At 36.6% G+C, this 576,716-nt stretch overlaps 2 protein-coding genes, 1 long non-coding RNA gene and 1 other non-coding gene across 5 annotated transcripts in view; 2 read left to right on the forward strand and 2 right to left on the reverse strand.

Annotated features, from left to right (window-relative positions):
• Positions 1–6,904: 6,904 nt before the first annotated feature.
• Positions 6,905–486,321, forward strand: LOC145673940 (otoferlin-like). Its single transcript, XM_081743754.1, has 36 exons — positions 6,905–6,952; positions 19,394–19,582; positions 150,131–150,405; positions 169,618–169,875; positions 174,712–174,898; positions 178,960–179,022; positions 188,139–188,223; positions 223,126–223,282; positions 228,880–229,066; positions 276,245–276,431; positions 303,090–303,304; positions 308,210–308,393; positions 319,451–319,641; positions 321,453–321,650; positions 331,450–331,566; positions 338,697–338,849; positions 362,537–362,737; positions 364,415–364,531; positions 371,793–371,927; positions 378,500–378,661; positions 380,525–380,655; positions 382,473–382,641; positions 387,922–388,108; positions 392,643–392,752; positions 398,093–398,230; positions 400,519–400,761; positions 405,911–406,045; positions 408,624–408,895; positions 419,227–419,397; positions 429,669–429,832; positions 436,798–436,928; positions 437,538–437,725; positions 445,954–446,192; positions 454,430–454,608; positions 456,155–456,255; positions 471,617–486,321. The coding sequence occupies exons 1-36, from the start codon at positions 6,905–6,907 to the stop codon at positions 471,795–471,797; spliced, it is 6,048 nt and encodes a 2,015-aa protein (XP_081599880.1). The 3' UTR covers positions 471,798–486,321.
• On the reverse strand, positions 37,899–37,970 carry TRNAR-CCG (transfer RNA arginine (anticodon CCG)). The gene has a single exon. It is a non-coding gene; the product is annotated as a tRNA-Arg (tRNA).
• LOC145674296 (uncharacterized) lies at positions 235,531–241,440 on the reverse strand. The gene is made up of 3 exons (XR_014128886.1): positions 241,320–241,440; positions 239,791–239,929; positions 235,531–235,752 (listed from the first exon to the last, which is right to left on the reverse strand). It is a non-coding gene; the product is annotated as an uncharacterized LOC145674296 (long non-coding RNA).
• Positions 486,322–572,258: 85,937 nt separating the features above from the next.
• Positions 572,259–576,716, forward strand: part of LOC145673883 (DNA topoisomerase 2-alpha-like) — a 58,915-nt gene continuing 54,457 nt past the window's right edge. Inside the window, exon 1 of one of the 2 annotated variants that reach the window (XM_081743670.1) lies at positions 572,259–572,301. The gene's annotated coding sequence lies outside the window, so the exon portion shown is untranslated. Of the gene's footprint in view, positions 572,302–572,699; positions 572,792–576,716 lie in introns of those variants that run through there. The other variant, XM_081743671.1, reaches the window with a different exon arrangement.

Genomic DNA, 576,716 nt, shown 5'->3' on the forward strand with positions numbered 1-576,716 from the left:
GAGCATCACCAACTGTTTTGTTGCAGCTTTTAAGGGGTTTCTTATTAATCTTCCGGCATCTCTTATAGCATTGTGATTCCGGACGATCTGTGTTAGTCTCTCGGTAGTCAAATGTGATGAATAGGCAATAAGAGACTCGTTGGTTTATCTTTGCTGCTTATCACGATTCTTGTCCCTTTACCGTTTAAGTAATCTCGCATTTCTGACAAAATCGCACCGCAGCCATCTTCCAGAAACTGTTTGATTACAGGTGAAAGTTCTGTCATCATTTCTTCTTTAGGCGACTTTCTTTCAGTGCTTTTGTTTTCCTGTGAACTTCTTCTGAATTTAGTAAGGTATGTTTCTAGGCATAGTTCATGATGGTATAAGTCTGCTCCAAAAACTGATGACTCATCTTCTAGATCAAAAGTTTTCGTATATACATCGTCCTTAAAAAACATTACTGTCTCGCGGAAGACAAGAGCTCGGATACTTTCACAAATCCTGTGCTTCTCCCTGACACCAGCGTGTTTATTGAGACCACACACTACGCATGTTACTTCGTATACTAGATTTTTTTTGACATGATGGTTCTGTACGGGGTAGTACAGTATATCTGAACGTAGCTTTTTTGTAGATTGTTTAATTTTTAGTGTGTAAAACTTGCAGCAGGTATTATTGCAATGGTTCACAAATTCCACTTCAGAATCCACTGAACGAAGTCTCTGCAACACTTCATATTCCCTGATTTCAGCAGCATTTTGTATATTATTTCTACCAATTGCTGAAGTTGTAGTCTTATGATCTTTGTCTATCTTTTGGCAAATCACACATTTTGTAAGATCAAAATCACTACTAGTTCCTTGTGTTAATTTCACTCCACGTAAAGATCTTTCCACACTTGATGCCATAACTACTTCACCAGAATAACTTCAAATCCTTTCAGAAAATTATTACATCAGTGATTTCCAAGAATGAAGATAGTCCATTGTTACTAGACTAGACATGAATACATTCCAAATTATTCCTGCAGCGAAGATAACGTCACCATCTGAAGTACATAAACCATTTTTTTAAGTGGAGATAGCAGGCAGTAAGGCACACTAAATTAGTACGTTTATCTCTATCCTAGCAGCTGCTGTAGAGAAAACCTGGAAAAATTCGCACACGACAAAATTTCTATTTTAGAGGTAAAATTCGAGACATTTTACATTGAAACTTATTATTAGTTCACAAAATGGAAACAAAGTTACCCACAGTTAGCAAAAGGTTCATAAATGAAGCCAATTAATACGAGTACCAAGAAATATTCTTGTACATCACGTACTTTTTGGAGCAGGCATATCACACAAAACATTATCAGTGCTGTTTATTCTAAGAATCGTGAATAATAATACAACGATGTGTTAATAATTTTCTACTTCTATTAGAATTGCAACGTGTGTAGTGAAGCAAACACGAAACCACAGAAGTTTACACTCTGAAAAATTTCGCGCATCTGACTATATTATATATATTGTGGAGATAACTATTGGAAGATTTTTGTCAAAAATTGCGTCCTTGTATAGAGGATTGTTGTAAGTCTTGGCCAAAAAATCGTTGTTACACAAGAGATCACCATTCGGACGTTATGGGAAGAAAATAATAACACATTTTAAAAAATTAGCCGAAATTGGACTTTGCCCCCCTCTTCTCCCTCTATTTGTACGGCTACGCCAAAAATCTATATCTAGGTTTAGTTCGTTCACTATTTAGAAAGCAAACAACCCTCATTCATTGTTCTGCTACAATCACAATGGCAGCTACAATCATTTTAAGAAAAGTCGGCAAAAACTCAAAAGGGGCGCCGCCACCCTAGAATTACGCCCCTGTAGAAGAAAACTGCCCATAAGTCAAAAAGTCTACCCTCGTGATTTACACTTGTTTAAACATGTACTAACAGGATTTGAAGAGAACAGCCGTCAGACATGACTTTCCTACGGGTCTTATGGACAGGGACTAGACTAGTAGGTATACGCATAAACGATGTAGTTTACAAGGACTCGCTATAAGTCACAGTACCGGGTACGGAGCCGTCGATGGATTTAGGAGAGATAATAAGTGCCATCCGAAAGCAGAACACAATTCATTATTATCTATACATAAATTAGAATCCTCTGCGAAGTCAAGCAAATTAATGCCTATGTAGAGTTATAGTTTGAATGGTAAGTTTTGAGCAATTAATTTGCCTTGTAACAGACTTAATTTCTTTACAGAAATAGTATCAGTAATGAGCCGGGTTCGCTTACCGGTGGGGACACTCGGTGAAAAATATATGAATGATTTTTCGGGCAAGTTATCCTGAGAAAAGTTTTCCTGAATTTTCTTGCTTTACGCCAGGTAAATGCGGAGCTGGTACCTAACGTGCAGGTCTCATGCCACTGTCTTCCTTCTCCCTGCTCCGAATTGCGTACTTGTCGAGAGACATAATTCTTCATACGCGACATTCTTAAGGCTTATAGATGATGTAAAGCACAAAAATGTGTATAAATAAAATAATAATTTTCAGGAAATCTACAAAATTCAGAATATTATTGGAATATGTTTTTTTGTTTCGTCTGTAGTGAAGGCACAACAAATTCATTCAAAGTTATGTGAAAACATTTCTATCACCTTTAAACATATAGTTGCTCAAAATGTCATAATATTCCATGCTTTTGCGCAGACATTTCCTTCACTAAAACGGGAAGGATTGAAGTGCATGCATACATCAGTATGTATATTGCTGTGAAGGAGGGAAAGATTATGTAAAGCAAAGGTTCAGGGAGTTACAGTACCAAAGTTGTAATAATTTTCACAGTATAAACACACATTTACAATACACGATGCATGTATAAAATTAATCTAAATTCTAACTTCTAAATAAAGGAATCTAAACACAAAACTAGAAAGAAGTGACAAAATCAACAAAATCCGACGACGCAACCAAAACTTCTTTGCTTCGGAGAAAGTATATCCGTTTCTAATGAAACCATAACAATCGTAAGATTCGTGATTTATATATATATATATGTTTTCGTCGAAGGTCAGAGGACACTGTCCCATGTCCATATGTGGCTGCACCACATGCGAAACCTAGTGTAGTCATAACATCAATACCATACGTGAGAAATACATTTAATACAACAACAAAATAATACGGGGGTAACTTTGTATCCGTTTTGAATTTGAAGTAAGAAACTATCTTGGATATAAAAGTTTTAATCAAGAGATTTTTCTCCATCTAAGCCTTTTCCCAGTAGCAAGGTTTGGCTTTTCGAATGGCTGTCCTCCATTGTTTCTGTCTTGTTATATCTACTGTGACACCACGCTTCTTCACACAGTCTACTCACTTCTTTGGCCGGTCTCGCGCTATTTCCCATTCAGCTCTATAGCATCTACTCTGTAAACTAAGTATTTTGAAGGTCATCTTCTTACATGCTCAAACCATCTCTGTCTACATTGTAACTCTGATAACATTTCGACAGATAATGATGTTCTATGTCTGTCCGTTATTCCACATGTCTCTTGAACGAAAGCGAAGTTTTGAGTTCTGTTCTTTGCAAAGATAATAAAAGTTACACTTCCCGTCATTAGATGGCAGCAAACATCCTTCAGGAAATGACATCTACCGGATAAAATTGAAACATCTAGGGTATGGTCCTCTTTACTATCTACAAGTTTATTATTATTATTATTATTATTAGTAGTAGTAGTAGTAGTAGTATTAGTAATAAGAGCTTAGGTTTTCTTGGTGTCGTGATTAATATAGTCAAGAAGGTAGCAACGCTAATAGGGATACCGGTTTTCAACACAGCCAAACATAGCTCTCCGTCATTGGGAGAAAATGTAAAATATACAAAACAAGCAATCAGGGCTTGCTAGCGAACCCAGTGAACCAATCGATCACAATTTAAACCACAAACTGACGCTGATTGTTCGACGCCATTGACCAATGAAACTCCGTCCCCTTTTTGCCATCACATATATAATAAAGGCTTCTGTTCTCTTGGTCTCTCGTACATTTGTATCAAATGTCCACCGAACTGGCAAGAGCACGTGTCCAAAAGACCCCTTCTCTACAGCAAAAATTCATAAGACCTGTCTTGAACCCTAAACAGACCGAAGAATTCAGAAACTTCCGGCCTTTTCCAGGACCGGAACACCCTCTCCCCTACGAACCCACTCCAGCAGATGACCCCATAACAGAAGTGTCGAGAGCCGACATCAAAACTGTGATCTACGAAGCCGTCAAGGAAGTTACCGAAACCATCATGCAGTGAGTTACATATGTGCTCGACATGGCTGTTGAATCGCCGAAACAAAATTTCTCCATGAAGCAATACAGAAAACCTCCAGACATCACATGCTTAAAAACATAAACATTGATACCTCGACTAAAAGAGATGTTTACACCACCCAGTCCGCCCACAACACACAAAATTATAGCAAAATTCATACCAATACATCAGAACACACCCCATAAACGTAAAAAGAATCTAGAACACACTATTAGATCCGTCTTATCACATATAATTCAATACAACATAACCAAACATTTAACACATCTCTCCCAGAAACATACACACCAGTCAACGATAACCTTCAAGAAATATATCTGCTGCTCCCGGAAAAGAAGAGTATTTTAAACATATACATCCTAGCAACACATTTCCAAACAACACAAAATGCTTGCTCCAAGAACTCAATTTGAAGGAGAGCGATGAAACCCATACCATAGCGTTAATGATTAATTACGCCCCACGACGAACTCCTAAAGCAGTAAGGACATACTCAAAATCACGAAGAACTTTCTGCAAGATCCAAACCGCCACCACCCAAACAGAAGATCAAAGACTCCAACAGAAGCTTCGTTATACTACAGGGAGTATACAGTTTTTTTTAAACCGAAAATTACAGTGAAGAAAAAACACCTGGATCAGTTGCGGCGTAAGGGCGGGGTGAGCGATGCCCTCGCCCCGGGCCCCACTGTGTAGGGGCCCCCAACGGTAGGTAATAAATAATTACTAAGGAACCTTGTTAGCATGAGACGCATTAGGGCCGCCAAGTTTTATAATCCACACCTTCCCTAAAAGTAAACGAAATTAATTATCAATCAATATTACCTCAAATAACGGATGAAACAACAGAAATATCTGTCTAATAAAGCTAATCAGTGCTGGACTTCTGTATAAGCTAAACAAGCTATAGCTTCGGGCCTCGCTCTCTTGGGGGCCCGCAAAGAAATTTAAAGAAAAAACTGAATGTAAATTAAAAATAAATACAACAAAAGTTTCATTATCGGTGAGGCTCTCAAAGAAGTTTAAAGGAAAAAGCTCTGAATATAGGTGAAAAATAAAGTAAGCGTTTCACGCTCTTGGGGGCCCCAAAAGAAATTTAAAGGAACAGGCTGAATCTAGGTGAAAAAATAATAAAACAAACTTTTCACTCTCTTGCCCCCCCTCCCAAAAAATAAAGAAAAAAGCTTAATGCTGGTGGAAAATAAATAAAATAAAAGTTTCACTCTCTTGGGGCTCCAAAGAAATTTAAAGGAAAAAATGTATGTGGATTAAAATATGAATAAAATAACCTCAGAGAAATTTAAAGGAAAAAGCTGAGTGTAGATTAAAATATAATAAAAGAAAGTCATAGTATATTGTGTTGTTTACATTTTAACGTCTTACGATGAAAGTAATGGGGCCCCGTCTGCTAACCTGCTTGCTAAAATTTCACTATTTATTTATTTATTAGTTCAAGAGATGGGCAGAAAGGAGGGATCAATGTACATAATGCTTTATTAGGATATTAGCATTATGTTGCTAACTAAAAGCTCTTTGGTGGAGACGCTATAGTCGCTGATTCACTGATTTTCCTTCTGTTTTTTCTTTTGTCCTTTACAAGTTGAATTTTCAACGAGCGAAATCCTTTTGCTTAAAGGTTTTCCCAGTTTTGCTCTTGATTTTTGGCTTATGAATTTACATTTCAGCCCAAAATTTTACTGAAAAAAATGTTCAATAAGAAAACAAGTGTTCAAAATTAAAATATTCAGATTACTTCAGCATAATATTTAATTCAACTCCTGATTGTTCTCATGTGGAACAGTTGTGATAAATCATTCGATTTGTTGACATACAGCGTGATTCTGTTCAAGTTCCGGAAGCATTTATTGATTTCATCTCTGTCGAAAGATTGCTGAGAGTATTTCTGCTGAGATGCTGAAGAAACTTCAACGTGATAGGCTTGATATTAAGATTGCAGAGGCCAGTCTTATGATAATCAGGCTACAATGGCCAGGCAATATTCTGGAGTTCAAACTTTGATAAGGAATATAAGTCCTTTGGCCATTTTTGTTTCTTGTAACAAAAAATAATTGCAATTTATGGCGTACATGCTGCGCACGTTAACGTTCTGGCGGTCACTTTGTTTGGAGCAATGGAATGTGTGTATTCTTCTTTAGATCTAGTCACTGATGGAATATGCTGCAAAAGCACGTAAAGATTGGTCTGAAACATGAAAGTGACGCCAGATGGTGTTCCAAAGCAGAAGCTGTGAAGGCACTTTGTAGTCAGTTGGATGAAGCAATTGATGTGTCGGAAGAACTGAGTGACACTTCGACTGAAACGCTTGTTACTAGAGAAGACGCTGGTCTTCTTGCAAGCATCCAGTCATGTAACTTCATCGCTTTATTGTATTTCTGGTCTGCAGTTCTTTCATCTTTGATTGTATTCAAAATTGCCTTCACTCTCAGGATACGAGTTTCAATTAAACCCTTGTTCAGTTACAGAGTCTGGTTGACACCATTGATACCTGGAGACTTGAGGTGGCCGAGAAAATCATATCCGCAGCTGAAGGAAATTGCAGAGAATGGAACATAACTCTGGGTACACGCAGTAGGAGAAGGAGATGCATGTCTGGAGAAGAAGCAAAGGATGAACATCTGACTGCACAGGCCGAAGTGAAGCTCTCTTTCAATGAAATTCTAGATAATATGAGACAACAAATGTATGACAATTTTACTCAGATGCACGACCTGAACGACTGATTTGGATTCCTGTGTTCTATGGCCAACTTTATGCAGCAGCTAGACGATGAGAGCAAGGAAAGGCTAAAATAATGTTTCTCTGATTTGGCTTTGTTCTACCCGAATGATTTGGGCGTAGAATTATTTCAGGATTGTAAGGATATAATCCGTTCACTAAGGTGCGCTCAGAAAGCTAAAGAGCAACTTGACTTTTCTCCACAATACATACTGCAATATGTATCTTCAATGGAGCTAGAAGTTTACTAAAGTTTGGCAACCGCTTTTCAGATTTTCATAACACTGCCCGTGTCTGTCACATCATATGAAAGGTCTTTCAGCAAAATGAAATTGATAAAATCATACTTGAGCTCCATAATGAGTCAAGAAAGACTCACGAAACTAACCATTCTTCCTATCGAAAATGAAATATAGCATCCACTTTGGATTTTGATAATATAGTTGAGACTTTCGCTGCTACCAAAGCAAGGAAGGTATCATTCTGAATGTTTGTGGAACACAGACTAATATGGTAGTGGAACTACTGTCGAAAGTAGTTTCATGTTTCAAATTAAGGTAATAAGAATACAAAAGTACCAAAAGAGTAATAAGAAGCCATCAAGATATGCCCATTGACTGGTGATAGGTGTTAATGAAAAGTAGGATGGTATAACTTGTAGTAGAATTCTGTGCTCACATATTTAATATATAATATATCCCCAATTATTCAATATATTCAGGACTTTTTGTTATAATATATTCTAATACTAAGTATGTTAGTAATTAGTAGTGGAAATAGTCATAAGTGACAATATAAACATGACTGAATTATTAAATACAAAACAATATAAAACAAGTGTGAAATCTAGAAAGAAGAGTAAAAAAGACAAGCAGGAGAGAAATATTCTAGTGCTTAACTATTCACTGATAGTTCGGCAAAAGCAGTGGAACTAAATAGATCGTGTATTATCACTGGAAAATGAGTGAAGACACGCAGGAGAGAAATCTACTCTAGCCATAATTTACTGATAGTTCGGCAAGAAAAAGAAGAAAATGTTTAAGTGTCGTGTGTGATACTGGAGAGGAACCGAATGTTAAAGTGGAGCTCCCTCGTGGCTAAGCGATTAGCGTACGCGCCTTTGGCGCGGGAGACCTGGGTTGGATCCCCGGTGGGAGCTCATGGGATTCGGATTCCACGTTAATCAATAGGTCCACGCCTCATATAGCCTCACTGCTGAAAAGGACGATAAACTAAAATAAACTCAACCCGAATGTTAAAGTGAATGGGGCTAATTGTAGGAGAAAAATCTAATCAAATAAAACACATGTAGGGTAAACCCAGACAGATGAAAAACTATGAATAAACTTGACCATATGAGAAATTGAAACAGGAGAAACATAAAAGGCGAGAACCTAACAAGAAAATTTTAGAAAACATAGAGCTTAAATTTGGAAATAGCATCGGAGATATTATTATTTGCACTTTTTTAAATATCAGCTCATTGTTGTGTTTTGTACGTAAATTTGTCTCTAAATGTATTACTAGGAACATTACTTCCACTATTCCATCTATTTACAGTACGCGTTGATACTAGGATAGTATAGGTGTAAGATAAATTCTGGATTTTTTGTTGTTATGTTTTATTTGTTCTTAAGATTATGTTATTTCTGTCGTGGGATGTAGTTTCCGTTACACTTGTATCCCTATCCTTTTTCAACTGTGTCTTTTAAAAAAAATAAATGAAAAAAGAAGAAAAAATGCAATGATGGTCCAGTTTTATTTTCAGATACCAGCCTGAAGTCGGTTCTAAGCGTTAAAAAAATAGACAGGGTTGCTGAATGTCACTCCCATTTATTTAATATATCCCAGATTAAGATGATCTAAACATACGCCCAACGGGAAAGAAGGAGGAGTAAACAGAAATAATGATTATGTAAACGTATGTCAAAAATAGAAGTGTATAAATCACGATTGTTAAAATTGAGGCCTCGATCTACTTCACTGGCCCCGGCCCCAGTTTGTCTTACGCCGCCACTGACCTGGATAGAGTAACAAAAGTGCTAATAAATCATCTCTATGATCTCTCCCCTTCAGAAGAACCTTTCGGTTTGATAATGATGTAGATTATGGTCTCTCATACTTTACCCTGAATACGAGAACAACATTGTCAGTTCTCAAAAAAGGTTGGGCAACGTGGAATTCACTTGGCTTATTGCCCGAGAACAACTATATTTATTATTGGTGTTGTTTTTTCATCCGAGGATAATTACAGAACGATCAAACAAAACTTTAATTTAAATATTAGTTGTTAACAGAAGTTAAATAATTTAAGTAAAGCGCGTTTTTTTAGAATCCAACCTATCTACAAATAATGTAGTCTATAAATTCTTTCAGACATAAGTTATTGTTTTACCTACGTTAGAAGAAAACTTTTAACTACAAACTATTGATATATCTCGATAATAACTTACTTTCTATTGATTCTTCCTAAACATAAACACTGTAATCCTTATTTGGCATCAGTAGCGTGTGAGAGCTTTTTTTTTAAAAAAAAAGAAGAAAAAACTTAAAAATAGGAAAATACCTGACTTTCTTCTGTCGTCGTGCAGGAGACGTCCGAGAAGTTGGCCCCCCCCATTGAAGCACTAATGATCTCTTCTAGTGCAATCGTTAGTGCTTCGTTAGTGCTTCTTAGAAAACCAACTCCCAACATTAGTGCTTCAATAGTTTGGACGCTAGAAGCAAAAAACTTTGGGGGGGGGCCAACTTCACGTTAGCCCCCCCCCAGAAAGCACTAACGATTAAACCTAGTGGAATCGTTAGTGCATCGTTAGTGCTTCCAGAAAACACGAATAGTTTCGTTAGTGCTTCACAATTAGTGTGGCTATAGCCAGTTATATGTCACGAAATTCCCATAAGGAATACATGGGGAATTTTTAATTGGCTCAAATTCCCAACAAATTCAAAAGCGCTAATGACCTCTTCTAGTGCAATCGTTAGTGCTTCGTTAGTGCTTCTTAGAAAACCAACTCCCAACATTAGTGCTTCAATAGTTTGGACGCTAGAAGCAAAAAACTTTGGGGGGGGCCAACTTCACGTTAGCCCCCCCCCAGAAAGCACTAACGATTAAACGTAGTGGAATCGTTAGTGCATCGTTAGTGCTTCCAGAAAACACGAATAGTTTCGTTAGTGCTTCACAATTAGTGTGGCTATAGTCAGTTATATGTCACGAAATTCCCATAAGGAATACATGGGGAATTTTTAATTGGCTCAAATTCCCAACAAATTCAAAAGCGCTAATGACCTCTTCTAGTGCAATCGTTAGTGCTTCGTTAGTGCTTCTTAGAAAACCAACTCCCAACATTAGTGCTTCAATAGTTTGGACGCTAGAAGCAAAAAACTTTGGGGGGGGGCAACTTCACGTTAGCCCCCCCCCAGAAAGCACTAACGATTAAACGTAGTGGAATCGTTAGTGCATCGTTAGTGCTTCCAGAAAACACGAATAGTTTCGTTAGTGCTTCACAATTAGTGTGGCTATAGCCAGTTATATGTCACGAAATTCCCATAAGGAATACATGGGGAATTTTTAATTGGCTCAAATTCCCAACAAATTCAAAAGCGCTAATGACCTCTTCTAGTGCAATCGTTAGTGCTTCGTTAGTGCTTCTTAGAAAACCAACTCCCAACATTAGTGCTTCAAGAGTTTGGACGCTAGAAGCAAAAAAAACCTGTGGGGTGGGGCCAACTTCACGTTAGCCCCCCCAGAAAGCACTAACGATTAAACCTAGTGCAATCGTTAGTGCATCATTAGTGCTTCTAGATAACACTAATGTTTTCGTTAGTGCTTCATTATTAGTGTAGATATGGCAAATTGTGTGTGACGAAAGTCACGTAAGATAAACATTGGGAATTTTTTATTGGGTCAAATTCCCACCAAATTCAAATGCGCTAACGATATCTTCTAGTGCAATCGTTAGTGCTTCTTAGAACACCAACTCCCAATATTAGTGCTTCAATAGTTTGGACGCTAGAAGCAAAAAATTTTAGGGGGCAACTTAACTTTAGCTCCCCCTCAGAAAGCACTAACGATTAAACATAGTGCAATCGTTAGTGGATCGTTAGTGCTTCCAGAAAACACTAATGTTTTCGTTAGTGCTTCACTATTAATTTGGCTTTGGCGAATTACATGTCACGAAACGCCTGTAAGGAATACATGCGGAATTTTTCATTGGGACTAATTCCCGCCAAATTCTAAAACGCTAATGATATCTTTTAGTGCAATCGTTAGTGCTTTGTTAGTGCTTCTTAGAACACCAAATCGAAACATTAGTGCTGCAATAGTTGGGACGCAAGAAGGAAAAAACTTTTGGAGTGCAACTTCACGTTAGCCCCCCAGGTAACACTAACGATTAAACCTGGTGCAATCGTTAGTGCATCGTTAGTGCTTCCAGAAAACACTAATGGTTTTGTTTTGCTTTACTATTAGTGTAGATGTGCCCACTTATATGTCACAAAGATGTCCAAACTCACGAGGTCGGCGCTCACGAGTTCGAAACTTACGCTAACTCGACCTCAACCTCACGAAGTGAGCGTGAGATAAGGCTGGTGATGTGAGCGTGAGGTTGAGTAAGCTCTAGGTGAGACGGGTGAGGTGAGCGTGAGGTCAGACTGGTGATGTGAGCGTGAGGTCAGACTGATGATGCGAACGTGAGGTTGAGTGAGCGTGAGGTCAGGCTGGTTATTTGAGCGTGAGGTCAGGCTGGTGATGTGAGCGTAACGTTGTGTGAGCATTAGGTCGAAATGAGTTTGTGAGTTCAGGTCGAAATTAATTTTTTGAGCGTGAGCTTGAGTGAGGTTAGGTCAAAGTGGTCACCTCTGTTTACGAAACTCCCATAAACACATGGGGAATATTTCACTGGGACTAATTCCCGACAAACTCAAAAGAGCTAATGATATCTTTAATACAATCTTTAGTGCTTCGTTAGTGTTTCCTAGAGCAGTGACTCTTAACACTAGTGCTGCAATAGTTGGTCACTAAAAGCAAAAAAGTTTCATAGACAAACGTGAAGTTAGCCCCCCAGGAAGCACTAACAATCAAACCTAGTGCAATTGATAATACATTGTTGGTGGTACTAGAAAACACTAATAGTCTCGTTAGTGCTTCATTATTAGTGACGAAACTCACGTAAGAAAAACATTGGGAATTTTTCGTTGAGTTAAACTTCCGCTAAATTCAAAAGCACTAATGATCTCTTCTAGTGCAATCGTTAATACTTCTTAGAGCACGAAATCTGAACATTAATGCTTCATTAGTTTGGATGCTAGGAGTAAAAAAAAAAAAAAAAAAAAGGACTAACTTCACGTTTGTCCTTGAATTTTTTTTTGCTTTTAGAGACCAAACTATTGCAGCACTAGTGCTAAGAGTCACTACTGTAGGAAGCACTAACGAAGCACTACAGATTGTATTAAAGACTAGCAGCGTTCACCCCGCTTCGCTGCGGTCACCCCGGAACGCAATAAACTTTGTTACTTAGATAATTTTTACTTTTTCGCTTTCAAATTGCAGTAAATGTTAACATTATAGCGCCTGTCATTTATGTTAACCCGCCGAGTGACCCGCTTCGCTGCGGTCACCCCGGAACGCAATAAACTTTGTTACTTAGATAATTTTTACTTTTTCGCTTTCAAATTGCAGTAAATGTTAACATTATAGCGCCTGTCATTTATGTTAACCCGCCGAGTGACACGGTCATGCGGGTTGCATATAAATACGTTTATTTTTATACCTATGATGAACTAACAAAGGATTTGTACGTTATGGACACTTGAATGGTCAATTATCTCAAGACACTGGTAATTAAAAATTAAAGTGATATGATAAAAACCATCTAGGGTCCAAATCCTAATAACCCCCCAAAAATAAAAGAAATTGGTTCAGCCGTATTAGCGTGATGAGGGAACAAAGGATTTGTACGTTCTCTTTTATAATATAGATATCATTAGCTCTTTTGAGTTTGTCGGGAATTAGTCCCAGTGAAATATTCCCCATGTGTTTATGGGAGTTTCGTAAAAAGAGGTGACCACTTTGACCTAACCTCACTCAAGCTCACGCTCAAAAAATTAATTTCGACCTGAACTCACAAACTCATTTCGACCTCACGCTCACATCACCAGCCTGACCTCACGCTCACTCAACCTCACGTTCGCATCATCAGTCTGACCTCACGCTCACATCACCAGTCTGACCTCACACTCACCTCACCCGTCTCACCCAGAGCTCACTCAACCTCACGCTCACATCACCAGTCTTATCTCAGGCTCACTTCGTGAGGTTGAGGTCGAGTTAGCGTAAGTTTCGAACTCGTGAGCGCCGACCTCGTGAGTTTGGACATATTTGTAACATATAAGTGGGCACATCTATACTAATAGTAAAGCAAAACAAAACCATTAGTGTTTTCTGGAAGCACTAACGATGGCACTAGGTTTAATCGTTAGTGTTTCCTGGGGGGCTAACGTAAAGTTGCACCCCAAAAGTTTTTTCCTTCTAGCGTCCCAACTATTGCAGCACTAATGTTTCGACTTGGTGTTCTAAGAAGCACTAACAAAGCACTAACGATTGCACTAAAAGATATCATTAGCGTTTTAGAATTTGGCGGGAATTTGTCCCAATGAAAAATTCCGCATGTATTCCTTACAGGCGTTTCGTGACATGTAATTCGCCAAAGCCAAATTAATAGTGAAGCACTAACGAAAACATTAGTGTTTTCTGGAAGCACTAACGATCCACTAACGATTGCACTATGTTTAATCGTTAGCGCTTTCTGAGGGGGAGCTAAAGTTAAGTTGCCCCCTAAAATTTTTTGCTTCTAGCGTCCAAACTATTGAAGCACTAATATTGGGAGTTGGTGTTCTAAGAAGCACTAACGATTGCACTAGAAGATATCGTTAGCGCATTTGAATTTGGTGGGAATTTGACCCAATAAAAAATTCCCAATGTTTATCTTACGTGACTTTCGTCACACACAATTTGCCATATCTACACTAATAATAAAGCACTAACGAAAACATTAGTGTTTTCTAGAAGCACTAATGATGCACTAACGATTGCACTAGGTTTAATCGTTAGTGCTTTCTGGGGGGGCTAACGTGAAGTTGGCCCCAACCCACAGGTTTTTTTTTGCTTCTAGCGTCCAAACTCTTGAAGCACTAATGTTGGGAGTTGGTTTTCTAAGAAGCACTAACGAAGCACTAACGATTGCACTAGAAGAGGTCATTAGCGCTTTTGAATTTGTTGGGAATTTGAGCCAATTAAAAATTCCCCATGTATTCCTTATGGGAATTTCGTGACATATAACTGGCTATAGCCACACTAATTGTGAAGCACTAACGAAACTATTCGTGTTTTCTGGAAGCACTAACGATGCACTAACGATTCCACTACGTTTAATCGTTAGTGCTTTCTGGGGGGGGGGCTAACGTGAAGTTGGCCCCCCCCAAAGTTTTTTGCTTCTAGCGTCCAAACTATTGAAGCACTAATGTTGGGAGTTGGTTTTCTAAGAAGCACTAACGAGGCACTAACGATTGCACTAGAAGAGGTCATTAGCGCTTTTGAATTTGTTGGGAATTTGAGCCAATTAAAAATTCCCCATGTATTCCTTATGGGAATTTCGTGACATATAACTGGCTATAGCCACACTAATTGTGAAGCACTAACGAAACTATTCGTGTTTTCTGGAAGCACTAACGATGCACTAACGATTCCACTAGGTTTAATCGTTAGTGCTTTCTGGGGGGGGGCTAACGTGAAGTTGGCCCCCCCCAAAGTTTTTTGCTTCTAGCGTCCAAACTATTGAAGCACTAATGCTGGGAGTTGGTCTTCTAAGAAGCACTAACGAAGCACTAACGATTGCACTAGAAGAGATCATTAGTGCTTCAATGGGGGGGGGCCAACTTCTCGGACGTGTGCAGGAGTGTTATCCTTAACCTTGTCTAGGTATTATATGGATCAGAGATGGCGCTGATGTCAACGAGGCAGATCCTTTTCCCACTTTTTTAACACCTGCAGGAAAGATTATAAAAACGAAAAAAAAACTGCAAAAAATCTCATCGCAAGATATAAAACTTCATTACACGTTAGGAAAAGTGCATTTTCCCTGCCATAAAAAGAGGGAAAAAAAAGGAAAAATATATATAAAACTCAACTAACAGGGAAGAAAGCAGAAAAACCAGTTCTAAAACAACTTTTAAGAATTACCTTGAAAAAGATATCTTCAGTGGAGAAAATGGATTATCAATATAGAATTCCCTCTTTTATTTATTTATCAGAGCTTGCTGTCTTGCTCAAACGATGTGCAAATTGAAATAACTTCTATTGATTGGAAAAGGCGAAAATATTTATTTAAAGTAAATATTCTGGAAAATTACTTTCAGCACACTTCACAAAACTTACAGGTTTACGAGTAATTCTTACAGCTTGTCAAAAATACTGCATACAATATCAATGCAATACAGGGTTTGATCCTGCTCCCAAAATTTCGTAACTCGACGTATATCTGTACACAGTCTTAATAAAACTAAACTTGTTTAGCAGAGAAATGACTGATGTAGACTTAAGTTGCTGCAGGTGACTAGGGTTCGACTCCTGGCGAAAGTTCACGTGGCTCGGATCACACTCTAAGCCAGCGTTTCCGAACCTTTTTCAACTTGCGGCACACTACAGGTGTAACTTGAATTCTTGCGGCACACACATAGATATTATTATTATTATTATTATTATTATTATTATTATTATTATTATTATTATTATTATTATTATTATTATTATTATTATTATTATTATTTGTAAATATAAAATACAGTGGTATTTTTTCTCTGTGATTACTGATCTTCACACAGAGAAGAAAGCTCGATCACTGGTTTTCCCCCGTGATCATTATGCATATTTTCCATTCTAATTTAAAACTTGACAACAATTGCAATGAAAAATAGGACTCACGTTTCTAAAAATACAATTCCTTTTTCGCAAACTGTATCCAACCTTTCACGAAGGAAGATCAGTAAATAATGAACGAACAAATAAATCTTTTACTTTTAAAACACAAATGTAGGTAATTTGTATGCACGTTTGCTTTGTCAAAAGGATTGAATGATATTTTAAAATTTCAAGTTACGAAATTGTCTGCAACAATAAAGAAGCAATAATGGTCATAATAATGATAACAAATGCTTTTTTGAACATTAAAAATGTACAGAAAAGTAAGTCAGTATGAAACTTAAAGTTGTAGATTCATAGTAGAGGTTCATAGTAATGTGAAATACAAATATACATTTTTCCCTATGTCTTCCAATTTGATTGATATAGAATTAGTAATTTTGTTTCAATTTCCTCGCGGCACACCGGTTGGGAAACGCTGCTCTAAGCTGTAGATCCACGCCTCCTATACCCTTGCTTCCGAAAGGGATGCTAAACTTCAATTCAACAACCGGGAATTGAACACAGAATTTCGTTGGCCGAGAGTATGCACATTTGTCACTTTCTAAATATACGTATTTTTTATTATTTCTAAGCAAAAACTGAAGTAGTAAATGTACTCGCCTTTTTTTTTCTCGCTATATTTTGAAACATTTTTCGCATATTTTCTTTCAATACCTTGACTTCACTCACATTTGTTCTACTTTTTCACATTATACTAACGACCGGAACATCATACATAAAACCAAGGAAGCTTCAAAATGCACATGCTTTTTTTTTTTTTTTTTTTTGTGGATTTTCGTGGTTGTTCGTGCTTTTTCGAACACAGGATTAGCTTCACCTTGTAATCGGTAGCCGAAAGCTACGGACCATTTACCTATGGATGGATCTATGGATAAGATCAACCAGGAGGGGTTTTCAGACTTACCGTATTCATTACTATTAAAAGTTGAATAGAAACACTGGATATTGAACTTCTTTGAGTTTAAAGTTATCAGGCATATTAAATATTCTTTAACATTGTTTCCATCAGTAATAATAATAATCTATCTCACCCACCACCTTCGAACATCGATCTGTCACCTAAGATGTACCTGGAAGATCGAAAATAGTCCCCATCTGCATCGACGACCCTCTGCCAACATTCTGGAAAGCCATGGATTCCATCGTGGTAGGACTTGTTGGGCCGTGAAGCGGAGTATGTATCAAGGGCATTTTGCGCCTCTTCTAGGGATTTGAACTAATGTCCTCTAAGGTGGTTGTTCAAGGAATGAAACAGGTGACAATCGGACGATGCAATGTTCGGGGAGTATAGCGGATGGAATAGTGTTTCCCATCTAAGGCGTAGAATGGTGTCCCGGGTCATCCTAGCAACATGGGGCTTAGCGTTGTCCTGTAGCAGGAGTACCCCTTTGCAATTCTGAAGTGCGGGTGCCAGAGTTTTGAGTTCTTTCTTGAACACGGCTCAACTGCTGACAGCACACAGTTGCATTGATGCTCTGACCAGTTGGTAGCAGGTCTAGATGCACGATGCCGCGAGCAGTCCATCAAACACACAGGAGGACCTTCTTCTGATGCAGTGCTGGTTTCGGCTGTTTTGCAACCGATTCATGGGATGCTAACCGATGATGACGGCACCATGGAGCTTCATATAGGACCCACTTCTCATCACATGTCAACACCCCAGAAATGCCCAGAAATGGCTCTTTTCTCAGATGAGAGAGCAAAGAAACACAGGTGTCTCCTCGCGTTGCCTTCTGGCGTGGAGTCAAACTATGTGGGGCCCATTGACCCAACTTGTAGTGCTTCCGAAGTTGATGGAGAGGTTGCCAAATGGTTTCTCCACTCACACTGAATATATATAAATGAAAGTGACTATATTTGTGACTTAATAACTCTAAACCACTCAACCGATCTCGATCAAGTTTACAACACAGATGAGGTTTGGGCCTGAAATGATTTTTATCATTTCGCTTTGAAGGTGACGAGATATAAAAATGATCAAAAATGACCGATATTTCCGCCTTGCGTTTAGGTCCTTAAGTATTTAGCCTACTTGTTATTCAGAAAATGGCGATCACTATGGAAACGAAAAGGATGTGACGTCACACTATTTCACTCTATAGCAGTTTAGTCGCCCCGCTCTATGAACCATCCTCAAATCACGTAGCACTACTGTTTAAACCAGTAGTCAGTGCGCTTATCGTTGGGCTGCTGATGACTTGATGTCTTTGAAAGCACTCGCGTGTTGCCGAAAACAAAACCTGTACAGCTGGGAAGTTCAGGAATATGCGCTAAATTGCAACACCGCATTCACTCCACGTGCTTCCAGGTCAGCGAAGTTAAACAACTGGGTGGAGCCAGGCCAAGAGCAACAGCGACAGAAGCGTAGTTTAGCTTAGCGAGCAATGCAGTTATGCGTCCGCTAAATCGTTTTGGAAAAACGATTTCAAAAAACCATTTGAATTACGTTGCCCAAGTTTCGTATGAAGGTATACTATAGATGAGTTTGAACCAAGACTATTATGATCAAGTCTTCTTTTTAAGAAATAAGAGCCGTAAAATTTCTCATATATTACCATTGATTTCAACAAGACTATTTGACAAGTAAATTGACCAAACTTACCACGTTGATAATGGGGGTGATGTAGATGGCTTTAACACTTCACATCTTAAGTCCGAGCAGGACTCGGTGTAACTTACTAATGCAAACGGACGAAGCCCGAACAGATTTCGGGGTAACTTATTAATGAAAACGGACGAACCCCGACCAGGACTCGGGGTAACTAACTAATGCAAACGGACGAAACCTGAATCTAGGTCAGTAATGTAGTAATTTCACCCAAGAATCACAATAAATGTTCTACTTATCTTGATATAGAATACTCAAAGATTTATTTGCCTTGTATTTCGCATGCCTATCTTTCTTCTTCTACGACTTGATACACATCTAAAAATGCACTAAATTGACAGGAATTCGCTGTATCAACATAAGAGAAAAAGTCTTTGAGCAAGTTAGTTATTATTAGTCGTGTCCTTTGAATGATGGTAGCTGAAAAAATCCCTTAGCATTATCAAATTAAATAAACCATTCCCATTTCTTATTGATTGAATTTTACAAGGACAGATGGAGCTATATTGAGGAAATTTTACACTATAATAGCGGTTTCTTGAGCTCATTTTCCATTCTGAATACGTTTCGATCTTATATTATTTGCCTTGTATTTTTATGAAGCATAATTCTACGAGTAAAGTGTATACTTGTGAAGGTCTTCCTAATATCTTGTCCTATGCTTCCTCGAAAAGTGGAGTAAGAAATCACCATGTAGTGAAATGTTTCGTACAACTATTACATTTCTGTTTAAGAAGAATTTATATTGATTATTATTTTTTTTTTACTTTCCAGAATTTTGAATGGCCTGTGGCACGCCCTGTGGAAAACCATGAATGTCTTCAGATCCAGCTTCTCTCATATAACAGATACTTCAGTAATAAAATTATCGGCACTTACGGATTAGTGCTTCAGAAAGTGGTCGAAGATGGAAGACTCTCCATTACGGACACTTTGGTAGACCTCAACAACAAACCAATACCGGTAAGTACCTTTGACATACTCAATTTGTGGTTTCATCAATCCTAATTGTCCGGAAACTATTTCAAGTAGTGGTACTCCAGGACCTTTATTGTTATGGGGTAACACAATAACGGATACCATCTACAAAGCTGGTTTCGTTTCAAATTGTAAAACCATAGTAAACTTCCAAACTGTGAGGGTAAAATATTGAAACTAAAAGTGCTACGTACTTATCCCAGTTTCAATAAAGGGATAATGGCTAAAGTGAAGCATCTTCTTGAAACGCTTAACCCATATCTAAGACAGTTTGTCGCTATCTACGAAGGTATTTCCAAAAGTTACTTACTGACAATGATATAGCTCGGCACTAGTAATAAGGCATTCACGGCATATAGTATCATTTACGGAAGAAATTATGTATAAGTCTAGCCGCGCCAGTTCGTTGGAGGCAGTCATTTGAATCAGTCACTGTGAGTTAACATTGAAATATCTCGCCATTCACAATATGTAGTGCCATTTATGGAAGAAATAGAGCGATTCAAATTAGTCTCCTACGAACTGACTCAGCTAGACAGTTGAAACTGACACACTATTTCTTGCGTAGATGGCGCTATATGCCATGAGTGAACTGTGATCAGCGGCTCAATATTTCAATGTTAGGTCGGAAACTTTTTGAATACCCTCGTATTACTAGTTTTTGTTTAATGGAAATCAAGGTTGAAACAAGATGATTTAGAAATATTCTACCACTTTGTTCTCAATAGAGTTGGGATGGATTCTATTCGTTGAGTCCCCGATCAACACTAACAATGCTTTTGTCGTTACTTGTGAGAATACGATCTTTGCCTTAGGAAAATCAAACGAAAACCAGTAGCACATTTATCCTGTATTTTTTTCTTTTATACCTGCCCACAGACGGGCGGTAGCTGTTTTATAAGACTCCTCAGACTTAGGAATAGCATAGATTGAAAATGTAATCGAAGGGAAAGCCAACGATATCCAAGTCTTGCGCAGTGTTTAGAACAATAGTTGCTGATCGCGCAAGCATTGACTTTTTAATTGCTTATACCTCAAGAAAGGTGAAGCTTCACCACGTAAATTCTGTTGAGCTTAATTGGTTGGTCCCACAAAAGATTGCGATTTTAAACTAGGTGTCATACTGTTCTGCTACAAGATTAAATTTTACTCTTAGGTAAGAGGGCATTGCAATGTGTTTGTCAGAATGAGATGTAATACCCCAATCAAACGAGAAACAATTGAACTTTGCAACATGTAAAGCACTGTTTTCTAGTTTACTATCGGAAGAGTGAACATTGTTTATAAACACCTTCGTAGTGTTCTGTAGTTGAAACCATGAATGTGAGATTAAATAATGAGACTGTATAAAGGATGAGAGATCGTAGCATATCAGTAACGGAAAGGTCATGGGTCACCGAGTCACTTGGTTCGCGACTGTTGTCCAGAATATATGGGTTTGAGTATCTCTTCTCAGGCGAGGCCTGGCCCGATTACCCAGACAAGCCCGGTAATAGTCAGACTCGATGACCCGAAAAGACTGTTACACAGACCTGGTGACTCGAAGACTGTCACACAGACAGTGATCCAGACACTCAGTGACTCAGATCCGGTGACCCAGTCAGACCTAGAGACAGACCCAGTGAACCAGAAGACCTGATGACTCGAACAGACCCAATCAGACCTGGTGACAGACCTAATGACTCAGACGGACCTAGTGACCCGGACAGAGCCAATCAGATCTGGAGACAACCCTAGTGACTCGGACAGACCCAGTCAAACCCAGTGTCCCAGTCAGACCTGGAGAAAGATCTCGCTACCCGAACAGACTCAGTGAACCAAATAGGACCTAGTGACCCGAACAGACCCAGTGATCCAGACAAGACCTGGAAACATACCCAATGACCCAGACGGACTTGGTGACCCGAACAGACCCAGTCAGACTTGGAGACAGCCGTAGTGACCCTAAGAGACCGTCAGACTCAGTGGCTCGGACAGATCTGGTGACCCAGAAGCACCCGAAATATCATCTCTGCAGCATCACTGCATAATTTTATAGTTGATGAATGATGATCATTATTCGTGCTCAAACATACATTTGTTTGATTCGCGGCGTAATATTTCCTAATCAAAATACTATTTTGAGTATTTCATGCTTTCACAAATACAATTTCATGTTTATTCGTTATTGTATTGATAGCCTCACTTACGCTCCTCATGTGTATAACGAAGTTTCGTCTGAGTCGTACCGAGTCACTCGGTCAAATTGGTCTACCCGGGTCATACTGAGACTGTCCGGGTCTCCGGGTTCATGTCTGTGCTAGTCTCCAGGTTGTGAGTCACACCGAGTCGTGTGTCTGTCCTGGTCCCTGGGTGTCAATCACTTCGGGTTGTGTCTATCCGGGTCACCATGTTATGAGTCACTGCGTGTTGCAGTGGCGGCGTAAGGCAAACTGAGGCCCGGGGCCAGTGAAGTAGATCGGGGCCCCTTTTCGAACAATCGTGATTTATACACTTCTATTGTTGACATTCATTTACAAAATTCTTTTTTTCTGTTTACTCCTCCCCCTTTCCCGTTGGTGTGTGTGTTTAGATCATTTTAATCTTATATATATATATATATATATATATATATATATATATATATATATATATATATATATATATATATATATACTAAACAAATGGGGTGACATTCAGCATCCGTGTCAATTTTTTTAATACTTAGAACCGCCTTCAGGCTGGTATCTAAAAATAAAACTGGACCAGGGCTATCATTGCATATTGTTTTCTTTTTTATTCATTTCTAAACAAAGGACACGGTAGAAAAAGGATTAGAGATACAAGTGTAACGGAAACTACAACCAACGATAGAAATAACATAATCTTAAGAACAAATAAAATTTAACAATTAAGAATCCAGAATTTATCCTACACCTATACTATCCTAGTATCAACGCGTACTGTAATCAGATGGAATAAGTGGAAGTAATGCTCCTAATAATACATTTAGAGACAAATTTACCTACAAAATGTAACGATCAGCTGATATTGCAAACATTGTAAATAATAATATAACAGATGCGATTTCTAAATGTAAGCTCTATGTTTTCTAAAATTCTTTGTTCGGTTCTCGCCTTTGGTGTTTCTCCTGTGAAATTTCTCATATGTCAGTTTATTCATAGTTTCTCCCTGTCTGATTTTGCACTACATGGATTTTATTTGATTAGATTTTTCTTCTACAATTAGCCCCATTCACTTTAACATTAGGTTCCTCTCCAGTGATCATACACAATACTTAAATACTTTTTTTATTATTTTACCGAACTATCAGTAAATAATGGCTAGAATAGATTTCTCTCCTGCGTGTAATTTTCATTTATCTTTCACCAGGTTTCTTTCCAGTGATAATGTACGATCTATTTAGTTCCACTACTTTTGCCGAAGTATCAATGCATAGTTAAGCACTAGAGCATTTCTCCCCTCCTTGTCTATTTTACTATTGTTTCCAGATTTCACACTTGTTTTATGATTATATTATTTTGTATTTAATAATTCAGTCATGTTTATATTCTGTCACTTATGACTATTTCCATGACCTCTTACTAACATAGTATTAGAGTATATTATAACAAAAAAATCCTGAATGTATTGAAAAATTAGAGATATATCATAGATTAAATATGTAAGCACAGAATTCTACTACGGGTTATACCATCCTACTTTTCATTACCATCTATCACCAGTCAATTGACAGATCTTAAAGGTTTTTGGTACTTTTGGTACTTTTTATTACTCTTTTGGTACTTTTGTATTTTTATTGCCTTTACTTGAAACATGAAACAGCTTTCGACAGTAGTTCCACTACCATATTAGCCTGTGTTCCACCAACATTCAGAATGATACCTTCCTTGCTTTGGTAGCAGCGAAAGTCTCAATTATATTATCAAAATCCAAAGTGGATGCTAGTTCATTTTCGATAGAAAGAATGTCCAGATTCGTGAATCTTTCCTGACTCATTGTGGAACGCAAATATGATTTTATCAATTTCATTTTGCTGAAAGACCTTTCACACGATGCGACAGATAAATGCAATGTTATCAAAATCTGAAGAGCGGTTGGCAAACTTAAGTAAAGTTCAAGCTCCATTGAAGATACATATTTCAGGATGCCTTGTGGAGAAAAGTCAAGCTGTTCTTTAGCTTTCTGAGCACACCTTAGTGAACGGATTATATTCTTACAATCCTGAAATAATTCTAAGCCATCCAGGTCATTCGGGTAGAACAAAGCCAAATCAGAGCAACAAGCTTTTAGCCTGTCCTCGCTCTCATCACATCTAGCTGCTGCACAAAGTTGGCCATAGAACACAGGAATCCAAATCTGTCGTTCAGGTCATGCATCTGAGTAAAATGATCATACACTTGTCTCAACTCATCTAGAATTTCATTGGTAGAGCGCTTCACTTTGGCCTGTGCAATCAGGGGTTCATTCTTTGCTTCTCCAGGCATGCATCTCTTTTTCCTGTGTGTATCCACAGTTATGTTCCATGCCCTGCAACTTCCTTCAGGTGCAGATACGATTTCCTTCCCCAGCTCAAGTCTCCAGGTACCAATGGTGTCAACCAGGCTCTGTAACTAAATAATGTTTGATTGAAACTCAAATCCTGAGATTGAAGGAATTTTTGGATCCGATCAATATATGAGATCTGCAAACCAGAAATATAGTAAAGCGATGAAGTTAAATGACTGGATGCTTGCAAGAAGAAGACCAGCATCTCCTCTAGTATCAAGTGTTTCAGTCGAAGTGTCACGCAGATCTTCCAACAGATCAAATACTTCATCCAATTGACTATAAAGTGCCTTCAAAGCTTCTGTTTCTGAACTCCATCTAGTGTCAGTTTTACGTTTCAGACCAATCTTTACGTGATTTTGCAGCACATTCCATCGATGAGTAGATTTAGAGAAGAATACCAAAAACGTTCCATTGCTCCGAACAAAGTGTTCGCCAAAAAGTTAACGTGCCCAGCATGTAAGCCACAATGTTCAATGAATTATTGTTGCAAGGAACGAAAATGGCCAAAAGACTTATATTCCGTATCAAACTTTGAACTCCAGAATATTGCCTGGTCATTGTAGGCTGATTTTATCACAAGATTATTCTCTGCAATCTTAATATCAAGCCTATCACGTTGTAGTTACTTCACTATTTCAGCCGAAATACTCTCAGCAGTTTTTCCTTTGACAGAGATAAAATCAATTAATGCTTCCCGAACTTGAACAGAATCACGTATGTCAACAAATCGAAAGATTTGTAACAACTGTTCCACATGAGAACAATCAGGAATTGAATTAAATATAATGCTGAAGTATTTTGAATATTTGAACACTTGTTTTCTTATTGAACATTTTCTTCATTCTAAATTTGTGGGCTGAAATGTAAATTCATATACCAAAAAACAAGAGCAGAAATGGGGAAACCAGCTAAGCAAAAGGGTTTTGGTCGCTGAAAATTCGACTTGTAAAGGACAAAAGAAAAAGTCAGAAGAAAAACAAGTTTATTTGCGACTATAGCGTCTGCACCAATGAGCTTTCAGTTACCAACAGAATGCTAGTACCCTAATAAAGCATTGCGTTCATCCCTTCTTTCTGTCTTTCTCTTGAACTGATACGTGAATAAAAAAATAAACGGTGATGTTTTAGGAAGCAGGCTAGCAGATGGGGCCCCATTACTTGCATCATAAGAGCTTAGAATGTAAACAACACAATATGCTTTGACTTTCTTTTATTATATTTTAATCTACACAGCTTTTCCCTTTAAATTTCTCTGAGGTTATTGAACAAAGTGAAACTTTTATTTTATTCATACTTTAATCGACATACATTTTTTCCTTTAAATTTCTTTGGGGCCCCAAGAGAATAAAACTTTTATTATTTTATTTATTTTTCACCTACATTCAACTTTTGTCTTTGATAATCTTGGGACCCCAAGAAAGTGAAACGTTTACTTTATTTTTCACCTATATTCAGACCTTTTTCCTTTAAATTTCTTTGAGAGCCTCCAAGATAATGAAACTTTTATTTTATTTATTTTTAATCTACATTCAGTTTTTTCTTTAAATTTCTTTCGGGTCGTCAAGAGAGTGAAGCCCTAAGATTATAGCTTGTATAGCTTATACAGAAATCCGGCACTCATTAGCTTTATTAGACAGATATTTCTGTTGTTTCATCCATTTGGTGTAATATTGATTGACAATTAATTACCTTTCCTTTTAGGGATGGTGTGGATTATAAACCTTGCCAGCCGTTGTACGGCTCATGCTAACAAAGTTCTTTATTAATTATTTTTTACCTACCGTCGGGGGCCCCCAGAAAGTGGGGCCCGGGGCGAGGGCACCGCTCGCCCCGCCCTTACGCCGCCACTGGCGTGTTGTGTGTCTATTAGGGTTCCTGGGTCATGAGTCACTCCAGTTCGCGTCTCTGTACGGGTCTCCACGTTATGAGTCACTCCGGGACGTGTGTCTATCCGGTTACCCAGATTGTCACTTCGGGTCGTGTGCGTATCCGAGTCACCGGGTTATGAGTCATACCGGGTCGTGTGTCTGTCCGGGTTTTTGGCTATGAATCACTCCTGGTGGTCTGTCGGTACTCCCAGGCTATAAGTCTCTCCGGCCCGTGTGTCTGTCTGAGTCCCCGAGTCAGATCGGGTTATAGGTCAGCCTGAGTCACTCTGGGTCTGCTGGGTCATGGGTCATGGTCAGGAAGTTCATGACCCATTCCATCACTATAGCATATATTAATTTTTTGAGATAGTGATTTATTCTGGAAACAAAATATATCCCAAGAGCTGTTTCTAGTACAGTCTTGAAGTCTTTGTAAAGAAAACGATTGATTTTTGGCTTCTCAACTGTATGGTTTCCATGGCAAATCACCGTCTTTCCCCGAGACAAAAAAAGTAAAAGGAAAAAGGGAAAAAGAATTTCTGAACGATGCTTATATTACAATAGCTCTTCTAGTCAATATAAAGTATTATAAAGATCAGTTTTTTTTTTTTCGTAGAAGGAAGTTACTTCTTTAAGTTTATTTGTTATATATACTACAAGATTGGAAGGCATAATATTGTAAGGCTTCCAAAGAAAACTTATTTTGTTATCAGAAGGATACAAAATCTGATACATATTGAGCGAAAATGTATTGTTGGACATTTAATAATGGCCGAAAAATGCAGACAAAAAATATCAACTCGGAAAAAGGATTTTCTAGTAAATTTTGAATCTCACATGGAAAAAAAATCTTTATACCGGTTCTATCGACGATTGTTAAATAACTTGCCTCTAGGTACGTATATATTGATGTTATTGTTGTGAATAACTGCTTCTGTAATGTATATTATCATTAATCATAGTAGATAATCAATTTAGTTCAATTCGTTAAAACTTTAACAATATTACGAAATACGAGGAAAGATCAGAAAGTAAAGTTAGAAAGCTGGCAGTGTAACATGTGTATATGTAGACTGACTGTAAAATCCGTGTTAAGTGCCCAAACGAAAATGTTAAGTAAACAGCCGTTATGTTACTTGAGAACTGATGGGACATATACCCACGCGCATTCTTCTGGGGATTATTTGAACTACTTCCACAGTGAATATTAGATAGACAGTTTTTCACTGAGCAGTGTTAGCCACATAGGCCACATTTTCACATTAAACCGAACGTTTCCATTTTCAGCACTCAGCACGGATTTTATATTGAGTCTACATATTTCATACGACTAAGGCAGCCAAAAGATAGTACATACATTAGGTTATTTTTCGAAATAGTCTTCATTAGCGGTTGAGGCACTTGCCGCATCATGAGGTGAGTTGAACATTCGCTCCTGGTAAAAATCATACCTTTGCGTATTCAGCCACGTTGTCACGAAGTGTTTCACCTAATTGTGCGAAGCGAAGAGACAGCCTCCTATTGTGCTGCCAAAATATCTTGAGCCGTGGCAAAAATGCGAACTAACGCTCACACCCACGCGTTGAGGCAATAAGGGTTCAGCTGTTTCTAAGCGAGAGAAAGCGAGTGGAATTCTTTCAGCCGATAGCAGCGCTTGCAGCGGAAGACTAGGGATCAAGTCAATGTAGCATATCTATAGATGAACGCTTCCGAATGACATTCCCAATTTTACCATCAGATGTCGTAATGTGTCCTGAATCAGCTCCTCCATGCGAGTTTTTTCAAATCTGTTGATGCCGTTCTGCATCGCCTATTGACGAGACATTACTGTCTCTCCGTAAACCTCTACAAGCTACCGGAGAATTTAAACCGCGGTTACATGTTTCGCCCACAGAAATCGAATAACTGAGCGGACTTCTTAGCGAAACCAGTTTTCGAAACGAGTCGCCATTTGAGTTTGCTCGCAACTAGCGCCGTAGGTGGCGGATGGCTGAAACTCCGCACAGTTGCCAACTCCATGTAGTAAAATTACCTCACACTCCTCATTCCTCTATAACAGGCGAAACTACAGAAATATCGGCCTTTGTAAACTTAGTTTTTGATCCTGTTTCATAACTATTAGTATATTTAATGAATGGATGAAGCAATATTCAGTACTTGAAGTTCATTATCCCTTTTCCACACTAAAATTGAACTTGATGACACAATACTTAAAAATTAATGTGAAATCCAAACCATACACCCCTCAGCTTCAAACGGCTTGGTTGATATGGAGATTAGAGCCCTGTTGAGCAACGAGGTTATGAGAGACGTGGTCCTACAGCTTAGCACTGGATCCGAACCACATGAGCCGCCTCAAGAATCAATTCCGGATCTCCCGCGCTAAAGACGCGTACGTTGACCAAATCTAGCCACTAGAGTGTTTTTTTTGGGGGGGGGGCAAAATGTTTCTGTAGTAGAACGCTTATCTCTGCTATGTCGAGTCCCTTGTTCGATTTCCAGCCAAGAAAGTCTGTGGTTTATCAGTTATCTTTCGACATCACACTCGCTCGACCTCACGCTCACAAAACCCTTTCAGCATTACGCTTACTCGACTTCACACTCACACCGTGGTTTAAAACTCGCGCTTATGTAATCTCACACTCACTTCGTGAGGGTGAGATCGAGTTAGCGTGAGTTCTGAACTCATGAGCTTCAACCTCATGAGTTCAAGCACCTTTGCTCTCAGCATCTTTCTTCTTCTCTTCCCTACTTTTGCCAACACTCACCCAAGAAACTAGGACGGAATTCTATTGACTTTTCTTTCATTTTAAGACTACTTTTTCGGCAACCGTGACCTGTACACAATACTGTGCATCTTTCCTATCTTTATAGAAAAGCGATGCAAAAGAGGAGAATTTAATAAATTGTTAATGTGTTATTCAGATAATCTTCTGGTGTCATGAGGAAAAATCAGTGAAAAAAAAAAACTTCATTAGAACGGCCCGTACGCTGGTGTAATGTTACAAAAATTATGTAAATCATAATGCAATTAAAGTACACTATTCGTAGATTTGTTGATCTCTTGTCTTATTTGTTAGGTAAATGAGGAAGTTAGTTCATCATACATTACAGATATTATTTGACTAGAATTGAAGAGTCTTTTATATAGATTAACACCTCATGCTTCTTTTCAATGGATACATTCCTGTTAAGATTTTTTTTTAAAAAAAGCATACTTCAAAATATACTTTTTGTCTTATTTCAATATAGAGGAGAAAACACGCTGACGAACCTGTCTACACATGGACAGTTCCTTCCCAATGGAAGAAGAAGAATTTTCTATTGAAAGTGTTAAATAAAGCAACCCGAAGCATTCGGAGTTTCCAGACTATGTGTTTCTTCGCCAAAACATTTAGGACATTCCTTTCCTTACTCAAGTGAGAGAGATCAGCTTACTTACTCCCTATTTTGGCTGAAAACTATCGCCAGTTGGAATTTGTTGGCAACACCGGATTTCCGAGAAAATGTATATTTTACTGCCATATAGTAGGCGCAAAAGGTTAATAGCTCAATTTTCAGGACCATACAATGAGGGCGTAAAGAAATAACAGAAAGTCTACAAATATTATTTGCAGTCTGGAAAAGAGTACTGTTGTGATAAAACCCACTCTAGCATACCTAGGAGGAATTTGAGGAGAAACATAGTTATCGAAAATGACCAATATTAGTGTCGAATCCAGAGTTTTTGGGATTAATAAGATGATTGGTGACAGTTCTAGTGCCCTTAAGGTCCAATTTTAGTCCCTAAGAGACCGTAAGACCTGGTAGCACACCTAGGGGTTGTAGGAGGGGGCGACATATAAAAATGATAAAAAAAAGTTCCCATGCGAAAGTCGAATTCGTAGTTTTCAGGCTCGCTAAGATTAACAGTGACACTTCTGATGCCGTTTCAATCCAACTTCATTACCCATTAGTATTCCTAACGGGGGACGATAACATTAAAAATAATTGAAAATGACCGACATTAATGTCAAATCCATAGTTTTCGGAGTCCCGAAGTTGATTAGTGACAGTTTTACAATCCTTCCACTCCAAGGTCAGCTCCCAGTTAAGGTAAGACCCATCTCCCCCTAGCACGTTGGAAAACGTCTGACCCGTTCGAAATGACTTTTAAAGATACCAACTTCAAGCTGTCTTTAATCAAATTGATATAAATAAATAAATAAGGACCTATCCAGTGGGGTAGGATGTTTTAATATGAATGGCATACTGAAAGTCGTGAGCAACATGTTTTCACAACCGTAATTTTTAGTTTTAAGTGAAACCAAACATGTCACCTCAATCTACAGACCGTTCTTTTTTCTTTCCAGACGTTTACGCTGTTTCTTGCTAGCACGTGACTACAGGCAGGATTTCCAAAATGGCGAGCAGCGATGTTTCGTTTCGACAACGTGCTGTGATTGAATTCCTTGTTAAAGAGGACCAATCTGCTTCTGAAATTCACCGCAGACTGCAGCATGCCTATGGAGATGTGTGCATGGGTGCCAACAGTGTTAGGAGGTGGGTGAAACATTTTAAGGATGGAAACACGAGTATCGAAGATGAACTTCGAACTGCCTCCACGGAACGCAACAAATTAAGGGTTGATGAGCTGATTAGTTAAGATAGGAGTGTCACTGTGAATGAAATCGCTGCAAAACTTGGCGTTGGTCTTAGTTCGGTGCAAGAAGTGATTCACAGCTTAGGTTATCAGAAGGTTTGTGCCCGCTGGGTTCCACGTTTATTAACCGAGAGCCACAAACGTCAGAGACTAACCATTGCCCAAACTCTTCTTCAGAGATTTCGACATGAAGGTGATGACTTCTTGACGAGTATTGTGACAGGAGATGAAAGCTGTTTCCATCATTATAAACCTGAAACAAAACAACAGAGTATGAAATGGCCACTCTTGAATGCGCCATAGAAGAAGAAAGTGAAGATAGTGCAGTCGGTAGGGAAAGTATGGGGAGCGTCTTCTGGGATGCACAGGGTTGCATTCTGGTTGACTTTCTTGAACCATAGATTCTTCTCCCTACATCCAGACAGTTTTGAAGCTCCGTCGTGTCTTGCATGATAAACGTCCTGGAAAGATCATCCTTCAACAGGCTAGTGCGCGTTCGCATACTACACGTGCCACTATGAATCAGATCAGGCGATTTGGGTGGGAAACACTTCCACATCCTCCCTATAGCCCCGACAGGGCACTCTCCGACTTGTGAACTAACAGATGCGAGGCCATCGCTACGAAACACTGGAGGATATTCGGCATGCAGTGTGTCAGTATCTACTGGAAGCTGGAACGGAATTCTATCGCAAGGCTACTTTCAAAGTTGCCGAACGATGGGGAAAATTTGTGCAAAAAAACGGAGACTATGTGAAAAAGTGAAAGAAAGGTATGTAGATTGAGATGATATATTTGCTTTCACATGTAAATAAAGATTACGGTTGTGGAAAAAATGTTGCTCATGACTTTCAATATGCCCCTCGTATTTATACCAAAAGTAAAGTATCTTCCGTCTTTTTATTATTACACTTTTATTGCAATAAATATTCTAAGGGAAAGGGGATTCAAATATTTCCCACAAATTTATTCGCTCCGTACGAAGAACGGGCAATTCAGCTAGTAAAAGCATAAAATAAATAAATAATGAAATAAAAGTTAAAGAAATGATGTTCACACTCAATTTTGATATTTAAATCGGTAAAGAATATTAAAAATTTTAATTTTATTGTATTTTAACCCGAATTTCTATCAAAAACAATTATACTAAACCTTTTTGTAATCTGTTTACAAATTACACTAAGTCGTATGCAAGAATTAGAACATCAGGGAAGATTTCTTCCTTCACATTGTAGCCATAAACTTGTACAAGCTGATTCACATGTAGGAGGTTGTGTCCATGTCGTTTCCCTACCATTCACACATATCATACCATACCGTGCCATGCCGTGTCGTGCCACTGCTGCTGCTTAGTACACCTTTTCCCAATTTCTGGTCAACTTTGTGTCACTTCATGTGCTCCGAGTGGTTAGTATCCCCGCCTGTCACGCGGGAGACCGGGGTTCGATTCCCCGCCGGGGAGCCATGATTTGTCTCTTAAAATATTTTAATATAATATAATAATATTGTATTTCTTTGTATATGTACTTGAATGAAATGTGATGAGGATCTGTTAACAGATTTTATTATGCTGAACAATTAACAAAATTTACAATCTGCATTTCGAGCATGGGCAGATATATTCAAACAGAATACATAATGATTTATGGGAGCCAAAAGAACATGTAAAAGAAACAAGTACATATATGTGTGAATTAAGATAAATAAATCGTTACCTCGATAGTTAGGTCCTGTCACAAAGAGACCTACCTACAATCTGTATAGCATTTGTCATCATAACATAAATCAGGTAAGATAGGGAAGGACAACTTACAAGCCAGGAGAGTGTGCTGCCATAATGAATCGAAGCCTCTTCAGACGTAACGTAGAGTCTTAAGAATAGAATAGAATAGAATAGAATGTTTTGTCAACTGAAGTGAGGCTTTTTATATCATTCTGGCTAGACACTTTCACTTTCACTTGTAAGTTGTTTACAGTCAAGGTTGTTTTAATCCTTGTTTAAGCCAAATGGAATGTTGCTATTATAATTTTTGTTTTTAATCATACTCATTCTATTTTTGCATTAGCGAGAACGACGAGCAACTCCAGATACCTTACGAAGACATTCAATATTCAGACGCTCTCAAGAAGAAGATGCCATCCAGTTCCATGAGATGCCATCGAGTTTCAGTGAGATGCCAGTCTTGTCCAGCACCTGATCCAGTACCGGTCTTACATCTTACACTAAGAAGAAGAGGCCATCCTTCCAGCCATCCATTCCAGGCGTGTTCCAGTAACGAAGAAGATGCCTTCCATGCAGCCCAATCCAGCTGACTACATCCCAGACGTTATCCAGTCAGAAGAAGATGATTTCCATGCAGCCAGCCCAATCCAGCTGACTACATCCCAGACGTTATCCAGTCAGAAGAAGATGATTTCCATGCAGCCAGCGAAATCCAGCTGACCACATCCCAGACGGTATCCAGTCAGAAGAAGATGATTTCCATGCAGCCCAATCCAGATGACCACATCCCAGGCGTTCGTTCAATCCGTTACCAGGGTTAACTTTGATGTACTACACAAAGGAACTGTTCGTTTCCAGAACAGACCGCCAGTTCCCATCCCAGGCTCCAGTATCCAAGAGAAGCTGATGTTCCGGATGCAGTCTTGTAGCAGCCTGTTGTTTCCACATCCCTGGAGATGTCAATCCAGCAGTACAATGAAAGCTCCACCCCAGAGGTTTTCCAGAAGAGCAGCCGACGTACAACGCAGATTTGGCTCCAGATTCACCATCAGTTGTCCAGAGCAGCTGCAGTAGCAATTCTTCAAATTCGCCGTGGTGGTTTGACCATTCCCCCTACCTAATTTGGCCTTTGGGAATGTTACACCCAGACGTCTATATGGTTTTGCCCAGCATGCTTCTGTACACCATGGACCTACAGCTGTTTCAACAAGCATCTACATCTAATATCCAGCTCCCAGTCTTCACGGATTCAGAGCTTCACAGCATATCAGCAGTAACATCCAGATGATGCTTCAAGATCTCATTCTTCACGATAATGGATCCTGCAAACTTCCGATGTTCATCTCTCGTTTACACCATCTTCAATGCATCGCAGCATCACTCCATAAGATGAATCTCTCGCCATAGTCAACACCATTCCATCTCTCCAGTCAGGGTCTTCTAGTCTTCAATCAACACCTACATGATGTTTAATGAAGTCCTCCCATGCAGCACTTTTGGGACTGATCACCCCAGAAGGCCAGCCGTCTATGGATGTTCCACGTCTCGACGCCCCTGCCTGATTCCATACCAGCGTGATTCTGTGGAATGCGCACCCATATGAATCAGTACGCTTGAAGAAGTTTCAGCAGAGATTTGTCATTTCATTCTTCATCGATGCCCATCCAGAGAGAATCATCTATCCTGAAAATCATGCAAGGATAAGACTCTCTTCTCGTGATTCAGAAGTTTGTACAAGCATCCATTCACTCACAGCCATTTCAATTTAACTTCTTGCTTGTAAAAAAAAAAAAATGAGTATGATTAAAAATGTAAAGCTGTTCTTTTTTGAGTCATGTCCTTACGACTATGACTAAGAACAAGCTTCAAGTAAGAAGGGCTGTGTATTGTTTAATGCAAAAATAGAATAAGTATGATTAAAAACAATAATTATAATAGCAATATTCCATTTGGCTTAAACAAGGATTAAAACAACCTTGACTGTAAACAACTTACAAGTGAAAGTGAAAGTGTCTTGCCAGAATGATATAAAAAGCCTCACTTCAGTTGACAAAACATTCTATTCTATTCTATTCTATTCTTAAGACTCTACGTTACGTCTGAAGAGGCTTCGATTCATTATGGCAGCACACTCTCCTGGCTTGTAAGTTGTCCTTTCCTATCTTACCTGATTTATGTTATGATGACAAATGCTATACAGATTGTAGGTAGGTCTCTTTGTGACAGGACCTAACTATCGAGGTAACGATTTATTTATCTTAATTCACACATATATGTACTTGTTTCTTTTACATGTTCTTTTGGCTCCCATAAATCATTATGTATTCTGTTTGAATATATCTGCCCATGCTCGAAATGCAGATTGTAAATTTTGTTAATTGTTCAGCATAATAAAATCTGTTAACAGATCCTCATCACATTTCATTCAAGTACATATACAAAGAAATACAATATTATTATATTATATTAAAATATTTTAAGAGACAAATCAGTGTCGTGCCACTGCTGCTGCTTAGTACACCTTTTCCCAATTTGGGCCGATGAGCCACGACCGGGGTGGTTTCTCTTCAAGGCGGCCTGTCGGGACATGACATGGCAGCGGCACACTATTTTTGAAATATCCTTAGCTGTTGTCGAGGTCGAGCTCCTTCGTGGCTAAGCAGTTAGCATACGCGCCGTTGGCGTGGAAGACCCGGGTTCGATTCTCGGCGGGAGCCCATGTGGTTCGGATTCCACGTTAGTCAGTAGGTCCACGTCTCATATAACCTCGCTGCTGAACGGGACGTTAAACTCAAAACATCAATCATCATTTTGTCGATGTCTCTTCTCTCACAAGATGCTATTTCAGATACCGCATTTATTTTTAAAAAATATATATCGATAATGAATTTTCAACCCTCGTTTATTAGAGTATTTTCTTACGACTTTTCATAGGCTGTGACTAATTTTTCAAACATTTGATAACGCTGAAACCATTGCTCGATTGTAGTGAGCACACCTCTGTCGCAAGGGCTTTAGGTTTTGTCACGCCCATGTCAGTTTCTGGTGAACAATATATAATGACAGTGTGTTTTCTCAGGTATTCCTATTCCTCTAGTTATTTCAAAAACTACTCACTTCCATTAATTACCTGCTTCCTTTAGATTACAAATGTAATCATCAGTACCATCATCATAGGTGTTTTGTTATTATTGGCAGATTACTTGCCGCAACTGACAAGCTTCCATGCTCCACTGTCTTCCGCTAACCTATTCATCTTAATGTACGATTTTTCTGTTTTTATATTGCACATTAACTGTAGCCTCCTTCGCCCTCTCCCTTTTTCCTGCTACCAAATCCTCAAGCACGTCCCTCATGATACAGTTCCTTCTTAGCCAATGTCCCAACCAGTTTCTCTTCCTCTTCTTAATAATATCTCTGATTATTTTTTCTCCCCTACAATTTTAACACCTGCTTATTTGTTTTCCGCTCGACTCAGCTAATTCTCTCCATTCTTCTCCACACCCACATTTTGAAATTTTCCAGTCGTTTTTCATGATCTTTTGCGTAATGTCCATTTTCTGCCCCATACAGTACAGTAATCCATACGAAGCATTTTCATAAAACACTCTTTCTTTTTCTTTATTCAAGATCTCACAAAACACTTTTCTTCTTCCTGAAGGCTTCTTTCACCATTCCTTCCCTTGTTTTTATTTCACCTTCACACTTCGAATCATCGCTAATGATACTACCTAGGTATCTGAAAAGAAAATACCCTTCTATTTTCCCCTCTTCTACTCCTACATTTGAAACTAACTGCTTTGTTTCAATCACCATGGCTTTTGTCTTTCTAACATATATTTTCATCCCATATTCTTCACAACTCTTCCTCAAATTTTTGTAACATCTTACTGATTTTTTTTCTCAAGTTCCGCAACGAGCACCATATTACCTGTAAACCGTATACACCTAATCACTCTACGTCCTACTGAAATGCCGTCTTTATTATGTAGGTTCTTTTTCACTATCTTTTCTAGATAGATATTAAACAATATTTGCAAGAAACAGCATCTCTGTCGAACTTCTCTTCCAATTGCATTCTCCTCCGTATCATAGGACATTAAATTGGTATTTTCTTCAAACACTCAGTACATTCACCCCCATACCTCAAGTAATCAAATTATAACAGTCAGGGGTCAAGGTACTTTTGTGGGTGACTGTACAAGCCAAATAGCAGTTGGAACCTAATATAAGGTAGGGTGAGTTGTGACCATTTTTGCTTAGTATTGTCTATATAAAATATATCTGATGTTCTTTTGGAGCGAAAAATTATTCATGATAAAGCTTGCACATCATATACTACCAATGACATTCATTGTTTAACTCTCTCTTGTTAAGGTGGTCGTCTTCGACCAATAAATTTCGATGTATCTGTAGAATTACGATTCAAGTGCGCACTTTACGACAGCGTGTAATGAGAATCTTGTGTTCCTGTTGTTTTTCATTTTTCTCAGGATATAGATAGTACGTGAGGTAAAAAAAGGTTTAGTTACATAACTAAGTTAGTCTAGAAGCTGTGCCAGCGGTGACTTCAACTTCCGCCTATTAAAGATTCGCCTAATAATCCCAGGCAATGGAATTTACAGATGTCAACTCAAGAGAAGGTGTAGGCGAATCTTGAATTCAAGATTCGCCTTTCAAGATTTGCCTAATGCGAAATTATGTTGGTAGTACTGTCAAGAAATGACTTAAAAATTTCTATATAAATTAAAAAATGTACATTTAAAAGGCACATATTTAAAAAAAGTATAAGCACAATTACAGTATATGACTAGACTATGACAGTATATGACTGATATTTAAGGCTGCCATACGTCCCGTAAAAACCGGAACAGTCCCGGTTTTGGACCCGAGTGTCCCGCGTCCCCATAAATTTAGTTGGGACAGGTAAATGTCTCCTATTTTAGCTCCATCCCGTTTATCTATCAACCACAAACCACAACTAAGAAAAATTCTTACTAGTTCTACTTCAATATTTCTTACCAGAAAGTGTGATACACTTAAAAGTTCTGGAATTTAGTAGAAAGGCTCAAACAATTTTGTGAATTTTTGACAAGTGTTGGGTTACAGTAGCACAAAATGGCTTGCACTTTTGCTGACTTTTGAAAGAATTGTTAGCTTATATCCTGCTTTACACATAATCTGTTTGAGTTAAGGTCTACTAATACTTTGATTTTTTTTTAATGATGAAGAGGCAGAATTATGGTTGTGGTTTGTGCTGAATACTTTTGAGACAAGTATACGAGAAATTGAAAAAAAAAACATGCATGTTTTGCTGATGCTTTAGCATGTTATGAACTTCTCACAATGAAGGTGAAAAATAGGAAATGAAATCTTTAAGTTTTACGTCCCACGGTTATGCCGGTTAGGCTAAAGGAGATGGTGATGATGAGAGATGAGTGAAATGGTGGAATGAAAAAATTGGGAGGAAACCCGTGAAAACCCACGAGCACGGTGTTTGTCCACCACAAAGTTCACACGGCGCGACCTGGGATCGAACCAGGGACCCCAAGCACCGGAGGTGAACGCTCTACCACTGAGCCACCGCGCCCCCAGGTGAAAAATAGGAAAGATAATAATGTTTTGAGTCGAAAAATTAAATCTATGTTGAAGGATAGGGTATATGTTTGAAACTGACAAACAAGCTCAGAATAGATTTTATACACAGGTCTATGTTCACACATTCTACACTGTATCGTTTGATTATCTAATTTCATGAGGAAAGCAATTATCAGACTTTTGCATATTAACTACTGAATGGTCAAGTGTTCAAGAAAGTATATCATTGATAGAAAATGTAGGTAATATGTAAGTTGACAGCACAACACTGGAATAGCTCAAATATCAAAACACATGATCGATGGGTGGCTGTGTATAGAACTGGCAGGACTTAAAAACCTTAGTGGGTGGTAATCGGAACTGTCCGAACAATCATATCCTCTTACTAGTGACATTGTAACTTAACTTTTGTTAAACGACGTTGCCATAGCTTTGGTCCCCATTACACTGTGATTAATGGCTTACACATTGGGTTCTTCCTTTCTATATAGAGAAGGGGGAAATAAACAAACACTGACCAATTTGCCTGCATATATAGATCATTCCTTCTCAATGGAAAAAGAAATATTCTGTTGAAAGCAGGTTGAAAATGTCAAATAATAAAGCAACATCAAGCACTCGGAGTTTCCAGACTACTTTTTTCTTCGCCAAAACATTTGAGACATTCCATTCCATATTCATATGACGGAGAAGATCAGCTTTTGCTCACCCCCTATTTTTGCCGAGAGCTGCCGTCCAGTTCGAATTTTGTTCCTCTCCAAAGAAAGAAGGAAGATTTTTCCACTCAAAGTGTCAAATAACAAAACAACACAAACCATTCGGAGTTTCTACACTACATTTTTTTTTCTTTTTCGACAAAACCTTTCTCAAGTGAGAGAAAGGAATACTCATCCCTCTGGTCGAGAATTCTCAGCTAGCTTGAATTTCTTGGCAACATCGGATTTCGGAGAAAATATCGGTTTCACTACCATGTAGTAGGAGAAGGTTAATAGGTCAATTTTTCATACCTCCCCCCAAGGTTTTTAAGATGTTTCAAAAAGTTTACAGTATCCTCAAGAAAAGATTTATAAATTTAACAGTTCTCCCCAAAATTGCCGAATTTGTTTCTGCATTCCAGGATCAAATGCAGGAATTGAACGTGTTTAAAAAAATAACCACGCACACTTTCGGTTCAGTGGCAAAATAAATATTTCAGAATCCACCATTGCAAACGCTTTAATTTTGAAGCAAAACTTCCACTTTTCATGCACTGAAATGTACTATCAATTGCTTAACAACAAAAATCTGTGAAAAAATCAATTTTAGTGATGAATACATGTTAACTTAAAGTATTCTTTATGTGTCTGTTATACAAACAATATATGCTAAATATCATTGGGTATGCTATTGAGCCTTGCATGTTATTTTTATCCTTGTTAGTAAATTTCATTAAGATATGGTACAACTGTATCAAGATTGTTACTGTTATATTTCTCGTATTTCTTGAGTGTTGTAAAGAATATTTGGTACAACAAGATGAAGTCTGAGTTTAACGTCCCACGATTATGTCCTTTAGGCTAAAGGAGACGATGATTAAAGCAGATGAATGATGGAAGAATTGGTGGAATGGGAAAGTGGGAGGAAATGGTAGTACCCTGAGAAAAACCACGGACACGATATTGTCCACCACAAACTTACTTGGAGGAAGATCGAACCAGGGACCACATACACCAGAGGTAAGAGCTCTGCCACTGCTTCCCAGGTACAACAAGATGTAATGTTGAGTGTTTAAGGAAAGAAAATTATATTTCCTACAATATATGACTAAAATTTTATGTACTAATTTTCTTTGTGTGTAAACCTTATTTATATTTTTATTATATTACTAGCTGTTATGCCCATTCTTCGCACGGGTCAGATAAAATATCTATGTAAACAAACTGAACAACGAAAGAAAAATTAAACATTTCTAAAATTGGATCTATTTTGTGTGAAAGCACATCCGACAAAGTAGATGTGTTTTCATTGGGATGACTATAATAGTAAACACGGTTTATACTTAATATAACCATTAACTAACCTGTTTTTAACCACAATAAAACCATCTACTACTAAACAGAAAAAAAAACCAGCATGAATGTAGATAAAACTATGGATTTCACACAAATATCGATCATTTTAGATTATTTTTACATGTCTCGGCACTCTCTTTAGTATGGGCCCCATTCCTTAGCTGATGGGGGCTAAATTTAAAAGTAAACACTTTTTTGAGTTTCACCATTGAGCTCAGCCACCCGGAAAGCTATATATTTGACACTAATATTGGTCATTTTCGATTAGTCTTACATGTCTCGGTAACCTCCCCTCCCAGCAGGAGGCCCCGGCCCGCATATAATGGTAGCTTAATTTAAAAGTCATTGCTAATTAAAGAGTCACCATTGATCTCAGCGACAGCGAAAACTATGGATTTGGCACTAATATCTGTCATTTTCTACTTCTTTCACATGTCCAGGTAAACGGCTCCCCTGATATTCCCTGGTTCAAAATTAGAAAAAACGCTTCTTCTTGGTCTGGGGCCTTTATCAAGGTACCCGTGACCCAAATTTGGTAACTTCCTGTCTACTCGTCTGGTCCCCAGACGACACACAGACAGAAAGACAGACAGACACTCAAACAAACTCTTCATTTTATTTATATTAGACTACCTTTAGCAATTTACTTTCACTTGTTTCGTTTTAAACATAGCTATCACTGGCATACAATTTACTGTCTGGAAATTTCACTTTTCCTTCATCCGATCTTATATTTTAAAAGTTTCCCTGGTATATATTTAATTTCCAATTTATAGAGAGTAATTCATTTCCTATAAACGTATTTCCATGTGCGAAGAACAGCTTGGATTCGGTTAAGTTAGGTTAAGGCGGGTTCTGTTGTCTGGCTCCTATCATCTAGACATAACCCCACCAATTTCCTTTCAGAACATTAAATAGGTTGAGAAGAACCTGAGCATAATGATAACGATACCTGTAAACTTTAATAAAAATGACCCCGTATTCTTAATGTGTACCTTCCTACTGGTGCACATTCTAGACCATTTTCGAACCTACAGGAAAATAATATAACATATTGGCACATTCTACAACAATTTCGAACATTCTGAAACATTTTAGAACATCATAGATCACTCTAGAGGGTTCTAGACCATCCTGAAAACTCTCTAGAACATTCTCAAACCTTTGGGAAACTTCTATAACAGTCGGTAACATTTTCCAAGATTGTTGATAATTCTAAAATTTAACCCATTTTTTTTTTTAGCACAGTAACACCGTTGCTTTGGCGTTTTCTAGGATCCCTGTTGGTCCAAACCGAAACCTTCTTCATAGATGGGAGATACAGGGCTACAATACCATATAACTCCCATGGAGCTCCGGGTCTTGGTTTCGGAGCCTTTGTGGCACGCACAGACAAATCACACTTACTTTTATTATATATATATTGATTTGTAATAACAACACTTAATTTTCTTCAGTCTTTCTAGAACACACACTACTGCATCAATGTAGACATTATATGTACATTATTTTCTTTCGTCTTTTAGATTATTAAATAACATATTATTTGGGTATCGTATAAAGATGAAAAAAATATCATGTAAATGAAAAACACTTATAGGAGTTCTTGATTGATTGATTGATTTCTGGTTTATGGTTTCTTTCAGCAGCGAGACTGTATGAGACGTGGGCCTATTGATTAACATGGAATACGCCACATGAGGTTCCCGGGAATCGAACCCTCGTCTTCCACACCAAATGTGCGTAGGCTAACCGCTTAGCCACAAAGGAGCTCTCATAGAAGTTCCCCAGATCTAAAAAAGTTTCCTGAGAGCAGATTTACTTCAGATTGTTCGTTATTTCTTTGCATCCGCTACAAATAACGTAGTGAAAATGTTTCCAAAAAATGTATTGTGTTGGAAAGTTTGGATTGGGGGGAGGAAGGTGTACCGTATTCTCGTGAAGAAAATATGGCAGGATTACTGATATTATACGTTGGACACCGATATATGAAAATGTTAGATGAAGTTACAGAATTATTACAGAAAACTTAAGCACAATTACGGTATATGAATAGATAGTACGCTTGACATCGAGCTGTGATAATGTTACATGAAGTTACAAAATGTCTTACAGAAAACAAAACATAAAATGTAGTGATAGAAATTCTACGAAAGCTTGCATAAATTATAAAGTAAACAAAGCACCAACAATCAATAGTCACACATAAATCAAATGTAGTGAGACACTGCGGCACCAAAGTAGGGGTGGCTGGTTCCTGAAAACGTAAACCGCGGTTTCGGTTTGCCACTTAAACCGGTTTGGAACGGTTAACCGAAACCGAACCGAACCGATTCCAAACCGAACCGAACCGATCCCAAACCGAACCGGACCGAACCGAACCGAACTGATCTCAAACCGAACCGTTCTCAAACCGAACCGTTCTCAAACCGAACCGAATCGTACCGTTCAGAACTGTCCGTAGAACTTTGACAAACTAAACTGTCCAAAGAGTTTGAAACGTGGTTTCGTTTACTATTGGCTAACCAAAACTTAAGCGAACTCCGTCAAAGCAAATTCAGCTGTGTCCACATGGAGCTGAATTTAATCATTAACTCACTCGTAACATACGACCAGCTAGCAGATTTGTGTATAATAAAAGAGTAAAATAGCATAGAGCGTGATATATATATATATATATATATATATATATATATATATATATATATATATATATATATATATATATATATATAATGTTTGCATATCTTTTGTATGTATGTAGATAGATAAAAATATCACACAACTAGATACCACGTATGCACACAAAAAAAAAATCCTGGCAATACAAGTATTTGATGGAGAAATGATCCCAATAAATTCCTTCAAATTAGAAGCATTTCATATGTGAACGGAATAAAAAAAATCACTGGTAGTGATCAGTCTTTGAAAAAGATGAAATTCGTTGGGTTAAGGTCTGACCTGTTAAGCCCCCCCCCCCCATTCTACAACTGCTTCAAATTCGAAAATGTTATTATTACCCTTGTCTACCTTCACTTTTAATATTCCCGCTCAAATAGCAGCTTGCATATGTGTCTTCATTTCTCTCATTTTTCATACTTTCATTCTCACCGTCGTGATTAATATTATAAGAAAAGCGTGATTAACTAACTAGACTCATCATCATCAAAACGCCGAACACATATTTCAGACTTTGACCGTTTCTGATTTTGAAAACGCTCCTACGTACAATGTAAGTCAATACTCGGCACCTTGTATATCACATCGTTAACAAATCATTATATAATTACTTTATAAGTAAAAACTTCTTGTGAGTTTTACTGAAACGTTTGGATTGCGAGCATAACGAGCAAGAAAATTTTTAACAAATCTATTTCTTTGCAAACCGACAACAATATTGATTTAATAGGGCGCCAATGCTTTTACGGGCCACCACATCGTTTACTCATTTTCAACACTTCTTTTTTTTATTGCTTGTTCGGCGCCCTCTTGCTACCAGCTCCCCCCCCCCCCGGAGCTACGGCTCTGGGTGTGGTATCTTCTCCGTCACGATGTAGGTTTTGTACATTTGCTAATCGTACGCATAAATATCATTCTCTCACAGAAGAGTTGCACTAAGTTGCATTCTCGCTATCTTCGATTCTGGACAGTGAACACAATGGCGAGGAAACATCTACTATTTCCCACTTTAATTTCTCTTTTTTTCATCACCATACGGCCAACGGGTGTGATTACAGAGGTAATGGAGGAATACACACGTGAGAAATTGTAAAAGATCTAGGCTTAATAATAGACCAAGGGCTTAGCTGGAATCAACACATTTCTGAACAGTGTATTAAAGCTAAGCGCATCTTACAACAGCTTTATAAATTAAAAGGCTATTTATCGCAAGAAACAAGACTATATCTGGTTAACACTCTCATTTTGCCTCTGTTCGATTACTGCGATTCAATATATGGTAGCTCTCTCTCCACTCAAAATACTAGGGCAATTTAGAAAATACAGAATTACTCTTTACGCTTCTCTCTCAATTACAGAAAGTCTTAGCATATTCTGCCGGTACTTAATGAAAACAATATCCTAACCATGTCCCGAAGACGATATCTCCGATACTATTGTTTACTATACAAAATAAATTTCACCACCTTACTTGCATCATAAATTAACATGTAGATCAGAAATTCACCATTACAATACTCGAGGAAGTAATAAACTGAATATGCCCCGGCATTCTTGAAAAATAACAGAGAAGGCATTTTCAATTTCGGCAGTAAGAATCTGGAACTCCCTACCACAGTCAATCACTGACAAACCGTACAATTCATTTAAATCATCACCCCAAACATTATTATTTAGAGATCAGAGACAAAGCATTGGCACACATGAAGGGTTTACTACAGTATGAAATTGGACTGAAATTGGACTAACAGTATTAGTTTTTTTTTTTTTTTTTTTTTTTTTTGCATTTACATTTACTGTGTGTTTTGTTCATCCTTAGTAGTATTGAATGTACCATGCTGTCTTGTTATTTGTATCTTATATCTTATTTGTGTCTTTGTTTTTTTCTTTTCTTTGTAATGATGACAAGGGTTAGGTGGCAGAGCAGCCTCCGGCTGAACCTCGCCCGCTGAAATAAAGAGAAATTCAATTCAATTCAATTCAAATTGGCAGACATTGATCTGGAATATGGGAAATCGGACGGTAATGGCCGCGTGGCACAACGGTGTACAGACAACAGTTTCCTAATCTTAGAATTCCACACCACGCAACGTTTTCATGTGTAGATCGAAGATTACAAGGAACAGGATTGCTGGAAGCACACAGGCCCAATGCTGGACGAAACAGAACCGTATGAACTGTGGCTTTTGAGGAGGAAATTCTTGCTTGAGATCAGAGAAAACCGTCCACCGGTACACGGGTAGTAACTGCTGAAATTGACACCCATCATCGGCAGGTTTGGAACATGCTTCACGAAAATCAGATGTACTCTTTCAATGTCAAAAGGGTGCATGCATTACACGCCATCCACGTAGGCGGGAGTTCGTCCAGTGGCTACGCGAACCATGCTAATATATCCCGCTTCATGTCTCGTATTTTCTTCAAAGATAAAGCTATGTTTTCCCACGATGGAGTGATAAACACTCACTCTCAACATTTGTGGTCTGAGGCAAACCCATATGGAATGTCAACTCGTGCCCATCAGGAACGGTGTTCTGTGAATGTGTGGGCATGAATCGTTGATAATTCTCATCAGACCGTACCTACTACCACAATGCCTAACCGGGTGGGAGTATTGGATATTTTTGAAAGAGATTCTGCCTGAACTACTAGAGACTGTGTCACTGGTTGTTCATCGAAACATGTGGTTTATGCACAACGGTGCTCCAGCACATTTGCTGTGGAGGTGCGAAATTGTCGCAACGCATCCCTTCCGAACAAATAGACGGCAGAGAAGGACCGGTATCTTGGCCACCTCGCTCATCCGACCTTAACCACTTAGATTTATTTTTCTGGGGGCATATGAAACAACTAATCTGCGCGACGCCTGTGAAATCAGAGGAGGATTTGGTTGCTCGAATTGTTGCTGCAGCGTGGAGCATTCAGGAAACGGCAGGAGTATTTCAACGCGTTCGCAACGTCTTTCCTTTCGACGCCGCTGTAACCTTTGCATTGAAGTGGTGGGTTGAAACTTTGAACACCTTTTGCAGTGTCCGTTCTGACAACCATCCTCTTTCAATGTAAACAAAGACTCCCCTCTGTACCTTGCTCCCTACAACTACCTTATGTATGCAGTCCCGTTATACGATTTGGATCCAGAAATATGGGCCCCTGTTACAGTACGTACAAATATCGTGAATGGAAGGAATATTTTGTTTCACATCCGTCAGTTTAGAACATTGATTGAAGAAGAAGTACTGTAGTCGCATTTTTGTGATGTACTGATCGAAATGAATGTGCTAAAACAGTTATGTGTATTATTATTATTATTATTATTATTATTATTATTATTATTATTATTATTATTATTATTATTATTATTATTACGCGTTCTTTATTTGTCTGTAGTTCTTGTTCAATTACTGTAGTTGTAAAGGTAGATGCGTTCTCAAAAGCGTTGCGATATCATTAATATGAGCAGATCATCAATCGGAATTTCTTTATTTTCTGTTACTTATCGGCTCGTGCCGTATGTATTTTTACATTCTAGAAACGTAAAGTTTCCAATGAGTTCTTGTACAACGACTTTACTAGTACTTTTTGAGGAAGCATGCAACCACACACAGTAATTTTTACTTCATCCGCCATATTTTATCTTCGTGTATGAGGACTGACCTGCCACGTAGTATTATTTCCAGGCAGTGAAATGTCCTTTACATGTTGTTGTCCACTCAATTTACGTCATAAAATATCAGGGAATACCCTGTGCCGCCATTGCACAAATCTGAAAACTGCAAATTTGGATAGAGCAGGTTAGGATATTTTTTCGATATCATCCTGCATCACGTCTACAATCAGTAGTATGTGCAATATTTAACTCTAAAGTTTGTTTTCCCACGCTTTCGGCAGCCTATAACACGTAAACGACACGCTTTTCGTCCTATGTGTACTGATTTTTTTTTCTCTCAGGAATCACCCCTCTGTTTGTACAACGAATTTAGCGTCATACTGTGTAGCGTCATCAGAATCAATTTGACTACACTAACGCGACAAAAGTAGATGTTCTCAAAAACAGCATAAATTTTCTTGGTTACCTGATAATATTACATCACGATATATTCCACATACAGGTGTAAATCACGCCCTCCCCCCCGTAGTCATTTCAAGACGAATTTAATGTTTCATTCTGAACGTAGCTTCTCCTGGAATAGCATCCACCCTTCAAGTAACTGCCATCCCTACCACGGTATCTCCTAAATCCTCTCATGCCGTAAAGTTGTCTTCCAACTGATATTAAGAGTTTTATTCCAAAATCCAAAGCATCAGTAAAAGTACCCACACAAGTACGACCCCTAAATTCTTTCAGTAATATCGAAATAATTTTAATCTGAATAAAGTTATACCGAAAAACGTAACATTTACCCTTATTATAATGTCTGGATGGACGGTTGCTAATAATGCAAACTGCACTTCTGTCGATTTCAAATATTGAACTGAAACCGAACAAAACAGTCCTCAAAAAGGGCCCAACAGATCTTAAACCGAACCGAACCATTGTACAAACCGAACCGTTTCAAAACCAAACCGAACCGTTCCAAAACCGAACCGTTTCCAAACCTAACCGAACCGTTCTCAAACCGTACTGAACCGAACCGTTCCCAAACCGAACCGTTTCCAAACCGAACCGAACCGAACCGTTCCCAAACCGTACCGAACCGAACCGGACCGGTTTGAAGTCCAAACCGATTGATTCGGTTTAGACTACAAACCGAACCGAAACCGGTTAACCGGTTCTTGGAACACCCCTACACCAAAGTGCTGTATTATGACTATTTCTTGTAATCCAACTCTTCTTTTGAATTCCACAATACATCGATAAAGGCGTCACCACTTTGCTTTCTTTGATTTAACGACGTGTCCCATCTATAGTTGATACATTGTCATTTCATTTTCTGCTTGCTCCTGTTTCAAAAGATGACAAACACCGTGTGCTTGGATTTTCTCGGGGTTCTCCCGTTTCCTCCCACTTTCTTCATTCCACCATTTCATTCATTACTCATCATCACCGTCTCCTTTAGCCTAACCGACATTACCGTGGGACGTAAAACTCGAAGATTTCATTTCATTTTCATTTGTTTCAAAAGATCTACAAGTCTGTATATATTTAAGCCGCCGCCGTTTATAGAACACTCATGTTTTCCTTAATTTCTTACTTTAGGTTCAATTATACGGTCTTCGAGCTTATAACAAAATATTTTGTAAACAAAATTTCCTTTGTTTCATATATGTCATCTCTGTAGGTTACGTAGATATAAAATTACAAATCATAGGCTTGTGCCGTTTAATCTTGTTATTTGTTTCTTTCGAGTGTATTTTTCTGATTGCTTTAACTGATTCACAAAAAAGGCAAATTTCATCAACCAGCCAAAATGATTAAATACATGAAAATACATGGGCAAATGTGGATAATGTGATAATGTTTTACATGATTCTTTCATGGAAGAGACACGACTTTGTCTTTTCCAGAAAGGGAAGAAAACTTGTTAGAAACTTCTCGAGAGGTAGACAGTTAATTGGACGATGTATCAATTGACCAAGCGCCAAAACATGGTTCTGAGATATTCAAGGAAATAAAAACATGTTCCCATTACGATGGCGGAAACTTCATAACGAGGAACTACATAAGTTATATGGTTTACCCAACATTGTTAGGGTCGTCAAGTCTAGGAGGCTTAGGTGGGCGGGTCATGTAGCTAGAATGGTACAACGTAGAAACGCTTTCAAAGTCTTGAATGGAAGACCAATCGGAAAACGACCATTAGGAAGACCAAGGCGCAGATGGGAGGACAATATTAAGATGGACCTCGCAGAGGTTGGAATACAAAGTAGAAACTGGATGCAGTTAGCTAAGGATAGAAGTCAGTAGAGAGCTTTTGTGAACGCGGCATTGAACCTCCGGGTTCCATAGGCGATAGAGTTAGTTAGTTAGTTCCCATTACGATCCAGTACTTGGCGCTTGGTTGGATAGCTTTTCCTGAACATTAAAACAAATATGTAGGGTTTCAAACCATTTTTTTACATTGTTTACATTGTTTCCTACTCACTGATGTAAAAATCTCGAAAATCGCAAAATGGCGCTTGGTCAATTGATGCATCTACTATGAATTCTGAAGAACTCGTAAAAGTAGGATAATTTTTCCAATGACACCTTTATGCATCGCATGATAGTGAGGCACTGGCATTCTGTCTCCCTTTCACATACAAAAGACTTATTTCACACCAGCCACTCATCCCTCAGTTTTACCCAAAAAAAAGCGTGCGAGCAGACGACACGTATTGACGGTGTACTATGAGAAGCAAACTCGGCTGGAGTAAGATATTCCAGCAATTGATTGGGGATTGGAGGAGAAAATGAAGAACACTACCCAATTACTTGTTTGGACATACCAGTATCCAACGGCGCTCATTTCTCTGTAACTTTGGGGACCCATTAATAAAAAATACATATAACAATACATATAACAAGAAAAAATACATATTCAGAAAAATACAGGGGGTCCACATGAGTTTTTTGGGGGCCCGGGCCCCCCAGGATCGGCGCCCTTGCCAGTATCAAATTCTTTTCTGAAGCTGGTGTATTGTAAATGTAAAACCCTGAATGCCCTTAGTTCAACTGTTCTTGTTCGAGATTGTTTTACTTAGACATGTGCATTAATTGTAGGGAAATCACATTTTGGGAATCAAATAACAAGATAAAAGTGACATGTTGGCGTTATCTACCCTCGAATTATACTACCCTCGAAGTGTTGAACTACCCTCGAATTATACATAACTTTTAGGAACCTTTCTAAGTTCCTTCTTTCTTATTCTTTTTAGTTCTTCAGTGTAATAGATACCTTTCCTGTTCTGAAAGAAGCAGAGTTTATTATATGAAACCTTACTAACTCTATGGCCTATGGAATCCGGAGTTTCAATGCCGCGTTTACAAAAGCTCTCCACTGACTTCTATCCTTAGCTAACTGCATCCAGTTTCTACTTTGTATTCCAATCTCTGCGAGATCCATCTTAATATTGTCCTAATGGTCGTTTTCCGATTGGTCTTCCAGTAAAGACTTTGAAAGCGTTTCTACTTTCTTCCATATGAAACCTAAAATATTAAAACATAAACGCTCTCCTTAAAATTGATTGTTTCAATGACCTTTTTCATCTGAAGCAGCAGTGGGTCTGATCCAACCGAACCGTATCGTTCATGTCCCAATAGTGCACAGTTTCAAGGATTAATTAATTTTTGTGTCTTTTATACACTATAAATTATGAATGAGGTGCAGAACTACCAACATATGCGAGCTAAACCAACGTTTAAGAAAAATTCAACTTTCGCCTAATAAGAAAATTAGCTCTGTGTCATCGTTTTGATTGACGTTTGCATAGCTTGAAGGTATTAGGCGAATCTTGAATAGACGAAACTTGAAGCCCCGGTACCAGCATAATTTGTCAATAACTGGAAAGTATTAAATGAAAAAATACGCGTTAAAATGTGGTCTAAATTTGGCATTTTTCCTTTCCCATACACATCAATTGTCGACCAAGGGTGGTCGATTATTGGATTATTTGAGAGTGCGCCAAATTGCTTCAAATTATTCCTTCTTTGGTATTGAGGCCTGTTTTTCAACATGCATGTATAAAATTTTCGATTTCGTGACATATTCTTAAAAACGACCGCCTGTTCCTCATGTTGGTCGACTATTGGAATATTTCTTGACAGATGTCGACCACACTGTTTCATACTATGTTTTGCGTTTTAATGACTGGAAGCTGTTCAGTAACATTAGTTGAAAGTTTCTTTTTCTGACAATATATTTCAATGTGGATTTTTTTTTTTTTTTTTTACACAAGAACAAGAAGCTCTCCTAGCTGATCTAATGGCTAGCACGCGTGCCATGATCTTAAGACTTACCTCACCAGTACGAACAATCTTTTCATTCTAGAAGATCCACGTAGAATTTTTAACGCGTATAAATCTTCTTTTCGATTGTGCCCATCATCCGAGAAAATTTTGGGACCAAAGGGCGGGAAGAATATTTATGAGGTTCAAGATAAAAAAAAAAGTTAACGCTTACTTTTCTAGGGACATTTAGTGCTTCTTGAGAAACAGTTGCTCCAAGGATTGTTTATCCATACAAGTCGCGAGTACTCAGAGATATTAGGCCTTATGCAGAGTCGTTCTGACTCGTGATTAGAGCAATACATAAAGCGTTCGACTAACATATGTTCCCTGCAGTAGTCAGGCCTTTAGTATGACTAATCATACGTCAAAACGACTCTGCATAAGGCACATTGTGTCTAATATTCCCTCGTCGATTGTGGTAGAACGATCCGAATCTGGCTGGATGATTAGCGAGACATTCTTTGAGTGGGTCGCCAATGGTTTCAATAAATGGCTATTAGATTACGATGTACTTAAGCCTGTAATACTTTTCATCGACGGCCACTAAATTCACTTAACTTATGCAGTAAACAAATATTGTGACAACAACGAGATCATATTGTATGCCCTGTACCCTCATGCAACACATATCTTGCAACCATGCGATGTATCCGTCTTCAAGGCGTTAAAAACAAATTGGAAATTCGTTGTCCGCAGCTATCTAACGGAACATAATTTATCTTCCGTTACAAGAGTTCAGTTTGCACCACTTATTGCAGAGATCCTAGCAGCAGCAGCTACACCGTCAACAATAATGTATTTCGCAAATGTGGACTGTATCATTTCAATCCTGACGCCGTTGACTACACAAAATGCATCAAGAATGTATGCAAAAACAAAGAGTACTTCCATTCAGCTAAACGTTAGTGAAGATCATCTTACTGCAAGAAAAGTTATTACTGTGTACAATAACGAACTTCAAAAGGCTGCGGTTAACTTCAATACAGGCCTTGAAGTTTTGAAACTTCCAGCAGAAGAGCCGATGGACGAAACACTACCAACTGATGTTAAAAATGCCAGCTTACCAGTGTATGACGAAGTTGTAGTTGGTGAAATCCCTGTGTTTGATGATAACAATGAATACTTGCCTCAATCTACTCTTACTGTTAGTCAGGATTTACTAAATGAACTTCTCCAGTCATCGACTGCTGAAGCTAATCCAAGTGTAAGAACTATAAACAGTGAATATAGCACCTATTTTACCAACGAAACCTGAGGAATCAGACACCATTGCAGTACAGAAGAGAAAATCAGTATTGTGCCATCCGAAGAATCAGTTGTATGTCTGCTTCAACAACAGAATCAGAGAGGCATTTAATTATTCTGAGAAAGGAAGCTTCTATTCCAGAATTTGTGCCATCAAATGAGAAGAAAGGTAACACATCAACTCCACTGAATGAACTGAACCTATGAAGGATATTCAGCAAAATACTTATTCTCCCAAAAAACATTCTACTGAAGCTCTGGCTTCAGTAGCATAGCAAGCATAGCAAGAAACAAAGGACATTGAAAGCGATGTTGTTGCTGGACCAAGTGAATCAAGTCAGAAGAATATCGCAACACCTAAAATTATCAGACCAATATATCAGACGGCAACTTTTAAAAAGCATCTGTTCTGGCCCAAGAGTCCAGTCAAAAAATCTAAGAGGAAAGTAGAGAAGATACCGGTTGCAATTAGCTCAGAATAATATCGCCGAGCACCGACTGCAAAACAATAAAAATAGAAGAAACTAGAGGAGGAAATAAAACGCAACACAGGTTAAAGAACGGCGAAAAAGAGCAACAAGACGGAAAATCCTAAGAAAAGATCGAAAAATAACTGTAGAACAACTGCTGTTGTAGAACATCACAATAAAAATGATGTAATTTACGATGGCGATGGAGCCATATGCAGAGAATGTGGAGTGATAATTAATGATTTTGCTTTGGAAAGTGAGGATAAACTAGTGGGTTGCGATGAATGTGATAAATGGTTCAATTTTCGATGTACCGCTGGCTATGCATGGGAAGATCTTGCAGATAAGCTGTTCCTGTGTGCATATAAATATAAATTATTTGAACAAACAGTGAGGAACTAACTGTTATTACATGAAAAGATAACTCAATGTGCTCAAGTAACTCAGAAGAGAAACCTTATCATATATGAGAAGATAACTCGGTGTGCTGAAGTAACACAGGAGAGAAACCTAATACGGGAGAGAAATCTATTTCACACGGGGGAAACGTGAACACGTAGGATTTTTTTTAATTATTAGTGACTCCCCTAGTAGTAGAGATAACTTGCAAACCGCTTGCTGTAATGTAAGCTTGAATTACAAGTCGGCCAAGCTTGCATCCAGCTTGATTGGAAAACGTGCAAGCATGCCAAAAGCTGGGTTCCTTTAACGAAGTTACATGGGGCAACCTTGCATTCAGTGTTCCATTCAAGCTTGACGCAACCGTTTTACAAGTCAAGACTATAGCCAATGAACGGCCAGTGTGTTATGATGCTCTGCGAAGGGTCTAAAGCATCGTTGCAAGTACAACAAAAGGCAGATTGTATGAAAGCATGCGTTTGAAGTGCAAGCGTAGAAAGCCAAAAGCCAAGCACGCGCCAATTGGCGGAAAGCTTTCTTGCTACTAGGGTCGTACTTTGTTTAGAATTTATAAAGCTATAATAAGTGATAAGATAACTTGTGTATATAACGCAGGAGAGAAATCTTGTTTCACGTGGAAGAACCATTTAATATTCAAATCCATTATTCCAAATAAAGTAGCTATGTATCAAACCCTAATAGCCTAATCCTTTAATTTATAACCACTAAGGAGAAAATAAGATAAAATCTGTATCATCGTTTTGTCAAGTTCAAATCTCACGAATAATACAATTTCCAAACATCATCTAACGCAATCAATTACTTCTAAGCGATAGAAACGATAGAAATTACACGAAGTCGACTAATAGCATGAATGCGGTCGACTACTGAATGACAATGTTCGACAAGTGGAAATTTTGATAAGCTTTCGTAAAACGTATTTTTATGTCACTGCAAAATTTTAAAAGCGAGCAGTTAACACATGGTGTGGTACAAAGAACCCAAATGAAGCAAAACTATTCTCTTTTGTCAAATATTATGAAATCATCACGTTTTATAAGTTTTCAGAAGTAAGATTTTTTTTCAGCGGTCGACTATTGGCGAACTCACCCTAAGTTTCTCAAACAAGAAAACCCAGCTTTTGCGTAGATGTTCTCTACTAACCTGATTTGAAATTGATGTATGGATGGATGGTAATAAACATTTAATTCGCTTAATACTTGCATTTAAAGTGCTAATGGGTCTGGTGTAATTAAAATAAGACACACTACAAAACTAATTTAATGGTGAGCCCTGTTCTTTCATTCTTTACATTAAGCAAATTGCGTTCTTTCTAAAGCTGAAATGTAATGGGTTTGTATTCATCTTGTTTGACTTTGCACTACGGAAACCTGAAATACGAGAAAAACAAGTTCTGACAGAACACACACACACACACACACACAATGTTCTAAAAACAAAATTAGCAACCTGTTGCATCTTGTCTTAATCTAATTTACAGGGTAATCAGATTTTGTTAATTAAAATTTTCCAAGCACAGCTACAGTAGGCAAAATGTCAAGGGTAGATGAAACAAAATAATCTTGATTGACCAATCCAATATGGCGCATAGTAATGACTGTATCTTCGAAACACTACAAGCTTATCACTAAGATTTACACCTTTCGTTTTGCTGCAAGTACACAGTAAAGTTTTGTTCATTTGTGTTTTACACCAGCGCTTTCAACCGGTGAAATTTTAGAATTTAAATATCATTAAAATGATTAGTTGAAATCAACTTTGAGATAGACTGTACTAATCAACACCATGAATGGCACCAACAAGCAGAGTACTACATAGTCAATACTTCATAGAAATTTAGTCCTATTCTACTGCAATTTCTATTATTATTATTATTATTATTATTATTATTATTACACTAGTGAGTGTCGTTCCACAATGCGAAACTACGATAGACTTCCAAACTATGACAAATCAATACCCAGAGTAGTGCATCTATAAGTACTGATTGTAGATAGAACTTCAGTAGTAGAGCGTTCATCTCTGGTGCATGGGGTCCTTGGTTCGATCCCAGCGTTCGCACCAAGTGAGCTTTGTGATGAACAAACACCATCTGCGTGCGTTTTCTCGGCGTTCTCCCGTTTCCTTTCATTTCCTTAATTCCATCATTTCATTCATTTCTCATAATCACCGTCTCCTTTAGCCTAACCGGCATAACCGTGGAACGTAAACATTAAACATTTTACATAGAGTTACTACTTTACAGGAACTGTTCTACACTAGTGTCAATAACTAGCGTTAATTACCCGCATCGGGGGTGTCACAGCTTATCTCACCGACCCCGAAAACCACGGAATTGACACTAATATCGGTCATTTTCGATCATTTTTATATATTTTTCTTCCCTCAACTTGCGGGGCTGAATTTGGATTTAAACGGCATCGGAAGTGTCACTATTCATCTCAACGAGCCCGAAAACTATAGATCGACACTAATATCGGTCATTTTCTATTGGTTGTGAATATCTCCCCAAATTTACACCGTCAAAGTGAAACTACAATAAACATCCCAGGCCCAAACTTCATCAATGTTGAAAATTTGATTGAGATCGTTGGGTTGTTCAAGACTTATGAAGCCAGAAAAATAGTCATTTTCAATTTTATATGTTAGACTAGCCTTTGGCTGGCTGGGGGCTCCGTCCCCCTTCCCCCAAGTCTGCTCGGCCTACGGCCTCGCATTTCTTATCTGTCGGCATTTGCATCAACAGTAAATTTCGTGAACTTGCTCTTCATATTTCCTGAATCTTCCCATCCGAGAACTCCGCCCCCACATACTGCCTTGCTCGGCCTACGGTCTCGCACCTCTTGAAACCACAATTCTATCGTTTCTTTTCGTGTTTCAACTATCTAAAAGATATGATTTTGTATCCCAAGAAAACGCCCATTTAAATAGCATGGGAATGTCTTCATCCCCCTTTAGACCTCTAAAAAATTAGAAATATTCACTTTTAGCAATTTTTCTGTCGTTTAGTCCCGGAAGACTACAATCATGTCAAATTTCATCATTCTAATCCTGCCGGAAGTGCCTAAACATTTTGGAGTGTAGAAGACGTCCCATGTAAATAACATGAGAAAGATTTTTCAGTTCCCCATAAAACCATTCTACGGTTGAAAATTTTTATTTCTGACGATTCACTTAGGTAACGTTAACAAAAACGTACAAGCATACCTAATTTCAAGTTTTTATTCCATTTGTAAGTACCTGCAATATGAGATTATAGGTCCAAGAAAGGGTCCATTTAAATAACATGGGGAAATACTTCATCCCATCTTTAGACCCCCTAAAAATTAAAAATATTCACTTTTGGCAATTTTCCTGTCGGTTAGTTTCGGAAAGCTACAATCATGCCAAATATAATCATTGTAGCCCTACAGGAAGTGCTCAATAATTTGCCAGCTCATGTAGTTTTATATATAGTTTGGATAAGACTAGCCTTTGATTTAGTATTAAATAAAAAGTGAGTTTCGTTTCACTGTATGAAACTATGCAAATTCAAGACTCAGACTTGTAGTACATCTATAACCACTGGTTGCAATAGAGAAATAAGATCAAAGATAGAACCTGTTTCTCGGACGCTGAATCTGTATCAGAAAGCCATTACTCACTATTTCTTACAATTCGCGTTCTATGGCAATAACGTTTGAAACCAAAAATCGTTTATTTCAACCACATCCGGTTTGAATTGAAGGTTAAAGAAACAGATGGAACCTATTCTTGGGACACTGAATCAATTGAAAAAGAAAACGCCTCTTGATAGCATTTACCGCTTTTGCCCTACGGAAATTGTTATTGAAACCGGAAGTAATAGTAAATTTTAACCACTTCTGGTTTCAGTGGTGTGTAGCGGATAGTCATAACGTTTTCCGAAGTTGTGAGTTATTTACAGAAAACCGTTTCTTGCTGTCTGCTACCATTTTCGTTCTATGCCGATAGATGCTGAAACCAAAATGTCTAATTTTAACGACTTCCGGTTTGAATAGAGAGTTAGTGGAGAAGATGGGACCTACCTCGGGATACTGAATCGATCGCAAAAATCGCATCTCGATATGTCTTAGTGTTTTCAATGAACTTAAAATGTTCATTACTGAATTCTCTATCTGTGTATGTGTCAGTCAGTCTGTCTGTTATTTGCAAATTTTTCAATTTTGTACCTTGCATTCGATAGAGCATCAAAGACTATCTGAGAAACTGATTAAATTTTTCGCGCCACTCTTACTGTTCCCGAGATATTGGCCAAAAATGGCCGATTTCCAGAGATTTAAGGAACAATATCTAGGGAACCGTAAGTCATAGAGAGATGATATTGGTATTAATCAATACCTAAGAGGATGGTGAACATTTTGGTACCAAATAGTAACCGGTGGCCACTGATCAACTGGCTACTGGCCAACTGGCCATCGTTCCCCAGATATTTACCAAAAAAAAGTTCGAATTTCAGATTTGAGGAGCCATATCTCGGGAACTAAGTTATAGAGAGGTGATATTTTGCGAATTTGTACGAGAAACAGAACAAGGTACAGACAAGATGATTTACTTTTACATCTAGGAACAATCACAGTTATTCTTCCAGCTCCATCTCTCCATTCTTTTTAAGTTCGCTCTGGCAATGATCTTGGAGTATTCTCAACTGTTTTTGCTCTGATTCCTGTCGACAGATGGACTAAACAGTTTTATAAAACATCCGACACCTATGCATAGCATAGCTTGAAAGTCTAAAAATCAAGTAAATGAGTCATGATGTCCAGCACGTACAATAAAGTGTGTCGTTGGTCCGAAAAGTTTGACAACCACTCCTTTACACGATAACAAGGGGAAATTGTGTCTTATGCCTTGATAAGAGATAATACATTATTCGGCGACTAAGTTCCTTTTAGCACCGAATTCTGACATTCTAATAGCAGTTCATCTCACAGAAGTGGCGTAGGCGGAAGGTGAGCTGAGCAAGCCCTTACCCCAAAGTGCAGTTACATCGAAAATAGTTTCTGCTTACATACACTAGGTTCCATTTATGATCCTCGATGTTGCTTTTTTTCTAACAACTTATCACACACACACACACACACAATTTTACAGTCATGTTCAAGGAACTTACTTCCCAGAAGCTCTATGTTTAACCCTACATAAGATTTCTACAAATTAATTATATACTGTGTTCGTAGTCTTTTTGAGCTCTTTCTCGTTAAAATATGTATCAAAACTTAATATCTCTAGGTGCAGGTAGAAATCGTTAAGAGAGAAAATGAATGTTCATTTAAATATATATACCTGTGAACTCTGTGATACCTGCTCATCGTATCAGCTTCCGGTCGTCATTATATTATTTTTGCCTTTCTGGATAGTAGTTTGCTGTATATTCGGCTGGCCGCACACTAAGGAAGAAAACGGTTGAGTTGATTTAGAATTTAACGTCCCTTTCAGCAGTGAGGCTATATGAGTCGGGACCTACTGATTAACGTGGAATCAGTATCACATGAGCTTCTGCCGAGAATCGAACCCGAATCTTCTACGTAATACCTATATATATATACAGTATAGCGCTAAATTCGGTGTACAAAAACAGAGGAGTGATTCCTGAGAGTAAAACAAACAAAAAAGTTTCAATAAACATAGGGTGAATACCCCATCGTTTCCGTGTTATAGGCTGCCGAAAACATGAAAAAATGAATTCTAAAAGTCCATAGCTCCAAACCTATGGGATCTACTGTAGTCGGGTCAAGACTTCACTTAAAAACTAGTATATTCTCTATCCAAAAATACATGTTTTAGAATCCTAAGGTACTCAGGCAACAGTTTTTATGGAGGTGGGCCTAGATGGAGAGTACTTTTTAATCATAGGCCCGTAGTCAAACGCCCTCTATAAAAATTGTTGTGAAAGCACCTCAGGATTCTGAAACACGTATTTTTGGATAGAGCAAGAGTTCCTAAGTGAAGTATTGACCCGACTACAGTACTGCCGTGTCGTGACAAAACGCTGTAACTTTGGCGAAGAAGTTTTGCGAAAATGAGCCTTAAAGTTTTAATCCGAAAATGTGATCTGTATCATGTAGAACCAGTGTAACTAGGCAATAATGGTCAACCAATCAATTTTCACCAAATTTAATCACACAACATGCATTTACGTAACATTACATGTAACCACGTGTTTCCAAAGTCAAGATACACTATTTCTACACGATACAGATCACATTTTCGGATGAAAACTTTAAGGCTCATTTTCGCAAAACTTCTTCGCCAAAGTTACAGCGTTTTGTCACGACACGGCAGAGTAGGTCCCATAGTTTTGGAGCTATGGACCTTTAGAATTCATGTTTTCGGCAGTCTATAACACGTAAACGATGGGGTTTTCGCCCTATGTTTATTGGAACTTTTTTGTTTGTTTTACTCTCAAGAATCACTCCTCTGTTTTTGTACAACGAATTTAGCGCCATACTATATATATATATATATATATATATATATATATATATATATATATATATATATAATATTTACTTTCTGCTTAGCCGTTTTGTTAGTGCACTAGAATTCGGCGTATGTGGTTGCTGGTTCTGTTTCCGGTAGAAACATTTAAATGTTCCTGTATTGACCCAGCAGTATGACTCAATTGAAGAGATGCCTAAAATAAGGATGGCCGCAGACTTAGTAAACGGATAGCAGCAAGTGTTGCATACCACTTTTTGTCCGGAGTTATTTAGATTTTTGTTCCCTTAGTGTAAGTGGTAGCTTCATATGAGAAGCAACACGATCCACACTAAAACACAGAGAGATAGTTTAGTATTCAGTCTGCGCATGCACCGATCGAAAATCAAGGAAAAATTGAGAGTAGACGCCCGACACTGCTAGAAATGCCCTACCTCGTTGCGAGTGACCGTGAAGCACACGTTCGCTCAGTGTGTAGCGGGCCTATTTGAATACATTGAGAATTGTTTTCCGACAACGCTCAAAGGAGCAAAAATGACGGGAAACATTTGCTTCCACCAATTTTCTTCCTAGAGCTCGTTCCTGGCTAAGGGGTTAGCGTACGTGCCTTTGGCGTGGGAGACCCGGGTTCGATTCTCGGCAGAAGTTCGTGTGATTCGGATTCCACGTTAATCAGTAGGTCCCGATTCATATAGCCTCACTGCTGAAAGGGACGTTAAATTCTAAATCAACTCAACCGTTTTCTTCCTTAGTGTGCGGCCAGCCTCATAAATATAAGGTGTACAACTTTGCTTCCGCCGTTTTTCTCAAAAATATGACGGTTTAATGAAACAAATGGCTTACCCAGGCATTATTCAAAGTATTGTTCATCGCTGGTCACTACTTTCTCCTATCTTGCGGGCAGTGTACGAATGCCGCGTCTAAATAATGTTTCATCTTTTTAGGCGATTCACGAATCGATCCACTTTTTGACTTCTTCATAAGATCGGAAGTGTTGGTCAGCCAGGTCATGTGCTATTGATCGAAACAAGTGATAATCTGAGGAAGTGATGTCTGGAGAGTACGGAGGGTGGGGTAGGACTTCCTATCTTAACGTTTCCAAGTACGTTTTGACCACTTTTGCAACGTGGGGTCGAGCGTTGTCGTGCTGCAAAATCACTTTGTCGTGCTGCACAATCACTTTGTCGTGCCTATCGCTGTATTGTGGCCGTTTGTCCTTTAATGCTCGGCTCAAATGCATTAATTGCGTTCGATAATGATCACCTGTGATTGTTTCACTTGGTTTTAACAGTTCATAGTACACGACGCCAAGCTGGTCCCACCAAATGCAGAGCATGATCTTGGAGCCATGAATATTCGGTTTGGCCGTCGACGTGGAAGCATGGCCGGGATATCCCCATGATTTTTTGCGTTTAGGGTTATCGTAATAAACCCATTTTTCGTCCTCGGTCACAATGCGATGCAGAAATCCCTGCCATTTTGGCATCTGAAGCAACTGTTCACAAACACACAAACGCCGTTCAACGTCCTTGGTTTCAACTCATCCGGGACCCAAGTCCCTTCTTGAGCTCCTCCGTGGCTAAGCGGTTAGCGTACGCGCCTTTGGCGCGGGAGACCCGGGTTCGATTCCCGGCGGGAGCTCATGTGGTTCGGATTCCACGTTAATCAGTAGGTCCACGTCTCATATAGCCTCGCTGCTGAACGGGACGTAAAACTCAAATTCAATCAATCAATCAATCAAGTCCCTTCTTTCTGGATCATACCCATGGCTTTGAGCCGTTTTGAAATGGCTTGCTGTGTCTCTCCCAATGATCGTGCCAATTCTTCTTGAGTTTGACGCGAGTCTTCACTCAGCAATGTATCCAATTCTGCATCTTCGAAAACTTTCTGTCTTCCACCACTATGCCGGTCTTCGACGTTAAAGTCACCGTTCTCTTACTAATAGCGTCCTCACCATAAGTATTTGAGAGCATTCGATGAGACTCAGCCGCAGTTTTCTTCATATTAAAACAAAAAAGTAGAACCTCCCGCAAATGGCGAGAATTTGGCTCGTAACCTGACATTTTCAATCGAGAACAACTTTACGATGCACACACAAATCGACTAATGCTTGAATGGGGTTATGTTGACAGAGGTCCAAGCTAACTGCCTGACGTCTGCGATCTGTTTATTTCGACCGCTACTTACCGTTGTAGCCACTTATCGGAAAACGGCGGAAACAAAGTTGTACACCTTGTAGCAAACTACTATTCAGAAAGGCAAAAATATAATAACGACAGGAAGCTGATACGACGAACATATATCACAGAGTTCAACGTTCGTCTCTTGACCGACGATAGTCCTTTTTCGATTATTTGTCCAGAGAGTAGTTCTTTCTATTTGTTAGCTAAATTCACCAATTTTTTAATACTGTAGATTTTATTTTATTTAAGTTTTAGTTTTGCGTCCCTTTCAGCAGCGAGGGAGTATGAATCTACCATAGCGAGACTATTTGGATGTGGACCTACAGATTAACGTAGGATCCGAACCACATGAGCTTTCAATGGGAATCTAACCCAGGTCTCCCACGCAAAAGGCGCTTATGTTCAATATCGTGGAAACAAAGAGGGCTGAAAAGACTGTGATTGGCTGATTAGAGTTATCGTCTCGCTTAGCAGCTTCAATATAATCAAATTTACCTTCGTAATCAATGATTTTTTGCTTCATCTCAGAGCTAAACCGTTTACATTCCTCCTTTATATACGTTTAGCAAATTTTGGAGGGGTTTGGTGACAAACAAATGGGCATATTTACGGTGGGGAGGAAAGTATATCATCATCGTAGGTATTATTGGTCATTATTGGTAGATCACTTGCCGGAACTAAGAAGCTTCCATGTTCTCCAGCCTTCCGCTAACCTCTTTGTCTTCACGTACGATTTTTTTTGTTTTAATATCGTCCACAAATTGTAGCCTTCTTCGCCCCCTCCCTCTCTTACCTACCACAATACCCTCTAGGACGTCCCTAATGATACAGTTCCTTCTTAGCCAATGTCCCAACTCAAACTATAAACATTTACCAAAGAACTTATAATAAATGGACGTTTAATACAAATTAACGTAAAATCTTGGATTCCGATACCTCGGTATTATAATAGCTAAATATACCCATTCTTCGCATGGAGGCTGTATTTGGAAGTGAACGCCTGTGGGAGTATCACCATTCATTTCAGCGACCGCGAAAACTATTCATTTGATACTAATATCGGTCATTTTGGGATATTTTATTTTTACGTGTTTCGGAACCCCTCTCCCCGCTGACTCCCGGCCCGCATAGAATTGTAGCTGAATTTGCAAGTCATCGCTAATGAAAGTGTGACCATTGATTTCAGAGACCGCGAAAATTATGAATTTGACACTAGTTTTGTCATTCGATTGTCATTTTGGATTACTTTTATATGTCTCGGTATCTCTCCCCGGTGACCCCCGGTCCGCAGCCGAATAGGTTGAATTTGAAAGTTAATGCGATCAAAGTTTCACCATTGATCCCAGCGGCCGCGAAAAGTATGAATTCGACACTAATATCAGTCATTTTCTACTACTTTTACATGTCCCGGTAAACGCACCCTGAAATCACCCTGGTTCGAATTTTGAAGAAAACGCTTTGCTTTGGTCTGGGGCCTGGACCAAGGTACCCGTGACCAAATTTGGTAGCTCTCTGTCCATTCATCTGGTCCCCAGGCCGCACACAGACAGACAGACAGACGAACACACAAACAAACTCTTTATTTTATTTATATTAGAAAATACTTCCAAACTATGGTAAGTATCAGAAGTCTTCTTGAACTGCTATGTTTGTCCTTTGTCGACAGGTATCAGATCAAAAACGGTAAGAGATACATAGAAGAGTTTTTTTGCGAAAGATTCAGCATCCCCAGAATACATTCTATTTCCTCCGTTAACGATCTATTTAAAACGGAAGTGGTTCAAATTAGAAATTTCTAGTTTCAACGTGATACCATATAACATCTGCAATAGATAGCGTCAAGTTTTTTCAATCGATTCAGTGTCTCAACAAACCATACCATTACCACCTGTAACACTTTACCAAAGCCGAGGAAGGTTGAAATTTACTAGTGAGGCCACGAGACGAGACGAGACTTCAGGCTGTCTCGTCTCGTCTCGTGCAAAGCATGTCTCGTCTCGTGTCTCGTCTCGAAAAAACGTGCTCGTCCCGTCTCGTGTCTCGTCTCGAGAGGTTCTGTCCCGTCCCGTCTCGTCTCGTCTCGTTTGTCTCGTCTTGTCTCGTAAAAAAATATAGCAGCATACCATGGGAACGGAAGTAAAATGTACCAGGCTGCACCATGCTAATCAAGATACAACTAAGTTATTACCCAGAACAAACAAGACAAGAAATGTCACGGTCAGAGTTGGCGTGGGTCAATGAAAACTTGACCCACGACCCACTGACCTACCACCAACTGTGACCCACGACCCACTGACCCACCACCCACCATGACCCACTCTGACCCACCATGACCCATCACCCACGGTGACCCACTCTGACCCACCACCCACGGTGACCCACTCTGACCCACCACCCACCGTGACCCACCACCCACCATGAACCACTCTCATCCACTTTGATCTAGTCTGACTCACCAAAATCTATCGTCATGAAGTCTGAACACGATCCACGGCCTCTTCTGAACTGACTAAAGAGTTTACACTTGTAATAAAACAAGACTGACATTGTCACTAATCGGAGTTTGAATTTCTAGTCAATCGCTCAAGCACCACTCTGTTACAATAACGGTGGATCTGACCTTTACGATATAAAAAGGTAAAGTGTTTGTCAGTGAGGAAACAGTTTGAGGTGGGGGGAAATTAGTGTGTGCCTAAAATATACTTGTACTAAGAGAGTATTGTTGCTATTCTTGCTAAGAGAGTATTCGTTAAATTTAAGTTACAAATATGCATAATTACAATTATTATGAATATTTATTGAAACGTAGTTTACCTAAACCAAAGAAGAGAGTTACTAAAAAGTAGGTACAAAGTTGAATAACACAAATAAGCCATTAGTAATACAAGTATACATTTTCCGTAACTCGTAATTTTCCACCTTAAAACAAATCTGAAATAGGATTTATTTCCTGTTGGTAAATTTCTGGCGGTAAATCATCCGCAGTGGAATGATGTTCATCCTTCAGCCAAGAAATAACTAGCTCGTCTACTTTGAGCTTGTCTAGCGGTGGGCCATTAACATTGATGAGCAACAAGTTAGACAATGTTTGAGCACTTAATCTATTTCTAATATCAGTCATCTCTAAATTCATAAGGTGAAATCCCCGTTCGCACTCTGTCGTGGAAATTGATAATACTTCTACCCGATTTCTGCAACTTCTCATCGACAATCTACTTGTTAGACTTAAGTCTGATAACGATTTTTCTCGGTCAGTTTTGAAATACTCAGCAAGAAGTATCATGTCTCTATCACCATACAACATCTTTTCCATATCGACCATGTCAGTTGGCAATGTCAACCCATGTAGAACAGAAACTTCATATACCACGCCTTTGATGGGGAATCTTGTGAATAAATTATCAATTAAAGCCTGATAAACTGATGATTTCTTATTTGTTTATAAATTTATTTTTTGTAATTACACATGAAGGTTTGATACCATTACCAAGTTCGTTCCCCCGTCTAGAAAGCGAAAGGGAACGAGGTTTCTGGAAAGTATTCAGAGGTGAATGGGAATTTCCCTCCTTCTTCAACTTCAATTACCACACTGCTGTTTGCCATGTGACAAATTACGATGAGTTTCAGTTAAATTATCATAGTATAATTATTTCCTTGTTGAATTATCAATACTTCTCAGTGGAAAAAGGATGAAATTTCGAAGTTCCAAATCAAAGTAAGTAGACCAACGTAAAGGGAAGAAAGTAAAATTTTCCATACAATTATGCGTACAATCCAAATTTCAAATTTCCGTGTAATTAAGCTTACACTACAAATTTTATGCCTATTTTTCTCACAACTTTATGGGTTGATTACCCTGTGCTGTGAGCGCTCCATATAATAAACATAAGCTTCAGCAATTATTATAGCAGAAAGCAATTTATATATGAAGCCAAGCACTGTATTTTTTGTTTCTGATCTTTTTTCTGAAATAACATCGATCGTTTCCGATCCTTTTTACAAACCAATTCACTACCAATTTTCCATGTATAGAAAGTGCGCCCCCCTCCCCACATAAAGGAGCATTTTAAAAAATGCTAGGACACATTCTGTTTATTTTCAATAAAGAGTTAATACACTTAATTTCAGCTCCGTAAGTTTAACGGCTTGCGAGATACTCATTTTGTTTCGCAAAAATTCGGATCCTCACTACCTCCTTAGGATATTATGCATTATAATAAAAGCAATATAACATCCTAATTTGGATTAAGGCCTAACTATATACCAAAAGTAATTTCATTTGACTTTGCAATTTGACCGTGATGATCAGGCACACATAGTTACATTCATTTTTTTATAAATAATTTATATATTACAGTGATTCAAAAGTGATTTTTTCCAGTAGTTAGCTCTAAAAACCCACAGGTCTTGAAAGCCAAGTTGTAGTGTAAGTCCTATTGCTATTATTACTATTAAAATATTAATATCCAAAAGTGCCCGAAGTTCTTTTTTCACTTGGTTAGATATACTCACCTTAGGGAAGTAGACAGAAACAAGTGGAAAAGAAAGGGAAATGAAGGTCTTGAAAGTAAAACGGAGACAAATTTACCAGTCTTCAGAAGATACTCTCTACAATGCAGTGAGCACAGAGGGTCGGTAGATCATACTGAGTCGGTAGGTCGCAGTGGGTCACGGTGGGTGGTGGGTCGCAGTGGGTCATGGTGGGTGGTGGGTCGCAGTGGGTCACGGTGGGTGGTGGGTCACAGTGGGTCATGGTGGGTGGTGGGTCGCATGCTGTTGACCCACGACCCACTGATCCATTTAGAAAACTTGACCCACTTGACCCATTGATCCACTCCATCTCTGGTCACGGTAGCTACACCGTGAAGCATTTACCTCTGGTGTGTGTGGTAGTCGGTTCGATCTCGGTTAGTGCCATGTGAGCTTTGTGGTGGACAAACATGGAGTGTGTGTGTGTGTGTTTTCTCGAAGTTGTCTTGTATCCTATCACTTTCTTCATTCCACTAATTTCCCCATCATCATCTATTCGGAGTGGGCCAAAGTTGCCTGAAGGTCTTAAAAATAAATTCAAATAAGCTGACAAGGTAAGGGCAAATAGTTTACAAGATAATATATCTCTGCTGTTAGTTGTCTGAGGCTTCTCGACCCTGGCCTTTTTTTTTTTTTTTTAACATTTTGAAACATTGAAATTTGTTTTACCAGTTTCAATACACGAATATATAGTAAATTGCTCATAGGTACGTGGAAGATGAAGACACTAATTAATGTCAAATGATGTTTTCACGACAAGCAAAGTCCGATGTAAAGGTGTCACCATCCCCGACACTACCGTATACTACCAACCACCATATAGAGGCCCACTTGCTTTATAGTGTCGGTATATATATATATATATATATATTAGATAGATAGATAGATAGATGTGTGTGTACACTTTGATTTCATATATTCCAGCCTTTAGGTTTCACAGTGTTAACCCATACCAATCCAAAAACTACTTTCCATTTTAGCATGTTTAGATTTGTTGCAATTATATTATTTAATATATATATTTTAAAAAGGCTTGGAACCAAATAATTTTATTGAGTAATGGAAAGTATTTGATTGAAATTTTATAGGTTACTGCACAGTAAGCTCTATTTGACACATCGGAGGAAAGAATGCTTGGGGCCAGTCTACACCTCCATTGTACAAATCTCTTCCCATACCCGCGGGGTGTGTGCCCCTATATGGTGGTTGCCCCGTTTGTGTAACAAACTCATGACAGTATACCCAGATTAGCTTGTGGTCTAAAAAAAAGGATTTTTGGGTGGCCATTTTGGATTAAAGTTTCTTATATTGTCGTGATCTATTCGTAATCATACAACGTACATCTTCATACCAAACCGAGCAGTCTGCGGTGATAGACCATCGGCTTGAAGGCCACGGGTTGAGTCCCGGAAGGGTCATGTGTATGGATTTTAACAGCATTTGTTTTTCCGTATTGTGTCAGGGGGCGAAATCGTACGGAATAAACGGATTTCAGTCTGAAAAATTTGGAGAGAATATCCTGGCCAGGTTACTTTCATGGGAGTACGGAATTAGTAAAAATATAGGATATACATTTTATAGCAGGGTTAAAAATATGGTTTGGGTATCCTATTTCTTTTCTGTTAATTATGTTCTTCAATGTTCGAATTTTGATCATTGTCATAATATTTTCTGCTTTCAACGGAGTTCCATGAATATCATACCAAATGTTCTTTACATTTATTAAGTTCGAAAGGCTTAATGCGCCTGTAAGAAAACATTTTTGAAGATAATTCAGGTCCTAATGAATATTTTTCACTAGGAAAGTGAAGTATTCTTCTCCTCCCAACATAGAAGCAGAGGGCAATTTCGCACTCTGGTCAGATAAAACATTTCCGCGTAACAAAAGGAAGGCCCCCCTGTAAAACCTCTTCAGCTCCAGGGTTATTGTTACTATAGGGGTACCATAAATTTGCTGAAAGCAAACAATTTGAAGGGTTCGTCGACAATATGTTTGCTTTCTTTGTCCTTCGCCGGCTTCCAAACGAAGATGTGAATTTTTCAACATGACTGCTGTAAGCGGGCGATTGGTAAAACGGTAAAAGTGTATTTTTAAGTGTGTGTGTGTGTGTGTGTGAGGGAGGGAGGGAGGAAGGGAGAGAGAGAGACAGGACAAAATTTTAGTTTCAAGATGTACTTCAATTGCCGTTTTCAGTTCATTTAGTAAAAAGAATACCGCCGCGCCACCAGGGAATAAAGACAAGTGTTGTCTGTTTCTTTTTGCCACCTCAGCCAGAACTTTCAACTACAGCCTGTGATGAGTATAGACCTTACCCAGTTTTCAAATTGAATAGCTGGTGGTGGTAGTTCGGTTTCTTGACCTTGTAAAAATCTTCCCTGTCTTTGTTTCGTTTGTCATCATTCCAGCCAGAAATGAAAAAAATGAGAAATCCTTGGTTTACAGCAAGGAGAATTTGGGACAAGAGATTAAGGATGATATTCCTGGAAGCTCACGTATCACGATTGTTTCATTCAATAGACAGAGGACACTTTTCTATGAAGGCTTTTCAACATGTTTTCTCACAAAGGGGATTTTCCTTTTGCAATCTATATGACCACTGGCAATTTCAATCTTGTCCATTCCCGCCAGCGTTTTGATTTTCGAGACACGAGACGAGACGAGACATTTCACGAGACGTCCCGTCTCGTCTCGTGTCTCATCTAAAAGGGTTCTGTCTCGTCTCGTGTCTCGTCTCGTTTTCGAGACGAGACGAGACACGAGAAATGTCTCGTCTCGTGGCAACACTAAAATTTACTAGTATTTCCGATTTTAATATTGGTTTACCTAAAACAAAAATTGTCGTAGATATCGAGAAGTGTTTTCTTTCTTCTTTCTTTTTTTTTTTGCAATCGTTTTAGCGTCTCATCTCCACTGTTAACCCTCTATTTAAACCGGAAGTGGTAGAACTATACCACTTCCGGTTTCAAATTTGGTCGTAAGAGAATAAACTATAACAGCAGTAGTAGTAATATGAAGTTTTTTTCTGCCATCTATTCTGTATCTCGAGAAAACATACGTTTACCATCCTAACACTCTACCGAAACCGGAAGTGGTTAAATGTATTAGTACCTGCGATTTCAATATTGGTTCACATAGAAAGATGATCCTTTTAACTTAACGTCCAATGGTTATGCCATTTAGGCTAAAGAAACGGAGTGAATGACTGTGAAATTGAAATTTTGTTGTCTCTCACTGGGAATCAAATCTGGATAATATGCACTAGAAACACACGCGCTAACCACTAGACCAACGGAGAGGGCTAGTCTGGCTTACATAGAGTAAAAATGGTAATAGATATTAAGAAGCGTCTCCTTGGAATATATTCAGTGTCCAAAGCAGTGGTAGCCAAACTTCTGAAGCTTCTGAGCTACCGTTCCATTTTTTTTAAATACTGCTCTGAACTATCAACCAAAAAACTACCACCTTCTTTTTTTAAAAAAAAAATCTTAATTAGTTTATTGCCTATAAATTTACATTTCTAGTAAATATGAATGCGGATAGTTTCAAATATCTAGGATCAGTATTAACAGAGGAAAATCATATTCACGAAGAAATTAAATGTCGACTAAAAGCAGGGAATTCGTGTTACTATTCGGTTCAAAATCTCTTGTCGTCGCGAATTCTGTCAAGGAATTTGAAGCTTAAAATATACAAAACGATAATCATGCCTGTTGTTCTGTATGGCTGCGAAACATGGTCACTTTCTCTGAGGGAAGAACATAGACTGAAAGTATTTGAGAACAAGATCCTGAGACGAATATTCGGACCAAAGAGAAACGGAAACTGGGGATGGCGGGAACTTCATAACGAGGAACTACATAATTTATACGGTTTACCCAATATTGTTAACGTCGTCAAGTCTAGGGGGGCTTAGGTGGGCGGGTCATATAGCTAGAATTGAAGAAAGCAGAAACACTTTCAAAGTCTTGACTGGAAGACCAATCGGAAAACGAGCATTAGGAAGACCTAGGTGCAGATGGGAGGACAATATTAAGATGGATCTTGCAGAGATTGGAATACAAAGTAGAAACTAGATGCAGTTAGCTAAGGATAGAAGTCAGTGAAGAGCTTTTGTGAACGCGGCATTGAACCTCCGTGTTCCATAGGCCATAGAGTTAGTTAGTTTTAGTAAATATGAAATCAAACAATCGAAGTTAGCAAATGTCTAATATACACATAAAAAACGTAATGTGCACAACCCCACGCGTATACAATCAACTGCGAGATGAGGTTGATAGCATCAGTTCAGTGGAGAAATCAAAATTAATTAACGGAAGCGTTAACGCAATCTAGCGAAAATGACGCCGCTACTAGTAGCTCGCGGTCGACGGTTTGTCTAGAAATTGATTGATTGAAATTTAATGGAGACGTCAGCATTGAGGCTATTTGTCCTACTCACGATCAACACTACTGCTCAATAGAAAATTATTTATTAATTGAGATTTAATGCGGACGTCAGCATCAAGGTTACTTGTCCCCGTCATGATCAATACGACTGCTCAAACACAAACTACCATAAATAAAAGTTAGAAACAAACATATCAAAGTATAAAAAACAAACTGCCACAAAATAGAAAGAAAAACCTAAAAGAAGAGATAAATAATAAATATATGAGAATAGCAAATATATAATAATAACGGTAAATAGTAAATCAATTAGCCATAGATACCCAAAACCCAGAAATCTAATTTCTAAATCCTAAATGAAAGCCTCAAGAAAACATTTTTATCACCTGTAACATTCTAACGTAACCAGAAATGGTTAAATTTACTATTATTTTCGATTTCAATATTAGTTTAATAGAGCAAAAACTGTTATATCAAGAGGCATTTTTTTAAAAAAAATCGATTCAACATCCAAAACATAGATCCTATTTTCTCCGCTAAAGCTCTATTCAAACCGAAAGTAATAAACTATTTATCCTAATAGATTTTTCCTAATATTGTCCTCCCACCTGCGCCCAGGTCTTCCTAATGGTAGTTTTCCGATTAGATTTCCAGTCAAAACTTTGAAAGCATTCCTACTTTCTTCCATTTTGACTACATGACCTGCCCACCTGAGCTTCCTAGATGTAATGACGTTAACAATGTTTAGTAAACGGTATAAATTATGTAGTTCCTCGTTATGAATTTTCCGCCATTCCCTACTGTCGTTCTTCTTGGATCCGAAGTCTTAGGATCTTGTTCTATCAGTATTAATACTATGTGTACCAGTATTAATTTATTAAGATCGTAAGGGCTAGAAATTTATAGATATAAAAACTTGTTTCAATATTAAATTTGCATTATTGCTACTGCAACCGAGTCTACTGGAGTTTCACAGCCTCGAAACAAAATTTACGTGTTATTTATTATTATTATTATTATTATTATTATTATTATTATTATTATTATTATTATTATTATCTTTCAAGTGTTAGGCCTATAATTCAAGAATTCCATTCTGAACAAACAGAAGAATTTCTTTCGTCCGATATCGATCTAGTATTCATTCTGCAAAAAATATCAAGCCTACACCAAAATGTCAAGTTAACCCACTTAATATTCTACAAAGCACCAATAGAAGTGTCCCGCTGTTTCTTTGTTTATTCGAGTGTGCTTATATTGGTAATGCCGCCCTCTTCGAGATATGAATACCTTTTCTTATCGCTGCAATGTCTTTTTCTTGTGTGCTTTGACATCTTTTTTGATGTTGTGAAAGAGAGAGTTCAATTTCATTCAAGAAATTCGTCCTCCTCAGCGAATGATGTAAGGTTGAGAGGTGGTAGATCCCGGAGGACAAATAAACAGGCAAAACTCGTAAACTTATGAAGGAAAAAGACCATCTAGCAGCGTCTATTTTTCGCATGAACAATGTCAAAAGAAGTCGACAGTGCTGCCGCCATGTATCTCTAAAGAGTACCAACAGGCCTTTGTATACGAAATAGCAGAATACGACTCTTATCAGCAGCAAGTTCATGTGATATTTTTCGTTTATGGAAGTAAAAAATGTTCGACACAGTCATTCCAATGTTCCATTGTATTTTAACGGGAATGTTTATGCAATAACAACAACCAGGTTATATAAAACAAGCGTTAACAACTTACTACAAAGCGAGAACAAAAATATAACCGTAAAAAGGTAGTAATATTACTCTTCGGATACAGTTTTATTTTCCCTCGCTTTTTTCACAATCGTATCATCGTGAAAACCTTGCAATTGCTTCAATTGGACTACAACAACAAAAGCTAGAATAACGTGGACTTTCAAATCTTTCTGGTTGGGTTTCCAACTAACCATATAGTAAATATGGTACCCTCTAGTACTCATGTATTTCTAACGCATAAATTGTCGTTTGAAGTTCTCTTTTTCTTAAGTGAGCTTGACATTTACTGCACACACACACACACATATATATATATACTGTATATAAAGATCAGTTGAATGTATAAAATCTAATTGTACATTTATATACTCATAAAATGCAAATCTGCAAGATGCAAATAATAAACCCGAGAAACTTCGATCAACTTTCATGGGACAATTTTATGTTTTGAAATGGATGGAAGTGAGATGTGGGATCATTGGGATGCTTGACGGTAAGAATATTTTGTGGAATCGATAGCTTACAAGAGCTTCCTAGCTCTTCAAATTAATTTACAAACGTCAAAAAAGACTCCATGTATTTTTTTAAAAAATTCCGTTTCAAAGAGCTATAGTCAACCTATCAAGATTCCCTATATGTAAATCTGAATAGAATATTAGAACCATTATCATCATCATAGGTATTCTGTCATTATTGGCAGGTCACTTCGTGCAACTAAGAAGCCCCGATCCTCTACGGTATTCCATTAACCTCTTCGTCTTTACGTACAAGTTTTCTCTTTTCATATCGTCCATCAATTGTAGACTCCTTCGCCCTCTCCCTCCCTTTACTGCCATCATACCCTCTAGCCTCACGATGCAGTTCCTTCTTAGCCAATGTCCCAAACATTTCTCTTCCTTTTCCTTATAATATCTAAAAGTGTATTTTTCCCCCACATTTCTAACACTCTCATTCGTTTTACGGTCGACCTACCCAATTCTCTCCATTTTCCTCCACACCCACATTTCGAAAGCTTCCAGTCGTTTTTCACCATGTTTGCGTAATGTCCATGTTTTTGACTCATACATTACAATACTCCACAAGGAGCATTTTATGAGTCTTTTTCTCAACTCTTTATTCAACGTCCAACAAAATAGTGTTTTCTTCCTCCTAAAGGCTAATGAAAAAATGAAATGAAATCTTTAAGTTTTACGTCCCACGGTTATGCCGGTTAGGCTAAAGGAGACGGTGATGGTAAGAAATAAATGAAATGGTGGAATGAAGAAAGTGGGAGGAAATGGGAGAACCCCGAGGAAACCCACGCACACAGTGTTTGTCCACCACAAGGTTCACTTGGCGGAAGCTGGGTTTGAATCCGGGACCCCATGCACCAGAGGTGAACGCTCAACCACTAAGCCAACGCGGCCCCTCCTAAAGGTAATGTTTCAAAAATGTTGAAATAAAGATTAAAATGTGGATGAGTAAAGAATAATAATCGCCGCACTATGTATGTGTATGAGGGCATGTTTATAATTTATTTTTCTTACAACGTAAACGACTGGATATAATTTACTGAATGAAACATCGACAGATTTGACATAATCTTAGGAATGACACTCGGTATATTGTGATTAGATTTCTGGGCTTTCGATATCTATGTCAATGTTAGCCCGTCAGATATGAGAAATGACGTTCGTCGGCGATCACTCTATCCGAGGAAAGGGAACGAAGAAATGATTGGGGGAGAGAGGAAGAGACCTGGGACCTGTATATTAAGTACTATCCCGGTATTTGCCGGGCGTGAATGAGAGAAACCCAGGAAAACCTTACTCAGGATGGCTGGTCTGAAAAACCTTTTGCACTTTTTCGACCAAGTGTCTCCACCGGAATTGACTGAATGTCTCGAGTTTAACGAAGAAAGAATTGAGGGAGTAAGGGCTAGAAAGAAAACAATTAAATGAAGTGAAAATTTTTAATATTTAACGTTATATGTTGCCAAGAATGGTCAGCTGGGTGTAGAAATAAGACAAAATGCAAGAGGGCCGGCAAAATTGGGAGAAAGTACGAGGGAAATCTCCCCCCCCCCAAAAAAAAAAGGTCTCCTATATTTTTAGATATACAAAGAACCTTTTATTTTCTATAATTGCTACATCAGTTTAAAGGTTGAAGAAAGCTTTATTTTTCTACATAATCGCTATTTCGGTCGACGCATTTTTGTAGACGCTGTGGCAGTTTTACAATGCCCATTTCATACCAGCTTGCCTCCATGCCCTTATCTTTCACCTCATCATCGGAGCAGAACCGCCGTCCAGACAAATGTTCCTTTAACTTAGGGAACAGGTGGTAATCGCTGGGTGCAGAGTCTGGACTGTATGGTGGGTGTGTCATGACGTTCCAACCAAAATTTTGATGGCCTCCCGCTCCTTTGCTCGTCATGAATTTCAGTACGACCGGCTGTAAACTCTCTACACCACTTGCGAACGTTTTTGACATCCATGCATGACTGTCCATACACTTCCGTCAATTGGCGATGAATGTCAACCGGTTTAACACGTTTTGCGTTCAAAAATCGAATAACTGCGCGAACTTCGCACTTGGCGGTAACGTTCATCGGGAGCTCCATTTCGAATGGCTGCCAAGCCAAGACTGAGCATCCGAGCGAAGCGCCTGCGTGCTTATGTGGTAGCGCAGAAGGCACCACCCACAACAGTGTTGCCAACAACCGTATTAAAAGTTTCTCTACGTCCCCAAAAAATAGGAGAACTTTTTTTGGGATTGCCCTCGTATATGGATTTCTGTGTCACCACAGAATCAGGTTCAAGAATAAAGAGATGCTTTAGAGAACAGCGGTTAGACTAGCAATGATTTGTGGAGCAGAAACATGAACAATAAAGAAGCACATGAAAAAAAGATTGATTATTACCGAAAGGAAAATGTTACACCAAATGTGCGAGATACCAAGAAGAGACAGAGTAAGGAATGAGAGATTAAGGGAAACACCCAAGGTTATAAAGGTATATAAGAAGATCCAAGAAAGAAGAATGAAGTGATATGACCATCTAATTAAAACAAACGACTATGTGGTCCATACGAGCACTCAGAATTTTTTGTTGGAAGGGTCCAGGCTTTGGGCAGGGAGGATCCAATAATACGACTATAGTATTAAACGGGTATTATTCTGCACCCGAAAAGACGACAAGTGAGTCGTCCATTTCCAAACTGCATCTTGTCCAAGAAAATTCGATTTTGATATATTAGCACGATTGGATCAATAGTATTTATACTTTCATATGACATATATTTATAGTTTCAAAAAAATCCGATAAGCGGCGCAAATTATGTTCAAATATGTGAAATGTTGTCATACAGTTACAAATTGGCTCTTGTCCACGTCTAACAAATCAAAATGGCGCAGGAAAAAATCTTTAAATTTACAGAAACAAACGGCTTCTTGTCCTTTAGACATCTGTAGTGTGTAAATAAAAACAATTTCAAAGCGACTCTCGTACACAAGTCACAGCTAGATTTAGATAAGTTAAAAATGTATTGTTTTCTCATAACACAGTAAGTTCTAAGGACATTATGTTCATTCGTAACAGTTGGTAACCTTTCTATTGTTGTTACTGTCTAAACAAAATATATTTTCAACGATCAGTTTCATTGTCACATCCACCCAAATAGGAGGTTGGGTCGCGTTTCACGTTGTGCCTTCCAACGTTCTTTTTCTTTCCTTTAACGTGGTTGGTGAGATTGAAATTACATCCAGTTTGCTGGTGTACCATCTAATTATGTGATGGATGAGGAACTATAGACGACAGACTTCGTACATAACATATTCCCCTGTAAATTATTTAATGATTATGGCGTCTATTGTGGGAGCAGATACGGGTGATATCAGACGATTGCTTCAACTACATTTTGGAACAGATTAGCAGAATATTCCTTCCTTGAAATTCTACATGGGTATCAAACGTGATGATACCCTTAGAGAGCAGAAAATGATGAGCATGTGACTTTTATCTCCATGACAAAATGGATTCGTACAGTTCCAAAAATTATCTTGTCCTTCAAACAATTCCCATACTGGTCTTCTCCAAATTACTTTTTAATATTTCCTTCAAACTATTGATGGAATTTGTTCAAATTTTTAGCAAACATTTGTTTGTCTCTGGTCAATAATTCTGCAAAAACTAGTACATATTAGTTAAAGTTTGAAGCTGCAGGACGTTTTTCTCGATTTCTGGAAAATTTTGTTTGCTGGACGAAATGGCGTTTGGAAATGGACGACTCAGGTAATTATAAAACACTACCACCTATGTTTTCAGAAAAGAATGATAGATTGTTTTTTTTATCAGAGAAAGAGTACAGATGAAGTGTAAGATCAAATGTTCATGCTACATCAATCATTTCCCTGTTATTATTCAGAAAGTGTACAGGCCGTAGCGAAAAACCTACAACATGAACATGTAAGTTTATTGTGAAACGACGAAGTCTTTTGCTCCAAAATGAGTGCTCAGGGGAGGACGCTAAGGTTTCTCCTGGCTTGATTCGTGCCACTTAGACGTTATGTTGATTCCTTGCGCTGTTAGGTGTAGTTTCACAATAAATTTGCATGTTCATGTTGCAGGTTTTTTTGCTGTGGACTGTACAAATGTATGTCAAGTTACGAAATGTTGGGTGAGGTCTAGACCCAGTGGATTCCCCCCGAGGGTACGCCTTTGATGTGGTCAGGTGAGTAATGGCAATGGAAGTAAATGGGAAGAGAAGTAGAGGAAAATCAAGAAGGAAATGAATGAATATGGTTAAGAATGACTTGAGGGAGAATGGGAAAGAATTCCTGGACAAGGCTTTATGGAGAGGAGTCATCAGAAATGTCTGCCCCCAAAATGGGAAAAGTTGGATAGATGATGGTGATGATAATCATTATCACCACCACAGAAAGCACAGTTTATTTTTTTTTATTTTTTGGTATTTCTTAAAAAGTACTTTTTTTCCTTTTACTTCTTTCGTAATTTCTAGAGAACAATTTTGGTTAGTTAGAAATTGAAACATAATTTTCTGTAAGGAAGGACAACCTAGGTCATAACCTTGGTTGACAAAAGCGCCACGAAAGTTGCAACGTTGACTCATTACTAGAAGTAAATTACCAACATGAGAGACCGCCTTTCTTTTGTCTACGAAACTTCTACGTTTCAAAGGCTTTGCTCTTCAAACTGGAACTTAATAGCTTCTGTTAATGGATTGCCTTTGTTTCTCTTTCAAGTGGAATCTATTCTAATTGCTAGTTCATGACATGGACAGAAATGGGTCACCAGGAGTAACCGATACTCCTATATTAATACCTTGATCTTTTCTCAATTCGTCTGTCCAATAGCGTCAAATCAGTGGGATTAAGAGAACTGCGGAATGGGAGTTGATGCAATCCACAGGCCACGACCTACCACAATTCCACGATCCTATATGGTGGGATAAATATTTTGGTGAGGAATGCTCTATAGGAAGGTAGTCGTAATAACTTCATATTTTTGCGATGGACACATCAACGCTGTGAAATGTATTGAGTCACTGTAAATTAGGTCGCTGCCCTTCTTTAAAGCATGTGGGGCCTTATGCAGAGTCATTCTGACGCGTGATTAATGCCATACTAAAGAGATCGACTAAAATATATTTCCTGCAGTAGTCAGACCTTTAGTATAACGCTAATCATGCGTCAAAACGACTCTGCATAAGACGGGTAAACTATTGCGGGGCGCTAAGCAATTCATTGATTACAGGACATTACAGATGGCGTGGCTCAATGAAAAATTAACCTGTGATCCACTGACCCACCTCCTACTGCACTCATCATGACCTACCACCTGCCGCGATGAAATTTTGGCATTTTTTGCAGCACTCCTATCATTCACGAGATATTGGCCAAGAATGTCAGATTTTGGGAAAGCTAGAGCCATATCTCGAGAACCGTAAGTCGTAGAGAGATGAAATTGATGTTGATCAATACCAATATTGATTCAATACTAATTCCAGTTATTGATCCAATAATTACCGGGTCATTAGTTAATTTAATCAGATAAATTTAATATACAATTTCATATAAATTTTGACTAATTCTTTTTACGTTCGTTCTAGCAGTGCTCTTCGAGCATTCTCAACTGGTTATGTATGACGTATGTCTCTCCTTGTAGTTGTGGTTTCACACTACCTTATGGCGTATACAATGCAGCTCTCCTCTGTTAATATCGTTCTGTGTTTTATAAGAAAGGCAAATCAAATGTGAATTTGGTTAGATTGAAGTTTAACGTTCGTTTCAGTACTGGGGCTATGTGGACCTACACAGGGACACGGTAGCTCAGTGGTAGACCGCTTAGCTCCTGGTGCGTGAGGTCTCTGGTGCAACCCCCGTCCAAGTAAGTTTGTGGTGGAAGCATCGTGTCCGTGATTTTTCTCGAGGTACTCCCGTTTACTCACAATTCTTCCACCATCACTCACTTGCTTTAATCATCCGTCTCCCTTAGCCTAAAGGACATAATTGTAGGACGTTAAAGATTTCAAAGATTTGTGAACCTACAGTTTAAAGTGGAACTGCCGTACTGCATTCAAGGCTCTATCACAGGAAATCGAACCCGGGACCCCGCCTAGATTAGAAAATCAAATATTAAGATATATATATGCTGCTGGGATGGATGGATTGGTTAAAGTTTAAGCCGGTGGCACTGGCGCCAAACCTTACAGACCCGTGCCACCTGTTTCTCTAGCCTGTTATTAGTAGCTGGTCGTTGGTTCTAATTGGGGTTCAAATTGAAAATTTAATTTTATTTTTCGATTGACACTTCTGAACAGAATGTATTACCTTGTGATAATGTATTCAAACTTTTGAACTTTTTACTAAATAATAGTTGAAATTGTATCATTTTTTTCATAGCTCTTCAATTTTTTTTTCAAAGATACACTATAATGTAACATTTGTATTGAAATTCGCAATATAACTGTTAAGTTTGCGTAATACAAAATAAAATTATCAACAAAACAATATTAGATAAAAATTTAAAATTTAACAAATGGGTGTGTGAAACTATGCGCCAGTGCCGCCAGGTTAACTCTTTGAGGCACGGTGGGAAGTTGTGCTTACCACCTTTGATATTCGTTTTTTTTTTTTTTTTTTTTTTTGTCCAACTATTATTTGAAAAATTAAATTTATTTGGTGTGTTTGAAATTGTCTACATGTATAACTTTCATGGAAATTTAAAAAAAAATTCAAATAAATTTTTTTCGTGCAGCAAGGGGTACAAAATAACGTTGGCTCCCGTGCCACAAAGAGTTAATACGGACGTCAAAAGCGAGGATATTTTCCTCGTGACGATAAGGAGATTGGCCGACACAGGCTGTACATTTAAAAAGATTCACAGTAACACTTCCAAAAAAAATCTAAATCCTATATAAGACCAATAAATTAAGAGAAAAGTCGAAACAACAATGAAAATTAAAACAAAGTCGCGAAACATGATGCTGGGACTAGTAGTTTCTACACTTCTTCTTGCTTTACATGTCTTTGTTGAGTATCGGTATGCTAACGTGCTACCTTTCACGTAGTATGAAGCAGGAAACGCCCTGGGTTTTATCTTCTTTTCCTAACTTGATTGAAGTTCTTGAATTAGGTTGCACTCTGTCCAGAGATGGAGTGGGTCAGTGAGTCGTGTCAACAGAAGGTGATCCACTGCAACCCACCATCCACTCTGACCCACTCTGACTCATGGACTCACTTTGATCCATTCTGCTCAGTACATTGCATCTAGGTAAACAGCATCTTCTGAACAATAGTGAATTTGTCTACGTTTTACTTTCAAGGCCCCAATTTTCTTCCTTCTTTGTTTCTATTTACTTATCTGACATGAGTATACACAAGTAAAAAAAAAAAGACCTTGAAACACTTTTGGATATTGATATTTGTAATAATAGAAATAGGACTTACTACTTGGCTCTCGAGACAGTCGAATTTTACAGATTTTTTTTTCTTTACGTTTGTCTGCTTTACCTTGGTTTGATTTACCTTTCAAATTTCATCCTATTTTTCACTGAAATGTAATCCTATCTGTAATTCAACAACGAAATAATTATATATGATAAATAAATTGAAATTCATCATAATATGGTTCCTGACAAACACCCAGTAGCAAGAAAGCTTTCAGCCGGTTGGCCCGTGCTTAGGTTTTGTCTTTTTATGCTTGCCCCTTCAACGCGTGCTTTCATACAATCTGCCTTTTGTTATACCTGCAAGCGATACTTTAGATCCTTCGCAAAGCGTCATAGCATCATTGGCCGTTCATTGGCTATTGACTTGCCTTCAGCGTAAAACACTTGCGTCAAACTTGAATCGAACACTGAATGCAAGGTTGTCCCCATTTAACTTCGTTACTGGAATCCAGCTTGCGGCATGATTGCACGCTTTCCAATCAAGCCAGATGCAAGCTTGTCGACTTCCAATGCAAGCTTACAGCAAGCGGTTTGCAAGTTGTCTCTGCTACTAGTTCACTTCACCATTTTATATCATAAAGATCAGATCCACCGGTATTGTAACAGGACGGTGCTTGAGCGATTGACGGAAATTCAAACTCCGATTAGTTATGATTTCACAGACTTGTTTTGTTACAAGTGTAAACACTTTAGTCATTGAAAGGAGGGTGTGGACCATGTGTCAGACTTGATGACGATGGGTTTTGGTGGGTGGTGGGCCAGAGTGGGTCATGGTGGGTGGTGGGTAACGGTGGGTTGTGTGCCCAGTTTTCATTGGCCCACACTTTCTCTGACTGCCGGATTATAATGAAACCGTGGGAGACGGTAACTTTTATTGCCGGGTCGAAACACATAACATTTCAAATAGGGGCAAGCTGCCTTATAACGCTCGGATGCTAACACTGCTTGCAACGGTATACTTGACGAGTTCCCACTACCAGCAGCTTTAAGTAGTAGGTGGAATTTTGTCCATTGTAAAATTGGCGTATTCTAGCATTTTTCTTTGCAAGAACTTCTATGGTAGAGTTCTGAAATTTAAGTGAAGCATATTACCTTTAAGGTAACAATTACGCTTGGATGGTACAAAGTTACGGCTTTTAAGGTACGGTCTCCATCCGACTCACGTGTCACATGTCACTTTTCTAGCGAGTTCTTAAAGATAATTGGGGGTATCGAGACCAGTAACACTTGTAACAAAAACGCATGCAATAGCCAATTTACTACTTGACGCATCCATATATCAGTCTACCGCAATGGTAGAAATGCACTACAGCTTTGTTTCAATATTTATCTACAGAGCAGAAACTATGAGATAGCGATATTTTTTTGAATCAATTTAATGTGCTAAGGATATGTATCATCTTCTTTCATAACGTTGTATTGAAACAGGAAGAGGCAGAAATCAAGCACTTCCGGTTTTAACATTGATCGCCATAGAATAAAGTATGTAATATATAGTGACAAACTGTTTTTTGTAACCAATCAAGTGTCCTAAGAACATATTTCATCTCTGATTTAATCTTTCTACTAAAGCAAAAAGTTTCAGAATTCAACCTTTTCCGGTTTTAAAATTGATCTTTATTGAATAAAAATAACATTCAGCGAGAAGCAGCTTTCTGTAATCAATAGAGCGTCTGAAGAATACATTCAATTTTCATTCTAATGTCTTGATTAAAACCGTAAGTGGCAGAAAATCATCCACTTACGCTTTTAACTGGACGTTATGGAATAGACTGAAATAGTGTGACGTCACATCCTTTTCGTTGCCATGGTGATCGCCATTTTATTTTCTATACAAACACAAGCGAAGGCTGAGAAACAACGCATAAATGGTGATATGTTATGTATTTGATTGTAAGCATTAATGTAATTGAGCAGAAATGGAACAAGCAATGTCCTAGAATTCTTTACTAAAGATTTTCGATATTCTGTAGGCAACATAAAATTCTTAATCGTAAACGTAAAATTACTAAGGCAAAATAAATGAGCAAATATGATTCGATCAGAACACACAATTGTAATATTACATGATACAGACAAATCAACACGATCTTTACACAAGGTTTGTTCCCCTTCTGTGCAATACATCGAGGCATTTATATTAACAAATAATGGATACAAACTTACCTCAACTTCAGTTCTTCATGTTTGCCTCCACTCTGCCTTTTAAATATATAAATTCACCATCATACATTACGGAAGACACGTGATTTGATTCAAAAGCATTTTCGCCTTTTTCCACCAACTTTACTTCGTTCCCAAAGTATTTAAAATTTCTAAATAATTTCACAGCCATTGTTTACTCAACACCTCATTTACACACTCACGTTTGTATAGAAAACAAAATGGCGATCGCCATGGTAACGGAGAGGAAATGACGTCACCACTATTCCAGTCTATAGAAACGGTAATACAGAAGCAGTTTTCTGCAATCGATTAAACGTATACATTTCACTTCCGACCTTAACTCTGTACTAAAACCGGAAGTGCTGAAATTTACTACAATTTTCAGTTTGAATAAGGCTCTACATAGATCAGAAACGTTAAGTGATGGCGAGAAGCTATTTTGAGCGGTCTAAGAATAGGTACAAACTTCTCTCTCGACTCCCTATTCAAACTGAACGTTAACAGAAATCAACCACTTCTGGGTTTAGTGTTGGTCGTTATAGAGTAAAAAAGAGAACAGATAGATAAAATTTTCTGCAATCAACTAAGCTTACCAAGTACATATTTCATCCTCACTTTAATCCTATTCCAATTATATATAAAATAACGGGTATATACTAACTACATGAACTGACATAAAATAACGGATACTTCCGGTCGACATGAAAAGTTGAAATTTGGAGTGATTGTAGCTTTTCGGAACTACAAGAGAATTAGTAAAAGTGAATATTTTTAGTTTCTAGGTGGTTTAAAGGTGGATGAAAACATTATGTAGATATGTTATTTAAATGGGCATTATTTTAGACGTATAATCTCATGTTTTAGGTACTTGGAATTAGAATAAAAAATTGAAACTCGGCGTACAATAAGTCGATACATTGTGAATGACAAATAGAAGGCTACTGTAAAATTAATTGCGAGTGATTACGTAAACAGAGTATTAAGAAAAAAAGGCTGCTACATATGAGATGTGAGGCTGTAGACCGAGCAAACACGGGGTCAAGAGGCCAAGCCCCGAGATGGCCAGAGGCTAGTCTCTCTACTGAAACCGGAAGTTGTATAAATATACTACCACTTCCGGTTTCAATGTTAATTTAGAAAATATCACGCCATACAAAGGAAACTCACGTGATATACATTTGACAGCACTGCTTGTTGTTACGAGTTTTGAAGGATTTCTGTTATGCGTGGCAGTAAGCAAAAATGATTAAGGTCTCCCGTCCAATACGAGTTTAGATTTATTGTTATCTTTGACGCACATTACGCCAGAGATTAATCAACCTAATCCACTTCTCTCGTCCATGAATATGAAATATAATCAGATTATTTATCTCTATTTTGCTTCCTACAATGCAATATTTGTTTGCCATAGAATACCTGTATAAGTAATTGCGTTAAATATTTACATCCTTGTGTTATCATCAACGCCTGGAATTCTGTTCTGTTTCATTGTCTTCCTCTTCTGGGTCAGAGTTCAGGGAATGTTTTAAAAATACTCACCCTCAAACTGAGCGACCGGCTCTCAAACAATTACGCTGTAATTAATTCAATTACTATTCAGCGCTGGATCACTGATAGGACTGAAGAGTGTGTTGCCAGGCTGCGTGACGCCGCAACTGCAGATAAGCAGCGAAAAGGCTTTGTAGAGCTCAATTCGAAAAAAAAAAAACTCCAATCTCTAGGGTATTGTTAAACAACTCGAAGTGTAACAATACTGGATGGGGAAGAGAGAGTAAATTTTAGCTAAAAATAGACTCGATCAGCAAGTAATAGCTAGTTTCCAGGTCTCAACTTCGATTCAGACTCCTGTGTAGTCTAATGGCTACAAGAGTGTTTGAAAGCTATAGGTTCCAATTTCGAGTCACCAGCAGAAAATGGTCAACGAAGACTTCGAAACGAAGAACGTACTTTAAGAGTATGTTTAGGTAACTTAAATGAGGACATGACGTCAAGTTACAGCTTACATACGGAAAAGTTGAGTTGATTTTCAGTTTAATGTACCTTTCAGCAGCAAGGCTATATGAGACAGGACCTACTGATTAACGTATAATCCGAACCAGATGAGCTCCCGCTGGGAATCGAACCCGAGTCTCCCACGTCAAGGCGCGTACGCTAACCGCTTAGCCACAAAGGAGCTCTACATATGGAGAAGTATTTGAGAAAATAAATTATGTAAGAGGGTCAACGTTTGGTTCTGCTAATTTCAGACGTGATTTGGAGACCTCAAAATAATAATATATATGAAACATCCAAAAAGTAAGTTTCCCTAGGGTGGTAAACACAAAGAAGGCACAGTGACTTTGAAACATTTATTGCCACAGATACAGCACTGATGACACTACTTTCCAACATATTTCCTACCGGAACTCAGACATTTTTCATACCGTGGGATCAACATTCATATTTAGATATCGTAAAAGTCAACCATCTGGGAGAACAACAGTCACCCTTACCTGTTTTTGCTCTGATACCTGTCGGCAGACGGGCGGACAAAGCCGTTGTATAAGACTTCCAACATTCATGTCTAGAGTAGTTTAGAAGTCTAATAATCTTGTGTTTCTTTTGACACGATGTGTAGGTGAACTTAGCTGCATTTTATTCTGGAAGATAGCTCAGCAGTGACGTGGAAGAAGTTTGAGCTACTTGCCGTTTAGACCTTCATGAAGCCAGGCGACCGATGTGTTCGTTAATGGAGGGACTCGGTTATAATCTTAACGATTATTGCCTATTTAACGGTCGCTATCTATAGCATTATCCCATACATATAACCATGGGCGTCTCTGGCGTGGGGAAGAGGGGGACGCGTCCCCCCAATATTTTGAAGAACAAAATATTCAATATTTTATTCCAATTTAATTCGTTTACTAACGATAGAATAACTTACGAATAATAATAATTATATTTATTTGGAATATAATATTAAGGCTGTGAAAGGATTATAACAAAGTTCTTAATATATCTCAGGGGGTCCGTTAAGATAAGCAGAAAATTAGCAAACGAAATTTAAGATAATAAACAGGTTGGGCTAGGGAGTACCACTTAAATCACTTTCTTTGATGTCCTCCCCCCAAATTTTACATGCCAGAGACGCCAGTGCATATAACTGAATTTTTGAATTTTGTCTTTCCTTTTTTTTCTTTTTTTGCAATGTATAGCTAGAAGGAATATTTGGAGCATGTTCTTTAAAAATCAATCCATTAACATTCTGAACGAGTAACGGCGACTTTGACGGTGATTATCCACATCCTATACATGAAAATATTTCGCATAATCTTCTCTACTACCTTTACCAGAATTTATTAGTCTACTGTTGATATAATCAAAACACTAGAAAATTACGTACTTACGTCCTCTAAGGAAACGTAGTAAGACAGAACATCCAGCTTCTACTTTTAATTCGTATTTTGGTACTTCATCGTTGTAAGATGTAGTCTTCGAACCCAACTTCTTAAACTTTCAGATTTGTGCTTTCGATATAGCGCTGCGGTGTACCTAGACGCACTTCGGAAGCCTGTTGTCTTTCCCATGCCGTTCCGTGGTCTTCGAAGGTCCTTTTCAGACTTTGACATTAAAAATTCATTGGGTTGTCTTTTAATTCACAAATGACGTACCGTGTCCCGACAGACCGCATTAAAGGCTGCGATCCTTCGGCTTTCTTCGGAGCACACGAAGTGACACAAAAGTTTTCCTCCTTGCAATCCATCTTGAGAAATGGTATAGAAAGCACCACCAGCAGCGGCTCCCCACAGCAATGGTATCGTATGGTGTATGTAAATTGTTGCGACCGTGACACGGGCGAAGCATGGCAGGAGAATGGCATGGACATGGCACCCTATGTGCGAATCAGCCTTTAGAGACTATTCACCAGGATCAAGTGCTGTTTAATGTACCATAGACCACAACACTACGAGAAGCTTAATCTTTCTGGAGGGTTAATTCGACATTTGCCTCTTTGAATCGGTGTCAAGCTCATCAATTATGTCACTAGTTCTATATGAAACTGTGCTTTTGTGTGTGGCCATGAAGGAGGTAAACAAAAATCAAATGGAAGACACAAACAAAAATCAAATGAGGGACATAAACAAAAATCAATAATGCACGTAAACCAAAACTAAATAAAGGATCTAAACAAAAATCAAATAATAGACGTAAACAAAAATCAAATGAAGGGCATAAACAAAAATCAAATAACGGACGTAAACAAAAATCAAATAACGGACGTAAACAAGAATCAAATAACGGACGTAAACATAAATCAAATGAAGGGCATAAACAAAAATCAAATAAAAGATGCAAAGAAAAATTAAATGAACATAAATAATAATCAAATGAAGGACCTAAAATTCAAATGAGGAACTTGAAAATCAAATGGACGTAAACAAAAATCAAATGAAAGGCATAAACAAAAATCAAATGAAAGACAACCAGATACTACAAGTAATATTTCATTTCAAAACAGCGGAGCGAATCTCTGATTCGTATCTGACATACGGTATCAGCGTGAGCCAATTACTTTAAGAAAAACAGAGGATTCAACAGCAAAAGTAAACATGTTTGAAAACGAAATAGCTAGAAATGAAATTCAAGACATGTACTGGAATTTCGTTTTCTCTTTCGGTTCTACTTTTTTTTATTTCATGGTCTGCTTGTTGCACATCGTTCGACTTCGTCATACCCTTCCTTATCTGCGTCTAATCAGCTTCCCGTGGAGGTTGGAAACGAAAAAACTGGAGAAGGACGCAAAGAAATCCATCACGAAAGACTTTTTAATTTCCTTCCAGCGGTAGCTTTTCTCCTCTGTTCACCCTCCGCCCCATTTTCCGTTCGTCTCTCCAGCTACCCACGTCACTCTTTAATTTCTACTGCTGGAGAAATTTCTGGAAACCTCTATTTTGATCTCTCTCGTTTACTGTTTCGTGTTCTGTTTTTCTTTCTAAAAAAGACGACTTTCAATTCAGATTTCAATTCAGATCCTTAGAGTAACACACACAAGCAGAGCCATGTAAAGTTGTCTCGTCAAGTCTTCTTTAAAATGAAATTCCGTCTGTTTTGCTGTTTCATAAAGAGTTACGGATTTAATCTTCACAAATCATTTAATTTATAGTTCTCTTCATCCACGATCAATTGTATTATGGAGCGAGTAATAATTTCAACCTTGTATTCTTCCTGCGGTCGACGACAATCACCAGTTTCTATCAATAGAAGATGATGAAATGTTAAAAGGTCTTCAGAAGTCGTTGAAAAAAAAAAACAATACTCCCAAAAGGTTATTTTTTAACGTCTCTCATTAGTATCAAAGTGAAACGAAACGTTGATCTAAAATTTGGTTCCGAACTTTAAGCTTCCGCTGGGAATTGAAGCTACTGCGCTAGAACACGTTTGTTTTATCTTGGCATGCTTCCCGCCAGTGCACTTGGTTGGTTTTTAAAGTACTTTCTGCCAGCACTCACGTGAACGTTTTAATCCAATTGGCTTTGTCGTGTAGGTGACGTTAATTGTCAGCCAGCCCATCAAATGAGGTCATTGCAGTTTGGCGGGCATTTTGAAGTGCTTAGTTGCCACAAGCGAACAGGTGTGTTACAGTGACTTGTTAGTGATGTGGAGTTTTGCTCTGTTTCCTAGTGTATTGTAACTCGTAATTTAATTGCGGCGCGTTGCAGACAGATTCATCCTTTAGGCGGGAAGCGTGCCAAGGAAAAACAAACATACTCCAGCAAGGTGGCGGCGGACCTGGAACGACCGAAATAGTGAACCGCCGCACAGTGAGCTGAAATCCCAAAAAGCTGATCAAAATGTGAAAAAAGTTGTTTAATATGAATGATATTATGAATATATAACAACTCTAGACAGTTGATAACGATTATAAGCTCAAAAATTCAATATAGCATGCAAACATTTCTGAAACTTCTCCGAATAGGCAAAAAACTAGTTTCGCCATATTTTCGAAGTCTCTCATAACGATTATGAGGTCAAAAATTTTTAAAAAATCAACGTGGCAGAACCAATATGGCGGGCAAAACGTTTAAACTTTCTCCAAATAGGCTGAAAACTAGTTTCGTTATATTTTGGGGTCGCTGATAACGATTATAAAGTCAGTCATCTTCAATGTTGAAATTCTAAGAAGTAAACTACAATATAACAAAATAACATATTTATTATTGCTATAATTTCAAATAACTAATAATTGTTAAAAATTGGTATTGGTTTTGTTAATATACCTTCACTCTAATGTTTGTTCCGATAGAAAATCCAATAGACTTCCCACATCTTCTCTAGAATAACCAATAGACATACCTCAGATTTAATGATTTAGGAAACACTATGGATCTTGTAAAAATCATATAAGGTAAGGGCGATAATTCAAAATCACAATTTTTGAGACACGTATATTGATTAGTAGCTGAAGTACCCATTCTTCCCATGAGTCAGATAAAATATCTATGTAAACTACCCGAACAACGAAAGGGAAAAAATATCGCTCATTTTCTACTACTTTTACATATCCCGGAAAACGCGCCCTGAGACCTCCTGGTTCGAATTTTGAAAAATAAAACTCCTCTAGGCCCCAAAAGATGGGGCCTGTACTTGAAAGTCAATGCTTGTCGGAGTATCACCATTCATCTCAGCGAACGCGAAAACTATGTGTTTGGCACTAATATCGGTCATTTTCTACTACTCGCTTTTTCACGTACCTTTGCACCTTTCAAAAACAAACCGCGTAACTCAATTTGTATCACTCCGCGCACGAGTATGCAGTGATTGGTGCAGGAGAAAATGCTTCGTCTGTTTCCCGCAATATTTCTGCTTCTGCACGTGCATGTAATCCTTCACTGGTAACCTTCCTGCCTGCATGACAATCATCAACTATAGCGCGCGCTCTGCGTATTTGTCAGTGGTTGTGGCTGTTTGCTTGTTAAATTTAATATTTTTGTGTAAGATATCAATCCACATGTAGGGATGTGCTTTTAATTGAAACTAAAATGTTCTTAGTGTGATTTAAAAATACAATAATTGCTACCTAGGTTGAACAAGTGGAATTTCTTGGGGACTATTTTCTTATGGAAGAATAATGGTCATTTGGCTTATTGTCAGTGTTGCTCACTTCTGATTATATTTCGTTTTTTTTTTTAAATCGTAGTCAGACTGTTTAATCAGTTTCAGTTAACTGGGCTGCAAATGTCCATTATATTACCCAAAAGAAAAACTGAGCCCTTGTACTAAATGTCTATTTAATATATTAAATGCATTATACTTCGGATAATTGGATATAAAAAGTTGTAGGCCTATTATTTTAAAGATAAGTAAGAAAGAAAGATAAAAGCTATTTCACCGATTCGAAGTAGCGTAACGTCTGATGTTAATTCTGTATGTTATAATTAGGGGTAAAAGTGGATCTGTAAAGGTAGGGGGACGGTAGCAAGCGGCATGACGTCACGCCGTCCCCCCGCCTATCCTTGCCCATTTTAATTTTTTAGGAACTGGGGGACGCCGTACATATTTTTCCGAGGTCGGGGATGGCGTTCTTCCGCGTTCCCCCACACTTTTACCCCTGGTTATAATTCGCATATCGATTAAAAGAAACGATCGGGTTTAACCCTTAACATACCCTCTAGGGACCCCAGAGAGTGATTCAAGGTGACCAGACGTCCCGTTTTAGCCGGGACAGTCCCTTATTTTCAACCGCTGTTCCGTTTTTTTCTGAATCAAACGGGACGCCTAAATGTCCCGTTTTTAAGCAAAAATGACCCTTTTGTCCCGTAATTATTCAAAATTTAAATGGTCAATGCAAATTCTACCTCTTCCGTACCAACACTCACTGGGGAGGTTCAACCGTGCCTAAAACTTCTGAATGTTCCAATGGGAATTGAGTGTTCTGTGGTTCATGTGGAAATTGAGTTGGAATTCTGAGTGTTCAAGTAGTTAAAAGTATTGTTGTGCTGTACTTAAGTTGGAAACGCTGTGTTATCATTCTTACTTGTATATTTTGTAAATTGAAGTCCCTGCTGAGTCCCCCTCCGCCCCCCCGTCGCCGATTCGTATGCGTTCCGTTTTTGAAAGTTAAAGTTCTGGTCACCTTGTATTTGGTGATACTGCTGCAACTATAAGAATCAATTTATTCTCAATTTTTATGTGTGTCCTGCATCCGTTTGGGATATACTATCTATTACATAATTAGATCAACGATGCGTTCGTTAAAAAAATACAAAAAATAAAAACATACTTGAAAATGTAAAAGCTCCATTGCTAAACTTGTATTTCAGATTTACGAACACAAAAGTATAAAATTGTACGAAAAACTGAATATTGTTAAAGTAAACATAATATTTGATTGTCAACAATGCACATTTAAATTAGGTAAGCTTTTAGACATAATAATAATAATAATAATAATAATAATAATAATAATAATAATAATAATAATAATAATAATAATAATAATAATAATAATAATAATAATTGAGTTGCAACACTATGTTGAGAAATTAAAATAATACTTGGGGTCTCCAGAAGACCCCAGCTTTGTAAACAACGTTGACGAGTTAGGCTTGGTACGGTAAGGTTTAAATGAACATTTAAGAGTCGCAAGAATGATTGTCCGTTCTCAGGAGTAACAAAATATCTGAAAAAATCTTCAAGGGATACTAAAATTGTAATATATTCAATAAATAAACTCTCTCGCTTTTTTTTAATGAACAATTATTTGATCCACATGTTCTCTTGCCTCTACTTGAGAGTTACGTAGTAATCCGAAACAGTCTTGAAATGGACAGGAGTAAAGAGCATATGTTTTAGTAGATCTGCTAGTCAAGCTAATAAACATAGTAAGACAACAGAGACTAGAGAACATAGTAAGATCCAATAGCTCTGATTCTAATTTTCCATGTTATCCCTTGACGCTATGGGCAGGCTAAATAAAATTTAGTAGTGATAAATTGAATATTTTGAACCATTAATGCGAACTCCCTGATATCAAAGGACGAGGAATTATCGTCAACCACGATTAGCCATGATTTGCAGTTACAGGGAAAATTTAAGAGATTGTTCAGCCCGGCTTCCAGGCATGGACATCCGCAGGACTTTTTCAAGGGGGTAAAATACCGATTCCAGGGGAGGACAAAAGACCGACACACAAACTCAGTCGCGAATACACAATATTTTGATACACGAGGGCACATAATACATCAAGTAAAACAACAGTTATTTACGCGCGTATGCTTTTTAACTAAAGTAAATAATCCGTAATACCAGATACTATAGTATTTAATATGAATATATTAAGTGTTACAACATTTAAGTAAGCAAATTAGTATGTCTTGACATGCACTTCCAAAAACCTTTCAAAACAAAGGGAGGCAACATCCCCTTTCCCCCTTCCCCACTGCGGGTAGCCATGCTTCCTAGTGTTCTGTGTCTATATTTATACGCTACTTCAAAGATTCAGGAGAAAGAAAATGCATCTTGGTAATATATCAGAAGTCCATGCCATTTCATTTTCAATCTCCCGCTCTTCGGTTTGTTTCTTAACTTGTTAGCTCGAGGTTTTCTATAAACTTTTTAGTCTGTTAGTTGGCAACATTTACACACTGTCGTCTGCATTGTTTACAAGGGCTGCAAAGCTTCGTGAAAAAGCGATTACTTTTACATCTCCCGTTAAACGCCCCTTTGAGACCCCGTGGTTCGAATTTTGGAAAGAAAGGCTTCGTCTTGGTCTGAGACCTAGACCAATGTACCGTTGACCAAAATTTGGTAACTCTCGGTCTACTCGTCTGGTTCCCAGGGCGCACAGAGACACGCACAAACAAACTCTTTATTTTATTTATATTAGATTACAAGGACAATGTAAAAATATTTGCAGCAAAATGAGAAGTTAATTGACATTTAAAGTATTATATGTTGCTCTGTTGCCACGTTGTAAGTATTCCACTGAGATGTCCACGATGCTCTTTCCACCTCAGTTTGATAAACATTACTCAACATGTGCCGATATGCCTCTTCGATTTGCCTGCAAATTTCCTGCACATGCAAGCGCCATCTCTTGGTGTACGAAAAGAAGCAGCGCAGTTCGCGACAATTATGGTCTTGTGCTTATAATATGAATTATGTATACTATTAAGCATTTAAAAATCGTGTACGACTCTATGTGAAAACGCTGAGAATATTTTCCATAAATAAGCCTAGTGATGTTTTTTGATGTGTATTTTTTTAAGTGACCACTTCCACTCAGATAATTTTGTGTTAGTGAGAATGAGTGTTAAGGGAGTGGAAATTTTAACTTATAAGTTATAGTAAACATATTAGTGCCACCGCATAGTGTTTCAATTGTTTTATTGCAACCAATGTTCCATATAAATAGAACATAGTATCATTTGTGTACAATCTCAACATTACATATAATTCACCGCTGTACAAGTGCAACCTTTAGTTTGAAGGAATTGCTGATAAATCAGGGCCGGCTCTAAGCAATTTTCCGCCCCATGTAATGGCATTATTTGCCCTCCCCTCTTTCTCCAGAAAGAAAAAAATCTTAAAAGCCACGATTTTAAATATACTTCCCCATCATGAACAACGAAAGGGAGGGAAAGCGCACTCCCACTCAGAAAGGCCTAAACACTACAAATACAATCTCGTTCTGTCCATTTTTTCTTCAAAGAATAATCTATTATGTTAATCAAAGATAAAGCAAACACACTTGCAGAAGAAAGATGATAACCTTATATATATATATATATATATATATATATATATATATATATATATATATATATATATATATATATATATATATATATATATATATATAGAATTCAATATCGAGCTTCAATCTCAATATATCCGTTTGGAATTCCAGTGCAACTACCTCTTTTATCTTCATTTCTTGATTTTCCTTCTATATCTGTTAAAAACCTTTTAAAAAGCTTGTTTTCATCTTTAATGATAAGGAATTTGTTTGATACAAAGACAAGGCTAGTTTTCATATCGAAACTATAACTAAATGAAACAGGTGTTTGCTAATGTTCGAGAATTGAGTTCTTGTATTTGACAATAATCAAGCAATTTATGCTGAGATTTATTTGAGCACTGTCTATGTGACGTTAAACTAATGTGAACTAAACATGATTTATGAATGCAGTATTCAAATAGAAGGTCAGCTTAGTGAATTTAACTACCATCATTATGAAATCTGTTTCCAACAGAAAATATTTATTTTAAATAATATAGTTATGACAGATTTTGCCGCAACGTGCAAATGTATGTGTTGCACATGGGGTAGAGCTGGCCCTGGATAGAATATGATGAAAAGTATAATCGTGTCTAAACGGCCTTGGGCTTCAATGTGTGTGTGTGTGTGTGTGTGTGCTTCCACTGTACATTTGTTTACTTTCTTCTTAAAATATCTTCCCCACATTTACAATAATCAATATTTTTCCAATATTCATTACCATGAACCCTTTCTCATGTCATTGTAGTTATGCTTATTGCATAATTCGTGACTGCAAATTTTATCTTTGTTAACATTGGTTCCTTAACTAATCTTCCAATAAAAAGTATATTGGGAAGGCCTAATCAAGTATAGTTTTCTGATAAATAACCTTGCTTGTATGTATGTATTTATGGGGATGCAACGCCCTCATTTTACAGCGTAATACGAAGTGATCCTATTTTAAAGATAAATCTTATTTTTCTTTTTTTTCTTTTTCTTTTACTGTCAGTTTAATCTACATAACCCATCTCATAAACTTGGCTGAAATTCTTCACCTTCGATGTTGAAAATTAACTTTTGTGCCAATTTATTGATATTGACTGTATTATAAGTGTCATTTTTACCCCATTCATGCACCAGGATCCTGGAGAAAGAGATCGGATCGAAGTCTAGCTAACTGGAAGCGCACATGATATTTAATACGGTAATTTCCGTTCAGTAACGTGACGTCAGTGTGACGCCATGAGTTAATCTCGAGAGTCCTCGTTGTGCTTAAAACCGGTTTTTCTTCTTCTTCTTCTTCTTCGTCTACTACTTCTTCTTCGAGGTTTCCACCATTGCGTTGAAGCAGACATTTGTGTTTCTGAAAGCTCGACACATTAAATATTAATGTTCAAACGCTTGCAATGAAGTGAACTGGAAGTGCGGAAATTTACTGAAAGTAGCACTCAAAACAGAATGTGTTAAACATGGTTCAGTTTCAGATAGGGAAAGAAAAGGATAATTGAATTGGCGTCTCCAAACACGGCCATATCTGATATAGACGTGAACAACAAATACATAAAACATTTTTTTGCCATCGTGCTTAAAACCATTTTTACCCCTAAGGTTCTGCACTGAACTCCCGATCCCTTTAGCGTATTGCCTAACGGCAAAAAGCGTTTAAATATACAATAACAATCAATAAATTCACTTAGGTGAAAAATATAGGCTATGTAAGTGAGTACATACAGTGACAACGCCGGAGAGGACATGAGGTGCATAGGGTTGCCAACTTTTGCAAATAGAAATACTGGACAGTGGACACCCTCCTGGAATACGTACACTTTTAAGATTGTGACATCATCGTTCGTTAAAAAAGAATGTGAACAACCCGAAAATGGTTACTTCATATAAAACGGAGCGATTCAAAGTTCGAATTTAATAACTTTAGTTACTTTTGAAGCAGTTACTAAACTTACTTTTTCCAGTTTTGGTTGAGTCGACACATGTAATTGTTGTAGTCTATCATCAACAATACGTCGCACAGTGGGGCGAAAACGCAAAAAGCTGGCCAAAATATGATAACTATATTCAAATTGAATGAAATTTAGTATTAAGGGGTTATTGAGGTTGCTGATTACGATTCTGCAACGAAAGTTGAAAAGAAACAAAATGGCGGATCCAAAATGGAGGAATAAAAAGAATGTCAACATACTTCGTAATTTTCACAATGTATCTTTAACAACATTCACTTTTTTCACATATTTTGATGAACAATTACTTGTTACTTACGTTCTTATTTATTAGAAATGTATTATTACTTATATGACTCAAATTATTGGTATTTGATTCGGTTATGATAACTGCAACGGCTTGTCACTGTAACATTAAATGAACAATAATTAACATCAACACGCTTCGTAATTGGCACGTTTTGGCAGCTAAGTTTTTGTCGACAGCATTAATTAAATGTCAGACTACCATTCTACAAAATATGAATGTGGTGCACGAGGGTGCACATAATGTTTTCAACGCTTTAAGTTAACAAAATATATAAACAATGTGAAAATTTTCCCTGACTTGCGATTCAAATTATAAATTATTACATCATTATTATTAATTTTTTCACTTCATACACTTATTCTACTTAACAGTACGATATAGCAAAACTTTACAGATTTAAAAACTATGAACGCGTTCGAAAGTTACAACCGTTTCAACGGACGCGTCACAATTCTTCTATTCTTCTCTACGTATTTGACCTGCTGAAGGGTCTACTTAAGAGTGGCTCAGGTAGTCGGAATAAAGTAAAAACCCTATTCTATTTATGGATTTGGTTCTTCTAACATCACTCTAGCCAACTACATAAAAAATTCCTATATTACTAACTTTCGTTTTTTTTTTTTTTTTTTTTTTTTACTTTTGGCCAGCTTTTTGCGTTTTCGCCCCACTGTGCGTTGTGTTTAAAACAGAAAAGCAAATATAATTGGCAATATAATTATGGCATTCACAAAATATATTAGAAAAATAATACCTACCAGCTTCGCTGGGGCTGATAATGTCTCATAATGCTTACATACTTTTACTGGATCTGGATGCATCATTTAGTTGGAAGATGTAGCCAGGGGCGGATCCAGGACGGAATTCTGTGGGGGGGCGATGGGTTGTAATACTGGCACTTAGAGCTATTTTTAAGAGCGTCAAACTCGGGGATGAATTTTATTTATATATAAAATATAAAAAAAAATTCCTCTCCTGGGTAGGGCGATTGCCCCGATCTCCCTCCCTGGATCCGCCCCTGGATTAGCTGAGGATGAAGCAAAGCTAGCTGCGCTCTTGGAAATGTACTTCTGTTGACATTTAGCAGTAAATGCCTCCACAAATATGCTAAATTTAGCCACAAATAGGTTAAATTGGCATCACTGCTACCTTGCAAACAATAAAAAAAAAAATCACTGCGACAGAACAACAAATTCATTACCGAACGGCATTGCGCTATGGTCGTTAGCAGCCGATTGCCAAATGCACTTCATTTTAGAATCCAGATTCAACTAAAACAACTTTCCACGGAATTAAAAAAAAATAATCTGAATAGAACACAGAATACGACCAGTAACAGGAAAAATTACCGGACATTTAACGTCCGGTTTAGAAGTCGTACCGGACAAGGTAAAAGACCGAACTGTTCCGGTAAAATACCGAATGGTTGGCAACCCTAGAGGTGTAAGAGCCCCTGCTGACTATGTCTGCCTCCAAGACATGCTATATTGTAGTGTAGGTCAGTATACAAAATATATCTACCCTGGAAAAGTTTTCCCTCCTGTTCGCCTCCAAAAAAATTAAATATGGCTACAGCATAGTGTAAATATGGTCATGCACACTTTTTGAGAAAACAGCAAAAATCTTTTTGTCGTAAACCTAACTATATATATATATATATATATATATATATATATATATATATATATATATATATATATATATATATATATATATATATATATATATATATACTGTACAATAACCAGGTCACCAATGTTTCTTCCAGGAATACTTCCGGAGATAATTAACCGCCACACATAGGGCTAAAGTATCGAGTTACGGCGACAAAAAAAAAAAAAAAGTTGATTTTATTGGATATTTTTCTCAGAAATCCTGATGAGACGACTACGCCTATAAGAGTGAAAAATAAAAGAGTCATTTTAGATTGCTAGTACGCATTTCGACTTAGGGAAACAGATATCTAATCTAAATATTATTCTACATTATCATGCATTCATTCTACATCATCATCCTCTTCTTCCGCCCCATCATCATAATCATCATCGTCGTTATCATCAGCTTCATCACCACAGGAAAGAGGCACTCGAAGCATGCTCAAAAATCCAACTTCATTGTATTTTTGTTGGACGTTTGTGAGGTCTTTTTCTTGTGTATGTCACAATAGGGTCCAATGACAGCATCCAGTTAAAGATGTCCCTATTCGTGTGAATTCTTGAAGTTCTTCTGGAGTGATATTGTTAAGTGTTTATAATGTTTATGGCCTGTCTCAATCACGTCTTCTGATAGTTGGCCTACTGGCAAAGGTAAAGATTTTATAATATCAGCTCCGTGTATTAACAGTTTGTGAAAACTAGCACTCATTTTATACCAACCATAAAGAGAAATAGCCATTTGTGCTGTTTCAAAGCAATACGTTTTAAATAGGTCTTCGTTGATATAGTTGCCACAAGCAATAATGGAAAGTATATTTGCAAATCGTTAAATTAACTATTTATCGATTCCAGTTATTAGGGGAAACGAAAGAAGGATTTTGGAAAAATTTTTGCACTGTGTTACCATCATTGCTATTGCCACCACCTTGTTTTAGCTGATCAACAACGAGGCCCATTTCTGTACAAAACGCAGTCGCGAGTTCAGTTTTTCGATCTTTCTCCCTTTATTTTGCATTTGCACCTCTGGCTTGTCACTGTTTGTTGTATTTCCAGTTTGTACGCTATATGTACTAAATATTCAAAACATCTAAAATGTTATACGCACAGACCATATTTGAACGTGTCTTCATTACAGTCTCTGTTCTTAAGTTGCTTTAGATCGTGAAAATCTTTAGGAGTGACTTGACAAACATCGCACGCTTGCAAATTTACAGTATGAATCAAAATGTTGACAGTCTTTTCATTCAGCATTGTACAAACGGGAATATGCTTAAATGTTATTGTCTTATTTCCGAGAAAGATTACTGCAATTGCAATATTTGTGTTTGTACTTCGTCATACTCTGATTTCCTTTTTTATCTTAAAGGCAACTGGTCAGCACTACCTTGTGGATGATGGAGTCATGTTCTTCCAAAATATTGTTGTGTTCTTACAATTAGATTCACACATGTGCAATCTCACAATAGTACATAAAAGTATGTAGTAATTCGCGTATTGTGAATTATTCGTGAAAGTTTGTTTATATATGCTGTGGCCACCGCTATCACCTAGGACCCATTTATAATAAATGTCGATAATATCACAGTCCTCCGAAGTGTTCTGTAGTATCACATCACTGTGTACTTGTACAAAACTCAGTGAGGTATGGTTGATCAGATCTTGCACTGGCACCACTGCCTCGTTTTCATTTATCGTAATATTTGCAGAATAACAGTTCTTCTTTGCTTCTGCTAGCACATGATGTGAGGGATAAATATCTGCTCCTCTTTGTTTTGCTCCAAGTCTCATTGTTTTATAACCATCCTTTGTCAATATAAGATCCACTAGAAGGCCTAAAGCTTCGTCAGGGCTGTACGGTCTTATAGTAGCAGATGATGTGTCATGAAACACATTCATATTCAGTCTCTTTGACAAAGACTGGATCGCTAATTTCACAACTTCGGCTGCAGCTCTCTTGCCCGAATTCACCAAACTTGATTCTGCAGCCAAGTGCAGCTTTTCGGAAATGGCCTTCTTTACAATTTCGTTCACATATCTTTGCTTACTTTGTTGCGAACTCTCTTCGACTACTTTTCTTGGTCTTCCTCTTGTCTTTTTCTCCGAAGGCCGTGGTGGTGTTGACGGACTCTATGATGGTTGCAACACCGGAAATGTTACGTCTTGATCAAGCCACTCCACATAATTATTGCTAAACCGCTCGTACATATAATTGAACGCCCGACATTTTGCCAGAAGTTTTCACACAAATACTTTCAGCACAGTTTTCAGTTTATTTCTGCATTTTTCAGCAACTTCACTGACACCACACTTGTTTAATATATACTGCAGTAATTGTTCATTACATTTTAATGAAGAGCTATTGTAAAAATTCTCTTTAAATAACACTATAAAGAGTTATCCTCTCTTAATTTTCATGTTCTTCACAGCACGTTGCCACAACTGCGTGCAAACAACGCGCTCTAATCAGGGAAGGGGGAAAAGGGGGGACGTGTGTTTTCCTGTTCTATATTCGATATAAAATACATTGTCCAACTGTCCAAGAATAGTCGTCGTACCCCTTGGAACTTTTTTTTAAATAACTCTATGTATAGTAAATATTTATCTCTTGTTTAGACACCGGATTAGTCCTTCATACCACCTGTACTATATTTACACTAGGCTCACTTGTTAGGTTCACAGTCATCTCAGATGTACACTATATATCTAACGCTTCAATATTCGTAATGAAATCTTGTTACTGTCACTTTAGGGAAATTTAGCGCGAGCTATTTCTCCGTCAGCAACTCAGGCACAACTAACTGCTGTAGGCCGTTCCAAAGAAACTCCTACTTTGCGCATATCCGCTGACTACTATGTTGCGTTCACAAAAATAAATAAATAAATAAATAAATAAATAAATAAATAAATAAATAAAATAAAATAAAATCGGTACATCACGAACTGGTATATAGGGACTGCTTTGAAGGCAGTTCTGATTAGTTTCATCACAAAACTTGTTTTCTATTTTTGGCGCCCTAATTTCGTTTTTCGGCCTTGTATGCGCCGCCCGTGGAACTAAGACAAATTAAATTTAAATTACTGTCAATCCTGTACAGAGCACGTCCTCTAATATACAGTGTCCAAGTACAGAATGCTCACATCATTTCATTTTTCTTCCCTGGACGAAATTTCTGGAAGAAAGCCCGTACGCCACTTATGAAAATGATACCGAAGATGCCTTCTGACCAGAGTATATACACTAATTTAGTTTTTAATAAATAAGTGTATATACTCTGGTCAGAAGTGTTTACTATTCCTTTAGTGAGTTCCAGAGTCGTGATGGATAGAGTTGCATGAAGAACCCTATATCAAGTTAAGTACCAACAGACAGCACACAATATGAACTGAAATGAAATATTTCAGTTTTACGTCCCACAGATACGCCGATAAGCTAGACAAGACGGTGATGGGAAGAAATGAATGAAATGGTGAAATGATGAAAGTGAGGAACGGGAGAACCCTGAGAAAACCCTCGTTCATTGACTTCCGATTTAGTGGAGTGTTCGGGATAGTCATGGTACGTTCCCTTGAGACTGAATCATTTGCAAAAACCGCTTCTTACCATGTTACCATTTTGTTTTACGGCGATAAAAGTTAAAACCGAAAATGACTGATTTGAACCACTTTCGTTTGAATAGAATATTAACGAGGAAAATGGAACCTATTCTTAGAGCGCTGAACAGATTGCAGAGAACCATATCTCGATATCCTTTGAAGCCTTTGTTTATTATGTAGAAATCAGTATTGAAACCGGAAGTAGTAGCAAACTTCAATGACTTCCGGTTTTGATGGTGTGTTCCGGATAGTCATGGTACGTTGCCTTGCGACGATAAATCGTTTTCAGAAAACCGCTTCTCGCTGTCTGTTATTGTTTTCATTTTATGGAGATAAACGTTGAAACCGGAAATGACTCATTTGAACCACTTCCGGTTTGTATAGAATGTTAAAGAAGGAGTTGGAATCTAACCTTGGGACGTTGAATCGACGGCGATAAACAATATATCGATATCGCTTACTGTTTTCGCTCTGATACCTGTCCACAGACGGACGCATAAAGCCACTTTATAATACTTCCGACAGTTATATATATAGTTTGGAAGTATAATAATGCATGTTCTTATTGGTTTATTTTTGCTCTTAATACAGTGAGCAATTAAGAGTCTTTGATTAGAGGTATGACTTGTACTTGAAGAGAATTATGACAAATACATGTCGTCCTACATGACCATATAAGCATATTCCCCACTGATAGTTTTGCTTCTTCCGACTTGGGTATTTTTCGCATTGCCCCAGTAATTCGTAGACTGAGTAGAATATTTCAACATTAATTTATATGTCTAAGTAATATATTGTAGTATAAGTAGTATATGCAGACGACTACTAAATGAACTCTGAGTAATAAAAATTAAATTAATGTAAAGTCATGGTGATTCGAACGAAGCTGTTTGTGTCAAATACAGACGTAGGAGGGGACAAAATAGAACAAGTGTCTAGTTTTCGATATCTGTGTAGTATTGAGGTGAGTTGATTTTGAGTTGAACATCCCGTTCAGCAGCGAGGCCATATGAGACGTGGACCTACTGATTAACGTGCAATCCGAACCATATGAGCTCAAAAATGAAATGAAATCTTTGAGTTTTACGTCCCACGGTTATGCCGATTAGGCTAAAGGAGACGGTGATAATGAGAGATGAGTGAAATGGTGGAATGAAGAAAGTGGGAGGAAACGGGAGAACCCCGAGAAAACTCACGAGCACGGTGTCATATGAGCTCAAGCTGGGAATCGAACTCGGGTCTCCCACATCTATCTGTGTAGTATTATTAGTGATGATATAAAGTGTGAACATGAAATAAAACCTAAGATAAGAATAGCGAAAGAAGCCTTTAGGAGGAGAAAAGTAATACAATTTTGTGGGAATTTGAATAAAGAGTTGAGAAAAACTCATAAAATGCTTCATGTCGGGTATTTTTCTGTGTGAGTCAGAAACACAAACATTACACAGAAATGATGAAATGTGGGTGTGGAGAAGAATGGAGAGAATTAGCTGGGGTCGATCGGAAAACGAATGAGAGAGTATTAAGAATGATGGGGAGAAAAGAACAATTTTAGATATTATTTAGAAGAGGAAGAGAAACTGGAACATTGGCTAAAAAGGAACTGTATGCATCATGAGGGACGTGCTAGAGGGTATGGTGAAAGGAAAGAGAGGGAGGGGGTGAAGGAGACTACAATTCATGAATGATATCAAGAGAGAAAAATCGTACGTGGAGTCGAAGAGGTTATGGAAGACTGTGGAGCATGGAAGATTCTCAGCCGCGGCAAGTAACGTGCCAATAATGGCATAAATACCTGTGATGGTGATGGTGATGATGATGATGATGCATCTCGACGTAACGGACAATTTTCATTTATGAAAAAAAAAAATAGGCCTACCGGTACCCGCTATTTAGAGGCTCTAGTGTACTATTGGGTGAGCGAGCTTTTGTATGTGGCAAAACCAACTCAGCTTAGGATACCTTTATTATAATCCTTTGATTTAGGGTTGTCACCTCCTCGTGGATCCGTCAGTGGCTCGTTTCAGTTATTTTAGTATCACTTTATGTTCCTTAATGGTTGTTCCCTTCCACTTCATCAGTCGTTTTCGTAAGTTTGTTTTGACCTGCTTTCTTGATATGGCCCGAAAGTGAAAGCAACTGCAGCAATACCAAGCAGCCTTGAATATACCTTGAAGATCTAAAAGAAAAACAAATGCTTGGTCACGTGAAGCAAACTGTGTAATATTGTTTCAGTGTAAACTAAGCGACTTTGTGGAAAATATTCTGCTTAAAAGCAAGTGAAAAGAAAAGAAAAAAACGTAGCAGCATGTTTCTCTTTTCTTGACACATCTTTTCAGACACTAAGCGTAAATTATGGGTAGCAAAGCGCTTGAGCGTACAGTACCTCCCTCAAGCGGCAGTTTCCACAAACACATAATTCAGTTGATTCTGTACGCGGAGGGAGTAATGGAAAAATATGAACGTTTACAAAAAAGCAATTTGAAACGGAAGGTATCTGAAAAAGACTTGACGACGACTGCTGGAATTAACCTTAGTAAAGGAAATGAGTTCCTACCCAGCTCATTGCGAGATAACACCTATGAAAGACATTTATATATTTAGACGTAATATATCACCCAACACTCGCCTAGCTGTTTATTCTCCATGTTATTATCTAGAAAGAGGCCAATTTATCAATCGCTTAAGGCATTCTTTTTCTCGGTAAACATAATTCATCGACGCGCTTATTTGTAGTTACATGTGGGGAGATATTAGTGAACGTGTTAGAAAGTACAAAAGGTTGTTCGGTTTATATCGAACCAATTTTGAAGCGTACTCACCTTACAAGAAGTTTTGCCATCATCAATGGTGTGTATCTCCAGTGTAGTAGACTATCGCTCGACACCGAAGTTTCCATTGAAGCAGACTCCGGAGCTCTAGAACAAAGCACAGGCAAGGAAATTTGTTCCACTCCTGCTTTCAAATTTTCCAGGGCACAGCATGGGTACGCAGACATCGATGTTGGATACGTCTTCTCATCAGACCAAAGCCGAAAAAATCCATTGAACTGGCTCAGAGCTCCTCACAGAAATGTCTTGAAAGGACATGATACGAATTTCTAACTTGCCGTTACGTTTCCTTATAAAAACACAGGAATATTCTGGCAGTATAACTTGAAGCCTCGTCCATGCGGATTCTCATCTGGTTGGCATCCCTACCATACAATTTTAGGATATCAATCCGAAAAATATATTGCATTCACTTTCACGTTTCATCAACTTTATGTATCAGCATCATCCACGCATATCTCAATCTCATTACAGCTATAAACACACCTGGGAAAGTTTACCTACAATAGCGAACTAAGTTGTGCAGCGCCCTTTGACTTATTTGTCGCTGTATGTCACCATATGCACTTTCATCCGTTGTGACGACTGTCTACCATTTGCAACCCACCAGGAGCTTCTCGTACAGCTTTTGCTGCTCGATTTTTGTCCTGGGGTGTGGCGCAGAAGCCGGTAGTATTCACGGGTTTTCCGGATGCCGGAAGCGCTTACGAATGACTGTGTTCACAGTTGAAGGTGTTAAATCGAATCGCTGACCTTTTGCACCTTGAACAAATAAATTTCCTGGCATGCTAATTGCGCATAGCCTACAACACAGCGGGTGTTATTTTCCTTGGAGCTCTATCCCTTCTACTTCTTGTGGGTGACTGTTTCGCCGCAGTCTCCTGGTTCGTGTAGTGGACCATGTTCTCGATATTGTTTCATTATATGTACGTAGCAGAAACGTGCATGGAAAAGGTCATGAGATACCCTTCCCATCCCATCAGGAAATCGCGGTCGGAAAGAGGGATTGCCGCCGTCGACGGTGCGTGGCCGTCAGAGGCAGCCGGCACCCGTCCGCGGCGGCATAACGATCTACTTGTTCAAAGTTGCCGATCTTTTGCTGAGGCAGCAAGCGGTCGAAAATCATAAAATAAAATGGCCTTTGCCGACTTTTTGCCGACTGTTGCCGATCGTCAGAGTCGGCAAAACAGTCGGAAAGGCCTCTTTCCGACCCTCTGCCAACTCCTTATGCCAGCCTCTTTTTGACGGCGGCGCCAGCGCATTTAATGTTCATTTCCGGCTGTTTGCCGACTCTGATTATTCGACTCCGACTATTCTGCCGAAGGCAACTATTCGTCGCGGTCGAAAATCGCGCTGAAAGACGCCGGCGTCCGGCGCCGACAATCTGGTCGGCATCTTGTCGGCATGGACAAATTGTCCGACTGTAGGCGGCAGAATCCTGATGGGCATGAACAGTTTAAGGGCCATTTCCACTTACCTACCTACAACTTTAGACATGTTACTGCTAACCACGTGATTCTTTCTAGCGTCATTTCCCAGATGGCAATGGCGATGCAAATTCGTTCCTTTTAAACTGAACAACCTTCCGTATTAATTATATGAGATAAAAGCATTCCTCATTGGTTACCGACCTGCTTCCTGCACATTTGGTTCATAGTGTGTTCTTGAATGTTTCCTTTCTATTTCCCGCTGGTTATACTGTGAAATCACGTTGCAGCACTGATTACTGCAGACATTTGCTCTACTGAAATGCAACTAACTTACCTAGATCAGTAAGATAAATCATGGGCAACAATAGTCAATAAGAGGAACGGGCCATCACATTAAACTGTTTTTGCTTTCCCCTTCTTAATCCTTTCGTGGTAACGGGAAAGATTCCTCCCATTAAAGAAGAATAGTTATGCTCATGTTCGCTCCACTGGGAATCATATTCCCCTACAGCCATCAGTCTTTCATTAGAGAAATGGTAATTACACTCGAGTAATGTTTTTTTTTTTTTTTTTTTTTTTGAGCTTTTCTGGGTCTACAATGTAAAGTATGTGAATGATGGTTGATTAAGGTTTTCCAACGTTTCTTCCATTTTGTTAATTTGAAAGGTCTTTGCCTTTCTCCCCTCAATACTTTATATCGGCAATAAATTAACAATGCAGATCATAGAAGTGACAATCATCAGCATTACATCGGCTTTCTTGATTGTACTTGATTCCTCTAAACCCAATTTCTGTTGTGTATTTTGAAATAACATTCTAGTGAATTGATCGTGATGGATATATGATTAGCGACTTTTGCTGCAAAAATAGATGGACAAAAAAACCTAGACATGTTTTGACCAGTGCACATACTGTTCCTTATCTCAGCAGTGTAACTCTCCAGAATGAAATTAGGGGAAGGTGCCCAGATACGGATACTTCAGCAGTGTCACGTGCATAAACTATAGCAAAACTCAAAATGTCAGGTATGAAAAACAACATTTAAACATTAATAAAAGTAAGCAGGGCTTGATGGAGTCCAAATATAAATGTTCAAATTTTCTATAGCCTATGGTACTTTACGAAACTGTGCGAAAGTAAGAAGTCATCATTTTGGTTTCCCAATTTCGGATACAGCAGTGCCTAATTTTGGATAGGATTTCAAATAACACATTGATAGATAATACTTAAACATGGTTTATTAGCATAAATTACACAAACTATAGTAAATTAAAACCACGGAAAGAAGAGTACAGTTGTAACTACTTATACAAAAAAAAAAGTCGCATTTGTATGTGTCAAACTTCTTTCTCTGTTTCCGCAGGGCCTTCAGTGCGGGGGACCCGCAGAGTTTGGGGGCCCACCCCGAAGAAAATGTCATAAACTATAAGCAACAAAAAAGTGAGCTGAATACGGAATATCCATTTCCCTGAATAATATTATTTACTTTAGAAAAGGAAAAATATGCTCGGGATGAAAACTTATCAATTCTAGTAATATCAGTTTAAAAATCTTCTTAGCACTCGAGGATTAAGGAAAAATAATTTTGCTGGCGACTGTACAATGTGCTGAAAATGTCATTTTTTTTTTTTGGCGCAAAAATTTAAGCAAAAGAGAAACGTATCCTTATTACTATATTCAGTTCAGAACCTTTATAACTTACATTGTTGCAATTTCAAATTGGTATGAAACAAAGCTGAAAACAACAATTTGGGAACTAACATATCTCTTATTAATAGATAACTATACTTCGGCTTTTAGTATTCCCGGTGTATGCACAGTTTTTTTGTTATTTCTGACCTTCCCAGTGAGTGTTTCTGCAACGAAGAGATCTTCAAAATTAAAACTGATAAAGAACTATTTACGCAGTTCCATGTCTCAAGAACGATTGACCAGTCTCAGTATGTTAAGTGTTGAATGTGAGAGAGCAAGAGCAATATAATAGAAACATTTGCAGAAAAAAAAACGTAATAGAAGATTACACCGCTTGAAATTAGCTTCGACACTCAGCAGTTCGTTTGCTTTTTTTATGAGCATTAATTTTAATTGTAATTTAATTATATTCCGTAGTCACTATGTTAACTATGATTAATGAACCATTGTCTTCTACAGGGACATAATAAAGTGGAAAGTTAGTGCGCATGGGAAGGGGGACCCAAAATAATCCTGCGGGAGGCTGGCACTTGTGCGTTACGCTATTGGTTCCAGCAGTAAGCTCATGTACCCATCTGAAGCATTCAACACATCTAATCCATTGCTCTTCCAATCTTCATGATAAGCAATAACAGAGCGATAAACATTTTTGATCTGCACGGTCGTCACCGTCAGTGGGAATGAGAGGAACAGCGTAATCTGAGTATTTTCATCAGGTAATGGAGACGACTTTAATGTAGACCTAGTAGTTTTCTTCTGCTTTGAAAGCTTCGGTACGTATCGCAAGATATTTATTTTTGCACTTCTCTTTATTCGCGACAAAATTGGAGATTTTTTTATGGACAATGTATGCCGATATGGAGATGAGGATTACTGCAGCTTGTCAATTTTGCCTACTACTTGTGGATGGAGGAGTCACATGTCAAATGATGAAAGAGGAGAGCATCGTTCAGGAATAGGCCTACACCTGGTAGGACTAGTGTGACTACTGTGTTGTAAAGGCGGAGGGTTAAAGTTTGCAGGAGTCAGACTATAGGTAAGAAACTACTCTGAACGGGTAGACAGTCATTGTCGTCGAAGACATTAGGGCTAAAAGAAATGATCTCACACTTTCTAAAGCCACTGATTGCACCTTACATAGTTGCAGCTCCTACATAAGCTTTACCAACAGATTGCCCCAACATAAGGCATACCATCCTATTGAAGCTGGTGGTTATCGAGCCAGATATAATTTGTTGTGAATATAACTGCTTAAATGAACCCTTAGAGCTCATATCCAGAGATTGTGAGTCGAGTGGAGTGGGAGGAAAAACATTGACACTGTAGGTTCTTCCTAAATAGATAATGTCCAGGTTTCGGGTGTGCGAGTAATGTCCATCCAGTATGAGCACAACAGGATAGCTAGTGATGGTTTTACAACTTTAACGAAATGTTCAAACCACTGCGTGAAAATGTGCATTTGGTCCAACCTGATGGGTAACATGCTGCTACGGACCCTGGTAGTGTTCCATAAAACAAATCCGGTTTCATACACATGCGCAGAAAAGCAACTAGAGAGGGGACACATGAAACAATAGCATTCATGCCTATCGCAATAGCTATTAAGGAACCCCGCCCAGCTGAGGAGAGTATTGTAACCTGACATTTTCCTTTGACACTCAAGACTTTAGAGCGTGTACCTTGGACAACGAATAAACCAGTTTCATCGACAGTGTACACTGTTGATGGCTTGAACTTAACTTTCAGCAATTCAGACTTCAACGGGTCATAAAAAGAAACAGGACGCCTTTCATTTTGTAAAACTTTTGGCTCTTGATGCACTCTGGCTTTCAAAACGAGTGGATTGGGTGCCAGCCCAAAAACTTGCGTAACCATTTTTTCCAACGATGATGGTTCTTGTAGAAAATTGATCTTTGATAATAGACCCTTTTCACAACAAGCTGATAGGCTAAAAATTTCTCGACACCTAAGCCATGAAGATGTTCATCCATTAGTGCAAAATACTTGGAAAGATTGTCTTCAGGCTCACTACCTAAGGCACGATCGATACCCCCTCTACCGCCGTATCTCCGCCACAACTCACACAATGCCCTCTCCAAAAATGTGAGGTCTTTCTGCTGAACCCTGTATTTTTATGCATTCTTTTCAAAGAGCTGGTACAATAGTTGTTGAACCTTAAACTTTCCTGTTGTAGTACTGAGACAATTCTGAGGCTGTTGAAGCACTCGTAAAATGTGTCTGAATCGTGCAAATTATTTTCAAATTAGCACATCGATGTGAAATTATTAACATTTTGTGGGAGAAAACAATCACATTTATGTGCGGTCGATTTTGAGGGGAAAAAAGCACTGCATCTGTGAGTAAGTTATCGCGTGTTAAACTTGTATGTTTTGAATTGTAATTAGTTTTCACTGTAACCAAATTAGCTTCGAAATTATGCGATCGTTTCTCGCGTGAGATATGTGAAATGTTACGTTAGTAATTTGCACAGCAGATGGAATATGTGACGTTACAATGCAAACAGTAACCTGAACCATAGCATTCTAAATTTAAATGCAAATGGCGTATGGACTTCCCACGTATCTAAAATTACGAACAATTTCGTATCATTGATTTTGACGTTTCAGTTAATAGGTTCTCGTAGCAACGAAAACAACAGAGTGAAATAATAATTTTCGACCCTCTGATGCACGCAAATGTGGTTCCAATTTAAATTCTGTCTTCTGTGTTACATTATTCAAACAGGCAACTTATTTGCAAACTAATCTGCTCTCGTGTAAGAAAATGACTGCGTAATGTTGAACAATTAATAAATTATTTTCATAACTTTGTAGCTACAATTGTACGTTAAGAGTTGTAGTAAAAGAAAAACATTTGAAGTATGAATAAAAATAAACGTGGAAGATACGGTATTGAAAATAAGATACCAAAAGCACCGTTTTGAAGTTCAGCCTTTTGAGATTTGTGTTTCAAGAGTAGAAAAAATACTTACTTCATCGAATTGAATTCTCATTAATAGTTTTAAGTTTTGCCCTTCATTGATTTTCGTAACAAGTGAAATGGACATAGTCGTAAACAGAGTTAGCCCTAGGCAATTTATTGCCTAGTGCAATGACATCATTTCCCGCCTCCTTTCTCAGAAAGAACAAATCTTAAAAGCCACGATTTTAAGTATGCTGCTACCCCATCCTGAACAACGAAACGGAGGGAAACAGCATTCGCACTCAGAAAGACCTAAACACTACAATCTCGTTGTGTCGTTTTTTAAAGTAATAATCTGTTATGTTAGTGAAAGATGAAGCGAATACACCTGCAGAGGAAATCTGGTAATCCTTTTTATATAATTCAATATCGAGCGTCAATCTCAATATATCAGTTTGCAATACCGGTGCAACTACCTCTTTTATCTTCATTTCTTGATTTTCCTTTTAAATATGTTTAAAAATTTAAAAAACTTGTTTCCATTTTCAAGCAACTTGTTTGGGACAAAGACAAGACTAGTTTTCATATCAAAACTGTGATAACTAACTAAATGAAAGGGGTGTTCACTACTGTTCGAGAATTGAGTTCTTGTATTTGACAACAATCAAGCAATTCATGCTGGCATTTGTTTGACCATTTGCTTTAGCATTGCCCATGTGACCTTAAACTAATCCGACCTAAACATGATTTATAAATGTACTGTTCAAATAGCAGGTGAGCTTAGTAAGTTTACCATCATCATGAAGTCTGTTTCCAACAAGAAATATTTATTTTAGATAATATAGTTATGAAAGATTTGCCGCCCCTCGGAACTTGTCGCCCCGTGCAAAAGTACATGTTGCACGTATAGTAGAGCCGGCCCAGATCGTAAAAAAATTTCCTTCATTTGACTATTTCTGTTCAAACCTAACCATTAGTTAAGCAGTATTTATTACTACAAACGTATTGATTTAGAGCCTTGTGCATAATTCAGGAATCAAAAGCCTGCATAATATAATGTAAGACGACTAGACATGGGCGTAAGCCACAGATGGACGAGCTAAAGAAGCTAAAACAAATTGTTAATTGGGAGCATCCACCACTAGTCACAGGGCTAGACAATAACTGGTAATATTAATAAACTAAGCAACTGCAAATTGATAGGTACCGAATCCGGACTATCACTTCCCAAAAAACTTCCTAACGCAACATACATTTGTACACTCTCAATAAAAGTATAATTGTTTAACAGGGAAATGGAAATTTGATCTTACACTTCATCTGTATTCTTTCTCTCCTAAAAACAATCTAGTTCCATCATTTTGTTCCTGAAAATGTAGGTGGAAATATTTTACAATTACTTATTGTATTCCTGGGTGCAGAATAATACCCGTTCAATACTAGACAGACGTTGTAACTTATGATAATGGTGTTCAATACCGTTAACACGGCTTGGACATTTTTACAAGAAACAGTTCTGAGTGCGCGACTAGCACTGTTTGCCTCTAGAATACCGTGGAACCATATATCTAAGGTTATCGCAATCAAGCGGCATGAAAAATATAGTTACGCCAATGGGCAAGACTTTCAAATTTCCCGAAATGCCAGGACCTTACTCCAATCATACCATCATAGGTATTTTGCCATTATGGGTAGGTCACATGCTGCAACTGAGAAACATCCATGCAACACAGTCTTCTCTTCGACTTCACGTACGATTCTTCTATTTTGATATTGTTCGTTAATTGTACCCATCTTCGCCACCCCCGTATTTTTCCTGCCATTATAGCCTCTAGCACGTCCGTCATGATGCAGTTCCTTCTTAGCCAATGTCCCAACCAGTTTCTCTTCCTCTTCTTAATAATATCTAAAATGGTTCTTTCCTCCCCCACCATTTCTAACACACTCTCATCCGTCCCTGCTCGACCTAGCTAATTTTCTTCATTCTTCTCTACACTCACGTTTCGAAAGACTCCAGCCGTTTTCCATCATTTCCATGTCCATGTAAGTAATATCCATGATTTTGTCCCATACAACACAATACTTCACACGAAGCATTTTCATGTGTCTTTTTTCTCAACTCTTTATTCAAGGTCCCACAGAATAGCATTTTCTTTACCCTAAAGAGTTCTTTCACCATTCCTATCCTTGCTTTCATTTCACGTTCACTCTTCATATCATGACTAATAATACTACCTAGGTATCGAAAACTAGTCATATGTTCTATTTTCTCCCCTTCTATTTCTATATTTGACACCACCCTCTTCCATTCAATCATCATGACTGTTTTCTCTCTAACATTTATCAGGCAAAATGCCTCACGTTCTACTACTGTAATATATATATACACACATATATATATATATATATATATATATATATATATATATATATATATATATATATATATATATATATATATAGGCCTATATTAGGGTGGTCCTTATTCATATGGGGAAAATAAAGTTAGGAATTTCCGTGAACTCACCCCCTAAAATGGTTCCATATGGAACAAAATTAAGCCAGGAGAAAAATAAGATCCATTGAATAATTTTAAATGGTGCCCCAAACGACCTAAAATTTTGAATGCGTTTACAATACATAGTATATGGGGAAAAGCTGGAATAAACTCTTGTAATTTACAAACGGCTTAAGGGAATGGAAAGATATCTTGGATAATGGAACTAGAGAAAATTAACAACCTAATTTCGTATAGCATTATTATGGCGGCCATCTTGAAGTCCGCCATCTTGAATTCAGGTCAAAATTTTCAAATAGGAATAGGGTCATGTTAAATATCATTTTGAGGTGGCGTTTTCCCAGAAGCACAAATCTCGTATTATTTTCAAGCTACCAATAATCTTGTAAGAGTTATTACGTGGGAAAAACTAAATGCTTCGATGTAATGTTATTTTATTGTAGTTATGGGCCACATATTTGTAATAATTTTGGAAGTATTTTACATAAACTGGAAACAAACTGCTAGAGAAAATTAAATCTTTGTTTCCCCGTGAACTACCAATAAGTTTTTCCATCAAGATGATTCATAGACCATTATGAGGAAAAAGAAAAAAATATAACATGGAAGAAATTGAAATATACCTTATTTATGTTATACTGTAGCTTTGGGGTAAGTTTTCAATAGGTTTTCAGTCTTATATACTACACAGTTCACTTTTGTCACATCTAGGAAAAGATTATCTATGAGAATTCACTATGTGCAAAAGAAACTGTTTCTGATACTCATTTTTCGTAAAAACGATGTTGTAATCTTCTGTTAGTTTCACTCCTCTTTCTGCTGCATCGTTTATTACGGAGATGAATTTAACTATTGTCTTTCCTTGAAGATAGTCATTGTTATCTGACCATGAAATCGGATCACACTCAAGAAACCCTTTGGGTATTTTAAATCTCACGAGAAAAAAATTGTTTGTTGTATCAAAATCACTGATTTCTCTTTTCGAAAGAATTTTTATTATATTATCCTTGCGTCAAGCCTCTTTGCTGCTTCACGGTTTCTCCTTACAGTTTTAATACTTTCAACCAATTTTTGTTTTTCCACTATGTTAACTTCATCATCAAAAAACTCCAATGCTACGTATTCCTCCTTCAAGTACCAGAGATGCCGAGAAAATTTAGCAAGAGCCACTTCAGATAATTCATTACCTATTTGCCTATAACTGTACAAAGATTTCAAAAATTGCAGGTCTTGTAATGATGAATGGGATACTTGATCACATTTAAATCAAGCTTGGATATATAGTCGTATCAGAAAAATTCATGCTCTCCGAAGACCCGTTTCTATTTGCTTCGTTAAACGAAAATGTTGGCGAAAGAGAAATATTTTTAAACAGTATATTGCTTTTCCCATCTACTTTGCATGGTGAATTGCTTCAGGCAAACGAAAGAAAACTCTTCGAGGAGGTATGCCATCCAAGAATGTCAGTTCTAAAAATTTACTGTAATCTTCTCTGCGGTGTCCTGCTTCTACAAGTTTGATAGTAAAATTCAATACTTCATTTCTTACATCTGAAATGATATTCCTTACGTCATTATCATCATCAATTCTGGAATAAAGTTAGTACAATCTATTTTAGACCAATCGTTCTGAAAATGCTTAAATAGGGGCACGTCCGGTCCAGATGCAAACGAAACACAACACTTGTCAAATACACATTTTAAAACCAATTCATAAATGTAGTGTCTACAAGGAAGGTATAGAAGATCATTTTAGAGCATCTGCTCTAGCAGAATGAAAGCACCGTTCACATGACACATATTGCAGGGAATAGTGTGACAACAAACTGCCTGCACGAACTTATATTGATAACCCGTCGATAGTCTCTCTACCAGTCAAATTCGGCAGTAGTTTTCCGTCTCATTCCACAACTAACGCACTTGATGCACTCCGAAATTGTTTTTGTGGTCTTATGCAACTTCGCTACGGATTTTCTCTCAGCATCGATGCATATTTATTACTAGTTCCTTTACATTATGGCCTAATGTTTCTGCGGTCGCTGTCAGAATATGTATTCTCATTCTATCAGTGGACTTGTATCGATCAAGAGCAGCAACCTGTCTTGGAGTTTTAAAATTAGTTTTTCCCCTTTTACATCTCTTGCAGGGTCCGGGCGTACACAGGCATATATATACATTTTATCTTACATACTCAACTGGGTTTTCCTCTTCATTTCTTGAAATGCTTACCTCCGTGTATTTTGGTGTAAAATTCATACAAATCATTTTCAGAAGTGCATTTTTCTTTTGCCTTCCTCTTTCTAATGAAGCCGCGCATATCCCTCTTGTTCTTTTCGAGCCAAATTCATGTCTTTACATTTAGTTGTGTAAGAGTTATTTCTTGTGAAAAAGAGAAATATTTTCACAGGTAATAATTCTTAGACGACTAAGGCTATCTTAAAAATAGTGCCAGATTTGTGTTTCTGGTGAAACGCCACCTCAAAAAGATATGTCACATAACCCTCTTCCTATTTGGAAATTTTGATCTGAATCCAAGATGGCGGACTTCAAGATGGCCTCTGTGACAATACTATACAACATTAGATGTGTTTCTTCCTTTAGTTCCATTATGCAGGGTATTTTTGCGTTCCCTTAAGCCGTTTCTAAATTACAAGATTTTATTCCAGATTTTTCCCATATATTATGTACTGTAATCGGATTCAAAATTTTAGGTCGCTTGGGGCACCATTTAATATTATTCAATGAAGTTAATTTTTCTCCTTCCTTAATTTAGTCCCATATGGAACCATTTTAGGGGGTGAGTCCAAAGAAATTAGGAAATCAAAAATTAAGGACCACCCTAATATATATAATGTGTGTGTGTGTGTGTGTATGTGTGTGTGTCTAAACCCTCAAAGCTTCCTGCTCACGTAATTAAGATATGGTTACACCACTATTTAGATGCTACACGTTTTTCAAATAAATGGTTCGAAAGACAGAAGGGTGGCTTATTGAGAGAACTCTCACTTCTGGAGCGTGAGGTTTCTGGTTCAATCCCAGCTGCCGCTAAGTGAACTCTGTGCTGGGAAAACACACACAGTGGGTTTTATAGGAGGTTCTTCCGTTTCCTCCCACTTTTGCTGTTTCACCATTATCTTCAACCTCATAATTACTATTTCCCTTAGCCTCGGTTCATACTCGTGGGACTTTGAATTCACGAAAAAAAAAACTAATAAATAATAAAATGTAGCAGTGTCTCGTGTACACCGCGCGAAGGAGTTCAGTTTTTATGTTTTCAATATTGATATCAGAAACGATGGTAGAGTTCTTTCAATTCTAGTTTTAATACAGATATTAGAGTGGAGATAAAATATAAACTTGTAGCGCTTAATTAATTGCAGGAAACCACTTCTTAATATCTATTAGTGAGGTTGCTCTTCAGCGATCCAAATTAAAACCGGAAGTCGTTGATTTGTGCTACTTTCGGTTTGCATATAAAGTTAAGAGGGACGATGGTACCTATTCTTACAAGGATAAATTGATTCCACAATGAACGCTTCTCGCTATCCAAGGATGCACCCACTTTGGTTCACCGGATCCTATCCCCCTCCCCCCCCCAAAAAAAACGCTTTGTAACTAAGACATATATTTGTACACTTTCGTGATAAAACGTTTGCAGAGATATGTTTGATGTACCACATAATGCGTTGATCTTAACTTCGTTTGTACTCTTGGAATTCACGGTGCCTCACTGGTTGGGCGCTTACCTCTTTTAGGTGCGAACCCTGGTTCAATCCACGCCCAAGTAAGTTTGTACTGGTTCCATATGTTAGGTTAGGTTAGGTTAGGTCCTACCTTATTCTATCACTAATTATTGGATCATCATTCATTTGCCCTAATCACCATTTCTCTAAGCCTAAACCCCATCAGGAAGTGGCGGTTGGAAAGAGGGATTGCCGCCGGCGATGGTGGTGGGCCGCCGGAGGCAGCCGACACCCGTCCGCGGCGGCACGACGATCTACTTGTTCAAAGTTGCCGACCTTTTGCCGAGGCGGCAAGCGGTCGAAAATCGTAAAATAAAATGCCCTTTGCAAACTCTTTGCCGACTGTTGCCGACCGTCAGAGACAGCAAACAGTCGGAAAGGCCTCTTTCCGACCCTCTGGCCGACTCCTTATGCCGGCCTCTTTTCAACGGCGGCGCCAGCACTTTTAATGCTCATTTCAGGCTGTTTGCCGACTGCTCTGCAAGGCAACTATTCGTCGCGGTCGAAAATCGCGCGGAAAGACGCAGGTGTTCGGCGCCGGCAATCCGACAGCGGCATCTGGTCGGCATGGACAAATTGTCCGACTGTAGGCGGCTGGATCCTAATGGGGAAAGGCATAAATGTGGGATGTTAAACTTAAAGATTTGATTTAATTTAATTTTCGTTCGTATTCTTTCTTTTCTTACATAAACAGATTTTTTTTTTTTTTTTTAGAATATAGCTGGGATTACTTAACAATTACCTAACGTCTGTTCGTTTGTATAATAATACCAATGCAATACCACACAGACGTAGTGTCTTGTGATGTTAGATCCCCCCGAAAAACTTTGGACCCCTCCCAACAAATTTTTCTGTATGCGATCCTGTCGCTGTGTTATTGTCAATAGTGAAACCGGAAGTGGATTTCTGTGACTTCCGGTTTTGTTACAGACATTAAGTGTATTCTAGCAACGCTTGATCGATTGCAGCTAACCGCTCGGGAACAGTTTCTGCTCTGTGGTGATCAAAGGAACAACCGAAAAATCGTTGATTTCTACCATTTTGGTTTGAATACAGGGTGGTCCAAAAGTAGGTGTACATCCTCAGTCAACGAACTTTGTTTTTAAATTTTATCCCTCTACACTCTGGTCAAAATTGATGGTGACCTTCAAGTAACTCCTGAGAATATTTCTTTCCTGGACGGATACATACATGGGCACACACATATTGTAAATATACATATATAGACATTTTTATACACTATACTTCTTACAACTTAATCAAGGCCTTAAACTTACTCTATTAGACAAAATGAATTAGTGCCTACTACATGTTGAAGTATCGATTGAATTCCTTCCTGAGGGCACGGTGGCTGAATGGTAGAGCGCTTGCCTCTCGTGCTAGAAGTCCCTGGTTCGATCCTATGCTAATGAAGCTTATGGCGGACAACATCGTGTCCGTGAGTGTTTTCGGGGTACTCCCGTTTCCTCCCACAATCTCATTCCACCAATTCTTTCATCATTTACTTGCTTCAATCGTCCGTCTCCTTTAGCCTAAAGGGCATAATTGTACTAGCTTCAAATGAGGACAATATAATAATAAATGCACTAATTATAGTTTAATAATCCGTTCATAACTATTCACAAATAATTCTTTTAAATTCGATAAATTCGATCACTCTCACTACCAACAACGAATTTCAATTTAGAAAGCCAAAGAGGTTCATTGAATCTAATTTTGGCATTTAATCAGTAGCGATTCTAGAAAGTAAAAATTGGGGGATGTTCAGCCGGAACCCAGACTAAGAGTTTACTATAAACTTTCAAAAATATATATAAACAACGCCTTAAATAATTTTAGGTACTAAAAAAAACTGAGGGGCCTAGGCTCTTTGGCCCGGGCTAGAACCGCCACTGACTTAATGGAAATTTTATCTCCCGGTTAGATTGCGGCCTGTGATCTGCAATCCTAGACAGATCTACAAGTAAACAAAATTTCAATACGAAAAACTACCACCAGATCTTACTGAAAGCCGTAAATGTTCTGAAACGAATTCAAATCCAATATAGTGTATTATTATTATTATTATTATTATTATTATTATTATTATTATTATTATTATTATTATTATTATTATTATTATTATTATTATTATTACAATCAAAGAACTTGTTATTATCGAATAAAGAAAATAAGGCTAATTATAATATATATAGGGGTAGAACATCCAAGTTTATGCCCAGGAAAGCTTGTTAAAAAACAGACGATTTTGCTGGAAGCTAGCGGAGAGACTTGGAAAAGTGTAGCATAAATTTGGTGACAGTCAGTTGAGTGGATTGCCAGGAAAAAGACTTTGTTGTTTTTGTCAATTCACTTATAACGTTGGTTCGACAAATGTAGGCAAAGTAGGTTGGCTCCTATCTTATCTATATTGTTACAGATGAGACAATATATTCCTCTATATTTGAACATTAGTTCTTTGTAATTTTACTAGCCTATATACAGTCAACAATTAGTTTCAACTTTAACAATAAAATGGTGTCTTATGGGGAAATACCAGACAGAATATTCACCATTACCCTGGAGTGTTCGGGATTGCATCATGGTGTGAAATAAAATAATAATAATACTTTTTTTATTATTGAAAAGTGAGTAATAAGCTAATGAAATTGGTTTGGGAAATAGATCATATCTTGGTAATCAGCGTTATTAGCTTTATTAATTAGAATAGCTGGCTATATTTATTATTTGCTTTATTTATTAATGTCTGTAATTATAATTCTTATTAAAGATTTAAATATTAAATTACGGTGTATTTTTAATGTGTTTTAATGCATTTCGCATGTTTCGTAAAGGAAAGTTTAAAGTAAACAGTATGTTTGGAATTACCACAACCACTGGGGCAATCCCGAACATAGATACATTTTTAAAACATCTCACTGATTTGTTGAAAAATGTTAATTTTGACTTTCGTCTGCGCTTTAGGAAACAGGAAAAATTCCAAGCTTTCTATACAAAAAAAAAAAAAAAAACTTAATTTTATCTTCAAAAACGAAAGAGTAATTTATAATCAAAGCTTAAGTGTTCGTGAAAACCCCGGTCTCTCCCTACGATTAATGCAAATTCTTATTTATCCTTTCCTTTTTTTTGACATACTATAGACCGCTCGCACCACAGGCGAGAGCGTCACGACTACGTTACTGGATCAAACATGATTTCACGGGGTAACAGATTGTGAGAGACTTTTTTTTGAATAAATTAAGCATTCTAATAATGAGTACCATAGTCTATAATAATAATCTTCTGTTCAAATCAGAAATGAGAAATAATTAACCGAATTCACATGAAAAATCAGAAGAGGAGGTCTTCAACAATCTGTATTTTGTAATTAGCACTTTTGCTTTCCTAAACTCTCAATAGAGAGAGCAGTACTGCAGCAAACTGATTTTCATTGAGAGAAAGTAAGATAAAGGCTTTAGAATCGAATTTTGTTCTTCAACTACACGCAAAAAGTACATTGTTTAAACTGCTTAGAGTAGTTTTGCTACTTCTCTGTATCTAATGAGGTGATATATATAATATTTGCTGAATTCCACTGAATTATATTGCGTAGAGTTAACACTTATTACATAGGCGAGTTACGTACGTTAAAGTATCAAGGTAAAGATTCAACATTCACTTTTCACAATTTTTAGAAGCGCACACGATTCAGTGTGTACTAAAGAAATTCTCATATGAAAAAGTAAATTCAGTTACTTACAGATTCACTACTATATCTTGAAAATTCTTCGCGTTTGAAACCTGCATTTTTTATATAGTCTACTACTTTCAAAACTAACAGTGCAAAAGTAAAGCCTATTTTTGCATTGAAACGAAATGCAAAAACAAAATTCGTCGGGAGGAAGAAAGAAATGTTAAGTTTTAGAACCTGTTCTTTTAGTTTACGTCAAAACCACTAATGGCGCTAGTTGTTCTGTGAACAGTTAACAATTTGAAATAGTGACCACGAAGATACAGCGTGGATATAGTGTGATGAAATTTTCACGAGCAGGGGCTGTCACAAAAGCGCAGAGAAATTTGCAATATCAAATTGCAATATCATTCTTACGTCCTCTTACATCATGTGGTAGTGTGGAGATTGAAATTCCACTTTGTAATAGCCGTTCTGTTCAGAAACGGACTCATTGTTTAACGTCCCACGTTATTCCCTTTGTGCTAAGGGAGACGGATGATTAAGGCCATTGAATGAAGATGGAAGAATTGGTAGAATGAAAATATGGGAGGAAACTAGAGTATCTCGAGAAAAACCACTGACACGATGTTGTCCACCACATAGTTACTTGGCCGGGGTTCGAATCAGGGAACACACGTACCAGAGGTAAGCGCTCTACCACTGAGCCACCATAACTTTACGCTCTCGTCGATTTCAACATCTACAGCCGAGAATGAAACACAAGTAAAGACGAAAAAGGGTTTATGTTGTTTGAAGGGTGAATTCGAACAGGCGTCATTGACGTCATATACGCATAGAGTTTAATAAGAATTCTTGAGAATACACAGAACAGGGACTTGGCTGAGAATTATTGATCAGAGCATGATCATTTCGTCGATTAGGATGGGCTTTCAGCATCTATGGCCATGTTAACGTAGACGTCCCTCAATAATCACACTGCCCAGGGAGTTGCGGAGGAACAAAGAAATGGGGAAGTGGCCTGGGACATTATATTAGGTGCCACTCCAGCATTTGCCTGGTTTAAATGAGGAAAACCCAGAAAAAACTCACTCAGGACAACTTGCCTGGAAAAGCTTTTATACTTTTTCGACCGAGTGTCCTCACCGGGAATTGAACCCAGGACAGTTTGCACAAAAACGGAAAGCGTTATCGATTACACTACTCGGGGTCATGTGATTTCGTCGGAAAATAAAGCAAATTTTCCGCTCGAATGTTGCGATAAAATTTGCTACTTCCTTGTAATCCGTCTATAGTATTCTATTTATTAGCATGGGATGCCAGGACTCACCATTCCTTTTTCCATGAAATTCGCTGTTGAAACTCTTTATCATCCTCCGTTTTTTATTTTAAAAAAATGAGTTTGGTTTACCAATCAAAGCTCCTTTTATATATTTAAACTCTCCATCCGAGAGATGCAAAATCTCAAGAACTTCTTGATGGATAACACTGGTCCGCATGGGTATTCCTGTTTTAAAAATTTTAGGTGGATTGGATGTTTTTAAGATCGCTCATTCAGAATCTAACAATAGTTTTTTCCTATCACTGTGGAATTTCTAGCAATTTACTAGTAACACTAGAATCTACTAGTTCCTGCTTGTTGTGAAGTTCATCAAGAGTTCGCTAGATGGCAGAAGTGCATTAACTAGCAATTATATAGCAGATTTAGTTATGGAGAAAGAAATATAAGTTATAAACCTAGTCCATATTGTCTACATTTATCTTTATCTATAAATAAAATTGTGAAACTTGTATAACAATATCCCATACAATCTTTGGAATAAATTGTTTTGTAGTTCATAGATTGGTAATTTCAGTTAACGCTTGAAGAAATGAACTTGCGTAACACTCGAATTTCCGTTGGATTTACTTCGTGTGCTGTTGACAAAGAGTTGGCAAGTCTTGGTTGTAAAAATAGTCCGGGTGTGTTTTATCAACGAACTTAAAAAGTTCGTTACTGAATTCTCTGTCTGCCTGTCTGTCTGTTATTTGCGAGTTCTTTTTTTCAATTTTGAACCCAGCATTCGATAGAGCATCAAAAACTATTAGAGAGAGTGATTAAATTTTTCGCATCACTCTTACCGTTCGCGAGATATTGGCCGAAAAAATCGCCGACTTCCAGAGATTTAAGGAGCCATATCTCGGGAACCGTAAGCCATAGAGAGATCATATTTGTGTTGATCAATATATAAAAGAATGGTAAATATTTTGGTGCCAAATAGCAACCGGTAGCCACTGTCCAACTAGCCACTGGTTTGGCCAATGGTCAGTTGGCCAGTGGCCATCAATTATTATCGGTACCAAAATCTTTACCATACTCGTAGATATTGATTAACACAGTATTCTCTCTCTGTGACTTACCGTTCTCGTAATATTGGCAAAAATGGCTAATTTCTAGGTATTTAACGAGCCATAGCTCGGGAACCATAAGTTGTAGAGAGATGATATTGATGTTGATTAATACCTAAGAAATTGGTAAATATTTTGGTATCAAACAGTATCCGGTGGCCACTGTCCAACTGGCCACTGGTTCGGCCAATGGCCAGTTGGCCAGCGGCCATCAATTAATATCGGTACCAAAATGTTTAACATTCTATTAGGGATTGATTAACATCAATATCATCTGTCTATGACTTACTGTTTCCGTGATATTGGCCAAAAATAGTTCCGATTTTGAGAAAGTTAAGGAGCAAAATCTCCAGAACCGGAAGTCAGAGAGATCACATTGGTGTTGATTAATACCTAAGGGGATGGTGAACATTTTGGTACCAAATAGTAACTGGTGGCCACTGATTAACTGTCTACTTACCATCTGGCCACCTTTCCCCAGATATTCACCAAAAAGTTCGAATTTCTAGATATTTAAGCAGCCATATCTCGAGAACTGTAAGTCATAGAGAGATGATATTTTGCTAATTTTTGCGAGAAAGAGAAGAAGGTACAGATAAAAGGGTTTACTTTTACATGTAGGAACAACCACAGTTATCCTTCCCACTCCATTTCTCCATTCTTTTTAAGTTCATTCTGGCAATGCTCTTGGAGTATTCTCAACTGGTTATATTTGCGGTGAGTATGTTCTTAAGACATGGGCAAGGCATTACGGAATACTTTGAAAAAACATATTACACTTACCCTAAATATATATAAAAAACATAAACTGACATAAATTAAAAAAGTATTTTGGTTGACGTGGAAAGTTGAAATTTGGCATGATTGTAGCATTCCGAAACTAACCGACAGCAAAATTGCTAAAAGTTAATACTTTTAAATTTAGGGGTCTAAAGGGGGGATGAAGAATACCCCATGTTATTTAAATGGGTCTTTTTTTGGACGTATAAACTCATGTTTTAAGTAATTGGAACTAGAATAAAAACTTGAAATTCAGTATTTGTACGTTTTCGTTAGCATTATCGAAGTAAATCGGTAAGAATAAAAATTTCCAACTTTAATGTGCTTTTGTGAGAAACTGAAAAATCTTTCCCATGTTATTTATATGGGATACCATTTACACCCCAAAATTATGGGGCACTTTCTGTAGGGCTACTACGATTAAATTTGACGTGATTGTAGCTTTTGGCAGTTCTTCTGTCAGTTAGTCCCGAAAAGTGAATATTTTAATTTTTAGTGGATCTAAAGGAAAGATGAAGAAATCTCAAATGTTATTTAAATGGACCCTTTATTTAGATCTATAATCTCATATTTTATGTACTTGGAATTGGAATACAAACTTGAAATTTGGAATACTTGTACGTTTTCGTTATCGTTACCTAAGTAAATCAGTAAACAATAAAAATTTCCAATTGATAGTGGTTTTATGGGGAACTGAAAAATCTTTCCCACGTTATTTATATAGGACGTCTTCTACACCCCAAAATGTTTAGGGACTTCCGGCAAAGTTAGAATGATGAAATTTGTCATGATTGTACCCTTCTTGGACTACCCCACAGGAAAATTGTTAAAAGTGACTATTTTTAGTTTTTATGGGATATAAAGGGGATGAAGAAATTAACATGTTATTTAAATGAGCGTTTTCTTGGGATACAAAATCTTATCTTTTCGATAGTTGAAACAGAAAAAGGAACTTGAAATTCGGTAGAATTGTGGGTGTAAGAAGTGCGAGGCCGTAGGTCGAGCAAAGGTGGGAGTTTGAGGGCGAAGCCCCCAGATGGATAAATTCAGGAAATGTGAAGAGCAAACGCACGAAATTCACTCTTAATGCTAAGGTTAATACGTAAGAGATGCGAAGCCGTAGTCCGAGCAAATGCAGGGCCTGCGGACGGAGCCCCCAGCTAGCCAAAGGCTAGTTTTCATATGAAACTTGGTGACCAATCGAAACCATGGGCTCCACATAAAGTGTTCCGTTCTTGTATGGAATATTTGAGAAACTGGAGTAAGAAAAAACAGATGATTATGCCATTTGGAATTCCTATGGTTTGGATGAGCCGAAGAATCATAATGACGATTGCTACTTTTCCTCTTGTGAAATTGTTGGCTTCAAAGCAAGAAATAAGAAGATTGTTTACCCATACATTCCATTAGCCATAAGTCCTGCCAGACATTGCTATTCCAAAACCATACCGCTCCTATAGTGCGTTAGTGATTCTAATTCGCAAGCTAGGAAAGTGACATACAAAATGACAACTTTGAACAGCCTAAAAATGAAATGAAATCTGTAAGTTTTACGTCCCACGGTTATGCCGGTTAGGCTAAATGAGACGGTGATGATGAGTGAAATGGTGGAATGAAGAAAGTGGGAGGAAACGGGAGATCCTCGAGAAAACCCTCGCACACGGTGTTTGTCCACCACAAAGTTCACTTGGCGGGGGCTGGGATTGAACCCGGGTCCCCAAGCACCAGAGGTGAACGCTCTACCACTGAGACACCGCGGCCCTTGAACAGCCTAGTAGTTCATCTTAGCGTATATATATATATATATATATATATATATATATATATATATATATATATATATATATATATATATATTACAAACTAATCTTAATGATTTGGTTTGGAACTTGAAGCTGTCGAAGGAATCAGCAGAAATTCTTGTTCTAGGCTTTACGAAAGTAAACTTCTAGTTTCTGAAACAACGTCTGCCTGGTACAGACGCAAAGAAATGCAATTTTCACCCTATTTTGTGCAAGAATAATCTCTTGTGTACTGTTGTGATGTGTTGGATTTGCTTAATGAGTTAAATTATCCTGTACTTTCCTCCAGCTGGAAATTGATTGTTGATTCTAACAAAAAAGCTTAAAATGCGTTCTTTTACACAATATAAATAAGTACCCATCTGTACTTATTGCTCATTCTATTTTAGAGACAGAAACTTAGGTAATGATTAAATTAATTCTAAGAAAAATTAAATATCAAGAACATAGGTGGGAAAATGTGTGGTGATTTCAAGATTTTGAGCATTTTACGAGGACAACAATCTAGATATATGAAAATGTCATGCTTCATTTGCAAGTGGGATAGCAGGGCAAGAAGTAAGTATTGGGTAAGAACGGGGTGGCCAATAAGGATACTCTGAAATCCAGAACGAAACCAGTTGAGAATGCTCCAACAGTATTGCCAGAACGAACTTAAAAAGAATAGAGAGATGGAGTGGGAAGGATAACTGTCATTGTTCATTTTTATTCGCACCTTCTCTTTCCCGCAAAAATTAGCAAAAGATCATCTCTCTATGACTTGCAGTTCCCGAGATATGGCTGCTTAAATATCTAAAAATTCGAACTTTTTGGTCAATATCTGGGGAAAGGTGTCCAGTTGGCCAGTAGACAGTTAATCAGTAACCACCGGTTACTATTTGGTACCAAAATCTTCATCATCCTCTTAGGTATTAATCAACACCAATATGATCTCTCTGTGATTTACGGTTCTCGAGATTTTGCTCCTTAACCTTCTCGAAATCGGAACTATTTTTGGCCAATATTACGGAAACAGTAAATCATAAACAGATGGTATTGGTGTTAATCAATCCCTAATAGAATGTTAAACATTTTCGTACCGACATTAATTGATGTCCACTACACAACTGGACACTGGCCAAACCAGTGGCCAGTTCGACAGTGGCCACTGGTTACTGTTTGACATCAAAATATTTACCAATTTCTTAGGTATTGATCAACATCAATATCATCTCTCTACAACTTATGGTTCCCGAGCTATGGCTCGTTAAATATCTAGAAATTGGCCTTTTTTTGGCCAGTATCACGGGAACAGTAAGCTGTAGAGAGATGATACTGGTGTTAATCAATATCTACGAGTATGGTAAAGATTTTGGTACCGATAATAATTGGTGGCAACTGGCCATTGGCGGAACCAGTGCCCAGTTGAACAGTGGGCACCGGTTACTATTTGGTACCAAAATATGTACCATCCTTTTAGGTATTGATCAACATCAATATCACCCCTCTACAGCTTATAGTTTCCGAGCTATGGCTCGTTAAGTATCTAGAGATTGGGCATTTTTGGCCAGTATCACGGGAACAGTAAGCCATAGAGAGATTATATTGGTGTTAATCAATACCTAAGAGGATGGTAAACATTTTAGGACCGACAATAATTCGTAGCCACTTTACTGGCCATTGGCCCAACCAGTGGCCAATTGGACAGTGGCCACCGGTTGCTATTTGGTACCAAAATATTTACCATAATTTTATATATTGATCAATATCAATATGATCTCTCTGACTTACGTTTCCCGAGATATGGCTCCTTAAATCTCTAGAAGTCGGTCATTTTTTGGCCATATCTCGGGAACGGCAAGAGTGACGTGAAAAATTAATCACTTTAATCACTTTCTCTGATAGTTCTTGATGCTCTATCGAATGCTGGGTTCAAAATTGAAAAAAACGCAAATAAAAGACAGACGGTGAGACCGTCACAGACAGACACACATACATAGAGAATTCAGTAACGAACATTTTAAGTTCGTTGAAAATATCGCACATGAACGTTTAGTTGATCAGAACAAAATATTACTTCCACCTCGTCACGTTAAGCTGGGACTTTCAAAGAATTTGTGAAAGCACTTGACAAACAGGGACAATTTTTCAAGTTTATTTATAATAAAATTCCATTGGACAAGTGAAAGAGAGCGTATTTGTTGGTTTCGGTTTACGAAAATTTATGAAAGACAGAGTTTTTGAATCAAAATAAACTCAAACTGAGTGAGATGCCTGAGTGACACTCAAAAATGTAACAGAGAATTTTCTCAGTAATCACTAGAGTTCATACTAACAAGGGACATCACCCAATTGTCCGGCTCCGATTTCAATGAAATTTTTATTCCTGATAGAGGACATGTATTCATTACTTGTGATGACAGAAATTTTTGCCATGGTGCATATTTTCTATTTTTTAATAATTTTTAAAAGTTGTGATGTGGTTAATACAGAAGTCCCTTACTACCCTTTGTAAACGGAGTGTTAATGAAAGAACAACCATGTAGATACGTATAGGGCCTAGGGAGAAGTCGTATGGTACGTATGACCTTGACGGCAGCCATATTTAAATCCGCCATTTTGAATTAAGGTCAAGTTTTTTAAATAGGAGTAGGGTGATATGATACATAATTTTGGGCTACAATTTAATCAGGAAGACAATGGTAAAGTTAGTTTTAAGATGCGCTCATTTGGTGAAAAGTTACAGGCATATTAATTGTTTATACTTACTATGTGCGTAAGTCCCTTACCTCCGCTTCTAACCCGCGTATTAATGATAATAGTGGATAAAGGTTTCGGTAATACATATTATGCCTAGAGGGAAGTGATACGATAAGGGTATCATTGACGGCAGCCATCTTGTAACGTGCCTCGATGGGCGCCGTTCTGGGCCGCTGGATATAAGATCCAGGACAACTATATAATAAATTTGAGAGGTTAGAGTTGTTAAACTTATATTATCTTTCCAAAGAAATAAAACTGGTATTTCATCAAAACTAGGGCTTTAGAATATGGAACAGAAAAAAATTCAGCTTTAAATTCATCTATACTAATAATGCTCTTACGAACTGCACTAGTCTCTTTCAGTTTTATAGGTAATTCAATAGTCAGGTACTTTTTAACGAATATTCAGTAATTATCTTTTCTAATTTTATTTAAAAAAACAAATATGATTTATCAAAAATGTATCGATAATACAGATTAAATATAATAACAATAGATGAATATTAACTAATATGAAATAGCTTTGGATATATTCTCCTTTTTTACAATACAACACGTGTTCAAATAGGTCAAAAAGGTATATTATCTGACACTACTTAATTACTTCAATAATATATATTAAAGCGTTGAAAAAATAATTCCTTTTAGAATTCCTCTTAATTCATATAGTTATTTAGAACAATTAAATATATCTCACAATGTGATATAATTTGAATAATTTACTAGTACTTATTTGAAAAAGTATAACACTCACCATTGGACAAGGACACCATTATGCCCGTTAAATACCAGCCAAGAGAACACTTTCTCGGTATTGCCTCTGAATTTTCGACTATTATAACACACCAAATATATATATATATAACACTATAACAACTTCGTGAGAACTTTTACACTTTTAACTAATACACCAATTAGAACACTTAAACTATAAGAGCAATAACTGTATTCCGAGGAATTTAAATTTAAGAAATAGAACCAGTATAATTCCGATGTGCCCAGTTCTACATTTCGTTCCGAATGGCCGCTTAGGTAACCCGCAGCTCATTCGAAACTCAGTAGTTATTAAGTTTTCCTCTAGAGGCGCTGCATATGCCGAGTGTTCGGATGTTTAACATAACCTCTAGGATAACATGGTTTCTCTTTCTTTTTTTTTATAACCAAAATAAAGTGTGATAAAAGTTATCACACGCAACAATCTTGAAATCCGCCATTTTGAATTAAAGTGAAGTTTTGAAAACTGAAAACCATAGCATGTGGCACCAAATTTTAATAGTAACAGTCATTAATAGTAATAGTAATTTTAATGTGACAGTCGTATTGTGTCTCTCTGATATTTTCTATCATTGCTGCTTTCCTTTAAAGTTGTAAAGTTGTATTTATTTTTAAAAAATACTGTTTGTCATTTGCGCAACATGTAGGCTACATTTCATGATAATTTTGAGTTCGTGTTACACCAATTTCTTATAATTTAATTTGTATTTCTTTACATCACATAGGTCCACAGGTTCCTCATGTACTCTGGGTTAAAATAAATAGTTACACTGCCTAGGAAATTAATAATTACATGGCAAGTCTTCAAAATTCAGAAAGATTGCTGGATGCTTATCCCAACACTATTCATGAACTGACACATCGCAACTCTTAAATAAAATGTAATAAATTTAGAAAACATGAGCCATGGAAACAATTGCAAAGTACCAGTTGGAATCTTAAAACATGCGATGAAAATTAGAAGTGTTGCCAATTTGAAAGATCGAATAATGGACGCTTTGTGCACATTAGAAGAGTCATAAATTCATACTGGTTAACTATAGAACAAAAATAAGCATACCATAGGCTTTTGGGGAAATTTTACTATTAAAATTTGGTGCCACATGCTATAGTTTTCAGTTTTCAAAACTTCACATTAATTCAAAATGGCGGATTTCAAGATGGCTGCCGTCAATGATACCGTTATCGTATCACTTCCTTCTAGGCATAATATGTATTACCGAAACCTTTATCCACTATTATCATTAATACGCGGGTTAGAAGCGGAGGTAAGGGACTTACGCACATAGTAAGTATAAACAATTAATATGCCTGTAACTTTTCACCAAATGAGCGCATCTTAAAACTAACTTTACCATTGTCTTCCTTATTAAATTGTAGCCCGAAATTATGTATCATATTACCCTATTCCTATTTAAAAAACTTGACCTTAATTCAAAATGGCGGATTTAAATATGGCTGCCGTCAAGGTCATACGTACCATACGACTTCTCCCTAGGCCCTATACGTATCTACATGGTTGTTCTTTCATTAACACTCCGTTTACAAAGGGTAGTAAGGGACTTCTGCAGTAATCTCTATTAACTTCATCACAACCTTTAAAAATTATTAAAAAATAGAAAACATGCACTGTGGCAAAAATTTCTATCATCACAAGTAATGAATACATGCCCTCTATCAGCGACAAAAAATTCATTGAAATCGGAGCCGGACAATTGGGTGATGTCCCTTGTAAGAATATTTTAGAAATTTGTTGTTGAAATTTCAAGAACTTGGTTGCAACATGAGTCTTAAGATGCATGTCTTGCATTCACATCTGGATTACTTTCCAGAAAACATTGGTGAAGTAAGTGAGGAGCAAGGTGAGATGATCAGGATATGATAGATTTGTAACCAGGGTAGGTGAAATCTTAATATGATGGCGGACTGTTGATGGACCATAAACAGACAAAGAGCAGAACGAAAGCATAAGAAACTCATCAAAGCTTACAGAAGAAAGCGTGTGGAAAAACAACTGAACTATTTGTTTATTTTACATATTCATCAAATGTAGGGTTGTGTTTTTGCATATATAAATCTATCTAAGAATGAAAATAGGTTTGTAGCTAAATGCATTCACATTCGTTTACATTTATATACATTTATAAATATTTCAGTGCAGATGTATGTATAGTTCTTTCGTATTTCTGTTTCCATACATAATATATAAATTTTGTGGTATCTGGTTGGACTTTTAAAGTCAATTTGCGGAGAAACCTAGGGTGTTGAGATGAAATGGATTTCACTTTCAGAATCAGCGAGTTAAAAACTATTAAATTCACCCATGTACACGAAAACAAGTTTTACGTGGTTTTCATTTGCAGCCCTGTGTAATCATCCATTTAGGCCAGCACGTAGATTCACCTATCTACACGAAGACAAGTTTTACGTGGTTTTCGTTTGCAGCCCTGTGTAATCATCCATTTAGGTTAGCATGTAGATTCACCTATCTACACGAAAACAAGTTTTACGTGGTTTTCGTTTGCAGCCCTGTGTAGTCATCCATTTAGGCCAGCATGTAGATTCACCTATCTATACGAAAACAAGTTTTGCGTGGTTTTCATCTGCAGCCCTGTGTAATCATCCATTTAGGTTAGCATGTAGATTCACCCATCTACACGAAAACAAGTTTTACGTGGTTTTCATCTGCAGCCCTGTGTAATCATCCATTTAGGTCAGCATGTAGATTCACCTATCTACACGAAAACAAGTTTTACGTGGTTTTCATCTGCAGCCCTGTGTAGTCATCCATGTAGGCCAGCATGTAGGTTCACCTATCTATACGAAAACAAGTTTTACGTGGTTTTCATCTGCAGCCCTGTGTAATCATCCATTTAGGTCATCATGTAGATTCGCCTATCTATACGAAAACAAGTTTTACGTGGTTTTCATCTGCAGCCCTGTGTAATCATCCATTTAGGTCAGCATGTAGATTCACCTATCTACACGAAAACAAGTTTTACGTGGTTTTCATCTGCAGCCCTGTGTAGTCATCCATGTAGGCCAGCATGTAGGTTCACCTATCTATACGAAAACAAGTTTTACGTGGTTTTCATTTGCAGCCCTGTGTAATCATCCATTTAGGCCAGCATGTAAATTCACCTATCTACACGAAAACAAGTTTTACGTGGTTTTCGTTTGCAGCCCTGTGTAGTCATCCATTCAGGTCAGCATGTAGATTCACCTATCTACACGAAAACAAGTTTTGCGTGGTTTTCATCTGCAGCCCTGTGTAATCATCCATTTAGGTTAGCATGTAGATTCACCTATCTACACGAAAAGAAGTTCTACGTGGTTTTCATTTGCAGCCCTGTGTAGTCATCCATTTAGGCCAGCATGTAGATTCACCTATCTACACGAAAACAAGTTTTGCGTGGTTTTCATCTGCAGCCCTGTGTAATCATCCATTTAGGTTAGCATGTAGATTCACCCATCTACACGAAAACAAGTTTTACGTGGTTTTCATCTGCAGCCCTGTGTAATCATCCATTTAGGTCAGCATGTAGATTCACCTATCTACACGAAAAGAAGTTTTACGTGGTTTTCATCTGCAGCCCTGTGTAGTCATCCATGTAGGCCAGCATGTAGGTTCACCTATCTATACGAAAACAAGTTTTACGTGGTTTTCATTTGCAGCCCTGTGTAATCATCCATTTAGGCCAGCATGTAAATTCACCTATCTACACGAAAACAAGTTTTACGTGGTTTTCGTTTGCAGCCCTGTGTAGTCATCCATTTAGGCCAGCATGTAGATTCACCTATCTACACGAAAACAAGTTTGGCGTTGTTTTCATTTGCAGCCCTGTGTAATCATCCATTTAGGTCAGCATGTAGATTCACCTATCTACACGAAAACAAGTTTTGCGTGGTTTTCATCTGCAGCCCTGTGTAATCATCCATTTAGGTTAGCATGTAGATTCACCTATCTACACGAAAAGAAGTTTTACGTGGTTTTCATTTGCAGCCCTGTGTAGTCATCCATTTAGGCCAGCATGTAGATTCACCTATCTACACGAAAACAAGTTTTGCGTGGTTTTCATCTGCAGCCCTGTGTAATCATCCATTTAGGTTAGCATGTAGATTCACCTATCTATACGAAAACAAGTTTTGCGTGGTTTTCATCTGCAGCCCTGTGTAATCATCCATTTAGGTTAGCATATAGATTCACCCATCTACACGAAAACAAGTTTTACGTGGTTTTCATCTGCAGCCCTGTGTAATCATCCATTTAGGTCAGCATGTAGATTCACCTATCTACACGAAAAGAAGTTTTACGTGGTTTTCATTTGCAGCCCTGTGTAGTCATCCATTTAGGCCAGCATGTAGATTCACCTATCTACACGAAAACAAGTTTGGCGTTGTTTTCATTTGCAGCCCTGTGTAATCATCCATTTAGGTCAGCATGTAGATTCACCTATCTACACGAAAACAAGTTTGGCGTTGTTTTCATCTGCAGCCCTGTGTAATCATCCATTTAGGTCAGCATGTAGATTCACCTATCTATACGAAAACAAGTTTTACGTGGTTTTCATCTGCAGCCCTGTGTAATCATCCATTTAGGTCAGCATGTAGATTCACCTATCTACACGAAAACAAGTTTTACGTGGTTTTCATCTGCAGCCCTGTGTAGTCATCCATGTAGGCCAGCATGTAGGTTCACCTATCTATACGAAAACAAGTTTTACGTGGTTTTCATTTGCAGCCCTGTGTAATCATCCATTTAGGCCAGCATGTAAATTCACCTATCTACACGAAAACAAGTTTTACGTGGTTTTCGTTTGCAGCCCTGTGTAGTCATCCATTTAGGTCAGCATGTAGATTCACCTATCTACACGAAAACAAGTTTTGCGTGGTTTTCATCTGCAGCCCTGTGTAATCATCCATTTAGGTTAGCATGTAGATTCACCTATCTACACGAAAAGAAGTTTTACGTGGTTTTCATTTGCAGCCCTGTGTAGTCATCCATTTAGGCCAGCATGTAGATTCACCTATCTACACGAAAACAAGTTTTACGTGGTTTTCATCTGCAGCCCTGTGTAATCATCCATTTAGGTTAGCATGTACATTCACCCATCTACACGAAAACAAGTTTTACGTGGTTTTCATCTGCAGCCCTGTGTAATCATCCATTTAGGTCACCATGTAGATTCACCTATCTACACGAAAACAAGTTTTACGTGGTTTTCATCTGCAGCCCTGTGTAGTCATCCATGTAGGCCAGCATGTAGGTTCACCTATCTATACGAAAACAAGTTTTACGTGGTTTTCATTTGCAGCCCTGTGTAATCATCCATTTAGGCCAGCATGTAAATTCACCTATCTACACGAAAACAAGTTTTACGTGGTTTTCGTTTGCAGCCCTGTGTAGTCATATATTTAGGCCAGCATGTAGATTCACCTATCTACACGAAAACAAGTTTGGCGTTGTTTTCATTTGCAGCCCTGTGTAATCATCCATTTAGGTCAGCATGTAGATTCACCTATCTACACGAAAACAAGTTTTGCGTGGTTTTCATCTGCAGCCCTGTGTAATCATCCATTTAGGTCAGCATGTAGATTCACCTATCTACACGAAAACAAGTTTTACGTGGTTTTCATCTGCAGCCCTGTGTAGTCATCCATGTAGGCCAGCATGTAGGTTCACCTATCTATACGAAAACAAGTTTTACGTGGTTTTCATTTGCAGGCCTGTGTAATCATCCATTTAGGCCAGCATGTAAATTCACCTATCTACACGAAAACAAGTTTTACGTGGTTTTCGTTTGCAGTCCTGTGTAGTCATCCATTTAGGCCAGCATGTAGATTCACCTATCTACACGAAAACAAGTTTGGCGTTGTTTTCATTTGCAGCCCTGTGTAATCATCCATTTAGGTCAGCATGTAGATTCACCTATCTACACGAAAACAAGTTTTGCGTGGTTTTCATCTGCAGCCCTGTGTAATCATCCATTTAGGTTAGCATGTAGATTCACCTATCTACACGAAAAGAAGTTTTACGTGGTTTTCATTTGCAGCCCTGTGTAGTCATCCATTTAGGCCAGCATGTAGATTCACCTATCTACACGAAAACAAGTTTGGCGTTGTTTTCATTTGCAGCCCTGTGTAACCATCCATTTAGGTCAGCATGTAGATTCACCTATCTACACGAATACAAGTTTTGCGTGGTTTTCATCTGCAGCCCTGTGTAATCATCCATTTAGGTTAGCATGTAGATTCACCTATCTACACGAAAAGAAGTTTTACGTGGTTTTCATTTGCAGCCCTGTGTAATCATCCATTTAGGCCAGCATGTAGATGGTTAGTCCTTGGTCAAATGTTAGGGATAGATTTTGTTGATAAAGGTGATACATCCAACGAATGGGGTACAAATCAATGACTTCCAGTTTTAACGTTCATTACACTACCGTGTTGGAGCGGGAAACGAATGAGAGAGGGTTGCAAAAGGTAAGGAGAAAAGAACGATTTTAGATGATATTAAGAAGAAGAGGAGAAACTGGTTGGGATATTGGCTAACAAGAAACTGTATCACGAGGACGTGCTAGAGGGTATGGTGGCAGAAAAGAGTGGGAGGGGCGAAGGAGACTACAATTGAAGGGGTAATTTGGATAAGGGCGTATCGACCTATTTCCAATAAAATGAGATACATATATTTTGTGCAAGTTTGAGCATGCCAGTATGTGTATAGGTGCTGTTAAGGTAATATCTCTGCTCCGTAGCGATCGCCTGTATCCAAAAATAGTGTTTCTATACTTTGGTTAATTGGATAAGGGCGTTTGTTTTTCTGCTCTCCTGAAAAATTGAAGAATTGCTAGTTATGCCCTTGTCCAAATTTACCCCTCAATTAATGGGCAATATGAAAACAGAAAAATCGTAGGTAAAGACGAAAAGGTTATCGGAACACCGTGCAGAATGGAAGATTCTCAGTTGCAGCAAGTGACCTGCCAATAATGGCAGAATACCTATGATTATGTTGATGACTATACAGGAAAACCAGTAATAGATAGCAAGAGCAATTTCCTACAATCCATACATTTAATCTCCATCCTTAACTCTGTACTAAAACCCGAATTGATAGAAATTCACTACTGCTTCCGTGTTTTATAAACAGCATAAACGGTAGCAGGTTGCGAGAGACTTTTTAAAAATCAAAATGAAATTTTTGAGTTTTACGTCCCACGGTTATGCCGGTTAGGCTAAAAGAGAGGGTGATGATGAGTAATGAATGAAATGGTGGAATGAAGAAAGTGGGAAGAAACGGGAGAACCCCGAGGAAACCCACACACACGGTATTTGTTCACCACAAAGTTCACTTGGCTGGGGGGCGGAATCGAACACAGGACCCCAACCAGCAGAGGTGAACGCTCTACCATTGAGCCACCGCGGCCCCTTTTTAAAAATCAATTTAGCATTCTAATAATAAGTACGATTGTCTCTAGTAATACTCTCTTCCATGTGCGCCGACTAGATGGAAGCTCCGGAACTCCGGCACCCACACAAGTAATCTTGTGGATGCGGCACTCCCACAAGATTTTTAGTTTGGTCCCGGGTTTGAACCCGTTTCTCTTGCGTTTAAGTCAACAGTGATACCGACTGAGCTAGGGCAGCCCTAACTTTCCTTATAGTACCAGTATATTTTACTCTATCGTACTAGAGCCCTTTATGACAGCGTTCATAAAAGATTTTAACTCAAAATAAATCAATTAAATATCGAGACTTTTCTGAAAACATATAGGCTAACTAGTGTTGTAAATAGAAAAAAAAACGTTCGTATTTTTTCAGAAATGTGCGTTTTTTTAAGAAAAAAAAACATTGCCTCTCGTTTTTTTCTAAATTTCGTTTTTTTTTTTTTCAAATAGTCATTTGTAATGCATCTTACGTCTATTTAAGTATGAAATATTTTTATGTAGGTGTAATCACTGTAAAATGCAACATAAATTAAACGCTAGATACTGATACGCTACAAGTATTTTACAATTTATTTGACTAGCATACCTACTAACAATTCGACTTCAGCAGTTTTCATCAATATTAACTAAGAAATAAAAGTAGAAATGAAATGTTGTTTTTTCGTGAAAGCAGGCCTCTAATAAGTACAAAAATAATGTCACGAACAGTATAAAATTTAAATAACTTGTCTAAAGGTAAAAACTAATACTAATTTGCCAAATAGTATTTTTCTAAATATTATTATGAATTATTTGTCTAGTAGATATATATGGTATGCATATATATATATATATATATATATATATATATATATATATATATATATATATATATATGCAACACGTGCATTTGCATTGAGCAGCAAGTTTGCAGGATCTGGCAAAATCTGTCATAAGAATAATATTTAAATTAAATATTTCTTGTTGGAAACAGACTTCATGATGATGGTAGTTACATTTACTAAGCTGACCTATTAGAATACTACATTCATAAATTGTTTAGGTTGCATTAGTTTAAGGTCACATGGACAATGCTAAGGCAAATGGCCGAATAAATCAGAGCACAAATTACTTGATTGTTGTCAAATGCAAGAATTCAATTCTCAAATAGTAGCGAATATCTGTTTCATTTAGTAAGTTATCACAGTATTGATATGACAACTAATCTTTTTGTCAGAAACAGGTTCCTTATCATTGAAGATAGAAACAAGTTTTTAAAGAAATGTTAACAGATGTAGAAGAAAAATCAAGAAATAAAGATAAAAGAGCAAGTTGCACTGTAATTCCAAACTGATACTTTGAGATTGAAGCTCGATATTGAATTCTATAAAAAAGATTACCATCTTTCCTCTGCATGCGTGTTTGCTTTGCTTTATCTTTCACTAACATATTAGATTATATTTAAAGACAAATCAGACACAACGGGATTGCATTTTTAGTAAGTATTTAAGCCTTTCTGAGTGCAAGTGCATTTTTCTTCCTTCCCTTCCTTGTTCACACTGGAAAAGCATACTTAAAATTATGACTTTTAAAATTTGTTCTTTCAGGAGAAAGGGGGAGGCGGAAAATTATGCCATTGCACGGGGCGAAAAAATTGCCTAGGGCCGGCCCTGACGATATGTATATACAAGACATGAATATAGGATGACACAATTTGAAGTAATGCAGGGTGTTTCAAAATTAATATTAGTGTTTTGAAACTTTGTAGTATCTTTTACAATTAACTTACAATTATAAATATTATATCAAATGAAAGATCAACTTAAACAGTTTTGCATGCACGCATGTACATGAATTGTTTCTTCTGTCTCCGTTAGAAAGAGCAAGTAGCAAAGATGGAGACTAGAGAGCAGAAAGCTTTTTGTGTTTGAATAAAAACTGAATCTGTACAGTGCAACCGTCTGTGTGAAGAATAGTAAGGAGACGCTTGCAACTACGTCCTTATTGTTTGCAGTTGCTACAGGTCTAAACCCTACATACTACGGCTTACGTGCCAATTTTGCAAGTGAAATATTGCTGCATAAGAATGAAGATTTTCTGGATCGTGTCGTCTTCAGTGATAAATCGACATTTCACCTAAGAGCTAATGTGAACACTCATAATGTTTGTATCTGACCGTCAGCAAATCTTCAGGAGATGGTACAGTTGAAACGAGACTCCCCTAAATTAAATGTGTATTGTGCCATATGGCGGAAAGTTTATGGGCCTTTCTCGTCTATCGACTAGATGTGTGTCGTGTGACGAATGAATCTCACATCAAGCACTTGTAGCAAATGCTGTTTGAGGTGCTCTTTTACTTGATGTATTGTTTATAATTGTACGTAAAATGTAATAAGTACTACAAAGACTTAAAACCCCGATATTCATTTTGAAACACCTTGCATTTCTCACCAACAGTGTTGGAACTAAGATGTAAAAAGGAGAAAAAATTTTCCTTATAAAGTTATTGTTTGCAACAACGATATTATTATTAGTCGAGACCATAACTACAACAACAACACGGGTTACTAGTCAAAAAAATGTAATCAAATGTACACTCGGTGGCCCAGGTGACCAAAATGGTACACACGGGTGTGTGACTTTTTAATCCGCTCCTGTGTGGACACTAATTTAAGATATCGGGATATTATTCTTGCCAAATATGGTTGGACCAAAATTTATTATATTAATTTCTTTTTTTCTTCTGGTGTCGAATTTCCTTCTCAAATTTTACCCCAGTGAAAAATTTGAGAATTTTCTAATTTCGAATTTCCTTTACTTCTTTTTTCCCTGTAGCTTCCTTCGTTGAAGAAAGACCTCCTTAAGACTTGCCAGGTAGATATCTAGGATGGATACCAAACTGTTGACATTAATTGGACGGGCCTGCATGCAGTGTTACCAATTAGGGAAATTAAAATTTCCCTAAATTTGGGCAAAAAATTCGAAATTTTTGTTTATAAATCCGTGCCTATACGTCCGAGTGCAAGTCAACTTACGCCAATCAACATTTGTTCTTACTTAACAAACGCAGGTACAGATCATTACAATGGGGTAATTAGGGGGCGACGAAAAATTCGTATTAAGTTGTAGCCCTTGATTTTTCTAGTTTTCCCCTACTTTTATGTTTACCGTAATATATTTTTGATAATTAGAAGCTTTGTTCCTTAAATATCGCCATAATACTTGTAGGATATATTAGTGGTGTACTAATGTTTAATTTAAGATAGTTTGCGTCTGTCTGGTAGCAGTGTTGCCAGCTACAGAAAATTTTAATTCCAGGTTTTAGGGGGAAATTTTGGAAAAATTATCTGTTTTGTCTCTATTATTTTCCTCTTGTTGGCTATATCGGAACAAACGTACCAGTATCTGGAAGTATCGTCTTTGCCCTACACAACGCACTATAGAAAGCTTCAATAGGATAATTTGGAGAAGTACAGTTGAGTTTACAGTAGGCCTTGTTCTTTAATTTGAAAGATAACTGTGATTTTTTAAAGGTAGAATGAGATATTTTTTATTGGCATGCTTACTTTATTAGATATCGTCACAATACTTGTAGGATATATTATAGGGATACCAGACCTTATTTTAAAATAGATTGTGTATGTCTCATAGCAGTGTTGCCAGGTACAGGAAATTTTAATTCCAGATTTTAGGGGCAAATTTTGGGAAACAATTCCCTTTTTTGTTTTTATTTTTCCCTCTTGTTGGCTACACTCAAACAAACTACCAGTGTCTAAAATCCTCGTCCTTAACCTACACAGCGCACTATAAAAAGTTTCACTAGAGTAATTAGGGAAAGTATAGTTGAGGTTTACAATAAACCATGTTCTGGAAATGGTAAGAAAATGGTGAATTTCTGAGGTAGATTGAGATATTTTTTAATACCACGCTTGCTTTGTTAGATATCGCCATGATACTTGTAAGATATATTTTTGGAGTACTAAGGTTTACTTTTGGACAGTTTTCGTCTGTCTGATGGCAGTGTTTCCAGCCAAAACAATTAATTTCCGATTTTTGTGTGAAAAAATCGGAAAATTTCCTTTTCCCATCTATAATTAGCCTCTTACTGGCTACTTTGAAACAAAAGTACCGCTACCTGAAATCTTTCTCTTTGGCCTACACAGCGCACGATAAAAAGTTTCAATAGAATAATTAGAGAAGCTGTAGCTCCGGCATATCTGTTGATTTTTGCTTCTGAGGCGTAAAAAGTATCAAAATTTCATGTGTATGATGACAGAGATTTTTTCTTTCCCTCTTTGAATGGAAGCCAGTGACTTCAGGATTTCACTGTGCCTTGTCAACACACCAAAGAATTTTTTAGGTGACTTGAACACATATAGCAGCAGTGTTGCTAGATACAAAAAATTTTGAATTTCGGTTAGGGAATTTTTTTGTAAATTTTCACCCTACATTTCCCTCAATAATTTTCCACCCGTTAGCAACACTGCAATACAACTTACACCAAAAAATAGCCACATTCATTTTCTAAAAAACAAGGCCTTAACCATATCAATCGAATGAATGTTTTTTGAGCAATAAGTCACTAACTGAAAATATAGGAAAACGCCAAAGCTGACCTGGGTCCGAAAGAATAATTACACAATTTTGCTCGTATAGGTACAAAGTTAAACAAACGATTTGTAAGTTACGAGGGCTTCGACTCTAGTTCTGTTGATTATTTCAATAATCTGCAACATAAATCAATAAATAATAGTTGCCAGAAAAAAACAGACATTTGAAAAAAAACGTGAAAAAGAACGGTTTTTTATTGAAAAAAAAACTTTACAGAAAAAAAAACGTTTTTTTACAACACTAAGGCAAAACAGGCCTCGCCATTGGTATGCACCCACATAAATTTTGGAAAGTTGGCGCCGTTGTTCTGTTCAAACTGAAAGTGACAGAAATATTTCACTGAATTCATATGAAGAATCAAAAATAGAGATCTTCAACGTTCTGTGTTGCGTAATTAGTGTTTTTGCTTTCCTAAAGTCTCAACAGAGAGCAGTACTGTATCAAACTGTTTTTCAGTAACAAAAAATAAGAAAACGTGCTTCAGAATCGAATTTTCTTCTTAAATTATGGACAAAATATACATCATTTAAAATTCATAGAGTACTTACACTACTTTTCGGTATCTAATGAGGTGATACATAATACTTACTGAATTCCACTGAATCATATTGCCTGCAATTCACACTTATTACATCGGCGAGTTACGTACGTTAAAGTATCAAGGTAAAGATTCAACATTCACTTTTCATACTTTTTTGAAGCGCACACTATTCAGTGTGCACTAAAAATCAAAAATTATCTCATACATAAAAACTGAAGTGACAGAGTCACTCTTACAGACTCACTACTATATTTTGAAAACTCTTCTCGTTTGGAACCTGAAGTTTTTTATATATTGTATTAGTTTCAAAAATAATAGTGCAAAACTAGAGCCTATTTTTGTACTGAAAGGACATGCAAAAACAAGATTGGTCGGAAGGAACAAAGAAAATTATTAATTTTTATGGTATGTGCTTGTAGTTTAGGTCTAAGCCACTAGAGGCGCTAGTTGTTCTGTGAACGGTTAACAATGGAAATGATGACCACGAAGACAGCGTGCATATTGTGTGATGAAATTTTCACGAGGAGGATCCGTCGCAAAAGCGCAGACATTTTCGTACGGCACGGTGGCTCAGTGGTAGAGCGCTTACCTCTGGTGCGAAGGTTCCTTGTTTCGATCCCCGGTCAAGTTAGTTCGTGATGAACAACATCGTGTCTCTAGATATCCTGTGCGTACTCGAGTTTCCTCCCAGTTTCTCATTCTATTAGTTCTTCCATGATTATTCCTTGTCTTAATGATCCCTCTTCGTTAGTCTAAAAGGCATAATCATGGAACCTTAAGCTAAAAATATAATTTCATTTTTTTTTTTCAATTACTAACAAAAGTTAATACTTCGCGGTGCTTACGTGTAGTTAGTTTCTCAACGAAGCTCCGATTGTGTTCACGGACTAAGCCCTCGCCGCCCACACTGCTTAAATTGCATATGGTCAAAGCAGTAGCGAATCCAAGGGGGGCGATCGGGGCCTATCGCCCCCCCCCCCAGAAGATGAAACTTTCCGTTTTTATATCTATAAATAAAACCCATCCCAGAGTTTGCAGCTTTTAAAAGTAGCTCTAAGTAGCAGTATTACAACCCCCCCCAGAAATCTGTCCTAGATCCGCCCCTGAGTCAAAGTTTCGCAAAAAGTCGTCTTGCTTGCCTAAAACCTTGCCGTCGAGACTTCACTCTAACATCAAACTTGCAATATAATTCTTACATCCGTTTACATCATGTGGTAGTGTTGAGATTGATGTGATAGCCGCTCTGGTCAGAAACGAATTCATTGTTTAACGTCCCACGTAATTTACTTTATGCTAAGGGAGACGGATAACGAAGGCCATTGAATGAAGATGGAAGAATTGATGGAATAAAAATCTGGGAGAAAACGGGAGTACCCCGAGAAAACCCACGGACTCCATGTTGAACACCAAAAACTTACTTGGCCGAGTATCGAATCAGACACCCCACGCACCAAAGGTAAGCGCTCTACCACTGAACCATCGTGCCCCTCCGTCTCACAGTTTGAACATCTATATCCGAGAATGAAATACTAGTTAGTGAAAACGAAAAAGTTTTTTTTTTTTTTTTTTTAACGAATGATTTCGAACAAGCGTCATTGACATAATGTATGCATAGTTCAATAAGAATTTCTTACTTAGAATACACACGACAGGGGAGCGGCTAAGATTTATTTAGCAGACCACAATGATTAGGATTAGAAATTAGATTTCTAGGTTTTTGGCATCTATGGCCATGTTAGCCCATCACTAGGAGTAGGATTAGGAATTATATTTCTGGGCTTTCGGCATCTATGGCTATGTTAGCCCATCACTAGGATTATGATTAGGAATTAGATTTCTGGGCTTTCGGCATCTATGGCCATGTTAGCCCATCACTAGGATTAGAATCATTAATTAGATTTCTGGGCTTTCGGCATCTATGTCCATGTTAGCCATCACTAGGATTAGGATTATTAATTAGATTTCTGGGCTTTCGGCATCTATGTCCATGTTAGCCATCATTAGGATTAGGATTATTAATTAGATTTCTGGGCTTTCGGCATCTATGTCCATGTTAGCCCATCACTAGGAGTAGGATTATTAACTAGATTTCTGGGCTTTCGGCATCTATGACTATGTTAGCCCATCACTAGGATTAGGATTAGGAATTAGATTTCTGGACTTTCGGCATCTATGGTCATGTTAGCCCATCACTAGGATTAGGAATTAGATTTCTGGGCTTTCGGCATCTATGGCCATGTTAGCCCATCACTAGGATTAGGATTAGGAATTAGATTTCTGGGCTTTCGGCATCTATGGCTATGTTAGCCCATCACTAGGATTATGATTAGGAATTAGATTTCTGGGCTTTCGGCATATATGGCCATGTCAGCTCGTCACATATAAGGGATGGATCTAGGGATGCTCACGAGATAAGATTTGAGACTGTCTCGTCTCGAAAATGTGCTGTAAAAATGATGTGTTCTTTTTCGAAAGACGAAAAATTTATTCTTCTCTATTGGAAGAGCTGTGTCTCGACTCGAATTTTGTCAGGAAAATTCTGTCTCGACTTGTCTTATGCGCACCCCTAGATGGATCTCCTCGGCGATGACATCGTGAGGAATTGGGAAGGAAGAAAGGAATGTTGAAGGAAGGAAGCAGTCTGGAACCATTATATCAGGTACCATCTCAGTATTTGCCTGGTGTGAATGAGGAAAAATCTGAAAAAACTCATTCAGGATGACTTCTTGAAAAAGCTTGTACTTTTTCGATCGAGTGTCCTCACCAGGAACGGAACCCGGGACTGCTCGCACCAAAGGCGAGAACGTTAGCAATTACGCTACGCAGGGTCACATGATTTCGTCGAGAAATAAAGAAAATTGACGTTTCATTGTCACGATAAAATTTGCTAATCCCTCGTAAATCCGTCCATGGTGTTCCATTCATTAACATGTGATGGCAGAACGTCATCATTTTTTCATGAAATTCGCTGCAGAAACTCTTTATCATCTGCCTCCTTTTAAAATTAACAATGGAGTCTTGTTTACCAACCAAAACTCTTTTTTATATATTTACTCTGTCTGTCCGTGTGTTCGTCCGGGAGACGCAAAGTCTCAAGAACTAACTGATGGATCACCATCAATTTTGGCCACGATAAAGAGGGTCCAAAGTTAGGCTCCAAGTTCGTTGGTGGAGGTGATACATGCTAGAGACCTGCACAGGCCGAATTTTTTGGCCTGAGCCCAATCCAGCCCGAATGTACCTAGGCCCGGCCCAGCCCGGGCCCAAAAATTTTGGATATTTTCGGCCCGAGCCCAGCCTGGCCCGATAAGTTTTTTTTTTGAATTATTGACCCAAGCCCGGCCCGGGGCCGATAAATTTTAAGTTTCATTTTGTAACATTTTTCACCGGCACACTTCTTCAACGTTTGCCTTTATTCTAATTATCGTTTAACGAAAGTCAATAATTATTAAAGAATTGCAATTAATCGGCCCCAGTCCGGGCCGACCTGAAGAGAAATCAGTGTCGGCCTGTCCAAGTCCGGCCCGGCCCAAAGAAATAACAGAGTCGGCCCGCCCAAGCCAGGCCCGTGCAGGTCTCTAATACATGGAACGAAAGTGGTAAAATTAATCATTTTCAGTTTTAACGTTCGTTACTATACAGACATGAAAGGATGTTAGAGCGGACGAATGATAAGGTGTTAGGAATGGTTGGGGGAAAAGAACAATTTTAGACAATATTAAGAAGATGAAGAGAAACTTGTTGGCTAAGAAGGAACTGTATCATGAGAGACGTGCTAGAGGGCATGCTAAAAGGAAAGATAGGGAGGGGGTGAAGGTGGCTACAATGAATGGACGATATCAAAATAGAAAAATCGTACGTGAAGACGATGAGGTTAGTTCTGTAGAAGACCGTGGAGCATGGAAGCTTCTCAGTTGCGGCAGGTGACCTGCTAATAATAGCAGAGTACCTGTGATGATGACTATACAGGGAAAGCAATAATAAATAGCGTTAAACGATTTCCTAGAACCAAGTGCCTAACAACGCATTTCATCTCCATCCTCAATTCTGTATTAAAACCCGAACTGATAGAAATTTATTACTACTTCCGGTTTCAATACAGATCTATAGAGGGCAAAAGCAGTAACAGATTGCAAGAGACTGGTTTTTTAACTGATTTACCATTCTAATAATAAGTACCAAAAAAATACACTTCGCGTAAGGGCCCATTTGTGAGCCTAAGCCCGCTCCAGCACATTCGCTAACGACCGGTTGCACTACGTGGTCAGCGAGCTGCGACGTCCTGTCTGAACAAAAGAAACAGAAATTACGAAAATTATATGCTTTTTTTTTTTTACCACAAAGAGAAAGCCCAGTTGGGATAAGACACTCATTAAGGCGCAGAAATAATCGATTTAGGGAAATAATTTGTTACAAGAAAGGTAATTCAGTTCTGAACTCAAAATCCATTGGAATGGTCGCCAGTTGGCCAGTAGCCACCGGCAACTGCACCGACTTTCCAAAAATGTATGTGGGTGCATATGAATGATGGTACGTGTTAAAGGTTTTCAGGGGAGTTTCGATATTTTTTGATTGATTTTCTTTTAGTTCCAATCTTTTATGAACACTGTCCTTAAAGGGCTGTGCCTGATTGTATTCAGAATATACCGGTAGTTACATTTTTTTTTTTTTTTGACTAGACCAGAGACAGGCAAAGAAGGGGAGAGTGTGTTGCTTAGTTGTCCTTGCACAAACACATTTGAAATAAACAATTATGTTTTAGAGGTTAGAAATTTTAACTTCCATCTCAATATGTTATTGCTTATTATATTTTGATAATAGGAAGTGAGAAATATTTATTTCATTTTGTTTCTATCAAACTAAACATTTTGTGTGTGCACCGCAACCACAAGATTATTTGTGTGAGTTCTGAAGTCCCGGAGAACCCACGTAGTCGGCGCGCATAGCCACCGGTTATAATTTGGTACCAAAATGTTCACCATCCTGTTAGGTATTGATCAACTCCAACATCTACTTTCCTACCATTATTTTATTTTATCACAATTTTAATCAACTCGGGCGATTTCGGGTTTCCGACCGGCGCCATTTTGGTCAAGCTATGGCATGTCCACATTTTTAGTTCAGTGTAAACTATTTCATGTTTAATAGAGTTTTCAAATCTTCTAACAATTTTTCAGTATAATAGAGGACATGATTACTAAGGCTGCCTCGTAATGTATCTAAACCCTTCACGGGTTCCAACTTGAACAAGAACAACTCCATCATGATTTCTATATGACTTACGGTTTCCGAGATATTTATCTTTAAATCTCCCGAAATCCTAACAGGCGCATCAGAAGCTTTCTAAACCTAAATAAGTATAACGGTCTCTAATAATCCTCTATTCAAACAGGAAATGGAGGAAATCACTCACTGAATTCACATGAAGAATCAGAAAAGATCTTCAACGTTCTGTTAGTATTTTTGGTATCTTAAACTCTCAACAGAGAGAGCAGTACTGTAAAAAATTGTTTTTCACTGACAGAAAATAAGAAAACGCGCTTTAGAACCGAATTTTGTTCTTAAACTACAGGCAAAAATACATTGTTTAAAATGCATAGGGTAGTTCTACTGCTTTTCAGTATCTAATTAGGTCATACATAATATTTGCTGAATTTCACAGAATTATATTGCGTGGAATTCACACCTATTACATCAGCGAGTTAGCTAGATTAAAGTATCAAAATAAAGACTTAACATTCACGTTTCATACTTTTTAGAAGCACACACAATTCATTGTGCACAAAGGAAAAAACAAATATTATCTCGTCTATGGAAAAAAAAAGTGCACCCTCAGAGTCACTCACAGACTCACTACCATGTCTTAAACACTTCGCGTTCAGAACATGAAGTTTTCTATATTCCGACTATTGAAAAATAATAGTGCAAAACTAAAGCGTATTTTTGTATTGAAACGACATGCAAAAATAAAATTGGTCGGAAAGCAGAAAGAAAGGATATTAATTTTTATAGACTGTGCTTGTAGTTTACGTCAAAGCCACTAGAGGAGCTAGTTGTGAGAACAGTTATCAATGGATTTGGTGACCACGAAGGTAAAGCATGCGTAATTTGTGATGAAATTTGCAGGAGCAGGGTCTGTCGCAATAGCACAGACATACTTTCGTACAGGCACGGTGGCTCAGTGGTAGAGCGTTTTTCCTGGTGCGTGGGGTTCGATTTCCGGCCAAATAAGTTTGTGGTGGACAACATTGTGTCCGTGAGTTTTCTCGGGATACTTCCTATTCCTCCTACTTTCTCATGCCACCAATTCTTAGAAGGGAAAGTGGCTTAGTGGTAGAGCGCTTACCTCTGATGCATGGTGCCCCTGGTTCGATACCGGACCAAGTAAGATTGTGTCCATGGGTTTCCACAGACTACTCCCATTTCCTCCCAGTTTCTCATTCCACCAATTCTTTTATCTTCATTCATTTGACATAATCATTGTCTTCTTTAGCGTAAACGTGGGACAAACGTGGGACAAACTGAAATATTCGTTATTTTAAATTTTCGTAGAAAATTCGAGAAACAAGCATCACAAAGGAACTGTATTTCCAGCTGAGTGGAGAAGTGTAAATGCACTGGATGTTTGTCGACCATGAAAAAAAAAATATCCTGGTCGACCAAAACATCGTCTGCCGTGTTACCTAGGGTGCTCATATCTAATACTTGTAATGCCCACATAAATTACATCCTTCATTTATCTTTCCAATTAATTTTGTTTTTGTTTGTCGTTTCAGTACAATGAAAATAGGGGAAGGCGAGGCGGAATGGGGTTAAGGGGCCGTAGAGAATATTATTTTGCGTGAGGTACCGTTACCACAAGTCACCTAGTGGTTTTCCGTTTTTAGCATTTTAGAAACGCGAAAATACATCCCGATATTCAAAATGGCTCGAAATTGAAAGCAGATAAGTGTGTAGTGATAACGGTATCTCATGTAAAATGATAGTGTCTAGGGCGCTCTTGTTCCACATTTCCATTATCTTTTGTCTATTTGAAGATACCACATAATTACTGAAAAATTAGCGGTATTTTAATTTCGCAGGGATGAGGTCTCTTAACGGGGTTGAATGGGGTACCCCTCCTATTTCCCCGTATGGTGCTGCAGCCTTGCGGAAGCAGCAGCAAATTAAATGTCGACTTCCTATCGGTGCATGGAGCAAGCACCGTCGGTGTTGTTGAAGGCGTATATCACGTGCGAAGGCGTATATCGTTTTATTGTTGCCGCTCTGGTTTTCGACGCCTGTTGCAACATCAAGAGAAACGAAGTTCAAGATAAGTCAAATAAAGATGCACAGAATAGTGAAGTCGTAATTATAGTAGTTTCAGAGTATCGTAATTGTTGTATATTTAAGTGACTGTAGTGTGTAGTCTTTCCCGCGCAGTTACAGCTGACACCATATGAAGCACCAACATGTATATCGGGACGGAACAGGGTAAGGACGGAATGGCCTACTGATATCACATTGCAATCAACAAAAGAAACCCAGACCAGCAAGGAAAGTGTACAAACAGTTCCAGGAAGTTGTTCCCTTGCAGCATCGAAACCAGGACCTTCGATGTCATCTACAGAACCGCAACTCCTAGATCTTACCACGGTTTCAGGAAGTAGACTTCTTAAAGAATCCATTACAGAACCTTCGACACCAACTATAAGAGCAGACATTCCGGACGTGATAACATTTTTACACATGTATCCTAAGGATATTTTACCTTTCCCCAAAGTGAAGATTGGTGGCAGGAGACTGGCCAAAAGACGAGGAAAAACAGCAATATTGACATCATCGTTGTAGTTGTATTGGAAACAAGAGCCATGGAAGAGGAAGCAAAAGGCAGAAGAAAGAAGAGATACCAGCAGGGCAAGGAGAAGTTGGCGAAGAGAACACATCACGCAATTGAATATGGAAGAGAGCAGCAACAAGAAAGAAGAAATTGAACGCTAGTTCATTAGAGGACGCTACACGACTTTATTGTGATGTGTGGTATTCCCAATCCAACGAGGGATGGGGTGCGGCGTGTATGATGTACAAAGTGTGATCGCATAATTCGTGTGTAGGTGTAGATAGTGACTACGACAAGGAAGTTTTCTTTTGTAAGAAATGACAGCCATATTTCAGTGTACCCCATTGTGCCCCGTGTGTTTACGCGCATGCGAAAAAAAATACTTTCGACAATCACGTGCGTGTCCTTAGGTTTACACACACATTAACCAACTACAGGTGCTTTTTTGTACCTAAAATTCAAATAACATATTAAGTTCATTCTGAGTATTCCATTCTCGTTTCTATTACACTTACATAGCCATTTATGTTAAGTACCCCTTTCCGCCCCGCCTTTCCCTACACTTTAGTTTGCATCATTTTTGGATAACACTGTATATTTTCCTTATACTCTAATCTTTGGATTGAGGGCGAGGTGGCTCAATGGTAGAGCGTTCACCTTTGGTGCTTGGGATCCCTGGTTCGATTCCAGCTCGCGCCGTGTGAACTTTGTGGTGGACAAACACCGTGTTCGTTGGTTTTCTCGTGCTTCTTCCGTTTCCTCCCACTTTCTTCATTCCACCATTTCACTCATCTCTCATTATCACCGTCTCCTTTAGCCTAACCGGCATAAGGTGGGACGTAAAACTTAAAGATTTTTCTAACCTTTGGATAATGTGTTAAGAATGAACTTCCGTCACACACCACAAAACTTCTGAAATCAATGACCCTATGAATGTGAAATTTAGTACTAATATTATGCATATACCGAAATTTTTGGATGATATAAGGTTTTATATAATTCGATGCTCAGGGGTTAGATAAGATTAAATGCTTTTTCTCTATTATTACATTTTTTTTCTGTAATCTGAAGGTTTATATGCTAGTTGAATGTAGTTCTGACTTTTTCGAATCTGTATAAACTACCGTCAGGGTACCGTCGCCTATATTCTTCTACTGCTCATATTACTTACAATTTCTTCCTTTTTCATCCTTTATTTCCATCCTAGTGATTTATTCCACAAACTTTTTGTTTCATTTATTTTCTACAAGAGAGCTCTAGTATGGGAACTTACTGAATGCTAGAATTGTGTATTCTTCATAACTACAGCGTCTTTCCCTTATTTTTCTTTCCTAAACGTATTAAATAATCCAAAATCAAGCATAGAACTACGGGGAAAAAAACAAAGCCATTGTGGCTTTCTCGGAGTATTAAGAGTTAAGCTTGACACCTAATTCTCTTTTCATACAAGAACGGAATTAATTCAAAAGACAGTAAATACTTTTATCCAGTTACCTGACGTCACTTATATCGTCATGAATACCGTGTGCGTGGGTTTTCTCGGGGTTCTTCCTTTTCCTTCCACGTCATTCATTCCGCCATTGCATTAATTTCTCATCACCGTCTCCTTTAGCCTAACCGGCATAAGTATGGGACGTGAAACTGAAAGATTTCATTTGATTTCATAATAGTCATGGTTAATAATGTTAAACTTATGTTATTTTGATATACTAACACATTGGACAGTACTTGGCACATGGATACCCATATGGTGCCATGACAATGTGCATCATTGGAGTTTCAGAGATAGTTGGAAAGAAGCTGCATGAAGCCTATCAGCACGTCAGAAACTAAAAATTAGATATGGAAACCATAAGTAGCAAGTGATTCTCATATTTTGACAGAGCAGCCATATCATAAACTACTGAGGAGTGGTTGTCTCTGAGTTGGTAGTCTATATGTTAAACGCTAAATTTATCAGTACCAATATACTATACACACATTGAATGAACTTTTTCTTTATTTTTAGGTGATTGTGACTTTCGACGTGTGCTATAACCCTCCCGATGGTGAGGCTACTTCCTGGACTGGGAACGAAGCGTACGAAGCTCTCGACGACGAACAACAGTTGCTGATCGACATTGAGCAGAATATTGCCAACTTAGAACGGAATTTACCTACTCAGGAGGGCAGGAGAGGGAGCTGTCATTCTTTAACAGGGTCATTAAGAGCTCCTTCACCGGTTCGAGCATCCAGGGGGTCGCTTAGTGCACCAGAAAAGAGTCCAGGCGCAGAAAGAAAACGGTAAGTCACTTTTTATTATCTGGATGGTTCAGCAAATTTGACCTTATTAATATTTTAACAATATACATAATAATTAAACCATTTTATAATTGTGCGAGCGGTCCCGGGTTCGATTCCCGGTGGGATCACTCAGTCGAAAAAGTGTAACACGCTTTATCAGGCCAGCCACCCTGAATGAGGTTTTCCTGTGTTTTCCTCACTCACACCAGGCAAATGCCGGGGTGGTACCTAACTTATAGGTCCCAGTCTGCTTTCTTCCTCCCCCAATCCTTTCTTCCTTCTCTTTCCCCGGATTGTGTGCTCGCTGAGGGAAGTCATCCCTCAAATCGTGAAGGGCTAAATGGCCTTAGATACTGAAAACGCAGAAATCTAAAATCCATTTTATAATTGGTATTATACACTGGCCTGATACTGACCTTTTCGGGCGATTTTCTCTAAAACAAATCCTGTGATGTGTTTATCTATATTCAATAATTAAATATTTCATTAATAACCTGATAATATAGCGTAACCCGTTTGTCCTTTAGAAATGTACAAGTAGTAGTTTTTTTCTAAAGACGATTTTCTCAAGAAAGGACGAGCGATTTTGTTTATATTTCATAAATAAACGTTTCATTGATAATCTGCCAATATGGCATAAGAAACTTGTCCTAAGAAAATATACGAGGAATAGTTTGTTTTTGATGTGACTTTCTTTTCGGACGATTTTCTCGAAAGCGACATAAGCGATGTTGATCATATTTAATAATGAAATATTTAATTAATAACCTAATATTATATAACTCATTTTTCTCGTCTCCTTTCGTCTAATTCGTCTTTCTAAGAGTGTGTCGGTGGGTCGTAGTGAGTATGTAGGTTATGGTGGGTAGCTGGTTTATGGTGGGTTGCAGTGGATCACGTCCTGTTGACTCACGGCCCACGATTAACTTCATCTCTGGTGAGAGGCTTCCAATTCAGCATGGGCGAGACAACACGAGATTACACCGGAATAGCCACTAAACCAGTGGCGGATCTAGAAGGTAAAAACTGGGGGGCTGCCTGAATTTAGACTATGATAAAATATATCATGACCTTACTATAAATTTTCAAAACCATATAAATAATAGCTTAAATTATTTTCGTCAATCTGAAAGTGGGGGGCTTAGGTCCCCCGTTCCCGTGCTAGATCCGCCACTGCACAAGACGAAACACAGGCTTTTTCTCGCCTCTCTAAAACGAGACATTTTCACATGACGAGACGAAACAGGCAACCATTTTGTGTCTAGCGCATCATAACCATTCCTTTTATAAAATTCTGTTTTCATCTCATTATCAAGTTATTTCTCGAAATCCGTGCTCGGATCATCATCTTTTCATTGATCGTCATCGTTTCATTCACTAACTTGTGTTCATAATTGTAATTTTTAAAAAATCATTCTATTTTCTACGGTTTTCATTCCACGGTCAGTCTACGGTTTTCGTTCTACTACTTGTGAAGTGGAATTAACATATGATAAGTTATAATGGTGTTGTGAATGTTTGTTATGTGTCTAATTGTTTGAAACCAGTGTATATTTAGACAATCGATATTATGTGGGGTTAATTGCATTCATCTATTACTACTTAACTGTTTATGTATGGTATATCTATAAGTGTAGTGTTCTACGTTTCCCTTCGTAGAACAAAGTTGTTCGAAGGCTCTGGATTAAGTGTGATGGAATTTTATAATAGTCTAGGCATGTGACTTTGAGGGGAATGGAAGTTAGAACTACAGCATGAAGTGTGGAAAGAGGGATCTTTCTTTTTTCTCTCTCTCTTGAAATGTCTGTAATGCATTGTTTGTTCCGTTCACTGTATCGCTATCTGTCCTCGCTGCTTCCTTCAGTCGTTATTCAGCGTGCCTCGGTGGCTAGCCTCTGCATAGCAAAACTCACGAGTGTAATATGCATGATTCACTATGTAACGCAGTGTTGCAATAACTTCGCTTTGTCGTTAACAAATATAGTGCTATTGCTGTCTTGAATATCAATAAAACTGGTTGTAGAAAAAATAACTGAATAAGAATCTGCTAAAAGTCTACTTATATAGTTTAAATTCGTGGTCTCAATATGGTCCCTCATCCCAAAACTTGAGATTATTTTCACAGGACACATTTGGGGAGAGGGGGAGTTGTGTAAGTCACAATATTTTGGCATTCGGGATATTAGTGATATGTTGTGCGGATCTTGGAACCTTAGGTGATAACGTTTGCAATTATTACTTTGCTGTTTTATGGCTGTTTATATTCGGCATTCTTATTATGTAAGCGTCTATTTGTCATCTCGTTGATTTGAATGGAAGCACCACACTCTCAGTTCCGGGAGCATCACTCTCTTTCTCTCTCTCTCTCTGCAACACGCACATTTCTAAAGAAATTTGCGTATCGTAGAGACTCACATGGGCGAAATTCGAGAAAATTTCCAGTTTTTCCGGTCACCACCCTCTGATACAACCCCTGATTAAATATACTTGCTTCCTCATTTTCATTGTCTCACTTCTCTAATAAATTTCACCGAAAATTTAACTCGTTTTCATTTAACATATTAAACGGGTAATACGCTCTCTTTTACCACCTTTCATGTGCTGTATGCATTATTTAAAAAATATATATATACTACTTGGAGCAGATTTGAACCGCCGTTCTTTGGATTTGTAATCTAGTGCCTTAACCACTACACGAAGATAGTTGCTTGGTAAACGCTTAGTTGTTGGCATATTTGTTGTATTTGTATTTTATGTTCCCACTTCGACAATTTTTACTCTTTTTTCTCCGTTTAGCAGCTGTTTCTGGCTTTCTCTTTCGGTGTCGCCCTTTATTTACACTATGCACTATTTGTATTCACAGCTTGGGCCCCTCTGCAATGTCTTATTCAGATTAGACTTTTCTTCTTGTCCCTCAGTAAACATTTGATTGATTTAATTCTCATACTCTCCATAGATGGAGCTCAGGAATGCCAGACTCAAAAAACAGGTGTACATTTACTTTTCTGACAGATAATACAAGAAAAGAATTTCCTCACATGATTCGGGCAACATAGGAGGTAATGTTAATATTGTTTATGTAACAAGAAATATGTTTCCAACGGCCATACCATGTTTAACTATATTTTTATGGTTCTCATATCTCTACTCGTTTTTAGAGTACCGAATTTCAAGTTTGTTACAATTTCAACCATCTAAAATATGAGCTTATATGTAAAAAAAAAAAAAAAAGACCCATTTAAATAACATGGGGAATTTCTTCATCCCCGCTTTAGATCCCCTAAAACTTAAAAAAAATACACGTTTGGCAATTTTCTTGTCCGTTATTCCCAAAATGCTACAATCATGCCACATTTCATCATTGTGACCCTACAGGGAGTGCTCATTAATTTTTTGGTGTAAAAGATGTCCCATATAAATAACATGGGAATGATTTTTTAGTTCCCCATAAAACTACTTTAAAGTAGGAAATTTTTATTTTTACTTATTTACTTACGTAACGCTAACGAAAACGTACAAGCATGCAGAATTTCAAGTTTTTATTCCAAGTACCTAACATATGAGATTGTAGGTAAAAAAAAAAAAAAGGCCCATTTAATTAACATGTGGAATTTCTTCATCCTGCTTTAGACCCCCTAAAAATTGAAAATATTCATTGTAGCCATTTTTCTGTCGTAGTCCCGGAAAGCTACAATCATGCCAAATTTCAACTTTCCACCTCAACCAGAAGTACCCTTTTATTTTATGTCAGTTCATGTAATTTGTACAGGGTGTTCCAAAAGTCCCATGACATTGGGTAACTTATTATCAGAGTTACAACAAAATGTAAGAGGAAAAGCCGTCCCCAAATATGATGTTTTCAATCTAAAGTGAAGGAACTTTTTTTTAAATCGGACGGGCCGTTTCTACTGTACACTTTTTATGCGCCCAATGTTAAATGAAAATGTAACGTTGCCGTTTACCTGGATCCACAACATAAGTTAATAAAGTTATATATTTTACTCTAGCATGTCGATGGCCAGCCCCTATTTCAAACAGTAACTTCATTCAATTTGTGTCCAGGTAAATGGCAACGTTGAATTTTCATTTAACATTGGGCGCATAAAAAGTGTATAGACTAAACGGCTCGTCCGATTTGAAAAATTCCTTCACTTTAGATTGAAAATATCATATTTGGAGATATTCCGTCCGTTTTTCCTCTTATATTTTGTTGTGACTCTGATAATAACAGAGTTACCCTTTGTCAGGGAACTTTTGAGACACTCTGTATATAGTTTGGGTATTTCACTAATAACTCTAATAATTTCACTAATTACGTAAGTCATTCCTTACGGAAAAATCTGGAAGGAATAATTAAGTTTTGGGGGTGATTTTCTTTGGGTCAAGTTTTCCAGGAACGTCTTGTAATTATTGATGAGCGCAAGATTCTTGGTCTTATAGTGTTTGCAAGAGCCTTGCATGCAAGACCAAGACCAGGAATTCCAATGCAAGACCAAGACTCTTGCGCAAGAGTCTTGCACAAGTACCGGCACTACTTGAATTTTTTTATAGAATGTAAAAAATAAGGAGATAAATTTCTTCGCTTCAGTAAAAATGCTGCTGGAGTGAATATATTCCCAGTAGTTTATGCAATCCGTGTGATTCGATCTGCCTTTGTAGCATATAGCTACAGCATGTCGTTTTCTGAATTGGTTGTTCGCGTTTTCTGTAAATATTGCTCGTTTTTAAGCCACACAGGTATCATCTTGCGCCATGTGAGCTTTTTTGGTGTACAAACACTGTGAGCGTGGATTTTCTCGACGTTTTTTTCCGTTTCCGCCTACTTTCTTTATTCCACCATTTCAGTCATTTCTCATCATTACCATTTCCCTTAGCCTTGGTGCGTAATCGTGGGACTTTAAACTAGATACTTCATTTCATTTCAAAACATATTAGTGGTGTTCTTCTTCCAAAACTAAAGAGAAATGTAGTATTGAACATCGGTAATACCGTATACCATAGGTGTTGACTACATGGATATGGCCTTGGCTCAGAGACTCAAGTATCTGTTGGAAATTTTTAACGTGTGCTCATAAAATTAATATCGAAATAATATTTTCATGACATTCACAAAAACTAAGTGCATGTTACCGCAAGTTTGATTTTATGGACGGATGCTTATACGTTGAGTAATTGTTTATCAATATAACTTTTAGCCTCCTTAGGTACACGGTACATCGAGGATTGAGCGATATAACATTATACTACAACAACAAATCAATATTATAAAATTGAAAGTGACTATTTTTGTAACTCCTAATCTCTTGAACCACCCGACCGATCTCGATCAAGTTTTCGACATAGATGAGGTTTAAGTCTGGGAGTGTTTTTATCATTTCACTTTGACGGTAAAACTTAGGGGTGGAAGAAGGGGGGAAATGAAATGAAATCTTTAAGTTTTACGTCCCACGGTTATGCCGGTTAGGCTAAAGGAGACGGTGATGATGAGAGATGAGTGAAATGGAGGAATGAAGAAAGTGGGAGGAAACGGGAGAACCCCGAGAAAACCCACGAGCACGGTGTTTGTCCACCACAAAGTCCACACGGCGAGAGCTGGGATCGAACCAGGGACCCCAAGCAACTGGAGGTGAACGCTCTACCACTGAGCCACCGCGTCCCCTGGAAGAAGGAGTAGTTATAAAATAATAAATAAAACTTAATAACTCTTGAAACAAACGACCAACCTCGATTAAATTTTTAACATAGATGAGGTTCAAGCCTGGAATGTTATATGCCAGTTCACTTTGATGGAGCAACGTAAAGGGGGGAGGAGGAAGGGGAGATGTACAAAAATCAATATAAATAAAAATAAAAGTGACTAAGTTTGTGACAATAACTCTTGAACCGATCTCAATCAAATTTTTAACGTGTATGAGGTTCGGTCCTGGAAAGATGTTTAGAGTTTGTTTCACTTTGATGGTAGAACCTAGGGGTTGGAGGAGCGGGGGGATATATATATATAGAGTAAGTTCGGCAAATAACGCCAGTCGAGTAATAAGGCCATTTAAAACTTTTCATAGTGCTAGCATGAGCACGTGGCTCGTAAGGTGACCACTTAAGGATGTGTGATAAGCAGTGATGCTTGTTGTCTTTGTAGACACAAAGGCTAGAGGCCAGCCACTAGTCAATAGAGAGAAAGCAGTGGACAAGTGTTGACATGGCAGCCGCGGAGCGGAGGAAACAGCTCGCAAATTTTCAGTGCGTCATACAAGGTAAGCGAATTGTTTGTGTAAAAGTAAGATTTTACTATGACTAAAGGTATGCGTCGATAGGGTCATACTTGCATATTAGTATCATATAGATCATATACGCAGGACCGCTATTCTTAGTATAGAAAGAATGGCCAAAACAAAGTCTATGGCTTCTGAAAATAACGCCACTATCGCGTCTGGAAATAACGCCATTTCACCTAATCGCTAATCGAAACTAATACTAGTGTTAAAAGATTTTTTTGTCGAAGTGGCTATGAAATGTGAGACGTCTGATCGTTTTGTTCATTATCTTTTCCAGATGAGAAGGAAATATCCAAACATACGGGCCAGGTTGTCTGAAAATGATTTACATCAAGCTATCACGGCCATCGAGCAGAATATGAAAACTGCTAGCTGCATGTGTGTTTAACATTCCTCGCAGAATGTTAAGAGATTGGATGAAACGAAAGGACAAAAAGCCCATTCGAAAACTTCGTCGCAGTTCTGTATTGTCACAGCAACTGGAAGAAGAATTAAAACAGAGAATAATTCGTTTACAAACAGCTGGATTTGTTTACCTAGAAAGATGTTTTTGAGGGTGCTTATAGAATATGTAAAGAGAATGCCACAACTAATCCATTTCATAGTGGTAGAGCCGGAAAAGACTGGTTTTATGCTTTCATGACAAGCCACCCCAATATCGTGTGCAGAAAGGCGGAAAATTTGAGCTATGATAAACTCATGAGTTTCAACAGAACTATTGTAAACGAATTGCACACACTAAAAAATTACACTTGATGCTATGAACTTACGTGACAATTCTGAACTTATTTACAATGCAGATGAAACTGGGCCACAAATAACATACAACAGCAGCCTAAAAGTTCTACATAGTACGGAAAGGGAGCAAGCGAGTACATAATGCCACACATGGCGAAAAAGGTAAAATTGTGAATGTTATTGCGTGCGCCAATGCATCAGGTTCAAATTGGATCCCTCCAATGGTGTTCTACAAGAAAAAGTATGAAAAAAAGTTTGGTGATAATCTTCCTTCAGGCAATGACACCTAAAGGCTATGTTACAAAGAAAGAATTCCGTACATCTGTGGAATATTTCAACAGACACTGGATCCCTGGCCGAGCACTGCTTATTGTAGATGGTCATCGCAGTCATCTTGATATTACCATTTTAAATACTGCTGAGACCATGGCATCCAACTGCTGTGCCTGCCTACACCTTGCACCCACGAAATTCAAGCGATCGACAAGAGCTTCTTCAAATCGTTAAAAATGTACTGCTCTGAAGAAGTTGACAGTTCTCGATGAACACATCCCGGGAAGAACACTTGGGAAGCTAGAGTTTCCAAAACTGTTTTCACAGGCATTTCAGGCTTCAGCGCTACATCGTATCCTTTCAACAATGCTGTACTCGATGTCACTTTTCCCCAAATGATGTCTTAAAGCAAGAGCAACCTCTACCAACACCTCCAAGCACATGAGCAGCCTTCATCTCTCCTTCAACACCACCGATCCCACTCCATCCACGAGCTTCTTCCTACACCTAAAATAACTAGGAGCAAATCTCATTCCAGGGGGCGTTCTATTACTGCCAGAGGAGTATTGGTAACACCAAACCTGTTCGCAACGGCTGGCCTTTCCACTTTTTCCGGCATGAAGAAACAAACATCCTCTAGAAAGAAGAAGGATGGAGATATATTCCATGGGGACTGTGGAAGATATTACTATGATAATAGGGGTCCTAAAACGTGAGCTCAGTGTATTGAATGCATGATTTAGTTTCACGAATCATGTGATTCTACCAGCATTGTAAAATTTGGCTTGTGAACTGTGTGTAACGCTTTTTGTGCATTGTTGTCTGACTCCGACGAGTAGTGCTCCATGTGACTGCAGCTGTCATGTTAAGGGATTTGCAATCATCACAAGAATTACTGTTTAACATGTACTATGACTATGAGTTTTGTGTACTGGCAAAGCAGGTAGCACATTGCCAAGAATATTGTTTAGTTGTGTTCAAAATGTATTTCATTACGATTCTATCACCTTTCCGCTGTTGTAAAGCAAGTGGCGTTATTTGCCTACACGTCTGGTAATAACGCCATCTCATACTTCCTCCGATTCTCAGCGCATTGTGGTCGACATTGTGTGTGTAGGGTTTTTGTTTTCTCATCGTATTATAGAGGAGGTTTCACTCCATCTTCCATGTAGTTTGCACGGTTATAGATATAAAATCACTTGAACACCAAAACAATATGTTGAATTGGTGGCGTTATTTGCCGAAGTTACCCTCTATATAAAATAAATAAAACTTAATAACTTTTGAAACACCCGGCCGATCTTGATCAAATTTTCAACATAGATGAAGTTCAGGCCTGGAGCGATTTTTATCATTTTACTTTGACGGTGCAACGTAGGAGAGGGGAGGATGGAGATATATGTAAAAAATAAAAATATAAATAACTGTCTTTGTGACATCATCACTCTTGAAACATCCGATCGATCTCAATCAAATTTTCAACATAGATGAGGTTCGGACTTTGGGTGGTTTTATCAAATCACTTTGGCGGTAGAACTTAGGGGAGGGGATGGAAAATGTACAAAAACAAATAACATTTAATAACTCTTGAACCACCCGACCGAACTCGATCTCATTTTTAACATAGATGAAAATTGGACCTGAGATGGTTTCTTTCATATCACTTTGACGGTGCAGTTTAGGGGAAATATATTTAAAAATGATCGGAAATGACCGATATTAAATTGGAATCTATAAGTTTGGGGGTCGCTGAGATAAACAATGATACTTCCGATGCTGTTTAAATCAAAATTCAGCCCCGTAGCTTGGCGGAGGGGATATATATATATATATATATAAATGATGGAAAATGACGAATATTAGTGTTGAATCCGTACTTTTCGAGGTCGCTGACTTGAATACTGAGACTTCCGATACCGTTTGCGACCAAATTCAGCCTCGTAGCTTGTGGGAGAGGGAGATACATAATAATGATCAAAAATGACCAAATATTAGTATCGAATCCATAGTTTTCGGCGTTGCTAAGGTGAACACTGATATTTCCGATTCCGTTTAAATGCAAATGCAGCACAGCAACTTGGGGGAGGAACGAGATATATAAAAATGATCGAAAATAGCCATTATCAATGTCGAACTCAAGGTTTTCGAGGTCATTGAGATGAACAATGACACTTCCGATGCCGTGCCTCGCAACATGAGGGAGGAAGAGATATATAAGTTTATTGAAAATGACCGATATTAGTGCCGAATCTATAGTTTTCGGGGTCTCTGAGACAAACAGTGACAATTGTGATGCCGTTTAAATAGAAATTCAGCCCCGCAACTTGGGGAGGAGGAGGGGAGAGAAATATAAAAATAATCAAAAATGACCGATATCAGAGAGCGCTTTACTAATAGTAAAAGCGTGACTGACTAACGAAATATTATTATTATTATTATTATTATTATTATTATTATTATTATTATTATTATTATTATTATTACTATTATTATTATTATTATCACAAGAAAGGCGACAAAACTGACTGTAATAATTATCGAGGCATTTCTCTTCTGTCAACATCCTATAAAATCCTTTCAAATATTCTGTTAGCAAGATTGACCCCATACGCAGATGAAATTATTGGAGATTATCAGTGCGGATTTAGACGAAATCGATCAACTATCGACCAAATATTTACCATTCGCCAAATACTCGAAAAGAAGTGGGAATACAATACCCCGGTACATAAACTATTTATTGATTTTAGAAAGGCTTACGACTCGGTTAGGAGAGAAACATTATACAACGTTCTTACAGAACTTGGAATACCGAGAAAGCTAATTAGATTAATTAAGATATGTTTAAGTGAATCCCAAAGTAAAGTCCGGGTAGGAAAATTTTTGTCCACGAGCTTCCACGTCGAAAATGGTCTGAAACAAGGATATGCGTTGTCGCCATTATTATTTAACTTTGTGCTGGAATACGCCATAAGGAAAATCAAAGATAGCAACCAGGGCCTAGAGTTGAACGGCATTCACCAGGTTATGGCATATGCTGATGATGTAAATTTAATAGGGGAGGATAGGAGAACAGTAGAAAGAAATGCAGAGATCTTATTAAACGCTTGCAGGGACATGGGTTTAGAAGTAAATGCAGAGAAAACTAAATACATGGAAGTGCGTCGGGACCGTAATACGGCAAATTGTGGAGGCGTTAAAATATTAAATAATGCTTTTGATAAAGTGGATACTTTAAAATATTTAGGATCAATATTAACAGACGAAAATCATATTCACGAAGAAATTAAATGTCGACTAAAGGCAGGGAATTCGTGTTACTACTCGGTTCAAAATCTCTTGTCGTCGCGAATTCTGTCGAGGAATTTGAAGCTTAAAATATATAAAACGATAATCATGCCTGTTGTTCTGTATGGTTGCGAAACATGGTCGCTTACTCTGAGGGAAGAACATAGACTGAAAGTATTTGAGAACAGGATCCTGAGAAGAATATTCGGACCCAAGAGGAACGAGAATGGGAATGGCGAGAATGGGAAGCTTCATAACGAGGAACTACATAGTTTATACGGTTTACCCAACATTGTTAGGGTCGTCAAGTCTAGGAGGCTTAGGTGGGCAGGTCATGTAGCTAGAATGGAAGAAAGTAGAAACGCTTTCAAAGTCTTGACTGGTAGACCCATAGGAAAACGACCATTAGGAAGACCTAGGCGCAGATGGGAGGATAATATTAAGATGGATCTCGCAGAGATAGGAATAAGTAGAAACTGGATGCAATTAGCTAAGGATAGAAGTCAGTGGAGAGCTTTTGTGAACGCGGCACTGAACCTCCGGGTTCCATAGGCCATAGAGTTAGTTAGTTAGTTAGTTATTATTATTATTTAGTTTAACCGAACGAAGTGGGTAATTGATGCTAGTAATTCATATTCACAAGTGAGACTTCAAATAACTTGGAGCTTAATGCCGTTCTTTTGTATTTGTAATACAGGTCAAAAGTTATTATATAAATTGAGTTTACACAAAAGACATAAACAGTTGAATCGTTTTCAGTTTTCACTCAAATTATTCTAAAATATTAAGAGTTTCGATTATAATAATTATTATTTTAATTTTCTCTCTCTTTTTTTGGTCTATATTGCTAAACATTTCATCATCATAAAAGATATTCTGCCATTATTGCAGGTTACTTGTTGCAACTGACAAGGTTCGACGTTCGGTGATCCTCAAGCTAGTCTCTTCGTCTTGACGTAGCAATTTTCTGTTTTAATACCCTCCCTCAAATAGTCTGCTTTGCTCCCTCCCTCTCTTTCCTTCCACAATACCCTCTAGCACGTCCCTCATAATACAGTTCCTCCTCAGCCAATATCCTAACCAGTTCCTATTCCTCCTGTTAACAATATCTAAAATTCTTCTTTTTTCCCTACTGCTAATATTTCTAACACCTCATTCGTTTTCTGTTCAACACAGCTAATTCTCTCTTTTTTTTCTCCATGCCCATGTTTCGAAAGACTGCAACTTTTCCGTTGCTTTTGCGTAATATGAATGTTTCTGCCCCATAGAGTACATATTGAAATCCGTAAAACAAACTTTCAATATTTAATTGGAAGTTTAATACAAGGATTAGCTAATTGTGGTTGAAAAGAAAAATCTGACGCCTTTAGAATGTAAAAATAATTTTGCAATTCATGGTATTTCAATAATCTATGCCATCTTGATTTTATTTCATGTGTCTTAGGGGTAGCCTCCCTAGTTTGGGAACCACTGGATTGTTGGATCTGTTAAAAAATATAAATGAATTACAAAACGTTGCGATTCAGTCATACCTTATCAGTAGTGAAGCCAGGGGCGGATCCAGGGGGGGGGGGCGATCGCCCCCCCCCCAGAGGGGAAAACTTTCTTATTTTATATATAAATAAACCCATCCATTAAAAGTTTGGAGCTCTTAAAGGTAGCTGTAAGTAGCAGTATTACTACCGACCGCCCCCCCCCAGAAGTCCGTCCTGGATCCGACCCTGAGTGAAGCGTGGGCACCCAATAAAAAAATAAAGGTCATCCCCTATGTTGTACACTATCATCATACTTACACGAAGTTAAACTATATTACATTTATAAACATACATTGTATTTCCGTTACTATTGTTGAGCTTATTATGCCTTATATGCATAGTAAAATTTACCTATGAAAAGCTTGAGATTTCTTAAATGCAAGACTTGCAAGACTCTTGCATTGAAGACCAAGACCAAGACCAAGACTGGGTGTGCAAGACCAAGACCAAGGGTTTCAGTGCAAGAACAAGAACAAGACTGGGTGTGCAAGACCAAGACCAAGGGTTTCAGTGCAAGAACAAGACCAAGACTGGATGTGCAAGATCAAGACCAAGGGTTTCAGTGCAAGAACAAGACCAAGACTGGGTGTGCAAGACCAAGACCAAGGGTTTCAGTGCAAGAACAAGACCAAGACTGGATGTGCAAGATCAAGACCAAGGGTTTCAGTGCAAGAACAAGACCAAGACTGGATGTGCAAGACCAAGACCAAGGGTTTCAGTGCAAGAACAAGACCAAGACTGGATGTGCAAAACCAAGACCAAGGGTTTCAGTGCAAGAACAAGACCAAGACTGGATGTGCAAGATCAAGACCAAGGGTTTCAGTGCAAGAACAAGACCAAGACTGGATGTGCAAGATCAAGACCAAGGGTTTCAGTGCAAGACCAAGACCAAGATTGGGTGTGCAAGACCAAGACCAAGGGTTTCAGTGCAAGACCAAGACCAAGACCATCCCGGTCTTGTATTTGCTCATCACTACTTGTAATTTGGATCGAATTTTAGAAGAAAATGTTTCGTTAATAACTGCAGTATGACATTATTTAGTTTAAGGGATAGGAATGAGAAAGTTAGTGCGATAACTCATACCTTTTTATTATTAGTATGTTCAAGTTTCAATGCCGAACTCGAGCGTTTTTGCCTCAGCTTGCCTCTTCAAAATGTAACGTTAATTTTGATGTTGTATTCAGAAGACGGGTGAAGAAGAGTTTAGAGTATCCAAGGTCTGTCAACGGAGGTTGTTGGGAGAGAAACCATGCATAAAAGTTTCAAATTTACACAATATAAGACTGCATTCTAAGTCAGTTTTAAGTTTTTGTTCTTGTTTTTCTTTCATTGTTTTAAACAAACAATAAACATCCAATCTGAATTTTTCCTGAGTTCAGCCTTGATAGCTTCAGGTAAAATGCTTAAGTTACAACTTTTAACAGATAGGTCATTATTTCTAAGACAGCATTTATGTAGCGTTGTAAGGTATCAAAATATAATATGTAAGCTGTCAAAAAATGCTGTTGCATTGTACGCATTTTATTATATATGTAAACTGCGGCAAATACGTTCAGATTTTGAGGATACACCACTGCTCAGGACTAATAGAAAATTCTCATGTTCAAGGTGTCAATATTTTGGATTTGTTGAAGATACTGAAAATGAATACGTCCATGTTCTGGCATTTACGTTCAAGTTCAGCCCTCACCATCTCTGGTGTCATGTAAAAATAATCGAAAGCGACTAATTAGTGTCCAATACGTAGTTTACGGTCTTTGTAAGTTGTTTGATGACACTACCGATGCCGTTTAACTCCACGTTTAGCTCCCACTGCACCCCTAGTGGGTGGGGGTTATAGAAGAGAAATGTAAAAATAATCACAACCGACAGATATTTGTGTCGAATCAAAACTTTTCGGTATCGCTGAAATGAATAGTCATACTCCAGATCGCATTAAAGTCCAAGTTGAGCCTCTACCAGCAAGGGGATCAAGAAGAGGTGAAAAAATATTTCAAATATCCCAGATTAGTGTCGAATTCATAGTTTTCGGAATCTCGAAACTGCTAGGTAACCACTCCCATGACATTTAAGTCCAAGTTTTGCCATGAACGGGCATGTCAGTTTATATATATACTAGCCTTTGGCTACCTGGAGGCTTCGCCCCCAGACCACGGCGTTTGCTCAGCCTACGGCCTCGCATCTCTTATGTATCAGCCTTTGCATCAACAGTGAATTTCGTGCATTTGCTCTTCATATTTCCTGAATTTGAACAGATGTGGACTTAGCCCCACACCCGCGCCTTTCCTCACCCTACGGCCTCCCACCTCTTAAAACCACAATTCTACCGAATTTCAAGTTCCTTTTCCTATTTCAACTATCTAAAAGATAAGATTTTATATGCCAACACAACGCCCATTTAAATACTAATGGAATTTCTTCTTCCTCCTTTAGACCCTTTAAAACCAAAAAAATATTCACTTTTGGCAATTTTCTTGTAGATTAGTCCCGGATGGCTACAATCATGCCACATTTCATCATTCTAATCCTGCCGAAAGTGCCTAAACATTTTTGGATGTAGATGTCCCATATAAATAACACAGGAAAGATTTTTCAGTTCCCCATAAAACCACTCTACGTTTGGAAATTTTTATTTTTTAGCGATTTACTTAGTTAACGCTATCGAAAACCGAATTTCAAGTTTTTATGCCAATTCCAAGTACCTAAAATATGAGATTATAGGTTAAAAAAAGTCTATTTAAATAACATGGAGAATTTCTTGATCCCCCCTTTAGACCCCCTAAAAATTAAAAATATTCACTTTTGGCAATTTTATTGTCGGTTAGTCTCCGAAAGTTATAATCATGCCAAATTTCAACTTTCCAATTCAACCGGAATACCCCCTTTAATTTATGTCAGTTCATGTAGTTTTATATACAGTTAAGATTAAGATTTCGATGTAGGTGTATGTAAGTATATTCTAGCGTAACTCGAGAACGTCTGCAGCAACTTAACCAATCTTGGTAGACACGTAACCTACAAACTGGGAAAAAATGCCGTGCGAGTAAGACACCTCAAGAAGTGGATGTTGGAAGCCGTGACATGTAAGAATAACCCAAAACGACCGATATTAGTGGTTAGTGTGGTTTCGGGGTCGCCGAAATGAATAGTGACGCTTCAAATGCCGTTTTAGTCCCAAGTTCAGTCCCATCTTCAGGGGGAGAAGAGGTGGAAAATATATCAAAAATCACTGAGAAAAGTGCGGAATTCATAGTTTTCAAGGGTTTAGAAAAACGGATGACTCACTTGAAATTACTTCTCGAACATAATTAGTAACCAACTCCTTAGTAGTTAGGTACCATCCCGGTATTCAACTGGCGTGAATGAGGAAAACCCGGGAGAACATCACTCAGGATGTCTGGCTTGAAAAAGATTTTACATTCTTTCGACCGAGTGTCCCACCGGGAATCCAACCCGGGACCGCTCGCTCCAAAGACAAAAACGACAGCGACTACGCTACGCGGGGCCACATGTCGAAAGTAGAGTATCTTCTGTATTTTTGTCATTACAGTTTCATTGAAATACGTATTCTATGGGGAAGAGGATTCAATAATTTTCCATAAACTTATCCTTCCCGTGCGAAGAACGGGCATTTCAGCTAGTAAATAAATATTTCACTTATAACCCTATAATGTAGTGCAAGACATACCTCGTTAAAACAAAAAGAAACATTCAGAAGGGGAAAATTTTATGTAAAACAACGACAGTTGAGTTCGTTCATATATCATAAATAAGTATTTAATTAATAGTCTTGCAATGTGTTATATCCTATAAAAAAATTCCCAACGGGTAGTTTATAATTTCTTGTAATTTTTTTCGGACAATTGTGTAAAACATAAACTGTTCACACAATTTTGTTCACAGTTTATTAATAAATAATGTAAACATTCTGTTTTTTACGGAAGAACTAAAACATGGTACACGGGACTCTGGACTTTCTCATCACTTTTCAACAAACTTAAAAAGTTCGTTACTGAATTCTCTATGTCTGTCTGTCTGTCTGTTATTTGCAATTTTTTCAGTCTTAAGCCCTCCATTCGATAGAGCATCAAAAACTATCTGAGAAAGTGATCGAATTTTTCGCGTCACTTTTACCGTTCCCAAGATATTGGCCAAAAATGGCCAATTTCCGCAGATTTAAGGAGCCTATCTCAAGAACCGTAAGTCATAGAGAAATGATATTGGTGTTGATCAATACCTAAGAGGATAGTGAACATTTTGGTACCAAATAGTAACCAGTGGCCACTGGCCAACTGGCCACTGGTTTGGACAATTGTCCAGTGACAGAAATTAATATCTGTACCAAAATGTTAACCATCCTCTTTGGAATTGACCAACACTAACATCATCTCTCTATGACATACCGTTCCCAACATATTGTCAAAAAATGTACGGATTTTGGGAGATTAAAGGAGCCATATTTCGGGAACCGTAAGTTATAGAGATATCATATTGATTTTGATCAATACCTAAGAGGATGGTGAACATTACGGTACCAAATAGTAACCGGTAGCCACTGGACAACTGGCTACCGTTCCCTCAGATATCGGCCCAAAAAGTTCGAATTTCGGGAGATTTAAGGAGCCATGTCTCGGGAACCGCAAGTCATAGAAAGGTATTTTGCGATTTTTGCGAGAAACAGAAGAAGGTGCGGATAAAAAGATTTGCTTTTACATAAAGGAACAATCAGAGTTACCCTTCTCGCTTCATCTCTCCATTCTTTTTAAGTTCGTTCTGGCAATGCTCTTGGAGCATTCTCAACTGGTTTATTATAAAAATTTTCTCTTGTATACAGTAGAAATGAATATTATAGGGAAAATTCCTCTAAATAACTTGGCGATTGCTGGTGAATTTGTAGGAGGCCAATGGCCTGCGTCTTAGAGGAGTACGAACCAAGAAACTTGCGGCCAAGGTGTAGGTAGGTGCCTCTCAGGACCATAACACGGGTTCTTCTTAATGATCAGGCGTTTTAAAAAGGAGGATTAAGAGTCTCTCAATGACCAAGCGTTTTAGAGAGAAGGATTAGGAGTCTCTCAATGACCAGGCGTTTTAGAGAGAAGGATTAGGAGTCTCTCAATGACCAGGCGTTTTAGAGACAACGATTAGGAGTCTCTCAATGACCAGGCTTTTTATAAAGTGAGATTAGGAGTCTCTCAATGACCAGACGATTTTGAGAGGGGGGGTTAAGGAGTGACCAGGCGTCTTAGAGAGGTGGATTAGGAGTCTCTCAATTACCAAGTGTCTTAGAAAGAGGGGGGCGCGGTGGCTCAGTGGTAGAGCGTTCACCTCTGGTGCTTGGGGTCCCGGGTTCGATCCCAGCTTTCGCCAAGTGAACTTTGTTGTGGACAAACACCGTGCTCGTGGGTTTTCTCGGGGTTCTCCCGTTTCCTCCCACTTTCTTCATTCCACCATTTTCACTCATCTCTCATTATCACCGTCTCCTTTAGCCTAACCGGCATAACCGTGGGACGTAAAACTTAAAGATTTCATTTTTTCTTAGAAAGAGGGTTAAGGAGTCTCTCAATGACCAGGACTTTTAGAGATGGGGTTAAAAAGTTACCAAGTGTCTTAGAGAGGGGGATAAGGAGTGACCAAGCGTTATATAGAGGAGGATAAGGAGCTTTCAATGACCACGCGTTTTAGAGAGGACGATTAGGAGTCTCTCAATGACCAGACGATTTAGAGAGGGGGTTAAGGAGTAACTAGGCGTCTTAGAGAGGGGGATAAGGAGTGACCAGACATCTTAGAGAGGAGGATAAGGAGTATTCAATGACCAGGCTTTTAGGGAGGGGGATTAGGAGTCTCTCAATGACCAGGTGTTTTAGAGAGGGTGATAAGGGGCTTCCAAGAGAGTGGTGGACTCGCCTTAGAGAGTGGTGTATGACCAATCCGTGGATTAATGCCTTCTGCGGTCTTCTCTGTCCTTTTATATAGAAATGTTGCTGACTGCTTGACTTACGTTAGTTACTTGCCGATCGTTGCAGATGGTTGACGATGACTTCTTCGTATCTGTTATCTGAAGTGTGTTTACAGTCAGCACATGGTGTTGGAAGCACGTGAAACCTTGCAATATTTTATTAAGAAGCTTACTACGAGTCATTTCGCATGGGAATATCCACAAGGAGTACATTAGTTTACTTCTGGAGCTGAATCATCTGCGAATGAACTTTTTTTAACACCTACGATTTTCCTCAAATGTTTCACCAAGAACTAGAGGAAGACATTATTTAAGAAATATGAGTGAGAAAGTTTGATTTTGGTTTTGATTTTTATTTAAGTTTCTTTTTTTTTATTTTATTTTTATTAAGATTAAAATATGAGAGTAAAAAGTAGTTTAAACGCGTGAATGAAATAATTCATAACCAAAGCAGGAAGGACAGAGAATATGCGTGTACTGTTAATTTGGTTCAATATTACTTGCTATAACTATAGTCTTGCTGATGACTAGTTGGCTTAAAATGTAATTACATTGTCTTAAAACACTTCTAGAAAAGTACTAACAAAATCACGGACTAGCATTTGGAAGGGTCATCTACTGAAATTCAGCTACCTCAGTGAAAAGGTAGAGAGAACGTTGTTGTAGAGAGAAATGAAAATGCTGTGAATCTATGCGCTGACCAAGCATCGCCATGCGTCATTCGTTAGCCATATGAGAGGAAAGTGAAATCAAATCTTTCAGTTTAGCGTCCCACGATTATGCTCTTTAGGCTAAAGGAGAGGCAAGTCAATGATGATAGAATAAATCGGTAAAATGATAATGTCGGAAGAAACGGAATACCCCGAAGAAACCCACTGACACTATGTTGCCCATCACAAACTAACTTGGCCGGAGATCGAACTAGGAGCCCCACACACCAGAATTAAGCGATATACCACAGAGCCACCGTGCTTCCCAGTCATATGAGGGTTGTAACACCAAGCGAGTTCAGTAGCAAGACATCAGTCAAAATTTGTAGTGAATTGATGTCATATCGTACGTAAGCGTAAACAACTCTTTTAATGTACTCTGTATGAGATTCATTGAATCAAACATAGTTTTCCATTGTGTGTTTTATCTTCGTTGCAGGAGTTCGACTCTGAAGAGTGTAAAGAGCTTAATGAGGTTGGGGAAACAGCGCCCTCCGAAAGACGATGATGAACGAAAATTGCTTCGAGACGGAGACCACCATGATGGCAGCGGACAACGAGGTAGTGGAATCCACCAACGACGTAGCAGCGACCCCTACGGACCTCCACTTTCTCGAGCCGGAAGTGTGACTTCTTTGTCCTCGGATAATGAGAACACTCAATCATTCTCAGCGGCAGATTCCACACGAAGAAAGCGGTAAGATAATACTGTGTTCTGATTGGTGGTAAGGAAAGGAACTAGTAGCTTCTGTAAGTTAGACATAGTCGGCCTTATGCAGAATCGTTTTGACGTATGATTAGCGATATATTAAGGATTTGATTAACGTGTAGTTATCACAAGTGTACTAAAAATCTCTGATTAGCTCGTAGTAGTTGACTAAGTTAATCGCATGTGACTAATTAATTTAGAGCAGAGGGTGTCGTAGTTTATCCACAATCAACTTACATTGTGAGAATACAAAGGAAATTAATTACTTGTTTTTCTTTCTTACTTTTCACCTCATCGGGTGAATTACGTATGGACGGAGCTGTTTAACCACTCCTCTACAATAGCAGAACTATTTCTTAAAGTGAACAGTGAGAGACGAGTGGAAAATTTCCAGTTTTCTGAGGAACACATACAACTAATCAATAAATCACATTCCCTTATAATTACAACATAACCCTTCTATTGTTGTTAACATTGACTTCAACTTATTCTTACCATAAATACATCCGTCAGAAATGAATAAGTTAATTATAATGCGACTAGCAGCGTTCACCCCGCTTCGCTGCGGTCACCCCGGAACGCAATAAACTTTGTTACTTAGATAATTTTTACTTTTTCGCTTTCAAATTGCAAGCGCCTGTCATTTATGTTAACCCGCCGAGTCACGTGGTCATGCGGGTTGCATATACATACGTTTATTTTTACCTATGATGAACTATGGAGACTTGAATGGTCCATTATCTCAAGACACTGGTAATTAAAAATTAAAGTGATATGATAAAAACCATCTAGGGTCCAAATCCTAACAACCCCCCAAAAATGAAAGAAATCGGTTCAGCCGTATTAGCGTGATGAGTTCACAAAGGATTTGTACGTTCTCTTTTATATATATAGATTTCCTAACTATTTATACGTTGTTGTAATCTCAAACCACAAAGAAAATCTTTCTAATTTCGTATTTCATATATTTTCATTTCTACACGCGTGAAGATTTTCGAAGTTACCACGACTATTTTCCTCACTCGAAGTATTGGCGTTATATTAGTTAACCATACCCAAATCAGCGTATTAGCTGAACTTCAAGCAGACTTTGAATACCAAAAGGTACACCCTCCTTAGTACTGGACTAATACGACACTAAGTAATCTTGTAACTGACTCTTGATTAACGAATTTTCTCTGAATGCCGCCCAGCGTGTCTCCTTTCCAGTGAGTCTTTTCATTAATTACTTTTAGGCTGTCAATTGATTAGCATGTATTCACAATTTTACAAATAGTAATAATAATACAATAATAATAGTCATAGTTTAATTGTGATGATAGAAACAATGATCAGCTTAGCGCACCACCACATCGGACTAAGAATTATACACAGGCACAACAGCACTGAAAATACATATAGAAAATACTAGTCTCACTCTCATAATTGTGGATCAACCAAAATACAAAATTTGAGGTTTATCAAAGTACTGTATTTAAAGATACAGTTGATGACGTACCTTATGCTACTATTTTTCTTGTACATAATTTGTTAGTAACTTACCTAAAGTAGATTTATTTCAATTGTTAACACATGTCGTTCAATGTCTTGTTTAAAACTGAGGACGTTTAGTAAGATATTCTAAAATAAAAATGATCTGTTTTAAGGTGTTATATATACGTGTGTAATAATGCATATGTATATACTGGGTGGTCCGGAAGTGGGCGTACCCCCTCTTTAGTTTCAACAGTATAGTGTTAGTTATGGTAGAATGTCTGTACACAGTTACCTTGAAGTCCTTGAAATTTTAAGAATCATAAACATCGGTATGCTCACCATCCATGTCGTAACGTTTCCCTTCGTTTTATCTGTCGACCGCCTCGGGGAAGGTTTTTCACACTGCCCGTAGCAAATGCACGTTTTTCCACCCCCAATATTATTGGTTTTCTTGGTGGATTAATACCAAAGCGGTCTGCAAAATTCGCTTTAACACTTTACATGGTGTCACCTGTTGTATAACGCCTTTTCCTTAAGCCAAACCGCAAAAACTAATCTTTGTTCAATGCTATATAGACTTCGATCTCACATTGTTGATTACTCCAACTTCACTGCAAATAACTGTTACTAAGCAGAAAACAGCAGAAAAAAAATGAACATGGATAGCAATGTTGCGAGACAATGCCAAACAATGTTGCAAGACAATGCCAAGCAATGTTGCCAGATAATGCCAATCAATGTTACCAGACAATTCCAAGCAATGTTATCAAACACATGTGGGTAAAACCTAAAACCGTCAGAAAACATCAATTAGGAGTACGCTCACTTCCGGACCACGCTGACTTTCGAGCTACGATAAGGGATAGGAAAGTACGGTGATCATGAAACAAATCGAATTCGAGATTTCAACGGATTTAGACGTTTTATGGCCCCTATACACCGAGAAGCATTTAAAATGTGGTGTTAGCGCAGAATGCTGGGCATGACATGAACCAGAAGGTAAAGGAATGAAGACGTATTAAAGGAAGCTAATGAAGGACTACAGATCATGAAGGTATTACGGAAAAAAGAAACAGCACGCTTTTCCATCTTATTCGGCACTCCGATTGGATCACCGTATTGATAGTGGGAAAAGCAGAAGGAAAACCAAGAAGAGAAAGATTAAGGACAGAATATCTATATGCAGTAACGAAGAAAAGACCTTATCAGAGTATAAAACAGTTCTCCCAAGAGAGAAAAGTTTTAAAATTTCCATGTTGCACACCAACCTATGGTTCAGGTGAGAAAGAAGATATACCGAGAAAGAGATTGTTCGATGTTTGACCGTCCATTCGTCCGTTCCGATGTATGTATTGAATACGTGGAAAAGTTCTAAAAGTGTTTGTGTCCATATGGAAGTGTCGAGAACACAAAATATAACTCACCTAGGACTGTGTATAATCACCAGTATGATCAGTGAAATCTTTATCATCTTTCCGTTAGAAGATAAATCCCTCGCTCTGTGCAGCTGTGATGCCTGAAAAACATGTTATTATGTCTCCATGGTTAACCAAATTATACAATACGAATTGTGATTTCATTCATTTTAATGGATGTTAGCAGTTATGTACTAACGTTTAATCGAGTTGATAAACTCACAGTTAGTACAACATAAATCGGTTTTTAGTAGTTGAAAAATAAATAAGCTTTTCCTTAGTCTTGCGCCAAATAGATTAAAAACCCTGTTGTCAACACAACGCTTTCTTCACAGGTATTAACATAGAATTTAAACTTAAAATTAAAAATAAGATAGGTGCAGGTAAATACGCCATGTTAAGGTTGTTGGATTTTTTTACGACCTTAATTTTAATGAAACACAAAGAACAACACATGTGCGTTGCAGAGTAGCCTTTTCCACGTCTAGAAAAAATGTACCAATGATGCCACTCACTTCTGTTTTGTACCTAAGGTAAAAGAAAAAAGTGTTACAAACTGGTGCATTTACTAACACGTGAAGGTAATTACGCCAAGTCTCGTATTCTATTAGAATCCAGTAATAAATCTTGCTTATATCATCTGTATTATACGAACTCAAATACTACTACACAGCGTGGCTGAAGAAAACAAAAACTAGAATAATCAAAGTGCAAGATAAAGATAAAAAGATAAAATGTAAAAACGATAACCTCCAAAGTTGAAATAAAGTTCCAAATTGAAAAGTTTTAGTCGATAAGAAGATATGAAAGCAGTGTCAATGCACTGTGACTTCAAAATACTTCACCGATATTACATGGAACATGTGGAACAAATGAAAACATCTTTGTCTTCTGCAATCAGTCCTGCACAAGCCCTGGCTCATTTCGCTGCACTACGCTTGGTATTGATTTAGTATCCATGGAATCACAAAATACTGAAGTTACACTTACAAACAAAGTATTCCTAGACGGTTATGAAATAAGGCGTACATTGCTGTAAACAACCGACAATGTTCTGTTTTAGTACGGTACTAATAACGGATTCTTACATCTATTGAAATAATAACGTCCTTCCATGAAACCTTCCCGAAGCAAACAACACTGCACGGCGTGGCGGTCTCGGCGCTGTCTCCCCGAGTATTGGTCAAATCGGACTTGTCAAGCCCGTGGCACATATTGTGAGTGTATTCTAGCGGATTTCGTCAGAAACGTCCCAGTACTGAACACTTGGCGTATTTAGCTGCACTGGCGTATATACCTAGGTACCTGCAGTTACCTTACATGGATAAGTTGGCACAATAGAACAACTTGAGCTGACATCTGTTAGTACAAAAAATAAATACATCTTTGCTTAGTGCAATTCTCACTAGATGACGGCACAAGTTTCTCGATTTTGCTGCTCCTTAAGGTTGAATGGTTGAAACATGTTGTTTTAAATGTTCTATTCATATTTCCTCCATGGTAGAAGTCACTGAGGCTCCTCTTCTTGAATTACATTATGAAGATTTTGTTAATTCCAGCCGCATGTATACGTATTACTTTAACGACATTTATGAAAAATTTAAAGTGTAAAACATTCACGAAAATAGCTTTAAATATAACTACTGTATGCTTAATAATATTAAGTACTAATAGAAAAGTTAAATTATGAGAATAGATTTTTCTCATCATTATTACTATTATGCGAAATTACTGTAAGATAGTTATAGTTATACTGTAAGATAAGTATTACATAATAGCATTAACACTATTTTCAATTAATGTCTTAGTTTTATTTGTAATTATAAATAGGCAAAAGAAATCCACTCTTAATATTTTTTTTTAGATTTAAAACAATCTTGGTTTTCAGTTGTTTATAGAACATGTAACACTTCCTTTTCTCATATAATTGTAGGTTAAAACCGTTAGCGACGATGACCCCATCTGCTTTGAAGGCGCAAGACTTCCAGTTGTGTGTCACTGTGATTGAGGCTCGTCAATTAGCTGGCCTTAACATGGACCCAGTAGTTTGTGTCCAAGTGGGGGACCAGAAGAAATACACTAGCGTTAAAGAAAGCACCAATTGTCCCTATTACAACGAGGTAAGAAGCTCCGCAAATTTCGTACTTTTCCTTGCAGCAAAATGTGTTCTTAAATGTGAGTGAGATGATACAGTTCCAGGTTCCAGAATGTAAAGTCAATAGTTACCTCTGAAGTTCGAATGGCGGTAACTTAGGGATCCCCGTAGGAGTTTAGTTGATTTATTAACTAAGTAATTGGAGTTTAAGTTTAATTTTCAGTCAAGGGGTATTGTTTAAAGTTACATAGGAACCTCTACCGTGTTTTGTATCTTAGGCTTGCCACGAAAGGAGAGAAAACGAGTTGAAATATTCTAGGTGTAATCTGATTAGTCACTTATTACTACTTTCACCCAGTGAGCACATTCGGTCGAAAAGGTGTAACAGCTTTATCAGGCCAGTCATCTTGAGTGAGGATTTTCCTGTGTTTCCCTCATTTACACCAGCCAAATGCCGGGATGGTACCTCACATAACCCAAGTAGCATTTTGGGTTGGCAAATGGTTGGGCCAACCGACCATAGTTGGTTGGCCAATGGTGATTTTGGCGGTACTGCAAATCGTTACGCCAACCATTATTTGCAACGTTGGGTCAAGAGAAGATTGTGTACAGTTGGCCAACCAACCAATAGACGAAAGTGTGCCAACTATGGAGGAGTTTGGCCAACGAAAAAATCACAGTTGGCCAATGATCGTTATCCTACAATCTACCAACTATGGTGCGGTTGGGCCAATGGAATGCCAACAAAACACCAACGTGAAAAAAAACAGTTGGCCAACGATCGTTATTCTACGGAACGCCAACATTGTGGCAACAAAATAGAACATCGTCTTTCGATGCGTTGCCGAAACAACGATGCACCTACGTTGAACCACTGTTTTGTTTTCGCTTGTTGGCATCGATGGTTGATGGATTGTAGAATTTGCCGTTGGCATTTTGATAGTGGCTTTGCCAACGATGCCTACAAATAGACAACGGTTGACACACCGTTTGACAACGAAAATTTTACTTGGGAATGGTCCCAGGCCGCTTCCTTGCTTCCCCAATGCTTTCTTCCTTCCCTTCCATTGGATAGTGTGCTCGCCGAGGGACATCTTCCCTCACCTACGTGACGGGCTATATGGCCTTAGATGCCGACAGCCGAGAAATCGAATTCCTAATTCCTAATTCATTTATTACTACTTTCAATTTCACCCCCTTCGATTCCGTTCCAAAGTTAAATCTGGTTTGCCTTATTTTCCATATTTCTTACAAATTAAGACATTTTAACAGCGTTAACTACTCCACAATACATTGCAAAGAGTGCACCATTGTTTGTTGTACGAAGCAAACCGAAAGCAGTATGAGATAATAATAGGTCGTAATCCAGATATGGATCTAAATTGGAGAGCGACTATATTCGCAACCTGTACATAGGACAATGAGTAAGGTTGAGCTTAAATGAAGGAGAAACCAATAATGTGAAGCTTGAAAGAGGAGTCAGACAAGGATATAGAATGTCGCCCCAATTATTCAACATTTACAGTGAATGTTTAATGAAAGAAGCATTAATGTGAAGTGGAGATTTTCAACATTGTAGGACAAATCATTAGCAAGATCAAGTATACACATGATACTGTTATTATATCCAGAACTGAAGAAGGACTACAGAAGATGGTTGACAAAATAGTTGATACTACGAAGCTATATGAAATGGAAATCAGCATTTAAAAAAATCGCAAGTCATGAGAATATCCCGTGGAAATGCGCTCTCACAAGTCAGTAGGAGTACATGAAGAGGTCGATTATTTCGAATATCTGGGAAGTATTTTGACAAAAGACGCATAACGCATCAACGAGTTCAGGTCAAGAATTGCCATAGACAAAGAAGCATTCAACAAGAAATGATCACTCTTAACTATCAGGCTTAATATCGGACTAAGAAAGAACTTAGTCAAGTGTTATATGTGAAATATTGGACTGTATGATTCAGAGACTTAGACATTACCTAAGTTAAATAAATATTTAGAGAGATTCGAAATGTGGTGGCGGAGGAAGATGGAGAAGATTAAATGGACAGAGAATTACAAACGAAGATGTTTTAAAACGGATAGGAGAGAAAAGGACGCTTTTAACCAGCATCCTTCGTAGAAAGACCAATTGGATTAAATACATCTTAAAAGAAATTATCTTTTTCACACCGCCATAGAAGGAAAGATTAAAGGGAAGCAAGGGAATTAAAAGAAGCAGCTGAAGATCGAGAAACGTGAAAGAAACATTTTCAGGCCCAAACCTAAAATTAGATAAATAATAATAATGAAAACTCTTTAACCTCATGACTTGCCAACAGGCAGAATACTTAGCAATAATAATAATCCAGATCTGCAGAGCTCAACATAAATCTTTTCTTTGATGATGATGATAACACTTTGTCTTGAGCTCACAGATGTCCATCATGATGAATTGCGACAAATCCAGTGTATCAGATAAAGCAAAGAATGTTCTGCAGCCATCAGTGAGTACAACGGAAATGTTCTGTTCGATCATCGTTCACTGTAATTTGTTGGTCCAGCTCCAATTCTGTTAGTCGATGAAACGTACAAACTCGCTGACCAAAGAAAAAAAAAGTTTTTCATGTTGAGCTGTTTGGCATTAACTTTCTTTTCGAATATCACTGTCAAACTCCCTCAAAATGCAACTTACCCTGATGGCATCTCACATAAAAATGAAACACAGACAACCATGACAAAGTAGCATGTGGTTTTGCGCTTGGTTGGCTCAAACTTTAAAATTATATTCAATGCGGCGAAATTGAGTAATTCTGAGTGCGCCATAACAATATCTATCAGATGACATCTAGAACATTTCGTTCTGTTGTTCTAATTCTCCGTATCCTTCCAGTGCAGCATTCTTTCAAAGAATCGGGCACAAAACAATGGATTATAAAGAGACCACGCATCAACCACTTGAGCACTATTCATGAATTTGTAGCCAGATATACGTGGACCACAATTTTTGATATCGCTATAATAAATAGATAAAGGCGAAAGGTAACAGATACGTCTCCTTCTCTGACAACACCGCAGCCTTCTCATTTCCAAACAGCGTTTAACGGAAACTTTGAGCGCTACCTTCAAATGCTACCAAGATTGTCTCACGCTTTAGGAACGTTAGGTATCGCTATAATAAATAGATAAAGGTGATTAGGGATGGCCAAAATTATCTGGATTCCGGAAATTTTATTTCCGGAATCGGAAATTTTATTTCCGGAATCGGAAATTTAACTTTCCGGATTTGGGGAAAATTTCGAAATTCAAAAAATTCGGAATTAAGAAAAGTTCCGGAATTTTTCCGAATTCTGATTTTTTTCGAGATCGGAATTTTCTAAATTCCGGAATCTTTCCGAATTCCGGAATTGGCCATCTTGAAAGGTGATACACTTCGTTCTCTGGCAACATCACGGGCCTGTTTATTTGCTAACAGCGTTTAAAGAGAATTCGGAGCGCCCCTTGAAACGTAATCGAGATTGGCTCACGCAACGTTTACGAAATGTTAATATCACACTATTTACGTCACGTCACATTGAATATGTACGTTAAAAGAAAGGTGGTGTCGCAGAAATAAAGAACCGGTCATGACAACGGAATATATACCTGCTTTTTGCTAAGGTAATGTGACACTCGTGGTCTGTGAGCTACTGTTGGATTCCACTACATTAAACATGTGAAAAACTTGCTTTCCAGTTGCGGTGGCTTATGTAAGCCTACCCCCCAGTCAGTAGCTAAATATTTTCACAAATGGCGACATGATAATGGAAATAGTTCATTCTAAACTGATGTTTGAGGAAAAGGTGTAAGTTTATACCAGTCCAAAACAAAGCTTACTTTATTTAGCTAACATTGCGTATTACTGTTTTCAACCTTTTTGCATTCACAGGATATGACGGTGCAACGTTTTCTAGCTCCTACTTATTTCTCACAATTTAGAACATTTTACTTCTGATACTTTGAAAATTGTAAAAGCTAGATAAGACTCGTATTGTGTATTAAGATTCTCAAAATGTGATTTTCCAGTAACTAACGTAATTTTTCTCCATTTTTCCCCTAGTACTTCGTCTTCGACTTTCATATGCCACCTGTGATGTTATTCGACAAGATCATCACCTTGTCGGTAAGTACTAACTTTATGAAAACTTGACAAACGTAGCTTCTAGCTAATTCTTTTAATGACAGTATTTTCAGGCATTCTCTCCACTATTTTTAAGTTGTTATTTTGTAGCTTTTCCTATATCCATTATTTATATCCACGTGAAAATGAAACAGCTCGTTGAGCAGTTCCTCCTGCCATATACTAACTAATGTGTGGTTGAGGAAAGTCAGCGTCTGACAGTTCGACAAAACACATGGTGTGTGGAGACACTGTTGTCAAAGAGACTGCAACAATATAGTTAGCTCCTCTGGTGACAAACATATATCGTTTAATAAGTCATTATTCTATAATCGTCTTAATATGAGAGGATGATTTGAAAGTATGATTTCCAAATAAAAATAATAGTAGTACTTGGAATATTTGACAGAAGATTCATCATTCAAGACCGGTAAAACTGCGATCAATGACCTTGGTTGCCTGGAAACAGCATCAACAAATACTGCAGTGATTGCGGTTTTCCCTTCGTTTCGTCTACAGCACGTGCAGCCATCTCTGAGGCGCCAAGTTTTGTTAACCACACAAAAGTTACGTGGAATTCCATTTGTTCGCTACATGTGAGTAGCCTGAGAAATGGAATCAAGTGTACCTTGGCTAGGCAAACGCTCATAAATTGAATTTTTAACAGTGGAAAAAATTAAATCTAGTGAAATGCATCGTCGCTTACAATCAATTCGCCAGCTTGGTACCGATGTTTTTCACCTGCCGGAGATACTGGTCGACCACTTCTAGATTCATCCCCATTGATCATTATGCCTTTTTCAGATTCATGAAATTTTGCTTACCACATATTTCCCGAATTTGGATGCTTACTACATATAACTTGTAAGTGACGATTACATCCACGAATATGCATTACTTCCGCAATTGAAAATTCAAAACTTGTTTATTTTCTAGCTATTGTAATATTATGGTTGTATCCTGTATCTATTTCACGTGCTACTCATTCAAGAGAAACCGGAAATCCATGAGTATTGAGGAGATGAAGCTACAAGATCGTAATAGATAGCATTTTGTGGTCTGTTTTGATTCGTGAAATCGTGCAGGATTTTTAGTTGGTCTGTGTCGCTTGTGTACTTGTAAACTGTAAAAGAGAATAATGGACTTAAGCGTACTGCCTTCCATTTTTCAGTATCAGCATTTCATCATTATAACAACCAGAAGCATCTAATATCAGGCTAAAGAATATAAGCTAATACCAAGTTTTATATCACTCATTGTTCCTTATACAGAAGCCAGTAGATAGATGTAAAGTTAAATTATATCTAGGCTAATCTTTGTTTCTTGGAGAAATAATTCTCTGAGAATGTTCGGGGTCTAGTAGTAAAGTGTGAAGTTTCAGGCTTTCTGTTACAATATATAAGTGACAATTTTGCTCACGAACGTATAACAAATGTCCGTATAAAGGAAGATTGTAATTTCTTACTACAAAGGTTTCTATATGAGAAAATTTCTTCTGTGACTTCATTGGTATACTCAATACTCCTTTTCCAGAAAAAGCGTGTAGAAAATTGAAATAAATTCATACTTAACCTAGTTGATAGTGTCCAATTCATAGGTTGAATGACACTGGATAAGGAATTTCTCTTACCGATATATGAGGCGTTCAGGGTACGAGAGATTTAAGCCCAATTACTAAAATTGTAAGAAAAAGAGACAAAGTTTATATGTTTTGTTTAAATACATGAAAAATTAACATTTTTACATTATAAAAGCTATTTCCAATATCTGGACATGGATCTTTTAAACAGTGAGAGGAGCTTCAGGTAGAGATTTTAAACATGAGATATGTCCAAAATGAAAAAAACTTAGACTTACATCCCTTCTCCACTGAACGCTCCATACTTTTGCTGGGTAGATTATTATCATGGTAAAAATCATCTATAAATGCTTCCAAGACTCTAAATTGGGTAAGAAGAGAAAGTGAAAAAAGTCGACACAATGATTACAGTACTTCGGTAGGAGCTAGAATGGTTAGGTGTATGCAGTTTGCAGATAATATGGCGCTTGCTGCGAAATATGAAAATAAAATCAATAAGATGTTAGAAAACGTGAAGAAGGACTGTGAAGAATATGAGATGAAAATAAAATGTTATAAATACAGAAGCAATGGTGATTGGAACGAAGCGGTCGGTGTCAAATGTAGAAATAGAAGGGGAGAAAATAGAATAGGTGACTAGTTTTCGATACCTGGGTAGTATTATTAGTAATGATATGAAATGTGAAGATGAAATAAAAACAAGGATAGCAATGGAGAAAGAAGCCTTTAGAAGATAGAAAATACTATTTTGTGAGACCTTGAATAAAGATTTGAGAAAAATACAAAATGCTTCTTATGGAGTATTGTACTCTATGGGGTAGAAACACGGACAATATGTAAAAATGATTAAAAACGACTGGAAGATTTCGAAATTTTGGTGTAGAAAAGAATGGAGAGAATTAGCTGGCTCTAGAGGAAAACGAAGGAGAGTGTGTTAGAAATGGTTGGGGAGAAAAGAACAATTTTAGATGATATTAAGAGGAGGAAGAGAAACTGGTTGGGACTTTGACTAAGAAGAAACTGTATCATGAGAGGGAAAACTGTGTCACGTGCTAGAGGGTATGGTGGCAGGAAAGAGAAGGTGGGAGCAAAGGAAGCTACAATTGATAGACTATGTCAAAACAGTAAAGTCGTACATGAAGACGAAGAAGTTAGCTGAAGACCGTGGAGTATGGAAGGCTCTCAGTTGCAGCAAGTGACGTACCAATGATTATTCTAGTCCACATATGACTCTGTTAAAATTTTCTACCTCCAGATATAGGTATCATGAATACGTATGTTTGTTGTCTTCTTTTCTGCTTAAAAAATATTGTTCTTCTAATGCCTTCAGAGACTGATAAATTTACAGGTTCATTACTTTCTACTTCCCAGGTGCAGATTAATAATATGGGAACATATAGGTAAAGACCATCCTTCCGTGCATTGTGTTTTGCACCAAAATGGCGTCTAAAGACTTAAAATTACTTTATAAGTATATTACTACGTATTCTGGTATTAGAGGATTTGTTTTCTAAATCAGAGCAATATGCGACCCTGTACGAGCAAGCAAGACTTGGTCCAAGTTTTAAGTTAGCACATTCAGTGTAACACATTAAACATCCGGAAATTAAATTTGAAAAATTAAATTGTGTTAAAAATTAATATATGAAAGAAGTTATCTTGAAGTGTCGTGTATTTTTAAACTTGAGTCATTTTTATCTAAAAATGTCACTACTTTATATTTGGGCCAAGGTAGGTACAAATGATATTACAAATAGATGAGTTCATGTTACCAATATATTTTTCTAATAACATTGTGGGTCGTAGCACTTTGAAACGAATTTCAGCCAGTTATAAATAACTACCTCTTGTATACCTTTTGTCAAGCAGCTTCAAAATTAATTTGAAATACTTGCTTGTAATTTCATGGAGTACTGATTTTATTGCTACATAATCATCCTATGATATGTATATTCCTTTTTTTTCAATATAATATGTTAAATTGACAATGGAATTACCCACTACAAAAGTGTCTATGCAAACCTATTTACACCTTAAATTTAAATCTTACAGTAATCAGAAAAATGTAAAATTAAATTTATGAAACATAGAACAATTATCACAAACTCATTTTTGAAATTAACGTTTTTCATTAAATACTAAAATTAGTGCTAATATTTGTTTTCTTTCTGCCACAAGGAAGCTAGACTAAATTACCTACAACGCTCTCCGGTGGGGAAGCGTGGAAAATAATTTAATGAAATTGGTAAATCAAATTCTAATATTGGTTCACATTTAAAAGCCAGTAAAAAAATCACTCAGAAACTAAACTTTGAAATCTACGAATCCATACAGAAATCGTTCTGTAGGTCACTGTAAATAGACATAAATCTTTCTTCTTATTAAATATTTACTAAGTTCTTATTAAATACAGTTGAAAGTTCTAAAAATATTTTTTTCCTTGCGTCAGATTTTCAAAAAGTATTGAATGTTAGCCATGTTGACAATAGAATATAACTGTAGTCATAATGGTCTAAAGGAATTAGCTAAATTAATGTAAGTACAGTAATAATCAAACAATCCTGGCCTGGTACTCCTATTTAAAAAAATTATGGCCGTTACGCAGAACAGTTTAGTGTTCTCGTGTTGTTTGAAATAAATATAGGGTGTGTCAGAGAGAACTGTATAACTCATATTAATTTATTGATTTATTTTACAGGCATGGTTTTGGTGCCATTTTGTAGGAAAATACATCGTTTTTACTCACGTAGTAAACTAGTTCAGAAAAAGCCACTGCAAGCGCTAGCGGCAAGGACCTTACTGGTCCCGAGCGTGCTACCTGTGTATTTTGGTTTGAAGAATCCAAGTCTGCGACAACTGTGCAACGTAATTTTCGTACAAAGTATGGTAAAGATCCTCCCAGTAGGCCTACTATTTATCAATGGCATAAGTGTTTTATTGAAACTAGATGTTTGGTAAGACAACAAATCTTCAGGTCGTCCCCATACGTCTGAACACGTTGTAGAGCAAGTGAGACAAAGCTTTGTGAGCAGTCGTGCAAAATCAACCCAGCGTGCTTCTCGACAGCTAGGCGTTTCACATATGACAGTTTGGTGTGTGTTGAGAAAAAGGTTACATCTCAAACCATACAAATTACAAATGGTGGAAGAATTAAAAGATACTGATAGAATTGCTCGTAAGGGTTTTTTTTTAGGAAATAGACTTCAGATGAGATGTGTTCTGCATTACCAGCGAAAACCACATTGAACCTCTTTAGGTATAAGGTTAAAAAACCTAATGTACTTTTCTACAAAATGACACCAAACCATGTCCGTAAGATAAGCGAATAAATCAATACGAGTATTCAAAGTTGTAGAATCCTTTCTGAAAACACCCTGTATATTAAACTGCCACATACGACTCACATTCGTTCAACCAACTTCCAATTACGAATAAGAGTGAAATGGGATGTTTTAAATAGATGTGTGGGGCCAGGATTGTTTCAACAAAATTGTTCGTGTATGACTAAGTGTAAAATTATAAGATGTACGAAGTTTGAATAGAATTTAGAGACTTCTTTCAAGATATATATTTTTTCTTTCCATAGTGTATGTGATTTTCTCTGTGAAATCGATAATGTTGTAGTTGGAAAACTAACTTGTTTATGTAGTACTAACATGTATGTGTTTATATATCTCATGCTCTATAATCTTATTTCTTGTAGGTGTTGCAATCTAGAAAAATTTTGCGCAGTGGAACGGTTGTGGGGTCTTTCAAGATAGATCTGAAGACAGTCTATGATGCACCCGGTATTTTTACCTAACATTTTTGCTCTCCACTGTAATTTTGACAAGAAATAATCCTAAAACTTACATAAACGAGATTACTTACCGATTTTGTTTCACATGCGAGTCTGGCAAAAATATTTTTTTCTATTTCAATGTTACACAGTTTTGATTTGATAGTCCAAATCTAAGCCCTTATGTTTAAAACACTATATAATCAACTTCCCATTTGATATTAGGCCATATATGATATCATCTCCATAACTATCATCAAACACTAATTAGAGATTCACATTGTATCGTAATAGTCCAGTGTTGGTAAGAATTCCTTAAGTGTCCAGTTTCTGATATATACTCATCCTACCTTTCACTTTAAAATTGACAATGTTGCATCTAAAGTCATTAACTATTTGCACTTAAAGTATTACTATTCATAAGGGAGCATGAAAATGCTTAGTTTTGTAAATCGAGTTGTCTTATTATACAATCACAGTTACTGAACTATTTTATCGAGAGAAAGACTTGAAATCATGCACAGGAATGCCAATTACTTTCATAAGCAAAGCTCATTTTTGCCGTTTCTACAAGGTCAGAGTAGCTGACCTCATCTTTTATTTTATATATTTATAAAATTCGAATTTTTCATCAGATTGTTCAGAAAGCACCGCGTTTAATTTATCTTTAAATCCCGAAGACCTAGCTGACCACATTTATAGATGCTACGTCAGTTCGAATGTTCTCCATCTCATAAGTGGTTTACTTTCAGTTATTTCTAATCGTGTGAGAATGTTCTGAACAATGTCATGATTGGATGAATTGCGCGTAATTCTGCTGTACAAGTTCAAGTTGGATCATAATGTTTCGCAAATCTACGGTAATATTGTCATTGTATAGGGAAAAGATATGGGTGGTTTTAAAAGCTTCGCTTCTGCAACACGGGTCTCGAACATAAAAAGGACGGAGCACGAATTTTTAACCTTGATAACGACATTCTGAAGGAAAATGTAGAAGCAAATCCTTACTAGATGCCGGTGAGAAAACTTCAAAAATAAATTTGATGTCATCCATTAATGAATGTCTTGTCGAACTGAATAAAGTTAGATTTGATACATGGATCATACTTAAGCAACTACGTAACAAGAAAAACGTCTATTTGAGATTTGCAGCAACCTTCGTAATAGAAATGACTCTACTAAATTTGTGATGAAAAATTGATTCTGTACAACTGAAAACTGTCAGACACTGATTGTATCTTGATGAACCATCTGAGTAACATCGCAAACCAACGTTAAGGACAAATTAAGTTCAGTTGATAAGTGGACCAGGTACGGTCCTTAACGATACAGATTCTTGAATGGTAAAGAAACCATTACCTTAGCCAAATACTATGCAAACATTGACCCTACCGATCAGACCAACTGTTCATTTTTTAGTCCTCCTCTACTCCATGTGATACGCATGTTCAAACAGAAACTACTTGAAGTACTGCAACATCTTCCCATATCGAATCTACTAACACAATTTTACATTATTTCACGGCTCTCACCAATTGCATGAAGATCAGAATCTTTAGAAACCGAGAGGAACCTGAAATTACCTCTGGAGCACAACCTCCACTGTCTTGGAACTCAGCTTAAACGACTAGGAAACTGTCTAGGAGTAGGAAACGACTAGACTGTCGGTCTTGTCAAATTAAATCTTCTACTTTGAGAACTGAATAGAATCAAAGGGTTGATAATAAATGAATTATACCATCAAAATTGTTGCAATATCAAAATGAGAAGGGAATAAATATTGCTAGAATGCCCTGGAAAGTGTGTAACTTTCTCATCACAAACAATACCTAACTATAATTGTTCGTACTGTCATAATTAAATGGGGTTACTGAAAAAATAAAATGTTATTCAATTTCCTTCGTGTGTACTTGAGCTGACCAAAGTGAAGTTTTGGTCATTGCCTCTTACTCGAGAACTGAAAAGCTATCACAACTCTAACTTACTACAGTAATAGCCAACATTGGTAACAAGGCTGTGAATAAATACATTTTAAGTTAGGAAGTTATCAGGAATTATCCCAAAATTAATCCAATTCATTAACAATCAAACATGCAGGCATGCCGTCTAGGTTTGAATTTCAGAACGCTTAAAAAGTAGGAGATTATACACAATAAAAATAATAAACTCGCTAGTTATATTATTTGGACTTCCGTTCCAGGGTGCGAGATGATCTCAGTTTTGAAAACGAATGTTTAGTAATGATTTGGTAGAAATAAAAAAAAATCATCTTCAGCAAATCAGATTCTAAACTGAAATCTGCATCTGCATTGCTGTTGGAGTATTTCCGTAAGTTGCCAGTAGATAGCTTAGCTCAGTTTCGAGCAACTCAGCAATTCTGAAGCATTTTTTATTAAAACTTATCGCTAGTAATTCTGAACAAAAACAAAATTAAGTCTATTTCTATGAATTATCAATATATTTTCCCCTAAAATAAATTTTAAGGGAAAACTTCCATGCTGTTTAATTTGTTTTGAAAATAAGTAACTTTGATGAAACTCCAAAGCTGCGTTGAAATATGAACTTAAATGTCTGTAAGTATATAAATGCTTTTTACAGACTTTGGAACTTTTTCAATACTGCAAAACTGCTCTCCATGTTTGCTTTCTAGTACTTGCTAACGTTATGTATCGTGATTAAAATGTTGTAGATTCACTACAGTAATTTTCACTTCTAGAAAGCAAAATAAAAATTTAACGTATTGTTCTTGTAATAAGCTTAGTTTACACCAGTACTGTGTTTCATATTTCTGCGTTTTAACTCTGTTACTTAAAACTAAGGATTCATTGCCGTAGATAGGAAAGATTGCTGTTGATTCCTATACTGTTCAAGTCAAAGTTGATAGAATTGTCGTGATTACGTTTATCTCGAAGATTGTACTTTATATTATTTTCCAATTTTCTTGTTGCACCCACAGACATTTTCAGGTTCTTATACAACTGGTTCGTACAGTACTTCCCTTCCGAGCGAAACGTACTTTCCCTCTTGCATATCCTGAGTGTATTATTTGTATCGCATCCGGTAATCTGCCGCGTTACATAACTATATTAATTCCATTTGTTTATGCTCCTTTTCAGCATCGGAGCCACATCAACTGTAATATTTTCCATAAGTAGAAGCTTTGCTTTGCATATAATTAAACACAAACTATTTGCTGAGCAAAACAATATATTCACATTTAAAAAAACTATATAGTGTGACAGTTTCGCCAACTAACACTTTGGCTTCATCATACATTATCTGATGTGTCTGACGAGGCCACAGTGTTAGTTGGCGAAACTGTCACACTATGTGTTTTTTATTAATGTGAATATATTGTTTTGCTCAGCAAATAGTTTGTGTCTAATTATATTATAATTCGTTAGCTGTTCTATTTCTGCATCTCAGAAACACAGGATAAAGCGTAACTCTTATGCGATATAAATTGCAAGAAATCTAGGAATAACTTCTGTTCATATGTTTGAAAATAAAGAATTTGCCCGTAAAATAGTGGACATGATCATTTACTTCGTCTAACTTAACATATTTGGAAAAGTAGAAATTTCTTGTCAAAATTGCAAGGAGAATTATATTCTTTTTTAAAATTAAAACCGTTCTTTTGCTTTGACAGAACAGAAACTACTCTTCAAATATTTAAACGTGCACTTATTACAACTTCTGTTTGCCACTTTGCTTTCCACTTCTCTTACTTTGTATTATCACTTTGTTTCCTGTTTTGTTCAGGTTCTCCAATCAAGAAACATTCTAAGGTCAAACAAAATGTTGGGAAGCTTTAAGCTAGATGTCGCCACTGTTTGGGCACAGCCAGGTACAGTTCGATGGCGTGGAAAGTTTAGTTAGTTGCGATAACGCCAATACAAGTAGATAAACGCGATCCTTTGTTTGTAGTTTGTTTGGTTTTCATAGTAGCTCGTGAAACCAATTTAGTACACCTATCTTTGCTCATAATAGATAACAAACAAAAGAAAGTTTCTTCTAAAGCAGAAACACCCTTTTTTGTTTATTTTTTATGAGTGTGTGTCTGTGTACTTTCTTAATTTTAGTTAGTGTTGGGGAAACTCGTGTGAAACACTTCATGGCTAGATAAGAAATTTGGATTCAGTAATTTTGCCTTCCTTACTCTGATCACGTCAAAGTCTACAGTACAGGTTTACTTTAGGTTTACCAATTATTGGTAAATTTACAGTTCAAATATCTTACTGTAAATAAAAGAGAACGGTGTAAGAAATAAAATTCTGTTTGTTCTCGTAAAATCTTCAGTTACCCAGATTTACTACATACACGCATGCATATAGTTATCCACTGCAGATAAGACTTTCTTGATGAAGATCTGTAGCTTAAAAATAAATTTTAGGGTAACGATTTTACATTCTCAAGTTTACTTTACGTGAATGTCCAATTCATGCATGAATTAAAACATATATTTGAGAAAAACTTTAAAAGCAAGGCTAACCTGAGCTATAGTCAACCAAAAGAGGATAAACCTATCAGACCAATATAAGCTCATTTAAATCCGATATTTAGGCTGAACTAAGTAGTAGATATTTTATATAAGAAAATGGTATTTATGGTTATTTTCTTTTATGCACGCCTAAAGTAAATCTAAGCTCATAAATGTAAGGTTGTTTAGCAAATACGATTATAACAGCTCAAGCAGAATATTTTACATCAAACAACTCCAATTCAATACCGGTTTGATTATGGAAGGCATAAAGTAAATGTACACAAAATCTACTTCAAACTTTTCTTCAAGTTAATTGAATTGCAAATATGACCGCAGGAAATGTCTAGTATTACATGGCAAAGTACCATTTATACAAATTTCGTAGAAAATAATAGTACCTGCAATCTTGTTTCCTCTGTGGATAAGTTCACTGATTATATGGTTCCAAATGGTATACTAGTAAATTCGAGTGCTAAGACAGCATATCTTTTCATATGGTTCATACTTATTTTTTCTTAATTGTTATGCAGATTCTTTCGAGGCAAAAAAAACATCCTTAAACCTTGTCTTTATACATGGTATGTTTGTACTTGCTCTACTATGTCACACATGTAGTAGGTATATGATGACTACATAAAAATCATTATCATAAAAACTCTTTCTAGTTTCAGTAAACACTATAGTGCATCCATATTTCTAAAAGTAGTCACGGTAATATGGACGTAAATAATCAGCTGTTTAATCTCAAGTTAGGTTGTATTTTTTCAGTTGTTTCGTCAGGTGGAGTGTCATAGTTCCAAGTCAAGAAAACAAGGATCGATCTTGTAGATAACGTGCCCAAGAGTCTGCAAGGAATAACTGTCACATTTTTCTTTCAAAATGCCAGATAATAGCTGCATTTATTATTATTACTTAAAAGAGTGAATGGAAAGTGGAACCATATTTAAGATTAGCAGCGATCGGAATAGTAGGAGTCGGAAGTAGGCAAGAAAGAAAAAATGATAGGGAGTTAATCCTCCACACAAATACAAATACAAGCGTTCAACCTCCCTATGTATCTCCTTTTGTGTTCCAGTTATTATCAATGAAAAACTTTCGGAATCATATTCACTGATCTGTTTGTGTGTCATCAAACATTATGAAGAATCAATTGTGAAATCAATTTTAATATCAGCGTATAACTTGTTAAAACAAACTTTAGAACTGCATGTATTGTGCAGATATGGATTATCAGTTGAATCAGCTCAGATATTGATTGATTTACTCATGAATTACCATAAATTACTCAAAGGAATGTAAATGGAGACAAGAAATCATAAATCACACGGAAGATTGTTGGAACTTAGAACATCAGTACTTTTTATGGAACATGTCTCACTACAAAATTTGAATTATCGTGAAAAATATGTAAATACGTGAATGGATACAATGAAGATCACATTTACTATGTTGTTGGCTCTTGGCGATTTTCTACTTACACTTAGCTTATAGAAAAGTATAATTTGTGGGCTCTTGGTATTTTCACGTTGAAGCACCAAAGAAAAGTAGTTTCGTAGAATTTTGAGATTTGTAGAACAGCTTTTCAATATCACGTAAACAGTATGGCCCAGGTCAGATCCGACCCAAGAACGTACCATTGCTTCCTTTTCTTTGGACAGATATTTCTTCTTTAATTTCTCAGTATAGGGTGTGCCTTTTCTAATCTGAAGGAAGTAGAATTTATTATATGTATCGTAAGTTACGAAAACATACACGTTCTCCTTTAAAAATACTCTGATTCAGTCTTTTTAAATCTGAAACAGCACTGGATCGGATTCGACACAACCGTACAGTCCATGACCTTACAGTGAATCATAATGGAGGAGAGTTAATACGACACTTCAAATGTTTATTGTGGAACATGTGTGGGTAGTTGAAAGGCATTGTCCTTAATGTACTACACATTAGCCCATTACAATTATGTATTCAAGATGCTACCAAGAATTTGTTTGCAGGATGCTATCCTTTCCTCGAGATTTCTGGTGGCATTTTTGAACAATTGTGGTTTCATCTTTTCATGATGGCAAATGGAATCCAGCATTTCAGTACGACAGTGTTTTCTGCTATGTTATTAATGAAGACGTATCAGTTAATCGTGAAAAATAACTAAAGAGTACCAAGTCACATGATCGTGCCAACATGTATCATTGCGTGAAAGGGTTGCAGATGTAATTGAATCTTATCCATTAAAAAAAATGATAGTAACTAATTCTTACAGTAACGTACCAACGTTACTGAACAATCATCAACAACATATTGTGGCTAGCATTGATTAATATGGATTTGAACGGCATGCAGCTTCAGAAAGGAGAGGCATTGAATGAAATGGATGTAAATAACATGTTACAAGGAGAGGAATTGGTTGATCTAAATATAAACGCATGGTTTCATCATGAAAGAATAGAACTCATTGAAAATATATAAAATATGTATAATATGTAAAATATATAGTATGTATGAATGACATGTGGCTTCGACAAAGAGTCGGCATTGATGTTAACATGTAACTTCATCAACAGGAATGTAATACTACACAAACATTGCTATGATAGATTTTGAGACCGAAGTACAGAAGAAAAATTCTCTCCCTCTTAATAGTGATACTATCTGACTTCTAAATAATGTCTTCTAATGCAAGTTTATTATTTCCTTTAAGATACCTGACAAACAGAATCAACAACATTATACGTCAAGCTAGTATGGTCTCCAAGCCTGAATTATGTCGAAACGAAACAGCAATTGAGTGAAACTTATATTGTAAATGTTGTGGAAGCACTAGATAACCCTAACAGAGCTGTGACGATCGTTTGGCCAATATTATCCTAAAATTGATATGGAATATAGTATGAACAAAAACATTTTCATCATACTAACTTCACATATTTTACATTTACAACAAACATCCGGTAGGTCTTACTGACAAAAACCTAGTCTCCTATGGTTTGTCAAGTTGATAACACTGATAAAATTAACGTGCTTTTATATTTTCGTAAACTGACTTCCCCAACACTAACTTAAGTACTCTTTTTGCTTTTGATGTACAGAGTATTAATAGTATCATACGTGGCAATGAATAATGTAGACACAAGTAGTGCTTTCTTACATATTTTAGCTTTTGCGTAGAATCAAAGTAGGAAAAAAACATGTTTTGAAATAAGATCAATCTGTTTAATGCGGAACCTGGACGAAACTTGCATGGTAATTATTGTTAAGAAGTGTTATTTTCTCTAATCAGAAAATATAATACAGTATCCGAATTGGTTTTCATTTGACGTAAACTTATATTCTAATTATTTGATATAAATTCAATGTAACCTTTACTTTCATACTGTCTGGCTAAATTAATTTACACAAAAAATGGTTTTCTGAATTAAAATGTGATTACTAATTGCAAAAGGGATTAGAAGTTATTAATTTGCAAAACCTGCACAGTCAAAGAATTATCTACTAATCATTTGGGTAATCGGAATTAATATTTAAAAACTTGAAGAAATCTTCAGGTTTAATCCTTGGTGGAAGTGCAGATAAGTAGCAATTACAGCCCTGCATCCAACATAATGTATTGCTGAAAAATACTTTTGACTGCAAGTAAATAAAAACATGATGATGACACCTTGTGAAACTAAATCAGAATTCAACTGCATGTGTATATTAACATTAGGGATTTTGCATTTAAATCCAAATAATATAATTTTCTTTACAACACCTCAATCTAGCGATAATGCAACATACCATTTTATATTTTATAAAAGCTGAGTACATTGCAACGAGCAGTAAATAATTCATTGTAAATTACTGTAAGAAACCTTGTTTCATATGGAGTTAAAATTGGTGGTTGCACTACCTTAACAACACAAAACATTCTTCCAAAGTTCACATTAAGTTTTTCACTTATTTTTTTTCTGTTGCACAATAAATACCTCCTTTGATTATAAAATATATCGTTTAAATCAATGTTGTATTATATACACGTAAACACAAACTATTTCCTAACGTTTTCCTTATTTTCGTTATATTTAAATAAGAATTTGTTATAAATCACCTTTACTTTAAATTTTAATATTTTTGTGGGCTAGATTTAATTTTCTGCACATTGCACTTTACAGGTTCATTTTGCATGTAAATTATTAATTAGCACGGTAGTTTTAGTGTATTTAATTGCACCTAAAAACGAATGCATGCTTATAGCACAAGTAAATATATTCATCTTTTAGTGTCTAATGTATAAATTGTACTTGAGTGATGAAACTTCTCAGTAATTTTGTAATAGTGTGGTATGTAATTGTGTAATAAATGTGAGTTTATTCTAGTGAAACAAGGTTGAACGTATTTGAAACAAACCGTTCTGGATTCAAGCAGGAAATTATATATGTAAAGCTTTATTTTTAAATTAAATACAGTAATATGCTTTTATTTCAGAAGCTATTTATTCCTATGTATGTATTGCGATAAACATTAATGAGAGAAGTATCAAATGGCTGTTTGAAACAGTCTCACGAGGTAAGTAGGTACACATACTCTGGTACATGAAAATACAATCGTATCGCGTTTTCTACTAACGCTGTCTACCGGAGAGCAGTACAATTGCTTAGTGGAACCATTGTCGACGAATGTGCCAAGTGATATTAATGTGTTTTCAGTTGTGAATCAAAAATATTTTGACCTATGCTTTTCTTACTCCACGTGAACATTTGAACCAAATATTTCATGTAAACGTAACAGAAAAATGGCTTGTAATATAAAAATGTTGAAACCTGATTTGTTGGCGTCGAACACAATAATTTGAATTTCCTCGTCAAATCTTATTTCGTATGGTAATTTTTAAGACCTGCTGAATAATTAATTATGTCTGCAATGCCAAACTACGTATAGTTACACAGTTACAGTCGGAGAGAGTGAACAGATTCGAGAGTGTTTTTCTGTAATGACATATTGTACAAAAGTGTCAAACCTTATCTGTAGGAGACCATCTAGAGTTGAGATATGAATCCCCTCAAGCTGCCTTTTTCGTGGAATCTGGCTAATTCACTGACTGACATAAATGCCTGGTATGTTCTAGACGAGCTGGAAATATGAAATTTTGAACATTCATGTAAATCTAAAAAATACAACATTTCGGACACCACTACTAAGGGAACAAACAGTGCCATCAACCCTCCCCCAACTATCCTTGTATAAACCGATATGATCACTTTCAACAAGCCTTAATTGCTGACTACAACTAATAATGACAGCAACGCCAAATTACAGTAAGTTACCAAGGGTCCATAGTAAGGTTGAGCGATGACTCCATGGTCCCGCAATTAAGGGGGCACGAGTGTTTTCAAAAAATACTGAAATCATTTGCTAACTCCGAGAAAATCCACGAACACGATATTTGTCCACCCGAAGTGCACACGGCCTGACCCATGATTGAACGAAGGATCCTACACACGAGAGGGGAGTGTTCTACTATGAGTTACTGCTTACAAGTAATGACATGTTTTACGAAACTATTAAACCTTAAGTGTGGGGTTCATGGGAGGTAAGGAGGAGAAAGACTTAATTTCGAGGTGTTGCATATCGATTCTACCAAGTACTTGAAATAAATTATCACATTCTGAAATTATTTGAAAAACTTTACCAACAGACCGTAACTTACCTTTGGCTAAAGAATTTGCCTGTATTGATAACGTAACCATTTGTTCAAGTTCTTCCAAAAATTTCAGAATGAGGACATGAATTTTAAGAGCTTGGCAGAATCAATATCTTAAGTTATCTTGGTTGAAGAATTCGGCTGTATTGATATCATTTTTGCACTAGTTTGGAACTTGGATTTCTTTTTGACATGGAGTGTATTGATTGGGATTATTGACAAAGAAGACAGAGCAAAATGTATATCCAATGGAAACAAATATTTTAGAAACTTACTGACACGAAAACAGAATGGTATCATAGATATCTACGGTTAAAAATTTAAACTTAGAAAATTTGAGTACTTTATAGTCCCTCTTCGTCTTGCCAGATCCAAACCACACATACAATATATAATAAAATTCACCACATTTTTCTACTTTTCAGACTCCAAAGACGATGAGCAAGATATGTATAAATTGAAGTAACTCATTGAAAATAGCCTAATATTTTGAAGAATTCAGTGTTAGAAACACATTGTATTTCCTCCATATCTCCATGACAACAAGTATTTGAGTTGTTCAAATTTGGGAAATTCATTTCAGTTGTTGGATTTAATCAAACGATTAAACGATTAAAAACTCAGAGAGGACAGTAACTCACATTAAAACTTAGAAAATGACGAAGATTGGAAATTGGGACTTAGCCAACTAACTAACTAACTCTATGACCTATGGAACCCGGAGGTTCAATGCCGCGTTCACAAAAGCTTCCCACTGACTTCTATCCTTAGCCAATTTGATCCAGTTTCTACTTTGTATTCCAATCTCTGCGAGATCCATCTTAATATTGTCCTCCGATCTGCGCCTGGGTCTACCTAATGGTCGTTTTCCGATTGGTCTTCCAGTCAAGACTCTGAAAGCGTTTCTACTTTCTTCCATTCTAGCTACATGACCCGCCCACCTAAGCCTCCTAGACTTGACGACCCTAACAATGTTGGATAAACCGTATAAATTATGTAGTTCCTAGTTATGTAGTTTCCGCCATTCCCCATTCACGTTCCTCTTGGGTCCGAATATTCGTCCCAGGATCTTGTTCTCAAATACTTTCAGTCGATGTTCTTCCCTCAGAGTAAGCGACCATGTTTCGCAACCATACAGAACAACAGGCATGATTATCGTTTTGTATATTTTAAGTTTCAAGTTTCTCAACAGAATTCGCGACATCTTTAATATTATTCATTAAAGCTTTCACGTAATTTTTATTGTTCCTTTTAACCCACCAGTTTGTTCGTCTGATATGCTCTTCTATATTGATGTTTCCGCTTGTAGGAAACAAAAATATTTGTTCGTTAATATTTATAACTACCCACAACAGAGAATAAAATTATTTGCTTCACCTGATTCGGAAGTTTCTTTCAAAGTATAAAAATTGTACTGTAATCCAGTAGTGTGGGTAGGCACAAGACTACCCCCCCACACACACACACACACGCATCTTTAATGCTCTGATATCGAAAAGCGATATTGCATACATGCATTACGTTTTACTTTTAAATTCCAAGGTTACAACGTTTCTCGTAACTGATCCAAGAAACAAGTATTGTACAATCATATTCGAAAATTACAAGCTGTTATCTTCCTGAGCTTTTTCTTGTTAGAATGTGCATCTAAGTTTATCATTTGCGGCCGCAACTTACTGAACCTCTAACTACTCAAATTGTTAGTGCGCATGAACTTGACGCGCGTGGTTCCTGGTTTTATTCCCGATGGGAACACTGAAATTTTCTGGTGTTAACCCACATCAAGGCAATTGCGAAGCAATCTGAATTATGAGGTATCGAATCGGTCAGAAATAGCCGTTTGAAAAGATTGAGCCTTTAGAGGTCGAAATGAAGAATCTATTTATTGGATAATAATAATATAAAACCACCCATGCAATGACTTTCTGCCATTTTCTCGCCACACCATAATTCCGTCGCCATAAAATTTCTACGGTTTCTGGTCATAAAGTTGTGACATGCAGTTTACACAGGGCTTTTTGAAACTACTTTAACAACGTTCAGGGTGTGTTGCCGAGACAGAAAGAAACGATGGTGTGATACTGCCAGATTCGGCCTATAATTTGGATGCATTAAAAAATCCTAGCCAAGTTCTCTCATTGGCTAACGGCTCGTTAAAAATGTGCGCGGTCTAGCATTGTCAGTGTAGTGTAAATACCTTTTCTGTTGACCAGTTTCGGCCGTTCCTTTTGAATTGCTGGGTACACTCTCGCTAATTGTTGACAGTACGCGTCCCGTTTATCGTTCTGCCCGGTGACGGCGGCAGTTCATGATGAACGCAGCCCTTGCAATCCCACACCAAACCTTCGTGGTCGCCAGTGTGGGCTTTGTCACCGACTAAAGCTTTTTCCCACTTCGACCATGATCTTTCTCCCATATTGTTGTAGTATAGCCCGTTCCAAAACATAAGAACCATGTCTCATACCACTACCAAAAGGGCAACCCAACCCTCGTTAGAACGGTGGTTGGTGAATGTTGCCAGATGTCCGATGTCATTAGGTAGAAGAAGAAACAAGAAAGGAGAAAACAAAGGAAAATAAGAGAGAAATATAGACATAATATTATTACTTTTGTGATAAATGAAAGAAATCTGAAGAAAAGAAGACGTTTGGCAACTTCTTTTCTTCTTTTTAACTGAGAGTCTCCAATTGTTTTCTTAGATTTATGGTTTGTTAACAAGGAACTGAAGCGTGGAAGGTGTCCTTTGAAATTCCAGGAATAGGGACTTTCTTGTTCTGAAACCTAGTATAAGTTATCTGTTTTTTATAACTCATGGTCAACCGCTTTATAAGTGGTTCAAGTTTGTTTCGTCTCAGTAGAAACTCGCAGATAGAAATTCGATCGAGTAAATGTTTTTGAATCAGATCATGTGGTACCTAAACGTAGAGCTTCTTTTTGTAGCCAGCTTTCTCCAAATGGTTCGACACTGTAAGGTGGTGGATGTTTGTCATTGGAGATGTTATAACTGCTTGCATGTCGCTCTTGCTCACTTTCACGAGAATATCATCCACTTTTACTGTGATTGGTCACCCACCAATGTTGGACATCGTAAATTCCTGAACTAAAGCTACTAAACCATCTTTTTGTTTGTTTGTTTGTTTGTTTTTGGTAACTTTGCTATTCATAAACAGCTCAAATTCGTTTACGGTCCTGCACAGCATTTGTGCCTCTTTAAATATAAAAATGTAAAGTGTAGCACGGCTTTGCAGAAAATTTACTCATCTTCACAGTACAATACTTTACGTCTGATTAAAAGAATTTCAACATTTTATGTACAGTCAGCGACAGAAGTTATTTCCGTTGAGTAAAATTTATTTTTAGAAATAACGCTGGCAGTAAGTACAGAAAATTACATTTTTTAAAAAATTTACTGTAAACTGTACTCAAATGGTCCTTCCATTCTGAAGTTATTTACGAAACTAATTTCAATCAAACAGAAAGAACTTTTGTCACTGCCTGTACATCTACTAGCTTCAACTATCAGCTGTTAAATGCCATTAGGAGTGACTTGCTGCCACTCATATTCCTTGATATTTGAGTACTAATGCCGTCTCGTACACAAAAGGCTCAATACTGTATTAGACTATCTGATAACAGAGCCTGGGAGCAGATAAGCTGACAATGCATCACCTAATTGAATGTGTTACAGTTCTGAACCGGCCGGAATTTTTTGCTCAGGCCCGACCCGGCCCGTGAGTTTATAATGTAAGGCCCGACCCGAGTCCAAAATATTTTTTACCATTTTAGGCCCGGGCCCGGCCCGAGCTCGTGTGATAGTCAAATAAGCCCGAAATAAACACTAATTACAGAAACTTAATAATTAACGCAAAATTGTATTTTTATTTACAGCAATAAGTGGTTTAATTTTGCAGTTGTGCTTATGCATAAGTGTGCTCCAATAAATATCCTCGTATAGTATATTTGCAAAGTTGGGCCCGAAAACGCCCGAGAAATATGGTTGTGCATTTAAAAATTTACGGCCCGAGCCCGAAATGATATATGTTTCGTGGGCCCGAGTCCGGTCCGCGGTCCGGGTCGGTCTTAAGCCCGCGGCTGTGCAGACATCTAGAATGTGTACAATCTGATTTATCATAATCTTTCATGGGCTGTAGCTCCCGAGAATTTAGTACATTTTCTATCTGGTAGCTAATTTCACCAATATTTAGAATACCGTGTAACTAAAGAAACTGAAATCGATTGCTTCTTTACTATCTCTCTCCTGCAATTTCGTTATATCTGTGTAATAAAATACTGAACTTCGTGTCACTAGAGCAAATTTATTTATTTATTTATTTATTATAGAGAATACTACAAACAAATATACCCATTCAATGGCACCGTCTTTCCAAAATTTATGTGGTTGCATATCAATGGCGGGACGTGTTATGTTTTTAAGGCGAGTCTCTCTCTCTCTCTCTCTCTCTCTCTCTCTCTCTCTCTATTTACAGTATATGATTGGTTTCCTTTTAATTAAAATATTTTATGAATAATTTCATATAGGGCTCGGAGAACAAATAAAATTATAACAATCCACATAACATGAAAATACAGATAACTTCACTGAAATCGTAAACTACAGAACCACACCACGCTACTCTTATATAATTGGAACAAATAAAAGAAGAAAAATCAACTATTTGAGGTAGTTGCTTCGGTTTCCTTGTATTTCGGTTTATTCTTTATTAGTGCTCAATATCGCCAAGTAGTTGTTTTAAAAGAATTGTTGACGAACGGAGTGGGCGTATTATAGTGTGTCACTTACAAACATTAAAGCAAGCCAAAATACTCGATTCTATTCACAATATAGTTCAATTTTCTATTCTGAGGACTGCCTTTGACTAAGCCAGAGACAGGCTAGAGATCTGCACGGCTAGAGGTCTCTACAAAGTTTGTTGTAGAGGTAACACATGCTCCAAATACGTGAGATTTCCGTTATGTTGGTTTTCAATGTTCTACTGTGAAATAAGCCAGTTTTTGTGCGTCTTCTGGTGTTGGGAACTCTAAATTTCAGGAGTTCAAGTAATTGGGACACTTGGGTTTCGTTCCTTATAATTTTTAATAGAAGGCAGAGTAACCGAACTTTTCTTCTGCTGTCAAGGATACAATTTTCAGTTGTTTAATTAAAGATTGATATGTTTCAAATTTAAGATATGTGCCTGATTCCTTGAAAAGTAAGTACCTTGCGAATATTGATCGTAACATTTCTATTTTGCGGTTGGCAGAGCGGGGAATATTTGCAAGATGAACATTGCTGCCGCTTCCGCTGACTGCACAGCACAGATATGGGAGACTACAATGATGTCGCAAACGACTTGCATGGAGAAATGACTGACAAGATATCTTTTCAAACTAACCCCGCTCCTGTGTGGAGCATCCTGATGGCCGTATCGGTATCAAGCACTACCATGACAAGAGGCTGGGCGACGTCTACTTTCTGCATTGACACATTGGTCAGCACTGGGTGTTATTGATGGGGTGCCTCTTTGTGCCACCTACGCATTGATGGACATATGTCCATCCAATTGTATTGATGAGATTTTGGACTCGATTGTGGCCCCTTTAGTGAGGTTCTTTTTGGGACTACATTCCAACAGGATAACGTGCTCATTCAAATCGCACATACTGTCTACATTTCCTAGCTGGGCACAATATTCTTCTGCTTCCATGGCCGGCACTTTCCCCCGATCTCTCGCCAATTGAACACATCTGGGCGATGATTGAGAAACCCTTTTACACCTTGAACTTCTGCAGTTGCATTTGATGAGCTGTGGCATCGTGTCGAAGACGCAGGAGGACGTTAAAGAACACATCCTCTTGGTCCCTCGCCGTGTCGTTGCCGTATTTACCTCTAATGGTAGGCCCACAGATTACTGACCGTCACCAGTTATGATCAGTTGTAGCCACGCTGTTACACGTCATACAGGGCGGTAAGGTTAATAATTTGTCAGTTATACCAAATATTAACTTCGGTCTACTATTTTGTCTCCTTGTTTGTGTTGCACTTTTAATCGCAACCAGTCTAATAATTGAGAAGAATTATTTTCTTGTTTAAACAAAGAAACTTCGAAATTAGAGCGAACTTACTCCCTCTCTCTGTTTATCGTTGACCGATTTTAACCTCAACATGGGACAATCGGGGTCCTAAGGAAAGTATATACTCTTGTATCAAAATCAAATAATTTTTACGTAGTTCTTACTGTAAAATTGTTTTGTGTGGATATACAGGGTTATTCAAAAAGAAAGAACAGATTTCAAACATTTATTTCTTCCAAACTACAAAAGATAGAAACATGATTCGAATGCTACTTGATTAAGAAAAGTTTGCAATTTATTGTTAGTAATTATGGTGTGCATTCAATACGAGCACCGTGTGTTACACGACAAATGTCAAAACGGTGGCTCATTTCTGGCCACACACGAATCAGCTGGTCTCTAGTTATCGAATTCACAGTCCGTATGGCTTCATGTGCAGACGATGTTTTAGAACTCGCCTTATCGTTGGTTGGGGAATGTTAAGTTCTTTGCTTGCTCGTGATGTGGATTTTTTTGGGCTCCTTTCGTAAAGTGTACGAATACGCTCGACATTCTCATTTGATGTGCGGATGCGCAGATGCAACCATCTTCTACGAATTTTCGAGGCCACTCGTAAATTTGGGTATGATGCGGCGGTTGTTTATTAAATTGACGGCAAAATGCTCGCTGAACTGCAACAATGGACTCAAGTTTTGCCAATTGTAGCACACAAAAAGACTTCTGTGGTGACGCCGCCATTTCTCTACAGACAAACGACAACAAACAACGGCGCCAATGCGGCCGTGATTGGAACTTCTATCCGGGCTGTTTAAATTGTAAACTTTTCTTAATCAAGTAACGTTCGAATCGTGTTTCTATCTTTTGTAGATGGAAGAAATAAATGTTTGAAATCTGTTCTTTCTTTTTGGATAACCCTGATACCCTCCAATCATTTAGCGGCTAGTGCGCGCAAGCGACTTGTTTCACGGATCCTCGGATTTGATTTGCGGTGGGAGAGCCTTGGAAAATATGAACACATTATCTTAAGTGGTATTCCATCTTTTAACAGTAGGTTCACGTGTCATATAGCCTCGGTGCTCAAAGGTATGCTAGTCTCCATTCCAAATATATATATTTGTGTCTACAAACTTGCAACATGAAGTGACTCTTTTAGATAGTCATTACTTCAAAAATTAATGGATTCTAACTTTGAGCAAGGTAACTCAGTGGTAGAGCACGTACATTTGGTTCGTGAGGTTCCTGGTTTGATCCGCGCCCAAGTTAGTTTGTGTTGGAAAATATTGTGTCCATAGGTTTGCTCGGGGTACTCCTGTTTCCTCCCATACTCTCATTCCAATAACTCTTCCATTATTCACGTACCTTAATAATAATCTCCCTTAGTCCAAAGTTCATAATCATGGGACTTTAAACTGAAAGATGTCATCTCATTTTAATGGAATGCAACCCTAAACATTAGGCTTATTTTGGAACATCAAAAAAATGCACTCAGAGAAAAATCCGTTCTCCGGACAGCGGTATATTATACAAATATACGGAATCCTCTTGCTTACTACAGAAATCAGTATGAAGCATACGTTATTCATATGCTACATACGCACTGCCCTTAGATATTACATCATGCCGTTGCAGATCTCTGACATCTAACAGTTTTCCGTATATCACATGCGTATACTTATGTCACATTCCTCAGCTATATGTTATATACATCCATTTGTGAGATCTTAACCGCCTATATTGTTTCATACGGAAAGTACGTATAGATGGAATATTTATACGGAAAGTATTATAAAACGCGTTTTCAGTTATACATCTGCTGTACGTTAAGTCCATAAACTAAGGGAATTACGCATGTAACCTACCTTTTTAAGTACGCCACCTACATTTTTTTCTCAGTGCACCTACTAATTTCCAATAGAATTGGATAAGTTTTGTTGGGTTTCCTGTGGTGTACCCACGCACACACAAATATTGGTTTGGATTGAATTGTAAAAGCTTGCTTTAATAATGATAATAATAATCCAGTTATTCAACAAAAAAATCCAATAATTCTGTTATTTTTTTAAGATTCTCGTGATAGTATGTTTCAATTCTCGTCCAACATTTCCGTACAGGAAAACTTTCCAAAGTGACCAAATCAAATTTGCAGATTCAGCCGCAATATTTTTTTCTATGTCGAAAGAGGGTAAACCAAGTTTATCAAAGCTCAAAGAAGTGTTAGTTTCCTAACATGATTATGTTTTCTGATCTTATTGCCAGTATTCAGCTAAAACTTATTTTTTGTTATGTGAATTACGTAAAAGTAAGAACATTCTACGAATAGAACTCTTAAAATCTCTCTCTTCACACATGGTGAACTTTTTAAAGAGCTTCCTGAAATAAATCTTGGAAGTTGTTGACATTTTGTTAAAAATAAGCAAAAAGATTTAGAAGTTTCAGAACCTCTGACCAATCAAAACGAACTGGAGAAAAAGTTTCAAGAGCTTTATCCTTAAACAAGCTTGAGCATGAAAAATAAAAATGTTGACTTCTGGAAGTCTGTGGATTTTGTAACTGGATTCAGAGATACGAAAAGTTATCTTAGCATTCATTGTACAAAAATTTGCGTCATTGTACTACAATAGATAATTTCGTTACTTTTTTATGGAAACTAAGACAAAAGAAAATAGAATTTCCAAAATTAACATTTTACAATTTTATTCCTTGGAAGGAAAAACATTTTTTCTACAAAAAGTGATACAAAAATAAAATGCTTTTACCGTTTTAGAATATTTCCTTCAACTCCCTGGAACTTCTTTGGATGAATACACTTTAAAGAACGTTTTATTTGAAGCAAAGTACTTTTATATTTTAAAATAACTTTGTGTACTGTACAGTCGTGTCCAAAAATGATTGTCGCATAACTGTCTTCTTGTAAGAATATAATTTGGTAATGATTTTGCAGGGTACTTTTAATTCTGATACTATGTGTATAATCGGGAAATGTATATTTGTGTTAAATTTCATAGGAAAAGAATTATAAATACGAAAATTAGAGTGATTAAAACAAAATGTTGCTAAATGGACAATAAAGTTTTATTTTCGTTTTATTGTTCTTATTTACTGCTCTTTTGACATGAAATTTGCCACATATATGTCTTTGCCGATTATACACATAGTACTAAGATTATAAGAAATACCGGGAGAATTCGTTATCAAATTATATTCCTATAACAACAAATTTATAGACATGCGACAATAATTTTGGACATGAGTGTACATCATATGAAACAACTGTTACTATCTAGCAGCTCCAATTGCCTTACTGCAATATAATCATATGGCTCAAACAGGTAGTATCATTAGAACTTAAAAGAATAATTTTGGTTGGATCAATTTAGTAATGTATATAGGCCTACAGCACATGAAAAACAGAAAAGACACTGACTTACCGATTTGCCCATTAACAGGACTCAAAAATGTTGGACCTAGGAACTTCAAAGTTTGTGCAAATGTTATCCTAAAATTCTAGATTGTAAATAACTGTTTTACAAAATTCGAACCATGCAGCAACTGTTGTCCCTCCTTGTAGCAAATTGAAAAATTGATTAAATGCTCTTTTTAGACCCTAGGTAAATCACAGTGTGGGGTTTTACGAAATATAAGTCCTAAGGAGGAAGAAGGAATTTGAAATTATTTTAGTCATTCATTAAAAGTAACTCTAACTAACTTTATGAACTATGGAACCCGGAGGTTTAATGCCGCATTCACAAAAGCTCTTCACTGATTTCTGTTCTTAGCCAACTGGATACAGTTTCTACTTCATGTTCCTATTTATTGTCCTCCCATCTGCGCCTAGGTCTTCCTAATTGTTGTTTTCCGATTGTTCTTCCAGTTAAGATTTTAAAAGCGTTCCTACCTTCTTCCATGACTTGCGCATCTGAGCTTCTAGATTTGATGACCCTAACAATGTTTGGTAAAGCATTTCCGAAATAGGCATAGGAACATAAAACGTTCTTATAAATGTTTTGATTGGGCCCTAGACAACTAAATAAGACAAAGCTTTTCTTGGAATGCAAAGCCTACAGGAAGAAAGGGTGCTTTCTCCATCGTTCACTATATCTACATCACTGTTAATAAGGACTGTGGTTACAAGTGTCCAATTATAAAATTGTGCACAAATGTTTTCCTCTTAATCTAGTCTACAGACAAGAAAACGCTTTTCGAAATTTGAATCCTAAGGAGGGAATCGGGGTTTTAGAAATCTTTCGTCGTTCACAAGTTCTTTGAAGCTGTTAGACATAGGTACTTTTTTGCAGATTTCTACCTTAACTTCACACAGAGGATAATACATTGCTATGTGAAATACGAACCCTAAGAGGAAAAATAGGGGCTTCGAATATTTGTCGTTGTTCAACAGTTCTTCGAAATTGTTAGTTGTAAGAACTTGAAATTTGGCATAAATATTTCCCTTTGACCCTAGTCTACGAACAAGAAGGGTTTTTTTCTAAATAACAATCTTAAGAAGGGAAAGGAGGGGCTTAAAGTTTTTTTTCGTTGTTCATCAGGTCCTTTATACTGTTAGTCAGGATCTAGTTTCACGGAGATACGAGAACTAAAATGACAAATGCTTCATTTAAAATCCACAGTGATAGCTTTCGGAGAGATGTGAGTGGTAGAGTGCGTCCGAGGTCTAGTCTCTTGTGTCTAGTTCTGAGACCCGACACCAATTCCTTAGAATTAGTTAATTGGACATCAAGGTTGTAAACCATTGATTTTATTTTGCAATGGAAGAACTTAGTTTTGTATAAATAACAACAATTCTTAGACATCAGTTTTAGTAAGTAATTTAATAAACAATTTATTAAACGTACATAGCCTATTTTACCTTTCACAATGGATAATTTACTTCACGTTCCGTATCTAAGTTATGACATACCATACAAATGAGATTAGCTTCCAGTGATAAATTATTGAAATTGTAGTTAAACTACACTGGTTGCTTGAAAAAAAAAGTGGGTTTACGCTGGGCTGGGCCTGATTCCGATATTGTTGATACTAAACGCCGGATTTCCAGTTCCGATTTTAACTCGTGGTTCAAATATCAGACATTGTGCTAACAAACTCGCCAAAAACCAGGGGTGTTATGGATGTATAGGGAGTATACGGTGTATGGTACATCGAATACTCACCTTTATGAGAGAATGAGCATTTCCGGGGGTAGATATACGCTGTTGTTGGAAATGGCAGAGCGTATACTTACGAAAAATTCTAAGATTACATCACTGTCAAACAACCCTCAAGCTTCTGTAATACAAGGGCTATTTACTGTATACCCTCGTCAATCATATTAGACGATAGATCTTCACACTGATGTGGTGACTAGCTCTTAGGTCATTGATACGTAGGTCCTTGGGTCGACTGCCAGTGGGAGATCCTTGAAATTTGGACTATCACTGTTGTTTGGAATCCGTGTTAAGCTGTAGATTCACGCCACATATAGTCTCTGTGCTGAAAAGGGGTGATAAACTCCTACCAATATTAGACGATACTCGAACAATTCGGGAGTCCCTCGTGGTCTTTGGGAACGAGAAAGTCCTGATCGATTACCTGTGGGAGCTCGTGTGGTTTTGATGCCACGTTTCATCTCCTGAAAGGGATGCTAAACTCGAATCGAGCCAATCGAACAATTCGGTACTAGTACATTTTTGCTTAAATATGAATATTTTTTTTTCCATAAAGTGAATAAATCTTTCATAACGAATAAATCTTTCATATAACGAATCAGATGCGAATTTTCAGGGCAGTGTAATTTCAATTACTTTTGGTTGGTTGGTTGACATATTTCTGCAGTAAATGGCACGGCTCGTGTCTGGTTGCATTGGCTTAGTACGACTAAATTCGGATACGAAACAATGGGAGTTATGCAGAGTCGTTTTGACGTCTGATTAACGCCATACTATGAGTTAGACTAACGGATGGTTATCGAAAGTGTATTCAAGGTCTCTGATTAGCAGTGGCGGAGCCAGGGGAGGGCCAAGGGGGGCCAGGCCCCCTTGCTCAAATTCTTGGCCCCCCTAGTGGCACCCCCATACAGAGTGATACTGATATAGGTCGACAAACGGAGTCTCCACAAGTCGCCTAGTTAATAGTCGCCATAAGTGAAATTACTACCGAAACAGCAGAGTTACCAACTACAGAATACCGTATGTTGCAGTAGTCTGCGTTCCAAGTAAAAAGCTTCAGGCAGCTCTTTTGTTTGTAGTACAACAAGATCTAATTCATCGAAATTTGGATCGTACATGCATTGACCTCACCATCTGAACGTTCGTTTTAAACTCTGTCCCTTATCTGGTTATCTTCTTCGTTTTCAACAAAGAATCAGAAAAAAAGCAAAATGAGTCAGCATTCTCATTCACTTGAATGTTGAAAGTCATATAGATGCTTGCTTACAAAAAGCATACACTACAGTAAAACATGGCATTTGCGTTGAACGAAAGAAGTCTGCGCACGCTACTTATTATAATTCGTACAGTAAGTAATTAATTTCCATTGATTATGGCAACAGAACAAATGCATAGCATCCATTAAACAAATTTGGTATTATTATTATTATTTTCAAAGAATCTTAATATCGAGCCGTCTTGTTTAGTACAGTAAAAGAAGAGAACAAAAGTTTTTATCAGGTCCTGTTTCTGCAATAATCATTTTCCCTGTTGTTCGTATCCAGATCGCTTGAGAAAAATAAGTTACTGAATTCTACCTACACCTAGTACTTGCTACCGATAATGATTCTCCCTCTCGACTACCTTCTGAACTTGTCTCTAGTATGTTTTTTTTTTTTTCCTTAACGTTCTTAGCCGTTGGCAACTCTGTAGAAACCTTCTGCTATGACTTAACTAGCGATACTAGCGAATTCCAAGGAAAAGGATGTCAGCGTTTGGTGGACCTATATTACTAACTAAAGCCTGGGGAAATGTAGTAAAAATCAGTGATTTTTAAAAATAAATCGTTCAGAACTATTTTGTTTTAAACGATTTTAACTGTACCCTAATCCCAAAACTACTACTAATAGAGAAATTCCGAAGCTTATCAATGCCAGTGCTACAATCTCCTGATTACTAACCATCAGGTAAGATACCGAGATGATACAACTTGGTCGCGGCAGTAATGCTATTTTGTGTAAAATGATAGTTAGTCCCGTGACCAGGTTGTTTCATCCCGTTTTCTAATGTTTAGTAATCAGAGAGATATGAGGAGTTTGTGGGACTGGTCCACAGATATTCCATACAGTGAATTCAGTCAGTGAATACCCAATTTTATCACAGATTTATATTTGTTCTTTGTTAAAATATGAATTTCTAAGAAAATTAAGCATTTCTGAGAATTACATTGTAAGAATTATGCAGAATAGTAAATCAGTGGTGACGAATTTTTAACAGGATATTCTAACTAATGGCCCTCCTTCAAATCTAATCTGAAAACTAACAATATTAATTTAGTATCGACTATAGGATAATAGCGTTAAGTTGCTTCAACTACATTTGGATTCATTTTAAGGCTTGGAAACATTCGAAGCTCAGAGGATAGAAATGAGGGAAATGATTCGATAGGGCAATAAAAATTTCCCTACTGACGCCGAGGAAGAATTTTGGTAAACTCCTCAATCGAAATATTTAACCACGAGGGATCATCACATCATCTTCTGAATCTTAAGTTGATGTTCTACCGCTGAGATTTGGCCATTCGGTATGACTGTGAAGTGTTCATGTATTTGAATTCACATCAAATTCCAAAAGCTAGTGAAGGTAAACAAACGAAAGAAAGAAAAATGCCATCTATGCTTCTTTTGGTGTAAGGAGTCTCAATTGAAATGTCTGTTCTAACACCCTTTGATATTAGGAAAAGAAAAACGCATTTCCTCTTTTTGCTTCAAAAAGTGTTTACTTTTTAACTGTCATGAAGTAAAGGGAAATTCATTACTTAGTTTTAGATGCGGTATTGTTATGCGGCATTAAACCAAATCCGAAACATATGATATTTATTTACTTCCATCACTCCATCAGGCAAATTAGTATGACCTGCACAAGTGGGAAATTTTCGGGCTGATAAAATTTGAGATGACAGCTGCCATACTATAATATTGAGATTCGCCTTATCTCAAGTAGATACAGACATGTCAGAAGGTTTGATTCTTGTATACTAACTAGTTCAAAAGCTGTCGAAGATGAAGTCTGGAGAATACTCTCGTATGACTCTCAACGAACAACATTCGAACAAATTTATCAAGAATGTTTGGAAACATGCAAGAAAATGGTCTTGAAATTCCAGAGTCGGAAACAGATAAGCTATAGGGGTTCCTCGTGAAAACGAATTAGACATTTGCCTTCAAAATATCACAAATTCAATTTGGATGAATCTCTTCCTTCATTGGAGGTAGAAAACGAATTTTCTAAAGATAATGTACTAAGAGGCATTTTTTGCCTACTATTGATAAGGCAATCACTGAGACGGGAAAACGCTTTGGATGACGTAGAAAAATCATTAGATCAATCACCGCTCCACATCCAAAAAGTGAGAACTTCCTAAATTACAACATTGTCGAGCCTATGGACCAGCATTATGGAAGTGATCTGGAAATATTCAAATGTGAACACAAAATCCCCCCAAAACAATTAAGTTGTATGAAGACGAGAGAAACCCAAAATTGATTTCTTGGTGAATTTAGATCGTTAGATCTTGATGAAGTTGTTGATAAGTTTCCTGCTGCCCATAAGAATAGAAAGATCCTTTTTTAAGTAGAGGCATGAACCTATAAGTTATTTTCTTTACCTCGTAAAAGTGTATTTCTCTGTTTCCACTTAAATCAACAAGCCACACTTGTTTTAAACGCCGTGATTAAATAACTACTTACTTATATTAGAAATAAATTGTATTGATGTACCCTAGTTGTCTGAAGTAGTAAATTCTTACATTTTCACTGTAAAAGAGTAAAATCATGAACAACAAAGATGAAAACATTCACACACACACACACACACACACACACACACATATATATATATATATATATATATATATATATATGATTTTCTTGGGCCCTTCATTGGCCCCTCCTGCAAAAATTCTAGCTACGCTACTGCTGATTAGAACGTAGTAGTCGACGAAGTTAATAACATGTGACTAATTAATCTAGAGCAGAGGGTACCCTTTTAGCCACGGTTTAGCTTGTGCACCATATTTAGGATTTCGGATTTCATATATTTTCATGTTTACAGCCTACGCATGCGCACATCTACTTTTCCGTAGTTGCCACATTTATTTTTGTAGCCTGATGCATTGGAGTTATATTAGTTAATCATACCCAAATCAGCTTTTTAGTTGTACTCAAAGTAGACTCTGAATACCAAAAAAGTACACCTTCCTTCGTAAAGAGCTAGTTTGGTACTAATTAGATGGTGACTAACTATTGATTAACAAATTCTCTCTGAATACCGCCCAATATTTCTTCTTCACCAAAACCACTAACGGTATATTGGGTGCCTCAAACATAATTCATGTAGTATACAAATGTAAAAATTATGCGTACCTCACAATGAGCATTTGTGAAAAGAAAACTAAACTGTCCAAAAGTAAAGATTGCAATCAGAAAAAGACCAAAATCTGCAGAGAAGCTCAGACAGTAAAAGGGCTAAGTGACCCGATGAACGGGGATAAAAAGATGGGGAGAAATGTACAATGAAAAAGGAAAGAGTGTAAAGGAAGAAGGGGAGGTATGAACGAATAAATGTACAAAAAAGAAAGATGAAAATGTAGTGTACTGTATATGTAAAGAAAGTCCTACTTGACCCCCTACCTCCATAGTACCACGAGCAACATGATACGCACTCGAAGGCTATCACTGACGATCTCCCAAGACAGTTCTTTTCACATTAGTTTCTCAGCTTCGAAAAGTGTCCACCAGGTGGCAAAATAATCTCATTTTCCCCCTTTGATTTTCGAGTTCCAGATCAAAACTTTAGAACACAAAGTTTATGATCTCTCACATCTTTGTACTATATACAACACTAATGGGTATTGACAATACAATCGTCCAAATTGATTATAAGTGGAGAAGATTTCTTGGAAATCAACAAAGAAATGTTCAACAATGTAGAATTTTGAGACGTGTTACAAGTGTAAGATAATCACAAGTGTAGTGTGTTCTTAGCTGAAAAATAAATAAAGATACAGACCGACACACTAAACTTTCTGAATCCAATTTCTAAAATCACGTTCGGCTGTACGTCAGGAGTATTTACTTGTAAAATACGAACAAGATCATGTTTTCGCAAACTTTCGTTTGAAGAAAACTCAGACCCAAAACTAACTTACCCTTTCTGGATTTTTTCATGAGAAGTGAAATATTTGAGATATAAACAAAATTTCATGAGTCATATTTGAGAAAATTGTACAAGAAAAAAGTAAACTTCCCTTGTGAATATAATCGATTGTCTTAGAAAGTGATTTACGCAACATTATAAGGTGAATGAATTATGGAATGGTGTTGTCAACGGCTCGAGCGGCTCGGCTCGCGGCTCAGTCACTACCAAGCCGAATCGAGAAATGAGCCGAGCCAACAGCTCACCCGATGGTCATTTTCCGATTGGTTTTCCAGTCAAGACCTTGAAAGCGTTTCTACTTTCTTCCATCCTAGCTACATGACCAGACCATCTAAGCCTCCTAGACTTGATGATCCTAACAATGTTTGGTAAACCGTATAAATTATGTAGGTCCTCGTTATGAAGTTTCCGCCATTCCCCATTCCCTTTCCTCTTGGGTCCGAATATTCGTCTCATGAACTTGTTCTCAAATACTTTCAGTCTATGTTCTTTCCTCAGAATATATTAACTATTTATATGTAGTTAGGATTAAATATATATACATATAATATAAATTAAGAACAAAATCATTAGGGCCGTTTTCGAGAAAACTGCAAATTCTGAGTTTCGCCTTTCAGTTTTATTATGTGGTGTAGAAAGAAAATCCGGAAAACATTTCTGGAAAATCTTCTAAAAACCTTAAATTTAAATCTTGGTCTCAATACAGTTGAACGGCGTGGCCTTCAGGCGAATGAATTTAATTTAATTTTTCATTATCATACTGTTATTGTGCCGTTATTTTATTTAGTAAACAAGTTTTCTGTGCGTTTTATTCGTATAACAAATGAGAAACATCTGCCGAAACAAAATCGCCAGAACAGGTACAAATCTTTTTTTCAGTTTAACATCCTGGGATTATGCCCTTTATGGTAAGGGAGACGATGATTAATCCAAGTGAATGATAATGGAAGAATTGGAAGAATCAGAATGTGGGAGGAAGCGAGAGTGCCCCGAAAAAACCCACGGACACGATGTTGTCCACCACAAACTTACTCGGTCTGGGATCTAACCAGGGACCCCACGCACCAGAGGTAACAGATACAAATCGATTCTTGAACATTGAATACAGACAAAATTCACCACGATATTGCTGCGATACTTTCTGTGTGGGTTAGCACACATGCATATCTGGGCCAAATACAATTCGATTCCTCATGCATCGGGAAGATTCGGCGCGACTCAGGTCTGCTGATTTCGCACTGACAAAGGTGTACTGACTCGGGTAAACCAGGTCTGCAATCCGAGTGCGAAATGCGTCTCTTTTCAACACTTAGGTTACACGAGACGTGGAACTACACTTTAAGGTGAATTCGAACCACTGTAATGCGTCCAAATTTGATGTTTTACCACAGGAAATCGAACACGGGACACCGTGTATCAAAGGCGCAAGCGCTAACAATTAAGCAACAAGGACAGTCTTCAGCGATATAACAAATTGTTTTGCATTTTTCTATTCCCTTAACACGTATATCGACATTAAGGAGAAAATATTTATGCAATATAGTCTCTTAATTAGTGTGTACACTTGACAGCTACTACTTCCGCGACTCTCACATGAGTAGAATTATTTCTAGGCAAACTCACAAAGTTAGATGGTTGCCAATATCAGTACAAACTTGAACTGAGTACTTATTTAACATGTTCTATTGTTGTTTCAAAAATCTGCAAAAACTTAAATTTCTTGCTATAAAACATAAGTATCTTTAAACCATGTCCTTTCTGGAGCTGTTATGTTGAGAAATCAGATTCAGTGTCGGCTCTATCATACGTGTAACACTTGCATTTGCACGGAGCGGCAAATTTCGAGGAGCGGCAATATCTGCGTAACTGTATTATTTAAAATAAATATTTCTTCTTGGAAACAGACTTCATGATGATGGTAGTTAAATTCACTAAGCTGACCTTCTATTTGAATACTACATTTATAAATCATGTCGCATTAGTTTAAGATCACATGGATAGTGCTAAAGCAAATGGTCAAACAAATCCCAGCACCAATTGTTTGATTGTTAAAAAATACCAGAACTCAATTCTCGAACAGTAGCGAACACTTGTTCAATTTATTTAGTTATCACAGTTTTCATATGAAAACTATTCGTGCCTCTATCACAAACAAGTACCTTATCATTGAAGGTGGAAACAAGTTTCTTTTTTAACAGATATAAAAGGAAAATGAACAAATAATAATAAAAGAGCCAGTTGCACTGGAATTGCAAACTGATATATTGAGACTAAAGCTCGATATTGAATTCTAGAAAAAGGATTACCATCTTTCCTCTGCAAGTGTGTTTAACTTTCACTGACATAATAGATTATTATTTAAAGAAGAGAAAAATAGACACAACGAGATTGTATTTGTAGTGTTTATGCCTTTCTGAGTGGGAGAATTGTTTCCCTCCCTTTCGTTGTTCATGATGGGATAGCATGCTTAACATTGTGGCTTTTAAGATTTGTTCTTTCTGAAGAAAGAGGGGCGGCGAATGACGCCATATCACGGGACGACAAATTGACTAGCCGGCCCTGATCAGATGTGATAAAACGCGTCACGAACTTCGTGACCTGAAAGTAGTTAGATGTGTGAATCACCAAACTCAGTGACCCGAATAGACCTGGTATAATTCGGAGATGATATTGCATTCAACTAAATGCATTAGTACATTCAAATTCTATCTTGCCATTGCGTTCCATCGACAATATCCCATCAGCAAGTCGCGGCCGGTAAGAAGGATTGCAGCCGTCGACGGTGGCGGGCCGAAGGAGGCAGCCGGTACCCGTCCGCGGCGGCACGACGATCTACTTGTTCGAAGTTGCCGACCTTTTGCCGAGGCGGCAAGCGGTCGAAAATCGTAAAATAAAATGCTCTTTGCCGATCATCAGAGTCGGCAAAACAGTCGGAAAGGCCTCTTTCCGGCCCTTTGCCGACTCCTTATGCCGGCCTCTTTTCGACGGCGGCGCCTGCGCATTTACTGCTCCTTTACGGCTGTTTGCCGACTGCTGGGCAAGGCAACTATTCGTCGCGGTCAAAAATCACGTGGAAAGACGCCGGTGTCTGGCGCCGGCAATCCGACCGCTTGGACAAATTGTCCGACTATAGGCGGCAGGATCCTAATGGGGTATAATTATTTTCTTTCTCTAGACATGAAATCAATATGAACCTATAAATTATAAATTCATAATGGGTCAACACAATCGTCATATTTACCATAAAAAATGTATTTCAATCATAGCGTATCTCAGATTAGTTATTAAACATTTCATCACTGTTACAAATTTCACAATTGTGAAGAATTTTGAAATGGTACTGATCAACTCAGAACAAATGTAAACTTACACTTAGAAAAATGATTGGGTTGAAACGTGACCACGCGGTATGGTTAAAAAGTTTTAAACCACATTGAGTTGTTTGGAAACGGTGGGTGTCACTTACAACCCAACTGCATTAACCATTGGGTCAACAAAATGACTATATGTAACTGTAAAATATTTTAAACCAACACTTTGGTCATACCTGGTTAACGGAAAGTGTCATGATGCGTGAAACATATAGTCTAAATGAAGCTGATTTACGTGGACAATTTAGTACTACAAAAATTACAAGTGTTTCTTATTTACTGTATATTTAGTCTATAGTGTGCAGAATTATATCTTGAAAGAGCACTATTACTATACCAACCTTAGCTCCGGCCCATGCGGAAGGCTACAGACGAAGAAAATAGCGCCGAAAAGAAAAGACAATTGCGTCGAAGACACAATGCATGAATAGCAGTGCTGTCATCTTTCTCCCATATACTATTCTTATGTCCTAGCACATAGAAAAAACAGATGGCGCAACCGTTACTCGTGTAACTGTTGTCAGACTATTCACAAGTTTAAAAACTATTATTGTGACCAATTACAGAAAACATAGAACGTTATTTGTTACTTACACAGATGCCAAATATACTGCAAAAAGCTTTGAAATAACTACCTACTGGCTGTGAGCAATGCAAATACTCTCAGCCAGTAAGTAGTTATTTCTGATATGCTCGGAAGGCAATATCCTTGGTGTTGAATTAAAACCCAAACAACACGCTAAAGTGGCAGTCATTTTGTGTTGTGATGTGTAGTGTTGGATTACCTTTGTAACCAACTCACTGTTTAACATTAACCACATGTCGTGTTAAATTCCCTGACATGATCTTGAATTTTCTAACATGTTATTTCGTCCACATGTTATTTCACTCCACCATGATCAGCTTTGCCTCATTGTTGGGTTATTTGCACTCCCTCCCTTCTCCAAGTGACCCCACGCTTGTTCACTTTCAACTACACGTTTGGTCAAACGCATAACGGGTCAATGGAATTTACACTTCGTTCGGTCATATTATACACCAAGTTGGTTTAAAGGTATTAACCGGTGAAGCGATTTCAAACCAATTGGGTTGTTGGGTTGGACTCCTGCATTTAACTACACGTTCAGTTGAACTTATTTCAACCCAATGTAACTAAACGCTTTGACTCTATTTGGGTCGGTTCTAGCCACCTGATTGGGTTAAAATATACACCAAAAGGATCAATTTCAACCCAATCATTTTTCTCAGTGTATATTAGGATAGTTAAGATAAATTTATGTTGGAATAGCTAACCATCAACAGCAATAAGTACGAAAAGGGGAAAGAAAATTGAAATTGGTCAGGGTCTATACTTAAAGTACCATCCAGCATTTTGCTTGTTGAACTGAAAAAGCCCTTGAACAACTTTGGTCTAGCCAGACACCGGATTCAAACCCTGTACTTCCGGTTGGCGAAGGAGAACGCCAAGCATTTCTTGCGCCTCTTCTTTTAACTGGTGCAAATTCTTATATTGAGTAATTTCGAGCGAGATGGCCATAGTTTTCTCAAAGCCTTAAAACACGAAGGATTTAAAAAAGAATCTTGTGGTGAAATATTTAATTAGGTTCTAAAGGATATACAGGGTGGGCACAAAGTCGCATTTCCCAATATGTGAAGAAATGTGTTTTATGGAAAAAGCGACTCTCTGTCCACCCTGTACATTTCACAATAAAATCAGTTTTTGATGAAAAAGTAGACCACGTAAAGAAACTATCAAACTTTGATATATATTACATTAGTCACCTCTCATGAGGTACCCGAGAGAGATCGCCACAGGATACTGGGATAGTTGGCCATCATGTTTTCGAAATTAGAATTATGAATATTTACCTTTAAAAAACAAGAAGCAATAGTATATTGCTTTCACAAATATATGAGCAATTACGAAATTTAAGTTTTACACAAAATCCTCATTATTAAGGAAGTCTAGCTAGGAAGCTTAAGACCATATGAACAATAATGAATCATACAAATACTTGCATTCGTCTAACTTTTCCCTGTCATTTTCCCACAAGGCAAGCAAACAAATTAATGTACTGCAGGTTTCGTGAAGCCATCATTTGCAGTGCATACACTAAATCTAACTGTCTTTCTTCTTTGTTTTCATGGTATTCACCACAACCAACGCATTCATTTCTAATATCAACGAACTCATCACTACTAGACTGATCGTTTTCTGAGCATCAGCTGATTCTAAATATGCTTTGGACGGCACATAGATCTACATTTACTGCTACTTTATGTTCTCTTGAAGTTGAAACAGTCTTATAAAGCTTTGGTCTCTTGCTTGTAGGAAGTCTGATTAAAGACAGTAACGGTGAAGTCATTTCCAAAAGTTCTGTGGAGTCTGTTGCATGTTAAGCCCAGGTGTACTCGGTTGTGATTCAAAATTTCTTGGACTACCACAAGCGGGATTTTTAATGGGGTCTTCGTCCTTGTCTTTAGGTCGATTAAGCATTTCTGTACTTCTAGCTTCACTTGTAACTGGATTTGCAGCCAGGAAAGTGTAGTCGGGAACGATGTGGAGGTTGTAGGGGTATATATTCTTAGAAGTAAATCCGGAAATTGAATTTTCTGGTTTGCTTGATTTTACCAAAGATTTTACTTTTCCTTCTAGTTTTAGAGAAGCGAAATGAGTTCTCAGCCACCAAAGAAGAGAGTTGCATTTATGTATGCTGATTTCTCGAGACGTGTAGATAACTGCTGCTGGAAGCAACTCGTCACATTTGCCTTTTGCTTTCCTCTTTATGATGGAGACTTGTGGAAGAAACGTTCCTTCTGTATTAAAGCGTACAACGACTGTTATAGTTTTTTTTTCTTTCTCTGAGGAAATCACTACTGTAACCCCTTCTTGAACTTAATATTCTTAGTTTCACGGAAGCGATTTGATGTTACAAGACTTTTTGCTTCGCAATTAAAGTTTGTTACTTTACAGATCCCATCTAATCTTAGCACTTCATCACAATTTGTTCAATTTACGAAATTAAAGCATGTCCTTATAAATGAAACTCCTTCAAACACAGTTACAAATGAATTTCCAAAAGTACTGCTCATGATCCTATGATTACTTTCTGCATATATAATGCGAATTTATTAGCTTTTAATTTTAATAAGTATATTTTGGAGTATCCTACACAAAACTAACTACAAAGGATCGTTAAAATATAAAAGTATTCTGGGCCATCTCTTCCAATGTAAAGGTCACATTGTCATTGTATGTGAAGTAGGAAAGAATTAGAAAAATGCATAGTACGGTATATATAAAACCTAATAGTTTCATACCTCAAACAACGAATTCCCCAAAACGTCGCCCTGCTGCTTGCTGCTGTCTCCAGCCACAAAAATTGACAGTTTTGAAAAGAACATCACTGCAGTGATTTATCCAGAATTTTGAGCTTAGGGGGGTGTTCAAAAAATCTGGAAGAACAATCTCTTAGATCATATTAAGGTCGTATACTATTATCGTCTTTTAAACTAGCTTGTTTATTTACAAACTTTAAAATTCTTCGATGCTATGAACGATTGCATTGAATTTTCTTCCTCAACCAGAGGCAATTAGCGTCAACTTTCTCATGCTTGGTGTGACGTCGAGATGAAATCGTTGACAATCGCTTGATCAAACGTTGTTGTGAAGATCAGAGCCGTGTAAAGTTTGATTTCAATTCAATCTTGCGTTGCGTGCTTTCCTTGAAAATTTATCTTGTCGAAAGTAAGTTGTTCAATTCTATTGGCACTTAAAAACAAGAATTCAAAATCTTTCAAAAACCAAAATAGCAAGATGTTTAATGATGTCTTCCCATTATGCCTAAAGACCATACAGCATTTTGTGGAAAATATTTTAAATGATCCTATCTTTAGGCCGAACGAGAATTCCCGTTCTGCCTAATCTTCTAAGACGAGGAATTCTGTCCAGAGAGGGATTTTTTCAAGATAATTTCTCTTTAGTAATTGTAACAGATTCTGTAAGAAGAATAACTATTTCTTTAAATTTTGTCATAAATTTTAGATGTTATTCTACTTGTTCTTCACGGAAAGGTGACTAGATTCAGTTCTGTTACTAACACTGTTCTTCACATCTATTTCAGTAAAAATGAATGTGATTAAAAGAGAAAAGATACCTGCAGAGAAATGAAAAATTGATTGACTCAGTTGCAATAAAGCCGTTTGACAATTTACCTGAAACGAAGATAAACTTACTTCGGTCTAGTATCAAGTCATTTCACAACAAAATTGTATTCAGTTTCCCAGTAATTCACCTCCAACATGCTAAGGCTCGAAGATCAGGGGCGGCTTCAGGATAATAATTTTGAGTAGGCCTGCTCCCTCACGTATGGATACATATGCACATTTGATTGATTAATGATAACAGGAAATTACTTTTACAGTAGTGGTTGATGCTGTTTATTAAATAATTATTTACCATTAATATAAAAAGTGGAAAATATATGTACTCTTTATTGTATCTTTTATTGTTTATATATTGTTCAAAATTTTTGGGTAGGCTAATGCCTACCTGGCCTACCCGCTAAAACCCCCACTGCTCGCAGCACGTAAAAGGTGCCACACTTTACATCCTCAAGACATGTGTGGTCAAAGCAAACAATGCAAAACGATGCGTAAGACGGCCATTATCCCCAATTATCTGACCTTTTGATTTGATTGAAACTACAAAAAACATACAAGTATTTCAATATTCATATTGATATTTTGTATTGCCGATATTTACATTGAACAATACAAATATGAAAATAGAAGCATATATGATACTATCGCATACAGTATAGAATAATGTATATAAGACAAATCAGCTGATAAGGTGATGCCGAAAAAGAAATTGTGATGTAGAACACTAACATTCTTTCTTAAGAGTCGCTTTATGCATCTTCTTGCATTGTTTACTTAATATAGGTCAAATGTGTGAGGATGTGAACTTGGGCACCCTTTACGTATTGCGACTCTTAGCATGTTAGAGTGATATTATGCCGAATTAAGTTTATTTTATGTTCGTCTCAGTTACAATGTCAAACGTCTTTCTTGCAACTGAGTCAATCAATTTTCCATTTGCCCGCAGGTATTCAAAAAAAAAAATCACATTCATTTTTACCAAAGTAGATGTGAATAGCACTGCTGATAAAGAACTGCATAATCGTCATTTTTCCAAGAAGAACAAGAAGAGTGTCTAAAATTAGTGATGAAACTTGAAGAAAGAGTTATTCTTCTCACGGCCTCTGTTAAAATTACCAAACAGATTATTACGAATAAAGGACAAAATTCAAGAGGACAAACCCTAAGGAAAATTCAGACAAAATGGACTAAATTCAAGCGACAGAATCATAGGCGCAGATTAATAAAAGAATGATTACTTTTCTTCAACTGTTATGCATCTAAAATATCTAAATTTCCTCACTACGGAAATAACATTTTTAAAAAATGCCGAAAACCCAATAAAAGACGTAAGACTTAAAGTAAGTATATAATCCACATTTTGATCTTCGCTAAAAAAAAAAGAAAAAAGAAAAAGAAAAAAAACTTGAACAGTATTTCAGAATTAAAATAAATATTTATACATTACTCAAAAGAAAAAACTGTTATATACTACCACACAAGAACAACTTTTTAAAAATCAAATAGCATCACAGTTACTTTTCGTAATTAAAATGAACGGTCTTACTGTAATATGCTAAACGTATTTCATATGTATTAAAAGTAGAATAAACAGGAATACCCAGAACTTTTCAACTGGGTATGTCTGAAAGTAATTAAAGCTAATCTGCCCTTTTATTATAACATTTTTACGTTTTAGTGAGTTTTCAGCATTTTAAAAGAAAGAATAGTTATTTCAATTGAAAAAATACAAATAACATTTTAGAATATATGACAATTGAAGGAAAAAATTATCATATTGAGTGTGCTCTGGTACATACAATATATACTCTTGTGATTTTGTCCCTTGGATTTTGTCCTCGTCAGAATTTTCCTTGCAATTTGTCCGCTTTGATTTAGTTCTCGCCCTCGTTATTACCTCGTTATTACAGTCACTTTATACATGAGTTCAGATCTGCATACAAACACGCTAGGAGTCAATTATTTCGGTGCTGCATTTCTCTAAAAATTTCCTCCTTCTCCTAGAATTCCCTGTCTCCAAAGATTAGGCAGAACAAGAATTCCCGTTCTGTCTAAAGATAAGATCATTTAAAATATTTTCTACAAAGTCCTGGAGGGCTTTAGGCAGAACGAAAATGCTTTCTTTTAATATTTCACCCCCAGTTGGGGAGGTGTAAGGAATTTGTTTCCGGAGAGGTGTCCGAAAACTTTACGGGGGTTCCTGGGGTGGTGTTTGGGGGTGTAGATAAATCACTGCATCGCTGTGTTTTTATTATTTGTATTTTACAGCACTGTTTGTGCGCAACAATTGTCTGCCAAGTTGCATTGCAATCGGACTACTGCTGTGCAAGTGAAAGTGATTAGCCATCTCCCCCATATAGCTGTCTCACCCGGAATTACCCTAGTAGAATCACAAATTAACCAATCTTAGCAGCATTAAAGCTTAAAAGACATTAGTCACATGCAGACTGTTCTTCAGACGAATGTTTGTCACCGTTACAAATGGCTAGTCATATATTGTCGCGAGAAGAAGATTGACTTGCTTTTCTCTTGAATAATGTCCACTGTAGGTTTCGACTTTCAAGGAAAGAAGTTGGTGTTTTATGTGCACAAACTATAGCAATTAAATCAACATCAAAACCCTTTACTTACTATTAATTTATTTTGAGATATGTAGAGTTCTCTCGCCAATATGTGGTTAGATAGCATTCCTTCAAAGAGGAAGATCCCAGATTTTTCGTCTGAACTCATGTGGTTCGAATGTCACTTTGATTTGAAAGTACAAGTCTCATATAGCCTCGGAGCTAAAGCGGGATGTTAAAATTCCAAAACAATCAATTATTCTTTTCTGAGGCCATTATTCAAAATAACTACATTCTACTTACTACAGAAGTATGTCTTTCCGTTAATGCCAAGCAAGTTAGGGGACACGTTGGCTTACCTCTGGTGCGTGGGGTCCCTGGTTAGACCCCTGGCCAAATAAGTTTGTGCTGAACAACATCGTATCCGTGGGTTTTCTCAAGGTACTGCCGCTTCCTCCCATTTTTCATTCCACCAATTCTTCCTTCAGAATTCACTTGTTTTAATCATCGTCTCCCTTAGCCTAAAAGGCATATTCGTGGGACATTTAACTGAAATGTTTCATTTTCACTACTGAGAAAGTTGATGTTAATATCAATCATAGGCAAAGAGTATTCAAATCGAAATAAAGGAAGCTGAAAATGATTTCCAGTATTTCTCTCTTTTCTTAACGCCATTGACGGTTTTGTAAGTTTAATACCTGCAATTTTAAAATTTTCAAAGTATTAAAAGTAAAGTTCTGAGACTTCGATCAACATAATAAAGACAATCATAATTTATAAACTATGGAAACTAGTTTCGACTAGCACATATTTAAACTTGAAAGACACAAAGGAAAAGTTGCCTTGTAGTTACTGTTTAATGAGCTGATATGTTTCTTTATGTTGTTTTTTATACTTTTGATTTTAAGAGTGTTTCAGAACTATTAAGCCTAGTGTTTTATTCATTCTATTCAATTTCTGGGAAAGGGATCTAAAGCTCAAGGAAGGAGACCATATTTGTCATGTACATGTTAAACTTACATCTTAAAAATGTTCGGGTGAGAGTTCTAGAACTTTAAGGAGAGGGAATCTCTCCCCCAGTACGTTTGAATAAAACATTTGCGGTTAAACCTACAAAAAGAAAGTATAGCTCGCAATTTTATTTGTGGACAGCAAATACGGAAGAGAAGGTTTCATCAAATAATTAAAATAAATGAAGTAAATACTCAGTTCATATGCTCTTGCGAAGAATTGAATTTCAAATTGTCGCAATGGCTTGGTTTTATGCTTTCACTGTATTGACTGGTATTTATCAAGTGTACAGCAATTACCTAGTGATGGAATTAATTATACTGTACAGGGATATTATAAATGATGGACCCATTTTTAAAAATTCGTAGTAATTAAAGTACAAATCAAAACTGAACAATCTTTATACCAATGAAAAGAAGAAGGTTGAAAGTTTTGGTGGGCAATGATGGTTCCCGAAGCGGCTGGTAGATTTCGCGCGGCAATAGGCCGCCATTCGTTTCCCTCTCAGTTGTGAGTGAGATGACTTATGTGGAGCACAAGGTTTTCTGCGTTCTTGAGTTCGCAAGAAGTGAGTCACAAATTGTAGTGCAGCGGGCATTTCGTACAAAATTCGGTTATGTTAAGGAAGCTGTCTACGTCCCACCTCTACCAATAACTCTGGACGATCTGCGGAACCATATCACAACTGCCGTGCACTCAGTAACAGTAGATACACTTGCTCGTGTGTGAGACGAGTTCAGCTACCGCATATATGTTTGCCGTGCAGCAGACGGTGGACACATTGAACATTTATAATGTATTGCAAAAAAAAAAAAGAAAAAAAAAAGAAAAAAAAGAAAAAGAAAAAAACTTTGAAACTTCCACTTTCCATTTGTATAAAGATTGTTCATTTTGTACTTTAATAAATACACATCTTTAAAAATTGGTCCATCATTTATAATAACCCTGTACTTGTTCTGTTACAAACTATTTTGTACTTTCTCACTGGTTCTTAACTTACTATTGTACCTCCAAGTAATACACCGAATGTAATTTATTTCTATGTCTTTTTACAGATCATCAATTTTATCATAAGTGGGCCTTACTTACGGATCCCGATGACATAGCCGGCGGTCCTAAAGGATACTTGAAATGTGATATCAGTGTGATTGGGAAAGGTGATTCCGTGAAAGTTCCACCAAAAAGCGAAAAAGATGAGGATGACATAGAAGCGTAAGTTTATTAATAGACTTTCTTACTAGTTCTTTAACCTTTAGATTCATTTAGGATTTTTTCTACGTTATTACATTTGGGGGGTCATTTTGACCCCTTGACATTTTTTCTTGTTTCTTCCAACATTGTTTTGTAATTCTTGTTTCAAACGTACTGCTAGGACCATAATCAATATTTTCAAGCAATATTAACGTATGCCAACTTATTGGATCGAAATCCGGTCTTCGACATACACAATTTATATTCACACCTAGCTCATGTAATAATAAGCATGTTAGCATGGGGGCAATTTAGGATGCATAAATAAAACTAGAGATATCAAATCAGATAATTATCCAAAACTGGTGCTGTGGCCTTATGACAAAATCAATAATGACTGTCATATTAAATTAGAAGTTAGATTTTGATGTGAAATGAAATTGGTAATGAAGTCGAATAATGGAAGTGTGTTATCAATTTGTAACCAGCATGAACTCACCAAGACTTTGATCGATGAAGATTTGAGAGACCGAACCTTCTTCTGTGATGGTCACTTCAAAACTCTCTCGAGTTCACTACTCTTTTGTCCACCTACCTTTTCTTCCTAATTTTTGGTAGCGTCATTTCTTCCGCTTGCAATTACATTTTCAAAAATTACCTCATGACTCGAAGTAGGAAGTGTTCGTTATTGACTTGACACATTGCTGCATAACATAAGTTATATTTCCTATTAAAAGAATGTTTTATCCAGACATAGTTTTGAGTTGTTACGAGACTTCCTTAATTTTTCTACACATGTGAACGACCTAACAGCACCAGATTGGGAATTGAGTTTTTATTTCCATTTAAAATATGAAAGTTTACACAACATTAATATTAAAATTAATAAAATATTATTTGCCCTTTACCAATTCGCTCCAGTCATATTACAATATTTTCTTAATTTCCCATTTAGGTACAGGGGTCCATCTTTGTATTAACAATAAGTGAGTACTGTACATAAATTTCATAAACATTATATCTCACTTATACTTTCAAGAAATATAACTTTATTATCAATTTTTCATAACAAACTTTTACTTTTGCATACTTTGATATACATTGCAAAACTTATACAACAGGTGAACATTTCATCTTTTCTGTACAAGGGTTTCAAACTTGTCACTCGTATGTCCGCGTAATACAATGTTATTCATGTTCCTCTAAAATAAGTTCCTGCAAATTTCATCGTTTGTGTGACCACTCATCTTTCAGCAGACTGTTTCGACCACACAACAATAACTTATCAGACTAGACGCAGTCGTTAGACATCAGTTATCTGATGTAATAAAACTCCCAGCAATTAGAGAATCCTCAGGACTTTTTCTCACGCTTCCTCTTTTTCTTCTTCTTCCTCTTTTTCTTTTTCTTCTTCTTGTGCTTATAAAAGACTGTGTAGTAACTGTCATAACTTAAATGTGAAACCTTGTACAAAATTCCACCGAAAAGGAACAAAATTGAAAAATGGTCAAATTAAAACCCCAAATGAAAATACGTAGTACATGCAGGGGCGTCATTTAGGGGGTAGTACATATACATATACTATACATATACTTTAATAGATTGCTTACTAATATACTAATACAAAACGTGAAAGTCTTTTGTCGGTGGTACTCTTGCCCCCCCCCCCAAGCGAAGTCTGAAATGATGCTCCTGAGTACATGTAATAACTACGTTCCTACAACGTTATTTTAAATAAATGTGAAATAATAATGCAAAAGAACCTACTGTGAGATGTCAGAAAAAACAATAAGATTTTTTAAAAAATCACACATTTCAAATACAAAAAAAAATCCTGAGGGATCAATTTGACCCCCGAAATGCATCTAAAGTTTACACCCTCGAAATTACTCACAAAAAGGAACTGAAACAGCAATGTAATTATTATTTTTTTTTAATGTAGTACGGTTATGCTATGAGATATCTATGATTAACATAGAACGGGACGTACGCGAGAGATATCATAGTCATAGCCGTAACCAACTTTCTTAGAAATCCAGACATCGATAATTCTCACACCAGTATTCATGAACATCCTGTTTATCGTGAAATGAAAAGAATAGAGTTTTGGAGAAATGATTTTAATGTGTGTAAGTTTGTTTATTCGTGTCTGTTGAATGTTCCCAAGTACTAAATCATGACTAGACCTTGACAAATATGAAGGGAATACATACATACATTAGACGCGTAGATGTTGGACTAATAGAAGTCAATATATATATATATATATATATATATATATATATATATATATATATATATATATATATATATATATATATATATATATATATATATATATATATCTGTGTTTCTTTAATGTTGAGATCGACTCCACAGATACGGAGTCGTTCTGTGGTTAGTTTAGCGTCGCCACTACTCCTGACTTAGGAAAGGGAAGACGTTTTCCGCCTTATGCAGAGTCGTATCGACGTATGATTAGCATCATACTAAAACACTGACTACTGCAGGAGACTTATGTTAGTCGAACTCTTTAGTATGGCACTAATCGCGCTTGAAAACGACTCTGCATAAGGCTCTTTGTTTCTCGCCTAGTGTGAAGGTCATGCACTTACTGTACTCGTGATAAAATCGTAAGTACGTGTACCTACGAATATACTTCTCTCATCATATTTGTTAATCTTCAGTACTTGGAAACAAATTGAAAAACAGAATTACATACCACTTTTTACAGATACGCCGCCTTATGCAGAGTCGTTTTGACATATGACTAGTGTCATACTAAAGGGCTGACTACTGCAGGAAACATGTTAGTCGAACTGTTTAGTATATCACTAATCACACGTCAAAACGACTCTGCATAAGGCCCAAAGGATTTATAAGTTAATCAGTATTTAGCTTTGAAATAACCAAAATTTCAATTCACTGTCCTTTGTAAGTCATTTGAACAGTAACGAACTAAAATACAATCAAGGACAAAAGTTTAATAATTGAGCTGAACAGAGTCCGTGATGTTTATTGCAACATTCTCCCTGTACAGGAGTAGGTATCGCCTGGTAGAGTAGAATCAAAGTTCGGAACCTTTTCCCACTACCAGTTTATTATAAAAGTCCACTATAAACAGTATTTTCCAGAAATACGAAACTTATTATAATAATGTAAATTCTCTAATATAAGGTTGGAATGGATGTCCCTTGGACCAGATGGTCTTGGGGAGAATCCTTCAGTAGCGAACTGCGTGAAGAGGTGTAAGACACTCGCAAGCACCGAGGGGTAAGGTTCCCGACAACGCTCCACTGCAAGCCAGGCCGGGTTGTGATTAGGATTCTCTCGCTGCTCCACTGCAAGCTAAGGCTTTGGGTTAGGGTAGATACTTCATGGCTCCACTGGAAGCCCAGAAAGGGGACTTGTCCAGTCGAACTGATGGCTTTCCATGGGATTCTCTTGGTTATATAGCGCTCCAGGTGAAGCGGTGGCGCTACTGTTCCCACGTCAAAAAATCTAAATATTGTTTCGTTTTAATAATATTTACTATTGATAAAATACATCGAAATGCTGTACTTTTTAGGGGGGCCATACAAACCACACCAGAGGCATTTAGTGAAATTAGAAGTATCTTTGATATATATATATTATATATATATATATATATATATATATATATATATATATATATATATATATATATATATATATATATATATATATAAGAGTCAGAGCGAAAAAATGGACTCAAATAATGTGTATCTTCATTCACTTTTCTTACTGATATGTAAATTAAGTTCTTGTATTTCTTTAACTTGGACTAATAAAAGTCTTAGTGAACTAAATTGGTCTAAATTAGTTCTTCTGTACTCTGCAGTACTTTGAAATTGTCCATATGTAATTCTGTATAATGTTTTCACTTGTGCAATTGTTTATCTTTTTGTCCTTCTGAAATGATTCTTCACAATTATGTTAACAAGAATGTAAAGATCAGTACAACGTATTTTTGTCAGTGAGTGAGTCGGCAGACGTATCAATTAGTGGTCAATTAGTTCCGGTTTCGAGTACAAATAAAGAACAATTTCTCTCGGATGTAAGTCGAAAAGCCGCTTGGATTCCGCTTTAAGCTTATATGACCCCTTCCAGCATAGCCTGGTTGTTGCATAATAATACCACGGCAAAACAGACTTACTTCTGTTCATATGTAATATAAATACATACAACAAATTATTTAAAACAAAAAACGTGTTTAAACCAAAGATCCGTTTTTTTTAAAACAAAAACCTTGGTTTTTGCCAACCCTTAGTAGTGGCAAGTAAGTAGTTGGGTTTTATTTTTGGAACGTTGAATCTATACCATAACATTTTCTCCCCACTATGGCGATCAAAATTGAAACTGGAAATATTACATTGCTACCACTTCTTATTACAATAGAGTGATAAAAATGGAAGTAAAACATCTTGGTATCCTAAATTCATATTAAAATATTGTTTTTCGCAGTCTAAGAAAAATCCCCAGTGGACAAATCTTGCCATTTTTGGTCTATCTCTTAGCATCCTTGCTCTGTTATACATAAAGTTCGACATAGTTATTCTATAACAGTTTCCTATACTTAGGCATACCATAATTAGCAAGTCCAAAAGTACAAGTGCTAAGTATTTGTCTTAGCGAAACGTGTAGAAAGTAAACAATGAGTTTTGATGAGTAAGTTAACCAGTTACGTGATTCCCAATTTGAGGCCATCCATTATTTTCTAAAATATATTATTTGGGCTTGTGGCCACTGTACAGTTCCCGAAAATGAACTTTTAGATAAAATTCTCACTATATTCTGTATGATGTTTCAAAATCCAGGTGGATTATAGCTTTGAAAGGGGGCATTTCTCTACCCATCTTTACTATACTTTTCTTTAATTGGTAAGAAATAATCTCCCAAAATTTGGTATTTTTCCACGCACAACATTAAATGTTAGAATAATTGTCCTGCCATGTATTGTTCTTCGCATTTCTATATGTATAATTAGCTAACATCTTAGTTTTTGTCATTTGATTACAGAAGAAAAAGAAAACTTTTTTTCCTCAATGCATCACTTCCTTTAGTTCTTATCTGGAATGCAGTTATTCACAGCGCAACGTTGTCAAGACTTCTTATTTTCTTTTTCTTTCGTTTCTGAGAACTTACTAAAATGTGCATTACAAACTTGACAACATCGCGTTACAAGCTCCAGTTTGCAAGTGCATGCGTGGTCGAGAACACAAGATAAAACAGCTGATAATTTTAAATTTAAATCACAGGTGTTCACTACGATAAATACTACTTCCAATTAGTGATAAGGGATAAGAAATGCAACGAAGACTATGTTTCGCACTTCCACAACACACAAAAACCCGGTTTTTTAATTTTAAAAAAAATGGAAAATCAGAATATTTGTCCAGATTTTGAAAAAAAATAAGAAACTTGTCTCTCATACATTCTATTTTCCACATTGATTGGCCTTAAAATTATATTCCCGTTCTAAACATTATTACTTTGCTCTGGTTCAAAATAGGTAAGCACGCCGGGATAGTTCTTAATGAATCTATATTCATAAATAGTTATGCTGATTACATCCTGTACTATTGTTCTCTTTGTAGCAATTTACTTCTGCCAGATGGAGTACCTGTAGAAAGACAACGAGCGAGGTTCATTGTGAGGATATACAGATCGGATGGATTACCCAAAATGAACTCTTCAATCATGGCAAACGTGAAAAAGGCTTTCACCGGGGAATACAAAGACTTAGTTGACCCTTATGTTCAGGTCTCTTTTGCTGGTCTCACGGTAAGTACATCACTCTACCAAGTGTAACGTGCGTGTTTATAAAATAAGTTACGCAAACGAATCGTCACTGGTTAGGGTCACAATACGCCACTTGTAGATTTTTTAAGTGAGAGAGTAATCAACATATAGTTATTATTGTAAATAATTAATCAAATTAAAAAAAAAACTGATTTTCAATAATTGCACTAAGAACCAGTTGCTATTCAGATAACAATTTACTTCATTCAATTCCTTAACACACGTAACTCTAATATATGTTTTAGTCAATCAATCTAATTCATAAGGTTGAATGACGAGTAGCATATAATAGAAATCTAAGTAATAATTTTCGATTAAATATTGAAACTACAACCAAATACAAGCAACATGGGAATAATTTAGTTTCCGGGGGTGGGGTATAATCAGCAACGAAATTTATACAATCTATATATCAATCGATTCAGCTTGAGAAAACAAATCGGTCGATGCCAATTTTAACTCCTTCCCGTTTACTGAACCTAATTTTGTTTCCGGGTGTAGAGTATAATCAGCAACGAAACATATACAATCTATAAATCTATCGATTCAGCTTGACAAAACAAATCGAACGATACCAATTTTAACTACTTCCGGTTATACACTTTCGGTTTACTGGGCCTAATTTAGTTTCCAGGGTTACGTATAATCAGCAACGTAACATATACAATCCATATATCAATCGATTCAGCTAGACAAAAGAAATAGATCGATCCACTTCCGGTTTACTGAACCTAATTTAGTTTCCGGGGGTGGGTTTTAGTCAGTAACGAAACATACAATCTATATAAATCGATTCCGCTTGTCCAAACAAATCAATCAATACCAATTTTAACTACTCACTGGTTTATTAAGAATAATTTAGTTTCCGGGGTTGGGTTATGCAAATGTCAAAACTCAAAGAATTCCTTGAATAAAGTGGATACTTTCAAATATCTAACATAACAGCACAAGATGTGCGAAGCATGTGCCATTTAGGTGTCTCAGCTACTTTTTAGGTACCCGACACTTGGTACATACACTCTTTAAAAAATACCGGAAGTTTTCCGGTGAAATATATGGCAATCGGGGATGCCACATTTTCACCGGAAACTTTAGTGATTTCACCGGAATATTTGCATGAATTTCGCCTCACCTTCAGATATTTCACCGGGATAATTCCATGAATTTCATTTGACCTTTAGATATTTTACTGAAATATTTACAGTAATTTCACCTGAATAATTCCGTGAATTTCATCTAGACCTTCAAATATTTCACCGAAAATTTTGTAGTAATTTTACCGGAATATAGATACAAATGAAAGAGGAAAGAACCGATTTTTAACACACCAGATACTCTCTAGATGTGAATTCCATACCCCACATAGAGTGAAAAATGACCGACTGGACTGGAACTCGAACAAAAGACCTCCGGCATACCGTGTCGATGCGTTAACCACTATGCCACCCGGTCCGCCCTCCATAACAGCTACTCAGTCTGTCCTTCTCGAGGTCGGTGCTCTTCATTCGGAGCACGTATGTTGTACGGAGCCTGAGTGGGAAGCATCGACCTCGAGGGTGAGTGGCTATTCTGGGTAGCATAGTGGTTAACGCATCAGCACGGCATGCCGGAGATCCCGGGTACGGGTCTTGGCCCAGTAGGTCATTTTTACACCCTTTGTTCGTTATATAATCCATATCTACAGAGGATTTGATGCATTAAAAATTGGTTTTGTCTTTCATTAGTATCTATATGAAATCACAGCCGTCATAGGTCCTGAATATATGGACACAAGGATTGTCCAAGCAAAGCAGTGATTCTCTGGTACAACCCATGTGGTCCGAGTAGAGAGCATCGACCTCGAGAGTAAATGACTCTTCTGGGAGGCGGACTGGGTTTCATAGTGGTTAACGCATCGGCACGGCATGCCAGACATCCCGGGCTCGAGTTTCTGTCCAGTCGGTCACTCTGTGCGTTAAAGAATTTACGGGAATAAATAACATATACTTAATCTGAAGTTTTAGATATTTCACAGAAAAATTTACAGATATTTCAACAGACGTATTGCATGAATTTCATTTAACAATTTACAGAAACTTCTCCAGGAAAGCCCGTAAATTCACCGAAATGTTGGACATCTGTTTTTCACAGCCATTTGAAACTGTCTCACTGATTTAGGTGGAAATCATTATAGTTAATAAAAGTTCTTATGATTTAAACATATACATGAATGCGTAATCCTTTATTTGGTCATATTGGTAGGTCTAATTAAAACTATGGAGAAATACAACCAAAACCCATTTTCACGCAGATAACTTGATAGAACTTATCTTCTACTTTAACAGATCTTACTGTAGAAGTCGTTAATGGCTCTGCTGTAAAATCGACTGCTTCCTAAATATTTTCGAACATGACATCTTAAAACATACTTTTCAGAAACTAATTATTATCATGAAACTAACAACCGAACTTGACGATTAGTACTACTCCAAAGTAGATTTTCTCTACTTTGGTATTATTTAGGTAGAGATCCGTGTAATTCTTAAGTATCAGTTTCGTGAGTGGCAGTTCATACGCGGCGAAATAAGCTACATGATACTCTCATATTAGCTAATTGCTATTAACCGCGTCTCATTCACATGGCAACATGCTCGAAATTAAGGACCTGAACGTAAGTCAAGTAACTAGAACGCCATAGAAAACATTGACAAAAATCAACTTGGAACCTGATGATGCTTACTGTGTATCACTTTTCAAATGAAACGTGAACTGTCGCATGCACAACAACGGTTAAAAACTAGATGTCTTTATATGATTTCGTGTTTAGTTTAGAGCTACCAATAAGCATGAGAGTATTTTTTGAACAGTGATGATTTAATTTATTTATTTGCGGTACCCTTCAACAAGCTTTGAAGTTCTTTACTGGTGAATTCATTTACCAAAGAAATATTTTTATCGGTACTGCGTACGAGCCCAACTACATCGATTTCCTTAAGACACATTCTTCCGGCGTCAAGTTTGCCAACTTACCGGAGCAGCTACGATGTATAAAGGTTATGTAACTGCTAGCGAGAAAAAAGAAAGAAACGGCAAAACAATACATCGGAGTAGTAAAATTCGACGCAATATGACTTAATCACTTAAATTATTATTGACTTCAGTTGAGATTTTTCTACATTAAATTCAAGAAACCACCCGAAGAAAATAATTTTACAACGAATAGGCTTCGATGAGTTGTTCCATAACTCGTAAAGTGATGTAGAATCAGCTCTGTCTTGTTCCTTACCCGAAAATGTGAAAAACCGACTTTTCCAGATATTTCCAAATTGATCTGATTTATTTATGAGGATGATGGAATAAACGAATAGTGCTTATCTATATATCTACTTATATCTGTATGTTCAGTATTATTAGAACTTTTTATTAATTTAACAAATTATACCTCACTGTCAGTTAGTGCGGAATTTCTAATGGATCATGGAAAACATTTTTAGAAAGTGTTTCTACTACTTTACTAGATTTACTAGATAATTACTTTTCACTGAAAATAAACCATTTGTACTCAAAAAGTTCTAAAATTCAACAGAAAATAAGTAAATTTCACTGGAAAATGATGTTATTTTAACCCATTTTAAATAAAAAATAAATATGTGCATTAAATCGAAATTCCTGTGTAATTTTTACTGAAATAGAAAATTTCGTCGAAAAGAGAGAGACTCACCAGAGATTTTCTGTTTTTATTGTCTATAATTTACATGTTGATGAGGTTTATAAAGCACGTGCGACGTAAAACTCAAAGATTTCATTTCATTTTCAAAAGCATTTACTCGATCTAATTTCTATCTGCAAATCGAAAACCTCATATAAACACAAAAATCAACATTGTATGTTCTGATGACGAATGGAACAAATAGACGTTATAAATTACGCTTACATGATGTTATAAGTGATATTTTCTAATCAGAAAACTTTTTCTCCCAGACCAGTCCCTACTTCTAGCAACTTCGTTCTTTTTTTCTGGACAGTGAAATGCATTTTTTTGTCATCAGCATTTTCACAAGACAGCAAACAAATATTCACATCCTGTAGACAATACTAGTGCTAATGGTTTCGATAATTGAAGTACAAGATTGTTTACTTCTGCGAGCAGGAAGAGAAAAAAATAATGTTAATATTCAACTATTGTGGCGGTATTTTGGTTATTCCACACTGGATGCATTCTGCTAATTTCACTATTAAAGTGTAAGTGGATGGGTGAGTGATAATATAGTGCTTTTGTGCCGTTACTTACTTTGATTTTAGTGGTTAGGAACAATACCGTTATAATAGCCTGCGAAAGAATACTAATACGCCTTGCACTATTGTTTACCTTGCGTGTCCCCCAGCTACATCCCGCCCGAATCCACCATGCAATAGTACCGTTTTCATTGCATACCGGACCCGCGCACAGATACACCTAGAGGCACCCACAAAGTTTACCTGTTACAACCATTACTTCTAACCTACTAAACCCATAATCTGGGGACCAGAATGTGCTTGTGAACCCAGTGTAAGGGCATAATATTAAGCTCAAGCTGTATTTATAACGTTGACACTACGTATTAAATTATACGTATGAATGGAGCTTAGAGTTACTTGTTTGCTTAAAGTGTTTTGTTTTTATGTATACAGGAAATTTAAAAAAAACACAAAGATATTATGCATAATTAGCAATTTATATATATATATATATATATATATATATATATATATATATATATATATATATATGTGTGTGTGTGTGTGTGTGTGTGTGTGTGTGTGTTTTAATTAGATATTACTACACACTTATAACAATTATTTTTATTTTAATCGTACGATTTTATATTTAATTGAGGCCCTTTAGATTGCGCGGTTTATGTTCGCGTAATTTTTTTAGAGAGAAAAACCTTTTCAACAATAACTTATTTGAATTAAAATGTTTTTGTCCATCCTCTTCTTATAAAGTTGCACTGTTTTAATATTTTGCTTCTATTTAAGACTTTTTTTGTTATAATTTAATTATTTAAAGTAATCAATAACTTTCTTGCTCACAAATTAAATAAATCGAAGCACTAAGTCATTCTTGAACTTATATGTTTCGTGTCTTCATGTAGAATGAATGCACTGTTGCCAGTGCGTTCGCACAAAGGTGCTCCTAGCCACTAACATAACGCAATGGGTAACGTAATAGTTAAAAATAGCCATGAAGCACTGTGGTTAAGAATGCAGAGAAAATAAATTTTTTGGGGGGGGACATATTTTATAACTATATTTGTAGAAGCGAAAGAATTTTCTGCGTCGCAAAGACGCACACATACATATACACTTTTGTCTGTTTGCGAAGAGGAATTTCTCAGAGCTGCCTTTGTATGAGGTTTACTTAGAAAGTTAATTTTTTTAACTAATAATAAATGAGTTATCCTTTAATGTTATACTATTGTGACTAAGACTGATAGGGTTACAAGTAATAATATTTTCAGGTGCATTTTTTCATAAGTATGTTAGAATTACTTTAAATTTAGTTTCCTCCTGCAAATTCTTACAGAATTACTGTACACTTCTGAATTTAAGACGACCCACCATATTTTTAACAAAGGATTATAAAAATACATCTAGAGCACATACTGGGACATAGTGCTGATTTTCAATACTATACTAAAAATCAAATCAACTACAGACCTCACTTACTGTTCTTCACTAGAAGTGTCCAGTATGTCAGTAGCGTTATTTCAGATTTTGACAGGGGGAGGGGGAACAAAATTGTCTACCGACATAAGAGTTTCACGTTTTTATTAGAATATTGCTACACAATTTATTAAAAAGCACGTATTTCTCAAACTAAGCGGGATGTAATTGCCCCTCTTCTCCCCTATGATGCATCTGCAGTGAATCTGCAAACGTTCAAGGCTACAGTAGTAGGCAAGAAAGAGGTTAAAGTTAGCGTTTAATAGAAGCTCTTGATTCTGTTCAGTAAATATAACCTACATTAACTTATATGTCTCAAAGCAAGACGATTTCATGTTTTTTCTGCACGAAATTGCGCAAAAAAGTCTTGCATTCAGAAATATACAGTAGTTTGTATAAAAGAACATGCATAATATATTCACGACACTTTTTTTAACAGTAATAAAACTTTAAAACCTGTGTTAAGTCTACATGTATTGAGAACAGAACAAGGTTTTCGGCACCCCCAGAGAAAGAAGCAGGGGGTCATTGGGGAAGGATAAGGCGGACAATTTGTCCCCTGGCTTTCAGAATCACGTGCTTTTCAATAAATTGTGTACTAAAATACTAAACAAAACGTAGAACTCGTATGTTGATGGACAATCTTGCCCCTGCCCCTGGCAAGGTCTGAAGTGACGCTACTTAAAAAAATACTTAAAAATTTAAATATAAACCAACAGGACTTAGTAAAAAAATGGAAACAATATATTTTTAAATCTCTCATTACATTTAATTCTCAAACCATAATACATGAAATAAAAAAGAAATGATATGTATCAGTTTAATCTTCGTTCAATATGAAGGTGAAAATCTAGCATTCCACCCACTGAAAATTTGTCATGGGAGTCAAAAATTTACTAATCGTTGGATGCATCAAGTTGCTATATCTTCTCTCGCTTTTCACAGATTTGGATTCAACTTCTGGATTAATTTCAAGAAATCACCTGAAATCAGAAACAAATGTATTTCGAAGCTGGAGAAGAATAGGAAAACCTATTTATTTATTTAAAACTGTAAACTGAGTTGTATAACTCTCAGCGCAATATCGTGCTTAATGATATTTCTCTTATCATAAGTATCATTACATTTTATTTTTCTGTACGATTTGTCTTAGAGAAACCTTTCCATGTTTCATTAACAATACTGTGAGTTACACATTTGCATTAACTATTCTATACATTTACTTAAGCATTGATTAACATAATCCATTTTCATTTTGTACTATTTTACAACCGTGAAGCTGGCATATGAACTGTGGATTAAGATAATACGAGGCGCATTTCAAAAGAAAGGGCCGATGTTTAATTGGAAACAGGTAAGTAAGTTTAGCAACATTGTTTTATTGGGTAAAACCAAGTACATATCCACTTTATTTTTCAACATAGTCACCATTATTTTCCAAGTACTTTCTATACCGTGGCACAAGTTTTTTTTTATAACCTCTGCATAGAAGTTCGCCGCCTGGAAGATCAGTCATTTCAATACTACCGTTTTCAATTCATCAGGTTCTTCAAATCTTTGAGATGAAAGCTACTTTTTAGGTACAATGTGGTTGGTGAAACCTCTGGAAATTCGATTTGTAGAGCAGTAATGGTGAAGCGAAGATTTTCTTTAACTTTTTCATTCACTCGCTGCACCAAGTCATCAGTCTGAATGCTTGGTCTTCCACTCTTCTCTTCGTCGTAGATATTTGTAGGCCTTCTTTGAATTCACGACACTATTGCCGTAACTTTCCTTCACTCATTACACTGTCGCCGTACACTGCACACAATTCTCTATGAATTTCAGCAGCACTTTGCCCTTTGGCATGAAGAAATCTAATCACAGAGCGGACCTCGCACCTGGCGGGATTGTGTATGCGCGCAGCCATTTTAACATGCTCCAGCACACACGAAAACAAACAGATGACTGGCTAAACTATGGTTGTTTGATAGCCAATGGACCAAGTGATGTTACTACGCAAGCGTGATCCAATTACTATTGCCAGTCGGTTATAATAAAATATCGGCCCTTTCTTTTGAAATGCGCCTCGTAATTAACATATAAATAGAAGTCTCGAAAACAGATTTCGAATTGTGGAAAGCGAATAAAAATTTCGCACTATAAAAGGTAATAAGAAATAATGTACAGTAAAACCTGCCTTCAACGGAACCTTTATTAAACGGAAAACTGTCTTAAACGGAAATATTTCGCGGTCCCATGAATTTTGAAATAAAAAACGTGTAAAAGTCCCTTCATTAAGCGGAAACTGTGTTATGCGGACAACGGAAAGCAAAATAAACCTTTAACGGAAAATTCTGAGTTCCGGACTACAGCATTTAGAAAATTTTTAAACATCCTGTGAAAGGGCAAACATATACATTACAATGTCTAAGATAAATTCTTCGTTCTTTTGTTAAATCTTTCTGGACAGTGTTGACCTTCCCTAACCACTAATCATATTCACCTGCCACAATTTTCGGTTAGTCCTATGGAACATGTCAGCTGTCAGTCTTTGTAGGCGTCCTTGTGTTCCGCTTGTGTAACGACTACCGACAACCGACAAAAATTAGAAAACTGACAAAATAAGGTTCTGGAAAAAAAAGGAATTGAGCAAATATCATAATCACTATCATGTGTCGTGAAGACAAGCAGTGAAGGGTTCAGAGGACTTTCAGAATACAAGAGAAAATTTTTCTATGTCCTGGAGTATACCGCGCGACGTTTTGAATGAAATGCATCCGCAAAATACACGAGACAGTTTTAAAGAATTTTGTGGTGAATCGTGTGATGTAGTGAAACATTTTGATGAATAAGTTGCTAAACTACCTTCCATAATCAAAGGACATGAAATTGAATTGTATTTTTTCCTTTAAGAAAATGTCTATCTCCATTAAGCGGAAACCTGACTTTAACGGAAATTTTTGGCAGTCCCGCTCGATTCCGCTAAAGACAGGTTTCACTGTATTATCATTATTATTAGAGATTTCACCTAATAGTGGTATCAAACACAAGAAGTGTGTTTTCAGTTACAAAGTGAAATCATCTACGTCTGGAGTACGTGGATATGAACAGCGTTCATAATCTTACTAAGTGGGTGGGGGAGCCGAATGAGTAGAATTGTGTATTTCACGAATGTAAAACGTGGTGAGATGGTTGTATGCCACGTCTGGTGTGTAAATGGTTCAGCAGATCTATGCTCTTACAAAAAGCAGCCTCTGTTACTTCGGTTGTTGCAGTGAATTGGAAATAGTTATAGGACGTTCCTGAACACAAAAGCAGCCAATATGACCTCGCATTTTGGCATCCAGAATTGTGGATTAAGAGCGTCTAGAACTGTGGAGCTTTTAAGTGGATTGTTCTTTGATTCTCACCGTGTATCAGGATCTATTCAGCATAAGCGTCCGGCACAAGATGTAGAAAATTAGTTCTTATGACCAAGTAGCCACCCATAAGTAATTTTACTCAGACAAATGTTGTACAGCCACCATACTTGGTGTATGGAGCGTCGTCACTGGAACATGCAACAAGAAGAAACGTCATTAACTTAGACTAATCTTGTATACATCAGTCAGATAGGAATTGCTGAAATTTTCAATAGGAACTCCCGTCTTCATTAGAACACCAACAACAAACTTATCAAGTAACACGGTATCCATTCTTGAAGTACAGAAATGTCAAAATATAAACGTTCCTATTAGTAACAGAATTGTGTACAACTAACTTGATATTATAGCAACAAAAGCTACATTCTTTAAATTCCTTTCTTCTTTCCTTTTAAGAAAACGTACAGAGCCCCTATTATGAAACTTTTCTTGATATTCCAGTCTTCCTCTTATCAATAACGTGATGCATTCGATATATTTTCTATTACTAATTGCCTTGCCTGCCATAAGTCTCCGAAAACTAATACTTAATACTTCAATCTCTCTCATACTAATATTTCATTTTTTTATATACTTTTGATAGTTGTTTTACACGTAACACTTTGTGTTTGAACGCATGAAGATGTGATAAGTCTGAAAGTGTCTGACCATCCTCTTTAGTATCTGGAATACTCTTTGACCTTAGTGGCTACAATCGTTTTTGTCATATTCATGAACAATTCTTTGTTAATACATGTATATTATAAATAATTGTCATCTGGAACATCAACCATAAAGTCTATGGGTTGAATTGTACAAGTTTATTTTCCCATCACTTTATTTCCAGACAAATTTATAATTTCGATGCAATAACTTACCAAACTGAACCTGCAACAACTTAGTAAAAATTCAACCTACAGGTTAAAGCAATGTGGTTAATTGGTTTGTAATCTTCATTTCCTTTACTTTTATTTATTTATTTACTTTTTTGTTCACTTACCATCAAACACTTGCCTTTTGAAAACTCCTTTATTTCATAAAATTATAGGCAGAAGTATTGAGAAATTATTGCTTGCGAATTCTGCAGAAGGCACATGTGTTAATTATCCGGCTAAGCGGAAGCTCTCTTTTTTTAAATATTAAAATTTATTTTATATATTTCGTAACTTTCTGTCATATTTATTTCTTGTAATTATAAAAATTCCAAGTAGGAACTTTTAACGTTAAAACATCCTTCTTATAAGAACGAATCATCTAATTTAAGGGTCAATTATTCAAATGCACTAAGCAACCCTATACTGTAAATCAAGTTGGATGATAGTTAAAATTAGTGAACGTTGATGCTAGCCTCAAAATTTATGAGGTAACTACATCAGAACATTGAAAATCAGCATGAAACACTTTACATTAAAGAGAGTTCAACTGTTGCTAAAAAGCAATGATAACTATAAAAAGAAATAATTGCTGTATAAAGCAAATAAAGATGGTATGATATAGCCAGCAACTCAGTGCTCATTAATATGTCCAATATATTTTGAATGTTCAGCAAAGCAGTGTATTAAATTAAAAACATCTTATGAAAAATAATGTTTACTGGGCTGCTACAAAATTTGTAATGTTAATACAGGCCTTACTCACCTTTTTTCCCCTAGCGATCAAATGTTAAAGAAAGACACGAAAGCGAAATAATATTCCGATCTGCACTACTTTCGTTGACTCGTTAAAACGTATAACAGCCTTCACAGAGAAGTCCGGCTTAAGTGTTAGAGAGTAGGACCTGTAATAGGAAAAATACGTAAATTTTGCAGGAAAGAAATGGTGATTAAAAAAAAAATAATGCTAGCTAGTTTAATGTACTATTTCAAACTTGAAAAGTTGCGTGCTGTTGGTAATATTTTGAGTGGAGGCATGCTGACGTGAGACATTACGCTGTAATGAGGAAATTAGTTTCACGTATTCAAAGATGACAATTCGATTCGATTTTGAGTTTCATAAGAACGTATGTTGAGAAGAAGAGAGTTATTACGTTTTGTGGGGCGGTATGGATTATTGAAATTGAGCAGAAAATATGATCAATGTAGGAAATAATTGAAAATAAAGAAATATAGAAACAGTTGTATAGGGTGGCCCAAAAGTAGGTACACAGTCCCGTACCGACCGGCTCATGATATTTTATATAATGTTCTTATTGTCATCCATTCACATAGTGACTTAGCTTCTTTATTATTTGTTCTTAATCTCCCTTCACTCATACCTTAACCTTGGAACAGACAGAAACAAATAAACTAATTATCTTAATAAACTAAAATGTCATACTTTGTAGGACTGTATACCTACTTTTGGATGTATATACAAATATTCAAATGTGTTAATGTTGTGAAAAACTGAGCACATGGAAAATTACTTATCACAGTAATTATTCAAGTCCTCTACCACAAAAAAGTAATTGTTTATAGTTTCCTAAATGCAGAATTGTACAAATCGTAAAGTTAAGTAATCGCAGTGAATGTGTTACGAAACTAACCTAATTTAACTGTTTTCAGTAACATCCTCGTTTACGCGCATACGTACCATCGCTGATGCGCCTGCTCCTACGGACGCAACCCTCTCTACCGCTCGGGCTTCCCTATCCTGACTCGATTAGATAGCATTCGTGTGTTTTTTAGCCAGCTAGCACGGGGTTAGTTTATGGTTTTGTGGTATATTTTCGGACCCAGTATTTACACGCAAAACCCTGGAATTCTCTTAAAGTGATTGTGCATCGAGGAATTGTTGAGAAACAATTTTTAAGGTAATGACAGTGAATTTCGTGAAAAATAAAATTTTAACGTTTATAGGACTGAAAATACTGGACCTACTCTAGGACAAAAAAGTCCCTTTTTTCCTTGCACTTAAATTGACGGCACACACTACTACGTGCAATAGAATAGTTTCCGAACATACTTTTTTTTATGTGGTCTTGCGTAATATGTGCTTTGAAGTCAGTGCGTTATTTGTACACTGAATAAGGTATCGAACTTTCTATGCAGAAACTAAGGTGCTTGACCGGCTAAAACTTTACACAAATGATGATCATGAAATAGTGAAAGAAATTGGAACTCCAATCCTTAAAATAGAAGGAATACGCACCTTATAAATCTACTTAAAATAATAATAAATGTACTGACCTATAATGTTACAACACAACACAAACAAACATTTGTTTCTTCGTATGGAGACAAAAAAACACAAACAAACAATCCCACAACTATCCAGAGAAACACACACAGATGATGTAGTTGCGGAAACACTGTTCATTTGTCATATCTAACGACAGTGCCTACAATCACTAAATGTAAGACTAAAAGTATTCAATAATAATTAAAAAAATAATTTTGCAATTAAACAAGAAATAAATAAATAAAAATATTTTTAACGTTAATTTCTTTTGTACAGCTTAGTACTCATTCTATTATTCGAAATATGTTAACAACTTCAAACAACTCGAAAGAGCTATTGTCAAATGCTGGATACACTGTTCAAAATTTACTGAAATTTCACCTGAAATGTCAATTCTGGTAAAAGACTTGTAAACTTTACGGTGAATTTTCAGCGAAACCATCTGAATTTTTAAGAGTACGGCCTCGCATTCCTTATCTATCGGCCTTTGCATCAACAGTGAATTTCTTGAACTTGCTCTTCACATTTCCTGAATCTATCCTACAGGAAGTGCTCAATAAATTATGTCGCTTATGTCGCTCATGTACTTTATATATATATATATATATATATATATATATATATATATATATATATATATATATATATATATATATGTGTGTGTGTGTGTGTGTGTGTGTGTGTGTGTGTGTGTGTGTGTTCCCCTCCAACAATTTTTGCGGGGCGGAATTCGGATTTAAAAGGCATCAGAAGTGTCACTGTTCATTTCAGCAACCTCAAAAACTATAGATTCGAAATTAATATTGGTCATTTTCGATCATTTGTAAATGTCTTTCCCACCCTTTAAGTTACATCGTCAAAGTAATACGACAAAAAATATTTCATGTTCGAACATCATGTAGGTTGAAAATTTAATCGAAATCGGTCCGATGGTTCAAGAGTTATTAAGTTTTATTTATTTTTATATATCTCCCGCTGCTACCTCCTCCCCTAAGTTCTATTGTTAAAGTGAATAGATAAAAATCATCCCAGCCCCGAACCTCATCTATGTTGAAAATTTAATCGAGGTCGGTTACGTGATTTAAGAGTGAAGTCACATGGACAGTCACTTTCATTTTTTTCGTATATCTCCGCCTCCCCCTCCCCTATGTTGCACAATCAAAGTTAAATGACAAAAATTATCCCAAGCCCGAACATTATCTATGATGAAGATTGAATCGACATCGGTTGGATGGTTCAAGAGTTAGTAAGTTTTATTTATTTTTATATATTTGTCCCCTCACCTCCCACTCCCCTAATGTCTACCGTCAAAGTGATATGATAAAACTCACCCAGGTCCGAACTTAATCCATATTAAAAATTTGATTAAGATCGTTCCTGTGGTTAAAGCGTGATGAAGTCACAAATACAGTCACTTTTATTTTTACTTTTTTTACATATACCTCCCGCTTTCCTTAGTTCCAATGCAAAATTGAAATGAAGCAAATATCCCAGGCCCGGACATTATCTAAGTTGAAATTTTGATCGAGATCGATTTGGGTGGTTCAGGAGTTAAGTTTTATTCATTTTCATATACTTCCCCTCCTTCCTCCCCCTCTCCTAAGATCTACTGCCGAAATGAAATGATAAAATAGTTCCCAGATTTGAACTTCGTGTACGTTGGAAAATTGATTACGATCTATCAGTTCAAAAGTAACTAATTCACGAACATAGTCACTTTTATTTTTACATTCATTAATTTTTGAAAATCTCTCTCCACCCCCTCCCCTAGGTTTCTCCGTCAAAGTGAAATGCAAAAGATCATTCCAGTCTCGAACCTCATCTACATGGAAAATTTGATCAATATCGGTCATGTGGTTCAAGAGTTATTAAGTTTCATTTGTTTGTTTCTATGTCTCCCACCTTCCCCCTAAGTTGTAACGTCAAAGTAAATAGATAAAAACACTCCCAGGCCCGAACCGCATCTACGTTGAAAATTTGATTGACATTAGGATGTTTCTTCATTTTACTTTTACAGTGCAACGAAGGGGAGGGAAAGGGGGTAATATAGGTTTAAAAAAAGTAAAAAAAAAGTGACCGTTTTTGTGACTTCATCACGCTTAAACCACCCGACCGATCTTTAAAAAAATCAACATAGATGAGGTTCGGATCTGAGGTGGTTTTAATCATATCACTTTAACGGTTGAACTTAGAGGAGGGGGAGGGGAGAAATCTATAAAAAAAATGAAACTCAATAACTTTTGAGCCACCAGACACATCTTGATCAAACTTTAAAACAATAGATACGGTTCGAGCCTGGAATGTTTTCGTTATTTTACTTTTACGGTATAACATAGGGAGGGGAAGGGGGAGATATATGTAAAAAGAATAAAAATAAAGTAACCGATTTGTGACTTCATCACGCTTTAAGCACAGGACCGATCTTAATCAAATTTTTAATATGGATTAAGTTCGGACCTGGGTGGGTTTTATCATATCACTTTGACGGTAGACATTAGAGGAGTGGGAGGGGAGGGGAAAGATATATAAAATTAAATAAAACTTAATAACTCTTCAAGCACCCAACCGATCTATATCAAATTTTCAACCTAGATGAAGTTCAAGCATAAGATGACTGTTGTCATATCACTTTGAGGATGTAACTTAAAGGAGAGGAAAGACATTAACAAATGGTCGAAAATGACCGATATTAGTGTGGAATCTATAGTTTTTGAGGTCGCTAAGATGAACAGTGACACTTCTGATGCCATTTAAATCCAAATTCCGCGCCGCAAAAATTTTGTAGGGGAAGGGGATACACACAAACAAACACATACACACACACATCATAACTATAACTAGGTATATAAAACTACATGAATTATATAAAACTACATTAAACTACATTAAACTGACATAAATTATTTAGCACTTCCTGCAGGGCTACAATGATTAACTTTAGCATGATTGTAGCTTTCCGGAACTAACTCGCAGGTAAATTGCCAAAAGTGAATATATTTAATTTTCAGGTGGACTAAAAAGGGGGACATCTTCATATCAGCTGTGACGTACCACACGTCAAACAGCTGTTTTTTGTAAATACCTTGCTCCCCCGACTTGTTCGGGTTTCCTGCCTTCATAGCGAGAAAGAATCGGGCCTGAGCTAGGACAACGCCTACGCTGCTAGCTTTCTGTATTGCTGTGTTTGGCCACCTAAGCACCTATCCAAACGGGGTGCTTTCTACCTATTACCTTTACCTAGTCGGCTGTACACAAGAGCGTGAGGGTTGCTATGCCCCGAGGGCACTCGCAACCGGCTAAGGGGAGTGGTCCCAAACCTCCGCGAGGAGACTCTGCAGCTTCTACACCTTCAAATTCGCCTAAACGTCCTCGCACGCAAAGCGCACGTCATCCTTCAGACAATGACAGTAACCGCTCTCGCTCACCTCTTCCATCTACATGGGCCGAAGCACTATTGATGGATACTGGGGCTATGGACATTGTCCATCCTAATACCGATCCATCCACCTCACATCCTGGTACCAACACCGCGTCTGATACTGCTGCTACTTCTGGTACAGATACTAGACACTCCACCGGTCGTTCTCAGTTGTATAACTTCCTCCTTACTGGATTTGACACCCGATTCAAAACAGAAAAGCATATCTATCTTCAAATAGTCAAATATCTTCCAAGGACGAATATCCAGGAAATTGTCCGAACCAAAAACGGGGTAATCATAAAATCTTTTGATCCCCATTTTGGCACTACTTTGCGCAATAAAGCCTCCTACGAGATATTCGGCCCAAATGCAAAGCTCCAATCGCTGTCTAGTAGTACCAAAAAGACGCAACCTCCACCACGCCGAGCACCAATGCTCTCAGTTGTAATTCGAGGTGTTCCGCCAGAATACACCGAGGAAGAAATAGAAGCAGAGTTACGTCTTGAGGAATACTCTTTTAAGAAGTGCCTCCGTATTAAAAACAATACCGGACCGACGTACATGATTCGTCTTCTAACAGATTCTAAGGATACAATAGACGATCTGTTACAGCATGGTGCTTACATCTATCGTCGCCGCTACAGGGTAGAACCATCTCGCTCACCCCCTCTTCTGCCCATCAGGTGTGAGCACTGTCAAACCTACAACCAGCACCCAACATCTCAGTGTCCAAATACTCCAAAGTGTGGTTATTGTTCCGGACCACATTCCACATCATCTTGTAGCAATCACAACCAAGCTCCACACTGCCTTACCTGTTCTGGTGATCATCCTACCTATAGTTACAAGTGCCGCGCCAGACCAGCACCACAACCTGAAAAACCAGAACTTACAGTTCCCATTCGTACAATAGATTCCTCAACTCTTCCGAACAATTCTTTGCGTACACCTCTCACGGTGGAAGATCTTCTGCGCTTCACAACAGTTGTACTTCAAAATATTCATCCCTTCTTGCGCACTCATATTTTATCACAAGTTACAGCTGCTGCAAAACTTCTTTTCAATCTTCAGCTCCATGCCACATATTCCGGAAACACAGTCCACTTCCATATCTCATCACTTGAAACCTCTGTCTAATATGGCTTCGATCTATTACATTAAGGCATATACCTCTTTCTTCTTAAACATCCGCTCACTCAACACTCACAAGCTTATGCTTGAAGAGCTCCTCCGTGAGGAAAAAGTTCATGCTTTTGCTCTAAATGAAACTTTTCTTACCCCACTTCATCAAGTCAAACTCTCCGGATATCAGTTCACTCGGTTTGATTGTCCACGGCATATAGCTCGAGCACATGGCGGCACTGCCATTGGCACTTATAACCATCTACCCATCCGCACACATGTGCTTCCTCCTCACATGAACCTTCCTGAACATAATGTTGTTACAATCTACTTACGCAATAGAATTATCACATTCTGCACTATTTATGTACGACCAGGTCAAGGGATACCACACAACTTTTTTCAGTATATAGACAACAACTTTCGTCACTACCTGATCATGGCTGATATCAATCTCCAGAGTCGATCGCTGGACGAAAAACAACGCTTCATAGATTTTATTAATCAATCCACTGCGGCAGAAATCTTAGATCTTCCTTCTGCAACACGCCCAGTTAGTCAGACGTCACCAGATATCGTCATAGCATCTTCTAGTCTTATTGTGTCCAACATACGAATTCTGCCTCCTTTTGGTAGCGACCATGCACCGATTCTACTCGATGTTCCTTGTGCGGCATCACCAAAAATTTCTCGAGAGCCCATTCACTATTATGATTATGAGAGAGCTAATTGGCAATCGTATCAATCCGATATCGAGCACGCCCTAAGAGGACTTTCTCCTCCCAACACGGACGTTGACCTTCTCCACGTCGTCGATACTCTTTCAAATATCATTACACGCGCAGCAGAGGCCAATATCCCCCTAAAAAGCATATACCCTCATAAACCTCCAGTGCCACCTCAATATCATTCCATTATTACTGCATCTCGACAGGCGTTTCGAGACTACTTACACACTCAAAATCCTGAAGCTCTGCGTCAGCATCGTCGGTGGAACAGAATGGTACGAAATTATCTAGCAGCCTATAAACATCGACGCTGGGCCCATACGTGCAATAGACTTGCAGAAACATCTAAACCTTCCGTTTATTGGCAGAAATTCCATCAACTTACTGGTACTAAGGCTCGCACTTCTTACAACATTGTCGACCATGGTCATGCTCTTCAAACATATGTCGAGAAGGCATACGCCTTCGCTAACTATTTTCAGGATATATTTACGCCTCCTCCTCATCATTTTGCCACTCAGCTTTACCGACATATCGAACGCCTAATAGATCCTACCCGACCGCAATTAGGGGGCCGCGGTGGCTCAGTGGTAGAGCGTTCACCTCTGGTGCTTGGGGTCCCGGGTTCGATCCCAGCCCCCGCCAAGTGAACTTTGTGGTTGACAAACACCGTGTGCGTGGGTTTTCTCGGGGTTCTCCCGTTTCCTCCCACTTTCTTCATTCCACCATTTCATTCATTACTCATCATCACCGTCTCCTTTAGCCTAACCGGCATATCCGTGGGACGTAAAACTCAAAAATTCCATTTCATTTCCGACCGCAATTACGCCCTCATTGCAATCATATCATTGATCCTGCACAACCTCTCACTCAGCCAATCATTTCTTCCGACATTGACACTGTACTCCACTCTAAACGAAATACTGCACCTGGTTTCGACAAAGTCACATATCGCCTCATCAAAGCTACACCTCCTTCCTTCAATACTTTCCTTGCTTATGTTTATAATTTCATTCTTCGCACCGGCTTTTACCCTCCCCAATGGAAAGTCTCTAAAATACTCTAATTTTCTAAGCCAAATAAACCCCCTCAGGCTCTCTCGTCCTATCGTCCTATTCAACTTACTTCGTGCTTTAGTAAGATCTTCGAAAAAATTCTTGTTAACCGCCTTCATACCCATCTCACTACTTATAGCCTATTGCCAGTTCACCAAGCCAGCTTCAGACCTGCCATCAGCCTCTCAGATCAACTTCTTCGGCTTACCACTACTATTAGCAATCATTACAATTCATCTCGGCCCTCATGTCTCTTACTCTTTGACTTAGAAAAAGCCTTTGATAAGGAATGGCATATGGGGCTTCTGTATAAACTTCACCGTTTCCGCCTTCCAATGTGCTACATACGGCTCATCCTCTCATTTCTTACCTCTAGGCTTGCCTACATTACTATCAATAGCGCTCTATCATATCCAATTTTTCTACACTCTGGTGTACCTCAGGGCTCCGTTCTATCACCTCTGTTATTCCTTCTGTACATAGCAGATATGCCTCCTGTGCCACCAAACGTAAAAGTTTTTCAGTTTGCTGATGACACGGCGTTTCTATGCTTGGGCACTACTGTACAGCATATCAATCGAACTTTACAGCCTGCTATAAATTCATTTCTTGACTGGTGCACTCGTTGGAAACTGACTGTCAATTCTGACAAAACGCAAGCAATAGTCTTTCAGTCTCCACAAAGACGTTCACGTATTAGACGAAACCCAAATCGTCTCGACCTTACCATTGATGGTACTACCATACCTTCCTCGAAGCAGGTTACTTATCTAGGAGTAGTCTATGACCGCAAACTTCAATGGAAACCACACGAGCGGAAACTTCAATTACAAAGTGCACGCAGACTCAACCTTATTCGCAAATTAGTTGGCACATCTTGGGGATTGCACTCTCATACCATTCTTACCACATACAAAGTATTCTTACGCCCTCTTCTAACTCATGGACACACTGCGTGGATATCAGCACCAGCCTCCTTCTATGAACGCCTCCAGATTATCGAAAGGCACGCTATCCGCCTTGCATTTCGTATTCGCCTGCCTTTCCCTACGGCTCCACTCTACCACCGTATCACCTTTCCTCCTATTCTACACCATATACAGTCTCTACGCACTAACTACATCACCAAGCGCATGAGCTTCGATAATCCTGTATTTTTTGATACTATCCATCTTAACATGGCTCATGACGTTCCTCCAAAATATATATATACTCCTCTTCAACATCTTCTGACCTTATACTCTCAGACTCTCCCTGCCAATGACCCTCACAAACTACAAAATGACATATATCATCCACATCATTATTCTCAATACGTTTATCCATCTTTGCACTTGTGATATCCTTCTTTACTAACCAGGGCCTCCACTTGTCACTCATTGGTCTCGAGTTGCCCCGAGACAGAAGATAACCCTCATTTGTTACTTTAACAGCTTCTAAGTGTTGTCTCGTCTACTGCACTTCATTTCATATAAACCCAATACAGGCCCATTGCCTACACTTAACTACTATAATTTATTTATTTATTATTTTTTTTTGTTATCGTTTCATTTACTTCATCTGTATCATCTTCGTCACTTTCGCTTCTTTTATATGTATGTATGTATGTATATATATGTCAATATTTATTTCAGCAAGCGATGATCCTGGAATGCAGATCTATCTACACCTTGGAATTGATGCAGACCAATTGATGCTTAATAAAGATTAAAAAAATAATCCCGAAATGCAGAGAAATCGCCTATGAAGAAATTACTAGACACAATTGATGCTTAATAAAGATTAATAAATAATACCCCTTGATCCCAAACTACCCATAGACCATACATAGCTTTCCTTTCTTCCGTAAATTTAGCCCTCCTCTCTTTCCCAAGAAAGGGTGTACCCCTTTGAAGGGTGAACAATAAAAAAAAAATAAAAAATAAAAAGGGGATGAAGAATTTCCTATGTTATTTAAATGGGCCTTTTTTTACTTATAATCTCATATTTTAGGTACTTAGAATTGGAATAAAAACTTGAAGTTCGGTATATTTTTACGTTTTCGTTAGTGTTACCTAACTGAATCATCAGAAATAAAAAAATCCAACCGTAGAGTGGGTTTATGGGGAAATGAAAAATCTTTCCCATGTTATTTATATGGGATGTCTTCTACACCGCAAAATGTTTAGGAACTTTCGGCAGGATTAGAATAATGAAATTTGGCACGATTGTAGCCTTCCAGGACCAACCGACAGGAAAAATGCCAAAAATGATTATTTTTAATTTTTTAGGGTTCTAAAAGGGGATAAGAAATTACCATGCTTTTTCAAGTAGGCGTTTTCATGGAATACAAAATCTTATCTTTTAGATAGTTGAAATAACAAAAGAAACGATAGAATTTTGAGTTCAAGAGGTGCGAGGCCGTAGGCTCTGCAAAGACAGAGTGTGGGGGCGATGCCCCCGGATGGGCAGATTCAGGAAATGTGAAGAGCAAATTCACGAAATTCACTCTTGATGGAAAGGCCGATAGATAAGAAATGGGAGGTGGTAGGCCGAGCAGACTTGGGGGTGTAGGGGCGAAGCCCTCAGGAAGCCAAAGACTTGTGTATATATATAAAGACTGGTATAATCAAAATGACCAATATCAGTGTCGAATTCATACTTTTCGGGGTCGCTGAGATGAACAATGACACATCCGATGATGTGGCCCGCAACATGGGGAGGAGAGGGGATCTATAAAAATCATCGAAAATAACCAATATCAACTACCGCTTCAGTAATTGTAAAAAGTGATTGACTAACGAAACGTATTACTATTGTTTCTTAATCTAACCCAGCTAAAGCGGGTAATTGATGCTAGTGTTAATCTAAGTGTGGTTTTCCAGCTATGAAACTGTGACTAAAACTAGTAACGTCTAAAAAAGCACCAATGTAATTCCTTCTAACTTTTCACTGGAAACAGCTATGTACCGTATGTGTTACATATACACTGCAAAAAATACATAAAGTACCTTTAGACACAGTGGTACGCTCTACAAATTAATGGCTTTCTTTGAACACCTTTAGATGACACATGTTCATTCCTTGTAGATACTATGTTGTTTAAGTATGACTCAGATGTATGTATAAATTTGTTTTTGAACTGTTTCCTAAAAAGAAGTGTTTCAAATATGTCATACTGGGTACTGGTTTTAGATAAGTAACTATTTTGGACACGCGAAGCATATTTATAAAGATATTTCTTCAATTTTTACCTCAACATCTGTACTAAACGTGTGAAAGAGACGACTCATTTCTTACCCTGTATATTAGGAAAGATCTATTTACATTACAATTTTTTTGTAGTTCGGATCAGCTTTGGTGTTATCTACGAATTATTTTGACTAATTTGTTGATATTATTATTATTATTATTATTATTATTATTATTATTATTATTATTATTATTATTATTATTAATATTACCCTAACTGGACAATTACGTAGCAAGCATATCACTGTCATGTTTCCTCAGGTACACACATGTCTAAAATGATTGTCGCATATCTAAACTGTCTTCTTGTAAGAATAGAATTTGATAAAGATTTAGCAGGGTACCTATAATACTGATACTATGTGTATAATCGGGAAATATATATTTGCGGTAAATTTCATAGGAAAAGACTTATAAATACGGAAATTAGAATGAGTAAAACAAAATGTTCCTAATGGACAAGAAAATTTTATTTTCGTTTTATTGTTCTTATTTACTGCTCTTTTGACATGAAATTTGTCACATACATGCCTTTGCCGTTTATATACATACTAACATTATAGGAAATATCGGGCGAATTCGTTATCAAATTATATTCCTACAACAACATATTTACAGACATGCGACAATAATTTTTAATATGAGTGTACATGGGAATGAGTCCAGTATGTGCCTTGTGTACCTCTGAGAGAGAAATCACATGGATGGCAAGTGATAATCACATTCTATGTCCGCCCCTAGGCACATGCCTGACATGTACCTGGGGAAAAAGCCTGATATGTCCTAGGTATGTTCCCCATGCCCTAAGTGTCAATGAACCACACAATTATTTCCCCAAAATATGTTAAATCGCCTATATGTATAATGTTTTTACATTAAGATGAGTCTAGAAACACTTTAAACAAGTAAAAAAAAAAACAGAAATTACCCTAGGTTGAGCGGGAACCACCAAACATTGGATTACTAGTCGTGCTCTCTTCCGACTTGGACACTGAGGGGATGAAAAGAAGGTCGCTTGTAGAGGGATAAATTGTTGAGCTCTTTTGAATTTGGCTAATCAGAGTGCTCCTTTAACCTCGTATATTCGACGATAACCGTTAGGGATCAGATAAAGTCTACTGGCTATGTAATTTTATAATAAAATGACGAGAGTCTATTTACTTTATTTCATGGTTCTTCGATATTCACTTTCAACTGATCGGCGACTGTTGCCATCCAATAAAGTTAATGCGTTTGTTGCTTCTAGTATACAATGGCTTAGAAAACGAAGCAACAAATTCATCAAATGTGGAAGATGAATTTAGAACATCTAAATGGCGCATGCCTTGTGCTGTTAGGGTATCTGAAAGAGGATGTACCTAAAGGACGTAGCTAGAACATGACAGATATATGTTCCAAGTGACAACATAAAAACAAATGAGTGCGAAACTGAGCCAGGTATATAAATGCTACATTTCTGGTACATAGTTGCGAACATCAATTAGGTGTAACAAGTACCTAAAACTGTAGGTACCTGAAGTACATACTTAGAACATGAATATCATAAGTACCAAGTGTCGGGTACCTAAAAAGTAGCTGGGACACCTAAATGGCACATCTTGCGCTGTTAGAGTAGAGAAAAAGTTATGCAAACACTGAGTATTTTATTTTATTTATGTCAACTCAGACTAAAGTTAGAAAATAACTTGTGTGTCGTTCCATTGCAGTATTTAAATATACCATGAATAGGATTTTCCAGGACGTATTACTCTTAGCAGCATATTTGTTAGCAGGGACACAGGCATACTTCGCCTATAAGTGCCTTTCAAAAAATAAAAATAACTGTGATGCCTCATACAGTGAGCAACAAGACTCTATTAATGCACATTGTAGATTTATTAATGAAATGATTCTCAAGAAATTAGAGCAATAAATTTTGTCCCATAGCTGTTTCATATTACTAGAAAACATGAAACATATTCCAGTTTACAAAGTAATGTCTCTAAAAATATAAAATTTAAACTTCCAAATACAGCAAAGTGCAAGTATTTACCAGAAGATGCAATCTTAGTGAATTTTGAAATTTTCAAACTTAGCGCCCTCTGTTGACTTCAATTTAAGTTTAGTCCACTTGAGAAAAATGGTACTCATTCGTAGCTAGAATATTCAGAGCGTAAAGTCTTGACTTAAACCACATGACCTGATTACGTCACTTGTCTGTTCTCAACACCATAATTACTCAATATTCCTTCCCAAAACGCATACTGCTGCCTCCCGTATTCTTTGTACTCCGCAACATTTCTTGTTATCATCCAGTTTTACAATATAACTTATGTATAAAGACATAAATAATTTATAGGGTTAAAATGTTATAATAATGTCGTAGACGTAATAACGACGATATGCGTTTCAGCTGTTTAGTACAGAGAAAGTATATTGGTGGCAAAACTCTGAAGTAAACAATACTGAAAAAACCATCTGTTATTAATATTTGCTAACTGCAGATGGATACTGTATTGGTTCACTTGTGCTTGTTTCGTGAAAGGGTGCAATAACTTTCAGAAAAAAAAAACCTAGTATGGCTCCATTTCAGCGGCACATCCACGAGGAGGAGGTGTATAGAGTCTGGATCCCCAAAAACCTTCATAACTCCACATAAATTCGTAAACTTTCTCAATAAAACTATAAATATTTAACACAGAAATGATTGATGAACATTAAAATTTGATTTTGTACTTCATCTGTACTATTTTTCTAATAAAAACAATTTAGTTCTAAAGTGAACTTTGTGGTGGACAAACACCGTGTGCGTGGGTTTTCTCGGGGTTCTCCCGTTTCCTCCCACTTTCTTCATTCCACCATTTCATTCATTACTCATTATCACCGTCTCCTTTAGCCTAACCGACATAACCGTGGGACGTAAAACTCAAAATTTCATTTCATTTTTCATTTCAATTTAGTTCTATCATTTTTTAAATGTAAGTGGAAGTATTTTATAATTCCTTATCGTCTTTTCGTGTGCAGAATAATACCCGTTCAATACTACACAGACGTAGTGGCTTTTAGTATTGGACTCCAACCCCCAAAGCTTGTCCATTCCCAACTACAATTTCTGGGTCCACTCCTGCTTCTTCTTAATACCTTCTATAATGATACGAAAGAATAAAGTATTACTATTTTGAAGGAATAAACAGAGTTTCATTTCACAGTGTAAAATTACGGTGGACTTTCAAATTATGCGAATTCAATAATCAAACTGGAAGTAGTATTTCGTACAATTACTTGGTTCCAACAGAGGAATAAGGTCAAAGATAGAATATGTTCCACGGACACCGAATGCATGTCGAAAGGCCATAATCGCTATACAGTTTTTGCTTTATGGCGATAAAGGCTGAAACCAAAATCCGTTAATTCAAACTGCTGGTTTGATTACAGCGTTAAGTGGGGAGATATAACCTATTCTTAGAACAGTGAATCCACTGCAAAGGACCACTTCTCGATCTGTCTTACAGTTTGTTTTATATATATATATATATATATATATATATATATATATATATATATATATATATATATACAATGAAACCAAAACTAACTAACTAACTAACTATATGGCCTATGGAACCCGGAGGTTCAATGCCGCGTTCACAAAAGCTCTTCACTGACTTCTATCCTTAGCTAACTGCATCCAGTTTCTACTCTGTATTCCAATCTCTGCGAGATCCATCTTAATATTGTCCTCCCATCTGCGCCTAGATCTTTCTAATGGTCGTTTTCCGATTGGTCTTCCAGTCAAGACTTTGAAAGCGTTTCTACTTTCTTCCATTCTAGCTACATGACCCGCCCACCTAAGCCTCCTAGACTTGACGACCCTAACAATGTTGGGTAAGCCATATAAATTATGTAGTTCCTCGATATGAAGTTTCCGCCATTCCCATTCCCGTTCCTCTTGGGTCCGAATATTTGTCTCAGGATCTTGTTCTCAAATACTTTCAGTCTATGTTCTTCCCTCAGAGTAAGTGACCATGTTTCGCAGCCATACAGAACAACAGGCATGATTATCGTTTTGTATATTTTAAGTTTCAAATTCCTCGACAGAATTCGCGACGACACGAGATTGAAACCAAATGTACTTGTAAATCAATCACTTCCGGTTTCGTGATAATATTGCGAGATGTAATTATATACAGTGTGTTCCGGAAGTGGGCATACCCCTAATTGATGTTTTCTGACGGTACTTCTTCGAAGACAATGTTAATGGACATTCTTAATTGGAAATGCTTAATGAATGATTGGTGCCTTAACTGGAAGAAAATGGTATCATAGACACTGTTGTGATACAGCAGGATGGACTACCAGCGCACTTCGCGATTCATGTGGGCAATAACCTAAATCAGACTTTTCCTGGCCTCTGAAATGGAAGAGGTTGTGCCTTTAGATAGCTTTGAAATTGTAGGTAATTTAAGTATATATAAATTTACTTCACAAAAGCTGGGATGATTGCAACTCGCGGGGCATTTGAAAAGAGACGAAAATATAACAACATCTTTGACAAATATCACTTTGTCATCATCGTCATCGAAACTTGTGGCTCCTGGGGTCATGAAAGATTGAATTTTATTAAAGAAGTTGGACACCGAATAACTTTCAACGCAGGTGACACTCGAGCTTGAGCCTTTGTTACACAAAGGTTACGTATGGCTGTGCAAAGAGGGAGCGTAGCAGCGATTCTAGGAACGCATCCCGCGGGAAAAACATTGGACGAAATCTTCCTTCTGTAATCACCCTCCTCTCAACCAAACTCACGCAATTGCTGCTAGATAATATACAAAATGCATTTTTCTTTGAAATTAGGATAATGGTATTTTACAAACATTAACGATGGGAATACCAAATCATCCCTTGATATGCGTCAGTAGCAGTTTAAACTCTTTTCCTGGGACAAAATAGTAAATTAGTGCTTGTATACAAAATCGTAAATGAGTAAGAAGCAAATGTAATGTGAACGAGTTTGTTAGAAAATAAATCATTGCCTTAAAAATAAAAAAAATAACACTCAACAGAATCCTCTACAAAATAGGGTAACGAAAAGATTTTTCTTCCAAGAAATGTTCCGAAAAATCCTTCCGTATCGAACAGGCCTTAGATTCACTAGTATTGAGAAGATATTGTAGAAAACTGGGACTACAAACCGATCGAGGAGGGTATACGAGAGTTAGTTCAGCCAAATTTATTTTAATTGAGAGATGTAGTCGAGATATAAGGATGAATATAAGCTATAGTTTTGATTACGGTCGAGAATATATCTACCAAAAATTGTAGCAGTACATAGCTGATGGAAATTACGGACAAGAAATAATAAATACTAGCAAACACATTTACGGTATAAATCAATCCGTATACCACCACACGACACGTTTTCACTTTTGCCACTTTGAAATACACTGAGAGAATAATGTTTCTGCGCATCAAGTACGATCTACAAACTAAGTTCCGCCCCCCCCCCCTACAAAGAAAAACCTTTCCGCGATTTTTAGAAGTGTTACAGCTCAACGTACGCTACTGCAAATACCAATACTTGTCTTTTTCTATTTTGCATGTGTTAAAGATGAATGTTGAAAAAAATCCGTTCCAATATTTCCTTCAGGTTCCCACAATGCAGAAGGTAAGATTTTACCATTGTAGCAATGTTACTGAGTACGGTATGTTTTGATGTTACCTTTTTTTTTTTTTTTTTTGTTTTTTGTTTTTTTTCTTACAAACATTTAGTTTAATTAGGCAGGAAAACTGTAATCTAAAGAAAAATTGAGATTATAAGTATTTTTAAAAAGTCTTGAAAATAAATTAAAATTTAATTTTGTTCTGCATTAACTCATGAATCTCTGGGGAGGAGTTCTAAACCTCCCATTTCCCTTGGAACGACCTCGGAAAGCCGTAACTTTGTTTGTTCCATTAATGTATTTTCATTACAAGAAATTAAGATAAAAAGAAATGTACATAACTGATTAAAAGAATGAGTTACATACTACTACTATGTTCTTCTATTTTAAATTACAGTTAATTCTTTGATTTTGTTTAAATCACCACTTTACTGGAAATTAGTCAACAACAGCTGTCACCGCAAAAGTTCATTCTTTGATTCTGATTAAAGCGCCACGTCGCGGGAAATAAGTCAACAATACTGCTTGCTGCTTACAACAAGGCTGCTCGTGCAAATCCTGATTTGTACGTTAGGAGACCTCAGTTCCTTCCCTCAGCTGCCCGCGTTTCCCTTCTATAGTATACACACAGCAGTCTATCACGCTCGCTACTGGGTTGTGAACATGGTGTGATGATGCAATGCATATACGCAAGGGGTTGAGTTGAGTTGATTTTAGTTTAGCGTCCCTTTCAGCAGCGAGGCTATATGAGACGTGGACCTACTGATTAATCTGGAATTCGAACCACATGAGCTCCCGCCGGGAATCGAACCCGGGTCTCCCACGCCAAAGGCGCGTACGCTAACCGCTTAGCCACGATGGAGCTCATATACGCAATGGGCAAAGCAAGCGAAGAGTAGAAATGAAACGTCAATATAATAATATTCTAAGCGCACGATATTTGGTGGTTCAGCGCTCTTGCGAACTGCACAAGACGACGCCACTGCAGAAATATGTGTTTTGAGAAGGAATATTTACTGGTTATAGCGTTGAGAACTGACAAGTGACGTAATCAGATCACGTGGTTTACGCCAGAACTTTACGCTCTAGATATTCTAGGGACGAATGAGTATCATTTTTCTCAAGTGGACTGAACTTAAATGAAAGTCAACAGAGGGCGCTAAGTTTGAAAATTTCATAATTAACTATGACTGCATCTTCTGGTAAATACTTGCACGTTGCTGTATTTGGAAGTTTAAATTTTATATTTTTAGAGACATTACTTTTTAAAGAGGGATATGTTTCAGCTTTTCTTCTAATATGAAACAGGTAAGTTACAAAAAACATTGCTCTAGCTTCTTGAGAATCATTTCATTAATTAATTTAGTATGTGCATTAATACAGTCTACACTTCACTCCGGTTACTTTTATTTTTTGAAGGGCACTTATAGGCGAAGTATGCCTGTGTCCCAGCTAGCAAATATCCAGAGTTATAAGTCCTGGAAAATCCTGTTTATGGTATGTTTAAATACTGCAATGAAACGGTACACAAGTTATTTTCCAACTTTAGTGCTGAGTTGACATAAATAAAAAAATACTGTTTGCATGCCTTTTTCTTTAATAATACTAATACTAATAATAATATCAACAAATGCGTCAAAATAAATCGCAGATATCATTCAGAGCTGGTCCGAACTGCAAAAAAATTGTCATGTATATAGATCTTATCATTCCTATTATACACCCCGGCGGGAGCTCATGTGGTTCGGATTCCACGTTAATCAGTAGGTCCACGTCTCATATAGCCTCGCTGCTGAAAGGGACGCTAAACTAAAATCAACTCAACTCCTATTATACACTTCGAGAAATGAATCATCATTCAAACACTTCTAGTAGAAATCTTGAGGGGAAAATTGATGAAATATTGTTTATGAATTGTGCTCCGCGTGCCAAAAGCGTTATTTCTCTAAAAACAGTGCTCAGTATGACATATTTGAAACACTTCTTTCCGGCAAATAGTTCGAAAACAAAGTGATGACGTACATTTTACACATTTTCTACATACATTCGGGTCTTACTTGGACAACACAGTATCTACAAGGCAGTGTTGGGCAAAATCAATTGAAATCAATTGCAATTGATCAATCAATTGAAAGTAATTGCTCTGAAAATCAATTGCAATTGATTTCAATTGCAATTGATTTCAATTTGTAATTGACAATTAATTTCAATTGCAATTGAATTCAATCATAAAATTTGCAATTAAATTTTCGTCAATTGTTAATTGTTAATTGGTCACCAGGCAATTGAAACTTTTAATTGTTAATTGTCAATTGCAAAGGGTGCAATTGAAACATTTAATTGTTAATTGCAATTGACAATTGAAACTTGTAATTGTTAATTGTAATTGTTAATTGCAATTGAAATCAGCAATTAAAACTGAAGATAAGAAGATGTGTGTGTATTGTGTTGTCCACTTGTTACTGTTTTACATATTTCAAATAAGGTACTTATAAGAAATGCTGGATACCTACCATCCCTTCCCCCCCATGGGAAGAAAGCCGGGAAACTAAGTATTTTTTAAAAATATATTATGTTTATGGTTCTATCCCCCTCGAAAGAACTCTATATGCCCGTCATGCGTACAATAGGAATGGGCACGAGCGAGTTCGAGCGAGTTTTCTTTAAAACTCGACTCGACTCGAAGCAGACATCTTTGAGCTCGACTTGAGATCTCGGCTCGAAAAATTTCCCCCAACTCGACTCGAATTCGGATCGAGTTTCCAGTCGAGTCGAGCCAATTCGAGCTAAATTCTTTGTGTAGTTCCAAGTACTACTCTCTTCAAGTATCCTACATAGACAATATAATTATCAATGATACTACTACTACTACTATAATTAATTATTATCCTGATAACACCGTGTACCTGTATATACATGGAATATAGGCGGTTTGTATCGGAATACTAAAAATTAGTTGACTGTCGATCTCGGTCGTCAAGAAATCTTCAGGAGGCAAGGACATCGGTCACGAGGTTCTTGGTTTGAGTTCAGGAGGAGCAAATATTCGGGCTCGAGCCAACAATTATTAAAAGTTATGCGACTCCAGCCAAACATGTTCAAAACTGCTCGACCCAGGTTTAGGGTTGTCAACAGCTCAAGCGGCTCGCTCAAAGCTTATTAACTTATCGAGCCGAAACGAGAAGTGAGCCGAGCCAACAGCTCATCCAACCTAGCCAGCTCGAGCCGATGGCTCACACGAGCCGAGCCGAACCGAGCTGATTGCTTACCCCAACCGAGACGGTTCAAGCCATCGGCTCAGTTAAGCTGACTCGAACCCAGCCTATGGACTCGTTTCAACGGAGCCGGTTCAAGCCATTGGCTCAATTGAGCCCAGTCGATGCGTAATCCCAACCAAGCCAGTTCAAGCTGTACGCTCAGTTGAACCGATCCGAGTCGGTTGACATCACTATTCCGGTTGGGCTTCTACTTTGGCTAAAAAATTGGACCGTGCAGTTCTCAGCCTTGATGGTAAGAATTACAAAAAATGATATGAAATCTTTAGTTTTACGTCTCACGATTATGCCGGTTAGGCTAAAGGAGACGGTGATGATAGGAAATGAATGAAATGAAGAAAGTGGGAGGAAACGGGAGAACCCCGCGAAAATCCACGAGCACGGTGTTTGTCCACCACAAAGTACAAACTGCGCGAGCTGGGATCAAACCAGGGACCTCAAGCACCGGAGGTGAACGCTCTACCACTGACCCACCACGCCAACTGGTAAGAACTACAGTATATACTTATATTGGTGCTCGCGGCGTCATTAACTTGTTCCGCCACCAACGAATTTCAAGGTACTTTGTTTTGCATCTTTTGTGCGTGTTTTGTGTCGCTTTATGCGCCTATTCCCACATTTTGTGCATCACCGGAAGTGGGTCAAAATGGGCCTACAAATATGGCGGAACAAGTTATTGCTCTTCCGCCACCAATGAATTTCGAGATCGTTTCCTTCACATCGTTTTGTGCGTCCACTTCCGTTTTGTACGTCGTGGGATGTGGGTTAAAATGAGTCCCCTAGGTGGGATGAAAACGATCAAGAGTTCCGCCACTATTAAATCTCGAGGTCGTTAATTTCACATCGCGTACCCTTTTATACGTCTATTTCGACGTTTTGTGCGTCACTGGAAGATGGTCAAAATGGGCCTCGAAGGTGGGACGAAAATGACCCACTGCTCCGCCACTACCGAATTTCGAGGTCCTTCCTTTCGTATCGACTACTGAATTTTCGTGTTGTTTCGTGCCCCCATTTCCACGTTTCGTGCGTCACCAGAAGTGGGTCAAAATGGGCTTCCAAGATAGGACGAAAATGACTCACTGTTCCGCCACTATCGAATTTCGAGGTCGTTAATTTCACATCGCGTACCCTTTTGTGCGCCTATTCCGACGTTTTGTGCGTCACTGGAAGACGGTCAAAATGGGCCTCGAAGGTGGGATGAAAATGACCAAGAGTTCCGCCACTACTGAATTTCGATATCCTTCCTTTTGTATCGACTAGTGGATTTTCGTGCCGTTTCGTGCCCTTATTTCCACGTTTTATGCGTCACCTGAAGTGGGTCAAAATGGCCTTCCAAGATGGGACGAAAATGACCAAGAGTTCCGCTACTATCGAATTTCGAGGTCGTTAATTTCACATTGCATACCCTTTTGTGCGCGTATTTCGACGTTTTGTGCGTCACTGGAAGACGGTCAAAATGGGCCTCGAAGGTGGGACGAAAATGACCCACTGCTCCGCCACTATACCTACCGAATTTCATGGTCCTTCCTTTCGCGTCGACTAGTGAATGTTTCGTGCCCTTATTTTCACGTTTTGCACGTCACCAGAAGAGTGTCAAAATTGACCTCCAAAGTGTGACCAAAATGACCCATTGTTCCGACACTGTCGAATTTCTAGGTCGTTTCTTTCGCATCGCTTAGTGATCATTTTTTAAAAAGTTTTCTGTGCCTACTTCCTCGTCTTGTGCGTCACCGGAAGTGAGTTAAACGGGCCTTTAAAGTGGGAGTTAAATGTCTCACTATTCCGCCACTATCGAATTTCGGGGTTGGTTCTTTCGCATCATTTAGTGTGTATTTTATACCGTTCTGTTTGCCTACTTCCACGTTTTGAGCATCACCAGAAATGCGTCAAAATGGTCCATCAATGTGTGAGAAAATAGAGCCATTGTTCCGCCACTATCGAATTTGGAGGTCGTTTCTTTCGCATCGTACAGTGCCTGCTTTGTACCGTTTTGTGCTCCTATTTCCACTTTAGTGCTTCTATTTCCAATTTAGTGCGACAACAAAAATGGGTCAAAATGGCCTACAAGTATAGCGGAATAACTTAATGCTGTTCCGTCACCATCAAATGAGGTCGTTTCCTTCACATTTTTATACATGATTTGTGTCGCTTTGTGCATCAGTGGGAGAGGGTCAAAATGGACCTTGAAAGTGGAATGAATATGTCTTTCTCTGCCATATTTGTAGGTCGCCTTTGACCCATTTTCGTTGGCCTACAAAACGTGAAAGTATGCGCAGAAACGGTATAAATATGCACTAAACAATGCGAAAAAAACGACCTTGAAATTTGATACTGGTGGGAGAGTGGATCAGTTTTCTTCCCACATTGAATGCCCATTTTGACCCGCTACCATTGAATCACAAAACGTGGAAATAGGCTTACAAAACGGTAGAAAACACACACAAGACGATGTGAAGGAAACGACCTCGAAATCGTTCCTGACGGAACAGTATTAACTTGTTCCGCCATATTTGTAGGATAACATTGACCCATTTCCGGTGACGCAGAAAACGAGGAAATAGGCGCACAAAACGACACAAAAATGGAAATTTAGCTTTAATTACAAGGAAATTTTAAGTTTGTAAGCTTAATTATATGGAAAATTTTATACATTTTTCCTTTACGTTGGTCTACTTTGTTTACTTGATTTGGGTCTTTTAAATTTTATTCATTTTTCCACTGAAAAGTATGTATAATTCAACAAGTTGATTTGATTTTGAGTTGATTTTGGGGTTTAACGTCCCGGTCAGCAGCGAGGCTATATGAGACATGGACCTACTGATTAACGTGGAATCCGAACCACATGAGCTCCCGCCGGGAATCGAACGCGGGTCTTCCACGCCAAAGGCGCGTACGCTAACCGCTTAGCCACGGACGAGCTCTATAATTCAACAACGAAATAATTATTAGTTCGAATTATAATAATTATCTATATAATTGAATTCATTGTAATTTGGTCCATAACAAATACTTTACCATTTCGTACTAGCTGTTATGCTCGTTCTTCGAACGGATCAGATAAAATATCAATGTAAACAAACTGAACAACGGGAGAACAATTAAGAAACATTTCTAACATTGGATATATTTTGTGTGAATATATATATCCAACAACATATATGTGTTTTCATTGGGAAGGCCGATGGGGGCTGAATTTGAACGTAAACACTATCGGGGGTGTCACTATAGGTCTGAGCAACCCCGATAAATATGGATTCGACACAAATTCTAGTACTTTTACATGTCCCGGTGAACGCCCCCTCAGACCCCCTTGGTTCGTATTGTGAAAAAATCTCCTCTGGTCCCAACCAACCCCCAACTAATACCGCGAAAACTATGAATGTGACACTAACATCTGCCATTTTCTACTACTTTTTACATATGCCGGTAAAAGTCCCTATAATCCTCTGGTTCCAATTTTGAAAAAAAAAACAATGCCTCTGGCCCGCAGCCGATGGGGGCTGTATTTGGAAGTCAACGCCTGTGGAAGTATCACCATTCATCTCAGCGACAGCGAAATCTATGGATTTGACACTAATATCGGTCACTTTCCATTATTTTTACATGTCTCACAATTCCCCACCCCCGGTGACTCCCGGCCCGCATACAATGGTGGCTAAATTTGAAAATCTTCGCTAATGAAAGTATCACCATTGATCTCAGCCTCCGCGAAAACTACGGATTTGACATCGGTCATTGTGGATTATTTTTACATGTCTCGTGATCCCCGTTATAATGCCCCCGTTTCTTATCTGATGGGAGCTAAATGTGAAAGTAAACGCGGTCTTGAGTTTCACCAATGAGCTCAGCTACCCCGAAAACTATGAAATCGACACTGATATCGGTCATTTTCTACTACTTTTACATGTCCCGGTAAACGCCCCCCTGAGACCCCCTGGTTCGATTTTTTTCGAAAAAGCTTTGCCTTGGTGTGGGACCTGAACCAAGGTATCTTTGACCAAAATTTGGTAACTCTCCGTCGATTTGTCTGGTCCCCAGCCCGGTCCCGGTAAACGTCCCCTGGAGACCCCCTAGTAAGGAATTAAAAAAAAAACTCTTCGTCTTGGTCTGGGGCCTAGACCAAGCTACCCGTGACCAAATTTTGAAAAGTTTCGGTCCACTCGTCTCGTCCACAGGTCGCACAAAGATAGACAGATAGACACATGAACAAACTTTATTTTATTTATATTAGAAAGGTCAGATCCGCCGTTATTGTATTAGTGCGGTGCTTGAGCTATTGATCGTAAAAATTCAAACTCCGATGAGTGATAATTTTATAGGCTTGATTTATTACAAGTTTAAACTCTTTAGTCAGTAGAGAAGAGGGCATGAATCATGGGTCAGAGTTGATGACAATGGGTTTTGGTGGGTCTGTGGGTCACAGTGGGTATGAGTGGTTTATGGTGGGTGGTGGGTCAGAGTGAGTCACGGTGGGTCGTGGGTCACGACGGGTGGTGAGTCAATTGGTCGTGGCTAAAGTTTTCATTGCCCCACGCCCTCTCTGAACTACAGTGTTGAAAATTAATCAGTGAAAATCAATTGCAATTGATCAATCAATTGAAAGTAATTGCTGTGGAAATCAATTGCAATTGAATCAATTGCCAATTAATTTCAATTGCAATTGAATTACAGAATTCAATTGCAATTACTTTCCACTGCAATTACTTTCAATCAATTGATCAATTGCAATTGATTCTCCTTTTTTAATGGCCAACTGCAATTAACAATTAACCATTACTTATTTCAATTGTTAATTGCAATTAACAATTAAATTTACAGATTAATTGTTAATTGTTAATTCAATTGAAATTTGCCCAACACTGCTACAAGGGATGAATATGTGTCACCTGGAGGTGTTCAAAGAGTGTCGGTAATGTGTACAGTGTTCTACTGTGTCTAAAAGAAGTGTCTGTATTTTTGCAGCATTCATAAGGCACCAGGTTATGGCATATGCTGATGATGTAAATGTAATAGGGGATGATAGGAGAACAATAGAAAGAAATGCAGAGATCTTATTAAACGCTTGCAGGGATATGGGTTTAGAAGTAAATGCAGAGAAAACTAAATACATGAAAGTGCGTCGGAACCGGAATACAGCAAATTATGGGTGCGTTAAAATATTAAATAATACTTTTGACAAAGTGGATAGTTTCAAATATCTAGGATCAATATTTACAGAGGAAAATCATATTCACGGAGAAATTAAATGTCGACTAAAAGCAGGGAATTCTTGTTACTATTCGGTTCAAAATCTCTTGTCGTCGCGAATTCCGTCGAGGAATTTGAAGCTTAAAATATACAAAACGATAATCATGCCTGTTGTTTTGTATGGATGCGAAACATGGTTACTTATTGTGAGGGAAGAACATAGACTGAAAGTATTTGAGAACAAGATCCTGAGACGAATATTCGGACCCAAGAGGAACGGGAATGGGGAATGGCGGAAACTTCATAACGAGGAACTACATAATTTATATGGTTTACCCAACATTGTTAGGGTCATCAAGTCTAGGAGGCTTAGGTGGGCGGGTCATGTAGCTAGAATGGAAAAAAGTAGAGACGCTTTCAAAGTCTTGACAGGAAGACCAATCGGAAAACGACCATTAGGAAGACCTACACGCAGATGGGAGGACAATATTAAGATGGATCTCGCAGAGATTGGAATACAAAGTAGAAACTGGATGCAGTTAGCTAAGGATAGAAGTCAGTGGAGAGCTTTTGTGAACGCGTCATTGAACCTCCGGGTTCCATAGGCCATAGAGTTAGTTAGTTAGTTAGCATAAGACATCCGGTACATAGCTGTTTCCAGTCAAAAATGAGGAGGAATACATAGCTGTTTCTTTAGACGTTACAAGTTGTAATCACAGTTTCTTAGCTGGAAAACCACACTTACAGTTAGATTAATATAAGTTCGATTTAGTTAATTTAAGGATATCATCGGTTGCCGGCGTTATTTGGACTTTACAAGGGGTGTTATATATTGCAGCTGAAGATGCTATGCTTAAGCAGTGACATTACTTGCTAGTGTGAATTAGCTGTGTATTAGATGTGAAGTGACCATGTGATAATTGTGTAAACTTTCAACTTACTTTACCAAATTCAATTATTTTATTAAATTGCGACTATGTTCTACAGAATCATGAACTCTTTACGGAACAAAACTTTTATTAATGTTGTACCTACATTGCCAGACAGCTTGAATAAGAATGAATTTGTTAATTATCACTTTCGAAATTGTCAATAAACACGACTAGTTTCATTCTTGCCTTTCCGCATAACTTTATGCACAGCCTGATACGTCCCCGTTCATTGAATGCCAGTCATTACTTTACTGTCAGACAAAACCACGGGGGATACATTGACAGGGGGTATTCGACACACGATTAGGATAGGTGCAGGATCGACGAGAGAAGCGGGTCGCACCATTGGAGAACAACCAGCTCCATAACTCAAGACTACCATTCTGTTGGTTTGTCACCGCAGATATGTAGAGCTTAAGTTGAAACTAGTGGAATTAAAGTGTAGGAGAACATCATCGTAAAGACGCATTTTCAACAGAGAACTCGACGCCCCTTGCAGATCAACAGGCTAGAGATCCAGATGTTGACTGACTCCAGTTCATCCAGGCTCCTCCAGAGAAAGACATTCATCGTTCCAGATGACCAGGACGACGCCAGGCTAGTTGGAACTATCAGGCTTGTACTCATTCCTTTATCTTAGTTAAAACCTTTCTCTCTCTCTCACCTATTTCCCCAACTACTCATTTTTCCAAATTAAAACATTTGGATTTCATTTAAATTCACACATAATTTCACAGTTAAGTACCGTGTTGTGCATCAGTTTCATCCCCAATTAGTTGCATTCATTTAATAAGTATTCTGAGCTACAACTGATGGCACAGCACCGACACATGGTGGTAGATGCTGTAAGATCCTAAAATCTCCAAATATTTTACATGTGCCCACCGTAAAGAAAAGTACAGCTTATAGTTTTGATAGATCAATCAGCCATATTAGAGATTTTTAAAAGATAAATCCCATTGAGTTGAATATAATAACGATGCATTTTGAGTAACGAGTACACTGTAATTTATAGTTTTTTTGCTGAGAGAAATTGAGTAGAGATACTTTTGCACACTGCAAGACACTGCAATATTGAAAATTCTAAAAAAATGCTAAACAACACAAAGAAAATTGTAGACTTAAGGGGAAGCAGACCTCTTTAACCATCCGACAGTAATATTTTGCGAAATATGTAATATTACTTACATGGGTATCGACATTAATGCATATTTAAATAGGGAACAAAGCAAGAAATGCACAATACTTCTTCAACGACAAAGAAAAAAATAGAAACAGTTAAGTATCCGTCAAAATGGTTGTGCTGTTAGCCAGATGAAGATATTAGCAACCGCCCTTTCGAATGCAGACATTGCATTACTTTATTCATCTTCAGGGGTTGTGATGAAGAGATCAGAGATATGTGGACACAGAGACGACACACAAGTTTTCGAAAAACCCGGATTTTTGGAAGCATCTACTGTGATTTTATTATTTTTGCAGAAAAACTTTACCATCATGCGTCAGATGTACAACTGCCTAAAGCATAGAAGTTGATGATAGTTGAAACGAGGTCTGAGAGGTACTGCAAATGATATCTCGAATTTTAATTCTAAAACTAAGGTGAAAAACATTTTTCATATAGATATTACAAAGAATAAACAAAACTGTGGAAGGCGGGGGAACAAATTAGTTCTGTTGAACGATACAAATATAGTGGGAAACTGCAGTTACAGAAATTTGAAAGAAAAATCAGTTTTCCAAATTTTGCAGTTTTAAATACTTTATAGATATGCTGGCCTAGAAAAGCTAAAAACGCTATTCTTTGAAAAGTGTTTACGGTGGTCAATATGCTTCCTTCTCTGCTCAATTGTCGCTTAGTGGAAGGTATATGTAATGCTCGTCTTAATATTTCAACAACCAAGAACGGAGCATACGAAATCATCGTAAACATTTTTCAAAGTATGGTACTTTTGTCGTTTAAAATGTTATCATATCAGCAACTTAGAGCTCCATCGTGGCTAAGCGATTAGCATACGCGCCTTTGACGTGGGAGACCCGCGTTTGATTCTCAACGGGAGCTCATGTGGTTCAGATTCCACGTTAATCAGTAGCTCCACGTCTCATATAGCCTCGCTGCTGAAAAGAACGTTAAACTCAAAAAATCAATCCATCAATCATATCAACAAGTTATAAAGAACTGCAAAATTTGGAAAACTACTTTCTCCTTCAAAATTTTGTCACTGTATTGATTCTGTGTGTCTACACTTTCCAAACAAAACTAATATATTGCCTCACCTTAAAAACCTTTGTTTATACTATGCAATATTTACACCAAATTGTCTTTTTCTTGTTTAAATTTTAAGAATTATAATTTGACATATCATCTGCAGTACCTCCCTGACCTCGATTCAACTGTCATCAAATTCGATGCTATAGGCAGGAGTACCTCTGATGCAGGGCGGTAAAGTTCTCGTGCCAAAATAATAGGATCACAGTAGATGCTTACAAAAATTCTGGGTGTTCGAAGACTTTTGAGCGGTATGATGACTAGTTAGGGGCGGAGTTGTAAACGGGAGCTTGTGTTTGGCTGAGGGAAATGCTAGCTTCTGATTAGCTCTTGTCGTGGCTCCGGATTCGTGTTCAACGAGAAATAGTCCTATACGGTCTGTCCTCTCTAAGAACAAAGCTAAGTTGAAGCCCATTGTTTCTCTTGAGGCTGTTCCATTCAGATTTGATGGTTATGTCTTCCTTTACAATTATGTCAAAAAAATTAGTGCAGTTGGCTATTATGGTGGTACTTGCAAAATTGATTATGTGCCCCAGCTCTAAGCTATGCTCTGTGAGTCCTGACTTTTCCGGTTGCTGAAATCTTATGTAGCAGGTGTATTCTTTGCATCTTTATTCTATTGTACGTCCAGTTTGTCGTATGTATGATGTGCTACATTCACATGATTTACGATATACACCAGCATTGCGCAGATGAAGGTTGAGTTTCACTGGCTTGAGTAACGCCGTAATGTTAGCTCGAGGTTTGTGACTAGCTCTTTCATCATGTCTGGCCAGTGTTTTGCTGAGTTTGCTAGAAATGTGGCCTAAAGAAGGCAAAATTTGTATCGATCGATTTGTTTTCTCAAGCTGAATCGATTGATATATAGATTGTACATGTTTCGTTGTTGATTATACCCCACCTCCGGAAAGTAAATTAGGCCCAGTAACCCGGAAGTAGTTAAAATTGGTATCGATCGATTTGTTTTGTCAGGCTGAATCGATTGATATAAAGATTGTATATGTTTCGTTGCTGATTATACCCCAACCCCGAAAACTAAATTAGGCTCAGTAAACCAGAAGTGGTTAACCGGAACTAGTTAAAATTGGTATCGATCGATTTGTTTTGTCAAGCTGAATCCATTGATATATAGATTGTATATGTCTCGTTGCTGATTATACCCCACCCCCGGAAACTAAATTAGGCTCAGTAAACCGGAAGTTTTAATCGGAACTAGTTAAAATTGGTATCGATCGATTTGTTTTGTCAAGCTGAACTGATTGATATAGATTGTATATGTTTTGTTGCTTATTATACCCCACCTCCGGAAACTAAATTAGGCTCAGTAAACCGGAAGTAGCTAAAATTGGTATCGATCGATTTGTTTTGTCAAGCTGAATTGATTGATATATAGATTGTATATGTTTCGTTGCTGATTATACCCCACCCCCGGAAACTAAATTATTCCCAGCAACATTAGCATGCAATTGAAATTGAAAGTAATAGACCACTACCCTATAAGTTAAATGCTCCTATCTTTTTCCTTCAGAATTAATGCTATTTTAACACTTCCGGTACTGATTACTATTTCTGAAAATCATTTAACGTCAGAATATCAACTCTATCAACAATAGATGGAACAATGCATGTATTCAAAACATAGTTAAATGTCAGCAAACAATTGACAATTAATTGAATGCCGACCTATATTAACTGTATCAGCTCTTATAATTCACAATTTAATAATTAATAACATAGAACAGACTCAAGTAAATTTTCTTACCACAAGTAATCAATTTACTATACAATATATTGATAGCACCTCCTTAAATAATTAGGTTTACGAAACTTGGTCAACAAGGGTTCGACCAGTTTTAATTTTCCCTGAAATCTGACGCAATTCGTACAAACCGAAATCCATGCTGAAGATTTTACTTTCGCCCACAAGATGGCACAGTTGCGAACTTTCAGTGTTGCCAACTCATTTAACTACAATCTTTTTTTTTAACACAAGAGAAGTCAACACATGGAGCAATTTTTTTTCTTATTTTATCCCCTGTTACCAAGTTTTTCAGGCATCAAGGTTTTCACAGATCCTGCCACTAATATTCTTTGATTATCTTCTTTACTGACAACTATTATTTATAAATTTATCACAAATATACATTTACGGATTATACACTTAGTATCAGTATTAAAAGTACCCTGTAAAATCATTATCAAATCAAGGTTACTAGAGAACAGGTTGCCCCGAAACACTTTGGTTTTCGTTCGGAGGGAGTCGGTGAAGATCGTAATACGTCACCCGTAGACCAAACGCTTTGCACACATTTGAGAACTCTATGATCATCCTACAGTTTTAAATGCACTAAATAGAATTAGAATGATTATTTTAGACAATAATCCTGGCGTACTGAAAATTAACAAAAACACAAATACTGTCGAAAATAAAGAATTTATTTTAAGTAAATTTCTTTTAAAATATGGTGTTCTATGTACTGATGAAATGCTGAAGACAATGACCGAAGACAAAGATGTTCTTAAGTCAAGTGTGCTCCATTGAGACACAATCAGCAATGGAAGAAGATAGACTGGCGTATATAGTAGGTTGGCTTGCAATAATAATAATAATAATAATAATAATAATAATAATAATAATAATAATAATAATAATAATAATAATACACCCTCATTTAAGTAATCAGTACAATAAAAATGTTCCCGTTCATCACTCTTCACTATCATCGATTCAAAGCAGTGGTGTAGCCACGGAGGGCACCGAGGCCAGACCCCTCAAATGATTTCCCTGGACCACCGAAATGACCAGCTCTTAAAACACCATCGTCAGATTATCTCACTTCAGTTATTTAAAAATAACAAAGTACGTATAATTAATAATCGGTAAATTATTTACCGATCGAATAGTATGGTATCTCTTCTGTGTAAGGAATGACCAAATGCAGAGCTTGCTGCCACATTTGCTACAATCGATTGATCCAGTATTCCTGTGCGGATCATGTCCAATATGAAGCATTAAAATATTTTATATAGGCCTATTTTAAAATAATTGTCAATCTATGCTAATACGTGATTTTGTATGATGTTTTAGTCAAGAATAATAAATAAATATTTTTGTCAGGAAATCTTAAAGAAATTAAGCGAAATTTCAAGGAATGTACATAGGTTCTCTGCAAAGGGGCTTAAATTGTAATAGTTATGCACAAAGGCATAACATTTGGCCCGGAGCTGTAGTTCTTGGTTAAGCATAATAAAAACTACTTAGTACATAATATTTATGGAGAAAAAGCAAAAACCAAAGCTTAAAAAAAATGTTTTTAGTTTTCCGGACGGAAACGAAAAATTTTCGTTTTTTTCAGGCCTCAAAGTCATTAACTGTAACACTTTCTTTGGCTTGGTAAATTGTAAATTGTCTTCTCCCCTCGCAAAAATGACGGGCCTCCCCCTCCAAAAATGTCTCTCCCCCTCCTAGATAAGTCTGTTGGCTACACCCCTGATGCAAAGCTTGTCTCATGGCCATCTCACACAGCCCACTGAAGAGTGCTTTCGTGTGTAAAAGATATGCAAGAACAGTTTTCATTTTACCATGGAAGAACAGTGCGTATGGGAAAAGATACCATGAAATGTCTAAAGAGGATTATTTGTGGGAGTAATGCTAATGTGAATTCTGAAATAGTGACTACATTTGTGCGAATGAGAACATACGCCAGAATTAAGTTTTTGAATAGTTTGGCAAAACAGAAAAGGTTTCTGTAAAAAGAGAAGGAAGCTCTCAGGACAAACGGGAGAAAAAGCTCAGGAAACTTGTCCAGTGAGGTAAGGTTTCTAACAATAGAATATTAGCATAAAACACAATTATTGTTATAAATTCTGTTCCCGATCATTATTCTATGTAGTAAATTACAGACACTTAAGTTTGATTCTGCATGCAAGCAAAAAAAGGATTTTACTATGTAACATTAATTCAGTATAGGACTTTCTCACACGAAGACGTTCTTCCTTATTCTTAAGTGGGAAAAAGCAGACGACATTTTTTTTTTTTTTGCGCGCTTCACCGGTCTATAAGTGACATTCCGGGACAGCCTATGACCGTGCAGCATGGTTAAGAGGCAACCTGTTTTCTAGTAACCTTGTTATCAAATTATATTCTTACAAGAAGACAGTTATAGATATGCGAGTAATCATTTTGGATGGGTCTATAAGTGACGTCATTCCGGGACAGCCTATGACCGTGCAGCATGGTTAAGAGGCAACCTGTTCTCTAGTAACCTTGTTATCAAATTATATTCTTACAAGAAGACAGTTATAGATATGCGAATAATCATTTTGGATGGGTCTATAAGTGACGTCATTCCGGGACAGCCTATGACCGTGCAGCATGGTTAAGAGGCAACCTGTTCTCTAGTAACCTTGTTATCAAATTATATTCTTACAAGAAGACAGTTATAGATATGCGAATAATCATTTTGGATATGAGTGCCCATAATTATGGCTCATCCTGTAAATAAAGAATCTGTCTCATCTTGCCTTTTTAAAGAGTAAAATTTTAAATTATTTTGCAATTTTATAAATCATCCTTTTCTTAAAACTTATTTCAGAATACCATTATTGCCAGTGAGTTTAAACTTACATACAGTACAGCACGAGAAAGAATGGTTATACTTTGTACATTTTCGATTTTGCAGTTGCGAGAGCAAAATACATGGAGTAAAAGGCACATATTTATAACAACTAACCATTTTAATTTTCGTATAAAACTGGATATACAGGGTGTTACAAAAAGGTCACAATATTTTGGGAACAAATTCCTTACATCGAAATAAGAGAAAAGTTCATATATACCTGTGCTCAAAAGTGGATAGTTTTGGAGTTATAGGGTGCCGAAAACGTGAAACAAGTAAACTTTAAAAGTTCATAGCTCCACTACTATGCGACCTATCGTAGACGGGTCAAGACATCACTAAGGAACTGATATGCGAACTATCAAAATATCCATTTTTAAGAATGCTCCAGTACTTGCACACAAATTTTAGAGAGGTAGGTGGAGAGTGATCAAGTAATCCCAAACAACCTCTCTAAAAATGATTCTGCACGTATCAGAGGTTCTGAAAGATGGATATTTGGATAGTTCACATATTAGTTTCTCAGTCATTTCTTGACCAGACTGCGATCGGTCCTACAGTAGTGGAACCATGGCCTTCTAAAGTTAATTTTTCTCGTTTTTGGCATCCTATGACTACAAAAATATGCACTTCAGACCATGGTTCATATGAACTTTTTTTCTTATTTTAATGTGAGGAATCTATTCCCAAAATATTGTGACATTTTTGTAACACCCTGTATATGAAAATACCCTTAAAGCAAATGTTTGTTGATTGCTTTACAAGGATTCTAATTTAACGCTGGTTTAGACGCATTACATACACATCTTTTTTTAAAATGAAAATTCATTCAGTATTTTTCTGGATGTGGTACCGGACGAATGAAATGCAATCGTCTAATGACTGCAGCACGTGATTCATGTATTTTGATAAATACAGTATATATACATACTGGTACTGGTTTAGAAAATAGTAATAAGACGATATAACGATCTCTTCTTGTCGTGGAGCAAGAGACCTTTGTTCGGCTTTTAAAACTCAAAATCTTTGACTCAGAAATAATCTTAAGATATTGAAAGGAAATAAATAAGTTGCTCAATAGCTTAACTACTTTTTCGTAGTATGATTTCCATCTTTTAAACTAACTAAGTTATGCCATCCATTAGATTAAGGCTACTTTTAGACGGAAGCATTTCTCGTAGCAAAAATCGTATCATCGATATCCTACCGTGTAAAGTAGCAAATGCTATAGCATTTCCCATGCCATGGCATATCCTATGGCATTTCTTGTCGATAGGACCTGCTCTATTTCGTAGCATTTTCCCCAGCATTTCTGCTCCGATTGCAGCGCCGTGGTGTGTTAAAAGGAAGCGATGTGTGGGAAATTGAATTGTAGTAAAGAAAAATGAGTTGGAGTCGAAATACTATTATTATGTTGATTAAAAAATATGAGGAACCTCCTTGTTTGTACAAAGTTAAAAGCGTGCAGTTTCACTATACGGATACACACAGAAATTCATTAAAAAAACTTTCTCGTTTCATTTATTGGTGTGCTCTTGCATTCTCCGGTGCAGGTTCACTTTAACAGGTGGTAACGCGTAGTTTTACTATACGGATCCATAGTATAAGTAGTAGTAGTAGGAGGAGGAGGAGGAAGAGGAGTAAGTAGTAGTAGGTGTATTCATAGTAGTAGTAGTAGTAGGAGTACTTAGTAATAGTAACAGTAGCAGTAGGTGTAGTAGTAGTAGGAATAGGAGTAGGAGTAGGAACGGGTAGTAGTAGTTGTTGGAATAGGAGTAGTAGTGGTAGTAGTAGTAGTAGTAGCAGTAGTGGGAATGGGTTAGAAGCTCCGAAGGGGATGGTTGGGTTCTGTTTTCGATACAAAATGGGGAAATTACAGACTTGCCAAAATTTTATGGCAGCTTATTGAAAATTACGTGCATTTCAGGTTCGACTTTAATTTCTATATTTCCACATAAATACGCATCTCAGATTGGAATGCACACCATATTTCCATTACTTATACACTACTCTATTAAAACATTAGAAATTTCTTCTGTAAATTTTAAAATCTATGGATCTGTATAGTATAACTGCACCGTTAAAAGCCCTTTGTATCATAACCATATGCGAAAAAGGGCTTTAGAAGAATAGTGACTGAAATATCTGTTTTTAGTTTTGGAGCCATAATTGCGCTCTTCTCCAGTGATTTGTTTGCTACGTCACGACAAAATGCTTATCAAAATGCTACCGTGTAAGAGCACAGTATATTTTTGATGCCATGGAATATTATATGAGATTTTTGGCAGCACATCTGCTACGAGAAATGCTACGATAAATGCTTTCGTCTAAAACTGGCCTAAGACACTATTACATCTTTGTTGTAGGACAATGTACTACGAACTTCTAAGAGACTTTTGTGGCGATTATGAGGAATCCTGCGGTACTTCAACATAATTTTTATAGAGGTAGTTGCTGAGTACTTGAAATTATATACCCATAGCCAAACTGCCTGTATAAAAATTGTTGCGTGAGTATCTTAGGATTACGAAACATGGATTATTGGATAGTTCACATATTAGTTCCTAAGTGAAGTCTTGACCCGACTATGGTAGGTCCCATCGTTTTGGAGCTATGGACCTTTAAAGTTAATTTTTTTTCATGTTTTCGGCAGCCTATAACTCCGAAAGGAAGCATTTGTGCACCCAGGTTGGTCTATACTTTTTGTGTTATCTTGGTGTCAGGAATCACCTCCCAAACGTTGATGTTCTTGATTTGAAACTCCCTATATAGATAGATAGATAGATAGATAGATAGATAGATAGATATACTGGGTGTCCACCATTTTGTATCCGTTTGAGTTATCGTTTTGGTACAAGGAAATACTGTTAACAGGTTAGGAATTCGTCCATTCATACCCCTTTCGAGCCATCTTCACTCGGCAGATTATCCGGGAATCCCTATGCTCCTTTGGGGAATCCCTTCCGCAGGCATTGCAAGATTATGAAACATGCATGTTTAACCAGAGCAGGTATGACTTCGCTGGTGAGTTTTCAAACCGCACCGTCTACGTTGAATAGTTTCTGAAATATACGCCTTTGAAGATTCATTTCCCATGGTTTTGGCGCCTTATATCTCCGAAACAACGCGTTTACGGACCCATGTTTACTAAGCGTTCTTGTTTCTTCGTATGAGAGGATTTACCTCCCGACCTGGAATTTTACCTGGAATTTTTTGACACCCGATATATATATTAGAACCCCTGGATATCTCATGATTTTTATTAACATATGAGCAGCAATATTATGGATCAGAAATTTTAAGTATAGTTTTGAATAAATTGTGCCAATGAAAAACTAATGTTCTTTACTCTGAAGGGCCAAATTTCCAAACATCTTAGAGGTACTACTGTATATATTAATGGACTGGGCTAAATTTACGTTTTGAGGTATGAATTCTTCTTTTGTTTCTTCCAGGGAAAAACTTCTGTTAAGAAAAACAGTTACGCTCCTGTATGGAACGAACAAATAATATTCACGGAAATGTTCCCCCCGTTGTGTCAGAGAATAAAAATCCAACTTCGAGATAACGATCCTGTTAACAACACCATAATAGGAACGCATTTTATAGATCTCAAAACTATATCTAATGACGGAGAAAAAGGTAAGCAACTTTTCTTAAAAATGTATTCTTTTTCTTATAAGTTAACTGTCACAGCAAGGGAAATTCAACATTTAAGAAAGTATAGTATGCTTATATCCTAAATTTAGGTTTGCAAAATATATTGATTCTGTTCACTTTCAGGTTATTTGCAACATTGAACGCTTGAAGTTATTAAGGACATCAAGAAAAGAAGGCTCTCAATTCGACCAGTTAATGTATGTTCTGGGTATATTCGCGCATATCTTCCACATATGTGCACCGATTTTGATGATTCGTTATGTATTTGAAAGAGCATTACTCACCGGTGGATTATTATAAATTTCTTTAGAATCTGATCTTAATCTTTGGAGCTAGGCTTGGAAACGCCTCAACGGATCCTGGGTTATGACAAAGTAACGAGCTTATAGGCAGCCATACATTCTTTGCCGTGATTATGATACATTTCTAATTGTGATAAACCAGGGGCCTCATTCCATAGCAGTTTGTGTCAACGCCACGAAAATTTGCGTTTTAGTTTGCGATAGTTTGATATAGCAGTTGGGCTCTATAATTACTTGTTGTACTTTTTGTGTCGTATTGCGATCCGCTAATTTTGCGAAGGGCGTTACGGAGTGACGCTCCAGGTAAGCAATTAGTTATAAATCAGATATGAATAAAATAAAATTAGAAATGCTACAAGAAAGTGTACTACGGCAATTTTTCTCCTTCCTCTATTTAAATACCCCAGTCCATAAGCGTCGGTGACTACCGATGGGCAACTAGTGACATCTCAATCTCGCCAAAAAAATTAGCTGCCCCGCAGAGACGATAAGCGGTGACCTTACTTTCGTTTTGGAAACTATACCACCAGCTGCCGAAACGCCAATGAACCACAAAATTACTCCCACAAAATATGTTAAATCGCCTATATGCATGATTTGTTTGCATTAAGATGAGTCTAAAGAACACTAAAAAATAGCAACCGGGTGGGTGCGAACCACCAACCTTATGATTACTAAACGCATGTTCTTCCGACTTCGCCACGGAGGCGATGAAGAAAACCTCGCTTGTAGAGGGATAAATCGTTGAGATCTTTTAAATTTGGCCAATCAGAGTGCTCCTTTAACTATGTATATTCAACGATAACCGTTTGGGATAAGATAAAATGCGTTCATCATGCAAGTTTACAACAAAATGATGCATGTCTATTTACTTTATTTCACAGTTCTCCCTTATTCACTTTTTTAATGATCGGCGACAGTTGACATCTAAATTCATACAACTATACGCACTCATCTCAAGAATTTTCACTTCATGATGTAGAGGCAGGGGTTACTCACTTTAGGAACAAGTCGTCAGGAGAAAATAATATATAATAATAATGACTGCCGATAGTTCGTGTTGATCCCTTCCCGATTCTCCGTGACGAATCGAAGAAGCGCAGACCAAAATGAAATCCTCGTTTCTAAGCGGTGCTAACTTCAACACCCTGACTCTAGATATCTGTTTTGAATCGATGAAACCCTGCCCCCAGTGACACACTAGCGGCAATCCTTTGACGCGTCATTATATCGACGACCGACATTACCGGCATTTACGGCATGGGATAACCTTCCCAATTTCTTGGAGACCGTTCGTGTAACATTCATTGCGAGTGATAAGTTCTAATTAGTAATACGAGAATATAGCATATTACCACAAAATATCAAAAGATCCTAAATGATCTCCAAACATAGTTTGAAGTAGACAGCTTCGTGCTTAATGAATCAAAAATTAAAAAAATAAGTAGAATCTTAGCAATCCTCCCTCTTACTAATTTCAACCCTGAACTGTAGAAGTAGAAGAATAAAACACACACGATCATGCGCGCCGACTACGTGGGTGCTCCGGAGCTCCGGTACCCACACAAATAATCTTCTGGGTGCGGCTTACCCACAGGATTTTTAGTTTGAACCTGGGTTTGAACCCGTTTCTCTTGCGTTTAAATCAACCGTGTTACCGACTGAGCTATGGCAGCCCCAACTTATCCTTATAGTAGAGATAGTTGCTGAGTACTTCGACTTAAATGCCCGTAGCCAAACTCCCTCTGTAAAAATTGTTGCAGAAGTACTACAGGATTCTGAAACTTGGATAGGGCACACACTAGTTCCTAAGTGAAGTCTTGACCCGACTATGGTAGGTCCCATAGTTTCGAAGCTATGGGTAGTTAAAGTTCTTTTTTTTTATGTTTTCGGCAGACTAACTCCGAAAGGCAGCATTTGTGCACCCAGATTGGTCTATACTTTTTGTCTTATCTTGGTGTCAGGAATCACCTCCCAAAAGTTGTTGGTGTTGTTTTAAAACACCCTATATATATATATATATATATATATATATATAGATAGATAGATATAGATATAGATATAGATAGATAGATAGATAGATAGATAGATAGATAGATAGATAGATAGATAGATAGATAGATAGATAGATAGACGATCAAGGGAGGGGCTAAACCATAATTTGCCGTTTTATCCAGTGTAAACCTGAGCGTCAAGGGGTGCTATAGCCCCTTAGCTCCCCTTGGATCGCCCTTGGATATAGATATAGATGAAATTCCGGCTGAGTTAATTTTAACTGGAGGCGAAAAATTGTGGAACAAGATACACAAACTCATTCTCCTTATCTGGAACAAGGAAGAATTGCCACATCAATCATTGTTCCAATTCACAAGAAAGACGACAAAACTGACTGTAATAATTACCGAGGCATTTCTCTTCTGTCAATATCCTATAAAATACTTTCAAATATTCTATTAGCAAGATTGACCCCATACGCAGATGCAAATGTTGGAGATTATCAGTGCGGATTTAGACGAAATCGATCAACTATCGACCAAATATTTTCCATTTGCCAAATACTCGAAAAAAAGTGGGAATACAATACCCCGGTACATCAACTATTTATTGATTTTAGAAAGGCGTACGACTCGGTTAGGAGAAAAACATTATACAACGTTCTTACAGAACTTGGAATACCGAGAAAGCTAATTAGATTAATTAAGATATGTTTAAATGAATTCCAAAGTAAAATCCTGGTAGGAAAACTTTGTCCACGAGCTTTCACGTCGAAAATGGTCTAAAACAAGGAGATGCGTTGTCGCCATTATTATTTAACTTTGTTCTTGAATACGCTATAAGGAAAATCAAAGATAGCAACCAGGGCCTAGAGTTGAACAGTATTCACTAGGTAATGGCATATGCTGATGATGTAAATTTAATAGGGGATGATAGGAGAACAATAGAAAGAAATTCAGAGATCTTATTAAACGGTTGCAGGGACATGGGTTTAGAAGTAAATGCAGAGAAAACTAAATACATGGAAGTGCGTCGGGACCCGAATACGGCAAATTATGGATGCTTTAAAATATTAAATAATACTTTTGATAAAGTGGATAGTTTCAAATATCTAGGTTCAATATTAACAGAGGAAAATCATATTCACGAAGAACTTAAATGTCAACAAAAAGCAGGGAATTCTTGTTATTAATCAGTTCAAAATCTTGTGTCGAGAAATTTGAAGCTTAAAATATATAAAATGATAATCATGCCTGTCGCTCTGTATGGTTGCGAAACATGGTCGCTTACTCTGAGGGAAGAACATAGACTGAAAGTATTTGAGAACAAGATCCTGAGACGAATATTCGGACCCAAGAGAAATGGGAATGGGGAATGGCGGAAACTTCATAACGAGGAACTACATAATTTATACGGTTTACCCAACATTGTTAGGGTCGTCAAGTCTAGGAGGCTTAGGTGACAGGTCATGTAGCAAGAATGGAAGAAAGTAGAAACGCTTTCAAAGTCTTGACTGGAAGACCAATAGGAAAACGACCATTAGGAAGACCTAGACGCAGATGGGAGGACAATATTAAGATGGATCTCGCAGAGATTGGAATACCAAGTAGAAACTGGGTGCAGTTAGCTAAGAATAGAAGTAAGTGGAGAGTTTTTGTGAACGCGGCATTGAACCTCCGGGTTCCACAGGCCATAGAGTTAGTTTTTTTTAAGTTATAGATATAGATATATAATCATGTAACAAGTATTTGATGGCAATCAAAAATGACTGAAAATCAAATTGTTTCAAAATTCCTTTTAGGTTTTAGAAACTATTGAAAACATACACAATTTTAGAAATGTGAAATTCGTAACATTTCAGATTTTAGAAGCTTTGTTCTTTTCAAAAATTATTTTCTTCTGCGTAATAAGAAACCACTACCAGTGTAAAATCAAATCTTTACACCACATCAATCATTTCTCTGCTTAAGCAAGCACAGTTTGGATGGAGAGGCGTCCGAATGAGGAGGGGGACCGCCATAACTGTGCCTCTGGTGCAGGCGAGATATACGTGTATTATTTGAAAAGAATTACGACTTATCTCTTCTTCCTAAGAGATTTTTCTTTTGTCATGAATTAATATATCATATCTGCTACCAATTTCGAAAAAGATTTTTTTTTTATCCCTTTCCGAAAAATATTCCACGGAATGAGATTCTGTAAAAGTTGGTATCACTGCTTTGGTTGCCTAGAAACAGCGTCAAAGACGGCGAACAAAACTTCACTTTGTTTTGTTTACATCACGTGCAACTAAACTAGCTGCTGGTTACAAGCTGTTCTTAACAACATAAGAATTTTCCAACACTTTCCAAAGAGGTTGAGGTAGTTCCAATGTTGACATCAGAAGCAGAAAGGCATTTCTCGGTGTCACAGGAAAGAAACTTCTCTTAAGAAATCACGTGAAAGAGGAAAGATAAAGAATGATAGGTATAGTGTCATATGAAAAGATTTTGAGAAGATAGATAGTTTTAACAAAAGAATGATCGGTGTCTTTCACAAGAGCCAATAATATAGGTGGATTGGGTTTTACCTAAACTGGTAACTAGGATATAGAAAGTAGATATAGTTTTGTCATTGCCACGTTTGTCACAGACTGCCATGTGTCTTGGAGATAGAAGCAGAGGGTATTATTTAGTTTCTCCCCAAATCACTTTGTAGTAAATCTGACTCATTTTACCAAGTATTTACGGTTCGTTATTTGTCACGGAATAAGTATATAGTATAAACCTGGTAAAGAAACTGCACTACAAAAAATACGAACGAACTTGTGCTAGATGGTTACTAAAAAAACACGAATGATAGCTAATCAAGTTTTGGCAGGAGTTCAGCAGGGGGCCGGGCCGTAGAGGTGGTGCAACCGTAGGGAACAGGCACGTCAGCGATGGTTGCTATACGTATAAATGAGGTCGTTTAGATCGGCGTACTATAAGTCACAGTATCAGTTCCGGAGCCTCAATGGTTTTGACAGAGATACTGAATGCCATTCGAAGTAACATTTATGTGGATTTCCTGAAGGTGTTCTTAAATGTAATAGCAAAGAGCAATTGCCCCTGCATCTTTGTCATCCAAGCTGTCTGTGGTAGTTGCGTGATTACATTATCTTTCGATGGAGTTACTATACAACGTTTGGTCATTAATGGATTAATTTTTAATGGAGAACCTTCCCACCGGTAAGCTGGGAGTCAGAATTAAAGGCGCTAAGAAGACTTTGTAAGACCGTAAGAGAATATTCCTTTAAATAAACAAATCTGTACTTATTATGTTGTCCCCTTTGGATATTCAACTTCGCATAATTAATGTAGATTAACTTTAGCTATGTACAATCTATAAATCTATTGTAAATGTAGGAAGTCAAGTCTCAGGCATTGTTCTTCTAACTTCCTGCTATCGAGTTTGTGTATCCGAAGTACCTTAAAACGAGTATTCTATTACTAGCTTTATCATCTATTTCGTGATGATTTACTTTAGGTCTGAATAATAGCAACTAGCAGACCTAGAGTTTTTCTTGCAAAACTTCCCTCCTAGTACCTTATGCCCTAGAAGCTCGTATTTTATTAGTCTTTACATTTTCACCAAGTGGCCTTATATACCGGAGTAGCTATTGTGACTCATTTTTAAAATGCAGGAGCTGGGTGCAGTCCGCTAATAGACAGGGTGTGTGTGGTACTGTTCTTGAACTTACATTTTCGATAATAGTCTAAGGTCATTTTTTTAGCACATTATAAGAAATTTGTACCAGCATTTACAGATAGTTATAAAATAATTGGAAGCACCTGTAGTTAGAAACACGTAAGATGTGCAAGGCGGTTAGTACTGAAGATACATACGCGCACCTCCTGGTTATTGTCAAGTGATCGCCTATAGCACGTCAGGTGAGGTAGAGCGGAGGATTGTGTTGAAGCAGCCAGATAGTTGTGATACAGAATAGGAGACTATTCTGAATTTCACAGAGTTAAATTGTGGATTCTGCTCAGTGGGCAACCAATCACAGCAAAAGTAGATTATATACTGGCAAAAGTCGAGCAACACCGGCATGAAACCAGTCGTGACTAGTGTTGTAAAATTTCCAGAAATTTTGAACCCGTTGGTGAAAACAGTTTTCCGGAAAAATTGGGAAAATAACCAAAATCCTTGTATTAGGTTAATTTTACTCGTAATGGAACAGTTTTTTTTTTTCGAACGCATGAAAAAATATAAGTTGAGAAATTCCAATATTGCGAATATTTAAAAAAAAAAAAAAAAAAAACATTCGAAGGTAAAACTGTTGTGATTATTCTCGTAAATTAATAGTCTGCACTCTTTTCCTTTATGTGCTTTTTATTCATTTATTCGTGGTTATGCATTACTTACAGAACTTTTACAGTTCCATACACGTCTACCATCACGAAGCGTTTCTATTGCAACAAATAGAGCTGAGATCTTAATATGCTCTTTGATCTGGTAAAATTTTGTTAATTTTAAGCAAAATAACTTCTTAAAAGAGTGAGCAGTAGGCAAATTTCACCAATACTCGTGCACTAAAACATATAATCACTATTATGTAATATTCTAATATAAACTTTATGTACAAAATTTTGTAGGTAAACAAATACCTGTTTTCTACTGCGACAAATTATCTAGATATATAAAAATAACGGAATATATTTGTAACTTAACAAGCCTTGAACTACCAAACCGATTTCGATAAAATTTTCAAGATAAGATAAGGTTCCGGCTTGGGATGGATTTTATCACTTCACTTTGAAGGTGCAACTTGGAGGAAGGAAGGGGGAATATATAATGAAAATGACCGATATTAGTGTCGAATCCAGTTTTCGGGGTTGCCGAGAAAAACAGTAACACTTCCGATGCCGTTTAAATCCGAATTCAGCGCCGCAACTTGGGGAAGGGAAAAGGGGTAAATAATCGGAAATGTTCTACTTTACTGTCGAATCTATAGTTTTCGGGGTCGCTCAAGTGAACAGTGACACTTCCGATGTCATCTAAATCAAAATTCAGCCCCTGTTAGTAATCTTAAAGGGGGAAAGTGACATGTAAAAGTAATTTAAAATGACCGATACTACTGTCGAATTCATAGTTTTTGGGGTCCATAAGTTAATTTGTGACAGTTTCGGTGCCTTTTTATGTCCAAAATGGAACGTGTTCTCCCCGTGCGAAGAACGGGTATCCTCCTAGTCTTTAATATTAACGAACGGAAGTTTTATATGTTAAATTCTTTAATATTTCTCCTTGCTCAAATTTACTCACTTGTGCAGTGTATGTGTAAATAAGATTCTCTCTCTTTTTGAGTTCGAAAATATAGAAATAATAAAGAGGGATTTTTACCAGAAACCAGAAAGCTAAATATTAAAACCTGTTGCTTTAAGTATTTTTTCCGCTACCGAAATACATCGTATTGTATGCTACAGACAAGTTACAGCAAATAGGATTAGCATCACGCGAAGAAATAGCGTTTTTTTTTCGAATCAAAATTTTCGGAAATTTTACACAACACAAGGAAGATACGTGTCTCCATAAAATATGTATTTGATTTTAATATACCGGTATTAATTAAAATTATTCTGGCCCCATTTTTTAACATTTTCCTGCCATACAGCGGAAACCATAAAATTACTTAATATAATTTAAATGCGTCTATATAAATTAATCCAACTAGGATTATATTTGTTTCTTTTGTAGCCATAACTTCATTCTTTCACAGTGCTAAATTTAAAGGAGTGGTGCACGTAAATTTGTTGCTCCAAATTTTCCGTATTCTAGTACAAGGAACATAAGTACTCAATGATCTTAACTGTAAACTAGTAAATATAAAATAGTATTCATTTTAAAGGCATAATGTAGTAAAATATTCGAAAATTTCAAATTTTCCGGTTTTTTTCTCAAACTCGGGAGAAAAAAACGGTAAAAATCTTATTTTACCCAGTATTTCCAACTTTCACAACACTAGTCGTGACATCACCAAACAGTGTTATAAACAGTTCGTAGAACACTGGGTACAAAAAGAAGCACTACGTTTTGGGTTTCACATATATGAGTTAAAAACATTTACTCGGTCAAAATTTCTATCTCCAAATCTCTACTGAAACCTAACGAACTCGAGTCATTTCTGAAGCGGTTGATCATGAATGTAGCAACCCACATGCTTTATTTTTTGTTTAATTATGCTTTATTGTTAATTTCAATTATTATTTTACATTAATCGTGTATAATCATGGACGCTCGTAGGTAACGGCAGGGTGGGGCCCCACCCCCTCCCTGGCTCATAAGAATGTATTAAATTTCTTAGGATTTTCTTTATTCAAATAAAAATTCGAATCGTAATATAGCAACCAGGAATTTCAGCCCCCACACTAGAATTTTTTTTCGGTCGCCCATGTGTATAATTTATAATATTTACTATATATTAAATATTCTAAATATCTTGATCTATTTCTTAATATTTTATGCAAGCAGTTTCTTTCATTTTTGAGGAACTTTATACTTAATGCATTGTAAAGAGATATGCTTTACTCGAGTCATTTTTTTCTATCACTTGTGCCCGCCTTAGGGGTGCATATATGCAGAAAGGAAATGTAAAAGATGCCACCAAAAAGCACAGAAAGTGATCAAGTTCAAGAGGTAGGCATAACAATATAGTGTAAAGTTCTTGTGTACAATTCATTGTTGGCGGAAAGATCTCTTCTTTTCTTTTCTTTTTTTTTCTATTCTCCACATCAAAGGATTATACCGAAATGTTTACAGAAATAAAAGTAAGCTTTTCATTGTTGCATTGTTATGTTCTCAATGATTTTCCATTGTAAATATTAGTTTTAGAAAATATTAATACTGTGTGTTAAACTTGCAGTTAAACAGAATTTTACAAGAATTGTGCTATATATTGTAAATTATGCTTTATTTTCTAAAATTATGCTTTATTTTGCTTTTAAAATTACTTTCTTCTGGACCCTTAGACAACCACAACCATGTTCAAGGTACCAACCATATGTGTAAATTGCTGTTATGCTTTTAATGCTTTTGGGTTGCCCTAATCATGAGTGATGAAAAGTGGATAACCTACGACAAGAATGTGCAAGAAAAGATGTTGGTAGCGAAGAGAAGCTCCACAATCTATGACAAAACCGACACTGACATCCAAGAAAGTTATGTTGTTCGTTTTTTGGGATTGGAAGAGAATCGTTCAGAGACGCGGATCTATACTGTGGACAATTTAGCTCGAGTGCACCTAGCATTTCAGAAGAAACGGCCGGAACTTGTCAACAGAAATGTTGTGGTATACGTACTACACTGACAGCGCCAGACCCCATACACCTTTAACACCTGTTATAAATTGTGAAAACTTGGCTTGACTGGGAGCATATCAGGGATCTGGCACCGTCAGGGTATTATTTGTTTCAGTCTCTGCAGAACTCCCTGCATGGTGTTAAGTTCGCTTCAAAAGAAGCCTGTGGAAACAACGTGTCGCTTAGTGTGTTGAAAACAGATTTTGTGAGAAAAAAATGGATATGATAATTTTTTTTAAAAAAAGTGATAGTACTTAAGTATTTTGTTTTAAAAATAGCCTTAAAAAGCCATTAATATGTTTTTAATAACTTGTTCTAAGGGAAAACGGAGATAAAAATTAATGAAGCTTTTTAATTGTAAAAAAATCATAATGTAAAGTTAAAAACTAATGAAAATTGGTAATATAATGGGGATCCAGGCTGGCGAAGGGAGGTAAAAAAACGGAGGCAACCGAGACGTTAAAAAAAAATTACTTACGAAAAAACGTTGGACATCGGGTGAGAGGTTACCACATACTCCTGTAAGTTTAATTACTACCAGTAGTAAAAACTTAGCTAAGAAAGACAGTTTAAGCTATCAAAGTTTGGTTTCCTAGCGAAAACGGTTTATTTAACTAGTAACTCAAATATTATTCAAATAATCTCATTATCATCATTTAGTACATGTTAAAATTCTCTTGATGTAAATAAAATTGTTACTATGCATTTTTCAGGTAAATCAAATTCTTTTCCTTTACTCCTACAAAATAATAATAATAATAATAAAACTACCTCTCATGCACAGGTACGACAGCGTAAAATACTATTTAATAGCAAATTATATAAACTAAAATCATATACCAAATTAATCAAAATATTTAATTAATCATTTTTATTAATCATCAGAAACCACAGAAATTTTATATCGACGTGTTGCCGCAAAAGTGCCAGGTCATCGAACAAAATGCTACATATGTGGTTTCAAGTCACAATAAATGTATCCAGAGACGAATATTCGGATCCAAGAGGAACGGGAATGGGAATAGCGGAAACTTCATAAGAAGAAACTGCATAATTTATGCCCTTCACCAAACATTGTTAGAGTCGTCAAGTCTAGGAGGTTCAGCTGGGGAGGTCATGTAGCCAGAATTGAAGAAAGTAGGAACGAACGCTTTGAAAATTCCGACTGGAAATCCAATCGGAAAACGGTCATTAGGAAGACTTAGAAGCATATGGAAGGACAATGTTAAGATGGATCTCGCAGAAATAGGAATACTAAGTAGAAAGTGGATCCAGTTGGCTAAGAATAGATGTAAATGGAGAGCTTTTGTGAACGCGGCATTAAACCTACGGGTTCCATAGGGCATAGAGTTAGTTAATAAGTATATTTCCAATTTTGGCTTCCAACGGCTCAATAGCTATTTTCTTATAGACAGTCTTATATATAATTAGTGTTTTGAGGACATCTTGTATATTCAAAGCTAATGTAAACAAATAATTTTGTAAGTTCCATATGCAACATTAAAAAAAAAAAAAAATCCACTTGGAAACAACTAAAACCATAAACAATGGTACATGTCATACTTGATCCGTTGGATATTCGCACATGCTTGTTTCTATAACTTCGATATGATCTTCGACACTACTTGATTTAAGACTTGAATACCAGCCGAAGTTTTCACTTAACCGAGAAGACTTTTGTAACGAACGCATTAAATAAGGGTAATTCATGTTCGTTTGACTTTTCTATCAGTTCCCGTATTACCGGAGCAACCTCAACTGTGCTATAACCACTGTAAAATCAAGTTTGTCCTCTTGGTTGGGCAAGGTCTAACTACTTTTCCAATCGAAATTTCGTAACCTGCAGAGAAAAGTCTTACAGGTTTGTTATAAGGTTTTTTTTTTTTTTTTCTTATGCAGCAGTGTAATCATGATATAACTCAACCTCTTAACAGATTTTATAATTCAGTTCTAAGAACAAATTTTAACTTCTTCACCAAGTTCTTATTTTATATTTAATGCAGTTTCATCTTGTCCTGGTGTCTTTCCTTGTTTCTTGCTCCTTACAGTGTATGCAACTACAGTAAAACCTGTCTTCAACGGACCCTTTATTAAACGGAAAACTGTCTTAAACGGAAATATTTCACGGTCCCATGAATTTTGGAGAACAAAACGTGTAAAAAGTCCCTTCATTAAGCGGAAACTGTGTTACGCGGACAACGGAAAGAAAAATAAACATTTAACGGAAAATTGTGAGTTCCGGACAACAGCGTTTAGAAGATGTTTAGACATTTTGTGAGACATATACATTACACTGTCTGACATAAAATGTTCGTTTTCTTTTGTTAAGTATTCCTGGACAGTGTTGACCTTCTCCAACCACTACTCATATTCACCCCCACAAATTGTCCTTAATCCCCGCAACTTAATCAAGAATCATACGGAATGTCGGAAAGAAGAAAACGAGATAGAGGAAGAAGAGGAATACGATACCGAGTTCGAAGAAGAGTGTAGAATAAATAAATATCAAGATGCTCTCAGAAGTTTAAAGGAACTGCAAAAATTTGCCTTACGGAAAAATGATTCTGATTCACTTAATATAATTTCTCAGGTTAAAGTGTATGCGGAAAGTCAAGCAGCCAAGCAGCGATGTACACAGAAAACCCTGCTTGACTATTAGAAAAATAAAGAAAACGTGTGCATAGCAAATTTTGTATTCATTTTAATTTTTTGTGTATTTATTCGTAGAAGAAAGAAGTACTGTAATCGAACAATGTACGTACAGCAATATATTTTCTCAGTATGCCCCTTTATAAACATGTATTTAAAAAAAAAAAGAAAGAAAGAAAGGAAAGGTCTACCTCCACTAAGCGGAAACCTGACTTTAACGGAAATTTTTGCAAGTCCCGCTTGATTCCGCTAAAGACAGGTTTCACTGTACTAACTTCAACACGAGACTCATTTTCGTATTCTCTTGATTTTTGCCTTCTGTTGTTTTTGGTTCATCGCTTAAATGTAACTTGCTGTTAAATTGTCGAATCTTCTTCAATACTTCTTTGCGGGATTTTAACAGTTGCTTCACAATTTTGTCAGTGTGACAATGTGCTTTCATCCATTGCCTAAAGTTCCAGTTTACCTTCTTAAAACGCGTGCTGTTTTCAGTTGTTTCCTTACGAGGTTGCTGTTGAAATTTCTTGCATATCCTGTAATGCATTTCTGTATCGTTTTGCAAAGCTTCACTAATTATATCTTGGTTATTGTATTGCCACTATTCAGCTCCCTTCGTTTCATCAAACTGTTTATCTTCGGACATTCTCTTCTCATACTTCTTCGTCGTAATATTTCTTGTCTTTCTAGTGGTATCCATCAAACTTCATGATATTCTAAGTTTCTAAAACGTTTTCATCCTCCTCGAAAGCAACATTTTTTTCTTTTTTTTAAGCTTCGTTTGAAATGATTTACGCTTCTCCTGATTATTTTTCCTTTCTGCACATCTCTGTCGCCCTCCGAGCTTTCTTTATAACAGTTCGGTCTTCAGATGTAGTTTACTCCTTGCCACTCAATGGCCACTTACTATGTTAAACCTGCTGAAAAAAAACATTATAGACTTCAATCACGTATCTTCTCTTTGACATGAATTCGTAAGTTTCGTTTCTTTTTATTTCAATCAGGTGTTACCATTTGTGCGTTCTTTCCTTGAAGCAGTAATTCAAACGTATATCTCAGCTTTTCTGATTCTACTAAAGGGTTTCCACATTTATCTCTTTCGTCATTGCCGTAATTTTCCGTTGATATTTTCGTTTGGTGGTGGTTCGATTTCGGCGTTGAAATCCCCCATGATAATTTTTACGTTTTTATTATTATTATTATTATTATTAATCTTTCTGAAGTTTTTCATTTCCCCTTTTGAATGGCTTCTTGTAGGAGCATATACCCGATTCATTTATAGTTTACCTCTTGATGAGTTGGATAACAAACCTTGCTATTCGACTACAGGCTGTCAAATATCCAAAATATTGTTGTTCAATTTTTCGTTGATAAATCCAGCACCACCAGTCTTGACACACATTGATCCACTGTAATTGAATAAGTATCTGTTCTTCAGTTTGATTAGTTCTTCTTTCTGCGCTTAAACCGATGTTGTCCCAGATAATGTTCTTTCTCCAACTTCTGAAATCTTTATTCTAATAGAAGAAATTCCGCATTTGATGTAGCACTTGTCACTACTAAATGGCAATCTAGTCAACCCCGAGTATCACTAATGCCTTCGGCTGGCATATGATTCTATAGGTTGCCTTGTCCAGTCGCAATTCGGCCTCCAGACAATGAGGGCGCAATAGTTTTTATTTTGTTTTGGTTTGCTTTCTGAAGCTCAGTATCCCTTTTGAAAACCGTGGCTACATAAGCTGTGTACCTACAGGTTAAGGTGAGATTTCAAATTTTTTAATGATCCTTTACCGGAGATTAAACCCACAACCAAAGATGAATTACTTAACCAGCGGGGAGGGCCATGTTTTTATTTATTTATGTGTGTGTGTGTGTTGGGTTTTATGCATTTTAGTAACTTTTTGTTTAGGTTAGTTATTATTAGAACATAAGATCTGGTAACACTGAAAAGAAAAAAGTGTGTGTGTGTTCGATCTCGGTGTGCAAGGCCTTAACTGTGGACTTGTAATGACACTGAACCATTTTTTTGTGTAAAATTAAAGCTAATGTGTAACATCATTTCAAATACAGTCCACATTTTATATAATGACTTCTGTCGTTTGGAACCTAAAACCAGAGCGAAACATGGTTCATATCGAGCCGGATCGTGTGTAGATGTGGTGTAGTGAAAAATGAACTCGTCCAGCCTTTGTTTGCGAAATGGCGGGAGAGTGATTATTTCTAATAACTGTGATTGTTTTAGTGGCTGTGCTGTAGTTTGACTTTTTGTAGCGGTGAACATAAATACGTTGGTGTTTGTGTAAAATTAAGTATCAACATGGAAAAGTTACATGCGACGAAAACAGTAATAAAACGCGGAATTACAAGGTTAAAGAACAATGTTGGTGATACGTCATTAAGCCAAGTAGCCATTCAGTGCCATACTGACGAAGCAAGAGAACTTACTGCTGAATGTAAAGAATTATTCGTAGAATTATTAGATATCCAGTATAAAATGGCCTTAGAGCTGTATCTGGTAATTGTTAAATAAATAAAATTTGTAGTTATACGTAGCTAAAGAAGAAAAACTTGCAGCTTTGGAAAATGAGATCAGTGAAATGGAGGATACTTTGAACCAAATTAGTGAAACGTTACTAGAGCGAAAGGCTAGCTCGCACTAGCATTCTCAGAATAATTCAGGTAGTTCACTCTCCCATTCTGAAGTGCGGTTACCGAAGTTGGACTTGCCCAAATTCAATGGTGTTTTAAGAGAATGGACAACATTTAGAGATTTATTCATAGCAGCAGTGCACAAAAACACTAATTTAAGTAACGCACAAAAACTACAGTATTTAAAATCATATGTAGTTGGTAAGGCTAGCATATTAATTCAAGGAATTAGCATTTCAGATTATAACTATACCAATGCTTGGGACGTTTTAGTTGAACGTTATGACAGCAAACGTATGCTTGTAAATGACTCAATTGGACGGCTGCTGAGTCAAGAAAGGGTGGACAAAGAATCCAGTGTGCAGTTACGGAAGTTTCTCGATACAACAAATGAATGGGTGCGTGCTTTAAAGGTTTTAAAAATTCCAGTTGAAGCTTGGGATGCAATATTAATTTATATAGTGGTGGACAACCTGGATTCCACTATCACAAGAAATCCACTAGTTCGTTTCATACTGAATCTGTGTTTAAGTGTTTTTTTGGTTGGCAGGGTGTGATAAATTTGTAAAGTTAGAGCCAACAGAGCGCCATAGTTTTGTTAAGAAAAGATGCTTGTGTTTTGTTTGATTCAGTGATCAGCAGAAGATAGGGGTCTGTGGTAGCAGGTCAAAGTGTAGAGTGTGCCATAATAAACATAGTGAGTTATTGCACTTCGAGAAGAAGGAAGGAGCGCAGTGACAAAACACAAACGAAGTGAGATCCCATAACATGCATTAAAATCATCCCACGCAGGTGCTGCTTTCAACTGCGTTGGTAAAAGTAAAAAAAAACAAAAATGGTGGCTTTCAAACATGTCGTGCTTTAATATATTCAGCTAGTGAATGTAGCTTCATAACTGAAAATTGTTGACAACAGTTAGGCTTACGAAAAGAAAAATGCAGTGTTGATATTTCTGGCATAACCAACACACAGGTATCACGAGCCCATTCGGTTGTTAATCTTGAGATTCAGTCTCGAGCAAATGAATCCGCTGATGTGTTTAGTACTAATGCTATTGTAATCCGAAAGATAAGTGGGGGATTTGCCTAAGATTTCATTGACAAACATGAACCAATGGTCACACATAAAACATTTATTTTTAGCTGATCCTAATTTCCACGTAAGTAAACAAGTTGATATTCTGTTGGGTACGGGTATATTTCCTTTGTTAATTGGAGTCGACAAAAAGGTAGGGAAAGAAGATCAGCCTATCGCAATTGAAACAAAGTTAGTATATGTTGTGTGTGGAAGGTTAAGTTCAGAATGCAATTATGACAAAAAAATAAGGTGTCATTTTGTATCTAATAATCTAGATCATTGTTTGAAGAGATTTTGGGAAATTGAAAAGGTTCCTTCTCGTTATCATTTAACGGAAGATGAGAAAGCATGCGGTTTGCAATTTGATAATACGCATTATCGAAATTCAGAAGTTAGATACGTAGTGAAACTGCCATTTGCAGAGAATAAATATCAGTTAGGCACTTCAAAGGAAATAACTGTTAATCATTTGTTGTCGAATGAAAAATGACATGCTGCAGAAGAAATATACGGAATTTATGCATGAATATTTAGAATTATGTCATATGGAACTTGTAAATAATTGTAAGAGTCCAGATCCTGCTAAAATTTGTTATCTGCCGCATCATACTGTGTTTAAGGACAATAAAATCAGAGTTTTTTTTTTTATGCTAGCGCTAAGATCAGTACAAGCATATCATTAAATGATTTATTGTTAGTAGGTCCAAAGTTGCAAGGAGATATAACTCCATTACTCATTAGATTTTGGGGTCACCAAGTAGCATTAAGCGCAGATATTGTAAAAATGTATAGACAAATTCGTGTTGACGATAATGACGTTGATTTACAACGTATTGTCTGGCGTAGTTCTACCAACGAAAAAATACAAGAGTATAGATTGTTGACTGAACATATGGTACAGCATGTGCGCCATATTTAGCCACAAAATGTTTACAGCAATTGGCGAAAGATGAAGGTCATAAATATCCGTTTGCTTGAAATGTAGTATTACGAGATTTCTTTGTACATGATGTTCTGTCTGGAGCTGACAATGTTGCACAAGCCATAGAGTTAAAAGAACAATTAATTGAATTGTTAAAAGAAGGTGGCTTCGAGCGAAGCAAATGGGCTTCTAACAGTAAGAAGTATTTTATTCAATGTCAAGAGAAAACAGTGAAAGAAAAGTTTCTTTGACATTTGAAAGTGATGCAGTAAAGGTGCTGGGAATTCAGTTGTGTCCCAGTTCTGATTGTTTTTCATTTTGTGTAGTTAAGCCTAAGTGTAAGGATATATTAACAAAATGGGTGTTATTGTCAAATGTAGCTCAATTGTACGATTGTCTCCAATTACTGTAAGGGCTAAAATTCTTTTGCAAGAATTATGGATATTAAAGCTAGATTGGGATGATGAATTATCAGAAAATGTAAGGTTAATGTAGGAGCAATACTGTTCTGAGCTTCCATTAATTGAGTCACTTAAAATCAAACGTTGCTTGATGCAGCCAAATGCAGTGAAATTACAGTTGCTCGGATTTTCGGACACAAGTGAAAAAGCGTACGTGGCAGTAGTGTATTTGCGTTCTGTGTATTCAGATGGTCATGTAGAATGCAATCTTGTAGTAAGTAAGACAAAGGTAGCGCCATGCAAGAAAATTACTTTACCTAGATTAGAACTTTGTGGTGCATTATTGTTAACTAGATTGATTAATGTAGTAAAAGAGGCGTGCTTGTTCCCGGTGGATGATGTATTGGCTTTTACAGACTCTACAATAGTATTGCCATGGCTGTCATTCCCTCCTAGCAGGTGGCAGACTTTCGTAGCCAATTAAGTAGCAGAAATTCAGGAATCTCTTCCTATAAATAAGTGATCTCACATGAACTCTCAATTAAACAATGCAGATAACGCTTCCCGAGGGCTTGCAGTAAAACATTTAATAAATAATGAATTTTGCTGGCATGGCCCCGAATTTCTCAAACAAACAGTCTTGCCAATCTGCAAAACAGAGGTGTTTCATCCTGATATTATCAATGTACAGAAAAGACAGGCAGTAGTTATGCATTCTGTAATATGTACGGAAATGATAGGAAAAATTTCATCATTTTCTAGGTTGCTAAGAACAGTAGCGTGGTGTCTAAGATTTGTTCACAATTGCAGATCGTCAAGTAAGTTGAAAGGAACTTTGAGTAGTAGTGAATTAAGTCAAGCCTTGATTACCTTAGTAAAAGTAGTGCAAGCCTCAAGTTTTCAAACAGAAATTAGAAATTTAGAGAACAAAAAAGAACTCAGCAATAAAAGTAGATCATTGAATTTGAAGCCTTTCTTAGATGAACACGGAGTTCTACGTGTAGGAGGTAGACTACGTAATGCTCAAATTTCCGAAAGTCAAAAATTTCCAATTGTGCTTCCAGTAAACATCATTTTATTGAGTTGTTAGTACAGAATGAACATTTACAAACATTGCATGGAGGTGCAAAACTGATTTTAGCCAATTTGCGTCAAAGATTTTTTATTCTACGAGGCAGAGATGTTGTAAGGCGTATAATAAAAGGTTGTGTAAAATGTCATAGTTTGAAAAGAACACGACTACACAGTTGATAGGTAATTTGCCGTTAGCTAGAGTTACTTCTGGTAAAGTTTTTGCTTATTGCGGAATTGATTATGCTTTGCCCATGTTAGTTAAATCTAGTAAGCATAAAGGCCATACATCTTGAGCTTGTGAGTGATGCTAGTATTGAAACATTTCTTGATGCCTTACGAAGATTTGTATCGCGTAGAGGAAAACCATTGCATGTATATACTGATTGCGGTAGCAATTTTGTTGGTGCCAATGTAGAGTTAAAAAGATTATTGAAATTTATGTTAGATGTACAACATAAGGAAAGGTTATCAGAATTTGTTAGCAGTCAAGGTATTGAATGGCATTTCAATTCTCCTACAGGTAGTCACTTTGGAGGACTCTGGGAAGCAGGTGTAAAATCTGTAAAATATCACAAAACGTATTGTTGGTATTGTAAAGTTAACATACGAGGAGTTGTATATAGTGTTAACTCAAATTGAGGCATGTTTGAACTCAAGGCCTTTTTTTACTCCATTGTCTAGTGATCCTAATGATTGGCATATATTGACACCAGGTAATTTTTTGGTTGGGCAGGCATTATTAGCTGTACCCAGTGAAGAATGTACAGTAGGTAGGATAAATTTGATATCTAGGTGGAAACTTGTTCAAGGCTTGGTTCAAACATTCTGGAAACAGTGGCGATCGGAATATTTGTCAAGGTTACAGTAGAGGCCTAAATGGTTGTTACAAAAAGAAAATTTGAGGGTTGATAGCATGATTTTGCTGAAGAACGATCATTTGCCACGGCAGCAATGGAAACTAGGTAGAATCACAAAGGTTCATATGGGTACAGATGGATTGGTACGTGTGGTAACTGTGCGCAGTGCACAAGGAGAATATAAGAGACCTATTTAAAGGTCTTGATCTTGCCTTTTGAGCAATTAAATGAATCGTAAATTGTATTGCAGTTATAATATATAAATGTATATGTTGAAGTGGAGACTTCAAGGGCGGGGGCATGTTGTGTTTTATGCATTTTATTAACTTTTTGTTTAAGTTAGTTATTATAGAACATAAGATCTGGTAACTCTGAAAAGAAAGAAGAAGTGTGTGTGTTCGATGGCGGTGTGTAAGGCCTCAACTTTGGACTTGTGGTGGCACTGAACCATATTTTGTGTAAAATTGAAGCTAATGTGTAACATCATTTTCAAATACAGTCCACATCTATATATATAAAAGAGAACGCACAAATCCTTTGTTACCTCATCACGCTAATACGGCTGAACCAATTTCTTTTATTTTTGGGGGGTTATTAGGATTTGGACCCTAGATGGTTTTTATCATATCACTTTAATTTTTAATTACCAGTGTCTTGAGATAATTGACCATTCAAGTGTCCATAACGTACAAATCCTTTGTTAGTTCATCATAGGTAAAAATAAACGTATTTATATGCAACCCGCATGACCGTGTCACTCGGCGGGTTAACATAAATGACAGGCGATATAATGTTAACATTTACTGCAATCTACTATGGTTTTTATCATATCACTTGAAAGCGAAAACTTCCGGGGTGACCGCAGCGAAGCGGGGCGGGTTAACATAAATGACAGGCGATATAATGTTAACATTTAATGCAATTTTCTATGGTTTTTATCATATCACTTGAAAGCGAAAAAGTAAAAATTATCTAAGTAACAAAGTTTATTGCGTTCCGGGGTGACCGCAGCGAAGCGGGGTGAACGCTGCTAGTTTTTAATATAATGACTTCTGTCATTTAGAACCTAAAACCAGAGCGAAACAGTGTGTGTGTGTGTTTCGATAATTGGTAAGAAAAGTTGGTAATGCTTGACAAACGACCACAGTTTTGATCAAGCATACGATTCTAAACGTTGCCTTGTCCAGTCACAATTCAGCCCCAAGGAATGATCCGAGGTTTATCGTGTTTTGACGATTGGTAACACAAATCTGGGATTGCATTTAGTATCTCCCCCAAATCCATCAACGGCTCCGGAGCCGGTACTGTGGCTTATAGTGAGCTGTTGAAGACAACCTCGTTACGGCTCGAGCCACCATTTTGCGCTCCTGCCCTGACTCGGTCAGATAGCATTCGCGCTTTTTAGTGGCCACCTAGCACAAATTTGTTTGTGTTTTATGCACTGTAGTTTTTATACCATACGTCCACACTGCATTTATACTCATTACTTTTATTTATTTATTTATTTGCCTGTTTTGCATACAAATGAGAGTATTCTCGAGTACGCGTACAGTTGTCAAAATTACAAAATAATTACATATATGCTATAAAAGAACTTACAGATAGAGTAATACATACATAAGTATGACTTTTATAAGCTTACACATTCATAATATAATTAAAAAAAAAGAAACATTTATACATTGTCTTCAAAAAACTCATTTACCGAGTAGTAACATTTATCTACTAAGAACTCGTGAAGATCAGATTTAAACATAGAATATGATTTGTTTTGCTTTAGAAAGTCAGGTAACTTATTGAAAATTTTTGTACAGTTAATATATACGCTTTTTTGAAAAAACGAGAAATTTTGGGGGATAACATGCAAATTATTAACGAATCGAGTATTGTATTTATGGACGTTATTGTTTTCAATAAATGTTTGTTACTTACGGTAAACAAGATAATTTTATATAGATACACACAAGGTAATGGTAATATTTTTTGTCCTCGAAAGATGGGCTTGCAAGAAGACTTTGGTGACAATCCAAACACAACCCTTATTGCTTTCTTTTGTAAGCAAAACGTGCTAATACATTCAGTAGAATAACCCCCCAAAAATAATACCGTAAGTTATTAAAGAATGGAATTTTGCATAGTACACCGAAACTAAAGCCTGTGTTGTGACATTACCTCTTAGTCTACGGAGACCAAAACAAATACTACTTAATTTTTTGTTGAGTTGAGAAATATGCTCATTCCAAATTAGTTTCGAACTAATGGTGACATCAAGAAATTTAGTTGAAATAGAAAAGTCGACTTTTTTGTTATTTACCATTACGTGGGGAATAAATTTATTTTGAAGAGGATAATCAAAATTTAGCAAGGAAGTTTTATCATTGTTTAAAACTAATTTATTGCTATTTAACCAGTTATTTAATCGTGAACACGCAGTGTTTAGATTATATTCAATACCATGTCGTGAGTTACCTGTAATAATAACATTGGTGTTATCAGCAAATAAAACACATTTATTAGGGAACATTTCGTGTGTCAAATCATTGATGTAAATAAGAAAGAGCAATGGACCAAGCACTGATCCTTGAGGTACACCAGTTAGTATTGTACCTTTATAACTACTAAACTTATGCATTTCGCCATTATTTTCGTTCGTAATTTGAACTATCTGATACCTATCCTTCAAGTAAGACTCGATCCATTTATTGGCAGTTCCTCTTATACCATAAAATCTTAATTTTTTGAGTAAGAGATCATGATTTACAATATCAAATGCTTTAGTAAGATCAACAAAGAGTCCAATTGCCCATTTTTTTTATTACTTATTGCATGCATAACAGTACTAAGAAAATCGAAAATTGCAGAATCGGTAGATTTGCCAGTTAAAAACCCATGTTGTGATAATGATATTAGATTATTGGAATGTAAGTAATTCCTTATCCTATTTGACATTACCTTCTCAAAAATTTTTGAAAATTTCTTGTTTTCTGCTTGAACACTGATTTAAATAGTGTAATTTTATGTGCTAATTACCTACAGGATGTTCTTTATTCTTTTACCCCCTTCGATCTATTGCAGGATGTAGATTAGTTTTATGAATGCCAGAATACACTTGAAATATCCATCGTCCTCCACCCCTCCCTAAGTAACGGAACACCAAAGGCGACCTAACGGAACAGCAAAGGTGGATTTACAAACTTCCTACACTTACTTCTATTGTGGTTTGACAAGCAGGCAGTGTAATAAGACAAGACAAGGACTTGCCGCTATCTTTTCTTTCGTTTATATACAGAGATTCCTCTCGGGTATTTTGTTGCAGTAAGTTTGTTCGATGCTGGAGACCTGGGTTTGATCCTACGTGGCAGTTTGTGTAGTTCGGATCGCACGTTATGTTGTAGGTCCACGTCTTCATACATAAATCGGTGTTAAACACCAAGTCGTCGTACCAGTCAACCAACCTTCATTTTTTAAATACTTTCCAGCATGAATCCTGTGTTATTTAGTAGTACTATTCGTCAGAAGTTTCCGAAAAAGAACCTGCTTCGTATACGTGAAGAAAATAAAAAACGTCCATACCTCAATAAATCTGTCTTTACTGGACTACCAAATGTCGTGAAATGTAGACACTGGCTGACAAACAGGCCAAGTGCAATAACAGAGTATGACTTCTTCTGCGAGGGGCAGTCAAAACCTTCCCGGAATTCTCTTGTAGCTCTTTATTACCGCAATATAAGTACTCATTTAGATAATCGCCTTCAAAGTAGGCATCGTCGGAACACACACACTTGCTCCATCGCTGGAAAAGCCAACGATAGTTATCTTTCAGTATTTTCCGAAGTTCCGCTGTCACGTAGGTTTCGATCTCTTCTACGGATGGGGAGCGCGGTGGCTCAGTGGTAGAGCGTTCACTTCCGCTGCTTGGGGTCCTTGGTTCGATCCCAGCTCGCGCCGTGTGGACTTTGTTGTGGACAAACACCGTGCTCCTGGGTTTTCTCGGGGTTCTCCCGTTTCCTCCCACTTTCTTCATTTCACTCATTTCTCATTATCACCGTCTCCTTTAGCCTAACCTGCATAACCGTGGGACGTTAAAGATTTCATTTCATTTCTTTCTCTTCTACGGAGATGAAACGGGTACTTTTGAAGTCCATTTTCAACTTCAGGAAGAGCCAAAAATCCGATGGAGCTAAAAGTGTTTTAAGACTATCAAAGTCTCTGCACATAAACGCGATGTTTGTGCGTTGCTCGAACTGCAACATTGCGCGAACTTACTGCTACACACTCACTCCTCTGTTCAGGTGCACTACTCGTACATTTCCTGTTATGACTTATCCATGATTGCCTCTCGTTTCGCACGTAACTGAAGTCCCCGTGTGTGCTTGTCCCTTGAAACGCTGTTCAACGTTAAATTTTCTTTCGGTTGAAACTGCCATATCACACACCTTGCAGTAGAGAGCACTTCCATCTGTTGTAAATACTTTTTCACCTCCAAATTCACTCACAAATCGTTTAAGCTTGGAAGCAGTACTCTGTTTTATCTTCGGCATTTTAACCAGATAAACTGCAGAATTAGGCGTCTACCAGCAGCTCACCAGAACAGTGACTGCCAAGATCACTGAAATCTCGTTCCTTCGCTTCATGTGACTAATCGCCAGAGACTGCAGTCTGCGGACGTTGGCCACACCTACTCCAACGAATCTTCGAACTAGAATCGTGTAGATGGAAGCATTCTGCTTCAATTCATTGTTTTTATAAGAAAAATGAGAAGAATAAATATTAAATATGCATTGTAAAATGCCCAAAAAACTGTAAAAAATGCACTTACATACAGAAATGGGCAAAAAATGCACAAACAATTTGTCTTAAATTACTTCTTTTTAATAAAACAGGATTTATAACACAACGAGCAATGTTTATACTAATCCAGAAAAAAGATGCAAAATCATCAAGATCCTAACACTTATCATATGTATAGTCAGTGACAAAAGTTCTTTCATTTTAATGAAATTAGTTTCGTAAATAACTTCTGAATGGAAGGATAATTTGAGTACAGTTTACAGTAAATTAAAAAGAATATAATTTTCTATACGTTCCAGCTATACTAGCGCTGTACAGTCAGCGACTAAAGTTCTTTCCGTTTGATGAAATTAGTTTCGTAAATAACTTCAGAATGGAAGGGTAGTTTGAGTACAGTTTTCAGTAAATTAAAAAGAACGTAATTTTCTGTACGTTCCAGCGTTACCACTGTTATTCCCAAAGTAAATTTTACGAATGGAGAGAACTTTTGTCGCTGACTGTACCAGTGTGTTACAATACGGCCAATTTTCAGGATAAATAGGTCGCTAACCTGCTGAGTGATGCATGTGTTTCATGGGGAACATGCAGACTTCACAAAAATATGCCCAAGTGAAGAGATTTTACTGTAGAACAGAAGATGTTTCTCTCACAAGTAGTAATATAGTAGTAAGGTGGCACACGAATAGTTGACATCAGTGGTCGAAGTGAGGACGGTATACGGTGCTATGCCATACCGCCTCTGGTTTTTCAGTAATCAAGACATACAGTCACTGGGAACTAGATGCTAATTTACCTTTAATAAATCCATTTTTATGCACGGTAATTGACGAATAGATTTGCTCGTTAAAGATTTAATTTCTTATTTAGAAATAATTTCTACGTTAACAACACAGACATTTTTGTTATTTTTCCTACCTTTTGTTTTTAAAATGAGATGTCTAGAAAGAAGTTCACCCCTGTTTCCGACGCAAGAACTTGTGTTGGGTGTATTGATTGCAGATCAGGGTCCCATGACAGAAATTAGTGAATTATGGGCCCAATTCAAACAAAAAGTATTGAGGCGACTCACTAAGAACATTGCTTTTACTCGGTTGAAGAATATGTAGAAAATAATCCGTATACGTAAAATTAAATTTATAGTAAGTAAATTAGTGAAACCATAAGAATCTATATGTAATAAAAGTATGTATGTCTATGTATACTGGTATATATATATATGACATGTCCAATTTCGTTGTATGACGATGAACGGATGCAATAAATTATCATTAAGTAAAATCGGAAAGTATTTTTATGAGTTCGTCGGGACTTCTTTCGTTACTATAATGATAAAGTAATACTTAAACTGAGTCCGATATTTAAGAAGGAAAGAATACAGTTTATGCAATCAAAAAATCTGTTGTTTTCATTAAAAGTATTTTTGCTTCTTTCTAATAATTGCATAACACTTTGAATACGTGTGCGGTGATTCGGTGTGTGAGTGTATCTCTAATATTTAGATCTTTTTGGCGATTGCTTTTAGATAATTCAATCTGATATTGTTACTTAATGGAAGTTAAATATTTTCAATATGAAGTTTTTAGTAAAAATTAAAAAGCAACTCTCTGACATGCTTCTCCAACAAATTCATTTATCAGGAAGTTAATCCTCATGACATGAATTTCGCTGCATTTCCTGATTATCTTACTGGAGCACAATCGGAGGTCAAATTTCCTTCCGGGGATCTGGGAGTTGTCCCGCAAGAAACTGTTTTAAAAATGTTCCTATAAAAACTCGGTTTTGAGTTTTTCCGTGTATAATTTTCTATAATAAAACACAAGGGGATATCTTTTATTTTTCTCAGAAAGCTGGGGACGGAGAGTAAAGCCTCTTCATGCTCCCTTTCTCCGTAATTACGGAGAAGCTTTCCCATGGTTTCGAGTCATTATGTAAATAGAATTGCAATATTTTATGCAACATACCCTCACTGTATTTCAGTATTTAGATTGTCGGTATTCCGAGTCAAATTTGTAATAAAACATACCAACTCTGCTTTTTTCCCCACTTCGAACATTGGTTGACATTCAAATATTAGATTCTACCCTTATGAATGGAATAGAAATGATTACTGGTTACTACATTCCTGGAAATGTGTCTCAATGCAGCGCATGTTCAATCTTGGCACTTTTACGCCGAATAACCTCTTCAAGGTGGCTACACATGTTTCTTACCACTCTGCTACACAGTTCACTACGGATCTGCACTATGGAAGCTTGAATTTCCAAAACATTTTGGGAAGTTAACCGGTAGAACCTGTCCTTTAAATACCCTCACAGCAAAAAGTCACAGGAATTTAGATAAAATAAAAAAAATCGTTCGCTGCAATACGGACAAACGTGCGTGTTCAGCCTTTCTCTTACTCATAATGCAGGATTGCGATAAGCTTAATTGCCATACCACGTCTAACGATAATTTCCCGTAACTTTGACTATTATCCGTATTTCCAGGGAGGGTGTGTGTGTGTGTGTTCTTGTTTTAAATTTAGCACATAATATTTTTGTCATCTAACAATTGCACGTGTCAATTATTCATGCGCCATCTGGTATCTTTATTGCTTCTATTTTTCAGGTTTTCTGCCAACCTTTGGTCCAGCTTTCATCCATTTATATGGCTCTACGAGAGACTACAGCCTGATCGATGAGCATTCGAACCTAAACAGTGGCCTCGGTGAAGGGGTATCATATCGAGCGCGGCTGTTAATAGCAATTAGAACGGAGATTACGGACAATATCGATATGGCGCCGTCAGAAGTTGAAGTTGAACCTACATTTCCTATAACGGAGGTAAGAAAACATGACTTTTTACAACGAATGTCTTGTTAAGGTGTACTGAAGCTTGATACCACTTATCTGTGAAAAAATAAATAAATAAATAAAATTACCTGTATAATCTTTTAGTTTTTATTAATTTTTAGGTACTTCTGAAATTTCTTGTTGGGGGCATGGTAGCTCAGTGGTAGAGCGCTTACCTATTGTCTGTGGGGTCCGGGATTCGATCCCCGTTCAAGTAAGTTTGTGGTGTCTCGGGGTATTCCCATTTCACCCACACTATCATTCCACTAGTTCATCCATGATTATTCACTTGCCTAAATCATCTGTTTTCCGTAGCCTAATAGGCATAATCGTAGAATGTTTAACTGTAAGATTTTGAAAACTTCGCGTGTATAGAGCCTCAAACCTCCGACCTCTGTCATTTTATCATTTAGAAATACTAATATCGTGCCATATCGAACTATTGTTCGCAGACTATTCATTTTCATTTCATGGTAAGCTATACTTCTTTTTTTTTTTAATTCTCTGCTGTTTGTAGAGGGCTGTAAAATTTGGATGTTTGCGAATGTTTCTGATACTGCACGGTCCTCAGCGTGCAACACTGAATAATAAATGTGATATAAAAAAATATTGAAATCTTTCATTTTAACGTTCCACGTTAATGCCCTTTAGGCTAAGGGAGACGACGATTAAGACACGTGAATGATGATGAAAGAGTTGGTGGAATGAGAAAATGGTAGAAAACGGTAGTACCCCGAGAAAGTTCACGGGTATGATGTTGTCCACCACAAACGTACTTGACCGGGGATCGAACCAGGGACCCGACGCACCAGAGGTAAGAACTCTACTACTGAACATATGTGCCGCAATCTGCAAAAGTGTGGAACCTTGTATACAGCCGCCTTTTGTCCTGTCGCGAATAGCCACTCTTTCCTGGGCAGGAGAGATTCATTCCACCGCAAACGATCTGGTGGTGCTAGTTGTATATATCTAAACAGCATAATCTGAGATAAGCAGGGCTGGGACAGTAACTTCTCTGGTTTCCAGGGAATTCCAGCAATCAGTATACTCCTACTTCCTAGGGGAGTTCCGTACACTAGTCCTTGGTGCATCCCTAATGAGCTTATCTCACTACTATTCTTCGGAAATGTTCATGTGTATTGCAATAGGCACTCTTGAACGAGCATATACTGCCAAGGGTTGCAATTACGGACCGGTTTTAAAACATAAGGTACCTCCCTTAGGAGTGCTGACTGTCTTTCCCGTAACGAAAAAAAGAAGTGAGGTAGACAATCAAATAGTCTCCCAAACAGACTGCATCCTTTACCTATTGTATTATCTATAAATATACCGACAAAGACAAACGTATTCTGAAGCAAATGACACAGCAACTTTCTTATTACATCATTTGATAAGAGCAGCAGTCAGAGCCACGAGAGAAATTTGTGTCCCATCTTTTCTTTAACCTTTAGATGCATTTCGGGCGTCAAATTGACCCCTCAGGTGTTTTTTTAACTTTAAGTGTATGCTTTTTTAAAAATCTTTCTGTCATCTTGCAGTAGGTTCTTCTGCATTATTATTTTATATTTATTTAATAATTTTACTTATAATAACGGTGTAGGAACGTAGTTATTACATGTACCACGTATTTTCATTTGGGGTTTTAATTTGACCATTTTTTCCAATTTTGTTCTTTTTTGGTGGAATTTTTGTATTTAAGTTATGACAGTTACTACATAGTCTTTTATAAGCACAAGAAGAAGAAGAAAGAGGAAGAAGAAGAAAAAAGAAGTGTAAGAAAAAGGCCTTATGATTCTCTACTTGCTGGAAGATTTTTATTACGGCAGAAAGCTGATGTCTGCGGATTTTTATTACGGCAGAAGGACTGCGTTTAGTCTGTTAGGTTATTATGTGATCGAAACAGTCTGCTGAAAGATGAGTGGTCTCACAAACGATGAAATTTTGCAGAAAGTTATTTTAGAGGAACAGGAATAACATTGTATTACGCGGATATGGGAGTGACAAGTTTTAAACCTTTGTACATAAAAGATGAAGAGTTCACCCGTTGTATAACTTTTGCAATGTATATCAAAGTACGCAAGAGGAGCAATTTGTTATTAAAACTTGATAATAAAGTTATATGTCTTGAAAGTATTTATAAGCGAGATATAATATTTATGAGATTTATGTACAGTACTTATTGTTAATTGAAAGATGGAGCCCTTGTACCTAAATAGCAAATCATTAAGAAAATATTGATTATGATCCTAGCAGTTCGTTTCAAACAAAAATTTCAAAATAATGTTGCAAGAAACAAGAAAAAGCTCAAGGGGTCAAAATGCCCCCCCAAATGTAATAACGTAGAAAAAATAAACCAAATGAATCCAAAGGTTAAAGAAAAAAATGTATGTTATCAATAAGTTACAGAAAATCATGATAATTTTATTCTAAAGAAAACTAAACTCAAATTGTAATTCTTTATACGTCTGGCACTGCGTCTTAATTGTATTATACTGTTTCGGTGAACGTTGTCGCTATCGAGCACAAGGGATTTGCGTTGCAAGAGTTGAACCGTTGTTCAATTTTAAACACGTAATTAGTACAAGATGACATTCTGAGAAGAGACGTGACGGACATGTGAGTTACCCTGAGGTACCGATAATCGGTATTATTTGCCAACAGTATGTCACAATTACAATACCATTTAGACACATTGAGTATTTTTTTTCTTACAAATTACACGAATATACGTCTAATTATATCTTTAAGAAAGTATACTCAAATTAGTTCGAGCTCCTTCGTGGCTAAGCGGTTATCGTACACGCATTTGGCATGGAAGACCCGGGTTCGATTCCCGGCGGTAGTTCATGCGGTTCGGATTCCACGTTAATCAATAGATCTACGTCTCACATAGCCTCGCTGCTGAAAGGGACGTTTAACACCCAAAATTATCTAAACTCAAATCAATTTATGTACTCGCAGGGCGGCTACAAACCGGGAAAAGTCATGGATTTTGAGAAGATTCGGAATAGTCAGTTCGATTTGTTAAGAATGAGGTTTTTAAAACACATTTGAAATGAAAATTTTAAGACAATTTCAGATGTTGTTGAGTGCTTATTTTTTAATTGGCAACTTTATATTAGAAACTTATGTATGTTTTCCACTAACAATGTGTAACAAACATTCGATAGTTGTATATATAATTTTGTGCAGTGGAATATCATATTAGTGAATCATCCACAGAATGTCGTTGGATCAACGATCCAATGTGAAATTAATTTTCAACGCACACATAGTTCTAATCTTTTCTCCTTCTTTCTCCTTCCAGTTAGTTTCGATTTTATCGGAGTTTTTTGTCCTGCATTAAGTAAAGGTGACTTACCACCCCCTCTCCTCCCCCAAAATTGAAATAGATTACTTGTATTTTAGTTTTCGTATCATCATTGTATTGTATTTTAACTAGCAGAAAAGTTTATTAGTGAATAGCCATACTCAATGAATAGCCGGACTAATTTCATCGGACTCTTAATCTTTAAATATAAAAAAATACGTCTATCGAAATCAAAGTGTACTTTCTACTTTCTACTTAGTGCTTATAATACAATATTCATTGTTGTACATCGTGTCTGTTTTCTTTCTCGGCGTACTCCCGTTACCTCCCACATTCTCATTCCACCAATATTTCATCATCATTCACTTGACTTAATCATCCATTTCCCGTAACCTAAAGGGCATAATCTTGGGACGTTAAATCGAAAGATTTCATTTCGTTTCATTTTACTTCTGAATTTGATCTCTTCTGAAGTACGGTGATAATCTATAATAATTCTGCTTTTATATTGTAACTTTGACTAGCTGGGGACTCCGCTCCCGGGTCCCCGCGTTTGCTGGGCCTATGGCCTCGCATCTCTTATGTATCAGCCTTTCATCAACAGTTAATTTTGTGCATTTGCTCTTCACATTTCCTGAATTTGCCCAGCTGGCTTCGCCCCCCCCCCATCCCCGCCTTTGCTCGGCTTACGACCTCGCCCCTCTTAAACCCACATTTCTACCGAATTTCAAATTTCTTTTCCTATTTCAACTGTCTAAAAGATAAGATTTTGTATCCCATGAAAATCTCCCTTAGAACCCTTAAAAATTAAAAATATTCACTTTTGGCAATTTTTCTCTCGGTTAGTCCCGGAAAGCTACAATCATGCCAAATTTCAACTTTCCACGTCAACCGGAAGTACCCCCTTTATTTTATGTCAGTTCATGTAATTTTATATATAGTTAGGATTGACAATGTTACTAGACTTTCGCCTGTTCATGGAGAAACAAGACCAAGAAACCATAATTACGTATCAGGGAAAATTTAAACAAATTTTCTTGTAAACTGTGAAGGTAAGGGACTTTTCCCCCGTAATTTTTGTAGTCGCCCTTACTTCAAAGTTACAAACAAAAGAGCATGTAGCCATATGTATAAGTATGTTATCTTGCTTATAACTTCACTTTCATTTACAATGGAACAAGGATTTCCTACACCAAGGACATAAACGTTAACCAGTTAGCCATGAGACCACGATCTGCTAGTAGGAGATTGAAGACGAACTGGTTAAACATAAGCATAGTCATTAAAAAAAAAAAAAAAAAAAAAATGCCTTTCATTTGATTTTGAGTTTAGGCGTAACTTAGAAACCAAGGGTCTACATACCATAATATTTCACTACCTTGTTTGTATGGCACGTGAGGATCTACCACCGTATTAAGTTTGATCCAGGTTGGAAGAGTTCGGCTGGAGCCATTCGATATATATAGCGTCCTGGTTGTTAATTTTTCAGGAAAAAATTAAATGAAAAACGAAAACAAAAGATCTTGGTACTAAAGCGGGAGATGTTAATTTATGTTCTTAGGGCGTAACATTATCTTTAATTTCAGAGTTCCTACGCCAAGAATGAAGAATTCTTTTTATTTGCGACGATTCTGGAAGCGACCATGATTGACAAAAAGCTGGGGGACAAGCCGATTTATTTTGAAATTAGCATAGGAAACGCTGGAAACACGCTGGATGGACACAATCAATCTACTCAGGAGAGCGATTCAGAAAGTGACGAAAATTTAGGTGAGTTTACAATAGGCATAAGTAGTAAGATCTTATCTTTCTCATATTATACGAAAAGCTTTTAAGCTGTCTCATTGTGAGTCAAGCCAGGAACACACATTTACCACAAAAAATAATTTTAAAGAACTGCTATAAAGCTGACTTACAAATCAATGTTAAAAATTTTGATTACGCAAAGGAGTTGTAGAGTATATGCTCAAACTGTAATATACTGCGTAAGATGTAAATATAAGGGTAGTCAGAAACACTGATGGTTTTTAAGTGGTAGTATTGACATCATGGATTGTTAACTCAGCCCCAAACAGTTGCTGTGAGATTGCAGTGTTCTTGGGGATACTTTATTTGCCTTGGCCTGCATCTCGTCACGTAGTTGGAGTAGATCTGTATATTTGAACAAAATATGTTACAGCTTTTCAGAGGAAGTTTCAATGACGACTGTTTCGGCAAATATCAAAGTTTCGAAAAGGTGGCTCTGAACAATTACATTTCACACACTTATACATAGATCCTTTAAGACCCAGCTTCGATTCCCAGCGGGAGCTCATGTGGTTTGGATCCCACCTTAAGTTGTAGGCACACGTCTCATAGAGCCTCACTGCTAAAAGAGACGATAAGCCCCAAATCAAACCCAATATACTATATAATGTTGGATAAAGTAGGAATCCCCCATTAATAAACAACCCACTAAAATTTGGTTGGGTTGACAAATGTTTAGGATATAATTCATGACCTACTGTATAATGTAGCATAAAGTAGGAATTCCCTATCAATATGCAACCCACTAGGGATGGCCATAAAGTTCCGGTTCCGCGAGGAACCGGTTCTTGGAAATCCAGAAAGATTGAAATACTGTTATTGCTAATTACACTAATAAAAACAAAATTTTTGGACTTCAAAATACTTTATTATGTTTGTTTGTTAAAAAAAATCATCTTGGATTGTTCTAGAATTCGCAACAGTGTTTGATTTGGCAACTTCTAGAGATTTGAAGTGCCCATTGGTTGGTGAACATAACGAAGATCAGTAAAAGAAGATCGCATTGAGTTATTCCTAAATAACATAATGTATTTTTGTTTCTGCAGTTATCTCGGCCGAGTTCGTAACATCTTTACGGGTAATGGTGACTTTAACGGTGGCTACCATATCCCATTTAAAATATAAATACTCCCTAGCTTCCATGCAACCCGCACATTAACAAAGAAATGATGGTTACCTATAACTAAAGGATATGTACTTTTGTTTGTGCAATTGTCTCGGTCGAATTCGTTAATGAAGTCAATCCATTAACATCTTAACGGGTAACGGTGACTTTAACGGTGACTACCATATCCCATTTAAAATATAAATATTCCATGCGACCCGCACAGTAACAAAGAAATGGTGGTTGCCTATAACTAAAGGGTATGTACTTTGTCTGAGCCGAATTCGTTAATGAAGTCAATCCGTTAACATCTTAACGGGTAACGGTGACTACCATATCCCATTTAAAATATAAATATTCCATGCGACCCGCACAGTAACAAAGAAATGGTGGTTGCCTATAACTAAAGGATATGTACATTGTCTGAGCCGAGTTCGTTAATGAAGTCAATCCGTTAACATCTTAATGGGTAACGGTGACTTTAACCCTGGCTACCATATCCCATTTAAAATATAAATATTCCCTAGCTTGTATGCAACCTGCACAGTAACAAAGAAATGATGGTTGCCTATAATAAAAGGATATGTACTTTTGTTTCTGCAATTATCACTGCCGACTTCGTTAATGAAGTCAATCTGTTAACATCTTAATGGGTAACGGTGAATAATCATTTCCCATTTTCTACTATTGAAACAAAGGTAGTAGAAGTTACACATTGAGCCGTTAGGTGGCAGTAATAAGCATCCTCCAATGGGTGGCATCTACCGGACGAAATTTAAACTTCTATTTCTTTTTTTTTTTAACTGTCTACCATAGGTTACTTCTTTTAATCCTATATTTATCCCTTGTTGGTTGGATTCGTTTGATTTCTAACGTTCATTTTCAGCACAAAGGTTATATGAGGCGGGACCTACTCGTTTAAAGTGAGATCCAAACTACTACTCGGATTTATATCCGAGGGAAATACCGGAAATCGAATCCAGAACCATGCACACAGAAAGCACACATGTTGGGTACTCGACCATGAAGAGAGCCTTTTATCTTACGAACTGACGTATTTAAAGGGCAAGGAATATTCAGGAATTAAAATATGAAATACAGTAGAACCTCGTTAATCTAGACCAGTGATCGCCAAATCGTCAATCGCGAGCTACTAGTAGTTCGCGGCGATATTCTCGGTAGATTACGTTAACTCTCCGGTTAACTAACCTTGGGCAATAAAGATTTATTAGCAATAAAAAAATCTAAGATTTATAAAAAATGCTAGTTCTTTTGGTTGGTAGCTCAGAGTAGGATCTAAAAACGGTACGTAGCTCAGAAACTTCGTAAGTTTAATGGCCACTGATCTAGACTAATTGTGGGGAATAAGTTGACCGGAAAGTCTGCATTAACTGAAACTGCCTAAAAGAAGAGTAGAAAATGCATTAAAACTTTGTTTATAGCAACGAAATACGTTTCTTATGACACATTTAAAGGCCATAGGGCAAAATACGTATACAGTACTACTCCATACGTACATATACAGTACTATTATATGACGATATGCCCTATATACCTGGCTCTGCGTCACTCAAAACTCATGCTGCGGAAATTGGTTTGAAGTACACGCCTATATATTATTAGGACAATTTAAAATGCATTATCCACAACATTGGGCAAATACAGTACAGTGTTTTTAACCGTCACGCGGGTATGTGGCGAATGTGACTGTTGACTTCTAGCCAGATTTGAAACTTTTCATTTTCTGGACCGGATTATGGGAACTATAACTTAACAGGGTTCGGATTAATGAAGTTTTACTGTAAATGAGATACTATAACAGTTCATTCATATCTCACTTGTAGAGTTATACGTTCAGTTATCATGTTAGACTTTCCTGTGTTGTAACAAAAGTTAAATGGCAAATAATGTAACAGATATAATGTTATGTATTAAAAGAGAATAAATATAACGGGTGACCCAAAAGTCACGCACATCAAAATAATGATAAAATCTCGAGGATGTTAAGTAATACAACAGGGTGATTATAATTAAAGTCCCACTTTCAAAATGGTGTAAAAAAAAAACTGGTCAGAATGACTTCAAATTTGAACTGAATATACTTGAAGAAGGGGAAATGGTATGGCATAAGAAAAAAATGTTCCAAAGTGTATCAATAGGTGGCGCTGTAAACGGCATAACGTAAGTGAATTCGGCTACAAGTGACATTTTGAATCGAAATACGACGGCTTTGGCATGAGTTACACATTTAAAGGAGAAGTTCGAGTTAAAAACAAGTTTGGTGCATTAGAAAGAGTAACAAAAAATAAGAGACCATTATTTTTTATATCTTGATAGGCCGTCTCGTTCAGCTTCTATAGGCATTTGATTTTGATGAAGCGTTCACCTCCGGTGCTTGGTGTCCCTGGTTCGATCCCAGCTCGCGCCGTGTGGACTTTGTGGTAGACAAACACCGTGCTCGTGGGTTTTCTCGGGGTTCTCCTGTTTCCTCCCACATTCTTCATTCCACCATTTCACTCATTACTCATCATCACCGTCTCCTTTAGCCTAACCGGCATAACCGTGGGACGTAAAACTTAAAGATTTCATTTGATTTTGATGAATCGTAAATGCTGACGTCACTCGTGGGAATCGCGAGGAACTGAATGTGAGTCAGCAACCACTCCCTTGTTCGCAGCCGATAAACCTTTAATAGTGCAGTGGATTTAATAGACTGTGTTTTGGGTTTGTCAGCAGTCTTGAATTGTGTTGAATTCTTGAGGGACGTTTTTGTAAGTTGTTTTTCCTACAGCATTAGTATAAAAAAGAGTAGAGAGCAGTAATTACGTAGTGTTGTGAGAAGCAGTGTTTCTTCCAGACATGTTTTAGGGGAGCACTGTCTCCCGGAGCTCTGAGAGTGTCTCCCGGAGGAGACCAAAATAATACGTCTATAATATAATAAATATAATAGTACTGTGTGAAAATAATGTGCCTCTCCGAATACTAAGTCTCTTCCGGAATTTTGTTCTGAAAGAAACACTAGTGTGAAGTAGAAAACACGTGTTAGTACAGCGCGTCCTGTGCTGTGAAGTGAAATAGAAATGCCTAACACCTATGTTTTCGGTTGTAATTCTTGTGCAATTAAAGCTGAGGACATAAAGTATCTTCTTTTACGTTTCAAAGTCGTTTCCGACTGAGTTAATTTTAGCTGGAGACGAAAAATTGTGGAACAAGATACACAAACTTATTCTCCTTATCTGGAACAACGAAGAATTGCCACAAGAGTGAAAAGAATCAATCGTTGTTCCAATTCACAAGAAAGGCGACAAAACTGATTGTAATAAATATCGAGGCATTTCTCTTCTGTCAACATCCTATAAAATCCTTTCAAATATTCTATTAGTAAGATTGACCCCATACACAGATGAAATTATTAGAGATTATCAGTGCGGATTTAGATGAAATCGATCAATTATCGACCAAATATTTACCATTCGACAAATACTCGAAAAAAAGTGGGAATACAATACCCCGGTACATCAACTATTTATTGATTTTAGAAAGGCGTACGACTCGGTTAGGAGAAAAACATTATACAACGTTCTTACAGAACTTGGAATACCGAGAAAGCTAATTAGATTAATTAAGATATGTTTAAATGAATTCCAAAGTAAAATCCTGGTAGGAAAACTTTGTCCACGAGCTTTCACGTCGAAAATGGTCTAAAACAAGGAGATGCGTTGTCGCCATTATTATTTAACTTTGTTCTTGAATACGCTATAAGGAAAATCAAAGATAGCAACCAGGGCCTAGAGTTGAACAGTATTCACCAGGTTATGGCATATGCTGATGTGTAAATTTAATAGGGGATGATAGGAGAACAATAGAACAGGGTGTCTAGCAGTCGGGAAAGTCGGGAATTTGTCTTAAATTTAAAAAATGGTCGGGAATTCGGGGATTTGTCTGGAATTTGCGAAAAAAGTCGGGAAAAATGGAATTAAATTCCACATGTTGGAAATGATGCTGACGCTTGTCGGAGCGACTCCGATAAACCTCGCGTTCCTAAATGCATCGCGATGTAGTACGTTTACATCGTATTTTTTTAAAGTGTTCCTAAATACATCGCGATCCATCTCAACCGTTTTTCTATTTTCTACGTAGAAACGGTCACGCGGTACACGTTGCATCTCGTACACCGTGGATTTTCTGTGATTTATGTGAGGCGCGCGGTTCGTCTCCTATTGTGGTGCTGGGGGAAGAAGAGTGGTGAGTGAGTGGTTGGCAACAGTGTTTGCTGACAGCAGAAAGTTTTTAAGAGTAACGGGTGGTTAATTGGGCATTGCATCGTACTATGCGTATAAATTAAATGTTGGATTGTTTTTCACGTACTGGTAAGTTTACCTGGGAATGATTTCGTAAATAATTCAACACTTTAAAGGCTAGTTGTTTTAGTGTCACGGCAAACCACATGCCATTTCTTACTTTCCCATGAATTACAGGCATGTCAATTTTGAGTATTCAACATTCCTGCCGTCATAAATAAGTTTATTTTACCAACTATTACAACAGCAACAACAAAAAAGACCTAAGCAAAGTTTTCCTAACCTAAAGACAGTAATATGTTTGAAATGTTCTGCTCAAAATAAATCATTTTTTAAAATTTAAAAACAAGTTATTAGAATGTAGTAACTTGAACTAATACACAAAGTTGGGCAAGATTTTACTTTGTGCAGAACAGTAAGTGTAACGTTAAGAATTCTAGTATATTTTAAACCTGACTTAATTAACTTTAAATAATCTAACGTAGGCTAGCCACGTGGAAATTTGGACAAAAAAAAAAAAAAGATTTGGTTGAAACCCAACTGTAACAGTTTCAGAATAGTAGCTAGAAATTTGAACGACAAATTGCTCTATGCAAAATTAGCGTTTTTTCAATCTCTTGCTGAGGACTGTGAGCCTTTCCTGACTGAATATCAGTCAGACACTCCTATGATTCCATTTTTGCATGGTAGCCTTACTCAGTTATTGAAAGTATTGATGTCTCGCTTCGTTAAAAAAGAAATAATGGACAGGAAGAGTATCAATGCTATTGATGTTATGGAGAAAAGTGAAAACTTATATATTAATTTAATTCAATTCGTATCAAGGAAGTTGACCTTGGGTATGCAACTACGTCAGCACTGAGGAGATGTACAGAAGTTAGTGAAAGGAAATGTTGTGTTTCCGAAAGCAAGTACGTAAATGTTATCAACATTTAGTATCCAAGCTGCAGGAGAGGTCCCCGCTAAAATATTCCCTTTCAAAAGCGCTGACGTTTCTTAATCCCTTAACCGTTGGTCATTCACAGGAAGAAGCTGTTAAACAAATGAGAGCAACGTTCGAAATTTTAGTGCAGAGTAATATTGTCTCAGCGTCTGATGCAGAAAAGGCAGACAGAGAATACAATGCTCTAGTAGATCAGACACATGTGCGGGAGAAAATGGAGACATACAAAAGAAATGAACACAGACTAGATGACTTCTGGATGAGTGTGTTACCACCAAATGATGTATATCTGTGCAAAATAGTAAAGATATGCCTAATTCTTTCCCATGGTAATGCAGCATTAGAAAGGGGTTTTTCGGTAAACAAGGAAATAGTAGTTGAAAATTTGTCAGAGGATTCTTTAGTGGCGCAGCGTGTAGTGTATGATGCTGTCAATGAGGCTGGTGGCATACAAGCCCTTCCTATCCCAAAGCAGATGATTCTATCAATGAGAAGCGCATACGCGAGATTCAAGGAAGCCGAAGAACACCGCAGAAAAGTGATGTCAGAAAAAAATCGCAGGGCCGCTGGAAAAAGAAGAGCAGAACAGAGATGAAAGAAACTTGAAGCAAAGAAACAGAAAATCGTAAATCAGTTGTCAGAACAGGTTGCTACCATAGAGGAGGAGATAAAAAAATTTGGAGATTAGATTGTTTCATTGCATATATGAAGAAGGAGACATTCTATGATCAGGTAAGAACTTATACACTTTTTCATTACATTCAACCTTTCCTAATTTTACGAAAACATTTTTTTTTTTTTTTTTTTTTTTAGAATGAGTCGGGAAAAATTTGGAAATGGTCGGGAAAAGTCTGGAAAAAGTCGGGAAATTGCTGAGAGAAATTTGCTAGACACCATGTAGAAAGAAATGCAGAGATCTTATTATACGCTTGCAGGGAGGGACATGGGTTTAGAAGTAAATGCAGAGAAAACTAAATACATGGAAGTGCGTCGGGACCGTAATACGGCAAATTATGGATGTGTTAAAATATTAAATAATACTTTTGATAAAGTGGATACTTTCAAATATCTAGGATCAATATTAACAGAGGAAAATCATATTCACGAAGAAATTAAATGTCGACTAAAAGCAGGGAATTCGTGTTACTATTCGGTTCAAAATCTCTTGTCGCCGCAAATTCTGTCGAGGAATTTGAAGCTTAAAATATACAAAACGATAATCATCCCTGTTGTTTTGTCTGGCTGCGAAACATGGTCACTTACTCTGAGGGAAGAACATAGACTGAAAGTATTTGAGAACAAGATCCTGAGACGAATATTCGGACCCAAGAGGAATGGGAATGGGGAATGGCGGAAACTTCATAATGAGGAACTACATAATTTATACGGTTTACCCAACATTGTTAGGGTCGTTAAGCCTAGGAGGCTTAGATGGGCAGGTCATATAGCTAGAATGGAAGAAAGTAGAAACGCTTTCAAAGTCTTGACTGGAAGACCAATCGGAAAACGACCATTAGGAACACCTAGGCGAATATGGGAGGACAATATTAAGATGGATCTCGCAGAGATTGGAATACAAAGTAGAAACTGGATGCAATTAGCTAAGGATAGAAGTCAGTGGAGAGCTTTTGTGAACGCGGCATTGAACCTCCGGGTTCCATAGGCTATAGAGTTAGTTAGTTAGTTAGTCGTGAGAAATCATCAGATCAATATAAATTATGGCTCAAGAAAATCAATAGGAAAAAAAATACACCAAATAAAAACACTCGTATTCCAAACATCTTGAAAGGCTTGCCTTCGAGAAGTCAAGTTTACTGAAAGAAAAGCTAATGCTAGTGGCGGATCTAGGCTGGGGTCGGGTCCTAGGGCCCCCAGATTTTTGAGTGACAAAATTGATTTAAGCTATTATTTAGATATTTTTGAAAGTTTATAGTAAACATGATATACCTATCATAGTCTGGATTCTGACTGCCCCCGCCGTGAGTTTTTCCGTCTAGATCTACCTCTGGCTAATGCCAGGAGAATTATTTACACGCAAACTGAGAAAAAATGCTGTTCCAAGTATATTATTGAAAGTTTTAGAATCCGAGCCATTGAGCAAGCGCCGATCTATGTCCAGTTACCAACGTAAAAATATCGTACAAGACGCAATTGACGGTTGTAGTCAAGACGAGGCATTAGAGGGTAATAGCAACCATGTCACTCATGATTCTGAAGATACTGCTTTAGAAATAAGGTATACAATGTGAATTAAGGAGTGTAGGGATACCGACTTGTAGAAGAAATCAGTGACGGTGATTGTTCCTCAAGATATAGATTCATCATTTAATTTCTCTGTATCAAGTGACAATGATGATGAAACGGGTGATGAGAATTGTTCCGCGGAGAGCGATGCGAATAAAAGAAATTTGTTTTTCGTATTGTGGCAAACTTTACAGATGTTATTTCATTTTTGCCTCATATGTTGCGCTCCTGTACATACCTTGAAGCACAAAATTATAGGGTCAGCGTTAAAAATTGCAACAAAACGTGAAAATGAACATACTTATGTTTGGGAATCGGAAGAATGATTAAAGAAAAGTTACTTAGGTGTTGTAGCAATCTTGTCCGCCATCTATTTTATGGTATTAGTTATGAAATTTTAGTTCCTTTTTTGAAACGCTGAACTTACGCTTTGTAATATACATTTTATAATATTATAAAAACTTTTGTGCAGCCCACCATCACATATTATTATTTTCTACATGCAGATGATATTTCTAAGTCTTTGCAATCAGTTCTGGAAAAGGAAACTGCACTTAGAACGTGCCACCGCACCTCTCACAAACGAAATGCTTGGCAGTATGTAGTATGTAAGCCTGCTCTCACTGCTTTGCCATGTATGATGTCATCACAAAATTTTTCTTCCTCTGTTACTCGCTAACGACTGAACGTATCGCGATCAAACAAACACCATTCCTTTTAGAATTTTCAACTCTACAAATGGAAATAAATTGTAAAAAATGCATTTCTAACTCGAATTGCTCCTTTAAGTAACTGTACTGTTCAATGTACATGATTGTTTCTGTTCTGTGACGAAAAAATGACTCCCAAGTCATTCAGCAGTTGTGACACTTAGTGGAAAGCCCATCCACCACGGCACCAGAGCGCGATCCTTCATTTGAGAGACCCATGACAAGCTGCTCAGATGCAATATGAGGAGCAAATTACATACCTCGCGTTTTTATAACAAGTGTAATGTGTCGTGTGCTATAGTCTCTTAATTTGCATAGTACGCCACTTACAGGTCCATCTATTGGTACACTTTGGAACATTTTCGTTTTTATGCCATACCGTTTCCACCTTCTTGAAGTATATTCAGTTCAAATTTGAATTCAGTCTGACCATTTTTTTACAGCCTTTTGAAAGTGGGACTTTAATCATAATCACCTTGTACTTAGTTACTAGTTGATATAGTACTAGTTGATATATTTTCACAACATATGCTCAAAATGACTGACCCGTTCAATAATGTAAGTACGAACTCTTTTTACCATGTTTGAAGCCACTTTGTGGAGCACGTGTACACTAATGTTGCTAATCCCATCTGTTATGTTCATCTTTAGTTCCTCCAGTGTGTTGCATGTTGTTATGGACCGTACCTTTAAGGTAACCCCACAAGAAGAAATCAGGGGACGCCAAATGGAGGGAACGTAGGGGCCATAATTCTTTAGAAATACGGTGTCGGTAGATGTGTGACATGTGGCACTGACCTGGTGGAACCTGCAATCAAGAAGCACAATGAACTGTGTAATGATATCTTGGTACTCACCCCTGTTCATTGTAGTTTCAAAGAAAATAGGATCCATTATACAATGACGTAATATAACACACCAAACAATAATTTTCTGAGAGTGTAAAGGGGTTTTATGTAACGATTTTCAGTTGACCAAACTCGATTGTTTTGACCGTACACTTAGCCACTAAAGTGAAACCACGCCTCATCAGTGAAGAAACCATTGACAAGTTCCGCAATTTCATGGTTGTCAACAAATAAGCGAAACCATATACAGTACAATAGCGCTTATATTTATCCGGATCCTTCAATTCCTGAACACCTGAAATATGTGCACGAAAGGCTCTCTGTTCGCTCTGTGAGCACTTCCATATGAACTCTGAGGGTGCGCTAGTAGTTTCTCAAGCTTTTTGAGGCGACTGTTGCATCACATTTTTAAATCCAGCCAGTTTAGTATCAGTCAAAATGGGCTGTCTGCCGGTTCTCGTCTGCAACAGGTCTGCATTCTCTAAAACGGGTGATTATTCTCGTAACGGCTGAATTGTAGGCACTGCCATGTCAGGATATTTATTACGAAATTCGTCTGCAATACGTACATAAGAACATACACTAGCAAAATAATACTCGACAATGAAAAGTTTTGGCTCTTGGGAAAACATGTTTAGGGAATACACAGAGCACTAATGCAAGCGTTGTGCGCTCAATACACATCTTACTGGAGTCTAGATGCGCTGTTGCCAGTACCCATGGTGCCACCTTGCGTCAGCCAATGTAACTTTTCAACTAGAATACTTTTATAGGTAACTGAACTTCAATGTGCATGACTTCTGGATCACATGGTATTTACGGGTTCGTGTCACCTGTCTGTTTTGAACGTTTTCAAAAATTTCTTTACAGAAAGTGTAGCTACGGAAACCGCAACTTGGCAGAGTACAACACCGCCGACAAAACCCATCACCCACGACAAAGTTTACTATTTTCTGCCTTACTGGGACGATAAGCCTTGTATGTATGTGAGATCCGTATGGCCTGACTATCGAAGAAGAATGTACAATTCTAACGTCATTTCAAAAATCGTCGACAAATTGGTAAGTAGTTAGAAGATTAAAAGAATAATATAAGAACTGAACGTAAACAAAATATACTCAGCACTTAGTTTCTGTCCTACGGCAACAATTTTAGTTTGAACTTTGTCGGAATCCTTTATCGAAATTACAAAGTGAGAGAAAAAATACTTACACACTTACGATAATTAACAGAATATAACGGCAAAGATCATCCATGATAATCGTCAAAATTATTTTCACATTACTTTCAATGATATCCACATATAAGCTTACTATTTTCTATTGTACAGATTTTGCTTTTAGTACACTTAACTCTGATTTAAACTACTCACTGAGCAAAATTATACGTTTATTGTAAAAATTATTAACGTCTAAACAGTTTCGCCAACCATTGTCGGTTTGATAGTGTCTGATGAAGCCAAGTGGATAGTTGGCGGAACTGTTAATAATTAGACGTTAATTATTGCACACGTTAATAATTTTTAAAATAAACTTATAGTTTTGCCTCTTTCTTTCTTTTTCTTCAAGGGATACAAAGATAGTCATACAAAAAAAAGTGAGTATCAGTACCAAAACTAAAATAATAGTAACACGTACTGTATTAATTTGCCGTGATAAAAGTTAGAAATAAAAAAAATAATAAATAAAAACTCTACATTTAATAGCACTTTAAAATTGTTACACGGATAACTGAAACAGATAGGTGTATCGGGCTGTATTTTTTTGAAAAATACATACTTCGGTAATGTAAAATGAGGTATAAGCATTAGGTAAAAGAAGTATGTCAAAGGATTCCAGAAATGAAAATTCATATAAGGTTTGTGAAAACATTTGTAAAAGAATAACAGTTTGTGACAACTGGTGACTGAACGAAAGCTGACATACAATACAAATTGAAAACTTCATTTGTCTTAAAAAAAAATAAAATAAATAACTTGAAAGCAATACGGTAATCTGATTTGTTCTGCTTGTGTTTTGGACTAATTGTTAGCAAACCGCACTATCGAGTACTTACAAAAATAATCACGAGGAAATTTGTACAAATTTTAATCCTGCACCTACATATAGGGTCTAGACGACCCCAGCGAATAAGTTTCTTTACTTCTCTAAGTGTGATTCCAAACATCTTAAAAAAAAAATAAAAATCTGTTTCATATTGGGTTCAGATACTTGAATGTAAATCTTTTACCATATTAAATGGTTACTACTGTTGTGCCAGATTTAGTAAAAAAAAAATAAGTAGGCAAACCCATTGGGGTTCTAGATCACAGCAGCAAGCGTAAGAAGGAAATTTTCACTCTCTATCTTGAAGTAAAAATATCATGTACAGCGATGTTTCATGTTTAATTCAATATGTAAACAAGAAAACAGGATTTTTCAACGAGAGGTGGCTAGCAAGATTTTCGATAAAGCAATGTGTTCAGGGTTAAATAAATCTCAATATCGTGCAGAAGTGTTACACTAGCATACTCATTCCGTACACTAAAATGAAATAAGTAGCTAGTTTATGGTTATTGGAGCGATTTTTTGAAATCGAATGTTGTAGCTTCTCCTCACGAGCCTATTTATAGCACTGGTTTACTATAATTGAAACAAGCTATCATTAAATATGTACGTCTGAAACAAGACTATATTTCTGACGTCCTCTCACACTTCCTTGTATGTATCTTTACAGTCACCAGTGATTAGTATTGTCAAAAGAAACAGACTTCCGTGGGAATATATAGTCTCCAGAGACTCTGATTTTAAAAGGTAATAAAAGTAATGCTGTTTCATATTGTAAGTACCATATGTTCCATTTCTTTGTAAAACTGTGAGTTAGTTCTTCCTAGGAAGAAGGTTTGGCGGAGGTCCACACCCTTATGGAATCGGAAAGCCCGAATTTTGAGAAGAAACTGAAGACTGTTCTGGAGGAATTACACGACGGTTGCACTCGTTACGTCTCCATTCTCAAAGGAACTGGATCTGGGGCTTCTATGGGGAAGACTAAGTTGGACAAGGAACGGATGAAACTTTGTCAACGAGAAATAGTGAGTACTGACTGATGAATTGTTTGTAAATTTCGTATAAATTGTCATGGGTGAAATTCCAAATGTCACAGATTTATCTTGCACAGACGTGCCTGTATACTTAAAATAGCTTTGTCTTGGATACGGGGACAGGTCTGTGTTGGATACATACTGAAACTACTAAATTTCGGACGGTTTTTAGTGTAGTTTCTCACCGTAGTCAAGCGGTTAGAGCGTTGGATTCATGTCTGTGTAATCCCGGGTTCAATTCCCGGCCGGTGTTTCCCAATTTTCGGCGTCCAACCCGCGTCGTGAGGCAAACTGGGGAGTCACTTGAATGAAAGACGTGACGGCCACGAGATCTAGAAATCTCCCGATACGCTGGTTAGCGATAGGGCGACGCGGCGCCGTGACCACGTGTTCGTCGCTAGGATGAACGTAGTTCCACCAATCGCTAACAGATGGCGTGGAGCATCTCAAGCCCACAAATCGGGCTGTTACGCAAAGTAGGTTGGTACTTACATACTGTTACGTGAATATACGAGGTGTGTTTTAAAAAAGACGGAACTTTTTAAATAGTTGGCCAATGGTTGCAGGTGGCGTGCTCTGGCTACCGTACACACATAGCGACATATCTTTTTATTGGGTTCTGATCTATGCGTTAGTTGTCGGGTAACAACACATTGAGTAAAGTCATGCGTAAGATTTTCGTCGGATTGGTGGAAAACCAACAGTGAAGTAGTTGAAGGAACATTGCGTCTGTGTGAAATGTTATGTAAAAGTGAGGAAAACTTTCACGGAAATATTCCGAATGATAACAAAACAGAGAAGGATGACTGTATGAGCCGAACGCATTGCTGTGATTGATTGGTTTAAGCGTTTTACAGAGGGCAGAAGTTCGGTTACCAAAGATCCAAGGACTGGACGACCTTTCAAGTCAAAAGGCGACAGGGTTTGCCCAATTTTTTTTTTTTTTTTCCAGGTTGGACCGACTTGAAAAAAAAAAAAAAACACTTTAAAACCCACCTGGGGTTTTTGAGCTTTTTCTTAGTATACTATCGGTACAACTAAGGTGATCACATTGAAAGTGACTTTTATCAGATTTTGGACTTTCCTTGGGCGAATTAATTGCTTTCATGTTAGAGTATACAACAACATTCAGTGTTAGTCCTATATAAAGTTCTGAATGCAGTGAATGAATAAAAAAAGTTTACCTTAGCTTGAGATAATTATAAGAACAAATTAATGCATGGATTGTGTTTATAGCCTATTTGAAGTAAAATACGCATTTGTATATTTTAGAAAATACTTTCCGTGAGTAGTGTGCTCGCCGACGCCGTGGGACGTTATTCCTCATACATTTGACGAGTTTAAGGCCATAGGGTCCTGTATCACTAGTAAATATGTAAATACATTAGTAAAGCTAATAATATTATTTCATACATTAGATGGTAACACAAGTATTCTTCAGTAAAATTTGGTTTTCCAACAACAACAGTTTAGTTCAGTCATTAGTTGCTACTCTTCAAAAGAGCATTCTGGAGAATCAACACCAACAATAGCGTAAAAATTCTTGTCAAGTTTAAGACGCTTAATGCTCGGAGTTCCGAAAACTATGTAACCCTACTATTTCAGGTGCTGAATTTAAACTTCCGTACTAGTGGAAATGTCGATGTACAGTAAAGAAAGTTGCATTATCGGGGAAAACCCGTCGTGAAAGAAGTGCTTGGGAAATTCCCGCAATTGAACGCACAAAGCATTGGAAGTGAACACTTCTACAATAAAACTATTTACTTTAAGCTGGAAAAATATTTAATTTCATTTAAGACATTTACCTTATAAAATAGGAATTATTTCTTTGTTAATTGTTTTAAACTCATTTTCGAGAAAGAACCGTCTTGTTAGTGCTAGGGAAATTCCCGCAATTGAACGCGGAAAGTATCGGAAGTGAACTCCAACAACAACAAAACCATTTATTTTACGATGGAAAATATTTGCCATATAAGATATTTTGGAACATTTATTTTATAATACATGAATTATATCTTTGTTTTAAATTAATATATTTGGTATTCATACTGTATTTGACGAAGTTACTGAGGCTCCTGGAATGATTTGATCTACATTTGTTCGTTTGTCTGCCTGCACAACACACATATTACAGGGTACAACTTTTGGTCTTTTAAGATTAAATTTTCAGGGTACAAGCACGAGATACACTAAATTTCCTGCATAGATTTTGGCGGCATTTTTTTCTTTCAAAATAGCAAGTATCCACACTACAAAGCGTGATTTTCGGTCTTTTAAAAACACATTTTCAGAGTAGAAGCACGAGACACTAAATTAGCTGTATATGTATTTTGGCTGCGATCCATCGTAAAATTTCAAAGTAGCGGCCATTTTTCAACTTCATTCCACGCTACAGGATGCAATTTTCAAACTTTTAAGTTGAAATTTGGAGGGTAGAAGCAAGAGACATTCTAAATTTGCTGTATAGATTTTCTTGGCGATTCAATATAAAATTTCAAAATGGCGGCCATTTTTTCAAAACAGTAGTGAACAGAAAATTGTTGCAAGTTGCGACAATGACAGTCTTAAAATATAAATCACATTTTTACACTTTTACCCCAAAGACATTGCCCCACGCATCCTACTTTCCGCACTTGGCCCGAGCAGGCCTTTTTCTACTTCCTGAACTTAAAAGTACTTTGAAAGGATGTCATACTCAGTCTGCGGAGGAAATTCAGGAAAATAAGACGACAGTACTGCACGCCATCAAAAAGGTGATTTCCAGCAAACTTTCCAAAATTGGAAGAGACAATAGCCACGGTGTATTAACAGTAGAGGGAAGTGCTTTGAAGGAGCTAACGATTGAAAATTTGTAGAATAAGCAATAAAACAAGAACAACCTCGTTCTAAGAACCAAACAAGGTTTTTTTTTTTTTTTTTTTTTTTTTTTTTTTTTTTTTTTTTTTTTTTTTTTTTACAGACCTCTGAACTGGTGACCTTTCGAATCTCAATCTGCTGCTTGCTGAACGAATGCTCTAATACGTGAGCTATCAGCGAATACAATTAGTTGTTTCTCACGCTGACCTCGACTAACCAGATCAGTAGCCCACTTCTCATGACTGTTTTGACTAACAGAATGAAGAATGAATATCTGTAGAAATATATGATTGCTGTGATTGTTGTTCCTACTCATTGTTTCTTTGATTTTATGTGCCTAAGTTTTTGTTCATCTGTGTTTTTTCACAAGAAAAGAAAAAAGACGAACAAGAAATGAAAATAAATAAATAAATAAATAAAGAAGTAGGTTATGGCACAAGAAATTTGGAACCGTGCCGGTCCCCTCTCTACTGTTTGAGAATTAAAAGTGAAACTAAGTAATAAGAAAATACCGATTAACAGAGCAAGAGGGCGGTAGTGTCTGATAGTAAGACGCCAAGCAAGGCGCAATGGCATATGAGAGCCGAGTATGTATAAATATAGATATATATCGGGTGCCAAGTGGGAGCAGAGTATATATATCGGGTGTTCTAAAAATGGCGCCCATTTACCACTGAGCACTATTCTACAAATTAAAATAAAATCGAAAAAATATTTATTTGTATACCTTTCGAGTTCTCGTCTGGAGACGCAAATTGCACTATGTGGAAACATCGCAAATAAAGAAAAATAGAGTAGATCTGCTAATCCATCAAATAGTTACATAGATTCTTTCCAGATGGCAGCTCAAGTCGATATACATTTATAATAGCATCACTTTTGAGTGGAGCAATCGATTCAACTGCTTGCTGTATTCGTAGAGTAATGCTAATGGCTCCAAGTTAATCTGCGACGTTGCCAGATTGTGCAATTTTGATTCCCCATAGTGGCTGAAAGAGGCCCCGGAGGGCATACCATTATAACATTTTCGCTTTATTTTCGCCTGTAGAATAGTGCTCTGTGGTCCATGGGCGCCATTTTTAGAACACTCAAAATATATATAGAAGAACGAACAAACAAAATTCATTGCTCAAATGGTAGGGTAAAAGGTAGATCAGAGTTCAACTCTCCGTCAGTTTCCCTAGTTACATTTTTGTTTTTGGAACTTCTTTTTATGCTCTTCTTTTCCATTTTTTTTTTTTTTTTTTTTAGGTGTAAAGTATCTTTTCAACGTTGAGGCTGTGTGAGAAATGTATTTACAGTTTAACATGATAGTCACGTGATATGACATACATGCAAAAACAACAACACTAGGGATTTTCCATGGTAGACCCAGGGCCGTCGCGTGGGCGGGGCGACCGGGGCAATCGTCCCGGGCAACCTGAACGAGGGAGCGCCGGGACGACAAATCAACAAAATTCAAGGAATTCAGATTATGGTGGTAAATGAATTTTAAAAAAAATAATGTTAAATCAGATAATTTAATAATGATCAGGCCACAACTAAGTAAAATTACCAGTAATGTAAAACATCGTCTTCGATTATTCAACTGGAACTTTCTCCAGCCCTCTGTGAGAAGAGTTTTTACCTCGGAAAAGTGACCGAAATCTGCTACTACTTACTTATTATCCGTATGACAGTTTGGTACAAACTGAAGAAACTTCAGTAGAATTTAATAACATTTCTTTATTCCTATTCCGTTCGACAAATGCTCAAGTAATACCAAAATGACTGCAACACTACAATTATCTGCATATTTTGGCACCACTTGATAATAACCAGTTAGCATCACAAATACAAGTTCGCACGTACTTTCCAATCAATAGCAGAATAAATATCTTTTCAGCTGTTCAATTCTGCACTAACCTTATACAACAACTGTGTTTATTAATTATCAGGGACGTAGCCATTGAGGTGACTCAAGAGTACCCCAATAAAATGGAAAAAGAAATCTTAATAAAATTCAAATTCAGGCTATCCTATATACAGTTTCGGACTGGGGGGTATAGGGCCCCGGCAGGAGCCTCACTTGGAGGGCCCTATTTTCCTTTTCCATGTAGCATGTAGGAGTCTCACAGAATATACTAAGTTACCTTTGCGATGGGGGGTGATTTTCTTTATAAAGCTGTCAGCTTCATTTACACTTGGTAATAGGGCTCCAGGGTGGGGGAACTCTTTTGTTTCTTTATGGTGTTACAATAACTTTTCAAACGACTAACAGAAGGTCCCAACAGGACTTTAAAAAGTCAGTCTCATTTCGGGATTCATGTGGCCCCAATACACACTTAGACAATGTGACGCTGGGGCCCCATTCTTCATATTGTTGAAATATATTCTTATTAGACCCCAAACAAAGAGCCCCAAATAGGATTGCATAATGCAGGTCTCTTTTTTACAGAATACCGAACTGTTATAATCATTTAACAACCAATATGGACATTTTCTCGAGCTACCCGGTGCTTGAAAGAGCAATTAAATTAGTTTTGGCGAAATAATATTACTTATGCACTATTTGTTGACAATGCTTTTCCCTTGTTGTTTTCCTGTATGTTAACCTATCCAAAGTTATGCTGTATCTGGGTATTTGTTCAATAAATAAATAAATAAATAAATAAATATTTATAGAGGACCCAGGCAGGAATTCCTGCTCTCCTGCCCTGGCCAGTCCGGGTCTGCCTATATAGGTTTAAACGGAAAACAGTTAAAAAGGCATTACAATGCAAAACGTTTCGAGAGGTTCTACCGAACCTTGTGTATTCGAGGGGTATTCGCAGATCCCCTTTCCCGGTATCCCCGATGATAAATTTACTGAAAAACTTATGTGTTAATCTTAAGGAATGAAAAGTTTGTTTTGTTGTTTTTTAGTGAAAGTCAGAAAATTACGAAGTTTTTGTTATCACTTACACATTGGACTTTAATATTTGTCTGTTCTATGCTTTTACTATGTTGGTGTGTATGAAGTTCAAAATAAACAAGAATTGCTCTCGATTTCAATAATTCAAAACCATGTTTGTATTAACCTTTATGTTTTAACTACAAAAACCATTCACTTTAAAAAAAAATGACATAATACCAACTTCTTTTATCTTACGTTATGAACTTCCATTCCAAATTTAAATCTAGGAGTATAGAATAAACTCTGGTTGTTTTTCATAACACACTTGGGGAGGGGGGGGGCTGGGAATTCTTGCCCCGTGCGCTTACAAGCTACGCGACGGTCCTGGGTAGACCTATCATTGTACGGAGTAGAATTACTGAAAAAATAAAACTTACGTTTTCTTCCTTCTTTACTACTACTACTACTACTACTAGCACCACCACCACTGTCGCAGTCGTCCCTGTCGTTGTGTTAAACCTTCATGTAATTTATTCTTTGCAATTTTCGGATTTCCTTAACACTTTAGGCACTATGTACACATACTTTGTGTACATATCACGTGCTGTTGAATAGGCCGGTGAACGCTGCTGGCCTCAGTATAAAACATCTGATTGTAGGGGCTAGGCGCTTAAAGTGTTAAACTACTATCCTTGGGTTCATCATTATTATACCACTTATAAGATATTCCAGTCATGACTTGGGCCAGTATTTTGAAGGTGGATCTTAGGTCGACTTCTATTCTTCGTTATTTGTAGTTCTTACACGTGTCTTCCAATCTTATTCTTTCTATCCAACACTGATCTCCACCTCCTTCATGTCTTGGTTTTTCTTTTAATATCTTTCCATTCTTAATATCTTACGTGCATAATCTTTCTTCACACATCCTTGTCTCATTCTCTCTACTCCATATTTTATATTTTTTACCATTTCTTATGTTCTCTCTCTCTCTCTCTCTTTCTCAGCGTACTTGGTATTCTCTTATTTCGCTGCTTATATCTTGCATTCGTTGGTTTCTTCTCTTTGTGTGCTTTCTCAAACAATAAAACTAATGTAGACATTTAGAATCAAAATTGATTCAAAAATGAAAAATTGAACAGAGTACTTGCGCAGTAACCACAAGCACTCGTTCCGATTACAAGTAAATACGTGCCACATACATTATATATGCTCCAAACGTTACTAAGACACGCCTTTAAATAAGTTTCAAGATCTATAAGCGTAATTAATTGATTTAGTTTCGAGTTTAGCGTCACTCTCAGCACTTAGGCTGTATGAGACATACATACACGGGATCCAAATTACGTGAACTGCTACGAAATCAAACAAAATCTTCCCACGCCAAAGGAACATACGCTGACCATATAACCACCAGGCAGCTCTTTAGACTCTCAAACTAGTAACAACAATATGTAAACAAATGGTTTCTTCTTTTCCTTTCCAGTATGACCAGGGTAGATTTTGTTTGGAACATAACATTCCATTTACATCTTCATGAACAATCCTTCTCCAGTTCCTCAACAACATACCACCCATTTTCATTACACATAACAGTAAGAGGATAACTGGCCATCAGTAGATTATGGCTCTCAAAATTCCTCTCGTTTCTACATTTGAGAGTACCTCAGATCCATACTTCTTAAATGATTCATCAGATCGTTCGGCGACAAACTTTTGCAAGTAACTAAAGAAGCACCTTGTGTCTCCATCGTGGGTTTTCTCTCACGTTCTCATTCCACCAATTCTTCCATCATTCACTTGCTTTAATCATGTCTCCCTTTAAACTGAAAGATTTCGTTTCATTTGCAAAAGTAAAACCAATATATAAAAATGGCGACAAACCAGCTCTTGAAACTTGTAGATCTATTTCATTTCTCTGAACTTTCTCAAAAATTCTAGAAACCACAATGAGTGTCCGGGTAGCATCCTTTCTACTCAAACATGATATAACAGATGAGCAACATGGTTTAAAAAGGAAATCAACGGAGACTGCAATATATCATTTCCTAGAAAGTGTGTATAAAAGTTTTGATAGTAAGGAGGAATGTATAGGTATTTTCCTTGATCTTTCCAAAGGATTTGACTTAGTGTTACAAAGAAATCTTCTTTCAAAGCGACAAGATTATAGAATAAGAGACATTGCGTTCAATTAGCTTAAATCGTATCTGGAAAATCGGCAGCAAATAGTAGAAATTACATACAATAACAGAAAAACAAACAAAACTACATTCCACATATCGGAGAAACAAGAAATATCATGTGGAGTGCCACAAGGATCCATATTAGGGCCGTTATTATTTTTGAAATACATTAGCGACCTACCAAGTATCCCTTTATGCAGATGACACTAATATTATAGTAAAAGGGAAAACAAATAAGGATGTTGAAGCTAGTGCAAATGAAATCCTTTGTAAACTATCTCACTGAGTTCAAGAAAATAAGCTTAAATTAAACATTAAAAAAACACATGCAATCAATTTTTATCACTTGCCCAACAAACATGCATAGCTTATGAATATTTTAATTGAAAATAACGAAATAGACTACGCGAAATCAACCAAGTTTTTAGGAATTTGGATTGATGAAAATCTCTCCTGGGATAGGCATATAACTAAAGTTAGTTAAAAAAAAAAAAAAATCAGATTTATTTCGCAATTAAAATAATTAAAAACGTGTTAAAAGATTCTGTCTTTATAAACGATTTACTTTGGATTATTCCAGTTAAATTTAATGTATGGCATTATATTTTGGGAAAATACACACAAAGCCAAAATAATTTTTACAATATAGAAACGAATAATCAGAATGATGGCAACTGCTAAACCAAAAGATTATTGCAAACCAATATTAAAAAAAAAAAAAAAAAAAAAAAAACTTCGTATACTTCCAGCAGTACCCTATTTGTATATCTTAAACAGGGCGGAAAATTTTCGGTCACCTGACGACTAGAAATTTAGAGCTGGTGACCAGTGTTCAGTAGGAATGGTTCTGCTTAAACTTACAGTGTTGCGCAGTTTCTTGCCACTGAGTGAGAGACGAATGTGAAATATTTCTTTGTCAAACCAATGGTCGTTCGGGGGAAGGGGAAGACTTCTTATAATTTGTACTTGAGAGATACTGGCGATCATCCCTTTTGGATTGGCGAGTGCGTCTGACTTTGAAATTTTGCGCCCTGTCTTAAATTTACTGATATTTGTTAAAAGACACCTAGAGGTTATTCTTACCCGAGTAGAACATCATGATCATGATACAAGAAACAAACAAAATTTTTCTATTGTAGAACACAGAACTGTATTATGTGAAAAAAGGTGTAAATGCGTGGGTACCAAGCTTTATAATAAACTTCCTAAAGATATAGGGACTCAGAATTCTGTTTCTAAACTTAAAAAAGAACACCAGAAATATTTATTACAACACTGCTTTTACTTGGTAGAGGAATACATGTACTGCTGACTGCATAAAAATTTTATATGATGCAAATAAATCGGTGTCATTACTTGTTTCTATCATTATATATATATATATATATATATATATATATATATATATATATATATATGCAAGGATTTCTACATACACTGCAATTAATACTTACTATAACTTTATTGTTGATAGTGACAACATGCAAAATATAAGATATGATTTTTAACTTATTGTATCTAATTTACATTACTATTGTTTTTGAACTTTTGATAATTTTACTTTTGTGTTTATATATAAATGACGTGTCCACTTCAAGTGCATTGTATGACAGTGCTAAATGTATAAAAAAGGACGAAAATGCAATACGATTTGAATCAGGTGAAATTCTAACTATGCATATTTTAAAAAAAGAAAAAAAAAAAAGAAAGAGAAAAAGAATGCGAAGTGATTTTAATTTACTCCGAGTATTGTGAGTAACAAGGTTACTATATTCTGATTTATATTACATGGTTTTTGCGATATTGAACAATCGCAACATCTATCTTGTATCTCCTTCCTATAAGTACAGTCTTATTAAATGTGATCTTTTTGTTTCAGGAACATATAGGAAGCATGTCAAGAAATCTGAAAGCTCTGGTCACCAAACATTCTGCCAAGGAACGGTACAAAACAGCCCATTCGTATCTTCAAAAGCTTAAATTCTTAGTAGAGGATGTAAGTTGAAATAAATGTACTTTGTTTAATCTCTTAAAAAATTATTATTTTTCTGATTAGCATTTTTTTATTCTTTGTAAATTTTGGTAGGATTGATTTCTTACGTAATTTATTCGCGTGAGATCTGAAAATTAAATGAAATTTAGTTTGAGGCACAAAAATTTCCGGAACAGAAATAGATGCATTAGCTGGAACTTCTCTACTTCTTCTTGAAGTTAACCAGGGTTCTTAACGGTACCGGAATCGATATTCGTAAATGGGTTGTATTGTCTGGAACTGACTTCCCTTCCAGTGCAGTAATGAAAGAGGTTTTCTGACAAAACTGTTTCGAATCGGCACCGAAACTAATTTTCGTAGACAATCTATTCCAAGTGTGGAATTGAAATTGATTTCCTGAGAAAATCGGTTCTCGTTCTGTAACTAAAACTAATACTGAAATTGAAAGAAAATTTCACAAAAAGTAAAATATCCTACCGTAACCTACAGCAGTTTCGTTACAAAATCTAAGTTAGGTGGTTCCCTTGAGTTGTCATTTCATAGTTGCTAAACAATGTTTACACTGATTTACTTAACAATGTTTGCAAATTATGTCAAAATGTACCTCGGTTACTTCGGTTTTGTTCTCGAATCACATCTAATTATGGTTTTGAATTTTAACAGAACTGATATGTCGAAATGTATTCTGGTTCTTTCGCCGAAGTATGTCCAATTACCGTATTTGGTACCATGAACAGTGCCGATATGTCGGAGTGTATTTTTCGTTCTCTTCCAAAAGAACACCTAACTTGTAAACGTTTATTTAGGTTCCGGGACCAGGCTCTAAAAAGATTTTTGGTTCCGCTATCATTAATAAGTCTGCACGTACTCTTTTATTTAACTTTCTAAATTATTTTAACGTGTAACTATTGACAGATTTCTGAATACTTTTCCATCCTCAATTCACGTACGACTCAATTTGGGTGATTTTTGCATATCACCAATTTCCTTGCAATATACTGTAATGTAAAACAAGTAAGTTAAATACTTTTTTGATCAGTGTTTCTATTTTGTTGGAAAAACGTGCTTATAAGAACAAAATGGAAGAAGTTTTCGTTTTAAAAATAGTTTTAGTTCATTAACATTGAGCGGGTGAACATAGACTTTAGCTCGTACAAGAAAACACACACAACTTACATCCTTAAAATGCTTTTAATATATATATTATAAAACTTTTGAGCTAACCAAGAGAGCTCTTTTTCAACCTTATCAACTAAAGCCCAAACTACACAAACTACTTTGTGTCGGGAAACGTTCCATACATATATATAATATACAGGGTGTACCAGAAGTAGTGACTCACCTTTTGAGTGTGATCAGTACATTTTTATTATAAACAAGAATTGCAAGAAAAAAATGTAGGTACAGAGGAATGATGTAAAAATCAAATGCTTTACAGTATCTAATCCCTATTCTCCATTTGGAGGAGGTCCAGCTGGCGGCCATTAACATCGATGCATGCCTGCCCTCATCCGGAGACACATTTCTGCATATCTCGGCACATCTGAACGGGACTTTTGTTGAATTCCTCGGTGATTAGCGCCGTCATTTGGATTTTCAGGATCGCCAGTACACACAGTTGTGACGGTTCACTGACCTTGACACGTGGAATTTTGCCTTGTCCGTCCAGGCTATCTGAACCTCGAGGTCGGGATTTTCCTTCATCGTCTGCTGGCACCACTCAGGAAACTGGATACGGCGATCGGGATCTTCCGCTTTGAGTGCATGCAGCAGGCAAGGATAATAAGGGCTCAGTTTCAGATCCGTGATAATCCTGGCTACCGATGACTTCGGGATATTCAGGGTGCGGGACAACCGTCGAATCGATTTCGCCTTCTGCAGTGACCTTGCAAGTTCCGCCTGTATCCGAGCCGCATTTGCGGGATTATTGACGGACCTAGGTCTATCCGGCCTGATGGCATCAATTACATTACCAGTGGTATCATTTATCCTTGTTATTGTTTTTCGCTGTGGCGCAGGATCACAGTACAGTTCCTTCATTGGTCGTTGGACTTCTGTAACGTTGTATATCTCAGAAAATAGGCGAACGCATTGGACAAGTATCTTAAGCGTCAGGCGAGTCGCCATCTTGAAGTGTTGCCAATTGAAAAGAAAAAGAAAAAAACACCATTATACCACAACAGAAACAAAACAAGAAATAAACAAACAACAAAATCAGTCATACAGCCTAACCTACCACCTAACAAGTGAGTCACCAATTCTGGGACACACTGTATATATTAAAACGTTCCATATTCAATTATCATATGAATTGCCGTCTGGGGATCTTCGCCACAACTTGAGAATACCTTAAACAGAATGTATCTCCTGAGTCGTTCATAAGAAAATCGTCCACAACAAAAAAAGTAAACTATATCTTACAGATTTTTTTTTAGAACAGATGAAATATGCAGTATTATCAATTTACTAATAAAACATTTATTTATGAACTATGAAAAAAATCGACTGAGAAATGTTTGAAATCCAGAAAAAAAAAACACCCCTGAAAGTAAACCCATCTCTTTTGAATTTTTCCCAGAAAACTAACTTATACGAGAGTATAAAATTGTTAATGAAATATTAATGTCTGAAATCAAAACAAAATCGATAGAGCTTTTTTGGAGAAAATTGCAACATTTTATTTTGATGGTTCAGTGAATTACCATTGGTTTTGAAGTAGGCAGAAAATTTGGGAAATTTCCGTTGAGAATCTTATAAAAACCTGAAATTTAAAATTGGGTTGAGATCCGTTGAATAGTGTGGTGTCTAGCCAAGTAAACAAATTTACGTCGGGACAAACAAAAGTATACGGACAAATATCCAAAAATCCGTTTTCCGGCATGTAGGGAGTATGAGACATGTAAATCCATTGAAATCTTAATTTTATTTTTTTCTTGATCACCATATTTCCTTCTCTGTCTTTACTCTAAAGTAATAATAATAATTTTGCTTTCAAAGAGACAAGAGTATCGTGATTCGTGGAATATTCTGATTATTAAAGTTGGTATTCATTTTAAAAAGGTTGAGAAACTTTAGTCTAGAGAATGTTTAATAAATCAAATTAAAATATTTCTGATGACATAACTGGCGTATGTTTTCCGTATGAGATAAAGTTTTACTTGCCTGTAATAGGCAATTTACCTATTTACCTATTAGTTATTTTTAAACGTTAAAATTGGAATTAGGTTGCGAAAGTTAATGTCCTGAGAAGAAAGTTGACTAAAGTAGTCCATTCGGAGAGTGAGATTTAGGCTTATAAAATGTTAATATGGACACTTTGAAATTTTAGGATCTAAGGTTATTTGATTTGCCCAAACTAATCCACCATTTCTTCCATAATCATTCACTTCTGTTTGTCGTCTCTCCCCTTTCGCCTAAAGAGCATAACGTGGGACGTTACTTTTTTTTTTTTTTTTTCCAAATAACTATGTGGGAGATACTAAAAGCAAGCGTTTAGGGAATTAAATGAGCATACCTCATGACTCGTTCACTTTGAAATGGAAAATCAGTTTTGGGATCTTTTTAACGTTAAAAAAATAAATTAAATTTTGATATTAAAATTCCTACGATCATGTCTTGTAGGCGAAAGATCGAGACTTCCTATTGGAATTCTAATTTAACACAGACGCATGTTGAAAGTCGCGTCTGTTTTAGTTTTGTTTTTGCTCGACGCTGACTGTAGGACGTGGCATGCTTTTTGTGTGGCTCTCAAAAATTATTATATACAGTTTTTGATTTTACGTCGTTTACAATGTTTATGCATTTAAACAGTCATACGAATAAAAATGCTAAAGAAAACTTCCAGGCTTTGACTATTTTTAATAATGATAAAAGATTTAAATACTAATGCCACATCAGTTCTATACGTGCATGATATTACCCTAGTTAATATAAACACAAGCTTTAAAGGAGTGTATATAGAAGCCCAAGGCGTTAACAGAGGCAGTGATACGATTTTTAAAAAATGGCTTTGTGTTAAGTCGAGACAAAACAAAAGTAATCTTTAGTCTCAATCACTGCAATGACAAAGAGAACTATGATGAATCTGAGGTTCAATTTCATATATATGTATAGACAACCAACTAACCTTGGAAAAACATGTAAAATATGTATATACAAAGCTATCTGGAGCTCTCTTTCTGTTAAGAAAACTGAAAGATATAATTCCCCATGAGTATATAAGAAATTCATATTTCGCATTTTTCGTAGTATAATTGATTATGGTATTTGCTTTGGGGTAACAGTAGTCAAGCACATGATGTCCTAGTTTTGCAAAAGAAATCCATCAGGGTCGTTGTTGGAACACATGATAAAGAACACTGTAAACCACTATTTATCAAGCTTAAGATAATGATGGTAGTTAATGTATATATTTATCAAGTGCTACTTTACACTAGCAAATATGACGCTCAGGGATGAAGTACATATATATAATACTAGGTATGGTAAGAAAATTGATGTACCCTTTACTATAGCCGGGCCAACAAGAGATGATCTCTTATGTTTCTTACCACATGCGGAGGGACAATGAAGCTCCTATTTTGGTACTAGTGTTACCAGTCATGGTCACACTGTCTTACATCATTAATTAAGGTTGGTGTAAAGAGACAAGTTTTGCCAATAGATGTCACTACAGTCTTCGTATCTGTCTCATGTATTTTTTACCTTTCACGAAACTTTACAATTTCTCTTACAAATTTCGACCTAGAGACTTCAAACTTTTGGAGGAGGAACTTCATAACCTATCGAAGGCAACAATCCGTGCCGATTTCTTATTTTGAATTTTCTTCATTGTTGGAAGAGTTATATTGTTAAAGGTTTGGATAACCCCTTTCAATAAACAAGCCATTTCAACAATGAAGAAAATTTTAAATAAAAAATCGGCACGGATTGTTGCCTTCGATAGGTTATGAAGTTCCTTTTCTAAAAATCTTTAAGTTGAAATTTGTAAGAGAAATCTTGAATTTTCGTGAAAGGTAAAAAAAATACATGAGGAAGATACGAAGACTGTAGTGACATCTATCGGCAAAACTTGTCCCTTTAAACTAACCTTAAATTGCCATTATAGATGAACCGAAAAAAGCCTTGACACGTGAGTAGTGGCAACGTCACTGCAAGCTGTCAGAGACCTTCTCTTGCTGGCCTGCTGTAGATGATCGAAGATCAAAAATAGTTATTTGGTCTAAGGACCGAAGCTGTTCAATAAACTAACAACCTCTGTACAGCAACTGTCGTCCATTTTACACGATTCTCTAAAGTTGAGTGAATGTGAAGAAACTGTATTGTAATTTCCAGTGCCTTTTTGTTTCATATATTATTAGGGTGTTTATTGTAGTATTAACCACCAACTGAATGTTTGTATGTTATTACTTTTTCTTCGTATCTATATTTATATGTATATCTCATTCGGACGTTCTATTGCTTGTTAAGCTCAATGACAATAAAATATGTTATTCTATTGTACGTAGACTGTGAACCATTTGTTTGTTTATAGATGGTCATCAGAAAAAAAAAGTGAAGGTGAAACACTATAACAAAAAGGAAGAATGTGTTAAGTGACCTAGTAAAGTCTTTGTTTACGTTATAGAGTGTTTTGATTACTAATTAATCTATGTACCAATGATTCTCCTATACAGTTTCTCAAAGTTTACTTTTAAGCTTAAGTTAAATATGTCAGGAGGTTCTTTGCCAGTAAAGTTAACTGTGACAAGATTTTAAATTACTTACATGGTGTGGTCAAAAAGTACGGTGAATGTAGTTGGACAGTGCCATCTATCGATGTTGTATTCATTTCAACTAGTAAGCCAGGTAGCCTAAACCTTTGCTACAGTCAGTGTCGAGTTTGAACAAGTTGTGGCTTGTTACTTGGTTCCCAGAGGCAGAAGAGTGAGAACGCGCGCCAAAGTTTTGTTCTAAGCTGCAAGAGTCCTGGGGGGCGCGGTGACTCAGTGGTAGAGCGTTCACCTCCGGTGCTTGGGGTCCCTGGTTCGATCCCGGATCGCGCCGTGTGGACTTTGTGGTGGACAAACACCGTGCTCGTGGGTTTTCTCGGGGTTCTCCCGTTTCCTCCCACTCTCTTCATTCATTCATTTCTCATCTTCACGGTCTCCTTTAGCCTCAGCAGCTTAACCGTAAGACGTAAAACTCAAAGATTCCATTTCATTTTTTGCAAGAATCCCAATGAAACTCACGAAATGTCAAAATCAGTGTATGGTGATGAAACGGTGGCATTGAATATGGTTTACGAGTGGTATAAGCGATTGAAAAGCGGCAAGAAGTCGGTTGAAAACGAGCAACGATCAACCTTCGACGTCAAAAACAGATGAAAACGTGCAAAAAGTGGCACAAATGATTTGTTCAAATACACGAATGACTAATCAAGAGCTTTCCGAAGAAGTAAACATCTATGAGTCCGTGAACAGTATTTTAACCGCCGATTAAATGGGCAGATGGCTTCCTTCTTTATCACTAAAACGCTCCGGCCACACCTTGCTTTTCATCTGCGGTGCCTGTCCACATTCACTGTGCTCTCCATATATAGCACCATGCTGCTTCTGGTTCTTCCCAAAAATTAAAACCAAAACTGTGCTTAGAGGAAAACGTTTTCACACCATTCTTGACAGTAGCGTACGCAGGAATTTATTTCGAGAGGGGTCCAAACTCAATATGAGTGTATTTTATATTGTAATTCCTAAAATTGTCCCAAAAATTAGGCTAAATTTAAACAAAAGTCGAAATTTCGGGAAGGGTCCGGACCCCCAAGACCCACCACCTGCGTACGTCCCTGATTCTTGACATCGAGAAGGCCACAACAGAGTAGCTGAACGCCCTTCCAAAAGAAGCTTTCTACAAATGCTTCCAGTCATAGATTCAACGTTGGGATAAGTGCATTGCTAGCCAAGGACAGTAGTTTGAAGGAGATTAAATCAAATTTCATGTAAGCATATTACTTTGTTTCTAATAACATTATTCACCGTAGTTTTTGATTACACCTCGTAGATACTTTCGAACTTATTACTGAATTGATTTATCATTTTTTTTTGAGTCTACCAGATTTCGGAAAGTGTACTAACTAACCTTAAATTTTATTGTAGCCTCAGCATTCTTTACCCGATGTATTTGTGTGGGTAATCAGCTCTGGGAAGAGATTGGCCTACCAAAGGATACCTGCAAGAGATCTCATTTATTCTATTGTAGATGAAGAATGTGGACGAGACTGTGAAAAAGTGCAAACTCTCTTTCTAAAGGTAGGTTTTGAAGTGCAGATGTAGTACACCTAGTAAAGCACATTTCTTAAAATAAGATTTTATTGAATAATTTATCTTTCTTTGTGCCTTATAGCGTAACATTCCGAAATATCTATTGAGAGATGTTTTGTATAGGAGTATGCTTAGTATGCCTCATAATACGCATAAGTCATAGGAAAAAATGTGTAACTTTCTGGTATTCCAAAAAATTCTACACTTGTCCAGAACTTATGGTTTACGATTGGTCATTGTATTAAACAAGGTTTGATTATTATATTGTGCTCAAGTTTGACCTTATAATTAGCAAGCGTGCCGTTGGTGCATATGATCCGGGGTTTGGTTCCCAGTGGCAGGCAGAATTTGGAGTGTTTTTCTAGTGTGTGCTCTACAGGCTTTCGCTACAAACTACTTGGGACAGTTTCCTGTATTCTATCACTGACCACTGGTTGGCGCTCCGTTCTATCTTTTTATTTATTTTAATATAGAAAAACATAATCTCTGAGCAATGCACAAAATTTTTAATTAAAATATTGATGTCTAATAAATTCGCTATGTCTGATGGAGCCAAATGTATCGCTGTTTCATACTATGTCTGATGAAGCCAAAAGTTTAGTTAGTTGGCGAAACTGTTACACATCAATATAACAATTTCACCAACTAACTAAACATTTCGCTTCATCACATAATTGTCTGTAGTTATTCTTTGATATTATCCAGCGGCGTGGGAGACCCGAGTTCAATTCCCGGCGGGAGTTCATGTGGTTCGAATTCCATGTTAAGCTGTGGATCCGCGTCTCATATAGCCTCGCTGTTGAAAGGGACGATACAATCAAATCAAATATTTTTTTTTAGTTCCACTCTGAGGCGTTTCTTGCAAGATATTAATCAAAACATATTACTTATATTTTGTTTGAATCATGCAGTAGTTTGTATCTCAAAACTCTTCAGCTCAGTGTACTTTAAGTCAGTTTATAACCCTTCATCATAGGTTATGAAAAAGTGATCATATGTTACGGAGCAAATGTAAAACAAGCTAAAACTTAATGAAGCTACTACTACTAGTACTACTATTATTAATAATAATTAGGATATTAAATCATATTGTAAAGTTTTGCCAAACTATTCAAGAATTGCTCACAAATTAAAACGTATTTATAGTAATTACTACCAGAATATCCGTTCTTCGCACGGGGAGAATACGTTTCATTTTCGACATAAAGGATTGAATTTGGATTTAAACTGCATCAGAAGTATTACTTTTCGTCTCAGCAACCCTGACAACTATGGACTGGGCACTAATATGGGTCTTTTCGATCATTTTGATGAATCTCCTCCTTCCCCAAGTTGCACGGCTGAATTTTGATTTAAACTGCATCAAAAATGTCACTGTTCATCTCAGTGACCCTCAAAACTACGGATTCGACATTAATATCGGTCATTTTCGATTATTTTTAAATATCTCCCTCCTACCCTTCTCTAACTTGCACCGTCAAAGTGAAATGATAAAAACCATTCCATTCCCGAACCTCATCTATGTGACAAATTTGATCGAGATATGAATTCACAAACATTGCCACTTTGATTTTTATATATTTAGATAATGCAGCAAGTGAACAAAGTGTCACCACCGAGATAAAAGTTGTTTCACTGAACCAGCTCAAATTAGTGGGGTATATGGAGTTCGTGATAATTCGTACATTGAGAATATACAGATATTTTTTGCAACTAAAATCATGAAAAATAAATAAGGAATCAAAACCTTGAGTATCCGATGTTGGGTTTATCAGTACATTTGTAGGTACCATGATATACCATCAAGGATGTAAACAATTTACACAAAACAAAATGATTCTCTCCACTCACTACTTTCAGTAGCTATCTGAAAGGTCCTTGAGCATCGTTACAAGCATTCCACCATTTTTGGCAGGCAAGCCCTGCTATACACTATGACATAAGTCCTAGGCAATCTCTTACAATTTTTCCTAGAGTTAAAATCTCAACGTGTATGGCATCAGATCGTATGCATTTCCTATGTTCTGAACGATCCTATGAGATTTCTCTTGTTTAGAGCACACACTATTTCGAAAAAAAAGAAGAAGAAGAAGAAAGAAAGAAAGAAAGAAAGAAAGAAAGAAAATAAAAATGCGCAAGATTTCGAGTTAGGCGACATCAGATGAGAGAAAGTGAAAATTAATTAGTTTTCTCCTTGCTAGCAAAGATGATATTTGCGCACTTATTAGTAAATATGAGGAGCTTACATTTTTATATAATGCAAAGGCAACGCTCTATCACAACAAACATATAGAGCGCGGTGGCTCAGTGGTAGAGCGTTCACCTCTGGTGCTTAGGGTCCCGGGTTCGATCCCAGCCCCCGCCAAGTGAACTTTGTGGTGGACAAACACCGTGCTCGTGGGTTTTCTCGGGGTTCTCCCGTTTCCTCCCACTTTCTTCATTCCACCATTTCACTCATTTCTTATCATCACCGTCTCCTTTAGCCTAACCGGCATAACCGTGGGACGTAAAACTTAAAGATTTCATTTCATTTCGGGGTTCTCCCGTTTCCTCCCCCTTTCTTCATTCCACCATTTCATTCATTTCTCATCATCACCGTCTCCTTTAACCTAACCGGCATAACCGTGGGACGTAAAATTTAAAGATTTCATTTTCACGACAGATATACAAGGGAGACGGCATTGGAAAACATTGTTGGCCGAGTATGCGTTGAGAGACCTGGCACCTTTTTGGAGGATGTGGAACGGAAGGATCTTCACTTGTAGGGTAGGATTTCCTACGAGATATTTCGTAAGATATTTCCTAGATTTATCCCACAATGTGTAGCAGACCTAACGAACCACATGTTTAGGCGGTTTCATGCATTACAATAGTTGAGACTTTATTTAACGACTGGAAAATTGCGGTATGTCATACTATTTTTCCTAAGCCTCAAGGACAAAATAAAAATTATTCTCGTACTTAGATGTTACCAAATTTCTAGCATATATTTTGTGATATTTGATATCTTCTTTCACCTCTGCTTTCTGCGCTTTGGCAACTTTTTCATAACTTCTAATGAAGGGTCGAACCGACGTGAACCACAAAGAGCTTAAAAGTGTCGAAAGAAACTGTGAATATGAGTGATAACTGTGAGTCTTATGTTATCTACAAGTCTAGTAGAGAGCCTTCAAAAGGTAGGTAGATGGCGTTTTTTTTTTAATAACAAGGTTGTACACTTCATTTACAGTTGTTTAGTAAAATAATTAATAATATAGAAATTCTGTTAATATAGGAGCGTGTGGCGCAGATTTATTTTTGTTGGCATCCACGTGTGTACCGACTTAAGAAAATGATCTCTACTTCTATACTGATAGTTGCTGTTTTCTTCTGATCTGTGTTTGCTGTATAAATACTTGTTTTAGTTCCGTAGTTTTACTGTTCTATGTGTGGCACTGCACAAACGCTCGACTCTCTTTCTCTTTCCATCTTTCGTTTGTTATGTCATTTGTGTAAGTGTTGGTCTTCGTGTGGATGTAGATGTTTGTGTTAAGGTGTTGTGTTTGTCATCTTGTTCAATGATTGTCTTGCACTACCTGAGCATGACATGTTGTGAATGCACTTAAAATGCAAACACAGATCAGTATACAAACATGCAGTATCATTTTTTTTTAATATACAGGGTGTTACAAAAATTCGTCACAATATTTTGGGAATAGATTCCTCACATCAATATAAGAGAGAAGTTCATATGGACTTGTGGTCGTAACTGCATAGTTTAGTAGTTATAGGGTGCAGAAAACTTGAAAAATTTAACTTTAAAGGTCCATAGTTCCACTACTGTGGACCGATCGTAGTCCGGTCAAGACATCACTGAGGAAATAGTATGTGAACTATCCAAATATCCAAGTTTTAGAACCTCAATCGTTTTTAGAGAGGCTCTTTGGGAGTACTTGATCACTCTTCACCTACCTCTCTAAAAATTGGTGTGCAAGTACGGGAGCTTCAACCTGAAGAAGAAGCAAGATGATGATAATATTTATTTCTGTTAGTGGAGTTTTGTTTTAATTTTATGTTATTATAGGAATCGAATTTCTGTAGCTTTGTCTCAGCGCGGTATCTTGATTTTTTCTAGCCATTTCTAGCTATTGATTTTAGCCACTTTTTCCCGTTAAGCGTTGGCAACACTAGACTTCATCAGGGACCTCTCTTGTTTAACGTCTCACGGTTACGCAGGGAAACGGCGATGATGAGATAGATGATAATGGTGGAATGAAGAAAGTGGGATGAAAGGGAAAAGCACCCCACACACGGTGGTTGCCCACCATAAAACCTACTTAGCGGGAGCTGGGATCAAAGCAGGACTCCATCTCAAAGAGGTGAGCGCTCTACTTCTGACCTACCCTGGTCTCCTAGTGATCTCTGGTATCAGAGGTGAGATGCTATCATTACCTCTACCGCTCTGAAGTTATTCCTTTTTGAATATCTGACAGATATCTTTTCATGTTTGTATTTCCTCAATCAAAGCCGTCTTCGATGCTTCGCACGGGGGCTGTATTTGGAAGTCAACGCCTGTGGGAGTATCACCATTGATCTCAGCGACCGCGAAAACTATGGATTTGATACTAATATCGGTCATTTTGGGCTATTTTTTACATGTCTCGATACCTCCCCCCCCCCCCCCCTTCGCTGACTCCCGGCCCGCATACAATTGTAACTGAATTTGCAAGTCATCGCTAATGGAAGTGTCACCATTGATTTCAGCGACAGCGAAAACTATGAATTCAACACTAACATCAGTCATTTTCTACTACTTTTACATGTCCCGGTAAACGCCCCCTGAGACCCCCCTGGTTCGAATTTTTAGAAAAACGTTTAACTCTGGTCTGGAGTCTGTTAATACGGTAACATTTTATTTTAATTGTATATACTTCGTTAACTTTGTCGTGCTCATGGAGAACATGCATGAAAAAAATATTATGCGGGGTATCAAAAAGGACTTTGCACCTTTGAAAACTCATATTGATTGATTCATTTATCTTACAAACATGGCTTTGGTGTTATTTCGTAGCAAAATATATCAAGTTTTGACTCACGTAGTACACTAGTTCAAAAACAAGCCACCACAAGCGCTAGCGGCAGTTCCAGCAAAGATGGCTGCCTTTACTGGTCCCGAGCGTGCTAACTGTTTGTTTTGGTTTGAAGAATCCAAGTCTGCGACAACTGTGGAACGTAAGTTTCGTACAAAGTATGGTAAAGATCCTCCCAGTAGGCCTACTATTTATCAGCGGCATAAGTGTTTTATTGAAACTGGATATTCGGTAAAACACAACAAATATTCAGGTCGTTCCCGTACATCTGAAGACATTGTGGAGCAAGTGAGACTTCAGATGGGATGTGCAGCGCATCACCAATGGGAGCCATATTGAATCTCACAGGCATAAGTGTTTTATTGAAACTAGATGTTCGGTAAAACACAACAAATATTCAGGTCGTCCCCGTACGTCTGAAGACATTTTGGAGCAAGTGAGACTTCAGATGGGATGTGCAGCGCATCACCAATGGAATCCATATTGAATCTCTGAGACATAAGTGTTTTATTGAAACTAGATGTTCGGTAAAACACAACAATTATTCAGGTCGTCCACGTACGTCTGAAGACATTGTGGAGCAAGTGAAACTTCAGATGGGATGTGCAGCGCATCACCAATGGAAGCCATATTGAATCTCACAGGCATAAGTGTTTTATTGAAACTAGATGTTCGGTAAAACACAACAAATATTCAGGTCGTCCCCGTACGTCTGAAGACATTGTGGAGCAAGTGAGACTTCAGATGGGATGTGCAGCGCATCACCAATGGAAGCCATATTGAATCTCACAGGCATAAGTGTTTTATTGAAACTTGATGTTCGGTAAAACACAACAAATATTCAGGTCTTCCCCGTACGTCTGAAGACATTGTGGAGCAAGTGAGACTTCAGATGGGATGTGCAGCGCATCACTAATGGAAGCCATATTGAATCTCACAGGCATAAGTGTTTTATTGAAACTAGATGTTCGGTAAAACACAACAAATATTCAGGTCGTCCCCGTACGTCTGAAGACATTGTGGAGCAAGTGAGACTTCAGATGGGATGTGCAGCGCATCATCAATGGAAGCCATATTGAATCTCACAGGCATAAGTGTTTTATTGAAACTTGATGTTCGGTAAAACACAACAAATATTCAGGTCGTCCCCGTACGTCTGAAGACATTGTGGAGCAAGTGAGACTTCGGATGGGATGTGCAGCGCATCACTAATGGAAGCCATATTGAATCTCACAGGCATAAGTGTTTTATTGAAACTAGATGTTCGGTAAAACACAACAAATATTCAGGTCGTCCCCGTACGTCTGAAGACATTGTGGAGCAAGTGAGACTTCGGATGGGATGTGCAGCGCATCACCAATGGAAGCCATATTGAATCTCTCAGGCATAAGTGTTTTATTGAAACTTGATGTTCGGTAAAACACAACAAATATTCAGGTCGTCCCCGTACGTCTGAAGACATTGTGGAGCAAGTGAGACTTCAGATGGGATTTGCAGCGCATCCCCAATGGGAGCCATATTGAATCTCTCAGGCATAAGTGTTTTATTGAAACTAGATGTTCGGTAAAACACAACAAATATTCAGGTCGTCCCCGTACGTCTGAAGACATTGTAGAGCAAGTGAGACTTCAGATGGGATGTGCTGCGCATCACCAATGGAAGGCATATTGAACCTCTTTAGGTATAAAGTAAAAACTTGATGTATTTTACTAGAAAATGACACCAAAACCATGTCTGTAAGCTAAATAAATAAATCAATATGAGTTTTCAAAGTTATAAAGTCTTTTTGATACACCCTGTATATATATTCGTGCTTTTCATGCTATTAAATTTATCTTTGAAATATCTCAGGGAGTGTACAAGGTAACCAAAGTAAGAATAAACTTTGGAAGGCAATACACAATATGAAATCTAATATAAATAAAATAAAGAGTTTATTTGTGAGTTTGTCTGTCCGTGTGAAGCCTGGGGACCAGACGAGTGGACCGAGAGTTACCAAATTTTGGTCAGGGGTACCTTGGCCCAGGCCCCAGATCAAGACGAAGCGGTTTTTTTTTTCAAATTTCAAACCAGGTGGGGCGTTTACCGGAACCGGCTTGGGAACCAGACAAATTGACCGAGAGTTACCAAATTTTAGTCACGAATCTTAGATCTCTGCCTGACCTTACGAGAAAACGACCAGAAGGTAAAAGAGAATGAGAATTACATAAATTTCTGCCAATAATATATCGATTTGTTGTGTTTTAAATTGCTGTATGGCAAAGGTTGATTTCAGCTATTAGTTTTCCTCCTCCAAATTCTTATAATAAGATATTTAATTAAGTTATACAAAGGACCTTGAGATAATTTCTGTATTTATAATCATGGAATAGTAACCTAGATATAAGCATAAATGTTTCCTTGTTGATATATGTTCTTTTCTTAATTCTTTTTAATGGTTTATAAAGGAAAAGAACTGGTCTGTAAGTAGTCGTAAGTTATTTTCTCACAGCTTCATAAAACCTAGACAACTGCCTTTTGCTTCTACCATTGACACTTGTACGGTATTGAACACTTGAACACAGTATGCATCTTGCTGTAGTGGTCACATGTGTCAAAAAAACAGAACGCTAGTAGCTTGTGCTTGACCAGATGAATCATTTTGCTTGATTAGACTACGAGAAAGAAGAACGGTTGTCAAACTGAGTTAATTTTGGATTAGTTTCTTTTACTTATCAGGTTCTTTTTTTTTAATGAGATCGAATGTCAATGTATGGAGTCTTATATATAATTATGATAAAAATTAGAAAATACTTAGTATTGAAATTAAAGAGGAGTAGAAGTATATAGGCATGATTGCACAGTCACACACAAAAAATAAAACTTCTGTACACCGAACCCCAGAATATGTATTCGATGTATTTTGTTACACAGAATCCAAATTTCCAAACCCCAGGAAGATCGATTTTGTCAACTTTTTGCTTTGGGCGAAAAACTTGAGCGACTTTAGATAGGGAAGATATACATAACACAGCTATACAAAAAAGCAAAACTTCTGTTAAGCAGACCCCAGAATATGGATTCGGTGTATTTTGTTAAACAGAATCCAAATTTGGAAACCCCAGAGTATGAAATCATTGAATTTTTTACACAGAGCAAAAATTTTGAAACCCCAGACTATGCATTCTATGAATTTTGTTACACAGAGCCAAAATTTTGAAACCCCAGAGTATGCATTCTATGAATTTATTTACACAGAATCCAAATTTTGAAACCCCAGAATATGATTTAATGTATTTTATTAAACAGAATCCAAATATTGAAACACCAGGAAGATCGATCGTGCCCATTTTTGTTATGGGCTAAAAACTTGGGTGATTACGGATAATGAAGATACACATAATAAATATACGCAAAATACAAAAATTCTGTGTAGCAGAACCCAGAGTATGGATTCGATGTATTTTATTACACGGAACCCAAATTTCGAAACGCAAGATTATGGATTCGATGTATTTTATTACACAGAATCCAAATTTTGTAACCCCAGAGTATGGATTCGATGTATTTTCTTACAGAGAAACCAAATTTGGAAACCCCAGAGTATGATTTAATGTATTTTTTTTAAACAGAATCCAAATTTTCAAACCCCAGGAAGATCGATCGTGTCAATTTTTTGTTATGGCGAAAAACTTGAGCGAATTTAGATAGGGAAAATATACATAACACAGCTATACAAAAAAGCAAAACTTCTGTTAAGCAGACCCCAGAATATGGATTCGGTGTATTTTGTTACACAGAATCCAAATTTGGAAACCCCAGAGTATGAAATCATTGAATTTTTTACACAGAGCAAAAATTTTGAAACCCCAGACTATGCATTCTATGAATTTTGTTACACAGAGCCAAAATTTTGAAACCCCAGAGTATGCATTCTATGAATTTATTTACACAGAATCCAAATTTTGAAACACCAGGAAGATCGATCGTGCCCATTTTTGTTATGGGCTAAAAACTTGGGTGATTACGGATAAAGAAGATACACATAATAAATATACGCAAAATACAAAAATTCTGTGTAGCAGAACCCAGAGTATGGATTCGATGTATTTTATTACACGGAACCCAAATTTCGAAACGCAAGATTATGGATTCGATGTATTTTATTACACAGAACCCAAATTTCGAAACTCCAGAGTATGGATTCGATGTATTTTGTTACACAGAATTTAAATTTCGAAACCCCAGAGTATGATTTAATGTATTTTTTTTTACACAGAATCCAAATTTCAAAACTCCAGAGTATGGATTCGATGTATTTTCTTACAGAGAAACCAAATTTGGAAACCCCAGAGTATGATTTAATGTATTTTTTTTTACACAGAATCCAAATTTTCAAACCCCAGGAAGATCGATCGTGTCAATTTTTTGTTATGGGCGAAAAACTTGAGCGAATTTGGATAGGAAAAATACACGTAATACGGCTTGATATATATATATATAAAAGTGCAGCGGACTCCAGAGTATTGATTCGATGTATTTTGTTACACAGAAACCAAATTTCAAAAGCCCAGGATGACTGACCGTGTCAATTCCTTTTTATGGGCGAAAAAACTTTGGATAGGAAGGATACATGTAACACAACCATACAAAAATTTCTGTTCAGTGGACCCCAGTTTATGGATTCGATGTACTTTGTTACACGGATTCCAAATTTTGAAACCGTGGGACGAATGAGCGTGTCAATTTTGTTTCATGGGCGAAACACGTGTCTTCCCTATCCCAAATCACTCAAGTTTCTCGCTCATAACAAAAAAATTGACACGATTGATCTTCCTGTGGTTTGGAAATTTGAATTCAGTGTAACAAAATACACTGAATCCATACCATGGGGTCCGCTTAACAGAACTTTTGCCTTTTTATATAGCTGTATTATATATATATCTTCCCTATCGTAAACCGCTCAAGGTTTTCGCCCATGGCAAAAAAATTGACACAATCGACCTTCCTGGGGTTTGGAAATTTGGATTCTGTGTAACATGAAACATCAAATCCATAAGCTGGGATCATGTGCATAGAACTTTTTTTGGCTGTGTTTTTATTTTTAATTTTAATTTTCAAGCCAATAAATCCGTACTACTTGATAATGTCCTCCTGTTGAAAGCGTTCTGTTCATATTTTCTGTTGTAGCTTCCATTTTCTTCAAGTAAGTAACGTTATTTTCCTTCATTTCGTATTGTACACTTCCAGATGGTTACGGTGAACATCAGTTATACCATTCTAGACCAAGCAGGACTTAATCCAGATCATTTTGGAATTCAGTGAGATTTTTGGGGGGCAAGTGTCGCTCTTCGCAAATGACAGTTTCTCAAAAAGTGTATCTAGTTTGTTTCGTTAAATCGTACCCTTGCACTTTGATATATCTGCATATAGATTACTAAATGGAGGTGTATCTAATAAGTTTGTACGGACGCGTATGGTTAGTAATAACTATTAAATTAGAATGTTAAAATATTCAATTAATACGTTTGGGCAGCTAGGAAAAGTTTCTTATCAAATTTTGTCTTCGTTGAACATTCAAGATGAAGAAGAAATTTAACACACATTATTTCTGCGTAGAATTTCCTTCTTACTTCCCTTATATTGTGTAACTCTTTAAAATATAATAAAAATAACTTTCTATTTTATACGTTAACACTTCTGATTTTAAGTAATAAGTGTGTTATACAAAGAAATTCTTTGATACTAAAAGGCAAAGGCATTGATTTCTTCTATATTTAATTTGTCATTACCTCTAATGTGAATTGATTTCCTCTGTATTTGATTTTATTATTAGCTCTGATGCTAATTGATTTCCTCTATAATTGATTTTATTAGCTCCTAGTGTAGGTATAGGTATAGGTATAGTGTAGGTGTAGGAGCTTATAGTTTTACTCCAGGTGTGTGTGTGGTGGGGGGTGGGGCGGATGAAAAACATTACAGTGAAAATTCAAAACAATGAGAACATCGACAAATCGTAGCAAATAATAAGTTAGAGCATGTAATTAGAGCCTGAGGATGAATTGGACACACTACGAACGTCGTACCACAGCTACAACAGTGTTGGTAGAAGTATACGAGTAATTAACTATTACGAAAATCATGCAAGTGGTTTGGACAGCCGGTGAACTAAACTCTCAAGCTCCCAGCGTACAAAGCTGTGGCCAAGCAGAGCTATTCCCTGACCGAGCTATACCACAAAATATGGTGATTTTTATTCCTTAGACAATGAGCTACTTCCTCACCAAATTTCGGACAGATCCGGCCAGTAGTTACCGAGAAATAAAGTACCAGATACAAGTTAAGCTGAGCTTGTCCGTGTCTGTACCCGGCTACCAAATATAGGGGCATTTATTTCTTAGATAATAGGCTAATTCCCCACAAAAAAAGTACAAATTGACATCAGAGCTAATAACAAAATCAAATATAGAGGAAATCAATTAGCATGAGAGCTAATAACAAAATCCAGTATAGAGGAAACCAATTAACGTCAGAGCTAATAACAAAATCAAATATAGAGGAAATCAATTAACATCAGAGCTAATAATAAATCAAACAGAGGAAATCAATTAACATCAGAGCTACTAATAAATCAAATATAGAGGAAATCAATTAACATGAGAGCTAATAATAAATCAAATATAGAGGAAATCAATTAACATCAGAATGGAATTCTCATGTTCGAATTAGTCCAATTGACATATTATTTAATTCTTCTTGCCTTTATATGAGGAAACTAGAAAGATATCCATTAATTTTCTTAGCTTTGTATGAAATAACTAAATATTATGATGCAAATCTAATGTAAGTCATTTGTGCGGAAAAAAAGCGAATCCATAAAATTTCACTGGAATCCAAAAGGAAAGTTGCCAACTCATGTTTGATTTCTCATAAAGTAACTTCTAAACTATAAACCTAATACTTGTAAGATAGCTATCATACATTCATTCTTCCTTCAAAGGTAATATTCTTCCAGTATTAGTTTTCATAAGTGTGATCTTCAACTTATTACGTTACTGTTTATATGAAACATACTGTGTAAAGTGTTTTCTATTTGTAGTAATTTTGTTAATCCTTGGTAGGTTGTTTACTGTTGCGTATTTTTCGTGTAGGTCCGATTGTCTGTTTTTCTATGTATTTTGTAAAGTGTTTAGTATTTAACTTTGTTATAATAACAATTTCTTTTCCAGCAGCAAATTTAGTAGCGCAGCAGTACGTACAGAACACACGATAAGCTTTGTAAGATTACAAAGTTGAAATTTAATGCTAGAATGAATCATATATGTAGGAAAGTTATATTTTTCAAGTGCGTTACTGAGTGTTTCACTTATGCTATGCTCATTGTGTTTTTGCTACAACAATTTGTCATATATCGATAACTACGTTTTATTTGTGTCGATACCACAAAAAGCTTGCAAGTGTGTATTGTTAGCGTAACAATGAAAACAAAAAATAACGATATTAAACAAATGCCTTATAATTCTTTTAGTCTTTCCATGCTAATCGATAATATTAAGCATTTACTTGCATGTCTTGAATAAACATTGTCCTACAAGATTCTAGATGGATAGTCCTGGATGCACATTAATGTGTAAAATTTTAGACAAATCTTTTATACGTATGCACCGGTTTCTCAGAAGACATTGGCTTATAAAATGTCAGGAATGTCTCAGGCAGATTTCTTCTGGATGTATGTTTGCATATAACACAGGATGTCCGTAAAAGGATGTACCCTTTTCAAAAGTTATTCTCGGGTCTCCTAATGTGATATTAGAATCCTTTATATACCAAAAGCAAGGAAATATATCAAAGTTTTCTTACCTACCTTATAAAAATTCAGTATAGGCGCCCTTCGTGGCACGGCAGATATCTAGTCAATTGTTCATTTCCTCCTACACTCGAATCTACATGTCTCTTGTAACAGCAGCAAAGACTTCTGTGATTCGCTCTCGCAGCTTCGTTAGATCTCGAAGCAATGATGGGACAAAGACAAATCCCTCCAAAAAATAGGTCGCATGATGTCATGTCTGGAGACCTCGGGGGACATCTCAAACAAAGCTTCATCAGGACCAGTGCGACCTATCCAACGCTGTGGGGGATTCATTCAAATACCCTCTTACATCGTTATGGAAGTGGGTTGGAGCTTCATCCTATTGGAAAATGAAATTCGGGAGTCCTCTTAAAGTTGTAGTATCAGCCACATCTGGAGCATGTCAAGATACGAGTGTCCCGTTACAATTCTTTCTGCAAACAAAGATGTCCCATAAAGCTTCGTTCTGTACAGGGCAGCAAAGACATTCAATTTTGAAGAATCACTAACATGTTCAATGATTCGCTGAAGGTATTATGTATACCAACGCTTAATGGAAGTTCTTGTCACATGGATCGACCCCAAACGGTCGCCGAAAGTTGCATTTATCTGTTATAACGGACGTCGTCTTTGCGTATTCCATAACATAAAATGCATTCTGTTATTGCGGGTCGCCATCTTGAAAAAGTATAGTCCTGAGAACAACGAGTATTTCAACCAAAACTTGGAGTATCTAGTGAAAATCCTTGTCACTGACATCTCTTTTCACGCACTGGGCATCTACAGAAAAAATAACGAAAAGGGTACAATCTTTGCACGTTCTTATACAATTTTAGGCAAATTTCTCGTGGGCACAGATTGCCTTGCAAGATTTTAGATAGATTTGTCCTTTGTTGCACGTTACCTCACAAGATTTTAGGACGATTTCTCACAAGTACCCACGGATGTACAAGGTTTCACGAACGTCTTATGTGTGCACGCTAGCCTATAAGATATCACGAATGCATTGTATGAATGTGCACACTAGCTTATGAAGTTTCAAGAATGTCTCTTGAATGCTCACTAGTCTGTAAAATTTCAAATTGATTTTTCATAGGTATATATGTTGATACATAAGACACTACACAAACTTGCAATTGAATTGATTTTACGATAATCAATCGTAAGAAAAAAGGCATCATTAACTGATAATGAAATGGAAGGAAAAAGAGGGTCGCAGAGGAAAGTTGCGGACACGATGCTTATTCACAGCAAACTCGCACGGCATGGGATTGAACCTAAAACTTTTGCAGCGTAGGTAAAGGCTACTCAATCTCTACTCCTATTTAAAAAGTTCAGTTCGGTACCGTAGGATGCTTTTTATTTTAAGTTTCACAATGGAAGTATCAGGTAACCAAGAAAGTTCATTCAGTTTTTGAGAATAGGTACTTTCGTCGCGTTAGTGTGGTCAAATTGATCCTGGTGGCGTCATGTGTGTACATTCGTTTCAAACCTTCTTCAGTAGAGAGTTGTTCAGTGCATGGCACGTTTCGCTATCGGTTTTATAGGAAGCGCAGTCTTCGAAAGAGCACGTCGTTGCAGAGGCGTATTTTGCTTTTCGAGTACACATTAGGAAACAAACCTGCCGAGGTCGCTAGAAGAATATGCTCCGCGTTTAGAGAGATATCAGTGAGTGAACGGACTGCTCAAAAGTGGTTCAGCTGCTTTTCTTCCGGAAACGAGAGCCTTGAAGACAAGCCTCGTGTTGGTCTTCCATCCACCCTCGACAACGTCCAGCTGGAGAAGAATATTAAGCAGAATGTTCATCAAACCTGCCAGGAATTTGCACACAGGTTTAGAGTATCTAACGAAACCATACGGAAGGTAAGGGGTTCCTGATGTTCTGTCCGAGGGAAACAAGTTCCAACGGTTGAACGTCTGCTTGTCGTTGCTGTCGGGCCATAATAAAGCCTCATTCCTAGAACAAACCTTGACATGTGACGAAAAATGGATCATGTCTGATAACCGGAAGAAGATATATCATTGATAGATTTCTGGGTCGGTCTCATTGGCCGCTAAACCGGATATTCACAAAAAAAGAAGGTAATGCTGTGTGTTTGGTGGACCAGCGCTGCCATAGTCCATTATGAATATCTAGGAAGCGGAAAGAAAACAGCATCCGAGGTCTACTCGTCACAATTGCATAGAGTTTCAGCTGCCCTACTTTAGAAGCAGCCAGCACTGGTCAACAGAAGAGGAGTTCTCCTCTTCCACAATCTTGCCAAACCTCATACGGCAAAAGCGACCAGAGATGATCAAAAGACTGGGCTGGGAAGTTCTGCCTCATCCATCCTACTCCCCGGACGTTGCCTCATCGGACTGTTACCTGTGTTTGGCCATGGATAACCAATTTTGCGGAAACAACAGTTCCGAAAACTTGATGTCATAAAGGCTGTATTACAATTTTTGAGTGTCGTTGGGAACATTTCATTGAAGCCAATGGCGATTATTTCGAAGAATAAAATGAATGCTTAAGACTTTTGTGGGCCGGGTTTGATGAGTGACGAAAACCGCACGAACTTTCTTGGGCACCTAATATTATGATACACACCGAAAAGTTAATATGAAATCTTCCGTTTGAATTCTTATAGTCCGCTTTAATCCTCGTCCTTCACTGCATTTTCTCTTGAAAAATCAAGGCCATTATTAGCCAAACTCTTGTAATCTTGATTGAACTTGACATGTGACGGTAGGCCTGACTTGCTACGCAAGTGTGTGAAATTTTATGACGTGCAGAATTTTGCTTCCCGAGTTATTCGGCCCATCAAATGGAGGGCGTAGACTAAGTGAATTTTTCGCAAAACAATTGTATTTAAGGTTTGCTTAAAACACAATGAAGGACGAATTTTCTTCCGAAATCTACTTCATATTATGTTTACATTCCATTTCTCTTCCAACCGTATGTTCATTATTCTATCGTGACACGGCCTATGCTTCTTTTTTTTTCTTTCTTTTTTTTCACATATTAAAGAAAATAATCCTCAAATCGATTAGTTTGACAGTTGATTAAAAAAAAAAGACGAAAAAAAATAAGGGAACAAGGTACACTTTTCCTGATGACTTTATGTATTTTTCTGTTTAGCACCATAGCTAACAGTGTTGAATACTTCTGTAAAAAGTTTAGAAGAGGCTCAAGAAGGGTTTTGTATGGAGTATTGTACAGGGTGGACATAAAGTCTCTCCCTGATAACAAACATTAATAACAAGAAAACAAAGAATGATAGAAGCATGCGGTTAAAGTCTCTCTCTGATAACAAACATTAATAACAAGAAAACAAAGAATGATAGAAGCATGCGGTTAAAGTCTCTCCCTGATAACAAACATTAATAACAAGAAAACTAAGAATGATAGAAGCATGCTTTTTGCTGCAAATAATAGGAAAACTCAAAATTTTTACCTGATTTAGAGAATTTCTACATGTGCTCTTTTAGTTGCCCTCAAGACATCCAAGCGATATTCAATTTCTCTCTATGTGTTACTCAACAGTTCAGGAGTGTCTGTGTGTATTGCTACCCTTATCCTGTTTTTGAGTGTTGGAATATCATGAACAGGTGTTGCGTAAACCCTGTCTTTAACCCCACAGAAAGAAGTCAAGGAAGTTATGTCTGGGGATCGTGGGGGCCATGGTATTGGACCATGTTTCCCCCTCCATCGGTCACCAAAAGTTTCATCCTGTTGCAATAAACTTGCGGTACCATTCCTTTGTGCTCTTAACATCTGGTGGCTGCTGTCCATAATCTCTCCTGAATGCTTGCTGAACTGTGTTGGGAGATTTTGTTTCATAATACTACAACACACAATTCGCTTTCTGCTGTGCTGACGCCATTTTTAAACAAATGACTGTCACGCTGCGGTCAGCTGCAGTACATGGCAGCACGGGCTGTGGCAAAATCTTGAAGTATCATAGAAGCGATGTTTTCAGACCTCATGCTTCTATCATTCTTTGTTTTCTTGTTATTAATGTTTGTTATCAGAGAAAGACTTTAATCACGTGCTTCTATCATTCTTTATTTACTTGTTATTAATGTTTGTTATCAGGGAGAGACTTGAATCACATGCTTCTATCATTCTTTGTTTTTTTGTTATTAATGTTTGTTATCAGGGAGAGACTTTAACCGCATGCTTCTATCATTCTTTCTTTTCTTGTTATTAATGTTTGTTATCAGGGAGAGACTTTATGTCCACGCTGTATTATATAGGGCACAGACATCGACATTATGCAAAAGTGATGAAAGTAGACTGGGAGCTTTCGAAATGTGGGTGTGGAGAAGAACGGAGAAACAAGCTTCGTTGAACGAAAAACGAATTAAGAACTGCTTGAAATAGAGAGGGAGAAAAGAACAATTTTAGATGTAGTTGAAAAGAGGAATAAAAGCTGGTTGCGATATTGGCTGAGAAGACACTCTATCATGAGAAACGTGCTAGAAGGTATGTTGGCAGGAAAAAGCGAGTGGGACCGAAAGACTACGGTTGAGGGACGGTATTAAAACAAAAAAGTGATACGTAAAGACAAAAAGCTTAGCAGAAGATCATGGAACGTGGTACCTTCTCAGTTTGCGATAAGTGACCTGCCAATAATGGCAGAATACCTACGATGATGAGTGTGAAGAAAATGATCACCCTGTCGTGGTCCAAATACTTTCTTGACATTCTCTACTATGTCTATGCATATAATGTAAACAAATGTTTACATTATCAAATTATTTTTATGCAACAACTAAGTTTGTTGTCTGAATGCATCCTTCTTTTGTTACTAGTACCTTTGCTTGATTATCACTTCTTTTTTCACTAAGCAAGTTCCCACATGCACAACTACCTGCTCCGTGGAATCACCAAACGAATATGCTTTAGATAGTAGCACATTTAAAAATTAAATATATGCACATAGTATGAGCATTTAGTGACAATAATGCGTGAAAGCATTCTTCATTATTTTCATATTACTGAAAATGTCAGATCTAGTATATTGAACTCATCGAGTTAGCGATTTCTTGTTGGTCAAATGTGTTTGCATGATTGTCGATAGGAAAATAGTTTTAAGTAAATTTTCAAATATATTTAAATAAATAAAATGGATTAAAGAGAAACAGGCGTTTGTAGCTAGTTTCTTAAGATATCTGCTTCAGACGTAGAAAAATAAATAAATAAATACAAAAATAAGGGGTGTTAAGTTTGAGTCCTTTTGTCTCCACCGTTTAAAATACATGAAATTCAAACTTACCAGTATTTTTTTTTGCAATTTAATCATTGTCAACACTTAGAAGTTGACTACTATGTATATTTTTATTGGTTATCTAGTTGAATGCCCCTTCTTTGCACAGGGAAAATAAGATTATTCCAAAATATTTGAAAATAAAATCGGTGAAATAAACAACAAAGAAGATTGACGTCTTCGGCGTTACTCCAGTCAATATGAGTGAAATAAATAAATAAATAGTAAAGATTCCCTGGCCAGTTGACATGCCCATTCTTGCGTTAACTTGGGCTTAAATGTCATTAGAACTGTCACGAATCAATTTAGTGATCCCGAAAACTATGGATTCGACACTAATCTCGGTCATTTTGGACATTTTTATACCTCTTCTTGTCCCATGTCGATAGGGGCTGAACGTGGACCTTAAATACAATTCTAGTGTCACTATTCATTCCAGTAACCCTGAAAACTCTATATTCGACACTAACATCTGTCTCTTCTGTTTATATTGAAAGTCACATCCTGTTTACCAACACCCATAGGGGTACTATGGGTTTCTTACCTCCACTGGGCCTTTAAACGGCACCAGGATTTTTACTATTCATCTCAACAACACGAGAACTATGGATTTGACACTAATGTCTATAATTTTCTATTACTTTTACAAGATACACGTTCTCACTTCATTCTATATGGGTGCTAGAAATGTCTTACCTTCACTGGGAGCAGACTTTAAACTTATATGGCATCAGAATCTTACTATTCATTTCAGTGACCCCGAAAACTACGAAATCGACACTAATATCGGTCATTTCCGATTCATGTTACATGTACTCCCTTCCCAGTGTTCCTAAGAATGCTAGGGTGTCTTACCACAGTGTAATATATATATATATATGCAGGGTGTTTCAAAATAACACCGACAACGTTTGGAAGGTGATTCCTGACACCAAGATAAGACAAAACGTATACACTAACCTGGGTGTACAAATTCTTCCTTTCAGAGTTATAAGCTGCCGAAAACATAAAAAATAAACTTCAAAGGTCCATAGCTCCAAAAACTATGGGGCCTACCGTAGTCGGGTCAAGACTTCACTTAGGAAGTAGTGTGTGCCCTATTCAAACATCTATGTGCCCTATCCAAACATCCAAGTTTCAGAATTCTGCGGTACTTCCGCAACAGTTCTTATGGAGGTAGTTGGTGACTACTTCAACTTAAATGCCCGTAGCCAAACACCTCAATAAAAGTTGTTGCATGAGTACGTGAGGATTCTGAAATTTGGATATCTGGATAGGGCACATACTAGTTCCTAAGAGAAGTCTTGACCTGACTACGGTAAGTCCCATAGTTTTGGAGCTATGGACCTTGAAATTTCATTTCTTGAAGTTTTCGGCAGCCTATAACTCCGAAAGGAAGCATTTGTGCACCCAGTTTGGTCTATACTTTTTGTCTTATCTTGATGTCAGGAATCACCTCCCAAACGTTGTCGGTTTTGTTTTGAAACACCCTGTATACTTTTTGTTTTATCTTGGTGTCAGGAATCACCTCCCGAACGTTGTCGGTGTTGTTTCGAAACACCCTATCTATCTATCTATCTATCTATCTATCTATATATATATATATTACACTGTGGTAAGACACCCTAGCATTCTTAGGAACACTGGAAAGGGAATACATGTAATATGAATCGGAAATGACCGATATTAGTGTCGATTTCGTAGTTTTCGGGGTCGCTGAAATGAATAGTAACATTCTAATGCCTTATAAGTTCAAAGTCTGCTCCCAGTGAAGGTAAAACATTTCTAGCACCCATATAGAATGAAGTGAGAACGTGTATCTTGTAAAAGTAATAGAAAATTATAGACATTAGTGTCAAATCCATAGTTCTCGTGTTGTTGAGATGAATAGTAAAAATCCTGGTGCCGTTTAAAGGCCCAGTGGAGGTAAGAAACCCATAGTACCCCTATGGGTGTTGGTAAACAGGATGTGACTTTCAATATAAACAGAAGAGACAGATGTTAGTGTCGAATATAGAGTTTTCAGGGTTACTGGAATGAATAGTGACACTAGAATTGTATTTAAGGTCCACGTTCAGCTCCTATCGACATGGGACAAGAAGAGGTATAAAAATGTCCAAAATGACCGAGATTAGTGTCGAATCCATAGTTTTCGGGGTCACTAAATTGATTGGTGACAGTTCCAATGACATTTAAGAACAAGCTAACACAAGAATGAAATTATATATAATTTCAGATTGTAAATCATATGGCTACCAACTTTGGTTGAAATTGCTCAGGCGCTCCAGAATCATGCTGGAACATATATATGAAAAAAGAAAACCCTACCCCCATTGAAACGTAAATTTTCAGAAACTCACAGAAATGTGTTCCCTGATTTTAAATGAGGCGTTTATGTACCGACTTTAATCTTTCTAACGTGACTGGCTCGTGAGATACTTAATATTAAGACCCCTCCCTCCGCTCATCCTTAAGGATATCTATTTTAACTCGCAAGCTTAATATATATATATATATATATATATATATATATATATATATATATATATATATATATATATATATATATAAATCGGTGCAGTGATGAAGTTCGGGGCAAAACAGTTTTACATTCCATTTTTATTATATAGAAGATATGAATTCATTATTGATTACCTAGGAATGTATGGTTAGGGTTGTGTGTGTATACATATAATTATTTTGCATTATAAAAAGTCTAAAAACGGTTGTTAGTTGTAGTTTGAATAGTTCTTTTTATAACAGCTTTCTCAATGTGTTGTGACTTCTCAATTAGGTCCCTTCTTCAAAACTTCATTTTATCTTGAATACGAAGAATCTGCCTACGAAGTACTGTGAATACATTGTGAAATTCCGTGCATAGAATAGTCTTGAAATTGCACTTCATTAAATGATTGAGGTTCAGCATATTGCCAGGAAAAAGGTTGTATGATATATGATCTACTACGTAAAGGGGATCCAAATCAATATTCTCGGTGGGAACACGGTCGAAAAAGTGTAAACGCTTTTCAGGCCAGCCAAACTGAGTGAGGTTTTCCTGGGTTTTCCTCATTTACACCAGGCAAATTCTGGGATAATATCTAACACATAGGTCCCTCCCGTTCCCATTCCTCTTTTTCTTTCCAATTTCCCGGATAGTAGAATCGCAGAGGGACGTCATCCCTCATATATGACGGGCTAACATAGTCATAGTTGCCGAAACCTCAGAAATCTAATCCTAATCAGTATTCAGTTCATTTTAATTCGAGGCTATTTCCCCATCAAGATCCAACTCAGGCTATTTTAATATTATGCAAAATTTATGTAGTTTATTGCTAAAGAACCAACTGTTCCCTTTTCCCAGGCCTCTCTTGATTGTACTGGAGCCCATCGTAGACTAATCGCGTTTCTTAGACATCCTTATATACAGTGTATATGTATCGGGTGTTCTAAATGGCGCCCACGGACTATAGAGCACTATTCTACAAGTCAAAACGAAAAATATGTGTAATTGTATACCTTTCGGGTCCTCGTCTGGAGACTCGAATTGTACTATGTAGGCAAATAACCATTGCAAGTTAAAAAAAAAAAGAAAAAAAAACGGGAGTAGATCTACCAATTCATCAAATAATTACATGAATTCTTGCCAGATGACAGTTAGTCAATATACATTAATATTAGTACCACTGATTAGCGTAACAATCCATGTAACTTAACTGTTTAATGGATTTGTAGAGCAATGCTAATGGTACCAAGTTAATATGCGTTATTACTACATATTAAACTTCTAATTCCCTATAGCGGCTGAAGGAGGCTCCGGAGAATATAGCATTATATACCATTTTCGCTTTATTTTGACCTGAAGAATAGGACTCTGTTGTCCGTGGGCATCATTTTTAGAACACGCTATATAAGGAAGTCTAACAAACGCGATTAGTCTTCAAAACATTCATTACGGTAAATAAAATCTTTCATGTAAGCGTTAAAAACACAGGATCTTTTCGGCTAAATTTTAAACTACAACCTCAAAATAAGTATAAACTTGCTACCAGCAGTTAAACAAGGCACAGAAACATACTCGTACAGTCTCTTTTTATATATATATGTATATAGTAAAAGAAAGAGAGAAAGGAAAAAAGTTAAATTACATTCGTAGCATCCATTCACATGAAAATGCATAAATTAATCTAAAGAATTTCATCGCGGAAAAGATTTCCTGAGGCAGAACTGTGCAATCGATTCCTGAAACTTACCTGAATAGAATGGGTGTTACATTTTGTTTCTGAAATTTCTGACGGTAATGATTTTCGTTAAGTTTCACTCCTTTTTACACGTAACCACCGTTTAGTTTGAACATCATTAATCCATAGTTTCGTTCTATAGTTCCATTTATTCTCTTTGATAAACGGATATTTATTTTCAAATAACGGTTCAAATAAAAGACAAATTTTGAACAAAGCATATACTACCTAATAAATAACAGCGTTACAGTTTCGGTAAAGTATCTTTGCCTTTATCAGACACATTGTGAAATACAATTTCTAAGATTACAGCTTATATATCTCAGAAAATGAGAGGAGGTCATTAACCTTTTAATGTATGTTCAGTCCACTATTCCAGTTCATAACTTCCTCGCTGTCTTCCTTTTGTATCCATTCCGCTATGTATTTAGAAAACAACAAGTGCAATTGTATATCTTTTGCTCCTGGTTACATTGGATAAAGCAGAGAAGAAACAAGTAGTAACATAGATATATTGAATAGCAGATAGCCAATTAAAAGTGTAAAGTTCTCAAAAGTGGAAGTTGTTCATTCAAATTACACAGGCAAGCTCCTCCGTGGCTAAGCGGTTAGCACACGTGACTTTGGCGTAGGAGATCCGGGTTCGATTCCCGGCGGAAGCTCATGTGGTTCGGATTCCACGTTAATCTGTAGGTCCACGTCTCACATAGCCTCGCTGCTGAAAGGGACGCTAAACTCAAAATCAAGTCAAATTACACAGGTGTGCCAGTTAGAAAGTTAAACTTTCTAGTGAAAGTTGTATCATTAAAAAGTTGCAAATATGTAGTCAATTAAAAATCGTTAAACATGAATGGACGGATCTTATTGGTTCCTAGATATGACCTTTCATTTTCTGAGACATATAAGCTGTGGTTTTAGAAATTGTATTTCATAATGTGTCTGATGAAGGCAAAGATACTTTACCGAAACTGTGACGCTGTTATTTATTAGGTAGTATGAGCTTTGGTAAGAATTTGTCTTTTGTTTGATACAAAAAGTTCCAAAGCTAGAATTAGTGACTTGCAAATAATGGATATAGAATTTATATAAAGAAATTGAACATTATAGTACAATCATGAGTTACATTTTGAGTGATTTAAACATAGAAAGAGTGATCGGAACTTATGTTATTTGTAGTGGAAATTTTATGATATAACTAATACGGTACTCAATACTAACATGTTTAATAAGTTGTCAATGTCTATACTTAAAATGGTTACCTGTTATTTAATACTTTTTGTCTTTGTAGCTTCCTGGGAAGAAAGGCATGGGGCCTAGTGGTTGGGCGATCCAAGTGAAACTCCAGATGTACATGTGGCTTGGACTGTCGCGACACAAGAAGAACTTTATCAATGGACTACCGAAAGGATATGAAATTTCCCATGAAATTAAAAACGCCGAAAGACCCCAAGCTCTCCCTCCGTCTGTGATACATTATCTCGAGAAACATGTATGTACTCAACAACAAATTATCAATTTTTGTCTATTTTATGATTTATTTTATGGTTCAGAGTCTAGGCATTTCTTTTGTTCTCGGTGCAACCGAATTGTTAGTGCACGGACGTGAGTTCGATTTCCGGAAAATGCACTTAATTTTTTCGGTGTTGACACAGCGTCTTAAAACAATCCAGGAGTTACTTGAATAAACAAAAATGTTAAAATAGCTCCAGTTTAAAAAGCCATAAATAAATATCACTCGTCACTCAATTGGACGTGCAGTGCGGAAGGCGACTATAGCCGTTCGACATTTGTAAATTCAGAGAATCCAGAGTTGTTTGATTTAAACTACTCGCTGAGCAAAACAATACGTGTATTGTAAATATTATCAACGTGTAATAGTTTCACAAACTATCCACTTTGGCTTCAGTGTCTGATAGTGTCCGATGAAGGCAAAGTGGATAAGACACAAAGAATAAAAAAGTGATTGACTGCACTGGGACTCGAACCCGGGACCTCCGGCATACCAACATCGAGAGAGAGAGAGAGAGTGAGAGTGGCTGTTCTGGGAAACGGACTAGGTGGCGAAGTGGTTAATGCATTGACAGAGTACGCCGAAGGTCTCGGGTTCGAGTCGCGGTCCAGTCTGTCACTTTTTCACTCTTTGTGTGTTATCCACTTTGCCTTCATCGAACACTATGAGACAGTGAAGACAAAGTGGGTAGTTTGCGAAACTGTTACACATTGATAATTTATACAATAATCGTATTGTGTTGTTCAGCGAGTAGTTTAATTCAAATTTACGTATACTAAAACCAAAGCTTGAAGAATGGAAAACATTATTCCAGCCTGTACCTACGAGATGTACAAGATTTTCGTTGTATATCTCTTCTATTTATTATTATTATTTTTAAATCTACCAGATACTTTTTCGGGAAGAAAATCATTTTGGTGCCGATTATAAAAATGAATTCGATTTTGTATTAACAGAAGAGCATTATAGCAGGTTAAAATGTGTGTGCGACACAGTGGGTACAAATATGGTTGAAGACGGTTATTAGATCACCCGTCCATTTCTGTAAGGTATGAGCAACTACTTTGCGAAGCCAGCCTACGAGTACAAGGCAACATTCAGAAGCCTAAACAACTGGTTTGCACATATTGACAAATATGTGAAACCCACGTAAGGGTGTTGTAGCCTTGAAACACAAAAACTGAGTATCGCGGCTTCAAAAAGAGTGTTACTTGAGACCCTATTTTTGGGTCTCATGGCGGTCAGATAGTCATAATAAAGTCTAAATTAAAGGTAATGAACTTGTACAGAATAATCAGAATATTGAACTGTAGTTGGTGGGATGAATAATTTAGTAACCATTATTTGAGACACAAGTATAGATTTTCAGAAATATAACAAAACAATAAATGGGCCAGGATGATGATTCCAGTTGGTCGAAGTACCATTGGAAATTGATCTTGAAGAAATGCAAGAGTAGTATCCATTATACAATTTAAAAAGAAATGTGATTGATTTCGTAACAAACTTTCATAGTGTAGGTATACTGGCCTTACAACATTTGAGTTTACGCCATTTAAAATCACAGTTTGTTTGCTTTTATTTTGATTAATGTATGCGTAGTTATAACATTGTTTTAAGAGCAATATATATAATTTTCTTTTCTGTCTTTTTAAGACCTTTCAGGTCCGAGCCCACATGTACCAAGCAAGATCATTAATAGGATCAGATGCATCAGGATTGTCTGATCCATTTGCGAGAGTGATTGTAGGGGAATACTGCCGAACTACTCAGGTAAAGAAATGGTTATTCTCTTCAACAATAATGTGTACTTATTTACCAGGTAACCAAAAAAAGAAAAACTTTCTATATCAGTAATAAAAAAAGAGCAATACAGTGGACGGGGGGGCGTATCTTTAGGTTTCTAAGTAATTTCCATCAGAATTCAACACTCTTTACCAACGTTCCTGCAGCCGCACAATACCCTGGTGTTAAAACTCTTTGGTCGTATATGCAAAGAAGCCCGTGAGTGCGTTCCGCTGGTCTCCTTAATTTTCCAAGGATCTCCCACGGAGGTGGTTGTCGAGGGAAGGAAACAGCTGCTAATCTGTTGGTGCAAGGTCTGGTAAATATGGTGCATGGCACAGTGTCTTCCAGACAAGTTGCTAAAGGATCTCCTGGGTTCTCTCTGCCACATGTAGATTGGCATTGTCCTGCAGGACTAGCAAACCCTTGCTATTCATGAATACTGACTCCTGCCGAATGCACGGTGCACCTTTTGCCTCTGCTGAGAGTAGAGGTCAGTAGTGATAGTTTGACTAGGCCGAAGGAGCTCGTAATGCACCACTTGCTGATAATTCCACCATACAGAGACCATAAATTTCTTGGGTGCAGAGGTAGTCTTGAGGTGTGAGGAACAGGGTCGTGTGGCAACAACCAATGTCTCATACGCTTGGGACTGTCGTAAAGCGCCCACTTTTCGTCACTGTGAGCAAGTGATGAAAGATTCTGCAAGTTCATCAAACGTTAGATCACTTTTCTCCACTGTGGCTGCTTTGAGATCCTCGTCATCCAACACATGTGCTCATCCACTGCGAGGTTCATCCGAAAGGCTCACATCTTTCGAATGGAATTTCTGGAGCCAATGCCTTGATGTGTATTCGTTCACAGCATTCTCCCCAAATCCGCAGCAACTTAATGCGTCAGCGGACAGGCCCAATACACACGAACAAGCTGCTTCGATACCTCCATTTCTCTTCAACATTGGACAAGCTATGACTGGTGTGTGTGCGCAACGCGCCTGCATAACTGAAGATCGATGGTCAGACGGACTCCTGATCGCTTGGCGGGTACGTGCGTTATTTCGTTTCCTCTCTGTGAGCGCATGAATAATCGAATGTCTAAAACGGAGAGAACCTTTTTTGGTTATTTGGTAGTTTAATGCATGAAACAATCTCATTTTGAATGATGTTTCCTTTAGCCAAGCAGGCATAATCGTGGGACGTTAAACTAAACCAAACCAAATCCCATTTTAAAATTACGTCAATTGTATTGATGTGGACTTCTTTCAAAGTTTTGAATCATGTTCCTTTTCGTATACGTAATTACGTGAAACATTCAATACACTTGTTGCGTTCCTTCGACCTTATTTTGTAGGGGAGACCAAGGACAATTGTAACAAATTTTACATTTTATTTTTTCTCACATGTTTATGTTCCAATAAGTCTGAAAATTATACATCTTAAGTGAAGGTTTGTTGCTCCATTCAATTTTTTTCATACATGACAATTTCTAATATAGAAAGTTACGAAGCATTTTATGACAGCATCTGTCTTGCTACAGACGTCCCCGTGTCCGGGTCAATTGTAACAAAGCTTTGGAACAATTGTAACATGATGGTTTTAATGAAAAGTACAATATACGTATATGGCATGGCAAAACAATATATATGTTAAATAATGCTGATACTAATAATAATAACACTGATACATTTAACAACGGATGGGGACAACAAACTAAGAATATAGACTACATCCTCAAATTTAAAATTATACCTATTTAAAAATATAAAATTTCCAAGCGTCAACAAGATAAGTTACTTTTTACCGGTACCGTGCCACATTAGCTCTAAATAACTTTTCTTCGGCGTAAATTAAACATGTACAAGCAAACCAAGATTAAAATATGACGTAACATAAAAATTCAAGTCAGTGACGTAACAATGGCGTTTGGCGTCCGTAGGCAAAATCCGTAATGGCACCCCCATAGCCCTCTAATATGCCTAAGCGCACTGCGCCCCTAGGCAATAAATCAGCCTCTCAACCCTATTGTTATGCCACTGTTTCAAGTCCTAAAGATATTGTACTAATAGACACCTACACTGCATTTGTAGCCTTTATACACATCCCTCACACAACGACGCGAACAGAGAATGCAGTACTGTGCGAGAGAAATTATGTAAAACAAGTGAAAAGTTACATTATTATTATTTCTGATAACTCAGAAAGGGAGCCTATTTGACAAATGAGTCTTTAAAATCTTATAGGGTATTTAAAGACATTACAAGGAAGGAATATGTAGAAACATTAACCTATTCTGATACAACATCGAAAAGCAATGATCCACAGCCAGCCACAAACGTTTGTAAAGGTGTATAAAGACGTTAGAGGAGGCCGCATAATGAAATATGGGGTGAAAGTATTTTCTTTCCCTATAGTAACCATAATGATATATTATACAATAAGGTCGCCAAGGATTTTTTTGGCGGTCGGGTCCCTCCCTACGTTCTTGTGGCCCTGGAAAAGCATACTTAATACGTACATTGTTTTATTAATTACATCAGTGGTATTATCTTCGGTCATATCTAGTTTATTCTCATAATGGTTCAGTACAACTTTGTATGGGACGGTTCGAACATGTTGCAATCGTCCCCGGTCGCCATGTTATATTTATACCCGTCCAACGGTCAGTGATGAATAAAATGATTTCTCATAATTGCATTGAGCCAAAGCATCAAACACAATATCCACGTTGTCAAGGACAAAAGATAGATTACGCACGCAAAGGGTATTTGTTTACAGCAAACGCATATCGATCAAGAGAAAATAAAAACAAGTCAGTTAAAAATTTACTTAGCTCTGTCAAAATGACGTTTCTCTTTGTGCAGTGTTCCACACTTTATTAACGATGTTCATTTTTCCTCCCACATACACCTTGCATGAGTGACTCCAATGACATGTACAAAGAATATTCCGAAACTCACTTCTACCCGAGTTACAATTGTCCCCGGTCTCCCCCACATAATTATATAATATATAGAACATGTGAGTGTATAAATCTAAAAGATTTACGTACAAGATACGACAAAATCATCAAGTAAACTCACATTTATAATGAAATAAGAAATATCAATGAAATGCACAAGTTCGTTCCCGTGTATCAGTTAAATTACATACAACAAAGTTGATTTATGTAAGTTTTTCAACTCTGCATGAATTTATCAATAGTATAAAATGATCCTGGTAAGATAATATTTCGAATCACTTTCTTTATGTGCCTTACTTTCAGCTGTCTCTTTTACCTCAGCTAGAAGATGATTATTGATTTTGATTCCTTTTAATTATAATAGATTTCGAGAAGTTAGAGGATCTATCTGACTTGAGCTTTAACTTTAATCTTTCTAGTATAGTCGTATCTATCAGAATTTACTTCAAATTCGTTTAAGTGTTCGCTAATTGTAGAAAGTATTTCGTTAACATTTCTCGAGTTGAGTTGAGTTGATTATGAGTTTTACGTCCCGTTCAGCAGCGAGGCTATATGAGACGTGGACCTACTGATTAATATGGAATCCGAACCACATGAGCTCCCGCCGGGAATGGAACCCGGGCCTCCCACAACAAAGGCGCGTACCCTAACCGCTTTGCCACGAAGGAGCTCTTAACATTTCTCGACTTTAGCGTCCATGTTAGCAATGAGTCTATATGAGACATGGACCTATAGCTTAATATGGAATCCGAACCACATAAGCTCCCGCCTCGAATCGAACCCGGTTCTTCCACGCCAAAGACGTGTACGCTAACCACATAGTTAAGAGGGAGCTCCAAGGAATCAGTCGGAAACGTGAACTAAGTGTAGGAAGAATAGAAACGATAGTGATAGATGACCGCTGGTTATCACAGGAAGAATAACCAGCCCTCTAAGAGATAAGATAATGAGTATTGATCTAAAAGATACTTGACTTTTTGACCAGTCCACGACAGCTTTTTCAATGACAGTGGTGTGTGATATTTTATATCACCATTTTTCGCACAGGAAAAAAAAAATATTCACTTCAGACGAGGCTCCTGAGAACACCATGGCATATATGATATTTGAATGAAATAAGGAATATTATGGGCGATAGTATAAATTAATTATCTAATACTGATACTAAAATACCTGGTTGTGTACTGAAGCTAGATTATTACAGAGGACTTCTATATGTTTATTCCGTTTGATTTTGTTCTCAGTAGTTGCACCTAGAAATGTTGTTGATTGGACATATTCAATACTTTTATTGTTTATTTTGATACTTGGCAAATTATACGACGTGTATTCAAAAAGTATTGAACTTTAATTTTTTCCCCGCGTAAACCAATGAAGCGCGGGAGCCTTTCTTCAGTGTAGATGTAGAGGGGACACCCACGCGCAGGGGACCCGCCCGCAGAAAGCGTCAGTAATTGGCCGTCGACCAGCGAGTGAAGACGTGTAGTGAGCAGTCGTTGGATTTCAGTTCTTTTAAAATGACAGAAACACTTAAGCAGCCATATTACATCAAATTTTGCCAAAAGCTTGGCGATACCCAAGCAAAAACCATTCAATCGGATTGGTACATTCAATTTTGAACGACAATTTAGGCATCAGGAAAGTGTCCGCGAAATTTGATTTAGGCTTTCATCTCCAAACACAACATTCCTGTGTGTCGTCAGGCTCCATATTCACCCAACATGGCTCCGTGTGGCTTTTGGTTATATCCCAAGCTGAAAATTCCACTAAGAGGGACCCGATTTGGGTCAAGAGAAGACATCATGCGGAGTGCGACGACACGGTTGCTCACCATTCCAAAAACTGCGTTCCAGAAGTGTTTGCAAGAATGCCTGGAGCGCTGATAGAAGTGTATGCATTACCAAGAGTACTTTGAAGGGGATTAGTGCTTCGGATTTCGAAATCAATAAATGTTTTTTGACAACCAAAGGCTCGATACTTTTTGAACACACCTCGTATGTGACCTACCTACCAAAACTTAGAAAAACTAAATATTACTGTTTTTTTTTTTTTTTTTCAAGTTGCCGATTTTCTTTTTTTATAGAATCAGTTTTCCAATTGCTCAGTTGTTCTTTTCTCTCTAAAGGTAAAGCGAAGACGCATTGGTTACCTTTCCTAAAGCCCGTTCTCAGTAACGGAAGTCTTATAAAGCCTCCTGTTGAAGTTTTGACTTATCTTTCGTAACTAATCTATCGTTAGGGGTTCATTTAGATAAACATCTTTTTTTGTGTTCATCTCTCTTATTTCAAGACTGCACACGTAGGGTATTAAGCAGGCAGCTTAATAAGTAATCATTGTGCCATTAGAGAATTTGAACAGTCTGAAAAAGAACAATTCCTCCTTCTTCTCAAAGAGATTAAGAGTTAACCTTAGCAATTTTAGAGTTTAACATAATTTAATTGAGGGGGACCACGGTGGCTCAGTGGTAGAGCGCTTACCTTTGGTTGCCACGTTTTCTCCCACTTTCTCATTCCACCAGTTCTTCCAACATCATTCACTTGTTTTAATCATACTCTTCCTTAGCCTAATAGTAATAATCGTGGGACGTTAAACTCAAAGATTTTATTTCACAATTTAATTGAGTGGATTAAGATAGGCCCACAATTTTAGATTAAGGAAATTGTGTTAGATATTTTGGATCTAGGTACTCTAGTGGTATATAATAGTCAAAATTTAGAGAAAGACCTAGTACATTAATTTTTCTTTGAAGTTTCTCTTTAATTGATATAATGTTTGTATCTTTAGCATAAAATGTAAGTTAAATATGAACTGGAAATATGGTAGATATGATGCATTGGGCAAAGAATTTTACTTGTCGTTAGTAGTAATAGGTGCTCTTGATGGCAAAATATTTGCGATGATGAGTTTGTTAAAATGTAAACTGTAGACCTCAAAATAGTATTTTAGGTTAGGACATTAATCTCTTACTGAACTTGCATCAATGTGTTTTATCTATTACCAGGATAAATGGTAGATGAAGTGGATTTGCTTGACACAAACTAGAATCTGTGCAAATGAATGTTCATGTTTTTAAGCCATAAATTTAGTTATATTAAATATCAAGTTTTTTTTTTTTTTTTTTTTTTTTTTTTTTTTTTTTTTTTTTTTTTTTTTTTTACTATAAGTGAAGGCCGTAAGTACTAGAATTACTAAGAACGGGGTCTAGGGAGGGTTCGTATGAAAAATACTGTGTAAACCTGAATTTTGGAGGCGGGGATGTTTGACCACAAATAAACAACTTCTGGATGCAGCTTTGCTAGCTTCAAGTGAGCTTATTATACAATCAATATATATTACTTTCATTTTCACATTATAAGTATAACCTAATAGTTTTCTTGCAGGTTTACGCACCACTTGAAATAATTGTAGAAAAATATATAATTCTTTCACTAATTTTCTTTATATTTTCCCCTAAAAGATTTACAGTAGGCGAAAATATTTCACTTGACATAGATACAATTCAAGGGAGCCACCAGATATAATTGTTGAAAGTTTATATTTCTTTTACGATTTGCGTGTAAATACGGCCTTCGAATGTATGACATAAAAACTACAGTGCAAAAAACAGAAACCAACCTGTGCTAGTGGCCACTAAAACGCACGAATGCTATCTGACCGAGTCAGAGGAGGGCGAAGCATGTGCGCCCACGCGAGGGTGCGTTCGAAGGGAGCAGACGCGTCAGCGATGGTGGGTATACGCATATGGTATTTGAAAGAAGTGGGTTTTGGCAATGATATGAGTTTCAATAGAATTTGCATGGAATCATACTAGCAACGCTCCACTTGTAAACATAAAATACAGCTTCTGTACACTGTACAGAAATACACTGCCTGTGGAAAATAGCATTTAATAGAGTCATCTTTCATATGTACTAACTTATTTTATTCGTAATAAAGCTCTTGTAATTATTTTACACTAGTAACTCTATACTTGTAAACCTAAAATATAGCTGTATTATTTTGTATTCAATCGCCTGCAGAAATTTGTTCTTCATAAATATGTCTTTCTTCATGCAAAGTATTCAATTTTACCTGTAAATCTTCCAAAATGTGGTGCGCCAAAACTACACCATCACCATACTTTGTTTTTGGAATTCACAAATTGTGACTTACTTATGTAACATGATGTGTTATTTAGCTCTTGAAATATATGGAATTATTGCTAATTACTTTGCTTGTGTAAAGAAATTAGTTTCCTGTTGATTGAAAATCATTATTCTTGTTTTTTTTTTTTTTTTCTTCCTTTTTGTAGGTAATCGACGAGACGTTGAGTCCTACTTGGGACGAAATGCTATTGTTTGATGACATTCTTGTCTATGGGACAAGAGAAGATATCAAGAGCGATCCTCCGTCAATTATAATTGAAATTTTTGATCAAGATAAAGTGGTAAGTAATTACGTCGAATAATTAGAAATATAGAGTATGCAAAATCTACTACTACTATTATTTTAACTTGTGTTCAAATATGCCTAGTAGCAGAGACAGCTTGCAAACCGCTTGCTGTAAGCTTGCATTGGAAGTCGGCAAGCTTACATCCGGCTTGATTGGAAAGCGTGCAAGCATGCGGCAAGCTGGATTCCAGTAAAGAACTCACATGGGAGCAATCTTGTATTCAGCGTTCCATTCAAGCTTGACACAAGCGATTTACGAGTCAAGTCAATAGCCAATAAACGGCCAGGGATGCTATGACTCTCTGCGAAGGATCTAAAGCATGAAAGGCATATTGTATGAAAGGGCAAGCGTAAAACACCAAAAGCCAAGCACACACCAACTGGCCGAAAGCTTTCTTGCTACTTGGGATGTTCTTCCATAGTTAGTGACTACAAACACACATACAGAACATGTACTCTCGTTTTGATTCCCAGTAATAGCGGAATGTTTTGTGTTAATCCAGTTCCGTGAAGACACCTAGAAAGCTATACTGTGCGTGAATCTACAGCTTAATTTGGGATCAGAAACATATGAAGTTCCACCGGAAATCGTATTGTACGTAGTCTTCTTTTATAAACTGTAATTCCTCAAAACCAGTGGTCGCCATACTTATGAAGCTTCGAATCTACCGTACCGTTATCAAATCCTACTCTGAGATACTAACCAAATGAACTACCAACTTAAAAAAAAAAAAAAAAAACTCTTACATTTGTTTGTTACCTATAAACTTACATTTCTAGTAAATATGAGATCAAACTAGCCATGTTAGCAAATGTCTAGTATATACACTATAAACATAACGTGCACAACCCCACGCGTATGCAATCAACTATGAAATGAGGCTGACAATGGCAATTGCGCAAAAGAAACAAGCTGCTGTTGTCAGCGCCTCCTGTCGTTAGCTTCAGCTCATGAGTTGAGTTTGAGTTTAACGTCCCGTTCAGCAGCGAGGCTATATGAGACGTGGACCTACTGATTAACGTGGAATCCGAACCACTTGAGCTCCCGCCGGGAATCGAACCCGGGTCTCCCACGCCAAAGGCGCGTACGCTAACCGCTTAGCCACGGAAGAGCTCTAGCTTCAGTTCAGTCTAGGAATCAATATCAGCCAACCGGAGCGTTAACACGATCTACCAAAAATGTCTCCACGAGCAAATAGTAGCTCCCAATCGACGGTTTGTCGATCACTGGTCTAGGACATAAGATTTCAATAAGGTTTATTATTGAAAAGGGAGTAACCTAACAGAAGATAAGGAACTGTATTCATAATTGGTGAAGACATTTATGCGTTATTAAACAAAATGAAATTAAGAAAAAACAAAGAAAAAAATAAAAATGAAAAAGAAATAAAACGAAAGAAAAATTAGTTCATTATAGAAGGTGACTGACAAATCATAAGCGCTCCTTCTTCAACATTCCGAAGACTTTATTCCACACAAATAATGATTGGTACGCTGACCATACGTTAACTCAACGAACGCGAGCTGATTGTCTGACCAGAGTTCATGGGTTGTAAGGGGCAAGAGTTCTTATTACAGTAGAGTTCCTGAAACTCTGCATACGATAACCCAGCAGCCCGGATAACTCTGCCACACCCAGGCAGGGTGAGAAAAAACCCGCGCGCAGATCCGTTCAGGTATTTTTCTGAGGTCTGTTTTATCAGGTATATTACTGTATAGTGTGTATTCATTAATTTTCATTTCCATGTATAAATAAAGGCTCTATGCCTTCATAAAATACGTACTTTTTCTTTGTTTAAGTGTAATTGGGCAGTTTATTCTCCGTTATATTCTCAAGCAACCAATAATACAAATACAGTACTGCATTTTCTGAGGAAACACTCGTACTTATTCTGTTTTAACCCCATTCCCGATAACCCGGTATTTTCACAAACTCAGCCACCCTTCAGTCCACATTAGGCTGAATCTTCGGGACTCGATTGTACTTTTTTTTCATACAACTCATGAATGTGTAGTAAAGCCTTCGGAATAGTGGAGAAGGACTTATGGTTTGACAGTCACCTTCTACAATAAACTCCTTTTTTTTTCTTTTTGCTTTTGTTTTTCTTTTTTCTTGTTTTTTTTTCTTTTTCTTTCTTTCCTTTTTTCTTTCTTTCTTTTTTCTTTCTTTCATTCATTCATTCATTCATTCTTTCTTTCATTCTTTCTTTCTTTATTTCATTCATTCTTTCTTTATATATTTCTTTATTTCTTTCATTCTTTCTTTCTTTTTTATTTCTTTCTTTCGTTCATTCATTTTTATTTAATAACGCATGAATGTCTTTACCAATTAGTAATGCAGTTCCTTATCTTCTGTTAGGTTACTCCCTCTTCAATAATAAACCTTATTGAAATCGTTTAATTCGTTCGGAAGTCCTAGAGGAAATATAGTTCATAAAAGCAGACTAGATACGATTTCCGGCGAAACTTCATATGTTTCTGATCCCAAATTAAGCTGTAGATTCAGGTACAGTATAGTTGCAGGGCTGAGAAGGAGCGTGAAACTAAACATTTTTCAAATTCGAGCTATCTGTTGTAGCTTTCTTTCCTTTGGACATTCTAATCAATCGAACTAATATTATTCAGTGTAGAGCGTTCACCTCTGGTGTTTGGGGTCCCGGGTTCGATTCCAGCCCCCGCCAAGTGAACTTTGGGGTGGACAAACACCGAGTGCGTAGGTTTTCTCGGGGTTCTCCCGTTTCCTCCCACTTTTCTTCATTCCACCATTTCATTCATTACTCATTATCACCGGCATAAACGTGGGACGTAAAACTCAAAGATTTCATTTCATTTTCAAATTAATATTACTTTTTAGGAATAAGATTTGATAACCACTTGTATTAATATGCTCAGCAAATGCCTCTTAAGTATAATATTTTTTACAATATTTCATTCATTTCATTTTCTACCTCACTCTGACTGTGCTATTCAGCAGTCGCTTCTACCTTGTCTCTATTTTTTATAGTTCCATTGTTCGCTTTATCCTTTTCTTTTTCGGTCCGAGAATGTCTTAGGACATTGTGGTGAGTTTAAATTTTGTAGGTTCGTACGATTTAACATCAGGCCCCTTTTAGCAGAAATTATATTAGCTACATATATAGTTGCAATAAAGGAATCGTTGTGATGTCATGATCAAAGATAAATATATCAGAGCTTTTGCATCACATCATATAACGCATTAGTGTCTTAATGGTTATGGGGTTTGAGTTACTTATTTCTTGGTCTGGAAGAAACAAACAAAAAAAAAGTAATTCTCCGATTGGGTTTTGTTATTTTTGGATGAAAAGATCCAATATATTTCAATCAAAAATTTTCTTGTAGGCCTTATATCTGGAGAATTACATATAGTGTAGCCAAACCAAAATTATCACTCAACGCAGTATGATGTTCTTGTTCCGTAGAAAGTACGAAAACTCGATTTACGGACAGTTCAAAAATTTTGTGGCCCCTGAGCCAAAAATTTATTATTGGCTAAGATCGCAATCTTTTGATCCATTTCTGGATTATTCCTAAAATTCTTGTAATTCGATTCCTTTATATTCTTAACATATATGTAAAACTTACATTGCCAACAAACGTGAAATCATGACTAAGGAACATTTCACCGCATGCCGTGATAACCCAATACACGTGTACATTCCTTGTGACGACATGATAGCTAAAGCAGTTACGAACCAAGATAGGTAGATCAATTATATTAACAACCAGGTCAAGACGCTGCTAGACCAAAAACACCTTTACACCAGTGTGAGTTACACTAGTCACTATTTCAAGTCAAAAAGTCCACAAAGACTAAGAGTACAGAAAGAGGTTACAATACATTGGACGAAGGGGTTGAAGAATTCACAAAAGGATGAACCATGGTATAGTTTTAATGGGTAGCAAATGTTGAATTTTATAACACAAGGAGCTAAAACAAAACAGTAGTTTTTCCTGGTTGAATCCCTGAGCAATCGGCCCAACAACCAACGGTCTCAAGAGACTATTCTACTTGCATGCCACTAATTGTTTTATAATTATTCACTTCGATTAATCAACCCTTTTTTAATAGCCTATTGGGCATAAACGTAGGATATTAAACTAAAACTCAGTCTTGGGAAGTAACAAATTTTTAAGTAACGTACCTAGTTTGCGTTACTTTTTTCGGAAACAAATGTTTCTTTCCTGTAAGTGAATTTCTCAGAATAAAACAATCGAGCATGAACTACGTATGTCAAAGACCGACAGTCACCGACACACAGAGAAACAGATAAGTTCGTAGTGCCACTTGCTGTTTTTGGAAGATAGGGACAGCCTCAGGAAAATCACGTGTACTGATTGCAAGCACCTGGAAGATTTTGTCGTAGATTTTGACAGCTCCAAATCAATACATTCAGTGAATGAACTAGGAGTGCAATGATACCGGTAGTCTATTTTACTTTGATTGGTGTTGTTTTTATAAAGACGGAGAACGAAAATATTTTACCGTTCGAACATTTGAAAGAATACTTTTTTCTTAAGAGCTGAGGATGATGGTGGACAATGTTTAAAAGTAAAGTGCCTGAAGTGCCCCGGCGGAAAATATCAACAACTAGGGTGCCATAATTAACGATATACAGTAAGGGGTTAATATAAATAAACTGTTCTGATGAGCAGGCCTACTTTATTACTAGAAAATAGTTTCCTGATGGTATGTAATATTGGAGTTCTTTCAGATTAGTTTGCTTATCCTAGAGTCTCGTTGATTATAGAGTTTGAAACTAGCTTTAAAAAGCATGTATTGATTTTAGAGTTACTGGCAAGTTTTGATTCACCCCCAGTTCGTGTGTTCTCATTTTATTAGTTGTAGTGTAATGTTTCTCTATATTCTGTATTTTTAATTTTACATAACAACATTGTTATTATTAGTTTAGCAGAATAATAATCAACCATTTTTTTCTAACGCATAAGGATGAGCACGAGTAAAGATAAAAGTCGACTCTACTCGAATTCAAGTCGAGTTTCGAGTCAACTCAAAGGTAATATTCTCGAGTCGAGTTCCAAGCTGATTCAGTTTCTCGCGTCGAGTTTCGAGTCCAGTCGAGTTTGGTAAATGGCTCGTTCGTTTTAACTCGTCTTGAAATCTCGGCCTGATTACACTGGAAAGCGAAAGCCATAAGAAATGTAAGCTAAGCAGTAATATGGAATACTTTCAGCGTTGCTAACGAAAGGGGACACTGCTCGCATCTCGTCTCGTCTCGATAGAGAGCACATGAGATCTTTTTTATAACAAGCTCAGCTCCGCTCCGCTCAACTGAGAAGATAGCTCGAGCCGGCTCGCTTGAGGTGAACCATCAACTCGAGCTGGCTTGGTTGGGATGAGCCATCTGCTCGGTTCGGCTCAACTGAGCCGAGGGCTCTAGCCGAGTCGGTTGGGTGAGCTGTTGGCTCGGCTCACTTCTCGGTTCGGGTCGATAGTGAATGAGCTGTGAGCCGAGCTGCTCGAGTCGTTGACAATTCTAAACCCGGGTCGAGCAGTTTTGAAGATATTTGGCCAGTGCCCTATAACTTTTAACAGTGTTTGGCTCGAGCCCGAATACTCAACCTAGACCCTCAACCCAAATTCAGAATCTCGTAAACAATGTTCTTGTCTCCTAGATTTCACGAGTACCGAGGTTTGCAATCAACTAGTTTTTTAGTATTCAAATACAAACCGTCTATCTTTCATGTTTATATACAATGTTGTTATAATAATAATAATAATAATAATAATAATAATAATAATAATAATAATAATAATAATAATAATAATAATAAGTTGTAGTAGTAGTAGTGTCATTGATAATAATTATATTGTCTATGTAATATACTTGAAGAAAGTACTCGAAACTACACACGGGTTTGGCTCGACTCGACTCAAAACTCAACCCCAATTCGAGTCGAGTTGGAGGAAATTTTTCGAGCCGAGTTCTCGGGTCAAGCTCAAAGATGTATGTTCCTAATCGAATCGAATTTCAAAGAAAACTCGCTCGTGCCCATCCCTACGAGTAACGTAGTATGGCATTTTATCAATGTTACATTATATGAAAATGTTCATATAACAAGTAAAAATCTGTCCTTGCATTTACATAAAGCGATTCAGAAGTGCAATAATAATAATAATAATAATAATAATAATAATAATAATAATAATAATAATAATAATAATAGCGGTAGTAATAGTAGTACGGAAAATTGAAATAATAATTTTTTTCACATATTTAAAATTTCGGACCTAAAAGTAACGCGTTACTTTCGAAGTAAAGTAACAGTTACTTTTTTGGGGCAAGTAACGCGTTACATTTTAAGAGAAAGTAAAGTAACTTGTAACGCGTTACATTTTTACAAGTAACTTACCCAACACTGCTAAAACTACCATTAACTTCGAAAAAGTGTTTTTAAATCTGAGTCAAAATATATATTTCTGATTGTGTACGAACGAATTAATTTTTAAATCTGATAAAATGAGTAGGCATAGACTTTTCAAATTAGTCGGCTTCAAATCACTTTTCTTTTTTTCTTGTCTTTCAGGGAAAATCCGAATTTATTGGTAGAGCAATAGCGAAACCCCACGTGAAACTAAGCGAGGAGCCTTATTCGAAGCCGGAATTCCCACCTTCGTTAGAGTGGTATGAGCTAAACAGGGGACCAGATCATGCAGGGGAATTGCTAGCTACGTTTGAGATGCTTGAGGTAAGTAAAATGTTTCATCCTGAAGATATTTTAGGGTAATTGTAGTAGACCTACAAAAGGTAGGTCTACTATATATGTGTAATGTTTACCCTGTAGCTTCAGTCAGTAAATGTTTTGAGGTAGTTTTTATGTTTTAGGGTAGAATATCCCGTCTACAAAGTAGCATTATGTAAAGTTTTAAAACAATCTTTCTTTTTTAACCAAAGAATGACGGGAAAATAAGTTCAATAGACCTTTAAAAGCATATCTTCTTGAACTATAGGATATAGTTCTTTACTGACTCGCACTTCTGGCATATTTGACAAAACTAAATCTAAAATTCGATTTACTTTATTAACAACATTATTTAATAATTCTAAATTATAAGTTGTTCTTTAAAAAAAAAAAAATATTAATTGTTTTTAAAGTTCACCTCACTGGAAGTTATCTCTGACAAGTTGAAGTCAGTAATCAGAAGAATCGAGCTACTTAGAGAACACTTAATTTCAAACAGGGTAAAGAATTCATCATAACACTCAATGTTAGATTCAGATTGGAAGTACACTTGTATTCCCAGCTGCGCTTATTTTCACTAATAAAAAATTGAAACTGTTATCACCCTTATCTAATAAGCACATACTATACTTTGGAAAAGCAGATATAAGGATTCTCTATTCTTCGATTTGCCAGTTGTAAGGGTGGCACGATCTTTCCTCAAAAATGTATACTTGTTATCAAATAGTTCAGCCATAATGTGATTAATTAGTTAAAATTTCCGTATTTGTAATCAAGTCGTAATTATTTGATAATACACCACAAAGGAAGTCATTAACTTTACCACGCAAGCTGCGAGCATTCTGATAATATATATTATAGTTTTTGAATTTCTGAATTCACAGTTGTTTTAAATAATTCACTTGGATCAGTTGAAGATAACTTACCAGCTTTATTACTGCCATTCTTTCTATTGCCCTTCATACTCTGGCGTCTGGCTGATCTTCTTGGATACTTGGGAGTATTTAGATGAGTTTACGGGGAAGGAATAGATGAGTCCTTTTCCCTTCGCAGTAATGTGTCTTATCTATACATATAAAAATGAAAGTCTTTATGTTTGTGACTTTGTAACTCTTGAGCTACCCGACCGATCTCGATCAAATTTTCAATATAGATGAGGTTCGAGCCTGGAATGGTTTTTATCGGTTCACTTTGATGGTACGACGTAGGGAAGAGGGAGGTACATAAAAGTAAAACTTAACTCTTGAACCATGACACCGATTTCGATCAAATTCGCCACATAGATAAGGTTTGGGCCTGTGATTGTTTTCATCATTTCATTCTGACAGTGCAACTTAGAGGAGGGGTAGATATTTAAAAAATGATCGAAAATGACCGATATTAGTGTCGAATTCATAGTTTTCGGGGTCGGTGAGATGAACAGTGACACTTCCGATGCTGTTTAAATCCAAATTCAGCCCTGCAACTTCGGGGAGGAGGAGAAGATATATATAAAATTGATGGAAAATGACAGATATTATGTCGAATCCATAGTTTTCGGGGTTGCTGAGACGAACAGGGACGCTTCCGATGCCATTTCGATCCTAATTCAGTTCTTTATGTCCAAAATGAAACTTACTCTCCCTGTGAGAAGAACGGTTATTCTGCTAATAGTACGTAACTATAGGATTGAGAAGCTTCTTTGCTGTGTATTATCCTACAAGTCAATAATTTCCAATTTTTCTCCTGTTCACCAGAAAGATGAACTATTTAGCAAATGCGCTATTTTAATATCTTGATTTACCTGGTTCTTTTTTTCAGTTGTTTTGTTTGTAGATTATTTACAGTGCATCTACATAGAAAAACTAAATGCATACTCTCTTTCCGCAGTTATCAGGTGGAAGCGAGCCTGTAGGCCTTCCAAACCTTCCCATGCCTAAAGAAGCAATATCTACAAGTTCAGAAATAGGACCAATTCTACCAGTTCCACGAGGAATCAGACCAACACTTGCTAAATACAGGTAATTTAATGATTTCCTACTGTTTGTTGTACATTAAATTCTCAGAAATGTCTTAACTTCTTAGATAAAAGTTTTTCTTTCATTCTTCCTACATATCTATATCATCATAGTCTAGATTTTTGCACTGGTTCTAGGACTCGCTTTTGGTTCTGTCTTTATTTATTTCCCAACTTATTCGATATAAAAGATGGCGCAAAAGTCTATTTCCCTCCCTTCAAAGAATGACATTTCTATTATGATATAATTACACTTGGTGGTAAGTTATATGTTTGAAAAAGTACATGAATAGACCGGGACACAAACCTGGCGTACCGTGCCGTGGTGTTAACTACTACGCTACTCAGTCTGCTCCCAGAACAGCCAGGCACACTTCAGTGTTCTTCCGCTCAGACCACGTGGCTTGTACAGTCCACAGAAAAAAGAAAAAAAAACCTGCAACATGGGCATGTAAGTTTATTGTGAAACTACGCCTAACAGCGCATGGAATCAACATAACATCTAATTGGCACGAATCACGCCAGGAGAAAACTCGGCGTCCTCCCCTGCACACTTATTTTGGAGCAAAAGACTTCGTCGTTTCATAATAAACTTACATGCTCATATTGCAGGTTTTTTTGCTGCGGACTGTACCACAACCTAGCTGTTGTGCTTGGACAAATTCAGTGGCCAGAACGTCACTAACGATTGCTTTATCATTATGTTAATGAAGTAGCAGCGTAGTGGTTAATTGGCACGCTACTTCGAAAATTCCAGGTTTGAGTCCCGGTGCAGTCATGCAGTTTTTCACGCTTTGTGTATTATTGAATTCGCATCTACAGAGGATTTGGTGTGTAAAAGTAAGTTTAAGTCAGTTGCTTCCTCCTTTCATCAATATGAATGTGTTTAGCTGTTTATTATTAAGACGAAGACTGTAAGTACAAGGTCCATTCAATAAATAACCGAAAAAGTTGTGTTTTAAAAAATACAAAATTTCAACAAAGTTTGCGCTTCTTTGTTATTTTGTGGTGGTGTCCTAGAGCTATTATCAGATGGGACTAGTATGCCTGCCTCGCGAATGGAGTGCTGAGAATCAATGACATAAGATGACGGCACACTTGCAGGTTTGCACCAACGTGAAGCTGCGGAGTGTCATTAGATTTCTGTTTGCTGAAGGGTTTCAACCAACCGGAATTCACCGTCGGATGGCAGTGCAATATGGTGAAAGTTATTTGGGTCGAATACAAGTGTAATGTGCCTGTTTCCTCCTATCAACTCAACTTTCGCAATGTTGTTCTCCGTGACTGCACAGACAGAGCGTCCTGGGGGTGGCGAATCTTTAACACTCTGGTTACACCCCGTTTGAACTTAATCTGCTCACTCGTACACTTGTGTTCGACTCAAAACAACTTTCACCATATTGCACTGCTATCAGGCGGTGAATTTCCATTGGTCTCAACCCTTTAGCTAACAGAAATCTAATGACACTTGACTGATCCACGTTGGTGCAAAACTGAAAGTGTGTCGCCATCTTGTTTCACTGATTCCCAGCATCTCGTTCGCGAGGCAGGCGTGCCAGGTTCATCTGATAATAGCTCTAGGACACCACCAAAAAATAAGAAAGAAGCACGAATTTTGTCGAAGTTCTGTATTTTTTTAATACAACTTTTCCGGTTATTTATTGAATGGACCTTGTATATTTAAATTTGAGAATGGCAAGTAACGTGGTATGCAAACCAAAAATAAAGGGTAATGTAAACAATTAGAGAAGTTAAACAAGATTTTAATCTATAGTTAAGCTTTGGAGGAAACAGTAATAGTAATGTACTTTATCTTTTCAGGATCGAGGTGTTGTTCTGGGGTCTCCGTGATTTAAAACGGGTTCACTTGATGACGGTAGACAAACCAAGAGTTGACATTGAATGTGCGGGTCATATTCTGTACTCATCTGTTATACAAAATGCAAGGAAGAACCCTAATTTTAGCACACCAGTGAAGTTCCTTGATCTAGTAAGTTCTTTATATATATATAATGTTACGAGGGGTGATCAGAAAGTAAGGTTACGAAGCCTGCAGTGAAACGTGTATACATTATTTCATACCACCAATACAGCCAAAACACCATACATACATTATTTTATTTTTCGACATAGTCTTCATATCGGTTGAGGCATTTGTCGGAGCGTGGGGTGCGATTGAGGATTCCCTTCTGGTAAAAGTCCTGCCTTTACGTATTCAGCCACGTTGTCACGAAGTGTTTCACCTCCTTGTCTGAAGCGAAGCGACGACCTCCTTGGTGCTTTTTCAAGTGCGGGAACAGATCCCTTAACGTGATCCTCTTGTTGCCCTTCAATCAGCTCCTCCACGCGAGTTGTGTTCAAATCTGTTGATGTCGTGCTAGATCGGCTGCTGCACTTCTCGTCGGTGACGTTTCCACTACCAACCGAAAACTTTGTACACCATTCTCCGATATCCTGAAGAGACTCTTTGCCGGTGAATTTCAACCGCGGCTACATGTTTCGCCCACAGAAATCGAATAACTGAGCGGACTTCTTCACGAGACCAGTTTTCCAAAATGAGTCGCCATTTATGTTTACCTACAACTAGCGCCTAAGGTGGCGAGTGGCTGAAGCTCTGCATAGTTGCCAACTCAGTGTATTAAAATTACCTCACACTACTCATTCCTCTATAACAGGCGAAACTCCAGAAATATCTTCCTTGTAACCTTAAGTTTCCTCCCTCGTATGTATATTTTAATTAAGGATTATGGTAATAACGTACAGAGAGAACTGTGAGAGCCATGGGATGACACAGACATACCGTATTAGAAACAGAAAAAACGAAGAACATTAAATGGAATCTGTAGTTTAATACCTTTTGCTATAAATTTAGTGGTGTAGGATGATATTGCAAAATAATGATAATGGGGGGGAGGATAGTGGAATGATTACGAAAGAATTCCGAAAAATTTACGGACATTTGTGTGATTTACCAAAAACATACACAGTCTCGTCGAAATATGGACTCTTCTCAGCAAGTGGTGAGCACAAACAAGCGACCATCCTAATCCCTGGAAATAACTAGCACCTACTCATGGATTATTACAGAGATAGAACTCACTAAAAAAAATATGGGCTTGGACGAGTCGACCTTAACTTTAAACGTAGATATAACACTATGAAGTTTTATATTTGAGACTTTTTGTTTCAAATGATACTAATACGTTATTCATATCCATGATTTAAATATAGATGATGCTGCAAAGAATGGCAATAGATCTAAATCACCTTTTTGATCGCAGTAAAACGATCATGAATCAATTGATAGATCTTTCTTGATATTCGATAAGTCACTAAATAATTTTCAAGTTTGACAAAGCAACTGTACTGTTTCTTGACTTTAGAAAAAGTCATTTAGGATTGAGTTACGAAGATCAGCTTCATGGAGGACTAAATGATATTGCTAAACCGTTTAAACAGATTGTCGTAAATATACCGTTTTCGAGTGCAAGAAGCGATTTGAATAACTTCCGAGTCTCGAAAAAGTTATTTAGGGAATACTTTTATAAAACTAATTTTATGGTCCGAGCATTTCGAGAAATAGTTTCCATGAAGCTGGAATAATCTTCAATTTTCGGATATTAGAAAGTGTTACAATTTAATCTCAGTCTTAAGAAAAGACCATTTAGAAATGTCTTTGGTGAAAATGTATTTCGAGGGAGGGGATAGACAAGATTTTGCCAATTCGTATTAAGTGAATCCACACTTTCCGGGTCCAACTTAGGGATTTAGTTGGGCCCAAAGTGTAGGATGATTGAACTGAAGCTTAGGTTTCCTTTTAGCTTGAGGCTATATGAGACATGGGCCTACAACTTAAAGTGTAATGCGAGCCATCATAAAATGTTCAAATTTTAAGGCTCTTCCAGCAGAAATCGAACCCAGGACCCTGTGGATCAAAGACGCGGTGCTAGCCACTAGAATAGCGTGAAGGGCTTAGAATGTAGGAAAACTCATTTTGAAGTACTGTAGGCATATCCAGTAACGTTGCCTAGCGATTTCCATCAAATGAAATGTTTTCCCTCTATCTGGTACGAGATAATTATTTCACTCTGTTTCTACAATACTTCGTGAAGTCATGAGGGATTAGGGGTGAAAGTGAATATTCATGGTGGGCGTTTTCTAAATAGAGAAAGCGAAATTTGGATATTGTAGAAATGGTCCTTTCCTTCTCCCCTCCCTCCTTAAAGTCGGAATTCTTCAAAAACTATGATACCTGTGTTCTCTTATTTTAAATTAAAAGTATATATACCGAATTTCACATCTCCAACTGAAGTAAATTTTCAAACCCGTCACTTTCTGAATAAATAAAAGCGAATTTGAGTTTTATAAATAATTCCTTTGTTTTCCATTCAAGAGCGGAATTTTCAGAAACTCTGAAGCACATATTCCCTTGTTTGTAACGAAGACTTTATATGTCAAGTTTAAACTTCCTAATTTCAAGGATTCGTGAAATACCCTATTTTTGCAGAAAATGTTAAAACTTCCTTTAGGTCTTTCATTATCCCCTTGCTTTTGTGGCAAAATGAATCTTGTGACCAAATTTCACCTTCATACCATAGTATGGCTTGGACTTTGATGGATTACTCACTTCTACACTATGTATAATATTTAAGACGTTAAATAGCGGAAGCAACAATGCTCACTATTATATACGGGGCTGGATTTACCCCTAGGCTCAGTGGTGCACAGAGTCCTTGGTTCAGTCTCAGGCCAAGTAAGTTTGACGTGGACTACATCGTGTCTCTGAATTTTCCAGGGGTACTCCAGTTTCCTCACAATCTCATTGCAGCACGTCTTCAATTATCATTAACTTGCATTAGTCATCCTTCTCCCTTAGCCTAATGGGCATAATTGGGGGACGCTAAACTGAAAGATTTGATTTCATACCATTTATTTATTCAAACAAGATGAACAATTAAGATCTATCTATCTCTTTAGTATCTCTTCCTCAGTAATCTTACTATGTAATTCCTAATTTTGAGAATTACCTTCCTCCTCTTGAAATACACTTTACTTTCAACATTGCAACATTATCTCGTAAGGCGCCCACCTGTGGTCTACACAGCTACGTTTCTGTTCAACGAACTTAAAAAGTTCGTTACTGAATTCTCTATGTCTGTGTGTCTGTCTGTCATTTGATTTTTTCAATTTTGAACCATGGATTCGATACAGCATCAAAAACTATCAGATTAAGTAATTAAATTTTTCGCGTCACCCTTACCGTTCCCGAGATATTGGCCAAAAAATGGCCGACTTCCAGAGATTTAAGGAGCCATACCTCGGGAACCATAAGTCATAGAGAGATGGTATTGGTGTTGATCAATATTTAAAAGGATGGTAAATATTTTGGCACCAAATAGTAAGCAGTGGCCACTGTCCAACTGGCCACTGGTTTGGCTAATGGTCAGTTGGTCAATGGCCACCAATTATTATCGGTACCAAAATGTTTACCATACTCTTAGGTATTAACACCAATAGCATATCTCTATGACTTACTGTTCCTTGATTGGCCAATGGATAGTTCCGATTTCGGGAAATTTAAGGAGCCGAATCTCGGGAACCGTAAGTCACACAGAGATCATATTGGTTTTGATCAATACCTAAGAGGATGGTGAACATTTTGGTAGCAAATAGTAACCGGTGACCACTGATTAACTGTCTACTGGCCACCGTTCCTCAGATATTGGCCCAAAAAGTTTGAATTTCTAAATATTTAAGCAGTCATAGAGAGATGATATTTGCGAGAAAGAGAAGAAGGTGTGGGTAGAGAGATTTACTTTAACATCTAGGAAAAATTACAGTTATCTTTCCGCTCCATCTCTCCATTCTTTTTAAGTTCGTTCTGACAATGCTCACATGGAGCATTCTCAACTGGTTTTACTTTCATTTCTCTTCTTAGTTCTTCCTCACCCAATCTGATAAAGCCTTTGGCGAAAGTGCAAATAAGGTGTATTGTTAATGTAATGTGGTAATATTTTTACTAATTTTGATCATTTGTGTTCCATGCAAACTTCTAGATAGTTTTATTTATCTCTCTCTCTCTCTCTCTCTCTCTCTCTCTCTCTCTCTCTCTCTCTCTCTCTCTGTATATATATAATGTGTGTAGTGTATATAATAGATCGTGTAGCTGCTAACGCTCTCACTTTGGTGCAAGCGGTCCCGGGTTCGATTCTCGGTACGGACACTCGGTCGAAAAAGTGTAAAAGCTTTTTCAGGCAGCCTACTGAGTGAGGTTTTCTTGCATTTCTCTCATTCAAACCAAGAAATGCCGGGATGGTACCTAACATATTTGGTTAGGCCGCCTAACTGAACTGAATTTGGGGCATCCTAAGGCACACAAGGACCTGCGAATCAATGACATCTCTGGAACTGTTTCCAGTATAATGTACGACCAAAAACATAATTTATCAGTTGACAACTTGATAAAATATTTTGTTATTGTGTGTAATCACAAATAGGGGCCGCAATGACTCAGTAGTAGAGCGCTCACCTCTGGTACATAGAGTCCTTGGTTCGATCTCAGCTCGTGCCAAGTGAGCTTTGTGGTGGACAGACACCTTGTGCGTGTTTTTTCTCGGAGTTCTCCCGTTTCCTCCACTTTCTTCATTCCACCATTTCATTCATTTCTCATCTTCACAGTCGCTTTAGCCTAGGCTAGCCAGTATAATCGTGGGACGTAAAACTTAGATTTTTGCAATCACAAATAATGAGTTCTCATGACCTCGTGACGGATTAATAAAATGTATTGAAAAAAATATTTATCTAACTTGAAAGTGACAAATATTTTTTTTTTTTTTTTTTTTTTTTTGTGTGTGCTCTGTATAGAGCATTTACAAACATTACACTGTCGTAATAAATGTAAATAATTTATTTATTAAATACCTATGAAACGAATTTTATAATTATTTCTTTAAAATACTGTATGTTCTTTCGAAAGGAAACATGAAGCACAGTTGTGGATTATGTTAAGATTCATTTTAATTTTATTTCACGTTTTTTCCATCATTCAATACTTATCTTTATTATTTCGACTTAGATTTTAGTGCCTATTTTATTACTCATTTCGTGAATAATAAGAGCCTAGTAGTCTCCCTATGTTACATGTTTTTACTGCCTAAGTATCCGAAATCTAGTAATAAGGAAGTATTTCAAATTTTAGTTAAACGTTGATATAAATAAAAATTGTATGATTTCGCTACTTTATTAAATAACTACAAAAATGTTTTTTCAGGAATTACCAGAGCAAGAGCTGTATTGTCCGCCTTTGACGATACGTTGTGTAGATTGCCGTAGCTTTGGACGTTACACACTTGTTGGCACACACATGATCAACTCCATTCATCGTTACATGTACGTTCCAATGACCAAGAAGGATCGAGAAGCAGAAGAAAGGAAGAAGTCGCTACTACAGTTACAAGGTAAGCGTACTTTACTTCCCTATTTGATTAAAAGTTAATTCCGGAAAGACTGGACTTTCTTGTTTTAACACCAAAATTTCATCAAAATAGTGTGTGTTAACAGTCGTGGGACATTTATGAGACAATGTTGAACGCTGATTCGCAATATCTATAACTTACACCAATAAATTGTCGCTTTGAAGCTTAAATCTTGCTCTCATTAGAACACCCGGTGTAAATAATAATAATAATAATAATAATAATAATAATAATAATAATAATAATAATAATAATAATAATAATAATAATAACTTTATTTTACGTGCTGAGAACAACTGAAATGTAGCAAAAGTACAGCACTTTGTCATATTCCACATTATTTTAACACTATAATATAGTAAATGAGATAAATAATAATTAGCTTTTTAACTTGAATTGATAATAAGATAAACTCTGACAGTGTAGTGTATGTCAATTCCTAGAACACTGAAACGTCAAAAATTAAAAGTAAAGATAAAAACAACTGTATATGCGTCTAGTTTATTTAAAGTTTAGAGATTAAAATATGATTTCTATTATCTGGTTGCAATAAAATTTTTAATCTTGTACCGTATATTGGAACTTTAAAATCCATATTTTTGGATCAAAGGATTCAATATTTCAATCAGAAATTTTCTTGTAGGCCTTATATCTGAAGAACTACATATAGTGGAGCCAAACCCAAACTATCAGTTAACTCAGTATCATGTGCTTATTCCGTAAAAAATAACTAAATAAATTACGAAGACTCGATTTAGGGGCCGCTCAAAAATTTTATGGCCCCTGATCCAAAAACTAATTATTGGCCAACATCACAATGTTTTGATGCATTTTTTTTTAAAACATTCCTAAAATTCTTGGCCAATATCACAATCTTTTGATCGTTTCTTTTTTTTTTTTTTTTTTTTTTTTTTTTTTTGGATCATTCCTAAAATTCTTATTTAAAATATAGTCCGAGTTACATCGGTTGTCGAGTATATTTTCTCTAAATACCGAGTCAATCAATTTTCTGCTGTCAGTCAGTGGTTCGAATTTAAAGTATGTTTTCCAATATCCATACGTGCTAGAGCGATAGTCAAGTCCTAACTTAAAAGAAAGTATTTTAAGAAAACACTTCTGAAACATCTTAAGCTTGTTATATTTAATAATAATAATAATAATAATAATAATAATAATAATAATAATAATAATAATAATAATAATAACTTCTGTTCATTTGCATATTAATATGTAAAATAAACGTATTGACATATGAATATTTAAACTTATAGCTCATCTGTTTATCAATATTCTAATGTAGTAATTGAATATTGTTCTCGTGGTGTATATATATATATATTAACTAACTAACTAACTAACCCTATGGCCTATGGAACCCGGAGGTTCAGTGCCGCGTTCACAAAAGCTCTCCACTGACTTCTATCCTCAGCTAATTGGATCCAGTTTCTACTTTGTATTCCTATCTCTGCGAGATCCATCTTAATATTATCCTCCCATCTGCGCCTAGGTCTTCCTAATGGTCGTTTTCCTATGGGTCTACCAGTCAAGACTTTGAAAGCGTTTCTACTTTCTTCCATTCCAATCTATATAATATGATTGTGTGTGTGTTTGTGTATGTGCAGGCTCTGTTACATATGACTGAAACTATCAAAGAATTATATGTTTGTATGATTATATCTATTGTATAAATTAATTTTTATGTGGCTTTTAAATCCTATTTACTGCTAAGTGACTACAGAACAATATATTATCCAAAGGGTCTTCACACTCTGCAATGGCGCATAAGGAATCAAGTCCATTTTTAGTCTATTCGGATACATTTCATCTTTTAAGATCTGCCTGAAACTTCTTCCAAAGCTTAAAAAAGTTCTCCAGATATTGTCTCCTTTTCTTACAGCTTTAGAAATTGGGCTTTATTTTCTTGTACTCTGAACGCCCTACATGTTCTATCGTATTCACTATTTGTTCCGTTAGCCTAACTGGCCTAACTCACGAATAACATATGGAATAAAGTATCTATATGATATATTGATTTTTCAAAATGAGCGTAAAACAATTAAATGCATTGGTTGAAACTTGGGAGTTTCATTGGTTCAAGAAAAATTAATGCAAAAATTGTGAAAGTAACTGAAAATCACAGGCGAAAAAAGTACATAAGTGAAGTTTCCTTAAATTTCCCATATCCAGAATTTCACAAAGATTCCGTAGATTCAGCACTAAATTACAACTTCAACACATTTTAGTCCGTTGTTTTGTTCTTTCACGTATATGTACGGAAATACATATTTGCAGTAGCTTATTTGTTAATTACCCTATTATAATATTATGAACTTCGTTGAATTCCATTTAATATATATACCCTTGATTCGGATAGAATCAAGATACATCTATAAAATCTTTATCATTTTAATAATTTACAATACAACTTTTAAACAAATCATGTACAAAGAGTTCTGAATTATAAAGTAAATGTGAGAAAATCATTTCGTCACAGACATCTTCCTGTACTACCTTCCTTGAAATGTCACTAGACCCGTTGCAATTTATTCTCTGATGTTCAGTGAAGTGTAATTGTGTTAACCTCATTCTTGATATGCGTAGTTTCGGGCAGCTCATCTAATGATCTTAAACATTTCTATATACGCTACCGTTCAGGTAGCCTCATAAGAAACAGACTGAGAACTTAGGTCAGATTATCTGGAAAGAGACATATTCTTTGAAATTACGCGATTATCAAAGATGATGATTATGAGTTGCATTGAGGCATTCGTTGTGTAACATATCCAGATTTAATCTTCCACACTTATTACGACAGTAAAATGTAAACATTTAATATTATTCGAAGTGAAATTGTAAGTAAATGAAATATTAAACTTTCCTGAAAACGGCTCTTTTTAGATGCTAAATCGATTCCAGTAAACGGCTTGTCGCTACTATTACCGTTTTTTACACTTCCAAACTATGCTATGCGTAAGTGTCGGAAGTCTTATAAAGTGGCTTTCTCCGTCCGTGTATACAGGTATCAGAGCAAGAACGGTAAGAGATATTGAGATGCAGTTCTTTGTAATCGATTTAGCATCCCAAGAGGAGGTTCCATTAACTCTTCATTAAAACACGAAGTGGTTGGAATTATTCATTTCTGGTTTCAACGTTTATCGTCATAGAGCTGAAACTGTAACAGATAGCAAGAAGCGAATATTTGCAAACGATTCAGCACCTCAAGGCAACGTACCTATCTCTTACCAAAACCAGATGTGGTTGAAATTTACTACTACTACCGGTTTTAATACTGGTTTTCATAGACCAAAAACGGTAAGAGATATCTAGTTGTAGTTCTTTGCAATTGATTTAGCTTCCCAAGTATAGGTTTCACCTCCTCTATTAACCCTCTATTCAAACCAAAAGTGATTCAAATTAACTATTTCCAGTTTGAACGTTTATCGCAATAGAACAAACTGGTATTAGATAGCGACAGGCGGTTCTGCGCAGTCGATTCAGTGTGTCAAGAGAACATGCCATCTTAAGATGCAACAATTTACCAAAACCGGAAGTGGTTGAAATTTACGGCTGCTTCTAGTTTCAATACTGAGTTCCATAGAGGGAAAACGGCAAGAGATATTGAGATGCTATTTTTTTGTAATCGATTCAGATTCTCAAGAGTAGATTCCACTTTCTCCATTAACCCTTTATTCAGACCGGAAGTGGTCCAAATTAACGATTTGTGGTTTCAACATTTATTGCTATAGAAGAAAAATGGTAATATATAGCAACAACCGATTTTGTGCAAACGATGCAGTCTCTCGATATAACGTCCCATCACAACCTGCGACACTCTACCAAACCTGGAATTGGTTGAAATATACTACTACTTCTGGTTTCAATATTATTTTCGTACAGCAAAAATGGTAAGAGATATAGGGATGTAGTTTTTTTTTACAATCGATTCAGCTTCCTAAGAGTAGATTCCATCTCCTCCTTAACTATCAATTCAATCCGTAATTAGTTGAAATTAACGAATTCCGGTTTTCACCTTTATAGACATAGAAGAAACACTGTATGGTAAAGCGAGTAATCCTTTACTATGGATTCAGCGTCCGAGAAAAATTTTCTATCTTTATTGCAACCAGTAGTTCTAGATATGAAGTTTGAGTATTGAATTCTAATAGTTTGGAAGTTTACTGTAATTTCACACTGTGAAATGAAACTCACTTATGTTCTATAGTGATCAATGTTGAAACCGGAAATTTCAATCACTTCCAGTTTCAATGGAGGGTTACGATACAAGCTATTACGATACAACCTATTACGATATAAGCTATTCTTTGGACGCTGAATCGATTCCAAAAAGCCACCTCTTAATACTTTTTACCGTTTCTGCTCTGGTACATGTCGACAGACACAGCCAGACTTAGCCGTTTTTTAATGATTTCCGAAACTTAAAGCCTACTTTGGAAGTCTAAAAATCTTATATTTTATTTTGTACACTCTCATTCATATTTCTTTGGTTTTGTTGTAGGGTTGGATATTAATGTGAATCAGCTGTCTCCTACAAATTACATCGTCATTGACAACACTCAAGAGAACAGTCCTTTGCTACCTAAGGATACTACAGTTGTAGTGGATTACGTAAGTAGTAGATTTTCGCTAAAAAATCGTGGTACAAGTGACGAATCTTAAAACGTGAATTGGTCATTTAACTCGAGAACAAAAAGGATAGAGTAGCAGTTGCTATTTCATAGTCATTTCCATCGAATAGAAACGTAACAAGGCTTGTAAGATTCTCTGTACCGTTGTGTATACCTAGCATGTAAATGGAGTTAAGTGTGCCTCCTGTACTGCCAATGCTGCTTTAAAAAGTATTAAAGAAAGAAAGTGATGTGAGTGAATTTCCAACACGAAAAAGTGAATCCTAGTGAAATTTATTGCCGTCTACAAGCCGTTTATTGCAAGGAAAGTGTGGATCGAAGTAGATAAGTAGGTCAGAGTTCACATTCACCTTGAAAGTCAGAGAAATTAAAATAAGTCGGGGAAATCCTTTAAATTACACCAAAATTCAGGGAAATTAAAATGAATCAAGAAAATCCTTTATTTCGAAACTCAAGCAAATTAAAATGAACCAGAGAAATGTTTTAAACCATGCTAAAACTCAAGGAAATTAAAATGCATCAGAAAAATGTTTCAAACTATGACGAAAGTCAGGGAAATGTTTCAAACTATGACGAAAGTCAGGAAAATTAAAATGAGTCAAGGAATTGCTTCAAACTGTGCCGCAAGTAAAGGAAATTGCTATATTTCACAGAATCGTCAGGAATTTTTTTTTCTTCAGATACCCACAAAAGATACGAACAACACCTCAAGGAATCAAAGCAAATCCAAAAAGATTATTAGATATAGACTTAGAAAAGAAAAATATCTTTCGAAATAAAGAAGCTTGAGGAGTGCCGAAAGATGTTAATTACTTCAAGATTTGAAAGAAAAATGAAAACCAAATAAATAAATAAATAAAAAATTCAAATGCTACACAAGAAAAAAAATAGGTTTGTTGGATGTAGATAATCAAAGAAATTGGGCAAACTACGATAGATGTTTTCTTAAGAATGTCGAGTATATGGGCGGCGATTAGGGGGGGCAAAGGGGGGCAGTTGCCCCCCACTTTTTTGATGTAACCCATTTATGCATATAGTTTCATTTGGAAATGTAAAGTTTTTGTATGTATTACTGGTTCATAGAAAAGAATGGTGCCATATAATATTCGCCGTTGCGTGAGTACTTGATGGTTATCCTCCCGTGGAGTTAAGAAAGCTGCAAAAATTGCGTTTTAATTGCCACGGAAAATAACCCGAAAATTAACCTATTGCAACACAACAATTTCAGCATACTTTCACTTCTTATAAGGATTCAATATATTAATCAGCCTCTTTGAATTTTAAGACTTCATGAGCAAGGAATCAAATCTCTGTTTAAGAGTACAAAGGGCTAGTACATACTTGCGTTGGTCTTGTCAATTTACTTAATAAAATATGAAATACGATATACGGTATTTTAACAAAAAAAAGATAGTATCCTATTAGTTATACAACCTCCTGTCAAGTTTTGCCCCCCCCCCACTTTTAACGTCCAATTGCCGCCACTGGTCGAGTATATCTTGTAGTTATTGTTTGGCACCAGTGTTCTTATTGTATTCGAAATACAGGAAGTTTGACTCATAATAAGTATTTACAGTAAGAAAGAAAATATAAACTGTTAACAAAAAAATTGCTTACTTACCAATAAATCCTCCCGTACAGAAACAAAATGTTCTCCAGACGTAACAAAACAACAAGCTAATTTGGTCTTCAGTGGTAAGGTAAAAAAGATGAAAGAAAAAATATGGTATGGAAAAAGGAATACATACCACCAAATAAATATAACGTGAGTGATGGGTACTAAAAGCAAGAAGCAGAGCATAGTGGAAGAAAGAAAGTGTTGAGTTTGAAAGAAACGTTGTGTCTATGCTACGTCACTGTTGCCAGAACCAAAATACACATCAAAGGTAGGTAGCCAGAGTTTGTCAATGTTACCGTAATCCAGATTTAAAACCGGTTTATATTTATGAATAAAGAAAGATTAATTGATTTCGCGTCTTTTTCTGGGTTTTCCTGAACCTATACCATTAACCTATTTTATGTGTCTGTTGCTTTAGGGAAGTAATAATCCGGACATTCCCTCCTCTTGTAAAAAAAAAAAAAAAAAAAAAAAAAACAGCTGGAGATTAAAGAATCATTCTTTATTCATTAATATAAACTGGCTTTTTTTTTTTTTTTTTGATCCTGGCAACGTTGATAAAATCTTTCTACTTAGCTTTGATTTACATTTTGGATCTGGCAATACTGACGTAGCATAGACACAACGCTTCTTTCAACTCATCTCGTTCTTTCTTTCGTCCACTGTGCTTAGCTCGTTGTTTTTAGTATCCCTTTTTTACGTTATATTTATTTGGCGGTATATATTCCTTTGGAGACACTATAGTCTAGTGGTTACAGCGTTGGATTCATGTCCATGTGGTCCCGGGTTCGATTCCCGGCCGGTGCTTGTCCAATTTTCGGCGTCCACCTAGCGTCGTGAGGCAAAACCGGGGAGTCACATGAATAAAAAGAATGTGACTTCCACTAGGTCTAGAAAGTTCCCTATACGCCGGTTAGCGATAAAGCGACCCGGCGCGTTGACCACGCGTTCGTTGCTAGGTTAGATGTAGTTCCATCAGTCGCTAATAGATGGCGGGGAGAGGCTCAGGCCCACAAACTAGGCCGTTACGCTAAGTGGTGGTGGTGTTATGTATTCCTTGTCCCATGCATTTTTATCCTTGTTACCTTACCACTGAAGACGGAACTAGTTTATTGGTCCGATACGTTTGAAGAATACTTAGTTTTCCCACAGTAACTAACTTTTTAATTTGAATGATCCTCTCATGTGCCTACATAATTTTGATGATATAATGATGATATATAAAATGATGATATAACTCCCTTCCAAATATGATGTACAAATATCACTGTTAATAATCAAGCTTCCCTTAGACCATCGCATTCTTTTCAATAATAAATATTTCTGTAGAAAATCACTTGCCAAAGAGAGGGCGTAACTCTCTGAGAGGCTGGAGAAGTATATAATTTTCCAGAAACACATGATTTGTATAATTAGTAATTTTTCTTTTCTCCTTTCCGTAAAAAAAAATAAAATAAATAAACTTATACTGTATTTAACAAAGAAGAAAGCTAATGCTAGAAGCTGATTAAAAAACGATTATGGCTTAGAAATATCTTTCCTAAACTTAATCATAGATGTTAGTCCTCTCGATATTTCGCGTCAGGAAAAATTTATTTAGTCATGGAAATTCAAGGAAATTAATTCCATGATTTCAGTGTAAACCCTGTAGGTAGAAACAATTGTGTATCAAAAGAGAATAGAGAAATCAGCGTGGATAAACTTTGGGGTGGTCTATCAGTGTGTGACACATGAGAAATATCTACAAGAAGTGGACGAATTGATTGCAAAAACAATAATAAATTTCAATAGGACTTTGTTTTTTCGCTGTTAAAAATTCAAGAGCTGTGCATTATTTCAACCACGTTGTCTCACACTTCTCCGACTACTGTACAAGAACAAGTGAACAAAATTTCCTAAACTTAGCATGCTTTTAGTATAGAGCTACTATGAGATGACAACAGATGAATCTCTATCCGATGAGAATATGCAGTTTTTTTTTTCGACCGACCTGTGTAATTATCATCACTTTGGTAGATCGTATATTCACCAGCGCTATCATTCAAATTACTTTACAACCGCTTATTAATATAGTAAGTAGATTTGGTATTATTAATATTATATACAAGGTTGTTCATAAAGCATTTCAAAAATTTGCATTTGGAATGAATTTTTAATGTACTACTAAACTATGAGATCATCACAAGTTGTATCATAACATTAAGTTAGACTATAAAGTTAATTACCAAAATCAAGTGCTGAAAGAGTCCTTTATCATTTTTGTTTTAAGCACAGAAGAAATATTACATCACTAATGTTGTTTAATAATTTATCAAATTCAGAAGTAATACGCTCTTTTAAATATCAAAAAGCCTTTTTTTTAAATATTTTTTTTTTTAATATATTATTACCCAAAAAGAACAAACCCTTGGGCAGAGATCCGGTGAGTATAATACAGCGTGTTTCAAAACAACACCGACAACGTTTGGGAGGTGATTCCTGACACCAAGATAAAATAAAAAGTATAGACCAACCTGGGTGCAGAAATCCGTCATTTCGGAGTTAGAGGCTGCCGGAAACATGAAAAAATGAACTTTAAAGGACCATAGCTCCAACACTATGGGACCTACAGTATTCGGGTCAAAACTTCACTTAAGAAGTAGTATGTGCGCTATCCAAATATCCATGTTCATAATCCTGCGGTACTTTCGTAACAATTTTTATAGATAGTTGTGAGTACTTCAATTATATGTCCGTAGACAAACTCCCTCTATAAAAATTGTTGCGTGAGTATCATAGGATTCTGAAACATGGATTTTTGGATAGCGTACATGTTAGTTCCTAAGTGCAGTCTTGACTCAACTACGGTATGTCCCATAGTGTTGGAGCTATGAACCTTTACAGTTTATTTATTTATTTATTTTTTTTTTTTCATCTTTTCGTCAGCTTATAACTCCGAAATGAAGAATTTGTGTACCCAGGTTGGTCTATACTTTTTGTCTTCTCTTGGTGTCAGGATTCACCTCCCAAACGTTGTCGGTGTTGTTTTAAAACAACCTGTATGTATATACAGGGTGGTCTAAAAGTACAGTACTGTACTGATCAGCTTATTGCATTTTATATCATTTCTTATTATTATTCATCAAGTAATCTTAGTTTCTTTATTATTTGTTCTTAATGTCTTTTTACTTATATCTTAAGCTCGGAACTGCCGAAGCAAATAAACCCATAAACTAGAGTATTACTCTTGATCAATGCAAGGGTGTATACCTACTTTTGGGCCACCATATATATTGAAGTACGAACACAAGTTCAACCTTTGATAACTCCCTATTCATTGTAAACTTAATTACAAATGTAACAAGGTTTAAATCCTTTGTAAAACCACTTGTTACAACGTACTTTATTCACGAACCACATCATAACGTATTATTTACGTCAATTAGCTACTGCCGCTCTAGTGAATTGTTAGTGAATTGAGAATTCAGTAACTAACTGCTAGTGTCTAGCGACTTACGTCAACTAGCTACAGCTAGTCTAGTCAACCGAGAGCTGAATAAGCGATAGTGTCAAGCATTTTCACTGTGATTCTCATCTTCATCCCTAAATTGTAAGGAGTGAACATACTGTAAGTTAAACAAACTGTATAATATTACATATTTAAATTTGTACTTATATATTTATTACATTTTTTTTACAAATAATATAATGTGTATTTGTTAGGGAACTAGTCATCCAACGAAAAAGGAGAAAACAGAAGCCAATAAAAGAAGAAAACAGAGTCTGGAAGAGGTTGACGATGATGAAGAAAGCCGCGATTGGTGGACCAAATATTTCGCATCTATTGAAGCCATGATAGAGGTAAGTTCGTTTTTTTGTACTATGATGATTTGTAAAATAACATCAGTTAATTGTTAGTGAGGACCAACTATACACAAAATGTTGGAACACTGGAGAAGTTACTATTACTATTACCGTCTGCAGTTTACGTTTCTAATATTAATTAAATTATATATTAATTTTTCAGTATAAATTTTGTAGTAATTTCTGTGTGATCACCCCTTATTCCGACTACTAGGCGATGAAAGAAAGTATGTGTGCTCTCTCTGAAGCAACCAATTCCTTCTTTCGTCCACGAAACAAACATCAGTAGGAATAAACGTTCTAGATATCAAAATATCAATTGATCTGACTTTCTTTCGCACTTGTTACCTGGAAGTGTTTTGTTGTTCGGGACAAGCTAATTCCATGTATGAATAATTAGAATTCAATATGCGCTAGAGGAAATACATTTAAGAACACTCAGTAGAAGTTTACAGATCTGGCCTGAAGTTACCGCATAAATTGATGGCAGCTGGTATTGATCCCAACGTGGCATCCGTGGGACATCTGTTGTATGCAGTACTCATCTTAATAGCAGGTACAACTACCTTAAATAGCTACACAAGCATCTGTTTGGGGGATAGCTGGTAGTATACATTTTGAATGTCTGTCTGAGGTATATTTTGCGTTCACTGTATTTTGGAGTAGTTTCTAACGCCCGGCTGACGATCAGAACCAATCTCATCATGTTCCACATGTGCTTGAGAGTATTTATGTTCGGAGTCCTGATAGTTCACGGTGGGAGAAGTATGCCGAGAAGCACTCTGGGTTGGCGTGACAGTATCGCGTTAGTGCATTGTTTAGTTTGAAATGGAATCTCACAAACTGTCCAGGTAAAATCAAAGAGGAGGATTGACGACGTCACAAATGTACGAAACAGACTAGTTACGCTCCTAGAAGCGAACAGGATGTGTAGCTTAATGTCTCTCCTCCTTCCGTCGTGCCAAAAGTGAGTCCTGAATATCGAGTGTAAACACATACTAGGTTACCCGTTCGTCTAAGGATACCACGGCCATCATGTGTCGGAGACAGGAACGCTCTCATGGCAAAATAGTACAAGGCTCCATTCCAGAATAGTACCAAACTCATCACTGAAGACGTCCTTGGTTATTGACGCTGAGTAGATGTTCAGAGGAAAACGAAAACATGGATTAGCCATTCGATTAAGTGTTCATGCGCTCACATGAATGGTGTCTCTTATTCCATTGATGTTCGTCATCCTATCAGTTAGGGCAGCCCGAGAAATCTTTCCGTCCAGGTGCTCTCAGGTACGTTGCAAGGTACAGGCGGCAAACGTTTGATTTGAGAGTCATCTGTCTCTCATCGTGTACGCCATTAGAAGACACTGAGATGTGTCAACCGATACGAGCCATGTTTTGCAGAATGACCGCCCGACCTCTCGCTGCCTTACAATATACCTACGCTCGAGGTTACTTAATTGCGAAAGAGACGTTCTTTCAATGCAAATGCAAACTGTGATACACACAAAACACTCGACCTTCAAAATACAAGTAAGATACCTTCTCCAGACACAATGATTAGTCCGATCTCTACAGTGGCCGTTGTGCTAGGACCTTCAAACTACGATCAACATGTGTTCTTTCCAGTCAGCATGTGTCCTTTTTAATGGACATTTCTACATCTACGCATGCATGGCATATAGGTACAGTCAAATAGTACCAAGAGTCACCAACAGATAGGAAAAAGCACTCGATAAAGCACATACATGGACATTCCTTGCTTTTTCCCCTTACCCTTCATATGTTAGTAAAGTAAATAAAAGTACTGTGTAAATATGTTACAACGGGAATCTCTGCAATAGCCTGGCCTGGAAATGAACCTCCTGAGTTTCCGGAGGTCACCAGCCTTAGATTGGCAGGATGCTACGTAATTATTGTATCTGAAAGAAAACATAAATGGTTTTAAGTGTGTTTGTTGCTAGTTTGTTTGTTTAGGAAATGATTCCTGTCAAAGCCTGGAAATGGGTCTGACGGAATTCCGGGGACTTGCCGGCCATAAATTTACAGGTTACCAATGTAAATTTGTATACCTAGAAAATTTATATCTAGACTTGTATGTTGTTGTGTTATTGCCATTATATTGTGAGTGCGTAAATATATATTTTTTAACTTTAAAAAAAAATAATTAATGGGGGAACTTCATAGCAGCGAAATTTCAATCCATTTTTCTATTCCGTCGGAGTTCGTGAAATACCTTATTGTTTCATTGTACAACAATGATGAAGTAACGCTTTGTTTCTCTAATAGGAGAGCAAAGAAGCCCGTAAAGAAACCCAGCAGTTGGAAAACCAGCAGAATGGCTCACTTCCTAATGCAGATGAGAACAAACTGCGGGAACCGAAGAAAGATCTTTCGTTCACCGGAAGTGACAAAGAAGAAAGAAAGCGAAAGTTGACATTCAAAGGAACATCCACAGCCGCGAGGTTTGCAGCAAGACTTAGTCCTAAAGGTGGAAGGAAGAAAATTGAATTGAAAACAGCTTTGATGAAGGTAAGTAAGCCTACACAATAACACAAAAATCGACATGATGAAAGAAGGGAACATTCCACATTCATAACTTAAAAGCATTTAAACTTATAAATTTAGGTAACAAAGCATAAGTATACAAACTTTAGATAACAAATTAGACAAGGTTTGGTATATATCACAGCAAAGTAGTACAAATCACAGTTAATAGATGGCATCAGCTTTCATTTAGTGGATGAAAAACAATTTGTCAGTAGAGTGGGATAAGCCCTTTTCCTAGTAGAACTTTTAATTAACTAGCCTAACTAATTCATGTGATGTTTCTGTTTGACAGGTTGACGCTTTTTCTTTCTCCTTGTCTTGTTTTCAATTAAACCATTGTAAATATTTGAGAGAAATAATTTATAGCTAACCTTCTTCAGTGTTGTACAACATGTTTTTCTGGTAATATATCTATACTAGCTTTCGGCTAATTAGGAACTTCGCCCTCGCACTTCTCGTATCCCTAACATAGCTCTAATTTTAAGGAATTTCGAGACATGGCCATCTTATACTACCCAGCATTTTAAAAAACATTTTCTGCAACAAGAGATGTGATAGATGATCTTAACTAATTTGGGGTCGCTGAACACGAATCCGTTGTCCGTTTCTACATATTACGTCAGGTCTTCTCGTAATAGATACACCAAAATAAGAAATATATATTGCATATTGTAATAAAAAGTACTGACTAAATATAAGTTTGGAAATATTTACAGAGAAACACAATATGCTTATACAGTCCCTGACGTATGTATTCCCTGTTGTGAAAGTGGACCAAATAAAAAAAAAAAAAAAAAGTTTCATCTATTATAATTGCCAATACCACAGTAGCTGGGAATATACGTGACATTCGTGATTCCTCTGCTCTAGCAACAAAGTCTAAGCAAAGAATTTACCAAAAAGCTAACTTATATGTAAAATAACACCTTAGTAAAAGAGAAACTTTTGCTCACCCAATTTGAACAGTCCTAGTTGTCTCCTTGGAGTGACCGCTTGGCTGCCTAGCGCCTGACTGTTGTATGTTTGCCATCTCTTTCTAAACACCAACAGTGGTTTGCGATAATGGATACAACCCGCATGGTATCTTCTTTCTGCTTGCTTGATGTCTTGGTGAAATCTCCCATCTCTTCACTAACAGTCCCAACATTTCTCGGGAAATAGAGATGACAATGAAGGAAATGCAGTTGAGGTTCACTTTACTCCCCAAAACTTTCATGTGATCCAACATCCCTTTCACTATTGTTTCATGCTGCTCATTCTTGACATTTCCTAGAAACTATGTCATGACTTCCCTCATTGAATTCCATGCAGCATGCTCTACGGCATTCATCGTCTCTTCAAAGTTTCGGTTTTTCAGAAGTTTCCTAATTTGTGGCCCATCAAAAATGCCTTCCTTGACTTTTACGTGCAATAAATGTGGAAACTTGTTTCCGATGTATTGAAAACAGGAGCTATCTTTGTCCAAGACCTTCACAAACTGCTTCACGATTCCCAGTTTGATGTGTAGCAGTGGTAGAATAACTTTCTTGGTGGTCAACTAAGACAACATTTGTAACATTTTTCACACCCAATGTCAACACTTGTCTCTCCGGCCAGGCAGGTGTAGATCAGTGTTTGTCCCTAGCCCTGCTGCCCTTATATTACAGGCACCAAAAGATTTTAAACCAGATTCGGTAAGTTTAAATTTTGCTGGTAGCACGGACTACAGAAATGCTGGATCTAGCAGGTGAAAAGCTAGCTTGGCAACACTGCATTTCAGATGGTAGCAATTCAAAAAATAGACTGATATCGGACAAATTCGATGGTTGGGGCAAATTTGGTGGAGAGGTGTTGAATTGACAAACATTCACAATAATAATAAAGCAAACCGTGGCCGTACTAGTAACTGTCGATTCGCTATTATTGCAAGCAAAGTAGTACTTATACCCGCAATGACAAGTTTGGAGACAGTAAATGGCGATTATTACGAAAACTAGACGTGATACAACGAAACTAATGACATTTATGAAATCAGGAGACCTTATTTATTTAAAATTACTTTGCCGCAAAAATTATGCTGACTAATGTTGTTATAACAATTGTAACCCCTATTTTTCTCCTTCCCACCTTTTTTCCTCCCTTGTAAGGAAGACATTTAAAAAAAAAAAAAAAAAAACGCTGAAACGTTTCTTTAATTAGCATGTGTCTACTCTTAAGAAATTTCGAGGTACGGCCACCACCATGTTTTATTCCCTAACGCAGGGGTGCCCACAAGGGGGGGCTATGACGCAAACTGCGTCATTGAAATATTTGGGGGGGTTAAAAATCTATATAAATATGTTTGATGGGGGGGTAAAATTAATCGAAAAGAAGATTTTTTCATGGAAGAACACCTACGGATAGACAATTGGGGGGGTGCGTCATGGACATAAGGGGGGGGTGGGCACCACTGCCCTAACGGAAAGTTCAAAAAATGCAGAAACATGGCTTTAGTTATTTTAAATTAAAAGCGTGAACATTAATTTTCAAGCCTCTATCTAACCTTAAGGAATTTTGAGATATGGTCATGTTGTTTTAACAATTGCAACCTCAACTCTTTCTCCCCCTTCCCTCCCTTTAAGGAAAATATCAAAACAGGTTTAAGCGCCTTGAATTATTTTAAATGAAAAGTCCATATACTAAATTTCATGTCTCTAACGTTCACAAATTCCAAGATATGGCCATTTTAATGTAATAATTGAGACGTTACATCACAAATCCTATTCCTGTCTAAATTTCAAGTGCTTAAGCGGTCTGGCCTGGGCATTGAGGGGTCATTCAGTCAGTCATCCAGGACGAATTCCATTATATATAGATACATCGAGTGTTCTAAAAATAGCGGCCACGGACAACAGAGCGCTGTTCTTCAGACTAAAATGAAAGGAATATACTATATAATGGTATACATTCCGGGACTTCCTTCAACCGCTATGGGGAATCAAAATTTTACTATGTGGCAACGACGCAGATTAGCTTGTAACCATTAGCATTGCTCTAGGAATGCATCAAGGAGTTACATGAATTGCTACACTAATAAATGGTGCTACTGTTAATGTCTATTGACTTGAACTGCCATCTGAAAATAATCGATCTAACTATTTGATAAATTGGTATATCTACTCTGTAGTTCTTTATCTGCGATGTTACTAGATCGTGTAATTCATGTCTCCAGACGAAGACCCGAAAAGTATACAATTATATGTATTTTTCGCTTTATTTTGACTTGTAGAATAGGGCTCTGTGGTGCGTGGGTGCTACTTTTAGAACACCCGTTATATAATATAAAAATCATTGGTTGTGAACCTTCTGATTTATTTATTTATTTATTTTTGCATGTGTAGTTGTTCGGGATGAGAAGATAAGATCTTTAAAAAATCTTATAGTATCGTACTATAGTAATCTTATAGTATATACTAGAAACGAGGAAAGAATGTTTTAATTTTGGGAGTGAATATACTCCCTGAATTGTATTTATTTATTTACTTTTCACAGATTTCGACCCCGAGCAATACGGATGAAGGTTAAGCATCGAATAAAACACGTCAGGTTTCATGAAAATATAATACTTTTTATTCTATAGGCATGTACTCAAATACATTTTGGTCCTACGTGTCAATTGCAACACCTCACTTCAACCAACAGCCGTGCTTTTACTCTGCTGTACTGAAGTATTCTGCTACTTACAGGAACACTAAGGTTATTTCCAACAGATTGTAGGCAATATTTATTGTCCTATCTTTTTCTCCCATACCTTTTGTGTAAACGTAAACCATAAATAATTGAAATGTGTAAGAGTTATTTTTTTTTTTAACCAAAGATATGGTACTTGTGTAGTCCAGGAACACATGAAAAACACGAACAGAATTAACCTTTTTACCAAGTGGGTTGCAAACACACCCCGGTGCTAGTTATTTTGTTTTTACTGTTGTAAAAATATTTCTACAAGGATGATTCAACCAGGGACGTACGCAGGGGGTGGGTCCTGGGGGTCCGGACCTCTCCCGAAATTTCGACTTTTGTGTAAATTTAGCCTAATTTTAGGGGCAATTTTAGGAATTTTAATATAAAATACCCTCACATTGAGTTTGGACCCCCCCCCCCGAAATAAATTCCTGTGTACACTACAGGCAACTACTTTACTTATTTATTTGTATGAAATATTTTTAAGGGGAAGGCAATTGTACTAAGTGAATTATTTTAAATATTTACAAATAATTAGAGTAGGGTGCAAGTACACCCCACTTGGTAAATCATGTTACTTTTTAAATATGCATTGTTTCCCTCTACGACAATTAGGTGGTAGCTCTTTTTACCTTGCTTTTCATAGTTAATTGTTTCTATTGCACAAATATGAAAGTGTAGAGATAAGTGATGGTATAACGCTTGTACCTTTCTTTGCACAACTTAGAAAATAAACGAGTCTTAGGTATTACACGAATGTTGCTTCTCTCGAGTGTTAGTAATAATGGCTTTTTAGTATTTTCGGATGCATATCAGAGGTTCGTATTATTCTGAAGATATGTAAGGTTATATTTCGTGATATTGTTCCCTCCTGCCCCCCTAAATGACACCCCTGAATGGGATTATTCTTGGGATGGTGAATCGATTTCAAAAATTAGCTTCTCGCTATCTCTTTCCGGTTTCACTCTGATTACAGTCGCCAGACAGACGGACTGACAGTCTTTCCATGAAATTTCCCATACTTGGTATAGCGTAGTTTGGAAGTCTGAAACTGTAGCCTACGACACGACATTCACTGCCTTTAATGTTATCTACACTTTACATTAGATTTGACTACTTCTCTTTATCATATGAATCTTCTTAGTATGGTATAGCCTTGTTGAAATTCATTTCCTAGCAGAAAGTAATCTGTTTCTAAAAGTTTCTAAATGGGCTAGCCGATTTTAATACTGCCTTCTGTGATCAAGAGATTGGGATTAAGAAACTGTTGTAAATTTATTCAAAACTGTCTCACAAAATAAATTTAGTCGAGGCAATCTAGTTCCAAACCCTACTATAAAAGGTTGTAACTAGACCCAACTCCACGTTTTTTTGTTTGTTTTTTTTTAATATTGTACATTGATTTCATATTTTTTCTTCATTTTCTTTTCAGATTTATCCCAATGAACTTGAAAGCCAACCGGAGTACAATGGATTCAAAGAGTGGCTGCTAACGTTTGATCTCTATCGAGGGAAGAAAACGGGCGACGAACTGGAAGATGAGAGCAGAATTGTAGGAAAATTTAAGGTTGGTTTGGCTTTAAAAATCCTTTTTTCTGTTACTAATGCAGTAAAATTCAAATTTACAGAAGATTAAGTATGTTAGACATGAAAATTTTGTAACATTTTCGATCATTTTTATCTCCAAAAACCAGCAGTGGTCGACTGAGATACGGCAAATATCTTGTTAAACGCAAAGGACTCATTAAGTGTTAACTTTAATACTACTTCACTCTTTGTAGCACATGTTCAATCGAAAATACAGAGTAGTCTATGAGCTGCTTGACAAAAATACTCACAAATAACCGTGAACTGATTTAGCATATAATAACACTAGGTTCTCTTTTCCTTGAGGTATATTGTTTCACAAACGCCTTAGAATGACAAATTTCAGAATTCTGTCTCGTATTTTCGTCAAATAAATTCAATGTCCAAGATAAAATTTTGGAAAATTATTGAGAAACAAATGATGGAACTTCGTTTTAAGTGTGGTAATGATTCCACTACTTCCGAAGTAAAACAGTCTTCGATTTACGCCTTATATATCATCCTGTTCTGTAACAGGGATCGGCAAATCTCGTTTTCTGTGTTCGGGCATCCAGTATTTACTCAGTGTACATTCCGGGAAATGACACAGCTATGCCCTCTAACATGTATTTTCGTTTGCAATTCAGCGTTGCCTATCCTAGAACTTTTCTATTTCAAGTGTGTTTTCCCGTACCTCCCTCAAGATGGGAGGGACAAGTTACTTTGGCCGAGATCTTTCAATACTTCAATGTGGACAGGGTTGCCACAATGAATTATTTCAAGGGCTTTGTTGTCCACTGTCTTGTTAGCCATTCTAAGTATCGTACTATCTACACTCGCCAAGACCAAACAACTGAATGACAGATTGGCAACACAGCCGAGGTCATTCACTTCTTTCCCCAAAGTACAGGGAAGGTTTCGTCCGCAAGAGGGCGGCGGAAATGGGGTGAAGTATGTTTCACATATTTTCCGAAGGCACATTTGAAATAGAAAGACACTAGTATGATGATAGTCAACTTTTCTAGCAGTAGAGAGTTATGCTTATTGACAACACAATCATATTCTTACTTGCTGGATCTACAAAAACGTTATCACTTGATAACAACGTTCTTAATGATAATAGGAAAACTTGCAGTTGGTTTTAAAATAATAGCCACGAGGTGTTGTTAGATTGGGGAAATATTTTAATATGTAACACAGTTACTCCGTAAATAGTCAGAAACTGTCTATACATTATTCACAAACTCTCATTGTTTTAAATTATCATATTTTGTGTAACAGTTATGCAGATGCTCACTCGAGAATTTATATTTCGTTCTTTGCTGTTTACAGTCTTTCCTCTTCCATTATCATTATCTTGGTTAATATATCTAGGTGTGTGTTGTGTTCTAAATATGATAGTGCACGTGCAGATGCACTGCGAAAAAAAAAATAATAACTGGAACTGTTTCTAACATCACTGTTTGTTTTCTTCAAGTATAAGAAACATGATGAATGAAATTGTTATAAAAAAAATTAAAACTCATTATAAGAATAAACTACCACTTGTGGATTATTTCATGAGAAGCGATTTATCTCGTATTGTAGGGTTATTAATGAGATATTTATTTATGAAACGTTAACAAAATCGCCTGAGTCCTTTTTGAGAAGTTGTCGAACACCAACTCAACTCCAAAAGTAAACTACCCCTTGTGTATGTTTTCAGAGCAAATGAGTTACCCCATATTCTGACGCTATTAATAGAACATTTCTTTATGAGGCATGAACAAAATCAAGTGATTCGTGTTTGAGAAAATGCTGACAAGTGTACAAGACAAGTGGACAAGAAAGTTTGTATACTTTTCTTTGGTACAGTCCGCAGTAAAAAACCTGCAACATGAGCATGTAAGTTTATTGTGAAACGACGAGGTCTTTTGCTCCAAAATAAGTGTTCCTGGGGAGGATGCCGAGGTTTCTTCTGGCGTGATTCGTGCCACTTAGACGTTAAGTTGATTCCCTGCGTTGTTAGGCGTAGTTTCACAATAAACTTACATCCTCATGTTACAGGTTTTTTGCTGCGGACTGTACATGTTGTCCTCTACGATTTCTTGTGAAGTCGCAGTTTGGCCATTTTCATTTACATTGGTTGTTTTACTGATTAATTGGGCTTCAGCGTCCCTTTTTAGCAGCGAGGCTATTTGAAACAATCTACAACTCAAAGTAGGATCCGAACAACTATTCGGATTTTTATTCAAAACTGTGTTCTCACACCGGAAATTGAACTTGGGACAATGTATATTACTTATTTGACCATGAAGAAGCTTGGACAAGATTTGATACAATTAAAAAGCTACTGTCAGGTAAGAGATACAGAATTCTGGTTTAGAATGCTAGAAATAGGTGTAAAAGTTATTCTAGCCGCACATCATGTAATTACCAAGGTATATCTTTATGATCGGTTACATTTCTTTCTAAAAACTTTCTTCCAAATAATATACATTGTATCTGCAAGAAATAATTCAGTTTTGTGAGTAATTACATTTGTTAATTTAACGTACTTCAGAAACAAAAAAAAAAAAAAAAAAAAAATCCTTTTGCAGGGTGCAATAAAGGTGTACAAGTGGCCTTTGCCGAAGGACATAGAAGACCATACCATCATGGGATTTGATCCACAATACGGATTTTTCCAAGGTCTCCCTTCGAACGATCCTATCCATGTGCTAGTGAGAGTTTACATAGTGAAGGCGAACGATTTGCATCCGATGGATCTCAATGGGAAAGCAGATCCGTACATCGTGTTGCAGCTGGGATCAAAGAGAATTAGCGATAAGGAAAATTATATATCAAAGCAGCTAAATCCAGTGTTTGGAAAGTAAGTATTTGTTTTAGTATTTTCCATCAGTAGGCAAGTAAACTAATATGAAATTTTGATGGCCGATTTAATTTTGTTAATTATTGTATTCTTTGTTTAATTTTAATCATCTTTTTTCTTATGTATATAAATAAAAATGAAGGTGATTATATTTGCGACGACTTAATAACTCTTGACCACCCGACCCATCTCGATAAAATATTTTAAGATAGATGAGGTTCGGGCCTGGAATTGTTTTTATCATATCACTTTTCCGGTGTAACTTAGGGGAGGGGGAGAGACTTTTAAAAATGGTCGAAAATGACCAATATTACAGTCGAATTTATAGTTTTTGGGGTCGCTGAGAAGAACAGTGACACTTTCGATGCGGTTTAAATCCAAATTCAGTCCCGTAACTTGGGAGAGGGAGATATATATATAAATAAATGATCGAAAATGATCTATATTAATCACGAATCCATAGTTTTTGGGGTCTCTGAGACAAACAGTGACTCTTCGGATGCCGTTTAAATCTAAATTCAGCCTTTTATATCCAAAATGAATCGTGCAGTATTCTCTCCGTGCGAAGGACGGGTATTCTGCTAATTAATTATAATTGCCACTTAAATTTTCGACTTTGGAGTGACAAGAATAGATGGGTAAAACACTGACTAAGAATAATCCCTTTAAGAAGTAAGCAGGGCGGGTTATTGAGATATCGAACCTCAATTCTCACAAATGCAGCTGCAAGGTGACCAATTATAGTTTCTCAAATATTTTCAAGAAATATATATTAGCTTGACCAATAATTATTGAGCCTTTGGAGGTCAAAATTGAGAATATATATTTATTTTTATTAGAAAACAACAACATTATGGAACCACATATGCGCCACTTTGTTTGATAACTATTCTGTCGTTTTTTGTACAAATACCATAATCCTGTTGCTGCAGAACTGCTGTGATTTGTGAGAAAAAAAAGTGACATGTGGTTTCTAAAGGTCTCTTTTGAATGTAACTTAACACCATTCAAGGAGTTTTGCGGAGACCGAAACAAGGTCCGGCCCATACGGTGGATGCATTCAAAACTCTCAGCCAAGTTGTCGCATTTCTGATAGATCGTCAAAGATTTATGCGGTCTGGCGTTCAGTGCGGTATACGACACGATTTCTTTTTACCACCTTCGGCTCTTTGTTTTGAATTCCTAGGTGCATTCGCGTTAATTATTGACAGTTCAGATCTGAGACTATCATTGTATCCAACGCAGCAGCCCATGTACCATGATGGTCTCCCAATCTTACCAAACGCACAGCTTAACCTTCTTGGGTGTCAGTGTGGGTTTTGCCAGAGACAATGGAGCTACTCCTAGCTTCCACGACGATTTTCTCGCATATTGTTGTCGTAGGTCATCCAGTTTTTATCACTCGTGATCAATCGCATCAGAGTAGACTTGCATAACGCAGTCGCTAACACTCTAACTTTTGTTACTAGCAGTCCTGTGTTTTATTCTCGGTGGGGACACTCGGTCGAAAAGGAGCTTTTTCAGTCCAGCCATCTTCAATGATGTTTTTCCTTATTCATACCAGGCAAATGCCGGGATAGTACCTAAATTGCAGATCTCAGGCCGCTACCTTTCTTTCTCCCTTTCCCCTCTTTTCCGTATAATGAGCTCGTGGAGGAACGTCATTTCTCATGGGCTTAAGACTTAAGGTTATACATGCCGGTGATGTCCAAAAATATGTATAAATAAAGAGAAATAGAAAACAACCGCGTCAGAAATGGTTCGAGTTCGTTACGTTTCTGCAGAGATTCGCACATGGAAATTCAGTTGAATAAATGTTTTGAGTGAGAGCATGTGCGACTCAAATGTCGAGCTTCTTTTGGTTGCTACAGCTTTCTCGCAATGGTTTAACGGTGTTTGGTGAAGAATGTTTAGGTCATTGGCGATATCATAATTGCTTACATGCCGGTCTTGCTCTTCTTTCCAGAATATCATAAGCTTTTACTGTGATTGGTAGCTTAGTGCGAGAAGCATTTTGGACATGGACATTTCTAGAATAAAAACAATTAAACCATTTTTTCACTGTTGCTTTTGATAACATATGTTGTCCATAAGTAGCGCAAATGTCTAACGAGCCTCTCCAGTATTTGTGACTTTATCGAAGTCAAGTTGTAATATGTAGCGCAGTTTTCCAAGAAGTTCTCTCATTTTCACGGTGCAACACCTTACGTCTTATTACGAGAATTCCTACTAGTTCCAACAGTCAGATGTCAAATGACGTTACGTTTAATCTGCTGCGACTCACATACCCTGAGATTTGAGACATTAGTACCATCTCGTATGCAAAAGGCTCAGTACTTTTTCGACGATCTGGTAATACTGTTGGTGAAGTACTCGGCGTTGTTCCAGTAAAAGATAAGAAGTTCTGTACTCTTTGACACAGCAGTTCATATATACAGAGGTTGTTCAGTCTACATTTGGCCAATTTCGACTTACCTAAAATTTAGAAATCCATGGGGCCAGGTCCGTAAGTGCTCAATGTGTTTCCTTGGTTCCTAACAATAACCCGACAGCGTAATTTCCACTGTAATAGGCTTCTCTGAAGAACTGGGAGGGGAATCTTGTCCCATTCTCTTTGCACAGCTTTCCAAAGTCCTTCCACAGTTGTCACACGCCGTTTTCCCAAAGCCCGCTTCAGCAATCCAAATCCACAATAGTCCATAGAACTTGCATCTGGAGATTTAACAGATACCTCATTGGAAGGTATCATCTGTATACCACTTGCCTCCTCCATTTCCCTGTAGAATGCGATGGACGATCGTGAGGTATGTGATGAGGCCTTGTCCATGTGAATGCGCAACAGATTGGCGTAATTTCCGTACATTGTTGGAATATCATGCTCGTAGATCGGCCGCATGATCTGCTCCTGAAAATAATGCGAATTTATTTTGCAGTTCTTCGCCACCCTACGAATCTTCAGTTTACCTCGGTAACAGTAGTCAGTAACGACCATGAACCCTTTTGGGAAGGATTCTTTACAGACACGGACCCACCTTCTGAAGTTCTTGGCGCCTTTCTCTCGGTACATGATGGCTCTCGGTTTGCCGCAGTCGGAAAGGTAAATCCATGCTTCATCGAGCGTTATGACGTGCATACACCTTTGTTTTGCCAGATGCCGTTCGTACAGCTTCCGGGCGTTACACTTTCGTTCGTCTTGATGGGCATCCGTTAAAAGAAGGCCGCGAGCTTTCATGACTTTTTCCAGCTTGAGTTGATGGTGTAAAGTCCGGTTCACAGTCCCCAAAGACACGTCAAGACGATTAGCCATACACCTTTGTGTTGGCGGATTTTCTTGCATTGCCATTTTGCGAAGTTTCCTCTGCATGGTGGAGGTGGCCTTGGTGCATTCCCGCTTCCTAGGTAACTTCGTTGGTGATCCAAATGGTGGAGCTTCGTTGCCCTTGTACTTTTTAATAACATTTTTATTCCATTTAAACTGATGTTGCAATCATTCTTCTTGCACTGTTTTCTAATGACAGAAACACTAAAGTGGGTGTCATAAAGAGCCGCAACATAGCATTCCCAAAACCGGCTTGGTTTTGGCGGAATTTTGGTCACAGAGCGGAAATCCACACACTTGGAAACAAATTTAACACAACATTAACAACAATGGTCCTGTTTCGTGCGTTATTCTCGTCCGCGCTTAAAAAACTCCGTTCCCAGGAAGCCACTGCACAACACTGCAGGACGCTACGAGGCAGGTCGGGTGAGTCCATTCTGCTCGGGATGGGGAAGGAACGAAATCGGCCAAACGTAGGCTGAACAACCTCTGTATATATAATTTTGTTCATTTTGAAGAAAATTGCAAAAAGCTAAAAACCGGAAGTAGTAAACCGCTAGCTAAAAGTTCTGAAGAAATTTGCCTTCCTTAGAAGCGGAATTTTCGAGAACTCTGGTATACGTTTCCAATTACTTTTAATGAAGAGTTTACAGTATATTCCAAGTTTCAACTCTTTAACTTCAGGGACTCATGAGATACTTTGTTAACGTGTGGTAGTAATTTCTATCTGAATTGGTTTAAAGCCGATCTATTGGGGACAGCGTAGCTCATCAGGAACCTTGAATGTTGTCATCAGTGAATTTCATTAGAAATAAATGTTTTAAACTAACTTGAAATGCATTTTGACACCACACCACAGCTTGACAGGACTCGAATGGCTGAATGATTATGGTTTCTTGGAGACACAAGCAGTATTTAAGTGACAAAAAAGAGCGATAAGAACGATAACAGGAATTCCAGAGAGAGAATCTTGTAGACATTTTTTCAAGGATTTTGAAATAATGACCATCCCGTCCTTATACATATTATCGTGCCTTATGTATATCAAAGAAAACTGTACAAATTATGCTACTTGAAGTAGTGTTCCGTCACACAATACAAAGCGCAAAAATGAAATAAATATTCCTCATGTGCGGCTGTGCAAAACTCAAAATAGTTATAAATATATAGGGATGAAATTGTATAATCTATTGCCACTTAGAGTGAGAGAAATGGAGATTAAAAATTTTAAATGTTTTTGTAAAAAGTGGCTCTTAGAAAAGTGTATATATAGTATTTCAGAATTTCAGGAAGAAATTTCAGGATTAGAATAGAAAAGTAGTACTAGGTAAAATATAACATATTGTATTGATTAATTAAAATTGTAAATATTACATGTACGCAAACTTAAATTTTGACGTTGTCTATTACAACATCATGTTGTTTAACGACAATAAATAATTCTTATTCTTATAAAAGCTATTTGTCCCCGTCACGCTGATAAGACTCGAATGACTGAATTATTATTGTTTATTGGGAACATCAACAGATAGGCTATTTGTCCGTCACGCTGATAGGACGCGAATAAATTTTATCCTACCAAAAGTATAAATGTGAAAAACAGAGCCAAATCCCCGTACATTTATCGTTTCGTCCGGTCAGAAAAAGAATAGAGATCTGAAACAACGCCAAGTTCTATTGAAACCCGAAAATCGGAAAATGAAATTTGCAGTTTTAAGGTGAGAATAACTTGCAAGACAATAGCCCCTCGAGGAGATTCTCTAGAAAAATCGTTCTCAACTCTAAAGTTGCAAGTTTCATTTTCCGATTTTCGGGTTTCAATTGAATTTGTCATCGTTTCAGATCTGTACTCTTATACAATTCCGACAATAAATGTACGAAATTATTATTTATTCTTTACATTATTTTTGTCGTAAATTTTGGATCCCATTGTTCCTTAGTAGATGTATTTCAACCAAAGTGACATGCTGAAAGTCCACTTCGGAGTAGATACTAAGTGTGTTCCAGAATTCATTTGGAACGTTTCAATTTTGTGAATTTGTATAACAGACAAACATAAAACTAACTTACAGACAGTTTTTTGTGCCAAGCCAACTATGTGAATATGTATAGAGGACATGCAGAGAGTATTTCAGCTTTACAAGTAAGATTAATAAAATTATTTATTTATTTATTGTTATCCATGATATATTTGTCATAAAAATAAGTATTTTGTAATCCTTGCTACTAACACTTTCGCTTGGTTCCAAAGTCAGCATAATATTCTTTACTTTTGCGTTCAGTTTCCGTCGTATTGAATTTTTCATGATTCAATATATTGAGTTTCGATTCCCGGTGGGGACATTCGGTCGAAAAGATGTAACAGCTTTTACAGGCCAGCTATTCTGAGTGATTTTTTTTTTTTTTTTCGTTTTCCCATCCACACCAGACAAATGCCAGATAGTACCTAACAAAATAGTCCCAGGCCGCTTCCTTCCTTCCACATTCCTTTCTTCCTCTCCAGTCCACGGGGAATGTGATCGCCGAGGGACGTCATCCCTGATACGTGTGACGGGCTAACATGGCCATAGATGCCGAAAGCCCAGAAATCTAATTCCTAATCCTAATTCTAGTGATGGCTAACATGGCCATAGATGCCGAAAGCCCAGAAATCTAATTTCTAATCCTAATCCTAATGACGGGCTAACATGGCCATAGATACCGGAAGTCCAGAAATCAAATCAATATACCGAGTGTCATTCCTGAGATTGTGAAATCTGTCGATGTTTTGTTCAGTAAATTATATTCAGTCGTTTAGGTTGTGCGAAAAAGAAATTACAAACATGCCCTCATACACACAATACGGCAATTAAGAAACGAGACTGATTTTCTCTTTACGAAGTTAGTTTTGGTTAGGAAGTTTTTCATAGTAATAAATCTTGCATATAATTTTGGGAACACGTTCAGAAATTACAAGCTCGGTTGGTCACTGGTGGGGTGCGTGACGCGGCTAAGTATAGACTTCTGTTATGATAATCTTATCATTACATCAATAGGAGGAAAAAGCAATATCAAGTTGTGTGCGCGCTTAAGGAAAATTGCACGGGAAAAATTTTGAGATGTTGAAAAAATGTTTTATGGAGATAACTGCCTTGTTCGTTGCCGCGCTTTTCAATGGCATAAGAAGTCCAGTGCTGCCAAGGAATCCGTAGAACCTGACGAGCACCCACAGATTTCCTTTCTTTAAATCCTCTGTTATTTTTTGGCAAACAGTCTCCTTATTGACCTCGCTCCCCACGGAGTGTCATATTATCCTGAGACTTGTATTTTGGCCATTCAAAATGATGCCTCAAACTTTGCCAATCATTTCAGTTGCTCTGACAGACCTGGTTGAACCTGGGTGCTCGTCATCTTCTACACCGTCTCTGCTAGCAGTAAACCTCTTATAGTATACAAAAAACACGGCAACGACAAAAGTGATCGTTCTCATAAACCTTTTCCAACATCTCACGTATTTCCGGTGTAGGTTTCTCTAAGCATGAACAGAACTTGATATTCAGTATTTGTTCCATTGCTAAACGTTAATGAGCTATCGCATGTGCATCATGCGCCACACTAGCGACCACAATGAAAAACTACCATGCCAGATTTAACTTCGCAGAAAAAAAATCAGGATCATTTCTCTAATTGATACACTGCGTACATATACGTAAAAATTATATTACTACTACAAACGTCCGCAACGAAGACAAATGCTGTTCCTGTAATTTTTTAAGCAAATCAGTAATAAGTTCTTGGAAAAATTCTGAAAGTATGAATATGGAATTTGTTTTTCTGAAAGCATTGCTACTGATCTGGAAAATTGGAATTAGTATTGAAGGAAGCTGCTTAATTATATATATATTCATATTTTCTGAAAGCTAATATTACAAGGAGTAGTGATACATCTAGGATAGTAAGGAAAGTTTTGTGTGTGGAATTCGACAATATTCAGAACATTAAAAGATATTGTGTGACACTCAGAACTCTCATAGCGTGGAAAAGATAACTTATCTACAGTGTAGAACATCTGTATACGGAAAAATCACATATCTATATGGGTGTAAAACTATACAGGATGTTTGAAAAAGAACTCTATAGTTTTAAGTATAAATTTAATCGGGAAATGAATGAAAACTTACATCAATGAGTACATATCATGAAAGAGAATCCCTTCAAGTTTTGTTTAATGTTGGTAGTCTTCAACGTGGGATTCATTTGTGGCCCTGCACACGTCGAGACAATATTCCACTTCTCGCCACGTATTCACGAACATTTCAGGTGTAACTGTCCCAACCGCCGCGACGATTCTTTCCCGTAAATGATTGATGTCTCTGATCTTTTCACTCTACACAACATTTTTTATATGGCCTCAAAAGAAAAAGTCCAGTGGGGTTAAGTCTGGGCTTCGTGGTGCTGCTGAGTTGCTCTTCACTGCACGGCTGCCTGGACTGAACTGAGGAAACAGAGGGAAAAACCGCACTGGTGCCGTCTCAAGGTCAAGCAGACCTGCCAACTGCAGGGGAACCAAACTTGAAGAGTTGGTGAATCAAACACCACACACTAGAATCGTGTATGTCACTTTATACAGATTCTAGGACACATTTAAACTAGGGAGTTCTTTTTCAAACACACTGTATAATATTCTACTTGGGTATATAAGATATATTCATAAAAAGAGTTTCTTTGCCAACTCAGTGTGCAAACTGCTATTAAATAATACTAGGGCTCATAGCGAGTCACTTTTTAAAGTAAAAGTTACTTTTTTTTTCCAAGTTTGTCACTAAAAGTTACCTTCTTTTAGGGTAAAGTAATTTTTTCGTGTGATTTTTGTTTTGCATTGGGGTTGAAGAAAGTAAAGTAAGATTTGCAAGATGAACAGGAACAGACCGATGACTTGCAGAAAATGGTGGATAATTCTCCTTAATAACTCACTTCTTTAAGAAGAAAAATTAAATTTATGTGAAAATATGAAAATCTGTTAGCATACGTTTTTGTTTACTGCTTTTTATTTCATTTTGTATGCAACTGCATTTTTAGTTAACATTTTTAATTAACATTTTAAAAGTCCATAATAAGGGTGTAAACATTATCCACATTATTTGCTTTAATTTTGTTGTGTTAAAGGAGAATGACAATTTACTTTTCATTGTATGAGGAATGTTGGTACAAGCCATGTTTACCAATCATGTGGTACCAAGACAAAATGTGTAACAAATCAATTGTACAAGGCAAAATTTCATTAGCAGTTAATGGTAATCTAGATGCTATGTGTTAATTACATTAGTTTTGTATTATTGACCATAATGAAAATATAGAAATTTGGCCTTACCTATGGGCACCCGAAAGGGAGCATGGGGATCTCACCCGCTCTTGACTCACTAAAACAACTTAAATTTATTAAGATTTTCTTAATAAGAATAAAAAATACCAAACGTAATATAGCAATCAGGGAGATGCCCCTCCCCCTACAAAATTTTCTTCGGGGGCCCATGGCCTTACTCCATCCAGATCAAAGTTGAAATACAAAACTGTTCAAAATATATAATTAATAATGAACGTCTAAACACAAGTAATCCATTTTCTTTATTAGCTGACAAACTTAAGTAAGCTTTTAAAACATTTTAAAACATTACGTAGTTCAGCTATCATCCAGCGGCCCTATCTTGATTGAAAAAAAAAATGTAAAATTCAATTTATACCCAAGTTTAACATCAAGGTTTAAAGTTACTTTTTGATGAGATTTTGGTCACTTTCTCATGTGCTTTTGGTCACTTTTCAACTATTTAGAAGAGACCACTATGAGACCACTATGAGCCCTATAATACGTTTTATACAGTAGATGAATATCTGAGCAGCTCATTGCGCAGCTTCGAAAAGTAATTAAATCTATTGTATATACCAGATGGTAAAGACAAACATATATACAGTAATTAAAATAAAAATTAACTCCATATATGTATAATTATAATATAGATTGTAGCTTACATATACGAGGGCAATTCCAGAAAGAACCTCAGTTTGCGCATGTGCGAGAAATAGCTGGGAAGAGCGACATCAGTTCTCTCGCGCTATGTGCAGTAGTTTACTAAACAGTGAGCAGTGGAGGAAGAAGGTTGTGTTCAGTTCACTCGTCTGCTATAACTATTGAAAATGAACGTTCGAATAGAAAAAAACCGTCAAATGTGAAGTGCGTGCGGTAATACGATTTCTGAGTACGAAAAAAACTTTCGGCAGATGCGATTCGTCGCGAACTGTATGATGTTAACGATGTGATGTTGGTTTACGATAGTACTCGCCCTCACGCTGCTGGATGTACGTAAAAACTTTTGAAACAGTTCTACTGCGATGATTTTGATCATCCTTCTTTAGCCCAGATTTGGCTCCGAGCGACTACCTCCTCTTCAGGCACATGAAACAGTGGCTTGCGTCGCACTACCTCGACAATGACAAAGCGCTTCACAATGCTGTTAGCGGGTAGCTTCATTCCCAAGCGAGATTTTTTTGTTTTGTTTTTCAATATAAAGAATTATGACAAGTCCCTCAATTTAAATGGTGAATATGTTGAAAAGAAATGTAACGTACTTTTCTAATGTATATAATAAAAGTTCTGTATGCGAGTGTACGTTATTGATAGCCAAACGGCGGATTTTTTTTTAAATTGCCCTCGTATATTCACAAGTTGTTAAAAACATGAGCATTTTATTTGTTCTAAGAATTGTATCTATTTTAAGTACTGATGAGTTCTATACCATTTTGTACAAACGTACATATAATATGTTGTACAGAATGATTAATAGATGTAATCTAATCTAATCTGACACTGTTCAAACTTTTCTGAAATATTTATAAGAATATACTTTTTTCTCTGTGTCGACATTCAGAATCAAACATTATTAAAGTTGCTTGCAGAATTTCTCAATTAGTCTGTGAATAGATTTGAATATATAATTCATATGGAACGTTATTTTTTTTTTTTTTTCCTATTTTTTAGGTGCTTTGAATTTGAGGCCACCTTTCCCCAAGATTCCATGTTGACCGTTCAGATATTGGACTGGGACCTCGTTGGCTCTGATGACTTAATTGGAGAAACTAAGATTGATCTGGAGAATCGTTTCTACAGTAGGCATAGGGCGACATGTGGAATCGCTAAGAAATACGAAGAGTAAGTACCAGAAATTGAGCTATTACTGTGCCATTGCGTGTCAGATCGCACACAAATGAAACCTTATAAAACGTTGTTCTTTTCAACTTGCAGTGGAATGGATCAGTAAATCATAACGAGTGCACATTTTTTAAAATAAGTTCCAATGCCTCTTTAAAAGTTAACATCTCCCAGTCCATGTTACAAAAAGTTGTTCGCTGTATATCCGACCGTTTTCGATTCTGTGCTGCCATCTGGTGTATCATGCCAAACTATGGGTTTGCTGACGGGACAGTGTTGTGTCTGACCTTGTATGTGCGTGAGTGTTACCATACGGCACGGAAAATTAACCAGTATCGGAGGATTACGTAATGGCCCTTTTCCATGGTAAGTTTTCGTATGTACGCATTGTGAAACAGTGTTGAGAGATTGGGTTAACACTCTGGGTGACTAGGTCGAAAGTTATTGTGGCCTGTTATACACAGCGGGATCACCTTGTGAAATATTCACCCACGAAAACCACCATTAGAAAGGCTACAAGCAAAGTGACACCCGTAGTGCTAAGAGGAACCCGTCGATTGGTGTGCCGAAAAAGTCTCTCGACGCAACGTGATATGGGCTACAGATTCCAGCTTGCACAGTCAACAGTGAACAAAACAATTCGGAAGCGCATCAAGTTGAAGTGTGTGCGGAAGGCCCATGTACACCCATGTCCAAAATGATTGTCGCATATCTATAACTGTCTTCTTGTAAGAATATAATTTGATAATGATGTTGGAGGGCACTTTTAATACTGATACTATGTGTATAATCGGGAAATGTATATATGTGGTAAATTTCATAGGAAAAGAATTATAAATACGAAAATTAGAATGAGTAGAACAAAATCTTGCTAAATGGAAAAGTTTTATTTTCGTTTTATTGTTCTTATTTACTGCTCTTTTGACATGAAATTTACCACATACATGTCTTTACCGATTATACACATACTAACATTATAAGAAATACCGGGCGAATTTATCAAAATATATTCCTAGAACGACATATTTATAGACATGCGACAATAATTTTAGACATGAGTGTACATCACTTGCTACCACGTCACATTGCCGAACATAATACGAATTGCAGGAAACTGTATGAAAGTACCTGGCGGGTTCCAAATGCAAGAAAGTTGTCACAATGGATGAATCGTATGTCCATCTCACTGCTGGTGTCACTGCGGGCGATCACATGCCGTGACACTGACGGCAACGTTGTTCGTCAGTGCAAGGAGTTTTCCCTCGTCGTTTTATGGTTGTTACGGGACTCGGATACAAAGGTAAGTTGCTGATACGCAAGGTAGTGGAAAAAACGTGAAGGTGAATGCAAGATACTTCTAAGAATTCATTCTAACACCTATCTATTGGAGAGACATCCCACAATTGTATTGAATGGACACGAACCACGTGATGATCCATATGCACAAGGCTTCGAGTATGCTGCGAGAACATCACTACGTTTTTATCAGGAAATGGCAGAGGAATTAGGAATTTGTGTCATTGCGTTGTGAAAAGCCCAGATGCCAGTTCAATGGATTTTGCGCTTTTGGACTGTTGAAACGACACCTTCAACATCGCCGTCCGCGCACATATGAAAAGCTTGCAAGGAGAAGTGAGACAGAATTCCCATGCCTGTCCAGCGCTAGAGCTTGCTGCAATGGAAACTGCAATGCCGTGTGATAGTCCACAATGCTGGGGGTCCAATAGAACATGATCGGCGATGGCCTCGAGGTACCTCTAAAGGTGAGTATCCGTCAAAAATAGTCGGATATAAATCGAACAAGCTTCTGTACTTTATTAATAACGCCAAAGTGATTGGACTAATTTGAGGATAACTCCGTGAGATACCGAAAACTAAAGAAAAATCTGTAATTACTTTGCACGGAAGCAATTTGTAAATTGAATGCGAACAAGAGTTAAGAAAATAAATAGATGTTACTTTGCTTGCTTCCAAAATTAAATGTCAACATTACAAATGTAATGATAATCCTATACATACACATAGATAGAAAATATGATTTTGTGACAGTTCATCTGAGGATGGAGTAGTGGAAAACTGCCAGGTTCATCAAATCAAGATATCTAGTTATTTTTTTTCTACTTTAATAAAGCTTTTAGTAACTCTTCTCGGGCTATTAGCTAGGTGAAGATATTGACGTTTCGGATCCAGACATCGCATTCATCTTCAGGGATTGTAATGAAGAGGCCAGAGACGTGATCATGTATATACCCGTTTAGTGACCCTTAAGAAGCAGAGCTATGAATGGAGGCTTCTTATCGGCTGAGAGAAATGCTGGCTTCTGATTGGCTGTTGTGCCTACGAGAAATGGCTGTTCCTGAAAAGGGCTGACCAGATAGGACTGAGTTCAAACCCATTGTCTCCATAGAGACTTCCTTTCCCGTGAGATAGCTATGACTTCCTTTATTATTTTTCTCCCAAAAATTGCTGCACTTGGCTACTATGGTGATATTTGTAAAATTCTGTGTCCAAGCTGCTCTGCTAGTCCTAACTTTTCGAATTGTTGAAGTCTTACGTTGCGGTTGTGTTGTAGCCAGCATTTCCTTCAGCCAATCACAAGCCCCCATTCCTAGCTCTGCCCCTAAATAGTCACTATATATACATGCTCATGTCTCCGGTCTCTTCATTATAATCCCTGAAGATGAATGCAATGTCTGCATTCGAAACGTCGGATGTCAATACTTTCACCAGGCTGATAGCTCCGGAAGAGTTACTAAAATCACGTCACCAGGAAAAATTCTATTCTATTCTTCAATAAAGCTGTTAATAATGAACCATAATTTTCACAAGTAGTATGATCATAAAGGAGCATATCACCTTTAGTAAAAGATAAACGATAATGCATACAATCTGTTAGTTAACAGTGTTTTGCAAAATTTATAGTACGTAAACAAATAATAATTTCTCTACCAAAATAAAAGTATAAATTATTATTAGCAACGACGACATACAGACGTGTTCAAATTATTAGAATCACGCTCGAAAAATGCAAAATTGATGTAAGAGTCCTAATTTCAGAGTTCTGAAACATTAAATTTAATGGTTAAACCACCAACATAGGATCCTTCATTTGTTTGCTGTACAGTTGAAGTGGTGATATCACCATTGAACAGCAGATGGTATTAGTGAAGGGGGGGGGGAGGGAAGAATTCTGAAAGTGGTGTTTCAGTTGTAGATAGCTATTGTGGTTCCTATCAACAAGTTAGAGTCTGAAGTATTGTGGTTGCTGTCGTAAGAAGTTAACGACATTCAGAGCGTTCAACAGTTCGAATGGGCCAGTTTAAAATGATCGTGACGTGTTTCGTGTATCAATATTTTATTTTGTAATTGCAGCATAATGGGGAAAGCAAAAGACCTTTCTCGGCGTAAAATGAAAGTTAACAAAATACTTCTGGTGGAAATAAGATATACACGGCAATGCATTGCTAGTAAAGTTGGAATAGAACAAAAATCTGTGAGTACAATCTCTGTTGAAATGAACAAGAGCCATAATAGAGTTGGGAAATGTGGGCGAAAACCAAAGCTATCGCTAAGAGATATCAGAAAACTAAAAAGATTGGTTCTGTGAAGCAGAAGTGCAACTTCTAATAGACTTAAGCATAAAAATGGCTGAGTATGGCGCAGACATTTGGCCTGAAAGTGTTCGAAGGATTCTTTGTGCCGAGGGAATAAAAGCACGCGGTCAAGAAAGAAAACAAAAATTGGAGTCTACTCCAATCATGGCAAAGAAGTGCCTCGACGATTGGGGAATAATGTGTTTCAGTGATGAATCATGTTTCTTTGTGTCTGATAAATCTTCACAATATGTGTGACGTTGACCTGGGAGGAATTCAAATTGGAATATCTTTAATAAATCGTGATGCATCCTACTTCAGTCATGGTCTGGGGTGTGATCTCTTCCTTCGGACCTGGAAGACTGTATATAGTAGAGAGGACAATGAAGCACGACCAATACCTACAAGTTCAAGAAGAACTGCTTTCCCAGACTGCACTCTGGTTTGATGACGTACAATTCATTTTTATGCATGATGGAGCCCATGTCACCGGGCCAAAGCTGTGACAACGAAATTAGTGTTCTTCCGTGGCCAGGCACTAGTCTTGATATAAACCCGATTGAAAACTTTTGGAGCTTCATGAAAGAAAAGTTAAAGAAGCACATTAGAACCAAACTTCAATTGATCAAGGAGATCGACAATTTGTGGTATCACGATGCTGAATTGAAGGCAAAATGTGCTCAACTCGCACATAGGATGCCACAAAGGATAAAAGACAATAAAGAATAAGGGATTTCATAAGAAATATTAATCTTTGTGTGAGAGATAATTTTCTTGTAAGAATTCCATTTCATTTTCCGTTTCCAATTTGGATATACACACTTTATAGTAATTATATTTGAATGTTACGTACTCAGTTATTTTATTGATATTGAAAATCATATGCCACACCCACCAGAAATTAGGACAGAGTTACAAAGTAGTAATTTGGACTAAGTTCGAACGTATTTTCACACGTAATATTGTAAGAACAGTAAAGTATTCAGAAAGTGAATGTTGAGTCTGATAATTTGGACACGTCTGTACTCGTTAGCAAGGTCTAAAACATTCTTTATGATTTGATTTCCGCACTTTTTCAATCAGTCTTAGGGGAAGTTTATATTTTATGCAGGGTTACCAAATGTCTTGTTTAACCCGGAAAGAATAAAAAAGCGTCTGAGCGGATTTTTTGCCAGAATGATCTTCTCCGAGTGTTCTCTCAATTCGAGAAAAATGAAAAGTTAAAATAAATAATTTCATCTCTATTCTTGCAAATACTTGTATTTGTCAACCAGTGTCGAATGGTACCGGGTGGTGAGGCGGAGATCTCCGCCTGCGCCCCAACCTTTTGGCGCCCTTTTGTCACAATAAAATAAGCCTAGTTGTATTGAACTCAAGAAAATTTTGGTTAATATTTCCATTATTGTCTTTATATTCCGTTTTTGCTCTCACATCCGCCAATCGTAGTGGCGAAATCGCTTCGCTTCTGAATTCCAACTTAGCAACGTCCACAAGAAGGAAACAGAAGAAAGGCATCGGGTTGTTCAGCGAATAATTATATTGTTTTGATCTTCGGTCGTCAGGGCATTATCTGTCCTCTTAAACTGGAAAGTGCCTACTGTCTGACAGAAGTGTAAACTATCGAAAATTTCTTAGACTTAGTACTGTTGATTGCTGAATATGATATATTGTTAAAGAAGCATACTGAATTGTCCATAGAACACAGCCAAAAACGAAAAGAAAAAATGAAGTAGAAAGGCAAAGAACACTCTTTACAACGCGGTTCCTTAATTATATTTCTATCAAAATCTTTTGCTAATAAGGTGATAGTTATAATAGAAAAACATTTTCAGAAAAATATTGTTTGTAAAATTCTTTCTGCTGGAGTTTATAATTTGCAAGTAGCTTCCACTCAAGATGTGTCAATTCTAGATCAACTGGTTATAGCTTTACGATACACGTTAACACTTTTGTTAGTGAATGCTTAGTGAAGCTAATTAATCTTCATAACACCTCAGGAAAAGACTTGCTGGATGTTATAAAACAAGAGTTCAGCAGTATTGGACTATCTATTGATAAAGTGGCCCCGCGTAGCGTAGTTGCTAACGCTCTCGCCTTCGGTGTGAGGGGACCCGGGTTCGATTCCCGGTGGGGTCACTCGCTCTAAAAAGTGTAAAACTCTTTTTTCAGGCCAGCCACCCTGAATGAGGTTTTCCTGGGTTTTCCTCATTCATACCAGGTAAATGCCGGGGTGGTACCTAACTTATAGGTCCCAGACTGCTTCCTTCCTTCCCTTTCCCCGGATTGTGTGCTCGCCGAGGGACGTCATCCCTCAAATCGTGAAGGGCTAAAGGGCCTTAGATGCCGAAAGCCCTAATTCCTATCTATTGATAAGCTTGTTGAATGTTCATTTGATGGGATAGCTAATATGAAGGGCAAATATAATGCTTTGCAAATTACTAAAACAGGAGAATCCTAGTGTATACTTATTGAATGTCACATGTCCTTAACCTTGTCACTGATGCAAAGAGGCAGAAAATTTATTTGGATTACTTCAGTCTATAGGAACTTTCATTCGCATTTGCGAATGTCGGTTTGGATGGAAACAATGAAAAGGAATATACAGGTCACGAAAAAGTTGGAAGTCTTCAGAAGCTTGGAGTTACACGATAGTGGGCGAAACATAAATCTCTTTCAACCGTGTTCTGTAGGAACGAAGATTCTGGTTATAATATCAAGAAATACAGTTTAATAATAAGTGTACTGAAGGAAATAAGTAGACCCAGTGACTTTGATGGAAATACAAAGGCCATAGCAAGAAGTTTATGAGACAAATGGTTGAAATTTGAAAGTCGAATGACAGCAGCTCTTTACACATAACTATTTGAGCTTACAACTCCAACTTCGAATTACCTACAGTCCACAAACATGGATTGCTTAACGGCAATGAAAATGGTCCAAACACTAGCAATAGGTTTGAAGCCACTCAGAAAGAAATGTTCTCACTTGTATGGAAAAGTTAAAATGTTTTCGGAAAATCTTAACAGGAAACTTGAAAATGAACTTCATCTCAGGAAGGGCTGATTTTGCAACGAAAGGATTCGGGTGAATAGCGCTTTTATTATTATTATTATTATTATTTTTAACTGCTGTGATAAAGCCTTGTCTTTTAAAGAAGACCAATGGAAGGTGTTCCAAATGGAAATCATCTACAGAATTTGTGATACCGCTTTTACAATTATTGAGGAGAGGTTTGCTCCAAATGAACGATTGTGCCTCTTTGGATCCAAAGAGATTTGCAGAAATAAATAAAAGTGGATTACCAGATGGAGCCTTGAAAACATTAGCAGAAAATACAGGAGTGTCTAAAGAAACTCTCATGCAAACTCAAACAATTTGCTACCCATTACAAAGATTATTTCAAGAATCTGAAAGATACTTCTATCAGTGACTTCGATGTGGTTCAGTGCCCATCGGATTCTGGATCCATCAGACGAATGGGATGAAAGCAGAACGGAAGATCTGGATCAGCTGAATCCTCGCCGTTTGAATCAGGGTTGCATATACTTCTATTTCTAAATAGAAAAAAAAAAAAAAAAAACTATAGTTTTTGAAGTGTAGGGTTAATGCCTGTTGTTTTGTATCGCTGCGAAACATGGTCGCTTACTCTGAGGGAAGAACATAGACTGAAAGTATTTGAGAATAAGATCCTGAGACGAATATTCGGACCTAAGAGAAACGGGAATGGGGAATGGCGGAAACTTCATAACGAGGGACTACATAATTTATACGGTTTACCCAACATTGTTAGGGTCGTCAAGTCTAGGAGGCTAAGGTGGGCAGGTCATGTAGCTAGAATGGGAGAAAGTAGAAACGCTTTCAAAGTCTTGACTGGAAGACCAATCGGAAAACGACCATTAGGAAGACCTAGGCGCAGATGGGAGGACAATATTAAGATGGATCTCGCAGAGATTGGAATACAAAGTAGAAACTGGATGCAGTTAGCTAAGGATAGAAGTCAGTGGAGAGCTTTTGTGAACGCGGCATTGAACCTCCGGGTTCCATAGGCCATAGAGTTAGTTAGTTAGTTAGGGTTATGCACATAAGCTTGGAAACCGTAGTGTAAATAAAACATTTATATACTTTAGTTGAAATTTTACAGTATAGTTTTATTGAAGTAAAAAAAAAAAGTCAGTAGATATGTTGATTTGTAAAACCTTCTAATTGTCTGCTGCTCTATTTTCAACTTTCGGCCAAAAACGTGACCCACAAAGAAGCATAATTGCTTCAGCACATTAAGCTGATTACCCGTGACGTCTTTCATATCATAAACCTTTCTTTTACTTTTTTCACTCATAGCTGTGTCTGGTGTGTGGAATAAGATTGTTTTTAATGTTGAAATTTCTTAAATAATTTTTGAAAGCAATCAGGATGAGAAATTCTATTTTATCTTTTAAGGTTTAAGCTTCCTTTGTTCATATAATTGATCCACTAGAAAAACAAAATAAGGTATAAAAATGATTCTAAAAATTAAGATCTCTTCTTAGTTTTTTTTTTTTTTTTTTTTTTTTTTTTATGATAACTTTAAGTGCCATTTTGTCGAGTGTAAACATAGACATTTTGATGGAATGAAGGTTCCAAATCTCTGTATGCACCCTCGGTGTGAGCTTAAGTACGTTGAGAATATGTATAATTGCAGAAAGTATTAACACTTTTTAGAACTGATTGATTGTAGTTAGTTTATTTTCAGCATCGAGATCAAATGAGACGAAACCTTAATATGGGGTCTGAGCCACTGTTCGAGTATCTATCCGAAACCGTATCTCCACTTGGAATCGAATCCGGGATCCGCGCATGGAATGCACAGTTTTCAGCCACCTGTCCACGAACGAGTGACTAGTAGCCATTATAAACTATTTAACATACCAGTTTTTATAGCATACGAGTGTACATTTCAGAAGTTAGGCTAGCTACATATTGACCCGAGGAGAGGACACTAAACCGAGGTTCAGTACAGGCAGTAAACTGTAAACAATGAAACATATCCTCGTACCGCATACTCACCCGAGAAAAAAATATACAAAGAAATCTCTAATGCTGTAATTGAGACACACAGTAAGGATGGCCGCATATTGATTAGAGGACAGGGCGGCCAAGCCAAACCACAGGGGGGAGGGGAAACAGAGGATACAGAGAAAGATCATTGACTGTGTATCCTAGTCACAGCGTTGGAGAGGAATTTATCTAGCACATACTCGTACGCGCTATATGCAGTACGAGGCTTTGTTGCATTGCTCACAGTACTCTACCTTGGGTCGGCTGTCCTGTCCTATGGTCAATATATGGTCACCCTTAGAATATAACGTAACTACGTATGCAAATTTGCATATTGTATTATGTTTAATTAGTATTCAGAACTAAATTTTATTGAATATTCACCGAATCAATGTATATAATGTTATAGAATACAAGAGATTTAAATTTGAAGGAATTTCTTACTTTTGTTGAAAATAACAGAAACTGTCAGCAACTTGATTTTCAATTCGTCCATCTGTAGCAGTTTCCCATAAAATAAAATAAAAAGAACTAAAGTTTCTGTTTCATTCCTTTTGCGTGAGGAGAAAAGGTTATGATTGTAATTTTTCTATTTAGAAAGGATTTAATTCGTTCCTTGTGAGAGTTTACTTTCATGAATATACTGAGCAGCATAACCCATGTTAATCTATTTTAACTTTCAAACATGGAGGGTAGGCAGAATTCAGTTGATCACAAGCGACACAAAGTAAGACAAATATAAACCAAAATGCTAATCACTAAAATGCCAATGCAAATAGAAAACAAAATACAGTGAAAAAGCCTAATGAGACAGGCATAAATGATCACTTTTCTGTGCATTAAAAATATTTCTAGGAGCTTCGTAAAAAAAAAAAAAAAAAAAAAAAAAAAAAAAAAAAAAGTTTTACTTTCCTTTTCGTTAGCCTCATGGTCTCTGTAACGCCATTCGTCTTGAAAACCATAAAAAGCTATCTACAAACGTTCTTCAAATTCTGAAACATCACGCTTCCTTTACCTGGCCGTTTCCAATATAATATCCTGTATCTCACGAATATATCTAAGGAGAGATGCCTCGATTGTATTTCGATGGATATTTCATTATTTCAGATTTGTAGTACGTAGCTTTGATTTTCATGCTGCAAAGTGAAATAATCTTAATGGAAGTTGAACCCAAGCCATAGTCTTGGTACTCAAAAAATATTATTTATTACCGACTATACTTTGAGAGTATATTGCATAAAGTATAGCTTAGTCGACTGGAAGATTGTGATGTTGACTATTCCTTTGTGTATTCCGATTAAAATAGCTGTATGGCTTTGAGAGTTTTTAGCAGAGCTTATAATAGGGAAAATTTTAAACAATTAAAAGTTTAATGTAACTTACCGTGTGATATAGTATAACATAATTTTAATTGTAATTAATATGTTAATAAAGTTAGTATACTGTTATTATAATAAGCAAGGCAAGGCCAATATGAGCAGCAGTTTATCTTTTGTACTTGTCTATCTATGTTAATGCTTACTGTTTCTCATACATGTTTAGAAAACGGTTTCAACTTGTTTGCATCTGGTTATAGCAGCTCCCGTGTATTTGTTAATTCCTCATAATACACTGTTTCTTTATTTGTCAAACCTTTCATTTCAGTTTTGGCTATAACCAATGGAGAGATCCTATGAAACCTTCACAAATACTGGCGAAGTTGTGCAAAGAGGGAAAAGTGGACGGTCCTACATATTCCAATGGAAAGGTGAAAGTAGGCAACAAAACATTTTGCATGCAGTATGAAGAAGACAGCCTAAATATTAAAGGTAACGTATTTTACTGTTGAAATGTCTGCCAAGTTCACTGTTTTCTTTATATTTGATGTACAGTGTAGTTACAGATTAGGACAGTTGAAGCAATGAACGACAGATTACTTTAAAAGTAATTTGTTCCACATGTCTATCACCATTCTCAACATACTTTTTCAGACATAACACTGCGTTTCTTTAAATTCTCTTCAACATGTGAGGATCTTGAGCATCCATAGCAGTTGTTATGTATTAGACATTATTTTTATTGATAGACATCGGGTTTTACATTCAATCGCAATGTGTTTACTTCGTACTATAACTAGTAGAACCTAATTTTTGCAAGAAAAATGAAAATCAAGGAAAATGTTTGAAATACATATATTTATCGTTTCTGACTCGGAAAAAAATTCATGAACCGAAGTTCGAATTCATTTAAGTTTTAGATGCCTCCGCCAACAAAATTGTCTGTGTAAAAGTTTTCTCAAAATGAGATTTAGATAAATTATTTATGGTATCTTAACTAGCAGGCTCAATATTGGACTAAGGAAAAAGTTGGTCAAGTGCTATATATGGAGTATTGGACCGTGTGGTTCAGAGACTTGGACAATATGGAAGTTAGAGAAGAAATATTTAGAGAGCTTCAAAATATGGTGTTGGAGGAAGATGTAGAAGATTAAATGGATAGAGAGAGTAACAAATGAAGATGTTTTAAAACGAATAGGAGAGAACAGGATACTGTCAGCCAGCATACTTGTAGGAAAGCCAATTGGATTGAACACATCTTGCGAAGAAATTGTCTTCTTCACACCGCCATAGAAGGAAAGATGGAAGGGAAGCGAGGAATAGAAAGAAAAAGAACACAACTGGTCGATGATTTGAAAAATAAAAGAAAATAATGGGAGTTTAAAGGGGAACCTGCAGATCGAGAAACGGGGAAGAATCATTTCCACACCCAAACCTAAATAAATAAAGCCTCATTAGTCCCAGGACCTGCCAAACGTCAGAATAAATAAATAAATAAATAAATAAATAATAATATGGCGGAAATCCAACCTATTTCATGTAAATTTTGATACAAAATCATTAGATTACTCATAAATGAGTTCTCCTTAAATGGCTTCTGAATGGCATTTCACCATCTTCCTTCAAACGAAAAGAGTATATTTACCCTAGATCATGCAAATCTTATTCTCAACTTTTCCAAAAATGATCTCCTGAATCCTCCCCGAAGTCAGTTTTCGCAAACTGTGTAGAAAGATAATAATCATGCCTGTTGTTCTGTATGGTTGCGAAACATGGTCGCTTACGCTGTGGAAAGAACGTAGACTGATAATGTTTGCGAACAAAATGCTAAGATGAATATTCAGACCCAAGAGAAATGGAAATGGGGCACGGCGGAAACTTCATAACGTGAAACAACATGATTTAAACCTTTACTGAACATTGTTAGAGTCATCAAATCTAGGAGGCTTAGGTGGACAGACACTATAGCCAAAATGGAAAAAAATAGGAACGCTTTCAAAGTTTTAACTGGAAGCTTAGTTCCATAGGCCATAGAGTTAGTTAAAAAGCAACTTTAGACACCTGTTATAAATCTATGTGTATGTCAGTCTACGATCTAAATAATTCTACAGAGCTCAAACGATGACACGTACAGTTTCAAAGCTCCTTTGTGGCTTTGTGGTTAGCGTGTTCTCTTTTGGTGTCGGGGACCCAAGTTCGACTACCGCTGGAAGCTCGTGTGGTTTATATCCCATGTTAAGCTGTAGGTCTACGTCTCATGTGTGTCGGAGCTTCAAGCGACATAAAACTTCAATCCCACCAATCAGCGCGTCACTTCACTTATTCAGCTTATCAGGCCGATATTTCTGGAGTTTCGTCTGTTAGAAAGGAATGATGAGTGCGCGGTAATTTTAATATATGGAGTTGGCAACTGTGCAGAGGTCGCTTACTCTGAGGGAAGAACATAGACTGAAAGTATTTGAGAACAGGATCCTGAGAAGAATATTCGGACCCAAGAGGAACGAGAATGGGGAATGGCGGAAGCTTCATAACGAGGAACTACATAGTTTATACGGTTTACCCAACATTGTTAGGGTCGTGAAGTCTAGGAGGCTTAGGTGGGCAGGTCATGTAGCTAGAATGGAAGAAAGTAGAAACGCTTTCAAAGTCTTGACTGGTAGACCCATAGGAAAACGACCATTAGGAAGACCTAGGCGCAGATGGGAGGATAATATTAAGATGGATCTCGCAGAGATAGGAATACAAAGTAGAAACTGGATCCAATTAGCTAAGGATAGAAGTCAGTGGAGAGCTTTTGTGAACGCGGCACTGAACCTCCGGGTTCCATAGGCCATAGAGTTAGTTAGTTAGTTTTTTAGTTAGCAGAGTTTCAGCCACCCGGCACCTATGGCGCTAGTTGTAGGTAAACACAAATGGCGAGTTGTTTGGAAAACTGATCACGTGAAGAAGTCAGCTCAATTAATTCGATTTCTGTAGGCACAGTGACCACTGACCGATACTTTGAGACCTCGATACAATCACGAGGGAACGGCCAGGACTTCTCCCCGAGGGCGTCATCTTCCTTCACGATAACGCGTGCCCGCATACAACCCAGAGGTCCACCACGTTGCTGAAGCAGTTTCACTGTGACATTATCGACCACCCTTCTTACAGCCCGGACCTCGCTCCGGAAAATCTGGGATCGTCACGGAATCGAGATCTGCTTCCCATTGTCCCGAAAATATTTCTCGGGACGATTAAATGTCCCGGATTTCAGCGAAAAAGAAAAGAAGGGAATATTATAGTTTGCTTACAAGAGAATATAACAAACTCCACCAGAACATATTTCCAATGAATTGACCGTTCTATATGAAAAAAAAAGTGTACAACGTGTGAAAGGAAACATCATACATTCAGAGTTGAAACAAACTCTGAAAACCACGAAATATAACAGATGCTGAGGGAGGAAAAAACAAGGGAAGGGAATAAATCATCTGCTTACGTTTGCTTAACTAGGGAGAAGGTCTATTGAAATGACTAAAAATGTGATAACGTAATACTTGAACAACTCTGCCTAATGGAAGAAAGTAAATTAGTATATAACACTTCTTTTCATTTTAAGCATTTCAAAGATTCTCGTAATTTAGTAGCGTCCTGGATTTGCATTTTTGAAATATGGCAACCCTAACTTTGGTTATTATATTTTTTGCTTCATCCGTCTTGTGTAGTAATATTTGAGCAAGGATCTTATAAAATAGAGGATCTGCCCCATATATATATATCTTCATCCTATTAAATAATGAAGCCAAACAACAACCGAGCATCGGCACGTCTGATTGACTGCTTTCGTTTCCGACATCGTCTAATTGGCTACTTCCGTTTCCGCCATGTTTGTTGGCTCAAAACATTGCAATCCTATTGGGCAGAGTGGGTAGAGTAGGGGTGGCGAAACTGTGACGTATGGCTTCAAGATTTTATTGTAATAGCAGATCTTATATTTTATAAGATCCTTGTATTTGAGTACGTATAATACAGATGATGTAAGCAGTTGCAAGATTTATACAGGTTTCTAGTAGTATTCTAGACTTTGCGTAATTAAATGCACGTGCTAGTAAATACGCCACTTTGTAATACTTTATTCTTTTACTTTGGGTACAAAACAGAAGTGAATCACATCATTACCACACTTTTTCTACATGCAGAAAAGGCTACTCTGTAACGCACATGTCTTGTTCTTTGTGTTTAATGAAAATTAAGGTCATAAAAAATCAAACGCCTTTAACATGGCGTATTTATTTGCACCTACCTCATTTGAAAAACATTATATTCTACACTTAGAAGGAACAATAATAACACCTACCCACGAAGCTGACAGTTATCACATGTGTAATTGATATCTGTTGATTCGATACGAGTGCAGTTTCATGAGCCTAGTCATCGCAGTATTCACAGTACACCCAGCCTTCATTGAACGTTTCACCACAAATTATGCATTCTGTGCTGCTTTCCTGTTCGTCTGGTCGTATTTTGTCTTTGTCCGTGTGGTGGAGCATTTAGCTTCTTGCGACCTTCCTTTGGTAGTTCGTGTGCTGAAGTCACTTTTCTTTCAATTTGCGTTTTATATGGTGAAGATATTAGTATCGCACTCCATCCAGTTCTTCTGGTTCGTGACGCTAAACGTCTCTTGCGATTTTCCGGTAGTGATAACTGTTCACTAATCGAGAGCTCTTTACTAATTGATGGACGACAAGATTCTGATTTCTCGGTTATACATGGAAAACGTGGATACGCTGCAGACGACAGACAGGAAGTAGCCCCCTTTTCCTCAACCGATGCCAAAGTTGAAGATTGTGGGTCTTCACAGGTAGGCCTAGTGTAACATCTTGCAACACGAATCACGTTTGCGGACAGATAGTCGGTGTCTGTGAATATCTGAGGGTTCAGTGAATATATTCCGGTGCACACAAAATCAATTGAGAGCAATGTCCATACGACACATCTTTCGGTGCCTCTGAAACAGGTTGCGCTACATCGTATTCTGTTATCTTTACTCCAGCATTCTTGCGCATCCACAGTGAACAAGTTTAATTGTATGCGCCTTTAAACGGTTTCATAGAACACCTGTCAATGGGTTGAGTCTTATGAGTGGTATGTGGAGGAGTACTGAGCAGTGAATACTGTGATCCGTCGTATATTGAATCGCTTTCAGTTCTTTATGGCTGCCATGTTCATAAACAATTAGCTGAACTAAGTTGTGAGGGAAAGGATGATAGAATTTCAAAAGCGTTGCAACCAACATAAAAAAGTATCACACGTTATCCAGCACTTTCTGCTAGAGCAATGCTCTCGGGTGGAGCATCAACCATCTGTATCTCACTCATTCTCTGATGCGGAAATATGAAGAGCGGTGGTACAAACTGACCAGTAGCACTCATGTAGAACATCAACGTTATATTTAGACCTCTTTCGCCCAACGTCAACTTGCCCACAACTCATTTCCCTTTTTCACGTATCACTTTGGGATTATACGACGATACACGAGTCTCATTCACTTTCAATGTTTCTGATGATGGAAAAGAATATTTCTCCATCAATGTGCACTAATCCGAAAAGAACTTTGCAACTTCTTCCTTATTGAAAGTTGTTGTTCTCAATATGCTTGTAGACACAGGAGTTCTAAGGAACAAATCGGGATGTCACTTCATAAACTCGTAGTAAAAATCTTTCACAGAACTCTGTTTATCTTTGTTGAATCTGTGATTCATTTTCAGTTCTTCGGTTAAGTCAAACTAGCTTCAGGTATTCTTTTCGTGATAATGGCATTAAGCGATCAGCTAACTCTTTCACATGGCATTTCAGCTCTTTTTCATACATATCGGGAAAAGCATTTTCGAATCTCCTAACTTACGTGCAACACCTAATTTCATTCCTTGCTGTCTAGGTGCACTACTAGCCAGAAAAATGCGTTGGACGGGTGGTCGGATAGTAGCAATTCTACAACAAATAACAGACGTAGATGCCAAACCGTAGAATTTAATGAAAAGTGTTTCTTGTAAAAGTTGTTTCTTTTTCAATAGTGCTTCCAAAGAAATCGAAATTGATACCATTTTCCATTTGAAATTTTGGAGTTGACTCCCCGTAGTAGTATTCCTGCTACGCCACTGGATATGGAAGCATCACCATTTGATTCTTCACATACGATTTGGTAATTCAATTTTTTGTTTGAAATGTCTACGTGCATTACAAGCCGAGAAAACTGCTTGGGACGGGTGGTCTGATACACCCTGTATACACGTTTCACTGCAGGCTTTGTAACCTTACTTCCTGAACACTCCTCATATATGTGTCTTGATTGAAAGAATGTAACTTGCAGCTATATATATATATATATATATATATATATATATATATATATATATATATATATATATATATATATACCTCTTAATGGTACATATTTTGCAAATTGTCACATTTCACGGACAGCTTTGGTGCTATACTTATAAATACAAGGCATAGAACGCATGTATTGGCTCTGACTGATGCCTGAGATTTTGGAGAACGATTAAATAACTGGTATGCAATTCTTATTCCGCACAACAAGGTTCGATGCAATGTTTCAAAATTAAGATCGGTGTACAAAGTTTTATAAATGTCTTCATTTTCCTTTTGTATATAATTCCGATTCCTTGTGTTTTCTATAGTTTTTCTTCAGTTTCATAGTGAATACTTCCTAATTAGTTTCTTTACTTCTTGAATACTAATGTAGAAGATAGATCAGAAACTATATAATATACGAATAATTGATTTATTGATTTGTGCTTTACGCAGTTGTGGTACACTTGCTATGAAGGATAGGATCTGCTATATACCGTGCTCCGAACCACTCCGGGAGCTATTTAGTTACTGTTGGCAACAGTACCGTGTCGTGGGATGAGGAGACGAGCGGGGCGTCTGCCCTGGGCGTCGAAGTAAGAGGGCGCAAAATTTGGGAGAAAAAAGAAAAGAAGGAAAGGAAAAAGAGAGAGGAGAATTTACTTGGAATATTACTAGTATGTACTTAAATCCTCTTCCTGCCTTAGGAAGTGGTCCTATAACATTACTCATGTTAGGAAAATGCATGTGCACATATATAAAATGGAAGAAAGAAAGTAATAAAAAGCGCCCGGGACGAAAAGCAGGGTTAATTTTTCAAACTTTTCTTACGCATCGCATCAACCATGATGGCGCTTCGCGGCTGGTATGTCGATCTCTCTCATATGTACTGGTGCGCCGTCGTACACTCTCGCCCTAGGCGCTGATTTTCCACGGCACAGCACTGGTTGGCAAGCTCGCAAATCATTATGCAAGATTACGTTACATACATTAAAACTTTTCCCATCGCCTATTTTGGTTCAAAGATAGTTGAGTTAACATATGACTGAGAAATATTTTGCGATGTGAACTTATACTTCTAACTTCATCTCCCTTTCTTTCAGGTGCTGAAGAGCATCTAGCTCTTGGCGTTCTTTACAGGTGGCACGAAATTCCACGCGTTGGTTGTCAGCTGGTCCCTGAACACATAGAAACCCGGCCGTTGTACAATCCAGAAAAACCAGGAATTGAACAGGTAAGAGCTGAGTGCTTAATAAATATATATTGATAATCAAATGAACATTATCAACAACAAAAATAGGATGAACAGATAAAAGTTAGGGACAGAAGACAAGTAAAAATAGGAAATTCTGACGCCCTACAGTTGTAGTGTTAGCAATTACAGATTTTCAAAATCTCTCTACGGTGTTATGTATGTTGTGCAGTATGCTCAATTGTTTACATAGAAATAATGGTGAAGTAGTTATTTATTATATCTACTAATGAGCAAGGTTTTTAAAATATCACACTCAGATTTGCTTGAAACTCCTAGAGTGAATAAAGGAATCAAAATTAGGACATACGTGTTCTTTTATATCGGCCTACGTGGGGTATGAAGGGAGTAAACACCCCTCTAAAGTGCGAACGTAGGTCAATATGACACCTTTTAGCAAGGACATAACTAGCAACGCACAATGTGTATTTGCTTGAAACTCCTGGAGTGAATAAAGGAATCAAAAGTAGGATATACGTGTTTTCTTGGCCAACACGGGAGATGAAGGGAATAAACCTAAAATGCGATGGTTTAAATGTATGTTCTAAGTTTGTATTCTTGTAATCTTAAAAACTCTCTTTCTTGTTTCAGGGTAAATTGGAGATGTGGGTTGACATGTTTCCAATGGACATGCCACTTCCTGGACCCCCGATCGACATTTCTCCTCGCAAACCAAAATCCTACGAACTCCGCATTATTATCTGGAATACTGATGATGTAGTACTTGAGGATGATGCTTTCTTCACTGGAGAAAAGATGTCAGATATCTATGTGAAAGGGTAAGAAAGATGGTCTCAGAAATATAGAACTCGCAACCCTTCATATACTAAAAGTATTGATAGAACCCACATTTTATAGGTCGTAAGACCACTAAAACAACTTGTTGTAGAATACTACTCATAAATTACTGTATTTTGGTCAGTGCGAGTATTTACGTTATTGATCTCTTGTTTGGCAATGATCAAATAGCCGAATCCATGGCGCACCACAGCACAGTGTAGGGAAATCCAGTCTTCCTTCAAAGTTTTTTTTTCCTCTTTAGTTTTCCCCGAGTTCAATTGTCTGTGCAAGAAGACAGAAAATGTAATTTCAGAGTCATTCGCTTTCATTATTCACCGTCTCCTTTAACCTAAAAGGCATAACTGTAGGATTTTAAACTGAAAAAAATCATTTCATTTTTATTTATTAACAAATTTATTTTCATTTTCAAAAGTTACTTTAGTATTTTGTATTGTAACGCTGGTTGTTAAGGTAATCTCATCTTTCGTCTTCCGTGTTTGTATTCTGTGTCGTACCCTCGGTTCTGTTCTCAATTGTGTTTACTCGGTGAGTATTAATTCATACGCGAAATAAATACAGGGTAAGTCAAATTGACAGACCCGATTTCAGAAATTTATTCTGTGAAATCTAGTAAACATATGTTATTGTGAGACATACGCTAAGAAAAGTAAACTCTGAAAATTTTCTTTTAAGCATATTACAAGTGTTCTATGTGAGCACCTTACGTAACACGTCACATATCAAGCCGATAGTCTCTCCTGCCAAACCTTTCTAGCATCTAGTGTTCAATATCAGTAATAGCTGCTGTGATACGGGCGCGCAGGTCATCCAATGTTCTTGGAAGTAGTGGTACCTGAGCATGATCCTTTACAAAACCTCACATGAAGAAATCATATACAATCAAGTCATGTGCACACTAATCACTGACTTGTTTACATGATAATTAAGCAAACAGAAAGATCTGTGTTCTCCAGTCGACGCCATTTTCTTTAACTGCTCGCTGCTGACTCCTAACGGTAGAAAATGGAAACTATGCATGGAAACTAAACTTTGAAAGTTAACCTTTCGAAGCGCATGTCTTACAAAAATATATGTTTATCAGATTTCACAGAATACATTTCTGAAATCAGGTCCATCATTTTGACTTACTCTGTATAATAAGATAACCAAGTAAATACACTACTATTCCAACTAAACAATTAAAAATAGAACCTAATATAAGTGCAAAGAGAAAAATACTTACATACAAACATACATTTTTAAGAGATGTTTCAAACATGAAACTATCCAAAATATTAACAAGGGACTAACACTCAAAAAATATTTGATAACGAGAATAATTTTCTGAAATGAGATTTTTGTACATATAATAAAGAAAAAGAAAACTTTAAAAAAGTGACTTTCGTTCCACATTGCGAAATTATGATAGACTTCCAAACTATGCACTTGCGTTCCAGGTGTCATTTCCTATGTGCATGTTGTAATATCGATTTCATTTACTGTTAAAAGACTCTCTAGACTGTTATATAGGGTCCTATTGTGCGCGCGTGAGGAGACCATATTCACATTACTGATAAAAACAATTATTTGCATTGTGAAACATTTGGACTGAAAAAGGGAAATTCTGATGTTCTGTAGAAATTTTATGCTGCTTCAGGTTGGCAACACTGACCGGAGATCAAAGACAAAGTTTTTCCTTTTCCGATCTTGAAATAGATCTCGAAGTTGCTCATTGTTTATTGTCAAAACAAACACATGTGTGTTGTAATTGAATGCTCCCTTAGACCTGCCATCTAATGAGACAACATATTTTTTGTCTTTTCTGTCAGTAAGGTGCTGTCACCTAAGGAGAAGTAGTAGAATCAACTCGTGCCTTTCATCCACTAAAAAATTTCATCATCTCCAGGATTAATGTGACCCTTAATAAAGGATACGTTTTCATGACATTCACATGGATATCACTGGTACGCTAGTCATCTAAGGAGAAATAGTAGAACTAACTCTTGCCTCGCATCCACTAACAAATTTCATCATCTCCAGGATTAATACGACCCTTAATAAAGGATACGTTTTCATGACATCCAAATGGATATCACTGGTACGCTAGTCATCTAAGGAGAAATAGTAGAACTAAGTCTTGCCTCGCATTCACTAACAAATTTCATCATCTCCAGGATTAATACGACCCTTAATAAAGGATACGTTTTCATAACATTCACATGGATATCACTGGTACGCTAGTCATCTAAGGAGAAATAGTAGAACTAACTCTTGCCTCGCATCCACTAACAAATTTCATCATCTCCAGGATTAATGTGACCCTTAATAAAGGATACGTTTTCATGACATTCACATGGATATCACTGGTACGCTAGTCATCTAAGGAGAAGTAGTAGAACTAAGTCTTGCCTTGCATCCACTAACAAATTTCATCATCTCCAGGATTAACACGACCCTTAATAAAGGATACGTTTTCATGACACCTACATGGATATCACTGGCACCAAAGGGGTTAATAATAAAACCGAAAGTGGTAGCTAATGTCGACCACTTTCAGTTGCAGTAGATGAATGGATTCAGAGATGACACATTCTTCCGCTATTTAATCCATATAAAAAAAAAATACTGCTTGTCCGTATCTATTTACGTATTTCCCCTATTGCGATCACTGTTGAAACCGAAAATATACTCTTGGGGAGGGGGGAATTGAATCCTACTCATGGGACGCAAATTTGATTTCTAGACACCGCTTCGTGCCATCTATTGCCGTTTTATGTTCTATGACAAATAACATTGAAACCTAAAATGGTTGATTTCTACCACTTCTGGTTTGAATAGATGCTTAATGGAGAATATGGAACCTGTTATTGGGACTCTGAGTTGATTGCAAAAGACCGCTTCACGTTTTCTCTTACCATTTTAGCTCTACGAGAATCAACGTTGAAACCGAATGTATGGATCATTTCTATCACCTCCGGTTTCACTAAAGGTGTAGACGAATGAGGTGGAACATATTCTTGGAACGCTGAATCGATTACAGAAAATCTCTTCCCGATATCTCTCACCGTTTTTGCTCTGATACCTGTTGACAGACTGACGAAAATAACAGTTACACAACACTTCAGATACTTATGCATAGCATAGTTGAAAGTCTAAAATAGCAACTGAATCTGGAAGTAATATTGGTTACTCCCATACGGCTTTCTTCTGTACTTCTGGTTCCATCCATCGAATAACTGCAGAGAAGAACTGTCAGTAACTTGACTTTCCTGCGCGTTCACCAGGACTGAAACAAGTTTCTTGTTTTGTGAGTTTATTGTACGAAAGCATGTAAGACTACTGAGACGTCACACAATGTATTCTTTCAGTGTGTAATTTTAATTGTATCAGCATTTTTAACATCTGTAAATATTTTATTTCTTTAATCATAATCTTAAAAGTGATCAGTGAATGAGCCATATTGGTTTTTGCAGCACTGAGATAGAAAGGATCATTCATAAATCTTTGTAAAGTGTATAATATACAGGTTTCTTTTTTCTTTCTTTTTTTTTTCAGAACAGGTGGATTTTGTGTGGTTGTAACATCTGTAAAAATTGTCCAATTATAATGCAGTTTGTTGCAAATGACATAGGAAGAATTAATATTTTGTGTACCGTTCGTTCTGGTGGTATCCGGTGTATGCAAGCAAGCAATGTGGTAATCGGAAAACCGGCGAAATGTCGTAATTTTTTTCTTTTTGAACAGATGGATTTCACTTGGTCCAATTTTAATGCGGTTTGTAGCAAATGAGGATGATTTTTTTCTTTCTTTTAGGAAGGGTCGTAATCACTTACCTTTAAAGTAGATGAATGATTCATCTTTGTTTAGGCACAGTCAAACCCGTCATTCCATATTCGCTGCAGTAGTCCGCAATGTATCCTGGGTGATGCTTACAATTTCTCTTGTAATGTTAGCTCACAAGTGTTGCAGTGTTCCTGGATTATCACGATACACACGACCCTTCAAATGACCTCACAGAATGTAATCGGGACGTAAAATCAGGAAACCTCTTAGAAATGATCCGATCGCCATAGTAACAGCTGATCAGAGGCATACCTTCATGAGACGTAGGGCATATGGCCCCATCGTGCTGATAATGACCTTCTGTTCGTTCAGTGTCGTTCAGTTGTTGGACGAATTCATTAAAAATGTCCGTAGGATGAACTGTATTCATATACCTTTGAAAAAAATGGGTTCCCCTATTCGTGTTGCGGACACAGCATACCATATTCAAATTTTGATAGCATAGAGCGGTATCTCAATTAATTGATTTGGATTTTCTGATTCTTACATGCACATGTTCAGAGAATTCACGTAGCCAGCCAAGTAGAACAATGATTTATCTGTATCCATATGATTTGCAAAATATCTGGAATACGCATAATAAACTGGACAGTAGGTAACCCGTTTATCCCGGTCTTGGTAAAGCAATTTCTGAACAGCAGTTACTTTGTAAGGTCGCAGTTGTGCTGTCTTCGCAACTTTCTGGCACATAGAGTAGCTGTATTCCGTCTTCTGGGATAAGCGCCGGAGAAGCTTTTTGGTGACCTCATAAGACGAACCGCGACATCAGCAACAAGACCTTGACGTCGCGATCTATGCAACTCTCTTTCACTAAGAAGCGACCCAGTCGTTTTCAGCTTCTTTACCACAGTCAGTATTGTGTCTCGTTTAGGTTCACGTACACCCTACTCCCGCTGATATGCTCATGCGTGGAAATGATGGAATCAGTTTTCCAGTAAGTTTTCACTAAAAACTTTCGTTGTTCTAAAGTGTATAGCGATGATTAAAAAAAAAAAAAAAAAAAAAAATCAGTTCACAATACACAATGCAGACGTTAGATTTCACTGAGAAACCGGTCTGAACTACTTATCCCGTTAGCCATAGTCAACGAATCTCGTGACATATGTCAACTGAACGTGAAAATGTTTTGCCATTGATCGATGTTGTCAGGTGCTTTAATGTTTTAGGCCAAGAATTCCATCCTTTTCACTATCAAGCTCTGAAAATTTTTGAATGTTTTTCGATTACCACATTGCTTGCATACACCAGACACTACCACAATTAGTGGTCCATACAACTTTCGTCCTTTCTGCGTCATTTACAAAAAACCGTGTCAAAATTGGCCAGTTTTTACAGCTGTTATGATCAAATGAAATCCACCTGTTCCAAAAAAATAAATAAATAAATAAAATAAAATAAAAATAAAATTTACCCTGTATTATAATCAGTGGTTGGCTTGCCTTTAGGGCATGAGTAAACTTCACTTATCTCTTAAATTAGATAAAAGCCTAGTACTTGTGTTTTGTGAGTTGGAAGATTTCCGGTTCAAATCCCATGGCTGGCACTTTGGCTGCAGTTTCTGTGCAAATTTTCCCCAGGCATATAATATGTTAGCATTAAATTAGGTCTTGCCCGACTCGCTTTTTTTGGATCAAAAGATAGAATATATTTCAGGCAAACATTTTCTTGTAGGCTTTATATCTGGAGAACTACATATAGTGTAGCCAAACCCAAACTATCACTTGACTCAATATAATGTGCTTATTTCGTTGAAAAAAAAAAAAAAAAAAAAAAAACGAAAACTCGATTTAGGGGCCGTTCAAAAATGCTGTGGCTCCTGTTCCAAAAAATACAATATATTTCATTCAATCAAAAATTTTCTTGTACGCCTTATATCTCGTGAACTACATATAGTGTAGCCAAATCATAACTATCACTTAACTCAGCATGATGTAAAAAATACTGAAACTCGATTTAGGGACCGTTCAAAAATTTTGTGGCCCCTGTTGAAAAAACTAATTATTGACCAAGATCGCAATCTTTTGATCCATCGTTTGGATTATTCCTAAAATTCTTGTTACTTTCCATTTTTAATATTTTCAGTGTAAAATAATCCCTCGGCTATAACTTGAGTAAATATAGTTTCTCTAATAAATAAATAAATAAATAAATAAATAAAAAAGATTGCCAGATTCTACAACTAAGAATGTAAGACAAAGAATGGTAAAATTAAATAAGATTGAAATTTCGTGGAATTAGGAAACGATTTTCCGTGTAAGCAATCAACAACTATGAAAATAATTTGCTTTTAAAAGAATAGAGTTTTTAAAGTTGCACTAGTTTTGAAAGCATCGTGGATTTTAAATGGAGAGTTGGAACTACATGAAATAGCGTTGCAAAGCTTTACTTCAGATCTTGACAAAGGTGTATATGGCTTTTCAATGCTAGACTTCCAACTCTGCTTTATTGATTTCCAAACACACTTGCAACTATGCTTTACTGATTTTTAAAGTTCCATAAACTGTGCAGCATTTGATGAAAATCCTATTAAATTATTACCGCGCAAGGTGTTCCACACATTAACCTTACGGCTGTTCCGTTCATGGTTTCAAACTCATATCAATGCTCCTGACTCCAAATTGTACAGCTATGTCTGTTGGCCTCGCTCACGTATGAAGAAGTAATTTCATTCGAAAACAGAAAGTCAGTAGTGCAATATAATTTAGTACCCGATTAAGCATAATCTCGCAAAGTTGCAGGCGAATGTTGTAACCTTCCACAGTTAAAGCTTACGCTATGGTTGTATGGTATGTTCTAAGTTTATGTACGTTACAAGATGCGATCAAAAAGTACAGTGAATGTAGTGCCATCTATCGATGTTGTATCAATTTCAACTAGTAATCCTGGTAGCTTAAACCTTCGATAGCGTCGTTTCGAGTTTGAACGAGTTGTGACATGTTAGTAGGCTTCCAAAGGCAGAGGAGTGAGGACGTGTTAAGAGTGTCTGTCGCGCCAACATGAAGTTTTGTTCTAAGCGACAAAAAAGTGCCAAAGAAGCTCACGAAATGTCAAAGTCAGTGAATGGCGAAGAAGCGGTGACATTGAAGACTGTTTACAAGTGGTATGAGCTATTCAAAAGCGGCAAGGAGTCGGTTGAAAAGGAGCAACGATCGGGACTTCCTTCGACGTCAAAAACAGATGAAAGCGTTCAACAAGCGAATGACTGTTCGAGACCTTTCGGAAAAACTAAACATCTCGTATGGGTTCGTGAAAAGCATTTTAACCGCCGAATAACTGGGCAAATGGCTTCCTTCTTCACCACGAAAACACGCCGTGCCACACCTTGCTTTTGATCCGCGAGTCTTTGGCCGGAAAAAATGTTCCTGTCTGTCCACATCCGCCTTACTCACCCAACTTAGTACCATGCGACTTCTGGCTCTTCCCAAAAATTAAAACTGCGCTTAAAGGAAAACGTTTTGACACTTCCTGACATTGAGAAGACCACGACAGAACAGTTGAACACTCCTCCAAAAGCAGCCTTTCAGAAATCTTCCACTCATAAATTCAACGTATTGACAAGTGCATTGCTATCTAAGGAGAGTACTTTGAAGGAGATTACATCAATTTTCATGTAAGCTTATTACTTTGTTTCTAATAGAATTATTCACTGTAGTTTTTGATCACACCTCGTATTTTCGTGTATTTTGTATTGATACTCACTCTCATTTCTGCAACTTCTGAAAACGTCATGAACGAGAAGTCTGTGTTAACGAAGTTCCCAGCAAGGGCGCAGATTTCTCTGTAAATTGGAAGGGGGGGCATTCAGATGCAGAAGGTATATAAATGAGGATTTTAAGACAAATTGCATTCAAATTATGCCAAATATTGTATATTCATAAATACAATAGGGGGACCCATATGAGCTTTGGGGGGCCCGGGCCCCCGGCGCCCTTGGTTCCCAGCCTTATACTTTCCTAGGAACTGGAGAGACTTTATTTTGTGATGTACAATTATGATAGCTACTATATTGAAGACTGATTAATTGAATTTGTATCAATATGTTTCGATATAGATGATCTTTTTATAACAAATTAACACTTTTTTCTTTTTTTTACAGATTCATTTCCGTTCATTGCTTATAACATATCTTTATTTCAGATATATTCATTACCAAATTCGAGATAAACTTAGTAAGGTAACGCAAAAGCTAGCACCGACGCTACTTTGAATGCAGAATTATATTTTTATTTATTTGACTTAAAGAAATGGCTTAATATGTGTCAGTTGTTCTTTATTATGTGAACTTCAATCTAACATAACTGTAAATTATATGTGCAATCTTGTCACTTGCCTTTTACGTTCATGAAGTCAATTTTAGTTCTCTCTAACCCATTTCTGATTTCAGGTGGTTGAAAGGTCCTGAAGATTGCCAATGCACAGATATCCATTATCGATCCTTAACGGGAGAAGGGAATTTTAATTGGAGGTTCATATTTCCATTTGAGTACCTGGTGGCGGAAGAAAAAATTGTAATATCCAGAAAGGAATCTCTGTTTTCGTGGGACGAAACGGAGTGCAAAATACCAGCGAGACTAGAACTGCAAGTTTGGGACGCTGACCACTTCTCAGCCGACGATTTCTTAGGTAAATTTGAGGAAACATTACTTCACTAGTCGATATCATACACGGCTGGATTAAAATGTTAGGTCGAAAGTTTTCGCGTGCATTGCATGGATGAACATGCTATGAATAGTTGAATGAAGTTCAAGGAGCAGTTCGAGTTAAAAACAAGTTTGGTGCAATAGAAAGAGAAACAAAAAATAAGAGACCCGTATTTTTTATATCTTGATAGGCCGTCTCGTTCAGCTTCTACAGGCATTTGTTTTTGTTGAATCGTAAAAGGTGACGTCATGGGTGGGATACGCGAGAAACTCAATGTGAGTCAGCAACCATTCCCTTGTACGCAGCTGATAAACCTTTAATAGTGCATTGGATTTAATAGATTATGTTTTGGATTTGTTAGCAGTCTTGCTCTGTGTTGAATTCTTGAGGGAAGTTTTTGTTATTTGTTTTTCCTAAAGCATTAGTATAAAAAAGAGTAGAGAGAGAGCAGTAATTACGTTTGTTGTGCGAAACAGTGTTTCTTCCAGACATGTTTTTAGGGTGGCACTGTCTCCCGGAGCTCTGAGAGATTCCCCCGGAGGAGACCAAAATAGTAATAAATATAATAGTACTGTGTAAAAATAATGTGCCTCTCCGAATACTAAGTGTCCCTCCCCCCCCCCCCCCCCCGATATTTTTTCTGAAAGAAACACTAGTGTGAAGTAGAAAACACGTGTTCTACAGCGCATGCTCTGTCTGTGAAGTGAAGTAGAAATGCAACACCTGCTGTGTTTTCGGTTGTAATTCTTGTGCAATTGAAGCTGAGGACGTAAAGTATCTTTTCTTACGTTTCTAAGTCATGAGAAATCACCAGATCGATATAAATTATGACCCAAGAAAATCAATGGGAAAAATGTACCAAATAAAATCACTCGTGTTCCAAACATCTTGAAGACCCTGCCTTCAAGAAGTCAAGTTTGTTGAAAGAAAAGTTAATGCCAGTGGCGGATCTAGGCTGGGGCCGGGGGCCTAGGCCCCCAGTTTTTGAGTGACAAAATTGATTTAAGCTATTATTTAGATATTTTTGAAAGTTTTTAGTAAACATGATATACATATCATAGTCTAGGTTCTGACTCGCCCCCCCCCCCTGAGTTTTTGCCGTCTAGATCCACTTCTAGCTAATGCCAGGAGAATTATTTACACGCAAACTGAGAAAGAATGCTGTTCCAAGTATATTATTGAAAGGTTTAAAATCCGAGCCATTGAACAAGCACCGATCTATGTCCAGTTACCAACGTACAAATATCGTACAAGACGCAATTGATGGTTCTAGTCAAGACGAGGCATTAGAGGGTAATAGAGACGATATCACTCATGATTCTGAAGATACTGCTTTAGAAATAAGCTATACACTGTGAATTAGGGAGTGAAATATACCGGCTTGTAGAAGGAATCAGTGACGATGACTGTTCCTCAAGACATTGATCCATCGTTTAATTTCTCTGTATCATGTGACAATGATGATGAAATGGGTGATGAGAGTTGTTCCGCGGATAGCTATGAGAATAAAAGAAATTTAACCGGTGAAGTGTTTTTCGTATTCTGGCAAACTTTACAGATGTTATTTCATTTTTGCCTCATATGTTACGCTCCCGTACATACCTTGAAGCACAAAATTATAGGGTCAGCGTTAAAAATTGCAACAAAACGTGAAAATGAACATACTTATGTTTGGGAAGCGGAAGAATGATTAAAAAAAAGGTACTTAGGTGTTGCAGCAATCTCGACCGCCATCTATTTACATATTGGTTTCGATTTTTTATTTTGAAACGCTGAACTCATGCTTTATAGGATACGTTTTATAATATAAAGACGTTTGTACAGCCCACCATCAGATATCATTTTCTACATGCAGATGATATTTGTAAGTCTTTGCAATTAGTTCTGAAAAAGGAAACCGCACTTAGAAAGTGCCACCGCACCTCTCACAAACAAAATGCTTGGCGCTGTGTAGTATGTAAGCCTGCTCTCGCTCCTTGCCCACCTATGACGTCATCACAAAATCTTTCTTCCTCTGTTACTCGCTAACGACTGAACCTATCGCGATCAAACAAACACCATTCCTTTTAGAATTTTCAACTCTACAAATGGAAATAAATTGTAAAAAATGCATTTTTAAGTCGAACTGCTCCTTTAAGTAAGATAAATGAAAACAGGGTAATAAGGAGGAAAACATATCTATTTGGTCCTCCAATGCTTTTTAATTTTTTATGCAGGAATGTAGGGTGGCACTGTGTTATTTCTTCTACTTACATTAAATTTATGATGTGGAGTATTGCACTGTGTGGGCCAGAATCGTGGACATTGTGCAAAAATGATGAAAACCGACTGGAAACTTTCGAAATGTGGGTGTGGAGAAGAATGGAGAAAATTAGGTGGATCGAACAAAAAACGAATGAGAGGGTCCTGGAAATGGTGGGGAAGAAAAGAACAATTTTAGATATTATTAAGAAGAGGATGAGAAGCTGGTTGGGACAATGACTATAAAGGAATTGTATCACGAGGGATGTGCTAGAGGGTATGGAGGCAGGAGAGAGAGGGAGGAGAATAAGGAGACTACAATTAATGGACGATATGAAAACAGAAAAATCGTACGTGAAGACGAAGAGGTTAGCGGAAGACCTTGGAGCATGCAAGTTTCTCAGTTGTGGCAAGTGACCTGCCAGTATTGGCAGAATAGCTATGATGATGATTTTTGATTCTTTAATTATCCTATTGCTTTTGAACTTAAAATTAGACAACGGAAAAGTAAATTCATTCCCACCTTTTAAGAAGGGAAAAAATGCCGGCAACTGTTCCATAAATTACAAAATTTTACAAATTATGGTTGTACTTTGAGATTTCTGGTAAGTTAACTCATAAGCTTTAAAAAAAAGTGCTCGAAGGTAACTTTTTTTTTTTAAGTGAAACTTGAGATGCGCTTTTTTGATGCTTAAAGAATTACTTCTATTTATATGTGATTGAAATCAAAGATGAAGTTGTGAATTCCTCTCCAACTTAAAAAGAATAAATATTCTTCAGTATTTTTTTTTTTTTTTATTTTATTTTATTTTTAAGATCGTCCGAATTCGGTAACGCAATTACAAAGCTTTCTCCAATTGACCTCTTAATTTGGAACGCATTAAAATGTACGACGATCATTTGAAACTTTACCGAGACCTTCTTACGTACTTAAAAGAATTACTTAACGAAAATGTGAGTGTAAATGTTTGCTAAATGTGCTGCAAGGTGTATATTCTTTCCGTTTTAACCCTTTTAAGATCTTGAGTTTTTGGGGTATTTTTTAGGCTTTCAGTCAAGGAGCCCTGCATCGTCACTATTTATCCTAGGATCATGGTTCATGCGTCATTCTCTTCAGAATGGAACAGGCTTTTAAATGGTACCACTTACATGCTCATACCATATACCAGGAGAGGGAATAATTGAGAGAAAGGGGAAATTTCCGGGGGGGAATTTTGTTACACTTTGGGCCCCTCTGGAACGGCCCTGTGTAAACGTAGAGATCCCAAAATTACTTGAAAAATACTAAGAGATGTACTGGATACTTGTACCAAAAATCATTGAGATACCTTGAAAACTAAGGACGAAAAAAATATTTACCACTGTAAAAGGCATCTAAAATAATAAGCCTAAGCGTTCCTCAAACAAAGGACGTAATGTAAAATTTTTCCTGACAAATTACTATTTATTCTAGGATCATGGCTCATACCTCATTCTCTTGAGAATAGAGCAGAATTTCAAATGGCACTATTTACATATCCATACCATATACCAGAAAAGGGAAATTTGAGGCGAAATGGGAAATTTTCTGCAAAAAATCCCTTTTGCGAAGTTTGGGCCTTTCTGGACCAGCCTTGTGTAAACGCAGAGGTTCCAAAATCACTTGAAAAATACTACGAGGCGTGTTGCATACTTGTACCAAAAATCAATTTGATATCTTGAACCCTGAAGAAAAAGCTTAAATAGGAGAGTTATAATGCAAAGTGCCATAGTACACTCGTGTACTGAATAATATACCATATTGATGATGTATATGACGTCACTACACCTACGGAGCGTACGCATTCGCTCTTAAACGTAAAGAAACTTACTTACAATGCTTCTGTGGCTGAAAAAAAACTGATAAAAAAGCTCAAATAGGAGAGTTACAACGCAAAGTTCCAGAAAACACCCGTATGGTACAAATTATACCATAAGATCTTTAAAGGCTAAAGAGTAAAATTGAAATTAGGATTACAAATTGTCAGATTTCAGCTCGTTACCTGCACGCTAGCGACATCTCTTGGTTTCAGGTAGAATCCAACGCAGCTGTGAACTATTGGGAATTAACGTGAGAGAGAGACTAAGGAGACTTGCGTTTATAATAAGGTTTAAGAATATAAGATATGTATTATGATTACTAGTTTTCTACCCAAGCCTGCAGCTTTTCTGCACTCTAGCGACATATCTTGTTATCAGGTAGAAGCCAATGCAGCTAGTGACAACTGTTAGCCTCATTATGAACTATTGTGAAATAGCGTGATTGACAGACTAAGGCCTCTTGACTTTATTAATAATGATACTCAATGTATGTTAACTATTCAGAATACGTACAAAGAGACACTATAATCGCCACAAACACGACATTCTGAGGCAGTCGTCATTGTCTGGGGTAAATTGGATTAAAAAAAAAAAAATCATTTCTGGAAAATTAGAAATTTCTACTTTGTATTTCAAGAGAAAGGGACCATACTTTGAGAGATCAGATTGAGCGATGCTCAGTAAAATACTAGATGTGGACATCCTGATGTCGGAATTATGGCGACCTCATCGCCCAGTTCTTCGGAACTGCAATAGCCACTGTTCCTCAAGGTTGGGGTTTGGAAGGCTCAACACCCTTCCCATAAAACCCCTGCTGCGAATGATCGCCTAGATCAGCGTTTTCCAACCGCTGTGTCGCGAAATTTTAAGTTTGATGTCTTATATTTCGAATGGTAATATTTCTTTCTCATATTTCTGCTTAAGAGACGTGAGTTTCTTTTATGTTAATATATTTCTATTCTATCAAGAAATGAAATGAAATGAAATTTTTGAGTTTTACGTCCATGGTTATGCCGGTTAGGCTAAAGGAGACGGTGATGATGAGAAATGAATGAAATGGTGGAATGATGAAAGTGGGAGGAAACGGGAGAACCCCGAGAAAACCCACAAGCACGGTGTTTGTCCACCACAAAGTCCACACGGCGCGATCTGGGATCGAACCAGGGACCCCAAGCACCGGAGGTGAACGCTCTACCAGTGAGCCACCGCGCCCCCCTTTGTTCTATCAAGAGTCTTAGGTAATTTTGTTATGAGATTTGTATGTCATAGTCGTTCCACAATTAAAAAACATGTATGTATTGTATCTGTTTCGTTTTTTGCATATAGGAAAAAATCACATGCAAGGGTGTTGCGATAGTTTGAAATGTGCTTTGATGTGCCCCAAAGGGGAAAAAGGTTGAGAAATGTTGGCCTAGGTGACTAATCTGCCGTAGGGGAATGACGTTATTGTATACTATGAAGCTTACTATGAAGCTTCAAATGAAGCCGGCTTGATTTTCTGTTGTGATTTGGCAAAGATTATGGACTGAGATTTGGTTTATGTGTTACATTTCAATTTTTACTTTCCAGCGACGATAGAAGAGAAAGTATGGTGATCGTGAAAAAAGTAAAATTCGAGATTTCAATGGATTTACACATTTCATGGCCTTTACATATCGAAAAACTGATTTTTCGATGTCTGTCCGTCTGTTCGCCTGTCCGTTTGTCCCGATGTAAATGTGTTGACTCACCTAGACGCCGAACCGTTCAACGTATCTTCACCAAATTTTAAACTTAAGGTTTTTATAATATTCCCTAGAGGCCTTTTCCGAATTTTCTTCCTATCCCTAAAGTAAGACTAGTTTACTAAAGGATGAAAATTGAGATTTTCTGGAAAAGGGCTCTAAACGATCTTGTTTAAATTTTATACATCAACATTTCATTAACAATTCTATACTGCAGTATAAATAATTTCTCTGAGAAAAATCCAGAACAGGAAGTTTAGTCTGGGGGATGAGTTTTTAGAACAATTTTCTCAAACAACTCAAGCGGTTTGTTCATATTTTATCCAATTAAACCACAAACGAAATACTACATTGAATGAATTAATATGAGGGCGTGTATGAAGATAAGAGTAAGATTTCGTATTAATTTATTTACTGAATCATGTTTCATTATTTTCTGTGCTGTTAGTTTTATTATCGTGAAGAAACAATTCACATATACAAATATAATTGTATATTTTCCTTGTTTGACAAAAATATGACGCGTGGATTTTTTTTTTTTTTTTTTTTTTTTTAATGTGTAGTAGCAAACAACCATATGTTCAGCAGGGCGAGAGAGCAAGGCAATGTCACCTCAGGCGTTTTTTGAAATGGCTGATGCAATTTTAATCAACGAAATACTGGTCTGTGTTTAAAAACAGGGAAAAGGAAAGAAAAAGATATTACTGTATTCTATTCTTATTATTAGATTTTTCAATATGTTGAAAAAATCATGTTCACTATTTAATCAGAATATGGTTAATAAACTAGTATTCTTACCGAGTGAAAAAAACAATATGTATCCTGAAATTTCATATTCTATTTGGAAATGCTCATGTGAGAATGAAAAGAATGTAACATTTATGGAATGAATCCTGTCAAGAGATTGATTTCTGATGGGAGCTCATTTCGTTTCGCATCCCAAGTTAAGTTGTACAACCATGTCTCTTGTAGTCGCGGTGCTAAAAGGGATGTTAAACTCCTAATCAACCAACCCATCAGTCTTAGAGCTCAAAAATTTCAGGGAATATGATTGCTTTGTGATGCGTGAAGGGCCGCAATTAAACTAGAAAATTATGCATGGAGCAATTTCCACTTAAAGCCAAAAATAGATCAAATTCGCAAATTTAGGTATAAAATTTGATCCCTTGCTGAACCATTGTAACCCATAATTCGGATTTTTAGCTTCCAAACATTGTACTTCTAGGTTGCTAATATGGGCTTAAAAGACCCTTAAATATATTCTGAAAACCATAAAATAGAATACACAATTCCCGTTCTTCGAACGAGAAGAAGTAAGTTTTTGGAAATATTGTTTGCGAAATTTTTAAACCCCTTCTCTCAATAGAATAGCATTTCAATCAAAGTGAAATGGTAAAGATCCAAGTGAATCCAACTGCTAACTATGTACCTGTTAATCAGATGCTCTTCAAACCCTGTAAGAAGTTACGTTTTCTCGTAAATTTCTTCGTGACGAAGACCCATCATCGTGTATGGAGTTAGACAAAATATTCAGCATCTACATGTATATTGTTCTCATCATGCTCAACTTCGAGCTGACTTTGCCCTACCAGCAAACTTACCAACACTGCTCGGAGATGATCACCGAACGATCTCTCAAGTTTTTCTGTTTCTTTTTGTCATCTCGATGTCATACCTTCATTGTAATTGCCCCACTGTTTATACTTAACTCATTTCTTGCGTACAACTGTGTGTTTGTGACCTGTCTGTTGTCCCTAGAAGTACTTTCCGTTTCCAGTTCAATTGACAATCCCGAAAACTATTTTACTTTTTCATCTTTCATACTAGCTTGGGCCTTTCTTTACCCTTGCCTCGTAGCCCCGGCAAGAAAAGATTAATATCCCACTGTTACTAATTTTACCCTAGTGCTTTTATCACTGTGTTTATGTGTTTTCTTTCATGGCAGAGTTGTTACTGAATTTCAGACATTGACGGGCGCAAAAAGACGTTCGCAGTATAACGCACCATTTCGATTTCTTACTCTTGCTCTCGATGTGGGCATGTATCCGATAGTCAGAGGTTTGTAGATCTAGCAACATGAAGTTCCAATTGATGGTCATAGAACCAGTATCATAATAAAGAACTCCGTACCTCTCGGTCATGTTTAAGGACAATTCTCATTAAGTAACGTGTTCAAATATGCAAACGTGCTCCGTACGCTTCCCACATTACATATGCGAACATATTACAAGTAACATACCTAACCTGTATTAGGTATTTAATTTCTTGCTATTACTTGCTTTGGTTTGAACTATTGTCCGTGTGTGTTAGCAGAGTTATTAATACCTATGTGTGCTTGCTGCCAGCTTCTTCACTTTGAACCGATGTCTCTATATAAACACATTTAAAAGTAACATATTTTCTATGTTCGTGTAGGTGCTATCACCCTCGACTTGAATCGGTTCCCACGAGGAGCCAAATCTTCGAAACTGTGCACTCTGGACATGTTGAAGGTGGATGGCTCCGTACCCATGGTCAACATCTTCAAGCAGAAACGAGTGAAAGGATGGTGGCCTTTTTATGTCAAGAAGGAAAATGAAGAAATGGAGCTTACGGTACGTAAAACTCTGTTGCATACTTGTTTCAATAACTTCAGTATATGTTCTGTATACTAGCATGTGCAAAAGTGCTTTCCAGAAATACCAATTGAAGGCTGTAGGGAGAAAAGAAACAGGGCACAAATCTAAGAATGTGGACAATCACTGTTTTTTCATGTACTTCATGGAATGAAACATCTAGTTTAACGTCCCACGTTTATGCTGCAAGGCTAAGGAAGTCGGTGATTATGAGAATGAATGAAATGATGAAAGTGGAAAAAAACTGGAAAACCCCGAAAACACACGCAAACAATGTTTGTTTGCTACAAAGTCCACTTTGCGCGAGCTGGGATCGAACCAGAGACTCCACGTACCAGAGATGAACACTCTACCACTGAGCCACCACAGTTCCTCATGCACTTTATAGTGGTGTATTGATTTGGATCTTGGAATTAGAAAAGTTTTCTTTTTTTTTAAAAAAAAAAAATAGCACATCAGAAGATAATAGGAATACGGAAATGGTAATATAAAAATTCATTTTGTTTGAAACTCCTTTCACTGGACATCTCTTGTTTCGTTCCAATGTCGTTTAGTTTCATTTGGACATATATTTTAAATCAACCGATGGCGGAACTGCACTTCCGCAGCAGCAGAGAAGCGACGAATAAAAGTAAATTAGATCAGACACTGAATAGCGTTAGTTAAAATTTTCTTCCAATTCTTCCAAATTATGCTAAAGTTAAATACTAAAAAATCAGTAACAGTTGTATCGTAACCAGATCAAACTGATTGAATTACTACTCGATTCAAAATTTTCATTGTGTAATAACATTTCTAAGGTTCTCAATTATTTGTGTAAGATTTTTCACATATATGGCGAAATTTTACGGTTTGTTAACTTTTAAGAGCCCAGTAAAATGTAGGGACACTCTCTACTTTACCACTGGATGCAAAGGCAAACCGCAAACAGTGTAAGAAAATAATTTTTCATATGAAGAAAATTTAGTACTGGATAATGTCTTTGAAATACAGGGAACTATTCGAAAATAATATTAAGATACATTGTCGTTATGCCATTACATAAGTGGCGATTGTAGGAAGTCGTTCATTGCAATATAGAATGAACAGCAATGACCTGTAACAACTGCACATTACCAGCAGTTCATGAAACTGATTTCTGACTTCAGGAAGATTCAGGGGACAAGGTTTGTATTGTGAGGTTAACGGGTTCAAAACACACAAGTCAGCAAGAAATTCACATCATTATTGCACCCATATTTTGAACTATAATGTCCGCGTTTGCCCTCTAATGTTATCTATTAAAAAAATGTAAATGGAGAACCGATAAAAAGAGTAAAATAAAATCTGATTAATATCGTTCGCTTTCAAGATTTTTCGTTCAAACGTTTCTATTTCTCCTGATAAAGCAAAGTATGTTGGCTTGCCACCAGTTGTAAATAACTAATTTGAGTACGCCGAAGAACACGTTGTACATGGTAATTAGTGCGTTACGATTATTAATGTGGTGTCTCTTAAAGTACTAATAGATGGAATTTCGTTTCAGGGTAAGGTTGAAGCAGAGATTCATCTGCTAACACATGAAGAAGCAGAAAAGAACCCAGCTGGTCTGGGAAGGAGTGAGCCGGATCCTCTTGATAAACCTAAGTAAGGCTTTGTTTTATTTCCTTCGAAAACTTTACACTATTTTAGAAAAAACTTTTGAGCTTGTTCGGAATTCATTAATTTCATTATCTCTTTTAAGCTTATTAAACGTGTTGTAGCAGTTTTTAAACACTATTTCGAAAGGGTAGAGCTAAAAAATATTAGATATTTTTAACCAAACTAAATACCAATTGTAAGGAATATTTCTTCTTCCTAATTATCACTGCAATCTAAAAGTGAATGTGGGAAATTATTCTTGTTTCATCATTTTTTCTTTTTCTTTCTTTCTTTATTTATTTATTTGCATTCTTTCTTTTCTCTTTTCTTTGCATTCTTCCACACTTGATTTTTTTGTTTCTTCTTTGTTTGTTTTGTTTCTCGCTTTCTTTCCTTCTTATTACTGTAAATAGAGCAAGTTTATATGGAAGTTACTACTTTACAAATGCACGAACTTCATAAGTAACAATTGGAAACAGTCCCTATGTACTTTCTGCGCCTTCAACACGTTGGTTTAAGTAGTGACGATAGAGAAACTACAATTAATGCATACGGATATTTTTTTTCATGTCCTAAAAGAGCTTTTTCGTGGCTATATTGTTTTTAGTTTCGGAAATTTGACGAACGGCAAAAAATCATTCCAATCCCCCCCCCCCCTTAGTATACGAAATTCCGAAAAAAAACTCGTCTTATTTACAGCCTAGGATGAAAGAAAAATGTTGTGCAGGTGGGGGATGTCGGCTTATGTAGCTCAAATAATTGCTCGAAAGTTAATCTCAGATTATCGTAAGATTACTCAAGCCAAGGGATGTAATGGGGATAGATGCTAACAATGTCCCATGCAATTTAAATTATAAGGGGTATGTTTAGAATCGCATAAATGAAACACAAAGATTACAAAAATAATGGGAGACACACTAGATAAGGTGGAAGGCAAAAGTTGGTAGTGATAAGATAGAATAAGTGAGAGCATTTTACCTCGTTCAATCCTCGTTGCTTTGATAATGATAACCACGTTTATAAATCTCACACAATTATCAGACAAAAGTCCTGGAGCAAATGTAGCCTGACTAAAGAGTCTTTCACAAACTGCTTGCTCATCCCGTCAACAGCTAGGGGCGACTATTAGGGTAAAGACATACCGAAGGAAGAGACCTCACGATCGAGGTCGAGGTTTAAGTCGCGGTCGCTACCTCGATGTCTAGGTCGCGATGGATGAAGGGCGCACATAGCGAGGAGGTCGCACCTCGCTGTCAGTTCTCAGTTTGAGGAGAAACATTAGTATGACGCATGTGAAATTATTGCATAAAAAACACTGCAAAACGACATTTTGAAATTGAAAGGACCAAACAGTTTATAAATAGGGATGGACGCGAGACGAGACATGAAAAATGCTAAAGTGTAGTCTCTTGTTTCGCAAAAATATTTGAGTCTCATCTCTTGTCCGTTTCTATCAATAAATCAAAGGCTCTTACATTTTTTTTTTAATTTTCTGTGAAAAAATGCTCTCTTTCAGCACTCAGGTGAGAAATCATTTCCCAGTAAAATTAAAAAAAAAAAAAAAAAAAAAAAAAAAAAAGTATGTGTTCAGATTTCGAGGTGGAAGGGGTATTAACTTCAGCAAATGAAGTTTCGTCACTGCAATTCCATTATTCGACGTTTCCTCTCTATGGATACGTACCTGTCTTTACAGGTATTTATTTACGTTATATCAGTAACGAATTTAGAAGAAACCCTTTTTTATTAATCTCGGAATTGAGGGGGGAGCCGTGAAGTTGTTAAGCATAGATATGATTAACAGTAGCTTCTTTTTTTTTCTTTTTTCTTAAGATATTCCACAATTTAGGGACCTCAGCCCGAAAGCTCCCTCCCTATAACCGCCACTGCCTTATATAATAATGAGTTACAGTATAATTCTCAAATATGAATCTATCTGGCATTCCCATTTCAGTTGCTGTTTTCTTCTATTCTCTATTTTAAACATGTTATTATGATTTTGTTTGTGTTTCTTTTCCCATATTGCTGGAACATTTCTCACTAGTTCTATTAATATGTCTTTCATAATCAAATAGTGCAGCTAAACCTCTCGAACATAGACACACACAATCCTCTGCAGACGAAATTCTAAACAAATGAAGACTTTATTCTGTGCAGCGCTTCAGGGAAAACCAATGAGCATACGAGCCACAGCGATGCTTCCGCTGAACATCTATGTAAAAACAGACTCGGTTGTTTATCATCGCGACCACTAATTCACCCTCGCTGTCGACCTCTAGGTCGCGATGTAGCGTACATCTTCGGCATGCGTTTACTCATTTGAATCCATGTGTTTGTGCAAGTATCGAGGTAGCGATCGCGACTTAAACCTCGACCTCGATCGCGAGGTCTCTTCAGTATGTTTTTACCTTTAAGATACTTGATGGTAAACTCGAAGTTGATGCCTCAATTCCGGTCTGGGCCTCATCTGGAATGGTTGCTTCTGTGGTGATGAATTTCTCACAAAATCCAGATTAGTCATTTGGCCTGGGGGCAACCTCTTGATCCCAAATGGTCAGACATGGAGATACTCTTGGTTCGACAATTAGTTCCACACACCAACTCGATTGGTGTGGTCGATTGGGTTTTCATTTAAGAGAGGCAACGACGTTGAGTTCAGTTACCTTTCAGAGGTTCTTGCCCGGTGAAACATATGTGTAACCAAAAGGAATGTCATATGATGATGCAAGGAAAGAGCTTGTTGTTTTTTATTTCCTTTCTTTATAGGATTATGAATTGAATTGAATATTTCTGCAAATACTTGTCTGACAGTGTCACAAAGATAAAAAGTTTTTAGAATTCAGTCGGCGAATTGAATGAATTGCAGCAAAGCCTTTTAAACTGTTTTGAATTTAATGATAATTTAAGCAGCTTCGAGGGTGTAATCCTGAAAGATGTATCATATTTATACAAAATTTCATGCCTTATACTTTCGGATATCTGACGTACAAAAAGAAAAGAAAAACCTCCATCTGTCCTTAAGATAAGCAATTTTTAAAACCTCACGATACTTGCAGCCTAGGATGCAAGGAGAACATTTATGCAAAACTTCAAGATTCTACGTCTAATAGTTCCAGGGATATTCTATGTCTAATAGTTCCAGATAGATTCTACATCTAATGGTTCCAGAGATATTCTGCATCTAATGCTTCCAGAGAGATTCTACGTCTAATAGTTCCGAAGATCTGGCGAACGGCAAAAATTCATTCAAGTCCCCTGTCCTCCTCTTAAAATAAGAAATTCGAAAACCCCGGCATAAAGTCTGTGTGGTCAAACCATCCTCAGACGGCTTCAGAGAATGCAAAACACCATTGAAATATCCATATGTTTCTTTGTTACGTGAGAGAGAAATTTCAACAAGTTCTTATATTTGAGGGTGATCTTCTGATTGGCGTGCTGGAAAAGGAAACGATTTTTGTAACTGTCTTATAAAGAAAGCTATGTACAAACTTATTCAACGCGTTGGTTGAGCTACATAGCTTTATATTTAATAGTTGGATTAGTTTAAAATGACTACGTTAGTTGTTTTTTTTTTTTTTATGTTAGTGCCAGTGATGTTGGTGCCATAGACATTTAAGCGTGGTTCTATCAACCCGAGTCTTACATACAAGATTGTCCTCCATATTTTTGAACACTGTTGCACACTGTGTCTCCAATTACAAACTTTTTAGGAGAAATTAAAATTTCATTAAGTAGGAGGTGGTATCAAAAGAATTTCCAAAATTGGTCTGTAAAAAGCGATAAGACGAGATTTAGTGGCTACTATCTCTCTCGCGTATTAGACTGGGAGTTGATGCAGGAATGCCAGTAATTGTACCACTGTTGAAAATCCTACCGACACTGCGTTTTCTTCGTGATGTTCAGCACAGTTCTTCTGAATTTCATCAGCCGCGTAAATCTCCGATTCATCTTTATTTTGCAGGGTAGAGCGAAAGTGAGGACCTGTGAATGTAAGTCTTACTTCGGTGCTTCCAGTTGTTCGGAACTTATGTTGCTTTCGTAGGAGTGGTTTGAGTGACTGCTTCTGCAATCAGTGTTGTCACTTTCTCCATGCTTTGAATTTTTCGTGGACCTTTACATCTAAAAGCAAGGATAACAGAAGCCATTATTCAAATAACTAGTACCATAATAATATAAATCTTTCGCGTTGAGAGCGCCGAGTGGAGCAACGATTTAATTTGATTTGATTTTGATTTGATTTCAGTTTATCGTTTCTTTCAGCAGCGAGGCTATATGAGACGTGAACCTACAGCTTAACGTGGAATCCGAACCACATGAGTTCCCGCGAGGAAGTGAACCCGGGTTTCCAACGCCAAAGGCGAAAGGTAACCATATTGTGCATGTCATTTAATAAATAATTTCTTTGGTTAGCGTACGCGACTTTGGCATGGGAGATCTGAGTTTGATTCCTGGTGGGAGCTCATCTGGTTCGGATCCTATGTTAAGATGTAAGTCCACGTCTTGTATAGCCTCACTGCTGAAAGGGGCGATAAACTCAAATTCAGATCAAATCAAATATCAAATTCCTCAGAATAGCCTGATATTTTTGTCACCCTATAGAGGTGAGAAACTCAGATAAAGTATTCGTGAGGGTGTATCAGTAAATACAGAGAGTAAACAAGTTACAAACCCAAAACTATTGTACTTTAACGTACGTCAAGAATGCGGCATTGCCATGTCAAATCATTCAGTTCCCGTGGTACAAAATCTTGATACTTAAACTACATATGCCGTGTAATAGCCTCAGCACACTAGTGTAATATTTTACGCCGATGATTGTGGTACTAATTCCTGTGGAATATTCCCTTTATGGAGGACGAACAGCGAACATTAACTTCATATTACTTCCATATTCGAGTGTGGAAAAAATGTGTTTTACACTTGTGAGAGGCGCTGTTTGTTTTCCCAATCGTGCCCATATTATCATCCCCGATGGTTGCACATTTTTTTTAATCAAATTTGATTTAACCACGCTATTTCACTTTCTTTTTTTCAGCAGCATAATGTCTTGCAACCCGTGCTAAACAAGAAAAAAAAATAAATAAATAAAGTGGAATAATATTTCCTCCACATCACGGTTTACTACTCTATTGTCTGTAGTATTGACAAAAGTAAAGATGGTGTAAAATTTTCAAATACTACTATGTATGCTGACGACACAAGCCAAATTATAACAGTAGAATGTTACTTTGTTATCTACGATAAAATTGCCAAGACTGGTTATAGTGTAAAAAACTGATTTGAATATAACTAACTAAAATTAAGCATGGAAAGATCTATAGTCCTTAAATTTCCATCAAATTCAAAACAAGTAAGTAGCCCCGCGTGGATGTAGTCCCTTACGCTCTCACCTTTGATGCGAACGGTTCTGGGTTCGATTTCCGGTGGGGACATTCGGTCGAAAAATTGTAACAGCTTTTGCAGGCCAGCCATCTTGATTAAGGTTGTTCCTGGGTTTCCCTCATTCACACCAAGCAAATGCCGGGATGGTACCTAATGTAATGGTCTCAGGCCGCTTCCTTCCTTTTCATCGGATAGTGTGTTCGCCGGAGAACGTCATCCCTCATATATGTGACGGACTAAATGGCCATAGATGCCGAAAGCCCAGAAATCTAATTCCTAATTCAAAACAAGTATTGCGTAGATACCGATGTAACGTTATATAGTGAAAAGATTATTTATTTTCAACAAAATTTCTGAGTTTTTAGCTAAATCACAATCTTTCCTATGAAAATCTTATCTGGTCCAAAAACTCAATAAAATGCTCTATGCACTAGAAGCAAACAAACATATCATAAAACTAGATATATTTCACACGTTTCCAGTCTTTACTTACATCTGATACAGAGGTTATTTTCAATCTATGGTAACGAATTGACGTGCGCTTGTAACGCCGGAGAGGAACGAAGAGAAGTAAACCGAGCTGCATCAGTGGCAGAGATTCTTCGGAAATATCGTGCAGTGTGCTCACATGGCTACTGAGTAAAATGGTGTCACGAATTCCACAAGACTGTGAAGGGTAGATTTTAACATTTTTCGATGCAAAATATCAACATGCACGGCAGTGTATGGCAGCCAAGTTCCGCGAAGAAAATGAAAACTGGCCTGCACTGCCGTAAGCATATTATACACGAACAAGAGTTTTGGGTAAAATCGCCGATTTCGAGGCTTTGTGAAAACGATTCTATTAAGGGTAGAAACATGAAATTTAGCATGTAAGGAGATATCCCACAGATGTACTCATATGCCAAATCTCACATTCCTACCTTCAACCATATTCGAGTACTGGACACCCAAAATATGCAGTTTTCAGGCTCACTGACTCACTGACTCACTCATCAAATTGATTAGGTACTTCCCAATGACATAGAAACGTGAAACTTTGCATAAAAGTATCCTATAATAACTTGAGTATGGAAAAAGTCCGAAATCTGAGGAATGTGCTATGGGAAATCTTTTACGAAAAAAAAAAACTGTCCTTAGCCAGGAAAAAAATCGTTTAACTCACTCACTCATCAAATTGATTAGGTACTTTCCAATGAGATAGAAACGTGAAACTTTCCATAAAGATACCCTATAATGACCTGAGTATGGAAAAAGTCCGAAATCTGATGAATGTGTTATGGGAAATCTTTTATGGGTAAAAAACTGTCCTTAACCAGGAAAGAAATCGTTTCACTCACTCACTCATCAAGTTGATTAAGTACTTCCCAATGAGATAGAAACTTGAAATTCTTCATAAGGGTACCTTATAATGGCTTAAGTGTGAAAAAAATCCGAAATCTGAGGAATGTGCTATTGGAAATTTTTCGTAGACAAAAAACTGTCCTCAGCAAAGCACGGTTCATTCAGTCATTTATCACATTGATTTGTTAGTTCCTAATAGATAGAAACTTGAAATTCTTCATAAAGGTACCTTTAATGACTTAAGTGTGAAAAAGGACCGTAATTTGAGGAATGTGCTGTGGCAGATTTTTCATGGATGTAAACTGTCCTTAGCAAGGTAGAAATAGGTTCATTCATTCAATCGTCACATTGATTTGCTAGTTTCCAATGAGATAGAAACGTGAAACTCTGCATAAAGGTACCCTATAATGACTTGAGTGTGGAAAAAGTCTTAAATGTGAGGAATGTGCAATGGGATTTTTTTTATGGATGAAAAACTATTTTTAGCCAAGCAGATATCGGTTAATTCATTCACTCGTTACATTGATTAAGTACTTGTTTATGAAATATTGACGTAAAAGTCTGTATATTGATACCTTATAATGACTTTAGTATGGAAAATATCTGAAATTTAAGTAATGTACTAAAGGAATATTTTTATGGATGAAAACTGTCCTTAGCCAAGCAGAAATCGGTTCACTCACTGATTGACTTATTCATAGCATTAATTAGGTACTTCCCAATGAATCTCTGCATGAAATTACCTTATAATGATTTGAGTATGGAAAATGTCCGAAATTTAAGGAAGTGCTATGGAAAATTTTTATGGGTGAAAACTGTCCTTAGTTAAGCAGAAATCGGTTCACTCACTCGCTCATCACATTGATTTTGTATTTTCAATGAGATAAGTCGTGAAACTCTGCATAAAGGTATCTTACAATGACCTGAGTATGGAAAAAGTCCGAAATGTGACGAATGTGCTATGGGAATTTTTTTATAGACGAAAAATTGTCCGTAGCCATTAGGTACTTCCCAATGAGATGAAGATGTGAATGTCTACACGAAGGTAGCTTATAATGGCTTGAATATGAAAAATATCCGAAATTTAAGGAATGTGCTATGGAATCTTTTATGGGCGAAAAACTGTCCTTACTCAGAGATCGGTTCATTTACTCACTCATCATTGACTAGGTGCTTCCAAATGGGATAGAGAATTGAAACTCTGCATAATGATACCTACATTATGTAATAACATGTGTAATTAAAGATTTCAAATTTAAGGAATGTACTATGGGATTTTATGGGCGAAAAACTCTCCATAGCCATTAGATACTTCTTAATGAAATAAAGATGCGAAACTCTCCATAAAGGTACCCTATAACGGCTTGAAAATGAAATTTGAGGAATTTGCTATGGAAATTTTATAATTAGCAAAAAAACTGTCCTTACAATCAGAAATCGGGAACGATTCCGTTATTGAACACATCATGTGCATAGTGATAATGTTATCAATCGTCTGAGTGGTTGAGTTGGTGCCCTCCTCGCTGGTCTATTGGCTACCACGTGCGCCCTTGGTGTATGGGGTCCTGGGTTCGATACCCGGTGGAAGAGCCTTTGGAATCTTAGCTCTCCTCGATATTTATGTGTCGTGTCCCTGTCGTTCTAGGTTATAGAAAAATGAGCTAAGGTCACTGAGAAAAATCCGTTATCCGGACAGCGGTATAGTGTACAAATATACGGGATCCTTATGTTTACTACAGAAATCAATACTTAACATACGTTATCCATATGCTACATACGTACTGCCCTCTTTCCCGCTTAGATGTTACACAATGTCGTTGCAGGATGTCTGACATCTAACAGTCTTCCGTACATTACGTACGTCAGCTATAAGTTACATACGGCCAGTGGCGGCGGTTGGACATTAAAAGTGGGGGAGGGGCAAGACATGATCTCAATATTTGTATACCAATGTTAGTTTTTTGGTTGCTTCTAACATTTTGTTTGACGAAAGGTTGTATAACTATTAGAATGCTGTATTTTCCAGTTAAAACACCTTATATTGTGTTTCATATTTTACTAAGTAAATTGACAAGAGCAACGCAAGTAGATACTAGCCCTTTGTACTCTTAAACAACGAAATTGTAAGAAGAGATTTGATTCCTTGCTCATGAACATCTTAAAATTCTGTCTGGAAAATTGTGTGGTCAGATTAGGGGCTTATTTGATAAATTCGCAAAACAAACAGAAAGGATAATATTAATCGAACAGTAATGAAAAATGAGGCTTGTTTCGCAAAAGTTATATTGAAAATGGGAATTAATGAACAACTTATATTTTTAATTCCATGCATATTATTACATGTTATTACTCGTAGAAAAACAGTAAATACTACAAGCATATGCTGCGACATTTAATGAAATACTTTTGCAGCTTTCCGAAAAATGTTGGTTGCCATTAGCTACTGTTTTCACTTTCTTGGAGTACATCAAAACTCAACAATACTTAGAATCACTCCACACTCCAGTTATGCAAAATAATCCTAAAACTAGGGATGCCCACGAGACAAGAATTGAGGCTGTTTCGTCTCGAAAATGTGCTGTAAAAGTGATGTCTCGACTCGAAAACTGTATTCTCTATTGGAAGAGCTGTGTCTCGACTCGAATTTTTCAGGAAAATTCTATTTCGACTCGTCTCGTGCGTATCCCTACCTAAAACCTAGAATTATGTTGAATTCACTAAATTTAATTGTATATATAAAATTGTATACAGTATATATACTCCTAAATTCATATATTACACTGCAAAACAATGCCGCGCCTTTGACGTGGGAAACCCGGCTTCGATTCCTGGCGGGAACTTATGTGGTTTGTATTCCATGTTAATCAGTAGGTCCACGTCTCATATAGCCTCACTGCTGAACGGGATGTTAAACTCAAAAAAATCAAATCAAAATATTCCTTACCATTAGAAAGAAGAAAAGACATTTTAGGAACTGTCGATTTTTGTGCAATTAAAGAATAACTTGTGAACAGTGTTTCTTCCAGACATGCTTTTGGGAGGCACTGCCCCCCGAAGCTCTGAGAGTACCCCACCCCCCGAGCGAGACCAAAATAATACGTCTATAATATAATAATAAATAGAATAGTACCAGCAGTGTTCCCCCCGGAATACTAAGTGTGCGCCCCGGAACATTGTTTCTGAAAGAAACACAGCTTGTGAAGAACTTCTTTTTTTGCGAAATGTTGTCTCATTTAGTTCTAAAGCAACTAACTAACATATCGAGCCCTTGTAAGAAGAAATGATAGTATACTCGAATTGTGACACTCCAATAGGTTAATTTTTGGGCCATTTTTCGTGGCAATTAAAACGCAATTCATGTAGCTTTCTTCCCTGTACGGGAAGACAACCAATACGTATTCACGGAACGGCAAATATTTTATGGCACCATTTTTATTCTATGAACCATTAATACATACACTGTATAAAAACTTCATATTTCCAAATGAAATTATATACATTGATGGGTCATTTCAAAAAAGTGGGGGGGTAGTTGCCCCCCTTTGCCCCCCTAATCGCCGCCCATGCATACGGCCATCTGCATGTGAGATCCTGACCGCCTACATACAGTCTTTTCGTTCGTGTGGAAAGTACGTTTATTCGGAACACTCATACGGAAAGTACGTTCAAATATACCTTTTCATTTATACCTTTAGTGTACGTTAAGTCCAAGAACTACAGGATTTATACATGTAATCAACGTTTTTACGTACGCCACATACAGATTTTCTCAGTGTGCGAGCAAAATAATTGAAAGCTAGTAATAAGTAGTTAAGCAAGTTAATGAGGCACGTTCTGTGAATCAGTTAACTTTTAAAAACGTGGGCTAAGACACGAACATACTGCCGTAAATTTCGTGGTTGGAAACCCAGACAAGGAAAGCCAATATTTTATCTTTTTTCGGTGAATATTTTTCCTTTATTGCAATCATTGGTATTAAATAGATATTGAAATTAATTTGATAAATAAAATAATGTATAGGTGAGAATGTTTAAAATTAATGAAGTTTTCGAAGAAATCCAATTGCTCGAATTTATAGGAGACTAGCAACAAAATGTAACCGATTTCGTAAATATATTGGTATATTATAGTTACCATAGTCGTTATGTAAAAATGTTCTTGATGCTTCGTGTCTCTATCTGTGAGCAGTGTGAGAATCTCTTACGTATCAGCCTTTTCATCAACAGTGAATTTCGTGCCTTTGTTCCTCATATTTCCTGAATTTGCCCTCTGGGTGTTCGCCCCCACACCCTTGCCTTTGCTCGGCCTACTTCCTCACACCTCTTCAGCTTACGATTCCCGAATTTCAAGTTTCTTTTCCTATTTCAACTATCTAAAAGATAAGATTTTGTATTCCAGGAAAACGCCTATTTAAATAACATGGTGATTTTTCATCTCCCTTTAGACTCCTTAAAAATTAAAAATATTCAATTTTAGCAATTTTCCTGTTGATTAGTCCCGAGAGGCTACAATCGTACCAAATTTTATCATTCTAATCCTGCCGGAAGTGTCTAAACATTTTGGGGAGTAGAAGACGTCCAATATACGTAAATAACAGGGAAATGTTTTTTCTGTTCCCCATAAAACCACTCTAAATTTGGAAATTTTCATTTTTACTGACTTACTTAGGAAATACTAACGAAAACGTTGAAGCATACCGAATTTCACGTTTGTATTCCAATTTCAAGTACCTAAAATATGAGATTATATGTCCAAAAAAAGGCCTATTTAAATAGCATGGGGAATTTCATCTCCCCTTTAGACTCCCTAAAAATTAAAAGTATTCACTTTGGCAATTTTTCTGTCAGTTGGTTCCGAAAAACTACAATCATATCAAATTTAATCACTGTAGTCCTACAGGAAGTACCGTATAATTTTGGGGTGTAAAAGGTGTCCCATATAAATACGTACCATGGGAAAGATTTTTCAGTTCCCCATAAAACCACTCTAAACTTGGAGTGTTTTATTTTTACTGATTTACTTAGGTAATACTAATGAAAACGTACAAGCTTACCGAATTTCAATTTTTTATTCCAATTCCAAGTTCCTAAAACATGAGATTATATGTTAAAAAAAAAAAAAAAAAAAAAAAAAAACATCTAAATAACATGGGAAAATTCTTCATTCCCCTTCATCATTTCAACTTTCCACGTGAACCGGAAACACCCCTTTAATTTATGCCAGTTCATGTAGCTTTATATACAGTTAGGATATGTTGGTGGCAAATATTATTAAGTTTACAAGCTATTTGAAAGGTGTATACCATTGGAAGGAAAACCCGAGGCAGTATGAAACTGCGCGCCATGCGCGTCATGTAATGAACTCCGTAATTTCGCAATGTGAAAAGGTATAGAACAACTAAGTATATTGAAACACCAGCTATGTCAAGTGATGTAGCAGCGAGGATTCAGCATCAAGGGTTTTGGGCCCTGTTGATACTCTTTGTATTTAGGTAATGAAAAATGAGATGTTAGCGATCGTGATTTTGTAGTTCGGGTAAATGAATTGGAATCTCGTTTGGACATAACTCTCTGACAGACATTTACTAGAATAAATCCTCCCCGCTGTTCTAGTGGCTAGCGTGTGCGCCTTTCTTGTACAGGGTCTTGGATTCGATTCCCGGAGGGAGAGCCCTTGGGAACTAATGTTGTATGTAACACATTATGACTCCTTTAAAAAATGTACAATTTTGAATTTAAATGGAACAATATGCCACAATTGGGAATCCCAATATACGATATTGACATGGTGAACTACAAAAAGAAGTGAAATATGAACAAAAACACCAGAGGTGCAAAAAGTGCAGCCAAGTTCCTTGGTCACTGCATCTGAAAGGAACACTGGAACTTGGCGCAAGGTGTCAAGGAAAATGATGTTAAGGAACCTAAGGGATAGTGGTGGTGGGCGTGGTGGGTTTGGGACCACCATCAACCTTAGGAATATCAACTTTGATAAGGCGCTAAGGCACATGTACAGTATACTGAAGTAAGATTGGTGGTTCGAAACCCAGACAAGGAAAACTTATATTCCTCCACGAAGTGTCAAAGTAAATGATGTTAACGAGCCTTAGGGGTGGTGGATTTGGGGTCACCACTAGCCTTAGGGTGAAATGTCCCGGCCGTGAAACTAGGAACAGACATCTTAATGTATTCGAATATGTTAGACACCTCGCGCCAAGTTCCGGTGTTCCTTTCAGATGCAGTGGCCAAGGAACTTGGCTCATCCATCCTCACCTCAACACTTTTTGAGGCTGACGAACTTGGCTGCACTTTTTGCACCTCTGGTGTTTTTGTTCATATTCCTATATACCGGTAGGAGGTATGCTTTGAGAATACTCAAAACAGTCATCTCCTCGATGCTGAATCAAAAACGTAAATGCAGACTTGAACTGAGAAACAGGGAAGCCCACAGCCTGCCCCGATCAGTACTCCAAAGATAATTCACAAACTCTTGGCCCTGGCACTGGTCCGAACCAAGCAACCAAGAGAGCCATTGTATTCAAATTGTGGACCTTAGTGTCAACGGGGAACTCCATTTTTGATCGGGACTTAAACCTAAAGAAACTGTGTAAAAATCAAGCTGTTCTCGCAGCATATTGCTAAACGTGCCACGATCAATCGCAAATTGTATGAACCTTAGCGGTGAAAGGCGGAAGTTTGCGGTCACTTTAGATGAGGTATACGTTTATCTTAGTGATTACAACGACGTCCAGCTATGTATGGAGAGTAAAACATTTCGAACCAAGGTACCAGGAAACGGTACAATGTTTCTCCAAGGAATTCATGATCATTGTAAGATTAAGTTAACAATGGAAGTTAACCACCCACTGTTGTGGCTAAGTCAACTCGGCCTATATATCAGACGGCCTTCTTGACCCCAACATTCCTCACAAAACTCTCAACTCTCTATGGTGCAGATTCTCATATAGTATATCTGCATCAGAATAGTGTGGGGGTGGAAAGGGGTCTCTACGAAACCTGCCAGTTGGAGTGGTCTAATCTTAACTTGACTGTACTTTGGATCAGCTTGCTTCGATAGAAACACTGCTGCAGAGCGGTAGTCCGAACTCATAGTTATTACATAGAACATCATCGATGGTACGCTATGCTATTTAATAAGATAAGGCGCGTTTTCGTTACTAAAAACCGGAAATAATCTCTGTTATCTTCTGTGGAAATTCGCGTGAAAGTAATAGGTTGCTCCTTATTAAAAGAATGAAGGATCATAAGGACTATAACAGGCACCGAAATAAATGACTCATGTAGGTCGATTTTCAAGAAACTAAAACTATTGCCTATACCCTCTCTTTATATTTCGTATGTAGCTCTTTGTTAAAACTAACGTCGATTCATTTAACACATTAAGAACACACAAATATGAAACCAGGCGTAAGGATAAAATCTCCAGTAAACAACACTGCACAAAATTATACGAAAGAATCCAAGGTATATGGGTAGTATCTATTATATAATAAACTCCATCAATATACTAGATTCGAATGCCAGAACAAGTAGGAACATTCAAGAGATTGAAAAACTACGTATTAGAACACCGCTTTCATTCTGTGAATGAACTTCCAGGTGAGTAAATGTGTATAATTAGTAGTATTGAAAAGTTGTACATCTATGTATTTATTCTAGACTACGCGTAGTATTCAAAAAAATTCGCTTGTGTATGTGTTTTTATAATTTGATTAGTCTTATTCATACGTACTAATTGGTACAATAGATATGATTAATACAAGGTCCATTCAATAAATAACGGGAAATGTTGTATAAAGAATACAAAACCTCGACAAAGTTTGTGTTTCTTTGTTATTTTTTGGTGATGTCCTAGAACTATTATCAGATGGGCTTGGCATGCCTGTCTCGCGAACAGGATTCTGGGAATCAGTGAAACAAAATGGATGCACCCTTGCAGGTTTGTACCAACGTGGAGCAGCAGAGTGTCATTAGATTTGTTCGCTGAAGGGTTGAAGCCAATCGAAATTCATCATCTGATGCCAGTGCAATATGGTGAAAGTTGGTTGAGTCGAACATAAGTGTACGGATGGATAGATACGTTCAAACGGGGTGTAACAAGTGTTGAAGATTCGCCACGCCAAGGACGCTGTCTCTGTGCAATCACGGAGAACAACATTGTGAGAGTTGATGAGTTGATAAGGGAAAACAGGCGTATTACGGTGAGTGATATTGCAGCAAAGATGCTATGGAGTGGCGACAATCTTTATCTCCAAAACCCAAGAAGGTGCGATGGTTTCAACCCTTCAGGTAACAGAAATATCATGACACTCTGTTGCTCTACGTTGGTGCAACCCTACAAGTGTTCCACCATCTTGTTTCACTGATTCCCAGCATCCAGTTCGCGAAGTTAGACATGCTAGGCCCATCTGATAATAGTGCTAGGACACCACCAAAAAATAAAGGAGCACAAACGTTGTCAAAGTTTTGTATTTTTTATACAACTTTTCCGGTTATTGAATGGATCTTGTAAAGGCGAAATAAAATTGATTTGTTCGCTAACAATTTGCGTATTACTTAATTGAAGTATACTTTGTCATTACATTATTCTATTTCTTACTGTGTGTTTCTAAATTATTTTCCAGTCGCCCTGATTCATCGTTTATGTGGTTTTTGAATCCTTTGAAATCCATCCGCTACATAATTTGGCATAATTATAAGTGGGCGATTTTGAAGATTATGATTATTTTGGCCCTTGCAATAGTAATTTTGCTGTTCTTCTATTCTGTGCCTGGCTACACTGTCAAGAAGATCCTTGGAGCGTGAATACATGTAGTAAAAGTGTGCAAGTGGATCTTAAAATCTTCTTCTAAATATACATCCTACTCTGGTACAATTCTTAGCAACTTTAGTACACGAAACATATTAAAATACGTTTCGTCCCCACATGTGTATATGTGTGTTACTGTGTTTGTGTGGATTGTGTATATATTATATTTATATCCTAGCATTAGTAGCACCTGGTGTGAAATTTGCTACAGTCGCCGCGAATGAGTGTGTGAACATGTGTAAATTCCATAAGTCAATTGAAGTATTAATAAGAACGTGAAATTTTACTTTTGTAATCATTAGAAGATGATGGCTCAAAGTTCTTTTAACTTCTTAATAATTACGCTAAAGTTTACTCTCTGTATCAGTTAAGAGATATTTTTTTCTGAATTCTATCGAAAAATTCTAATATTACACAATTGCATAGAGTTCGTTATTGATGACTCGAAAGGTAATTACGAAACACTTTGCTTACAAAAATATACAACATTCATATATGCGTGTCATGTCCAGCAGGTAATATTAACCATGTCAAATTAAAAATCATATTAACACACTTTACCGTCAGGTTCTTTACAGAAATACAAGTAATGTTTATAGAACTCTGTAGCAATTCTATAACATTTGAAATTGAGGCAGTGAAACATAGTCGAGCAGCTTGAACGTGTTAGTTTCATATTCATACAGAAATGTTCCTTCTGCTCTCTTGTTAAGAAATCATGTATAATATCTGTGATAGTAGTCCACGTGCTTTTTGAATTGGTAACCACCTTGGGCCACGGTGGCTTAGTGGTAGAGCGTTCACCTCTGGTGCAGGGGGTCCTTGGTTCGATCCCTGCTAGCGCCAAGTGAATATCGTAGTGGACAAACACCGTGTGTGTGAGTTTTCTCGGGGTTCTCCCGTTTCCTCTTACTTTATTCATTCCAGTATTTCATTCATTTCTCATCATCACGGTCTTCTTTAGCCTAGCAGACATAAGCGTAGGACGTACAACTTAGATTTCATTTGATATATGGTAACCGCCTTTACATTATTAATTTTTCTAATAACATCCTAATCAGAGGGCAGAAGTATGTTTCCCAAATCGTTCTGTGTATCCACGTCGATAATACTGTGGACAGAATTTGTCCAGGAAGTTGCTGGATATTGTAGGAAACTATATAGAATACGAATTACATAATTGCGTTTGACGAAATAGAACCATGCAAAATTTAACTTTTATCTGTGCGTTGACTTTCGTACTCAGAAGTACTTTTACTTCATTCCGATAGGATAATACCGGTGCTTCTCACAACAAAGCAAGCCACGTAATGAGAAGAAGAAAGAATTTGGGTCATCATTAGATCTATTTTATTAATTAATTTTGTATTCTGTATTGTATACTATCGTGTCAAAAAAAATTTTACGTTATCTCTGTACAATTACCAGTGTCAGCTCTCTAGGAAATGTAGACCGAAGTGGTATGATTTTCTATATATAAGGCATTTCCTTCTGCATTATATAAATAAGAATTAGATGAATTGTTTCATCGCAAGAGTATGTATTAGAGTAAGTTTATGTGAGAAAGTTTAACATTGAAAATAAAACATGTATTAAAAATAATGAGCTAAGTTAAGAGGCACTAAGACATAATTATTGTATATACTTAAACTCTGTATAAGAAACCCAATACAAAAATGTAAAATTAAAAAAAAAAAAAAGTGCATTATCATGTTAGCATTAGATTAAGGATATATGATTTCGTTGACGTTCCAATATGTGTTATATTTGATTGCAATTTAGCACTGTGCTTTTGTGAGTTTTAAGACGACAAAAAGTGATAGGTGTTATTAAGTGGGCAGGTACCACTTATGTGTAATAAAGAATGTAATAATATGTATGTTACAGAAGGAATAGATACTATTTTTCTCTAAAATAAATCCCGACATAAGTTCTTAATTTCAATTTGCAAATAGTACGTTTTGTTTCAGAAGAATGACCAAGAAAAATATTTTGAAGTTCTAGTCTGAGGCCCAGTATCGGCGCTAGCTACCTTTCGCTAAGTCCACTATTCGTCTCAAATATTTCGACATCTTCCCGAGTGTAGAGTTAAAGGTCACATGTGCCGATGAAAACTTTTCGGAACGGTTAAATGTTCTGGTTTCTGTGTTTTATTGTCTATTATTATTATTATTATTATTGAAGATTTATTTTGCCTTCCGTGGCTCGAATGTTAGAGTTAGAAGACTTTTTGCTTTTAATAAATCAGTATTAGGAAGGGGGCACTGGGGTTCAGTGGTTGTGCTTACTTGTGGTGCGTGGGTCCGAGGTTCGATCCCCGCCCAAGTAAGTTTGTGGTGGACAGCATTGTGTCCGTAGGTTTTCTCGGGGTACTTCTGTATCCTCCCTCATTCTCATTCCACCAATTCTTCCATCATCATTCACTTGCTTTAATCATCGTCTCCCTTAGCATAAAGGGCATAATACTGTGACGTTAAACTGATTTTTTTTTTGTCATTTAAAGCACTGCTGCTCCTTCATCATTTGAACAAAATATATTTCTCGAAGAGGAACCGTAAATAATCTGGACCCTATTTCAGTGAAACGCCAACTAGGACCCTTAAAAGTAATGAAAAACATTTATTAAGGTTTAAAATTCTTGAAGGCGAGGGGAGCCAATTTTGATATTTTTCTACGGGGATGAACTTCGTATTTTTCTAGAGGGTCCAAATATTAATGCTTGTGCCCTTGAAGAAAAGTTCGAAGTTACAGCAGCGCTGACTGGGCCTCAGCCTGAATGAAATTGAAACCATTCAATGTAGTGTTCACATCTTTTTTTTGTCATTTTCGTTTCCTTTTAAAACAAAACTGTTGTATGTATGTAAGTTTCGAACAGTTTCATTCTATAGTGGTTAATAACAAGATGCAATTGATGTATTTCAAAGGTATATTCGACATTCTTAGTTTAAAGAAATTAGTTTTCTTCCTGTTTCGTGTCAAAATAATGCGTTAAAATTCTTTTACTAGGCTGTGATTTCTACCTCTTCTTCAGCTACATTCAAGGAGCAATCAGGAAACATAATTTATAAATAGTTGTTTTCGGGGGAGGTGATATTAGTGTGATTAAGAAAAAATAGTAAACAAATTGTCTATAGAACTTTATTATCAACAAATAGGCTGCTTGTATTTTTACGTGGAGCTAATTTCATTTCAAATCATACAAATGATGGTCAAACGTCTACCATGACCATTTTTGTATCAAAATTGTACGTATGTTAAAGGGGTGCGTGACTTTAGGGCCACAAGAAAGTACTTTTTTTTTTTGTCTCGGGTGATTTGCAACACTGTGACAGCCCCTTGACAAATCACTACGTTGAGTTTATTTTACTCTTTTTGCTCCTTGCTTATAACATCGCGAATTGCAACTTCCTTACTTTACAGTAAAAGTATCGATCTGGTGATTTTTTTAAGGGGTTGGCACACTATTGCAAATCATCCCAGACCGAAAATATTTTATTTCGGTATTATGACCATGCACATCTTTAATAACATATTTTTCATGCAACCCCTGTATGATTTGAAATGAAATGTTTTTGTTTGTTTGTTTCTTTCTTTCTTTCTTTCTATGAATTTTAATGAAATGAACTCTGTCAGAATCAAAGTTTTCTATTCCATGTCAAACCTGAATTATAATTATGGGCTTCAGGGGTAGTATTCTCGTTTTCCATGGAGGTTTTCCCCCAGAAAAGTTTGCCATAGGGGCAAAATCAAGATATAAGGAGGCTGCACTGGGGCAATATTTTAATATATTGGGAATTGCAACGTAATCTCTTTTACCTTCCGGGGAGAAGTCTGCTGGCTAACTCCAGAAATGATGAAAACCCCCGAAATATTCCTAGGAGAAATACTGTTCCCGTGTGCATTGTAGAATACTCAAATTTTGTTGGATACACAATCCCTCGGATAAAATTCCAAATGGAGATTAGTATTCCGCGTTTGTTGTACATTGTGCCCTTGATAACCTCGCTGCTGCACAAGGAAGCAATTCGTTGAGAGAAGTAAAATAATCCTCGACACTTTTCGTAAAAATATAAGTTTGAATTAACGTTCGCTGTTCATATTGATTCTCCTCCATTTCTATTTAGAAAATTCGGTTTATTCCTCGAAAAAGTGATCTTTTTAGTGAGTTTACCACGAGGATAAGAACCAAGCTGATGAGCGAAGTGATGCGAACTCTTATGTGAAGAAAATTCCCTAGTTCGACCAAAATAAATTCGACATTCAAATCCTCCTCTTTATCTTACCCTGTATAGGATAATGCTGTAAACAGACAACGACACTTTGAATCTACTTCCTGATGTTATTTTGAATGTATTTCCTAAAGGTGTCCACGTATTTCTTAAAATGGTGCAAAGCCAGTAAACACCTTTTGCAATACAGCTTTAAAGTATTTCTAGTCCAGAAATTCCGCGATTTTAATTAAATTATTCTTTGTAACTTTTCAATATTCTGGAAAATTAATCACGTTAGATTCATCAATAATACAACATAAACATGGCAATCAACGTAATTTTTTTTACACAGCACAGGTTACGTCGATCCGAAGTTGGGATGTAAAATTTAGATTATTTAATTTTTAAAATATTTATGAAATTAATAAAGTAGTTGCATTAACTATAAGATTTTGTAACAGTTTTTACTTGCCTTCTGATTTTTGAACTTAGGGGCCGCGGTAGCTCAGCAATAGAGCATTCATCTCTGGTGCATGGGATCCTTGGTTCGATTCCAGCTCGCACCAAGTGATCTTTGTGGTGGACAAGGGTGCCTGAGTTTTCTCGGGGTTCTCCCACTTTCTTCATTCCACCATTTTATTCATTTTTCATCATCATCACCTCCTTTAGCCTATCCGGCATAAGTGTGGGACATAAAACTTCAAGATTTCATTTCATTTTTTTTTTCATTTTTGAACTTCGAAGATACAAGCAGTTATTAAACAGACTTACTTTCTCTTGTTATTTGCAAACTACTTTTTCAGTTCATTTTCAAGTTAGTTTCAGTTTATTTTAGTTCAAGTTGGTAGTATTGCAATTATAAGATACGATTACCCATAAGAATTAACTTTTAATATTTGAACCACCTTGTGTGTAATAATATAATCCAAAACTCGCTCTATAGTTTTATAATCGTATATCAAATTTTAAACGAAACAGGAAGTGTTTTAGTAATCACAAAATTTACTTAATTACTGGTCAAAGTAGCTCTATGGTATATCTACTTGCAGGAAATGGTGCTATGAGCATGAAAGAATGTTCAGTCGATGGATGTGCAATTTTCTTCAGTAATTGAATAGAGTATACACGGTAGTTTCTTCTTAGATTCTGCCAATTCATTCATTCTGTCTTACTTTTATAAAGAATGGTGTTCTGTTTAACACAGAGTTGTTGAAAGAAGGAAAGTGTGCACTGTTTTCTTAGAATGTAGTAAAGACAGACTAGCATGAAAAAGAGTAAATATCTGAGTGTTCCTCTCTGTTTCCCTACGAAATTTCTTGTTTAAAATTAAAGTACAGTAACTACCCGATTTATCGGTCTAATGTTGTAGCTAACTTAAATTTTGTTAGTTTCCTTAGATTCGGATCCAAGGATTTGGTAACGTCTAAGATGGACTGATTGTAAGTTAACAGAGCGTCAGTAACAAACTATTTGCCCCCGTCACGAGTAACATCTAGGAGTACATGGACGTATCATTGTGCGATAAATATTAAAATTATGATTATCATTAAAATATCATCATTCAGGGTGTTCATCTATCGTGGAGAATCATGAATTTCAATCTTTAGAAATTAAGAAATTTTGTTTTTGAGGAGATATCTCTTATAATGTAATCTTGCAAGTAAATATTAGTAAACTGATTGGAAAATATTAGTAAATATAATTTGTTACTTGATTGAAGAGTGCGAATTTTATTTTAAAAGAAAAGACAAGCGACCCACAGCTTCTGCTCATGATTGATAATGTCCATCCTCATTGGGTCAACCGGTGCGTTACAGTAAGCAGCAAAATTTCGTTTGCAAGTAACTTTCGATAAGAATTGGCGAATGTAAATTATAACATATCTGGGTTTGATACTAGATGTCATTGTTCGAAGTGGTAGCCAATTTTATAACGTGTCCAAAATCAAACCTTGAACATGTTACAAAATTTACTACTACTTCGAACAGTGACATCCGGGATAGAAACCAGACACGTTATAAAATTGGCGCCTGAACAGGGACAACAGGCCTCGAACCCAGTATGTTATAGGAATGGCAGTCCAAGCAGAAAGTGATCGAAATATTATAAAATTGTTTTCCTGACCAGGGTCATACAGAATCGAACCCTGGACATGTTACAAAATTGGCTACCTTTTCGAACAGCGACGTCCAGAATCGAACCCAGACCCATTATAAAATTCATGTTTCGGTTACATTCTTGCTACGGCGAAAAAGCTGTTCAAACTGGCCCTACAGTACTAAAACTATTGAAAAGAATATCTAGGGTGTAGCTATGGACGTTTCCTAACAATTGTATCGTACAGTTTGGAGTGTAAGATGCGCACTAGACGTAAAATCAGAATTATTTAACAAAATCAGGATGCTTGTAACCCGTATTATAAGATTACAAATCGCTTGATTTCCAAAGATTGAAGATAATTCTTATGTTTTCTTTCTTTAAATAATGCCGAAACGCGTAAGCAATCTAACCGTGTCAATTTTAATCTTAAAGCTAAGGAAATATAATAACCAGAGCATGTAAATTACATTTACTGAGAAAAAGAATGGAACAAGCAAGAGAAAAAATAAATAAAATAAAATCCTCACTGGAATTGTACTGTATTAATAGTTGTAACTTGTAATATACTTCCCTTTCATCTTGTTTCGTCATCATATCTTTAAGGTTGCACGATACCTACTGTTATTGAGAAGCTATTAAGTAAGGGAATTCAAAACTAAAGAACTTAACGAACAATACTGAAAGATAAGTCAGTCCTTACGTTTTAATTGAAGCCTCTATATTCACATCTCTGCATTGGACACCCGACTATATACGGTGATACACCCATGTGAATTCACTGACGAAATTGATTTCAAATTTTGTTGTTGAATGTACAGAAGACAAACTCTAGCGTTCCTTACTTAAAAGCTAATAAAATGCACGCTATAGAGGTTTTAGAATGCAGAACTTACGAATTTGTCAATAATAGTGAAGCAGGCAAAATATTGACATTTTGTTTTACTAAAATCGAGTTCGTAATTTAGATCGTGTATCAGATTAGATGTTATTGCCCCATTTCCTGTAATATTTTTAAGCTACTTGAAGCTAAAATTCTAACTATCTGAAATATAACTTATTCATTTTCATTACCACAAATATTCCTGACGAAGGAATTATCCATTCTTAACTTCCCCTATAGCTAGTGGGTACTATTTTAACGTTTCAAAATTAAACTCAATTCTATTTTCTATACCCGCCATCACTAGTCCGCTAAATCAGGGTCTACTGTATTTTGTTTCAATATGAATGTAAAAACGCTTTTGCTTACTCATATTCATAGAAATGAGATTACTAAGCGTAGGAATGTTCAGTCTAGTGGCATTTTTTACGTGTACCATTTATTGTAGTTTATTTGCTTCTGTGAAAATTATACTACAATTAAATATTATAACTAGAAACTATTAAATATCAGAATTTTAGAAAGGAAAAATGAGGTGATGAGAGTAACAGTCTAAAACACGTGATGTTTACTTTGTCAATTATAAAGTAATCTTTCATCTAACAATCAAAAATGGTTGTTGGTACCTTTAGTCCATTTTGATCGTTAGAACAGTGGTAGTCAAAGAGATTGTAGCTATTGTAGTGTTCTGCATGTATTGGAAGCGTAAGTTGTATTCATCCTCTTGACATTTTCAAAATTCCTATTTTGTGTAAAATATCTATTTCAGTCCTTCCTCTATTTCCTGGAATTTACACACCGAGAATTTCTCATATTGGAATTTGAAATCTTGTAGGAATAATATATGAAAGAACATGTCTTTATTGCACCCTGTAATGTTTTGCGACTATTGAAACATACACTGAAGCTCATAGTACGCTTTCTGCTTGTCTCTTACATAAAATTAAATCTATTTTATCCAAAGCATTTGACCTATCTCGTGAGTCCTCGATGTGTATAGTATGACGATGATTGAATCATCTGACTCACATGTTACAAGACTCTGACTCTGAAGCCATCACTAATTTTCCGCGAGTCATTTCTCTTATTGTCGAATCCTTCGTTTGTTTTCTTGAAAAGTCGAAACAGCGGGGAAAAAAATTCGCTTCAAGCAAATTACAAGTTACAATTTCATAGCTCTTATGAGCAGCAATCTTAGATTGATACAATTTTTAGTAAGTTTAACATTGGCCTTTCCCAACATTACATTTTACTAGTATTCCGTCCCAGTACATTATGTAGCAAATCCTTTTCATCAGAACAGCAAGTGCGAGGGGAAGTTCGTGATTCGAATCCCGCAGCTAGGAATACTGGCTTTTTTTTTTTTTTTTTTTTTTTTTCTACAGAGGAGTGAGCACAGCGACTTAGTGTCAAAGCGCTTATCTCTAGTATGAGGAGTCCATGGTTTGGTGTCAGACCATAAGAGTTTGTAATGAATAACATGTCGTGGACTTCCTAGGATGCTACGTTTCCTTTCACATTCTCATTCCTTAGATTTTCTTCAGGTTAATGTCGAGATAGTCCTGATAAATTTTTCTTTCCTATCAACCCTAGTATATCTCACATGAAGTGGTTTATTGGGTCTGAAAGTTCGTTAGTAGTGAATTATTTTTCTGATTGAATAAAAAGACTGCTTTGTAGTACATTTCGTATTGTTGAAGACATGGATCATCTTCATAGCATGTACAAAAATATTTTTTTCTTTCAGCATGTTCTACTCGTTCTAAATATTGTGTTTTGTTACATCACAAAGCATAACGGAACAGGAAATATCTAATTTCATAATTTGTTCAAGATTCAGTACTAATTTCGTTTTTGAAAAAAATAAAATCTAGGAAGAACAGCAGTTCTCGAAGCCTCAGGGTAGGGCTACTGACGTCTCAATTTTGTCAGAACGATCCCGATTTCGGAGAAAATGTTCCGCCTTTTATGTTTATTGATGAAGTTGGTGACTATTGTTATTGTTGCTAATGGAATTTAGTTTCCACATTTTTATGCTTAGTTACAGAACATTAAAAATAAGTGGAAACCTCACAAGAGCGACAGGGAAGCTGGAAGAATTAATTCGCCCAGCAACTGAAAGTCTGAGTTATTTATTAAAATTATGTTACCTCGGTAGGCGGAAATCGCACCAGCAAAAAAAAAAAAAAAAAAAAAAAAAAAAAAAAAAAAAAAAAAAAAATCTGACATGAAGGGTTTGTCGGTAATTTGTGCGCCTTCAAACGCTTTTACGATGTTTCCTCATATTGTGGTTTGGTTTCAGATAGAATGAGGCACAAACTTTTTTTTTGTTCATTTCCGAAAAATTTCGTAATATACTTCTAATAATAAGTTATTCTCTCCTACTTATTGGAATTCCAAAGAATTTCGAAGATAAATGTTGATCAAAAGGCCATATAGAGAAATTCTCGGTATTCTTCCATAACATGTTTCCGTGTACTTGCTGTTGTTGTTTCAACCGGACTGTGACAATCAAAGTTCATCGTTTAATATAAAACATAAGAATGTTATTTGTTAAAGGCAAACTAATCATTTTAAGGTACTTCTACATATTTCGAAAAACTAAAAACTCGAACATACATTGGAAATTATTCTGTTGATAATTTCAAAGACTTTTTGAAACAATTTTTTTTTCTCGAGTCTTGAGGCAACAGAAAAACAGTTCTTTGAAAATTTTAGCTAACATGTAAATATGATAGTAAAAGGGTACTTAAGAAGAACTTGCTACTGCTGAATTCTACGTTCAAATGTGGTTATTATTAAAGTTTCATTCTGTGATTTTAAACTATTATTATTAATAATAATTAATTAATTAATTTTATGATGATCTGTTCTCACGCTTCCGAATTTTCAGTAGTCAGTTTTCAAATAATAGAGACCTCTATAAGTAGCACATGAATCTTTACGGGTTCACGAATTGAAATTAACTATCGTAAAATTAAGTAATACTACAATTTTGTGGTTTAATTTTATTATGGGGTTCGATTATAGCAATATCTCCTTTTACACCTTCCTGTATTGCTTACATTCTTGTAAAATCTGTGAAAGATATTTACGTATTGTGATGTTAAGAACATATAGTTTTTGTTGAGCATCTCTATTGTTCTCAAGTTACCTTTGCTTCCTTGCTTGCTTACTTACTTACGTCCTTACTTGCTTGCTTGCTTACATACTTACTTAAATGGAAATATGGTCTTTGAAATTGTTAACAAAAACTTTTCATCTACTTCTGACTATTTGAAACTGTAAACTTAATATTAAATTGAGTTTGAATATGCAAGAACAGCTTATTTCCAGAGTTGTATTGCGTCGAAAACCAAATCAATGGATTGAGTTAAGGGTCCAATTAAGAATGACAATTCAATTCTACTACTAACATGAATGATCTGTATTTTGAGTATAAACGAAGGCAAATCAACAAGTATTTGCCAAGATGTCTTTAAGCAAAATATGCAAAGTTTTTCTTCTTAATGCTGTAAAGCTTGTATATAACCCTACGAAATCTTTGTATGTGTATATATAGACATCTTTTCTTGTATAGGAACTTCGTCTTGTTCAGCAAAAAGAAGCTAAATAACAGGGTTTAATTTGTTTCTGGTATGTGTATACTCAAGTATTGCACCGAGTGGAATATTTTTAAGCAAGGTTAGGTAATGTTAATAGGGATTGCATACAGTTTGAAATTTTCAATCGTATCATTGACCTCATTGTAGAAAACAAATCATTGAGATACTGCATCCGTTGCTGTAGTTGGATATGTTTAATATTCGCTTTCGCAGAGATATTTTACTTACTACTTCAAACTGAGAATCATGATCTTACCAGCTGAAATTTCATCTGCAAATTAGAAATTTTAATGTTGCTTTCATAATAGTAACTCCTCTCTCATAATCATGTTATTTTCAATGTGTAATCTCTTAGAGACTTAGAATTACACGGACCTTCCCCCCCTCCGTCCAAAACGGGAAGATTTTTTTTTTTTTTTAATTTCTGTCTAGAATATGTATCAACATGAATAACAGCAAGAACTTTGAAACGATGTTTGAGGTTCTTTACATTGTAATTTTCGTCGAAATCTCTTCGTTTGTACACATTACTCGTGACATCATAGTGAATCATAACACTATCTATTTACTATATGACCTGCCAAAATCTCCTCTTCAGAAATAGTACGAAACATTTCTTTTCTTTTCTTTTTTTAATTAGGAGGTTTAATCCAAGCTATTTATGGAAGAATAACCTTAGATAAATTTCTAATATTCGGAAATACGTCAGAAATAATCGCAACAACATAAAAAGAATCATTTTTAACAGATTTAAATAAAATTTGAACAATGCAAACAGTGAACAATATGTGCCACAGTTTGGGCAATATTGTTGCCTTCATTGGACACATTATTACGTTATTGCTTTAGTCAAAATTTTTCATTCAAGTTATACGTAGGCTGCTTTAACCTACCTGGCATAATCGTGGGACGTAGAACCCATTTTTTTTATATATATATATTTCCAGTAGCATTTGTTTTTCGCAGGGCAGAACTCGAAGGCAGCTAGTTTCCAAGTAAAATGATTAAAAACTATATGTATGTACTTGGCGATACTAATAAAAATTTTGGTTATTGGATTGTTCAAGTTGTTAAGAGCTCTAGGTTGTCACAACTCTACATCCAATGTTGATACAATGTGTATATTATATATATATATACAGGGTGTTACAAAAGTTTGTCACAATATTTTGAGAATAGATTCCTCACATCAAAACAAAAAAAAGTTCATGTGGACTTGTGGTTGGAACTGTATAGTTTCGTAGTTATAGTCCCAGAAACGTGAAAAAATGAACTTTAAAGTCCTATAGTTCCACTACTATAAGGCCGATCGTAGTTGGATCAAGACGTAACTGGGGAAGTAGTATGTCAAGTATCCAAATATCCATCTTTCAGAACCTCTGGTATTTGCACAATCATTTTTATAGAGGCTGTTAGGGAGTACTTGATTACTCTTCACCTATCTCTCTAAAATTTGGTGTGCAAGTACTGGAGCATTCTTAAACCTGGATATTTGGATAGTTCACATTCCAGTTCTTCAGTGATGTCTTGACCCGACTACGGTAGTCCCATAGTAGTGGAGCTATAAATTTTTCAAGTTCACTTGTTTCACGTTGTCGGCACTTTGTAACTCCGAAAATATCAACTTTTGAGCACAGGTTCCTATGAACTTTTTTTCTTATTTTGATGTGAGGAATCTGTTCCCAAAATATTGATACATTTTTGTAACACCCTGTGTATATATATTCATCTTGTGTGTTGGAGGGTACTCATTATTTGAGAAAAGATCTACGAATGAAATCGCAACATGAAGAAACCAAAAATAACAAATTAAGCCCTGGTTGAATGCTTGCTTACTTCTGCTGTGATGAGTGTGATTTTTGCACTTCTTTATTCTGTGATTTTCCTCTCCTCAATCCATACATATCTATATTGATTTACTTATTGTGATATGACGAAACACCCGTGAATTTTAATAAGATATACATATATAAGATTAAATATATATATCTATATACGTATATAGTGAAACGTTGTACACTTGTTATATATAGATAATTATATAAATATGTATTATATAAATATACAACTTGAAAAAGTCAGTATTTTCAAGACTGGATTCAGACAAATTTTGAAGTTGTATGTAACAATGTTCATATTAGAAGATATTCCTAATGTATATTATTTGTATATAACTAGTTGTAAAATATTCGTTGATAATATAATATTAAGAGCGTTTTAGTAGAAGAACGTGGTAGAATGTCTTTGATGCATTTTGAATTCTGTTTTCAGCTTTGTTTATTTTTAAACACTCAACTGGTATTAACACCATGAATGATGTAAAGTGTAACTCCTCTACCCCCTACACGGAAACAAAAGTAAACTCAACACAAACTTTATTAATTTAATAAGTCATTCTTTATATATAAAGAGATTACTTTGAATTTGCTATTCTGTATAGGATAATTCGTTAGTTTCTAGACAATACGATGGGTACAAACACCACTTTTTTGTTGTCTTGTGATTAACTCCTGTCTTGTAAAATAGTAAAAAAAAGTCATATTTTTGACATCTTCATAGTTCTTTACACGAATAGGGAATCTAGCTTCAATATTTCTGTCAATGAATGCATTAGATTAGATGGATGTATATATTTATTTTGTCGGAAAACCAACTTTTAAGTGAATAGTTAATGCATAGATTCAATATCGAATAACTATAACATAAATACTAGTTTGTTTCTAGTTACAATCTTTTCGTTTAATTATGAAGGTAAACTCAACTCTGCATATCATTTTCATGTTGTTTCTTCATGTATTTCTTTTCTCTGAATTCTTCTCTCTATAGGAAACTAAGGATACAGTCACAATATTCAATGCATATAACGTATAAATAGTCGAATTTCTTCCCAAAATGCATTACCTTGTATAGAATTAGAACATTCTCAATGTTCGTTCTAAAAAAATACATATTTTGCTTCGTTTTCTACATATTCACCGTGGACATTCAGACATTATCATCACACTTAAAGGAAACTTTTCTCACTTACCTCGGTATGTGTTTTAGTTTCCAGTTCATTTAGACATGCTACGTTTTTCTTTTAGAAATCCTTCGTTTCGTGAATAGAAAGAGAAAGAAACCGAAAATATTTCACTAGGAGTGGGACCTAATTATGAAGCTGATGATTCTAACACTTTCAAGGAAGCAGGATACCTTAAAAATTTGTTAGGAAGCAATAAGGCCTGGTTCCTAGTGAATAATCTTTCCACGAGACTGAAGGATTTCTAAGAGGAAAGCGCTTTAAAAGTAAAGCAGATTTTAAGAAAGAAGACATCCCTTTCTTAATGAACTAACATCAAAAGTTTATAACTAGGCGATACAGAAATGGCTGTTCAAGGTATGATTGTGCCTCGAATCTCTAGGGTGATTATGTGTGAACAAAACACTGAGATATGTCGATGTAAAATAAGTTTCCTTAGGTCTTTTCGTACGATATTTTAAATTTTAAAACTGAATAATCCTCGTGCAATAACTTTCAAGAAGTTATCAATATTTTTTTTTCTTTTATAAAAAGACCTGAAGGGTCCAAATGTATGGTTTGTGTTGTAATGTTTTGTACAGGTTACCTTTCTTTGTAATTAACAATTGAAACGTTTTAATTGCTTTGTATCTTCATGAACGGACCAAGACCGATTACAGACAAATTACAATTTCTGTAAAGAACCTATATATATATATTTATCTTTTCCATACTTCAAAAGTGTGCTTTTTGTCCTAACAGTAGAGACGGGAAAAGAGTAGTTAAAAATGAACGCATTGTACTTTGGTTCATGAGTTATTTCATATAGCTTTTTGTAGATGACTTTTTATAGATAAATATAAATTCTGTTATTTTTTCTTGCATTTTGTTAGATAAGTGTTTGCGGTTTTCAATGTCACGAAGAAATAATGGATTTAAACAAAAAGTATTTTCAAACAAAAAATAATATTTCAATAAAAAGTTGCGTAAACATATTTGATTTTCTTTAAATGTAACCCTCCATTTCTTTCTGTGTTTTCAGGTTCTAGATATTTAACCGATTTTATTCAATGTGTCGTATTGGATTGGAACTTGCTTCTAGTGGCCCCGCGTATAGCGTAGTCGCTAACGCTCTCGCCTTTGGTCCGAGTAGTCCCGGGTTCGATTCGCGTTGGGGGCGCTCGGTCGAAAACGTAAAAAGCTTTGTCAGGTCAGCCATTCTGAATGAGGTTTTCCTCATACACACCAGGCAAATGCCGGGGTGATATCTAACTTATAGGTCCCAGGTCGCTTCCTTCCTTCCGCAATCATTTCTTTCTTCCTTTTCTCCGGATAGTGTGCTCGCCGAAGGACGTCATCCCTCAAATGTGACGGACTAAATGGCCATAGAAAGCCCAGAAATCTAAATCCTAAATTCTTGAACCTGCTTCGAAAATCTTGTTGAAATTGTATATTTAACCTAAGACTAGTTTTGTGCTAAGTTTCTGCGTATGTAAATAGGTTGTACACTCAAACCAAAACTATCAATATCTTCCAGAAGTGTTTGAAGTGAGTCAGAGTAAGTTTCAATAATACAAAGTATGATGTCTTGGTAATTTTTAACGGTTATCAATTGAAAATCATGCCTGTTGTGCTGTAGGGTTGTGAAACATTTTTGCCTTAGTCTGAGGGGAAAACGCAGATTGAAAGTATTTGAAAATAAAATCCTGAGACGAATATTCGGACTCAAGAGACACGGGAATAGGGAATGGCGGGAACTTCATAACGAGGAACTGCATAATTTATACCGTTTACCAAATACTGTTAGGATCAAGTTTAGGAGACTTGAGTGGGCAGGTCATGTAGACAGAATGGAAGAAAGTAGGAATGCTTTCAAAGTTGTAACTGGAAATCCAATCGGAAAACGAGGAATACAAAGTAGAAACTGGATCCGGTTGGCTAAGGACAACGCCAATGGAGAGCGTTTCTGAACGCGGCATTGAAACTTCGGGTTCCGTTGGCCATAGAGTTGGTTGGTTAGTTTGTTATTAATTGAAAATTTATGTCGAGACTTATAGTGTGTGTAGTACTTAGATCTAATACGCGGGAAACCGGAGTTCGACTCCTGGTGGAAGCTCATGTTCGTATCTCACATTAAACTGTAAGTCCAGATCTTATAGCCCCAGCGCTGAAAGCGATGTTAAGCCTCCATCCAACCAATCATGAGGATGAGAATGGTGGCATTATTTCATTTATTTGCCTGCTTCATTAGCTTACAAAGCATGAGAAATTCTCATGTAAGCATTACAGTTGTCAGAAAAAAAAATACAGTATTTTCAAGTAGCAGAGGTATACACCATGCATCTTTCTAAAATACAAAACTACATAATAGGATATGTAAAGTATAAAAACATAACAATTTACTTCGTAATTAGGTAACTGTTTATACCACACCAGGCATGTACTCACGAGTAAGTATCTGTTACCAACTCTTCACTTAATGAGTCATTTAAATATTCTTTAATGGTGTAATAGCACTTTTCAGTGAGTAGATTATTTAACGTCTTACCAAGAATGGAAACATTGGTGATATTTTTCAAGTACAGGGGAAGTTTATTATACAATCTGACACTATTCATGTACATAGTTTTGCTTATATATTAGCATATTTTTGATGCATCACAAATATGTCACTATCTTGTCTTGTATTATGGCTATGAACATTTTTGTTAAAGACTAGCAGCGTTCACCCCGCTTCGCTGCGGTCACCCCGGAACGCAATAAACTTTGTTACTTAGATAATTTTTACTTTTTCGCTTTCAAGTGATATGATAAAAACCATAGAAGATTGCAGTAAATCTTAACATTATATCGCCTGTCATTTATGTTAACCCGCCCCGCTTCACTGCGGTCATCCCGGTGCTGGCATATTGTAAAAGTGTCTGTAAAAATAAGCAAATCAATTAAAAAATTTTAAACAGAAGATTCAAGCTATTTTCCGCTGTATATCGCCTGTCATTTATGTTAACCCGCCGAGTGACACGGTCATGCGGGTTGCATATAAATACGTTTATTTTTACCTATGATGAACTAATAACAAAGGATTTGTACGTTATGGACACTTGAATGGTCAATTATCTCAAGACACTGGTAATTAAAAATTAAAGTGATATGATAAAAACCATCTAGGGTCCAAATCCTAATAACCCCCCAAAAATGAAAGAAATTGGTTCAGCCGTATTAGCGTGATGAGCGGACAAAGAATTGTACGTTCTCTTTTATATATATAGATAGCAGCGTTCACCCCGCTTCGCTGCGGTCACCCCGGAACGCAATAAACTTTGTTACTTAGATAATTTTTACTTTTTCGCTTTCAAGTGATATGATAAAAACCATAGAAGATTGCAGTAAATCTTAACATTATATCGCCTGTCATTTATGTTAACCCGCCCCGCTTCGCTGCGGTCATCCCGGTGCTGGCATATTGTAAAAGTGTCTGTAAAAATAAGCAAATCAATTAAAAAATTTTAAACAGAAGATTCAAGCTATTTTCCGCTGTATATCGCCTGTCATTTATGTTAACCCGCCGAGTGACACGGTCATGCGGGTTGCATATAAATACGTTTATTTTTACCTATGATGAACTAATAACAAAGGATTTGTACGTTATGGACACTTGAATGGTCAATTATCTCAAGACACTGGTAATTAAAAATTAAAGTGATATGATAAAAACCATCTAGGGTCCAAATCCTAATAACCCCCCAAAAATGAAAGAAATTGGTTCAGCCGTATTAGCGTGATGAGCGGACAAAGAATTGTACGTTCTCTTTTATATATATAGATAAAAATATGCTTGTTTTTCACAGTAAAAAGAATAGATCTATAGATGTATAAGCTGGGGAGTGTTAAAATTTTTGCTTCTATGAAAACCTTTTTTACGTCTCGATTTTGTGTGTAATCCAAAAATTATTCTAATCGCTTTCTTTTGCAATTGGAAAGTGCTTAAACTATTTTCAGCAGATCCCAGTCTATTATGCCGAAGTTAATTAATGAATTAAATTTGGCGTAGTAAAGGCTAAGAAGTGCTTCTCCCGACACAATGCCTTGAAGTTTGTATAAGGCAAAACACACGCCACTTAGAACAGCATCTACCTCAATAATTGCTAGATCCGTCATGTGCAAGTGAATAGAGCAGCATCAATTCTTGAATGACTGTCCACAATTCGGTGAGCAAAATCAAGTCCATCTACATTGTCTTTCTCCTCCCACGGATTCTAGATGGAATGATGTTATAGTTCCAGAGAAGGCTAGTATTACAAGGAAGTCTAATTATTCCTCATATCGTCTTGTTAATTCAGAATACAATTGAGGTTTTTCCGGCAAATCCCCTCATAACGACGAAAATATCAATGTTGAGAAACTGAAAAAAAAAAAAAAAACGCGTATCTTCATTCCATAAGTTCCGAGTTTTGTGATGTTGCATCTAAATACTCTGTAGGCGTCAGGACTTGTATCGGAATGCATTCAAAGATAGCAAATGATATGCTCTGGCTATGAGGATGGAAAATGCATAGGACTAGTGGGGTCTCTGCGGAATTAAATAAACATCCCACTATCCAACGCATATTAATACTAGTGGGTCTACAGACTAGAAGCCTCACATTAAAAAACTGAAAATGGCGACTCGGAGCCTTTATACCCGCCATTTTCAAATTTTCCGTCGGATCGCCACCAACTCTATAAGCCAAAGTTAAAATAACTCGTGCTTCTTTCCACAAAATTTAAAGTACAGAAAATGGCCCCCTGTAACCTATAGTTCATTCAAGGAACGTTCAGTACCTCATGTAAACAAATACACGTGGTGATTGTTTCATTTCATTGGTTAAAGAGCCTTGTCGCATCCATGCGGCAGAAGAAAATAGTCCATTGTCAAGTAAGCTGTTTTTCAATGTTTTTGTTACTTATAAGGCTCATTACCAGAAATTCAATTTACTTACAGTGAAATAACAGAAATAACACTCTATCTAAGAACTAAATCGAATTAATGCAATAAAAGAGAATGCGCATGCGTACAAACTGGGTTTGGCCCACCTTATGCACGAATCACAGTTTACAATATGGTTGCGTGCGGGGAATATGCAAAACGCCGACAGGGTACAAGCACGTGCTCCTCGAAAGAAGCGCTGACCGATAGCCAATCATCCGATGACTGGCGGAGTAATACCATTCTACAATGTTTACATCAGGATCAGAAGGTTCGTTGAATTAACTTTAGATGCCAGCCATTTTGAAATATTCTGTCAGATCGCTCTCAAAACTATACAACTTTTGAGTGTCTCGTGCTTCTATCCTCAAAATGCCCAATTAAAAGAATGAAAATTCCGTCCTGTCGTGTGGATGACTGCGATATTGAAATATTACGTAGGATCGCCGCCAAAATGTTACAACAAATTTAGAGTGCCTTTTTCTTCCACTCGGAAAATGTGAAATAAAAGTGGCCACTCTGGCTCATCTTTATCCATTTTAACGCAACCTTTTGGATCAAAGGAGTTTCACCTAGACGAACTAGGATAGTTGTACACAGGGATGTAGCCAGCAGGTTTGTGTAGGGGGGGCGTAGTTTTTAAGGGGGGCAAGCTACAATATACAAAGCCAAAAGAAATGTGTTGCTGCTAGTGTTTTTGAGGCCTGAAAGAAAGTAAAATTTTGGTTTCCTTCTGGAATACTAAAAACACTATTTTAGATTATTATTATTATTATTATTATTATTATTATTATTATTATTATTATTATTATTATTATTATTATTATTATTATTATTATCCATAAATTATATTCAAGATAGTTTTTATTATGCTTAATCAAGAACTACTGCCCGGTACCAAACGCTATACTTTTGTGCATAACTATAAAGGTAACCAAGAAAGTTCTGTCCCTTTTCGTGGAGGTCTGTGTTCAATTGGACCTCACACCGTGAGTTGAATGCGAGTGGAGATAAGGCGAACGTCAGTTGTTTGTGTGGGTATATCCAACATACTACCTGGTTGTGGCAATTCATACACACCGTGAACTTGCGTAAAGACAGAGGGAACATGGGACATTCACAGAGCGTCATAAGAGCATCTATGCTGAACGAGTTCAAATGGAGGTCAAACGCCGCTGTAGCGGGACAGAAGATATGCCAGGCCTTTGGTGAGGGTGTCGTGACGACGCGGACATTGCAGCGCTGGTTTAACAAGTTTAAGAACGATGACGAAACACCCGAAAACACCACGTGCCAGAATACCAACACATGTACAAAGAGGAACTGGGACTACAATTCAGTATGTGGTGAAACCATTCGGCAGCACATCCATCAACTTGTGAAGCACTACAAGTTGGGTCGATGGTTCTCTCATATTTTGACTCCGGACCAGAAGGCAACGCGGCAGTCGCCTGTGTTTATTTACTGTTTCGGAGCCATTTCTGAACAGGGCGTTGACATGTGATAAAAAGTGGGTCCTATACGAAGCTCCACGGCGCCGTCATCATTGGTTAGCATCCCATGAACCGATTTCAAAACAGCAGAAACCAGCACTGTACCAGAAGAAGGTCCTTCTGTGTGTTTGGTGCATCGTGCATCGGAAACTGCTACCAGCTGGTCAGAGTATCAATGCAACTGTGTACTGTCAGCAGTTGAGCTGTGTTCAACAAAAACTCAAAACTCTGGAGCCATCACTTCTGAATTGCAAATGGGTCATCGTTTACGGGACAACGCAAAGTCCCACGTGGGTAGGGTGACTCAGGACACCATTTTCCGCCTTGGATGGGAAATTATATTGCAACCACTATATTCCCCGGGTATTGCACCGTCGGATTATCACCTGTTCCATTCTTTGGACAATCACCTTAGAGGGCGCCAGTTCAAATCCCTAGTAAAAGTCCAAAATGCACCTGATACTTTCTTCGTTTCACGGCCTTCGAAGTTCTACCGCGATGGATTGCATGGCCTTCCAGAACGTTTTCAGAAGGTCGTCGAAGCTGATGGGGACTATTTTTGAACTTCCAGGTTAGGTGGCATATCGATGTTCGAAGGTGGTGGGTGAAAAAGCAACAAAACTTTTCTTGGTTTCCTTTATATTTAAATTTAAGACCTTGTATACAGACCTTATCTACACAAGATTGATTTTCTTTGAAATTTCACTTAATTTCTTTATGGTTTCCTGACAAAAATATTTATTTATTATTCGTGACTAAAAAAATAATTATTATTTTATTACACTGAGTAGAAATAAAACAGAGCGAATGAAATCCAAATTGAATAAAAGCATTGTTTCTCACCAAATTTTCGATCCTCTATGTCTTAAAACACTTGTTAAAGCATATAAAATATACTGTACTTACAAATCAGTTTAGTGCATTTGTTTTATGGCTGTATTTGTAGTACCTTGTTAAAACGTTTGTCCTCAAACTGTCAAATATAAATCGCAATAAATTGTGTAATCTGCTGTCATAAAAAAGTATCCCATTTTTTGATCGGTATAAGGAAGAGATACTGTACTATTTTTCGATCGGTATGGAAAAACGATATTTCTCCATACTATTTTACCGTAAATTATTAATTGTCAATAAACTTTGCTACCTTTAAATGAATGAAGCGAGATAATTTTACTATGATGTTTTAAAAGCTGGTCATTTGGGGGGCCAGGAAACCATTTAGGGAGGCCTGGCCCCGATGCCCCCCCTTGGCTACACCCCTGCTTATACGTCAAGTATAGTTCGACGTGTATTATGAATTATAATATACGCCTTGCAGAGCCATATACAAAGTGACTTTCTGAGGCAAATTTTATGCGCACACCTTGTTCCGTACCTTTTATCCTTCCATCTGATGTAAGCATAAACTAGGCTTATACGTCAACTCTCTCATGACTTACTTGAAAAGCTGATTTCTACCAAGAGCTGATTTCTAAAGCGAATTCTATGAGCGCACTTTGTTACGTAGGTTTTATTCTTCCATCTGATCTAAGCATAAATAAGGGTTATCTGTCAAGTCTATTTCAATGTATTTTATGCCTTACAATTTACACTTGCCAAAGCCACAGCTAAAGAGAATTTTTAAGGATAAGTCTACTAGCTCTCGATTTTGATCAGCCTTCATTCTTCCATCTGTTATAACTGTATATAATTTTTATATATCAAGATTATCTAGACGCTCCCAATATTTTAAATTTTACACTTGACGAAGCTATACAGAGAAAGAATTTCTAAGAAAAATATACCTTCGCTCGCTTTTGTGCAGCCTTCAGTCTTACATATAGTCTAAGTCTATAGACGACTTACATTTAAAGGTATCTGGACGGTCTCAATACCTCAAACTTTACACTTGACAATGTCTTAGAGAATTCTAAGGTTAATTCTCCGCGCACGCAATGTTGCACAGGTTTCAACTTTCCCATCTGACCTAACCGTATTTGAGGCTTACACGTCAAGGTTATCTGGCCGCTCACAATACCTTACTATTTACATATTGCAAGACCATACATAGAGGATTAATTCTGATATGTCAATTCGCATACACTTCTGCGCAGCCTTAAGTCTTAGATGTGCACTACGCCAAGTTCTTCATCAAAGTTATGTGGACGCTCAGCATACCTTGAAATTAAAATCTTTTAAAGCCAATTTCAGACGTAATCTATGATGTAAAGCCTGTCAAGGGAAATTAAGTGGAAAGTTAAGCTTAAATAAGCCTCGACTGCTTAACGGAGAGAACATTTACTAATATACATTTTTTTAACAATTCCCAAATTTAAGAGGTGAGTCAATGTACCCTCTCAAATCCTAAGAGGTAACAACAATGTACAAATATCATGAAAGTTCACCCGTGAACTAAAGAATGTTGTAGTAAAGCTTCATTGTAGACAAAAAATTAGATTAATAATTGACCACGTGGTAATATGAATATTTTGAATTTTTTCGTATAGAAGGGTATAAGCAGAACCACCCAAAGAGTACGGCCAAGTTTTGCCCCAATTTCATCTCCCAATGAATTTGTTCGAAGATGATTGCAATGAATACCTTCCAATGCGCAGAACACGGCTGTGAAGGGACCAGAATGGTCAGATGAACCATTCCTGAGATATCACGTTTCAAAAGTGTGGGATGCCACCGGATGGCACCAGAATCGAGGTTAAGATCGACGCGGCACTTTAGTTTATGAAATTCAATCTGAAACATCCTCATCATCGGAAGCATTTTCAATGCGAAGTGAAATGTTGCACAATCGATGACCGGGCACAACAAACTCATGGTTGTGACCGTAGAAAAGTACCAAATAACGGTGGCCATTTGTGAACAACATCCTACTGTACGTACTCCAGACTCGCACGTACAGTAGTAGGAAATCATTGCCACTGGGCCAATGTACCCCATCTCGAAATTTAAGAGGAGTGTGTCAATGTACACTCATATCCAAAATTATTGTCGCATGTCTATAAATATGTTGTTGTAGGAATATAATTTGATAACGAATTCGCTCGGTATTTCTTATAATGTTAATATGTGTATAATTGGCAAAGACATGTATGTGGAAAATTTTATGTCAAAAGAGCAGTAAATAACAACAATAAAACGAAAATAAAACTTTCTTGTCCATTTAGCAACATTTTGATTTACTGATTCTAATTTTCGTATTTATAATTATTTTCCTATTAAATTTACCACAAATATACATTTTCCGATTATACACATAGTGTTAGTATTAAAAGTACCCTGCAAAATCATTATCACAATATATTCTTACAAGAAGACAGTTATTGATATGCGACAAAAATTTTGGACATGAGTGTACCTATGTCCTATGAAGGAGAATACACCCCTGTGGTCACTCATATAACCGTATGTTATATTAAAGCTTCATCAAGAAATGTCCAAAGACATGTTAATACTAATATTTGGCAATTTATTACCCTTAGAAGCGGATAAGCGGCATTAGTCAAATTTACAGTGTAATATATCTGGATTCTAGGCAACATTCGTTAAATTTTGTTTTTGACAATTAGTAAATTTAAACGGCAGTCCTATGTACTCTCCGAAACTTTGAAAAGAGTGCATCAATGTATCCATGTGTTATACAAGAGAATAGACCCTTGTATTCAACCGTAGAACGACATAACTTGATAATACCTCATGAAAGAAGATAAACTAGGCGTGGTACGAAGATTACTTACGTTTATATTTTTTGGCAATTTTTTTAGTCAATCAGCACCAATTAAATTTAGAGAAATGTATATTTGGGACATAGAAAACATGTACCAAAATCTTTTGACAATGCTCAAAGTATGAGCCAACACGCCTTCCCTTTGAGGAGGAAACATCTATGTACGCATTTCTTATGAAAGAGAAATAATCTTTGTATTTAACCATGTAATCACATAACACATTAAGGACCATCACGGAAAATGAATTAAATCAATAACCGATCAGTTTAGGTCGTGGGCCAAGGTACTTTTGCCAAAATCAAGAAAGCATTCACCCCTATGACGCCATACAATGTGATCAGGTCACGTGACATCCCTCAGCCAATCAGAGAAAAGTGCGATCAACTGGCGACCTTAGTCATATACTAATTTCATTGAGGACGTATTCTGTTGAAGTAGGATGTTTTAATACTCATGTCGAAAGTAGAGTACCAGTATCATCTGTATTCTTATCATTACCCTTTATTGAATTCTAGGGTTCTATTATTCTAAGGTTGGAAGGGGATTCAAATATTTCCCATAAACCTACTCTCATCATCCGAAGAACGGGAATTTTAGTTGATATTAATATTTCATATAAAAAAAATGGCTAAATTATCGACACTGGGAAAAGACTTAATGTTGATATTTGTAAAATTTAGCTAGAGGAATATAAATTTTGAGTAATAATTTCCGCGAAACAGGGGCCGCTGTGGTAGAGCGTTTACCTCTGGTGTATGGTGTCCTTGGTTCAACCTCAGCTCGCGTTAAGTGAGCTTTGTGGTGGACAAACATCGTGTGCTTGGGGGTTTTCTCGGAGTTCTCCTGTTTTTCCTACTTTCTTCATTCCACCATTTCATTCTTTTCTCATCATCATCGTCTCCTTCAACCTAGCCGGCATAACTGTGGGACGTAAAACTTAAAGATTTAGGCCGTGTCCAAAAGATACAAGTGCACATTTGAAGTACGCTTATTTCCGGAAGTGACGTCACCTAGTGTGCGTCAAAAGGTCCAAGTTCACAAGTGTGCGAGTGCATAGTGCGTAGTGTGCGAGGATGTACACTACGTTAGTATACTTGTGTGCTTAATATGGCGATTTCTCGTAGAATGACCTAATAAAATTTTAATAGGCATATTCTTAATATTTTTGTTTAAGTAAATATATTTGTGGACTGATTTTATAATAATTTACTTGATAAACATACAAGTTAGTGATTTTACAAGTCGAATATAAAAGTATTACGCAAATAACAAATGTATTTACGTTATGTTCTTTGAGTATGCAATAGAATTTAAAATAGTATAGGGAAAACAAACAAATAGTTTCTTTAATAATGCTATAAAGACATTTGTGCTTAAATATTACATGGTTTATGTAGCTTAATTGAAATAGTTGCACTATCGGTAATGCGACTATTTGCACGTAAATGACAAATTTTAATGGTGTATGAATATATTAAGTTCTAGCATAGTATACATTGATTATTCATTTCTCTATAGCTACAGCTGCAGCCGCAGCCGCAAATGTTAATTCATAGACACATAAGCCTAATTTTATAGTTTTGATTCTAAACGAATTCCTTTCAACGATACCATATTTCCTTGCACTTGAGAGAGACTGTAATATACCAATTACTGTACATTGTGTATTTTTGACAGGTACCGAAAAGTGAAATACAGATCAAAAATTCCTTTCTCCACATTTATCAAAGATTTCACAAATTACTCCTGGTAAGTCTTTACTATGGTCATTTCATTTTTTTTATTCTTCGATTTAGCGATTTGATCTCTCGGTTCCGGTTTTAAGAACTTGCCTCTTCACCCATATACTGTATATAAGGTAGTAGCTAGGTTGGTTCCTTTTTGTACCAAAGTATAATATTTAATTCACATAATATTGACGAGCGAGTGTTAGCGAGTGAAGGCTGGTTGGAACCCAGCGGAGCACTTTCTTTTCCGTCTTCGTTACGAATCGGTTTATTGAACGATTCATTGAAAGAAATGTCCAAAGTAAAGACTTGCCTTCCTCTTAATTCATATAATCCCATTACTGTACCCAGTATTAAAAGATTATGAACAAATAATTTCTTCCGTATAGTTGAACAATGAGAGCCATTACATTACATACTGTATTTTTTCATAAAACCGTCTCTTAATTTTCATAAAATTCTTATTATATTTTTAGTAGTTTATTTTACGTTTATATTTGGACGAGGGGATTTGTTTCGTTACTGAATAACCATTTTCGCAGTGGGAAGCATGTAGGAGAGTATATTTCAGGAGAGATATTGGGCGCCGAAAGCGTAGTAAAATGCACGTAAATGTTGAAGTGTATACAATATATAGAACTCCATTCAAGCAGGCTTATAAGATAGTAATCTCACTTTTTTTTGTTATTTTTACCATACTACTTTAATTAAGGTTATCCGCCTTGAGTATGCATTATCCTTATAAATTGGTATTTCATAGCGACATAATAGCTTTTTCCTGTAATTTTGGTCCTCATGTTGTTCAACTTTACCATTTCTTTCCTTGTCATCCTTCTATGTGTTAACTTTTGCTGTAGATTAAGAATACGGAGACACTATTTCGATGATTTCCAGGTAAAATCAATAAATTCACAGTGAAAGAATAACATCTAAGGAAATTCAATATTAGCGCAATATGGTAGAAAGAGTTCAATCAGTATGCCTGAACTGAAAGAATACAGTAGAACTACAACAATTATACTGTCATTGTTGTGTAATCTACCGTACAAGAAGCAATTATACTCAGTATCAACCCTCTCCCAAAGTAGTTTTGTGCCACATTATTGTAAATACCGCTCCCCTCGGTGTCCTCACGCTCTTGTACGTTGCCTACTTTCAGTTGCAATAAAATTCCTAAACTAATTCGCAAAAGTGTCTTCAGCGCCCTAATCACCAGTGCTACTCTTCTTTCGGGAGATTATTAAATATTCCCTCCGCAAGCATGCCTAATAAAGTAGAATATCGCCAATAGTTTAGTGTTTTTTATGCTGTTACGAGTTTATTGTGCACATAAGACAACGCACACATATATTATATATGTATTGCATTTATGCTCCGCTCTTGTTAATCTGCGCGTGAAATACCCAAAATGACAAATATTTGCAGGCACGGCAAAGCTGAAGGTGTTGGCATACATGAAAAAAACTCTTAAATCATTTTATGGTTACCCCATATAGTAAATCCGTACGGTTTATTTATTTTTAATATAACTGGAAAGACGACCCGCTCGGGAGAGTAATACTCCCGGAAGTACGCTTTTCCGCGCGCTACTCTAGACAGCTGTTTTACGCGCTATCCTAGCCAGTTGTTTTAAGTTGGTCACAAAATTTATATCATGAAGTACAAGGGGAACAAAACGACCCTATATCATGGAGTACAAGGGCATAAGTACTACAACTACTTATTTGCATAAAAATAAATAAATCACTTTTTTAAGTATTATTTTCATATTATTTTAATTTAATAAGTGTTGTAAAATGTAAAAAAAGTAAAAACTTTCCTCGGGCGGGGTTTGAACTCGCGCCAAAAGAAGATTTTATTACTAGGATATAGCGCTAGCCCACTCGGCCACTGAGGCCGACAACAGCAAGCGTTTGTTGTCTGCTATTTGCATGCAACGTGGCAAGAAGTGGATAACGCCAACCAATCAGAAATGTGTTGCTCGTTTCTACTTCCGGGAGCATTACTCTCCCGAGCTAGTCCTCTGGAAAGTCATTCATTTAAAGAAAAAAAAGCATGCTATTTTTTTCTAGTACGCGAAATTCTCCCTTCTTTTGTCATCAATGTTCCATATTCCACCACAACGAGGCGCTGTAACCAAGTGCTGATCAAAAGCTAATTTTACGAAGTGTACACTATTTAGTGTGCACTCCATTTGTAGACTTCGAGTGTGCATCCTCGAAGTGTGCACTATGCACTTTTGGACACGGCCTTCATTTCATTTTCGATTTCCGCGAAACACAAAAATTCCCCCTTTTTCGAATTTAAGAAAATCGATTTTACAATGTATCTTTGACCGAATTGGCGCCTTTAATAATATATATTTCGGAATGACACAAATTGGCTAACATTTTGCCTAATGATTTCTATGGATTTGAGTGAATCCACCATTCCCGGGTGCAGATGAACGCCTTAGGCCGCGCCTCCATTGCATCCGAATGCGATTGCGAATGCGAATGCGAATTTCCCAGCACGTGTAAATAAATAGGAGTGCCTCGACTAGTTCCGACCTGCGAAAACCGACGAAAAGATGCGAATGCGAACGATCCTAACATGCTGGGATTGTTCGTCCGAATTCCTGCGAATGGAGAGTCGTCTGCAGAGAAATTGAGCGCTCCGTGAGAGAAGAAAGTTCGTTTTGCGTGAAAGTAGACGACGTTGCGAGGTGCGGAGATAAAAATAAAAAAATGGAAATAGATGTTGATGTTTTAATAAATTGTGTTTTTGATAAAGTTCCATTGTGGATCCAAGCTCATCCAGACTACCACAAACGACACGTCGTGAACAAATTATGGGCAGATGTAAGTAAATAACTTAAAGTGGAAGATATGTATAATTTTCTTTGTTTTCTCTTTAAAATATGAAGATTTAATTAATACATGAACCGCAACTTTTTATTTAATTTATATTTCCTCTTTGTTCCTCAAATAATGATTTTACGAATACATGTAATTATTGACTAATATGTTTGAAATAGCAAAAACGGGTTGTTTACTCATAGAGAAAATTGTCTTAGAAAGTTGGTTGATTTTGCAATCTCTAATTTTATTTAGTTAATTTATTTTAAAGTGAAAATAGCGGTTAGCACAGAAGCATAGTAATAACAGGGGCGACATTCACTCTATTTTGCGCACAAAGGAAATTAATAGTTATTATTATTATTATTATTATTATTATTATTATTATTATTATTATTATTATTATTATTATTATTATTATTATTATTATTATTATTGCTCTGAAAACTTTAAGATATGAATTTTCAAGCAAAAATATTTCACATTGAAGGTTTGAAAGAGATATTGCAACTTGATTCGCATTCACAAAACTTCGGATGTAATAGATGCACATGAATTCGCAGTTGGCATTCGCATTCGCGTTCGCAGTCGCATTCGGATGCAATGGAGGCGCGGCCTTACTCTGTTTTGAAGTAGTGAAAAGTTACTTAGGAGGAATTTAATAAGCTCTTACGCAGGGGTGCCCACAGGGGGGGCTATGACGCAAACTGCGTCATTGAAATTTTGGGGGGGGGGTTAAAATCTATATAAATATGTTTGATGAGGGGGGGGGTAAAATTAATCGAAAAGAAGATTTTTCATGGAAGAACACCTACGGATAGACAATTGGGGGGGGGTGCGTCATAGACATAAGGGGGGGTGGGCACCACTGTCTTACGAGCATAGTTTCAGCGAAGTCAAACTTGCATGAGTTAATAAGTAAAATCAGAAAATGTTATATATAGTTTTCAAATATTTTCCATAAACTTCATTCTTCCCGTGCCATGAATGGGCATTCTGCTTGTTATATATATTCAAAGCAACACCGACAACGTTTGGGAGGTGATTCCTGACACCAAGAAAAGACAAAAAAGTACAGACCAACCTTGGTGCAGATATCCCTCACTTCGAAGTTATAAGCTGCCGAAAACATGAAAAAATGAACTTTAAATGGCCATAGCTCCAATACTATGCGATCTACCGTAGTCGTGTCAAGACTTCAATTTAAGATCTAGTATGTTTCCTATCCATATATCCATTTTTTTTTTCAGAATCCTGCGGTACACATGCAACAATTTTTATAGAGGAAGTTTGGCTATGGACATATAATTTGAAGTACTGTGATTATTTAACTGTCGTATCTTGTTGTTTACTACTCGTTTTTGTTTAAGGTCTTGTAGCCAGTGGCGGCGATACTGGCTTCGGGGCCCCCCGCAAAGCAAGAAAAGGCATGTGTTACTCGAACTTCATTTACAATTTCTATATGTGTACTATTGTACTATTTTACATTGTTAACAGTATTATTACTATGATTACAACTACTACGAATAATAATAATAATAATAATAATAATAATAATAATAATAATAATAATAATAATAATAATAATACAGTATAACCAAGGTTAACCGAACTAAAGTAGGGGGCTTAATTCTGATATATTTATTTGTTTGTTTGTTAAGTCATGGACATCTATTAACGGGCCTATACTACAGTACTTTTTTTTATTTATCTGAAATGTTTTGAAGATCAAATAACTTGAAAGCTCTCTTTGTAGGCTACAGTTACGTTGTTTATTAAATTTAAGGAGCTCAATAGTCTAGTGGTTAGAGCGTTGAATTCATATCCACGTAATCCCGGGTTCAATACTCCGCTGGAGTACTCCAAATTTTTGGCATCTGCCCAGTGTCATGAAGAAAACTGGGGAGTGATACGCCTGTTCGGAGAGGGTGACGCAATGGGCTGACCACCTGTTCGTCACTCAGGTGGTCGTAGGTCCACCAGTCGTTAACATATGGCGTTGACGCCGGCTCAGGCTTAAGGTCTGTTACGACAGTGGTTCAGGTTTTAGGATTTGTAAGTTAAATGAACATTTTAAGGGCTACAGGACATCTATATGTAGTTAGTACTGTAATAGTTTATGTTTATAGCATATGGATTAGGCATAGCCTAGGGCGCCCCCGTCCTCTAGATTATTCCCGTGCAGTACAGTACATGTTTTTTGGATTTACGATTTTGGATAATTCGGGTTTCAGTTATTCGGGATTATATTGTAGGGGGAAATGTCGTACCTATGGACATTTTTTGAATTTTATTTTATATTTGTTAAACAAATAATACCAAGAGAGCCAGATTGCTTTAAAAACCTTTATACATTCGTTCTTTATTACGCAAAAAAATTGTCAGCTCCTGAACGCTTTTTAAAACCAAGCAATAACCGATTTTTGAAACCCATATTTCGAGTCCTGAGGTACAACGGGGGCATGTACCTATGGACATGGGGTGATGTACCTGAGGACAAAAGGCATAGAAGGCAATAAATAATAGAAAACACATGTATTGCGTCTTTCTGGTTTTTATTCATTGCAAGGTTTGATCCATTAATAAGAAAAACACGGTTGTGTAGAAATGTAAGAAGGTTGGTTCATATAATTGGCAAATAGAAGCCTATAACAACGAGTCTTAAAATATGACAAAATGTTATGGTAAACAAAGAGAAACTGATTATCTAAATTAAAAAAAACATTATTCACAAAATGCAGTAAGTCGGGAAAATGAACAAAACACTTTCAGGTCTACTTTTAGATTTCGTAACTTCTATAGAATGACTTAACCAAGGTTGTATCCCATAAATGAGATTGGAAAAGACAATTACCTTGATTACCTCTCCGAACCACCTACGATATTAGGATTAGGTAGCTTCAATTTTATTTCATCTAAGACAACATCATAAATGCTGAGGTCTTTCTCAATTCTGAATTTTGGTGAATCGTCGCTTGAACACTTTTTAAGATACTCCACTGCACACAAACCATCTTCCGATTTTTCTCTAGCCACAAAATGCTTTGAATGTTTTTTGCCTGTCACTTGAACTAGGATATAATCGCCAGGTTTAAGTTCTTGTGGATTGAAACCACCCTCTAGGTCCTTGGCTAAGTTTTGATGTTCAGTTAATAGGTCAACAAGTTCTCCTTCACTACTTTCTTCATATAGTTGAAGTAAATCTTCAAGGTTTTCCTCTTCTGAAGAGCTGTTATCAAGTAGTACTTTAAGATTTGACTTCGCTCTTTTCGGCATGGATTTAGAATTTCTATATCCCTGTTGCTTACCTTTTCTCTTCTACTTCATTTCTTCAATTTCCATTTTCTCGGGCGTATCTGTTAAAATCCTTGATCTTCCTTTGCGACGTTTAATGGTCCCTACAGTTTTACGTACTCCAGCCTTCGGGAAAGGACGTATCTGTTCCGGCGTGACAACGGGGTGCTTTTCAATGGTTCCGGAAGGTACTGGATTTGTGACACTATTCGATGTTGAAGGTTCATTTATAGTAGAGAAATCTGTAAATCCAGAGACTGAACCTGAAGTAGTCAAAAACTCAGCACCTTCAGTAGACTCTGTGAGGTTCGTTGATGGTTCTTGGCGATCAGTCACTGACGAAGGTAACAATTCGTGATCCAGAAAAAAGTCCCGATTTAGTGGATACAGTTCTGTCACTCTAAAACCACTCGTTATATTTGATGGAGTAAACGCTAATGGGTATGCCTTTCTCGCGAACTCAGCTACTTCATATATGGATACTGGTCTACCTGATGTTTTATCATCTCGATTTCAACCACTGCTTGATACCATCCAATCTGCTACTGCTCTGTTATAGTACGATTTAAAAGGACCGAAAACTGTCTTATCTAGAGGCTGGAGCTTGTGTGAACAATGAGGATGGAAGGTGACCATAACCACTCCCGTCTCTTTAGCACGACAGATTGTCTTGAAAGATATGTGACTTTCGTGATTGTCGAGTAGTACAAGTACAGGATCTTCTGGTGATGGTTTTGTATGGCTTATGAAGTGATTCAAAAAGTTAAAAAAACATGTCTTGATTGGACCATCCTGACTGTGTTGCATCACCAATAGAACCAGGGGGAGCACCTTTCAGCATGTGGGATTTGAAATGCACTCTTGAAAATATAAACATAGGAGGTACACTATTTCCTATTGCACTTACAGCTGCAATCATTGTTACATTTCCCCCCCCCCTTTCTCCCGACGTCATTCCTCCGATAGTCTTTACACCTTTTGGTGCGAGAACTTTTGGCGGAACATGAACAGTTGATATAACATATTCATCTATGTTCGAACATTTTGAGGGATCGAAATGATAGCGTTCCATTACACTTATATAATTTTCAAATAATTTGGACACATTTTCTTTGTTAAAGGATGTAGCTCTTGAAAGACTGGTAGTTTCCGGTATTCGAAGTGAGATATCAGCCACATGACGAGCCCTGAACCACTTCACCCATCCTTCACCATCTGTTTGATCCCTGTACCAAGTAGAAGGATAATGAATTTTGTTCTCCTTCGCAAAGAGATACGCAATATTCTTAATGTCTTTTAGTGTAAGTCCATACTGCATAAAGGCACACTGCTTTATGTAGTCAACTAGTATAGCTTCTTGTTCATCACTAAACACCCTGATTATCATAACATGGTGAGTAAGCATATGTTTTCGCTGAGGATTTCTTAAATTGAGTAACATGGAAAGCCAAACAACTTTTTGAAATATGAAATTTCTTGGCTGATTCACGGATACTAATTTTGTTCTTTATTACGTCCATCATAGCACTAGATATAACTTCATTGGACGGTTGATTTCTTTTCTTCTTTTCCTTGCTACGTGGCATCTGTAAAGAGACATAAACACTTTTTTAAAATCTAAGTATGTACCTACGGATGTCCATAGGTACATCATAAGATTTGTCCGCATTTCCCGCTACATTTTCCAGAAATGGCTACCCTTGGTTCTAAAATAAGTATTACTGAAAACAATCTTAGTGTATAAAATTACTAATATAGATTAAATAGCGAAATAATTACTAATATAGATTAACAACCCAATACATTAAAATTGCATATAATAAAAGTAATATAAATGAGAGAAATTATCTCAAAATATTACTTTCAACTCCAAAAATTTTCAAATTGGTCCCACAGAGCAAAATCACCAAACACCAGTGTCGTCGTAAGCCTATACTGTTACTGTGAAAGAAGCAATGTTGCAAGGCAACCAAACCCAATTTAGTCACAAATCTTCCTATTGAAAACACCATTGTCCACAGGTACAACTGTCCTTAGGCTAGTTTTAGACTGAAGCATTTATCGTAGCAAAAATCGTATCATCGATATCCTACCATGTAAAGTAGCAAATGCTATAGCATTTCCCATGCCATGGCATATCCTATGGCATTTCTTGTCGATAAAACCTGCTCTATTTCGTAGCATTTTCCCCAGCATTTCTGGTCCGATTGCAGCGCCGTGGTGTGTTAAAAAGAAACGGAAGATTTTGTGCCAAATATCCATGCTCTTTGTTTTGTATGGGAAATTGAATAGTAGTAAAGAAAAATGAGTTGGAGTAGGGATGCATTTGGCCCACATACTTCTTTGTGATTTTCGTTTTTTTTTAATATGACCGGCGAGAACTGTTGTTACAATTACTATAGCTTTAGCTACCTCTCGCTTAATTTCGGAGCCATAATTGCGCTCTTCTCCAGTGATTTGTTTCCTATGTTACGACAGATGCTTATCAAAATGCTACCGTTTAAAAGCACCATATACTTTTGATGCCATAGAATATTATATGAAATTTTTGCCAGCACATCTGCTACGAGAAATGCTACGAGAAATGCTTCCGTCTAAAACTAGCCTTAGGTACGAAACTTTCCCCTAATTACATTCCACACAGAGGAAAAATTAATGTAGAATATTTTTGTGTACTAGCGTAAAATATAGTACTTTCATTGCCTAGAATAAAACGGAATGGAAACTCTTCTTGTATCGTCACACCGGAACACGCAACACACAAACACACATAATAAAACTAAGGAGAAGTCTTGTAAGCATCATTATCACTATATTTCACTTGGAATGGAATAGAATACTACATTTTTAAGAACTGTTTATACGATAACCTTCGTTTCTTCAGGAGCAAAAATTTGTCTATAATTTTATCCGTTTTTTTCCACGTTCGATTCTCATAATGGCAAGCGCACGCAATCTACCTTCTGTTGCGGTGCTCCGTAAATAATTCTTGATAATTTTTAATTTTGAAAATCTTCTGTCTGCTGCAGCAGTTGTGACAGGAAGTGTGAGGTACGGATGTAAGTCAGTAGTCAAGTCCGGCAAACTACTCAAGAAGCAATTGTCTTCTTCAATTAACAAGTTGCAATGTCTCGAATTGATTTCTTGTTAGATATTTCCAGCGAAAACAATAATTTATTGAAATAAGCGATAATTTATTGTAATACACAATAATTGTAGTCTAAGATACACGATAACGAAAATATGGCATAATAGATTAATAAAAATAATATTTTAAGGATTCCCACATTACAAGAAGAGCACATGCATATCGACACGTGCCATTATTTACAAAAGCAGTGTGAGCGTGTAGCCCCCTCACTCCCATTCCATTTTAAATTTCCCAGTTACTTTTGGCTGAATTGGAATAAGGCTCCATGTACTGTGCGTTGACGCAAATTGTGTTATGGTTTTATCTTTTTCTATGAGTTGGCAGTCCTGTGAGTGGTGACTTGTACTTCCTGTTCACCGAACAAAAGGGATGTAATGTGGTCGTGATAATACAAAATATAGTACCATCAACTCAAATGTAATCGTGAAATATTTTTACTGTTTTTAATATTTTAATTATTTCTTCTTAATGGTGAACTCATTTAGCGCCTTTCAATATGTATATCTCCTATAAAGAACATTTATTATAGATATTTTTAAAAATATTTCTTTGTCATGACTAGCGCAAACTGACTGACGCTGAGAAGAAACGCGCGAAGGTGTGCTGGGTGATGATGGCGAAATAAACTGTTCTACATATCTGGCGTCCATGAAAAATATCCAAAATTTCCTTTACAATCGTTGAATGTATTGTGAATTTAATCATGAGAAGACCAAGAAAAACCTACATAAGTGTTTAAACGTAAAAGTTTCACAAAATCTATGTGCGTGTGTTAAAACAGCGCCTAATATGCAAAACAATGAAAATCCACGATGCATAAGTAAGGAATCCATACAGGTAAAAGGTTGATAATATTCGCAGTCGAAAAGCAATAATTACAACGGAGCCTAAATCATGACCATTCGGCGAACAACAAGAATCAAGGAGAAATCTCATTGCTAAGAATATCCACATGACCCCCCCCCCAAATCCATCAATTTACAGTGCAGTAAAGTGTGATGCGAATAAATAGCGTGTGATTAATGTTAGTGCATCGCGTAATGTAAATTATAGCCGGCATCTACAGTGCTTCATTTTCTTTAAAGAAAGAAAGTAATTAATCATATATAATTATTTCTTCGTGTAAATTCCAAATTAGTACGAATATGGGCTCACAGAGTGTTAGTACATGTTGAATAAATTTCTTAATAAAATGTTGTGAACGTAAGTATTATACACAACCTGTGTTAATTGAATAAAATTTACATATTGTATATTTTCTGTGTGCTTTTACCTTTATAGTATTTTCTGCACAATCACTACTAAAATGGTGGATATTATATCTGACTACTTGTGGTTATTCTGTTGATGTCAGCAGGCGCGGTGAGGACGGTGGGCATCCGCAGTCGCAACCTCAATTGTGTATCACATTGGTTCGAGATCCTATTTGGAGGTTTGCGCATGCTTTACTTTAGTATTGTCAGCTGTGAGGGGAATGTCCTCTTTCCACCAACTACTAGAATCCACCATAGGTAAGGCGTACCGAACAAGACTCGAACTCAGAAGGGTTATGAGAATTGGTTATCCCGAATGGGAACAGGTAAGGATCAGACCCTTCCGGTCATAAGAATGTCTTCCCGAACAGGGACAAACAAGGATCAAACCCTGCAGGTCATAAGAATGGCTAGCCCGAACATGAACACGATCCAATCGTGTCATAAGAATGGCGCTCCGAAACAGGAACAGAACTCCTTCACCGTACATGTAAAAGGTAGTGATTCATGTGTAGAAACGTAAAGGTATAAAGTAAGATTCTGACTCGTGTTTGAAATTTTCTGTAATTCTGTAAAATGGATGAAAATAACGTTAAGTTATTGCTAGACGCAATTAAAGCAAACAAACACGAAATGCAAGTTTTACTTGAGTAAACTAATAACGCACGCGAGTCCTTAGAAAGCAAAATTGAAAAAATCAACGAATCTTTAGAAAATAGAATAGCTGAGGTCAGCGACCAAACCAATAAAGTGAATAAATCTTTGGAAAGTAAATTCGTGGAAATTAGTGAAACAACAAAAAAGCACATTAACAATAAACTCCAGGCACAAGTAGAGGTAGTAAAGAAAGAAATTTGGGGTAAATGTGAAGAAAAGGGGGACCAACCACTTGAAAAAATTGAATCAATCGAAGCTATAATTGAAAAGTTTAGTGCAGATGTAGAACAAGGGTGCCAAAAGGTTTAAATGAGTCAGTTGTTGCTAGCGCTTGCAATGTTAAAGAAATACGAAGTCAGCCAGTATCAAACAAATGTAAAGGTTTAGTTAGTCAAACTGTTACGCCAAGTAGGCCTAATGTTCGTTCGAAGTCTAAACGGAAGGTAGATGTGTTGAACATAAAATATTTGTCATGTTACGAAGGAAAGTGCACTGATAGGTTTTGTGCATGTACTTGTACTAATGTAGTAATATTAATGAATAGAGGCTAGAGAATGCGCTCTTTACTCATTAGTCATATGTTGAATTTAATGGAGCTAGGATGCGTCCAAAGCACGTCACAAATAGATAGATTAGCATGTATTCCAAGTAATGACATATGTTCGTACTTCGTAAACATAGTTAGGGTTCAGATTGACAATACGGAAAACAGCGGTAACAGTTTTCACTTGGTAGTGACAACTGTGTATGTCATAAACTTCAAGCGCATAAGTTTTTATTGTTTTCTATGCACCCAAATGTGTGTAATGAATGATGAAATCAGTTCAGGCACTAATAGCATCAATGAGAATAATGTTAGTGGAATATCATGGCGCAAACGAGTTGAAAGCTGTCAAAATGGTTTTAGTAAGCTGCAGTACATCTTGAGTAAATCCGTTAGAAAGTATAAATATTGGTCACAGCGTGGTAAGCATACATTCGGTAAGAAACAAAAGCTGAGTAAACTGAAACGAAAAATAAAAGGTATGCACAGAATTTTGCGATCTTTTGAGAAAATGTCGAGATTTGTCCGTAGAAATGTTAAGAAAACCCAATGTAAGCGTAAAGGCAATCCCATGGTAGCTAATGTTAAGGAAACGGTCAATGTAGTCACTCCAGAGAAAGCACAATTAGAAAATGTGAGTGAAAATCAAAATGAAAAGTTGAAATCTAGGAAGTCTTGTAAGTTGTTCAAAAGGTCGAAAGTTAATCCGAAAAGAAATTATATGCAGGAATTAGTTGTGAAAAATCATAATGATGTCCGTGAAAAATCTAGAAATCAGGTGAAAAAACCGTGTTGTAGCCAAGCGTCGAAAAGTCAAAACAAACCTAACGAAAAGGCAAAAGTCAGGTCAGTCAAACGAACTTGTGCTAGGTGGCACGAGCATTCAGTAACAGTACCTACGCGTAATCACACAGGGAAAATGAAAAACCAGGTTGATCATAAAAGTAAATTCAATGTTTCATATAAAATTAGGCAGAAAAATTCCCGCAACAAAATTTTGAAAGAAAATAAGTGCAGTGAACGAAATTACAAAATACGTGGAAATTGCAAGTTAGTGAAGCAATGTGGTATGTCAAAAGTTAAAATTTCTGCCAATATACAATTTGTTGTTGCTGCTGACAGTGAAAAATCATACGCGTATGGAAAACCAGTGTTCACTAAAGTAAATATTTGTCGCAGAAACCACACAGGTAATTACGAAGACGTGTTTATTAAATGTTTTGGAACAAAATTCAAAATTTTTGTTGTACTCGAGAAAGCAAGAGTAGGAATTGGATAAAAATATGTTTGCGAGAAAACTGGACTGTGTACATTTTGGAAATTTGACCTTAGCGATGTTTAAGATTCTTGAATATGACAAAAAAATGAATGCATAATATTGATAATAAAATTAAATATTTCCTTTTTGAACCGTATAAAAATTACAAATTAAGAAAATTGGTAAATTGTTAGATCCTTTAACTGGTAAATCAATTGGTTCACATTCTGTGGATAGACTTAAGGTGTGGAAACCTACGAAACAAACTCGTAAAATTTGGTTAGACTTAGCTGTAAAACATAGCTCTGAGAAATACCATGACATTATTTCAAACGAATTTAAAAGTTCAGATTTAGAAAGTAGCGTTGAAACTGTTCTTTGCAACGCATTAACTACTATACCAGTATGTTTGTCTCAGAGTGTTCAATCTAGAAGTAATAACCAACGAATATATAAAATTTTGGAAAAATTGTTGGAAGTCGACAAATATTTGAATTTTCTGTATTGTAAAAATCTATGTTCATCTGATGTGTTGGAACTTGCGTTAGTAAATCTACAAAATCCTTATGTGTTATTGAATGAGAGAGTACAAGGAATGTAGAAAAAAAGTTGTTTCATATGATATATGCAGGCATCTGTGACCAGCTATGCGACTTCCAGATGGCCGTTGATGTTTTCTTTTCCAAAGAAATGGAAAAACCAGCAAAGATATATGCCAAGTCATGGAGATGAGGTCCCCCCCTATATATTTTGGGTAACATTATATTTATGTAACGTTCGAAGTAAGCAATTTTGGTAAATCCCATGCTTTATTATTTTGAATTTTTAACCTCGTATTCTATAATTCGGCCTCATCTCGGGGTGGTAAAACAAATAATTCATTGTGGGTAGGTTCCTTCAAAATTTAGCCAGGCAGATCTTGTCGAGTGATCAGAGGGTCATAACTGAATTATTACATTGTAAAAATTTAGCTGTGAATCCCAAAGGCGCCGATAAATTTTATTAAATCTCGACAAAAACATATATTAATCAATATTGTGTGAAATAAAGTTCTTAATGTGTAACTTGTTTTGAAAATTATTTACTAATGAGAGAATTCATTTCGTATATTCATGTCACTATATTATTGCTTTATATTTGAAAATTAGCTCGTAAGTTGATATAGTATTGTTTAAATGTTGTATTTTAAATGTCTGAATAATGAAAATATTACATTATTTAAAGTTATTTTAAAAATTAGCTATAAGTAAGTACGTATACATATAAAAATGGTTATTTTTGCATTTTGTATTTCATTTTGATTAAAATATTGAAAATTTTGTATGCTTAGTATAATAAAGATATTTAGTGTAAGATGTAATAACACGAGTCAGATACTTACAAAAAAAAAGTTAAAATTTTACGATTTGTATAATGGTGTAAGAAATATATTAGCTATTTAATGTCAATAAGTAGAATATGAAAGTTACATATATATGATATAAAATGAAAATATAACCGATAACCAAAATGTTATTCAACTTGTATTAAAATGTTGTGTTATGAGAAAATATATATATATATAATTTTATACAAAAAAGCCCATTTAAAGTGAATAGCCCATAAAATAAAAAGCCCATCTACGTTTGTGTGAAGTGTTAGTGAACCATGATAAGTCAAATACTAACAAAAAAAGAGAAGAGGAATAATAACAAGAAACATCAATTTTAAGAAGAGGAAAAACTCAAGATTCCAGGATTCTGGTAATCTTCAGAGAAGATCATCGTCCCTGTCGCACGCCATTTGTGAGCGTGTAGCCCCCCTCATTCCCATTCCATTTTAAATTTCCCAGTTACTTTTGGCTGAATTGGAATAAGGCTCCATGTACTGTGCGTTGACGCAAATTGTGTTATGGTTTTATCTTTTTCTATGAGTTGGCAGTCCTGTGAGTGGTGACTTGTACTTCCTGTTCACCGAACAAAAGGGATGTAATGTGGTCGTGATAATACAAAATATAGTACCATCAACTCAAATGTAATCGTGAAATATTTTTACTGTTTTTAATATTTTAATTATTTCTTCTTAATGGTGAACTCATTTAGCGCCTTTCAATATGTATATCTCCTATAAAGAACATTTATTATAGATATTTTTAAAAATATTTCTTTGTCATGACTAGCGCAAACTGACTGACGCTGAGAAGAAACGCGCGAAGGTGTGCTGGGTGATGATGGCGAAATAAACTGTTCTACATATCTGGCGTCCATGAAAAATATCCAAAATTTCCTTTACAATCGTTGAATGTATTGTGAATTTAATCATGAGAAGACCAAGAAAAACCTACATAAGTGTTTAAACGTAAAAGTTTCACAAAATCTATGTGCGTGTGTTAAAACAGCGCCTAATATGCAAAACAATGAAAATCCACGATGCATAAGTAAGGAATCCATACAGGTAAAAGGTTGATAATATTCGCAGTCGAAAAGCAATAATTACAACGGAGCCTAAATCATGACCATTCGGCGAACAACAAGAATCAAGGAGAAATCTCATTGCTAAGAATATCCACATGACCCCCCCCCCAAATCCATCAATTTACAGTGCAGTAAAGTGTGATGCGAATAAATAGCGTGTGATTAATGTTAGTGCATCGCGTAATGTAAATTATAGCCGGCATCTACAGTGCTTCATTTTCTTTAAAGAAAGAAAGTAATTAATCATATATAATTATTTCTTCGTGTAAATTCCAAATTAGTACGAATATGGGCTCACAGAGTGTTAGTACATGTTGAATAAATTTCTTAATAAAATGTTGTGAACGTAAGTATTATACACAACCTGTGTTAATTGAATAAAATTTACATATTGTATATTTTCTGTGTGCTTTTACCTTTATAGTATTTTCTGCATAATCACTACTAAAATGGTGGATATTATATCTGACTACTTGTGGTTATTCTGTTGATGTCAGGAGGCGCGGTAAGGACGGTGGGCATTCACAGTCGCAACCTCAATTATGTATCACATTGGTTCGAGATCCTATTTGGAGGTTTGCGCATGCTTTACTTTAGTATTGTCAGCTGTGAGGGGAATGTCCTCTTTCCACCAACTACTAGAATCCACCATAGGTAAGGCGTACCGAACAAGACTCGTACTCAGAAGGGTTATGAGAATTGGTTATCCCGAATGGGAACAGGTAAGGATCAGACCCTTCCGGTCATAAGAATGTCTTCCCGAACAGGGACAAACAAGGATCAAACCCTACAGCTCATGCTGACCACACGAAAGGATCCGAAGGAGGACGAACCTCTCGAAGAGGACAAATAATAGAGGGACCACGGAGGAACCCGGAATCAGTTTGACTACTGACCGACTAACCATTACCTGCCCGAGGTCGCACTGGAATAGGGGTACACCTTTCCTAAGCCCTATGTCGCACTGGACTATGGATTCTAACTACAACTAAAAATCTCACGAGGCTGCCATGAGCCGAGGGGATTTCCCATAAATGTTACCTATAACCTAGCAAGTGTACTTAACGCTGCCATGAGCTGTAGGGGCACCCGCAAAACACAATCTCCTTTGTCTGGTCAATTAGGAAAAAATACACTTTTAATTACTCTTCGAAAATTAAAGACATTGTACTTTGAAATTTTATAATAAAATTGGTTAAAGGGAAAAGACGCCCCGACCGCTATTTGTCTCTACCTACAAAACATTTCAATATACAAATGTTACACTAGAAAATAAAATCTTTGGAAAATCGTAAAGATCAACCTGACATTCATGTTCATACTCCTTATTATCCACCTTATTATTTAATTTTAATGATTACTTCATTATTTAATTTAGTGAAACTGTTAGAATTAGTTATAAACTTATAACGATATCGTTATATATACTTTTTAACCAACCCTCATGTTTCCAACGCGAATTCTTGGAACTAATGCCTAGCCAGTCGATATTCGCAGAAGAGCAAAACAGTGGTATTTTTTTACCCAGAAGGTGTCTCTTTCCTCAAGATATTTCAGCACCTCTCGCCGAACCGTATTTGGGAAGGTATTTGTTCGTTCCCTTACTCACACCCTCGCAAAGTTGATTCCAAAGCAACTGCAGTGGATCATACGTCATAATGCGCATTTTTCTTAATAGTCGTCAATTATTTACACTATTATGTGCGTTAATATAATTAATGTATTCTCAATCAAGTGATAATTAATCAATTATTTCGGATATAGTATACAACAGGTCCTCATCATTTCCCGAGGACTCACGAAGTTCAGTCTTTTACGGATTATTCATTGAGGATCTAGGAACTTGAAAATTGTAACAAAGCGAATTTCATTTACTTATCGACTGATACGAAAATAAAAAAGAACGAACGTATTCACCTTTGTTGTTCTTCTTACGTGTTGTTTTTCTTCACGACTGCTGATGTTCAAATGTCTGAGGTGTACGGAGTAGTACCATGTCAAGCGTGATTGCTTAGCGGTGTTTGCAGACAGAAAGAAAGGTTTGGGGGTCATCCCGTACAAGTTTTCGTGAAGACCTGTACGTACCCGTTACTTTATGTGCCCCTCTGTAGTGCCCTTGTACTTTATATTTCACTATGTGTGGGGGGGGGGACTTGAACGCATATTGCATGTCTCGTGCTCGTGGATAGTTCTTACTGTTGCATTACGTACAAACGTGATGGTATTTCATGTAGAAATTGTAATAGCACACATAAGAAACGCAGATCACGGTGTACTCATACTGCATTTTCCACTGTGAGTACAACATTTTTTCTATTGTGTTCTCTTACCACTTGTACATAGCATACCACCGTTTCTGTACCTGGTGCAAGAGTAAAAACTATCCTCGAGTACGGAACACGATGAGGAACTGTTGTATACTATTACCATTCTTTCTTATTATCGAAGCAGTTATATAAAATCTAAATGTTTTGTGCGAACTATTTTTTATTCCACTAGTATATTTATACGCTCTGAAAGGAACCAAGAGCAGCCAGAACTTGGCGCGGGGAGTGCAATATAAACTTGGAAAGAGATTAAAGCACTCGACATATAACTCCAATTCTTAGTGAATTACGCAAGTAACTAAAGTTTTAATATAATTTTATATTTAGTTCGTCAGTAAGTTAAAAATGAAGATTTCAACCCAAAAGGCTTCTAAGTTATAATAATTTAATAAACGCATGAAAACGCAGCCGAAAATAGAATATCAAACAATAGGTGGAACTCTCATGTAGGAGGACTCTCGTGCTGGAAACCGTAAGAAATAATGATTCTAGTGACGTGAAAAGAATATACATGCCTTCAGTATTGTCTTCAGAATCCTCATGAAATCCGTTGAAGTTCCGTGATCGTGAAATCCGTGCATTTCTGTCGTTATCGATTCGCGCGCGTCCGAATCGATTTCTAAGGACCATCATCGTTATTTTTTATTTTGATCAATATATTTTGTGTTAGTGTTGTATCAGTGTGTTCCTAATTTCTTAAAAGTCAAAATATATACACTCAAATATTTATTGCTTATGCTATTTTTTAATCAAATGATAATACGTTAATAGTGCTATTGTGCATAGTTTCTAGCGTTATTCTTTTATTATGTAAAAGGGTAAGTATTAATATGTAAGATATGCATGATTTGATATTTTATTAGGTAACATGCAAAGTACATCGAAAGTGACACAGTGCAGAGGTAATTTCTTTCTCACTCTGCAACCATTCGGTAGCTGCCAGATGCTTGACTCGCCAGTGGCGGTGGGCACAAGACTCAGCCCTCTTGTGGTTATTCAATGCACCCAAACCTGATGACGGTGAGTGTGGAATCTTCCTTACAATAGATGGTATTCGATCTCATTATTACGTGACCATTCCTCATCGGAAGTTAGGGTCGAACCCAAGACCACCACAGAATGGCTTATCCAAACAGGGAAATACGGTAATCGAACCCAGAATTGTCATAAAATGGCTATTCCTAAATGAGGAACGAACCGATACACCCATAACGTACAAGGATCGAACCCTGATACTACAGTAAGAAATGGCGTCCGCGGGAACAGGAACATTTGGTAAAATTGCATTAAGGCGACGCTAATTATATTTTTATTAAGATAAATTGTAGTGCCTTTTTAGTATTACTTAATTTTGTTGTTTTGGCATTATTAAATTAATCATCATGCCCATAAATAGAGAAATAATACCTGTTTTGCATGAAATGCGGAAAATTTGGAAAGAAACAAAATATTTAATAGTAGAAAGTCAATTCAGATATAGAAAAGAACCATTTATATTGCTAGAAGTCGAGAATGCTTTAAAGGTAGATCAGAAAGTGCGTGATATTCGTAAAAGCGCTAAGCAGGACATTGCAAAATCTCTTTTAGAAAGGAACGTAGAATACAGAGCTGAAATTGAAGATAAAATTGTTGCTAAATTGCGTGAATTACGTAAGTCTGATCTTTATCAAAAAGTCAAAGATGAGAGTGTTTTTGAACCAGAATTTGTTTCTTATTCAGATATTGAATATAAGTTGAAAGTTCATCACGAAAATTCAGACATTGTACGCATTGCAAAAGAAAGATTAGCTGAAAGGATATACAAAAGGCATTTAAAGTATCACAATGTTAGTTGTAATAAGGGTTCCAGTGATGACGGAAGGCAAATTGTAAAACCGTACCACCAAATCCGGGTTAGGTTTGCTGATTCTCCTGAAATTAAAACATTTGCGCATGCTTTTGTAGAAGTTAGTAATTTAGAAAGTATTCAAAATAACGAGAATTGTAAAAGCAAAACAGTACCATTGGAAATAAAATTTGCTAAAAATGACTTAGGATGGGTTAGACCTGAGTTTGATGGTATTTTGTGGGACATTGACCCCGTAGCCCCCAAAATATACGCACAACCCGTGAAAAATGAATGTGTTGAGAGTTGTATTATTTTACTATGTGTTAGTTCTCAACCATTAGCTGTTGTTTTAAATCAGGCCAAATTAAATTTCTTGACAATAAATTTGAACAGGTTGAAGAAATATCTGATTGTGAATTAAATGTAAGAAAAGAAATAATTCCTGTTTTTACTCACATTAAAGTTGAGTTAAACAAGGTCAAGGAATTTGTTGTGTGTCTTTCATATAGTATTGTTGTAGAAAGAACCAATGCAGAAAAAGAAAAAAGGAACAAACGCAACCCAGTTGTTGAAAAGGTTTCTCGACCGCAACCCTCAACTATCGAACTGACCACGCCTACCGTAGATATTTATGTCAATTAGCGGTCAGCTGCTTCCGCTATTGTTTGTTTGTTTTGTAAAGGAACGAAAAGCATTCATGTTTGCAACGCGTGCCACACTACAAAAAGGTTTACGAAAGTAGTAATAAACTGCGTTGAAAAAGAAGGCAAGAGTAGGCCATTCACGCATCCCTGTAGTGTATTATGTTTGTTAAAGCAAAATTGCTTCTTTGGCACCTTGCTAACCAGTAAATTAGAATGTGTTCCCTTTCACGAAATTTGTTTTTTTTTTTGTGTGTGTGTGTGTGTGTGTCTGTTACGGTTGTTGAGGTACGTCATGAGCAGAGTAGTCTTTTAAGCTGTGTGTTGAAAGTAAAAGAAATACAGATAAAACAAATGGGATGTGTTACTTTCTTCGTAGTTACTTGCACACAAATTGTGAATTTAGAAGATAGTAAAAATAGTTTATGCCTTGTAGGCCTTACAATAGTAACCATAACTCAGTAACGTGGGAAAAGAAATCAAAAACCTGTCAAGAAAATTTTAGTAGGTTACGAAATGTTGTTCATCAAATTGTAAGGAAATAGAATTTGCAAGTTCTTTATAGCAAAAGCACCGGCAACATGAAAAGAAAGTACCTAAAGTCAGATGGAAATTAAAAAGAGTCAAACGTATGTTGTATTGTTTTCGTAAATTTTCAAAATTTGTTCGTAAATTTTTTTGAGAAATAGATATCATAGTCAGTACAATGCACTAACAAGTAGTCGAAAAAGTAAAGTTGTCTTGTCGCACAATGATAACCAATATTCTCCAAGTATTTTTGAAAGAGGTGTTCAAAATCTCAAATCAAATCACATTTGTCATTTGGAAGTTTACAATGTAATAAATGTGCTAAGTGGTGACCACCCACCACAGGTAATTAACACAAATTACAATACTTTTCAGGAAGAATGTGATAATCGGGTGAACAAACCCCTTACGTCTAAGCGATTTGAAAATGAATGTAATAATAAAATTAAATATCATTCACCAATTACTATCAGTGATGTGCCATCAGCTGATCGTGATGCAGTAACAAAGGTCAAGCACACAGGTAAACGGAAAAAACGTAGTGAAACGAAAAAGGCAATCTAGTGTTCAATGTGAATACAGTAAAATTGACATGCATAGAGAAACATCACGAAAGAAAAGTAATTGCAAGTCAAGCAGTAATAAGTTTGTCAATTTCTTGTGTAATGCGGTGGTCATAAATATTAAGAAACCAATTTGTGTTTTGAGCTTCTCCTTCCTAAAGCAATCAGGATTGGTGAAAACCACATAGTAGTTTATACATTCACATTGGTCGTCTATTGGCAAACTAAACTTTTCAAAATTGTGTTTGTGTTAAAAAAGCCTCGAGTAGGTGTAGGGTAAACAAAAACCTCGTCGTGCCGGATTGCTTGTATTTTGTTAAGTTCACACTTGCAATGTTTTTGGTAATTAAAAAAAAGATTATGTAGAAACACCTTGATATGTCCATCTATCGTGTTGGCGTTAGTAGGCGTCCGTGACCCACTATGTGACCTCCGGACGGCCGAAGACTTTTTATCAAAGAAGGAAAAATATGCCAAGTGGCTTGCCAAGGCATGAGATGAGGTTCCCTCCCACTTTTGGGTAACATTAGCCCGGCGCAGGCAATTTTTGTATTATTCGCTTCTTGATTCTTTTAAATTTAAACCTTTTATTCTATCTATAAGCCTCATCTCGGGGACGGGAAACAGATAATTATAATTTTAATGTGGGTGGCATCTTCTAAGTTTCGGAGGGCAGACACTTTAAAAAGTGTAATGATCTGACAAACCATCCACTGCTTGATCCATTGTTGGTCAATTTCTAACCGAAGTTTAATAAAAGTAGAGTATCATGATTAATTAGTGTTGTTGTAGATTTAAGTAAAATATTTGATGTTGCATTTCACATTTTGAAAATATTTAAGAGTATTCTTACTTGAATTTAATTTATATGTGATATTATAGTTTTGTAGTAGTAATAATGCTTAAAATAATACTACTACTAATTAAAATAAATGAAAACAGCTATATATTTATTGTGTTAGTTTTCCAATCTGTTCGAATTGTTTTTAATGAACGCAAATATTGAAAATGAATGTTTGCTAATAACAGTAATATAATTAATTCATGTAAAACTTAAGAGTACAAAGCACTACACTAGTAAATATTTTATGTTACAATAACTATTCAGTATACTTATAAGCATAATATCTTTGTGTTTAATGGTAAACAATGACAGTAATTAGTTATTCAAATCATCAAATATACTATTTTGAAAGAAAATAATAATGACTTTGTTTATTTTTTGATGTGTTTGAAATTGTGGCACTTAAGTATTCTAACACAACAAATATTATTATAATAAAAGACTGATAAACTTAATTTAAACTATGGCCCGAGCGTAATTCAAAATTCGCCTTTTATGGCCCACGTGTTCGTTACAGTACTTCCGAATGGACTTTAAAACTTTTCGCTATATTATTACAAGAAGATTTAATTGATGTTAACCCTTTGAAGACTAATGGAAGAAACTTGGTGACAATAGTGCAGTGATCAGTGTTGCAGGGTTCTGTTTGTTTTTCAGTTCCCTCAAAACAAACGTCTTGTCGAGCGCCTATGTAACCACATGGTCCAGCTCATCGACTTTTAATGAGAAAAATTAACTTTTTAAGTAAACCTCGTATAAAAGTACTAGTAGAAATTTTTCTCTTAGCAAACAGACGAATATGGATGTGGGTGTGTGCGTCGCGTCTGCGACAGAGATCTTGGTGATCCTCTCGTCTCTCCAAATAAGGTGCTAAAATTCAGCACAGGGAGGAAACCTCGTCTTCAAAAATTCCTGCCTATGGGTTGTGATAGTTATTTTTAACTTTGACATCACCAGGCTGCATTGTGAGCTTGTCCGCTGTGTAAAAACGCGAGGAGACGTAGAGAAAAATTAAGTTAGTCTGACTGGTGAAACTAACATGACAACAACGTGCGACCACTTAGTGTCAAAAATAACACTTCATTTCAACTAGTGCTACGTACGTTGGAAAAGGAGAAAAATGTAAAGGTGACTACGAGTATACCAACTAATAATTAACCAATTTACGTTAGGATAACGAATATGTTGCCAAGAAAAGAAAAATTAAAGTTTCAAATGTTGTCTCTTCACTGATTGTAAAGTCGTCTAGACGACAAGGAGTAGCAGCGCAGTGGAAAGCTTCCAGTCCACTCGAAAGAAGACAAAATGGAAGGAAAGGAAATTCACCCCGAACCTCAATGACATCTCCCTGGAACCACCAAAAATAATTTTTCTTCAGCATCAAAGTGAGTGAAAAGTGACAGTGCGAAATCACGGAAACTAACGATGTAGTAAAGTTCAACCGGTAACCCACGACTACCGCGCCTTCTGCGATTGTAATAATAATAATTGGGCCAAGTGTTAAATTTTATTCTCATATTCAATTATTCAAATTAAAGTGCCAAAATGTAATGTAATATGTGTTTGTGCAGTTTCAGTGTTGTTTTTAAAGTGAAAACTGAAATTTCGCATATCCTTTATCAAAATAATTATCATGGTATAAATTTATATTTTCTAGTTTAAGAGATAACCTAATTTACTTTTCTTTCCAGCATAAATAACCAATGCCTATGCAACATAATAATTTTCACATTATTAAACTGTATCGGCATTGAGAATACAATTAGAATAAGCTTTTATGTCAATTTTCCAGAATGTTCTGACCCGAACTCTGAACCGTGTTGTCCAGTGGTTATATGGTCGCCTTTGGTAGAAAGTCCGAACTACTATTAAAGTCTAAAGGAGACGTCCAAAACATAGAGGATCCAATCCCGCACTGTCGTATATGTCAAAGCCCTCACAGGGAACTGCAGGACACGAACCACATACTCTTATAAATGTCTTTCCGAACAGGTGTGTACCAAGGATCGAACCCTGATACTACAGTAATAAACTGTGGAGAAAAACTTTCAAAATGCATTAAAATTATAGGATAAATGACGTATAAAAGGTGGCTTGGTGAGCATTCTAGGGGCCCCTGAGGTCCGGGACCCCCCGCGCGGCGGGGTCTGCGGGTCCCTTAATGCCGCCACTGCTTGTAGCTATAGTAAATCCAGGATTAATTTTACGTGGATTCAAGAATGTTTTACTTTCAACCTTTTCTTTTATTACAATAACCCTCTAGGTAATTACTTGACGTGTCCTAGAATCTAAATTAATCACTCTAATTTTATGCACATAATCGAATTATCCAGTTCGAATGTTTTTTTTTTTCATTCTGTATTAATAATATTCGCTCCACATCCTATGAAGACTTCTATTTCCCACCCTTGTGTAGTCTCGTTTGTTAGATCTAAGTAACATTCTATTGTAAACTTGGATTTCTCATGTCGTAGTTCAACAATCATAATATTATAAGTATGACAGTACAGTACGTTATCTTGTCCAACAGTAGTCAATAGGTCGTGAAGTTTAAGCCTCATCCATGACATTATGAATGGTACGAGCACAGCATTGGAAAACTTGCTTGGCTTGTTTTATTTTCTTTGTCCTTATGTTTCTCACCTATGAGAATTACTGTCTGCACTTCATATTGTGGTGCATATACACTATGTGATCAAAAGTATTCGGACATCAGGCTGAAAATGATTTACAAGTTCGTGGCGCCCTCCATCGGTATTGCTGGAATTCAATACTTTGTTGGCCCATCTTTAACCTTGATGGCAGCTTCCACTCTCGCAGACCAAATTTCAATCATGTGCTGGAAGGTTTCTTGTGGAATGGCATCCCATTCTTCACGGAGTGCTGAACTGAGGAGAGGTATCGATGTTGGTCGGTGAGGCCTGGCACGAAGTCGGCGTTCCAAAGCATCCCAAAGGTGTTCTATAGGATTCAAGTCAGGATTCTGTGCAGTTCAGTCCATTACAGGGATGTTATGGTTGTGTAACAACTCCGCCACAGGCCGTCCAGTATAAACAGGTGCTCGATCGTGTTAAAAGATGCAATCGCCATCCCCGAATTGCTCTTCATCAGTGGGAAGCAAGAAGGTGCTTAAAACATCAATGTAGGTCTGCGCTGTGAGAGTGCCACGCAAAACAACAAGGGGTGCAAGCCCCCTCTAAGAAAAACACGTCCTCACCATAACACCACTACCTCCGAATTTTACTGTTGGTATTACACACGCTGACAGATGACGTTCACCGGGCATTCGCCATACCCATACCCTGCCATCGAGTCGCCACATTGTGTACAGTGATTCGTCACTCCACACAACGTTTTTCCACTGTTCAATCGTCCAATTTTTACGCTCCTTACACCAAGCGAACCGTCGTTTGGCATTTACCTGCGTGATGTGTGGCTTATGAGCAGCCGCTCGACCATAAAATCCAAGTTTTCTCACCCTACATCTTACTGTCATAGTACTTGGAGTGTATCTGATGCAGTTTGGAATTCCTGTGTGATTGTCTGGATAGATGTTTGCCTATTACACTTTACGACACTCTTCAACTGTCGGCGGTCTCTGTCAGTCAACAGATGAGGTCGCACATTTCCTGCTTTTGTGCTGTACGTGTCCCTTCACGTTTCCACTCCACTATCACATCAGACACAGTGGACCTAGAGATGTTTTGGAGTATGGGAATCTCGCGTACAGACTTCTGACACAAGTGACACCCAATCACCTGACCATGTTCGAAGTCCGTGAGTTTCACAGAGCGACCCATTCTGCTTTCTCACGATGTCTAATGACTACTGAGGTCGCTGATAATGAGTACCTTGCAGTAGGTGGCAGCACCATACACCTAATATGAAAAACGTATGTTTTGGGGGGTGTCCGGATATTTTTGATCACATAGTGTAGTTATGTCATAAATTTTTCGGGAGTATCGACGATTACAGATTGTGAAAGGTCTGTTCTTTGCCTCCATTTCAATTCAAAATATTTTAAAAATATATGTCAATCCGGGATTGTACTCTATATTCTCATAATTTAGTTGTATTCCCTCATGCGTGAATACTTTTCTATGTACCTTTCTTGTTCTTCACTTGTAGTGCATTCAGCAGGAACGCCTGAAGCTTCCTTCTTCGTTTGAAGGAATGTATTTACATAATTGCGAATCAATCTATTTGAATGCCCGTCTTCAGATTCCATAAGCTCAAATTCCCAAATGTCCTTTATTTTCAGTATTTTGTAACCGCACATAATCGCTGTATGCAGTTCAGAGGTACAAAACGAACTTGGGATTGCACGATCATTTTCACAATGTGTACATTCGTCAATATTACTTTCCTGCATGCATGATCGACATGAACCAAATAACAACATTACATTATATGCATATTGTAAAATAGCGAAACACAAATCGGATGATGGAAGAAAAGTACATTTAACTAGTTCATGGATTTTTCAATGTCTGGAAAAATGGTCCCATGTATATTTTTGGTTTTCATATTGGGAGTGGTTTACGGGTCATAACAAATCGGTATAAGATGAAACATCTAGATAAGATATAATCTCGACATAATTACATTCATACAGTCCCTTCTACAAGACCACCATGGAAGTTTTCTTTCTGGACAAGATGATCAACAAGATCGCATTGATCTTTAACAAAATCTTGTATTGTTTTTTCTGATTTTACTTTGAAGTCACATTCCCATATTTCAGTAATATTAAATATTCGTTGTTTCAAGTGTGCGATTTTTGTGATTGTGGATTAATATCGATCCTGTATGTTTGTACGGTGATTTAAAGATGAATCTAGATTTGTATAACGAAGATTGATATAACATTTAAGACAGCCATGCTAATACCACCCACTAAATTCAAAATATTTTGTTTTACTATCTTACCCATCGACATTGTATTTACCACAATGTCTCTCCGATCTATTCGCGGAATGTTCGATTTTTATATCTCTGATACGGTCCATGTATCGTAATCATTGCAGAGCTTTTATACTTTGCCGGTCACGATGATCAAATCCGAGAGGAAGAATAAAAAATTATAATTTGTTGCTGACTAACTTTCCTCTACTGAAATTCAATTTTGTGGCTCTATGTGCAGTTAAATATAGTGGAAAACCACCTAACATCACTATACATAATATCCAAAATTGTCCGGCTTATGAAACTTGTTTTTTCCACTTGTTTCTACATAGTGATGAAAATTTTCCGATCTATGAAAATTCCTTTCACTTGTTTCTACAGAGCAATAAAACTTTCCGATTCACAAAAAGTTGTTTTACTTATTGCTTCAAAATGATGAAAATTTTCCGACTCATAAAAACTTCTTCAATTTTTCCATATAAGACAGAAAATATTTCGATTCACTTAAAATTGTTTCACTTGTTCCTACATAGTACTGAAAATTGTCTGAGCCATGACAATTTTCAGATTCTATGAACGATCCTTCGCTTTTTTACATTTCTGTACATGAATTCAACCAATTTTATGATTGCTGAGGAATTGTTACTTGATTAGTGACATTTTTTTAGAACGGAAAATTTTCAACCTCACATCACTAGTCAGAAGTAAGAAAATGATGAATAGGTACAGCTTAGGATAATCGACGTTTGAAAATAACAAGTGCAAAGAGTACTTAAGTATACGAGAATAGTAGATAGACAACATTAAAACCTCTCCTTTAACTCTTGAATGTTTTATATTACAGTATATGTTGGATAGTCTTTATTAAAACGAAAACAAATTAAAATATAATATTACTGGTTCATCATGTAATGTGAATTTGTCCTGTAAGTACATATACATTAAAAATAATCAGGTGAATACCGTGAACCGTTTTGAAAACCTGTGAAAGCGAAAATGTGAATATTCTGTTGCAAAAATATTTCATTGAACTTAGAAAAGTAATTTTAAAATGAACATAATCATGAAAGAATGTAGCCTATTGATAATACAAAATAAAATCTGAAAGATTCAGGGTCATACTTGTTCAAACCTGTTTTAACAAGGTCTTCCAAATAAAAACAATAAAAGATCCGGTGAAAGTTCTAAAATGAGGTCAGTAAACTAAATAAATACCGCAGTTAAGAAAGGATAAATCTATGTGTGACTATATTTCACACACTGTGGTAAAACTTCGTACTGTTTTATATGAAAAGACAATATTTTCAAAAAGTGTTTGAATAGAGACATCTTCTGTTTCTTCTTTTTTGTCAGTGCTGAAGATTAGAAGTTAAAATGTCTAAGGAAATTAGTAGTGAAGATGTGTGCCTCTGTTACTGCAATAACATTCACATAAGCGTTCAATGTTTAATAAACACGTTTCAAATGTGGTAATCTAAAAGAAGAAGTTCGCTACTTTGCAGTGGATGTACAAGAAGGCAAAATAAACCATGACTGTATTTTGTTAGATAAAAATATATTGAAGACAAATGTGATGTTTTATTACGGATATAAACATACAAGATGAAATTGTGCATCAGTTTCAGAAGATGCATGACGGTATTATATGAGACAGTTCCTAATGATACATTTCTTAATCAATTGATAGAAATATTATTGCAAAAACATTTTAAGTCAAGAACACTGTTTGTGAATAGAAAAACTTTGAAATGTGTCCACGATTGAAAGAATCCAGCAATTGATAGAACTATGTTTCATTGAATAATCTTGTCAGTATTCTGTAAGTGTATTACACATAGAAAGTGTAAAAAAGGAATGGTATGACTTGCTTTTTTTCTGTGAGCGTAAAAACTGATAACAAATGAATCTTACTGTTGTAATTGTCTAACAAAGTTGAAAATAGTTACTGTGTAGTGCAGTGCAGTGCAATAATTTTAAACATATCTCTTGATAATGAGGCGAAGAAACTGGTATATGTTGCAAAAGAAGAACTGATTAACGCCATTACAAAATGAAAACTATGTACAAACCAATTTAAAATATTGAAAGATACTCCTCTGCTACAATTATTATGGCAAATAAGTGTTTATAAGTCTTGAGGAGATGTTAGTGTCTGTTAAAAGTTTCATAATGTAAGAATGAATGAACAGTTGTACTAAGTGACAGTAAGATGTTCACTAATAATAAATTTTAGATCCTACGAACAATGATCACAAAAAACATCGGTTCCCAAGCGTTTACCTATGTTAGTTATCAATTGGTAATAATTGTCATCATACAAGATGTAATTTTTTTTGCCAGCTTTAATTTCCGGGTATATTATATTATACTCTCAACTCATCTTGTTCTTCTCATAAATGACAATTTGATATTCGGGGGTTAGTTTGTTTTGGAACTTTTCTCTCATCAGCAATAGTACAACCATTTTGAAAAAAAAAATGAAATCTTTGAGTTTTACGTCTTACGGTTATGCCGGTTAGGCTAAAGGAGACGGTGATGATGAGTAATAAATGAAATGGTGGAATGAAGAAAGTGGGTGGAAACTCGAGAACCCCGAGAAAACCCACGCACACTGTGTTTGTCCAATAAAAAGTTCACTTGGCGGGGGCTTGGATCGAACCCGGGACCCAAAGCACCAGAGGTGAACTCTCTACCACTGAGCCACCGCGGCCCCTAACCAGTTTGATATTCAATGTTAAGATAATCATCATCACATAAATCCTTAGCCGGTTTTAATAGTCGCTAAAGTTTCTTTTTTAGTTTATACACGTAGTTACGACGCTGATCAGCCCTAATCTTACCGAAAATAATAGCCTTGGGAAGACAATAGATATTTCTTTCCATTGGGGTGGTACACTTTTCCAAATGAGACTCATAATCCTCATACTTGACCGATCCACGGGTTCGACCCCTTCCCTTTCGTGAATTAGCAATGTGGATCTTAAAATCCACCTCCTTCCCAAAAAGAAAATGTTCATTAGTATTTAAGACATTTTCGACGGTATGGAACAATATATCTGGGTTCAATTTCTCTAATCGCTTCCATGAAACATATAGAGGGTTGTTCAGCTATGAAGTTGAGCTCTCAATTGTTATTCCTACATCACTGTTCTTATCAATGTCTTTGAACGAATATCGTATTACAAAAATCAAATAGTGCGTGGATATAGCATTCAGGATTTTTTAATTTCATTTTCACATGTGCACATCATACGGTACTTATTTCTTTTCCTTTTAGCACATTGTAGGTACTTACTATTTCAAATTGTGGTACCATAGATTGTATTTGATGCGTTCTGATATTGTTAAGTTCATAGGTTTTACCTAGCAATTTCATTGGATTGAAATTTTTCTTCTTACAAGTTTACCAATATTACGATAAAGATCAGTAATATTAAATACTAATTTACATTCTGCTAAAATAATATCCTGTCCACCTTTAAAATGTGTCTATAGTTCAATCAACAAATGTTGATATTTTTAGTTAGGTACACGTATCTCCTTGGAATGATAAGTATCCACCATGTGTTCCCAGGTATAATACACCACTTCTGGAACATCATAACCAAATCCATGAAGCAAATCAATAAGTTCATCAAGTTCTTCGATCAATTCCATCCATGACAATTGTAATAACGAAATTATATTCTTGTAATGAAAGATATCATATCACCAAACTTAAACTTCGCTAGTTAATTTTCCCAGGTAGGATGCAGTTGAATTTTCCACAAATATTAAATTGTCGGTGTTACATTGCATTAAGTCCTACTGTTGTCAATACGGTATAAACCTTATAGCATTACCAATGTGTTTACCATTTCCTTTCAAACTATAACGAATTATTTTCCTTTTCGATGACATTGTAAATAATAATGGGATGGTGTTCACCAATGTGTGACATTGCTGTTTGCATGTTGCAATGCGTTAACAGTAAGTAAGACAAAATTTTTGTCTTCAGTAAGTCTGATCGTTGTGTCCATTTTCCGTACATTAAATTGTAGAATGTTTTATCAATATGTTTCATGCCTGGGTTCGTCCTACTGTTATCCACCATTAATTCTATGCCTTCATGTGTATGATACTCTTTCAGGTATTTTTTTCTTTGTCTCCTTTGCTTTGACATGAGGTAGAAAATCTAAAGATTCCTGTTTCATTAGAAGGAAACAATTCACGTAGTCACGGAACAAACTATTTAAATGACTAAGCTCAGAACCTACAAGTTCGAATTCCCATCTTTGACATTTTCGTTTTCTGTGATAACCTAAATTATTTATTAATATATCGTTTGTTGTTACAATGCGAAAAAGCTTTAGTATACAGTAAGTGGTATCACAATGTCTGCATTTTTTAATATTACTTTCACCCACAACATAACATGTATATGTCTACTGTTACATGTATATTTCTTTACTTTATGTATATGTATTGTATTATGAAACATTACTCATGGATAAAGGGGTGTAACATCTAAATACTGCATTGTCTCCCAATTAAATCTCAATGAATAAAAATCCATGTTTTCTCACAGTATATTTTCATATGATCATGTATATAATTAATGTGATTCTTAAATTATTATTATATTCAATCAAAATAAAAATCAAAGAAGTTAGTCTGACGTATCGAATTAAATATTTTTTGTTATTTAAAATACATGGAATGTAATTCAATACGTAAACAAGTATTGCAATGGGAAAAAAACTTTTGATATATTCATACTTATTTGCATTTGTTTCGCGCAGCCCCTACCCTGCCACTATAAATCCGGCACATGCGTGTACTTGTACTAGCACAAATAAAGTGAGTGATTCAGTTTTAAGATGTACAGTCAAAACGTAGCTGTTTCAGCGGTTGCAAAGCGGAAAATAAATAAAGACTTGCATAATGTTAAACAAATAAGAACATATTCTTATTTTTATAATAAGAAAATGAAGGGTGAAATTGAAACCAATCTTTCCTTAACGCACAGTAAACACGTAAAGTCTAAATATATTTCACCACGTCAAAAACGGGTTGAACTTGAAAAACAAATGAAAATTATTCTTGTACATCCAAATGATCCTGACATTCCTGAAGAAGCTGAAGCATATAAGATTATTTTTCCCTCACAAGATATCATACGCGATGCTGTATATAGACGAGATACCCAAATGAAATACCCTTTGAAGAGGAGGTAGTAGTAGATCAAAATACAATTTGTAATGGCATTCTGATATTCAATGATGTGAAGTGTGGTTGTACTCCTAATCAAATAAGTGAAGTTTGTGTAAAACTGTTACTAGAAAAATATAAACTTTCTGAACCATTACTTTGTGAAAGTTGTGCAATTCGTAGTGAGGAAGAATGTGGTCATAAATGTGTAAGTGAAAGTGATGAAGAAATAAATAGTATTATGTGGAATTTCCTAATTAAGAAATCAACACGTGAAGAAATATTAAAACAATATCTAAAAATTCATGTGAAATATATAGATGCAAACATTGTTCCACATCTTATAAACAAATTTAACTATACATATCAGGAGATTACATTTAATGATTATCATATTTCTGATTTAAGAGAAGCATATCTTCAACAGGATAAAAATGTGTATCAACAATTCATACTATATCAGTGTCTTTCCCTAAATGTGTACGACCATTGCGAATATCAGTGTTCTTCTTTTTCTATAGTTGAACAATGTGTGTTACTTTGTATTACACCGCATAAACTTTTGTGTTACTGCTGTTTTGAAAATCTCAGTAATTTAGATGAACATGAGTGTATTACTTTAGACTATGATATGGTATACTATAATACATGGCGTGCTATAGTTAATGTGCAAACTTTTGTTGACTTATATGAAGAATTTGCAAGAGTGCATAGTGATATTAAAATTGATGATTGGACATATACATACGCATTACATAACATATTGTTAAAGAAAATATTCAGTTAATTAAAGAATTATTCTTACAAACAGATTTACAATATTATATGCAATTTTAAACTTGTAAAATAATAATAATAGAGAATGAAAACTCTTCTGTTAATCATTTACAAAATAATAAAAACAAAGTGTATAAATTAACAAAAGCAACTGATAAAAGACTTTCAGCAATAAATTGACCAACATGTAATTTTACTTATACTAATATAAATATTGATTACATTAAACTATATTTCAAGTAGTGATGAGGAAATGCAAGACCAAGACCAAGACCGGGGCGGTCTTGGTCTTGGTCTTGCACTGGAACCGTTGGTCTTGGTCTTGGTCTTTCACACCCAGTCTTGGTCTTGGTCTTGGTCTTGCATGCAAGAGTCTTGCAAGTCTTGCATTTAAGCCTTTCATCTCTAGCTTTCCATAGGTAAATTTTACTATGCATATAAGGAATAATAAACTCTACAATGCGCCAATAGTAACGAAAATATAATGCATGTTTCTAAATGTAATATAGTTTAACTTTGTGTAAGTATCATCATAGTGTACAACATAGGTGATGACCTTTCCTTTTAATGGGTGCCCACGCGTCACTACTTCTAAGAGATGCCTTAATCACAACGTTTCGTAATCTGTTTATATTTTTTAACAGATTCAACACTCCCCTGGTTCCCAAACTGGGAAGGCTACCCCTGAGATGCATGAAAGATAATCAAGACGGCATAGATTATTGAAATACCATGAATTGCAAAATTATTTCTACAATCTAAAGGCGTCAGGTTTTTCTTTTCAACCACAATCAGCTAATCCTTGTATTAAACTAACTTCCAATTAAACATAGAGATTTTGTTTTACACATTCCAATATGTATTCTATGGGGCAGAAACATTGACATTACGCAAAAGTGATGAAAAATGCAGGCTTTAGATACATGTTCATGGGGAAAAAAGGAGAGAATTAGCTGTGTTGAACGGACAACGAATGAGGTGTTAAAAAATATCTCAGTAGGGAAAAAAGAAAAATTTTAGGTATTGTTAAGAGGAGGAAGAGGATCTGGTTAGGATATTGGCTGAGGAGAAACTGTATTATGAGGGACGTGCTGGAGGATAATGTGTAAGGAAAGAGAGCGAGGGAGCGAAGGAGACTAGTTGAAGGAAGGTATCAAAACAGAAAATTGCTATGTCAAGGTGAAGAGTCTAGCTGAGGACCACCGAACGTCGAAGATACTCAGTTGCATTAAGTAATCTGCCAATAATGCCAGAATAGCTATTACGAAGATGATGATATATTTAGCAATATTGACTAAAAAGAGAGAGAAAATTAAAATAATAATTATTATAATAAAACTTCTTAATATTTTAGAATAATTTGACTGAAAACTGAAAACGATTCAACTGTCTATGTTTTTTGTATAATCCATATTTATATGAATACTTTTGACCTGTATTGGAAATACAAAATGGCGGCAGCAAACTCCAAGTTATTTGAAGTCTCACATGTGAATATGACATTACTAGCATCAATTACACACTTCGTTGGGTTAAATTTAAAAAATAATAATATATTTCGTTAGTCAGTCACATTTTACTATTAGTAAAGCGCACTCTGATATCGGTCATTTTCGATTATTTTTATATTTCTCTCTCCTCCACCTCCCCAAGTTGCGGAGTGAATTTGAATTTAAACGGCATCAAGAGTGTCACTGTTCGCCTCAGAGACCCCCAAAACTAAATATTCGGCACTAATATCGGTCATTTTCAATAAACTTATATATCTCCTTCACCCCTATGTTGCAAGCTGCGGCATCGGAAGTGTCATTGTTCATCTCAATGTCCTCGCAAACCATGAGTTCGACATTGATAATGGTAATTTTTGATTATTTTTTATATCTTGTTCCTCCCCAAGTATAAACAGGATCGGAAGTATCACTGCTCACCTTAGCGACGCCAAAAATTATGAATTCGACACTAATATTTGGTAATTTTTTATCATTATTATGTATCTCCCTCTTTCCAAGTTACGAGGCCGAATTTGGTCGTAAACGGTATCGGAAGTGTCAGTATTCAACCCAGCGAAATGGAAAACTATGGATTCGACAATAATATTTGACATTTTCGATCGTTTTTATATATGTTCTCTTCCCTCCGCCAAGTTACCGGATTTAAATAGCATCGAAAGTGTCAGTGTTTATCTCAGCTACCCCTAAAGCTATACAGTCCATTTTATTATCGGTCATTTTCGATCATTTTCAAATATCTTTCATTCCCCTTCCCTAAACTGCACCGTCAAAGTGATATGACATAAACCACCTCAGGTCCGATCCTCATCTCTGTTGAAAATGAGATCGAGTTCGGTCTGGTTGTTCAAGAGTGATGAAGTCACAAAGAAGAACTTATATATATATATATCCCTCCTTCCACTCCCCTACGTTGCACTGTCAAAGTAAAATGATGATAATCCTTCCAGACATGAACTTCACCTATGTTGAGAATTAGATCAAGATCGGTCGGGTGTTTCAAAAGTTATTAAGTTATATATATATATATATATATATATATATATATATATATATATATATATATATATATATATCCCTCCTCCCCCTCCACTACGTTGCACCATTAAAGTAAAATGATACAAATCGCTCCAGACATGAACTTCATCTATGTTGAAAATTTGATCATCATCGGTAGTGTTTTTCAAAGTTTATATATATATATATATATATATATATATATATATATATATATATATATATATATATATATATATATATATATATATATACAGATGGTGATCAGAAAGATGCAAACACTTGTAGTTGGCAACAAGTCAGATGTATGGGTTGGCAGTGGTGTCATGGCGCCGGCAGCGCCGCACCGCTGATGGTGGTGTGTTAGGTCGGTCTCCATACTACGCCAAGCGCAGTGGAACAGCAGTGTCCAGTGGCCGCAGCAGACGGAGGTAGTGTAAAATGAGAGACCTCTCAGATTTTTAGAGGGCAAATTGTTGGTGCGCGGTTATGTGGAGTGAGTGTGACGGCAGTGGCTACTGTGTTAAGTGTGTCGCGTGGGACAGTATCGAAGATGATGACGGCCTACACAACACACGGGAAAACCACATCGGGGAAGCGGAACAGTGGGCGGAAGAAAATCATGAGTGACAGGTCACGCCGGGTATTAAAGCGCATTGTCACGCAGAACCGTCGTGCCACTGCGGAGCAAGTGACGGAGGAACTCAATCTGCACCTCCCCCACCCTGTTTTGACAATCACAGTCCGCCGCGAATTACATGACATGAAATTACGGGGTCATGTTGCACGGGCCTAACCGCTCATCAGGGACCATAACGCTTTCGCACGCCGCAAATGGTGCCGCGACCATGCAACTTGGACCGTTGAGGAGTGGAAGCGTGTGATATGGTCGGATGAGTCATCCTTTACCCTATTCCCAACAACGGCCGTGCTTATGTGTGGAGAACGCCGAAAGAAGCTTACGATCTACAGTGTCTCCGCCCAACTGTGAAACATGGCGGCGGCTCGGAATGCTGTGGGCCGTCATATCATGGTTTTCATTGGGTCCTGTGGTCACACTTAGCGAACGAATCACTGCCAACGATTATGTCGCAATTTTAGGAGACCACTTGCATCCTATGATCCGGATGTTCTTCCCGGACAATGACGCCATCTTCCAGGATGATATTGCACCCATTCACACAGCTGGCGTTGTTGGAGCGTGGTTTGAGGAACATCGGGATGAAGTTCAACACCTCCCCTGGCCAGTCCAATCCCCAGATCTCAACATAATTGAACATATGTGGTCCGTCTTGGAAACACGACTCCAGCGACGATTTCCACCTCCATCCTCTCTCACAGAACTGGCCGATGCCCTGCACGAGGAATGGTGTAAAATTCCACTTGCTACCATTCACGACCTCTATGCCTCCATCTCACGTCGCATCAAGGCTGTTCTGAAGGCGAAAGGTGGCCCGACTCCATATTAATCTGGTAAGCTGCAATTTCGTTCAGGTGTTTCCATTTTTCTGATCATATTTATGTGTGTGTGTTCTATACATAGAATATTTATATATGTGTGTGTGTATGTATGTATATACCTTCCTCCTTGCCTAAGTCCTACCATCACAATGAAACAACCTCTAAAAAACTTTCCAGGACCGATCCTCATACACTTTAAAAATTTGATTTCGGTTCAAGAGTTATTAAGTCTCAAACTTAGTCATTTTTATTTTTTGTGTTGATTTTTGTACATCTCCCCCTTCTCCTTCTCCCATACTTTGCTACGTCAAAGTGAATTGATAGATAACATTCCAGGCTTGAACTTCATCTATGTTAAAAATTTGATCGAGATTGGTCGTTTGGTAAAAGAGTTATTAAATTTTATTTATTATTTTATAACTACCCGTTTCCCCTACCCTAAGGTTTACCGTCAAAGTGAAATGATGAAAACACTCCCAGGCCCAAACCTCATCTATGTTGAAAATTTGATCGAGATCGGTTAGCTGGTTCAAGAGATTAGAGACAAAAATAGTCACTTACAATTTTGTAATATAAATTTATTGTTGGAGTATAATGTTATATCGCTTAATCCTCGATGTGCCGTATACATAAGGAGGCTAAAAGTTATATTAGTAAACAATTATTCTATGTATAGGCATCCGCCCATGAAATCAAACTTCCGATTACATGCACTAAGTTTTTGTCAATGTCATGAAAATGTTATATCGATATTAGTTTTAAGTGTACACATTGAAAATTTGCAACGGATTCTTGAGTCTCGGAGCCACGGCCATACCAATCTAGTCGACATCTATGGTGTACGGTAATACCGATGTTCAATACTACATTTCTCTTTAGTTTTGGAAAAAGAACACCAGTAATATGCTTTGAAATGATATATCTAGTTTAATGTCCCACGTTTCTGAACCATCGCTAAGGGAGACAGTGATGATGAGAAATGACTGAAATGGTGGAATGAAAAAGTTGGAGGAAACGAAAAATACCGAGAAAACCCACGCACATGGTGTTTGTCCACCAAAAAACTCATATGGTACCAGATGACACCTGTGTGGCTTTAAAACGAGTAATATCTACAGAAAACGCGAACAACCAATTGAGAAAACGACATACTGTTTGTATAAGCTACAGGGACAGATCGACGCACACGGATAGCATAAACTACTGGGAACACATTCACTCCAGCAGCATTTTAACTGAAGCCAAGAAATCCATTTCCTTCTTTTTTAAATTCTATATAAAAAATTTAGTGGTGTTGGTACATGTGCAAGACACATGCGCAAGAGTCTTGGTCTTGCATGGAAGACTCTTGCAAAAACTGCAAGACCAAGACTCTAGTGCTCATCAATATTCTCATGGATTGTTAACGTTTTAAAATCACAAATATATCTCTATGTAAAATATATATATCTTATTGAAATTTGTAAATATTTTTATCACTTTATATTACTTGTTTTTTCATTATTTCCTTACATTTATGTATTAAAATTTTTCTTTATGTAAATGCGTTTTGCATTATATATTCTGTAAATATTAATTTACTTAAGTAATTAAGTAAAGTACTTAAAATATTCTGTAAAAAATATTTCTTGCAATTAAAAACTTTAACATATACATATGAAAAAAACATTCTGCATGTTATGATTTGCGTACATGAAATCGGTTTGTGGACTTTTATAACGTAAAAAAATCTGCGTGTTATAATTTGCGTGCGTAAAATCAGTTTCTGCATTTTGTTTTTGAAAATTGCATTTTTGTTTTAAACTTTTATTTTTTAATTTTGAAAATTACATTATCACTTTGGCAAATTGAATTTTTTAATTTTGAAAATTGCATTTTCACTTTCCTTCTTACATTTTTTAGTTTACGTTTCTGCATTTTCATTTTTATACTTGTATTTTTAATTTTGAAAATTACATTTTCATTTTGGCAAGTTGCATTTTTTTAATTTTGAAAATTACATTTTCATTTTATCAAGTCGCATTTTTAGGTTAGCTTTCTGCATTTTGTTTTTAACTTGTAATTTATAATTTTGAAAAATACATTTTCATTTTATAGAAGTCGGATTTTTAGTTTACGTTTCTGCATCTTGTTTTTGAAAACACTTTTCTGCATTTTATTTTACATGTATGTGAAAAACTTTCTGAATGTTATGATTCGCGTTTGTAAAAACACTTCTCTGCCTTTTATATTGTATGCATGTTAATTTTTTTGCATTTTGTAAGGTAATTATATAAAATCACACTATAATATTACAGAGTTTATAACATTAATAATTAGTTCAGTTTCAGCTTTTTTGTATTCTCCTTTGCCATTGCAAATCGGTGTTAAATTTTTATTGTGAATATTTTATTGTCTCGTAATTTTTTGGACCACTTCCTCTGAAAGCTCTGAACAATATTCGATTGTGAACCTAAAAATAATTTTCTTCTTATTTTCTTATTTAGTATTACTTACAGTAATACTCTTACAGCAACATAAGGTAAGTGCACCAATAGCTGACACTTTAAGGATGCATTTCTAAATGTAATGCTTTGGTTTGTAAATAAAACAACATAGGAAAATTATGCCTTTAGTAACTGAAAGGTTTAAGTTTAAGGAATGGTTTTCAATTGATATAAGACTTTCAGATAAACATATATGAGTTACCGAAATTTATATGGAACACAACCCACTTGTACCAGTTGCTGACACGCAGAAAATACCAATGATCCAATGCCTGACATAGTAATGTACCAAAAGCTGACAGTAAAATGAAATCATTTATTAGTAAGAATAACATGACGTATTCTTTTAAAATATAGGTTAAACAGAAGTAACAGATTTATAATAGGTAGAATATCCTTTTTGTTTAGTACTTATTCAAATATATCCATTTAAAATTTCAAGACATTTCTTGCCTTTTGTTAACGCGATAATTCTCAATTTATTCTATCAGATATGCTCCCAACTTGGAATCAAATCATATTTAGGTGAATTGATTTTTTTTTTCAATATGTCTTCATATGCATACAATAGCTTGTCTTCAACTTTCGGCCAACACCAGCCATATCTAGTCTTTAGCGTAACTTTGACGAAAGCTTCGTTTTGCTTAGTCTTCAAAATCCTTCCTGGAAAATATTCACTTTTATGTTATATTATATTTCTTCCACTTTACCGATGTTGCGACTGAAGCTATTTTCTCTCTCCTACTCTTTAAGGTAGGCGTGATTGTATGGTGCGGCCAAAATAAAGATCTTTTAAATGGTAAGGGAATTAATAGTATCAGTACTTTTCTTTGCTCTCTGTTCATGGTTAGGAACGTCAGTTTCTGTGGTGGGGTGCTGACTGCCACGGGTGCTGACTGCCACAGCCAATTAATGGTGCTGATTGCCACGACTGGCACTGATTGCCAATATCAAGGTGCTGACTGCCATGATGGCGTGCTGACTGCCACGAGCCTGAGAGAAATTTGCTAGACGTAACATTACAGGACGCCAAGAAGCATGAAAGAAACTAGATGATCCTTAGGATCGTGTTGTTCAGACCAACACCTAACAAAGGTAAACAGGTCTTTGTATGTACACTCATGTCCAAAAATTATTGTCACATGGTTATAAATATGTTGTTCTAGTAATATAATTTGATAACGAATTCGCCCGGTATTTCTTATAATGTTAGTATGTGTATAATTGGCAAAGACAAGTATGTGGTAAATTTCATGTCAAAAGAGCAGTAAATAAGAACAATAAAACGAAAATAAAATTTTCTTGCCCATTTAGTTACATTTTATTTTACTCATTATGATTTTTGTATTTATAATCCTTTTCCTATGAAATTTATCACAAATATAAATTTTCTGATTATATACATAATATAAGTATTAAAAGTACTCTGCAAAATTATCAAATTATATTCTTACAAGAAGACAGTTATAGATATGGGACAATAATTTTGGACATGAGTGTACTTTCAGTTTTGTCAGGGAGCGGTGCGTACAAAATTGGTACGATTTATGTATTCTCACTTGAACTCCCTATGTCAGCATGAACTGTGTACAGCTGTGCAAATTATTTCGAACAGCTCTTGAAAGTTCCATCAAAAAAGCACTGCTGGCTGTACCTCACAAGGGAAATTCAGGAGAAAGCACTCGCCTGCAGAGAAACTAAGCATGCCACTTGAAGTCCCAATTCATGCTGATTATAACAAGCTAATAAAATTCCTGTACGGTTGAGAACGGTTCGAGATATTCAACTTGGAAGTTTATATGAGAAAATGAGGATATACGCATTTATACGCGTTAAGTACAACATAATTGGTAACGAATATTGACATACAAATTGAAAGCTATCGGAAGTAACAGAAAAAAGTGTTTCGCAGTAACTAACGGGTTTGTTAGATACAATTAGTCATTACATTGTTCACAATAATCATAGGTTAGACAGAGATGAAAATTGATCGCTGTTCTTCCGTTTTATGAAGAAATGACGCAGGCAAAATACTCCCTTGCACCATGAACATTTTATATGTGCAAGTGTGTTGCATCCGTCAAGAGAACAGTTCGCAGAACCAAAGCAAAAAGCAAATTCGACAAGTGATTCAAAAGTTATAGGCCTATAATTTGTTCGTAACCTGCCTTGCAGAACGCAAACTGAAACAATCCAATGTATCGCGGTGATCGGAAGTGATTCGTATGAACACGAACTTTATTTGATTGTTTCGTTGGTACATTATAACGTCCGGATGAAGAAGATTCATACTATGTACAAATCTCCTGCCATAATCTTTCATTGATCGGAATCAAAACACATCAAATGGTTGCACAATTCGTGTGCAATTCTTTGGTATCTTCTCAACCATTAGGTCTTTGCCATCCATTATGAAACTTGTAATGGACAATTTGTCTGTGAATGGACCCCAGTGATCAAGCAATAGCAAGTTCAACCCATCAGGCTTCGCCACGGGTGAGAATACTTAACGCATTGAAACGTGCATCCACTCATTTTCTCATATAAATTTCCAAGCTGAATATCTCGAACAGTTCTCAACGTACAGGAGTTTTATTACTTGTTGTAATCAGCATGAATTGGTCCTTGAAATAACATGCTTATTTCTCTGCAGGCGAATGCTTCTCCCAAACTTCCCTTATCAGCTGGCTTCAGACCATCATATCCATTAAATAATACAATAAAACAATTAATATAAACAATGAAATGTGCAAATTGTACATATAACAGAAAAGACAATCCTTTTATAAACATCCAAGTGTATGTCGTTCCAATTAGTGAGCAACTTTGTAACTTATAGGATGCCACATAGATTTGTTGTGATGATTACTAAATTAATCCCTACTAAATTAATTAATAATCATAAATTTAATATGAGGGATTAATTCCTCTCTTTCCAAATACAGTTTCTCCCCGGCTCGTGGCAGTCAGCACGCCATCGTGGCTGTCAGCACCTTCATATTTGCAATCAGCGACAGTCGTGGCAGTCAGCACTAATAATTTGCTGTGGCAGTCAGCACTCGTGGCAGTCAGCACCTATCCGTTTCTGTAGTTTTCGAAGTCCTTGGAATTGAAAACATAGTTTCACTTCTATTTTGATGAGTAGAAATTTTAGTTACTTCTGCAACTTGTTCTTGCGTAGAAACGTGTGTTCCTGTAATTTCCGAAGTGCTTGAAATTGATATATTAGTAGTGTCATTTGAATTTTGTTGAGTAGATATTTCATCCGTAACTTTGTCTATTCTGGGTGGAGGATCATGTCTGCTACACTTCTCTGCATCCATAGGAGGAAAAGATTTTTATCTTCTATGTTGCGTAAAAGCGTGCCATCACAATCGGAGATTTTTTTTAACTTTCTCAGTACAAATTCTTTGTTTTAGGAAACACAAGAATTAATTTATTTGGCCGTGATGAGTCTCATTGGACAGATTTCCGGAAGATATCTCTCAAGTTGTTCCTCCTTTCCTAAACTTTTGATAGTCTACATTATCAGCGTTAAATGCGTAGAGACCACATGCTCTGAATCCATTTTGTATTGCAGTAGGAGTTATTGACATTTTCATTGTATTTTTCCAAAAGAGGTGCAAAGTCTTCGTTTCTTAGTTTTCTACCGTCATGTTTGATTCTCCACTGATGCACACCACATTTCCAAGCGCTCTTGAGTAGATGGAAAACTGAAACATCCATCGGTTGAAGAACATGAGTGGAATTCGGATACAAAGCTACAAGCACAATACCATTGTTACTACAAAAAGTGCTTAGAGGCTCACTGAGATGCTATGCATGACCATCAAGGAAAACCAACACAAGAGTTTCGATATTTGACTTTTCAAGCCATGGTTGAAACACAGTCATATATTCATAAAATGTCTTTACTGTCATCCAACCTACTTAGATCTACCAATACCCCAATTCTTAGGCATTGAATTAGCTACAGAAGTTGTATTCGTTTGCAACTCTATACAACCATCGGGGGAGTCAAAATACATGCCCTAGTTGTAATCAGCATTGTCATACATTCTTTTTCATCATTGCTTGCATATGTGTATATAGTTTTTTTCTTCCTTACGAACTAACACCTTATTTCCTTTCGGAAACGAAAAGGATGCAGTCTCGTCTGTGTTAAGAATTCTGGATGGATCTTAAGGTGCCTGGATAAAATACCGCACTCTCGGCTGTTCACACACCTCGGCTCATCTAGTTTCCAACTACAGGAGAAAGTGCCACTATCTATCTGTGTTCTAATTAATGAAAAGTTAAAAAGAAGCAGATCACGAATTTTTATTTTGTCTTAAATCTGCTTCAGAACAACCACATTTTTTTCTGTAAAATTATGTTTGCATCATTGCGTTGCTCAAATCCATTGAAAATGTTTATGTCAGGTCTTGGTACAAAACAGTATTTTGCTGCTCTAATAAGTGACAACCCCTGTCAGCTTTTGGACCGAGACATCCAAATTTAGTGAAATTGATACCAGAAGACAAGTGTTACTTTCTCGTGTAAATTATGTATGAAATTCATAAATTAATGCCGTTATGCTGTTTACCAATGCCTGACATGCAGTGTTAGCTACTGGAATAACCCTACACAAAAGGACACCAATACCTGACACCCCCCTCCTGAAGCTTTAGAATTTGAAATTGAACAAAATTTTCCTCCCGCAATTCACTACACTGTTTCACCAACAGAATACATATTCAACATGCTACTGAACTAGAAAAAAATCTTAAATTAACATAAGAGTAACAAGGTAAGTAGGCTTACCGTATTTCTTAAGAATTCTTCTCATTTTTGCATATTTCTTCACAGCACGTAATTCAACTTTGTCATACTTCTAAGAGTTGGCACGCAAATTAACCACGACTAAGCAAAATGTTGCTAAACCATCAATAAAAGTGTGTGCGCTGAGAAATCTGTTAATGATCACAAATAACCTTATTGTGTTCAATTTAGGATAAAAGTGTCAGCTTTTGGAGCAGTGTCAGCTACTGGTGCACTTACCTTAGTTGTGCATTTGTTAAATAATTACTACGTAATGTGCTAAGAACACTTACACTGCAAACTTATTTAAGTTCCTTTCTTATTTTTATTATTAATTCGTATCTTTTAGTATTTCGTAATCATTTTTGGTTCGCTTCCATAGGAAGCTCAGCTTATGTAGTAGTTCCTACGCCAGAGCATACTCCTTGTAAAAGGTTCGAAAATAGTAAATTGTGTGATAGTATGAAGAAAAAAGTTTCCTAAAGAAGCTCTGAGGAATCTGCGATTGTGAATATATTAAAAGTTCTTGCAGAAACTTTGCTTACTTTTCTTTACACAATACTTATTGAGTGTGATCCATCAAATAATTGTTGCATAAACTCGTTCTTATTTATATGGTTCGTTCGTTACATGAACTCTTCTTATTCAATGGTACGTTTGTTACACAAACTTTGAGAAACTATGTTTCGAAAATTGCGAAATTGTAAATAATTCAATGTGAAAATACCCATCAAAGTTTTAAATACTTCAAAGTATTAGTAAAAAATTCAATAAAAATAAAAAACACTCATCAAATATTATTTTTAAACGAGTTTCTAAAAGAAAACGATAGAATACATAAATAAGTTTCACCTTGTAAAATATCAATGATATCTTTTATTTAGGAAAGTTTTTATTAAATAAAAATCAAGAAATAATATTGGAATATGAAGATATATACAAGCAACACACACAACTGTAAAATATATATATATATATATATATATATATATATATATATATATATATATATATAGAAAATATTATATACATATATACAAAAGGAAATCACTTTGCAGCGTTTCTTTCCTTTTCTAGTAAAATGTCCACTAATGCTTCAATATATTTTGGATTTTTTAATAAGTTGTTATATTTTTCGTCAAACAAGTGCTCATTTCTTTTGCTATTAAAATGTGATTTCACATAATTTGCATACACCTCGTCTCTCACATTTTTGCTGACCATAATTTTCCACGCTTCTGCTTCAAGTGTTAATATGTTCACAAGGAGACATTTATGGCCAAACTGATTGAAACTATTTATTGTATACCTCTCACAAAGTAAAAATGTCTTCGGTTCCCACTTTTAAATACTATCTTTAACACACGTTTCACTCACAAAGTCACTACTACATTGACACTGTTTCGTTTGCACACTCAAACCTAGTGGAGCCTTTTGGGGTGAAATTGGAAAATCCAGCGGTGAAACACTTGGTGATGGTGTGTCGGGGTTACACTCATATATCTCATTGAATAATTTACAAATTTCATCCTCCTCTCCCTCATTAAATAAATCAGGAGATTTGGTCTTCCATCTTCTTCAGCAAGTGTCCACTTTATCGTTGGAACTTGAAACTTTTGTTCCGATGTTCCTGATGCTGGTACTGGTGAAGTTGTTCTTGATCCAACAGGCGAAGTTGAAATTAATATTGGGTCTTTTCTCAAATCAATAATTTCTTCCTCTATAATAACAACTGGGGAAGCCGGCGAAAAATAGCAAGTTTCCTCAACAATAAACAAGTCCGGAGATTGTATATCGGATTTAAACTTTTCCTAGGGAGATTCAACATACTCAAATGAAGAATCCCAATCTACTTCGTTGCAAGCTCGATTTCTCGCTGTACTAATCTGCCAAACGATTCCATGATGATATATGCCAGTATTCTCATCATACACCATATATAAGAAAAACTTTACCTGCAACATCATATCACGTGGTACTTTAAAACACTCCCCTACACCAATTAAAATATTTTCACATGTACTTTCCCAATTCTCTATACAACTTTCATAGGTATAAGGGACGGAGAAAACAAGTACTTACATTTCATTTATGTTCTCATATATCATTTATTTGATCAAACATTCATTTGAAACAACATCATTATTGTTATTTACATTGTGCCAAGATCATTCACATCTTACAACGGTATTCCTTCAATAATGTTATTCATATCCTGCACTAATCAATCACTTGTCATCTATGTACAAAGAAAAGGGTGAACACACTTTATACTCACCAATCTTCTTTTGTATTCGAATTCAGTACTGCTTCATGTTTCAACAAGATCAACAGTTCTTTTGCATTCCCTTTCAGTGTCGCGTCATGTTTCACCATTCGTGGTGCCAATCTTCTTTTGTATTCTTCGCTGACACTGTTTTATTTTCATCTACCATGCCATTAAACTTGTTTTTATTTCTCTGTCGGCACTCTGTGATGTTTATCTACCGCGACCTTAATCCTCTTTGTATTCTCCGTAGACAATGTCGTGTGTTCACCTAGGGTGGCGCCAAACTTCTTAACTTCTTTCTATTGTCAATCAGCATAGGGGCATGATTCAACATGTTCACCTACCGTGATCTCAATCTTCTTTGTATTCTCCGCCGACAGTATCTTGTGTTCACCTACCGCGGCGCCAAACTTGTTTTTATTATTATTATGTCGGCACTCTGTGATGTATACCCGACATGGCGCCAATTTTCTTTTGCATTTGTCTTCATGTTTTAACACGCACCTGTGAGGTCATTACCCGACCGCGTCATCTTTCACTCTCGTTCAACCGGTTTCCAAAAAGCGCGCGAAAAGTTCAGTTCATGTCTTGAGTTCACCAGCGAAAGACGTGCGAGAACCATGCTCTGTATATGTACTCCGTCCACGAGCTTTTAGCACGCTCACACAGTGTTCGAGTAATCATTACGAGAGAATAAAATATAAGATCCGTTGAATTAACAAGTCCCGCATGAATAAAGTTTATTCCCTCCACTATTTTAATATGATGACAGCATAGCTGCTCTATAGAGTATGCTTTAGCATGCGAACAAATGAAATAAAATAATGTTATGTAATTAAATAAAATAATTAATTTGATCACCATCAAATTTAACAACGAGCTTTCTAGTATGGTCACACAGTGTTCGAGTAATCATTACGAGGGATTAAAAGATACAATCCAACACATATGCTGAGTTTTCTTTAATAAAACGAACCAATTAAATTAATTTGAGCACAGCATAGCTGTTCTATAAAGTGTGCTTTAGCATATGACCCAACACATATCAGAAGTTTCCTATAGAAACGTGCCCTGTAAAAAAAAATCACGAGATACAGGTCATTCAACTTTTTTCTAGAAACTACTCCATCCCTCCTAACAGCCAACCTTTTCCAGAAACCAGGTCTACCGCTTTCTCGGGTGTCTGTCCGGTCGCATTATGTTCGATCGATTTGCTTGAAATATTAAGCCTTCAATTATTGTAACAATGTCAGCACAGGACACGATTATTGTGTCCTTCTACGATGGATCATCATTGTAAGCAGGGCCGGGTCTACGGGGGAGGAGGCCAATTCGGGGCATTTGCCCCGGGGCGCAGCTGATTGAGAGCATGAAGGGGGTGCCATTTCGAGGCAAGATTAACGCTGGCAAGTTTGGAAGACCGTATGGATGATGATTGGATGGTTGGTGGAATGAAGAAAGTGGCAAGAAATCTGACCTGGGAAATGTTCTCGCAGCATTTGATGAAATTATAACCATTTCCCCTAATTCAGAAGTCAAATCAGTTGCCAAAAACTTAATGAAATCAATCTCTGATCTCAAATTTTAATTAATTTAGTATTTTGGGATTCAGTTTTGCATGAAATAAATGGAGCTAGCAAAGAAAACAGAATAAGCAGTGTTTCTTTAAAAAAATGTTCCTTGGGAAGCACACTTAGTATTTGGAGGGGCACATATTATTTTCACAAGGTACTATTCTATTTATTATTATATTATAGACGTATTATTTTGGTCTCCTCCGGGGGAGAAGTACCCCCTAGAAACATCTCTGGTAGAAACACTGAGAATAAGGATTTGAGCTTGCAAATGTCTCTTAATTTGTTATCTGATCTTTTGAACACAAGCTTCAGGTTGAGAATTATAGATTTCACAGATGGCTGTCGGAAGCGAAGGTTACTGTTAATTTGATAGATGTGGAAGATCAGTTCAGAGAAAAGTGTATCTTGAAGAGGAAAAGAATGTCAGGAGGAGGATGAAGGAAGATTTTTTACTGAAGAGGATCGCCTTAGACAATCATTCTCCAGAATTCTTGACCTCTTACAGGAGGAACTCTTTAGTAGAATTGACAGGCTCAAAAAAGTAAACAAGGACTTCAGCTTCCTCAGATAAAGCTAATTGTATGAAATGTCTTCGGAGGACCTGAAAAAATCGTGTGCGGATCTCGCTTTGAAATATCAAGACAATTTGAATGCTATAGAATTATGTGTAGAAATTGCGAGTCTTAATGACCAAGCTGTTGTATTCTTGCCGGATTTCAAGAGGTCCACCCCAAAGAACATAATCGACATGATTACCGAAAATGGCCGTCCAAGTGTCTCTCCAAACGTCTCTGTGGCTCTTAGAATTTTCCTTATCCTTTCATGCAGAGTGGCAACTTGTGAAAGAAGTTTCAGCAAATTAAAACTTATTAAAACATAATTATGTTCATCCATGAGACAGGAAAGGTTCTTAGATTTGGTAACATTAGAAAACAAGGTTGCTCAATCATCTTATGAAAAAAATATTGAAGACTTTGCATAAAAGAAAGCCCCCCCCCAAAAAAAAAATTGTGCGCATGTTACAAAACGAGAAGGAAATTATATAGAATACCGTTATTAATACAATACTATAAATAAAAGTACTTGTTCTTTATATTTATTGTTACATATAAATGGATCTGAAACGTGTGTAACTATCTACCTTAAACTTACAGGTGGAAGATCCACACATAGAGAGAAACCAATATACACATGCGAGGAAAATGCAATATAGACACGCGAAAAGCCAATATACATATGAGAAAAGCAGGAGTAAAAGAGGATCTGAAAAGGTAGGGGGACGCATGACGTCACACTGTCCCCCTTGTCTATCTTTATTCATTGTATTTTTTTTAGAAAGTTGGGGACGCCAGAGATATTTTATGGAAGTGGGAGGACGACGTCCCCCCTCACTTTTACCCCTGGAAAAAAGCCAATATATACATGAGAAACTTCAATATTGCATGAAAAAAGCCAATATCACCTGACAAAAGTCAATATACATAATTATCTACATACAGGTGGAAAGCCCGCACATAAAGGGAAGCCAATCATACAACTGAAAAACCAATATACACACAGGAGGAATCATAAAGTAAGTCAATGAAGAATTTTCTGAGCCAACAGAAGAAGAGGAAGCTACAGTTTATCAAGTTAAGGGTCCATATTTATGGAAACATGTTTCTAAGTATAAAGGTAACCAAGGAAGTTCTGTCGCTTTTTCACACACCACTTTCGAACATCGATATGTCACCTAAGACGTACCTGGAAGATCAAAAATAATCCCCATCAGCATCGATGGCCTTCTGCCAACGTTCTGGAAGGCTATGGCTTCAATCGCGATAGAACTTGGTGAGTCGTAAAGCGGAAAAGGTATCTAGTGTATTTTGCATCTGTACTAGGGATTTGAACTGGCGTCCTCTAAGGTGATTGTCCAAGGAATTGAACAGGTGATAATTAGACGGGCAATGTCCGAGGGCGTAGTGTTTCCATCCAAGGCGTAGAATGATGTCCCGGGTCATCCTAGCCACGTGGGGCTTAGCGTTGTCCTGTAACAGGAGGACCCCCTTGCGATTCAGAAGTGCTGGCTTCAGAGTTTGAGTTTTTCTTGAACATGGCTCAGCTGCTGACAGTACACAGTTGCATTGATGCTCTGACCAGCTGGTAGCAGTTCCCGATGCACGATGCTGTGTGTAGTCCACCAAATACAAAGGAGAACCTTCTTCTGGTGCAGTACTGGTTTCAGCTGTTTTGGAACCGGTTTACGAGATGCTAACCAATGATAACGGCCCCGTGGAGCTTCGTACAGAACCCACTTCTCATCACATGTCAACACTTTGTCCAGAAATGACTCCTTCCTCAGAAGAGACAGCAAAGAAACGCAGGTGTTGCTCGTGTTGCCTTCTGGCTCGGAGTCAAATCATGTCGGACTCATCGACCCAACTTGTATTCCTTCCTAAGTTGATGGAGATGCTGCCGAATGGTTTCTCCACTTACACTAAATTGTAGTTCAGTTCCTTACATGTCTGGTTATTGTTCACCTCAATTGCTGCCTGAAGATTTTAATATTGTACATGTGTTGGTTTTCCGGCACGTGATGCGTCTTCGAGTGTTTCGTCATCGTCCTCAAACTTGTTGAACCACTGCTGCAATGTCCGCGTGGTCACGACACCCTCACCAAAGGTCTGGCATACCTTCGCCCCGCTGCAGCGGCGTTCGACACCAGTTTGAACTCGCAAAGTATACACGCCCTTATGACACTATGTGGATGTCCCATGTTTACTTTGTCCTTACGCAAGTTCAAGGTGTAACTGAACTGTCACAACCTTGTAGTATGTTAGGTATAGTCACACCAACAACTGACCTTCGCCTTTTCTCCATTCGTATTCAACTCACAGTATGAGGGCCAATTTAATACAGACCTCCACAAAAAGCAACAGCGCTTGGTTACCTTTATAGCTTGTTTGAATTCTTATGTATTTGTTTTGTTTTTTATTACAACACTAATATTACTTTGGGTTAAAAATCTGAAAGACATTTCACAATAGGTCACAATACCTGTATATAACAAAGGTGCATCTTCTACATAGAGATACAAGGGCTCGGAAAAAACCGGCTTTTTTGGAAAAAAACTCGGTTTTTTCTGCTTCGCTTTTTTGCTTGGGAAATTTTGGGCTTTTTTCAAAATTCTGCTTTAAATTGATAAACGAGATTTTGTTTCGCTTCTTTATAACACAAAAAGTCATTTAATTAGTGGTTGATGTCGATAATAATATTAAACCTCCAAAATAAACCCTGAATTTCGAAAAGATATTTCAAACAGTTTTACTTCTCAACATATTTACATTACGAATTCCAAAGGATTAACCAATGTATATAATAAGATTTTTTTAACCTCCTACATACAAAAGTAAGCTGGGTTGGCAAGAACCGTGGTTGTTTTTGAAAATGGCAAAACCCCGTTTTGGGGGGGAGTTGAAACTAGGTTTTTTTTGTTTAAACCAGGCTTTTTTGGTTTTAGATATTTTGTTTTATGTATTTATATTACATATTGACAGAAATAAATTTGTTTTACCTTGGTGTTATTATGCAACAATGGAGTTGTGCTGGAAGAGGTCACATAAGCTTAAATAAGTCCGGTCAGTAAATTTCTTAAATTGGGAAACTCCCGCCCTAGCCATCGGGAAAATCCCGTCATTACTCTAACTGTAAAACAATAACAGAAAAATCCTGTTATTGCTTTGCATGTAAAATTTAAAGGTCAACATATCATAATCAGTACGCTAAAACTGAGGTATTAAATTACAAATTTATTACGTACATATCATTGAAAGTCCAATCTAAGCTAATGTTGGAAGCTACGTAGGCAATCGATAAATTTTGCCAATTTCTATCAATATATTTAAGTAACCTTGGCTTCTTTATAAAACAACAGGCATTCAGGCATGCAGAAATATACAATTTGGTTTCGTTTCGTATGTTCAGGCTTAACATCCTTACGTAATACCAAGGTTATCAAGAGGACTTTCGCTTAAAGTGACACCCGAACCGCTACTTTGTTTACGCATGAAAGAAGGGTTGTGGTTCGACCGAGAATTGAACATGGGACACCTTGATTAAAAGGTGAAAAGGAAATAAAACTAACGCAGATGGTTTGATGTGGGGAAACGTCACCATGAACTTCACACGATTCGCATTTTTCGTTCTTTTTATTTTTTTGGTTTAAACCAGTTGTTTGTTTTAAAAAAACAGCTGGTGTAAAAGAGTCAACCCTAAAAGTAAATACTTATTTTTAAAACATACACAAAGAACTAGCAAAATTCTATGTAGTATTTTTACTTCAAAATATTCCCTACCCTCTTTATGGAACAAAATAAAATTAAAATAAAACATAAGAAAAATACTTAGATTTATATGATGCACTTAAAGGCTCCACATCTAGAGCTTTTGGTTTTGTATATTCTTGAAATTCTACACTTTTATATAACCACCATCACAGTTTACTCAGTCCTCAAGTTTTCTGAATTTTTAACAAGAGGGATTCAACATATGAAGGGTATGAGGCAAGAACATGGTAACCCACAACTTTACTATTTTAAGAAATTAGAAATTTTCTGCTGCACAATCTCGTTTGAAAGACGGAAAGCTAATTTTTCACATAAAACTATACATGAAGGATTAAACGAAGCGGTATGCGTTGCTGTCTATCTGGTGCTGCATAACTCAGCAATTGAAAATTTGTTAGTTATCATGTTCTTGACTCACATCCTTCATATCATTATGGAACCCTCCTCACCCCACCACAACCAAAAAAAAAGACTACGGAATATATTTAACTTAAGATAAATACAACTCCACAACAAACATGACTAAGTGGAGCTTTTGCGCTTCTATCGGGAAGTCCGGGATTCGACTCAGCATTCGATCATTCTGACAAAGCTTTTCTTCATTGCATCTGTGAAGTAGAAATAGTGCGTGTACTGTGAGTTGGCCGACTTCCTTTCTTATTGTTTTTAAATCATCATTATTACTAATTACCAGCAGTGACGGTTTTGCGAAGGTTAGGGGAGCGGTCTTTCGGACTGAAGCCTGTTTCCCAAAATTACGGAATGTCTAAAACAAACGAAATATCTATTAGTCATGTATTTACTCATAAACTTTAAGCTGCCGTCAAATAAAAATTACGAATGTTTAGAAAAACTAAACATTAGTAAGAAAAAAAACTCCCAAAATACTTTTCTAAATCCGCCACTGATTCTCAGTATAAAATGATCTTCAATGAGGTTGTATCCGGATGATTATCGCTAAATATATAAACGAAACGAAATATTAGTTATGCCTGTACTCATAAACTTCAAGCTGCTCCCAAATAAAATTAGGACATTTTAGAAAACGAAACAATCAGAGAAATCCCCCCGAAAGTACTTTTCTAAATCCGCTACTGATTATTTGTATAAATTAGTATTCAAGGTTGTATCCGGAAGATTATTGCTAAATCGTTGCACAGCTACAGTATAACAGAAATGTGGAAATACGGTTTGACGGATATATTGAAAAACGTACGCTTTGACGGATATATAGAAAAAACGTAAGTTTAACTTTTGCGCTAGAAGCTAGAGTACTAAGCTCTGAGAAATGAAACACGGATGACAAACTGAAATGATCCCGAGAAGAAAAAAATGTCGATAACTCAAAAGTTAAAATAAAGTTAAATAGCCTCTAAAATTGCCCTCAAATACTACATTCTTCACGTTAGCTTTAATTCGTAAAACATGTGCTCCATCCATCTTGCTGGTGATTTTTAGAGCGAAATATGGCATTTAGTTCATGGAATTCTTATCTAACTATAGAATATACTATAAGAAAGCTATTTAGATAGAAAAATCATGAAAATAAAAAAAGCCAAAATTTCCAAAATTCTCGTTTTTTCCCCAAAAAAAGCCGGCTTTTTATGTGAAAAAAAACCATCGATTCAAAAAAGCCGGCTTTTTTGCATCTCTACTTCTACAACTATGTATTTCTTACGAGGAAAATCTTGAGAATTTTGTTTTCAGTATAACGGTATTTTATTTTCGAAATAAATAAGCTTCAACAGAAGAACTAGTTTCAGAATTTTAGTTGTAAAAATATCACAAATATTTAATATAAATGAAACGTAAACATTGCAGAATGTATCGGTTTGTGTTTCGGTTAAACGATAAAATGACTTTTAATACTTCTCAATTCGTAACTTTTGGATATGCTTCGTAATTGGTTTCAAGCTCGTATGTGTACTCAAATTTCAGTAAAAGTTATAAAAGGGAGAAAGATGACAAATAGTTTAAACTTTTTAGTAGTTAGGGGTGGTTACTTCTGGCGCAATTTGGACCCTTTTTTGTGACCAGATTATTATTCAAAGTTACAGAGCGCAAAGTATTCCCATAACTACAATTGAAAAGTGAGATTGAATATGCTTTTATGACATTTAAAATCATAAAAACTTACATCTAAAAAACTTACAATCTAAAATCTTACATCTAAAACTACAACTCTTCTAACTTATAATGACCCCATGGTAGGGTATTGACCCCATCCTTTGAAACACATCTCTTATCATCCACACAACTTAAAGCTAACTTATTTACTTCTATACTGTACAAATCATGCTTATAACTTCTAATCAAATTCATCTTCTTATAATATTCTTTTTGGTTGAACAAGCAGTCTTTATAATCGTTAAATGACAGTTCTTTACTTACAACATTTTTCTTAACTCCTTTTGCTTTCTTACAACATTTATCTTTTTAGAACCTGATTGAATACATTTTTGATCTTAAACCAACAAATTCTTCTATGATTGTTCCTTTAAGTTCATCTTTCATCTTACCAAGTATTTTCTTATTGACCTGTGGTATCTTATATCTGTTATCTTTAGAGTAATCACTCGTGTCGAAGTAATCAATATAATTTTTCATGTCCTCGTACACATCTTTTGTTTGGATATGGTATATATAACTATCGGTATCTGTATAACATACTTCTACTTTGTCTTGATATTTTGGTTTCATCACATTATAATGGAAATCGTACATTAAATATTTTGACAAATCTAGAATTGACATACCAACATAAATCGGTTTGTTGAATTGCACTTTAACCTTGTTCATGTGAACTGCTACTAAATTTTCCGTAAAAACTGTAGTACTCTTATAATTCGGTTTCGCCACAAGCTTCTCGTATTTTTTCTCATCACTTACAAGTTTAATATTAACTCTCTTTCTAATATTCTCCATAGTCTTTCCAAAAACTGAATTGTTCATGAGCTTATAAAAGTCTTTTTCAAAGTCATTTGTTGCTCTAGTTCTCATCTGCGTGTTTAAATCAATATATTTCTTTAACCAATCTGATTGTTCGTACTCTATTACTCGGTGTATCTTGTTAAGTTTTAATCCAAGTGAAAGACATTGTTTTAGGTTTCGATAATGAATTACATATTTTTCTTTGTCATATAGGGTTGTTAATAGCTTTGATTGTTTTGAACCAGGCGGACATATGTTTTGAGGAGCTAGTGGGTAGTCTTTGTGATAGTCATGCAATTCTTTAGGATATTCAAGATCAACTTCTAATATATAACCAGTATCAGAATCATCAGGTATATTTGTGAAATCTATTTCTTCAATCTCATCTTCACTTAACCATCTAAATCCCTTATACGGTAAATATTGACTCATTGCCCATCCATACAAGTTATTGGCATCTAGATACATTAAGTAAGAATCTTCTTTGTTCTTATCATAATCTTCCATATACTTATTGTTTGCTTTTACATACCTTTTTGAGCATTGACTAATTCCACCTCTTATATCTTTCTCTACCATTAATACCATATCATAATCCCACAACAATTCTAATTTTATATTTGTCATCTTTAACATTGCATCCCAAGCTAAACCTGGTGCTGTCACATACCAAGCTGGATCAAGATCATAAGCTTTAAGACATGTTTCTCTAAACTTCTCAAACACATCTGCTAACAATAATACACCTGTTTTCAAATATAAATCATGGTATTGTCCGAGATTCTTAATGCCAAATGTTTCCCATACTTTCTTTGCATGTTCATAATCTTCATCACTTATATGTGTATTCATAAGCTTGTTGAAGAATGCTTCCTTTATCGGTAATTTTCTTTCTCTAAACCTATCCCAATTGTTAACATAATCATATGGGTAAACACCTTTTCTTATTAAAAGTTGAAACTGTTCTTGATTAGGATAAAAGTGTTGGATATATGTATCATTTGCTCAGGTTTCAAGTTCGATCACAATTTGTCTAAACTAGAAGCCATAAATCTAAATGAACCTACAAATTTCAATTTAATAGTTCCAACCTTTTTACTGAATGATATGTATCTTTCTTCATTATTGGGTATTAGATCTATTTCTTCTTTATTACATCCAAGTTCTTTTATAAACAAGTGTGAGTCATATCCTGTCAAGTTATGTATGATCACTGGTACAAACTTTGGTACTTTAACTTTTAAATTGCAGTTATTACATAGAGGTGCTACAAATTTTCCTGTTATATGATCGTGGTGCTTAACTTTATAATTTTCTTTAGTATACTCCTGCTTACAGTAATAACAACATTTAGATTCATTGAACTCTTTTCTCTGACTTTTTGTTAATGGTAATTCGTTATTTTGTTTGTATTTGTTGGATATGTGTTTAGCTTCTTTTGTTAACAGTCTTATAAATTTCTTAGCAGCGTTCTTACCTCTATACAAAACAGGATTAGTTTTACTTCCATCGCTCTTTAGGACATAATAACAAAATCCAGATGGCTTAGGTTGTTGATATTTTTTCGTATATGGCTCGTTATCTGGATAACATTCTTTACAACCCATAACTTTATGTAACAAACATTCAAAATCAGCATAAATCACAAATGGCATTTTCATTATGTATTGATAGTTTTTAAATTCAACACATTTACCTTCTTCAGGCATTATTATTTTTACTGGCTCATTTAACGAACAATCTTGCTCATGTTTATTTAAAGCGTTTTGAGAGTAAAAGTATAACAAACATCTGTCACATAAATATTTTCGAGCTCTCTTTTTAGTTAATTGTGTACATACTAGTCTGCTTAAATCCTTAATCCAACAATAGTGTGTTTTAACTTGGTCTTCATTTTTTTCTTTTATATATAATAAATTGACATGATTTTCTTGCTTGTTTTGTGTGTGATGTAGTATATAGATTGAATAGTCTTTATCATATGCATAAACATTTATAGAAATATTAAGTAATTTTTCAGCTCTTGGAATATCGCATAGTTTTACAGGAAAATGAATGTTTTTTAATTTTTCTTGTAAGTATTTGACAGCTTGCTTGTACTTGGAAGGTCGTTGTGGATCTTTATTAACTGAGTATAGTGCAGAATTAATTAAATATAAGAAACATTTTTCATCTTCATTCTTTACATTAATTACTGCCTTTTTGTTTTGAATTTGTTTAGGTAATTCTATATATGTTGATCCTCTATATGGTGTATATTTGGCGATTGCTAGCTGTAAAAAGTTAATGTATATAAGAGCCCAACCAGAACCTCTAGCTTGGAACTCATCCATTCTTGTTTTTAATCTTTGTTTCATCTTAGTTATTTCTTCCTTTAGATTACTTGATCGATATATTTCTTGGTTTTCAGTGTTAAAATAGAAGTTTTGAGTTTCTTTACCTTTCTTATATGTACAACTTATATAAAGATTAGCTTTCAATTAACTATATTTACTTAAGCTAATTTGTAATCTGTTTAATATAGCTTTAAATGTTGCAGTAATATATTGTTCAAGTGGATCTTGTGGTTTGTAATCTGTTGTAAATCTCCATGCTTCTAATCTTGATTTTAATGCAATGTTCTGACGTTTTACATCGATTGGTATTGATTCAACTTTGATTCTTGGTTCTTCAAATACTTCTTGTTTAAATGGGAATATGTCTCTAATCTGTCTTCTGCTTTGTTCATCGTCATATTGTTTAAGAAGGTCTATCAGTTCTGCTTTTCTTAATCGTGAATATCTTCTGATCCCCCTCTCCTTACATTGTCGTCTTAACTCTATTACGGTAAATCTATTGTAATTACTCATCTTATTTATTATATAGAAAATCTTACTATAACTCAATTTTTATCTTCGCTGGATTATTTCAGTTCATTTTCATACTATTTTTACTCCCATATATCCTAATACAACACTTAACATTGTACACTGCTGCCCTTGTCTACATATTACGCGTTGTATTAGAACACGACTTTCATGGGAATAACCCATCAAAGTCACATATACACATATTAAAATTAAATCATTTTTGTAAACTTACTCATCATCATCATCATTATAATCATCACTACCATATTTATATTCATCATCACTACTCAAATCAGATGTTTTTGTGGCATTATTAATAATCCTTTTTCCTTTAACAGTATTTGCTTCTCTAGTAGTGCTGCTAAAAGTTTAAGATCTTCATGAATTAGTTTAAGTTCATCATGTAATAAATCAAATTCTTTCTCCATATTTATTATATACAAAACCAACAAAAATGAAATAAATTTTTAAAATCTAAGAATAAAAACGAACTGACTAGTGCTAAAGAAATATTATCTTACAAGCCTATATTTGATTGTGTATGTAAACATTTAGATATTGGTGGTTATAATGATGAAGACAAAATAAATTTTAGCGTGTCCATAGGTATGTTAGATCATTTGTTCAAGAAAGCTACTAAAGAAAACAACTCATTTCTCATACAAAACATTCTCTATGCAAACGTTATGGACTTGTCTGATGAAATATTAGATTCACTGACTGATGAACAATGGTTATCTATAGGTTATGATAATTATGTGGAGGAATATAACTATGATCACATTACAGAAGATTTCATACGCAAATATCGGGAGAAAGTTAATTTGAGTGAAATATGTTTATGGAAAAAGTTATCAGAAGAGTTTATAAGAGAATTAGCTGATAAAGTTGATTGGGGGATTATTTCAGGAATCCAAGACTTATCAGAAGACTTTATAAGAGAATTTGCAGATAGAGTTGATTGGGGGATTATTTCAGGAAGCCAAGACTTATCAGAAGACTTTATAAGAGAATTTGCAGATAAAGTTGATTGGAAAGAAGTATCGTATAATCAAAACCTATCTGAAGAATTTATTAGTGAGTTTATAGACAAAGTTGATTTTGATGCTATATCTTATGGAAGCAAACTCTCTGAAGCCTTTATACGAGAACATGCAGATAAAGTTTCTTGGGAGTGCTTATCTGGATCTCAACAATTATCAGAAAACCTTATAAGAGATTACGCTGACAAAGTAGATTGGGAAATAATTTCAATGTTTCAAAATTTAACAGAAGGATTTATTGCAGAGTTCAAAGACAGAGTTCATTGGCAAAACATTTCAATTTATCAACACCTCTCTGCAGAGTTTATATATTTATTTAGACATTACGTAGATTGGAGAGTTATAATAAGAAAATATCATGATAATCCTGATTTAGGTGATATATTGAATTTAGCATTCGATGTTACAACAGATGGGTTGTTTAACGCTTGAAATTGTACTTTGATGGATTAAACCATAAAAGCAATAGCATATTTAGTTTTACGTACTTAAATGTCTCTTAACTGAACAAACTTGTTAACAAGATCTATATCACTTAAATCTGTGTTCATATGCGAACCGTGCCAAGTTATCTTAACATCATAGCGTTCTTTAGCTCTGTTGTATAAGCTGATAGAGTTTGGATCGTCGATGTTAAGCACAATACTCATACTTGGATACTTAAGTTTGAGTTGTTTAATCCTACTTTCACAATTGCATGTTTGAACTCTTCCAACCCAATACTTATATCGTTCTATTCTTTCTTTTTGATCTCGTTCTTCTTCATCATAGTAAAAGAGTATATTTTCAAGTTGTTCTTTAGTAAGGTTTTTCTTGATAATGAATAGCCTATGTATCTTTCCTGGATCTTCTGTATATGGTGCTGCAACTGTTTTAAGATAATCAACTTTGCTTTCTAGTTCTTGATTGTACAATCGTAATTGCTCCATTTGTTGTTCTATCTCTTCTACTCTTGTTTGAAGCTGATCGTTGCTAGTAAGGTATAGCTGTTGAAAGTCTTTAACAAAGTAGTTAATAATGATTTGATTACATTTAAGATAAAACTCAGGAGAAACCCATCGAGATATATCCCAAATCAACTCTTTACATACATATGTTCCTCTTATTTTGTTCCGTGTTTCACCTTTACCTCCTGTTACTTTTCTAGTAATTTCATCGGCCCGAATTCGGTCCCTGGAAATATAATCTATTAGCTCTTTTGATTCTTTGTTTTCTAAGCATTTTTTGAATCTTTTCCCACCATCTTGACACAACTTAGTAGCATTGAAATATCCTGTACTCTTATCTATAATCAGTTTAAAATCACCAAAGATACCATACCAATAATCATCTTTAATCTGTTCATAGGAAATATCATTTAAACTAAGAGAATTATCCATAGTACTTATATTTATTATATAGAAAATGTTGATTTTTAACTTCATTTTCGTTATGTTCCTGTTAACTTCATATTTGTTTCTGTATCTCCTCCACCTTTTACTAGATACTTAGAGCGATTCCTCGTATATGAGGAGTCGGTTATTTTTTGATCGTAGTATCTTATCAACTCTTGTGATTCTTTGTTCCTTAACTAATTATCAAATCTTTTCCCACCATCTTGCGGGAACTTCAGAAACTCATCTATCTACCCAATAAGAATAAGACTCGTAAACAATTTTCCTTTCTCTAGTTTCTTCATCATAGGGATCAAGTATCAGTTCAAGTTGGTGTTCGGTTAGGTTCTTTTTGATTACGATGAGTCTGTGAGGTCTGATGGATTTGTACCTTTAGATGCGAGAAAATACTTAACAGATAGGGAGCTCCGATCGGTGCAACCAAAAATATACATGTTGATGTCTTGGACTTTCTCTCGACCTTTAACTTCATTTTGTTATGTTCCTGTTAACTTCATATTTGTTTCTCTTTCTCCACCTTTGATTGTGTACATAGAGCGGTTGGTAGAATCGTCCCCATCGCCTGTTCTATGTAATCTTAAACCAACCTTTCTCAACACCTTTTCTACCAAGTATTCATCTTTATGTTTCGTCTTTAATAGTTCTAGTTCGTAAGAATTCAAGAATCTGGGGGCCACCAGCACTGGCCCCCTTTCAAACATACACCCTCATACAATTTTCATTAACGAGCCTGGTCTCTACTCATTCTTAACAAGCTTCAAAAAGTCTAAAGCAGAACCAACCTTTTATGGAATAATAGCCATAAAAGACAACATTTATATTTAAACTACAACATTACTTTTATCTATCCAGCTGTTATGCGAATCATCAAATCCTAGCCATTTAACATATACTTTGTCACCTTTCTTTCTCAACACCTTTTCCACCAAGTATTCATCTTTGTGTTTCGTCTTTAATAGTTCTGGTTCGTAAAATCTACCTTGCACATCCTCTTCTTCTAAATCTTTAATTCTATATGTAGGCGGATTAGATGGAATAACTTCACTAATAACAAATACTTCTGTCGACCAATTAGGTGTATATCCTTTCTCAAATAACCCTTTCGATTTACTTATACGAACATGATCACCTAATTTGTATTTAGGTTTAACACGCTTATATTCTTTCTTATACACTTTCTCCAATATTGTTCGCTCATTCTTCTTATTAACTTCTATAGGCTTTAAACCAATTGTTCTATGCACTTTATTATTATACTCACTAACCAATGTTGGTAATATATCCATTTATAACTTCCTTGTGTTGTGAACCTTTTCCACATGTTTTGTTTAAGTGTTCTATTGAATCTTTCAGCAACAGAAGCTTTCTTACCACTATAGGTTGAATAAAGATTAATCTGATTTTCCTCCATTAACTTCTTAAACTCTTTATTGTAAAACTCTTTACCTTGATCAGTTTGTAAGTTACAAGGTTTTCTCGTTCTTAATATGGATTCGAATGCTTCTGTAACATTCTTACCACTCTTATCTTTAACAGGAACAGGAAACGCATATTTCGAAAACACATCTATAATCGTTAGCAGATACTTATAACCTTTATTTAATTTGGAAACAACTTTTAATACTCCACTATCCATTTCAACAAGATCAGCTTGCCAAAGATCATCGATACCTTTTATAACTACACTTAATCTATCAAAGTTTTTTCTAGATGGTTTGTGAATTTCTTCTATAATGTCTTCTCTAACACCTTTACCTTCTTCTAGTCAATCAGGCTTTTTAACGAATTGAGTTTTAGTAACACCACATACAGAACAAATACCTTTCTTTAGATATCTTCCATTCTTTGTTTGTTCAATTCTAATGGTATCTTTCTCCGTATCTGTCAATTTTTTACACTTAACACAATACATCCTGTTTATTATATAGAAAATCAATAACTATCGCTGTTTAATATTATGCTATCAACATTCTCACCATCATCATCACTATCTTCGTCTTCTCTTTCTACATGAATAATAAGCAATAATAATTTACCATGTTTCAGATCAGAATCTTTAGATGGTCTAACTGCTAATTTATCATTTATATTAAAGTGTAATGGAAATGTTTCAATTAGAGAACCATTTAAATATATATCTATAAAATACGTATTATAAGATGATTCTATATGCATTATCCTACCTTTATAAAGAAATTTGTATGCGGTAGATAGATTATGTATTAAAAAGAACGGATGTTCAACATTTTCTGATGTCAATCAACTTGGATGCTCTATAACATAACTCCGTTTGATGAAGTTAAGCTCTTCTTTTAACATAGCAATATCTTTTCTCACAACTGTATTATCTAACTCTGATGTCATTTTAACATTACCAAAGATATCCATATTTATTATATAGCAAACGTCTTTAGGAAAGCTCTCTTTCTATGTACATTACAACAAACAATAATTGTCCTTCTTCCATACCAGAATTTTTATTTGGTTTAATCGTAATTATATCGTTCTTCTTAAAGTCAACAGGTATCTCTTTAGTCAAAGTATCACCCAAATATATATCTAGAAAGTATTTATCCAAACTTAATTCTATGTGCATTATTTTCCCATTATAGAGAAATTTGTAACCATTAGAAAGATTAAATATTCTAAAGATTGGCTCCTTAACATTTTTAGCTCTTAATCGATATAATAGAGGCATGGTTTCTTTCTGCATAATCAATTTAGTAGTATCCATCCTAACCTTTTCAAAATCTTCTTTGTTTATGTATGTGTCTTGTAACGTTTCTAATGCATCTTCAAATCGTTTTCTATCGTCCTCTAATTGAGCTTCTATTGACCTAAGTTGACTTACGCTAACAACATCATTTAAATTCTCCAACAATTTTAATTTTTCTTCATTAATATCAACATTATCTTTTCTATCTTTAACATTACCAAATATATCCATACTCATTTATTATACAGAAAATGTCCATCCTAGTTTTTCAAAACATTTCTTTGACATCTCTATTTGTTTAGGTGAGTGCTTAAAATCAATATCAACATGAACATCATGCTTTTTCAACAGATAGTACAATACACATTTTAAGTTAATAAACAATACTCTTTTCGGATACAGTTCTTTAAAGGTTTTGTATAAGTTTTCGAAGTCGTTTATAAGTGTTTCTTCTATATGTCGTAAGTTTAATGGTTTTTGATCGGTAAGGTGATGGTGTATTAAATAGACATCATCATAATATTTTGTGTATTTGTTTTTCTTTAGTACTTCTAGAACATCTTTTGTTGATATTAAATCTTTTGATATATCTCTAAATTCATCATTTAACACCTTGAACACATCTTCAGGAATAATTCTATCCTGTAAAGCTTGCAAACGAGATAACTGCAACTTAAATCTTTTTATAGTATCATACCATGGTCTTCTTACGCAAGCTCTCATTCCTTCATTAGTACTGTAAACAAAACCATTCGCTACAAAACAATTATCGCAAATATGTGTACTCCTACCTTTTGTTAATGACTTACTACCACAATTACTGCATTTTAATGGTCTAGAGCTATAATTTGACAACAACTCCTTTAAGGTAATTATTGGACGTAACTTTTCCAACTCTTCTTCCGTGTACAAAAATTTAGGTATTAACATTCCCCAAAAATCAATAACATCATATACATTGTTTTTATCTTTTAAGTCTATCTCACTAACATATTGAAAATACCGATAAAAATTATAACTAATTAGTCCACCTAGTTCATCTACATGCTTCTGATAATAATCTACAAATCTATTGTGTATAGCTTCCATATTTATCTTAAAACAAAACTTTTATGGGTATAAGCCATAAAAGTACTTAAACTTAATAATATTTAATCATTTTTAGTCATATACATAACATCACTAAAAGAATACCCTTGATTTAGAAGATTTAAAACCTTAACACAAAGATGACCACATATAACTGAATTAAAGTCTTGTATTCGTTCGTCATTCTAAAATAAGTTTTCGGTACCAAGATATTGTACTAGTTGTTTAGGAGGAACACCACCATAAGAATCGAACACGAACTTTATGTTGTTATCTTTCCAATAGCATATCCAATGAATACCAATGTTTTCTGATTTATCAAGGTTAACTATACCACACTCATTTACATAAGGTTTTTGTGGAAGTTCATCACTCATAAATACACCTCTAAATCGTTTTATCTTTAATTCTTTAACCAACCTCTCTATATCGAAGTTGGTCAATGGTTTTAGTTTTTTGACTTCTTTGGTTTCCCTGCTCCCTGCTTTTCTTCCATAGCCATATTGTGTCTTTTTTGTTCTTCTAGTTCTTGTTTATTCTTCTTAGCATCCAGTACAGTTTTAGTAATCGCTGCTGCACCACCTGCTAATGAGCCAACTGCTCCTAAAGCTGCTAAAATGGCTGGAATTGTAAAGATAAAACCACCCATATGCTCTTTCTTAATCTTTTTCATTTCTGCAGTAGTTAAAATTAAATCCATTCCTTTACCTTCTTAAATTTTCTTAGATTTATCACTAAGTTGTTTCTTTGTTAATACATGATCGATATTTAAATCCTTTAGTTCGTTATAAGGAACACTAAACATACAACCTTTAATAGAACTCATCTTCCTATTTATTTAAGAGAAAATCTTAGTTTGTAAAAATACAGTCGTTGTTGCTCCACCAAAATCAATTAAGAAATCATTCTCATCTGTTATCTTTATCTCAAAATTGTCAACCTTGTCTTTAGATATAGGGAAAAATAATGGATAAGTAGGCTCGTAAATAATACTATGTTTGAACTCAGCATCTGTTTTGAATGATGCTATAATTCCTGTTTCTCTATGTGTGTATTCTGTATCTTTAACAAACATACCATCTGCTATATTACAGTGAACATTTATAGTATCAAACGGATGAAACTTTGGTAACTTACTTCCAATATGTGTTTTGTTCTTTTCTAAAACTTCAAAAACATTAAACCCGAGGACAGTACCTATACTCCCAATTGTAACATCATTACTATCAGTTTCAATTTTAACTCTATTTCTTAAATGATCTTCTGATAATGTTATGTTGATGGATTGAGATTTTAAATATTCATTAATACTGTTTAAGCTGTATTGCCCTTCTGGTATAAAAACTTGTCTATCACCATATGAGAAACTGTTTTTTTCTGTTGTTATGTTTGGAGTTAGATATGTACTGTAAAACCCAACTAGTCCTATACTTAAATAGTTGCTCCTGTTGTCTAATTCGTAATGGAGTTTCTTCTTTAAAACAGAAGTATCACTCGTTAACTTGAATACCTTAGCCATTTATTATATAATAAATGAATGAGTTTGATTTACTTAGAGATATTCCAAGAGAGAAAGTAATCAAGTTAATAGAAGATGTCATTCAAAAGTTAGAATACAGTTTAAAGAAGAAAAAGAGAAAACTACGAATTTTTAGATATGCATACTACACTTTGATCACGTTGTCGGTTATACTTTCTGCAACAACTGGGTTTATTAATATTTTTATACCTGTAACAATTTACTCGATATTAACAACATCTCTTGCAACTGGAAGTGCTATTATAACTGGTTTGTCTTCCAAGTTGAACATAAGCAAAAGAAAGGATGAATATAAAGCCATTGTCACTTGTATTAACTCATTTAAAGAACAGTTAGAGATGATAATAACATTAAATGGTGAAATGGATAACGAATATATAAAAGATACGTTGCTTAAGATCAGAGAACAACTTAAAGATATAAGATCATAAAAGGTGCCCCGCTGTATTCGGAGGTCCAAAATGTTAAGTACAAATCCAGCAGAGCAGAAAATTAATCATCGGAATTCCGAGGGTTTTTAAACAAGCATCATATGAGGACAAATTAGCAGGTAATCAATAACACCATATCAGGCACGTTTGAGGGTGGTCAACTGATAAAGGTCCAGTGCTGGTGGACCTTAGATTCTTGAATTGTTTCTTATCTTCTTCGTCTACATGATCTTGGATGGCGTTTCTAGGTTGTGAATACTCTAAGACAAATAAGATCATAAAAGAGATGATTTTCTCTATAATAAATGAGTAAGAAAACTATTAATTGGGTGTAAAAGAGATGATAAAAGAAACAACAGCTAAGAAAAGACATGGAGAACTTATACCTGATGATATCCGATGTCTTATAGTGGGTTTTCTGGCTGTGGTAAGACGTTTTTGCTATTTAATTTTTTATTACAGCCAGGTTGGTTAAACAATAATTACTTCTATATTTATTCTAAAAGTATGAATCAGCCAAAGTATGAGCAGTTAAAAGATCGATTTGAAAAGGCAGAACTAAAGTTTAAGAAGCAAATAGCAACGTTCTTAAGCGGTAATGATTCTATTGTACCTATTGATGAATGTGAAAAATACTCTGTCGTTGTGTTTGATGATTACATTTTAGAGAATCAAGATGCTGTTAGAAATTACTTTACAAGAGGTAGGCATAGACATTTAGACTGTTTCTATCTTGCACAAACATATTCAAAAGTACCTAAACAGCTTATAAGAGATAACGTTAACTTCCTATGCATATTCAGACAAGATGATACTAATCTTAAACATGTGTATAACGAGTTCGTTGGAGGAGATATGTCTTATGATAAATTTAAAGAGATATGTTCAAAATGTTGGCAAAAAGATTATGGTTTTATAGTAATTGATATGACAAGGAAGGTAAACAATGGTAAGTATAGGAACAAGATAAAACACTTCTTAAACGTTTGATGTTTTTTCACGTTTTACGTTTTAACGTTTGACGTTTATTGACGTTTATTAACGTTTGTTTGTTTTCTATATAATAAATGGATGAGAAAGAAATTGATAAGAATATTAAGTTGAAGGAGTTCTTGATAAAGGGCTTCAAATCTTGGAAGGAAGAAAGAGCAGGTATATACGATAAATTTAAAACACAAGAGCAAACTGTAATTGATGCTATTCAAAACTTGGGGAGTGAGATCAAAGAAGTAGCAGAACAAAATAAAAATCTAATAACTGAACTTGTTCCAGTTGCACATAAGACGGCTTCAATAGATCCTAGTCTACTAGAAACACCTAAAAAGATAACTTATGATAGTTCTCCAAGTAGTAGTGATACGCCTGTAACGTGAGAAATAAAACAAATGAGAAAACAAATTAAAGACAAAGTGGAAGGAGTAGAACCTTTAACAACAGCACAGTCATTTGGTAAGATTGCAACGAAATATTATAGTAAAAGAAATGATACTGTGTTTGGAATAAGAACTGTAGAAGAAGATGGAAAACTAATAAATAAGATAGGAAATTCTGAAGTTAAAGTGAATGGTGATGATTTGATAATTAATGGTAAAACTTATAAAGGAACAGAAGGTCTATGGGAATTGTTAACTACGAATACTAATAAAACCATTGAAGATTATGATGATGTCGATTTTGAACAGTACAAGGAAATAATAATAGAATCAGATGCTGCCTTCCAGAAATATAATCGAGATAAAAAAGTAGCATCTAGTAGAGGTTCTAAGTACATTAATATTATCAATCCTATTTGGGATAATTATATTAAACCATCTTTACCTCCAACACCTCCAAGAAAGAAAACACCAAAGTCTGGGGAAGGAATTAAACAATATACCGAGATGTCTAAAGAATATGTATGGATGGATGATGTGAGAAAGCTTATAGATAGGTTAATAGTTATAGATGGAGAAGAAAAGGCTGGAAATGATAACTTTTATAATGAGAAAGTAGGTATAGTGAGTATGATTAATAACAATCTTTCACAATTTATTCCTAATGATCCAAAAGGCATAGGTTATTTGATTAAGATCTTAAATACATTACCACCACGATTCTGGAATGATGAGAAGCTTGGAAAAGGATTAGTAAATGATTTGATTAATAAACTTCCAGTTGAATTACATATTCCAGGTTTTAGATTATGCGGGCCTGGAACTAAGCTTCAAGAAAGGTTAGAAAGAGGTGATGAAGGTATTAACCCTTTAGATGAGGCTTGTAAAGAACACGATATATACTACAGAGACAATAAAGATACAGAGTCAAGACATATTGCAGATAAGGAACTAGAAACTAAAGCATGGAAAAGAGCATTTGGTAGTGATGCGTCAATTGGTGAACGATTAGCTGCTTTTGGGGTTGGTACTGCTATGAATGCTAAGGTTAAGTTAGGGTGGGTGTTATAAGTTTTTAAATGTTATTATGTATGATTCTTTTATGGGTATATCCCATAAAAGCGTTGTTTCAAGATTTTCTTTATAATAAATGAATAGTGTTGAGAGTTACGAGTTACAGAGTTTTAAAGCTAACACAAGAACATTTAATAATTTGAATGAAGCTAACAAAGATATTGAGTTTGATTTCGATGTGGGGGATGGCTTCATACATCCACACAAAGCAGATTGTCATATGACTTTTGAAGTTGTTGGTGCATCAGTTAGAGGAACATTTGGTGCAAATGATACTATAAAACTTGTAGATAACTTCTTACCATTCTTCTTTTCTCAAATTGAGGTTAGAAAGCATGGAGTTGTTATAGATAAGATTGAACTACCTGGAATAACATCTACAGCTATTGGAACATTAAAGATTTCCAAACCAGAAGTTGAATATTTAAAACAAGCAGGATTTGAAACAGATGATAAACTTGGTCTAAGAAAGGACTTTAGTGTTTTGTATCCATTAAGATTAATTCCAGGCTTTTTAAGTGATTATAAAGAGGTTATGTGGAAAGGTGGATTGAGAATAACATTTACAAAAGCTAACAACAATAACGATGTCTTGTACAAATGGACTGGATCAGGAGCAGCTCCTCATGATGGAAAAAATAACAATAAAAAGTATGGAGATAAGAATGCCCATTGTTGAATACGAATCTAATTATGCAAACAAGTTAAAGTTGAATATTCTTAAAGAGCCTAAAATCATGTTTTCATTCCATACTTATCAATGTGTTCAAAAGACTGTTGTAGGTTCTTTCTCGGAGTTTGATGTTACTACTCAATTTAATTCTAGACAATTTGATATGTCTGATTTCGTAGTTGTAATGTTCCAAACTGATAGAAGTGGTAAACAAACAGCAGATGCAAGTAAGTTTGATCATTGTAAGGTAAAGAATATCTATCTTAAGAATGGAAGGAATGAGGTATTTCCAAAAGAATCAAGAAACTTAGATACTGCTAACAGGGATTATTTTAAGATGTATGAAGATTATACTGCATTTAAGAGAATAACATGTGGCAATACCGAAATGTACTATGGTCCTAAAGAGTTTATAGATAACAGACCAATGTATGTGATTAATTGTAGTAAGAGGAAAAATGTATCGGAAAATGAGAGAACAAACATAAAGATTGTAGTAGACTTTGCAGAAGCTGTGGCTGCTAATACTATATGCTATGCGATTTTAATTGGACGAAAGAACTTTACATATGATCCTAAGAATGAGAAAGTAGTAGAAGAGTTTTAGATAGTGAAATGTATGTTTGTATTGTTTTATGGAAGTTTTCCATAAAACGAAATGATAAAAATGATTAAATATTTTTGGTGAAGATAAAAATTGAAGAGTGTTCATTAATTTTCTATATAATAAGTACGATGGCGAGTCATATTGAACTTTTAAATAAGCTTGGAAGTCTCGAGCAAAAACAAGTTATTGGATCAAGAGAATTAGAATTAAATACAGAATATAAGATTGTGAAAATGGAAATGATTAAAACTAAGTTTGGAAAGAGCATAGTAGTTGAATGTGATTAGTTCAAGGTTTTTCTTCCACCTAGATTTACAAAACACTTAACAGATAAAATGATTGATGAGATCGTTAAAGATGGAATAAAAATCAAATACACTGGTTTAAAAGATAATTATCCAACTGTTGAGTTCTGTATGTGAATTTCAAAATTGTATGAGGTTGTATGTTTGAAAGGGGGTCCAGTGCTGGTGGACTTTAGATCCTTGAATTCTTTTTGGTATGATCGGTTTTGTGAATCCAAAGAATAATAAAAATGAACAAAAATATGTCGTCAGAAGTAAAAAATGGAGTGGTTAGAAATGGATCCCCAAAAGAAGTTCATTCTTACTAATAATTTCAATGTAATTGTGAAAAATGTGCAGACCGAAGTTCAAGTTGTTTTTGATATTAACGGTTGTCTATTCAGCTTGAATTATGATCAGTGGACAGAGTTTAAGAAGTCATTGTTTCCTATAGAGAACGAGGTTAACAGAAGATTCCATTATCAATATCCGAACTTGTAATTTTAAGTATGTTTTAAGTGTATAAGTGTTTTTATAGTATCAAGACTACCCCCCAAAGCTTGATGGTTAAAGCCATAAAGCCCACAAGAAAATGAACACACGCCAAACTTAGAACTGAAGACGAATACGTTCACCATGGACTCACTTATTAAAGACATTTCAACCCTAGATATCACAGACACAGCGTTTCAATTCATCAAGTCAAAAGATGGTATAGAGTTCCACAAGGCTCTTTACGGTGACTTTGTCGTTATCATGATTAAGAGCGACTACTACCGCAACGGGTTCATGAACGCAACTAAACTTTGTAAAGATGGAGGAAAGGATCTATTTAACTGGAAAAGATTACAAGATGCGAAGGAAACAGTTGAAACGTTTACAAGACTTTCAGGCCCTTCACATGTGAAGGGCCAAGGATTAGAGCTCTTTAAGGCACAAACAAGCTTGATCTTCTTATCTCAGGCACATACTACCACCCAGACATCATAGTTCACATTGCGTCATGGGTTTCAAAAGAGTTTGCTTTCAAGATCTCTAAGATCGTCAACAGTTACATAGCCAACCGCTTCATCCAACACTACCAAGGACAGACAGACCGCTTACAAGAAGCAAACAATAAGTACGAAGAGCGAGTTGCCCAACTAGAATCACAAAACAAAGACCTAACAACTCAAGTCGCATCACTCAAACTCATTGCAGCGCCATACACAGAAGACCCAGGCAAGATCCATAGACTCGTCGTAATCAAAAAGAATCTAACTGAAGAACAACTAGAACTGATACTTGTCCCTTATGATGAAGAAGCTAGAGAAAAGAAAATTGTTTACGAGTCTTATTCTTATTGGGTTGGTAGAATTCAACAATGCAACGTTGGCTCAAGACTTAAACAGCTCAAAACAAAGTACCCACATCTCAAAGTCATTCTAAACACCGACGACCCCAACTCAGTCAACTTGTACAACAGACTAAAGGAGTCAAAGACAATCAAATGGTACGGCTCACACCTTGAAGCATATACCGATGAAGCTGACAACGATGAAAAGATTGTTAGTATGTTTGTTGGTTTACGAGAAGTTTTTTGATCCATTACACTTATACACAAAGCTTGATGGTAAGCGTAATAAAGCAACTAACTTAACATGCTCCCAAGACTTGATGGTGTTTACCATAAAGCAAATTTCACATGACATTTACATATAAGGAAACTCTATAAGTGTTTTTATAGTATCAAGACTATAAAAACTAAGACCATTGGATATATAGAATATAATGTCATTTGAATTTTAAAGATCTATGTATAAATAAGGGATTTATTTGAGTTTTTTGTAATTATATCCTTAGAGTTAAGCAATTTACAAGACATTCGATAGATAGGAAAATTATTTGTCTATTGATTGCCGTTTAAATTTTGAAAATCGGTTAATATTTGATGATGTTATAGCAAATTCGAAATTTCGAGAATTTTTTACGGGTTAATTTTTGAGTTTTCGGGAAAATGTTATTCTTTAAAAAGATTATGGTAGTATTTTTTATTTTTCAAAAGTAACAATAATCAGTGAAATTATTAAAAATTAGAATCGTATTCTTAAAGGTAGGCAACCAGTTATACATGAAAAAAATACTACTTATAAGTCTCTATCGATTGTCGTTTGAATTTTGAAAATCGGTTAATAAATAAGGATGGTATAAGGATTTTTCCTTTTTGCCCCTGAAATTTCAGAAGTTATGCAATCCCGCAACACTCGCCTCTGTAAGTATGCAACCATCAATACATATATTGGCTATCCAAAAATGCAATCAGATTGCCGAAATATTCAATAGGAACCAATATATAGATAATCTTATTGTTATATATTTTGAATTTACCGCTTCTATACTCATACTCTCTCTAAAGGATTGTATGATGTATTCTTCCCGAAGGAGACTACGTCACGGATTCAATGACGCCATGTATGATGTATTCTCCCCGAAGGAGACTACGTCATTGACAGCGCCATCTCGACTGCTAGCTAGAAGTTGTGTTGAAGGAAGAGGCTGATGTGTATATATGTTGATGTGAGGAGAAGGAAAGAGAATCGGATTGGAAGGTCCTGTGCTGGTACTAGAATCGTTCAAAATGAATCAGTGACAGATCATCTATTCCGGAGTTGTATGTATTCCTTCTCATTGAGTTTTTAAAGCTAATTATTAACGGATTTTCACGATTCAAGTGTCAAATGAAAGCTTATAAACTGGAGATTAAGATGCAATAAATATATTTTGTGTAGGATTCCATTGTAATATTTTAGATGTAAGTTTTTATGATTTTAAATGTCATTAAAGCATATTCAATCTCACTTTAACATTGTAGTTATGGGAATACTTTGCGCCATGTAACTTTGAATAATAATCTGGTCACAAAAAAGGGTCCAAATTGCGCCAGAAGTAACCACCCCTAACTACTCTTTTTAAAATACATACTTTAACCTAAGATTTGTTCCAATTCCTAACATAAACTACTTCGACTTGGTGGAAAGGGGCGCAAGAAAAACTTATTTGGCCCGGGCGCAATATTCCGTTGATTCGGCCCTGATTGTAAGCTCCCAACTCGCGAACCAACATTGCCACAATAACAAAGGTGAATCAATCGCGAACCAAACTTTCAACATACGAGTATCAACATACGAAGTACCCTAGATATTTTCGTAAATAACTATAAAGATTATCTTAAATCTTCTAAATAAGTGCAGATAATGATCAATAAAGTTCGTAATTGACTTTTCGAGGACATGCTGGCTCTTATTGATATATAACATGACTAGGCCCTACCTTTCCATTTCAAAAAGAATTACATATATCAAAATGGCGGATTTCAATATGGCGGCGGAGGTTCGTGATCTACTCTGTCAATTGTTCTATTGCCAATATGTGAATCTACCACCGTTTGCGTTCTGTATCTTTCATTATTTACACGATCCAACAGTTTATTTGATGTATTTCCATAACATAGCATAGCCATCCTCCCACCAACTTTGAACCCCCCCCCGCTCCGTTTTTTATGGGGTTCAGCCGCTACAACTTTGCACATATACATATTTTCACATCCTCTATTAGGTGCACTATGTCTCATTCCGCAACTCAATTCATCCATTTGGACCCTTTACTTGTTAGGACTACCAAAGAACACTTTTGGCCTTATGCAGAGTCGTTTTGACGCAAGATTAGAGCCATACTAAAGAGTTCGACTAAAATGTTTTATGCAGTAGACAGGCTTTTAGTATGACGCTAGTCATACTTCAAAACGACTCTGCATAAGGCGGTTTGTTTCGTACGCTGCTCCGTAGAAACGTTGCAGACAATCTGGGCCTCGTTCCGTAATAGTTTGCGTGGCCACAGCGTTAAATCTGCTCTTTATTTTGCGATAATATGCACAGCAATTACAAATGAACATTTGTGTTGAGTTATGCTTCTTAACTTTTGCGTTCACAGGTATGGAATAAATTCCTAAGGCACCTCTGTGTAATTCATCAATGTCAGCTTATTTAATTTAAACTTGAGTTCTTAATTATATATCGATATTTACTTTTCTTTCTATAATGAAATACAATCTTGAAGATAACCTATACTTTTCTCTCAATTCATTTTTTTTTTTACTTGAAACAGTCTTGTAATTAGCATTTTCAAAAATTGAATGATATTTTACATTATACTTGCTGATAATTTTCATATGATATACCCACACTTTCTCTGGCAACACTTAGTTTCGTTGCCATAACAACGAAGACTGTTTTCAACTGTTTTCAACGTGCAAAAGAGTAAAGGTAATTTTAAACAGGGTTATTTTTTTATGCTTTTGGTATGAAAACGTATATTTGAATATTTTAAAACATGTAAATAAAGTTCTAAGTATAATTTGTGTTATTGTTTAATTTTTGCAATTAAAAAACAACGTAATTAATATATCAAAAATAAAATTATAATGAACGAAATTTGCTGATAGGTTCACGTCTTCACGTATAAATAAAACAGTAACTGATCTAATAATTTTGAGAGCAAATTCAATTTTCGTGATTCAAGATGCTGAGTTATTGAAACCTATACTGGAATATCTATAGCTAATACTATGTAATTAGTATTAATTAGTATTCTACAACCAATAGCTAAAATAAAAGTATAAGTGTGAGGTAGAATGTTGGGTTTCACAAGACGGCATCTATTTCGTTAAGCCCCGCCAGCTAATGAATAGAAGAAACTGTTCAAAATTTACAAATCGCCTGCAGAAGGTAGTGCCAGTTTTGGCTGATAAACTAGGTAGGTATACATTATGTTTCGTTTGCGGTACTATCCTATGACATTTATTAAGAAGTTGGGCGTCCGCTTTCGCCACGTTTTTTCGCTGTCATCTCCTTTCGACATTTACTGCAATTTGTTATTAGGTTCATTAATCCGTGCTCTTCACAAACTTTTAAATGATTTTGCTCGTTATCAACGTATTGCTTCCCAAATGTTAAAAATGTTAGTTCATTGCCCTTGTACATTCGCCATTTTGATAACATAAAGGCTTGTTACTTTCCCACAATGCAACTATTCGGTTACCTTGCGCCAAGTAGTTCCCTCCGCTCGCCGAATAGTGTCATGTTTCTAACCGTTTATATATAACAAATAAAGATATTTTTCGAGATCCTCACATATTGTCAAGCACACAAATGATCAAATTATCAATATCTTTACTGTAAATTTTAAAAATTTTGCTGGAAATGGACGCCCAACTTTGAAACTTAACCCATTCTATTTTATGGGGCATATTTACCCCCCTTATATGTTATCTTCTCTTAGCATGAAATGCACCATTACTACCTTTAGGTGTTGCATTACTGGCTACAGATTGACTTTAGAAGGGATGAGTATAAAACACGAACCAACTTGAGTTAAGTAGCCGCTAAAACGCACGAATCCTCTCTAACCGTGTTAGAACAGGAGCGCACAAAGGAATTCAGAGCAAAAGCGAAGAGATGCGTGCGTGGGGCGCAGGCGCGTCAGTGATGGTGGGAATACGTAGAAACGAGATTAGTGGAGAATCACTTCATATAACATAAAAACTCAACTCATCTTTGTGACACATGTGTGATCACTTTGTACACTCCATTGACATAGCACTTAACTTCATGTGTCCTTTTTTCCCAGTAACGTTTCACATCATTGATTCTTGCATTTCATTTGAAAGCGTAGCCTATCTTTATTTTTTAGTTACCGTAACATCTTTTTTACACTTTTGACACCGCGTCCGTAAATTCATCAGTGCATGTGTTTTGAACAATTTCAGCAGATTTTCCTCATTATTGATATTTAACTGCACAAAAAACATTGTTAAGTAATCAGCCCGCATATATATTTGCTGTTTTCTCAGTACACTTCTTCCACAATGGGGTAACATTCCGCCACAGCAAAGTAGATCCGTCCTCAATATCACTAATATTCATAAACAAACACTAGTTGCTACCCTTTTCTAATGATAGCACTCTACAACAGCCACACTCACAAATTCTTCCCTCCATATTTTGCAGATTTTCAGTTATCGTGGCCGGGCTTAACGGAACTTAACCTCAAATGGCATTTAGAAAAAAAAAAAACTCCTCTAAGTGAAGTTTAAGCACACTACTCAAATTAATTGTTGAAAATTATAATTCTTTCACGAATTTCCCTCTTGTCATCTAAAGATGTGCATTTAGCGACATGACAATTGAATTAACGGAACAACCAGGAGCAATTGTTGAAAAGTTACAATTCTTTCACGATTTCATATAAATACAACGTCTGAATACTTACCTTAACACTACAGTGCAAAAAAACAGAAACCAAGCTGTGCTAGGTTTCTACTAAAATACTTTACATTGCAGATGTGACTATTCTGGCATACATGAACATTCCATAAAGCACGAATGCTGTCTAACCGATTAAACGCAAGGTTAAGCTGGTGGACTTGTGCGGGGGACATCCTAAGCGAGTAAGCCCGTCAGCGACAGTGGGTATGCGCATAAGCAATGGTAGTAAAATTCGTAGGTTTTTGCAGTGATTCGAGTTCCTGTAGAACTTGTAATGGTTTCACACTAGTAAACGTAACTTACAGCTTTTGTGTACTATCCAAAAATACTCTGCCTGCGGAAAATACTATCTAATACAGTCATTTTTTTCATATGGACTTAGTTATTGTAACTGTCGTCGAGAAGTTGTAATGGTTTTATAGCACTAACTCTACAATTGTACAAATTAAATACAGTTGTATTGTTTATTATTTCTGCCACCTGCAAAAATTTGTTCCTTCTTAACATCTCTTTCGACGCATAGTACTGAATTTTATCTGTAACTTTGAAAAATGTGGTGTGCCTAAACTTTACTTACATCCAAATTTTTGCAGACACCTGAATTAAGTAATGAGTAATACAGCTATATTTTGTAATTGCGAGTTTAGGGTTACTATTGTATAGCCACTATAAGTGTTATGTGTCAGTTGAAATAAATCTGTGCATATGAAAAAGGATTCTGGTAGGTATTATTTTCCGCCGACGTAGTATCTCTTCGTAGGTGTGCAAAGGTTGTAACGCTACTAATTTGAAACCATTTCAAGTAGTATAGACACTCATATCGCTGCTGAAACTCACATTAATGTATTTCAGGGTGTCTATTGGTCACGAAAGTCAAGAATGTCACGAAATCAGAAAACGGTCATGAAAGTTACGAAAAAGTCACGAAATTTAGCTTTTGGGTCACGATCTTTTTAACTGTACAAATGTAATTACAGATTGCAAAATTTTGTTCTATAAAACGTCAAAATTCACCACCAAAAATGTATGTGGTCGGCTTTAGATGCTACCAAATCGCAAGCAAAGTACGTTTCTATCGCATGGGTGAAAATTCGGCCTAATTCGCACCCAAATTCGCTCTTGAAAATGTTAGGAAATTTTATGATTTGGTAAAGAAAAGGTCACGAGAAAGTCACGAAATTTCATTTTGGAATTTTAGTAGATACCCTGTATTTGTAAATTCAACCTAACCTACCCTGGAACAATCCGTAACAATAAAGATGTCCTACAGGTGAGGGATCTAGTAACGTGAGAAACACAGAAAGTTGTCACTATATGTTTTCATAGTCTTCTCAACTCTACCTGTACTTAAGAAATTCGCTACTAAAATCATTATAAGTTCATTCATGTTTGTACGGTTAAACCGGAATTACCTGGGTAATTTTCATAATGATTCTTATGTAGTTTGATGCGAGGAATCGATTGTTCAGTGTCCCGATTTCGGGATTTGACCACATCAAGGTCATTTGCAAATTTAATGGTCAAAAGACCCTACCGTAGAAGTACACTTCAGTGGACTGTTATGTACGCATTTTTCGCAGTATATTGCGAATAGAAATAAACTTAAAATTTGGTTTGGATCATTTCCTTTTTATCTTCAATTCCCTGTGGTCGATCAGAGATAGGGCCTCACCTCTTGTGGATAGTGTCCATGGTTCGACTCCAGTTCTCGCCACGTGGACTTTATTCTAGACAAACACTGCATACGGGATTCTCTCGGAGTTTTCCCGTTTCCTCTCACTTCCTTCATTGCCACTCATCTCATCATCACTGTCTCCTAGAGCTTCAGTATATAACGTAGAACGTTAAACAAGCGAAAAAAGACTAATAATAATAAAAAAATACAAAACCAAGTTGGAGAGACCGCACATGTTTTCTTGGGATTCTCCCGTTTCCTCTTATTTATTTATTCCGCCGTTATCCAAATGTTCATTACCGTCTCCATTAGCTTCGATGCATAATCGTTGGTCCTTGTACTGAGAAGAGTTAAGGTGGAGAAGAGTAGAGAGAATTAGGATTGCATACGGTAGGGTAGGGTAGAATAGTGTAGATTATGTATAGTTACATCAACTCAATGTTTAGACATCATTTTTAAACTTAGGGTTGGGTGAAACAGGTTACTTTACGTAGCTCACTTAACATTCAAACTTTAGCTGTTATTTTTAAATGTAGGGTAAAGTAGTTTAGGTTAGGCTGTGTTAGCTCACCGCGTGAAAGCGTCACGCCATGACAGTTTATTTCGCAGAGACACAACAAGAAATCTCTCCCGCGATCCTGATTCGGATACTTTTTTAAAGCCCAGATTTTGGCTTAGGTTTGCATTTCTACCGCCAGTTTGTTTTACTCTACTCCAGCAAGTAGCACTGGTCTACGTA

Source organism: Thermobia domestica, chromosome 17 (genome assembly GCF_964235325.1).
Source record: "Thermobia domestica chromosome 17, izTheDome1.hap1.1, whole genome shotgun sequence".
NCBI classification, from domain to species: domain Eukaryota; kingdom Metazoa; phylum Arthropoda; class Insecta; order Zygentoma; family Lepismatidae; genus Thermobia; species Thermobia domestica.

What these genes read in the sequence shown, in the direction of transcription:
- LOC145673940 (XM_081743754.1), top strand. Translation starts at nt 6,905, where the DNA reads ATGTCTGGAGAAGAAGCAAAGGATGAACATCTGACTGCACAGGCCGAA. An exon ending in CACTGTTTGGGCACAGCCAG is followed by an intron (nt 188,224 to 223,125) that starts GTACAGTTCGAT and finishes GTCTTTTTACAG; the next exon opens with ATCATCAATTTTATCATAAG. An exon ending in AGAAAGTGACGAAAATTTAG is followed by an intron (nt 308,394 to 319,450) that starts GTGAGTTTACAA and finishes ATTTCTTTACAG; the next exon opens with AAAGTGTAGCTACGGAAACC.